The following is a 576,716-nucleotide window of genomic DNA, read 5'->3' on the forward strand; positions in this document are numbered from 1 at the left end:
ATAACATTCACAATAATAAAACAAAATAACAACATGAATTCCAAATAAATCAATTATTATATAGCATTAAAAAGCTAATTCTGGTAAAATAAGACATAAAATCAAAATGACTAACATAAAAACCATCAAACGAAAAGCAAAAGAAGAGACAAAAAAAGAAAATTCTGCAGGGGCTTAATTTAACTTAAGTATAGGCTTCTTAGCTTGTTCTTAAAAGTTTTGGGACCGGACATGGATCTCAGATCAAATAGGAGACTATTCCAGAAATCTGGAGCAGCTACTGAGAATGTATGCTGCTGAATCTCAGATAAGTGAACCTGATGTGCAGAAGGTGCCTCGAGCAGGCTCTTCTATGAAGAGCATAAAGTATGCATAGGATTGTAAATCTTCAACAGTGAATTAATCCAAGGTAATGAATTTTGAGCCAGCAAATTATGAACCAGCAGCACAGTCTTATATCTAATCCTTGACTGAATGTGATCCCAGATTGAATTACCAGAGATTAGCTGGGCTGCTGCATCCTGTAAAAGCTGTAGCGATTTCAGTGTAATTAGGGGTAAGGGCACATACAATGCTCTGCAATAATCTAAGAGTGGCAAAATTAGTAACTGAACTTAGTAGTTAAGAAACATTTTGAACAAATGAGAGAATAATGGCAGTTTATGCCATTTTTAGAGCCAGAGAACTCTGCACTCAGTATCCATGTTCTAATATTTGCCTGATTGGACTATTGTAAAGTGTTGTATGTAGGTCTTCTCAAAAGGACTATTAGAAGGCTTCAAGAGATCCAAATTCAGCAGTTTGTTTGTAGATTTAGATATAATATATGCATTGGCTGCCAATTGTGACATGGGCTAAATCTGAAGTGCCAACAATGAAGTCGATGTAATAAGCAGCACTAAAGCTGCCATTGGTTTTTGCGCATACTTGCATGTGTTACGCTTGCCAACCGTAGGTTGCCGTGGTCGGCTTCATTCACCCGGCACAACATTCTGGCGGTAGTGCCAATCCCGGGCCTCCTGGTAACAGTGGGGAGCTGCTGCTGCCGCCCTTTTTTGCAGCCCTGAGCCGCCAGCTATTGCCTGTTTCTGCAGCCTGTGCCGCCGGCTCCTCACCGCGGCCTCTCTCTCCTTTGCGGCTGAATGCCGCTGCTGCCGCCATGCTGCCTCGTGGCTGGGATGCCGCCGACTCTCCTGCACCCTGGCTTCCTCCTAGGCGCATGCCTCTCCTCCAGATTTGAAGGGCCCGTGGCAGGAAAATGCCGTAGCCCTTCCCTATGACATCACTGCTCAGGGACTATATAAGTCAGGTCCCTGCCTCCAGCTGAAAGCCTAAATTTGGTTTCCAGAACATTCTCCCACACCATCCTATGTTGCTCATGCCCATAACAGCCAGCTCCACCCCAGCACTGTCTAAAATCCTATCTAGGTGACATTTGAGTTCCGCCACCTTTGCACCAGGCAAGCAAGTTACCAAGTGATCCTCACATCCACCAGCTACCCTCCTTCATGAGGCTCCTGTGTGAGACTGTATCAAAAGCTTTGTTGAAATCCAAGTTGATCACATTGAACACTCTTCCTTGATTGGGTGACTAGAGAATTAGATCAAGGAAGAGCGCTCCTTGTGATTTCAGCAAAGCTTTTGATATGGTCCTGCATAGGAGGCTCATGAATAAAATGAAAAATTGGTGGAATGGATTACAAACTAGTTGACAGACAATGTGTAGTGGTAAATGGAACTTACTCCAAAGAGAGTACAGTGTTAAGTGGAGTTCCTCAGGATTCCATTTTGGGACCAAGTCTGTTGAATATCTTTGTGAGAGACATTGAGGAGGGGATAGAAGGAAATGTTTGTCTTTTTCAGGATGACATTAAGATCTGCAACAGAGTGGACATGTCTGAAGCAGTTAAGAGAATGAAAAGTGACATAAGAAAGCTCGAAGAGTGGTCAAACGTCTGGCAGCTGGGATTCAATGCCAAGAAGTGCAGAGTCAAGCATTTAGGAAGCAGTAATCCTAAAGAACTGTATGAGATTGTGGGTGAAAAACTAATGTGCACGGACTGTGAGAGGGACCTTTGGGTGATAATGTCTGGTGATCTGAAGGCAACGAAACAATAGGACAAGGTAGTAGCTAAATCTAGAAAGATGCTGGGTTGCATTGAAAAAGGAATAACTAACAAGAAGAAGGAGATGATAATGTCTTTGTACAGGTCTTTGGTGAGGCCTCACCTGGAGTACTGTGTTCAGTACAGGTGATCTTATCTCAAAAAGGATAAGGACAGGATGGAAGCAGTTTAGAGAAAGGTGACCAAAATGATGTGGGTATGCATCAAATGCTTTATGAGATGTGACTGAAGGACCTGAATATGTATACTCTGGAGGAGAGGAGGTGCAGGGGAGATATGATATAGACCTTCAAATACTTCAAAGGTATGAATGATGCACAAACAAGCCTTTTCTGCTGGAAAGGAAACTGCAGAACTAGGGTTCATGATATCAAACTCCGGGGGGGTCACTCAGAACCAACACCAGGAATTTCTTCACAGAGAGGATGTTCGATGTATGGAATGCCCTCCCAGAAGATTTGGTGAAGTTGAGGATGGTGATAGAATTCAAAAGGGCATGGATAAACACTGTGGATCCCTACAGGCTAGAGGATAGAGATGAAAAAATGGGTGACCTATGTTAACTTCTGCATGGGGGTAACCTGCATGGAAAGGCAGTTACTATCTTCAACAGTACATGTAAGTTGCACGAAGCGGCAGTTAGTTACTACCAAAAGCAACTTGCTGGGCAGACCGTTCTTTATCTGCCATCAGTTACTATGTTACTATGAAAACTCACATGCATTCTTTTGAAAATGCAAAAGTATATGCATAGTTCCACATACCTCCTCAATCCCAACCCTGGAAAAGCCTCTTCTCACTAAGGGTACATGTATGCACACACTTTTACCTACGTATAGGGTGAGCAATTTAAAAAAAGCCAATTTCTGTCGGTAAAGCACTATTCTACCCAAGGAATTAGCTTTGAAAATGATCCTCCCTTTGGAAAGGTAGGCAAAAAAAATCCAAACTTGTTATGTAGCAATACACCTCCTATTGGGAAAGAACAAGCTGGCCTATCCAGAAACTACATGTTAGCAGGATACTTCACGGTAATCACAAATATAGAAAAACCTTCATCAAATACAGAATAAGGGCCTCATTTTCCAAGCACTTTACCGCGTGCGATAAATTCGCAAATCGCGTTAACAGCTGTTAACGCGATTTGCGAATGCAAATTAGTCATTTGGTATTCAGGGGGCAGAGTTGGGGCGGAGCATATGTAAAGCGGGAACCTGTGTATCATGTGCGGCGAAACAGCCGCAGTGGACTGCGCTACGGGCAAGAAAAGGATTAACACCATAGTTCTGGACAGCCTAGAGAGAGAGAGAGAGAGAGAGAGAGAGAGAGAGAGAGAGAGAGAGAGAGAGAGAGAGAGAGAGAGAGAGAGAGAGAGAGAGAGAGAGAGAGAGAGAGAGAACCTTACTATAGAGCCTATGCCCTACATAGGTATTTGAATCCCTATGGGAGGGCTACCTACTAACTCGGGGTGGGGATTAGGTATGAGCGTCGGGGGTTGGGGGCCACTTTCGCATTCCACATGAGACCTACGGACAGAACAGTGGTCTCTAGTGCAGATTTGCTGGCCGTCGGAGTGAGGACGCTCACTCCAAGAAGTGGTTTGGGCAACGTTCTCTCTACCTAGCTTGATGGACACTCTACCTGGGCAACAACATGCTAGGTGGAGAGAATGTTGCCCAAATCTCCTCTTGGAGTGAGCGTCCTCACTCCGACGGCCAGCAAATCTGCACTAGAGACCACTGTTCTGTCCGTAGGTCTCATGTGGAATGCGAAAGTGGCCCCCAACCCCCGACGCTCATACCTAATCCCCACCCCGAGTTAGTAGGTAGCCCTCCCATAGGGATTCAAATACCTATGTAGGGCATAGGCACTATAGTAAGGTTCTCTCTCTCTCTCTCTCTCTCTCTCTCTCTCTCTCTCTCTCTCTCTCTCTCTCTCTCTCTCTCTCTCTCTCCAGAAATATGCAGACAAAAATGTAGCTTTTGTCCATTCCAGCACCCCTCCTCCCTGGGCAGGACAGAGCAGGAGGCAACAAAAGGAGCGACTCTTCCTTGATCTGTTAAGGCTAACCTCAGTCTCAACCCCCTCTCCTCCTGCTCCCTGCAAAGAGGGGGAAAACAACAGGCGGCGAGGGGAAGAATTAGGGAGCAGAGTGGCACTTTCTACTTCAGCTCTGCCCACTCTAGCCCCCCTATCTGGGAAGGGAAGGGCTGGAGCAGGAAGCAGAGATTTGGGGCACTGGACAGTAGAGTCACTGGGGCAGAGGCCTTTGTGCTTATGCACAGCAAAGCCCCTGATGCCACCCCAAAATTGTTGTGCTCTAGGCAATGACATAGTGTGCTTAACTGAAGAACTGCCCTGGGACAAATGCTTTTCAAGGCCTACAAATAAAAAAAGATGCACAGGCACTGATTTCCAAACGAGGTTTGTATTCTCATCACAGACCTTCATGTTTGGTCACCGATGTCTCTGTGGGAACGGGCAAAGGTACGAGCCACAGTTAGTGGGTTAGTGATCTCATCGATGTACGCATATACCTTTCCTTTTGTATCGCCTCATGGGCCTCTCGCACAGAAACAGAGAGTGCCTCTTTCCAGACTGAGGCTGGTTTTGCACAGGTAACTGAAACATGAGCAGCTTTTTATTCATTTTGCCCTGGCAACGACCTCTCTAATCCGCAGCCCTGGGGCTTGCTGTGTGCTTCAGGACTAGGTGGAATCACATACCAGTCTGCTCTCCTGTACTTACATATTGAAAAGCTAGTAACCATGCCAAATAACAGCATGACGAACTTAGACTGCCCAAGGCATTGCAATGTGTACCTGAAAACCCCAATTACAGAGGAACATCATTTAAGGCCATTCATGGGTGTTTGTTTTGTATGTCAGAACTGCAGCCTTTGGCATGTTTTGCCTTACAAAAGCTTTCAGAAATGGGCAGGATATCTGGAGATGCAGCTGGAGATTTGGGTACATGAAATGGACTGTCAGGACAAACTAGTAGAACACAGGGGGCCAAACATGCCAGAAGAGACACCTACAGAAGGCAGAAAATGCAGTAACTATAAATGCTGCAACCACAGCAATTACATTATAGTGAGAGTAAAGAAACAGGTGTTTTCTGAGGACAAAAAGATTTCAATCCTCACATAGGTGACATTATTAATAGCACTCCTTAGAACAGCTTTATAGCTTTGTCCCTTCCAAATTTCACAATATAAAATCACCCCGACTATAGACACCTCCAACCCACATAGAGGACTTTTACATTTAGGATCCCTGATCTGCTCAAGAAAAACTTTCATCATATAAATTTTCTCAAACTCCACACTGTTCTGAATGTGCTAAATGTTTTCAGAGAATTAGCTGGCCTTTCTCCTGTCCATTGCAAAAACTGTTTGAATACTTTCTACATCTCTTTGAGTGGACTGAAGACAAACTCCGAAATGGATCACCTCAGTGCAACTGGCGCTTATCATGTTACGGAAGGGGGGAGCGCTAGGAGAGCGATCCCATCTTGAGGGGATAGTGTGCCCTTGGGCCTCGGCACGACCCCAGAGAACTCCAAGGCAGCACCGAGGGTAGGTGAGGGGTGTCCCCGCATGGGTGGAGACGGACGGTCTGACCCTCTGCCGGACCTGCATGCTTCTGGAGCCAACACAATGGTGTTAGTTAATGAACAGTCCTCCGACCGTTCCCAGCCCTTACGGACCTGCCACAAGGAATGACAAGAAGCAGCAGGCCGGGCTACGGACGAGGGCAGACGAAGGCTCTGGAACATAGAGACTCTAGATGTGGATAAGGAACTTGGAGGTACAGACTAAGACTCACTTGAGTGTGCAGATGAAGACTTGTGCAAGGACTATGGACGAAGGTTCAGAAGCAAGGTACTGCAGGCAAAGATATTCAGAAGCAGGATCAAGTACTGGGTTGAGACTGCGATGCAGTGTACCCTACACAGCCACTACCCATGGGCTGGTCGCGGACCACGCTTGAATGCGAAGCAGGCTCTAGAGGAGGTGTGGAATAGCTGAAGCTGGAACATGGCGAAGATTCGGTAGAAGCCTGTACCAAGGCGCACCCTACACAGCCCATTCTAGGCTGGTTGCGGACCACACTGGAATGGCACAGGTTCAGTCAGAGTCTTAGGCATGGACGGATGCAGTGCAAGGAACTCTGAAGACCGGGACGGAAGCAAGCAAGGATTCAAAGACAACTGTTTTATGTAAGGGCCTCGCTCAAGGGTCTTGCCCAATGGTTTTGTGTTCACTGTAAACCGATGCGATGTGCGAACGGCCATCGGTATAAAAGAAACGTTAAATAAATAAATAAATAAATAAATAAATAAATAAATAAATAAATAAACTCAGGACTGAAGCAGAAGTCTTCCGGAGGCTTGTACTTGCGCAGGTGAAGATGGCCTTGTACCATAAGCGTCCACACAGCCACTACCCATGGGCTGGTCGCGGACCACAAAATGGCATGCCAGGAAAGGAGGCAATGAGGAACCTGGGGTACAGGACATCAGGAACAGGCGAGAAACATCAGGACTGGATCACAAACATCAGGAACAGGCGACGGACATCAAGATGAGACATGGAGCTCCAATGAAGAACAAAGGCCTGACGGAGTGCTGGAAGGCGAGACATCCATGAAACTCCAATGCAAGGAAAAGCAGAACTGAAAGAGAAGTCCTCTTATAGTGCAGGAAGCAGACAACTTCCTGGGAGGAGTTTAGATGGGCCACACCCGGCTGGCCCTATAACTAGAGAGAAGAGCTGCGGGCCGGCCCCTTAGGAAGAAGGGGCGAGGCCCAAACCAGAGAGTCCAGGAGGAAGCAGAGTAGGCCTCAGGCAGGCCCAGATGGCAAGGAAGGCCTCCCAGGCCATGAAGCAAAACCGGGATAGTGTCCAGGCAAGGCCCCGGCTTCGGTGCGGCCTCCAGAGAAAGGTGAGAGGCCTCCTGTGGCACAGCTACAGGAGGAATCGTAACATATCATCACCATAAATATGGTAACCTTATTTCTGTACATCTTCGGCAATGGCCAAAGCCAAAAGAATATTAGCGAGCATACATAAAATAGATCCCAAGCTACTATTCCTTATTGATTAATAGCATTAATGGACTTCACCTCTAGGAACTTATCCAAACCTTATCCAAACCTTTTTTAAACCCAGCAACACTAACACCTTTTTTAAACCCAGCAACACTAACACATTTTTTAAACCCAGCAACACTAACTTCAGGGACATAGTAGCCAAGTCCCAAATCCAGTCTGGCAGCCCCAGTGCTGCCTTGGATCAGAAAGGTCTCCCAGTAGAACATCACCCTGGAGTAGCAGGAAGTGATCCTGTAGCAAGGACCTGCTCTCCAGGTGATATATTGTCCTCTCGCACTGAGGACAAGTCTCCCAGGGCTACTGCCCAGGAGGGAAGGGTTAGGCCGGCCATCATAGTTGGTGATTCGATTATTAGAAATGTAGATAGCAGGGTGGCTGGTGGGCGTGAGGACCGCCTGGTTACTTGCCTGCCTGGTGCGAAGGTGGCAGACCTCACTCGTCACCTAGATAGGATTATAGTCAGTGCCGGGGAGGAGCCGGCTGTCGTGGTACATGTGGGCACCAACGACATAGGAAAATGTGGGAGAGAGGTTCTGGAAGCCAAATTTAGGATTTTAGGTAGGAAGCTGAAATCCAGAACCTCCAGGGTGGCATACTCTGAAATGCTTCCTGTTCCACGTGCAGGTCCCCAGAGGCGGCAGAGCTTCGGAGTCTCAATGTCTGGATGAGACGATGGTACAGGGAAGAGGGATTCAGCTTTGTAAGGAACTGGGGAAACTTTTCGGGAAAGGGGAGACTTTTCCGAAAGGATGGGCTCCACCTTAACCAGAGTGGAACCAAGCTGCTGGCACTAACTTTCAAACAGGAAATAGAGCAGCTTTTAAACTAGAACAAGGGGGAAAGCCGACAGTCACTCAGCAGTGCATGGTTTGGAGAAATGTATCCTTGAAGGATACTAATGAAACAGGAGAGTTAGGGCATCCCAACAGAGAGGTTCCAATAAAAGCAAACATAGTCCATATGCCTATATGTAAAAAATCACCAAAGCTAATGATTTCCGAATTATCCCAAACAACTGAAAAGCAGGTTGTTAAAACAAACAAAATACACACTTTGAAATGTTTGTATGCCAATGCCAGAAGTCTAAGAAGTAAGATGGGAGAGTTAGAGTGTATAGCAGCAAATGATGAGATTGACATAATTGGTGGAAGGAGGATAACCAATGGGACAATATCAGGGTACAAATAATATCGCAATGATAGGGAGGATCAACTTGGTGGGGGTGTGGCACTTTATGTCCGGGAGGGTATAGAGTCCAACAGGATAAAGATCATACAAGAGACTAAATGCTCAGTAGAATCTATATGGGTAGAAATCCCATCTGTGTTGGGTAACAGTATAGTGATAGGAGTATACTACTGTCCACCTGGACAAAATGGTCAGACAGATGATGAAATGCTAAGAGAAATCAGGGAAGCAAACCAATTTGGCAGTGCAATAATAATGGGAGATTTCAATTACTCCAATATTGACTGGGTAAATGTATCATCAGGACTTGCTAAAGACATAAAGTTCCTGGATGTAATAATTGATTGCTTCATGGAGCAATTGGTTCAGGAACCAACAAGAGAGGGAGCTATTTTAGATTTAATTCTTAGTGGAACGCAGGATTTGGTGAGAGAGGTAACGGTGGTGGGGCCACTTGGCAACAGTGATCATAACATGATCAAATTTAAACTAATAACTGGAAGGGGGACAATAAGTAAATCTGCAGCTCTAACACTAAATTTTCAAAAGGGAAACTTTGAAAAAATGAGGAAAATAGTTAGAAAAAACTGAAAGGTGCAGCTGCAAAGGTTAAAAGTGTTCAACAGGCTTGGATATTGTTTAAAAATACAATCCTAGAGGCGCAGTCCATATGTATTCCACGCATTAAGAAAGGTGGAAGGAAGGCAAAACGATTATCGTCATGGTTAAAAGGTGAGGTGAAAGAGGCTATTTTAGCCAAAAAAAATCCTTCAAAAATTGGAAGAAGGATCCATCTGAAGAAAATAGGATAAAACATAAGCATTGTCAAATTAAGTGTAAAACATTGATAAGATAGGCGAATAGAGAATTTGAAATTAAGTTGGCCATAGAGGCAAAAACTCATAATAAAAACTTTTAAAAATATATCCAAAGCAAGAAACCTGTGAGGGAGTCGGTTGGACCATTAGATGACCAAGGGGTTAAAAGGGCTCTTAGGGAAGATAAGGCCATTGCAGAAAGACTAAATGAATTCTTTGCCTCCGTGTTTACTAATAAGGATGTTGGGGAGATACCAGTTCCGGAGATGGTTTTCAGGGGTGATGAGTCAGACGAACTGAACAAAATCACTGTGAACCTGGAAGATGTAGTAGGCCAGATCGACAAACTAAAGAGTAGCAAATCACCTGGACCGGATGGTATGCATCCTAGGGTACTGAAGGAACTCAAAAATGAAATTTCTGATCTATTTGTTAAAATTTGTAACCTACCATTAAAATCATCCATTGTACCTGAAGACTGGAGGGTGGCCAATATAACCCCAATATTTAAAAAAGGCTCCAGAGGCGATCCGGGTAACTATAGACCAGTGAGCCTGACTTCAGTGCCGGGAAAAATAGTGGAAACTATTCTCAAGATCAAAATCATAGAGCATATAGAAAGACATGATTTAATGGAACACAGTCAACATGGATTTAACCAAGGGAAGTCTTGCCTAACAAATCTGCTTCATTTTTTTGAAGGGGTTAATAAACATGTGGATAAAGGTGAACCAGTAGATGCAGTGTATTTGGATTTTCAGAAGGCATTTGACAAAGTCACTCATGAGAGGCTTCTACGAAAACTAAAAAGTCATGGGATAGGAGATGATGTCCTTTCGTGGATTACAAACTGGTTAAAAGACAGGAAACAGAGAGTAGGATTAAATGGTCAGTTTTCTCAGTGGAAAAGGGTAAACAGCGGAGTGCCTCAGGGATCTGTACTTGGACCGGTGCTTTTCAATATATATATATAAACTAGCTGTTAAGCCTGACAACAGGCTACATTTAAAAAAAAATTTTCGGTCCATTTCCTTTCCACTCCCTCCCCCTCATTCTCCCTCCCACCTCTATTCTCCCTCCCTCCCTCTCACCTCCCCCCTCCCCCTCCCTCTCACCTCCCTCCTCTAGTCTCCCTCCCTCACCTTCCCCCCTCCCCTCACTCCCTCTAGTCTCCCCCTCTCCCCCTCACTCTCTCCTCCCTCCCCCCTCCCCTCACTCTCTCCTCCCTCCCCCCTCCCCCCTCCTCAGTCACTCCCCCTCTCTCAATCCCCTCCCCTTTCAGCTCATCCACAACCCGCAGACGGAAGATCTCCGGGGGGGTCCCTCCCTCCCTCCCGTGCGCCGCCGCTACTGCTCCTCGCTGCTACTGCTCCTCGCCGCCGCTGCCACTACTGCTTCTCCCAGCGCCATTTTTTTTTTCAGGCACGCTCCGCTCTGACTGACGTGATCGCCCGCGCATGCACGGTAGAGCTGCTCTCTACTGCGCATTTGCGGCACGTCGGTCAGGGCTCCTTTATCTAGTAGATGATCTGGAAAGGAATATGAAGAGTGAGGTTATCAAATTTGCGGATGATACAAAATTATTCAGAGTAGTTAAATCACAAGCAGACTGTGATACATTACAGGAGGACCTTGCAAGACTAGAAGATTGGGCATCCAAATGGCAGATGAAATTTAATGTGGACAAGTGCAAGGTGTTGCATATAGGGAAAAATAACCCTTGCTGTAGTTACACAATGTTAGGTTCCATATTAGGAGCTACCACCCAGGAAAAAGATATAGGCATCATAGTGAATAATACTTTAAAATCGTCGGCTCAGTGTGCTGCAGCAGTCAGAAAAGCAAACAGAATGTTAGGAATTATTAGGAAGGGAATGGTTAACAGAATGGAAAATGTCATAATGCCTCTATATCGCTCCATGGTGAGACCGCACCTTGAATACTGTGTACAATTCTGGTCGCCACATCTCAAAAAAGATATAGTTGCAATGGAGAAGGTACAGAGAAGGGCAACCAAAATGATAAAGGGGATGGAACAGCTCCCCTATGAGGAAAGGCTGAAGAGGTTAGGGCTGTTCAGCTTGGAGAAGAGGGGGGATATGATAGAGGCTTTAAGATCATGAGAGGTCTTGAACGAGTAGATGTGAATCGGTTATTTACACTTTTTAATAATAGAAGGACTAGAGGGCATTCCTTGAAGTTAGCAAATAACACATTTAAGACTAATTGGAGAAAATTATTTTTCACTCAACGCACAATAAAGCTCTGGAATTTGTTGCCAGAGGATGTGGTTAGTGCAGTTAGTGTAGCTGGGTTCAAAAAAGGTTTGGATAAGTTCTTGGAGGAGAAGTCCATTAATGGCTATTAATCAAGTTTACTTAGGGAATAGCCACTGCTATTAATTGCATCAGTAGCATGGGTTCTTCTTAGTGTTTGGGTAATTGCCAGGCTCTTGTGGCCTGGTTTGGCCTCTGTTGGAAACAGGATGCTGGGCTTGATGGACCCTTGGTCTGACCTAGCATGGCAATTTCTTCTGTTCTTATGCCATAACCACATCCTCTGGCAATGAATTCCAGAGCTTAATTATGCATTGAGTGAACTTTTTTTTTTGTTTTAAATGAGCTTCTTGCTAACTTCATGGACTGCCTCCTAGTCCTTGTATTATCTGAAAGAGTAAATAACCAATTCACATTTACTCGATCAAGTCCTTTCATGATTTTGTAGACCTCTATCATATCCCCCCCTCAGCTGTCTCTTCTCCAAGCTGAACAGCCCTAACCTCTTTAGCCTTTCCTGATAAGGGAGCCATTCCATGCCCTTTATCATTTTGGTTGCCCTTCTCTGTACTTTCTCCAATGCAACTATATCTTTTTTTAGATGCAGCAAACAGAACTGCACACAGCATTCAAGATGCGGTCTCACCATGGAGCGATAGAGGCATTATGACATTTTCCATTTTATTCACCATTCCCTTCCTAATAATTCCTAACATTCTGTTTACTTTTTTGACTGCCGCAGCACACTGATTTCAAATATTTATCCACTATAATGCATAGATCTCTTTCCTGGGTGGTTTCTCCTAATGTGGAACCTAATATCGTGTAGCCACAGCAAGAGTTATTTTCCCTATATGCAACACCTTGCACTTGTTCACATTAAAGTTCATCTGCCATTTGGACGCCCAATCTTCCAGTCTCACAAGGTCCTCCTGCAATTTATCACAATCTGCTTGAGATTTAACTACTCTGCATAATTTTGTGTCATCCACTCTGAGGATAGGAGGTTACCAGTAGTGTGCTACAATGATCAGTCCTCAGTCTGGTTCTCTTCAACATTTTCATTAGCAACATTGTGGAAGAGCTGTGGGGAAAAGTTTGCCTTTTATCGTATGATACCAAAATCTGCAACAGGGTAGATACCCTGGATGGTGTGGAAAACATGAGGAGGAATCTAGTGAACCTTGAGGAATAGTCTAGAGTCTGGCAACTAAGATTTAATGCTAAATATGCAGGTTTATGAATTTGGGTCACAAAACCCGCAGGGAGAGGTGCAGTATCACGGGTGAAGTTCTATGCACAAAACAAGAGCAGGATCTAGGGGGTTAATATCTGATGATCTTAAGGTGGCCAAACAGGTAGACAAGGCAAAGAAGCAAGAAGGATGCCTGCATGCATAGAGAAAGGAATAGGCAGCAGGAAAAAAGGATGTGATATTACCTCTGAATCAGGAAGCAAGAAAACAACTACTGTCTGTAAGCTCCAGGTGAACTAAACACATTTATAAACAATCTGAAGCCTTGGTCTTGATTTCTGAAACACACTAGGACACTGCTCTCCAGGCTTTCTATTTTGCTGCATTTTATGCCTATAACAGCCTTCCTGAGTTGGTGCCTCATCCTCCCTTTCTAGTCATATTGAAGACTTGCCTAAAATCCTATGTTTTGTGTTGCTTTTAAATCTTACTTTGGATCTTTCAAATCTTAAGTCATCTTGATTTTAACCATACAATTCCTGAAATAACTTGTTTGGTCTGTGTCTTGACTAGATTATAAACTCCACAGAGCAAGGACTGTTTCTTATGTGTACTTGTACAGCACTGCATATGCCCTAGTAGCATTATGGTAATGGTATGTAGTAATATTAGTATTAGAATTCAAGAAAGCATGGTATAAATACAAAGGATCCCTACAGGCAAAGGTAAAGTCTGAAAATGAATAGGTTAGAGGTTCCAAAAAGTCCTGGGGAACCCTCAGCCAGTGGGGTTTTCAGGTTATTTGCTATGAATATGCATAAGATAAATTTGCATTCAGTGGAAGAAGAGCATACAGATTTAACTGTAGAACAGCTTTGGGGACCTCTGGAATAGGCTGTGCAGTTCTCATTCAAGAATGGCTACACCAGACGAACCTTACCCTCACCTGATTTCATTTTTGAGGTTACCTACATTATCCTAAGCAGATGTTTATCTAGTACTCTTAAAAATCTCTAGCGAGGCCTAGCCCAATGGCACTGCTGAGCAGGAGACTTGGATTTGATTTCTGAGCCCAAATAGGATGGGGATGCTGCAGAAGTAATGTTTATTGGCCCCACAGAGAAACAGTCCCAGCCATCATACAAGTATAATAATTTGGACTTTTAGCCCACCTCTACATTAGAGGAGGAATGAGTAGGATCCCCTTATGCTGAATGTTTTTTCCATGTGGGAGATTATGAGATATTAGGGGCTGGTTTAGCCTGCAGTGTGGTACATGGCAGGGATATGTGCCGTTTTTCTTGGTGAATTTCTGTTAGAAGCCATTCGATCTAAAAACGCTCATTGTAATTTCAGCCTCTTAATTTCTTACTCTGTACCCAACAGAGATGGAGAAAGAAACAATCCACATCATGATGTCTGCCCTTTTAAATATTTGAATCCACTCCATATACATCCAACTATTTTAACAGTTTAAACGCTTATAGTAAACAAACTTCGAGAGCGCGCCCAAGTATGTGTCCCTGAAAACTAAGAGTGAAGCTTTCGAAACGGAAGTGTCTCTTCTCCCCTACGCCGCGCCTCATAAACGCGTCGTGTTTGTGGTAAAAATTTGTCCTGGAATGGAAAAAATAACGATTCTCCCCCCCCAAACTCCCTTTCCCCAAATTCTTATTTTTCTAGTTATTTTTTATTAAGTGAACATTTTTCTGATCTCTGACCCGGAACCAGAGGTTACCGGAACCGGAAGTTAACGTTAGTGGCGGTTGTAACGTGAGACCGGCGAGAAGAGTTAAGGAAGACGAGTGCGATAACATGTGAGTTGAAGACCCAGTCCCGGTGCAAGGCTGGAATGGCGGCTCCGGTTTCTGCCCCTTACCCCTATAATGTGCAGCATGTGTGTAGCGTTGTCGTTGTACAGGTCCCCCACCCACTCTGGGACCACCGCATGCGCCGAGAATGGAGGGTTGGTCTGTGCAGCCCCTTGTCACCCTGCGTAAACCTTTATAGAGAACAAATTAATCTGATTCTCCTCGTCGGCCCGCGCATATAGGCAGCCTTAGCGACTTGGTGAGAAGCGCTGAGGAGAACTCTACAGTGTACCCCAATGGCTCTATATATTATTGTAATATATTACTGTGGGGCACTCTACGTCTGAGGGTTTGCAGCTCTGGGAAGTTTAAATGACCAGATGAAGGGCACAGAGGTGGAGAATAAAATCAGAGTACATAAGATCTCACTATTGCTCCCCGCTGCCCTGGTCGCGTATACTCTTTCATTGTTTGGGCTTAGAAAGCCATGACCTCTTCAGAACTGGGTGATAATTAGTCTATAAAGCCATGATCTGTGCGGAAGGAGAGGGTGCGATGATCTTCAGTATGTGGCTACTCCCTGGCTGCCAGCTCAACTCTACTTAGTTTCCTGGTAATAGTGCCAGTACCAGCAAAAAATGTAATTTTGCTTAATGGAATATAAAGTAAAAAAATGGATTCCTGCCTAACCCTCTAATATTCCATATTTCCACAATTAATAATCTTAGTGTAGATACTGACCAATTAGGTCAAGTAATGATGTCTGCAGGAACTGAATGTATAGGAAACATATATCTACATTAAACTCAGCAGGTGTTATAGTGTAGTTATATCTGAAAATCTTGTATTTTATATAGTCACTTTTATTACACAGGGCCAACTTGACAGAGAGGTTAGAGGGCAATTGGAGTTATTGACCCTGAGTTGCAGCAAGCTGGCAAGGAGAAAAACTATTTTGAAAGTTTTCAGACAGTTTTAGCAAGTCTTCTGTCTCTACTTGGATGTTTCTGATTTCTTCCTTGGTTGTTGTGTAGGAGTCTCTTAAACAAACCCAAGAGTGAGATGACTCCAGAGGAGTTGCAGAAGCGAGAGGAGGAGGAATTCAACACTGGACCCCTGTCTGTACTGACTCAGTCAGTGAAAAACAACACGCAGGTCCTCATCAACTGCCGCAACAACAAGAAGCTTCTGGGAAGAGTCAAAGCCTTTGATAGGTGAGGTGTTTGGAGGCATAGTTGTGTGACCCTACCATAGGTAAACATTTCTAAACACCTGTAGCCAATTAGAAATTTTTCAAGTCAGAAAGTGCTCTGCATCCAGCTTGGTTACAAATCTGGGGATCTCTAACAGTAATACAGTATGTGCTGGGTTACAAGGCATTAGTGAGACACATGAGAAAAAAAAAAGTGCAAAGCTTGCTGGGCAGACTGGATGGGCCGTTTGGTCTTCTTCTGCCGTCATTTCTATGTTTTAAAGATAATAGTCCTGTGCTGCCAAGTTTAAAAGTGCTTATTATAACTTAGCATGAATGCTTGGCTCCAGTATTGGTGGTTAAGACTTAACTGCTTTTCTATGGAGGTTTTCTAGGAGCCAGTGGCAGGCATTTGATTTTAGGACATTTTTATTTATTTATATTCCACTTTTTCGGGTACTTCAAAGCAGAATGCATTCAGGTACTGAGGGTATTTCCCTATCTCCAGAGGGCTTACAATCTAAGGGGGTCATTTACTAAGTGGATTGCACGCGATAAAGGACTTTTCGCACGTGAAAAGTCCCTTATCGCGTGCGATACCAAGATGGGGTCGGGGCGGGGTCGGGGCGGTGTCAGCCCCGGAAGAGGAGTCGTCGGGCCGGCACTGGAACTGACGCTGTGAAGACTGCGCCGACAGCACCTTTATCGCTGTCAGTTTTGTGCCGAATAACTACACCTTTTATGGTGTAGTTATTTGGCGAGACGCCGGCAGCGATCGCACCGCGGAGATGCGATCGCTGCTGGCTATCGCAGGACTGCCCCCATTACCGCGGGATTCACTATGCCTTGCAGCATTAGTGAATCGAGCCCTAAATTTGTACCTGAGACAATGGAGGGTGACGTGACTTGTCCAAGGTCACAAAGAGCAGCAGTGGGATTTGAGCCCTGGCTTCCCTGATTCACAGTCTGCTGATCGAACCATTAGGCTACTTTTCCATGCCAAGGAAAGTTTTTGTTGTTGTTATTGCTGGATAAGTTGTTACCTTGTAGTCATTTCTGTTTCAGGCACTGTAACATGGTGCTGGAGAATGTGAAGGAAATGTGGACAGAAGTCCCAAAGAGTGGGAAGGGGAAAAAGAAATCCAAACCTGTCAACAAGGACCGCTACATCTCCAAGATGTTTCTCCGAGGAGACTCTGTCATTGTGGTGTTGAGGAATCCCCTCCTTGCTGGCAAATAAAGAACTATCCCTTTGCCTGCCCATCTGAAGGAAAAGTAATAAAGACCCATCGAGTCTACCAAAAGTTACTTTATTTTTCTTTATTTTACATAATGTATCTTTGTTTTAGTGATAGTTTTGATGTTTTCCAGTTTTTGGTGTTCATTATTTGGCTTGGAGAGATGACATGAGAGCAAACGTAAAGCATCACTCCTGGCATTAAACTGAAAAGTTATTCCTGCATTTCTTATTCCTGGTGCTGGGCTACCCATCTGCAATTGTTAGATGGAATTTGTTTTGTAATAAAATTAGGGTGAAAACCTCCACTGTAGTTTGGGCCTTCAACCTTGTTTTTCCATGCTAGCTGATCAGTTTTTTATTGTTATGGTTTAGTTTTCAGGCTTTTTGCAAGTATGCACTGATAGGGCTCCACTCTGGGAAGTTGCTGTCCAAAGAGGGACCTTGGAATTGTGGACCACATTCTGAAATCATCTGCACAGGATGGAGCAGTGGCCAAAAAAGTGAACTGTATATTAGGGATAATTTGGAAAGGCACTGATGACAAATATGTGAATATTATATCTCTGTTCAAAGCTTTTGAGCAATCACATGTGGAGAACTGTGTGCAGTTGTGGTAACCCTATCTCAAAAAAGATTTAGCATTGCTTAAGAAGGTACAGAAAAGGGTGACCAGAATGGTGTGAGGAGTTAGGTCTTCTCCATACAAAGAGAGGCTGAAAAAATTAGAGTTTTTTAGCTTGGAAAAAAGACTGAAAGGGGACTTCTTTTTCATCTATGAAGACCAGCCAACATATGTGGGTTGTACTCACTGACCAGCAGATGGAGACAAAACTTATAGGCATCCATGCTGACCTCACTCTGCCAGTATTCTTTCTCCTCTGAATATTATTGCATCTTAATCTTTTTCAAAAAATCCACCAAAACTGGTCTATAATTTAAAAATAAACTTCAAACTTACTTTTCACACCCCAAAATAATTATTAAAGACATTTTTAAAGAGTGTAGAGTGATGTTTCATAAAATTTCAGGGCACCCTCCCTGTATGCCTTACTTAATTTTTTAATCATGAACATCACCGCCCACCCTATAGTCCTTTTATTATTTTTCTCAAAAAAAGTTTTTTTGTTTTTATATATTCCAAAAGTTTCTATAAAAAAAAGTGTGAAAAGTTCAGAGCAAAGGTAGAACCAGTTCACCAGTTGAACATTCAAAAACTTCAAAAGTGTTAAACAGATATTGTTCTAAATGTCACTTAGCTTGAGCTTAAATCCTGGGAGTTCCAACGGTTGTATGGAACTCCCAGGATTTAAGAATCATTGGATGTGGGTTGTTTAGTGTGATTGAGATTTTGATTACACTCATTTTTTGTGGATTGGTAGTGGTTGAGTATTCTTTCTCCAGCAGATGGTAGGCAAGCATCCTGTGCTGTGGACTGAAGTCTGAATAGAGGAACAGAAATTCTTTAAGACTTCTCCTGAGGTGAAAGTCTAGTACTCCCTCACTCAATTCAGCTTAATCCTTGCTCTGTTTGTGGCAGCTCCTGAAGCAAATAAGCAGTGCCAGAACCAGGGACTTCCAGCTGGCTGGGGTGGGTTTAGGATTAGCCTTGCTTCCCTTCCCCTCTCATATTTTGCCTAACTCCTTTCTTTAAAAACAAAAATAAAAAGCATTGTTTGAGAAGTGTCTGGGGTTTTTTTTTTCACTTGAGCAGTAAAGTTTAAAGAGACAGGGCAGTCGGGAGTTCTGTTTTTTTTTAGTGAGAGAGCCTGTTTCTCTTGCTGGTTAGTTATAGGTGATTCCTTTGGAGGGCAAGTGTTTTCAGGCTTAACTTTATCTGCTGCGTTTATTTTGAAGCATTACAATATCCTTAGCTGAGCATGGGAAGAAGCACGTGCTGTGCTCTAGTTGCAGGACAAAGAAGCTTCCTGGAGGGAGCTCAGAAAAATTATGCGATACATGTCAGGAGCAATGGAGGCTCAATGGTAACACTTCTGTTTCGAGGGGGGGGAGGGGTGTCATTTAAGCAGGTTTCTCCGATAACAGTATTTTCAGTCAGTGAGAGTTGAAGCACATCTGCCATTTTGTCATTAAGGGAGTGACAGGGAAAAAGAACCTCCCTCTCTGACTCCCATTGACAAATTTATGCTGGTGCTTCTCCATCTTTTTTTTTTTGTTGTAAATGCTTCCTCTGCAGCTTGGGATACTCTTTCCAAGGAGTGTTTGAAATGCTTGCATCAGGCATTTTCAGTGGGGCAGAGTTCAGTCCTTAATCCACCCCAGGTTTTTCTTCTACTTTAGATACAGCAGGGGGAGGAAAGACATTTAACAAGAACAGAAGAGGATGTGATTTCTTCTGGATCTGAAGATTCCTTGGTTGATGTTAGATGCCCAAGGGATGGGGTTGGTAATGAGCATATAGCTGAAGAAGACCTACTTCCTGAAGGAGAGAATAGCTCAGCAGTGGTTAGGCTTTCCCATAAGCTTACCCAATCCTTACGTACTTTAAATATCGCAGATACGATGGATGAGACTGTCTTCTACAGAGGACCCTATCATGGTTAGTATTAGGAAGCCTTTATCAGCCCATCCTGATGTTTCCCATTGTTTTGAGAGGAGTAAAACACATTAGACCTCAATTGAGAGACCCAGTTCCTCCTTGGAATTTGAACCTAGTGTTATCTTTTTTAGCAAGTTTTTCCTTTGAACCTCTTAGAAGAAATCCCTTATGGTCGTTAACCTTGAAAGTGGCTTTTCTAATTGCTGATTGTTTTGCTAGACGAGCATCTGCGTTGCAAGCATTGTCATGCAGGAACCTGTTATGGTGATTACTAAGGATTTGGTCAGAATTTGTATGGTAGAGTATCGGTTTTCCATCTAAATCAAACAGTTTCTTTGCCTTCCTTTGATAGTCATCTGGAAGGCTGTAAATTCCCAACCTTGCATTCCTTGGATGTACAATGATCCTTGTTGAAATATTTGAAAGTAACAAATGATTTCGGAAAGTGTGATCATTTGTATGTTTTGTACTCTGGTCCACACAAAGGAGAAGCAGCAATGAAAGCTACCATAGTTATATGGATTAAGTCATTACAGTGGCTTATGTAGATAGCGGGAAAGCTTTGCCCAAGCAGGTCAAGGCAAGTTCCACCAGTGTCCAGACAACTTTGTGGTCAGAATTGTGGTTGATATCTCTTCAGGAGATCTGTAAAGCAGTAACATGATCTTCTCTACTTTCTTTTTTAAAGCATTATTGTCTGGATATTAGAGCTAGGGAGTAGGCTATATTTGCAGAGGTTCTGAGAGTGGTTTTAGCAGTATCCCACCCAGAGCAGGAGTAGCTTAGGTACATCCCACATATGTAAACTGATCCGGAAGGAGAAATGTACCCTTACCTGATAATTTCCTTACCTTAAATCCAAGCAGGCCAGTCCAGAACCCTTCCATTGCTTTTCTGCCAAAGTATATTTTACTTTCGGTTACCAATGTGTTTTTATTCAAAGAAGGCGTAAATGGGTATTTCAAGACTGTACAGGTGCATAACCTTTCTTTGTTCTAAGTTGTAGTTATATATTTTCTAATTCTGTTAGTTCTAATTTTCCATTGTTAATGTTTGTAGTTTGTTGGAAGCCTTTTGGTGTTATGAGTTTTAATGGTTTGTAGAGTCAACGTGTTATAGATAAAACTGGCAGGCTGAGGTCTATAAGGGATGACATCAACAAGCTGGCTTAATCTGTCTCTATCTGCTGGTCAGTGAGCACAACCCACATGTGTGGACTGGTCTGCTTAAACTCAAGGAAAGGAAATTATCAAGTAAGGGTACATTTCTGCATGATAGAGGTCTACAACATCATGTGTGGAAAGAAAAACTACAAGCAAGTGGTTGTTTACCCTATCCAAAATTACCAGGAGCAGGGGCCATCTAATGAAACTGTAGGTTAGTTTCAAGATAAATTTAAGAACATATTTCTTTAGTCAGCTATGAGGTAAATTGTGGAATCTACTGCCAAGGGATGTAAACGCAGCATAGCAGGATTCAAGAAAAGTCCGGATGCGTCCTTAGAGGACAAGGATATAGATTATTAGAAACTGAGTGGGGGCTGGATTGATGCACATATATCTACAGAGAATAGTTCGAGCAGAGGATCCCCAAACTCTGTGCATGAGGGCTGCAACATAGGGTTTTCAGGATTACCTCAATGAATGTCTATTTGCATGAAAATCCGGAAAACTCGACTGGGTTGAGGCCCTTGAATACTGAGTTTGAGAAACACCCTGACTTAGATGACCTCTGGTTTGGATCTCTTGGGTTTTGTTGTTAATTCTGGGGTTACTGTTGGAGACAAACTGCAGGGAAAGATGGACCATTGATCTGGCCTACCTTGGCTGTTCTTATTGCATTGGGATGTAAAAACAGATCAACACGGTAATTAATGAGGAGGCTGAGCAGCGTGAGACAGAGAAGACAAAACAATCTTGTCAGGATACTGAGATGTTCTTTAGGGAAACAAGATTTTTTTTTTCTCAGTGATGAGGGATGTTGAGGGAGAACTCACAGTACCAGGTGACAGTGGTGCATGATTAGAGATCTTTGTTTTCAGTTTTTATTTTATTTTCCCTGTCCATTCCAATTTTAAAATCAAAATCAATGGAAAAGTCTTTTTTTCACTGATTTTTTTGTTGTTGTTGTTAACATTACACTTCACAGGAAAAGTAAAAATAAAAACTGAAAACGAAGGTCTCTGTGCATGATGCAGGCTGATCCAGTTGGGGGCTGTAGTGCTTTTAGAGGGTGGCAGAAAATCATAGAAACATAGAAATGACGGCAGAAGAAGACCAAACGGCCCATCCAGTCTGCCCAGCAAGCTATGCACTCTTTTTTTTTTTTTTTTTTTTTTTTTTTTCCTCTTACTTGTTACGCTTGGCTCTTAGTACCTTTTAGTTCTATTTCCCTTCCACCCCACCATTAATGTAGAGAGCAGTGTTGGAACTGCATCTAATTGAATATGTAGCTTAGGGGTAGTAACCGCCTCAATAAGCAAGCTACACCCATGCTTTTGTTTACTCGACTATGTAATTCAGTCCTTGTTGGTGGTTGTCTATATATAGATCCTCTTTTCTACATTGCCCCTGCTGTTTAAGCAGAGAGCTATGCTGGCTATGTGTTGAAAGTGAAGTAACAGACTTTCTCCCCTGCTGTTGAAGCAGAGAGCTATGCGTTGAAAGTGAAGTAACAGACTTTCTCCCCTGCTGTTGAAGCAGAGAGCTATGCGTTGAAAGTGAAGTAACAGACTTTCTCCCCTGCCGTTGAAGCAGAGAGCTATGCTAGATATGCATCAGGCTTATTTGGTTTGGGGGTAGTAACCGCCGTAACAAGCAAGCTACACCCTGCTTTTTTGTGAATGCAAATCCTTTTTTTTTCCCACATTTCCTCTTACCGTTGAAGCTTAGAGCAATGTTGGAGTCACATTAACCATGTGTGTGTATATTGAATAAGGGTATTATCTCCAGGTAGTAGCCTTCATTCCCGTGAGCCACCCCTCTTCATTCACGTCCTCTAGACTTGATGGATCCACACTGTTTATCCCACGCCCCTTTGAAGTCCTTCACAGTTCTGGTCTTCACCACTTCCTCCGGAAGGGCATTCCAGGCATCCACCACCCTCTCCGTGAAGAAATACTTCCTGACATTGGTTCTGAGTCTTCCTCCCTGGAGCTTCAGCTCGTGACCCCTGGTTCTGCTGATTTTTTTCTGACGGAAAAGGTTTGTCGTTGTCTTTGGATCGTTAAAACCTTTCAAGTATCTGAAAGTTTGAATCATATCACCCCTGCTCCTCCTTTCTTCCAGGGTGTACATATTTAGATTCTTCAATCTCTCCTCATAAGTCATTCGATGAAGACCCTCCACCTTTCTGGTCGCCCTTCTCTGTACCGCCTCCATCTGTCTCTTTGTAGATATGGTCTCCAGAACTGAACACAGTACTCCAGGTGAGGCCTCACCAAGGACCTGTACAAGGGGATAATGACTTCCCTTTTCTTACTCGATATTCCTCTCTCTTATGCAGCCCAGCATTCTTCTGGCTTTTGCTATTGCCTTGTCACATTGTTTCGCCGACAATGAAAAAGAGAGAGAGAAAAAGAGAGCGCCTTCATAACAGTTGGGCCTGAGGTATGAATGGGGTTTTAAGCTGGAAGAGGAAAGTTCAATCATCAAGTAACAAAGAGTCAAAGGAATAAGTGTACTTACAATGGACATAACTTTATTAATAGAATTTGATATACTGTATTCTCTTTTTATGTCATATGCAACCCTGTGCATTAACTTAGCAGTACTTAGCCTGAGAAACATGAATTGGGACTGTCTTAACACCTGTGCAAGGCTGCCAAAAAATGTGTACATGCCTTTACTGCTACCAGTCATACAGAATCGTGTTGTCACTTTTTCCACCATAAAGTTTCATAATATAAGTAGTATATTAAATACTGTGTTCTGAGAGCATTTTTCAATTTGCACCTAAGTCCATGAGGAAGTAATTCCTTAATTTGCACTTAAAAAGTAATTCCTCAAGGGCTTTTTACACACAAATTGAAAACTTTGCCCCCGTCCTCATGTAGGTGGTGCGCACAAGAAATTGAACACAGTCTCTGTTTTCACCGCTTTGTGCTTGAGCTGTTGGATTGCTGCCTGTAAATTGGTTTTGGATTTAAGGCACTTCTCTTAAGCCATAGGCTGATGCGCAGAGTACCTCTTTAATTTATTTATACCGAGGCCTAATTAATTAATTAAGGGCTTTTATATACCGACTTTCTTGATACAAATCAACTCGGTTTACATCGAACTAAGCAGTAACTATAACCAACCATTCAACAAGAGACAATTTAAAAGGAGCATAAAGTTACATTATAACAAGGATGCCTTAACTGGGAGTGGGGAAAAAAGAAGGGAGAACGAAGATGAAGTACTATATACAATAGAGTATGGGAGGGAGGCAAATTGAGTTCATAGATCTAAATCCATGCCGGGCACCACCACTGATACCTTTGGAATATGTTTGACACGTCCATTACAGCTGGTACTTCTGGCATTTCCAATGCCCTTCTCCATTTAGCTTTGGGTGTTCAGCTTCACTCATTCTTAACCCAGGCACTGGCTGCGTGTGTTTGCCTATTCTTCAATCACTCCCCCTCTCACTTGTACCAGTGTCCCTACGTATGTGACACATTCTCTTTCCTCCCAGAAAGGAAAAGGATAACAGGTCTGTATATCGGCCCCAGCCAGCTGCTTCTTGGTGAGTGAAATTAAGCTTCTACACCCCCCCCCCCCCCCAATCCTCCCTGCTCTGAAAGTGACTTTGTGATCCTTTAGTACAGAACAAACCTTTTACTGATACAGCGCTTAACAGCCGCCTCTTAAAAATCATCAGCACTGCAAAGAACAAATTTACTTAAAGTATTAATTACATGTGGAGTGGTGAAAAGTGGTATCAATATACAGCAGCTACCCTGGATCTAGGGAGGAGGGAGGGGGATGTGTGAATTATTTATCAAGAGACAGATGTGTGATTTGTCAAAATAAGTTATCTTATTCTCACTGTTGGAGGTGGGGGGAGAGAACTTGATAGAAACCAGTGTTTCAGTCAAGAGGGTGTTTGCTGTAGCCCAGAAAGCAACAGCCACTGCAGCAGTGGGAGGGAGAGGATATATAAGGGAGAAACATGGATCTGTGCCCCAGTCAGCAGGTGCCACTTCTGAGACTAGGACAGAGAACCATATCTGACCTAGCCAGGAGGAGGTACTGTGGGGAATGGGACAGAGGGAGATCTGTGCCCCAACTAGCATGAAGCACTTCAGTGAATAGGACAGATTAAAGTGTGGCAGGGAGTGAGAGAGAGCAAGAAACATGGTGGAAAAAAAAATCTGTATCCCAACCAGCAGGTGGCACTATGGAAAATGGGAGAGAGATCTGTGTCCCAGTCAGTAGAGGGTATTTTAAAGGATGAGTCTCTATTAGGGGCTAGAGAGATGTCTTGTCAGGAGGTTAAAATCTCTTAATTGCCCAGTTTGTCAGAGCAAGTGTCTTCTGGTGCCATACCTCTCAAGGGGTCCCTAGGGTTCCCCTCTTCATGAAAATGATCTGCGTGCATGGCCACAGTAATTGCTTGCAGTGGAACTGAAAACCAGCCAATTGTAGAACAATTATCAAGGGAGGTCAGAAGTCATGGAGTCCTTATGTTTTGACCTTTTTTGGAGTGAGAATGGGAAATATGAGGGGAGGGCCAATATTTTTGGATGCAATCTAAATAATGTTATTTAATCTGAGATCATCAGTGCAGTGGCTGAGGTTACTAGATAGGGGAACTAGAAGTGATCCTTTTCTGGCCAAAGAGACTTTTTTTTGCTAGAGCTTGCTGCTTTTGCACCTTGGATTACCCCCAAAGCCACGCTGCCCATCTAAAAGGGATGGGAGCACATAGATGCTTTGCCACCCAGCTCCTTCCAAAGTTATGTACTGTATCCTTGCTCCTTTATACTTCCTTCGACATAAGTTGAGCAAAAATTTCTGATTGGTAACTCAGTTTTCTAAAGGGAAACACAATTCCAAAACAAACAAACTAGTGCCTGGTGTGTTACTAAACATTAACAAAGTTGTAAGTGCCAGTAATACTTTTGTAATATCTTTGTCAGTGGCATAGCCAGAAATGATTTTTTTTTTTTGGGGGGGTGGGGGCTCAAGATTAACATGAGTCAGCAGTAGGCATACAGGTCTGAGCCCTACTAGTTGTACTCTTATTGATAAATAATGCTTTCAAACAATGGTTCTCAACCTTTTTTCAGTTGGGACACATCTGACAGATGGTTCTCACATGCCTGCTACACTGAACACAACCATCACAGGGCTAAAAATAAACTTACAATATCTGTATCCACAGGAACCCCTATCAATGGGTGCAGAGCAGAACTAGGACATTACCCGTACAACCTCACCATACAAAAAAAGATATTCTGGTCTGGTGTCATCTCAGTAACAGCAACACAAACTCTCTCTACTACTAGCAATTGTCCTACTTACAAAAAGACAGCAGTTTACCACCAATGCATGTTCTATTGAAAAAAAGACAAGAAAGAAGACTGTTATAAATGCTTACATGCTAATAAAATACCTCACCTTGGTCACACACACTGAATTGACCTTCAAATATAGAAAGACCACAAGTTACAAATATGGAGATAGAAACTGGAATGGAAACCCAAAAAAGCCACTCTGCATGCAGTGCAAACCTGGAGAAATGGAAACAGAAATATAGCACCTAACATAATACCAGGATCTGCAATAATGCACCCAAACTAATTTGCACAGTTACACCTGCATTATGTAACGCATTCAAACAACCCTACCTATGAAAAGGCAACATTACAAATATTAAACCAGGTCCTAAGCAGCAATACACTCCTATTAGGAAAGCAGAACAAGCCAAGCTGCTATAGATCACTACACAGAAACTACCAGCTTGCAGAATACCCTTACCTTGGTCATACATGCAGAACACAGATAGACCCTCACCAAATACAGAATAAAGTGACCATCAAGTTAATGTTTTTGTTTCTTCATTGTTGTACTGCATGCAGAGTATGATTTCTTGCTATTTCCAGTTCAGTTTTTGTCTACATTTCTCAAGAAATATAAAATAATAATTGTAAAACTATACTAATAAACATAAATGCTTCAAAATAACTGATGAAAAGAATAACATCCAATAATTAAAAACTCATAAAAATTATTAAAAATTCTCCAAACGCCAATAAAATATTTCAAAAAAGCAGACACATCACATAATACCCAATAGTTAAAATTAATCAATCAAGGGGAAAAAAACTTTAAAAGCCATCTTTACTTACCCTCTCCAACAACTTTCCTTTCCCTTGCAGGCCAGTAGCACACACCAGATGCAGCAATGGCTGCAGAAATTCTGTCTTCATGGTCCTCATCCTTAGGGCCCACAACCAATCTCTCTGTCTCTCTCCCACACCCACACACATATAAGTCATACCCCCCATGACAGTTTCTGTCTCTCACACACCAGTCATCTCCCCAACCTGTTTCTCTCTCTCTCACACACACACCAGTCACCTCCCTGAACAGTCGCTTTCTCACATACACACCAGACACCTCCCTGAAAAGTCTCTCTCATTAGACATCACCTCCCTGACTAGTCCCTCACACATTTACCTCCCTGACCAGTCCCTGATTTTCTCTCTGTCACACACACACACACACACACACCCCCCAGTCACCTACCTAACCAGTCTCTCTTTCAATACACGTCACCTTCCTAACCAGTCTCTTTCAGGCTGATGCAATACTGTGCGCTGGCCACAGCGCATGGCTCAATTCATGATTGGGTGCGTCTTTTGGACGTACGTCCATAACCCCTAATGCAAAACAAGGTTGAGCGTGTCAAAATTTGCATCCAATGGAGTGCATAGGTAAAGGCACTCACATGTAAATTCATGTTGATGAGACTATTACCTATTTCCCCCTGATTTAAAAAAACAAAAATGTGCACCCGATGTACACATTTTAACCCGTAAAAATTAGTGCCTGCTCCGGGCAGGGATTAATTCTTGAGGAGCCCAAAAAAATTACAGAAAATCAGAAAAAACTGCTTTTCTGTTCCTTTTTCCAGTTCCTGTTAGTGTTCGTGGTAGTTGTGGGTGGATCCTTGGGCCGGTGGCAGATGACCACGCCCCCGGGGGAAGATCCCGAGAGGGACCACCGGTCAGGCTCAGAGTATGGAGACAGACACACACTAGTTCTTTTATTAAACAGTATATGGAACCACCAGAGGTGGCAGTAGTCCCTCAGATACTAGAACAGCGATCCTGGATAACTGAGCTGTAGAGAAACTGAATATAGTGAGTAGGCAGAGTATGCAGCGTTCAGGAACAGAACCTTGATGGTAACACTCACACAATAGTCTCTTAGAAGCAGCCCAGGAGCTGGAATGAAGTAGGTCCTCGAGGAGCGAGTACCTGGTTCCAGGGAACGCTCTGAGAGAGCAATGGTAACTCATTGGTGTTGTAGACAGCGATGACTTCCTGGCAGAAGTGATATTCAGTAGCAAGTCCGGGAACGAGGGCCCTCGAGGAGCGAGTACCGATTCCAGACTGCAATCTGAAAAGCAAAGAGAAAGCGAGGCCCCCGAGGAGCGGGTACCCCTGGTAAGTAAGAGGAGGCAGAGTAGCAAGGTAAGTGGAGAGTGAATCCCATCCGCCGATACCTGGAGGAAAGCCCTTGCTAACTCTAATCGTTAGCGATTTCTGAGACCTTAAATATCCGGAGAGGATGACGTCACCTCAGGGGGATACCCCTGAGGTTCGCGCCACTGCTGGTACTTGAGTCGGGGCCGCGCCATGCACGCGCCCTTAGGCTGCTGGGAAACATGGCAGCGCGCAGCGTCCAGCCAGTCTGGGGACGCCGGAGGAGAACCTCCAACAGGCAAAGAGGGAGTCGCCAAAGAAGTAAGGTGGGCGTAGTGGAGACGTCGGGCAGCGATGGTTGCAACAGTACCCCCCTTCAAAGGGCGATTTCCTCTTCGGGTACCAGGCTTGGGTTCTGAAGGATGCGCGAGGTGGAACTGACGAAGCATCTCTTTGTCCAAAATATTGGTCTGAGGCTCCCAAGAGTTTTCTTCGGGGCCAAAATCTTCCCACTTTAGAAGGTATTCAAAGGTATTGCCTCTTTTACGAACATCCAGGACCTCTTCGACTTTGAATTCTAAGTCATCTTCTGCATTGATGACAGGTGGAACTTGAGGTTTGGAAGAAAATTCGCCGAGTATGAGTGGTTTCAGAAGTGAAACGTGGAAAGCGTTTTGAATGTCAGCAGCAGTGGATTTAGCTGCTGGGACATCACTGAGCTTCAGTGGAAGTGGCGGTGTTGGGGAACGTCCATAGCCCTCTTCAAATGATGATACAGTAGTGGATCTTTCAGCTTGATGAGAGGACTCCTTACGTCTTCCACTAGACATCTGAGAATGAAGTTGCCCTCTGCCCCTGAGTCCACTGGGGCAGGAGTCTGAACCATAACTGGTCCGAAAGTCAAAGAGACTGGAAGAGAAAGCAGGAGGAGAGGGCGCGGTATGGCCTAAGAACAGTCCTCCTGCAGGACTTAGGCCCGTCCGTTTTCCGAACGAATGGAGCATGCAGACACATTATGGCCGGGCTGACCACAGTACATGCAAAGGCCATGCTTTTTCTGAAGTCTTCTTTCTTTGGAAGTTAAATGTCCATGTCCAAGTTGCATCGGTTCTTCTTTATCAGCAGCAAGACTGCAGTCTGAAAAGCAAAGAGAAAGCGAGGCCCCCAAGGAGCGGGTACTCCTGGTATGTCCGTGGAGGCAGAGTAGCAAGGTATGCAGAGAGCGAATCCCATCCGCTGATACCTGAAGGAAAGCCCTTGCTAACTCGATTCGTTAGCGATTTCTGAGACCTTAAATATCCAGAGAGGATGACGTCACCTCAGGGGGACGCCCCTGAGGTTCGCGCCACTGCTGGTACTTGAGTCGGGCTGCGCCACGCACGCGCGTGCCCATGCCCTTAGGCTGCTGGGAAACATGGAGGAGACTGGCAAGATGACACCGCGGCAGCCAAACCTCCAACAGGCAAGGAGGGAGTCGCCAAAGAGGTAAGGTGGGCGTAGTGGAGACGTCGGGCAGCGACGGTTGCAACAGTTCTTCTGACTTAATATCATTGTGATATTAAGTTGGAGGAATCAAAATAGTAGAATTTAAAAAAAAAAAGTGCCGGCAGTCAGGTTAGAAAAAGGGTCACTCAATTAACGAGCATCCATTTTTCTAACCTGTGGTTGTGCACAAGTTAGGAAAATGAATGCTCAATTTATGAGCATCCATTTTCCTAATCTGTCCTCCAACTCTCTTGGGCGTATGCTGCCATGTAGGCACCAGGGGCACACAATTTCCCCTAGCACCTCCTTTTTACCATGCACCCGATTTAAATATTAAATCTGGTGCCCAGGAGATGTGGATCGGCATGCATTAAGGGACCGGGCGCTCAATCATGAGTACCCATTTAACATGTGCCGATATTGCATTGACCTGTCTCTCTGTCATGCATCATTCACCTCCCTGATCAGTCTCTCTCTTTCTCACACATCATTCACCTCCTTGACCAGTCCCTGATTCTCTCTCACACACACCAGCCACCTCCCTAACCAGTCTATCTCTTTGTTACTCAACATTCACTTCCCTGACCAGTCTCTCTCACACATCATTCACTAGTGTCTTTCACATACACCAATCACCTTTCTGACCAGTTTGTCTCTTACACACACAACAGTCACCTCCCTGACCAGTCATGCTCACAGAGCAGTCATCTCCCTGACTAGTCTGTCTCACACTCCAGTCCCATTCCTGACAGGTCTCTGTTTCCCTCACACATCATTCACATCCCTGAATAGTCTTTCTCTCTCACACACATCATTCACCTCCCTGAACAGTCTCTCTCACTCACCAGTCACCTCCCGACCAGTCTCTCTCTCTCACACACCAGTCACCTCCCTGACCTGTCTCTCTCTCTCTCACACACAAACCAGTCACTTCCCTAACCAGTCTCTCTCACAGCGATGGGTAAAATATATGGGGGTGGGCGTTAGAGAGATCCAGAACAAAGAGAAGGCACTAAATTAGGCAGGCAGGATGTGGAAACAGAGTGATAATAATATTATGGTCCAGACTACAGACATCTGCAATAAGATTGAAAAACAGAATAATCTGAGAACAGTTAAGTTCATAGATAGCTGTAGTGTGCAATGAAGCCACTGTCTCTGTTCAGACCTAGGTTTTTTTTTATGAGTTCCAATTCAGCAGTTTTACACTGAATAAAAAAAATGTATTCAAATTCTGGTGTCACCTCAGCAAAACAAAATCCTTCCACTGCTATACATTTTGTGAAGTAACATAAACCCTGCAAAAAAAAAAAGACACCTAGAACCTTACCATACCATACCATACAATCATAGCATTACATCTCAAGAATCAAATAGCACCCTTATTTATGAAAAGGCAGCAAATCAAATATTACACTAGGCTCTAGAACACTAATACACCATCTACTGGTCAAAGAAAACAAGCTGGACTGCTACAAATCTCTACGGAAAAAATACACACTAGCAGAAATACTGAATCTCAGTCACACACTCAATACTCCTTACTTAATACAGACATAAGGGGCTACAAATTAGAAACAGAAACATGTAGATAAAACCAAAATAGAATACCTGAGAAACCAGATTCTGAACAGTGGAACTCTAAAGAAAAAGCAAAATATAAAAACATAGGAAATGCACGTGCCCAAAGATGGCATATTCCAATAACTAAAAACTACATTTTTTTTAACCTTTGTTGTGTGATCTTTTTATGTTTCCAGTTGGTTGGTCCCAGTCTCTTTGCCACTTTCCCCTTGTTGGTCTTTTTTTCAAGGTCTCTTTGCTTTTTTCTCTCTCCTCCTTTCTTTTTCTTTCACAAATACATACACACACACACACACACACACACACACTTTCTCTCTCTCACATGCTTTCTCATAAGCTCCCTTATATACACCCATATGTGACTCTCACATGCTCTCCCCCCACACAAGCTCACTCTTCTTACATGTTCTCCCTTCTCTCACACACAGGCTCACTCTCTCACAGGCTCCCAAACACACTGAGGCTCTCGCTATCACATAATTCTCTCTTCCCTCACACACAGGCTCCCATTCTCACATGTACTCTCTTCTCTCTCACACACAAGCTGTCACATGCTTTCCCTCACAAGCTACCTCACACACACACACGCCCTCACACACGTGTCCCCTATGATCTCATACATACACAAACAGTTGAGTCTCACACTCACCCCTCACTGTCCCCCCAATCCCTAGCAGTTTCATACTTACTGCCCCCCCATCCCCATCAGTTTCAGTCATCCTCTCACTGCCAACGTTGTTCCTGCTCCTTCCATCACGCACCCCCTTCCCTCTCACTCACTCACTCACAGATGGAAGGAAAGAGGGTGCGTGAAGGAAGGAGCAGAAACAACTTTGTCACTCTTCCCTTCCCTCTCACTCTCTCCTCCTACCTTCCCATTCCTCCCCTCCTCTCTCACTCCTCCATTTGCTGATCCTTTCCTTCCCTCTCCTCTTACTCAGCCCCCTATTCTCTTCCACTTACTTATGCCTCCTCACTTCCCTTCCCCCTCACTATTTCCCTTCCCTCTCAGTCACACTCCCCTCCCTTCTCAGTAATTAGGAAGGGAAAGGAAGGGGAGAACTGAGTGAGTAAAGCAGAGGGGAAGGGAAAGGAGGTGAGGGAGTGAGACATTCTCACTCCTCCTCCCTTCCCTTTCATGCCTGTCTCCCTTACCACTTGTGTCCTGTTAGGTATGTTCTTCGGCATTGCCACAGGCAGCTCATCACCATGCCACCGTGGTTTTCTTCAGTCTCTGGGGGTTGGAGCCTTCACAGGAATGTCAACACACCACTGCAGTTCTGTTCTTGTGCTCTATGAGGGTGGACCTCTATGGACATGTCATCAACGCATCACTGTGGTAGCCCTGAGTGGAAGAGCCTGAGCACAAAGTGGTTGGACCATGGTGCATCTGTGGCTATGCCACTGGTCTTTGTGTTACAGTTCTTGTGAGAAGTGTGTGCTTTCTGTATGTTGACTGCATGATAAGTGTCTGGGTACACAAAGGGGCAGATCTTTAAACCTGCACGTGGGCGTAGATTTGTTCGCGCAACCCAGCGTGAAATCTACGCCCGATTTTATAACATGCGTGCACTGCAGCACGCATGTTATAAAATCCAGGATCGGCGCGCGCAAGGGGGTGCACAATTGTGCAACGTGCACACGCCGAGCTGCACAGCCTTCCTCCTTTCCCTCCGATGCCACTCTGAAATCGGAGCAGCCTCGGAGGGAACTTTCCTTCTGCCCTCCCGCACCTTCCCCTCCCTTCTCCTATCTAACCCGCCCCCCCAGCCCTATCTAAAACCCCCTCCTTACCTTGCCATCCCCCGGCACAGCAGCTGTTCCGGAGGCCTCAGTCCCGTCCACCGAACGCCCCCAGGCTGGCGCCCCACCCACGCCCCCGCCCCCGGAACGCCCCATTTTCGAAGCCCCAGGACATACGCGCATCCCGGGGCTTGCTCGCGCCGCCGAGCCTATGCAAGATAGGCTCGGCGCACGCAGGAGCAGCTTGGGGCAGCTTTTCGGGGGTTACACGCATATGTTACGCGGAACCCTTTGAAAATCTGCCCCAAAGTGATTATGTTCTTTTTCTCTTTGTGGTGTGGGTTTTCTGTGCATGCATGGAAATGTTTAGATTTGTGTCTTTGTACATGTACTTCATATCTGTGTGTGCCCATTCACCTTTAGTAATTTGCACATGCATTTATGTCTCTGCTTCTGTAGAATAGTGTGCTTGCTTATCATTTTGGTTTGTCTCTGTGTAAACAATGTGTTTATCTGTGAGCAAATGTGTATGTATACCTCTGTTTGTGTTCGTATATATACATGTGCATTTCTCATGTGTCCCTGCATACTCAGTGTATGTCCATGTATTTGTAACGTGCACATGTGTTTGTGTGTGGGTGTATATGTGTATTGTATGGTTAAACATTTGTAGAGCGTTAACACCATGATTTTATGGAAATGAAACTTTCATCTCTTTATTGACAGATCGTTTTATGAGATTCTTCGATGTCTGGAGGAAATGAATACTGTTCTCTGCAGTGTTAAGTTACTGCTGTCTGCCAGGATATGACTCAGCTCTCACAGTATGTCCAACTCCTCCAGCATTGGTGCTGGAGGGATAAAGAGGGTTGTGGAAGAAACAGACAGAAGGTCCCCACTTTTGCTAGACTTCAGCTGCTATGTATTCTGTAGGCTATGATACATGTTACCTCTAGGACTGAAACGTTCAGCAGATGGGTGCAGGTCTCCAGAGCCTGTCACCTCTAGATTGGCAGAGAATAAAATGGTAGAAAAGGCACGTGAAGTCTGCCCAATTTCTTTTCTGTTGCAATAACATAGACCCTGCTTGATCGCCAGCTCTCACTTCACTTCTTTGAAACTAAAAATCATTTGTGCTTATCATATGCTTCCTTGACTTTTATTATTAGTTTTGCTTCCACTACCAATGGGAGGTTGTTTCATGCATCCACCATCCTTTCTATAAATAAATATTTCCCCATGTTATGCCTGAGCCTATACATTTTGAGCTTCTTATCTTGGCCTCTTATTCCATAGCTTCCTTTCTACTGAAAAATGCTTTTGGTGTATTATCTATACCTTTGAGATATTTAAATATCTCTGTTGTAACCCCTTCTCTCTCCTCTCTTTGAGGGGTATACATGTTTAGATCCTTAAGTCTCACCTTATACAGTTTATGAAGCAGACTCTATACCAGTTTGGTAGCCTGGCATTTCTAGGACTGAGTGGATCAGGGCATTGTCACAGAGATACAGATCCTCTCCGTTGCAGGTTAGCAGTCTGATTTGGCCTGGGTCTGCAGTACAGCAAAAGTCATTGTCATCTGAGAGCCTATCAGTGACCAAAGGGCAAGAGGTTTTTTTTTTCTCAGTTACATTTCTGTTTAATAAACAGATATCTGCACTGAATTGCTATTAACACACTCTGTTTTTGGAAATTACATTTAGCATAACTGAATACACAGCAGTGTTAGAGCTGGGCATGATGGACTACCACACTCTTCCTCTCTCCTTTGTGAACTCATGTCATTTACTCTCTGATGCCTTTCTCCTCCCTGATTTCATTGGAGATGGTTATAATAATGATTTCTTCGCTGGGTATCTTTAAGAACAGCGCTCTGCTTCCCTCCACCCTTCTCCCTTCTCACACTCTGCTTAAGACATATCTGAGTGTATCGCTTGAGGGCAGTTCTGTCCAGACTATACATCTCCGTGTCAGCTGTGCTAAGTGAAAGGTGATCCCACACCTACTGGCAAACTCTCTCATAATGCCTTGCACCTCAGTGTTCAGGCAGGTTTATCATGGTGCTTAATCCTATCCCTCCCTCAGATCCCCTTTCTGTACTTGTTTTCCTAGATCAAAAGAATAACCATGAAACAGACAAAAACAGACATTAGACAACAACAGGAGTCCATTTACTAAACAAGGCTTGAACCCACTCAGCTCTGAACGTTGCATAATCTTCTGTCACGTACAATGGAGGTGAGAGCTGGCATGTTACATGCACCTTGATAATAGGCTAGCAACCAGCAAACACAAAGCATATCACTGCAGAACAGGAATACTAGAGAAAAACGTTGTACAGAAATTACTTGGAGGGGAGGTGGAAGATTTTGGTTTGCTTTAACACAGACTTCCCATAGTCATATTTGTTGTAGAGAAAATTGGATTCTTTGCAAGATGTTGGACCAACATAAAGGTCATCCAAAGATGCTGGTGTACAGGACCTTTTCAGACTCCATAGGGCTCTACTTCAGATGCAGCTGTCAGAAGGGATCTACATGGTCTTGACAGCTCATGAACTATGACATATTTGGATTATCTTTAAGCTGGCTTAATTAAAGGCATCACAGTCTATAAAAAAAACTATTTTGTTATAACCAATGTTTTTAGCATGAGGCTACATTTTACAATGCAGAAACCTAAGGACAATATTGGAGGAGATAGCAATATGTATTTGCTATTGTGCAAATTGCAAGTCTGCATTTGCTTTTTGAAATGAGCCCTGAAACAGATGTTGACTTGGCTGCTCTACATGGACCTGTTTTTCCTACCCTCTCTCCTGCCATCCCCTCCTTTCTCCATTTTCCTTCCTCCAGCCCATCCCTCCATTATACCTTGGTCTTCTCCTCAACCAAGCCCTCTCCACCCCTTTTTCTGGCTTTGTCACTCTAAGAGAAAACTAACAGCAGAGGATGAGCAGCAAAAAGCAGAGGCCAAGCTGACTTCTGCCCTCTTCCCTTTTCTCTACACTACTCCAGGAGATGATCTCAATTCAAAGCTTTCAGTGCAGAAAAAGAAGATTTTGCTTTCAGGGAATTCTATGATTAATGGTTCTTGAAGCATTATCAGGTTTCCATTGTAAAGAAGACATCTGTGCGTGGTGGAAAAATGTTGATAAATGGATAAGAAATATATACAACATATCCATGCATCTATTTGTCTCTCGCTGATTAGAAATTGTATGTGTGTGTAGCAAACATGGACCAACCAAGTCATGGAAAATGTTTTTCCCAAGAGAGGCTCTAGTGACCAATATGTATTTCCCAAAGGCAAAACGCTAGTATTTGTCAGCACTGAACAAATGTGACAGTTCATATTTGCTTTAAGATACTGTTCAGACAAAAAATTCTGGAAAAGGCAGTTTGATGATGTCTTCACATTGATTATTGCCTGTAACGTGTGAACTATTGACCAATTGGTGATTTGATAAATACTTAGAAAGTTCATTTTAGTTTCGTTCTTATGAACTTGAATGAACCAATGGGAAGCTTTTAAAGATTTTATATATTTATAGTACTGCATTTTTTCAAGAAATAATCTATGAATATTGATAATGGCTCTAATACAGAGCCTGAGATAATACTATTGGTCTGATGGGTGGCTTCTCCAAATACTTGTGAATTTTGGGTACTGCATAAATAACTGGCCTGTGTGGGTGTTCTACCCTCAAAAATTATTGTTCTTTTTTGTTAAAAAAAAAAAAAAGTAACTGAATATAACAATTGCATTATCCTATTTTGTAAAACATTTGTGGGGTCACCCAATGGTTATAAAACTTCGGATCTTGAAGATGTGCCAACATGACAGATATATAATCTTCCTTGTTCTGGATCACCGCTGCTCCTGCTTTATCAGCTTAGTCTGATCACCAGCTCAGTTGTTGCTGAAAGGAAACATAATGCTCTTAGTCAAATTATTTTAACTCTTATGATGGGATTGTTCCAAAACTTCCAAATCTTTCATTTTTAAATCTCTAAGGGCCTCATTTTCCAATATCGCATGGTATACCAAAAAGGGGTGTTACCTTATACTAATAAGCATGTGTATCACAAATTGTGATAACAGCTATGCAACACGCTCTTAGCGCAGGTTGCGCTATTAACCCAATTTGTGCTACATTGCCAGTATATATCGCGGTTCACGATGTTTCCAGACAGCCTGTTTCAGTATGCTGCAGGCTAGGGAGGGAGGGAGGGAGAGGGAGAAGGAGAGAGAGAGAGAGAGAGAGAGAGAGAGAGAGAGAGAGACTTGCTATAGTGCCTCCTCCCTAGACAGGTATTTGTATCCCTATGGGAGGCCCACCTAGTAACTCGAGGTGGGGATTAGGTATGAGTGTAGGGGGTTGGGCCATCAAGCTAGGTGGAGAGAACATTGTCCAAATCTCATCTTGGAGTGAGTTTTCTCACTCTGAAGGCCATCAAATCGCTCTGGGGGACTCCATGCTGATCGCTTCTTCACCACTGACATGGTGTTACAGTGGGCTCTCAGGAGTTGAAAATGTCCTTATTTGCTGATGATCTTCTTTTTACTTTAAGCAACCCTATAAGCTCACTCTTTTCTTTGGTAAATTTAATTTTACATTTTGGGAGAGTGTCTGGATTTGAAATGAATATAGATACATCTGAGATTTTGAGCATTAATCTTCCTATATCCCTGGTTGAAAAACTAAACGTTTTTCTTTTCGTTGGGCAGAGGAACACCTTAAATATTTGAGCATTTATCTTTCTTCAGATATGCATAATCTATAGTCTTTAAATTAAGCTTCACTTTTTAACACACTGTTCCAGCTCTTGGTATTGTAGTCAGGGATCACAATTGTTCAATCGGCCCTTACGACTTGTGTAGGTATTCCGCCTTCTCTGATATCCTTCTTGGTGGCTTTTACATGTATTGCGCTTACTCAAAATGAATTTTCTTCAATGGGACTATTTACCAACAAATTAAAAGCACAGCTATGGGGGCCACTATGGCCCCTGATATTGCTTGCCTTTATGTTACTGATTTTGAAACCAAAGATACTATCCTTCTGTCTTTTGGCCATTTATTACATTATGATTGAGATACATCGATGACACTTTTCTCATTCGGAAGGGTACTGAAATTCAATTCTACATGTTCTTAGACTGGCTGAACTCGTGTAATAAACACCTGAATTTCTTGGCCATCATTCATCCATACAATGTATCCTTCCTAGATTTTACAGACTCATTCTATAACAGACATGTTTCTACATCTATTTTCAGGAAACTGACAGAAATACGTTACTTATGTACAGTAACTGTCACCCCTGCCACTTGCGGGTCAATATTTCTATTGGCCAGTTTTTCCACATGCCAGTTATGTTCTACCTGTGTTGAATACATCATCCAAGCACAAACTAAGGGGGTCATTTTCAATAGTTTTCGCGAGCGATAGGGTGATCGGGACGGAGTCGGCCCCGGAAGAGGAGGAGTCAGGGTGGCACCGGGGCCGACACTGCAAAGACATTGCTGGTGGCAAAAGGTAAGGACCCTTATCGCCGCCAGTTTTGCGCCGAACAACTACATCTTTTATGATGTAGTTATCTGGTGCGAAAGCCGGAAGCCAGTGCATTGCAGTGGTGCAGTGGTGTGATGGCTGCCGGCTTTCGAAGGCCCGCCCCTCCGCTTCGCCCCCCTGCCCCCCTGCCCCCCAGTACCACGCGATTCACTATTCTCTGCGAGAATAGTGAATCCAGGCCTAAGTTTCAAAACTTTTTACAATGAGGCTATCCAGCTAAAACCATTAAAAGAGCTTTCAAACGTGCACTTAAAGTCAACAGTGACTTATTGTTTGTGAAACTCCTCCCTTCCGTCAATTATGTTGTTACTTGTTGTGTAATGCCATATTCTTCAGCCAGCCAACACATTTGTGCCATCATTTGTGAAAATTGGTCTTGTTTACAACCACATCCAGTCTTTCAGAAGCATTTACATTTCGCCTTTAAGAGTGGTCAGAACTTACGTGACACGTTGGTCTTTTCTGACCTACATACACTACTCTCCTCGTTTTTTGACGATTTAAAATATCATCCGATATATTTTAAATCGTCAAAAATCGTTAGGGCCACGATACAATACCAATTCCCCCGATTTATCGTCAAAAAATCATAAATCGGGGGAAGGGGGAGGGCAGGAAAACCGGCACACTAAAACCCCCTAAAACCCACCCCCGACCCTTTAAATTAAATCCCCCACCCTCCCGACCCCCCCCAAATGCTTTAAATTACCTGGGGATCCAGCGGCGGTCCGGAACGGCGGCGGTCCGGAACGGCCCCCTCAATTGAATCGTGTTGTCTTCAGCCGGCGCCATTTTCCAAAATGGCGGCGCAAAATGGCGGCGGCTATAGACCAACACGATTTGACTGCAGGAGGTCGTTCCGGACCCCCGCTGGACTTTTGGCAAGTCTTGTGGGGGTCAGGAGGCCCCCCCAAGCTGGCCAAAAGTTCCTGGGGGTCCAGCGGGGGTCCGGGAGCGATTTCCTGCCGCGAATCGTTTTCCGTACGGAAAATGGCGCCGGCAGGAGATCGACTGCAGGAGGTCGTTCAGCGGCGGTCCGGAATCTTGTAAAACATCCTTAAACATGATTCAGACTTTTTTCTATCTGTCTCAAGGATGCCTCCTTTTACACTTCTTTTCTTGTAAGATTGAATTTTTTTTATCAATATAAAGTTAAAACTTTTCCAATCTCCCCTTTCCCTCCCCTTCCTTCCCCTCCCTCTCCCCCTTCCCTCCCTTTTGTGTTGCTGGCCTTTTGCAAGCCCTCAGTGTCTACGTGCCCGTTTCAAGTCTCGGTAGGTTTTAAATGTCTATGCGTTCCAGCCGCTGAACACTTTCTTACATTCTCTTACCCCTCCCCGTCCTTTTTGTCTTTGCTCTTTTTCTTTCAGATTTGCACAGTCCTCCATAAGACTTTGAAAAGTTTTCCCGGTAAGAAATGTTCCTATTTACAGCCCCTCTTTACATTTTTTAACCCGTTTCTGACCTCTACATTTTTTTTAACCTGTTTTGGTCCTATGCCTGTTTCCATCTTATAATATTCGATTTTTACATATACTTTGCCAACCTCTGCTGTTCAGCTGGCGATAATCTGTTTTATATCCCCTTTGGTTTTGCCCTGTACCTTTTTTTACCTTTATAGACTTCATTAATGTCATCTGACCTGCTTTTGAAATTCGGTACACTTTTATAAGTTCCCTTAAAGCCTGCAGTTTATATATCTCAGGTCACTTTTACAAATGCTATTCCAAACCTGCCTTTTACCCTTTTTTTCACATCATTCTCTGCGCCGACCATTGCCCGTGCCATAACATTTTTTCCTAGCCTGATTCTCTTGTTTATCCTATACAAACGCAATCAGCATCATCTGAGGTTTTTTTAATAGCATCATTTGTAGGTCGGCGTGTTATGACACTTTAACTAGTATGCTCTTAAGATTACTTTTTCTAGAATCAAGTAATTACCAAAAAGGTCTGTTAAAAAACCCTTTTGAACCTTTCTTTGTTTGGCGGTAATTTGTTTCAATTTATATTTTATGATCTGTTTCTTTGTTTATTTAACCCTCTAATAGTTCACTATTGTGATTTACACAACTTTGTATAATATTTCAGATTCAGTGCTTAGACTACCATACTTCTCATTATTTATTTATTTATTTAGAACTTTTATATACCGACATTCATTTGCATATCACATCGGTTTACAATTAATTGGGATAATACAAAATGATTTAGGAAGTGAAAAATATAGTTACATGAAACAGGGATGCGAAGGAACAAGATGGGGATGTAGAGGAAGAAAAAAGGATCCAGATGGCAGATAGGTAGCCTAATAAAAGAAATAAAATGAAGCAAGTAACATGACATGAAATGAAATGGATAAACTATATACAAGATTCTGTATTGAAGGTTATTGTTCAAGGGGATCAGCTAAAAGTTGCATAAATAAATGTCTGATGACATTTTTAGATGGTCCCTTATCACTCATAGGTAAGTTTGTTAACAATAAAAGGTACACTTGCATAATTGCATAAACCATCACTTGCATAATTGCATAAATTGCATAATTGCATAAACCATCACTCTGGAATTCCATCCCACCGGATCTCTGACAGGAGCCTTGCCTCCCAACCTTCCGAAAAAGACTTAAGACTTGGCTGTTTAAACAAGCTTTTCCAGACTCCTCCTAAATTCCACCTCATCAACATCTATAATGCAGCCACACCAGTTCTTTGTAAATAACTCTATATGATGTTAAATTACTACTGTATTTCTCTCTTCTCCCAGATCAATCATCCTTGCTCATTGTAACTGCAATTTCCTCTGCACAGGTTCCAGTTTTAATGTATTTTGCACCCCCTTGTTCAACTGTAAACCAGCATGTGATTGTATCATGAATGCCGGTATATAAAAACCTTAAATAAATAAATAAAAATAAATAAAATAATTATATACTATGTACATCACATTATATAGTCCTTCATACTTTTAGGTTTCTTTAGAAATAATTTTTTAGAAAATAATTAAAAAAAAAATTTTTTTTAAATAATGTTACATTACATTCATAAACATATTGGGGTAGATTTTTAAAAAATGTGCGTTCGCGTACTTTTGTTGGCACACCAGTCGCAAACAAAAGTACGCTGGATTTTAGTAGATACGCGCGTAGCCACGCGTATCTTCTAAAATCCAGGATCGGCGCGCGCAAGGCTGCCGATTTTGGGCAGCTGGCGCGCCTTCTTTTAAAATCTTGTCTTGCCATTTTAATTGAGGAAAGTTGTAGAAGTTTTTGTCTATTGAGCGAAGATGGCGCGTTGATTGATATATTCGAAGAGATGAATAAAGCCAAACATCAGATGATTTGTATAGGAGTTTATGAATGATTGCGAGGACTTTGTATTGGATTCATAGCCAGACAGGTAGCCAGTGCAATGTACTGGGAATTGGGATAGTATGGTCTGTGATTCTTATGTTGACAAGAAGATGGGCGGCAGTATTCTGCACTAGCTGAAGCAGGCGAAGAGAAGTGTCGGAAAGTCCTAAATACAGTCCATTACTGTAATCCAGTCCTGTTAGAATAAGAGCTTGTAAAACAGTATGAAATTCTTCCGGGTTCAGCAACAGTTTCAGTTGTTTTAGAAAGAGCTTTTTACAACTGAGGAAATTTGGGAGGACATGCTTAAATCTGAATCTAGGGTGACTCCCAGATTGCGGGCTTGTGTTGTTATGGGAATGGCAAAATTATCAAAAATTAGGTGAGATGGAGGGCAGCACAAAGAGTGTGGAATAGTAGATGGATGTATTATTTCTGTTTTTGAGGCATTACGTTTTAATCAATTGTGAGATAGCCAAGTATTGATGGATTTAATATACAGACTGACAAGGGACAGGGTATTGGGCCAAGATGAGTTGTATGGTACAAAGTATTGAATATCATCAGTATGTACTTCACGCTGCTTGATCTTCGCCTGCCTTTTGACCACTGCCTGCTCATCTACTTGCTTAAACTCTGCCTGCTCAGACTGGACCACAACACTGCATGAACTCCGCTTGCCTCTGACCACAGCCTGCACAAATCTCTGCTGCCTGCCCTGACCACTGCTTGTACTGACTCTGCTTCTTTTCTGCTGGCCTGTAACACCCTATGCGATGGATCTACATCTTCACAGAAGCCCGTGCCTAAGTCCAGCCGGCCCTGGCACCTGAGGGCTCAACCTAAGGGGAATGAGGGCTGGTATTGGGTGAAGCTCCAGCCAGCTCTGCCTGCCGACGGTGGGTTTCGCCAACGTCACCTCAGGCCAAGGATCCACTTCCACAATACTTGTGGTTATGGAAGTGCATATTAAGGGGTAAATTTTATAACATGTGCGCATGGCCTACATGTGCGCGTGCTACCCGGTGTGCACATGTGTACGCCCAATTTTATATCATGCACACGCAGGCGCGCACATGTTATAAAATCAGGGGTTGGCGCGTCCAAGGGGGTGCACACTAGTGCACCTTGCATGTGCTGAACCCTTGGGGAGACCAGCTGGCTTTCCCCGTTCCCCCCTCCATCTTCCCCTACCTGTCCTGCCCCCCAGCCCCAAAAAAAAAAACCCCGTACCTTTATTTCACAAGTTACGCCTGCCAGAGGCAGGTGTAACTTGCGCGCATCAGCCAACTGCCAGTGCGTGATCTCCTGGCTCAGCGGCTGTGGAGAGGCCTCTGGCGACGCCCCTGCCCCGCCCCTGGACTGCCCCGCCCATGTAAATCCTTCTGGATTTATGCACATAGGGCTTTGAAAATCTGCCCCTAAGCGTTTAAGTTATGATTTTATATGTTTGTTTTATTGTTTAAAATAAGATTGTATTTTAAATGTCAATATTTTATGATATTGTAATCCACCTAGCATGCATTGGTCAATATAGACATAAAACAAATATTTTTAAACAAATAAATAAATAAATCTAAAGATCTTGTTAGTGTTGGAGGCAGTAAAAGAACTGGATGGTGAGCCCTTCTCAGTGTCAGGAGGCATAAGAAGCTACAGAGAGAGCCAAAGAGAGAGATGGGACCAGCTCTGTGGCTCAGTCCATAATACTCTGCACTGCAGTTGATCTGGATTTAGATCCCCATGTAACAGGGCTGGTCAGACCTGGTTGCACTCCAGAAGTGATATGCTCAGGGCTGGAGAGAGAAGGAGGATGGCTACTGCTCAGTGGTGGCTTCTATCAATCAGCCAGTGGTGCTGAAGATCTGCCTCAGAGGCATACCTGTGAACTTTGATTTCCAGTCACTCTAAGGTTGTCACGGATTAGCACGCAGCAGAGTGGGAGCATGGCACAAACTTTCTCACATATACACACACTAACACATATGTTCCCTCTTGATCTTCTAATTCTCTCTCTCACACATACACACACATACACACACACAAACCCTCTCTTACACACGTTCACTCACTTATCTCCCTCTTCTACACAGACACATGCACACACACATACCCACACACGTTCACTTCTTTCCTTCTCACACCTATACCCATGCTCACTCATACTCTCACTTCTCTCCCTCTCCTACACTCACACACACATACACACAGAAACACACACTCTCTCTCTCTCTCATTTTCAGGCAGATCAGGAGTTCTGGGAAGATCCTGGCCTTTAAAGCAGCACCAGAGGCCTCTTGCAGTCCCTTCCACTGTGTGCCTTGATACCATTGGCAGGATGTCACCAGAAAGTGAAGCATATTGCTCACATGCTGACATGTGACGATAGCGGCTCCAGTGTGGCCACCCTGCAGGAGAATGTGGCAGAAGAGAGGAGAGATCTGCAGAGGAAAAGAAGTGATTGTGTTACGCTTGGGCTGAGTTCAGGGGTAGTGAACACCACCCAAAGGGGTGGCTCCAGGTGGAGAGAGACAGGGATGGCTGGAAACCGTGGCTGGGTCAGGGCAGACAGCAAGAAGCAGTGTCTGGGTCTAGGCTGGGTCAGGGCAGGCGGCAGAGCAAGGCAGGTCAGAAGGCCCGTAGGCCACACACACACAGACGGCCCGTAGGCCAGACACCGTAAGCGGGGCAAGGCAGGTCAGAAGGCCCGTAGGCCACACACACACACAGAAGGCCCGTAGGCCACACACCGTAAGCGGGGCAAGGCAGGTCAGTAGGCCCGTAGGCCACACACACACACAGAAGGCCCGTAGGCCACACACCGTAAGCGGGTCAAGGCAGGTCAGTAGGCCCGTAGGCCACACACACACACAGAAGGCCCGTAGGCCACACACCGTAAGCGGGTCAAGGCAGGTCAGTAGGCCCGTAGGCCACACACACACACAGAAGGCCCGTAGGCCACACACCGCAAGCGGGGCAGAGAGCCCGTAGGCCAAACACACACAGACAATAGAGCAGAGGGCCCGTAGGACCGCATGCACAGTAAGCAAGGCAGGGCAGGGCAGAAGGTCCGAAGACCATACACAGCACAAGGTAGAAGGCCCGAAGGCCGCGCAGGGCAAGACAAGACAAGGTAGAAGGCCCGAAGGCCGCGCAAGGCAAGGCAAGGCAAGACCGAAGGCCCGAAGGCCACCAAGACTAGGCTAGACAAGACAAGGTAGAAGGCCCGAAGGCCGCGCAAGGCAAGGCAAGACAGAAGGCCCGAAGGCCGCGCAAGGCAAGGCAAGACAGAAGGCCCGAAGGCCACGCAAGGCAAGGCAAGACAGAAGGCCCGAAGGCCGCGCAAGGCAAGGCAAGACAGAAGGCCCGAAGGCCGCGCAAGGCAAGGCAAGACAGAAGGCCCAAAGGCCGCGCAAGGCAAGGCAAGACAGAAGGCCCGAAGGCCGCGCAAGGCAAGGCAAGACAGAAGGCCCGAAGGCAGGGCAAGGCAAGACAAGGTAGAAGGCCCGAAGGCCACGCAAGGCAAGGCAAGGAAAGGCCCGAAGGCCACGCAAGGCAAGGAAAGGAAAGGCCCGAAGGCAGGGCAAGGCAAGACAAGGTAGAAGGCCCGAAGGCCACGCAAGGCAAGGCAAGGAAAGGCCCGAAGGCCACGCAAGGCAAGGAAAGGAAAGGCCCGAAGGCCACGCAAGGCAAGGAAAGGAAAGGCCCGAAGGCAGGGCAAGGCAAGACAAGGTAGAAGGCCCGAAGGCCACGCAAGGCAGGCTAGAGCAGGGAGCCCAGGTGAGCTCGATGCCGAAGCACCGAGGCAACTGTCAGGCAGGGTTATAAGGGCACACCCAGAGCATAGAGTGGACAGAGGAGATGGACTGGGCCTGTCAGGAAAGCCAGCTCTAGAGGGACCCCTGGTGGTGAGGCGGTTGCACAGCAGCCACAGCCGTAACAGATTGCCAAGCAGAGAATACTGGGCCTGCACCCTCCAGCCTCTCTCACGGTACCTGAAGATTTGTAAAGTGTATCCAGAGGCCCGCAATATGTGCTAAAATCCAGAGTCTCCGGGCCATATCCGGAGAGTTCTCAGGTATGCTCAGAGGAGTGCTGTCCCAGAAATGGGGCCAGCATAAGGTGCCTGTGTTGTTTGGGCCAGACCATCCAGGAAGGGATGGAGTCATTGGAGGTCATGGAGAATAAAAGGGGTAAAAAAAAAAAAGTTTTAAAAGAGCGAGACAAGGAAAGAGAAAGAGGTAGTGGAGAGAAACAGAAATGGGTAAAGAGAGAATCAGACAGAGGGAGGAAGAAAGAGATAGTGAAGATAAAAAAGAAAAAGGACATTGCAACAGACAAAGTATTAGAGCAGGAGTTCTCAAACTAATGCCCAGAGGCCAAATACGGCCCGCAGAGCTTAGTTTTACTGCCCACGAACTGAGCTTCACTTTTTTTTTCTTCTTCTCCCTCCAAATGCACAGCTGAGGCAAATGCAGCAAGGCTGATTTTTAGTTTATTAATACTTAATTAATCGCCTTTCTTTAACAGCAATCAAAGTGATGTCCTTGCATAGATTCCCTCACCAATGCTGTGGTCTCAGGCACGCACAAGGAAAGGCAGGACCGCAGACTAGTGTTGCTTGGAGACAGGGCGTTTTCTTCAGGTGATGCTCATATGGGCACGCACAACCACTGCTGCTCCTGCCACCACAGCGTGAGGTCGTTGCAGCCTGTGATCAAATAAAAAAAAATCATGAGGAATAGGTATGCTAGTAAGAGAAGGGGGAGGAGGTTTGCCAGCGGGGGAGAGGGGAATAATTTTTTCAACCATCAATCTTCAAAGGAGTAACACCCCCCCCCCCCCCCCACACACACACACACATACCGTTCAGCCCTCTCAATGATTTGACGTGAACCATGTGGACCTGCGCAAAACGTTTGGGGTCCCCCTGTATTAGAGGGAAAGAAAAAAATGACAGTAGAGGAAAGTGAAAGAAACAGACATGCTCAAAAGGAAAAGGAACATACAGATATGCACACAATGTAGAGTGTCATGTGATATGATCGATCAGGCTGTCATCTAAGAGTTTAGTGTCAGCGAGCTGGGTCTGGCAGTGATAAAGTATTGATGTTCCAGCTTTGTAATCAAAGTTTCTCTTATCTTTGGAGACCTTCATCCTTCTTCCTTTTTAATTAATCATCAGTATTTAGCTTGCTTCCCATTTCCTGAGCGGAAAAAAAACCATCACCAATGGAAAGGGGAAAATATATTTGTCTGACTAGTTAGAATCTGACACCAGGCTTCACACGCTTGAGGCACAATATTACATGGGTTCTTGCTAGGCTGTTTCACAGAGCTAAGTTACCAGGGAAAAGCATTTGAAGACAATGACTTGAGTCCCTGAAACTGATGAGATAGGAACTGAGAGGACCTAAGAACCCAAACATATATACCCTGAAGGCTAGAAGGAAGAAGGGTGATATTGTGGGATACATAATTTACAGGAAGCAATCATTTTATTTTTAATGAGAAGGAAGTTCAAGTATAGGATTGGAAAGGGGTAGATGCAGAAGTAATGTAAGAAAAGTATTTTTTTCACAGAAAGGATGGTGGTTGTATTGAACAATCTCCAGTGGAGGTGGTTGAGGCAACAAAAGTAGTTCTGTGTGGCCAAGAGCTGAAGGCGATATGGGTCTATAGAAGTAGATTACACATTGAGCAACTATTATAGGCCTCCGGGCACACCTAACAGCACCAAAATACCCAAATGCTCAAAACGTGAGTGAATGGCCACAATTGGTCTCCATTCTTATACCTGACAAGGGTTCCGAAGAACAGAAGGAACGAGCAAGCATCCAGCAGCACATAAGAACATAAGAAATTGCCATGCTGGGTCAGACCAAGGGTCCATCAAGCCCAGCATCCTGTTTCCAACAGAGGCCAAAACCAGGCCACAAGAACCTGGCAATTACCCAAACTCTAAGAAGAACCCATGCTACTGATGAAATTAATAGCAGTGGCTATTCCCTAAGGGGTGGATTTTAAAACCCCTGCGCCGGTGCGCCTATTTTGCATAGGCCGCTGGCGCGCGCAGAGCCCCAGGACGCACGTAAGTCCCGGGGCTTCCTGTCGGGGGTGTGTTGGGATGACGCGGCGTTTAGGAGGCGGGGCGCGGCATTTCAGGGGCGGCGACGTGGGCGTGGTTTCGGCCCTGGGGCGTTCCTGGGGCGTGGCCACGGCCTCCGGAACAGCCCCCGGGACCGGTCCACGGAGCGGGGCAGCTGACCAACGTGCGCAAAGTAACGCCTGCTGAAAGCAGGCGTAACTTTGCCAACAAAGGTAAGGGGGGGGTTTAGATAGGGCTGGGGGGGTGGGTTAGGTAGGGGAAGGGAGGGCGAAGGAAAGGTCCCTCCGAGGCCGCTTCGAAATCGGAGCGGCCTCGGAGGGAACAGGCAACGCGCGCTGGGCTCGGCGCGCGCAGGTTGCACAAATGTGCGCTCCGACCCCAGATTTTATAAGATACGCGTGGCTATGCGCGTATCTTATAAAATCCAGCGTACTTTTGTTTGCGCCTGCTGCGCGAACAAAAGTACGCGCTTGCACAAGTATTTAAAATCTGCCCCTAAGTATAATTGATTAATAGCCATTAATGGACTTCTCCTCCAAGAACACATATGTTCTTATCTTCTTAAGAAGGAACAGAATGAGCATAACAAAATAAAAAAAAATATATTTAGAGTCAGTCCAGCAAACAAGGAAAAGCAATTGGCTAAAAGCACAAACAGAGTGAGAAATATAAAGCGTTACTTCAGCAGTCACACCTAGATCAAACTTTGATTCGGGAATGGCTCATCCCATCCTAAACCTCAACCAGAGTCCATGATGATTTTTTTAATTCATTTATATTTTAACAAATTAAATACAAGTTACCTTGTTACAGAAATACAGCTCTCAATGTCAAGCAAACAATCAAATATTTAGAAATAGGAAACAGGAATAAACAGATTCATCAGAACTTGCATTAGTCCTCATATTGGAGGGGAAGAAAAAGAAAAGGAGAATGCTGGAGTACATCTCCTATAAATGAAATAACAAAGAAAAGTGAAGCTGGTCCCCAGGCGGCGTAACTACCTCAAGCTATTGACATAATAGGAGAGATCAGGAGAGCTTAACCTCCTTCCAAAAAATTATTTAACTGAACAGGTTTATAAAAGGTGACATTTTTTTCCTCATCTCTAATGCTCTAATACAATACTTACAAGCAACCTGGAGAAAGAAGTGGTTGCTCTATTTGCTTTATTTAATCACCACCATGCACTGGGCTGAAGATTTCAAAGTATTGTCCACAGTCATTCCAAGATCCTTTCCCTGGGTGATTCCTCTCCAAGTATGAGTGGACTGAATTACACCCAGATCTTTTTTGGGGGAGTATATCCAGTGGCTTCCAGGGATATATCTCTGGGTGTGACTACATCGAATCACACTCAGTGCTCCTTATCCAGGTAAGAGCACTCAACCACATCCAGGCATTTTTATTTATTTATTTATTTTGAACTTTTATATACCGACATTCATGTAGAGAAATTACATATCATATCGGTTTAAGTGAAACAAAGAACATTGCAAAAAGCATTACAATGAACAGGGGTTACAATGAACTGGGAGAGCAGGGTAGAACTAAATTTACTATTAGAGAAACTGTCGAATGAACAAAACCTGACTTGAAGCAATTAAATGCGAATACCTATAAAATAGAGCTTATGACCGATACTACGCTATTAAGAGTGTAGTATCGGTCATATTTGTCTGCAGGTGTGACCGCACCAATTACACCCAGGGTTCCCTATCTGGGTGAACAGACCTAATTGTTTTCAGGGCCCAGGGCTTACATTTTTGCTGCCCTTTGCGAAAAAATTACTGTGTTCTCCCTTCCTGTTTTGTGTTGTTTTTTTTAACACAAATTGTTTGTTGTTTTCTGCAATAACCAACACACAATGCATCTGACAAAGTGGACTATCCTCGAAAGCTCATGCTTTAATAAATTGTTTAGTCTGTAAGTTGCCATTCAACTCCTGTCATTTCATCATGAGTGATGCTTAAAAATATTTTAATTCTATTATTTCAAGCACTTACAGCATTAAAAAAATGCCTTATTAATCTATATTTATTTTATATTTATTGTAGTTTATAAATGCACATCATGTAAAAACAGAAACATCAGATCCAATTACATAATAAAACAAATATCAAACAAAAATGCAGAGAAAATCATAGCTACAATATAACAGCAATAATCATAATAATAATCATAAGAACTTAAGATTTGCAAAAGGTGCAGAACAGAACTAGGACATGCAAAAAAATATATATATATTCAAATGCTGGTGCCACCTCAGTAACAGCAAAACAAACTCCTGCCAATGCCAAACACTTTGTGAAGTAAGACAAATCCCTACAACCCCCCCCCCCAAAAAAAAAAAAAAAACCAAAAAACCAACAGCTAGAACTTTCCCATGCCATATCGTAACAGCAGTAACTTTCAGGACTCAAACAGCAGCAATCTTACCTACAAAAAAGGCAGCAAAGGCAAACATTGTACAAGCCCTAGAACACTAATACGCTACATAATGGGCATACAGAACAAGCCGAACTGCTACAAATCCTTACAGCGAAACCACACGCTAGCCAAAATATTGCACTTATGTCACACATGCGCAACACAGACAGAGCCTTTCGTAATACAGAATAAGGGTTATAAATTAGAAACAAACATGCAGACAAAACTGAAATGAAAAGCCTGAAAAACCAGCCTCTGCTTCTGTGAACACTGGAATACAGATGAAACTGCAAAATACAAATATATAAGAAATGCACATTCCCAGAGGTGGCATATTCCAATTGCTGAAAGTCAAAATAATTTTTTTTTACATTTGTTGACTGATCTTATTTTTCTAATCAGTAGGTCCCAGTCTCTTTGTCCCCCTTGTTTGTCTTTTCCTAATTCCTTTTTCAGGATCTCTTTTATTCTTTCTGTTTCATCTCTCTCCTCTTGTCTTCTTTCCTTCCTCCTTCATACACACACACAGATTCTCTCTCACATTTTATTTTATTTTATTTTTTTATTTAAAATCTTTTTCTATACCATCGTTAAGTTATATACCACCACAACGGTTTACAGAGAGGCACATATATACATATTTGGTAAATACAATCTATAGGAAGTGCCATTAAAGTCCAGTAACATAGTTTCATAATAAATACTATTTGCTAATTGTTATAAATCTTGTCCTTTTCCTACATTTATCAAAATTAATTATATGTATAACTCTATCGGAATGTATATTTTGTTTTAATAAAAACACACATATTGAGCAAGGTGCACTCTGTCAAACACGTGTTTGTTTCACACAGGCTCCCAGTCTCACACACTCTCGCACATGCAGGCTCTCACTTTCACACGCTCTCGCACATGCAGGCTCTCACTCTCACATGCTCTTTCTCATATGCAGGCTCTCGCTCTCACTCTCACTCTCACGTTCCTACTCTCACATGCAGGCTCCCATTCCTCCTCACAGACACACACAAGCTCTCATTCTGGCATTCTCTCCTCTGCCTCTGTCTCTGTATCTCTCCATGGTGAGACCGCACCTTGAATACTGTGTTCAATTCTGGTCACCGCATCTCAAAAAAGATACAGTTGTGATGGAGAAGGTACAGAGAAGGGCAACCAAAATGATAAAGGGGATGGAACAGCTCCCATATGAGGAAAGGCTGAAGAGGTTAGGGCTGTTCAGCTTGGAGAAGAGACGGCTGAGGGTGATATGATAGAGGTTTTTAAGATCATGAGAGATCTTGAATGAGTAGATGTGAATCAGTTATTTACACTTTCGAATAATAGAAGGACTAGGGGCATTCCATGAAGTTTAGCAAGTAGCACGTTTAAGACTAATCGGAGAAAATTATTTTTCACTCAATGCACAATTAAGCTCTGGAATTTGTTGCCAGAGGATGTGGTTAGTGCAGTTAGTGTAGTTGGGTTCAAAAAAGGTTTGGATAAGTTCTTGGAGGAGAAGTCTATTAACGGCTATTAATCAAGTTTACTTAGAGAATAGCCACTGCTATTAATTACATCAGTAGCATGGGATCTTCTTAGTGTTTGGGTAATTGCCAGGTTCTTGTGGCCTGGTTTGGCCTCTGTTGGAAACAGGATGCTGGGCTTGATGGACCCTTGGTCTGACCCAGCATGGCAATTTCTTATGTTCTCTCTCACACACATGTTCATATTCCCACACAAACACACAAGCTCTCACATGCAGGATCTCACACACACACACACACACACACACACACAGGCTCTCACTTTCACAAGCAGCTGCCACTCCCACACACACACACAGGCTCCCACTCCCATACTTTCTCACACATGCAGGCTCCCATTTCCATGCACATACGCTCCCTCACACATACACACAGCTTCTCCATTCCCAATGTTCTCTCACTTGCACACACTCCCTAGCAGGCTCCCATTCACACCCTTACCTCACGGCAGGCTCCCATTCACAAACACACACAGGCAGGCCCCCAGTCACACCAACACTCCCCATCCCAGGCAGGCTCCCATTCACTCCAATACCCCCCGCACTAGGCAGGCTACAATTCACACCAATACCCTCCACCCCAGACAGGCTCCCATCCACACCAATACCCCCTGCCCCAGACAGGCTCCCATTCACACCAATACCCCCCTCAGGCAGGTTCCATTCACACACACACACACACACACACACACTAGGCAGGCTCCCATTTACACAAACACACATCCAGGCAGGCTCCCATTCACTTGAAAACATAAAACCCAGGCAATATCCCCATGAGGAGCAGAAGGGAGAGCCAGATCTGCTGCTGCTGCTCCTTGTGTGCTGGCCTTTGCGCTATTCAAAACTCTTGTGGCTAGCACTTCCTCTATGCTGATCTCATGCATCGTGAGATCAGCATAGAGCACATGATAGCCATAAGTGTTTTGAATTCAGTAGGGCCAGCACATGAAGAAGAGCAGGCAAACGGGCTCTCTACGGTCGGGTTTCTCTTCTTGGCCACCAATGGGATGGGGTCCACCAGTGGCCTTCCGGGCTTCATTCTTTTTGGGCCGCCGGTAGGATAGGAGCCATCGGTAGGATAGGAGCCACCGGTGGCCTTTCAGGCTGCCATCTCTTTGGTCGCCGGTGGGACAGGGTCCACCGGCAGCCTCCTGGACCACCTTCCCTCCGCTGCCTCACTACTTCTCAGGCTGCCGGGCCGGTGGATTGCTAAGTGGGTGGGCCTTAGCTCAAAGTGGATGGGCCAATGCCCACCCAGGCCCACCTGTGGCTATGCCACTGATACACACCCATTCCCCCCCCACACAGGCAGGCTTCATTCACTCACATACACACACAACTTCTATGCAGGCAGGGTCCATGAGTCTCTTTTGCTGCTGTTCCACTCGGTGCCTTGTTCCTTGGGAGAGTGCAGGATTCGTCGCAGAGCTATAAACATCCTTTCTGTAGCTCCTCCTCGTGTGCAGGCCAGCCTGCAGTACTCAACATTTGTACTGCTAGCATGTCCTGTATGCTCATCTCGTGCATCGTGAGATGACCATACAGGAAGTGCTAGCACCGCTGATATTGAGTATCATGGGGCCAGCAGCACACAAGGAGGAATCATAGAACAAGCTCCCGTTTCTTCTGCTGCTGTCGCTGACTGCATGGGCCACTGCATTTTTATGCCACTGGTGATGGGGTCCACCAGTGGCTGCATAGGCCTCTCACTGCTCCCTGTCCTGTGCCCCCTTCCATCTCAGCTGCTGTCCTCCTGGGAGTGCCACCCTGTGCGATTGCATGGTTTGCACACCTGGTAGCGCCAGGCCTGATTGTATCTGATATCTCCAAGTGAACTGTGTGCCAATTTACACCAACAGATCTCTTTCTGGGAGAACCTCTCTCAGTCATATCCAAGGCTCCCTCACTGGATGTAACAACACTAAGTCATAGCCAGGATTCCTTTTTCCAATGAAACTCACTTCAAGGCTCTCTAGAGTGTCTGCACTCAATCACAACTAAGTGCTTCCTCTACAGACACAAACACATCCATTTGCATCTGGTGCTACCTTTTACAGCATGATGTTTACCTACACATAACGAGGAAAGTCAACATTCTGTCATCCAAACCCCAGATGATTTAAGCCAGAGGAGAAATACAACAAATTCTGTTTCTATATTTCAACCAAATCAAAGGTATTCCACTCAAGCACTCATTCCAGATCCACAGTGCTCCATATACAATATGTTGACCTATGAGGAGTTCTGATGGATATTGATACAGTAAATAGAAGTATTAATCATTCGGGTCTCTATTAAAATGTTTCACTGAGACCTTGAGAAATGGTCAGGTTCTTTCAAGACCACCTGATCTATTCTTTCCTTCCTTGTCACAGCTTTCAAGGAAAATGATAGCAGAAAAACACCATGTGGCTTATCTAGCTTGCCTATCCACACTAACTATTCATCTTTACAATCCCTACCACTCTTTCAGAGATCCTGGTCTCCACCACCTCCACAGGGAGGCTATTCCATACATTTACTATTCTCTCTGAAAAGACATATTTTCTTAAATTACTCCTAATTTTACCCCTTTTACCCTCATCCTGTGACCCCTCATTCCAGAGCCTCCTTTCTGTTGAAAAAGGCCCTTTTCCTCTGCATCAAAACCTTGGAGGTATTTAAATGTCTCTATCACATCTCCCCTACCCTACCTTTCCTCTAGGGTATGCACATTTACATCTTTAAGTCTATCCCCACATTCTTTAGAATGAAGAGCACTGACCATTTTTGTAGCCACCTTCTGACTCGATTCCAACTGGTTTATATCCTTGTGAAGGTGCAGTTTCCAGAACTGAACACAGTATTCCAAATGAGGTCTCACCAGAGACCTATATAGGGGCAATAGCACCTTCTTTTTTTTCTGCTGACCATTGATCTCCCTATGCACCCAAGTATCTTTCTGGCTTTTGCCTTATCCACCTGTTTGGCCACCATAAGGTTATCAGATATGATCACCCCCAGATCCTGCTCTTCTTTCGTGCTTAGAAGAATCTTTTGCTGTACCACTCCCTTGGGTTTTTGCCTCCCAAATGCGTAACTGCATTTTTTAGTATTAACATCTTAGCTACCAGACTCTAAGCAGACAGGAGTACCTCAGGGATCCTCGCTATTGGCTGTTTTGTTTAACATTCATTTAAAACCACTATGCAAATTACTTTCAGAGCTGGGTTTACATTTTTCCCTGTATGTAGATGACATTCAATTCTTCTTTCCATGCTCAGATGACAATAAGACTACTCTAGGATTTTATTCAGTTTATCTAACTTCCATTAAGAACTGGCTAACTTGCAATAGACTAGTTCTGAAATTAAATAAAACAGATTTTCTTTCTAAGTAGGAAGCCAAATACTCCTTTTTCTATGTCCTTTAATTTTATGGGGAATCAATTAACTATTGTCAGACAAGCAAAGAATCTAGGAGTAATTATTAACACAGATCTTTCTTTTAAGAAACATAAAAAACCTTGTACAAACTTTTTACTGGAAACGTCACATGTAGAGAAGATTTAAACCTTTTTTGGTACGATTCCAACATCATCTTGTTGGCTCCGGGAGCTTGCAGGCCTGGCAGAGGGTAAGACCTGCCATGCTGGGACACGTCACCAACCCTCGGTTCGGATCTGGATCCGTCTGGGGTCGGGCTGAGGCCCAAGGGCACACTAAAACACTTCGTTGTAACATTTTTTTTTTTTTTTTAAAGAAGAAACAGATTTTAGAACAGTCATCCAGGCCTTATTCATACCTTCCTTTGATTATTGCATCTCCTTGTTTTTAGGGTTAACCACCTACATGATTAAGGCAATCCAAGTTATTCAGAATTTGGAAGCTCAAATTCTAACAGGGATGTCAAAGTTTGAGTACATTACTCCTGTTCTCAATGCACTGCACTGGCTCCCTGTAGAATATTGCATTCGTTACAAGGTATTGGGCATGATACACAATGCTCTGAACCACAAATCTCCTCACTCCATCAACTCACTGTTAAAAATTTACAAGAAGTCTGTCAGAAGGACAATGCCTCCTCGATGTTCCAAACTACAAATCCTTCTGATTAGTTGATTCCAGGGAGAGAATGTTTTTGGTAGCAGGATTCTTATTTTGGAACAATTTACCTATTTGGTAAAAAAATACTGTAGTGCATCAATTAATAGTAATCCCTAGCTCCCAACACATGCATATATTACACAAAAAATTTGAGGTTGGGTTATTTATTTTTTGAGTGCAATATATGCTTGTGTTGAGAGCTGGGGATTACTATTAACTGACGCGCTACAGTATGTTTTTAAATGCAATTGAAAAATGAAGAAAAATAGATCATATTTGGTATCCTTTTTAGTCCATATGGGTGAATCAGCGAGAGGTCCGTGATACTTCTCCTGTGTGTTAGAGAAGTTTTGCATGTACTCCTGGCTTGCTGACACCCATAAAGACATATTGAATTGGTGGAGATAGATTTGCTTGAAAGAAAATTAGTTTCTCTGTCCTTCTATTTTGAGTCAAAAAAACAATTTAAAACAGGCATTTCAGCTAGCATTCTACTAAATTATTTAGCAATAGACAAATAAGTGAGACAAATGGGTTTCAGTATAGTAATAGCAATTGGTGTTTTTAGCAATAGCTCATTTTTTGTTTTGTTTTAGATTTTATATTTTGTTATTTTACTGTGTTAGAGATTTTAGTCATGATTTTATTTTCTATGTTTCAATTGACTTATATACAATATGTTTTATATTTTTCTTATATTTTATTGTGTACTTGCATTTTATAGTAATTATGAATGGTATTGTTGTAAGCAGCCTAGAACATGGGATGGAGCGGCATAAAAATTTTGTTAATAAGTAAATAGACCATTCCTCGAGCTTTGCTAGAGCCCTCCTCATGTTTTCCAAACCTTCCTGGCTGTCTACCCTGTTGCAGATTTTGATATGATCCAGAAAAAGATAAACATTTCCCGACAGTCCTTCCACAATGTCATTTATGAAATTTTTGAAGGTTAAAGCAGGGTCTCATAATGAAACCTTATTGAACAATAAACTTCACCGCACAGCCCTGTGACCTTGATTGACTAATCACTGCAACTCACACTCAGTATGAATGAGTTGGGCATCATACCTAACTCAGTTTAGTGGGACCCTGCCCCCTGATGTTCATTGATGCATATGTTGATTTTGTACTTGAGACCATTCATTTCCTTGTTTTAGCCCTTCCACAAAAACACCTCTTCTTACTTCTCTCTCTCTCCTTGAGGTATTCAGACTGCATGTGCTTTGAGCTTTGATTTCAAGAAGAGACTGGAGTTGATGGGTAAGAGCCTCTGTCACAGCTTAATAATACAGTTCCATCAGTGCCATCTTGTGGGAGATCAGCAGCACTGCCAGGAACTCTGGTATTGAAGAGATGTTAAAATAGTCTGTTGTTTCCTTGGTTTAATGGGGTAGGTACTTTGCACAGCCGGAAACAGTCCAGAGATGGGGAACAAGTATCCAGCCAGAGACATTGTAAAGAAAACCCCAGAGGAGAAGATAAAGGAGAGAAAAATAGTAGTGCCACTTTAAGAAAGAGAGGTAGAGAACAAGAGACAGCTGAGAATTATAGAGTAGTGACCTCAATCCAACCAGGAGAAGAAAATTACAGCAGAAGAGGTAACATTAATTTGTGGAGCTAGATGAACTTAATCAGAGTATTTAGAGAGCAAAATCTCTCTTTAAAGAAGGCTATCAGGGAGGCAAAGATGAATGGGGCCAAGATACCCCAAGGATTATTTCATGCTGATAGCAGATGTCTGTGTAAGGAGGCTGCCTGATCCTTCTGTTGGAGGTTTAGCAGTCTGACAATGTACAAATAGAAAAGGGAGTTTTGGCTGCTGTATGGAGTCTATGCCAGCCTGCATTTAAACACCTTCTATACATGTTTGGCATGTTCTGATGCCTTAGGGAATGGAACTGTGCTTTTATCTGTGAAGTAACAGACCTGAGAAGAGAATAAAAATACTGGGGTGAATTTTAAAAGTATTGCTCACACTAAAAGGTCCATATATGTGAGTATTTGGGTTGTGTACAAGCAACGTGTATTTTAAAAGCTGCATATATATGTGGGCATGAGTCAAAAAAAAAAGGAGGCAAAGCTAGGATGTGTCAGGGGCGTTCCGGCATGGGCCCAAAGTTACACGCACAAATACATATTTTAAATCCAGTAGACGCAGCGCGTGGCAGCTTGTTAGCCACATATATATACTGCTGCTTCTGATGAGGTATAAGTCTGCAGAAATCACCTTTTAGGTCTAGCGTAACAGGGTGAGGAGTCTGGAACAACTGAGGGGCGTGCAGGCTGAAGAGCCAGAGGGTCTGAATCATCTTGAGTTAAACTGGGCAAACTGGTGGACTAAGTGGTAAAACTGGGAATGTCCTTCAAGCGAGCAGGTTTTAAAATCCGCTTATCTGTGCTCGTTAAAGCCAACAAAATCCTAAGGAAGATACGCAAAGTACGTTTGCTTGAGTAACGGCTTCAAATTAGGAACACACATAGGCATGGTAGGTGTATTTTGAAATTATACCCACACAACTGTGCGCATGATTAAAAATCCCAATGTATGTCCACTCACGCACCCATACGCACATGGATGGGCGTTTTCATGCTTGTTTTAAAGTTACTGTCCTTGTTATGCTCTCTCTCTCTCTCCCCCCCCCCCCCCCCCCCCCAGTGGCTCTGATAGAAAACATGGTCCCCCCAGTGGTTGAATGTAGGAAATACCGCACTTATCTCAAAGTGCCATGCGGTATTTAGTGCATTTTGATAAATCCAGGCCATAGTACTGTTGGTACTCCTATTTTCTCTTCTTTGGAAGGCAAACTGTTCACCTGCGATTACCACCTTATTTTATCCTTTTAGAAGGTAGTTTTCAAAGCAGTTGTTTTACCCATGGAAATGAGCTCTTTAAAAATTGCTCACTCTGTATGCAGGAAAAAGTGCACACATTGTTCCACAATATGCACACTTTTACCTGCATTGGGCGGAGATGATTCCTGTGGGAGGTTAGACTGGGGGATAAAACTACATGCATAGCTTTGGATTTTCAAAACTATGGTCATTGTTCTGGTTGGAAAGAGCATCTGCAGAAAAAGCAGGTGCAAATCTCTGCAGGTGCTTTTTCCTTGTGCGATTTTCAAAGTCAAATTAAGCACATACTTTTATTTTGAACCTTGGAGCAAACAACATGGGTAAAAAGTATCTGTAAACTTTGCAGCTGTGCAAGTAGTATGAAAATTGCCCCGTAATACACTTATGAAAGATATACAATAATCAATTGATGTATTGGTAAGGGGATATCTATTATTGTTCACTATCATTGCACTGTAAAGTTAAGTGATGAAACAACAGCTGGAACAAAATGAGAAATTTATAATCTGTGTTACTGTTTGTATATACACGTAATAAAAAGCAAGTTTCAAAAAGCAGGATATGAATAAACATAAAGAATTCAGATGCAAAACAATGGCAAAAATAGCAGAGAAAATAATAGAAAAAAAGTAAGATTTCCTCATATCTGACACTAATTCAAATTCAAGATGGGTAGTATGAGGACAATTTTCAATAGTCATTTACCCATGTAAATGGCTATTTAATTCAGGTAAAATGACTGTTTGAAAATAGCCCATTCCCGTGGAACCTTCATTTTCAGTTTATATTGTTATTTTATTTTTCCCAGGAATTTATCAGGGTTTATTATGACAAGAACAAAAGCAGAAGAAAATCAGTGGAAAAAAATGACTTATTACTTTTCTGGGTAAATATCAGAGTTTACTTTGGTGAACAGAAGCCAAGACGGTAAAATATTAAGCAGATTCTTCTATCCACCCAGCAGCACCTCTTTACCCTCATCCACTACCTAGCATGTCCCTCTTTCCTCCTCACCCACCAAGAATCCCCCCCTTGCACACCCCCCCCCCCCCACCACTGCAATAGCAGGGGTTCCAGCTTCCTCCTCCCTCTTCTTTGGTAGCATGTTTGCTGTGGCTCCTGCGCTCTTCAGCACTGCACTTCTGCTTTTGTACAGGCCAGAGAGTCTGCGGGGAAAGGAGTTCCGGACGGGGGAGGGGCAGCACTTCAAAGCAGGCACTTTGGTTAGGGAGGAGAGGAGAGGCAGAACTTAAAACGTTGCATTAGCAACTGCTTTCATGGGGGCGGGGGTGGGGAAGAGACTTGAAATGCAGTGCATGCTTTGGCCCGCATTGGCTTCCAGCAAGGGTGGGAGGCCTTGAAATGCTGCTGCATCCACTGCTCTGGAGCTGCCTTTTTAATCAGGGTGGAAATCTGTTTTAAATCAATTGTCACCTTTGTAAAAATCTGGGAATTTCTGGGTGCAAATCAGTTTAAACTGAAAATGAAGCACCCTGCCCTAATCTGAATGCAGGTAAAAGCAGGCAGGCTGTTCCACAATGTGGACTTGTATCTGAAATTTCAGGGAGGCATTCTCAAGGCAGAGTTAGGCTGGAGGAGACAACAAGTTCGTTTATTAGTTTATTACATTTGATTAATTATCTTTCTTCCATACATAAACAAACGATTCATGTAGTTTTTCATGTTTTGGCTGAAAAAAATACCTTCAGAAAAAGAAATGTATTTATTTTATTTATTTATTTATTATTTATTTAAAAGCTCTTCTATACCGTCGTTAAGTTAGATAACCATCACAACGGTTTACAGCAAGGCACGATAATAAAGTAAGTGGTATAGATTACAATTAATCATGTGCCATCATAGTGCGGTAACAATTCACTTCAATAAAATATGTGTGTACATTAAGTTTGTCTGTAGGGAGCATAGTAGACGGAAAGAATTTAACTTTAATGTGCATTTGTAGGTTACAAATAACAATTTCTAGTTTGGTGCATCCTAATCAATCAACTGTTTTTTTCCTTCTCTTTATCTTTATAAAAAGCTTGTTTGAAAAGCCAGGTTTTCAGATTGGTTTTGAATATTTTGAAATTACTCTGCAGCCTTAGTTCGAGTGGCATGGTGTTCCATAGCACGGGGCCAGCCAGTGATAGTGCTCTCTCCCTAACTTGCGTGAGGCATGCTGTTTTGACAGAGGGAACAGTTAGTAGAGCCTTATTAGCAGATCTTAGGTTTCTTTGTGGGACATGTACGCGCAGTGCTGTGTTAAGCCAGTCAGCTTTTTCATCATGGATTAGTTTATGTATTATGCATAAGGCCTTATATTGAATTCTTTGTTCAATTGGGAGCCAGTGTAGATCGGCAAGCGTTCCTGTAATGTGATCATTCTTTTTTTTGCCAGTCAAAATTCTAGCAGCTGAATTTTGTAATATTTGTAGTGGCCGAATTGTGGATTGTGGTAGTCCTAAAAGTAGGGAGTTGCAGTAGTCTGTACTTGCGAATATCATTGCCTGCAAAACTGTGCAGAAATTGTTTAGTGTTAGTAGAGGTTTAAGTCGTCTTAGGATCATTAGTTTCGCATATCCTTCCTTTATTTTCAAGGAGATGTGTTGTTTCATGTTTAGCTCAGGGTCAATTATTACTCCTAGATTTCGTACTTTAGTTGCTAGCTCAGCGGTTTGGTTATTTTTAGTAGTGAGTGTTGGTTGGATGTGGTGGACGTTTTTACGTTCAAGGTGTAGAAATTCCGTTTTGTCGATGTTTATTACCAGTTCCATCTGATTTAAGAGCTGTTTAATTATCTCAGGATACATATTATCAAGTTTCATTGTTTCTTCAATGGTGTTTACAATTGGTAGCAGTAGCTGTATATCGTCTGCGTATAAGTAGTGTATGATTCCAAGTCCTGCTAGTAGGTGACATACCGGGAGGAGATAAATGTTAAAGAGTGTTGCCGACAGGGCCGATCCCTGTGGGACACCAGTTAGCAGTGTGACTTTGTCCGAAAGTGTGTTTTTTATTTGTACTTGGAAACATCTGTTTTTAAGGTATGACTCAAACCATTTTATTGTTTTAGTGAGACCTATTTAGTGAGACCTATTTCTTTCAGTCTATTGAGTAGTGTTTTGTGATTTACTGTGTCAAATGCTGCGGAGAGATCTAATAGAACTAGAATGTAGTGTGTTCCAGTATCAAATCCTCTTAAGATATTATCTGATAAAGCTAATAGTAGAGTTTCAGTGCTGTAGTGTTTGCGAAACCCATGTTGCGCTGGGTAAAATATGGTTTGACAATTGATTTCAACATTGCAAATCTCTAATAATTTTTTGCTTTGGTAGTTTTCAAAGGCAAAGTACGTGCCTTGCATTCCCTTTCAGATCTGGTACAAAATCTATGGGGAAAAGTACATAAGAACATAAGATGTGCTATGCTGGGTCAGACCAAAGGTCCATCGAGCCCAGCACACTGTGTCCATGGCATTGGCTAATCTGGGTCACATGCACTCAGCAGATTCATGCCTTGTTACTCATTCCCAGGGATAAGCAGTGGCTTCCCAAGTCTACCTGGCTAAAAATGGTGTATGGATTTTTTTTCCTCCAGAAACTTGTCTAGACCATGTTTACATTTTGCTGTGCTAGATGCCTTGACTAAATCTTCTGGCAACAAATTCCACAGCTTGATTGTGCATTGAGTGAAAAAAAATGTGTTTTTAAGTTCCTACTTGCTAGATTCATGGAGTGATCCCTAGACTTAGTACTATTTGAAAGGATAAATAAATGTTCTCTATTTAGCTGCTCCACCCCACTCATGATTTTATAAACCTCTATCATATTCCCTCTCAGTCATCTCTTTTCCAAGCTGAAGATCCATAACCTGTTTAGCCTTTAATTCCCTTTATCATATTTGTTGCCACTCTCTGCACTTTTGTTAGTTCCTCTATATCTTTTTGAGTTGAGGTGACCAGAACTGCACACAATATTCAAGGTGCGGTCTTATCAGGATCAATACAGAGTCATTATGATATTCTCCATTTTTTCTGAATAATTCCTAATATTCAGGCCGATACAGTAAAAGTCGCGGGAGAGCAGGAGAGCGGGCGAGCCACTCTCCTGTGCACACAATTTAGTATCGGCCCGCATGCAAATGAGGGTCTGCAGAAAAAGAGGCGCTAGGGACACTAGCGCATCCCTAGCGCCTCTTTTTTGACAGGAGCAGCGGCTGTCAGCCATGGGTTCGGAAACCGGACGCTGGCAAAATTGAGTGTCCGGTTTTCAACCTGCGAGCCGCGGGCCGATTTAAACATTTTTTTAAATTTTTAACTTTTGGGACCTCCGACTTAATATCGCCATGATATTAAGTTGGAGGGTGTACAGAAAAGCAGTTTTTACTGCTTTTCTGTGCACTTTCCCGGTGCCGGCAGAAATTAACGCCTACCTTGGGGTAGGCGCTAATTTCTGAAAGTAAAATGTGTGGCTTGGCTGCACATTTTACTTACTGAATCGCATGGGAATAACTAATAGGGCCATCAACATGCATTTGCATGTTGCGGGCGCTATTAGTTTTGGAGGGGTTGGATGCGCGTTTTCGACGCGCTATTACCCCTTACTGGGTAAAGCTAGCGCGTCCAAATGCGGGTTAACAGTGCACTCCGCCAGAGTGCACTGTACTGTATCGGCCTGATTGTATTTGCATTTTTGGTCACCACCACATACTGAGCTGAGGATTTCAACATATTGTCCACAATGACTCCAAAATACTTTTCCTGGTGCGCATGTTATAAAATCGGGCATACATGTGCGTGCGCCGGGTAGTGCACGCACATGCACGCTCGCGTGCAGGTCTTAAAATCTATCCTAAGCTTTTACACAGTGCATATATTACACCTGTTTTGGCACATAAAGCAAGACTTACGCTTTCAAATGTCTGCCCAAAATGTTCACGAGATATAGGAAATTTTACTCATATGTTTTGGTCTTGTCCCATTATTAAACAGTTTTGGGCTAAAATCTTAAAGTATTTGAAAGATAGCTTGGCCTTGAGAGTTCCCATGGACTTAGAGAAGGTACTATTTGGTATAGACCTGTCCTCTACCATACGAAAAGAAAGTGATAGACTTGATTAAGAAAGCCTTGGTTCAGGGGAAACGTTCTTTATTATTGCATTGGCGTGAGGGGACTCCTCCATTGTTTTGGCAGTTGAGGAACGCTCTACATAATATGATGATTACAGAGCCTTTGGCCGCTCATGCCACTTAAAATTCTAAAAAGAAGTTTTTGCTTGTTTGGGATAAGTACATACAGGGCCGGATTTTAAGATGTACGCGCGGGCGTAGATTTGTGCGCACAACCCGGCGTGCACAAATCTACACCCGATTTTATAACAAGCGCGCGCAGCCGCGCACATGTTATAAAATCTGGGGTCGGCGCGCGCAAGGGTGTGTACACTTGTGCACCTTGCATGAGCCGAGCCCTAGGGGAGCCCCGATGGCTTTCCCCATTCCCTCCGAGGTCGCTCTGAAATCGGAGCGGCCTCATAGGAAACGTTCCTTCCGCCCCCTCCACCTTGGTCCTGCCCTGCCCACTCCGCCCCTTTTTTCAAGTCCCAGGACATACGCGCATCCCGGGGCTTGCGTGCATCACCAGGCCTATGCAAAATAGGCTTGGCGCGAGCAGGAATGGGTTTTCGGGGTTACGCGCATAATATACGCGTGCAACCCTTTTAAAACCTGCCCCACAGAGTCTTACCAGTAGAGCGAGAAGTTTGGTAGTAAATAATTTATAGCTAGCTTCTTGGACCTTTTTGTTTGCTAGATACTATTATCCTTAACCCATATGTTTTGGCTGAAACTTCATTTTGGGGTTTGGGGAGATGGGGAGGGGGCTTGGGAGCTGGGGGGAGCGCTTGGAGGCCCATATTGGTTTCAAAGACTATATGATACCCTGTCTGGACCATAACCAGCCAGTCAGGAGGAATTCCTTTGAATTTTGTTCTGTCTTTACCAAAATGGTGGGGATTCTTTTATGCAGAGGGGGAGGGGCAAGGGGCTATAAGTAAAAAACCAGCAATGTTATGGCTTTCTAACTACTATGACAACTCATTATAGGTCACGGTTCTATATCCTGTAATTTGTATTTTTCAGACAAGATGTTTGGTGCCTTTCAGGCCGATACAGTACAGTGCGCTCCGACGGAGCGCACTGTTAACCTGTCATTGGACACGCATTTTCCCTTACCCCTTATTCAGTAAGGGGCGGAAAATGCGCGTCCAACCCGCCGAACCTAATAGCGCCCTCAACATGCAAATGCATGTTGATGGCCCTATTAGGTATTCGCGCGCGATTCAGAAGGTAAAATGTGCAGCCAAGCCGCACATTTTACTTTCAGAAATTAGCGCCTACCCAAAGGTAGGCGCTAATTTCTTCCGGCACCAGGAAAGTGCACAGAAAAGTAGTAAAAACTGCTTTTCTGTGCACCCTCTGACTTAATATCATGGCGATATTAAGTCGGAGGTCCCGAAGAGTAAAAAAAGTTTAAAAAAAAGAAAAAAAAAATTTGAAGTCGGCCGGCGGCTGTCGGGTCAAAAACCAGATGCTCAATTTTGCCGGTGTCCAGTTTCCGAGCCCGTGGCTGTCAGCGGGCTCGAGAACCTATGCCGGCAAAATTAAGCGTCGGCTGTCAAACCCGCTGACAGCCGCCGCTCCTGTCAAAAAGGAGGCGCTAGGGACACGCTAGTGTCCCTAGCGCCTCCTTTTGCCCGTTTCTACCGCCGGGCCTCATTTGAATACTGTATCACGCGCAGAGGCAAGTGGCTTGTGCGTGCGCCGGGAGAGCGGGCTCTCCCGCAAACTTTACTGAATCAGCCTGTTTGTGAGCAACATTTTAATAAAGATTTTCTAAACTAAAAAAAATATATAAACTAAAAAAGGAGTGGGGTGGGGCATGGGTGTTTCAGGGCATGAACCAGAGATGTGTGCATAAATACTGATCCGAGGCCCCTTGTGTAACTTTACTTCTATAGATGCCATGTATGTTAAAACTTTAAGAAAACTAGGCAGATCTGCAGGGTTTTAAGGGTTGGGCAAACTGGGTGGAGTGAAGGCTATCAAACCCGGGGGGGTTGGAGGACCTGTCTCTTAAGAGTGTGAACTGAGGATGAACTGGTAAAACCAGCACAATTAGTGAAAACAAAATAAGTGCAGATAGCTTCTTAGGTCACAGTTCACAAAATATTTATTTTATCCAATATGGCAACTCCACATTAATGAATTGATTTCTGCAAGGAATCCCCCGACACGGACCCCGTGTTTCGCCAGTCCGGCTGTGTCGGAAGGGACGAAATTTAAGAAACAAGAAATCTATAAACACAAAAAGATATATATGAAGGACCAAAACACAGGTACTGGAGTACAAACTTACAATAATATACAATCATGTAGTCAAGAACTTGAATGACATACCTTTATATCCAAGTGTCAATGTTACCGGGAGCGCACAACATACCAGAAGGGATTTAAACGCTGACAGGCATCTTGGCGCGAAAAACGCGCTCCAATCAGGAGAGAAGAACCGGCTACCGCTAGACGTGCAGGTTTTTATGTTCAAATATTAACGCCAGCCCCAGAACTGGCGTTAAGGTTTGAGGCACCCCAAGCTTTTCTGTAGTTCCTCTGACTTAATATTGTCATGATACTAATCAGGAGGAACGACAGAAGCAGAAAAAAAAAAGGTCTTTAAAGCTTTCAGGTTAAGAAAAGAGACGTTCAGTTTACAAGCGTCCATTTTCCTAACCTGCTCACAATTTATCCCTAGCTCGTCCTTTTTAGCGTGGCATATCATTTGCCTAGTGCATCGAGCGCCCAAGAGAGGCGATTGTGTGTGCGTTAAAAAAAAGTGTATCCAGTTTGGATGCATGTTTTTAGCAGATTGGTATGTGTATAAGTTCCAAATCTGCATCAACTCCCACCCCCCCAAACACCTATCGCCAGTGTGCATAAAAGTATGAGGGAAATCGAGTTACATGTGTACGTTTACCTGCACTGTGCCCCAGGTTATTTTATAACAGCCATCTATGCAGAAAAAGCAATGTTTTATGCATATAAATGGCTTTGAATATCAGGTACTGATATTCTATATTCGGGTGTCCTGATGAGAGCTGATTGGGAATGTATCACATACGCTATTAAGCAGGAGTTCTCACAATAATTTTTGGGTGACCTTAAGAATCTAGCAACCAACCCCCTTGCTGGTGGCCACATTGATAATTTTCCTAAAGTACTCAGTTGACTCAGAAGCCAGCTCCTTCATCTGTGGTGGCTGCACAAAAATCTATTGGTTGCTGTATTTGAGAAACTCTGGATTAAAGATGTGTGTGTGTTAGGATCCACTGTCTTCTAGTTACCAACAGTCTGTAGTTGTTAAAGTACAGAATCTTTACAGAAGAATAAAATAAAAGATATCACATGTGACAGATGAAATGTATACTTTAGGGGCATTTGGAGTTATAGCATGCTAGACATTTTCAGGAATTTTAATGGAGATCTGCCACGTTTGCTAAAAGCTTAGACAAATTCTCAGATCTGGAACATGCTGGAGACTATAGCAAAATGCAGAATGCAGGAAATGAAATCCAGCAGACTTGGAGTATTTCAAGAGATCACAAGTATAGAAAAACTCCACTTAGCATGAAGCCATATATTCTGGATGGAGCAAAGCATCAAATATTATGTCTGTGGTATCTGGACTGATATAAAATCACTTCCCTGGCAAAGGTGTATTCCTGATTTCTAACCTTTGATCACTGATTTCCTGGGATGGTGTTATGTTTGGATCAGAAAATCTGACAATGGTTGCAGGTAAAGGAAAGCAGGAGAACATTGACACAAAAGCCTCCCGAAAAAATCTCATCCGAAATACATACAATACTGGATTGAAGGCAGAGTTGGCATGGGAGATGATGACAGCGGCCAGCATAAACTGGTTCGGGACCTGGCACCCAGGCCAAAAGAACAAGATGAAATTTAGGATGTTAAGAGGAAGCCAGCAAAAAGCAAAGCAGAAAAGGACGATGAAGAGAGAGCTGGCTGTCTGTGCTTCTTTACGCATAATCATCCGGCGCTTCTTTTGCCTGCTGATGTCCACTTCCCACTTGGCAATCCTTCGGATTTGACGCTTGACTTGCATGAAAATCCGTCCATAAAGATAAAACATAATGGATAATGGAATGAGCATGCATCCCATGAAGATAAAGTAGACCATGTAAGTGTCTGCAATGAGGTCCTCAAAGAGGCACTCGCCACTTAGAGGGAAAGGCTTATGCCACCCCATCAGGGGCACCAACCCACTTAGAATGGCCAGTACCCAGCATGCTAGGATGATCAACAGGGAATTTTTGGATGTCATCAATGAATCATAGTGGAAAGGTTTCACGATGGAAATATAGCGTTCCACTGCTATAGCTAGCAGCCCAAAGACAGAAGCCAGAGTGCACACCAAGAGAGAGCACAGCATTAGCCCACATAGGTAGTAATTAGATTTGGGCACCCCAATATTTGTTAGGACTGCACAAGGAACACCTACAGCTCCAACCAAGATATCTGCCATAGCTAGTGACACCAAGAAGTAGTTATTCACGGACCGGAGCTTCCTGTCTCGCAGGATGACTGTGCAGATGAAAAGGTTACCAGTGACTGCTGTCAGGGCAATGACCCCTTCCATGACAAAGTAAGGTGTGCTCATGCTGGGCAAGCTGGTATTAAAGGATGAGGGGCAACTCTCACTGAGCTCATGAAAGCAGGAAGAATTTGATGGGGTGTCCATTATATGATGGCAAATTGGAATGGATCCATGCTGTTGGTAAGTCTCTTCCTTTCTCCTATTCAGCAAGTAGCTAAAACTCTAGAGGAGTTTTACTGATGTCCTTTTCGCAGCGTCATTCTTGTCATTCTGAGCTTATCTGCCATTCATTTTTCCAGCGCTGTGAACCTGAAAAGTTAGAAAGAAACAACTCAGATTCTTGCATCAATTAAGCCAATCATTTTAACCCCAGATTTCACTAATTTCTTTCCTTTATTTTTTGTTTCCTCCTTTTCTAAATGTTTCTTTCTTTCCTGGCTGTCCTCTGTCTTTCACTGCTGCTCTGTCCTTTTCCATTAGTTTTTTTTCATTTCTCTTTTCCTTATTTTTCTTTTTCTAAATTTTTCTTTCCTTCATTAATTTTCTTTCCTTTTCTTTTCTATGCTTTATATCTTATTTTAGTTTCTCCTCTTTTCTTTCTTTTTTTCTGTTCTCTAATTTGTTTTGATTGATTTCTCTTTTATCTTTCTTTCTGTGTTTAAAATTTTAAAGATCAAGCAGAAGTCTCTGAGCTGCCTCATGGTATCACGATTAAGAACAAATAAAAATGCCATGCATGGCTCAGAGCAAAGATTCACAAAGCCCAGAATCCTGACTCTGACAGTGGCCAATCTCAAGAAAATAAATCCAATTTCTTGCTTCTCACTCCCTCTGATAAGTGATGGTCTCGGTCTCCCTGAGTCACCTGGTTAATAACTAGTTATGGACTTTTCTTCCAAGAATTTGTCAAAAACCCTTTTTAACCCAGCTATACTAGCTGCCTTGACTACCAGCAACAAAGTCCACATCTTGCTTATATATCAATGAGAAAAATGCTTTCTCCAGTTGTTTTAAATCTGCTACCCATTAACTTCAAGGCGTGTCCCCTAATCCTGGTATTATTTGAAAAGGTAAATAGCCATTCCCTATTTACCTATTCCTCTCCAGTCATGATTTTGTAGACCTTTATCACATCCCCCCTCAATTGTCTCTTCTCCAAGCTGAAGAGCTCTAACCTATTTAGCCTTTCTTCATAAGGGAGCTGTTCCAACCTCTTAACCATTTGTGCTGCCCTTCTCTGTAACTTTTCCAATTTCACTATATTCTTTTTCAGATGGGGTGACCAGAATTGCTCACAGTATTCAAGATGTGACCACACCATTGATCTATAAAGAGGCATTATGATGTTCTCTGTTTTATTATCCATTCTTTTCTGAATAATGTCTAGCATTCTGTTTGCTTTTTTGGCTGCTGCCTCATACTGATTCACAGCAACATTCTGGTTTCTATTACAGAAAATTGATATTGGATGCATTCAAGACTACGCTCAATTTGTACCAGTTAATGTTTTACTGTGCCCTGGCTGGAAGGACGTTTTCTTGCATCCTAGTATGCGTTCTTTTCTTGGAGTTGGGTTTGCTTGTTGTAATTATACAGCTTGTAAGTTCTTAAATCCAGCTTGCTGAAATAAATGGTGGTACTTTATTGTGACTGAAGCACAACACCCAAGAACTCTAAAGCTTTTGGACTAGTAATACTTAATGCATCATGAAAGACATTTGATTTGTAGTGGATTGTGGTACTTGTTAAAGGACCAACAAAAATGATATAATACACGAGCTTTTGAGACCACAATGACGATGGCATGTCTGTTCTGCCATCTCAGGAAGGAACTTGTGTGGTTTTGAAAGTAATATATGAGTTTTTAAAACCATAGAGCCTCCTTCTATGGATGGCAAAATCAGACTTGCATGGTCTCAAAAGCTCATGTACTATATCATTTTTGTTAGTCCTTTAAAAAGTATCACAGCTTACTAGGACTCATTTTCACCAGTTCTAGGAACCAATGTGGTTACTAGAACTGCTTGACAACATCTGGTTGCAAATAGGAATCTTCTTCAGGTTTATTCATATGACAAATACATTTTCCCAATATCTACTGATTTGATATGAAGCATTTATGAATCTCATGTCATAGATATTTTGCAGTCTTTTTTTTTAAACCCTCTTTAAACATGGGAAACAGTTTCCTCTTCTGCATGCATTGCATTAAAATGGTCCACTCACCTTTCTACTCTATGTAGACAACTGGTATTACAAAACAAAAACTTTCATAAACTGTTTCTGTAGATTTCCAGTGATCCATGCCCTAAGGTAGGAATCTGCATGACAGAGAATATAAACCTGGAAAATGTTTAAATTCTGCAAGAGAACCCCCACAACATTTCAGCAAGAAACTGAAAAAGCTACAAAATTGTAAGGAAATTTCCATGTAAATTTCCAGTTTTCCTCAAAGTAAATGAAATATTACTTACCTGCAATTTGTATTGTATCCAAGATGCTGACAGTATATTTGAAAAATGCAAACCTTCAGATTTATAATCTGGTCAAAAGAATTCTCATATCCAAAAAAAGGTTTTCCTAGTTCCACTGGATCTTTCATAATCAATGCCAGTCTCACAATTTCTGACTTTTCTTTAAATAAAAGAGCAAGTATATGCATTCTGAACACCAGCAAGGAGAGAGAGAGATAAGAGGAGGTCTTTGTGTGAAAAAGCTAAAGCAAACAGGGAAATTCAGCTTACAAGTATACATCAATGAACATTTGGAGCAGGGTCACGCTACACAGACACGGCGTCCTATTGGTTCACACTGTACTGAAGGTGAGTTGCAGTGATAAGCAAGGTTAGAGCAAAAGTCACAGTTATGTTGGGTTAAGTGCATTGTTCAATAAAGTGCATTCTTCTGAGGTCCTGCTTACCGACCCTTTGTTAAACTGGAATCAGGAGGGCAAGAAGCGGTCGGATAGTCTTAAAAGATCCACCCTTTCACTCAGAACTTGACTCTTTTTCTCCTAGTCTCAATTAAACATTTATTTGAACACAGAAACTGCATTTACATCTTGCTTATAAAGGGCTCAAATGCTGTAAATGTCTATTCGTTCTGTTGCAACATCCAACATTTAAGCTATATGGGACAGGGAACTCCTTTTGCCCTACATATACCATTTGTGTTCATTTATACTGAAGAATCCCTACTGTGCCACTTACTCCTTTTATGAGACCTTGGGTAAGTCATTAAAAGTCCTAGCAGAAATGAAGGTGCTCATACAGCCAGGTCTGTCTGGCAGACTATGCACTACTTGTGTTCACTGGGTTGGTGTGGAAGTTTGATGATGGTGGGGTGCCATCCAGAAAGACATTGGGGACCTATGAGGCTGAATGTTTAGACAACAGCCACACTATTTCCCCTTGTTTAATGCTAGTTTAAATCAGGGCTATGTTCCCTCAGCCTTGAAGCAAACCCAGATTTGGCCTCTCTTCGCCATGAAAAATGAAATCAAAAGCGATAGCAGTAAAGATGCAATAATTATTTTTCTAGACATGTCTGCTGCCTCTGATTGAATTAGACACCCTCTCCTTTTGCAGCATCTTGAAGATATAGGTTGAAAGGGTACAGTGCTAAAATGATTTGCTTCATTCCTCTTGAACGTACTTACCAAAATGACCTAGGGCTCTTCAATTAGAACATTGTTTTGTGGAGTTCCCCAGGGCTCCATCTTGGCTCTGTCACTTTTTAAGCTGTATTTGGCTTTATTAGCCACTCTTATTTAGTTTCGATTTTAGTCCATATGTTTTTTTTCTGCAGATGATATATATACGGTAGTTAGTGGCTTGTTTTAACAAAGATGACTCAGGAAATCTCTCTGCCCTGAATGATTGTCTTCATTCTGTGTTGGATTGGCTCATCTATCAAAATTAAAAAGTCAGTATTATTGAGCTGCCTGAATAGTTCTTTGGAAAAGCTCCATATGGACCAGATTCATTAAGGCTCTTCTCTCATTTTGTGTCTATAGGAAAAACCTTTAATTAATCAGGTCCTATGTTAGCAGATGTTGAGATTAAGCTAAAAAAGGTAGTCTCTAATCTAAACTGGATGCTACATTTTCAATGGAAAGCCAAATATCAGCAATAGTGAGGTCTTAATTTGTTATCTCTGTTACTTGCAACGTATTGGACCTTTAAGTTCTAAAAGCAATTTAGAGAGAATACTTCACGCAATGATTTTGAACCATAATGATTATTGAGAAATTACTACTTACCTGATAATTTCCTTTTCTTTAGGATGGTCAGATGAATCCAGAACCAATGGGTTACGCACCTCTACCAGCAGATGGAGACGGAGCAAAGTGATGTCACAGTATATGTATAACCCCCTGCAGTGACATCAGCCTGCCAGTATTCGTCTCAAAAGCAACTGTGGACAGACTAGCAAAAACTTGATTAAAAAATAGATAATCATTTCAATACTCAGCCAACATGAAACACTGAGCTCAGACAAGAAATGTATTAACACTAGTCTAGGGACTGGACTAACACTTACAAGTAATCCCTGTAACACATAGCCCCGCAGCAGGACCATAACACTATCCTTCGGCAGCCGAGGGCGGGAAGCTGGATTCATCTGACCAGCCTAAAGAAAAGGAAATTATAAGGTAAATAGTAATTTCTCATTTCTTAGTGTCTGGAAAAATGAATCCAGAACCAGTGAGATATATCCAAGCTACTCCTGAATAGGGCGGGAGGCTGCCCACGATCCTGTCAAAACCGCACTTACAAAGGCTGCATCCTCCCGGGTCTGCACAACCAGATGATAATACCTAGAAAAAGTGTGTAAGAAGGACCATGTTGCAGCTTGGCAAATGTTGACGGGAGACAACAATCTGACTTCTGCCCATGACACTGCCTGAGCCCTAGTGGAATGAGCCCTAACCTGACTAGGCAATGGTTTTCCAGCATCAACGTATGCAGCTGTGACTATGTCCTTAATCCAGCGAGCTATTGTAGCCTGCGAAGCTGGCTCTCCCTGTCAGGTACTGCCGTGAAGGAGAAACAGGTGATCTGTCTTCTATAAAGGCTTAGTAATCTCCAAACACCTGACAATATGTCTCTTGACATCCAAGGGTCGCAAAAGACGATACTCCTCTACATCTCTCTCTCTCTGTCCAGAGACAGAAGGGAGATGGACTGATTCAAGTGAAATTCAGAGTCTACTTTTGGTAAAAAAAGAAGGAACAGTTCGCAGCTGTACCATCCGGCTCCCAGCAAGAACAAATTGCCACAAGAAACACTGTTTTCAAGGTCAGTAACCGCAAGGAAAGGTTATGCATCGGCCTAAACATATGGCCCGCTAAGAAATCCAACACCAAATTAGGGCTTCATAATGGTACTGGAAACCGCAAAGAAAGACGAAGATGTTTCACTCCTTTCAGGAAACAGGCCACATCAGGATGAGCCGACAAGGATCCACCACTCAAATGCCTCCTGAAACAGGCGAGAGCCGCTACTTGTATCTTTAAGGAATTGAGAGCCAAGCCTTTATTCAAGCCATCCTGCAAAAATTCCAAAATGAGCGGGATCTTGACTGAACAAGGAAGAGTACCTCAATCATCACACCAGGCCTCAAACACTCGCCAAACCTGCACATAGGCCAAGGAAGTAGAGAACTTTCTAGCTCTTAGCAAGGTGTAAATCTCTGCTGCAGAATATATCTACACTTCAGCAAGCGAGCCGTGTCAAAGGTCATACTGTAAGACAAAATTGAGACATATCTTTAGGAAGAACAGGTCCCTGCTGCAACAGATTCCTGGGCGCTGGAAATTGAAGGGGCGAGTCCACCAGGAGCCATCGCAGATCCTTATACCATGGTCTCCTGGGCCAATCTGGAGCAACCAAGAATACCATCCCTCTGAGGCACTCGACCTTTTGAATCAATCTGCCTAACATGGGCCAAGGTGGAAAGGCATACAGCAACTTGACTTCTGGCCATTCCTGCACCAGGGCATCAATCCCCAATGAGTTTGGATCTCTCCTGCAACTGAAGAATTGCGGAACTTTCACATTGCAAGAAGTCACCAGCAGGTCTAGAAACGGGAGACCCCAGTGATCCAGAATCATCTGAAATGCCTCGTCTGACAACGCCCATTCTCCTGAGTCCAGACTCTCCCCGCTGAGAAAATCTGTGCTTACATTGTCTTTTCCTGCTATGTGCGAGGTTGAGATCTTTTGCAAATGCACTTCGGCCCGTTCCATAAGTTGGTTTCCCATGATACTTGCTGGCTCTTGGTTCCTCCTTGCCGATTAATGTAACAAACAGTCATTGCATTGTTTGACATTATCCGGACCGCTAGACCCTGTAGCTTGCTGCCGAACTGCAAAATTGCCAACCAGACCACCAAGGCTTCCAGCCGATTGATGTTCCAGAGAGACTCTTCTGCATTCCAGTGCCCTTGCGCTGTCAGCTCCTGACAGTGAGCTCCCCAACCGTGGAGGCTCGCATCTGTCATGAGTACTAGCCAGTCCGGTGATGCTAGGGAAACTCCCTTTCTCAGATGATCTGCATGTAGCCACCACTGCAGTTGGAAGGAGACCTCTATAGGCAGGTGGAGCTGAATCGAATAGTTCTGAAACTGCGAGTTCCATGGAGACAGCAGGGAGCATTGGAGAGGACGTATATGCACACCTGCCCATGGCACCCCTTCCAGGGTTACCGCCATTAAACCAAGTACTTGTAGGTAGGACTATATAGTCAGGCGCAGAGTGTTCCTCAACTTACACAGCTGTGCCAATAACTTCTGAATTCGCGCTTCTGGCAGAAAAACCTTGCTCATGTCGAACCGAACCCCTAAATATTCTAACAAATGAGCAGGCTGAAGACTGCTCTTGGCCAGGTTCATCACCCACCCAAGCTCCTGCAACAGGGAGATCACCTTGCAGGTCATCAGGGGGCTCTCTTCTAGTGACTTGGCTCAAATCAGCCAGTCGTCCAAATATGGGTGTACAAGGATCCCATCCTTCCTCAATTCTGCCGCAACTACTACCATTACCTTGGAGAAGGTCTTGGGAGTGGTGGCCAGACCAAAGGGCAGCGCCCAAAACTGATAATGGTGTCTCAGAACTGCAAATCGCAGAAAATGTTGATGATCTAGTTGGATGAGAATGATACACCTCGGATAGATCCAGAGAAGTCAGAAATTCTGATTGCATGGCCATTATCTCTGAACACAAAGTTTCCATGCGAAAATGCATCACCCGCAGATGACAGTTGACCCCTTTGAGATCCAGGATAGGACGAAAGCAGCCCTCCTTCTTGGGCACAATGAAATAAATGATCACCCCATAGTTTCTTGAGATGCGGGCACTGGAACCACAGCTCTCAGAGTGAGAAGCCTTGCTAATGTAACCTCCACTGCCTGTTTCTTCTGCAGGAAGTGGCAGGGAGACATCATGAACACGTTCCAAGGAACACTGCGAAACTCCAGTGCATATCCTTCTCATATCACCTCCAGGAACCATTGATCTGTTGTGATCTCGACCCACCTCTGATAAAAGAGAGAGAGGAGCTCCCTATCTCCTGTTCTAGGGGTGGGTCGGCAAACTTTAATTGTGAGGCTTGGAGGATTCATTACCCGAGCCAGCACCCCCTTCTGGCTTGTCTGGGATGAAAGGATTGAGACCTACCGAAAGGTCGAGTCCTCCTAAAGGCCGCCCCTCTATAGGGTCGAAAACGCTTGGATCCCCTAGTACAACCTCTCATGCTAAAGGAGTGCAGTGCCTGCTTCTTATTCTCCGGCAATCAAGGAACCGGTGATGCGCCCCACTTACTGGCCAATTTTTCCAACTCGCTCCTGAACAAAAGCGAGCCTTTAAAAATCAATTTCATGAGGTTAGCCTTAGAGGTCACATCGGCCTACCAATTTCTCAGCCATAACTGATGCCTGGTCACTATTACTAAAGCCACCCCTCTGGCGGAGGTGCAGACCAAATCGCAGCCTGCATCTGCCAAGAAGGCGGCTGTTGGCTCCATAACTGCCCTGGCGTTCACCTCAGAGTCATCGACTTCTTGAGAGAGAAGTAAACAAGAGCAAACCACCAGGGAACAACAAGAAGCGATCTGCAAGGTCATTGCCACTGCTTCAAATGCTTGCTTAAGGAAGTCTCAATCCTCCTATCATGTACAACCTTCAAGGCCACTCCTCCCTCCACGAGAATAGTCGTCCGCTTGGAGACTGCATATACAAGTGCATCCACCTTCAGAAAACGTAAGCGTTCTCTCACCACTGGATCCAGAGGGTACAGGCCTTCCAAAACCTGACCCCCTTTGAAATTAGCCCCTGGAGCGCCCCACTCAAGATCAAACAATTCTTGAATGACCTCCATCACTGGGAAATAATAAGAGGCTTTATGTAAGGAAATCAAAATGGGATTTTTCTTTGGCTCAGACATGGAATCTGCCCCAGTTACTCCCAGCATTTTCAAGGTCTGGGAAATCAGGGTCAGCAGTTCATCTCTATGAAAGAGCCATAGCATAGTCCTATATGGTTCTAATCTCCGAGTAATTTCTCCATCCTCTACAGCAGTGGTTCTCAACCTTTTTTTGGCTGGGACACACCTGACAGATGGTTCTCACATGCGTGACACACTGAACATGTGACCATCACGGGGCTAAATGTAAACATGCACTCTGCTTCCACAGGAATCCCCTCAACTCCCAGCAATGAGTGCAGAGCAGAACTAGGGCATTACCCTGTACAACTCGCCATACAAAAAAGATATTCTGGTTCTGATGACATCCCAGTAAAAGCAAAATAAACTCCTTTTACTACCAGGCAAAATAGCCTTCCTTATGAAAAGACAGTAATTTACCACTAATGCATATCCTATTGAGAAAACTCAACAAATAAGATTGATACAAATGCCTACATGCTAGTTAAATACATCACCTCGGTCACACACCCTTCACCAAGTATAGAAAAACCACAAATTATAAATATGGAGACAGAAACTGGAATGGAAAACCAAAAAAGCCACTCTGCATACAGTGCAAACCTGGAGAAATGGAAAAAGAAATATAGCACCTAACAGACTCTCAGGATTTGCAATAATGCACACAAATTAACCCGCACAAAGTTACACCTGTATTATGGAACACACTAAAACAGATGTACCTACGAATGTCGGTAAAAAAAAAAACCTCATAAAAATTATTAAAACATGTCCAAATATCAATAAAATATTTCAAAACAGCAGACATCGCATAATACCCAATAATTAAAATGGCAGTCAATCAAGAAAAAAAAATTTAAAAAGCCACCTTTACTTACCCTCTCCAGCAACTCTCCTACTCCTTTCTCTTCCAGGCCAATAGCACTCGCCAGAAGCAGCAGTGGCTGCTGAAGCTCTGTCCTCACAGTCCTCTTCCTTAGCACCCACAACCAGTCACTCACACACACACCCCCAATTAGACCCCACGATCAGTCTCGGTCTCTCTCACACCAGTCATTTCCTGACCAGTCTCTCTCTCACATAGGCACACTAGGCATCTTCCTGACCAGTCTCTCTCTCAATCACACTCATGGTCTCTTATATACAAGCTCTCAATCACAAACAAATGCTCTCGCACCCATTCACACCAGCTCTTACCCAGGCTTCCATTCACACCCACACACACAAGCTCTCACCCAAGCACCCAAGCACCCATTCACACCAGCTCTCACCCAGGCTTCCATTCACACCCACAGACACAAGCTCTCACCCATGCATCCATTCACACCCACAGACACAAGCTCTCACCCATGCATTTATTCACAACCACAGACATAAGCTCTCACCCAGGCTTCCATTAACACCCACAGACACAAGCTCTCACCCAAGCATCCATTCACACCCACACACACAAGCTCCCACCCAGGCTTCCATTCACACCCACACACATAAGCACTCATCCAAGCACCCATTCACACCAGCTCTCACCCTGGCACCCATTCACACCCACAGACACAAGCTCTCACCCATGCATCCATTCTCACCCACAGACACAAGCTCTCACTTAGGCACCCATTCACACCCAAACACACAATTCGGAGAATTTTCTTATGTTCTTATTCGGAGAAAGTTCTTTTTTACTCAACGCACAATTAAACTCTGGAATTTGTTGCCAGAGGATGTGGTTAGTGCAGTTAGTGTAGCTATGTTTAAAAAAGGATTGGATAAGTTCTTGGAGGAGAAGTCCATTACCTGCTATTAAGTTTACTTAGAGACTAGCCACTGCCATTAGCAATGGTTACATGGAATAGACTTAGTTTTTGGGAACTTGCCAGGTTCTTATGGCCTGGATTGGCCACTGTTGGAAACAGGATGCTGGGCTTGATGGACCCTTGGTCTGACCCAGTATGGCATTTTCTTAAGTTCACCCATTCACACCAGCTCTCACCCAGGCTTCCATTCACACCCAAACACACAAGCTCTCATCCTGGCACCCATTCACACCCACACACACAAGCTCTCACCCAAGCACCCATTCACACCAGCTCTCACCCTGGCACACACACACACACACACACATACATCCATTCACACCCACAGACACAAGCTCTCACCCAGGCTTCCATTCACACCCACAAGCTCTCACCCAAGCACCCATTCACACCAGCTCTCACCCTGGCACCCATTCACACCCACACACACCAGCTCTCACCCAAGCATCCATTCCCACCAGCTCTCACCCTGGCACCCATTCACACCCACACACACAAGTTCTCAACCAAGCACCCATTCACACCAGCTCTCACCCTGGCACACACACATACATCCATTCACACCCATAGACACAAGCTCTCACCCAGGCTTCCATTCACACCCACAAGCTCTCACCCAAGCACCCATTCACACCAGCTCTCACCCATATATCCATTCACACCCACACACTTAAGCACTCACCCAAGTACCCATTAACACCAGCTCTCACCCTGGCACCCATTCACACACACAGACACAAGCTCTCACCCATGCATCCATTCGCACCCACAGACACAAGCTCTCACTTAGGCACCCATTCACACCCACACACACAAGCTCTCCCCCAAGCACCCATTCACACCAGCTCTCACCCAGGCTTCCATTCACACCCAAACACACAAGTTCTCACCCAAGCACCCATTCATACCAGCTCTCTCCCTGGCACCCATTCCAACCCACAAGCTCTCACCCAGGCACCCACACACACCGGCTCTCACCCAGGCTCTCACCCAAGCACCCATTCACACCAGCTCTCAACCAGGCACTCATTCACACACAGACACACCAGCTCTCTCCCAGGCACTCATTCACACACAGACACACCAGCTCTCACCAAAAACATATTCTTTCTTCACTGCAGGGATGGGCTCCAGTTCTGCCATGGCTTTACTCCGGTGGGCCTTCTTTTTGCGCCACCACGGGAATGGGCTCCCGTGGTGGCCTCGGTCGGGGTTGGCTTTCCTCTTCGCCGCCACGGGCTGTGGTGGCCTTGCCTGGTCGGGGTCGGGTTTCCTCTTCGCCACCATGGGGATGGGCTCCCGTGGTGGCCTCGGCTTTCCTCTTCGCCGCCACGGGTTGTGGAGGCCTTGCTTGGTCGGGGTCGGGTTTCCTCTTCGCCGCCACAGGTTGTGGCGGCCTTGCTTCGTCGGAGTTCAACTATTCACCCCACCCCTGGGCATTCTAATACCTGTCTCACCGGCCAATCAAAGGCTTCCTCCTTTCTTTCTACTCCCACTGGTAGGTAGAAGGGAGGAGGTTTCTGATTGGCCTGCGTGGGGGCAGGCAGAATGAAGGAGGCTTCCCATTGGGCAATGGGGGTAGGAAGAAAGGAGGCTTCCAATTGGCCTGCGAGGGCTGGAAAAAAGGAGAATGGAAGTGGAACAGGCAGTGGGACACCGGGAGATGCGACACACCTGCCGGTGTTTGGCGACACACTAGTGTGTCGCGACACACCGGTTGAGAAGCCCTGCTCTAGAGAATCAGGATCGGCCTCATCATCAGTGCCATTCAGATCTCTATCAGGCAGACCCGCTGCCGATCTAGGTGTACTCCAGCGCTTAACAATAGGACCAGAAAGAGAGGTCCCCACCTGTGACTCTGCCCTGGGAGCATTGGACAGGGCTGAGGACTATGCTTGAAGAAAGGATTGCAGTCCCTGGAAAAACTACCCATGAAAATGTAGAAGGATCCATGCCAAAACCAGAAGGCACCTGAGGCATACTTAATGAGCTACTTTCCCCTGCTGACGACCCAGTTAGGGGAGTTCCAATATCAGGTGCCCCTCATGACATGTCTTTACCCAGACCTTCATCCGGCTGGGAAGAACCAGGCTTAGTGAAATCAGAGGAAGATAATTCTCCCTGAGCCTCCAAACAGCACTGATACAAGTTAGCGGGCGCTCCAGGCTGAGATGCTTGAATATGACAGGCAGTGCAGAGGGAAAGGCGCTTAGGTTTCTTAGGTATAGGTACCATGAGGCCAACAGTATGCTAAGCGATGACTGAAGGCATGCGTCCAGCTGTTCTTTTTTTTGGGGGGGGGGGGTCCAAAAAATCTAGGTGTCCATAAAAACTTAGGCATCCAATACTTAGGCGTCCCAAAATCTAGACATACCAAACTTAGGCGTCCCTAAGGATAGGCACCGTAAAACTTCAGTGCACAGCAAACCCCCAACTTGTGTGCACAGGTAAGCATGCGCCCACTAAAGGCGGCGCTTAACTTGGACACCCAGAGACCCGACTAAACGTCCAAAAACTGGACGCACTACCTGGATGCACAAGCTGAACCGACAATCCTGAAGAGGGCAACCTAATACATAGACAAAGCGCACAAATCATCGTTGAGGGATACCATGCAGTGCGAACCTCATAGCAGGGCCTAGCCTATGGAGGCTGCTCAATCCATCCCTCAACCTCCCACGGAGCAGGACGAATGTCGGAACAGCATTTTTTTTTTAAAACTTACCTGAGCTTAGCCCTTCCTGGCTGAGTACAGAGATGTAAACTGGTGTGATTTGTATTCTTACAGGAACATCGGTATAGAAAAATAAATAAAATAAATAAATGATCTCCGGCTGTGGGGGGAGAAGGCATATACTATTACCACCACGCTCGGCTTCCTGCACCCGCTGCCTTCCAGCTGTTGGAACAGCTAAGTCCACGCTGGCTGAACAACCAGCAACTGGACCAAGGCACTCATCTGAGAGATCACAGAAATCAGCTCAGGCATTCTCAACTGGGAGAGGGTCCATCTGGTATCACCGCAGGAGAGCAGGGCAAATTAATTTTCCATTATTTCTCCTTTTCAAAGTAAAGCAATCCCCAGTAGGGAGATGCATGTCCACCAACTGCTGGAGATGGAGAATACTGGCAGGCTGATGTCAATGCAAGGGTATATATACTGTGACGTCAGTTTGCTCCATCTGCTGGTAGAGGTGCATAGCCCACTGGTTCTGGATTCATCTGACCAAATGCTAAGACATGCAATTCTTTATTCCTGGGGTGTACTACAATGGACTTAAACACATTTAGTTGGTTCAAAATACTACAGCTAAACTATTGTTTGGCAAAAAGGAGTTTGATATGTTTCTCCACTACTCAAGATGTTAAATTGGTTACCTGTTTTATTTTGAATTCATTTTAAAATACGGTACTAGCTTTAAATGTTTTTGAGAAGATTTACCAGGATACTTGTTAAAACTATTAATGTCTTTCATTCATGGTTGCTTCGCTCCTCACAGCTTGAGCTATTACAGTACCCTCACCAACTACCATTCGTTTCGAAACTACTCACCCTTCTCTTATATGGCCCCTTTTCTTTAGAACAAGTTGCCTTTGTGATTAAAGCAGGAGCTCAATTATGTAAAGTTTAGGAAGGGTTAAAAGGTGCTGTTTTCTACTCAAGCTGTTAACTGATATTGGTTATGTATTCCTTGTTTTATTGTTTTGCTGCTATAACTTTATTCATTTTTTATTTTTTCATTTTATTGTCTTGTATTTTTAACATTAAGTATTTATTGTCTATGCTATTATGTTACAATGGTTTTAAATTATAAACCACTTTGGTGTAATATTTTATGGAAAACTGATACATTAAGCTTACAAATAAGTAATAAACTGCTGGCGACTGTTTGGATTATTGTGGGACAGTAGCAGTGCATGGTAGAATTTGAATCTGGACAGATAGGTAAAGTAGCACAAGATCCTTATTTATAATCTTATGACCATATTTGGACTTCCTGCAATTTAGGATGAGGGTGTCCCAAATATAGTTCTAGTTGTTTCTACTTAGAGTTTCAATAAAATTCAGTTAAGAGTCCTTTCCAAGAAGGCTCTTTTATTAAAAACTGTAGCTCTGCCCTATGCTTCCCCTTGCAGACTCTAGGGGCTCCTAGTTTAAGATCTGGTTCCAGCACTTTTATTTTGGTGGAGCCTATTTTCACCACAGTGAAAACAGTCATGCCTGCCAAAATAAATTAATCTGCATTGTGGGATTCAAGAATCAAAATGATCTTGCAAGGCATTACCTCGATTACACCACTTGTTCATTGTTTCCCTGTACATATTTTCTCCTCACGTTTCCGTCTTCACCCCCCCTGCCCCCCCCTTTGTCTCGACCACCCCCTCCCCTCCCTCCCCTATTTATTTAGTTATTGATCTGTTACTATGTTCTAGGTTACACAATGTTCCTTGTAAAGGCTTTGCCTATATATATCCTTGTTTTAAGTTATCTGTAAACCGGCACGATGTGCAAACGGTTGCCGGTATATAAAATTAAATAAATAAAATAAAAATAAATAAATAAATATCTTTAGTTATGTTGCCATAGCTTTTCCTACCCAGGGAGCACTTTAAAATTACAATACATAAAAAGAATGTGCAAGAAAAAAGTCGAGGAGTTCTTCAAAATATCTTAAACCATACAGTTTCTGTGACCTTTATTTTAATGGTTCATTTATACCTTTTTGAAATGTTCCTTTTATAGGATGGAAATACGAAAGATAAACTCCAATATATTTTCTTTATAAATATATCCCTATGGAATCATGTCTGCAAGCAACAAACTGGTTGCAGCCATGGATTCTCAGAATCTTCCTGTACAAGGGGATCCAACCCCCCTTATTACTAACATCAGGTTTGCAAATGAAGTATAGAAATCAGTTTTTCTTTTATCACAGGTTGGTACACGATTGATGTTTGGAATATTATCATGTAGCATGGTATAAGAGGAGAACATATGTCCTTGCTTCCTGTTTTTATCGTTTCACTTACGCAACTGTTCCTTGACAGTTTCCAGCCTAGATAGATAACCATCTCCCTGTTTGCATAAAATCACAAAAACACTTTAAGAAGTAGTTTCTATGCAGCATTCACAGCTGTTCAATTTCCCAGGAGCTTTCAGGAGCTCTAAACAAATTTGCTCTTTGGGTTATTTTTTCACTTATTTGCTCCTCTGAAGCCTATGCAATGATTAGTGGTTTCTGATAACTACTGCCTATCCGCCCTCACTGTATTGCGGTCACCGTGCTGCTGCTGTATGTTTGCAATCCTCAGAACCAGCTGTCCCATCAACAGGCGAATGTCAAAGTGCTATTGTGCAATGGGGCAAGTCCATCTCTTCACTTGTAACATCATGTTCCTAATTTTTGTTGAGATACCTAGTGTTAAAAATCACTTTATTGTGATTTCTTCTGGGAGTTAGGAGATTTATTTATTTATTTATTTTATTTATTTATTTATTGTTTTTGTTATACCGAGTTTCATGATAGGCATCACATCAACCCGGTTTACAAATAACAAGGAGTGTAAAGCATAACGTAACGTAAAAAACAATATTTTCAATAAGAACCTTGAACTTTAAATACAGTGAATCAGAAAAAGGGAGAGGGAAAGTTACAAAAAACAAGGAAAATAAACTTGGGATGGAAGGGGAGAAATTGAACAGCACAATTTTTACATTTCAGCCTATTGATACATTAGAATAGCAAGTGAAAACATAAGACTATGAAACGGTACATAGGTAATCAAATGAATAAATATGACACAGTTGTGAATGGTAATAGTATGATAAATATTCAGCAGGAATTAGTGAGAGAGGGTTTGAGGTTGGTTGATTCGTGTTTACATTCCATTATTGCATACGAGTTAGTGCTAGTGAGAGGAGGTTTTATTCAAGGCTTGGAAATGCTTTTTTGAAAAGCCAAGTTTTTAGTCTTTTCCTAAATGTTAAAGAGCATGGCTCTTGTCTCAAATCAGGTGGGATTGAGTTCCAGAGAGCTGGACCTGCTGATGAGAAGGCTCTGAGACTCAAGGATTTATGTTGGTAGGTTTTGGCCTTTGGAATTTGGAGTGACTCTTTGTAGTGTTCCCTGATAGGCCTGGCGGAGGTGAATTTTTTAAGTGGTATTTGTAGGTCGAGTTGTGAGTTTACTATTACTATTAAAGATTACTATTAATTTAATTAATTAATTTAATATTAATTTTTTAAATATTAATTATTTATTTAATTTATTTAAAATTATATTATAATTAATCAATTAATTAATTATATTATAATTTAATTTATTAATTATATTAATTATTTATTTAAATATTGATTTATTTAAATATTAATTAATTTAATATTAATTTAATATTACTATTAAAGATTACTATTAGAGATTACTATTAAAGATATGAATTCAAATATGCTGATTCACAATGATTTTTGTGAGCTTAATGAAAAGTAACTTTATCTCAGTATAAAGCTTAGAGAAGATCTTGTTTGGCATAAGGCATTCTAACTGTACTACATCAGTGTATCTGGCTGTCTCTATACTTTGTTTTTTTTTTGGTTGTGGTGGCGATCCATTCCATTAATTAACTTTCCTTTTGTACTTTATCTTCTTTTTTATTAAATCATTTTATTTATTGTATTGCACATAGGTCTGTAGTATTTTTTTGTAATTATTTTGGTGTACCCACTTTTTTTCTTTCTTATATTCTTTGTTTTGGTTGGAAGGGCAAGAAGAACATACTCCATCTGTTCCCCCACCCTTTCCAGCACAGTCTTTTTCTCTTTTCATTCTTTTACACGTTTTCTTGCAACTTGCATGGCTGATGCTTATCCGTGCCCTATCAAGAATGAGATCCTTTATTTTGCTATTAGTAAAAACAAAATAAAAATTGCCATCACAGATTTTTCACTTCCAAACGCTGATCACCGCTTTAACCAGTAGGTATGTTCTCGTTCCTCACTCTTTTCTTCAATGTGAGCCTTCGCTTTTAGAGAGAAATGGAGTAAGTTATTGTGATTACTTTTTTTAAATTTTACTCATATATTTGCCTCTGCTTTTCTTTGTCATGGCCAAAACGGCGCTGCATGTGGTAGCCGTTGGAGGCCGGGAAGTGGGTGGGGAAGGAGGTGTGAGGGACGGGGCGCGAGGTCCGAGCCCGCCCCCTCATTCTTCTTCCCGCTCTTTTTTTCTTCCCGCCCAGCTCTGAGGAGACCTTGCCATTTTCTTTGCTGTTGCAGTTGAAGGGTGGGAGCCGTCGTGCGGCCTCGTTTTCCCTCGCCAAGGACGCCCTCTTGACGGATGTGGGGCGGCGGCCGCCGACGGGGCCCGGGCGCAGGGCTTTACTCTCCTGAAGCGGTGCAGCGGCCCACAGCGGAGCGCCTCCTCTCCCCTCAGGGCAGGTAGGCCCAAGCTGCCTATCCATATCATTGCATGAAGAAACCTGTTTGTTCGGATTTTACGTCTAAAAAGCCATTCCCCCACAAGAACTTGCAGATATTGTCATCGTGAAGGACAAACACAGCTATAAATTAGAAAGCGGTGAGGGAAAGGGCTAAAGCCTGGGATGGGCACAGAAAATCCTCAGTGGTAGGAGAGAGAGGGGTAAGGCAGGCAGGTCCACATTTTAGCCGTCAGCAATTGCCTCCAGTGCCAAATTCTTACAGGTGCCAGGGCGTGGTTGCCACTGCCATGCCTAAATCGGAGCCTGGTGCCGCTCCTCTCCTCCAGCAGTGCCAGCTCCAGGTTGCGGCAGCAATTGAAGATTAAGAAAATTCAGAACGGGGCGAGGGCTGATGGACGCTTCCATGGTAATAGCTGGGCGGGAGGAGCGGAGCTATTAAAGGCCCCCCGCACGGCGTCGTCTTAAATCTTCCGGTGCTGCTGCGACCTGAAGCCGGCTCTGCCGGAGGAGAGAAACAGTGCCGCAACTTTGAGGTGAGGAGGTGAGGGTGGCCTTTATGAGAGAATGAGTTGGGCAGGAAGGCTCGTCCCCTCCCCTTTCCTTTTTCTGGGAGGAGGGGAAGAGTAACTCCTTTCTCTCCCATGGCCGTATGCCTGGGTCGGGCATAGAGGATTCTCCGTGGTGGGAGGTGAAAGGAGTAAAGCTTGGGTCGGGCACCGGGGATCCTCTTTATTTATTTGATTCCTATTCTGCCTTTTAGGTACTTTAAAAAGAGATGACTTTGAGATAGTGTGGGTATTTCTCTGTCCCAAGTTTGTACCTGAGGGAATGGAGGATGAAGTGACTTGCTCAAGGTCACAAGGAGTGGGAGCGAGGGGTACAGCCTAGGACAGGCACAGAGGATCCTCGGCAGTGGAAGCACAAGGGGGTAACGCTAGAAAAGTAGATGCTGTGGTGTACCAGTAGAAAGGGAGAATGAGCAGAGACTGGGTAGTCTAGGCGATATCCATGCTTCTGTACCCTCCAGTACAGGGGTTTAGTGGAAACTTTGTTGGAGATGTGCTTGCTTTCGCTGGAGGCTCATTGATATGTGGATCGTTGGGTACTGGAAATGCCAGTTCTCGCAACAACCTATAGAAAGCATAGGGAGATGCCAGCCAACTGCTGGAGGGCTAAGTAACAAGAAGATGACAAATTAAGCTATCAGATTAAAATAGGTGAAGTTCTACTTCTTCAGCTCAGTCAGAGTTCTTGATTCGGAGGTAGAGGCTTACCAAGTCAAATGTTAGGATCCTCAGGTAAAACTGTAGAAAAGTTGTTAGGATGGGATGATTATAAGTGGCTTACAAATATTTTTAATAAAAAATATATATTGGTACATTTTCAGAGGGAAAAGATGTTCTATTGCAGGGATGGGGGATGAATTTTGTCAAGGAATGGATTGACATAATATGATCTCCCTAGGCTTACAGGGAAGTAAAAATACACCAAGAAAAAATAGTAAAATAACAGGATTCACCGGAGTGCAGTGTGAGGCAGCTTTGCCAACCGTCAGTAAATTTACTGACAAAAAAAAATTTGTCAGTAAAAACATCTTAGTAACTAGGCCTGTGCCATGAGCTCACCTGTGGAACTGGGGACTATGTTTCAGTACATAGAGGTGAATCTCAGTGCAGTATGAACAGCTGTATATGGGAAGGACACTTTTCAAAGCCATTTACATGGGTAAAAAGTGTTCTAAACCTATAAATCAGCTGCCTGAAAATTGCCTTTCTCACAGATCGATACTCTAAAACTGCGGCAGAAAGAGTGTGGCATTGCCAGGCGCACCCTTCCTCCCCGCACGCACAGTTCTCTTGACCTAGCGCCTGATACTCTCTTCTAATTGCATGCAAATGCATGCTGCGGCTGTGAAGCTTTAGGGAAGGGTTAGGCCCCGCGCAACCCATTTTACTGTATAGGCGCTTAATACAGCGCCTATACAGTAACCTGGGTGTGCTGGTACCTGTCATTTCAAATGTCATTTGAAATGACAGGCACCAGGAAGTGTAAAAAACAAAAAACCAAAAATATGTAAAAACCTGAATGTTATAAAAAAAAATAAAAATTTTTAAATACCTGTCACTTTCCGAATTGTGCGGTCATCCAGGCAGCGGCGGGAGCCGGAGGGCCGTGTGGGTCCAGGCGGCTGGCGGCGGGAGCCGGGTGTTCGATTGAGGCCGCGGGCGGGTGGGCGCGTGTTCGATCGAGGCTGCGGGCGGGTGGGCGCCTGTTCATCCAGGCGGCGGGGGCGGGTGGGCGCGCGTTGGTTTCAGGCGGGCGGCGGCAGCGGCGGCGGGATCCGGGGGCGGGTGGGCGCGTGTTCAATCTAGGCCGCGGGCCGGGTCGCACAGGCGCGCATTCATTCAGGCGGAGGGAGCCGGCGGCGAAAGCGGCCTCCGGAAGCCCCCACCGGCAGTGAATGAATGCGCGCCTGTGCGACCCATGCGATTCGGTGCTCAATGCAGTCACATGCCCTGACGTCACGCCTTGAGCGCCGAATCGCACGGGTCGCACAGGCGCGCATTCATTCACTGCCGGTGGGGGCTGCCGGAGGCCGCTTTCGCCGCCGGCTCCCTCCGCCTGAATGAATGCGCGCCTGTGCGACCCGGCCCGCGGCCTAGATTGAACACGCGCCCACCCCCCCCCCGGATCCCGCCGCCGCTGCCGCCGCCCGCCTGAAACCAACGCGCGCCCACCCGCCCCCGCCGCCTGGATGAACAGGCGCCCACCCGCCCGCGGCCTCGATCGAACACCCGGCTCCCGCCGCCGGCCGCCTGGACCCACGCGGCCCTCCGGCTCCCGCCGCTGCCTGGATGACCGCACGATTCTGAAAGTGACAGGTATTTAAAATTTTTTTTTTTTTCTGACAGGTTTTTATGTGTCCCACAGCATTACATTTTCTCGATCATCTCTGTATCGCTTTTTTTTTATTGTTTTTTATTGTGTTTGAGTATCTTAAGTGGTGTCGATGGATTTGTTACAAGACTCACAGTCCTAACACCTACTAGGGGGAGGCGGTAAACTAACACGTTAAGGCCGCGGCAAAACAGCGGGTTACTAAGGAGATAATATCAGCGCCCGTTACAGTATCGGAGGGGAATAGCTAATTCCTTCATTATACAGCTAATTCGTTCATTTACACATCATATACATGCTGCGTGCGGAAAGGGTTATGTGTCTAATTTAAGAAGCGCTACGGACGCGTGAAACTGGAGACTGTATCGCTGGATCGCCTTACTCGTCTGTATTGTGCGCTCCCAGCACGTTACAGACGGGAAATATTCAACCGCACGTTACTGTATCGACCTGTCAATGTAACTACACATATAGAGGGCATGTCTGAGTACATGTTTAGGTGGGGGGAAAGGAAAATAACATATGTAGATTCCATTTTCAAATTAACTTGTGTTATTTTCAATGAAAAAGTACCTGCAGAAAAGTAGGTGTACTTGTGGCAAATTGTAAAGTATGCATGTACTTTTGCTTTGAATACTGGCACAAAGTCCATAATGGGCAATTTTCAGAGCCCCTGAACTGCTTGAGGTATCCACAGATGGGTAAGCTAATTTTCAAAGAGAATCTTCCCATGGAATTACCCTTTCAAAATGTGCCAGTGGGCATATCGAAGGTATTTTGCAAAATTTTATAGCAAAATGAAATCAACTGTGTGTACTTTCTCTCTCATCCTAACCTTACTTTTTCACAGCATGTATACTTTTACCATACTAATGGGGGAACAATCTTCAAAAGTCCATTTTACACAGGTAAACCTTTGAAAATTGTTCTAAAAATGCCAATGATAAAACATGTCAGTAAAAAAGTTAGGTTTTTAGTTAAAATATGGAAGACTCAGTAAAAGATTACCATGAGTTAGCAATCCTGGTCAGATGTCCACTTCGTCCTATGTTACAGTGAACACATCTATGTCCCTGAGACCATTGCTCTGCATTTTTATTTAAGAAGCTCCATTAAAAATTATTTACAGAGAAAAATACAGACTTAGCTGCTCAGAAGTATTTCTTTGGCTGACACAGACCATTTCTATCTAGTAGTGTGAATAACTGAATTAACTCCTTGATACAATGAATTATAATTTTCCTTTTTGTCATCATATGAAATGCATTTATTTGACTCTCAAACTCTTATTGAAACAGTGGGGTTTTATATATCTTCCTTGAGATAACAAATTCAAAGTGGTTGCTGTGGACAACAGATTTACAGAGGTAGCAAAGGAAGTGAATAAGTGTTGACAGAGCTGATAGCACAACTACAGTTAGTCATTCAGTGCCTTGGATACTATTGGCTTTTTCTCACTGGATTTAATTGATTGTCAGTGTTAGAACAGGCCCACAAAGATCCAAAATACAGATAGATAGGATTTTAGACAGTGCAGGAGAGGAGCCAGCAGTCATGGTACATGTGGGCACCATCGACATAGGAAAATGTGGGAGGGAGGTTCTGAAAGCCAAATTTAGGCTCTTAGGTAGAAAGCTGAAATCCAGAACCTTCAGGGTAGCATTCTCTGAAATGCTTCCTATTCCACATGCAGGTCCCCAGAGGCAGGCAGAGCTCCGGAGTCTCAATGCATGGATGAGACGATGGTGCAAGGAAGAGGGATTCAGTTTTGAAAGGAACTGGGGAATGTTTTAGGGAAGAGGGAGTCGTTTCCGAAGGGATGGACTCCACATTAACAAGGGTGGAATCAGGCTGCTAGTGCTAACTTTAAAAAGGAGATTGAGCAGCTTTTAAACTAGAACAAAGGGGAAAGCAGACTGTTGCTCAGCAGTGCATGGTTCGGAGGGAGATATCTTAGAGTTAGGGGATCCCAACAGAGAGGTTCCACTAATAACAAAAGTAGTCCAATTGCCTGTAATTAAAAACTCACCTGAGTTACCTCTGATGATTGAAAAGCAGAATGTTAATACATACAAAAAACACACTTTGAAATGTTTGTATGCTAATGCCAGAAGTCTAAGAAGTAAGATGGGAGAAGTAGACTGTATAGAAGTGAATGATGACATAGACTTAATTGGCATATCAGAGACAGGGTGGAAAGAGGATAACCATTAACGGCTATTAATCAAGTTGACTTAGGGAATAGCCACTGCTATTAATTGCATCAGTAGCATGGGATCTTCTTAGTGTTTGGATAATTGCCAGGTTCTTGTGGCCTGGTTTGGCCTCTGTTGGAAACAGGATGCTGGGTTTGATGGACCCATGGTCTGACCCAGCATGGCAATTTCTTATGTTCTTATGCTGTACTGGGGTACAAATTATATCACAATGACAGAGAGGAGCATCTTGGTGGCGGAGTGGCGCTTTATGTCCAGGATGGCATAGAGTCCAACGGGATAAAGATCCTGCATGAGACTAAATGTACAATCGAATCTTTATGGATAGAAATCCCTTGTGTGTTGGGGAAGAGAATAGTGATAGGAGTATACTACCGTCCACTTGGTCAAAATGGTGAGATGGACAGTGAAAATGCTAAGAGAAATTAGGGAAGCTAACCAAACTGGTAGTGCAGTAATAATGGGAGACTTCAGTTACCCCAGTATTGACTGGGTAAGTGAAACAGGGCATGCTAAAGAGATAAAGTTCCTGGATGGAATAAAAGACAGTTTTATGGAGTAATTGGTTCAGGAACCAATGAGAGAGGAGCAATTTTAGATCTAATTCTTAGTTAAGCACAGGATTTGGTGAGAGAGGTGGTGTGGCCACTTGGCAATAGTGATCATAATATGATCAAATTTGAATTAATGACTGGAAGGGGGGCAGTATGTAAATCCACGGCTCTAGCGCTAAACTTTCAAAAGGGAAAACTTGATAAAATGAAAAAAATAGTTAGAAAAAACTGAAAGGTGCAGCTACAAAGGTGCAACAGGCGAGGGCATTGTTAAAAATACCATCCTAGAAGCACAGACAGGATGTATTCCATGCATTAAGAAAGATGGAAGGAAGGCAAAATGATTACCGGCATGGTTTAAAGGTGAGGTGAAAGAGGCTGTTTTAGCCAAAAGATCTTCATTCAAAAATTGGAAGAAGGATCTTTCAGAAGAAAATAGGATAAAGCATAAGCATTGGCTTGTTAAATATAAGATATTGATAAGAGAAAATTTGAAAAGAAGTTGGCCATAGAGGCAAAAATGCACAATAAAAACTTTTTAAAATATATCCGAAGCAGAAAGCCTGCAAGGGAGTTGGTTGGACCGTTGGATGATCAAGGGGTTAAAGGGGCACTTAGAGAAGATAAGGCCATCGCGGAAAGATTAAATTATTTCTTTGCTTCGGTGTTTACTGAAGAGGATGTTGGAGAGATATCCATTCTGGAGAAGGTTTTCATGGGTGATGATTCTGATCAACTGAAACAAATCACTGTGAACCTGGAAGATGTGGTAGGCCTGATTAACAAACTGAAGAGTAGTAAATCTCCTGAACCGGATGGTATACACCCCAGGGTTCTTAAAGAATTAAAAAATGAAATTTCAGAACTATTAGTAAAAATTTGTAACCTATCATTAAAATCTTCCGATGTACCTGAAGATTGGAAGATGGCCAATGTAACCCCTATATTTAAAAAGGGATCCAGGGGTGATCCGGGAAACTATAAACCAGTGAGCCTGACTTCAGGGCAGGGAAAAATCATGGAAACTGTTATAAAAAATAAAATCACAAAACATTTAGATAGACATGGTTCAATGGGACATGGCCAACATGGATTTACCCAAGGGAAGTCTTGCCTCACAAATCTACATTTTTTTTGAAGGGGTGGACAAAGGTGAACTGGTAGATGTGGTAATTTTGGATTTCTAGAAGGCATTCGACCAAGACCCGCATGAGAGGCTTCTAAGAGAACTAAAAAGTCATGGGATAGGAGGCGATGTCCTTTTGTGGATTGCAAGTTGTTTAAAAGACAGAAAACAGAGAATAGGATTAAATGGTTAGTTTTCACAGTGGAAAAAGGTAAACAGTGAAGTGCCTTAGGGATCTGTACTTGGACTGGTGCTTTTAAATATATTTATAAACAAGCCCTTAAGCCCGTTAAAACGGGCTACATCCCTCTGTCTCTCACCTCCCCCTCTTTCTCTCTCCCCTCACTCTTCACCACCCCCTACCTCCCTCCCTCACCCACTCCTCCCCACCCTCCCTCCCCTCTCACTCAGTCCCTCCCTCCCACTCAGTCTCACTCACTCCCTCCCTCTCACTCACTCAGTCCCACTCACTCAGTCCCCACTCCCTCCCTCCCTCTCCCTCAGTCCCACTCACTCCCTCTCACTCAGTCCCCCCCAGTCCCTCCCCCTCACTCAATCCCTCCCTCCCTCCCACTCAGTCCCTCCCTCTCACTCAGTCACTCCCTCCCCCCTCTCTCCCTCCCTCTCACTCACTCAGTCCCACTCACTCTCCCTCAGTCCCACTCCCTCCCTCTCTCTCCCAGTCCCACTCCCTCCCTCAGTCCCACTCCCTCTCACTCAGTCCCCCCTCTCCCTCTCACTCAGTCCCTCCCCCTCAGTCCCTCCCTCTCACTCAGTCACTCCCTCCCACTCTCTCTCTCCGTCCCTCCCTCCCACTCAGTACGTCCCTCCCTCGCTACTGGCCGCTACCACCGCCCGCCGTCGCCGCCACTCGCTACCTCCGCCGCCGCCTGCTACCGCCGTCGCCGCCCGCTGCCGGTACCGCCGCCGCCGCCCGCTGCTGCCACTGGACGCCGCTATTTTTTTTCTTTCTGACGCTGGCTCAGACCGACGTGCTCGCCCGCACATGCGCGGTAGAGCTGGTCTCTACTGCGCATTTGCGGGCCGTCGGTCAGAGCCCATTTATAAGGTAGATGATCTGGAAAGGGGTATGTCGAGTGGGGTGATCAAATTTGTAGACGACACAAAATTATGCAGAGTAGTTAAATCTCAAGAGGATTGTGATGAATTTCAGGAGGACCTTGTGAGATTGGAAGATTGGGCTTCCAAATGATAGATGAAATTTAACATGGACAAGTGCAAAGTGATGCCTATAGGGAAAAATAACCCTTGCTGTAGTTACACAATGTTAGGTTCTACCTTAGGAGTTACCATCCAGGAAAGAGATCTAGGCGTCCTAGTGGATAATACATTGAAATCATCATCCCAGTGTGCTGTGGTGGTCAAAAAAGCAAACAGTATGTTAGGAATTATTAGGAAGGGAATGGAAAATAAAACTGAGGATGTCATAATGCCTCTGTATTGCTCTATGTAGGAACCACACCTTGAATTCGGTGTGCATTTCTGGTCACCGCATCTCAAAAATGATATAGCTGCACTGGAGAAAGTGCAGAGAAGGGCTACCAAAATGATATGGGGCATGGAGCTCTTGATTGCTGTTTTCCAAGTGGAAAGATTTAGAATTAAAGGAGAAATACCTACAGTACCTGAATATAATCCACTTTGAAGTGTCTGAAAGATAGACTATAAACCAAATAAATATAAATACATTTTTACATGGATCTTTTTACAATAAAAAACATAGAACATTAAAAAAATGGCTTTATAACCACATCTTGTAAAAAAAAAAAAAAAGCAGATACTCACTGAAAATTCAAGACTGTCAGGTAAGAACATACAAATTTCCATACTGGGTCCATCAAGCCCAGTATCTGTTTCCGGCAGTGGCCAGTCCAGGTCACAAGTACCTGGCAGGATCCCAAACAGTAGATAGATCCTGTGGGCTGAATTTTAAAAGCATTGCTTGCGATGAAAGGCTCATATATGTGAATATGTGGGCTGCACATGAGCATCATGGATTTTAAAAGCTGCTATTCCTGTATGTACCCGGATCAGTCCAGACAGTGGGTTGAGCCTCCTTTCCAGCAGGTGGAGACAGACTAAAACTTGAAGGATGCCCTATATCAGGACAGAGCCTATCCTCTACCCCTTCAGTATTCGTCTGCCTCCAGCAGGTGCAGCATCTCCCCTTCGGTTCTCTGCTGTAGGCTAGTCAGCCTCTTCTTCTTTCTTTTTCGGCTCAAGCAAGTAGTTCTTTTGATTCCCGCTAGTTTTAGAAACAAAGGAAAAAATCTGTGAAGGAAATTTTGCCTTCTTTTAGTGTTTTTACTGTTTTTGTGTGGGAGACGTCCGTCTCCCAGGTCTTGCCCGGCTCAGGGGGGCTTTGTCCCTTTTGCAGGAGGGGGTTCCCTGCATAGTCCTGAGTCCGTGGACGCTTCCAGGTGTGGGGACCGACGCTATCCGGGCCTCGTTCCCCCTCTGGCTGCCGAGAGGGTTTTTTAACCCGCTGCTGCGCTCAGTAAAAAAAAAAAAAAAAAAGTTTAAAAGTTTCATACTTTCAATAAGTTGCAGGTACTCACCTACCTCTAACATATTTGCAGCAGTTGACCAGCTTTTTTACTTTTTTCTGGTCATAGTAGGGCTAGAACCGGCAGCCAGAGAAGCAGAAGGCAGCAGGTTCCCGCCTGCTCTCTCCTGCTGTGCAGGCTGTCAATCAAGCTTTTTTTTTTTTCAGCTTTTTTTTCTTCAGCCGCTGCTTAGCTATGTCCCGGCTGGCAGCCTGCCTTTCTTGTGGGCTGCCCTCTTCACGTTTTTCGCAGCAGGACCTTTACACTGCTTGCCTGCCGGGTGGGGAAGGTCCCTCCTCGGCAGGACAAGCAAATTTAGCCCAGGGTTCCACTCCTCCCGGCATGGCTAGGCCTTTCCCGGGTCGGCAGAGCCCGGGAACGGCCGCCATCTTGGATTTTTCATCGGGGACGATTTCAGTGCTCCCTGGGGCTGGGGGGGGGCCAGATTTTTTTGATTTAACCCCCGATTTGGCCCCCGCGGGTGCCCAGGAGGGGGGTCCTGACCTTCCCTCGCCCCCCCCCCCCCCCCCCCCCCCCGCCAAATCCAGGGTCCCTTTTTCAGCGGATTTCGTCCTCCTCATGCACAAATCTTATCTAGCTAGCCTGCATGAGCTGGACGAAAGCCCCCCCTTGCCCCCCCCGCCAAAAATCCCTCGTTCAGCGCCGTAGACCACTGGACCGGCCGCGGAGCCCCAGGGACCAGTTCGGGTGCGGGTGGTCCTGGGGGTGCCCCCCCCCCCCCCCCCGGTGTCTCCCGTGTCCTCGGACCCCGCTGCTTCCTCGGATTCGGCAGATGCCCGCCCCCAGAGGGGGATGACCCTAGAGCCCTTTTCGTAAGGAGGAATTAGAGCCCCTCCTCCCTTTTGTTTTGCAGGAGCTGGGTCTGGAGAGTCCCTCCGTGGATAATCTCATGGCCTCGCTCCCTAGGGATATGATCCTGGTTCTGGGAGGGCTCCGGGCTCCGGCCTCGGCCTTTCCCTTCCACCCCATGCTTAAGCTCCTTATCCTGCGGGAATGGGAGGCTCCTGAGGGTGCGCTTCGGGTGGGGCGTGCGATGGATAGGCTCTATCCCCTCCCGGAGGAGGACTTGGAGCTGTTGCGATATCCATCGGTGGATTCTTATGTTTCTGCAGTGGCCAAGCACACCACCATTCTGGTGGAAGGTTCCACAGCCTTGAAGGATTCACAAGATCGTAAGCTGGAGGCTCACCTGAAGCGCATCTTCGACATTCTGGCCCTCGGGGTCCAGGCGTCTTGCTATAGCAGTCTCATGATGCGAGCGAGCCTCTAGTGGGTCCAACAGTTACTCTGCGCCTGGGAGCTTCCGCCAGGTGAGGCAGAACAAGCCGAACGTCTGGAGGCAGTAACCGCTTACGTATCGGACGCCCTCTACGATCTGGTCTGTGTCCAGGCGAAGGGGATGGTTTCGGCAGTGGTGGCCCGGAGGCTCCTTTGGCTACGCCACTGGTCGGCTGATCAGTCCTTGAAGACCCGGCTGGGCACGCTGCCCTTCAAAGGTAAGATGCTCTTTGGCGAGGATCTCAAGAAGCTTATGGACTCCTTGGCTGACAACAAGGTCCATAAGCTCCCAGAGGACCGCCCTAAGTCTTCCCGATCCTTCGCGGCCTCTCGCTTCAGGGGCCAGCGTCGCTTCGCTCCTCGGGGGCGGGGTGGTTCTGCGAGGGGGTCTTCTCGTGCGCAGTCCTGGTCGCAGTCCTTTTGTGGCAGACGGCCCTTTCGCGAGGGCCAGCCCGTGCGTGCCACCGCTAAACCTGCCACGCAATGAAGTTCAGCCGACCCATTCCTCGATTCCTTACCTCGGCGGACGCCTCTCCCTATTCTTCGAGGAATGGGTCAAGATCACATCGGATCAGTGGGTCCTCGACATTATCAGAGACGGGTACGCTTTCGACCTCGTCAGGGAACTTCCAGATCTCTTTCTTTTCTCGCCTTGCGGCCGGGCCAAGAGGGACGCAGTGGTCCAGACTCTCTCCAAGCTTCTGGATCTGGGAGCGGTGGTCCCAGTCCCGGAAAGGGAAATTGGCGCCGGCCAGTATTCTATTTACTTCACCGTGCCCAAAAAGGATGGGTCCTTCCGCCCAATATTGGACCTCAAGAGGGTCAATCGGGCTCTCAAGATCCCCCACTTCCGCATGGAAACCCTGCGGGCGGTCATTGTGGCGGTCCGCCCCGGAGAGTTCCTTGCTTCCCTCGAAATCGCAGAAGCTTATTTTCATATTCCCATTCACCGCGACTATCAGAAGTATCTCCGATTCCACATTCTCAACCAGGACTTCCAGTTTCGAGCTCTCCCCTTCGGCCTCGCGACCGCTCCTCGCACCTTCATGAAGGTTATGGTAGTAATAGCGGCGGCCTTGCGCCGGGAGGGGATTCTTGTCCATCCCTATCTGGACGATTGGCTCATCAGGGCCAAGTTGGAGACCTCTTGCCGGCGGGCGGTGGATCGCGTCTTGGAGCTCCTTGCCTCTCTCGGGTGGATAGTGAACTTTTCCAAGAGCAAGCTTCAGCCCTCCCAGGAGTTGGAATTTCTGGGAGCCCACTTCGACACCCGAGTAGGCAAGGTTTTCTTACCTCGGGCGCGAGCCCTCAAGCTGATCGAATAGGTCCAGACTTTGATTGCCCTACCTTCTCCGACAGCCTGGGATTATCTCCAAGTCCTGGGATCCATGGCTTCTACCATCGACCTTGTCCCCTGGGCTTTTGCTCATATGCGTCCGTTACAGAAAGCTTTGCTGTCCCGTTGGCAGCCAGTGTCGGAGCAGTTCCACGTAGTCCTTCCGTTCTTGGATTCTACTGCCGACGAATTACAGTGGTGGCTGTCTCTTCCTCATCTTCTGCAAGGGATGCCTCTTCAAGCTCCACAGTGGACGATAGTGACCACGGATGCCAGCCTGTTGGGCTGGGGTGCGGTCTGCCTTTCTCAGTCCACCCAGGGGACATGGTCGCAGATTCAGTCGCGCTGGCACATCAGTCGACTGGAAACTTTGGCAGTCCGCCTGGCTCTTCAGGAGTTCCTTCCCCTGATCCGCGGCAAGGCAGTACGAGTCCTGTCCGACAACTCCACCACAGTCGCCTACATCAGTCGCCAAGGGGGCACTCGCAGTCCCCTGGTAGCCTTAGAAGCCAGCCGTCTCCTCGCTTGGGCGGAGCGTCACCTACAGTGCCTTGCGGCCTCTCACATCACCGGAAGAGACAATGTTCAAGCCGACTTCCTCAGCCGGCAGTTGCTCGATCCGGGAGAGTGGGAGCGCTCGGACGCGGCCATGGCTCTGATAGTAGACAGGTGGGGTCCTCCTCACCTCGACCTCATGGCGACTCTGCGCAATGCCAAGGCCAATCGGTTCTTCAGCCGCTGGAGGGAGCATGGCGCAGAGGGCGTGGATGCTCTGGCTCTACCTTGGCCAGCGGACGTCCTTCTGTACGTGTTTCCCCCGTGGCCACTGGTGGGGAAGGTTCTCAGGAGAATCGAGCTCCACCGGGGACCGGTGATTCTCGTCGCTCCCGAGTGGCCGCGAAGGCTGTGGTTCGCGGATCTCATCAATCTAGTGGTGGACGGGCCCCTGCGCCTCGGTCATCTTCCTAGTCTCCTCCGGCAGGGGCCTGTATATTTCGACCAGGCCAATCGCTTCTGTCTTGCGGCCTGGCTTTTGAACGGCGTCACCTGAGGCGCATTGGTTATAGGGAGGAGGTCATCTCCACCCTGCTGCGAGCCCAGAAGCAGTCGACTTCTCTGGCCTATGTGCACATCTGGAAAACTTTTGAGTCCGCGTGTACGGAGGCGGGTGTCCCTGCGCGCTCCGCCTTGATTCCTTTGATTCTTTATTTTCTTCAGAAGGGTCTCTCTAAGGGCCTCTCCTTCAGTTCTCTACGTGTTCAAGTCTCTGCGCTCGGCTCTCTCCTGGGTCGGGTGGACGGTCATGCCTTAGCAGCTCACCCTGACGTGATTCGTTTCCTGAGGGGCGTTAGACACCTCCGCCCCCCCTCTCGGGCTACGTGTCTGTCGTGGAGTCTCAACCTAGTCCTTCGTGCTCTCTGTGCGGCTCCCTTTGAGCCTCTTCGCCACGCTACGCTCAAGGATCTTACTCTAAAGACTGTCTTTCTGGTCTCTGTTTCCTCTGCTCGCCGTATTTCCGAGCTTCAGGCGCTGTCCTGTCCGGAGCCCTTCTTGCGTTTCTCGGATTCCGGGGTTTCTCTCAGGACGGTTCCTTTCTTCTTGCCTAAGGTTGTTTCCGCTTTTCATGTCAACCAGTCGGTCGAACTCCCATCGTTCTCTCCGAAGGAGATTGTGGGTACGGCGGGTGGCGACCTTCGTCGGCTAGATGTGAAACGAGTCTTGCTTCGTTATCTCCAGGTCACTAATGACTTCCGGGTATCGGACCATCTCTTCGTCCTTTGGAGTGGTCCCAACCGCGGTAAACAGGCTTCTAAGACCACGATTGCGCGGTGGTTGAAGGAAGCCATTTCCTCGGCGTATCTTTGTCAAGGTCGTCCGCTTCCTGAGGGTCTGAAGGCCCATTCTCTGCGTTCTCAGGCTACTTCTTAGGCGGAGAGTCAATCTGTCTCCTCGCAGGAGATTTGCAGGGCCGCCACTTGGACGTCTCTGCACACTTTTGCTCGGCACTACCGTCTGGATGTACACGCTCCGGTGTTCGGTTCCTTTGGGCGGCAAGTGCTTCGAGCGGGACTGTCTCGGTCCCACCCAGTTTAGGGAAGCTTTGGTACATCCCACTATCTGGACTGATCCGGGTACATACAGGAATGGAAAATTAGTTCTTACCTGTTAATTTTCGTTCCTGTAGTACCACGGATCAGTCCAGACGCCCTTCCCTGTCTGTCTTCTGTCCTCTCGAAGCTTGTTTTCTTGCAGGTCTGCAGATTTTCATATATTTCTTTGTGCAAGATTACTGAGCAATTACACCGGAAGCCTTGGTCGTTTTCTTATACCAAGTTGGTGCAAGAACATATAGGTATACCATGTTTTTCTACATTATTCTATATTTGCTCCGTTGAGCTTTACAGTTACTTGCTTGATCCTATTCTTGGGTTTGTTGTTTTATGCTTTGACATACATTATACTGAAGGGGTAGAGGATAGGCTCTGTCCTGATATAGGGCATCCTTCAAGTTTTAGTCTGTCTCCACCTGCTGGAAAGGAGGCTCAACCCACTGTCTGGACTGATCCGTGGTACTACAGGAACGAAAAATAACAGGTAAGAACTAATTTTCCTATTAAGCGCATACTCTTTTTGAAAATTACCCCTTTAATGTTCACAGTACCAACCTTGATAATGAATGATGTCCTGTCTATATTAGCACCCACCAGCCTCATAATGAAGGACATTGGCACTTTTGATAATGTATGTGCTCAGATTCTACATTTTTTAATACATAATATAGTTCTACTGTTAATTACAAAATTTGTGACTGTGTGTCAATGTGGTATCACCCTATTCCTGAACATACCCAGATCAGTCCAGAAAAGTGGGTTGGATATCCCTACCAGCAGGTGGATTCATAGAGCAAAACTTTGGGCACTGCCATATATACAAGAGTGCCACCTGCAGTCCCCCAGTATTTCTCTGACTCCAGCAGGTGGTAGAGATGCACTCCTGCAGTCTGACTAATTTCATTTTATTTTTTAGTTACTTAGTTTTTTTTTCAAGGATCTTGGTCAATCAATCGTCTCGAGACAAGAGCTGTTTGACTTGCCCTACAAGCATTCCGACCCTGGGTTCAGGGCAAAATGGTTCGAGTGTTCTCAGACAATGCGACGATGGTGGCTTACATCAGCTGTCAAGGTGGGACAAGAAGTTCCGTGGTGGCTCTCGAAGCACGACTCCTGTTTGCCTGGGTGGAGCATCATCTCAAGGGAATTGCCGCTTCTCATGTCGCCGGAGTGGAGAACGTTCAGGTGGACTTCCTCAGCAGACAGCAACTCGATCCAGGAGAGTGGGAACTGTCCTCCGAAGCATGGAACCTAATTTGCGCTAGATGGGGCGTGCCACAACTAGATCTGATGGCAACTCAGGTGAATGCGAAGACAGACTGATTCTTCAGCCACCGGCGGGAGCGGGGCTCGGTGGGTCTCGACGCTCTGGTGTGTCCGTGGCCCACAGGGAATCTGCTTTATGCCTTCCTGCCGTGGCTCCTCATCAAGCGGCTTCTCCGTTGTATAGAACTCCATCCGGGCAGAGTGCTACTGGTAGACGCCCATGGTTCGCGGATCTGGTTCGCATGACTCTAGAAGGTCCATTGCAGCTGGCTCATCTTCCGCATCTTCGGCAGGGACCTATATTTTCGGATCAGGAGGATCACTTCTCTCTCGCGGCTTGGCTTTTGAGAGACGACGTTTACGCTTGAAGGGTTATTCTGAGCAGGTCATTTCCACCCTTTTTCAGGCGCGACGCCCGGCCACTTTTATGGCCTATGTTAGAGTCTGGAATCTTTTTGAGTCATGGTGTCACGAGCGGGCCTGCCATCCATTATCTGTGGATGTCTCTCGGGTGCTGGACTTTCTGCAACAAGGGCTCGCTAAGGGATTAGCGTTCAATTACCTTAGGGGCATATTTTCAAAGGGTTACGCGCATAACCCCGAAAACCTGCTCCTGCGCGCACTGAGCCTATTTTGCATAGGCTTGGCGACGCACGCATGTCCCGGTGCTTTGAAAAAGGGGTGGGGCACAGGTCTGGGGGCGGTCCCGAGTTCTCTGGCACAGTGGCCATGCCGGGGGATGGTGCACCGGCAGGCGTAACTCCTGAAATAAAGGTAGGGGGGGATTTAGGTAGGGCTGGGGGGTGGGTTAGATAAGGGAAGAGAGGGGAAGGTGGGGGGAGCGGAGGGGGAGCGGAGGGAACGGGGAAAGCCATTGGGGCTCCCCTAGGGCTCGGCGTGCACAAGTGTGCACCCCCTTGTGCACGCGCTGACCTCGGATTTTATAACAAGCGCGTGGCTGCGTGCGCATGTTATAAAATTGGGCATACATTTGTGCGCGCCGGGTAGCGCACACAAATGTAGGCCGTGCGTGCGCAGGTTATAAAATCTGCCCCTTAGGATACAGGTAGCGGCTTTGGGTGCCTTGCGAGGCAGAGTTAATGGCCGTTCGCTTGCAGTTCACCCAGATATCTCCCGATTTTTCAAAGGGGTTAAATATTTGCGACCTCCCGTCCGTTCTGTTTGTCCGGATTGGAGTTTGAACCTGGTACTTCATGTGCTATGTGGACCCTCTTTTGAGCCTATCCGCAGAGCTTCTCTGAAGGATTTGACCCTAAAAACAATCTTTTTGGTGGCCATTTGTTTGGCTCATCAGATTTCAGAATTACAGGCGCTATTGTATCAGGATCCCTTTCTTTGAATTTATGATGATAGGGTGTTGCTTCGCATGGTCCCATCCTTTGTCCCGAAGGTCGTTTTCGGCTTTTCACGTCAACCAGACTGTTGAACTTCCAGGCTTTCCGCTGTGGTCTTGGGAGTCCTCTCAGGGTAGAGACCTTCATCTGTTGGACGTGCGCCGCATTCTAGTACGTTACCTGGAGGTTACTAATGCCTTCTGATGTTCCGATCACTTATTCATCCTCTTTGGGGGCCCTAAGCAGGGTGACAAAGCGTCTAAGCCAACCATATCGTGTTGGATTAAGGAAGCCATTGCTTCGACATACATTGCCCGAGGTTGTCAAGTTCCTTTGGGTCTCAGAGCTCATTCCACCAGAGCCGAAGCTATGTCCTGGGCAGAGTGTCAATTACTGTCGCCTTAGGAGATCTGTAGGGCGGCTGTGTGGTCCTCTTTACACACTTTCACTAAGCATTACCGACTGGACGTTAAGGCTTCTGATGAATCGTCCTTTGAGAGTGTTCTGTGTGCGGGTCTTTCGGGTTCCCGCCCAGTGTAGGGTGGCTTGGGTACATTCCACTCTTCTGGACTGATCTGGGTATGTTCAGGAAATGAAAATTGGTTCTTAGCTGCTAATTTTCGTTCCTGTAATACCACAGATCAGTCCAGAGGCCCACCCCTTGCTTCTGATACCGAAAAAGACTGTCTCTTGGCTGAATTTCAAGGAGCTCCTCCTTTTATGCAGATAGGTTTGTTGGAGCAGTTACTTTGGTTAATGTTTTTTTTACTTGCGGCGAAGTGGGGTACAGTGGTTTTTGTTCAACCCTTCGCCGATTACCGTTGTTTTGTGTGGGCTTGGGTACTGGCCAATACTGAGGGACTGCAGGTGGCACTCTTGTATATATGACAGTGCCCAAAGTTTTGCTCTCTGACTCCACTTGCTGGACTGATCTGTGGTATTACAGGAATGAAAATTAGCAGGTAAGAACCAATTTTCATTTATGCACAAGTCCATTAAATATTTGCTTTGCTAACATTTTGTTCTCTGCACCATATTTCTTATTATTTTCTTGTTTATTTTTTAACCTCTTCCTCTACAGAGAGAAGCGCTGTAAGAATACAAGCACACTTAAGGAATTAGCTCTGCTTCTTCCTATTCCATTGCAAACTGGCAGCAAAAAGCTCACCAAGGTACGTTAATCTGACTGGGCTTCCCAAAATAATCTTCCCCTGCTTGCAAGATTATCACTCACAAATACAGAAGAAAATGTTGTCATGGAAGGGGGAAGATGGGATGGTGTTATCTCTATCACAGTCTTTTTTTTCTACTTGAGGTAGCTAGATTTGAAACATATTGGGGCAGATTTTCAAAGCCTATGCGCGCCAGGCCTATTTTCATAAGGCCCGGTGGCGCGCATAAAGCCCCGGGACGCGCATATGTCCCGGGGCTCGAAAAAAGGGGTGGAGAGGGGGCGTGGCAAGAGCCTCCAGGCACAGCGGCCATTTGCTGCTGTGCCCGGATTCGCGGGCTGGCCATTTGCCGGCATGCACAACCCACACCTGCCCGGAGGCAGGACTGGAGGCCTGGAAGGCAGTCATCGTGCCCGGAGTCAAAGCCGGGAATGGCGCGTCTCACAGCGGCAGCGTCGAGGCACGAAAACCATGGTGCACGGCGGAGGAGACTCGCACTAGCCAGTGCTGAAAAGCTCCGCAAGCTCGTTGACAGCGTCGACACCGACGAAGCACAAAGCGAAAGCGCCGAGTCGCAGATCTTCGGCGCCGGGATCGGCGCAAATTACAACGCATGCACCGGCCCAGTGGCACCGGAAGAGCAAACTACGATGCAAGTAGCGCCGCTACCGACGCAAACGGCGTTGAAGGAATCACACGAAGCTCTTCGACCGAAGCCTGCGACGCAAACTTCGGCGCCAGACCTGCATAGGTCGATGCATTCGAAGCACAAACGTAGAATTATTGGGTCAGAGCACCTGAAACGGCATACTGTCTCGGCACCAACGATCGGGCCAAGACCAGCAACAACTGCCCCACTGTCATTTAGACGAAGCTCATCTCCACATACCCCGGGCGTCCGGGGGGGCAAGGGGAAACGCAAGAGGCACCAAAACACAAGGAAAGTCATCGACACCGGGCTCCGTCCTTACCCGGAAGATCTGATGAGCCCTCTCCACGTCAGTTTCACCCTAGTCCTAGGGTGACTGAACGGTCTTGTTCTCCAACGAGTATGGGGTATGGTAGATCAACCACTCACTTGGAAGAGGAGTATGTAAGGATCACATCATCTTCTTCGTCCTCCCTTGTAGGGAAGTCTCCTGTTCCGTCGCCGGGCTCCGACCAGGGCAGGGACGAATCGGATACAGGTAAACCAGTTCCGAAGAAGAGGAAACTAGAGTTGATTATAGCACCCTCAGTGCCACCTCCCAGTACACCATCACAGAGGCCGAGAATGCCCCCGCAGACGCAGGAAGCTTTTTTACATCTCTCCACTGCGCTAGCGGGTTTCTTTGAGGTGCTTGACTCCACCTTTCACCTCTCACCGTCTTCTACGGGCAGCACGCCACCTTCGCTTCAACTGGGGTCAGAATCAGAGCCACCGAGAAAACCCGCCACTGAGACCCCCAAAGATCTCTCCCCACCGGGTCCTTCCCAACCTCCGCCCCTACCCCTGAAAAGGGTTAAGTCACCCACAGTAGTGGATTCAGAATCATCACCATCGTCTCCATCGTCATCCACAGGATACCCCTCAGATCTACCGGAGGACGACCCGGAACCATACTTACCCCCAGAAGATCTCTCTTATCCGAAATTCTTGGATAAGATGGGAGCTCTTCTCAACCTAGACGTGCAAAAGTTGCCTGATCCACGGGCGGAAACATTGGGTATCCTCAAGATATTCGATATACCAGCGGAACCTACCGCGCTTCCGTCGCACAAAGTGCTCTATTCCTTGCTCGAGAAGATGTGGGAGTCTCCCTATACAACCACACCGGTGTCCAGGAAACTGGATCTAAAATTTAGCTTGCAAAAATCCCCGTTTTACTCCACACCTCAGCTTTCATACTCGTCTCTTGTAGTGGAATCAGCGATGCAGCGGGCCAAGAGATCCAAATTACATGGATTGGCACCTCCTGGGAAAGAGCAACGCCTTTTGGATGACTTCGGAAAAAGGGCATACCAGTCCTCTATGCTCTCTTCTCGGATTAGTCAGCACCAATTCTATTTGGTGCAGTACCTTTTATGAGAGTTTGCAGACCCTAATGGCTGCGCTACCCGATCTAGACTAGACAACGTCATCGGTCAATCATCCAATTCAGAATTTGGAAGAGGGAATCCGTCACCACCTCCGTACGGTGTATGAAGGGTTTGAGTCATCGGCGTGCACTTCGGCTTCAGCTATTGCTACCCGCATAATGGCCTGGCTCAGATCCAGTGCCATTAGGGAAGAATTACATGAGAGATTAGCGAACATTCCATGTAAAGGGGATAATCTCTTCGACAAATTCCAAGAGATGGTAGCAAACCTCAAAGACCAGGCGGTGACGGTCCAGTCACTAACTCATAACCCATCTTTCACACCTCGTAGGTATTACACATCTACTCGCAGACAACCATATTCTCGTCGGCCCTTTCGTCAGTACTAACAGTTTCGACCTGCGCCTTACAACCCCCCACAGCGGGCAACAACGCAGACTCCTCTTCCAAGAAGGGGAAGACCAAGACCACAAAGACAACCATCACAACAACCGCAGGTGACTGCAAAATCGACACCTTCTTTTTAGTGCCGCTGCCATCATCGCTGCCGCCATACCGCCCGGGCAGTATTTCATTATGCCTTCCATACTGGGAAGCCATCACTACAGGTTCTGGAAATGGTAAGACAGGGATATCAACTCCATTTCAACGTCAAACCCACTCTACCGCACCTGTTGTCCCCCCAATCTCGGGGCCAACAAAATCAATTACAGCAGGAAATCGCATCCCTCCACCAGAGAGCGATTCGTCAAATTCCATCTCGGGCTCGCGACAAGGGATTCTACTCACCGTATTTCCTAATTCCCAAGAAGACCGGTGGCCTGAGACCAATTTTGGATCTCAGAGAGTTGAACAAACATTTGGTCAAAGAGAAATTCAAAATGGTATCCCTAAAGACAATCTTACCGCTCCTCCAACCCAAAGATTGGATGTGCTCCATAGATTTGAAAGATGCCTATACCCATATTCCAATACACCTGTCGTCATGGCAAAACCTGTCTTTCCAATTTCAGAAGAGACATTATCAGTATCAGGTACTCCCCTTTGGACTCTCGGCAGCCCCCAGAGTCTTCACCAAGTGCATGGCAGTGGTGGTGGCACATCTCCGTCAGCGGGGTATCAAAATTTTCCCCTGTCTGGACGATTGGCTGATTGTGGCCACCGAGCCCCAGATTCTCAACAACTACCTACACCAAACCATTCAATGCCTGAACAGTTTGGGGATGATAGTCAATTACTAGAAATCAATTTTCATTCCGATGCAATCTATTCAGTTCATAGGAGCGCATATCGACACCGTCCGAGCCAGGGCGTTCCTGCCAAAAGAAAGGAGACTAGACATGTACCGCCTCTTTCGAACCGCAAAGGTACTCAAGACACCGTCAGCGAGACGGGTCATATGGTGGCGGCCATTTACATCGTTCCCAACACACAACTACATATGCGTCGTCTATAGTGGGGACTCAAACGACAATGGAAGCAACACACACAGCCGACAATGGAAGCAACACACACAGCCGTTATCAACCAGAGTGAAATTCACTCAGGCAATGCTACAAGATATACAGTGGTGGCTCCGGAGGAAGAATTTGCAGACGGGAGCATTGTTCTCCACTCCCCAGCACAATGCAGTCCTTACCACAGATGCTTCCCGGAAAGGTTGGGGTGCACATCTAGACCACCTACAAATGCAGGGTCTGTGGTCACCGCAGGAACAAGGCCTGCAGATCAACCTCTGAGAGCTCAGAGCGATCAAGAACGCCCTCCATAAGTTCCTTCCGCACTTAAGAGGACAAAGAGTGATGGTTTACACCGACAAACAAGTCGCGATGTTCTACATCAACAAACAAGGAGGGTCCGGTTCCTGGTCCCTATGCAAATTTTGGAACATGCGGCTCGGCACTCCATATGGCTACAAGCCACATACTTGCCGGGAGCAGTCAATACTGAAGCAGACCGTCTAAGCAGAATATTCTTCCCGCACGAATGGACACTCAACCAACAGGTGGTGGAAATGTTGTTCCATACGTGGGGGGAACCGACCATGGACCTTTTCGCCACAGAACTCAACACGAGACTTTCTCGTTTTTGTTCAGTTTGGGCCAGCAAAGACTGGATAGCCCAGGATGCATTCCTCCTTCCATGGACGGAACCTCTCATGTACGCGTTCCCTCAGATTCCTCTCATAACACGTACAATACAAAAGTGCATAAGAGATGCAGCACAATTGATCTTAATTGCACCAGCATGGCCACGCCAACCGTGGTACACTCATTTGCTCTATCTGTCCGTAGTGGACCCGATATTGCTGCCGGACAGAGACGACCTCTTGACGCAAGAACAGGGAACCCTGTTACATCCCATGCACAGCTCCCTACACCTGACGGCGTGGAGATTGAGCGGTTCCTATGGAGAGAACAAGGGATATCGCTATCCGCATAAACTATTCTCCTAGCCTCGAGAAAACCCTCTACCTGTAGAAACTATAGTTTCAAGTGGAAGTGGTATACGACATGGTGCTCTTCGGAAGGGATACCTCCCCTGGATTGCTCTCCGGAAAAATTACTGGATTACCTTCACTCATTGTATCAGACGGGCCTCGCTACCTCGTCGATCCGAGTACATCTCAGTGCCATAGCCGCTTACCACAGACCGTACAACGGACAACCCATCTCTCAGAAATCTTGAAATGAACGGATGACCAAAGGCCTCACTCATCTTCGACCTCCCATCTCAAAGCCTCCGGTTCCGTGGAATCTCAATTTGGTGCTAGAACAATTAATGGTAGAGCCATTTGAACCAATGGATGAGGCCCACAACAAATACCTAACCTGGAAAGTAGTATTTCTCATCGCTCTGACGTCAGCCCGCAGAGTGAGTGAACTCCAGGCGTTGGTACACTACTCTCCATACCTCCAATTCTTTCATAACAAGGTAGTATTGCGAACACACCCATCGTTCCTACCAAAAGTAATCACTCAATTCCATTTGAACCAATCCATCGAGTTGCCAACATTCTTTTCCAAACCGCATCAGAACGAAAGGGAAAGATTATTGCATACATTGGACTGCAAAAGGGCGTTGGCGTATAATAAACGTCGCTCACAGTTGGAGACTAGAGTGTCACAGTTATTTGTTTCTTTCAATCTGAACGCTCCTGGGATCCCAGTAGCCAAACGGACTATATCAAGCTGGATTGCCCAATGCATTCAATTTTGCTACAACAAGAGGAAACTAACCTTAACTTCGCGCCCAAATGCACACCAAGTGAGGGCAATGTCCACCTCACTTGCTTATCTTTCTCAAGTACCACCAATAGACATCTGCAAAGCGGCGACGTGGTCTTCATTACACACGTTTACCACTAGACCAACAGACATCGGACGACGCTAAACTGGGGAAAGTGGTTTTACAGACAATATACACCTGAGCTGCAACTGACTATCCACGCTTTGGATCACGCCAAAAAAAAAAAGGGAAAGAAAAGACTTCAAAATCAGCACTATAACAGCGTGATCGAAGCTTAGGACTCCCATGACAGCATGGCTAATTCAGCCCTGCTATCAATGGGGAAAAAGCAAGTTTGCTTACCGTAAACTGTGTTTCCATAGATAGCATGATGAATTAGCCATGCTCACCCACCCACCCACCTCCCTGGACAGTCAGCAAGTTCTTAACCAACTGCTACATCACAGACTGAGGAGAGACTGTTTTTCTGCGCGGGAAGGCACGCATAGCTGCACAGAGCAAAGCGCTGTTTCTACTAGAAAGCTCCACCTCCTGGGCCCTGATGGACAGTTCACATGACAGCATGGTTGATTCATCCTGCTATCTACGGAAACACCGTTTACGGAAAGCAAACTTGCTTTTCCGAAGCTGAGCATTGAGCAAAGGCACGATGAAGAGCAGGAACATCCTGACTGCAGCCATTAATCCCACGAAGCAGTCCTGCAGTGAGATCTCATCCTCTTATGTAATCCCGGGATTGGTAACTGGATAAAAGACAGGAAACAGGATAGGTCAGTTTTCCAAATGGAGAAAGGTCACTAGTGGAGTGCCCCAGTGGTTTGTATTGGGATCCATGCTATTTAGCATATTCATAAATGATCTGGAGAAAGAAACAATGAGTAAAGTGAACAAATTTACAGATGACACAAAATTGTTTTGAGTTTAAAACAGCAGTGGATTGTGGCAAACTGCAGAAGGACTCTTTGAGACTAGGAGATTGGGCATCTTAATGGCAGATGCAATTTAATGTGACTAAGTGCAAAGTAATGCATGTAGAGAAAAATAATCCCAACTACAGGTACATGATGCTGGGTTCTATGTTAGTAAAAGGACCTCTGAGTTCTTGAAATCTTTGGCTTTCTATGTGGTGGAGATCAAAAAGGAAAATAGAATGTAAGGAGTTGTTTGGAAAGGAATAAAGAACAAAACTGAGACAATCATATTGCACTTGTATAGATCTGTGGTGCAACTGCATAAAAAATGTTAAAGGGGATGGAAAATCTCCCTTATAGAAAAGGCTAAACAGATTAGGGCTTTTCCCTGTACATACCAGGATCAGTCCAGACTGCTGGGTTATGCCTCCCTTCCAGCAGATGGAGTCAGAGAGAAATTGAAAAGCACCTCCCACATAACCCGGGGTGCCACCTGCGATCCCTCAGTATCTTCTCTGACTCCAGCAGATTGAGAGGCATAACCTGCGGTCCTGATCTCAAAATTTCTGGGGCCGGGCGGTGTAAGATAGACCGGAGGAACGCTCTCTCTCTGAGGACAATTTCCCTGTAAAGATGCCTCCAAAAAGAAAGGGTAAAGTGCGTTTATGCCCCACCGAAGCTGCTATGCCCTCCTCCCAGAGACTGATTACGTCCTACCACTCTACTCCAACCTCGGAAAAAGAGGGCAAAATTCCCACTGCGATTAACCTCGAGGGAGCGAGGGAATCATCTGGGGAGGTGACCTTAAGCCCGCTGTACCTTCAACCTCCTCAGGTCCCGAGATTATCTGGCTCCTCTCCCTCGCCCAGGGCGCCGAAGGATGACGTCGGTCGTGCGTCTCCGGATGGTGGGGGCTTGAGAGAGGTCCTGCCTGATCAAAGCACCGAGCTGCCGCAGGCAGAGGACTTGAACAGCATCTGAGCTGGAGCTTGTTTCCTGACTTCAACGCCGGATGGTGAATCTGGAGTGCTGGCTGGAGCGGTGAGAATGCCTGGGATAGCAACGGAGGAAGGGGTCTCAGCCCATTTGGAAGATTTGGGTGAGTCCTTCCATATTCCACCTAGACCTGAGGTTGTAACGCTTGAAGCGTTATGGGACTTAATGGTCGGTTTAGGCCAGTGCCACAAGAACAAGGGTCTGAATTGAAGCATTTGAAGAACAAAATTAAAGTACTGGAGGAAAAAGTGGAGAAGCAGTCCTCTGAATCAAAAGAACAGATTGGAAAAGTGGAATCTTTAATGTCTAAAAACTCTGACTGTGTAACAAAACTTATAAAGGATGTTAATAATACTAGCAGGAGGTTAGAACAACTAGAAAACTATAACAGGATAATAAACTTACGCTTGTTAAATTTCCCTAAAGTTTTAGGTCAAGATTTTCTTATAACTTTGAAAAAGTATATGGTAGAAATTTTAAAGTTTGAGGAACAAAAAACCCCTGTAGTGAATAAGTTGATTTTCATGCCTATAACATCTAATGTGAGAAATAACCAAAACCAGCCAGAGGCTTTAGAGAATTTAACTCAGTTCTTAGAGAGTTCAGTAGAAGAAGTTTTACGAACGAGGAACTCTGTTAGTAACTTTTTTTAATGAGGCTGACTTGAGCCAAATAATGCAGAGATATTTTAAAAATATCTCAGCTAGTTTCTTCTCTCAGCAAGTCAGAATTTATCCTGACTTTACCCATGCTACACAGGAGAGACGTCGTGAATTTCTAGTGTTAAAGCCTCAAGTAATATCTCTTGGCTATAATTTCTTATTGAGATATCCATGCAAATGTTTGGTAAGAGTGCATGATGAATCCTTCATTTTTTTCATACCAGAGCAATTAAAGTCTTTTATAAACGGCAGGAACATAACTACCCAATCCTTAGTTACAATCTAGTCTCTGAAAGTACATAGTTATTATAAGGTTGGATACGTAAGCCTGTTTCTTTATATTAATTTTCATTGTTAACTCCCAAAGTTTCATCCCCCCTCTGTTTCTTTATTACCTTTATTGTGGGGGGCATGGGTATATGATTAATTTAAGTTTGTATGTTTAGTTTTCTGGAGTATTTCCTTAATGGATATTATTGATGACTAACTATTGTTGAATTAATGTGTTAAAGACATATGCCCATGTATCTCTGATTTTTCTGAAAGTAAGAATGATTACTTAAATGTAGATGAAAATGAATAAAAATAAAAAAAATAAATAAATTTCTGGGGCCTTGCCCCACCAGATTTGGTTTAAAAAAAAAAAAGATTAATAATTTTTGATTGCCTTTTAACTTTTTTCAGAGTAGCCAGACAATGGCAGGCAAGGCAGGGCATTGCCCTATAGCCAATACCTGGAGACTTTCACGGCCCTAGCCTGGTGAGAAGAGGGGGAGGATTTACCGGTGGGCCGGTCACTCTCCCCCTCCCTCAGAGAGGTGCTATTCCTCTGAGTTTTTCCCCCAGCGCCATCCTCCTGTGGGCTGAGTTCTTAAAAGAAAAAAAAAAAAAAGAAACAAAAGAAAAGGAAATACAGTGTTTTTTCTGTATAAATTCTTTATATAATTCAACTATTTTCCTACCTCAGCCGCGCCTGCCGACACTCTCCCGGGCCTCCGGAGGGGGTGGACCTTCCACCCGGCTGCCAATCATGCCTAGGGGGACGGCTTGTAGCTCCTGTAGAGAGCCGGGGCTCCGGCTCTCCCATGAAGGCCTCTGCTCCCGGTGTCTCCTCAGGGCGAGGGGCCTTCGCAGCGGCAGGATTTGGCACGGGGGGCAGACAATACACGGCGCAGGAATTCGCGTGGCGCGCACTATGCCAAAGGGCAGAGGCCTGCCCCGCTCCCGATTCATGTGGGAGCGGTGGCCATTTTGTCAGCCTCGGAGGGGGACGCTGACGATTCTGAGGAGGGAGAGGATCTCCCTCCTCCACTGTCCCCGCCGCATAGACTGCGCAAATTACCGGCTGGCACAGCTCCTCCTCAGTTTCCTCCCCTGGGGGGGGGGGCCCTTAAACAGACGGCATCCTTTTTCCTCGAAATTCATATTATTGATGCATAAGGCATATATGGAGGCAGAGACTGAGTGGGATACCCAGTCTCCCAGCCCAATTAAGATCCCTAAGGTCTCTAGGGGGTCAGGAAAGGGTGGATTCCTGCTTCCCTCCTTCTTTCCCGGGGAATAGTTTGCCTGATCCGGATGACCTGGTGGATCCAGGCTTACAGGACACTTCAGCTCACGATATGGGTGACAAAGGGGGACAATGCCACCCAGGTAGAAAGGGATGACCCCCAAGTCCTCCGGCTGTTCAGGCGAGAGGAACTGGATCCCTTGATTTTACACGTGCTCCAGGAGCTTGAACTTCCTCTGTCCCAAGATTCTTCGGATTTGTCTACGGTAGACCTGTTTTCCTGTTTGCCAGAGACCCTTCTGAACTACCTACACACATTGTACCAGTCAGGGTTGGCGACAGCTTCAGTGTGGGTTCATATCAGCACCATAACGGCTTATCACCCGCACAATGGCCTTTCAGTCTTGAACCACCCATTGGTCTCTCGGTTCATGAAGGGGCTGTTGGGTCTCAGACCTCCAGTGACAAGCCACTGGTTCCCTGGGATCTGAACCTGGTATTTGAACAGCTCATGTTTCCAATTTTCGAACCAAAGGACAGTTGTCGCATGAAATATTTGACCTGGAAGGTGGTTTTCCTGGTCACCTTAACTTCCGCTAGGCGAGTCAGTGAATTGCAAGCTTTGGTTCACTACCTTCCATATCTACAGTGCTATCATAACAAGATGACCCTCTGGACTCATCCTTCCTTCCTTCCCAAGGGAGTTTAAGCATTCCACTTGTACCAGACTATTACGTTGCCAATGTTTTTCCCGAAATGGCACAGCAACAATAGAGAAAGATACTGCATAAGCTAGACTGCAAAAGAGCTTGGCTTACTACAACTGTTGTGCTGGTGGTGGCCCTTGGCCAGAGGTGGTGTAGGCGCACCCCATAGGGCAGGGATCAGGAACCTTTTTGGCTGAGAGAGCCATAAACGCCACATATTTTAAAATGTAATTCCATGAGAGCCATACAATATGTTTAAAACTAAATACAAGTAAATGTGTGCATTTTATGTAAGATCACACTTTTAAAGTACAATAAGTCTCTGAAAATATTACACCAGGCCTTAAGACACCAATACATCTCCTATTAGGAAAACGGACCAAGTCAGGCTGCTATAGAGTCCTACACAGAAACTACACGCCAGCAGAAAACCTCACCTGAATCACGTGCTGACCTTCACCTAACATAGAATAAAGAGACCAAAACGCATAACTAGAAGCATGCAGAAAAAACTGAATTGGAAACTGCAACAAGCCAGAGTCTCTGTATGCAGTGTAACAAAGGAAAAAAGAAACATCACCCATCCTTATAAAACAAATCAAGAAATATAAAATCATCAGCAGTAAAACTGTACTAGCAAAAAGAACATATTTCGAAACAGCTGATGAGTGGAATATCCAATTAAAAACTCTCATAAAAAATTTCCAGATACCAACAAAATATTTCAAAATAGCAGACACAAAGACCCAGTAATGAAAAATAAGGATACAAAAAATGTTTTGCTCTGCATACCTGGGAACGTTTGATATCCAGGTGTCCTGAGATTGTTCTGAATTAGCAGGAGGAGGGGTGGTTTGCTTGGAACTTTCTCCTCTCTCAGTCACATACCAGTGCTCTCTCTCACACTGGCTCTCAATTACACACACACACCTATACACACATTTATTTTTATTTATTTATTTTAGTTTTTTCTATACCGGCATTCGTGAGGGTATCACATCATGCCGGTTTACAATAAACAGTGGGGTGATAAACGGAAACAGTGAACGAAATAAATAAATAATAGGTGCTAAAAAATAACATAGTTACAGTTACAATAAAACAGGGAGGCGTAAAACTAGGAGCAAGAAGAAATTGATAGGAACTTTAACATAGAATGTTAACCTGAAGTATGACGGGGTACAATATAAAGCATTTTGTGATTTACAATGACTTGTTCATTTGAGGTAATTGCGGTTTTGAACATAAGGGTGGAGAATAGAAAGGTAAAGATTTTTACATAAGGGTAGAGATCAGAAGTAATGATTTTCTGGGTATTGGTAGTGCTTGAAAGTTGGTTGTAGGTGAGTAATGAGTTTAATCAGAGTCTGGGAAGGCTTGTTTGAAAAGCCACGTTTTGAGTCTTTTCCTGAATGTTGGGAGGCAAGGTTCCTGCCTTAGCTCCGTTGGGATAGAGTTCCAAAGAGGAGGTCCTGCTGTGGAGAATGCTCTGTCTCTGAACGTTATGTGATGGGTGGTTTTGGAATGAGGTACCTGAAGAGAATCTTTATAGTGCTCTCTTATGGGTCTGGAGGATGTGTGTTTTTTGAAAGGGATTTGAAGGTTGAGCGGAGCGATTTGTTGGATGGCTTTGAATATTGTGGTGATGGACTTATATAGTATTCTATAATGAATCGGCAGCCAGTGTAGGTCTTTGAGGATTGGGGAGATGTGATCTCTTCTCCGAGTATTTGTCAGAATTCTGGCTGCCGTATTTTGAACCATCTGAAGAGGTGTAGTATGAGATGAAGGGATACCTAATAATAAGGAGTTACAATAGTCTAACTTGGAGAAGATTATTGCTTGTACGATGGTCCTGTAGTCATGGTTGTGGAACAGTGGTTTTATTCTTTTTAGGACATGCAGTTTATGAAAGCAGTCCTTGGTGGTTTGGTTTATAAAAGCTTTTAGGTTTAGCCTATTGTCGATGATCGCTCCCAGATCTCTCACTTGGGCTGTTTGTAAGTTTACTGAAGGATTTGTGGGGGTGAGGCTGTTCTCAGTGGATAAGAGAAGGAGTTCAGTTTTTGCGGAGTTTAGGATTAAATTCAGACTGGAGAGGAGGGAGTTGATTTCTTGGAGGCATGATTCCCATAGATCTAGGGTTTTTTTTGATGGATTCTTTGATGGGTATCACAATCTGGACATCATCGGCGTATAGGTAGTATTTTAGGTTCAAGTTGGTTAAAAGCTGGCAGAGAGGGAGGAGGTAGATGTTAAAGAGAGTGGGTGAGAGGGATGATCCTTGAGGGACTCCTAGAGATGAAGGGTAGCGTTTGGATTCTTTATTGTGTATTTTGACCTTGAAGCCTCTATTTTTCAAGAATGTGTTGAACCATGCCAGTGCGGTGCCTGTTATGCCGATGTTCAGTAGTTGGTTTAGGAGCATAGTATGGTTAACAGTGTCAAAGGCGGCTGAGAGGTCCAAGAGGACCAATAGATAGGCCTGGCCTTTGTCAAGGCCCGGAATGAGATAATCTGTTAAGGATATAAGAAGAGATTCTGTGCTTAAAGATTTCCTGAAGCCATATTGTGAGGGGAAGAGAATTTTATGATCTTCAAGGTAGTCTGATAGTTGAGTGTTAACCAATTTTTCCATGACCTTGGCAATGAAGGGGAGGTTGGAGATCGGGCGAAAGTTGGAGGGGTCATCTGGATCTAAATTTGGTTTTTTCAGGAGTGGTTTGATGGAAGCCATTTTAAGGTCATCTGGGTAGATTCCTTGGGATAAGGAGCAGTTGATGATGTCTGCCAGGGCTTTGGAGATGGTGTCTGGAATAAGGAGTAGTTTGGAGGGGATATGGTCTGAAGGGTGAGACGAGGGTTTCATTTTTTTCAGTACTTTTAAGATCTCTGAGGTTGTGATAGGTTCGAATGAGTTGAGCGAGATGTTTTTGTTAGGGTGTAGATAGGTACTGTAAGGGGAAGAGGTATTGGGCGTCATCTTTGTTAGAAGGTTGGTGATTTTGTTGTTGAAGAAGATAGCGAGCTCCTCTGCTTTTTTTTGGGCTTTGTTAAACGGTATGTCCAGTACTTGGATATGAGTTAAGTTGGAGACGTAGGCGAACAGGGCTTTAGCGTCAAAATCATGTGTTGGATCTTATGAGCATAAAAGTCTCTTTTGGTTTTTGACAAGGAGCTTTTGTAGTGGTGGAGGGCAAGTTTGTAGGCAGAGAGGGTGGACACTGAAGGAGTTTTGCGCCATTTGCTTTCCTTCCGTCTGAGGGAGAGTTTTAGATTTTGAAGTTCTTCATTGAACCAAGGTTGTCTTTTAGGCTGGTTGTGTTTGAGTTTTTTAGTTATCAAAGGACAGAGTTTATTGGCTGCCGTTTCTGTTATATTATACCAAGAATGAAGGGCTGAATTTGGAGTGGATATGTCTATGAGGGGGAGTTCTAAGACTAGGTGATTGTGGAGGTCATCGGAGGCGCATGTTTTCCTGTAGGAGAATTGTTGTTGTGGGGCGAGGATGCTGTTTCGTTGTACCAGTGTGATGGTGGTCTAGATTAGGGTGTGGTCTGACCAGGGTACTGGTTCGCAGACCGATTGAGTTGAGTTAGAGATGCCTGAGTTAATGAAGATGAGGTCTAAGGTATGACCTGCTCTGTGGGTGGGTTTATTGATAATCTGTTTGAAACCCAAGGCTGACATGGCGGTAAGGAGTGTTTCACCATTGGTAGACAAAGAGGGGTCGTTGACATGTAGATTGAAATCACCAAGTATTATTGCTGGGGAGTCCAGATTTAGGTAGGAGGCTGTTAGTTCCAGAAGGGGTGAGGCGTCTGAGTCGAGGAAGCCTGGGGGTGCATAGACAAGAAGGATTTAAAGATAGTCTGATTTGAAGAGGCCTATTTCCAGTTTAGTAGGTGAGTTGACTGTGTATTGAGTGAAATTCAGATCTTTTTTGGCAGCAAGAAGAATACCCCCTCCTCTTTTTTTCTGTCGGGGAATGGAGAAGAAGTCGTAGGTGTGCGTTGGTAATTGGTTAATTAGTGCAGTGTCTGTAGGTTTGAGCCAAGTTTCAGTTATGGCGCAGAAGTCTGGGTTTGCATCCAGCAGAAGGTCGTTGAGTATAATGGTTTTCTTAGTGAGGGATTGGGCGTTAAAAAGAAAAAGCGAGAATAGGGTAAGGCCTAGTAATTGTGTAAAGGGGGAGGCCATGATGGGAATGAGGGCTTTGTAGGTGTGTGGGCGGGTGGTCATGAGAGGATTATTGGTAAAGATGGGCCTCCTATGATGTAGAGTTGGAATAGGGAGACCACGAAGCATGGTGACTCGTGGTGACCAGAGATCTGTTTGTTGAGGAGCAGTGTTTGATTTCTGCTGTGAGGGTGGGGAGGGTACTTGATACGGTCAAATAGGAGTTAATGCCTGTTCAGTAACGAATTTGAGGCTGTAGGAGGATTAATTCCAAGAAGTTTATGAGACTGAAGAATGGAGAGTGAATGAAAGGTGAAGTTTGGTTGTGGCTTGATTGTAGATTGGGAGATTTAAAGGGCTCTCACATGCTCTCAGTCACTCACATATGCTCTCAGTCACTCACATATACACATGCTTTTTCTCTTTCACTTATACAGGCTCTTAATTACACATTTACACACATGCTGTCTATCTTTTCACGCTTACACACACACTCAGGCTTTCAATCATATAAATTCATGCTGTCTTTTTCTCTCACACACAGACTCTCATTCACATGCTTATAAACATGTCCTCTCTTTCTCTCATTTACACACAGGCTCTCAATCACATACTCACATGCTCCCTCACCTAAATCAGCTCTCAATCACACACAGACACACATGGTCTCTCTCTCTCATTTAAACACAGGCTCTCAATCACATACTCACATGCTCCATCACCTAAACCAGCTCTCAATCACACACAGACACACATGCTCTCTCTTACTTATACACACAGGCTCTTAATCATACATACACATGATTTCTCTCACACACAAAGGATCTCAATCATACACACATACTCTTTCACACAAACAGGTTTTCAATCACAAACTTACACATACAGGTTCCCAATCGTAAACTTACATTCATGCTCTCTCTCTCTCTCACAGGCAGGCTCTCAATCACAGACATACTCTTTCACATATACAGGCTCTCAATCATTCACATGCATGCAATCTCTCACTCACACACACAGGATCTCAAACACACATGCTTGCTCGCTCATTCACTCTCTCTCCCCCCCACCCCGGGAACTCGCGGGAGCAGCAGCCTCCTCCCAACGCTAACATAGAAACATAGAAATGACGGCAGAAGAAGACCAAACGGCCCATCCAGTCTGCCCAGCAAGCCTCACACATTTTTTCTCTCATACTTATCTGTTTCTCTTAGCTCTTGGTTCTATTTCCCTTCCACCCCCACCATTAATGTAGAGAGCAGTGATGGAGCTGCATCCAAGTGAAATGTCTAGCTTGATTAGTTAGGGGTAGTAGGGGTAGTAACCGCCGCAATAAGCAAGCTACACCCATGCTTATTTGTTTTACCCAAACTATGTTATTCAGCCCTTATTGGTTGTTTTTCTTTTCCCCTGCCGTTGAAGCAGAGAGCTATGCTGGAAATGCGTGATGTATCAGTCTTTCTCCCATGCCGTTGAAGCAGAGAGCCATGCTGGATATGCATCGAAAGTGAAGTATCAGGCACATTTGGTTTGGGGTAGTAACCGCCGTAACAAGCCAGCTACTCCCCGCTTTGTGAGTGCGAACCCTTTTTTCTTCTCCCCTGCCATTGAAGTAGAGAGCTCTGCTGGATGTGTGAAGTATCAGTTTTTCTTCAGCCCTGCCGTTGAAGCAGAGAACTATGCTGGATATGCATTGAAAGTGAAGTATCAGGCTTATTTGGTTTGGGGTAGTAACCGCCGTAACAAGCCAGCTACTCCCCTCTTTGTGAGTGCAAATCCTTTTTTCCATATTTCCTCTTGCTGTTGAAGCTTAGAGTGATGTTGGAGTCACAGTAACCATGTATATGTTTATTGAATAAGGGTATTGTTTCCAGGCAGTAGCCATCATTCTGGCGAGTCCCCCACTCTTCATTGGCGGCCTCTTGAATTTATGGATCCACAGTGTTTATCCCACGCCCCTTTGAAGTCCTTCATTTTCAACCCTCGCGAAGGAGGAGTCCCATCGGCCGCGGTTGAAGCTCTTCTTTATTTTCCTCCGAGCCGCACAGTCTTCTTTTCGTTGGACCGACGCTGACCACACTAGCGTGGTCTCTTCTTCCTGTGCACGCACCCGATGCTCACCACTTCCTCTTCCGGGCCGCGGGGGGTGGGAAGAAGAGAGCATGCCTGTGCCGCCGACTCCAGCTATTCTGCCACGTTCCGCCCGGGTTGACAGCATTTTAAGCCCGGGCGGAGGAGGACCGGGGAGCAGCTAGGTCAGTGGGGGACTGGAAAGTGTGGCGACACACTGATTTAGATTTGCCTGCGAGCCAGATGCAGCCATCAAAAGAGCCATATCTGGCTCGCGAGCCATGGGTTCCCGACCCCTGCCATAGGGCAAGCCCTACGGGTCCCCACTGTCGGGATGTGGAGCTGATTAGGAGACGGAGGCCAACTGGAGCTTCACCAATGTCAGCCCTCGTTCCCCGCAGGTTGAGCCCATGAGTGCTGGGGCCTCCTTGTGACGACACAAGGGTTGCCGACACAAGGAGGCCCGTCTTAGGCGGGCCTCCTTGTGACGACACAAGGGTTGCCGAGGACCAGCAGAGGTATCAGGAGACTGGTGTAGGTCCGGACGAGGCAGGGATCCAGAGACCCGGGCGCCGACAGGGCAAAGACCGGGGGCGCCCAGATAGAAGAAGTCCGAAGCCTCAGAGGCCAAGTCCAGGGAGATACCGAAGGCGTGGTCGAAGACAGGCTGGAGTCAGGGCAGGCGGATGAGCAAGGCAAGGTACAGAGTCCAACGGAACAAGGGTCAAAGCCAGAGAGTCAGTCCAGCGAAACAAGGAAGGGACCAAGGTACGAGTCAGGATCAGGAGCCAGGAATGATGGGCAACGAGCACATGAACAAACAGGGAGACCTGTTGCCAAGGCAAGGAACTAGTGGCAAGGTCCTGCCTTATATACCAGGGCCTGATGATGTCATCATCCGGGCCCGCAGGCTAGTTTCCCGCCGCGACCCCTTTAAAGGAACGGGAGGCGCGCCTAAGCCAGGGCCTGCAGAAGTCCGGTCGACGGCGTCGCCACGCGGGGAGATCTGCCAGGAGCTGAGGAGGTCCGAGGAGGTACCAGGTGCTTGGGGGCATAGGCGGCTGCCCACAGCTGCGAGCGAGGATGGTCTGGGTCCGGGAGCAGTGCTGCAAGGGTGAGTATGCCTGGACGCGGGCCTCCCACATATGGGACGCACAACACAAACGTAGAATGCTTGCTGAAAACAGAACTTCGCAGCTCTTTGTTTCTTTCAATCCTAATGCTTCTGGTCTTCCAATAGCAAAAAGAACCCTTTCAAATTGGATATTGCAATGTATTCAGTTCTGCTATTCTAAGCGCTCGTCACAACTCCCTGACATGGTCAAGGTGCATCAGGTCTGAGCAGTGGCTACCTCGATTGCACACCATCTGTTTCGCTCAAAGCAGGATGCAGAGGCCCCGACACTTCCGATGCATCCACTGACACACCTGGTGCCATGCGGTGCATCGGGTGATCCACCGACACATCCTATTGAAAAACATGGCAAGGCAAAGAAAAAGACCCACGATGTCGAACACAGGGCATCAGTTCCCAAAAGCACAGAGCCCCTCAGAGTCCGGAGTGGGTAGCCTCCTCACCACTATCAATACTACTGTCAGACCTTGACTATTCAGGTGATTCAGAAGGGGCACCCAGCATCACTTCCTGCACTCTTCTTCTTCTGTGTTCTCCACACATGGTGACATCGCTCAGGGAAGAAATCTTCCACCTCCAGACACATTTCTCAGTCGCCTTACCAGACCCTCTCCCCCTCTGAAAAGGAGAAGGACAACTAGGCCTTCTAAAGAATTCAAAAGGGTGGCCTCGCAAACATCGTCCCAGATCACTTGGCTTCTCCATACCTTCTTTGATTCGGTGGTCCATGCCCAGCAGCCTAGGTCCCCCTCCAGTATTTCTGTGGTAGAGTCGGATCGCTCGACACCTCCTCCTGCGCACTCGGCACCAAATATCGTTCTTAAAGGCTTGAGTCCTCATGGAAGCCCATATACCGAGAAACTGGAGGCCCCTTCTCCGCCATTCCCCTGCTGCTCCACGGGGATACCTTCTGACCCTCCTGGTAGTTTGCCAGATCCAACATCTCTGTCTGAAGACCTCACTTACTCTAGATTTATAGAGAAACTGAGCTCCGTATTAAACCTTGAAACCAAAAAGGTTCCTGACCATGGTCCGACGAGCACGACCTTCTTAAAATATTCGACATTCCAGCGGAGCCTACAGTACTTCCATCTCACTCAGTGCTCGACACTATCATGGCCACGGCCTGGGAGACTCCTTTCTCCACGCCCACCACGTCTAGGAAAACGGAACTGAAATTTTGAATGTGAAAATCTCAGCACTTTGCCGCACTATAGCTTCCGCATGCCTCCATCATTGTGGAATCTGCTGTGAAAAAGGTCAGAAAGATACGGTTGTACTCAAATACTTCACCAGGCAAAGACAATGGTTACCAAGATGACTTCAGGTGAAAGGTATTCCAGGGATCAATGCTAAATGCTAAGGTGCAGCAGCACAAGTTTTATATTACTCAGTATCTCTGAGTGCCTCAATGACTAAAGTCTGAGGAAGACCAGCCATCATCACCAGCAAGCGTTTGGTGATTGATTTAGAAGAAACCTTACATCGCCTCTTATGCACTGTCTATGAAGCCTTTGATATATCGGCCCGGATATCTGCAGCCACTATTGCAGCATGATGCATAACATGGTTGAGGGCAAGTGCAATCTGTGAAAATGTACATGACAAACTTGTCAATCTCCCCTGCAAGGGAGCTAACTTATTCGGTGATAAGCTTCGCGAGACGGTGTCTCAACTTAAAGAACATAGTGTGGCAGTATCCTCTCTTACCTCCTTCCAAGATCAGCCTACCTCAAGACACTATTATCTCTCTTACAGAAGGCCTTTCTATCCCTGGTGCTCTTACAAAACGTACCTGCCATACCGTCCTCCATCCTACATCACCCAGAGGTCGCAACCGTCCAAGACACAACCTCAACAGGGCAGACCCCGCACGCAGCGCACGCCCAAACCACCCCTAGCTGCTGCTCCCAAGATCCAGCTGTCTTTTTGATCCATCTGCAACCAGAGCAGTAGGTGGCCGACTTACTTCTTTTGTATCAGCATGGGAACAGATTACCTCAGACCGTTTGGGTCCTCAGCATCATCCAGAATGTCTACTGCCTAAATTTCAAAATGCTTCCCCCTTACCGCGTTTGACTTTTTCTTCCCAAGTGATCTCCTCCTTTTGCGGGAGATCGAGATCCTCCTGCACCAAAGGGTGATATGTGAGGGTTCCTGGGATTTTATTCTCAGTACTTCCTCATACCCAAGAAAACCAGAAGGTTGAACAGGTTCCTCATCAAAGAAAAATTTGAGATGACCTCTCTCAAGAACATCTTACCCTATCTACAACCAGTGGACTGCATGTGCTCACTGGAACTCAAAGATGCTTATGCCCACAAACTCATGCACCCCTCTTCATGGCACTATCTATGCTTCCAAGCTCACAAACAGCACTTTCAATATCTTCCCTTTGGCCTCTCATCAGCGCCCAGAGTTTTCACCAAATGTCTCGAGGTAGCTGTGGCCAACCTTTGCAAGGAGAGCATAAAACTCTTCCCATAGCTAGACTATGGCTCCTAGTAGCCCCAAGTCAGGACTTGATTTACACCCAGCAAATACAAGTCCTATCTTGCTTAGAGAACCTAGGCTTCTTGGTCAGCTACAAGAGATCTCACCTTGAACCTTCTCAAACAATATAGTTTATAGGGGCGCTCATCAACACACAACTTTGCAAAGCCTTCCTCTCGGAAGACAGAATCAACATGTTTCAAACCCTAGCCAGGTCAGTGAGGGATCTACAGCAACCCACTGCACATCAAGTATTGATGCTCTTGGGTCACATGGCAGCAGCCACTTATGTGATATCTCATGCTTGTCTACACATGCAATGCCTCCAATGGAGCTTGAAATCCCAGTGGTCCCAATGTTTTCATCAGATGTCCCAAAAAATAATCTTAACCCATTCCATGATCAAAGGTACCGATTGGTGGCTGTGCCCAAAAGTCTACACTCGGGTGCACCTTTTCAGCATCCACCCCCATCAGATCATACTGACTACAGATGCCTCCACAACGGGATGGGGAGCCCATGTTTTGCATCTAAAGACTCAAGGTCTATGGTCGACGGAAGAGCGAAACTGCCAAATCAATCTATTAGAACTCTGTGCCATCCGCTACACCGTCTACACCTTCTCACGGATTCTTTAACACAAATCAGTCATAATTTGACAAACAAGTGGCCATGTACTACCTAAACAAGGATGGAGGGTCAGGTTCCAGGACTCTATGCAAAGAATCCATACTACTACTAGAGTGGGCACTAGCACACTCAATTCATCTTCAAGCAACTTATCTTCCTGGTGTGAGGAACTCCAAAGTGGACAGACTCAGCCGCCTCTTCCACCTCCACATATTGGAACTCATCAACGAGGTGATGGCCTACATCTTCCGATGTTGGATCACACCTCTAGTAGACCTCTTTGCCACAGAATGCAACGCAAAGGTGCAACAGTTCTGCTCCCTATGACAAAGCAATCACAGAATAGCCCAAGATGCCTTCCTTCTACAGTGGCTGAACGGCCTTTTCTACACGTTCCTTCCAATCCCACTGATAGGACGGGTACTACAAAAATGCATCTCGGGCAATTCGGACCTCATCTTCATTCCCTCGGCGTGGCCCTGGCAGACATGGTACGCCTAACTAGTCCATCTCTCTATGCAGCCGCCCATTCTGCTTAAAAAAACAAACCAGGCCTCTTATCACAAGAACAGGGGACGTTACTACATCCCATGCAGGACTCCCTCCACCTGACAGCATGGAGATTGAAAGGAAAGCACTGAGTCACCTCACCATCACTCAGGATATCCAAGATATCCTGATCGCAGTGAGGAAGCCTTCTACGAGGAGACATTTTGCTGACAAGTGGTCATGATACCAACGATGCTGCAAAACAGAATCCTTGGATCCTTTCAGTTCCTCACTGGAACAACTACTTAAATACCTTCGCCTACTTTTTAGTTCTGGTCTTGTGATATCCTCCAGCAGAGTGCAGCTCAGTGCCGTAGCAGCATACCATTCCTCCGGTGAAGATGGCTCCATCTCTACTCATCCTTTGAGGGGTGCCTTACGCCTCAGACCCCCTGTGATGCCATCTGCCATCCTGTGGGACTTCAGTGTTTTCCTAGAGACTCTGATGTTTCCACTCTTCGAACCACAAGGAAAGATGAAATTAAAATTTTTAACTTGGAAAGTGCTATTTCTCATTGCAGTCACATCAACCCGACGATTCTGAGAACTGCAAGTACTAGTGCATTCTCTGAAATGCTCCCTGTTCCACATGCAGGTCACCAGAGGCAGGCAGAGTTCCGGAGTCTCAATGCGTGCAAGGAAGAGGGATTCAGTTTTGTTAGGAACTGGGGAACCTTTTGGGGAAGGGGAAGTCTCTTCCGAAGGGATGGGCTCCACCTTAACCAGGGTGGAACCAGACTGCTGGCGCTAACCTTCAAAAAGGAGATAGAGCAGCTTTTAAACTAGAACATAGGGGAAAGCCGACAGTTGCTCAGCAGCGTATGGTTCGGAGAGAGGTATCTTCAAAGGATACTAATGATGCATTAGAACTAGGGCATCCCGACAGTGAGGTTCCAATAATAAGAAAAGTAGTCCAAGTGCCTGTAACTAAAAACTCACCTGAGCTAAAAAATTCTAACTTATCCCTATCAATTAAAAAGCAGAATGAAAATACAAACAAAAAACAAACTTTGAAATGTTTGTATGCTAATGCCAGAAGTCTAAGAAGTAAGATGGGAGAATTAGAATGTATAGCAGTGAATGATGCCATAGACTTAATTGGCATCTCAGACTCATGGTGGAAGGAGGACAACCAATGGGGTACAAATTATATCACAATGACAGAGGAGCACCCGGGAGGCGGTGTGGCGCTTTATGTCCGGGATGGCATAGAATCCAACAGGATAAACATCCTGCATGAGACTAAATGCACAATTGAATCTTTATGGGTAGAAATCCCTTGTGTGTCGGGGAAGACTATAGTGATAGGAGTATACTACCGTCCACCTGGTCAAGATGGTGAGGACTGACAGTGAATGCTAAGAGAAATTAGGGAAGCTAACCAAATTGGTAGTGCGGTAATAATGGGGAGACTTCAATTACCCTAATGTATCATCGAGAGACACTAGAGCAGCGGTCGGGGAACCTTTTTGGCTGAGAGAGCCATGAACGTCACATATTTTAAAATGTAATTCCGTGAGAGCCATACTAACTACAACCCCCCCACCCTCCTGACCCCCCCCCCCCAGACCTGCCAAAAGTCCCTGGTGGTCCAGCGGGGGTCTGGGAGCAATCTCCTGGACTTGGGCTGTCGGCTGCCAGTAGTCAAAATGGCGCCAATGACCCTTTGCCCTCACTATGTCACTGGGGTCGACCAATGGCGGCGGTAGCCCCTGTGACATAGTAAGGGCAAAGGGCCGTCGATGCCATTTTGATTACTGGCAGCCGACGGCCCTTTGCCCTTACTATGTCACAGGGGCTACCGCCGCCATTGGTCGACCCCAGTGACATAGTGAGGGCAAAGGGCTGTCCGCGCCATTTTGACTACTGGCAGCCGACAGCCCAAGTCCAGGAGATCGCTCCCGGACCGCTCCTGGACCCCTGCTGGACCACCAGGAACTTTTGGCAGGTCTTGGGGGGGGTCAGGAGGGTTGTAGTAAATTTAATTTTGGAGGTCTTGGGGGGGGGCGTCAGGAGGGTGGGGGGGGGGGTTTGTTAGATTTTTACTTTTTTATTAAAGATTTGTCTGCGAGCCAGATGCAGCCATCAAAAGAGCCACATCTGGCTCGCGAGCCATAGGTTCCTGACCCCTGTGCTAGAGAGATACAGTTCCTGGATGGAATAAATGATAACTTTATGGAGCAATTGGTTCAGGAACCGACGAGAGAGGAAGCAATTTTAGATCTAATTCTCAGTGGAGCACAGGATTTGGTGAGAGAGGTAACAGTGGTGGCTTGGCAATAGTGATCTTAATATGATTAACTTTGAATTAATGACTGGAAGGGGGGACAGTAAGCAAATCCACGGCTCTCGTGCTAAACTTTCAAAAGGGAAACTTTGATAAAATGAGAAAAAAACTGAAAGGAGCAGCTACAAAAGTAAAAAGTGTGCAAGAGGCGTGGTTATTGTTAAAAAATATCATCCTAGAAGCACAGTCCAGATGTATTCCACACATTAAGAAAGGTGGAAAGAAGGCAAAACGATTACCGGCATGGTTAAAAGGGGAGGTGAAAGAAGCTATTTTAGCTAAAAGATTTTCATTCAAAAATTAGAAGAAGGATCCAACAGAAGAAAATAGGATAATGCATAAACGTTGGCAAGTTAAATGTAAGACATTGATAAGGACAGGCTAAGAGAGAATTTGAAAAAGAAGTTGGCCTCAGAGGCAAATACTCACAGTAAAACTTTTTTTAAATATATCCAAAGCAGAAGCCTGTGAGGGAGTCAGTTGGACCATTAGATGATCGAGGGGTTTAAAGGGGCACTTAGAGAAGATAAGGCCATCGTGGAAAGATTAAATGATTTCTTTGCTTCGGTGTTTACTGAAGAGGATGTTGGGGAGGTACCCGTACTGGAGAAGGTTTTCATGGGTAATGATTCAGATGGACTGAACCAAATCACGGTGAACCTAGAAGATGTGGTAGGCCTGATTGACAAACTGAAGGAACTAAACAATGAAATTTCAGACTTATTAGTAACAATTTGTAACTTATCATTAAAATCATCCATTGTACCTGAACACTGGAGGATAGCTAATGTAACCCCAATATTTAAAAAGGGCTCCAGGGGAGATCCGGGAAACTACAGACCTGTTAGCCTGACTTCAGTGCCAAGAACAATAGTGGAAAGTGTTCTAAACATCAAAATCACAGAACATATAGAAGGATATGGTTTAATGGAACAAAGTCAGCATGGCTTTACCCAAGGCAAATCTTGCCTCACAAATCTGCTTCACTTTTTTGAAGGAGTTAATAAACATTTGGATAAAGGTGAACCGGTAGATGTAGTGTACTTGGATTTTCAGAAGGCATTTGACAAAGTTCCTCATGAGAGGCTTCTAGGAAAAGTAAAAAGTCATGGGATAGGTGGTGATGTCCTTTCGTGGATTACCAAACTGGGGTAAAAGACAGGAAACAGATTAAGATTAAATGGACAATTTTCTCAGTGGAAGGGAGTGGGCAGTGGAGTGCCTCAGGGATCTGTATTAGGACCCTTACTTTTCAATATATTTAGAAATGATCTGGAAAGAAATACGACAAGTGAGGTAATCAAATTTGCAGATGATACAAAATTGTACAGAGTAGTTAAATCACAAGCAGATTGTGATAAATTGCAGGAAGACCTTGTGAGACTGTAAAATTGGGCATCAAAATGGCAGATGAAATTTAATGTGGATAAGTGCAAGGTGATGCATATAGGGAAAAATAACCCATGCCATAGTTACACAATGTTAGGTTCCATATTAGGTGCTACTACCCAAGAAAGAGATCTAGGCTTCATAGTGGATGACACATTGAAATCGTTGGATCAGTGTGCTGCGGCAGTCAAAAAAGCAAACAGAATGTTGGGAATTATTAGAAAGGGAATGGTGATAAAACGGAAAATGTCATGCCTCTGTATCGCTCCATGGTGAGACCACACCTTGAATACTGTGTACAATTCTGGTCGCCGCATCTAAAAAAAAAAAAAAAAGATATAATTGCGATGGAGAAGGTACAGAGAAGGGCTACCAAAATAAGGGGAATGGAATAGCTCCCCTATGAGGAAAGACTAAAGAGGTTAGGCCTTTTCAGCTTGGAGAAGAGATGGCTGAGGGGGGATATGATAGAGGTGTTTAAAATCATGACTAGAACGGGAGGATGTGAATCTGTTATTTACGCTTTTGGAAAATAGAAAGACTAGGGGGCACTCCATGAAGTTAGCATGTGGCACATTTAAAACTAATCGGAGAAAGTTCTTTTTCACTCAACGCTCAATTAAACTCGGGAATTTGTTGCCAGAGGATGTGGTTAGTGCAGTTAGTATAGCTGTGTTTTAAAAAAGGATTGGATAAGTTCTTGGAGAAGTCCATTACCTGCTATTAATTAAGTTGACTTAGAAATTAGCCACTGCTATTATTAGCAACGGTAACATGGGTACTTGCCAGGTTATTATGGCCTGGATTGGCCACTGTTGGAAACAGGATGCTGGGCTTGATGGACCCTTGGTCTGACCCAGTATGGTATGTTAAGAACATAAGAACATAAGAAATTGCCATGCTGGGTCAGACCAAGGGTCCATCAAGCCCAGCATCCTGTTTCCAACAGAGGCCAAACCAGGCCACAAGAACCTGGCAATTACCCAAACACCTAGAAGATCCCATGCTACTGATGCAATTAATAGCAGTGACTATTCCCTAAGTAAACTTGATTAATAGCAGTTAATGGACTTCTCTTCCAAGAACTTATCCAAACCTTTTTTGAACCCAGCTACACTAACTGCACTAACCACATCCTCTGGCAACAAATTCCAAGAGATTTATTGTGCGTTGAGTTGAAAAGAATTTTCTCCGATTAGTCTTAAATGTGCTACTTGCTAACTTCATGGAATGCCCCCTAGTCCTTCTATTATTCGAAAGTGTAAATAACCGAGTCACATCTACTCGTTCAAGACCTCTCATGATCTTAAAGACCTCTATGATATCCCCCCTCAGCCGTCTCTTCTCCAAGCTGAACAGCCCTAACCTCTTCAGCCTTTCCTCATAGGGGAGCTGTTCCATCCCCCTTTATCATTTTGGTTGCCCTTCTCTGTACCTTCTCCATTGCAACTATATCTTTTTTGAGATACGGCGACCAGAATTGTACACAGTATTCAAGGTGTGGTCTCACCATGGAGCGATATAGAGGCATTATGACATTTTCCGTTTTATTAACCATTCCCTTCCTAATAATTCCTAACATTTTATTTGCTTTTTTGACTGCTGCAGCACACTGAGCTGACGATTTCAATGTATTATCTACTATGACGCCTAGATCTCTTTCTTGGGTGGTAGCTCCTAATATGGAACCTAACATCGTGTAACTACAGCTAGGGTTATTTTTCCCTATATGCAACACCTTGCACTTGTCCACATTAAATTTCATCTGCCATTTGGATGCCCAATCTTCCAGTCTTGCAAGGTCCTCCTGTAATGTATCACAGTCTGCTTGTGATTTAACTACTCTGAATAATTTTGTATCATCTGCAAATTTGATAACGTCACTCATCGTATTCCTTTCCAGATCATTGATATATATATTGAAAAGCACCGGTCCAAGTACAGATCCCTGAGGCACTCCACTGTTTACCCTTTTCCACTGAGAAAATTGACCATTTAGTCCTACTCTCTGTTTCCTGTCTTTTAACCAGTTTGTAATCCACGAAAGGACATCGCCTCCTATCCCATGACTTTTTAGTTTTCGTAGAAGAAGCCTCTCATGAGGGACTTTGTCAAACGCCTTCTGAAAATCCAAATACACTACATCTACCGGTTCACCTTTATCCACATGTTTATTAACCCCTTCAAAAAAATGAAGCAGGTTTGTTAGGCAAGACTTCCCTTGGGTAAATCCATGTTGACTGTGTCCCATTAAATCATGTCTTTCTATATGCTCTACAATTTTGATCTTGAGGATAGTTTCCACTATTTTTCCCGGCACATGTTCTTATGCATTATCCTCCCTTCCTCCAGTTCTTTCATGACAAGGTCACCTTATGGACTTATCCTTCCTTTGTTGCCAAGGTGGTCTTGGCCTTCAACCTTAACCAAGCAATTACTCTACCAATTGTCTTTCTGAAACCTCATGCCTCAGAAAAGGAGTCACTGTTACATACGCTAGATTGCAAGAGGGCCTTGGCTTACTAAAAACAGAGGACCAATTCCCCTCGCAGACCATCACAACTGTTTCTTTCCTACAATCCAAACACCCCAGGACTACCGGTGTCCAAGCGCACTCTGGCCAGCTGGTTAACACAATGCATCAACTTCTGCTATCACAATTGTTTAGTCTCTCATCAAAGGCCAAAGCCCATCAACTAAGGGTGGTAGCCACTTCCATTGCCCATTTATGACAAGTTCCTCTTCAGGATATTTGCAAAGCAGCAACATGGTCATTTATTTATTTATTTTATTTATTTATTTAGCGTTTTTCTATACCGGCATTCATGATTAGAAACCACATCATGCCGGTTTACATGAAACAGGGGGTGAGAACAAGAAACGAAAAACAAGTGTAAGGAGAACAAAAGTTACATTACAACAGGGTCTTAAAACTGGGAAGAGAAAATAGAATAAGAGAGCCGAACGGTAGGGGTTAAAATATTTACATTATTTACATTATGATATGAATTTAACACACTTGCACAGTATGAATTTAACACACTTGCACAGTAGCAGCTTTAAAAATGAAACTTACGTTGTTAGAATGAATGGTCATACTACACACTTTCACCTCCTACTACTGCCTTCAACAGCATGCCAAATCAGACGCCCTAATGGGCCACAAGATCTTAAGTCATGCCACTAATCCATAGAGATGTCCACTGGAATAACAGACTTCTCTGCAAATAAAAGAAAAAAATAAATATGAAAATCAACAGGCAGATGATTACAACCACCTACATTTGATGATTCATTTCTTTCGAACTTTCCACTGCCTGTGCTGCCAAGCCTTGAGCTGGGGACTCCCAGAAAGCATGGCAAACTTGCTTACGGTAAACAGTGTTTTCAATAGATAGCAGGATGAATTAGCCATGCGTCCCTACCCTCCTCCCTGGACAGTAGACTGTTAGCCGCGCGGGAACAGCACCGCGCAGGGGTGTAGCAGCAAACTTTGCTGCTAGAAGAAGTTCCCGCTGAGAACCGCCAGGGGGCGCTCCCAGAAAGCATGGCTAATTCATCCTGCTGTCTACGTACACTGTTTACGGTAAGCAAACTTGCTTTTATCAGTAGTTTCTTCAGAACTTTTCTACTCCTAAGTAGTGGCGATGAAGTCACGCTGAGAAAACAATGTTCTCTGCCTCCATTTGCTGGTAGGGGGAAGCAACTGAACGGTGTTAGCAGGAATAATGGAAAGGAAATTAACAGGTAAGAAAACTTCTCCATAAGCACAGAAGAGGTTATCTCTTGAAAATGTAATGTTGTATGTATCTTTCCAAAATTTGATTTTTTTTTTTAGTGGTCTGTTTAATGCATTAATGTGTTAAAGCTGGATTTAGTGTTTTTCTTTCATGGTCCATTCCAGCAACATATTGATGCGGCTGTTACAGAAACATGGGATGATTTTCCACTAGTTCTGAGATGAGTTGCTCCATAACACACTTCACCTTTATTTTTTATTTAAATCTTTATTTGATGATGTAAGTAGTCTTGGGGTAATTTTCAAAGGGATTTCCACATAAAAAATCATTTTAAAATTGCACAGAGAAAAGTCACACTGTCCACAGTGTGCTTTTACCCTGGAGAAAAGGGACAGCTTAGAGGAGGGGTTGGGTGGAGCCATGGAAATGCACATGTGGTAAAGAATCCTCACTGCTCTAGTCTGCCATGGAATTCTCAAAGGGAAATTTCCCTTTGAAAATTGGCTGGCAGACCCATGAATATAAAGTACCCATAGGCCTGCAAGAACCATGACAAGATTAAAAAATTACAATCTCTGTGTATGTATAACATATCCAGCATACAATGTGTGTACAGAAATTTGTCCACCAGATCTCAAATGTTTTAAAAATTTAAATCTGTCTCTGTTTTTTTGGGTGGGCAGAAGGAGATCCTGCAGCGTGTCCTGCTTTACATCAAACACCTGCAGAGGAGCATTGATGCTGCCAAATCTGTGCTTCGGTTCCAGCATGTGGATCATGAAGGTAACATAGTAAATGAAGATAGAAAAAAATCAGTTGGCCACGCAGACTGCCCAGTCTAGATTCCTCCTTTCTGATCTGTATTAGTTTGATGATATAACTTTTTTTTTATCATCCTGTTACCCCAGTCCAGACTCTCTCACTACCAGCAGATGAAGACAGAGAACACACTTTTTTTTTTTTCCAGTATTCTCTGTCTCCAGCAGATGGCAGAACATACTTGTCTGGTGCAACAGGAATTTGACTCCTAGTTTGGCATTTGCCCAGGCTGGTGGAGAATTTATGGGTAGTTCTACCTTTGGCAGCCTTTTCTGCTTTATTGACAGTGAACTGCAGGTCAGGCTTCTGGTGCTTCCCAGTTAAGTAAGCAAGAGGGGTTTTTGGAAGAGCTTAAGAGGATGGAAACTTGTTTTTGGCTCAGGAGGAGCTTCTGTTTTGAACTTGTCTTCTCCCCCTCCCCCTTTCTCCCTCTGGCTAATTAAAGCTTTTAAAAAAAGAAAATGAAGAAAAGTGAGGAGATCAGCCACTTCTGCTGAAGCAAGCAACTGAAGGAAGTTCCTGTGGACAGGGAGGTGGGGGGGATATATTTGAACTGGTATAGGAATGGGCCCACCAGCCATCAGTCTCCTTGTCTTCAAGCATGCATTATTTTTGTGCAGCTTCTAACTACATTATAATGGAGCCAGATCAGCAGTGGAGATTTTGTGATCTGGCACATCTGCTGAAGAGTCAGCTCCTACTGTCCTGTTTGCATCAGCAGCAGTGATGCTTCAGAGAAGCCAGAAAGGCACCTGTGTCCAACAGCACAAGTTTAGCAGTGTTTGCGGTCAGGAGCGGCAACAATTGAATCTGGTGTTGGAGTTTGTTCTTATTTTCTCCTCAGCGGCAGCTATTTTGTCAGGAATGACCGTCATTTTATAAATATCCTTGGGTCATTCCTGCCTATTTCTTCTTCCGAGCTGAGGCTTTGCATCATTGATTCCAGTTCCATGTGGAGCACAAGGATATGATCAGTGCTCCATTTATTTTGTGGTCCTGCAGATGGATAGTTCCTATAGAACCATCCTTAATTTGAAAAGGGAAAATAACCACCTTCACATTTCCTATTTCAGTATGGAAACCCTCCAATCCATATTAGTGCCCGTGCAGCAGGGCAAGTTTCTCTTATCTTGGAATCTTTCTGAGGCTTACTTCCATATTCCTATCCGGAAGATCATCCTAGGTTCCTCCATATTTTTTTGTCTTTGCAACCTGAAAAATCACTTTCACTTCAAGGCACTTCCATTTTGATTTTGCCACAGCTCTAGGAACCTTTTCAAGGAAATTGTTATGGTAGTAGCTGTCTTATAAAAGGAATGGATTTTGGTTCGTACATAACTTGGCAATTGCTTAAGACGTCCAACATCCACCAGGAAGGCCTTTACAGTGTCCAACAGAGTTGTACAAGTTTAGACATGGTTTTCATGGGCAATGATTCAGATGGACTGAATCAAATCACGGTGAACCTAGAAGATGTGGTAGGCCTGATTGACAAACTGAAGAGTAGTAAATCACCTGGACCGGATGGTATACACCCCAGAGTTCTGAAGGAACTAAAAAATGAAATTTCAGACCTATTAGTAAAAATTTGTAACTTATCATTAAAATCATCCATTGTACCTGAAGACTGGAGGATAGCAAATGTAACCCCAATATTTAAAAAGGGCTCCAGGGGTGATCCGGGAAACTACAGACCGGTTAGCCTGACTTCAGTGCCAGAAAAAATAGTGGAAAGTGTTCTAAACATCAAAATCACAGAACATATAGAAAGACATGGTTTAATGGAACAAAGTCAGCATGGCTTTACCCAGGGCAAGTCTTGCCTCACAAATCTGCTTCACTTTTTTGAAGGAGTTAATAAACATGTGGATAAAGGTGAACCGGTAGATATAGTATGCTTGGATTTTCAGAAGGCGTTTGACAAAGTTCCTCATGAGGAAAAGTAAAAAGTCATGGGATAGGTGGCGATGTCCTTTCGTGGATTGCAAACTGGCTAAAAGACAGGAAACAGAAAATAGGATTAAATGGGCAATTTTCTCAGTGGAAGGGAGTGGACAGTGGAGTGCCTCAGGGATCTGTATTGGGACCCTTACTTTTCAATATATTTATAAATGATCTGGAAAGAAATACGACGAGTGAGATAATCAAATTTGCAGATGACACAAAATTGTTCAGAGTAGTTAAATCACAAGCAGATTGTGATAAATTGCAGGAAGACCTTGTGAGACTGGAAAATTGGGCATCCAAATGGCAGATGAAATTTAATGTGGATAAGTGCAAGGTGATGCATATAGGGAAAAATAACCCATGCTATAATTACACAATGTTGGGTTCCTTACTAGGTGTTACAACCCAAGAAAGAGATCTAGGTGTCATAGTGGATAACACATTGAAATCGTTGGTACAGTGTGCTGCGGCAGTCAAAAAAGCAAACAGAATGTTGGGAATTATTAGAAAGGGAATGGTGAATAAAACAGAAAATGTCATAATGCCTCTGTATCACTCCATGGTGAGACCGCACCTTGAATACTGTGTACAATTCTGGTCGCCGCATCTCAAAAAAGATATAATTGCGATGGAGAAGGTACAGAGAAGGGCTACCAAAATGATAGGGGGAATGGAACAACTCCCCTATGAGGAAAGACTAAAGAGGTTAGGACTTTTCAGCTTGGAGAAGAGACGACTGAGGGGGGGATATGATAGAGGTGTTTAAAATTATGAGAGGTCTAGAACGGGTAGATGTGAATCGGTTATTTACTCTTTCGGATAGTAGAAAGACTAGGGGGCACTCCATGAAGTTAGCATGAGGCACATTTAAAACTAATTGAAGAAAGTTCTTTTTTACTCAATGCACAATTAAACTCTGGAATTTGTTTCCAGAGGATGTGGTTAGTGCAGTTAGTATAGCTGTGTTTAAAAAAGGATTGGATAAGTTCTTGGAGGAGAAGTCCATTACCTGCTATTAAGTTGACTTAGAGAATAGCCACTGCCATTAGCAATGGTAACATGGAATAGACTTAGTTTTTGGGTACTTGCCAGGTTCTTATGGCCTGGATTGGCCACTGTTGGAAACAGGATGCTGGGCTTGATGGACCCTTGGTCTGACCCAGTATGGCATTTCCTTATGTTCTTATGTTCACCCTGGGCTGGGTAAACAGGTTTGCCGAGAGCAAGCTGTTTCTTCACAGTTTCTAGAATACCTGGGATCTCTCTGATGTCAAAGCAAGCCCAAACCTATATGACAAACTGGATAAAGTTCCAGTTGGAGTCAGGTAAAAAATTTCTTGCTTGGAGGGCTTCTAGAGTTTATGATTATTTACAGCTGCTGAGCTTTGTGGCAGCCTCCTTACATTTGGTTCAGTGGACCAGTGCCCATGTGTCCATTGGAGTTTTTTTTATCTGTCTTGCTGGACCCCATAATCTCAAGACTACACTGTTTGTCTCTTTCTTTCTCCCCGGATCAGGGAGGCAAAAGTTCTCTTGGGATTTGACACCACTGAACTTACTTAGGAGAATGAGTCTAGAATTTCTTCAGTGAGTGTTCCATAAAACAGATGCAAGATAGTTGGGATGAGGAGCCCACTACCAGGACTGGGTTACTCAGGGGCTCTGATCACAGGAGAGGAGGGCTCATGGTCCATCAACAAGCTGGAAACCAGGACCTTCAGATTGAGTTTGCTGCGTGTCCTCTGCTTTTTCTGTCATTGGTGAAGATAATGACAGTCCAGGTTCTGTCTAACAGTGCCACAACAGTGGCTTATGTGAACAGTTGAAGGTTCTCCAAGGAAACAAGCTTTCTATTTTCAATGGACAGAGCAGAATCTTCAGCAATTTCCATGACTCATATTGCAGGACTGGGAAACATCCAAGCTGTCTCTCTCTTCAAAAAGGTATTGATTCCCAGAGAGTGGGAGCTTAGCCAGGATACTTTTTAGAAGATAGTGGATTATTGGGAACTTCCACACATAATCCTAACATAAACTTGCAAGAATGCCAAGGTCCTTTGGTTCTTCAGTTATCACTTGAAGCACGGCTCCAAATGGATAGACATGTTGGTCCAGTATTGGTTAGATAGACAACTGTTGTGTGTGTTTCCTCCCTGGATTCTGAGATTGAGGACCTTGAGAAAGATAGTGAAACAGTTTTTGCGGGTCATTCTAATGACTCCAGATTGGCTAAGATGTTCTTGGTATGCAGATCTTGTGAGACTACAGGTTGATTCTCTGATACAGTTCCTAGGGAATCAAAGTCTCCTAAATCAGGGTCCGATTCTCATGGAGGTTCCAGCTTCATTTATCTTACGGGCTGGTCCTTGAAAGACTGGCTTCCCTAGCATGATAGAAGCACTAGTCCCAGATCATGGTAGGCTGCTACTGTGATTTGGGCTGAAGAGGAAGTGTAAAGGAGGGTGGGAGAGTTAGGATTGGAGTGGGGAGGGAGGGGGGCCCCAGGAAGGCAAATTTTAGTTGAATTTAGACAGGATCAGGGAGTGGGAGGGGAGAGGGTGGAGGCTGGCACCAGGTCTTTTATGCTGCTTAGGTCCTTGGTTTAAGCAGCATATAAATAAATCTAAAAAAAAAGTTTGAGGGGTTTTGGAAGGGGGCTGCAGGCTCGGTCCTGGATTTTGAGCTCAGGGAGGGGGCGGTAAGTGATAGGACCATTAGGCCTGCAACCTTCTTTCTTATTTTTTTTTTAACTTGCAACTCCACTTATCCAGCTATATTCTTTTGAATATGGCCAGTTAAGGCTAAAGTTATCTGGCCACACAAGACTGGGTAACTTTAGAACTAATCAGTGATATTCAAAAAATATCCAATTTGGTTTAAAGTTATCCGAATACAGATAATTGGATAACTTTAATTGGGGATATTCAGTGGGATGTTTATCCCACTGAATATTTGGGACAAGTTATCTGCAGAACCAGCTTTTTAGCTAACACATTCTCTCCTTTTCAGCAACATATCTCTGCTCATTCCTCTTCACAAGTTTGGTTTTTTTTTCTTCTCATATTTCACTTTTAGCTTCTCTAACTTATGTTCCCTTGAAGAGACCTTCAGATACCCTTTGGTCTTATTCTACCTTTCTTTCCCCTTTCCCTAGCACTTCATCTCATTTATTCTACCCTAATTAGATCCAAGTTCAATTATATGGATCAATCGCTTATTGTGACCTTTATCACTATGTAATTCTAATTGTTTTATTGGTTAGTTAACTTTATAACTATGTTACTCAGAGTTTTCTTAAATGTTCATGGTTCAATGTATAGCCTACAGGCAAGTTTTCGTTCTTTGTAAACCGGTTTGATTTGTATCTAATGCAAGAAGATCGGTATATAAAAACTAAAAATAAATAAATAAATAAATATTGTAAAGATTTGTGAAAAATTCCAAGTTCAAACAAGCCAAATACAATTTCAGCCTGGCGAGAGATTGACAGAAATTTCAGATTATTCCCTGATTCTCTGCAGAATCTCTTCAAAATTTCTACAACAAATCTGAAGAAAATTCAATCATATTTGCCAGGTCATGTGAATCTGCATCATTTTCTGTTGATAAGCAGGCTGAATTAGCCATTACATGTGAGTGGCATTATCTGTCTTTCCAAGCTGTAGAGCTTTGAGCTCTGTTGAGCATGTGCAGAAGTTCCCATGCAGGCACTGCCCAGGGAGCCGCCTCAGTTACTTTTTATCAAACTGAACATGTCTCTTCTATTTTTTTTTTTTTTTACCTGAAACTTATTTTTTCTACAAAGCCTTTTCTGCCTTGTATCACTGCTTCTGCAGCTACACAAAATAGCACTTTTATGTGCTACCAAAAAAAAAAATGAAAAGGAAGCTTTCCTTTCACAGGATGTCAAGCCACAAGAAAAAGTCAAAGGCGGTGAGTGGATTTAAAAAACTGCCTGTTCCCTGTACGTACCCGGATCAGTCCAGACCGTGGGTTGAGCCTCCTGTCCAGCAGATGGAGACAGACCAAAACTGAAAGGGTATCCTATATCAGGACATAGCCTACCCTGCAGCCCTTCAGTATTTGTCTGTCTCCAGCAGATGCGACAGCTCACCCTGTGATTTCCTGATCTTGGCTAGTTAGTCCTTTCCTGGTGGGGTACTTTTATTCCATCTTTTCAGGATCAAGCAAGTACTTTCAATTTCTGCCTAGTGTAAAAAAAAAAAAAAAAATCCTAACATATTTGGCTCTGATTCTTTTTTCTCTTAGGAGACAGCGCTGTCTCCTTGCTCTTGTGGGGCTTAGGGGGGCTTGCCCCTTGTGTTCCATAGCCTAAGCCCCTTTCCCAGTGATCCTCTTTGGGGTGAAACTAGTGGTCCAGTCACTCCCCCTTTACCTGGCTGCCTTTTGCTCCGGGATGCTTCTCCCCTGGCAGTGCCCTCAGGGATGTGCCATTCCCCTGACTGATGTGTAAAAAACAAAACAAAAAAACAAACAAACCACAAGGAAGGTCACTTTCTGTGGTTGAAGCCAGCAGCCAAGGTTTTATTAGGAGAGGAGTGAGCAGTGTTCGTTCTTCTGCCTCCACTCCTCCCGGCAGCAAATTTAGAGCAATCAGCTGATTTTTTTTCTGCAGCTCGTGGCTACTCTTCAGTGAGTTTGCCTGTGATTGGATGTCCCTGTGCTTAAAGTGCTTCAGGGCTACTTTAAGGAATGGCTGTAGATCTTCCACCTGCAATGCAGCATCATCTGCTGCCTCAGCAAAACCTTTGAGTCGGAGCCATTCCAAAACTCTCCCATACGCTAGGTCCGCAACTGTGAGGTCGAGTTCAGCTCCCCGAACGCCACTGATGCATAAGTGGCATCACTCTCTCGAGCTGCCCTGTCTGTGTCAAAGAAGCATCAAGATGCATCAAGATGTTTCTTGTAATAGTAACCTTAGCCAGAAGATTCATCAAACTTTAGTTCATTATCCTCCTTATATGCAATTCTTCCACAGTTATGTGCTGCTTTGCCCCCACTCGAAGTTTTGCCAATGGTTGTGTCTGCTTTCTATATCGATCAAGTTATTGTGTTGCCAACATTCTTCCCGAGACCACATGCATATGGAGGTGAGAGAGCCCTTCTCACCTTAGACTGTAAAATAGCCTTAGCTTTGCTATAAGAGAAGAACTCAACCACACTGTCAAGCTTCACAGCTGTTCTTCTCTTAAGGATCCTTCAGACTAGGAATAGCAGTTTCTAAACATACATTGTCCAACTAGATAGCAAACTATATTGCTCACTGCTATATTCTAGCAGGCCTACAAATAACAAGACACAATTAAGGCTCACCAAGTTAGTCATGTCTGCGTCAGTAGTTTATCTATGAGCAGTACCATTTCAAGACATCTGCAGAGCTAAAACTTGGTCTTTAATTCACACCTTTACGTCCCATTACTGTCTGAACAACCTGTCAAAGAGTGATAGTTTCTAACAAGCCTATTTTGTGTAGCCTCATGAAATCTCCCCACCCTGGGGGTCTGAGTTGCTTATTCAGTTAACTTTCAACTGCAGCCCTCAGCTTGGGACTCCTCACAAGTAATGGCCAATTTAGCTTTGCTTATCGATGGAAAAACAAGTTTGCTTACTATAAACAGTCTTTTTTTTTCCATAGATAGCAGGATGAATTAGCCATACTAAATACCCACCCACCTCCCCGGAGAGTTGACTACCTAGCTAGAGTTACTCTAATATTGACTGAGGGGACTCACGAGCCAACCATGCACATACTTGGTAGAGCAAAAGCTCTATTAATGAAGAGACAGAGGTCCATTAAGTGCCAATGAATGTCAACCACATGTAATGGCTAATGCATCTTGCTGTCTACAGAAAACATGGTAAGCAAACTTGCTTTACCTGAGTATTTTGAAAGCAAACTTGAGCATGTAAGTTTGATGCGAAAATAATTGGTAAATTCTACATGTACAGTATATTTAATTAATTAATATTTTTATATGCTGCCTATAGTGGAGAAACCATGCGAGGCAGTTTACAATAACATTTAATGAAATGCAAGATGAAAAAAATGTACATGCAGAATTTACTGCTATATGGGTTATTTGAAATTTACCCTCCCCATATGTGATCCTTAACCAAATTCCTCTTTTCCTCTTTTTCCAGTAAGGTTTCTTGACTTTTCTCTCTGCTATTGTGCAGTGCCTGGCTCTGTGGAAACTGACCAGCTTACTGGACTGGAAACATCTAATTGGAAGAGAGGACGAGAACAGTCCCCGCCATGCACTCCTCCCCATACCAAGAGACCAAAACTGCTGGGAACCTGCAAGAAGCCCCGAAAGAGTAGATGCCCCAAGAAAACAGGTTGGTTTATCAGAGTAGATTAAATCTCCTCATTTGAATTGTGCTGCAAAGGTAATCGGCGATGTCCTTTTGTGGATTACAAACTGGTTAAAATACAGGAAACAGAGAGTAGGCTTAAATGGTTAATTTTCTTAGTGGAAAAAGGTAAACAGTGGAGTGCTTCAGGGACCGGTGCTTTTCAGCGGCACTTAAAAAGGCAAACAATGTTAGGAATGATTAGGAAGGGAATGATGAATAAAACAGAAAATGTCTTAATGTCTCTGTATCGCTTCATGGTGAGACTGCACCCTGAACACTGTACAATTCTGATTGCTGCATATAAAAAATATATAGTTTTATTGGAAGAAGGTACAGAGAAGGGCGACCAAAATGATAAAGGGGGTAGAATGCCTCTCCTATGAGGAAAAGCTAGAGGTTAGGGCTGTTTAGCTTGAAGAAGAGACAGCTGAGGGGAGATATGATAGAGGTCTATAAAATCATGAGAGGTCTAGAATTGGGTAAATGTGAATCTGTTTTCCTGAACATACCCAGATTAGTCCAGACCAGTGGGTTGTGTATTCCTACCAGCAGATGGAGTCAGAGAACAAAAATTTTGGGCACTGCTACATACCGAGAGTGCCACCTGCAGTCTCTCACTATTTCTCTGACTCCAGCAGATGGTAGAGATGCAAACCTGCAGTCTATTAGTTTAAAAAAAAAAAAAAAAAAGTATTAGGGAAAGTTTTTTTCCTAACAGGCCGATATAGTACAGTGCGCTCTGGAGCGCACTGTTAACCTGTATCAAACCCCCCGAAACTAATAGCGCCCGCAACATGCAAATGCATGTTGATGGCCCTATTAGTTATTCCTGTGCGATTCAGTAAATAAAATGTGCAGCCAAGCCGCACATTTTACTTTCAGAAATTAGCGTCTACCCAAAGGTAGGCATTAATTTCTGCCGGCACCGGGAAAGTGCACAGAAAATCAGTAAAAACTGCTTTTCTGTACACCCTCCGTATTAAGTCGGAGGTCCCAAAAGTTAAAAATAGTAAAAAAAAAATTAAAATCGACCCGCGGCTCGCGGGTTGAAAACCGGACGCTCAATTTTGCCTCGGGCCAATGCGAAGACGGAACACTTTTTCAGTTGTCATCGAGAAATAGGCTCGGTAGGTTTAGACCTCCTCGTGTGTCCATGGCCCACGGGCATTCTTCTCTATGCCTTCCCCCCCCCCCCCCCCCCCCCCCCTCCCCCCCGGCCTCTCATCGGTCGGCTTCTCCGACGCACAGGGCCAGATTTTAATACCTACGCACGGGCGTAGATTTGTGCGCACATGTTATAAAATCCGGGGTTGGCGCATGCAATGGGGTGCGCACTTGTGCACCTCGTGCGTGCTGAGCTCTAGGGGAGTCCTGATGGCTTTCCCTGATCCCTCCGAGGCCGCTCCGAAATCGGAGCGGCCTCGGAGGGAACTTTCCTTCTGCCCCCCAGCCCTACCTGAAATCCCCCCTAACCTTTAATTCATAAGTTGCGCCCCGGGACATAACACGCGTCCTGGGGCTTCTGTGCGTCGCTTGGCCTATGCAAAATAGGCTCGGCGAGCGTAACCCCCCATGGTGCGTAAATCTTTTAAAATCTGCCCCATAGAGTGACATCCAGGCAGTGTAGTGTTAGTGGCTCTGGAGTGGCCGCGACGTCCATGGTTCACAGACCTGGTGTGATTAGCGCTGGAAGGTCCTCTGCAGCTGGCTCATCTCCCGCATCTACTCCGTCAGGGGCCCATATTTTTGGATCGGGAGGATCACTTCTCTCTTGCAGCTTGGCTTTTGAGAGGCATCAATTGTGTTTGAGGGGATATTCAGAGCAGGTCATTTCCACTCTTCTTCAGGCATGCTGACTGTCTACTTCTATGGCGTATGTTAGGGTCTGGAAGTTGTTTGAGGCATGGTGCCACCAGCGCTCCTTGGATCCTTTGTCAACGGAGATTCCCCAGGTGTTGGATTTCCTTCAACAGGGATTGGCCAAAGGTTTGGCTTTCAACTCACTTCGGTTCAAGGGCAGCTTTAGGTGCCTTAAGGGGCAAGGTTCACGGTTGGTCGCTGGCAGTACACCCAGATATTTCACGGTTCCTCAAGGGAGTAAAGCATTTATATCCTCCCGTACGCCTGTTATGTCCAGATTGGAGTTTGAACCTGGTGGTTCAGGTGCTTTGCGGAACCCCCTTTAAGCCTTTACACAGGGCTCCCATTAAGGATTTGACCTTGAAGACCGTTTGCCTCGTAGCCATTTGTTCTGCACAACGCATTTCAGTTACAGGCTTTGTTGTGTTAGGATCCCTTAGGATTTACAATGATAGAGGTTCGCTGCGAACAGTTCCTCCTTTCATTCCCAAGGTGGTGTCTGCCTTTCATGTCAATCAGGCGGTGGATCTGCCAGTATTTCCGCAGTGGTCCAGGGATTCCCCTCAGGAGAGGGAGCTTCATCTTTTGGATGTGTGTTGCCCTCTTTTGCGCTATTTGGAGGTTACCAATGACTTCCGGTGGTCAGACCATCTGTTGGTCTTGTTTGGGGGTCCTAAGTAGGGTAACAAGGCTTCCAAGGTGATGATTTCGCGCTGGATTAAGGAGGCTATCTCTTCGGCCTATGTTGCCCGAGGGTGTCAGGTGCCCATGGGTCTGAGAGCTCATTCCACTAGGGCCCAGGCTACTTCCTGGGCTGAGTGTCAGCTTCTGTTGCCTCAGGAGATCTGCAGAGCGGCAGTTTGGTCCTCCTTTCACACTTTCACCAAGTATTATCGTTTGGATGTTAGGGAGCACGATGAATCGTCCTTCGGTGTGGGTGTTCTGCGCGCGGGTCTTTCGAGTTCCTGCCCAGTATAGAGTGGCTTGGGTGCATCCCACTGGTCTGGACTGATCTGGGTATGTTCAGGAAAGGAAAAGTGGTTCTTACCTGCTAATATTTGTTCCTGTAATACCACAGATCAGTCCAGAGGCCTGTCCCCTTTTCAGATTCTGAAAGACTACCTTGAGAGATGATATTTTCCTGAAGAAACAAATTTGTTCTTTTGCAAATGCTCTTGAAGGAGCAGGTTCTCAGGTGATCTAGTGTTAAGAACATAAGAATATGCCATACTGGGTCAGACCAAGGGTCCATCAAGCCCAGCATCCTGTTTCCAACAGTGGCCAATCCAGGCCATAAGAACCTGGCAAGTACCCAAAAACTAAGTCTATTCCATGTTACCGTTGCTAATAATAGCGGTGATTATTATATGTCAACTTAATTAATAGCAGGTAATGGACTTCTCGTCCAAGAACTTATCCAATCCTTTTTTAAACACAGCTATACTAACTGCACTAACCACATCCTCTGGCAACAAATTCCAGAGTTTAATTGTGCGTTGAGTGAAAAAGAACTTTCTCCAATTAGTTTTAAATGTGCCACATGCTAACTTCATGGGGTGCCCCCTAGTCTTTCTATTATCTGAAAGAGTGAAAAACCGATTCACATCTACCCGTTCTAGACCTCTCATAATTTTAAACATCTCTATCATATCCCCCCTCAGCTGTCTCTTCTCCAAGCTGAAAAGTCCTAACCTTTTGGTAGCCCTTCTCTGTACCTTCTCCATCACAATTATATCTTTTTTGAGATGCGGCAACCAGAATTGTACACAATATTCAAGGTGCGGTCTCACCATGGAGTGATACAGAGGCATTATGACATTTTCCGTTTTATTCACCATTCCCTTTCTAATAGTTCCCAACATTCTGTTTGCTTTTTTGACTGCTGCAGCACACTGAACAGATGATTTCAATGTGTTATCCACTATGACGCCTAGATCTCTTTCTTGGGTAGTAGCACCTAATATGGAACCTAACATTGTGTAACTATGGCATGGGTTATTTTTCCCTATATGCATCACCTTGCACTTGTCCACAATAAATTTCATCTGCCATTTAGATGCCCAATTTTCCAGCCTCACAAAGTCTTCCTGCAATTTATCACAATCTGCTTGTGATTTAACTACTCTGAACAATTTTGTATCCTCTGCAAATTTGATTACCTCACTCGACGTATTTCTTTCCAGATCATTTATAAATATACAAGCCGTAAAGCCCGTTAAAACGGGCTACATCCCTCTGTCTCTCACCTCCCCCTCATTCTCTCTCCCCTCACTCTTCACCACCCCCCTCCCCCACCCACTCCTCTCCACCCTCCCTCTCCTCTCACTCAGTCCCCCCTCTCCCTCACTCCCTCCCACTCAGTCCCCCTCTCCCTCCCTTCACCCACCTCCATTTCCTCCCGGCGCCGTAAGCGCGACTTCCCGCAACCCTCACCCGGCTCCATTAACTCCTCCCGCTCCTGCCGGCAGATCTCGGGGGGGGGGGGCGCGGGAGTGACACCCCCCCCGAGATCTGCCGGCAGATCTCGGTGGGGGGGCGCGGGAGTGACACCCCCCCCCCCGAGATCTGCCGGCAGATCTGGGGAGGAGAAGCAGCGGCACCGCGCGCGCGCGCGGCGCCGCTGCTTCTCCTCCCGCTCCTGCGGCCCCAGCGCCATTTTTTTTTTCTGATCGACATCCTTGCCCGCACATGCGCAGTAGAGCTGCGCTCTACTGCGCATTTGCGGGCCGTCGGTCACAGGCCATTTATAAGGTAGATTGAAAAGTAAGGGTCCCAGTACAGATCCCTGAGGCACTCCACTGCCCACTCCCTTCCACTGAGAAAATTGTCCATTTAATCCTACTCTCTGTTTCCTGTCTTTTAGCCAGTTTGTAATCCATGAAAGGACATCGCCACCTATCCCATGACTTTTTACTTTTCCTAGAAGCCTCTCATGAGGAACTTTGTCAAATGCCTTCTGAAAATCCAAGTACACTACATCTACTGGTTCACCTTTATCCACATGTTTATTAACTCCTTCAAAAAAGTGAAGCAGATTTGTGAGGCAAGACTTGGCCTTGGGTAAAAGCCATGCTGACTTTGTTCCATTAAACCATGTCTTTCTATATGTTCTGTGATTTTGATGTTTAGAACACTTTCCATGATTTTCCCTGGCACTGAAGTCAGGCTAACCGGTCTGTAATTTCCCGGATCTCCCCTGGAGCCCTTTTTAAATATTGGGGTTATATTAGCTATCCTCCAGTCTTCAGGTACAATGGATGATTTTAATGATAGGTTACAAATGTTTACTAATAGGTCTGAAATTTCATTTTTTAGTTCCTTCAGAACTCTGGGGTGTATACCATCCGGTCTAGGTGATTTACTACTCTTCAGTTTGTCAATCAGGTCTACCACATCTTCTAGGTTCACCGTGATTTGGTTCAGTCCATCTGAATCATTACCCATGAAAACTTTCTCCAGTACAGGTACCTCCCCAACATCCTCTTCAGTAAACACTTAAGAAAAGAAATCATTTAATCTTTCCGCGATGGCCTTATCTTCTCTAAGTGCCCCTTTAACCCCTCGATCATCTAACGGTCCAACTGATTCCCTCACAGGCTTTCTGCTTCGGTTATATTTAAAAATGTTTTTACTGTGAGTTTTTGCCTCTACGGTCAACTTCTTTTCAAATTCTCTCTTAGCCTGTCTTATCAATGTCTTACATTTTAACTTGCCAACGTTTATGCATTATCCTGTTTTCTTCTGTTGGATCCTTCTTCCAATTTTTGAATGAAGATCTTTTTGCTAAAATAGCTTCTTTCACCTCCCCTTTTCTTTTATCTGTTGCAGGCGAGGGGTTGGCTGTTGTGTTTTGGGTTCCAACCCAAAACACAACAGCCAGCCCCTTCGCCCTTAAGTAAGGTTAGTTGTTTGGGCTTGGGTACAGGCCAATGCTGAGGGACTGCAGGTGGCACTCGGTTATGTAGCAGTGCCCAAAGTTTTTGTTCCCTGACTCCATCTGCTGGTAGGAATGCACAACCCACTGATCTGTGATATTACAGGAACGAAAATTAGCAGGTAAGAACCAATTTTCCTATCTATTCTTTTGGATAATGAAAGGACTCCAAGAAGTTAGCACGTAGCACTTTTTAAAACTAATTGGAGAAATGTCTTTCACTCATGTACAATTAAGCACTGGAATTTGTTGTCAGAGGATGTGGTTAGGGCAGTCAGTGTAGCTATGTTTAAAAAAGGTTTGGATAAGTTCTTGGAGGAAAGTCCATTAACTGCTGTTAATCAAGTTGACTTGAGGAATAGCCACCACTATTACTGGCATTAGTAGCATGGGATCTACTTAATGTTTTGGGTACTTGCCAGGTATTTGTAACCTGGTTTGGCCACTGTTTGAAACAGGATGCTAGGCCTGATGGACACTTGGTCTGACCCAGTATGGCAACTTATGTTCTTAAGATTTTTCATGCAAGGCTTGAAATTTTGTATTAAGTGCCCCGGGACGGGGAGCTCCAAAGTTGAGAGAGAGGAGCAGCTGGACTTCCCGTGACCCCCTACTAGCAGAGTGAGTGCTTTTACATCTTTTGGCTGTTCGAATAGCTCTGTCTTGCTGCCAACTGAGACCAAAGGTGTGGCCTGGGACGCTGGAGGAGAGTGGCTGCGGGCCTTTTAAATCAGAGACATGGCGGTGTCCTGCCACCGGCAGTGCGTCCTCTAAGCTGTGCGTGCCGAAGGGGCGCACGGCTTTGTCCGGATTTGTTTGGTTTGTTTGGCCAGCTGTTTGTTGTTGATCATCTGTTCATGCCTGCATGGGGGAAAAAATGGAAAGCTAAGATAATTACTTCCTCTCCCAAACAACCCCGAGGTCCAATGTGATCAGGATGTCCGATCCGCCTATAGAGAACTGTGAGAGTGATGATTTTTCAGTCACCTTGAGTCCTGGTGAAGGTCCTTCTTCTCGACCACAACCATTAAGTACAACTAATGGTGACAAGGTAACATCTTTGGGTGGCAATGAAAAAACCTCTGTACTGGGTTTAAATCAAGCTGTAGCTACAATAGCTAATCAGCTTCCTACTGAGGAAGGTATATTTGTAAATGCAGATAGATTACAACAACTTGCTGAACCCCCATCTAATTTCACACTTATGCACTAGTGGAGTTTAATAACTAAACTAGATATGAATGTTTCTCATATGAATGTTCATTCCCTGTATGTACCCGGATCAGTCCAGACTGTGGGTTGAGCCTCCTTTCCAGCAGGTGGAGACAGACTAAAACTGAAAGGATATCCTATATGATGACAGGATATCCTATATGATGACAGGATATCCTATATGATGTAACCCTTCAGTATTCGTCTGTCTCCAGCAGGTGTAGCAGCTCACGCTTTGGTCTCCTGCTCTAGGCTAGTCAGCCTTTTCTTTTCTTCATGGATCAAGCAAGTACTTATTCCTTAGGGATCTAGTGTGATCTTCTTCCTGTAAAAAAAACAAACCTCTGAGAGGGAGTTGTAGTTTTTCTTTGGTGCAGGAGTCGGTCCCGTCTCCTGGCTCTTGCCGGACTCAGGGTGGCTTTGCCCCTTGTGCACTGCATAGCCTGAGTCCTTAGCCGCTTCCAGGTGTGGGGACAGAGTTTGGTGGTTCAGGTCTCGTCTCCCCCTCCTCTGGCTGCCAAAGGGACTTAGTTCCCCACTGCTGTGCTCAGGCTGTATAAAAAAAATCCAAAAACAGTTAAAAGTATTCAAAGTGGTTTTTAACTTACCTTACAGCAGTAGACCCATTTTGTTTTTCATTTTCGTCTTCAGAGGGCTTCATCCGGCAGCCAGAAAGGCAGGAGTCAGCAGGATTTCCCCCTGCTTCACTCCGGGCCTGCAAGCTGCCAATCAAACTTTTTTTTCTGCAGCTTTTTTCTTCAGAGCAGCTCTCTTTATGCCGAGGCAGGCTGCCTGCCTTTCCTGTGGTCAGCCCTCGTCGCGATTTTCACGAGAGGGCCTCTGTTCTGCTTGCCTGCCGGGTGGGGAAGGTCCTTCCTCGGCAGGGCAGGCAAATTTAGTCCGGGGATCGAGTCCCCACAGCATGGCCAGGCCGATTTTTCAGCGGCTCCGTTTTCGGAGCTGCCTGGGAGTGGGGGGGGGGGGGGGGCGATTTTTTTCTCAGTCTCTCCCGATTTGAGCCCCGCGGGCCCCCAGGATGAATTCCCTGGAGCCCCCTCGCCCCCCCCTCCCCCACCCGGGAAATCTAGGGCCCGTTTTTCAACGGAATTTGTCCTCTTCCTGCATAAATCCTATTTAACCAGCCTGCAGGAGGAGGAGGAAGGTGTGTCCCCCCCCCCCCCCCCCCGGGAAAAAAAAATAAATTCCCCGCTCCACGCCGTTGACTGTTGGCCCGGCTGCGGAGACCCCGGGCCCTATTCGGATGCGGGTGGTCCCGGGGGTGGACCCGGTACTCCCGGATCCTGACGCCTCCCTTGATGCAGAGGGTACCCTTCCTTCCCTGGAGGGGGACGACCCCAGGGTCCTATGGATGTTCCGCAGGGAGGAGCTGGAACCCCTCATCCCTTTTGTCCTCCAGGAATTGGGGTTGGAGGGGCCCCCCGCGGACACCCTTACGGCCTCTTTGCCTAAAGATATGGACCTGGTCCTGGCGGGACTCAGGGCTCCGGCTACCGCCTTCCCTTTTCATCCCATTTACAAGCTGTTGCTCCTGCGGGAATGGGAGGCTCCCAAAGCGGGCCTCCGGGTGGCGCGGGAGTGTTTGGAAATTTTAAAAAATCCCTCCGTGGACTCCTCCATCTCTGCAGTCACCAAACATACCACCATCCCTGTGGAGGGATCGACGGTCCTGAAAGACGCCCAGGACTGCAAGCTCGAGGCACATATGAAGCGCATTTTTGATGTCTTGGCGCTGGGGGTTCGTGCACCATTTTGCAGCAGTCTCATGCTATGGGCAGGTCTCAGGTGGGTTCAACAGTTACTCTGCAACCAGGACCTCCCGTCGGCAGAGGCGGAACAGGCTGAGCATCTCGAAGCCGTAGTCGCTTATGGGGCTGATACGCTCTACGACCTCATTCGCGTTCAGTCTAAGGCGATGGCCTCTGCAGTCTCCGCTAGACGACTCCTCTGGCTGCTCAATTGGTTGGCCGATCCGTCCTCCAAGGCCCGGCTGGGCACGTTGCCTTTCAAAGGTAAGCTCCTTTTTGTTGAGGACCTTGAGAAGCTTATGGATTCCTTGGGGGACAATAAGGTCCATAAGCTCCCGGAGGACCATCCGAGGCCATCCCCGCTCCTTTACACCCTCTCGTCCTTGCTTCCGGGGTCAGAGACTGTATACCCCACGCGGCCGGGGTGGATCCTTGAGGGGTTGTTATTCTCGCTCTCAGTCTTGGTCGCAGCCCTTTCGTGGGCGTCGTCCCTTTTGCGAGGGCCAGCCCACGCGCTCCACCCCCAAGCCGGCCAAAAAAATGAAGTTCCCTTGGCTCATTCCTCAGTCCCCTTCCTCGGCGGCCACTTCTCCCTGTTTTTCGAGGAATGGATCAAGATCACGTCGGACCAGTGTGTCCTCGACATTATCAGAGACGGGTACGCCTTCGAAATTGTTCGCGACCTACCGGATCTTTTTCTTTTTTCCCCATGCGGGTCATCCAAGCATGAAGCGGTGGAGCAAACCCTCGCCAGGCTCCTGAGTTTGGGCGCGGTGGTACCGGTTCAGGAGAAGGAGCTTGGCGCAGGCCAGTATTCTATTCTCTTCGTCGTCCCCAAGAAGGACGGGTCTTTTCGTCTGATCTTAGACCTCAAAAGAGTCAACCGGGCCCTCAAGGTCCCGCATTTCCGCATGGAAACCCTGCGAGCGGTTATCGCGGCGGTTCGCCCCGGAGAGTTCCTCGCCTCGCTCGACCTGACAGAGGTGTATTTCATATTCCGATTCACCGCGATTACCAGAAGTATCTTCGCTTCCATGTCCTCAATTGGGATTACCAGTTTCAGGCGCTCCCCTTCGGCCTCGCGACCGCGCCTCGCACCTTCACCAAAGTCGTGGTGGCGGTGGCTCTTTGCAGGGAAGGAATTCTTGTTCACCCCTACCTGGACGACTGGCTCGTGCGGGCCGAGTCGGAGGCTCTTTGTCGGCAGGCGGTGGATCGCGTGTTGGCTCTCCTCGCGTCTCTCGGGTGGATAGTGAATTTCTCCAAGAGCAACCTTCAGCCCTCCCAGGAGTTAGAGTTCCTGGGAGCCCACTTCGACACCCGGGTGGGCAAGGTCTTCTTGCCGCGTGCTAGGGCTCTCAAGTTGATCGACCAGATTCAGAATCTGATCTCGCTACCTCTTCTGACGGCCTGGGACTACCTACAGGTCCTGGGATCCATGGCGTCCACCATCGACCTAGTCCCCTGGGCTTTTGCTCATATGCGACCAGTACAGAAAGCTTTGCTATCCCGTTGGCAGCCGGTGTCGGAACAGTTTCACATAGTCCTCCCATTCTTGGACTCTACAGTCGCCGACTTGCAGTGGTGGCTTTCCCTTTCTCATCTCCTACAGGGAATGCCTCTCCAAGCCCCACAGTGGACGATAGTAACCATGGACGCCAGTCTCTCGGGCTGGGGTGCGGCCTGTCTTTCCCAGTTCACCCAGGGGATCTGGTCGCTGGCACATCAATCGATTGGAGACTCGAGCGGTGCTCTTGGCCCTTCAGGAGTTTCTCCCCCTCATCCGTGGCAAAGCGGTGAGGGTTCTGTCCGACAACTCCACCACCGTGGCTTACATCAATCATCAAGGGGGCACCCGCAGTCCGCTGGTGGCCCTAGAAACCAGCTGTCTCTTCACCTGGGCCGAGCAACATCTGCAGTGCCTGGCGGCCTCCCACATCGCAGGCAAGGAGAATGTTCAGGCCGATTTTCTCAGTCGTCAGTCGCTCGATCCGGGGGAGCGGGAACTCTCAGCCGCGGCCATGGATCTGATCATCGACAGGTGGGGTCCCCCCCACCTGGACCTCTATGCGACCCTCCGCAATGCCAAGGCAAATCGGTTCTTCAGCCGCTGGAGGGAGCATGGCTCAGAGGGCGTGGATGCTCTAGCTCTCCCCTGGCCGGCAGACATCCTTCTGTACGTGTTCTCTCCCCCCCCCCGTGACCCCTGGTGGGGAAAGTTCTCAGAAGAATAGAACTCCATTGAGGACCCATGGTTTTGGTAGCACCCGAGTGGCCGTGCAGGCTGTGGTTCGCGAATCTTGACAACCTGGCGGTGGACGGACCTCTGCGGCTAGGCCACCTTCCTCGGCTTCTCTGGCAGGGGCCCGTATTTTTCGACCAGGCCAATTGCTTCTGTCTGGCTTTTGAACGGCGATGCCTGAGGCATAAGGGCTACAAGGAAGAGGTCATCTCCACCTTGCTGCGGGCCCGAAGGCAGTAGACTTCTCTGGCTTACGTGCGTATCTGGAAGGGTTTTTTTTTTTAATGTTTAAAGATTTTTATTGGCAATAAACATGAACAACAAAAACATAGGTGTAGCAACATAAATATCCATCACACGACATTAACTCTCACATAGTATCCCACACATAATATGCTAATTAAAGCCAAGTTTCAAATGAAAATTGAAAGCATCTATAAACCCCCCCCCCCTTTTCCCCTTTCACAAGGACCTCCACATTGCCATCACTAGTGCAAGCAACTTAGCCCAAAGCATGATTAACAAACAGGTTGGTGCATAGAAAATAACACCCTTATCCAGCCCAAAAAGATATAACGAATAGAGACAGAACGAGACAGAACTTCAGGGTCCCGTGCGCTACTACAAAGGAACAGTAGCCTTCCAAGCTTCAAAAGGTTGCCATATCTTGATAAATTTGTGTAGTGTCTTATGCCTATGCGCCGTTATTTTCCCCAATGTATGGGTCGAAGTCAATAAGCTTTGTATTTCATTAATGGTGGGAATCTCAGGCCCTCTCCACCTGCGAGCCAATGCACCCCTGGATACCGTGACAGCATATTTAATAAAACTATTTTGGAAAACCGTGAGTTCAGAGTGTTCATTATTAAGTAACGCCTGCAGAGGGGTAAGCACAACCTCTCTAAGGAGAACCGTGGATAGCCAGCTAGAGACCAGATCCCAAAAACTTCGGATTTTAGGGCATTCCCACCACATGTGCAAGAAAGTTCCCACACCACCGCATTGTTTCCAACATTGGCTGGTCTGTGCTGGTTGGATACGATGCAACTTAATCGGGGTCCAGTACCATCGGTACCATAGCTTGTAGCCGTTTTCAATATGAGTAGCAGAAATAAGCCCTTTTCCAATGGCTTGGGAAAGCCTATTCCACTTGTCCAATGACCATGAGATATTGAGATCCCTTTCCCATGCCACAATGTGCTACCCTTTAGTACCAGGGGTTCCTACAAGCATGTTATAAATAATAGAAATGTGTTTGCGTACCTTCGACGCCCGCTGGCACAAGGCTTCAAATGGTGAGCTCCCCAGAGCCAAGTCCCTCACCTCCAAAGAGTGAGAAACAAAATGGGACATCTGCAGGTAGGCATACAAATCTTTAGATACTAGCCCAAATCGCTCCTTTAGAGCAGTAAACGATAGCATCCCCCCGGGCTCCCAAATGTGGGAAACTTTAGAGATGCCCTTAGCTTGCCAGTATCTAGTGCTCTGGGATTGTGCTGCCTGGCGAAAGGATTGATGGTAAAATAAGTGAGTGCTAAGGAAAGTCCGCCTAGACCCAACCAACCCCTTCCTCCACTTAAGCCACACATCCAATGTTACTCTTACTGTCTCCGGAATATCAACAACTGGATGCCTGGTAGACCTATCTTGCCACAGGAGAGCTGAAAGGGGAAACTCACCCAATAGTGCCTGTTCCAACATAACCCATGGTTTCGTAGATAGGGGGTTATTCCATTCTACAGCAGCTTTCAGGTGTGCTGCGCCATGATACCCATGTAAATATGGCATCCCCAAACCTCCCTGCGACTTGGAGAGATACAGAATTTGTTTCTTGATCCTAGGTCTTTTCGCCTTCCACAGGAACTTAAGTAATCTGCGTTGCCACTTGTCAAGTAATATAGTGGGAACCATGATAGGTAAGGTTTGAAACAAATATAAAAGTCTTGGTAAAATGTTCATCTTAATAACTGCGAGCCTTCCCAACCAAGAAATGTGGTAACGGTCCCACTCCTCCAGATCTTTATAGATTTTAGTTAATAATGGAGGGTAGTTAAGCTGAAAGAGATCCAAAGAGCCTCCTATATATATACCTAAATATTTCAGTTTACCTTTAGCCCACCTAAAGGGGTGCGATTTCCCTATGTGAATCACATCAGGTGCCGGGACACTAACATTCAGTAACTCCGATTTTTCCCAGTTAATTTTAAAACCCGATACCCCACTAAAGGCCGATATTTCCTCTGTAAGCGCCCGTAGAGATTCGTCGGGCTGAGTGATAGTGAACAAAACGTCGTCCGCAAAAAGAGACATCTTAGATGAAAAAGCGCCCAGACCCATCCCATGGATAGAAGCATTATCTCGAATAGATTGTGTAAAGGGTTCCAGAAATATCGCAAACAGGGGGGATAGGGGACACCCCTGTCGAGTGCCCCTCCCCACTGGAAATGGCTCGGAATATCCCCCATTAATTTTTAAACAGGCTTGTGGAGAGTCATATAATGCCTGTATCCACCGAAGAAATTTGTCCCCAAAGTGGTATGCCCGCATAGTCTGAAAAAGAATGGCCAATGTACGTAATCAAAGGCTTTTTCAGCATCGATTGCAAGAAGTAATAAAGGAACATGTGTGGCTCGAGCTATCCCCATGAGGTTAACTATCTTACGTACATTGTCGGAGGCCATACGACCTGGTATAAAGCCAGATTGGTCAGTGTGTATCATCTGAGGGAGAAAATTGTTTAACCTATTGGCCAAGATTTTAGCGAGTATCTTCATGTCCAAATTAATGAGGGAGATAGGACGATAAGAACCACACTGCGTGGGATCTCTCCCTGGCTTGGCTAGAATCGTCACTCCTGCAAGCTTAGCGCTAGAGGAAAGGGAAACATCCTCCTGTAGAGCATTGAAAAGTCGCACCAAAATTGGAATAAGCAACTCAGCAAATTTTTTATAAAAAACAGCAGTGAAACCATCCAGACCTGGTGCTTTCCCCATTTTCAAGCTCTTTATAGCCCAATTAACCTCAGCAGGAGATATAGCCCGGTCCAGAAATTCCTGGGTATCATCCGATATGGCAGGAAGTATAATATGGGAAAGATACTCCTCAATTCTTTGGTCAACAATGGTGGTGTCTGTGGCATATAATGCTGAATAAAACCTGATAAATCGCGTTCTGATATCTACATTTGAGGTAAGTAGTCCCCCCTTCTCATCTTTTATCTTGATTATATTATTTTGGAGTTGGTGGGCCTTAAGTTTTCTAGCCAGGTGTTTCCCCGCCTTGTTGCCCCCTTCATAGTATAGTTGTTTAGTAACGGTGAGTCTGTACGCAATCTGGGCAGCCTCCAACTTTTCCAAATGGTCCCTCAACCTGTCCATTTGTTCTAATAAGTTATCTCCCCCCTCCCGTTGGTGTTGTAACCGTTGTAGAGTGTCAGATTTATCTTGCATCCGTAATTTTTTTTGATAGGTACCCCTAGCTATGAATTTGCCACGTAACACGGCTTTGAGACAGTCCCACAATGTCATGGGCGAGGTCCCCTCCAAATCATTCAGGGTCAGATAATCCCGAATATCATTGTGAAGCTGCTGAACGAACTGGTCGTCATCCAGCAAGCTTTCATTTAATTTCCAATATTGTAAACCTCTCTCATAGGCACTAAGCTCAAATTGAATGGTAATTGGACCATGATCTGACCACGTGATCGGGCCTATATGAGGTGAAGTAACCTGATTAATGCTGCTTTTATCTATGTAAAAATTATCAATTCTAGAGTAGGTATGATGCGCCCTAGAAAAGAATGTGTATGCTCTACCCCGGGGATGCCAGCTACGCCAGACATCTATCAAATGCCATTGAGCTAGGAGGGATTTGAGAGCTTTATGGTCTTTACTAGCTGTGGTCACCTGGCCCAAAGAATTGTCCAGCTGAGGATTAAGGGTGAGGTTGAAATCCCCCCCTAAGAACACATGTCCGTCTGCACATTGTTCCAACACCCTATTAAGTCGTACAAAAAAAGACTTTTGGCCAGTGTTAGGTGCATAAACGTTGACCAACGTGAATTTTTCCCCTCCTAAAACGATAACAAGAATAATAAATCTGCCCTCAGGATCCCGATGGCACGCTACCTCTTCAAACATTAGGTCTTTAGTAATCAAAATGCCTACTCCTAAGTATTTGTGGGTGAGCGGTCTCGCCGTCCAATATTGAGCCGGATATGAAGGATGTCTGAGAAGAGACTCATGCCTTCTCTTAAGATGCGTTTCTTGTAAATAGGCAATAGAAACTTGAGAAGAACTCAGTTCTTTAAAGAGGCAGTGCCTTTTATAGGGTGAATTAAGTCCCTTTACATTGAGGGACAATATATTAAGATGAACCATCCCCCCACCGTTGGAGCATTATAAGGACACTCGCCCATCCCCACTGCATGGCCCCCTGTTCTAAATATTTTGGCTGATTCGGAGCATGATCTAGAAAAATGCACAAAATGCCTAACTGTGGGCTAGAAGCGTGAACCACCTCTGTCCCCTTGTGAAATCCCCAGCTTGCTTGCATAACATTTCCCCCCTCCCCGCTTTACCATCATCCCGACAAAGTGAGGTACAAACACCCTCCCATTTGTCATGAGAATAGAGGAAATAGTCAGCCCCAGATGACTGAGACCCAATGCCACTCTGTAAAACACATCATAATAGTGATAAAAATACTTATCCCGTATGAAAGTTCTCATACAAACTCAAACAACGTAACCATCTTAGATAATCAAGATTAAACCGTCAACAAAATGCAAAAATACCAGCATTTAAACCCGCAGAACACTTCAGTCCTGAAACCCTGTTCAACGCTGTGATGAGCCCCTGAATATGCATCCATGCTGGGCTGCAGCTCTTCATGAATCTGTTCCCTTAGTGTCTACATTCCTTCGCAATCTTTTGTCTCCTTTGTTGACTCTCTGCCAGCGCGGGTAATCTTCTCGGCGGCTGTTAGGTTTAGGAGCCGCCTGGAGTTGAGCAAAGCCCTCGAAGCCGGCGTGATGTAGTATCCCAGAAGCCTCCCTCAGCGTCTTGACCCGATGGCTCTCTCCCTTGACAGCGAAACTCAGGCCGAAAGGGAAAAGCCACCTATATCTGATGTTTTCTGCCCTCAGGCAATCCGTTACGGGCTTCATCTCCTGGCGCCGCCGGATGGTCGTGGGCGATAGATCGGGAAAAATCATTATGGCCTCTCCCCTCCATTGCCACGTGGCTTGCTTTCTAGCTATTAACATAAGCTTATCCTTCACGGCAAAGTCATGAAAGCAAGCGAGTATGTCTTTTGGCTTGTTTGCCACTCGAGGGCTCATCACCCGGTGGGCTCTATCAATTTGAATATCCCCTTCGAAGCTCCCACTGACCTGGGTATCCGCGGATGCTTTTAAAATGGCGCAGATCTGTCTAACCACCTCGACACAATTTTCATTATCGATGGACTCAGGAACACCCCGAAACCGGATATTGTGGCGCCGCGAGCGGTTTTCTAAATCTTCTAGCTTGTCGTTTAGCCTTTCGAGTTCAGTTTGGGTGGTCGCTTGCTGCTCCCGAACAGATTTAATGTTGTCACTATTGGCCTCCGCTCTAGTCTCGAATTCAAAAAGTCGACGGCCCTGGTCCGCCATCTCTGTTCTGAGTTCCTCAATAGAGTTCATAAGGTCCTGCGTTTTGCTGGAGATTTCAGTTTTTATCTCCGCGAACCATTTTTTCATGTCCGATTTCGTCGGTAAGTCACCCTCCACCGAATGAATGGCATCCCCTGAATTATCCATCTCGGGGGCCGCCTCCTCTGTCTCCGCCATTTCTGCCGCACCGCCCGATGTCCCTTCCTCCTCCAATTTCTGATAGGAATATTTGCAAAAGTCTACCAGTTTTCGCCTGGTAGACATCAGAAGTTATTGGGGAGGAGAACCCTGTGTCGGCTGTATGGTTTTGAGCGTTCGATGGTTAGATTATGCCGGGATTGTAGAAGTGGTTGGCAGAGCTCTCAAGTCAAGCAGCCATTCTCTGGCGTGACGTCACTTCCTCCCCATCTGGAAGGTTTTTGAATCTGTGTGCGGAGTCGGGTGTCTCAGCGCGCTCTGCCCCGGTCTCATTGGTCCTTTCTTTTCTCCAGACAGGCCTTTCCAAGGGGCTTTCTTTTAGTTCTCTGCGCGTTCAAGTCTCAGCTCTCGGCTCTCTCCTGGGTCGGGTAGAAGGCCATTCCTTAGTGGGACACCCGGACGTGATTCAGTTCTTGAAGGGCATCAAGCACTTACGTGGACGGTCATGCCTTAGCAGCTCATCCTGACGTGATTCGTTTCCTGAGGGGCGTTAGACACCTCCGCTCCCCCTTTCGGGCCACGTGTCCGTCGTGGAGTCTCAACCTGGTCCTTCGTGCTCTCTATGCGGCTCCCTTCGAGCCTCTTCGCCACGCTACGCTCAAGGATCTTACTCTAAAGACTGTCTTTCTGGTCTATTTCCTCTGCTCGCCGTATTTCCGAGCTTCAGGCGCTGACCTGTCGGGAGCCCTTCTTGCGTTTCTCGGATTCCGGGGTTTCTCTCAGGACGGTTCCTTCCTTCTTGCCTAAGGTTGTCTCCACTTTTCATGTCAACCAGTCGGTCGAACTCCCAGCGTTCTCTCCGGAGGAGATTGCGGGTACGGCGGGTGGTGACCTTCGTCGGCTAGATGTAAAACGAGTCTTGCTTCGCTATCTCCAGGTCACCAATGACTTCCGGGTATCGGACCATCTCTTCGTCCTTTGGAGTGGTCCCAACCGCGGTAAGCAGGCTTCTAAGACCACGATTGCGCGGTGGTTGAAGGAAGCCATTTCCTCGGCGTATCTTTGTCAAGGTCGTCCGCTTCCTGAGGGTCTGAAGGCTCATTCTCTGCATTCTCAGGCTACTTCGTGGGCGGAGAGTCAATCTGTCTCCCCGCAGGAGATTTGCAGGGCCGCCACTTGGACGTCTCTGCACACTTTTGCTTGGCACTACCGTCTGGATGTACACGCTCCGGTGTTCGGTTCCTTTGGGCGGCAAGTGCTTCAAGCGGGACTGTCTCTGTCCCACCCAGGTTAGGGAAGCTTTGGTACATCCCACTGTCTGGACTGATCAGAGTATGTACAGGAAAGGAAAATTAGTTCTTACCTGTTAATTTTCGTTCCTGTAGTACCACGGATCAGTCCAGACGCCCTTCCTTGTCTGTCCTCTGTCCTCTCGAAGATTGTTTTCTTGCAGGTCTGCAGATTTTCATATTTTCCTTGGTGCAAGATTACTGAGCATTTACACCGGAAGCCTTGGTGGTTATTTTATACCAAGTTTATGCAAGAGCGTATAGGTATACCATGCTTCTACATTAATCTGTGGTTTCTCCGTTGAGCTTTTTGGTTATTTGCTTGATCCTATTCTTGGGTTTATTGTTTTATGCTTTGACATACGTTATACTGAAGGGTTAGAGGATAGGCTCTGTCCTGATATAGGGCATCCTGCAAGTTTTAGTCTGTCTCCACCTGCTGGAAAGGAGGCTCAACCCACTGTCTGGACTGATCCGTGGTACTACAGGAACGAAAATTAACAGGTAAGAACTAATTTTCCTATTTCAGTCCTGGTCTCTTTTTGTGTTTTTCCCACGCTGAGTAGTAGTTGCGGTTCATATCGGCAGGTAGTAGGGGGAGTGTTGGTATGTCACAGCTATTCTCAGGAGATGAAGTCAAGGCAGCACAAGAGGGCTGCTATCCCGGAGGGAAGTTGATTCAGCAAGACAGGTGGTCCAGGCGGTTCCTACTGACGTGCTTGCTGTAATGGCAGGAACAGCAGCCATTTTGGAGGCTAGAACTGCAGAAACTGAACTGGATCTACTGTGCCTGATTCTCTTTGGGGCTGGAAATGGTTGTGAACGTCCTTGGACGTTCACAACGCTAGGGAGGGTACACCGTTTAAAGGGCCAATGTCCTCCTTTTCTGCAGCTGTTCCTCTTCATCCTGAGCTGCAATTTCAGGCATTTTGTATGGGGCAGAACTCTGCTCCTGTCCCCTTTGCAGTACTGCCATTCCCTTAGGTGTTCCTTCTGGAAACTCTGTGCATAAGAGGGTGAGAAGAGAAGAGGAAGAAGAGGATAGGAAATCCTCTAAATTGGATACATCACTGTTTGACCTTAGGGGCTTGAAAAAGGCAGTGATGGTGAAGTGGGGTCAAGAAGAGGGTAAGTGTCCACCAGGAAGGAAGAAGGTTCTTCTATCGGTCAGTTGTTTTCATACAGATGAGCTGTTGGGCCTCATTTCTCATTTTTTGCAGGTTCTTAATATTGCAGAGAAAAAGGGGCAGGAAGGTCCAGAGAAGTAAGAGGATCTTTTCCATTGCACAAGTCAGTAAAGGATCTTATTGAACTGGAATGGGAATCCTCAGAGGCCAATTTTAAAGAGGGATGCATGCTGATGAAAATGTATGCCTTGTTAGGATTGTGGACCCTTGTGTTGGGATGAAGTTGACCTAAAGGTGAGGACCTACAGGGAAGGCCCTGTAGTTCCTCACCACCAACTGGCGGAGCAGACTGTGCAGAGTCTGGGCTGGAGCTTTGCTTGTACTAACCCCTTTCCTCTCAGGTTGAGCCTATTGGTTCTGGGAGTCGGCAGGTAGTCCCTGTACGTACCCGGATCAGTCCAGACCATGGGTTGAGCCTCCTGCCCAGCAGAGGGAGACAGACCAAAACTGTAAGGGTATCCTATATCAGGACAGAGCCTACCCTACAACCCTTCAGTATTTGTCTGTCTCCCAGCAGAGTAGGCAGCTCACCCTGCAGTTCCCTGGCTTTGCTTTAACCTTTCTCCCTGCGGGGTTTCTTTGTTTCTCAAGATCAAGCAAGTATTTCTCTTAAAAGAAAAAAAAAAGAAGGTTCTTTTGAGTTGACTCTGGTTTTTCTTCTGTCAGGAGACAGTACTGTTTCCTTCGCTCTTGGGGGGTCTAGGGGGGCTTGCCCTTGTGTTTCATAGCCTAGACCCTCTTTCCCGGTGTTCCTTATTGGGGTGATACTGGTGGTCCAGTCACTCCCCCTATCTGGCTGTTTTTTCTTCGGGGATGCTTTCTTTCCCAGGCAGTACCTGCAGGGAAGCTACATTCCCCTGCTCTCTCAGAGTAATTACCAAAAAAAAAAAAGTGTTTAACAAGTACCTTAGGCAAAGCTATTAGGAGCACTTTAACTTTGCCTACTTGACAGCCAGTTATCTTTAGTTGAGAAGCGTGCAGGGTTCATTCCTCTGCCTCCACCTCTCTTGGCAGTCCAGCTCAGCTGATTTTTGTGTCTGCTCGCGGCTCCTTTCATCGTGCCGCGTTTTCAATGCTGCCTTGCCTGTGGGGAGCCCTCGTCCCGTTTTTCTCGAGAGGGGCTTTGTTCGTGGTGTCTGCCGGGTGGAGAAGGTCCCTCCCCAGCAGCAACTAAGTCAGCAGCCTGGGGTCGATCCACCCACCGCATGGCCAGTCCGTTCCCGGGTCGGCAAACCACGGGAACAGTGGCCATTTTGGGTATATCAGCAGCTCCCGATTCAGAGCTGCCTGAAGGAGAGGAGCCTGGATTTTTCGTTCCTCCTCCCGTTTTGACCCCTGTGCTGCCTCAGAATGAGATCCCTGACCTTCCCTGACCACCCCCTCTGATTAAATCCAGACCACGTTTTACTTCAGAATTTGTGCTTCTAATGCACAAATCTTATCTAGCCAGTTTGCAAGATGAAGAGGACCCCCCCCCAGGTCCTCCTCCCGCCAAGATCCCACAATTCCCTCCTCCGTCCGCTCCCGCGGCGCCGGATGCGCATGGGTCTGTCAGAGTGCGGGTGGTACCAGGGGTCTCTCCCTCCCTGGCAACTCTGTCCCAGCCCTTAGCTCCGGTCCAGGATCCGGACGCTGACTTGGCAGGTTCGCCTCCCCCTCTGGTGCTCCACCTCTTTCAAAAGGAGGAACTGGAGCCTCTCATTCCCTTTATTCTTCAGGAACTGGGCATTGAGAGTCCTTCAGTGGACCCCCTGTTGCGACCATCGCTGCTCGACGCCCTCACCCTGCCTCTTTACCTCTGTGGCTACTCCCTCCGTGTCTGATGCACGGTTGGCTGCCTCGGCATCTCCATGCCATGTCTCTCCGGCGTCCCCGGACCGGCTAGACGCTGCAGATCCGCCATGTTGCCTGAAGACCTAGGGCGTGCGTGCGTGCTCTGATTGAAGTACCAGCAAGGGCGCAAACCTCAGGGGCGTCCCCATGAGATGACATCATCCGCTTCCAATATTTAAAGGTCTCTATTTTCACTATCAAACTGAGTTAGCAAGGGGTTGTTATGGGAATGTGTCTCGCTACCTTCGGACTACTCCCCCCAAGCTACTCTGCCTCCTCGGACTTACCAGAGGTACCCGCTCCTCGGGGGCCTCACTCTTTCCTTTACTTTCAGATTACAGATAGGAACTGGTACTCGCTCCTCGAGGGCCCATGTTCCTGGACACTGAAGATTCTCTTCTGCCTGGAAGCTATCGCTTCTACAAACAATTGTGAGTTACCATCGCTCTCTCAGAGCTTACCCTGGAACCAGGTACTCGCTCCTCAAGGACCTAATCCTTTCCAGCTCCTGAGCTTCCTTGAGACCTTATGTGAGTTTTGTCATCTAGTTCTGTTCATGAACTCTGCCTACTCACTTTCTTTAGTTTCTCAACAGCTCAGCCATCCTGGGATCGCTGTTCCAGTATCTGAGGGACTACAGCCCTGCCGGGCATATCAACTCACTACTGCCACCTCTGGTGGTTCCAAAAACCTGTTTAATAAAAGAACTAATGTGTGTCTGTCTCCATCCTCAAGCCTAGCCGGTGCTCCCTCTCAGGATACCCTCCTGGGGGCATGGTCATCTGCCACCGACCCAGGGATCCACCCACAACTATATCAGATTTATTTCAGATTGCTACTCCTTAGCAAGACGATATCTGAGACTCTGCGGATTGCTAGCTCCTCCCTCCTTAGCAGCACCTGCAACACTGATTTTAATAAGACTGCTGACTTCTCCTTCCTTAGGAGTCAACAATAACAGAATTCTAATAGTTTGCTCTCTCTGCAGTCAGATCAACAACAGATTGCTAAACTCCTCCCACGGAGTACAACAGATTGCTAACTACTATCTGATTGCTCCTCCCATCAGATAGCACGTCATTAACAGATTGCTCCTCCCAGCAGACTGTTCACTACGTTCACTACAGATTGCTAACTCCTATAATCATATTTCTAACACCCCCTCACAGCTTCTATGCCGGCTAATATGGACCCGGTCCTGGTGGGACTCAGGGCTCCTTCTCGCTCCTTGCCGTTCCATCCCATGCATAAGTTATTGCTACTCCGGGAATGGGAGGCTCCAGAGGCGGGACTCTGAGTGGGGAGAGCAATGGACAAGCTCTATCCTCTCCCTGAGGATTGCCTGGTATTGCTAAAAATTCCCACGGTGGATTCTTCCATCTCGGCAGTTACTAAGCACACCACTATCCCGGTGGTGGGGGCCGCGGCCTTGAAGGATGTTCAGGACCACAAGCTCGAATTCTATCTCAAGCGGATCTTCGAGGTTCTGGGCTTAGGAGTTCGAGCGACAATCTGCAGCAGTCTCATGCAGCGGGCAAGTCTTAGGTGGGTCCAACAATTGCTCAGCGTCCAGGACCTCCCGTCTGCAGAGGCGGAGCAGGCTGAAAGAATGGAAGGCGCTATAGCATATGGGGTGGATGCTCTTTATGACCTACTCCACTTCCAGGCGAAGGCGATGGTTTCTGCAGTGTCGGCCAGACGCCTCCTCTGGCTGCGCAAATGGTCGGTGGACTAGTCTTCCAAGGCACGGTTGGGCACACTATCTTTTAAGGGTAAGTTGCTTTTCGATGAAGACCTCAAGCAGTTTATTACCTCCTTGGGTGAGATCAAGGTGCATAAGTTGCTGGAGGACCACCCTAGACAATCGAGAGCCTTTTTCCCTACTCATTCCCGCTTCCGGGGCCAGCAGAGGTATGCTCCTCGGGCGCGAGGAACTTTCTCTAGGGGCCTTCCCTTCAAATCTCAGTCCTGGCCTCAGTCCTTTTGGGGCCGATGGTCCTTCCGGGATGGGGCCTCCAGCGTCCCGCAGCCAAACCCGCTACTCAATGAGATCCGGCCGGTCCATTCCTCCGTTCCAGACTTAGGTGGTCGTTTATCCCTGTTCTCCGAGGAATGGGCCAAAATCACATCGGACCAGTGGGTCCTCGAGATTATAAACAAAGGCTATGCGTTAGTTTGCTCGAAACCTACCGAATCTGCACATTGTTTCTCCCTGCGGTCCTCAGAAGCGGCCTGCCGTGTGTCAGACTCTTGCTCGGCTCCAGGGGCTGGGGGCTATAGTCCCAGTCCCGACGGAAGAACAAGGCACCGGCCAGTATTCCATTTACTTCGTGGTTCCAAAAAATGACGGGTCCTTCCGTCCCATCTTGGACCTCAAGAGAGTAAACCGAGCCCTCAGGGTGCCCCGTTTTCGGATGGAAACCCTGAGGGCGGTAATCGCGGCTGTTCACTGCGGAGAATTTCTGGCCTCTCTCGACCTGATGGAGGCTTACTTCCACATCCCAATTCGACACAAGCATCAGAAATTTCTTCGCTTCCACATCTTGGGACAGCACTTACAGTTCCGGGCTCTCCCCTTCGGCCTAGCCACAGCTCCGCGCACTTTTACCAAGGTCATGGTGGTAGTGGCGGCCACCCTGTGTCAGGAAGGAGTCCTAGTCCATCCCTACCTGGACGATTGGCTCGTGCGGGCCAAGTCAGAGGAACTTTACAAGCTGGCAGTGGACAGAGTCCTTGCTCTTCTCACCTCCCTGGGTTGGATAGTCAATTTTCCCAAGAGCAATCTACGACCCTCCCAATGTCCTGGAATTTCTGGGGGCTCGCTTCGATACCCATGTTGGCAAAGTTTTCCTGCCGGACACGTGGGTGTTCAAGTGGATGGATCAAGTCCGAAATCTTCTTTCAATGCCAATTCCTACAGCGTGGGACTACCTTCAAGTTCTGGGGACCATGGCCTCCACTATCGACCTGGTCCTCTGGGCGTTTGCGCATATGCCTCCTTTACAGAAAGCGTTGCTATCCCGCTGGAAGCCCGTGTCGGAGCAGTTTCAGACGCCTCTCCCGCTCTCCGACTCTACCATCGTAGCCATACAATGGTGGCTATCACTAACGCACCTTTTGAAAGGCATCTCCCTGCAGACTCCACAGTGGATCATTGTTACGACAAATGCCAGCCTCTTCGGGTGGGGAGCAGTCTGCCAGTCACAGGCCACACAGGGATGCTGGTCTCCATCCCAATCCCGCAGGCATATCAATCGCCTGGAGGCCCGGGCAGTCCATCTGGCTCTCCAAGTCTTCCTCCCGCTGATCCGTCGCAAGGCAGTACGTGTGCTCTCGGACAACTCCACCATGGTGGCTTACAACAATCGTCAAGGGGGCACCAGGAGTCGTCTAGTAGCCCTGGAAGCCAGCAAACTCTTCGCCTGGGCGGAGCGCCACCTGGAGGGCCTAGCTGCTTCCCACATAGCGGGCAAGGAGAATGTCCAGGCCGATTTCCTGAGTCGCCAGCGTCTCGATCCGGGCGAATGGGAGTTGTCCAACGGAGCGATGGAACTGATCGTCAACCGGTGGGGCTCTCCTCACCTGGACCTGATGGCAACCCTGGACAATGCCAAAGCTCCCAGATTCTTCAGCCGCTGGCGGGAGCACTGCTCGTAAGGGGTAGATGCGCTATTTCTTCCCTGGCCCCACAGTGTCCTCCAGTACGCATTCCCACCATGGCCCCTAGTGGGAAATGTTCTTTGACGAATAGAACTCCACACGGGTCCGGTCATTCTCGTTGCACCCGAGCGGCCCCGAAGACCGTGGTTTGCGGATCTGGTAAACCTGGTGACGGATGATCCTCTTCGCCTCGGCCATCTTCCACGCCTGCTCCGTCAGGGTCCTGTATTTTTCGACCAGGGGGATCACTTCTGTCTAGTGGCCTGGCTTTTGAACGGCGAAGACTAAGGTGGAAGGGATATAAGGAAGAGGTTATCTCCACTCTCCTACGCGCCTGCAAGACCTCTACTTCGCTCGCGTATGTACGGGTATGGAATGTTTTCGAAACGGTCTGTATGGAGTCAGGTGTGTCGGCCCATGCGGCCCTGTTATCCCTAGTCCTGTCCTTTCCTTTCTTCAGAAAGGGCTCTCCAAGGGCTTCTCCTTTGGTTCGCTTTGGGTGCAGGTGTCCGCTCTCGGCTCCCTGTTGGGCACTATTGATGGCTACGCCGTTGCGTCGCATCCAGATGTTGTCCGTTTCCTCAAGGGCGCCAAACATTTGAATCTGCCTGTCCGTCCCATTTGTCCTTCGTGGAGTCTTAATTTGGTTTTTTGGGCCCTCTGTCAGGCTCCCTTCGAACCTCTCCGCCGGTCTACCCTTAAGGATCTTACTCTTAAGACGATTTTTCTAGTCTCTATCTGCTCCGCCAGACGAGTGTCGGAGATCCAGGCGTTGTCCTGTAGGGAGCCCTTCCTGCGTTTTTCTGATTCAGGTGTCTTCCTTAAGACTGTACGTCTTTTCTACCGAAAGTTGTTTCTTCCTTTCATGTCAATCAGACGGTGGAGCTCCCCGCGTTTTCTTCTGAGGATCTCGCGGGTTCGGTCGGGGCTGATCTTCGCCGCCTGGATGTAAAACGCGTCTTGATGCATTATCTTCAGGCTACCAATGACTTCGTGTCTCGGATCATCTTTTTGTTCTCTGGAGTGGCCCAAACAAGGGTAAGCAAACTTCGAAGGCTACAATCGCCCGATGGTTGAGGGAAGCGATCTCGTCTGCCTATATTTCTCAAGGACGAGCTGTCCCAGAGGCCTAAAGGCTCATTCTTTGCGTTCTCAGGCTACCTCCTGGGCGGAGAGTCATTCCGTCTCTCTGCAGGAAATATACAGGGCCGCTACGTGGAAATCTCTGCATACTTTTGCTCGGCATTACAGCCTTGATGTACAGGCTCCAGTTTTTGGTTCCTTTGGCAGGCAGGTGCTTCGAGTGGGACTCTCTCGGTCCCACCCTGTCTAGGGAAGCTTTGGTACATCCCATGGTCTGGACTGATCGGGTACGTTCAGGGAAAGGAAAATTAGTTCTTACCTGATAAATTTTCGTTCCTGTAGTACCACGGATCAGTCCAGACACCCTCCCGTCTGCCTTGACCGCTTGAAGTCTTTTGTTCTTCTTGTCTTTACAGGTACTTTACCTTTTTCCATGGCACTGGTATTTCACTATGAGTATCCTTAAAGGCACTGGAAGCATCTATTATGATGACAAGGGATATACAAGAGCGATCTTCAACAGAGTCCATTCAATGTTTGCTATTGTTTTTTCTGTGAGTTCTCTAGTTACATGTTTGAGTTCTCTTGTTACTTGCTTGATCTTTTACTGGTTATCCTTAATCTGCTTTGACAATGGTTATACTGAAGGGTTGCAGGGTAGGCTCTGTCCTGATATAGGATACCCTTACAGTTTTGGTCTGTCTCCCTCTGCTGGGCAGGAGGCTCAACCCTTGGTCTGGACTGATCCGTGGTACTACAGGAACGAAAATTATCAGGTAAGAACTAATTTTCCTTTAGGTGACAGTCTTTGAGACACAGGCGAAAGAATAGATCCGGTGTGAGGCTGAGGTCAGAGGCAGGCAGTAAGCAGGGGTGACGAGAGTCCAGGCTATGGTAAGTGGCAGGCAGCAGGCAAGAGTAGTTAGGGTACAGGTTAAGGTCAATTCTGACAATCAGTCTGAAGGCAGGCTGGGCTAGAAGAGAGGAGGGTATGGCTGTACGAGGCTGAAAAGATGAAGACAAGGCTGTGCAGGTTGAAGCAAGGGAGACAAGGCTGGAACTTGAGCTGGAATGCTGGAGCAGCAACTTACACTATCTGAGGATAGACAACATGGCAATTCTGAGGCAATTCTGTGTTGCAAGGTTGGGGTTTAAATACCCAGCCGTGTGATGTCATCACAGAGCGCCGGTGAGGTCTGTTCCCATCGAGGGTTCTTGATATGATGGTGCATGCTGCAGGGACTTGCCTAGAGGGAGGGCCTGATGCTGGAGACTGTGGCATTCCTGGCCACATGGAGCAGCGGAGCTGGGCAGTCTTGGTGGTGTCAGGGGAGTGAGCTGGCTCGTGGGGGCAGCCTGCAAGCCAGCAAACATAACATACCTTAGTTTCCCAAGGAAAGGAAAAGCTCAGATTCAAATAGTGAATACTTTGGTGTATGTGCTTACCAAGAGAACCATGGTGCAGCCCTCAGGGACGCTCAGGATAAAGAAATTAGAATTGATGCTTAAGCAAGCCTTTGAGATTCCAGTATGGCTGCATACAGTTGTATAGAGGCAAAAACAGGTTTACGCATATCTCAGTGCTTTTAAGAAAAATATATGGATACTTCTGAGTCTGTTCTTGATGAAGCATCTGTCAGAATTGTTGGTGGCCTTTTTGGTGGATGCCTCCTTTGATTTGGTTCGCATTTCAGCTAGAAGCATGGCATCCATAGTGGCAGTGAGGTGTTTACTTTGGCTGCATAATCGGTCAGCGGAATCAGTTTCTAAGAATAATTTGCCTAAGCTTCCCTTCAAAGGGAAATTGTTTGAGGATCTAAAAAAATTGGCTAAGATTTGAGGCGAGTCTAAAGTGGCTTTTAATTACCTTATTTAATGGGGAGTTTGTGACATCTTTATATACTAAACCCACTGACAGAAACATCTTGTTGCATTATGATAGGTATATAACAACAAAGTCCAAAGCAGAGGTAAAATAATACTATCACAACACACCTGCTCAAAAATATAATATGATTCATTACTGCAACCATACCAATACAATTACATTGAGACTATTTAAAAAATATTTCCTATGAAAAGAACTTTGTATAAAAAGTTTTCTTAAGTATGTTTAGGATCTTCAAAGGGTGGCAAGGTGCTACAAGTATGACACTTGTTTTGCACTACTTTTTTATATACCCCTAATAACTCTCATCATCGGTCCAGAGTCCTTTTTATTAGAAATGTTTCTTTTAAAATCACTGTTTGCTGAATCACAGAACCACAAAATCACTTATCTTAGAAATCTTCACTTTAAGTTCCAAACATTATGGGCCGGATTTTAATAGCTACGTGCGGACGTAGATTTGTGCGCGCAACCCGGCGCGCACAAATCTACACCCGATTTTATAACATGCGCGCGCAGCCGCCCCCCCCCCACCTTCCCCTCCCTTTCCCTATCTAGCCCGCCCCCCAGCCCTACCTAAATCCCCCCCTACCTTTATTTTGCTATTTATGCCTGCCTATGGCAGGCGTAACTTGCACGTGCTGCTGGCGCACGATCCCCTGGCACGGCCGCTGTGCCGGAGGCCTCGGTCCTGCCCCTTCCTGCCTCTTTTTCAAAGCCCCAGGACATACGCACTTCCTGGGGCTTGCGCGTGTCGCTGGGCCTATGCAAAATAGGCTCGGCGCGCGTAACCCCCCCCTGCGCGCGTAAATCCAGCTTTTAAAATCTTCCCCTATCTTTTTTTGTTATATCTTCATTGAACTGAAAACAGCATAGAAGCTTACAAAGTGTAATGCCAAAAAAGAGAACCATTTCAGCAATACATGAAAAGTTACAGTTCAAAACATGTTTTTATCTTCCAAAAATCTTCTTTACATTAAGCCCAGCACAGATTGAATTTCGGAAATCATCCTGCATCAGGGGATACTTTACAATTTCACAGCGTTCATGATGTCTTCATCTTGAAAAAAGCCACCATTGTTCTAATGTTTTCCAGATTTCAACACATTCTTAATGAATATTTGTCAGAATTCAAACTCCAACACTCATAAATTCATCTTGTTCTTAACTCAACTGCTTAGCTAATCGAAATCATATATTCTTAATGGTGATTAATCAAGGCACGATCTTCGACTTTCAAACTAGCTTTTTGTTCTTCGATCAGTAAAAAAAAATGTGCATGCTCTTTAGTCATTGGTCAAAATACAGTCCCTACAAAACTGCAGGTAAAAAGTTCGAGCTACACTTTTATATTAAAGAAAAGAAACAAGTAACCACACATTATGCATAGGTGTAGATAATAGATCAATTTAATGGACTTCACTATTAAGTCCACTTGGTTGAACCAAGGTATAAATAAATACCAAATAAGGTATACCTTATTTGGTATACCTTATTTAATGGACTTCACTATTAAGTCCACTTGGTTGAACCATATTCAAATAATATATATACAAAATTGTTCTTTTTCATTCAGTTTAGCCTCCCCCCCCCCCCCCCCCCCCCCGCCATGATTTTGGAACCTGATCGCCATTTATACATTTCAAAAGGATTTGTAACATTGCTGTGGTGGACCAACGGGGCATTCAGTGTGTTGGTACTCACACAGCTGCGATGTTCATGTAAGCAAACTTTTATCGCCCACTTGGTCCTTCTAATATAAATCAAAGGACAGGGGTAGACCATCACATAGACTATCCAGGTTGAAGACCGGTCGGTGAGGCCTTTTGATCTAACTTCTCTGGAAGTACCTGGAACAATCCATGTGGAGCTTTTTATAGTTTGCTGACAATGAGAACAGGTCCCACATTTATAATGCCCCTTTTCTACCTGTGCATAATCACTAGTGTCTAAGTGCTGCACATATCAAGTACTCTGATATTACGAATCCTAGTAAAAGTGAAACAAGGAAGATCTGAAAATACTTATGTAATGACAATATCTGCCAGTTTTTTAAAATAATATTAACGATTCAACCTGATTGATAATGTCTCATAATATATTTTAACTGAGGTTCTTCCTTTTTAGATTGGTATGTCAGCAGCAATTGCATATTAGCATACCATTATTTGCTCTTCTCAGAGCAGAACCTGGATCTCCACATGCAAGATCCAAGCTTGAATCTTAAATTCTCTATCAGATGAACCTAGGCCAATTTTTAAGATTAAAATGGCTATCGGAAGACTCAACTTTTGTCTACAAGGGTGGAAGCTTTCCAATAACAAGTTGTTTCTTTTCATGGGAGTTCTCTTGATGGCCATGTTTAGACAGTCTGCTTCTTTTCTAACATGCAGTGCTGATGGAAGGGTGTCCAGCTGCCCTGGTGGTGATGTCATCATGTGATGTTTCTCTCGCTCGCTCTCATCGCACACAACAAACGATCCCAGCTCCCTAAACAATTACATACCCAAAATTTGGAAAATACCCTCCAGCTCTGTGCCTCACCCATGTCACATCTCGGCTATTTCATCCTTTCAAAACTGCCACCTTTACCGGCTATTCTACTGCCCTGCCCACTTCTGGCACCGTAGGCCACTGCCTACCCTGCCTTATGCTTCTGCTGGCCCTGTTAATATGAATACCCAAAAGGGAAATCTGCTGACTGTTTATTAATGAAAACTGCAAATGTTTATCCAGAGAGGTAATCCAATGATGAAATATAACTAACTCATCCTTTGTGGCTTGCCATATTTAGAATATATCATCTATATATCTTCGCCAAAAGCAAATAAACGGTTTTAAACCATTGAGATGGATATAATCACCATTAAGAACTTGTGAGATTTTGATTGGCTTAGTATTATAGGTATTGAATTTATGAGTTAAGAACGTGTTGGAGTCTGATTGGTTGGAAAACAGCATAATGGTGGCTTTTTTTCTTTGTAGTAACATTATGAACAGGATGAAGAAATCACGAACACTGTGAAATTATAAAGTCTCCCCTGACGCAGGATGATTTCCAAAACATGGCTCGTGGTGGGATTAATGTATGATATTTGGGACTTCAAATGAAGATTTCTAAGATAAGTGATTTTGTGGTTCCCTGATCCAACAAACAGTGAGTGATTTTAAATGTAAAAAGAATTTTCAAAAAAAAGACTCTGGACCGATGCCATACTTGTAGCACCTTGCTGCCCTTTGAAGGTCCTACATGGAGTTAATAAATCTTTTTAAAAAATGTTCTTTTCATAGAAAGCTTTATTCAAATAGTCCCAATATAATTGTATTGGTGTGGTTGGAGTAGTGAATCATATTATATATTTGAGCAGTAGGTACATTATAATAGTTTTTCATCCGAGGCATCTAAGGGATAACTTCCCTGTCAGACAGTTGTTTAGACTCCCGACGGGTGCGTTCCACTACTAGTGAGTTTAGATCAAGGTCAGTTTGGATGCAAAATCATTTTTTTCAGAGAGGCTACCCTGACCATGTTTGTAGAGCCTGCAAATGGGTTTATTATGTTAATCAAGATCTTTTATTTCTAAAGAATCAAAGATCAATATCTGATTAACAGATTTGTGTTTTACCTTATTTGGTATATACTTTACGGGTTGTATGTATTATTAAAAAACATTGGCATCTTATACAGGTTCATGAGAGATTTGCTGATCAGGTTCCTCTGCATGTGAAAGAGCTCATAATATTTTTGATCTTTTAGTTTTTCCTGAGGACAAGCAGAATGGCAGTCCTCATACATGGATGACAAGATCTGATGGAGCCCAGCACAGAAAATTTATGTCAAAGTTTCTAGAACTTTGACTGAGTTTCACTGAGCTTGCCTGAGCATGTCTATGTATGCATTATACCACGTGGGGTCCTGTCAGTCTTTCTTTTTCCTCAGAGTCCAGTGATTGTGGTTTTTCTGAGTTTCACTTCAGGATTTTTGAATTAGTTTGTTCCCATGGAGTTTTTTTGATTGATCATTGCAGGGTCCCGCAGTCTTGCAATAATGCCCCTAGGTAGGTTTTTTGAACATTTCTTTTAAGTTTCCTTTTGTGATCGGTGCCCATAGGCCTTCGATTATCGCTGACATCAAATTTGATTTAGCTTACATTTTATTTCATGTCGATATGTCTTTGGGGTTTCAGGGATACCCGCCCCCAATGCACAAGGACCATATCTATCACAGATACCCATGATAATTGCTAGCTGTTTGGGGGCATTGCATGACCCTCTCTCAATGGCTCCCATTAATAAGAAAGCGGATGCAGTTTACCACCTCCAGATGGCTCCGATTCGACAAACAGCTTCCCCACCAGTCAGTGGTGGTCAAATCTGCTCTTAAGAAAGCCAACCGTTCTAGGACCCACCGCTTTAGTATCCCCGGGGAGGGACTCTAGATCCATAGATTCTCTTGGAGGAAGGTTTTTTAGGGCACCATGCTCACTGCTGGCATAGAGGCCTACCAGCTCTTCATGAGCCAATATATGCAGGACATTCTGAAGCAGGTGCAGGAGGTGACTTAGCAGCTTTCGCAGAAGCAGCAAGACTCCCTTCAGTTAATGGTAATCAGGGGTCTGGTGTGTGGAAAACATGGGGTCCAGTAGACCTACAATGTTTTCGAGGCGGCATTGAGAGTCTCTGCCATAAGGATAGTGGCCCACAGATTCACCTGTCTGTGTGCCTCTGATATCCATCCAGAAGTGCAAGAGCAGCTTGCTGACATGCTGTGTACGTGAGAGAATGTCTTTGGAGATCTAGTGAAGGATGCGGTGGGACAGATTCATGATCACTGTGCGACACTCCAGCAGTTCTCCACTCCCACTCTGGACCCAACCAGGAGGTATCCAAGGAGACACTATCTTCCAATCTCTCAGTCCCGTGCTCAGCAGGTCCTACACAGCTGTCCTAGCAGCAGAAGTCACTTAAGCCCCAGACACCGGCCTAGCTAACACCTGGGACCAGGTTTTGATTGGACCATAGAGAGCATGGCACAGATCCTGGTTCCCATGTCAAGTGACCTTCTGTTCGGGGGCATGTTGTGGTTTGTTGAAATAAGAATGCATAAAGCCTCTAGCCGTAGAAAAAAAAGATTTTCTATAAATAATATACATTTTAGACATTAAATAATAAGGTACCTTTATGGAGAGGCAGAGTGCCATGCAAGACCCAGCATAAATTCCTTCTCAAATGATTTTGCAGATAAAGCATTATTATAGCATTTACAGTTGTATATTTCTTTTTTTTTTATTTTAACTTTTATTGATACATTTTTTGTTCAGCATTACATATATGTAACTAGTCAAAAAGCAAAGCCTTAATCTTACAGCATGTATTGACATAAGAAACAGTAATAGATCGTCTTTTCCGTCCCATCCCCTCCCTCCCCCCGAGTGAAACCAAGCGGTTGAACTTCTCAATTACAGCTTCCGTCTTCTACATCTAAAAGGCAGAAAAAAGTAGCAAATAGCCAAAAATATATACAGATGAATAAATATAGCACAGATAGCAAATATAATACAGTAGGCATGTCAAATCAATGAAGGTTGCATTTACATTTAGGAATTCAAGATCCGGTACACAATGATATCTGTCATTTTTGAAAGCATTTCTAACAGTGCATAATCCAAGAGAAGAATTGATTAGGACCTTAACTCGTGTATATGTGTCGAGGGCATATCGGATGGAATATCACCCAGTGTGCCTTCATCACCCAGTGAGCCTTCATCACTGTATATATGGGACTGCTGGTGTATTACTACCTCACTCAGTGAACACCCTCCACACTTTATTGAAGGAGGCCAACTGATTGTGTTTAGCGGCCATTAGATAAGCAAGCCTACAATGCCTGGTCACCCTGGCTAGTACTTCTGTAAGGTAGGAGCCTATCCCTGATTTCCAATGTTGAGCAATCGCTAGACGTGAAGCCGTCATCAGATGAGAGCAAAATTTCTGCTGAGTAAGATCCATATCGGCCACTGGGACAGAAAGTAGAGCGTTGATAGGCCCCACTGTAACTTGTGTCTTCAAAGACAATCCTAACCAGTCCAGAATAACTTGCCAGAAGGGCCTAATCTTAGGACAATCCCACCAGATATGCCAGTAAGATCCTGTTTTGCCACACAGTCTCCAGCAAGTGGATGAGAGGGCGGGATACATCTTATTAAGTTTCACTGGAGTAAGATGCCATCTATATAGCATTTTGTAAATTGGCTGAAATAGAGCTCTTGCCAATCCTCTGAAAAATGCCTTCCCATTCTCTCTTGGAAATGGAGCGGTCTAAATCATTCTCCCATTTAATTTGATAACCAGGAGTATATTCCCCAGGAAGATTTAAGAGCCCATAGAGGTTGGAGACTACCTTACTCTTAGTATCCGCTACTAGGCATACATTTTCAAACAGGGACCCGGAGCTTCTAAGCCTCTGGCTCGCTCGTAAATTATTAATAAAATGTTTGATTTGAGCATAGGCTAGGAAGTCCTGCTCCTCTATGCCATACTTTTGATTTAATTGAGATAGATTGAGCATCGACCCCTCATGAAGTAGCTGCCCAATGTATGATATTCCCCCTTGTTGCCATTTTCGAAAGGAATCTGATTGAAAACCAATAGTAAATTCCTCCTTATGGAAAATTTGGGATTGATAACTATATTCCCCTACCAGCTTCTTTTTCCAAGTGTCCCAAATTTTCAGGGTGGTTTGGAAAGACCACGGAAGGGTCAGGAAAGGGCGCCATGTAGTCTTCGGCTGCCATAACATAGCCGCTAAAGGCATGGTCCCAACCATAAGCTGTTCCGCCATAGCCCATTGCTTTATCGCTTGGCTACAATGTAGGTCCAGCACCGCCTTCAGCTGAGATGCCACATAATATAATTGTAAATTAGGTACCCCCATGCCTCCCTGTGATTTAGGTAGAAAAAGAGTTCGCTGTGCTACCTGGGGAGAGTGTCATCGCCAAATAAAGTAAAAAATTTTCTTTTGCAGTTTGCGAAGGAGGGCATTTGACAAATGAATAGGTAAAGTCATGAACAGATATAAATACCGGGGCAGAACATTCATCTTAATTATAGCCATTCGGCCCATCCACGAATAAGATCCCCTATGCCATTTATCTAACTCTTTGTCAATAGCCTTTATTAAAGGGGTATAATTAAGAGCAAACAGATTCTCCAAACTTGGATGGAGATAAACCCCAAGGTATTTCAAAGCCTTCTTAGCCTATCGAAAGGGGAATTGTTGTGCAGTAAGAACATAAGAAAATGCCATATTGGGTCAGACCAAGGGTCCATCAACCCAGCATCCTGTTTCCAACAGTGGCCAATCCAGGCCAAAAGAACCTGGCAAGTACCCAAAAACTAAGTCTATTCCATGTTACCATTGCTAATGGCAGTGGCTATTCTCTAAGTGAACTTAATAGCAGGTAATGGACTTCTCCTCCAAGAACTTATCCAATCCTTTTTTAAACACAGCTATACTAACTGCACTAACCACATCCTCTGGCAATAAATTCCAGAGTTTAATTGTGCGTTGAGTATTTTCCGTTTTATTCACCATTCCCTTTCTAATAATTCCCAACATTCTGTTTGCTTTTTTGACTGCCGCAGCACACTGAACCGACTATTTCAATGTGTTATCCACTATGACGCCTAGATCTTTTTCTTGGGTTGTAGCACCTAATATGGAACCCAACATTGTGTATTTATAGCATGGGTTATTTTTTCCTATATACATCACCTTGCACTTATCCACATTAAATTTCATCTGCCATTTGGATGCCCAATTTTCCAGTCTCACAAGGTCTTCCTGCAATTTATCACATTCTCACAGGACAAGCAGGATGGTAGTCCTCACAAATGGGTGACATCACAGGATGGAGCCCTGTACGGAAAACTTTTCTGTCAAAGTTTCTACAAAGCTTTGACTGACACTGGCACACTGAGTGCACTGAGCATGCTTAGCCTGCAATTATCCCTGCGAGCCACAGGTGTCTCCCTCAGTCTTCTTTTTTCCGCTCTGCAGTAAGCATAGCGGTTGGAGCTCTGTGAGGAATTTTTAACTTTTTTCCTCATGGAAACACTTAACTTTTTACTTCAAAAGACACTTTTCCCTGCACGGGTCTCCCTCCGCGTACGTTTTTACGACGCTCGGTGAGTACTTTGATTTATTTTTTCGGTCGGTTCCTGTCACCTTCTGGCCTGCTAACCGACTGAGGCCTTCCCTCTCCCTATTTTTCAGTTAGCTGCACATAGCCTGTGAGTGTCCCTCTGTGACACTCTGCTTGGTTATTAGCGCTAGTGGGACAGGGACTTCAATGGTTTCCGTTGCTGCCAGGGCCCCTGTAGTTTTGGGTCCTTCGTTCCCCGGTACCCTCGAGCAGTCGATGCCCCATCGCTACCGAAGGTACCCCTCCTCAGACCGCCCTGGATTTTTAGGTGCCATCAGTTCCCCTTCCCCCGCGGTACCCTGATGCCATTCTTCCTGTATCGTTTTCATCAGTGCTGCCAGGTTTTATAATTTATACTTTATTAATTTTTCAAAATAATACAAATAAGGATTACATACCTTACCATAAGGAATAGCATTACATTTTTTTTTAAACCTATATAAGTAATTTCATCATTATATTCCATAAACTTTATCATATTGCTATATCCTCATTTTACTATGAAATTCTGAGAGTCCAATGTAAAGTAAATTGGAGCAAATTATCCATTCTTGCAATCATTATCATAATTAGAGTGCTGCCAGGTTTTTTCCTCCTTCACGCTGTTTTTTCCTTGGGCTCCTTCGGTGCCGCCTTACCCGTGTGAATGCCCTCGACGCACATACTCGGGTCGATGCCACCGTTGCCCGGGACACTTCCATCGATGCCAGGGTCACTTCCTCGATGCCATCCCTTAAATTATGGATGCCATCGATGTCCACAGCCTTTCCATCGAGGTCCAGAGCCTTTCCATCAATGGACATCCATGCCAGATCGATTCCATCGATGGGCATCCATGCCAGATGGTCTCCATCAATGGACATCGAATCCAGGTGGTTCCCATCGAGGGACATCGATGCCCAGGTCTTTTCCATCGAGGGACATCAATGTCAGATCGATGCCAGGTCAATGCCAGATCAATGCCAGGTCGATCCCATCGGTGAAGGTCTATCTCAGGGTTAATTCCATCGATGGCCATCGATGCTAGGTCGATTCCATCGATGGGCATCCATGCCTATACTTTTTCCATGGATGCCATGGATGCCAATGCCAATTCCATGGCTGACATCGATGCCTAAATGGATTCCATCGATGTCAATGTCACTTCCATCCATGGGGTCCTTGCCAACATAGATTCCATCGGTGCCCGGGTCAGTGCCATCGACACCCCTATCCGTGCGCCGATTCCACGCACACATTTGCTACCCGAGTCGATCCAATCGATACCGTCAACGTCCGTGGCCATACTGTCGATGCCCATGGCTCTGCCACCGAGGATGTTGGCGCCCGCCCCATACATCGATGCCCTCGACACCCACGTCGTTCCCATTGGTGTCTTCGATGTTCCTATCGATGCAGTCATAGACTCCGTCGATCCCGGTATCTCTTTTCGATAACGACGATGTTTTTCTCGACTATTCGATGCCACATCGTTCCCATAGATACCTAGGCCGATGCTATCAGTGCTCCGCCACTGGCATAATTACTCTGGCCGAGTCACAGACGTTTTTTCATATCCAGTTTTGACGATACCCTCGAGGCCGCTTCGGCCGCCATCGATACCGTCAATACCGACATAGCACCGCCACATAATGCCCTCGCCTGCACACAATGCTCCACGCTTTGGGTTCTTTTTAAAGCCCCGTATTAGCAGAGCAGGCGTGCTGACAGTCCGTCATTGATCGCCATCCAGGACAGCGAGGGCTTCCATCTCGGCGCTGGGGAAAGACCAGGCCGAGCACCGAGGCGCCCATCGTCACCGACACAGGGATCGTCCGCCGCTGACACCATCCAGCACATCGGTGCTATCCTTCTCGAGGCTGGACAGTGCTCGGGCAGAGCCACATCACCACTGCCATCTGCACTGTTCCATACAGTTTTGGCAGTCCTTTGTGATCCAGAAACACCAGATCGAGGTCCGACGGATTCTGCATTGGCGTCACAACACATCGAGCCGCTGCGACGAGGGTGGGATCACAAGCTCGTTAATAGGCTCCCCTGTTCCCGGCGTACCACACCGTCATAGGTGCGGGATTGTGGCCCTCTGTTTTCAATAGCAGTCGAAATGCCACTCACGCCCAGCCCGTCTCCTCTGTACCTGTGCCACCATACCGGGTATCAGAGTTGAGAAGACGTTTACGTCCACGGGCTACCCCTCGAGGACTCTGGAGATCGGAGACAGCAACCTTCAGCGGCTCGTCCTGTGGCGATCCACGTCGGACGGCAAGTACCCGCTTCTGCGGCATTCCCATTGAGATGTGTTCTCTAATTCGGGCCACATGGTTTGAAAAGTTCTGGGTCATGTGCTTTTCAAGAACTGTATTGGTGTCACATATCGCTATGCTAGCTATGTCAGCCACAATACCAGGAGAACCCCTCTATCATTTCTTTGGGATTGCATCAGGGCTTCTCCCTTTTCAGCAATGAGGCTCTGTACTGATTAATGCTCTGTCCTCTGGTTCCTGCTTCGAAACCAAGGTTCAGGTGCGTTCGCTGATCTGCTAATCACGAGCTTCAGCAAATATTGCCTCAAGTACAAGTCCACCTTGAAGCCTGACATCAGGTCTCAGTGTCGCCTTGTACAGCACACAGAAATGCGGGTACGACTTTACCGCTCACACTCCCGTGGGAGCTTATATGATATCCTGATTACTTCAGCCCCTCCACTGAGACACCCCTTGGTCTCCCATCTGGCCGGATATCAGAGCGGTCACCCCCATCTTGTACCAAAGTTCCCGGTACACTCCCCCAGCCACTACGAAGCGCAGAGGGGGGAAGAGAGGGGGGTTGGGGAGTTTTAATTGCACTATTCTTTCTTTCCACAGAAAGTAGTCACACTCAGCACATCCTGGACCTCAGAAATACCAATTTTCTTCAGAAGTCACAGGTACAATGGTAACTCTTGTTTCCATGATTCCAGATTGCAGTAAGTACATTACTCTAATCTTTCCATGTGTTTTATGGTGAGTCAACAATATTACAAACCCAAGCTTTGCCGCTGGCATCAGCTTCGGCAACAGGAGTATTACATTCAATCACTACTAGTGAATGCTGTTTCTCTGCAGGGGGCAACATCATTCACTCTTTTCCTTGCATGGGCATCTGCACAACCGTAGTCAGTCCATGCAAGGAGTTCTCACTTCTTCCTGACTCACTATACATTTCCTAACTGGGATTATTGTCACTGCCATAAATCCCTTATACAACACTTCTGGACACCACAGTCATAAAGACCTTCCTGTCCCGCATACGCGCAGACATTCTAATAAATTCTTACATGTCCCTGCGTGCATTTTCCATTACCTCAGGCCCTTAATTCCTCATTGTCGGGCTAGGAGGTTTTTTCATTATGCACTTTCCTCATAGAAAACTGCTATGGGTTACATTCAGTGAAATTCCATTATTAGTGGGTCTAAGCTGTGCAACCGCTTTCATCCCTCATCCATATTCCAGATCTAGAACCACAACCTAGTCTGATTCTTCTCATGCTCGCATTTACTCAGGGTTGCAAAGTTTCGTCTAAAAGCTTCTCAACCCAATATGCGTCTATCCACTCCAGGCCCATTTTCTCTTAAACTTCCTGGAGCTTGTAGCCATGAGTTCTACCCTTATGCCTTCCAATACTGCCTCTGCAACAAATTTTTGTGCATAGACAGACAGCATAGGGAGAATGTGCTTTCCAACACACAAGCACGCATTACCTTAGCTGCCCTGCTGGGAAGCTGCGCAGCTCTACCCTTGGCCCTGCTCACTTCATGCATCCTTGGGCCACTTTTCTAAGAGATTTACTGAATGCACTAGCAGACCTTCTCCATATAGGTTTCTATCCTCTCGAATGGTCTCGGACTACATGTGTAGAGCGAAAAACCTTCTAACGCTAAGGTCAACTGAGCTTGCCCTCTGCGTCTGAATCGAACCATACGGTGCACAGATTCTACTCCCTACACATGTTTCCAATGCGTTCCCTTAGATGCCTTTCTTCCATCAAGGGCCTCTTAAATGTATCTCTTCTGCTGCCTCTCATAGCCAGCACTCTTCTAATATTGAATCGGGATGTGGTTCACTATTCCTCCAATCCACGCCCTGACCGAGACCAGTATGCTTCACATACTTCTCATTCTCTCACACCAGTAACCACTTTACCTTCTCACCAGTCAGTCCCAAATCATAGACTAACTGATGTTCTCAGGTTATGGTTGCGTCACAAAACCTTCCACACATAAATCCTACCATTCAAAATGGCATGATTTACCACATGACGCATACAAAAGGGTACTCCCCTTTCTTCTATACCACTCTTTTCTCTTGCTCCCTCGGATTCTGCTCCCCAGACATCCTCCACATAGGTACACGTCTGTTCCAATTGGTGTATCGTTTGGGACTGGGGATATCCGTTTTACGGTAAATCCCTTCTGAGTCAGCTTACCATGGATTATCCACTGATCAAGCCGCCTCTATTTTCACTAGTCACGGAATGGAACCTATATCTCATGCTTAAGTCTCATACGTTCTCCGTTCGAGCCTTTCCATTCCTCTCATTTCATAGTTTGGCATGGGAAATTCTTCCCTCATAAATGTAATTTCTGCCAGCAGTGTCAATGAGTTACACTCTTGTAGTTACATACTCATCTGACCCTGCGTTCCTCCGTCACCGAGTGGTTTTTACGTATTCAACTTTCTATCTTTTTTAAGGTAGACGTTGCATCTCGCCTTACTCAGAATATATTCTGCCCATTTTTTCCAACGCCTCTCTCTCACACCAGAGCGAGAGGGTTCTTTCCATTTCTTGGACAGAAAGGCTACGCTTGCATTCTATCTAGCTTGCACTACATTCCATAGGAATTCCACCTAACTCTTTCCTTCTGTGGCAAGAGTACACCTGCGAGTTCCAGTTGGCAAACAGACCTTTTCCTCCTAATAGACGGTCTGTATCTCTTTTCCTACCAACCAGCAGGCATTTCACTACAACACTGTGTGTAACCACACTCTGTTGCATCCGCCTCAGCCTTAATAGCTTCCCTTCGGCCGCTGCTGCTTGTACACAAATTATCAGGCTGCAACCTGGAGTTCTCTCCATACCGTCGCAGTCCATTATTGCTTACATACGGCTAGCTGGCATGCTCCATGTTTGACCAGTCCGTCTACTCCTATTCCTTTCGGGTTAACTACCCAACATCCTTCCACCAACCCTTTATGGGTTTCAGGATGCCCTCCGTTCCAAACTCCACCCACGTCATTGCGCCCTTTGTGCGTCTTGGGTGCAATTGGTGCACTCTTGGGCATCCTCAGCTCGGTACTCACCCATTTGTGAGGACTACCATCCTGCTTGTCCTGTGAGAAAGCAAATGTTGCTTACCTGTCACAGGTGTTCTCACAGGACAGCAGAATGTTAGTTCTCACGAAACCCACCCGCCACCCCGCGGAGTTGGGTCTCTATACGTTTTCACTTTTATTTTAGTTTCACTTGCGCTTTTAGCTATAAGATGAGACTGAGGGAGACAACTGTGGCTCGCAGGGATAATTGCAGGCTGAGCATGCTCAGTGCACTCAGTGTGCCAGTGTCAGTCAAAGCTTTGTAGAAACTTTGACAGAAATGTTTTCCGTACAGGGCTCCATCCTGTGATGTCACCCATTTGTGAGGACTAACATCCTGCTGTCCTGTGAGAACACCTGCTACAGGTAAGCAACATTTGCTATCTGCTTGTGATTTAACTACTCTGAACAATTTTGTGTCATCTGCAAATTTGATTATCTCATTTGTCGTATTTCTTTCCAGATCATTTATAAATATATTGAAAAGTAAGGGTCCCAATACAGATCCCTGAGGCACTCCACTGTCCACTCCCTTCCATTTAATCCTACTCTCTGTTTCCTGTCTTTTAGCCAGTTTACAATCCACAAAAGGACATCGCCACCTATCCCATGACTTTTTACTTTTCCTAGAAGCCTTTCATGAGGAACGTTTACTTTTCCTAGAAGCCTCTCATGAGGCTTCTAGGACATGGTGATGTCTGGCTGTGATAGCGTAATATTTAATTGCTCTGATTTTTCAGTGTTAACCTTGAACCCTGACACTTTGCTAAATGACTTTAACTCTCTTTCCACACCAACTAATGACATTCTTGGATCTGTTAAGGTAAACATAATATCATCAGCGAATAAGGACAGTTTAAAGCTGTGCTCCTGTAATTGTACCCCTTTGATCTCCTGGAGACCCTAATACATGTTGCGAAGGGCTCCAAAAAAAGAGAAAATAAAAGGGGAGAAAGCGGGCATAAGAAACATAAGAAAATGCCATTCTGGGTCAGACCAAGGGTCCATCAAGCCCAGCATACTGTTTCCAACAGTGGCCAATCCAGGCCAAAAGAACCTGGCAAGTACCCAAAAACTAAGTCTATTCCATGTTACCATTGCTAATGGCAGTGGCTATTCTCTATGTGAACTTAATAGCATGTAATGGACTTCTCCTCCAAGAACTTATCCAATCCTTTTTTAAACACAGCTATACTAACTGCACTAACCACATCCTCTGGCAACAAATTCCAGAGTTTAATTGTGCGTTGAGTAAAAAAGAACTTTCTCTGATTAGTTTTAAATGTGCCCCATGCTAACTTCATGGAGTGCCCCCTAGTCTTTCTACTATCCGAAAGAGTAAATAACCGATTCACATCTACCCGTTCTAGACCTCTCATGATTTTAAACACCTCTATCATATCCCCCCTCAGTCTGTCTCGTTCTCCTGCCGATCAAAAAGGTTTCTCCGAAACCCCCACTCACCTTCATGGCGGCTTGGGGGGAGTTGTATAGTTGTCGGTTCCAATTTAAATAGAATGTACCAAAATTCATTTGCTCTAGAGTGTGGAACAAGAACAGCCAGTGAACCAGGTTGAAAGCTTTTTCAGCATCTATAGATAAAAGGGCTGTCTGTATCTGCTCCTTCTTTACCCACCAAATCAGATCTAGAACCTTGCGCATGTCCGCTGCCATGCGATGGGGTACAAACCCGACTTGGTCAGAGTGCACTAAAGATGGCAAGTATCTATTAAGCCTGAGTGATAAAACTCTTGCTAAAATTTTTAAATCCCGCTAAATAAGCAAGAAGGGCTTATACGAGCTGAATAAGGTAGGATCCCTCCCTGATTTGGGCAGAACCGTAATCCTTGCAACGTTGGACTGCTTCTGAAAAATGCCTTCCTCCCTGATATGGTTAAAAAGCTTGGCTAGATGATCAGCTAAAATGTTCGGGAACGGCCTATAATAATCTCCTGGGAAGCCGTCAAGGCCGGGGGATTTGCCAGTCTTCAAAGTTTTAATAACTAACTAAATTTCCCCAGTAGTTATGGGTTTATCAAGAAATTGCTGTTGCTCCAATGTAAGCTGAATTAGTTCCACCTCGTTTAAAATATGCCATTATGTGCTCTTGCAATATAGTCTGTTCTGAACTATACAGAGTGTCCTAATGGCCGTGGAATCAGTCACTAAATTTCTGTTCTTATCTTTTATTTTGGTAATCACACTTTGCGAAATCCGGGCTTTAAGTTGACGAAGGAGCAGCTTGCCGGCTTTATTATTCCCCTCAAAATAAGATTGTTTAACCAATTCTAAATGATGTAAAATTTGGTCATCATCAACTTGTTTTAGTTGATTTTTTAATTTAGAGATTTGAGCCCAAAGCATTTCTGTAGGATTTTGCATATGTACTCTGGATAGATCTGCAATCTCCTGAAGTAAATTAGTTCTAAGTAAAGCTCGCTCCCTCTTAATAGCAGCGGATCGCACGATACAATGGCCTCTAACAACCGCCTTGGAGCACTCCCAAACCGCACTAAGGGGTATATTTTAAAAGAGAGTGCACGCGCATACTTTTGTTCGCACATCGGGCGCAAACAAAAGTACGCTGGATTTTACAAGATACGCGCATAGCTGCGCGTATCTTATAAAATCCGGGGTCGGCGCGAGCTGCCCGTTCCCTCCGAGGCCGCTCCGAAATCGGAGCGGCCTCGGAGGGAACTTTCTTTCTACCCCCCCCCCCTGCACCTTCCCTTCCCTTCCCCTACCTAACCCATCCCCCCGGCCCTATCTAGACACCCCCCCCCCCCCCCCCACCTTCATCGGAAAAGTTACTACTGCCTCCGGGCAGTAGTAACTTGCGCGCGCCGGCGCTGTGTCAGGGCACTCGACCACGCCCCCTGGCCATGCCCCCGACCTCCCCTTTTTGCAAGCCCCGGGACTTACTCGCGTCCTGGGGCTTGCGCGTGCCGCCGAGCCTATGCAAAATAGGCTCGGCGCGCGCAGGGGGGGTTTGGGGTAGTTTTTCGGGGGTACCCTTTTGAAAATCTACCCCTAAACGAAGTGGTGGATTGATCGTTAATAACAAAGTAGTTAGCTATGTGTTCCCTCAGTTTTTTAATGAAAGCCTCCTCCTTCAGCAATGCAGTGTTTAGCCTCCAATATCTTTGGCCTCCCTGCCCCCTCTGCAGTGCTAACTCTACCCATACTGGGCCATGACTGACAAGAAATGGGCTCGATATCTGAATCCTGAATTCTAGACAGAAAAAATGTATCTACTAGTATGAGGTCAATACGAGAGTATGTGTTACGAGGCTGGGAATAAAATGAATAAACACGTGAGGTGGGTTGTAAGTGTCTCCAAACATCCACTAGTTCCCACTCAGTCATTTTAGACGGGAGCATCTTTTTTGCTTGAGAGTTGTGAGTTTGTTGGGCTGCGGTATTGCCAAGGGATTTATTAATCTCAGGCCTTAATGTCAAATTGTAGTCCCCTCCTAATATCAATATACCTTCCTCATGATTGTCTAATAATTCCTTAATTTGCTTATATTATAGAAACTGATCCCCTATGGGGGCATTTATTTTTTTATTTGCTTTTATATTCCGACATTCATTGGGGTATATCACGCTGGTTTACATGTTAACGCAGAGAATAGAAAGACTAACGTGTCTTAATATTTTTACATTGTAATGGAGGCAACTCAACAATTAATGTGATTACATTTTAACAGAGGGGAAACATTGTAACGGGGGTACCTCAAAAACAACTCAGCATTAGTGTAATTACATTAGGAGGTAGGCATCTCAAGGATTGTTACATTGTATAGATAAGTACAAAGGAATCTTAGTGGCACTTATTGTGTTATGCATCTCAAGAATTATTGCATTGTGTGAATAGGTACATAGGAAGCATGGAGGAAGTTATTGTGATATGCGGGCATGCAATAAGGCATAGTAGTATTGTGACATTTTCATTTTATCATGATATGGGGAGGGGGAAGGAGGTTAGACCTATGGGCTGGTAGGCTTTTTGGAATAACCAGGTTTTTAGATTTTTTTTTAAAGACTGGGTGGATGTTTCCATTCTGAGTTGTGCAGGGAGTGTGTCCCATTATGAAGGGCCAGCTATTGATATGGCGCGTTCTCTGGTTGTGGTGAGGTGTGCTTGTTTTGCGGAGGGTATGTTTAGCAGGCCGGAGTTCTTGGATCTGAGGTTTCTTTGGGAGTCATGGTGGTGGAGGGCATCTTTTAGCCATTTTGTATTTTTATTGTAGGATTTGTGTAGTAGAGTTAGGGCTTTGTATTAGATTCTGTGGGTTATTGGGATCCAATGGAGGTCTTTGAGGATGGGTGTGATGTGGGAGGATCGACTGCTGTTTGTTAGGGATCTGGCTGCTGCATTTTGGAGTAGTTGCAGGGGTTTGAGGGTGTATGAAGGGAGCCCGAGGAGGAGGGAGTTGCATGTATTTCCATACTTGGACGACTGGCTCATCAGAAGTCAAATACAAAGCAGAGCTCTCACTTCTCTCCAGCTCACAATAAAGTTGTTTCACTCCTTGGGTTTTCTCATCAACTGCGAGAAATCCCATCTCTCACCATCTCACCAGTTGCAGTTCATAGGTGCAGATCTCAACACCATAACAGCAAAAGCTTTTCTTCCAAGAGACCGTGCTCAAGCGCTCGTTCTCCTAGCGCACTCTATTCGCAATCAGTCTCGAGTTACAGCTCATCAGTGCCTCACCCTACTCGGACACATGGCCTCAACAGTTCATGTCACTCCCATGGCCAGACTGACCATGCGACTAATGCAATGGACACTCAAATCTCAATGGATTCAAGCCATTCAACCATTGTCCACTCCCATTCAGATAACACAAGATCTGAGATCTTCCCTTCTCTGGTGGACATCAACGATCAACTTGCTAAAAGGCCTACCTTTCCAGCAACCAGTTCCACAAGTGACTTTAACTACAGATGCGTCCACCTTGGGTTGGGGAGCGCACATTGCTCATCTAAAGACGCAAGGCATGTGGACAAAGCAAGAAGCCTCCTTTCAAATAAACTTTCTGGAGCTTCGAGCTATACGCTATGCACTACATGCGTTCAAGGACTGCCTTTCACACAAAACTGTTCTGATCCAAACGGACAACACAGTAGCCATGTGGTACATCAACAAGCAAGGGGGAACAGGTTCCTACCTCCTTTGTCAAGAAGCAGCTCAAATTTGGGACTGGGCCCTAGCACACTCAATTCTACTACGGGCCACCTACCTAGCAGGCATCCACAACACAGTAGCAGATCGCCTCAGCCGTCACTTCCAACCACACGAGTGGTCTCTAGACCCAACACTAGCAACCAAGATATTTCAACGCTGGGGGTCAACCAACAATAGATCTCTTTGCATCCCATCTGAACTACAAAGTGAACAATTACTGCTCTCTCCTCAGCCTACCAAGGGACGCCTTTGCTCGCCATTGGAACTCAGGCCTGTTATATGCGTATCCACCGATACCACTCATAACCAAAACTCTAGTGAAGCTTCAACAGGACAAGGGGACCATGATACTCATAGCCCCATACTGGCCTCAACAAGTATGGTTCCCCACGCTTCTAGATCTTTCAGTCGGGGATCCAATTCGCCTGGGAGTAGCTCCCAATCTCATAACTCAGGAACAGGGTCAGCTGCGCCATCCCAACCTTCAATCTCTATCCCTGACAGTATGGATGTTGAAAGCTTGATCTTACAACCACTCAACCTTCCAACCACTATATCTCAAGTGCTGATAGCTGCACGTAAACCTTCCACTAGAAAGAATTATTCCTACAAATGGAAACGGTTTACATTGTGGTGCACTCAGAAAGATTTAGATCTTTTCAGTTGCCCCACTACCTCACTACTAGATTACCTTTACCATCTCTCAGACTCTGGTCTTAAGACATCATCTGTAAGGGTACATTTAAGTGCAATCTCAGCTTACCATAACAAGCTGGGAGATGCATCTATCTCCACACAGCCTCTCGTCAGTAAATTCATGAGAGGCCTCACTCACATTAAACCTCCAGTTCATTCCCCAAGCATACAATGGGACCTGAACGTAGTATTAACTAGGCTTATGCGTTCTCCATTTGAACCCATAAATACCTGTGACCTAAAATACCTTACTTGGGAAAACGGTATTTCTCATAGCTGTTACATCAGCTAGAAGGGTCAGCGAACTTCAAGCACTAGTCACATACGAACCTTTTACAAAGTTCCTACAGGACAGGGTAGTCCTCCGTACACATCCAAAATTCCTTCCTAAGGTTGTCACGGAATTTCACTTGAACCAATCAATAGTTTTACCAACATTCTTTCCTAGGCCTCATTCCCATCAGGGTGAAAGAGCCTTACACACTTTGGACTGTAAGCGTGCGTTATCCTTCTATTTAAACCGCACAACAGCCCAAAGGAAATCCAGTCAGCTGTTTGTATCCTATGATCCAAACAAACCAGGTAAAGCAGTGGGTAAGCATACTCTGTCAAACTGGCTAGCAGATTGCATACAATTTTGTTATGAAACAGCTGGCCTTACTCTTCAAGGGCGAGTAAAAGCACACTCAGTCAGAGCAATGTCAACCTCAGTAGCACACCTTCGCTCTGTGCCTATTCTGGACATTTGTAAAGCAGCAACATGAAGTTCTCTTCACACCTTTACAGCTCACTACTGTTTAGACAAAGAAGGATGACAAGATTCGGCCTATGGACAATCCGTCTTAAAGAACTTGTTTCCAGTATAATCCCAACTCCTTCTACATCCAACCTGCTGTGATCTTCGGCTGATTCATTTCATCAGCAATACTTTACTGTTGCTTCACTACAAAATGACTCAGCCTCTAGCTTGCTAATCACCCATATGTGAGGACTAGCATCCTGCTTGTCCTGGAATAAAGCAAAATTGCTTACCTTGTAATAGGTGTTATCCCAGGACAGCAGGATGTAGTCCTCACGAAACCCACCCGCCACCCCGCGGAGTTGGGTCCGATACGTTTTATTATTTTATTTTTGGCTAATGCTACTTGCTACAAAACCAGACTGAAGGGAGACCCTTGTGGTAGGGAATATCATGGCATGCTGGGCATGCTCAGTAGGCACTCTGGTGCCAGTCAAAAGTTTCATAGAAACTTTTACAGAAGTTTTCCGTACATAGGGCTCCATTACTGATGTCACCCATATGTGAGGACTACATCCTGCTGTCCTGGGATAACACCTATTACAAGGTAAGCAATTTTGCTTTACTTTTCTACCATATAGATTAGTTGCTTTGGTAAGTGTTCCTTTAAGTTTGGTCCACTGTTGCTCCATTTCTCTCTCGTTCTCCAAACCTACTAGTTCTTCCTCCAGGTATTTCCCCACTTCATCAAAGTCTGTGGTTTTGAACTGCAAAACTTGGGTCCATGTGCTTCTTCTCCGTATCCTTCTTGTGATATTGAACCATACCGTTTGATCACTGGTGCTGAGGTGGGCATCCACCTGGACATCAGAGACATTATGTCCATTAGTGAGCACTAAATCTAGTATAGCTCCCTCTCTCGTGGGTTCCATTACCATTTGTTTGAACAAAGCTCCTTGCAGGGCATCCACTATTTCTCTACTATTGTTAGATTCTGCAGATGGGATCCTCCAGTCTACATCCTGCAAATTAAAGTCTCCAACGATCACCACTTCTCCCTTCTTTCCCATCTTTTGGATGTCTTCAACCAGATATCTGTCAAGCTCTTCCTTTTGGTTTGGAGGCCTGTAAACCACTCCATTAAAAATGGATGCCCCATCTTTTTTTAGGTTGACCCATAGTGCTTCTTCATTGCCCCATCTTCCTTGCAGCTCAGTTGCTTGAATATTGTTTCTAATATAAAGAGCCACTCCTCCCCCTTTCCTGTCCTCTCTGTCCTTTCTTAACAAGTTGAACCACGTCTCCGTGACAACAACAACATCCAAGTCCGCCTCCACCATTAGGGCTTGCAGATCTGGGATTTTATTGCCCAAACTATGAGCATTTGTGCTCATAGCTTTCCAGCTTTCCTTGTTCAGGTTACTGCTGTTCCTGGATTCCTTTTGTGACCTCTTCAGTTGAGTTTTGTTATCCACTTCGCCCTTTCCCTTTGTATTTGTGCAAAGGAAAGGATTAGTGCCTCTGACAGATTCATCCAGCACAATGAGCTTTTTCCTTTGGTTATTGATCTGGAATTTCTGTATGCATTGGGTTTCTTCTTCCTTTTCAGTTAATACTTCAATCTTTTTCTCAAGAACGTCTTCAGTATTTAATACAGAGAAGGCTTTTTGTGCTTGTTGCACTTGATGCAGTGTATGTCTCTCTGCATCACAGGTCTAATTCTACCAGAGCCCAATGTATTCCTGTTTGAGTTCCTTAGTGCCCTGTGTGAGTGGGAGTGGGGGGGCGGGTAGACTTGTGGGCTGCACAGCTGTCAAGAACAGGTGGATCTGGGTCACAGGTCTTATCTTACCTGAGCCCACTGTAAATCTCTTTTTCCTTGTCGGTGCACGCAAGGCCCTGTTTTTTTTTTACGCACACAGGACTTTGAAAATCTAGGCTTAAGCTTTTTTCATACACACCCTAAGTTTCTGCCTAAGGTGGTGTCAGAATTGCATCTTAAACAGTCAATTGTCCTTCCAACATTTTTCCACAGGCCTCAGTCTGATGTAATATCTCATGATATATAGGGGTAATAATAAATTGGTTAATGTAATTGGATTTAGGACTCTTATGGCTGACATTATGATGTTTTGTGGGATGGGGATGCTTGTTTTTTAATTTGTTTTTGTGTGTCTTATGTGGTTTTTGTCTTGAGTTTTGTAGTTTTGTGGTACTGTTATTGTGTCCTAGTGATGTCTTTGTTTGGTATAGAACTTGTTATATATTAAACATGTTTTGGGTGGCACAGCACTGTATTTTCAAATATGTTGATTTTTTCCAATTAAAGATTTTCATTATTGCAAAGTAATATTGCATTCCTATGCTTGTTTAATTAAAGATTTTTTTTTATTATTAAAAGTGATTTTTTTAGGTATATTTTTGCATCTGATCCCTTGGTTAGTGAGTCTGAAATGCTCAGGCTTCCAGAGAATAAGCCAAAATGTTTTTTGTGTTAGTTTCAGTATAGATGTCATTTTTGGGATTACAGAAAGAGTAAGCAAGGTTGGTATTCAGGGGGTCAGAGAGCAAGACCTTTTAGTAGATTCCAGTCCTTTCGTGGAAAGGAAGGTAGCTTGGAAGGTCTGGATACATCCTATAACTCCCAATTGAAGGTGTTGCAAACGCAGGGGTGCGGTCACTTGCTCTGGAGAGGTGTGAGCCCTTGGAACACGGAGTGACTCAGGGAGGAGCCCCATGGCACACATCGTGGGAGGTGAGAGTGTCCAAGCATAGGCTGGAGCTGGAACAAGGCTGGACATGGAACATCACAGGAACTGGTACAAGGCAGGCTCAGACCTCCACTGGACCCACACATACAAGTGAGACCCAGCAACGCAATGCTGGTCTCATGAGTAACCCTCCGGCCACTCAGAAGCCCTTCCGGACCCGCCGCTTGTAAATGACAAGTGCGAGAGGCCAGACAGAGGCTGAGGGCAGGAACATGAGAAGGCATGGAACTGAACGAAGATTCGAGGAACTTGGAAGATTCAGACGAGGACTCAAGGAATTTGGAAGACTCAGGTTCGGATTCAGGCACCAGTGCAGGGTGAGTACTGCACCGGAGCGCACCCTACACAGCCGCCCGTGGCTGGTCGTGGACTGCCGGAAGCAAAGCAGACGCCAGACAAGATGATGAAGACTTGAAGCTGGAAACATGACGAACATTCAGAAGAGGCCTGCACCGAGGCGTGCCCAACACAGCCGCCTGTGGCTAGTCGTGGACCACGCTGAAGCAGAGCAGGCTCTGGCTTGAGTCTAGGGCATGGGCGGAAGCAGGAATAAGGAACTCTGAAGACCACGAACAGGATACAAGGATTCAAGACTCAGGATTCAGAACTCGAATTCAGGACAGACCTCTGCATTAAAAGCAAGGGCCTTCCAGAGACTTGTGCTGCAGACATGAAGACAGGCCTTGTGCCATGAAGCACCCTACACAGCCCCCCCAAGGGCTGGTCACGGACCACGACGGTGGCATGCCAAGAAAGGTGAACAAGAAGGAAACCTGGAAGCAGGACGAAGAGCCAGAGGCTGGAACATCAAGAACACCGGACAGGCGACGAAGGAGCTCCAACAAAGAACAGGAACATCCACGAAGACCAAGAACATCTAACTATGAACATGGAACCATCTGAACAGGAGCAGACCTTGGAGGTCCTACACCGGAGAAGAGACCACAGGCAACTGTGAAGATCCGAAGCAAAGGCTCTGAGGAAGTGGAAGAGAGCCCTTTTATAGGGCTGAAGGTGAAGCAGGAAGATGACATCATCCATTGGGGCAGCGTGGCGCTTCCTGCCGCTGGCTCTGTAAATGTTGAGAAGAGCCACGTGAGCGTGCCTATGCAGAGACCCGGGGACAAACAGGAGCATTAGCGGTGTCCCTGCCGCGGGGAAGAGGCAGACAGCGGCGGCTCCCTGCCGCGAGATCAATGTCCTAGCAGCAGTTCTGTGCTGCAAGGAGGTGAAGACAGCGGCGGCCTTCCCTGCTGCAGACAGCGGCAACTGTGGCAGCACCTCAGCCGCGAAGATGGGCAGACTCGGGAGCGGCTCCAGGCGCTTAAGATGCAGGAGCCTGCAGCTGGATGGACTCGCTGGGAAACAGCGGCGCAGCACTCCAGGCCGTGCAGGAAGCAAAGGTCTGGCGGTGATGGTGGCGGCTCCTCAGCCGCGGAGATGGGAGAGGCCTGTGGCAGCATCAGGCCAGGTGAGAGACTGCTCGCAGGATGGGCTCCTCAAGTGGTATCGTAACAGAAGGTTTCGGGACCCAGCCTCTGGAAGAGAGGTTAACAGATTTCTTCTGGAGATGGTCCATATGACATTGGGCCATTGGTTTCTGGACATCTATGCCTTGAGGTTTTACTGTCTTATAGCAGATGTGTTTATGGTCTCACCTTACTCTTCCGCTTTGAAGAGAGGTCATTCATAGAACCCTATATTGTCGTCTTAACATAGGTTCCGTAGTCCCACTTCTGAGGGTTCAGTGGGGTCAAGGTTGCTATTCAGTTTATTTTGTGGTTCCCAAAAAGAGTGGATCTTTTTGTCCTTTATTTGATTTGAAGGAGGTCAACAAAACCTTATGGGTGCCTCATTTTGGAATGGAGACCGTCGGTGGTTCTGGCAGTATGGCAAGGGGAATTCCTTACTGCATTGAACCTTACAGAAGTGTATCTTCATATCCCCATATGGAAAGGGCATCAGAACTATCTCTATTTAAGGTACTATACTGACATTTTCGTTTCAGTCAATGCCTTTCGGTCTAGCCATTGCTCCATGTACCTCTTCCAAGATGATGTGGTGGTATCAGCATACTAGCAACAAGGGAGTTTTGGTTCATCCTTATCTGGATAATTGGTAGGTTTATTCAAAGTCTGCACAGCCAGAATGGTTCACTTGCTACAGGGACTGGAATGGTTCACAAATTTTGCAAAGAACAGATTACAGCTTTCTCAGTCCCTGGAGTATCTAGGAGCTCAATTCAACACAAACAGTGGTCATGTGCCGTTATCAGTACAGTGGGTTCACAAATAAACTCATGCACAAACCATCTGGAGGTCATCAGTATGGTCCCATCTTCAGTTATTGGGCTCCATGGCAGCAGTGTTGGATTTTGTTCCTTGGGTGAGGGTGCACAAGAGAATCTTGCAGAAAGCTCTGTTGTCCAGATGGGATCCATGTTCTTAGGATTTTTCTGTTCGCCGGGCACTTCTAGAACAAGCCAAGATTAGCCTGTTTTGGTGGCTGACAATCAAGAATTTGGAAGGGGAGTGGAACTGAAGTCCCCCCCTCCTGGAAAACAGTCACCACGGATGCCAGCCTTCTAGGTTGGAGAGCATATTGTCAGGGCCTAGTGGCTCAGGGAACATGGATGTTGCGGGAAGTTCAATGATCCATCAACAGATTGGAAACCAGTGTGCTAAGATTGGCCAAATCTCTTCTTTGTCAGACAATGTGGCATATGTGAACCACCAAGAGGGGATCAAGAATGCTCAGGTTTTGGCAGAAGTAATTCCTTTCTTGGAATGGACAGAGAAGCAGGTAAGAATTCTTTTGGCATTGCACATACTAGGTGTTGTGGTCCGGAAGTGGATCCTTGGGCCTCTGGCTCTTTGCGCCAGAGGCCCTTTAAAAGGGTTCCCTCTGCATGCGCGCGCGCGCCCTAGAGGCGGGGCCTGCATCTCCCCACGGCGTCTCCCTCGTGGGAGCGCCGCGGGCTAGGCCGCAGCAGGAGCGGCGAAATCGCGGGCCAGGACATCCCCCGGGACCGGAGCGAGGTAAGGGGCCTGTCGCGAGGAGCGCGACCGGTACCGCAACAGTACCCCCCCTTTTACGCCCCCTCCGCAGGGGTCCAGGTTTCCCGGGGTTATCATGATGAAACTGGGTCAGCAAGGATTTATCCAGCATATTTCGAGCGGGCTCCCAAGTGTCCTCTTCGGATCCGCACCCTTCCCAAGCCAGGAGATATTCCCAACGGCGGTTGTGGAAACGAACGTCCAGTACTTCCCGTACTTGATAAGTGGGTTCTTCGTTCGTGGAGGACGATGCCGCATCTGGCATTGGGTGATGGAAGCGGGAGAGTACCACTGGCTTCAGCAGGGATACGTGAAATACGTTGTGGATGCGAAAAGAGGAAGGGAGACGGAGTCTATAGGACACCAAGCCTATCCGTTCTGCCACTTGGAAGGGACAGCAGTATCTGGATGCTAACTTTCGAGACGGTGCGGCCAGGTGGAGGTTCTTGGTGCTCAACCAGACTTTGGTGCCGGGCAAGAAAACTGGTGCCGGACGTCGGTGTCGGTTCGTGACCCTTCGAGCTTTGTCAGCGGCTGTTGAGAGCCGTTGCTGGATAACTCTCCAAAGTTGGTGGAGATGGAGAGCCGATGTCTGTGCTGCAGGTGAGGGAACGGCGACAGGAAGTGGCACTGGTGGTCTGAGGTGCCGACCGAAAACCGACTGGAAGGGAGATTGTCCGGTAACCAAGTGTGTATGGTTATTATAAGCAAATTCGGCCCAAGGAAGGAGAGAGACCCAATTGTCCCTCTTCTCGGAGATGAAGCTGCGGAGGAAAATTTTGAGGGAGCGATTCATTCGCTCGGTCTGTCCATTACTTTGTGGATGAAACGCTGTGGACAAGTTTAACTGTACCCCAAACTTCTTGCAGAGAGCCCGCCAATACCGAGCCGTGAATTGCGGGCCCCGATCGGACACTATGCTCTGTGGGAGACCGTGAGCCCGAAAGATGTGTTGCGTGAACAGGAGGGCCAGCTCAGGTGCCGACGGGAGTTTGGGCAAGGGTACCAGATGGACCATTTTAGAGAAACGGTCAACGGTGACCCAGATCACGGTGTTACCCTCCGAGGGGGGTAGGTCCACCACGAAGTCCGTGGCGATGTGGGTCCACGGCTCTGTGGGTATAGGTAGTGGCTGTAAGAGACCCCAAGGCCGACCGCTGATTGGCTTCTGTCTGGCACATACTGGGCATGAGTCAACGTACAACCGTACATCCTGCCACACCTTAGGCCACCAGTAATAGCGGTTCAGGAGGTCAAGAGTCCTCTCTCTGCCGGCGTGGCCTCCTGTGAGGGAGTCATGGACCCACTCTAGAACTCTTCTTCGGTCTCTTCGGGGAACGACTACTCTTCCCTGCGCGGAGACGATGGTGTTGGCTAAGTTGATCTTGGCTGGATCGATGATATATTGTGGAGGATCCTCCTTTTCCTCCAGGATAGCGTTGCGGGACAAGGCATCTGCTCGAACGGTTTTCGATGTTGGGCGGTATTTGACTATGAAGTCGAAACGACTGAAGAATAAGGACCAGCGAGCCTGTCTGGGGTTGAGTCATTGGGCCTGACTAAGGAATTCCAAATTTTTATGGTCGGTATAGACAGTGACCGGATGACTAGCCCCCCTCCAGCCACTGCCTCCACTCTTCAAAAGCTAATTTGATTGCTAATAGTTCCTTATCTCCTATTCCATAGTTGCTTTCGGCTGGGGTGAATTTTTTAGAAAAATAAGAGCATGGTAGGAGGTGCCCAGTACTGGAGCTCAGGGAAAGGACCGCTCCCACGGCTATACTGGAGGCATCCACTTCGACAAAGAAAGGGTGCAGTGGGTCAGGGTGGCGCAAGCAGGTGTCCAGTAGGAAAGCCTCCTTTAAGTCGTTGAAAGCTTTACAGGCCTCTGTGGGCCAGGCTTGGGCGTCCGTGCCCTTCCTGGTTAGGGCGGTTAAAGGCGCAACCAGCTGAGAGTATTGCGGTATGAAGTGCCTGTAGAAATTCGCGAAGCCTAAGAAGCCCTGCAATGCTTTTAGGCCCACCGGCTGGGGCCATTTCTTGATTGCAGATACCTTCTCCGGGTCCATATAAAATCCCGTTGCAGAGATAACATATCCCAAAGACGGCAGTGACTCCTGTTCAAATAGACACTTCTCGAGTTTCACATACAGATGGTGGTCTCGAAGAATTTGGAGTACTTGCCGGACATGACGCTGGTGGGAGGTCAAATCTTGAGAGTAAATGAGGACGTCGTCCAGATATACAATTACGCAGGAGTACAATAGTTCACGGAGTATCTCGTTCATCAGATGTTGGAACACGGCGGGGGCATTACACAAGCCGAAAGGCATGACCAAGTACCCGTAATGCCCGTCCCGGGTGTTGAAAGCGGTCTTCCATTCATCCCCGGGACGGATTCGAACCATGTTGTATGCACCCCGCAAATTCAACTTGGTAAATACTCATGCTCCCTGGAGTTTGTCCAATAGCTCAGGGATCAGTGGTAACGGATAGCGGTTTTTCTTGGTAATGGCGTTAAGTCCACGATAATCAATATATGGCCTCAAGGACCCGTCCTTTTTGGCTACAAAGAAGAAACCCGCACCCGCTGGTGATTTCGATGGGCGGATGAATCCTTTGGCGAGGTTCTCAGTGATGTAGTCTGACATCGCCTGAGTCTCGGGGCGGTGCTGGGGCAAGAGTTCCGCCTTCTCCTTCGAAAAAACAGCGAAATCCGCATACTGGGTCGGGAGTAAGGTCCCGATGTGAGCCAAGGGAATTTGTTGGACCATACATGGTTTGATACAGGACTGGAAACAATGGGGACTCCATTGGGCAATCTGCAAATCGTCCCATCGGATCACGGGGGAGTGTTGCTGGAGCCAGGGTAGCCCAAGGACTACCGGGTGTACGGCCTTCTCCAAGATCAGGAACGAGATCTCCTCAGTATGCAGCAATCCAGTCTGGAGTGTGAGAAGAACTGTGGTAGTTGAGATGCTGCCGGGCAGAGGAGTGCCTTGAATAGATGTAACCCGTAGAGGAGGCTCCCGGGGTTGCATGGAGAGCTGGAGCTGACGCACGAGTTCACGGGTGATAAAGTTCCCTCCGGCCCCAGAATCAATGAGGGCCTGCGTGTCGAAAGAGCCCCCCAGGTATCTTAGGGTTATAAGTACTGTACATTGAGGAGCAGCGTTAAGGCAGCCTAGGAGACGCTCCTCCATTGCTCCTAGGCGTGGGAGTTTTCCGCCCATTCCTTGCACTGCGATAGGAAGTGTCCTTTACCACCACAGTAAAGGCACAATCCTAGATTGCGGCGGCGTTGCTTCTCTTCCGGAGTCAAGGATGTCCTTCCCAGTTGCATGGGCTCTTCTGTGGGCGATTCAGAAGGAGTGCTGGTACTCCGGGAACCCGGTGTTAGAGGTCTAGAGAGGGCCGGGGTCAGGGGAGCCATTCGCCGTGGTGGACGCCCCTCCTTAGCTCTTTGCTGAAGGCGGCGATCAATGCGCCCTGCCACCTCGATGAGTGCGTTGAGGTCTTCAGGAAGGTCCCGAGCGGCCAGCTCGTCTCTTATCCTAGCTGCCAGACCTTCCAAAAATATTCCCCGGAGGGCATCATCACGCCATCCAACCTCCAGCGCGTAGTCCGCCAGGGTCCGAGTTCCCTGCCGAGGTCTGGCGTGCAGGCTCGTCGAAGGCCAGCTTGAAGTCTTCCACGAACATAGTCAGGTTGCTCAAGGCGGTATCATTCTTCTGCCACATAGGGGATGCCCAGTTCAGGGCCCGATCGTCCAGTAGCGAGAAGATGTACGCCAACTTGACGGCGTCCATAGGGAACTGGTTGGGCAACAAGGCGAACCGCATGAAGCACTGGTTCAGGAAACCCCAACATGCCTTCGGATCCCTAGAGAAACGTGATGGTGCCGGAAGCTGTGTGGGGGCGTGGAACGTCACCACCAGTGCAGGTGTTGGTTCTGGCGCGGGTTCTAGGGGCACAGCGTCCATGCGGGTAGCCAGGCGTTCCACAGTGGCTGCCAAGGAGTTCAAGACATGCTGTTGCTGCACTAGCCGTTGAGCAAGCCCTGGAATGGCCTGAAGGCCAGCGAGGTCCGCCGGATCCATGGCCTTGCAAACTGTTGTGGTCCGGAAGTGGATCCTTGGGCCGACTGGCGATGAGAGACGGTCGGGAGGCAGACACACGCAGCTGGAGTCGTATCTTCACCTGGAAACCCGTGACCCCCCCAGAGGAGCTGTCGGGGCCCGGGCCGCTAGGACTTAGGTGGCTTCGCCCTGGAAGCCCGTGGTCCCCCCAGGAGGAGCCTGTAGGGACCCGGACCGCTGGGACTTAGGAGAACGGCTGGAAGCAGGCAAAGACTAGGAGCGGACCAGGATCAGGACAGGCAGCAGAAGTCGGAGACGGTGAGACGGACCAGGATCAGGACAGGCAGCAGAAGTCAGAGACAATGAGTCGGACCAGAGTCAGGAATACCAGGTCAGGCAGACAGGATCAGGAACACTGGAACAGGCAGGCAGGATCAGGAACACTGGAACAGGCAGGCAGGAACAGCAACTTGTTACTCAGGGAGCGACCACGTTGCAAGGCACTGAAAGGGAGTCAGACGCCGAGTTAAATCCCCCTCGGCGTCTGACGTCACTCCGGAGGCGGATCCGGCTCTTCGCGCCAGAGGCCCTTTAAAAGGGTTCCCTCTGCGTGCGTGCGTGAGCCCTAGAGGCAGGGCCTGCATCTCCCCACGGCGTCTCCCTCGTGGGAGCGCCGCGGGCTAGGCTGCAGCAGGAGCGGCGAAATCGCGAGCCAGGACTTCCCCCGGGACCGGAGCGAGGTAAGGGGCCGGTTGCGAGGAGCGCGACCGGTACCGCAACATTAGGAGTGGAGAATGTGCAAGCAGAATTTTTGAGCCACAACACCTTGGATCCAGGAGAATTGTGTCTTTCACAAGAAACATTTGTTCAAATGGTGGTCAGTCAGTGATAGACTTAATAGCATCCAGCAAGAAGGTATTTCAGCAGGAGGAAAGAGAAGGACTTGGTGGGGTTGGGCACATTACTTCAACTTTGGCTTCAGGAAGATCTTCTGTATATGTTCCCATCATGGCCTTGGAGAGCAGGGAGCCCTTCTTGATTTCTACAGACGATATGGTGAAGATTTGTACAGTTCATTCTTTTCTTCCGAAAGTGGTTTAAAGCTTTCATCTCAACTAGGTTGTCTGTCTTCCTTCTTTCCAAAGGGAATTGTGCGGTGAAGAATACTTCCGTCTCCACATTTTGTGTGAGAAAAAGTTTGCTGCATTACTTGAAAGTCAAGAACAGTTTCCGAAAGCAGATCAATTCTTCATTCTGTACAGGGCCATAAGAAAGATTCTTTGGCTTGTAAAATCATGATAGTTCATTGGATTAAGTAAGTCATTGGAGTGGCCTACATAGATAAGGGCCTCATATTGTCCAAGCAGATTAGGTATCACTCAATTAGAACTCAGGCAGCTTCATTTTATTTATTTATTTATTTATTTGTAGCTTTTATATACCGGCATTTGTAAAAACACATCATGTCGGTTTACAGGTAACTGAGAAAGGAAATTACAATGATTGGTGGTAGAAGAATAGCTAGATAAAAGGTAAAGTTAACTTTACTGTGGTGCCAACGAGCGTCACAGATAAATTGGTTAAATAAACACAATGAACTGATAAAAGAGATTACATATAATAAACAATATTAAATATGTACAAAAGGAAGCAATGCAAGGGATAGGGCGGGGGGGGGGGGGAAGCGCACAGGGGATGGGGGGAGAAAGAGGGGATGAGAATGATGTGAAAGATGGCAGGGGTATGTTAGGGAGCAGCATTAGAGAGGGAGGATACAGGGTATAGTGGGGCAGGGTGGGTGGGAAGGTGGGGGGTGCTGTACAAGGTATAGGGCGTTCATTATATATTGCTGTACATATGGAGCTATATAGGGGCAGGGGGAGGGTGGGGTGGTATAGTATAAGGGAGGGGAGAAAGGGGGGAGGGGGTGGTACTGTACATGGGAGCTGTAAGGGGCGGTGGGGACATGGGGTGGTAGTTGTAAATTGGGAGCTGCATAGTGGGTAGTATAGAGGTAAAGGTGAATCAGGGGGAAGTATAATGATGTTGCGGTGATGTCACTGACTAGGATTGTGAGGAGTTGGGCAGAGCTTAAATTGGTGTCACTGGTGGATATTTGTAAGACAACAACCTGGTCTTTCTTACATTCCTTGAAACATTACTGCCTGATGTGCGGGCAAGGGAGAAGGCGTCCTTTGGTTATAAAGTGTTGACAGCTGATTTGGCAGTATCACACTCAAGGGGAAAGTAGCTTTGGTATACTCCATGCATCTGGACTGGTATGGCTGGATGAAGAGAGAAGTGAAATATATTCTTACCTGATTGTTTTCTTTCCTACAGTCCAGCCAGGCCAATCCAGAACCCTCCTTTTCTGCCAAACTACTTATCTGATATTGCATCTTTCAGGAAGAGTTAAAAGAAAAAAAAAAGAGGTGCTACTAGAATGTAAGATACAGATTCAAGTCTATTAGTTATGTATTTCAGAGTTCTGTGTTTGGTTTATTAGCTCTAATCTACAAGCCCTCTGATTTAAGGGTTGGGAGAGTTGGTGAAATTTGTTTTTTTTAGCTTTTGCAGATTATACTGTCAGGTTAAGGTCAGCACAGGAGCCTGTAAGAAATGATGTCAGCAAGCCTTTTAGTCAATGTTTCCCTCTGCTGGTTGGTGGGCATAACCTAGGCCTCTAAACTGGTCTGGCTGGACTCTAGGAAAGGAAATTATCGGGTAAGAATAATTTTTATCTTCTACACTCTTCAATAATCAGTACCAATGGATACTGTCAAGAAGAGAGGCTAATAGGCCAGCTGATTTCTTATTGGGCCCTCTGTTCCTCCTTCACTCTTGGGAATGTTGTTAATTTAATTAACTAACATGACATAACTAGAAGCCCATAGAGTACAACTCAGGGATATCATCAGTAAATCAAACATCTCTTTTCTCATTAACTGGTTTGAAAAACAGAACATAATGAAATTTTAATCACATTGTTGTACTACTGTTGTCTTCTAGAACATACATGATTACAGACCCAATTGGAAGCATTAAATATTATTTACATTAAATAAAATGTATAAATGCTTTAATATTTGTACATTGCCCTGCAGAGCGAAAGGGAGCTCCCAAAAAGTCCAGTCGTTCCTTACTCCTCGAGAAGGCTCCTCAGTCTGAGAAACAGATAGAAGAGGATTTACATGCGGAAGACAGCAGAGGAGAGGGAAGGATGCCTGTTGATCCTTCCCCTAAAAATGAACCTGTCCCAGCTAACACTGCAGATTCTGTGCTTGAAATGCAGAGACCCTTGGGGAGTGTGTTGCCAGACTCCATGCAAGATTTCCACCAGTCTTCGGGTATCACACTTTTGGAGATGGCAGAGCCCAGCGTTGCATTCTACACAACAGGTTCTGGACAGTTCTTCTCTTTGTGTTTTTATGTTTTAAACCTCTCTTGCATGGCCTTTTCCTAATCCTCCAACTCACATTAGATAGCCATCATGCATATCATCTCTTTACTTCTATCTGTCCTGTTCTCATCAGGGAGCCACAGTCATGGTCATTCTCTTTATACCTTCACATCCAGTTTCTTGTCAGAGCCATCATGTTCAATATGTTTTCTTCTTTCATATCATTCAAGGGAGGGCACCAAAATGTGAATGGCCTGAACTATAAGTATATAGGGAGAAAATGAATTAGCTAAAAATATTTCCTTATCCTGCTAGACCAGTCCAGATGTGTGGGTTGATGTTTTATATTTTGTTAATTGTAATCTATAAAGGATAAGCACTTAGGATCAGTGGAATACAAATGTTTATAGGTAAATAAATACCATCTTACCAGTAGATGGAGACAGAAGATCATAAACATTTTCAGTGACATCATCACTGGTATATAGGATGGTGCAGCACAGGCAATTGCCAACATGTAATGAAGTGAGGAATCCAAGCTCCCAGGCTTCAGTCTATGGTCTCACATGATGAAGCTTGTTCACAGTTTTGCTCTTAGCTCAGTCATCTTCCCTGTTCCCTGGCTAAGTAGGTTTTGGCTCCTAGGACAATAGTTTGTGTGATGACTTTCTTAGTTGAGTGAATTTTGGGCCAGGTTTCCAGGTTTTCTGTTTTTTTCCATGTTGAGCAAGCCATGTTAGCCAACTCACAGTATCCCTGTGTGCCCTGGTTGAGTCTGGAGAGCAGTGGGCTAGCCCAGGAAGGCATCCTCTGGTGGTTTTGCCCTGGAACCTCTCCTTCTCCTACCACTCTTTCTTTTTTTCTCCTGTCCCTGGCTGCTTGATAAAGTTTAAAAAAAAAAAAAGATAAGTGAGATAGCAAAAGCAATAGCTGCAGCCAAAGCTGGAGAAGCAGCAGGAGGGGTAACTCAGCTGGTAGCCGTGCAAGTTATTGCATTTGGAGCGTGCCAGCTCAGGTCCTGAAGCTGGTGCTTGAGTGCAGGTATGCCCGTGGGTACTGGATGTCTGAGCGAGGCCACCACTGCATGGGCTGCAGTGTCTGGTGCACACGCAGTGTAGCTGGCTCCTGTTGCCCTGTGTGTTAAGTATGAGATAATTATTCCATTAGGGGAGATAGTTAAGAGACTCTTTGTTCCCTATTGGCAAGGCTGTAGCTCTGGAGGTGTAAGATGGCGGGGGGGGGGGGGGGGGGGGGGGGCGGCGGCGGCTTTGGTTCTCTCCTCTTCTGAGGTCTGTGTGGTGGCAGGAATGACCTCTATCTTAGATACTCACAGCCCTTTTCCACTGTAGTGCCTCTCAGTGTTGCTGATTGTAGTCCTTGGGGGCCAGTGGTGAAATCCCCAGAAGGAGAGACAGCACAAGAGTCCCTCCTACCAGGCCTCCTATTTCCTCTATCAAGAAGTCTTCTCTGGAATTTTTTAATTTTTGTACCAGGCCTTCTGTGCAATATAGAGACCTGGTGGGGAGGGACCCTAGTAGCTGTGGGGCAGGGAGCTATTCCTTGTCTCCCTTCTGTGAGGGGAGGAATTCAGTTCCTAAGCATCCCAGGTTAGCAAGGGAGGCATTGGAATTTAAAGGGGTTCTTCTTTGAGGTCTCCCTTGGATTCTGGGGCAGAGGAGGAGCTGGTGGCAGAAAATCCTCTAGCATCCTTGGAGGAAGAGAAATTTTCCTTTGAGGAAGAGGACTCTTCTGTCATTTGTTTATTCCATACGGATGAGGTGGTATTTCTTATCTTCCAGTTAGTTACATCTCTTCAGATATTGTATTCCAAGGTTGAAGAGGCTCCTGTAGGAGATTCCATCCTCCAGGGAGTCCAAGGTCCATCTTACCAAGCTTCCTTTTAAAGGGAAATTATTGTTTGGAGAGAACTTAGCGAAGTTGATCAAGGATCTAGAGGAGGCTAAGCTTCAGAAGCTCACAGAAGATAGAGGCCATTCAGCCTCCCGGACCAAAATAGGCTGCAGACCTTTCAGTGAGACCAGAAGATACATATTAGGAAGGCAGTCCTCATTCCAAGCAAGCACATTTAGAGGAAGGAATCATTCAGGACAAGCAGGATGCTAGTCCTCACATATGGGTGACGTCACAGACGGAGCCCAGTGCGGGAAATCTTTCTGTCAAAGTTTCTAGAAACTTTTGACTGGCCCTGAGAGGCCACTGAGCATGCCCAGCCTGCCATGATATTCTCTGCCACAGGTGTCTCTCTTCAGTCTTCGCTTTTCCACGCTGCCTCACGCATCGCAGGACTGGAGCCGTTGCGTTCTTCGCGAATTCTTTTGTGACTGAAAAAGTCATTATTCTCAATATCTTTGATATTCTCTCTCATAAGGAGTCTCTCACGGGTTCTCGCTGGCTGGTGAGTACCATTCACCTGATTTCTCTCTTTTTTTTTTTTTTTTAAATTTTTTTTTTATTGCATTTTAAGAATATACAAGTAAACACTTGACAGAAATATCTCAAGTACAATTATATTAGAAAAAAGTAATACTAATATTCCATAAGCAATATTCTTAATTGTACTCAATCTTAATAAAAGAAAAACGGGAGAGCAGAAACAAGGAGCGTAACATTATTTGAAATTAGCAAAACAGGCAAACAGACAAACATCCTGAAATCCTCCACCTTCTTCATTCACTATTCACCCAAGTAGTAAGGATTACTGGGGGTTGGTATGAGAGTCCAGAAAGTCCCTTAATTGTGCAGGTTCCAGAAATATATATCTGTTCCCCACATTTTATTTGAATGTGGGGAACATAGATTTCTCATTTTTTCAAGAAATCCCTTCTCACAAATTCACATCCGTCGACAGCCGTCGATCCCAAAATGGCGATGGGATTCAAAAAGTGCCCTATTTGTAATAGAAATATGTCGATAACCGATCCACATTTAGAGTGTGTACTCTGCCTCGGAGAAAAACACGACGTGAATACATGTCCCAAATGTGCGGAAATGACAGTAAAAGGACAGAAAGCCAGGCAGGAGAAGATGGAACATTTGTTCCAACTCCAGTTAATTCCCTCTCCTTCCAAATCATCGAGATCGTCTCCGGCTGGAGCGACCAAACGAGCAGTAGTTAAAAAGCCGCGTCCGAACGGATCCGGTGATCGCCCGTCCTCACCATCGTCGGTGCTATCGACAAAGTCGGCGGACCATCTAAAATCCAAACATCGACGTCCGTCATCCTCCACATCGATGTCCCAAGACGAATCGATGCCGAAGCGGCCCTGAGAACAGGAAACACCGGCACCTGGGCCCTTGTCTCCGCCGATTCCAAGCACACCTCACACTTCATCGCAGGATGTCTCCTTACCGCCACCACTTACAAGTACGATGACTACACCAGTTGTTCAGCCGGAATTGTCTATCTTAATAAGACAAGCGGTCATCCAGGCTCTTCAAGAGCAAGCTGTCCTGGCGGTTCCGCCGATGCAGATACCTCCAGCATCGATGCCGGCGCCTTCATTGACACCGAGGACATCTATCGATTCCATCACCACTATGCCGAGGCTCTGGACGTCATCAACATCGATTTTCGCCCATATTCCATCGGGCCCTTCAATGACGTTCCCTATTCCATCGACGTCGATGACTTCAGTGACACTTCCACCGATGACAATGTCGAGGACAACCTCAGTACCATCGAGGCAACCTTTATTCGAACCTCCAGAAGTTCAGGATCAGGCTTTCTATCGACGCCTTTTGCAAAGGTATCGGGATATAATCGATACTTTACCATCTACGAAGCCACAAGACACTTCTGCAGTATTTTCCATCGATGATCCACAGCCAGGCCATTCAGGCCTTCACTTCCCACCTAAATCAACACCAAAATCTCCTTACAGAGAAGATTCTGAGGATTCTTGGGATGAGCAACTCTCTCAAATTTCTTCAGAGAAGTTCATGTCTGACCCTTCTTTTCCAGATCAGAGAAAGAAGTCACCCCCAGAGGATCTATCATTCTCCTCATTCATCCAAGGCATGGCTGACTCTATCCCATTCAAACCCACAGCAGAGGAAGATAGGGCACAAACCCTTGAAGTTTTACAGTTTGTTGACCCACCCAAGCAAGTACTGGCAGTGCCAGTCCATGAGGTCCTATTGGATCTTCAAAGACAAATTTGGGAACATCCATCTTCTGTTCCTGCAGTGAACAAGCGTGTGGATACTACTTACATAGTCCAGCCAGCTCCAGGCTACCAGAAACAGCAATTACCACACCAGTCTGTGGTAGTGGAGTCGGCACAGAAAAAATCCAAACGTGTACGCCCACACTCATCGACCCCCCACCTGGTAGGGACCATAGATTCCTAGACTCATTAGGAAAAAAGGTCTATCAGAGTTCCATGTTAAACACCAAAATTTCTGCCTACCAGCTGTACATCACTCAATACCAGAGGAACCTCTGGAAACAGATGGAAGAATTTGTTACCTCCTTACCCACACAATTCCAGGAGCCAGCACAAGCTGTGATCAACAAGGGACTAGAGGCAGGCAAACACGAGGTGAGAGCAGTCTACAACAATTTTGAGACTGCTTCCAGGGCAGCAGCAGCTGGAATCACTGCCCGTAGATGGGCCTGGCTCAAGGCATCTGACCTCAGGACTGAGGTGCAAGAAAAACTTGTGGACCTGCCCTGTCTTGGTGACAATCTGTTCAGGGACAAGATTCAGGAAGCCGTACAACAGCTTAAGGACCACACTGAGACTCTACGTCAGCTGTCTCAAACCCCACAAGAGCCTACTCCTCAGTCTTCTTGTCGTCCTCCACGAAGAGAAACCCGACGTTCTTATTACAGGCCACGCAGATACTACCCCCACACTTCTAGGGGTAGGTCTACCAGACCACAACAACGCTCCCAGGCCAGGCAATCTAGGCCTGCTCGTCCACAACCTCCTGCACAGACAGGCCCTGCGGCAGGCTTTTGAAACACAGACCAGAGAACAAACCCAACCTTTCAATCCCAATTCAAATCTACCAGTGGGCAGGTTCTTCTTTCCTCTCTCCTCCACGCGGCGACTGAAGACCTGCGCGACCGGCGCCGGAGCCCCACCGGGGGAAGGTCAGGTCAGTGTTCGGCCTCCCCACCCGGGGGACCCCGACGCCAGCCGCGATCGCCGAAGCCGTTTCCGGCGAAGGAAAACCTAAAAAAGAAACAAAAAACGCGCCTAGGCCCGCCCTGAAACTGAAGGCAGCCAACCAGAGAGAGCCCGGCAGGGCTTTAAATCCTACCCTACTAGGCGCCGCGCGCCAAAGGAGCGCAACAAAGGGGCCTGCCCCTTTGTCCCGCCCCTTCGTAGAGCCCCGAGGAGGCCCCGAGCCTTACTCGCGGAACAACCTAAATCTTCAACAAAGGCAACAGCCAGCAAAGATACAGATTAACCGTTTCAGCCATAGGGAATTAAAGTCCGCCTCTCCAGCAAGCTCTCCAGCAAGCGTCCAGCCTCTCCAGCAAGCGTCCAGCACTCATCCAACCTCTCCAGCAAGCGTCCAGCACTCATCCAACCTCTCCAGCAAGTGTCCAGCCTCTCCAGCAAGCGTCCAGCACTCATCCAACCTCTCCAGCAAGCGACCAGCACTCATCCAACCTCTCCAGCAAGCGACCAGCACTCATCCAACCTCTCCAGCAAGCGTCCAGCATTCATCCAGCCTCTCCAGCAAGCCACAAACATTCATACAACATAGACCCCACAAATGGCCCCATTTTTCACAATTCCAATTCTCCAACATAATACTCCACCTAAAAGAATTTCTGTCCGACATGCCCAACAACACAACCTCAAATCCCTCTCTTCAATTTTAGTCTCTCCTTCCACACAACTTCTAGGCCTCACCCTTTTCTCTTTAAGCCTCTTCAATGCTCAATCCCTTACGAAAAAGTCTGTAATATTGAACGACTACCTCATCGATGTGAAACCGGAGATATGTGCAATTACTGAAACATGGTTAAAACCATCAGACACAGCAATAATTAATCAACTACCTACTGAGGCGTACGACTTCTTCTCGCTACCTCGTCATAAAAAAAAGGGAGGAGGCATTCTCTTAGCAACTAAAAAGGACCTCAGATTCTCGCTACAGCAATCCAATTCCAACTCAAAACTTGAATTCGGCTTCTTCACCTCAGACAAGCTACAAATCCTTCTCGTATATGCCCCCCCAGGACTCTTGGAATCAGATGCCTCACCACTGGTTGAATTAACCTCTTCCCTCATCAACTTTGACTCACCAGCCATCATTCTAGGGGATTTCAACATGCACGTTGATAACCCTACCCCATCACCTAACTGTGAAACTCTCCTCACTGCTCTCACAGCGCTAGGCTTCACTCAAATAGTTAATAAACCTACCCACAAAGCCGGCCACACGTTAGACCTGATCTTCGTTAACACTGCAATCAAGCCAGTATCTATACCTAATTGCACAAAGGTCCCGTGGTCAGATCACTATCTCATAACTACTTCATTCTCTATAAAAGATACCAACCCGGCTTGCATTCCTTTGCCCTCCTTCAAATATAGGAAAACTTGCTCCCCAGAAGACCTTAATAATCACCTATCTCCACTACTTTACCAACTGGACCTTACAGATCCGAACGCAGCACTTCGATCATGGAACACAATCACCGAAACTATAGCCAACAAGCTATGCCCTCTTATTACAAAAAAACCACACCAGAATTCCTCCAAAAGACAGCCATGGTTCTCAGCAGAATTAAGAAATCTCAAACTCCAACTAAGACAAAATGAGGCTAAATGGCGCAAAAACCCAGGAACCATCACCCTTTCAATCTACAAATCATCTCTGCATCAATACAAATCAAGCACCCTAAGATCCAAGAGGGACTACTACGCCTCGAAGATACACGACCTTGTTTTCGATGCCAAAGCCCTCTTCAGCTATGTAGCCAACCTCACACAAGTAAACCAACCAGAGATTACACATGACCAAGCTCAATCAAAAGCAGAAGAACTAGCTCTTTTCTTCAACAACAAAATCAATACTCTCCTATCGCAGCTCCCCACGAACCCCACTGTTCCACTAACTACTCCTCAACCCTCAATCAACTACACTCGGTTAGAAGAACTTGACACAACTTCATCCGCTGAGATCCAAGGAATTCTAAGGAAAATGAAACCATCCTCTCATCCCTCGGATCACATCCCAACCAAACTACTACTAGCAATTCCAGAATCTATCTCCAAATCCCTGGCAGACATCATAAATTGCTCCCTCACACAAGGACTCTTATCCGGACAACCTCAAACTTGCCTCACTCAAACCCCTTCTCAAAAAACCAAATCTCGACCCAAACGATCCTAACAATTTCAGACCGTTAGCTAACCTCCCATTCATAGCCAAGATAATGGAAAAATTGGTAAACTCACGACTCTCAAACCACATTGAAGACAACAACCTTCTATTTCCATCACAATACGGATTCCGTAAAACCTTAAGCACGGAAGCCCTCCTCATCTCTATGACTGACCACATCATCCTAGGCTTAGACAAAGGACAAGCCTTCCTTCTGATACTACTCGACCTCTCGTCTGCATTTGATACGGTCAATCACTCCCTTCTCATCAACCAATTATCAGCCATAGGTATCTCAGGCACTGCCCTATCATGGTTCAGAACCTTCCTCAGCAACAGAGGTTATAAGGTCAAGATTCATAATAAAGAATCCTCTCTACACCCCGCAGCCGTAGGAGTCCCTCAGGGCTCATCCCTGTCTCCTACCTTGTTTAACATTTATCTGTTACCCTTATGTAAACTTCTCACTGACCTCAATCTCAAACATTTTCTCTACGCTGACGATATTCAGGTCCTGATCCCCATCGAAGAATCGCTCGCAAAAACAATGTTGCACTGGGAATCCTGCCTCCAAAATATCAAACAACTTCTTACAAGTCTCAACCTGATACTAAATTCATCAAAAACGGAACTTCTACTCATCACTCCAGAAAACAGCTCCATCACATACACTCATCCTACAGTACCAAGCACTACACAAGTGAGAGATCTAGGAGTTCAAATTGACAATCACCTAAACCTGAAAGCTAACATCAACAAAACCGCCAGAGACTGCTTTTACAAGCTCCAAGTGCTGAAAAGAATACGACCTCTCTTCCACACACATGACTTCAGAACGATCCTACAATCAATCATTTTCGCAAAGCTGGACTATTGCAACACCATCATGCTTGGTCTCCCTTCATCACACACCAAACCATTACAAATGGTACAAAACGCCTCCGCCCGTATACTCACCAACACCAGGAGAAGAGAACACATAACACCTATCTTGATGGACCTCCATTGGCTGCCCATCCACTTCAGAATAATCTACAAGGCCATTCTCACCATTTTCAAAAACATCCATCAATTAGCCCCAATCGATCTCCATATTCCCCTCCGATTACACCATTCCACAAGACCGACAAGAGATGCTTACAAAGGATCACTTCAAGTACCTCCAGCCAAGACTACCAGACACATCACGCTTAGAGATCGGGCATTCTCCACAGCCGGTCCAACATTATGGAACTCCATTCCCCCGGATCTTAGAATGGAACCCAACATCTCAACATTCAAGAAAAGACTCAAAACGTGGCTGTTCACGCAGGCCTTTCCTAACTCCAACCCCATCTAACTCCCTTCATGCAACAAGCTCCGCTAGTATTAGCGTTAATAGCCACCTCTCACAATGTTATTTATACATATATATAACTTTCTAATCTTCATTTCCCTTCTCATTCCAAGTTATTGTTTTCCTTGTTATATGTAACTGCTTTTCTGCACTATTGTTTAAATGGTAAAGTTTATTATAATTTCACCCCTGTTTCTTGTGAACCAGCATGATGGGACCACCGTCTTGAATGTTGGTATATAAAAAACTTAAATAAATAAATAAAAATAAGAGTATCTCACTTTCACACAAATTGGCAAAACATAACATCAAACCAATGGGTACTCTCCATAGTGTCTCGAGGCTACAAACTAAATTTCATCTCAATTCCTCCAGAATTTCTGCCAACTTCCTGCCCACAACAAAATTCTCAACTACATCAATTACAAATAGAATTATCCACCCTTCTGAGAGCCAGGGCCATACAACCAGTGCCCCGGACACAGCAGGGCAGAAGATTCTACTCCCGATATTTCCTCATTCCATAGAAAACCGGAGGCCTACGTCCCATCCTAGATCTCAGAAATCTCAACAAATTTCTGAAGAAAGAAAAGTTCAGGATGGTTTCTTTAGGCACCATGCTTCCACTTCTTCAAGCAGGAGATTGGCTTTGTTCTCTGGATCTTCAAGACACTTACGCTCACATTCCAATATTCCCTCCTCATCGCAAATACCTGCGCTTCATGGTAGGCCATCAACATTTCCAATACAGAGTTCTACCTTTTGGACTGGCATCTGCTCCCAGAGTCTTCACCAAATGTCTAGCAGTAATAGCAGGACACTTACACAAAGAAGGTGTCCATGTCTTCCCATATCTAGACGACTGGCTCATAAGAAGTCAGTCTCAACAAGGAGCTCTTACCTCTCTAACACGAACAATCACTCTACTTCACTCCATGGGATTTCTCATCAATTATCAAAAATCCCATCTCACTCCAACTCACCTGCTTCAATTCATAGGAGCAGAATTGAACACCAATCTAGCAAAGGCCATTCTACCTGTAGATCGAGCAGACACACTCATTCTACTAGCAAAATCCATCTCCTTACAGAAACAAATGACAGCTCATCAGTTTCTGATCTTACTGGGTCATATGGCCTCCACGGTTCATGTTACACCTATGGCAAGGCTTGCCATGAGGATTACCCAATGGTCTTTACAATCACAATGGATCCAAGCCATTCAACTGCTACATTATCCAATTCAATTGACCCAACAACTAAGATCATCTCTACGTTGGTGGACAAACAAGACAACCTGTGCAAAGGCCTACCTTTTCAGCATCCAGTCCCACAAATAACTTTAACTACAGATGCATCCACCTTGGATTGGGGAGCTCACATAGACAATCTCCAAACTCAAGGGTCTTGGACAAAACTCGAAGCAACATTTCAAATCAATTTCCTAGAGCTTCGAGCTATACGTTATGCACTACATGCGTTCAAGGACTGCCTTTCACACAAAACTGTTCTGATCCAAATGGACAACACAGTAGCCATGTGGTACATCAACAAACAGGGAGGTACGGGCTCGAATCTCCTTTGTCAAGAAGCTGCACAGGTTTGGGATTGGGCCCTGAACCACTCAATGTTCCTCCAGGCCACTTATCTAGCAGGCATACACAATGTACTGGCAGATCGACTCAGTTGTCAGTTCCAACCACATGAGTGGTCCCTGGATCCTGCAGTAGCGACCAGGATATTTCAGCGTTGGGGACAACCAACACTGGATCTCTTTGCATCACATCTGCATCACAAAGTGGACAAATTCTGTTCTCTACACAAACAGAACAACAAGCCAGCCAAGGACGCCTTTGCTCACCCTTGGAACTCAGGCCTACTATATGCGTATCCTCCGATACCACTTACAACCAAAACTCTAGCGAAGCTACAACAGGACAAGGGATCCATGATACTCATAGCCCCATATTGGCCTCGACAAGTATGGTTCCCCACACTGTTAGACCTCTCAGTCAGGGATCCCATTCACCTGGGAGTTGCTCCCATTCTCATAACTCAGGATCAGGGTCGGTTGCGCCATCCCAACCTTCAATCCCTATCTCTGACAGCATGGATGTTGAAAGCTTGATCTTACAACCACTCAATCTTTCATCCAATATATCTCAAGTGCTTATAGCTTCACGTAAACCTTCTACACGGAAGAACTACACTTCCAAATGGAAGAGATTCACTATGTGGTACAGACAAAACAATATGGATCCTTTCACCTGCCCCACAACTTCTCTACTAGACTACTTATACCATCTTTCAGAATCTGGTCTCCAGACTTCATCTGTAAGAGTACACCTAAGTGCAATCTCTGCTTAACCATAACAAGATGGGAGATGCACCTATTTCCACACAACCTCTAGTAAGCAGATTTATGAGAGGTTTAACACACCTTAAACCACCAATTCGACCACCTGTCACAGACTGGGATCTGAATCTGATATTAACAAGCCTCATGCGTTCTCCTTTCGAACCTATAGATTCATGTGATTTTAAATTTCTCACATGGAAGACTACCTTCCTCATAGCCATTACATCAGCTAGAAGGGTTAGTGAGTTACAAGCACTTGTCATGTACGCACCCTATACAAAGTTCCTACATGACAGAGTGGTTCTCCGTACACATCCCAAATTCCTTCCCAAAATAGTCATGGAATTCCACTTGAACCAATCCATAGTTTTACCCACATTCTTTCCAAGGCCTCATTCCCATCCAGGAGAAACAGCCTTACATACCTTGGATTGTAAGCGTGCACTAGCATTTTATATAAACTGCACTGCAGTCCACAGACAATCCACACAACTGTTTGTATCTTACGATCCAAACAAACCAGGGAAAGCAGTGGGTAAACATACTATATCCAATTGGCTAGCAGATTGCATACAGTTTTGCTATGAAAAAGCAGGCCTTCCTCTCCAAGGGCGAGTAAAGGCACATTCAGTAAGAGCAATGTCAACCTCAGTAGCACACTATCGTTCAGTGCCAATCCTTGACATATGTAAAGCAGCAACATGGAGTTCTCTTCACACTTTTGCAGCTCATTACTGCTTGGGCAAGCAGGGACGACAAGATTCTGCCTATGGACAATCTGTCTTAAAGAACTTGTTTCCAGTTTAATCCCAACTCCTTCTACAACCAACCTACTGTGATCTTCGGCTGACTCATTTTCAACAACAATACTTCACTGTTGCTTCACCACGAATGACTCAGCCTCTAGCTTGCTATTCACCCATATGTGAGGACTAGCATCCTGCTTGTCCTGGGATAAAGCAAAATTACTTACCTTGTAATAGGTGTTATCCCAGGACAGCAGGATGTAGTCCTCACAGAACCCACCCTGCACCCCACGGAGTTGGGTTTCCTTTCTTTTATTATTTTATTTTTGCTAACGCTTTTGCTACATACGAGACTGAAGAGAGACACCTGTGGCAGAGAATATCATGGCATGCTGGGCATGCTCAGTGGCCTCTCAGGGCCAGTCAAATGTTTCTAGAAACTTTGACAGAAAGATTTCCCGCACTGGTCTCCGTCGGTGACGTCACCCATATGTGAGGACTACATCCTGCTGTCCTGGGATAACACCTATTACAAGGTAAGCAATTTTGTTTTTCATGAAGCCAGAAAACCAAGGAATGACAACACCGGAATTTCAGAAGCTACTGGGTAGACCCAATGAAGGTCGGCAGATCCTCTCCTTCTTGGTCTTGGTATTATTGGTCATTAATGTGGGTATTATTGAGAATGGTCCTACATCACTTAAGACTAGTGTTCTCCATCAACAAGCAGGGCTGAATTAGCCATGACACATGGATGATATCATCTGACTTCACTGAATGGACCTTTCTCTCTTAGCTCATAGAGCTTTTGGTCTACTGAGCATGGGTGGGAGTTCCCGTGTGGGCGTTACCTCATGAGCCCCTCAGTCTTTTTTTTTTTGTCCGAGCTTCAGCACCTGCACCCTCTTTGTTTCTCTCTAGTGATATCTCTTGATATTTTATTTAGTTTTATAATCTTTTATCGAATACTGTGTTGCCTCGCTGCCTTGGCAGCCTCCCAAATAGACTTTTCAATGCTAATGATAAAAAGAGAAAAAAAGTTCTTCACAGAAAATGTCCGGCTCTAAAAAGCCCACCATCAGGGACTTCAAGAATTGCATGTGTGGTAAGAAGATGTCCACCTTGGATGACCATGACATTTGTTACTGGTGTCTAGGGCTTGATCATGACCAATCTGCTATCACTGTGGCCAGATGTCTCTACGAATTCAGAAATGCAGAGCCTGGAAGATGGAGTTGCTGTATAAGTCTCTAAGAGCTGCAGCTGTTAATTCTCCTGAAGAGGAGCCTCTACTAGCTACCCAAGTGTTGAGTTGAGCAGGAACTCTTCAAATAGACTTCCTCTTTCTTTGAAGCAGACCTGGGACCTCATCATCTCATTGGCGTTGTGCAATTAGTGAAAGCACCATTCTCAGGAATCTGCAAGCCTCTCATGGGCAACGTGGAGCTCAGAGCATGGTAAGAGGAAGAAGCATCATTCCTCTGAGCTAGCTGCGCTGAAGAAGCAACACCAAGCCCTGCATCGGCAGCACAATTGGCACATGAAGCCCCGGCACCATTGATGCACCATTCATTGGCACATCAGTCCCTGACTCCATTGCATCAAGCCCGCAGCCACATTGAGCCCGAGAGCTGCTAAAGCATTGTGCCTCGACACCAACATTGTTTCTTCCTTTGGGACTGTCATCACATTGGACTCAATCCCTTGACAACTTCAAGCCTCAGAGTGCGGATTGGTGCCTTCGGCACACTGGCCCTCAGTGCAACTATTTTTTAAATTGCCAGTCCCTTTGATACATTTAGGAAGAAAGGGAGGTGTGGAGGGAGACATGCTTCACCTGTTTCAAGGGTTATTTCTTCATTGAGGCTGCTTGAGCAAGGTCTTCGTTTAGAGACACAGGATTCCATCTGCTTGGTATTGTTTTTAACTCTTAACTTCCCCCCCCCCCTTTCAGAGTTGCTGAAGACTTTCTTTGCCTTTGTGGCGGCTAAGGACAAGAAAGCTACTCTTCAGTCTCTCCTCTCTAGAGTATCGGATTTGTCACTCAGGGAGGAATCCCTTTTGCCCCTTATCCCGGGGATACAACATAGGAACCTCTGCAAGTGGGTTTGAATCCTCACCATACCTTCATAGCAGAGTCCAGCCAATCATAGGACATTCCCCAGGAGGTGACCAAGGATTCCACCTCAGTTGCCTAATTATTTGGGTCCTGGATCAATGTCCTTATTTCCCCTCAGATCAGAGAAAGGTTCAATGGGAATCCCCTTCAAACTGTCTACCTGAGCCTCCGAAACACTCTTCTGTGCCTGATGGCCTCTCCTATTCCACATTTCTGGAAAACTTGAGAAAAGTGCTGGACTTGAATGTTCATAAGGATAAGTACCTAGCACAGAAGTCTTTGGCCTTCTCCACATCCTAAATACTCCAGTGGAGCTAGCAGCAATTCTACTACATTCCATCCTGCACTAATTAGACAAGAACATGGGAAAATCCAATTTCCTGTCTCCAGGAGCCAGAAAATTAGACATAAATTATAACATTCAAAAAACCCTTGATTTCTTCATGGTATAGCTGCCCCATCAATCAGTCATTGTGGAGTAAGTCTTAAGCAAGCAAAGAAAATGCGGATATTCTCCAGTGCTCTTAACAGAAAAAGATCCCAGGCTGCAGAACAACTTTGGGGAAAAAAGTGTTCCAGAGCTCAATATTTAATTAATTAGTTTTTATTTTAAAACATTTGTTACCCGCCCTTTCTAAATTCAGGACGGGGTACAATAAAAACAAACATAATTATTGAAACATAAAAGAGAACATAAAACAGCTCAGCACATAAAATCATAATAAAATAAAAACATATTACAAAATCACAAAATTTTAAAATAAAATCAACTAAGGCAAAATAAAATCTAAAATATATGTAGACTAAAAAACAAAGGCTTGACAAACAGAGTTTATATCTTATCTGACTCAAGAAAGCTTTCTTAAATAGGAAAGTTTTCAAAGCTTTCTTAAAAAAGGATTTTTCAGTAAGCCTTCTCGAGTCAAACGAAAGGGAGTTCCATAAAAGAGGACCTGCAGATGGAAAAGAGCGCTCTCGAGTTTCTTCTAAACGGATATCTCTGGGGGAGGGAACATCAAGGAGTAATTGAGAAGAGGATCTTAGTATTCTAACAGGAGCATGAATCTTAAGAATAGATGTAATCCAAGGTGAGTGAATATTATGAGTGATAGAATGTACAATTTTTGCCAGCTTATATGGTATTCAAAATGATATGGGGAGCCAATGTAGGGATTCTAAAATGTGTGTAATATGCTCAGGAATTGGTATTCTTGTTAATAGCCTAGCAAACCAATTAAGAGTGAATTGCAGTAATCCATACTTGTAATGAGAAGTGACTGTAAAACAGAGCAGAAATCAGTTGTAATTTAAGAGGTTTTAAATGACGGAGAAGTCTAAGTTTATAAAAAGAGGACTGGGTCAGGGCCTTAACATGATCATGCATTGATAGAGCTGGTCAGTGAAGACTCCAAGATTGTAAATTTTCTGAAATAATCGAATTGTTTGATTATTAAATAGAAAACGGTTAGGAATATTTGGATTTGGAAAATGGGACAGAATGATAATATCAGTTTTAGAAATATTAAGTGCAAGTTTATTACTGTTCAGCCATTGTTGAATAGTTAATAAACAGGAACTGAGAAAAGATTGTTTGTGCCCAGGTTTCTTTGAGAGGAAAGAAGAATTGTATGTCATCAGCATAAAATCTGAAGCGGACACCAAGATTAGAAAGGATACGGCATAGAGGTGTTAGATGTTAAACAGAGTTGCAGAAAGAGCTGATCTTTGCAGAACACCAGAAAGTAAATGATCCCAGGAAGAGGAGTGAGATTGAATAGAGACTTGCTGAGATCTAATGGAAAGATATGAAGTAAACCAGGACAGAACAGCACCAGAGATCCCAAGCGAGCACAGCCTAGATAGAAGAATTTGGTGATCTACTGTGTTGAAAGCAGCAGAGATATCGAGGAGAGACAGAAAAAAAGCTGAACCCTGATAAAATCCCCTTCTCAATGTATCAAAGGTAGAAAGAAGTAGTACTGTACTGTGATGTTTTCTGAAACCGAATTGATATTGGTCAAGAATGTTATTAACTTCTAAAAAGTTGTTGAGTTGATGCAGAACAGCCGTTTCCACTATTTGGCTAAAAATGGTAATAAAGAAATGAGGTGATAGTTTGAAAGTAGAGTGGGATCAGCAGAAATGTTTTTGATTATTGGCTGGATTGTTGCTTGTTTAAGGGAATATGGGGAAAAAAACTGTAATGAAGAGTTAGTGAAATCAGAAATTAAAAAGGCTATATCTAAGTTTAGTGCTTTCAGTAGCATAGTAGAGCATAGGTTAAGTGGGTTAGGAGAGGGATTCATTTTATTGATATGCAGAATCTCCGCATCTGAGACAGTTTCAAATGTATTCCAAGTTGATCCATCATAAATTAAATTAATAACATTATTAGTTTATTTATTTAAAACCTTTATATACCAACATTCAAATGAGTATCACATTGGTTTACAAATAACTGGGGGGGGGGGAATAACTTTAACAGAGAGAATGGAAAATAAAAGTTACATATAACAGGGATATTGAAGGAACGGGGGAGAGGGAGAAAGTGGTCAGGGTGACCTAGAGAGAGATAAATAATATGTAGACGGTGGAAACAGAGATTAGTAATATGTAGAAGGTGGGAACAATAATTATATTACAATTGCTATGAGGTCAGGAGTGTGGGAGGATTAGGTGAGTGCTTGTTTGAAAAGCCAAGTTTTTAACTTTTTTTTGAAGGTTATTGTACAGTGTTCTTGGTGTAGATTGGGTGGCATCGAGTTCCATATTGTTGGTCCAGCTATGGAAAGAGCACGTTCTCTGGTAGAGGTGAGATGGGTAAGTTTGTGAGAAGGAGTAGACAGGGAACCTTTGTAGGCAGATCTGGTTGGTCTGCTGGAGGTATGGTAATGGAGGGAATCTTTGAGCCAATGAATCTCTTTATTGTGCAGGGTTTTGTGGATAATTGTTAGGCTTTTATGTAGGATTCTAGCTGGGATTGGGAGCCAATGGAGGTCTCTGAGGATTGGGGTGATGTGGTCCGATCTGCGTGAGTTGGTAAGGATTCTGGCTGCTGCATTTTGCAGCATTTGAAGAGGTTTGATTGAAATAGAGGGCAGGCCCAAAAGTAGGGCATTGCAGTAGTCAATCTTTGAGAACAGGGTGGCTTGGAGGACTGTCCGGAAATCGTTGTGGTGTAGTAGGGGTCTTAATTTCTTAAGCATATGCAGTTTGTAGAAGCAATCCTTAGCTGTGTTATTGATGTGTTTTTGTAGGTTGAGGTGATTATCCAGGATTACCCCTCGATCTCTGACATGTTGAGTAAGAGTGGGGGTGAGGAGGGGAAGGGGGGTTGTGATGGGTTGGGGAGATAAAAAGTAGTTCCGTTTTTGAGGAGTTTAAGGCGAGGTTGAGGTTGGTGAGAAGACAGTTGATTGAAGTGAAGCATTTGTCCCAGGTTTTGAGAGCATTGGTCACGGAATTGGGGACAGGGATGAGTATCTGAACGTTATCCGCATAGATGTAGTGAGAAAGCCCCAGGTCAGCAAGGAGTTGGTATAGTGGTAGAAGGTAAATATTGAAGAGGGTTGGGGAGAGGGAAGAGCCTTGAGGGACCCCATGTGTTAACTTAATGGGGTTGGATTCATGGTTGCCAATTTTATTTATTTATTTATTTATTTATTTATTTAAATACTTTTCTATACCGAAGATCATGTACAAGTACATATCGGTTCGGTTTACAGTGAACCAACATTTGGAAATTACATCAAACAATATGAACTTATTTTAACAAAAAATTGTACAGCAAACTATATGAACATAATTAACAAAATTGTACGCGAATAGAATTATAGTTGAACAAGCATAACGAGTGGAATATGGGGAAAATCAAAAAAGGAAAAACATGAAAATTTTTTGACTTTGTAATGGCGGTTGTTCAGGAAGGATGTAAACCAACTCAGAGCTGTACCTGAAATACGATGTCAGAGAGGCAGTTGATTAGAATGTTATGGCTGATGGTGTCAAAAGCAGAGGAGATGTCTAGCATGGTCAGGATAAATGATTGGTCCTTGTCAAGCCCTTTGAGAGTGGTATCTGTTAGGGAAATTAAGAGGGTTTCCGTGTTGAAGAACTTCCGGAAACCAAATTGTGAAAGGAATAAAAGGCTGTGTTTTTCAAGGTGTCCGCTTTGCGTTTTGTATGTGGCATTGTAAAGTTAATGTCCGCGCTAGGAGCGGAGAAGAAAGTTCTTGTTAATGAGGCCTGTAGTATTGAGTCGAGGGGCCAGTATGGTCCTGAAATAGCCCTGTAAATGCTGTTTAAAATTCCAAGAAAATAGATATATTTTTCATGAACCGGATCAATTAAGAGGTTTCTTAGATGGAAAGAGATGAAGGGATTAATAAAGTAGGTAATGCATTATAAGGTGGTTATATTCTATGTATGTTTAAAGGTATTGAGCACCCTTAGTTTTTGTATAATCTTGGTCTCAATATTACCTGCGCTTCAGAGATCGATGTTAATATTTAATTTAGAATTGTTAAAGGTTACCTTTGAGTTATTGTAAGTTCTCTTATACTTTGATATATGATGTAATATATCTGAAATTTGCATAAATAATAAAAAAAAAAAAAATTGGACGACAAAGATGGCCGCCGAGTAGGAACTCTGTGAGAAGTCTCCCGCTGCGGTTTTTCCTGATTGTGAAGTTTCTTCAAAATACAATGCCTCACACAAAAAGAAAGGCGAGACTTAGAGGAGTGACATCAAGCTCACCCTCTTTAGATCCCTCTCAACCCCATATCGAGGGATTTTTCGCAGATGATCCTACATCAACGCTGGGAGGAATGGTTGCTGAAGGAATGGTGGAAGTGCGAACACCATCCCCTCTGACCTTTGACACCACGCTGAGCCCCAGCGCGCTGAACAGGCCTGCTACCCCTGGCCATGCGAACACTGTTGACCCGATACCAGCAATGGCAAAGACCTCCTCGATGATGAGCCAGGGAGACTCTGAGTCAGAGCAACGGATGATGACCCCGAAGGAGATCTTGGGGTCTCGAGCAGCTGATGGGATGAGACCTGGGAGAGGAGAGGGAGGAACAGATCGAGCCCTCTCTGATGTGACGGGCCCAACTGAGGTATTGCCATCTGTGCAACGTACAGTGTTGGGTACAGGCATGGGTGTGTGTGGGGCTCACCCATATGCTCTGGAGTCTGGACTTAGATTGCAACGTCCAGAAGTAATGACCTTGGAAGGAATATGGGCAATCTTAAAATCTATTGAATCATCTATAATTTCTTTATCTCAAGTGACTGGATACAAAAAAATCAAGTTTTAGCTAATGCAGACTTGATATCAACATTTAATCTTAAGGTAGAAGATATGGAATAGTGGATTTCTTCTACAGAAAAGATACAACAAAAATTGGTTCAGTCTGAGACATAATTTAAGAGTGAATTTTCCAGTCTCCATTTGATCTCTTTAAAACATAAATATTCTTCAGGTCTTAAAAATTCCTGAATCAGCAATGCCAGTGATAACAAAAGTATATTATCTTCCTCAAGTTACATGGGCTGGCGAAGAGGAATTAAGGCAATCACCATCGTTGGATATATCAGAGATTTTGGAATTGTCTCAAGAAACTGAAGTTACACAGAGCAGACCGATATTGGTCTCATTTGCTTTCTTGATGGACCGTAATAACGTGTTGAAGCTTTTCTTTCGGAACAGGCAGTCCCTATTCTATGGATGGAAGCTCTGAATTTATCTGGATGTGATTAAGTCTTCTCAGACACGAAGAAAAAATTTTCTATCTATGCGTGTGGAGGCACTTCAATTGGGTGCACGATTTATACTTCGTTATCAGTGCAGGTGCTGTATTAGGCATCAAAATGTTAATTATGTCTTCTTTGAGCCTATTCAACTCAGAGCATTTTTGGATGTGCACACCCAATTAGCAACCACTAGTGGTTCGGTATAAGGAAAATATGTCTTGAGCCTTCTTGACGTCCTTAGTTTGTTTTGCTTTAGTTTCCTAATTGATATCACTCATTTCCATTGAGCCTCCTCCCTGTTTCCTATATGTAAGGTGTATGTATATTTCACTAAAGAAGTATTGTAATACTCTGAATAATTTTCTACGTTAATGTACCGTCATTACCTTTACAAGATGTATTCTTGTGAGTAATTCAAAACTTTGAAAATTAAAAAAAAAATTATTTAAATTTATGAATCGCTTAATCGCAAAAAAGTTCTAGGCGATGAACAATAATGACATACACAATAAAAGGACAAAGAACATATTAACTAAAATATACTCATTAAAAACAAATAATATAAAACCAAATACAAAAGCAGTCAAGTAAAATAATTAAAAATAGCTTGATTGAAACAAAAAAGTTTTGAGGAGAGACCTGTTTTAACAGATTTGCACTGCCGAATTTCTAGAGGTAAAGAATTCCAGAAATTGGGTCCTGCTACAGAGAAGAGCATTCGCGAGTTGTGTGCAAATGAGTGACCTTTGAGAAAGGAACATCAAGGAGATAGTGTTGTGACGAGCGAAGATTGTGAACTGGTTGTTAAAATTTGAGAATAGCATTTGTCCAGGGACATGAAATATTGATAAGTTTGTGAATGATAAGACCAATTTTAAATTTGACTCTGTCAGGAATAGATAGCCAATGCAGTTCAATAAGAATTGGAGTAATGTGATCAAAACGTTTTGTACCTGAGATGAGATGTGCAGCTGAGTTTAGCAAAATCTGCAAAGGACAGATTGTGGAAGATGGAAGATCAATATAGAGACTGATGCAGTAATCTGGTAGGGAAAATAAATGCCTGGAGGACAGTCTGAAATTCAGGAGGATGAAGCAATTTTCTTAGACCAAGAAGAGTTCTTAGTCTGTAAAAGCCATGTTGAGTTACTTGTTTAATTTGAGGGTGGAACCAGACTGCTGGCGCTAACCTTTAAAAAGGAGATAGAGCAGCTTTTAAACTAGAACAAAGGGGAAAGCAGACAAACTTTGAAATGATGTATGCTAATGCCAGAAGTCTAAGAAGTAAGATGGGAGAATTAGAATGTATAGCAGTGAATGATGACACAGACTTAATTGGCATCTCAGAGACATGGTGGAAAGAGGATAACCAATGGGACAGTGCTATACCGGGGTACAAATTATATCACAATGACAGAGAGGAGTACCCGGAGGAGGTGTGGCACTTTGTCCGGGATGGCATAGAGTCCAACAGGATAAACATCCTGCATGAGACTAAATACAAAATTGAATCTTTATGGGTAGAAATCCCTTGTGTGTCAGGGAAGGCTATAATGATAGGGGTATACTGCCGTCCACCTGGTCAAGATGATGAGACGGACAGTGAAATGGTAAGAGAAATTAGGGAAGCTAACCAAATTGGTAGTGCAGTAATAATGGGAGACTTCAATTAGCCCAATATTGACTGGGTAAATGTATCATCGGGACATGCTAGAGAGATAACGTTCCTGGATGGAATAAATGAGAGCTTTATGGAGCAATTGGTTCAGGAACAGACAAGAGAGGGAGCAATTTTAGATCTAATTCTCAGTGGAGCACAGGATGTGGTGGGGCCGCTTGGCAATAGTGATCATAATATGATGAAATTTGATTTAATGACTGGAAGAGGAACAGTGTGCAAATCCAAGGCTCTTGTGCTAAACTTTCAAAAGGGAAACTTTGATAAAATGAGAAAAATTGTTAGAAAAAAACTGAAAGGAGCAGCTACAAAAGTAAAAAAAAATGTCCAAGAGGCGTGGTCATTATTAAAAAATACCTTTCTAGAAGCACAGTCTAGATGTATTCCACACATTAAGAAAGGTGGAAAGAAGGCGAAACTATTACCGGAATGGTTAAAAGGGGAGGTGAAAGAAGCTATTTTAGCCAAAAGATGTTCATTCAAAAATTGGAAGAAGGAACCAACAGAAGAAAATAGGATAAAGCATAAATGTTGGCAAGTTAAATGTAAGACATTGATAAGACAGGCTAAGAGAGAATTTGAAAAGCAGTTGGCTGTAGAGGCAAAAACTCACAGTAAAAACTTTTTTAAATATATCTGAAGCAGAAAGCCTGTGAGGGAGTCTGTTGGACCGTTAGATGATCGAGGGGTTAAAGGGGCACTTAGAGAAGATAAGGCCATCGCGGAAAGATTAAATGATTTCTTTGCTTCGGTGTTTACTGAAGAGGATGTTGGGGAGGTACCCGTAATGGAGAAGGTTTTCATGGGTAATGATTCAGATGGACTGAATCAAATCACGGTGAACCTAGATGTGGTAGGCCTGATTGACAAACTGAAGAGTAGTAAATCACCTGGACAGGATGGTATACACCCCAGAGTTCTGAAGGAACTAAAAAATGAAATTTCAGACCTATTAGTAAAAATTTATAACCTGTCATTAAAATCATCCATTGTACCTGAAGACTGGAGGATAGCAAATGTAACCCCAATATTTAAAAAGGGCTCCAGGGGCGATCCGGGAAGCTACAGACCGGTTAGCCTGACTTCAGTGCCAGGAAAAATAGTGGAAAGTGTTCTAAACATCAAAATCACAGAACATATAGAAAGACATGGTTTAATGGAACAAAGCCAGCATGGCTTTACCCAAGGCAAGTCTTGCCTCACAAATCTGCTTCACTTTTTTGAAGGAGTTAATAAACATGTGGATAAAGGTGAACCAGTAGATGTAGTATACTTGGATTTTCAGAAGGCGTTTGACAAAGTTCCTCATGAGAGGCTTCTAGGAAAAGTAAAAAGTCATGGGATAGGTGGCGATGTCCTTTCGTGGATTGCAAACTGGCTAAAAGACAGGAAACAGAGAGTAGGATTAAATGGACAATTTTCTCAGTGGAAGGGAGTGGGCAGTGGAGTGCCTCAGGGATCTGTACTGGGACCCTTACTTTTCAATATATTTATAAATGATCTGGAAAGAAATATGACGAGTGAGATAATAAAATTTGCAGATGACACAAAATTGTTCAGAGTAGTTAAATCACAAGCAGATTGTGATAAATTGCAGGAAGACCTAGTGAGACTAGAAAATTGGGCATCCAAATGGCAGATGAAATTTAATGTGGCTAAGTGCAAGGTGATGCATATAGGGAAAAATAACCCATGCTATAATTACACAATGTTGGGTTCCATATTAGGTGCTACAACCCAAGAAAGAGATCTAGGTGTCATAGTGGATAACACATTGAAATCGTCGGTTCAGTGTGCTGCGGCAGTCAAAAAAGCAAACAGAATGTTTGGAATTATTAGAAAGGGAATGGTGAATACAACGGAAAATGCCATAATGCCTCTGTATCGCTCCATGGTGAGACCGCACCTTGAATACTGTGTACAATTCTGGTCGCTGCATCTCAAAAAAGATATAATTGCGATGGAGAAGGTACAGAGAAGGGCTACCAAAATGATGAGGGGGAATGGAACAGCTCCCCTATGAGGAAAGACTAAAGAGGTTAGGACTTTTCAGGTTGGAGAAGAGACGGCTGAGGGGGGATATGATAGAGATGTTTAAAATTATGAGATGTCTAGAACGGGTAGATGTGAATCGGTTATTTACTCGTTCGGATAATAGAAAGTCTAGGGGGCACCCCATGAAGTTAGCATGGGGCACATTTAAAACTAATCGGAGAAAGTTCTTTTTTTACTCAACGCACAATTAAACTCTGGAATTTGTTGCCAGAGGGTGTGGTTAGTGCAGTTAGTATAGCTGTGTTTAAAAAAGGATTGGAGAAGTTCTTGGAGGAGAAATCCATTACCTGCTATTCAGTTCATTTAGAGAATAGCCACTGCCATTAGCAATGGTAACATGGAATAGACTTAGTTTTTGGGTACTTGCCAGGTTCTTATGGCCTGGATTGGCCACTGTTGGAAACAGGATGCTGGGCTTGATGGACCCTTGGTCTGACCCAGTATGGCACTTTCTTATGTTCTTATGTTCTTATGTTTGAAAGAAAGAGAACTGTCAATTATGTCACCTAAGCTTTTTGCTTGCTCTTGTATTATGAATGAATGACTGTCGAGGCAGATGGAACTTTCTTTAAGAGGCTTGAATGGGCTAGAAAGAGAAAGAAAGATGGTTTTGGACATGTTTAGTGACAGTTTGTTATATTTTAACCAAGACTTGATAGCAGTGAAACAATAATTGATGTGAATGAGAGTTTGATTCCAGGAGGGATGAACACGAATAATGAACTGAATATCATCAGCATAAAGTTTATAAGAGTCAGTAAGAGTAGTGAGAAGCTTGCAAATAGGAGCTAAGTAAACACTGATTAACATAGAAGATAGGGCTGAACATTTGATTGAAGAAATAGAGGAAAGTTCATTTTGAAATTTGATTTGCTGAGAACGATCAGAAAGAATTGATTGAAAACATCGAAGAACAGTACCAGAGATACCACATTCTTGTAGATGGTAGAGGAGAATATGATGATCAATAGTATCAAAAGCGGTTGATGTATCCAAAGAAACTAGTATGAATTGAGAACCAGCATCTATGCCTCTTCTGACAGAATCTGTCAGAGAGAAGAAGTAATTCAGTGCTAAGACAACGAAGGAAACCAAACTGATGTGGATCAAAGATGTCATGTTTTTTAATATAGTTAGTAAGCTGCGAAAGAACTGAAGACTCAAGAATTTTGGTAAAAAAAAAAGGAAGAGCTGAAATGGGTCTGTAATTGGCAGGGTTGTTGTGATCAAGATGTGTTTTTTTAGCAGTGGACGTACAATGGCCTTTTTTAAGCAGGAAGGAACAATACCTTCAGTTAGAGAAGAGTTGACTAATTGGGCGAAGATAAGAGATAAAGTTTCTTTAACTGTTTTAAAAAGAGCAGAGGAGCAAAAGAAGTAAGGGCAGAGAATAGTATTGGATTTAGTAATAAGTTGGTTGACCTGAATGGAGGAGACATATTCAAAAGTATTCCAGGTTGAAATGAGAGAAGTCTGAGAAGAATTGAACCAGTCAGGAACATTAATGAAATTTAAGCAAAGTTTTTCAATTTTTAGATTGAGACAAGAAAAGCTTCAGCTGATAAAGTTTCAGAAGGAACTGACTTAGTAGATTTGACAAAAGTTAAACGTTTGCCTGTATTAAATAATGTTTTGCGATTGTATCCAATTTTATTGATTAAATTGGAATAATCTTTTTTAACATCTAGAATCATGGTTTGATAAGTTTTGAGGCATGTCCTAAAGTCTTGAATGGAAGAAGTGGAAGGTATTTTACGCCAGAGTCTTTCAGACTTTCTAAGAACTTGCCGGGCAGTTTTAATGGAGTTATTGACCCATGGTTGACAACTTTTATAGGAAGAGGAAACTGACTTCAAAGAAGCTTGCTTGTTAAGAGTAGAGTCAAGAAATGAATTCCATTTGCAAATGGCATTGGAGATATCGAGATTAGCAATACTAGTACTGAAAGCAGAAAGATCAGTGTCAGATGCAGAGGTATTGATGATACCACGTTGAAGTAATTTAGCAGGAACAACATCTGCCTCAGAAGAATTCAAGGTAGAGGAAAAAGAACAATTAAGATAATGATCGGACCAGGGAACATGTGTAATGTTAGGAGAGGAGAAGCTGGAGAGCTGAGAGGAAGAATTAACAAAGATCAGATCTGAAGTGCCCTGTCCATTGCAGGCCCTGCCCGCTGGAACACACTACCTACGAACCTTCGCCTTGAGCCCTGCACCATCAAATTCAAGAAAAAAATTAAAGACCTGGCTCTTCAAACAGGCATACCCAGATTAGGACCCTCTTTTCTTCAACTCATCCCATTTGTTGCCTCTAAACTACCAATAATCTTGTTATGATATTACCATGTAATGATGTAATCATGGGTCCAGCCCAAGATGCTCATAATATCTAGGAAAACTCACAGTGAGGAGCTAGAGGGTCAGTAATCCAATACCGCAATGACTAAAACATACATCACAGATTTTGAAAGGTAAAGGTAAAAATGTTTTTAGTTGTCTCACCAAATGCAAGCGCCCATAGGCCGTATGCATTACAGAGTTAATATCATTTTCCATTGACCAAGATGCATCTAGTTTAACTCGTAATAACCTCACTTCATCAGCAGAGATCACAGTGTGTCCATCAGTGGTAATCCAAAATTCTCTCTGGTCTTCATCCAATCTGCAGAATCTCTGTTTTTTTCTGGATTCAATACCCCAAAATTTTTTTTCAGCCACCTGCTAACAGCAGTCATAGAGTTTTCAAAATTGGTAATAGAGGTCGCTGCATCCTGGTCCAAAGGAAGAATAATTTGGACGTCGTCCGCATAAATGAATGGAGAAAACCAAAGGAATGAATAATACTCCCAAGAGGGGGCTGAACATTTATTTAGTTAGACATTTTATATATCATCATTCCAAAAGAAGATCAGAACGGTGTTCAAGGGGAGCCTTACTGTTGGAGATTGACACCATGAAGTGTAAGGGCGAGAAGGACTGCAAACCAGAAGAGCAGGCAAACCAACTCCTGCCCCTCCCCCTTGTCAGCTGGGAGTGAACGCTGTGCTGTTTAATTCAAAGCACAGCTGCGCACAGCCGAAGCCGCGCGCCCCTGGGAAAGATTTTGGAAAAAAGATTCTCTTCATACCTATGGGGAGAAAGAGGAAAATAGAAAGGTGGAAAGAAGGCAAAACAATTACCGGCACGGTTAAAAGGGGAGGTGAAAGAAGCTATTTTAGCCAAAAGATCTTCATTCAAAAATTGGAAGAAGGATCCAACAGAAGAAATTAGGATAAAGCATAAACGTTGGCAAGTTAAATGTAAGACATTGATAAGACAGGCTAAGAGAGAATTTGAAAAGAAGTTGGCTGTAGAGGCAAAAACTCACAGTAAAAACTTTTTTAAATATATCCGAAGCAGAAAGCCTGTGAGGGAGTCAGTTGGACCGTTAGATGATCGAGGGTTAAAGGGGCACTTAGAGAAGATAAGGCCATCGTGGAAAGATTAAATGATTTCTTTGCTTCGGTGTTTACTGAAGAGGATGTTGGGGAGGTACCCGTAATGGAGAAGGTTTTCATGGGCAATGATTCAGATGGACTGAATCAAATCACGGTGAACCTAGAAGATGTGGTAGGCCTGATTGACAAACTGAAGAGTAGTAAATCACCTGGATCGGATGGTATACACCCCAGAGTTCTGAAGGAACTAAAAAATGAAATTTCAGACCTATTAGTAAAAATTTGTAACTTATCATTAAAATCATCCATTGTACCTGAAGACTGGAGGATAGCAAATGTAACCCCAATATTTAAAAAGGGCTCCAGGGGCGATCCGGGAAACTACAGACTGGTTAGCCTGACTTCAGTGCCAGGAAAAATAGTGGAAAGTGTTCTAAACATTAAAATCACAGAACATATAGAAAGACATGGTTTAATGGAACAAAGTCAGCATGGCTTTACCTAGGGCAAGTCTTGCCTAACAAATCTGCTTCACTTTTTTGAAGGAGTTAATAAACATGTGGATAAAGGTGAACCGGTAGATATAGTATACTCGGATTTTCAGAAGGCGTTTGACAAAGTTCCTCATGAGAGGCTTCTAGGAAAAGTAAAAAGTCATGGGATAGGTGGCGATGTCCTTTCGTTTGATTGCAAACTGGCTAAAAGACAGGAAACAGAGAGTAGGATTAAATGGACAATTTTCTCAGTGGAAGGGAGTGGACAATGGAGTGCCTCAGGGATCTGTATTGGGACCCTTACTTTTCAATATATTTATAAATGATCTGGAAAGAAATACGACGAGTGAGATAATCAAATTTGCAGATGACACAAAATTGTTCAGAGTAGTTAAATCACAAGCAGATTGTGATAAATTGCAGGAAGACCTTGTGAGACTGGAAAATTGGGCATCCAAATGGCAGATGAAATTTAATGTGGATAAGTGCAAGGTGATGCATATAGGGAAAAATAACCCATGCTATAATTACACAATGTTGGGTTCCATATTAGGTGCTACAACCCAAGAAAGAGATCTAGGTGTCATAGTGGATAACACATTGAAATCGTCGGTACAGTGTGCTGCGGCAGTCAAAAAAGCAAACAGAATGTTGGGAATTATTAGAAAGGGAATGGTGAATAAAAAGGAAAATGTCATAATGCCTCTGTATCGCTCCATGGTGAGACCGCACCTTGAATACTGTGTACAATTCTGGTCGCCGCATCTCAAAAAAGATATAATTGCGATGGAGAAGGTACAGAGAAGGGCTACCAAAATGATAATGGGAATGGAACAACTCCCCTATGAGGAAAGACTAAAGAGGTTAGGACTTTTCAGCTTGGAGAAGAGACGACTGAGGGGGGATATGATAGAGGTGTTTAAAATCATGAGAGGTCTAGAACGGGTAGATGTGAATCGGTTATTTACTCTTTCGGATAGTAGAAAGACTAGGGGGCACTCCATGAAGTTAGCATGGGGCACATTTAAAACTAATTGGAGAAAGTTCTTTTTTACTCAATGCACAATTAAACTCTGGAATTTGTTGCCAGAGGATGTGGTTAGTGCAGTTAATATAGCTGTGTTTAAAAAAGGATTGGTAAGTTCTTGGAGGAGAAGTCCATTACCTGCTATTAAGTTGACTTAGAGAATAGCCACTGCCATTAGCAATGGTAACATGGAATGGACTTTTTTTGGGTGCTTGCCAGGTTCTTGTGGCCTGGATTGGCCACTGTTGGAAACGGGATGCTGGGCTTGATGGACCCTTGGTCTGACCCAGTATGGCAATTTCTTATGTTCTTAAGGGCGAGAAGGACTGCAAACCAGAAGAGCAGGCAAACCAACTCCTGCCCCTCCCCCTTGTCAGCTGGGAGTGAACGCTGTGCTATTTAATTCAAAGCACAGCTGCGCACAGCCGAAGCCGCGCGCCCCTGGGAAAGATTTTGGAAAAAAGATTCTCTCCATACCTATGGGGAGAAAGAGGAAAATAAAGATCTTGGCTTCTACACCCGTGGTAAAGGAAGTGAGAGGACCGATGGATGATCATCTAGTAAGGAGGGTAAGTCAAACCTCAAGAGAGGTTATCCCAGATATTACATTCTCATTAGGGGCTTCTGTGAGTCTTGCCCAGAGCCATATATCCAATCCACCCTCTGGCAGCAATGGGGTTAGTGAGGTTGAAACTTCCCCAAAGCTGATGACTTTAACATCTATTAATAACAGAGGGGAAAATTTAATGGATCAGGCATCAGAGGCTAAAGCAGCAGATGAAAGTAATACAGCAATGTGTGCATTAGATCTAGAAGTGACTGAGCCTGAAACTATTACCTTGACAGATGTGTGGAGAGCTGTTATGAAAATGGAGAGAAGATTATCTCAATCCATGTCCCAATCCACCAATTTTGCTTTAGAAACTAAGAAAACATTAGAAAACCATGGAAAATGTTTAGAACAATTGGAAACTTCAAATACAGCGGCAGCCGTGCAAATTGCATCATTGCAGTCATCAGGAACTACTTTCATTAAAGATTCACTGATTATAAACAAATAGAAGGATTGGAAAATTCTATGAGAAGCGCAAACATTTGCGTCTCTTGAACTTTCCTACCACTAGATTACTTTCAGCACAAGAATTATTTAAAAAATATGTGAAGGAAATATTGTGTATATCTAATGATTTGCTTATATCAAAAATTTACTATGTTACAAATTTAAAAAGAGTTGTGGCTGTATCAGATGGGGAATGGATGCTCTTGTATCTGATAGCCCCAATTTAACATCTTTTTTGGAGGCTTCAGTTGATAACATTCAAACTAGAGCCACTTTAATAGTGACTTTTAGTTTAGAACAGCAAAAACATTTGGTGTTACAAAAATACTTTAAAAATAAGTTTACTTTTTGGTGGTCAACTAGTGCAAATGTTCCCAGATGTTTCCAGGAGTATGCAACTTAGAAGGAAACAGTTTCTTTCATTGAGGCAGAGAGTATTGAACTTAGGGGCTACTTTCTTCCTCAAATATCCCTGCAAGTGTTTGATCACATTTCAAAAGAATAAATTTGTTTTTTCAGACCCTGGTCATCTGGAAACTTTTCTTCTAGATAAAGGTGGATAGGATTATAGCAGCTTCCAAGTTGGATAGTTAGTTTGGCAAAATATTATATATCTCCTGAATTAACAGTTGGATATTTTCTTGAATATTGCTTAATGAGTGTGCTTCCCATAATGTGGACTGTATTTGGTGATATTACATTTGTTTTTTTCTTTTTACTTATATAATAAGATTGCCTATTCTATGTTGATGTAATTCACAATATTTAATATTTTACTCCTTTAAAATGGTTCTTATCCCAAGTTTCCTATGCTTATCCATTTTTATACCTATCCATTTTTAAGTTGCTCCTCTGAATGTATTGTATTTCTTCGTTACAATTTGTGAACCTGTTGAAGCTGCTCCGCAGAATTTGATGTATCTTGTTGTTTAAAATGTAAACCGGAATGAAGGCCATCACCAATACTTCGGTATATAAAAGCTTATAAAATAAAAAAAAAAAAATTTCATTGGAAAATGTTAAGAAATTTAATAAAGTATAAATTAAAAAAAAACCGGTGTACAAAAGTAACATTCATACTATAGATCAACACAATAGGGATTAATATAAATTTACTGTGACTTTCTAATACATATTAACTAAGGGCTGGATTTTAATATCTACTCGTGGGCATAGATTTGTGCGCCCAACCCGGCGTGCACAAATCTACGCCTGATTTTATAACATGCACGCGCAGCCGTGTGCAAGTTATAAAATCCGGGGTCGGCGCGTGCAAGGCGCACGTGTGCACCCCTTGTGCGCGCCGAGCCCTAGCGGAGCTCCGATGGCTTTCCCTGTTCCCTCCGCCGCCCCCCCCCCCCCCACCTTCCCCTACCTAACCCGCTCCCCAACCCTACCTAAACCACCCCCCAACCTTTATTTAGCAAGTTGCGCCTGCCTCTGGGCAGGCGTAGGTTGCGTGCGCTGGCCAAGTGCCGGCACGCGATACCTTGGCCTAACGACCCTAGGGAGGCCTCTGGCCACGCCCCTGGATCGCCCACACCCTGCCCCTTTTTTCAAGCCCCGGGGCTTGCGCGTGTCTCTGGGCCTATGCAAAATAGGCTCAGCGCACGTAATCCCCCTGCGCGCGTAAATCTTTTAAAATTTGCCCCTAAATGTCTAGGACAGCAAGTTTGTAGTAAAGCAGATGTATTTCAACAGTTTTCACATCATAGTCTTAAGATACTTAGGGGCGGATTTTAAAAGGGATACGTGCGTAATATACACGCGCAACCCGTTTAAACCCCTCCTGCGCGCGCCGAGCCTATTTTGCAAGCCCCGGGACACGCATATGTCCCGGGGCTCAAAAAAAGGGGCGTGGGCGTGGCCAGAGGCCTCCGAAGGCCCGCTAGGCTGGGGGATCGCACTTGGCCGGCGCGCACAACTTAAATAATTTAGGTAGGGCTGGGGGCGGGTTAAATAGGGGAAGGGAGGGGAAGGTGGGGGGGGGGGCGATTTCGGAGCGGCCTCGGAGGGAACGGGGAAAGCCATTGGGGCTCCGCGCGTGCAAGGTGCACAAGTGTGCACCCCCTTGCGCGCGCCAACCCCAGATTTTATAACGTGCGTGCGGCTGCACGCGCACGTTATAAAATCGGGCATAGATTTGTGCGTGCCGGCTTGCGCACACAAATCTACTTTCGCATGTAGGTTCGAAAATTTAGCCCTTAAAATCTATCATTACTTATTCATTCTTAAATTATTATCTTTGTCTTGATATTGTAGTTCTCTGCATTCTGATATCTTTTTAAGTTCGGTTATATGCATTTTTGAATAACCAAATTTTCAGCTCATGTTGAAATCTCTTTCTTTCTGGTATCAAACATAAAGTTTCGGATAGAGAGTTCCACAGCTTTGGGCCTGCTATGGAAAACACACAGGGGTAGATTTTCAAAGGGGTACGCGCGTAACCCCCGAAAACCTACCCCAAACCCCCCTGCGCGCGCCGAATCTATTTTGCATAGGCTCGGCGGCGCGCGCAAGTCCCGGGGCTTGCATGGAGGGGCGTGTCGGGAGTGATGTGGCATTTCGGGGGCGTGGTTCCGGCCCGGGGGCGTGACAGCGGCCCCTGGACCAGCCCCCGGACCGGAACATGGAGCACGGCAGCTGGCCCGGCGCGCGCAAAGTTACGCCTGCTTTGAGCAGGCGTAACTTTCGTGATAGAGGTAGGGGGGAGGTTTAGATAGGGCTGGGAAGGTGGGGGGAGGGCGGAGGGAACGGAGGCAGGCTGCGAGGCTCGGCGCGCGCAGGCTGCCGCCCCCTGATTTTAATGGATACGCGCGGCTACGCGGGTATCTATTGAAATCCCTCGTACTCTTGTTCACGCCTGGTGCGCGAACAAAAGAACGCATGTGTGCAGATTTATAAAATCTGCCCCACAATCTCTTGTTTGTATCAGATGTGTACTCTGTATTGCAGGTATAGTCAATATGTGTATGGTTGGTATGTATGGTTGTAGTGTCATGCCTATTAGATCGGGGTTACTGGAGTGGATGATTTTAAATATTAGTGTTAATACTTTTTAATAGATTCTGGATTGTAATGGCGGCCAGTGCAGTGATATCAGCGAGGGTGTGTTGTGATCAAATTTCCTTGTTCTTAGCAAAAGTCTTGCTGAGGCATTTTGTAATAACTGGTAGTGGTTTTAATAGACTGTAGGAAGGCCGAGTAATAGGGAGTTACAATAGTATGTTTGAGAAAATCAGTGTTAGTAATACAGTACAGAAGTCCTTGAAAGTTAGTAAAGGTTTCAACTGATGTAATATGCGCAACTTGGTGTAGCCTGCATTAATTATTTTATTAATATGCTTTTTCATTGTATGGTTTTCATCTATTTGTATACTTAAGTCCCGTACTTGATCTGTGGAGGTAATGTGAATGTTACCCAGGTCTATAGGCAGAGGTTTAACTATTGAAGAATTTCTGCTTAGCCAAATGATTTCAGTTTTTTTAGTGTTTAATGTTAGTTTAAATAAACATTAAACAAAAGGGGTGAAAGGGTGAACCTTGAGGAACCTCACAGAGCTTCCTGCCGGTCTCTGAGCAAAGCCTATGAAAGGACATCTGAAAGGATACGAGCCAAAATGGAGGAAGAAAGGAGTTTTCAGCTTCAGAGACTTCTCTTTAATGAGCCCTCTATCTCTTATCCCTGAAAGTCATGTTGAGGACTCTGCAGTTATTATGCGGCCACTATGGCTGCTGCAGTGCTAGGGATCTTGGTCCTCCTCCCATAGCCTTGAGGAGCTGTCTCTGTGGTCACCTTTTTGACCCCCATGGCTGCCGCAGTGCTGGTGTGTTGATTCCTTGACCCAAGGGTCATGTTTTAGATCCCACAAACTCTCTTAAGCCATTGTGGCAGGAGCGATAGTAGTACAGGTTTCCTCTATGTAGAATCATTCTTCTGGCTCTACCCTGTATTTCAGAGGTTTATTTTTTGCTAGAGGTCTGCAAGTATTTTATAAGGGTTGGGATACAGTTTTATTTATTTTATTTAAAATTATTTATAAAAGTTTGTGGCTGATTACATAAAAATATACACAATTCAGTAACTACATAAATAAAAATAACAAGGACGTAAAAATGCCTGTTAAAGCTTCAAAGGCTTCATGAGAATTGCTTAATGATGTACTCAGGCAGGGTCAACTGGAAGCAATCTATTGTTCCTGGAGATTTTTAAATGCCTCTTTAAAGAAAAATGTGTTTAGTGCATTCTTAAACTCTTTTGGATCATTTGTACAATGGAGCTGTAATGGTAGATTGTTCCACAGTATCGGATCGGCTATTGAAAAGGCCCTTTCCCTAGTGGAGTCTAAACAAGCAAAAACAAGGGACGGATGCATCTAGGAGAGATTTAGTTGTGGAACAAAAGGAACAACAGGGCATGTGTATTCTAAGGGTAGAGATGATCCATGGGGAGTTAATATTATGTAATAGGTCGTGTATTATGGAGGCCTGTTACGCTTGGTGGTCCATAGTCTATTCCTGCGGACCGTCGCTCTCACCTCCAGCTTAGCCCGAATAAATGTGCCGTGACCTGGCTTGATGAGGGCCCCCGTGCGAGCCGCTGCCTTCGGCCTGAGCACTGTTCCCCAACTTGGTCTTGGGTCGCCAGGATTCATGGCTGAGATGCTGCTGGCAGGGTCAAGGCAGCATGTCCTCTTTAGGTGCTCGCATGTGCCCCTTGTCTAAATTTAAACGGACCGTGGCAGGAAAGCCTAGCAGTCCCCCTGATGAGGTCATTGAGCTGGGCCTTTAAAAGGCCATTTCTGCTGTTGGTCTGGGTCTCAGCAATAGGTTGAATCCACTTGGAGAAGTGCTTTGCCTCTGCGTTCCTGGTTCCTGCTTACTCCTGGGGGAGTTCTGTGCTACTGCGGAATGCAGAATTTGCGCAGAATTCCCCCTTCCCACAGATTTCCTCTCTCATCTTGCAGATTTCCTCCCTCCAAAACCGGAAGCGCATGGACAGCGGCCATCGCGAGAGTGGGGGCATCTCAGCATGGCAGAAAATAGCAGATGAGACCCTGGCATGCTGCGAACGGAGCGCATCCCGCGGCTCATGGGACACGCTCCATTTGCGGCGAAGATGAAGGCCCGGCGTGCCGTTCGCAGTGAAAAGGGAAGGCCCCCGTGTGCCGCGAACGGCCCGCCTGGGCCTTCATCTTTGCTGCGAACGGAGCGCGTCCCGCGGCATGCCGGTGAGAGAGAATGTGTGTGTGAGAGAGGGGAGGCTGACAGAGCATGGTTGGTGAGAGGGGGAGTGGGGAAGGTGAGAGAGCAGGAGGGTATGAGAGAGAGCATGGTTGGTGAGAGGGAGGTGGGGAAGGTGAGAGCAGGAGGGTGTGAGAGAGCATGGGAGGTAAGAGAGGGTGGGTGGGGGGATGCTTGAGTGTGGGTTTCAGAGAGAGAGAGCCTATATGAGGGGAAGGGGATGCCGGTGAGAGAGAATGTGTGTGTGAGAGAGGAGAGGGGGTGTGGGGGAGGGTGAGAGACAGCTTGGTTGGTAAGAGGGGGGAGTGGGGGAATGCTTGTAGGTTTCAGAGAGGGAGCCTATGTGAGGGGAGGGTGACAGCAGGAGGGTGAGAGAGCATGGGAGGTAAAAGAGGTGGCTCGGGAGATGCTTGAGTGTGGGTTTCAGAGAGAGGGAGCCTATATGAGGAGATTGTGAAGGAGTGTGTATGTGTGTGAGAGATTGGGAGCTCGTGTGTATGAAAAAGGGGCTGTGTGTATGTGAGGGTGCTAGCCTGTGTGAAGGGATTGTGTATGTGAGGGAGCCTGTATGAGGGGGTGTGTATGTATATTAGAGAGAGGGAGCATGCGTGTGAGAGAGGGAGGGACAGAGGGAGCCTATGTGAGGGACAGTACTGAGAACAGGGTCAAAGTCTGGGACTGGCAATAGAGTGGAAAGAGTTGAGCCTAGAGGTGAAGGGGAGAGAGATTGGCAGGTGGACGAGTTGGGGCCTGAGAGGGCAAACTGGCCAGGGGAGTAGGGAGAGCGAGTGAAAGGGACACTCTTACAGTTAATTTCTAGGGAAATTCTGCTCAAAATATTTAAAATTCTACAACTTTAACAACTTTTTTCTGTAATAATTTAAAATGTAGTTACTTAAAAACTCATGTAAATTGTATTATTTTGACCAATATAAAGTTTGCAGAACTTTGCAGAATTTTCAGTTTTTGTGCGCAGAATTCCTGCTCCCTCTTTTCCTGGTTTCCGCTGTATGTCGTTCCTTTGTCCCTGTGCCCTGTTCCTTGGCAGTCTGGTCTGTCTTCTGAGTTCTTACCGTATCATTGTGGTTAGCCTTTACTTTGTCTTCATCATCTCGTCTTGCTCCTGTGGTCCCTCCTCCTCTTCGTTCTTTGTCTGTTTGGTTTGGACTTCTGGTTTGACTTTGGATTGGACCTTGATGCTGCTGGACCTCCGCCTGAACCACACTACAAGAATGCTGCCTGCCTCTGACCACAGTCTGTACCTGACTTTTTGATTGTTCATTGTCCTGACTCTGCTTCCTTCTCCGTGCTGGCCTGCAACGACTTCATCTCAATGGATCTTCACCTCCACAGAGGCCCGCACCTAAGACCAGCCATTGTCGGCACCCGAGAGCTCAACCTAAGGGGAACATGGGCTGATATTGGCGAAGTTCCAGTTGGGCCTCTGCTACAGCCAGCTCCGCCTGCCAACGGGGGACGGACGGACCTGCAGAGCTCCTCCCTGTGGGTTGCGCTAACTCCCCCTCGGTCTAAGGGTCCACATCCACAACAAGGCTATCTAATATTGAATGCGCCAATATATTGGTAATCTGTGTAGCGAAAAGAGTACTGGGTTGATGTGAGCATGCATCATTGCTCCAGTTAACATTCTGGCTGCTGAGTTCTGAATGATTTGTAATGCTTGTAATGTACAGTTTTAGGAACTCCCTCAATTTCCCAGTATTATTGCCTTCAAATGGAGCCCAGAGTGGCAAAGGCTAAGCACAATCGCACAGATATTTTCTGGGGATTCCCTTGAGGGCCTTAACAGACTGACACAAGGGATCAGTGAAGAGGGCCCAAGGAGGGAGAGTGCCTTCTTAGAATTAGTGTGATGTCTCTTCCATAGAGAAGAGCTGGCCTTTTTCAGTGTTGCAGAGGAATGCAAGGAAGAATCTCCAGCATCACAGATATCTTTTACAGCTGTTCCAATTGCTGAAAAGGACAACAGCAGACCTTGATACGCCTAGCTGCACAGAATACAACCCCTATGGTGTGCAGTCCCTAGTTCTAGGTCAGCTGCATCCCAGGCAAATTTGTTTTGGCTGGTTTCAGCAGATTCCCAGAAATGGGAAAGGATGTTCCCAGAAAGGGGTGGATATTCCTGCCATGATCTCCTCTGTGGGAAAGGCTTAGCATCTTTAATTTTCAGCCATTGCGTGCTTGTTTAGGTCTGCTAGAGGTGGTGGAACTTCCCTTGTTTCCAGTAGACTTCATTACGTTTGTAAAGGACCTGCTTGGATCCTCAGGAGAATGAGGAATTTTGTTTTCCTAGGATTAAACTGTTGGTGGCATTTAATGTCATGCAAAAATATAAAAAAGACAGACCTTAGGGCGGGCTCTCTTATGGCAGAACTGAAATATGTCTGATGAAGAATACCCAGGAAGTCTTGGGGTAGTATTTCCCAACATTAGAGCCAGGGACTGAGTGTCTAGCTGGAATTGGATGTCTCTGGTTTGCTCTTCGGCCAAAGGGGTATGTCCATGATAACAGTTCAGCGGTTTCTCTGGAGATGCCTCTGATCAACACTTTCTATCTCTATGACTGATTTGGCTAGGCAGCTGTTACAGGGTCAGCTTTTGTTGGGTGAAGAGTTGGAGAAGTTAGTAAAGACATGGAACAACTCTAAAGTCCCATGTCTCCTGGAGGATTGAAGTAATGTTCTGCCATGAAGTCATTTTCCTTTCTATCTATGAAAGGAGATAAGGGTGGTAAGGCAGGCTCTGGCTCCTCTGAAGCAGCACAATGAGTGCTTGAGAGTCCCTATCTTAAGTTACAGAAATAGATGGCTATTTATTTCTGTTCTTTCAGACATGGACCCAAATTACTGCAAACCACTGGGTCCAGGAGTTAATAACAAATGGTTATATTCTACAGTTCACCTGTTCTAATTCTGCCACCTTTATGGTTTCCCTTGTTATTTGACTGTAGGAAGACAGGCAGTAGAGCTATTCTGCAGAGGTTTCTTGAATTGAAGGCTTTGCTTCTCGTTCCAGGAGGTCAAGAAGGGCAAGAACTCTACTCCATTTTCTCTATCTACTTTATTTCCATGCTGGTCCTAAAGTGAATGGGGTCCTTTTGTCCCACCCTGGACCTGATGTGGTCCTCATCTTTTTGAAGGTAGCCCGCTTCAGGATGGAAATCTTAAGATCAATATTCAGGGAAGTTCACAAAGAGGAGTGTCTGTCCACTTTAGATCTAACGGGTGTTTGTTTTGATTTTACAGTCCGGAAGGATCCCTGGCATTTCCTCAGATTTGCAGTGTTAGGTGGCCATTTGCAGTTTCAGGCAAACTGAGAACCTTCTCCAAGGTGAATGGTACTGGCTGCAGTACTGCACAAAGAAGGATTTTCAGCTGTATCCTCCTTTGGACGATTGGCTGTTTAGAGCAAAGTCCTTTCAGGAGAGCTTTCTGCTTTTCAGCAAGTGGTACAGTTGTTGCTGGGATAGAATGCTATTTTCTTTCGAAAACCAATATTCAGTCTTCTCACGTATTGACTTTCCAGGGAGCTGTATGGCAGTTTTCTGGGCTTCCGCCTCACAAGGTGTTCCTGTTCCAGGGTCCAATGTTTCGCTAGTATCCAGATTGATTTGTCTTATGGGTTGGTTCTTTAAAAGGCATGTTTAATGAGGATTGGCTGTTCTCAGGCCGTGGTGGCTACACTCTTGACAACTAGAAAAATCTCTACTTCCTTGCATATTGAGGAGTTTTTTTGAGAATTGATGATCTGGACATTGTGATGCTCCTAGAAATGCATCATTCCCTGTAAGTACCAGGAACAGTCCAGACGGTGGATTATGTCCCCCGTCCAGCAGATGGAGTCAGAACAAAGCTTCGGAGGGCGCTAGCACATAAACCAGTGTACCCTCAGAGAAGCCTCAGTATCTTTCTGACTCCAGCAGATAGGAGTAGGGGAGCCTGAGCTCCCCTTAGGAGTGTGTAGAGTTTTTCTTCTCTCTTGCTCTCCTTCTATTCTCTGATTACTCTTTGTCTCTCTGGGCATGGATCAAGTTTGTTAAAAACAAAAACAAAAAACAAAGTTTCACAGGGCTTAATAGCCTATGGACAGGCACTTCCCTCCCTGAGCTTGCAAGCAGTTCTGTGGTTTGGGGCTAGCCTGTCTCTCTCCCTTCCCTCCTCAGCACGGTCTGCGGGGTAAGTTTTGGTTGTTTTTTGGTTTGCAGATTCTAGCTGCTCCGGACTTCTTCAGGGGTGACTGCTGCAGTGTTCAGTCTCCCCCCCCAGCCGCGTCCCGACCCGCGGCCCCGGGACGAGCATTCCTCGGGGCTGCCCGCTGCTTAGAGCACTTTTGCTCAGCTCAGGGTTGAAGTTGCAGCGGACGCGTTGTTTTCCTGCTGCCACGGCTCAGGTTCCCTCGCGGCGCCACCCCACCCCCTTACACTCTCTCTCCATAGCACGGATGCCGCGCTCGCAGCTCTGTTCGGCATGCGGGGAGCCGGGACCCCGGCTCTCACACGAGGGGGTGTGCAAAAGGTGCCTCCCTGGTGGGGAGGGAACCTCGCAGCCAGCGGGATGGCCTTCTTCGCGCGATCGAGCGCGCCTACACATTTCGGGGTCGGCCCCGTTCCTGTCTATGGCGGGAACGGCAGCCATTTTGGATTCAGAGCTGATGTTGCCAGCACTGAAGGGGGAGGAATTGGACGACGAATTTCACTGCCAGTCACTGGTTCTTACTCCGGTTCAGCCTCTGGACCCCGTGGGTCAGCCCGGGTCTCTTCCTACACTGCCCCCCCCGGACCTACTCCTTTTTCTACAGACTTCGTACTTTTGATGCATAATGCCTATATGGCATGCATGGGCCAGCTCCCTGACCCCGCGATAGGCCCTCCACCCGCCAAGGCCCCCAGGACGGCGGATTTCCCTGGGGGTGGGCCCTCAGGGAATTCACAGGGGCCCTCCCGGGTGTGGCTGGCATTGCCCCCGGTAGAGGGTGTTTCCTCAGCCCCGGACCCTATGCCTGTCGATCCATTGACCGGAATGGATGACCCGCTGCTCGCTGCCCAGCTAGAATGCGATGATCCCAGGGTACTGCGGATTTTCCAGCGGGAGAAGCTGGATAATATTATTCCGCATATTCTGCAGGAACTTGATCTTGACGCTCTCCAGGATCCTCCACCTCGCATAAGAAGGGGGACCCAGTGCTAGCGGGCCTCCGACCTCTGGCGAGAGCCTTTCCTACACATCCCACTTTCATGCAATTGTTAGCTAGGGAATGGGACGCGCCCGAATCCTCCCTTAGGGTCAGCAGGGCAATGGAGAAGCTCTATCCTCTTCCCAAGGACTTCCTGTATCTTCTCAAGGTCCCGAAGGTAGACTCCGCGGTGACAGCGGTCACAAAACGTATGACGATTCCGGTCACTGGAGGAACGGCCCTGCGGGATCTTCAGGACTGCAAGCTGGAGGTGCACCTCAAGAGGGTCTTTGAGGTCTCCGCCCTCGGGGTCCAAGCGGCCATCTGTAGTTCTCTTGCTCAAAGGGCGGGTCTCCGCTGGGTGCAGCAACTTTTGACCTCTCAGACCTTGCCGCCGGAGGAAGCCGCTCAGGCGGATCGCCTGGAGGCGGTCATCGCCTACGGCATAGATGCCTTGTACAACCTCCTGCGAGTGCTGGCAAGGGCAATGGTATCGGTGGTCTCGGTTCGTCACCTCCTGTGGCTACGTAATTGGTCAGCGGACTAGTTTTCCAAGGCACGTCTGGGCTCCCTGCCGTTTAAGGGGAAGTTCCTCTTCGGGGAGGATTTAGATCAGATCATCAAGCTCCTTGGTGAGAATGCGGTACACAGTCTACCTGAGGACCGACCCAGATCTGCTAGATCCTTTAATTCCTCCAGAGGTCTGTTCCGGACACAGCGTCGTCCCGTCCCGCCAGGCAGCCGACACCAAGGGCTCCCTTCTACAGGTCTCAGTTGTGGACGAGCTCCTTTCGCGGCCGCAGACCAACCAGGGACAGGGGGACCCAGGGAACCTCCGCCAAGCCTGCTCAATCATGCCAGGCTGATCCACTCCTCGAACCCCAGGATTTATTTATTTATTTAACAATTTTATATACCGACCTTCATAGTAGATTACCATATCGGATCGGTTTACAGTTTAACAAAGGGAAGAAAACTAGAGTAACAAATTCACGTAAACGAAAGATAACCAAAGCAGGAATAAGTCAAAGTTACAATCAACAGGGGGCGAGAACTTGGAAGCTTGCAACAAGCTGGAAAGAAGAAAAGGCCAGTAAAGTAATTTTACCGTAGAGTGTACAAGTTACAAACTTAAGAACGGTGCTTTAATCTGAAGTCTAAGAGTCCATTTATTTTTTTCTTTGAGAAACGGAGTGACAGACTGGGTAAGAAAGAAGGCCAGCTAGTGATTGTCTGGTGGTTCAGGGAAGGCTTGGAGAAAAGAGCCAGGTTTTAAGATTTTTCCTGAAAGTTAATAGGCATGGCTCCAGTCTGAGGTTTGATGGGATACTATTCCAGATGGAAGGGCCTGCTGTCGAAAAGGCTCTGTCTTTGGTCGTAGCGAGGCGTGTAGCTTTAGTGGGTGGAACATTAAGAGTGCCTTTGTAAATGTCTCTAGTTGGTCTGTTAGAGGAGTAAAGTTTGAAAAGTTTGAAGTAAAGTTTGAAAAGTTTGAAGTAAAGTTTGAAAAGTTTGGAGTAAAGTTTGAAAGGTATTTCTAGGTCAAGTTGAAGTTGATGATGGATGGTTTTATGGATTAAGGTGATTGATTTGTATAGAATTCTGTAATTGGGGGAATTCTGTAATTGGGGGATGCATCTCGCTCTCTTACGAGGAGTGGGTCCACATCACCTCGGATCAGTGGATCTTAGACATCCTAAGGCGCGGCTTAGGATGTGTAAGGCCTCCCAGAAACAGGTTTCTCTTCTCTCCATGCGGAACCCCACACAAGCAACTGGCAGTCCGCCAGACGCTCGAAAGTCTGTTGACCATAGGGACTATTGTTCCAGTACCCCCTGGGGAGGTGGGTCTCGGGCACTATTCCATCTACTTTGTAGTCCCCAAAAAGGACGGTTCATTCCGACCGATACTGGATCTCAAAATGGTCAACATGTCCCTCAAGGTGCTCCACTTTCGGATGGAAACACTACGGCCGGTAATAGCGGCAGTCCACAAAGGAGAATTCCTGGCCTCGCTGGACTTGACGGAGGCTTACCTTCACATCCCCATCCTCAAAGCGCATCAGCGCTATCTCCATTTCAAGATCCTGGGTCAGCACTTCCAATTCCAAGCCCTACCTTTCGGTCTTGCGACTGCACCCCGAACGTTCTCAAAGGTGATGGTGGTGGTGGCGGCAGCCCTCAGACAGGAAGGAATCCTGGTGCACCCATACCTCGACGATTGGCTCATCCGAGCCAAAACATTGGCGCAGGGGAATGCAGTGATCCAGCCGGTGATCCACCTCCTGCAGTCCCTCGGATGGGTCATCCATTTCACCAAAAGCAGTCTCCTGCCGACTCAGTCCTTGGATTTCCTGGGGGCACGCTTCGACATAGCCAGAGGTGAGGTCTCCCTGTGTCCGGATCGGGCGACTTCACTCTGAGAACAGGTACATTGCAAAGGGCACTTCTCTCTCGTTGGAAACAGGTGTCTCAGGATTACCAGCTTGTCCTCCCGATTCCCCAGTTCGCCAGGGACAACTTCGGGTGGTGGCTAGAACCGCTTCACCTGACACGGGGCATGCCCCTCGAGGTGCCAGAGTGGGTGATGGTCACCATGGATGCCAGTCTGACCGGCTAGGGGGCAGTATGTCAGACTAAATCGGTTCAAGGTCAGTGGACGAAGTCCCAAGCCATGTGGCCCATCAATCGCCTAGAGACGAGGGCAGTTCGACTGGCACTGGAACACTTTCTCCCTCTCATACAACATCGGGCGGTCAGGATCCTTTTGGACAATGTCACCACCGTAGCGTATATCAACCGTCAAGGAGGCACAAGAAGTCGACACGTCTCTCTGGAAACGGACCTACTGATGGCTTGGGCGGAGATTCATCTCTCTCATCTTGCAGCCTCCCATATTGCGGGCGTGGACAATATCCAAGCGGATTTTCTGAGTTGCCAACGGTTGGATCCTGGGGAGTGGGAGCTTTCCGAGGATGCGATGCAACTACTCCGCCGCTGGAGCACACCGCGTCTAGACCTCATGGCCACCTCTAACAACGCCAAAGCACCTCGCTTCTTCAGTTGCAGAAGGGATTAGGCGCAGAAGGGGTAGACGCGCTGGTTCCCCCTTGGCCTCAGGGCCTTCTACTCTACGTGTTCCCTCCGTGGCCACTGGTGGGCAAGGTCCTTCGAGTAGAGGTTCACCAGGGACCGGTGATTCTGGTGGCGCCAGAATGGCCACGCCGACCGTGGTTCGCGGTCCTGATCAAGCTGTCGGTAGACGGTCCGCTACACCTGGCGCACTTACCGTGTCTCCTGCATCAAGGTCCAGTATTTTTCGACCAGACAGAACGCTTCTGTCTTGCTTTTGAAAGGAGGAGGCTCCGGCGACGGGGGTACCCGGACGTCATAGTCACGACCCGGACGTCATAGTCACGACCCTGCTAAAGGCCAGGAAGACGTCAACGTCCGTCGCTTATGTGAGTGTCTGGAAGGTCTTCGAGGTCTGGTGCGGCTCTCATTACACACGTCTGAGATCGGCTTCTGTTCCTCAGATTCTGGAGTTCCTCCAGGACGGCGTGGACAAAGGTCTTGCTTACAATTCCCTGCATGTTCAGTTCTCGGCCCTAGGGTCCTTGGTCGGTTTGCAGGACCGTTTGTCCCTGTCTTCTCATTCTGACATAGCTTGTTTCCTTCGAGGAGTGAAGCACCTACGGCTTCCAAGCCAATCGCCTTGTCCTTCCTGGAGCCGCAACCTAGTCCTTTGCTCCCTGATCCGACCTCCCTTCGAACCCGTGCGCTCCTCCACCCTTAAAGATCTCATGCTCAAGACGGTTTTCCTGGTGGCCATTTCCTCTGCACCTAGGGTTTCAGAGCTACAAGCACTGTCATGCAGGGAGCCCTATCTTCGTCTCACGGACTCTGGCGTGACCTTGCGCACGGTTCCTTCATTCCTGCCCAAGGTGGTTTCGGCCTTTCATTTGGACCAGACAGTGGAATTGCCCTCCTTCGCTACGGAGGACTCCAGAGATCTTCGCAGACTGGATGTCAAGCGCACATTGATTCGCTACCTTGAAGTCACCAATGAATTTCTTCTCTCCGACCATGTTTTTGTTCTCTGGTCCGGACCAAAGAAGGGTTCTAAAGCGACAAAGACAACCATCGCTCGCTGGCTCAAGGAAGCGATTGTAGCAGCTTATATAGGGGCGGGCAAACAGCCCCCCTCTGGGACTTAAGGCCCATTCTCTCCGTTCTCAGGCGGCGTCCTGGGCGGAAAGCCAGTCTGTCTCCGCTCAGGAAATTTGTCGTGCAGCGACTTGGAAATCGCTGCATACATTCGCTAGGCACTATCGTCTACACTTATAGTCGCCAGTTTCCGGTCACTTTGGCGATAGCGTCATTCGAGCAGGGCTTTTAGGGGCCCACCCTCTGTAGGGAAGCTTGGGTACATCCCACTGTCTGGACTGATCCAGGTACGTACAGGGAAAAGAAAATTATTCCTTACCTGCTAATTTTCATTCCTGTAGTACCATCGATCAGTCCAGACGCCCTCCCTCAGGTATCTGGTTTTTTGGGGGTTTTACTGCTCGACTGCCCTTATTCTTGGGTTTCTCTGTCTTCATTCTTCCTCTGTTAACCACTAGGTTATGGGGTGGTGTTTCTGAGTTCTCTTTGCAAGTTTCACTGTTGACACCAGCCTTGTGTGTCGTATTTCAGGTTAATCTTTTTATTCATGTTTGTTCATGATGCATAACTTGATCCATCCTTGGCTTCCTAAGGCTTTGATATTCTTGATACTGAGGCTTCTCTGAGGGTACACTGGTTTATGTGCTAGCGCCCTCTGAAGCTTTGTTCTGACTCCATCTGCTGGACAGGGGACATAACCTACCGTCTGGACTGATCCATGGTACTACAGGAAAGAAAATTAGCAGGTAAGGAATAATTTTCTTGTCCCTTAGTTCTGGATGTTTTCAAGAAGGTCTTTCTAAGGGATTGGCTCTAAAGGTACTCCTGTTGCAGCGGGTGGGGGGGGGGGGCGCACTCTGTTGCAATAGAGCGCATATGCAGGACAGGCTACTGTCTTCTCATCTGGATGTCTCTCAAGTATTGAAAGGTGCTAAGCATATTAGACTTTTGCTGTGGATTCTGGTTCCATTTGGACTGGAAATTTGTCTTTCTTGGCGGGATCACAGTTTGCTGCTTTTAAGGCTAATTATGCTACACTGCCTACTCTGAAGATTCTTTTCCTACTAATACACACTTTTTCTTATGGTTTTCAGAGATTGGGTCCAACTTTGTATGGTCCTTCTTTTGTACTAAAAGCAGTTTAAGAATCAGTTTTAACCAATCAAATTCCTGCTCTTTGTTTAGCAGCTTGGCAGCTTTGGAAGAATGCATGCTTCTTTGATCCTTGAAAGTAAGGGGACATCTTTACAAAATCTTCTGTATAGTGGAGTGGAGAAGTGGGGCCCATCTAGCGTTACAGTACATGCTGATTTAGAAAGGTGTTTACAGAGGTTTATGTGGAGTCTGGAACTAGATTCGGGCTTGTTCCACAAGGGGTTAGGTTTCGTCATAGGTGGAGTTGCAATTGGGCTCTTCTTGGAAATCTACAGAGCAGTATCTTGGTCTATATTGCACCCCTTTCTGGACATTGCATTCTGGCTGTCAGGGTTGTAGAAGTAGCATCTGTCGCTTCGGTAGTTTTGTGGCAACCTTGGGCAGTGTCCCCCCCTGTTAGGGAACAGCTTGGGTACATCCCACTCGTCCAGACTGGTCTGACTAGATGAAGAGGAAGTGAAATTACTACTTATGTGATCATTTCCTTTCCTTGAATACAGTCAGACCCATTCCAGGACCCTCCCTATTCTACTGCTATCTTCAGTGTCTTTATTCACTCTGTGCCTTGCAGCAAATGTTTTTTTTGCAGGTAAATAAGCAGGGTTGGAAAGTATTATGGCTTCTATGCTTTGCCGCAGGTGAGTGGCTTCTTATGCTACTACTGGACACTCCTCATTTGTTGCTTCTTCCTTTGTTTTTTGTGGATTTGCTCTAGTTTAAAGATAAGGATTATGATAATGATAAATGTAATTATAATAATTGCTATTATGGTTCTATTAACATTGTCCTCAGTTGGCTTGATATAGGAATACTGGCAGGCTGGTGTCAGGATGGAGGTGTATAAGGACTGACATCAGCAAGCCTGTTCTCTATTTCTGTCTACTGGTTGCATAACCCATTTGCCTGGACTGGTCTGACTGTATTCAAAGAAAGGAAATTATTAGGTAAGTAGTAATTTCACCTTTTCTGTCTCCATCTGCTGTCAAGGAGACAAAAACCATGCATTTTGAACTGGTCTGACAGGACTCAAGGAAAGAAAATTATCAGGTAAGAAACTAAATTTTTTCTTCCTGAAGCCTTCTGTTTGTCTTATCTGTGTATCTTAACTAGATTGTAAGTTCCATTGAGTAGAACCGTCTTTTATATATATCTGTTTATGTCTGTGAGTGCTAGAGAAATAACATTTATTATTATTATGTTTTACAGTTGTGTGTAGATTGACAATGATGTGTGAATAGTGAATATTATTCTTTCATATATGTAGAATGCTGCAAGGGGAGTGAACAGGAGGAAAGCCAGGATGATGATGTTTGTTCTACCTGTGATGCACATATAATGTGTGAAGAGGCTTGTCAGCATGATGTGGCATTGCAAAAACAGGGGTAAGAAGAACATTTTCACCTTACAAGACACACAAATTTTCACAGAGACTGCTGTACTGGAAGAGGCTGGAGCTGCAGAACTGTGAGCTCCCTTTATAGCCAGCACAGTTGAACCATTACCTATAATGTTCCTTCTGGCAAAGGCTGAGGCTGCAGAAACTGTGAGCAACTCTTTCCCATTGATAGTAGGGCTGAATTAGCCATGCTGTCATGGGATCTGTCAATCAGGTCCGGGAGGCGGAGCTTTACCAAGCAGAGATTCGATTTTTGCTCTCTGCGGCTGCGCGTGTTCCCGCGCAGGAAAGTAACAGATTCTCCTCAGTCTGTTCTTTCCGCGCGTGGGATCGCACGCGGAGCTGACTTCTCCTCAGCATTTTTGGTTTTCTACAAAGATGTCGAAGAAATCCGGCTTTAAGCCTTGTAGATGCGGCAAGGTAATGTCGGTCACAGATGGCCATGACCGATGTTACCGAAGCCTCGGGGCAGATCACAATCAAAAAGATTGTGAGTTTTGTGCCTGAATGTCCCCGAGGGCCCAAAAACAACGGGCCTACAAAATGAGAGAACTCATTAGTTTATCGGAGCCATCGAGGCTCGCTCTTCACCTGGGCCCTCGACGACACCGGCTCCCTCACAAAAAAGAGCAGCGGTATGGGATCCTCGCCCCTCCAGACCTGGAGGTAAGGACTTGCCACGACGTTCGAGGCCATCGGATCAGTGATCTGATCTGAGGGATCGGGATTGATCAGCCTTAGTCAGAAAGAGGGCGCCGTACTATCACCCACACAAGGCGCAGGGAACAGCGCCAGTGGCGCAGGTGCCAATGAATACGGAGCCGGAAACGTCAGCGCCAGAAACATCGGCACCAAAGACATCGACGCACGCCACGGCGCCGAAGACGTCGGTGCACTCTGGACAAGAACACACGACGGTGTCGAGGAGCCCGACGCCAAGGGAAGGAGCGAAAATAATAAATCCTCCGAAGCAAAAATTGGGGTCTTTTGCACAAAAGGTATTACATAAGTCCAAACACTCAAGACAACATGGATTAAAATGACGGCATGAATCCCCAGAGTTATCTCGTTCCACCTCTCACGATTCAACACCAAACCGCTCGGGTACTTCACGATCCTCAAGATCCACTTTGACAGGATTCTGGCCAAAACATAGAAGACTATCACCATTGGGACATAAGGTCCACGCAGGATCAGCGTCAGGCCGTCACATAAACATTCCCATCATTCACACCATAAAAAGGTTGCAAAAAGGGGTAGAACATGGGACGTAAGCCCCTCTACTTCCATTTCTTCCCATGCTAAAGGTGCTAAAATCTCCTCACGTAGAGAAGTTATACAAGTTACTTCCTCTAATGCATCTACGTCCTCAACCAACTCTGCCAGGACCACAGAGGACAATATGGGGAAAAAACATGATGTTCCACGCACTCTACCTCAACCACCCCTGGTGGAACCTAGAGTATGTCAGTTACCAAAACAAACCAGTCGTTCGGCAATGCCTCCTCAATTGAAAGAGGCATTTTGGCAATTATCTCAATCTTTAGAAGGGTTTTATGAAACCCTGGAATCATCTTTCAAGATGTCTAACGAACCATCTTCAAGTTCCCTGGAACAGAGTGTTCATATTTCCAGGGAACCATCAGTTGAACCTCAATCATCACCAGTACCAGGTCGACCAACTTCACCAATTCCAAAGCAAGATACGCCCATAGATTCCATGTCTCCACAAACATCCCCATCATCATCTACTGGATTCCCATCTGACCCACAATAACAGCCACAGGAACCATACTCCCCTCCAGAAGACCTTACGTACCCAAAAGTTTTAGAAAAATTGGATACGATCTTACACCTAGAGTTCCAAAAGGAGACATCCTAGAACAGAGACCTTAGGTCTCCTCAAAATATTTGATGGCCCAGGAGAACCCACATCTCTTCCACCGCAAGAGGTACTACATAGTGTTTTACAAAATCCTGGGAAACATCTTACTCTCTCACATCAGTTTCAAGGAAACTGACGTCAAATTTCGTATGCGAAAAACATCGCCTTACTCTATGCCACAATTACCACACTCTTCAATTGTGGTCGAGTCTGCGATGCAACGATTCAAAAAATCAAAAACGCATACCTCATATCCACCAAGCAAAGACAACCGATGTCTAGACGAATTTGGTAGAAAGATGTACCACAACGCAATGTTGAACGCCCGCATTATGCACCATCAATTCTATATGGTACAATACCTATATGAGCGCATACAAGCCACAAAGGGTATGTTTTCCTTGACAGCAGACCAGATACCGCCGCCTCTCCATGACATGGAGGAGTGTTCTTGACACCTTCTGAAGTCAATTTATGAGGGATTTGAAACATCTTCCAGGGTGTCTGCAACAGCCATTGCAGCCAGCAGGATGGCATGGCTACGATCCAGTACTATACGGGAAGACTTGCACGAAAAGCTGGCTAACCTCCCGTGTACAGGAGACAACCTGTTCGGAGACTGATTTCAGGAAACAGTGGGCAAATTTAAAGGACGAAGCTCTAGCAGTTCAATCCTTAAAATCACAACCTCACTACTCGACCACACACCATTATTTTGGATCTAATTGCCGACAATCCTATGCCCGTAGACCCTATAGGTCTTACCAGTCTTTCCGTATACAGACATTTCCGTCTTACCAACATCCGCAACCGCAACAGCATACCCCACTTCAGTGTATGGGTAAGCCACATAACCAGAGGCAGCCAACCCAGCAACCGGCAGCCACAGTAAAGTCGATGCCATCTTTTTAATACCACAGCCACCACCACAGCAACTAACACCACCTGGCAGGATCCACTCTTGCCTAGTAGCCTGGGAGAGGATAACATCCGATCAATGGGTTTTGGGGATCGTACGACACGGTTACCAGCTTCAATTTACCACAAAACCCACATTACCTCACCTTTCCAATCTAAAGATTCAAAGGTCTCAGTTACAACTCGGGGAAGAAATTACTTTGCTTCACAAACAAAAAGCCATTCGACTAATCCCCCCGAAAACCAAAAACTTAGGGTTCTATTCCCCGTACTTCCTCATACCCAAGAAATCAGGGGGGTCTTTGTCCCATACTGGATCTTTGAGAGTTGAACAAATTTCTGACCAAAGAGAAATTCAAGATGGTATCGTTGAAATCGATCCTACCTCTCATTCAACCCGATTGGATGTGTTCTATCGATCTGAAGGATGCTTACACACACATTCCAATCCATCCATCCTCTTGGCGGGTACCTATGCTTTCTCTCCAGCCATTAACACTACCAGTACAAGGTTCTCCCCTTTGGACTCTCGGCTGCACCCAGGGTTTTCACCAAATGCATGGTTGTGGTGATGGCCCATCTCAGACAACAGGGTATGACCATCTTTCCATATCTGGACGATTGGTTGATAATAGCCTCGAAGCCGGACATCTTGATCGACCACCTCCAACGGGTGATAGAGTGCTTGCAGGAATTGGAGCTGGTGATCAATTTTCAGAAATCACATCTACAGCCAACACAAAAGCTACAATTCATAGGAGCATGCCTAAACACCACTTGCAACTGGGCATACCTACCAAACGACAGGATATCACAATTACGTCAACTTCTCCAGTTGTTGAACCACTCAGAGGCCTTTGGCGAGACAAGTTTTAGTAATCCTAGGCCACATGGCAGCAGCTATTTTCACGGTTCCCAGCAGTGGGGCTTAAAATGTCAGTGGAAACACTCACAGCCATTGACACAAAAATTAATGCTTACAGCCGAAATGAAAAAGGACATAACATGGTGGCTCCTGCACTCTACCCTTTCCAAAGGAGCATTATTCAGCCCCCCCCCCATCCCCATCTCGCAAGGGATGGGGAGCACATCTTGAGATTTACGAAACGCAAGGGTTATGGACAATCTCCGAGCAGACCCTGCAGATAAATTTATTGGAACTCAGAGCGATTCGTAATGCACTACAAGTGTTTCAAGACCACCTGAAGGGACGCAGGGTCATGATCTACACGGACAATCAAGTGGCGATGTTTTACATCAACAAACAAGGAGGGTCTGGTTCATGGTCCCTATGCAAGGAGACACTGATAATCTTCGAACACGCTCATCAACATTGCATACATTTGCAAGCGACCTACCTTCCAGGAGTGGCGAACACAAGAGCGGACAGGCTCAGTCAAATCTTTCATCCTCTCGAATGGGCACTCAATTCAACTGTAGCCCAAAACATCTTCATACAATGGGGAACACCTTCAATAGATCTCTTTGCAATGGAAAGCAACGCTCAAGTTCCCAAATTCTACTCGATAGGACCCAGCCCGCTCAGAATAGCTCAGGACGCCTTTCCTCCCATACCACTCATAACAAGGACAATTCAAAAGTGCATAGCAGACAGAGCTCAACTGATACTTGTAGCCCCGACCTGGCCCAGACAACCATGGTACAGTTTCCTTCTCCGATTATCCATCACGGACCCAATTCGACTACCGAATCGTCCAGATATTCTGGTCCAGGATCAAGGGACACTCCTGCACCCGCTACACTCATCTCTCCATTTGACAGCATGGAGATTGAGAGCTCCTTTTAACAGAATAGGGAGTTTCCGCTTTGACACAGTTCATTTTGCTAGAATCCAGGAAACTCTCAACGAGGAAAAATTATAGCTATAAATGGAAGCGCTACTCTACCTGGTGCATTTCCAAGGGCATACCACCATTGGATTGCTCACCTGAGATACTCGTGGATTATCTTCATACACTGTACACAGCTGGACTGGCAACATCCTCCATTAGAGTTCATCTTAGTGCCATAGGGGCATATCATAGACCGGTAAATAATATCTCCATTTCTAATCACCCATTATTCTCTCATTTCATCAAAGGATTAACTCACCTTCGTCCTCCGATTTCTAAACCTCCAGTTCCATGGAACCTCAACATAGTCCTTGAACAGCTCATGCTTTCCCCATTTGGACCCATGGACTCCGCACACATTAAATACCTAACATGGAAGGTGGTATTCTTGGTAGAGGTAACATCAGCTCGACGAGTCAGTGAATTACAAGCCTTAGTCCACTGTACTTCATATTTGCAGTTTTATCATCAAAAAGTGGTTCTCAGGACTCACCCATCCTTCCTGCCAAAAGTGGTTTCTCAATTCCATCTCAATCAAGTGATAGAACTACCCATCCTTTTTCCCTAAACCTCACTCCAATGATAGGGAAAAATTACTACATACGCTGGATTGTAAAAGAGCGTTAGCATACTACAAAGAAAGAACAAAATCGGATTCCCGGGCTTCTCAACTATTTGTCTCTTTTGTCCCGAAAGCACCTGGACTTCCCGTGGCTAAACGCACCATCTCCAGCTGGATAGCACAGTGCATACAGTTCTGCTACGACAAACAACAATTACAACTACACTCTACTCCCAAGGCTCACCAAGTCAGAGCAGTGGCGGCCTCCTTGGCACACCTTAAAAATGTGCAGCCTATAGACATTTGTAAGGCAGCTACATGGTCATCACTCCACACCTTCACATCACACTACTGCCTTGATCAACAAGCAGCCACGGATGCGAAGATAGGGCAGCAATCCTGTACTCTCTATCTTCCTGTCCAGTGTGACTGCCACACTACCAAAGATCACATACAGCCATACATATCACAAATAATGTGATCAGGAGCTTGGGACTCCCATGACAGCATGGCTAATTCAGCCCTGCTATCAACGGGAAAAAGCAAGTTTGCTTACCGTAAACGGTGTTTCCGTAGATAGCAGGATGAATTAGCCATGCTGACCCTCCTCCCTGGCAGTCGCCGTCTCTTCGACTACACTACAGCTTAATCACAGACTGAGGAGAATCTGTTACTTTCCTGCGCGGGAACACACGCGCAGCTGCAGAGAGCAAAAATCAAATCTCTGCTTGATAAAGCTCCGCCTCCCGGACCTGATTGACAGATCCCATGACAGCATGGCTAATTCATCCTGCTATCTACGGAAACACCGTTTACGGTAAGCAAACTTGCTTTTACCTCCAATTTTTCAGTACTCTAAAATTCAGGCTTATAGTGACTGTGTTTATAGCAAACTGAGCTAGGTCAGGGCATCCTGTCTGACAAGATATCTCTCTTTATTATACATTCATGCTGTTAGAGAGGCATCCTATCCTCTTCTCCAGATTTTGATACGTTGCATGCTTTGAGCAGAGACTGATGCATTTTCTTTGTAAGCTATTTTGGGTGAGAAATGTAAGGCTGATGGAAGTGTCTCCCACAGCCCTTACCGAGAAGATGCTCAGGAGCTTGTGAACTATCGTTCTTCATCAGAGGAGGAACCAGACTCTAGCCCCTGGCTCACAGCACAGTCCCCTGTCTTCAGCTCTCACAGTAAGTAATAACTTATACTACAGCTCTGCTCAGCAACATAAAGGTATTGTGTAACTGTTTGGAGAGTGAGATTTTTTTTATCATCCTCAATTATTTGCCTGCCTTTTGCACCTCTTTTTATTATCTTTTGAGCAGTCATAATTTTCAGTAAAATGTAGATCAATTTTGCCAATAATTTTACATATGAGAAAAAATCTTAGGTGCTGAGTGCTTAAAAATTGTCTTCTCTATCATCCTGCTAGACCAGTCCAGACACATGGGTTTATTCCACCCTACCAGCAGATAGAGACAGAGAACTATAAACTTTTAGTGACGTCATTACAATTTGGTGCAACCTAAGCAAATGCCAGTATTTATCTTTCTCCGATAGTTCTGGACTGGTGCAGCAAAATTCCAGCTCCCAGGTATCGACCTATGGTTTTCCTTGGTTAGAGCATGTTATCAGATCTACTTCTAGGATAGTGACAGCTACCTAGTTGAGCAAGGTTTGGCTCCTGTGGCAGCAATTTTCTGGCTATTCCTTTAGTTAAACAAGTTGTAGACCAGATTCCCAGGTCCAGTGCCTAGTTGAGCACCCCTGTTGGTTGGTCCCCAGGGGTAGTGAGCAAGCCACGAGGGGTTCTGGATACCTGTCTTCTTTGGAGGTTTCTCCCCTTGAGACCCCTTTCCTTCTTCCTTCTTCACTTCCTCTCTCCTCTGAAAATTTTGTGTGGATAAAGTTCATTCCCTGTACGTACCAGGATCAGTCCAGACTCCTGGGTTATGCCTCCCTTCCAGCAGATGGAGTCAGAGAAAAGCTGAAAAGCACGCCCTAGATAACCTGGTGTGCCACCTGCGATCCTTCAGTATCTCTCTGACTCCAACAGATGCAAGAGAGCATAACCTGCGGACTTGATCCTTGTCTAAATTCGAGTTTGATTTTTACTTCTAACATGTTTGATTTGTGTGAGAAACCTTTGGCTAGATCAACCTTAAAAAAAAAAAATAATAATAACAATAATACATAACTAAATCTTTTCAGTTCTGTCAGAAGGGCAGCTAGCTAAAGGCAGGCAATTGCCCTAAAGCCGTTTTCCCCGGAGGCTTGTGCCCTGACCCGGTGAGCTGGGGGGAGGATTTACCGGTGGGCCGGTCACTCTCCCCCCTTACATTCTAACCCAGAGAAGTCAAATTCCTCTGGTGGGTGCTCCCTGAGCTGGTTGCTCAGGGAGGTTTTTTTCACCTGTTTGGTGGCTGAAATTAAAAAAAAAAAAAAAAAAGTAGGACTTTTTTATTTTACAAGCACACCTGTTTCTCTTCAGTCCTAGCCTGCCAAGATCTCCCAGTCCTCTGGAGGGGGTGGAGTGTTTCACCCAGCTGCTTTTTTTTTCTTCGCGCGCTTTTAATGCCGCGTGGGTCTGCTTGTGGGGAGCCGGGGACGCGGCTCTCCCGTGAAAGCCTCTGCTCTGGGTGTCTCCCCAGGAGTGAGAGGCCTTCACAGCAGCCGACTTCGGGTCGGGGGTCTTCTTTGCCGCGACCGCGCAGCTCGAGGAACGAGCAGCCAGCTTGGAGACAGAGGTCTGGCCCACCCCCGATTGGCTTGGGAGCGATGGCCATCTTGCCTCTTACGGGTCCCGGTGCTGATCTAGCTGAGGAGGGAGAGGATCTCCCTCCTCTCTCCCTGCCGTCATTGAGTCCGCAGTGAACCCGCGATCTGCAGCCAGACTCTGCTCCTCCCCCGAATTTGCGTCGGGGGGGGGGGGGGGGGCCTTAAAGAGACAGCACCCATTTTCATTGCAGTTTGTTTTACTTCTGCATAAAGCATATGTAGAGGCTGAGGCTGACTGGGAAACTCAGTCTCCTATTCAGGCTAAGCTTTTTAAGGCTACTGCGGACCAGGGAAGAGCTGGACCTCGGCTCCCCCGCTCAGTTCCGGAGCAGGGGCTGCCCGCCCCATCTATGCTTGCGGCACCTCAGGACCCCTCCTCACCAGATATGAGCAATGATGTGGACAGTGTTTCTCCGGTGGAGGGGGATGATCCACAGGTGCTCCGTTTGTTCCGCAAGGAGGAACTGGATCCGTTAATTCCTCATGTGCTTCAGGAACTGGAGATTCCAGTTCTGCAAGCTGTGATGGATTCTTCTCCTGGGGATTCGGTTTTATTGGCGCTTTGAGCTCTGCCTCAAACGTTTCCCTTTCATCCAAAACTTTTCCAGTTTGTGTCCCGGGAATGGGATATGCCTGAAGCCTCCTTGCGGGTTAGCAGAGCCATGGAAAAACTTTATCCACTGCCTAATGAGTCTCTGGATCTTCTTAAAATTCCTAAAGTGGACTCTGCCGTCATGGCCATAGTTAAACACACAACCATTCCTGTGACGGGAGGAGCAACGCTCAAGGATCTTCAGGATAGAAAGCTGGAAGTTTTGCTTAAGCGGATTTTTGAGGTATCCGTGTTAGGAGTACGGGCCGTCGTCTGTAGCAGCCTTATGCAGAGGGCTACCTTCCGCTGGATTCAGCAGTTGCTCACGGCCCAGGACCTTCGTCCGGGGGAGGCTGAGCAGGCGAACTGCATGGAATTAGCGGTTGCCTATATGGCGGATGTGTTGTATGATCTTCTCCGTACCTCTGCGCGTACTATGTCTTCAGTTTCCGCAAGGCGGCTGCTGAGGCTCCGTAACTGGTCGGCTGATGCCTCTAAGTCTCAACTGGGTTCCTTTCCTTTTAAGGGCAAGCTATTATTTGGAGACAAACTCAAGCAGCTTATTAAAGCCTTGGGAGACCACAAGGTTTACAAGCTCATGGAGGACAAGCCCAGACCAGCTCGCTCATCCGGCACGTTTTGGGGCTGTTTTCGAGGTCGGCGCAGTTTCCGCTCCGGAAGGGGTTCTTCTTTTGCGCCCCAGCAAACGTTGGCAAGGCCACAAGCATGGGCACATTCCTTTCGTGGCAGGTGGCCTCAGCGCACCGGAGCTTCTCATGGTTTCACCTCCAACAAAGCTCCCCAATGAGGGGGCGCTGGCCCATTCCTCCATCCCGGAGATCGGGGGGCAGCTCTCCCTGTTTCGCGAGGAATGGGTCAAGATTACCACAGACCAGTGGGTTCTAGATATTATAAATTACGGTTATGCTTTGGATTTTGCTCGGCCTTTTCGCGATCTGTTCCTAGTGTCTCCCTGCAGGTCTCAGGCAAAGCAACCTGTGATTCTTCAGACGCTGTCTCGGTTGAAGGCACTGGGAGCGATTATCTCGGTTCCCGCGGCCGAGCGTCGAACAGGTCGTTACTCCATTTACTTCGTGGTTCCCAAGAAGGAAGGCTCGTTCCGGCCGATCTTGGATTTGAAGAAGGTTAACAGAGCGTTGTGAGTCCCTCGGTTTCAGATGGAAACGTTGAGATTTTTTTTGGCTTTTTTGGATCTGACTGAAGCTTACCTCCACATAGGAATCCAAGAACACCATCAGAAGTTCCTGCGGTTCATGGTTTTGGGAGAGCATTACCATTAGGACTGGCGACGGCTCCACGAGTCTTCACCAAGGTGATGGTGGTGGTGGCAGCATGCCTTTGGTGGGAAGGGATAATAGTTCATCCCTACATGGACGACTGGCTCATTCGAGCGAAATCGGAAGAGCTTTGCAAAGTAGCGGTACAGTCTGTTTTGCACCGTCTGCATTCGCTAGGTTGGGTCATCAGTTACGCCAAGAACCAGCTGGTTCCGTCCCAGGTTTTGGAATTTCTAGGAGCACGTTTCGACGCATTTGTGGGCAAGGTTTCCCTGCCTCTGGTGAGAATGGAGACGTTAATGTCTCAGGTTCGATGCTCCCTTACCCAAGGTGTGGGACTATTTGCAGGTTCTTGGTTCTATGGCGTCTACCCTGGAGTTGGTTCCTTGGGCTTTTGCTCATATGAGACCTTTGCAGAGGGCACTGCTTTCCCGTTGAGACCCCAAGTCTGAGGAGTTCCACCTGCCCTTACCGTTGCTGGAACCGGCCAGGACCAGCCTGGATTGGTGGTTGATCCCGGATCACTTGCTTTGGGGCGTGGACCTGGAAAATCCCCAATGGATAATCATGACGGCGGATGCCAGCCTGACCGGTTGGGGGGCAATCTGTCAGTCACGATCAGCACAGGGCCTCTGGTCACTTCCGCAGACCAAGTGGTCCATAAATCGGTTGGAAACCAGGGAAGTTCTCCTAGCGCTGCGCCAATTTCTTCTGCTTGTCCGGCACTGGGCAGTATGGATCCTATCTGACAAATCGACCACCGTGACTTACCTAAACCGGCAAGGGGGGTACGAAGAGTCGACCGGTAGCCTCCGAAGCGGGTATGTTGATGGCTTGGGCAGAACGCAATCTCGCCGCATAGCGGCATCTCATATAGCCAGAGTAGATAACGTTCAGGCGGACTTTCTCAGCTGACAGAGAATGGGAGCTGTCTGAGGAGGCGATGCGACTCGTGACTAGCCGGTGGGGGATCCCCCGGCTGGACTTAATGGTGACTCAATTGAACGCGAAAGCGGCTCGTTTTTTCAGTCGCAGAAGGGAACACGGATTGGAAGGGGTAGATGCCCTGGTCCTTCCATGGCCTCCCGACATTCTCCTCTACACGTTTCCTCTTTGGCCATTGGTGGGAAAGGTTTTAAGGCGAATAGAATCCCACGGGGGGCCGGTTGTTCTGGTGGCCCCGGAGTGGCCGAGAAGCCCGTGGTTCGCAGATCTGATCAACCTAGCGGTCAAGGGCCCCTTGCATCTGGGTCATCTACCGAATCTGCTGCGCCAGGGTCCCGTATTTTTCAATCGGGCGGCTCGCTTTTGTCTAGCGGCTTGGCTTATGAGAGGCGGCAATTGAGAAAGAAAGGCTATCCAGAGGCGGTGATTACCACTCTTCTACGCACACGAAAGACATCTACCTCTCTCGCCTAAGTTCGGATGTGGAAAGTGTTTGATTCCTGGTGCAGTGGGTTGAAGGTGTCCCCACGGCAGACTACTATAGTACACATTCTTACAAGAAGGCTTGAAGAAAGGATTGGCATATAGCTCGCTCCGGGTCCAGGTAGCGGCGTTAGGCTGCTTACGAGGTAAGATTGAGGGAACCTCAATCGCAGGACATCCGGATGTAGCTCGTTTTCTGAGAGGAGCAAAACACGCCCGCCGGTGTGGGTGGTTTGTCCTTTGTGGAGTTTGAATTGGTTCTCCGTGGACTTTGCGGTTCGCCTTTGAGCCCCTCAAGCGGGCCATGTTGAAGGATTTAACTCTCAAAACGGTGTTTCTCGTGGCTATCTGTTCCGCTAGACGCGTTTCAGAACTTCAGGCGCTGTAATGCAGAGAACCATTCTTACGGATATCAGACTCTGGGGTTTTGCTTCAGACAGTGCCTTCTTTTCGGCCAAAGGTGGTCTCGGCGTTCCATGTCAACCAGTCCGTTGAGTCGCCAGCCTTTCCGGATGTGGATAAGTGTTCTCCTCAGGGCCAGGATATGAGGAGATTGGACGTTTGACTGATTATTCTACGTTACTTGGAGGTGACTAATTCTTTTTGACTGCTGATCATCTTTTTGTTTTATGGAGCGTTCCAAAAAAGGGGTGTAAGGCTTCCAAGACTACCATTGCCCGATGGTTGAAGGACGCTATTGCTTCAATGTACATATGTCACGGGTGACAAGTGCCAGAGGGTCTTAAGGCTCATTCTATCAGATCGCAAGCGGCGTCTTGGGCAGAGAGCCAATTTGTATCACCTCAAGAAATCTGCAGGGCAGCTACCTGGAAATCCTTGCACACGTTTGCTTGACATTACCGTTTGGACGTCCGATCCGGATTGCTTTGGCAGCAGTGTGCTTCGAGCCGGACTCTCCGGGTCCCACCCCATTTAGGGAAGCTCGGGTACATTCCAGCAGTCTGGACTGATCCTGGTATGAATAGGGAAAGGAAAATTGGTTCATACCTGCTAATTTTCGTTCCTGTAGTACCAAGGATCAGTCCAGACGCCCGCCCATAGGCATATATGCAGGAGAGTCCGCTCAGCTACTTGTATTTTTTCTCTTTACAGATTTTTCGAAGATTGCACACCTACACTACGACATAGTTTTGTTTTATCAAGTTATGGTTGTTTAGGGGTTAATGTTTGCTTGATCTAGTCATTGATTGTTAAATTTACTTCATTCTGCTTTGATATTGATTATACTGAAGGATCGCAGGTTGCACACCAGGTTATCTAAGGAGTGCTTTTCAGCTTTTCTCTGATTCCATCTGCTGGAAGGGAGGCATAACCCAGCAGTCTGGACTGATCCTTGGTACTACAGGAACGAAAATTAGCAGGTAAGAACCAATTTTCCTTAAAAAAAAAAAAAAAAAAAAGTTAGTGACGAGAGAAATTTGGCTGCTTTCCTCAGGCAGGCAGCAGGACAGGATGAATGGACTGGCTGATATCCCGGAGTACATACATGTAGTCCTGATCAGGGGTGCCTGAGAGTGGTGTCTTGATGCACTATTCAATCCGACGACAGGCTGGGCTTTAATTTTTTTTTCCTTTTTGGCTGGAGTGAACAGGGGCCCAGTGGACTGCAGTAGCTGGCACATGTGCTGCATAGCTGGCTCATTTTGCCCAGGAAATGATAGGGTTCAGATGCCTTGGTGGGGGAGTCAGCGAAGAAGATCTCCAAGTCTTCTGTGAGTGCAGAACTTTGGTCATGGCATCAGAGAAGCAGACCAAGTTATTGTTTTCAGTCCTTTCCCTTACCTCGACTGAGGCATGCGTATTGACGAGAATGGTCACCATTTTGGATTCTTCTTGTGGTCCGTTCACACCCAATGGTTGCTCATTTTGTTTGTTCTTGGCACAGAGAATAGTCAGAGCCTCTCCAGGCTTCCCCTTCCAGAGGACCTTTTCCCCACAAGTTTTTGTATGTTTACACTAGACCTTCTGTGCTATACAGAGGCCTGGTAGGGGAGGAGCCCAAGGGGCTATTTCTAATCTCCCTTCCTGAATATACCCAGACCAGACAAGTGGGTCTGGTCTGGTTCCTGAATATACCCAGACCAGACAAGTGGGTTATGCATCCCTACCAGCAGATGAAGGCAGAGAACAAAAACTTTGAGGTACTGCTACATAACCGAGAGTGCCACCTGCAGTTCCTTAGTTTTTCTGTCTCCAGCAGATGGTAGAGGTGCAAACTGCAGTTCTGACTGAAAGATGGAGTTTGGACTTTGACGCTGGAGCAGCTTCTCGAGGTGTTAGGTTCCTTTGTGGGTCAACCCTCGAGTGGAGCCAGGTGAATGAGGGATTGGATACCCTTTACTGTGGTAGTCCACGGTGCTGGAGATCTTGATAGCCAGGGGATTGGTTCCCTCTTAGTCTCCATAGTGTCCTCCTGCCAGCCGGTGCCTCGGTAAAGGGAAGTATCCTTTTTGTTATTCTGTTTGTTTAAAAAAAAAAAAAAAAAAAAAGTAAAGTAAAAAGAGAGTCAGGGGCTTCTTGTCAACCAGGAGATTTGGTCAGTGGAGCAGTGAATGGGGGGGTTGGACAGCGGGAGCTATCGAGGACCGCAGGAGAAGGGTGCAAGTGCCGTGGTTTGGTTTTCCCTGGTGGGGAAACTTGGGCTGTGTGGCTTGATTTTTGGCATGCGTTGCTCAGCCTGCTACAGCCCCCGCATGCTCCGCTTGTGAGCTCGCAGTGTTGAAGAGCTCCTCATGGGGCGGCCTGCTTTGTGACAGTGTGTTTTTGGCTGCACGACAGTGCAACCGCATGGCGCCATGGCAGCATGGCTGCATAGGCTTTTCTTCAGGAGCAGAGGGATCCTCTGCGGTGGCTACAAAGACCAGGAAGGTTTCTCACGGTTTGGCAGCTGCACCGGTAGTGCAGGGGGGTAACCTCCCCTTCAGCCAGGCCTGTGGAGGTTCGTGGTCAGGGAGTTGTTCCAGGCCAGGAAGCCGGCGATTCTCCTCCTCCTCTCTCTCCTGCGGTGCAAGATGCTGAGGATGGCCATGAAGAGGGACCAGATTTGGGGGACAGCCTCCTTCTACAGGGGACCAACGATTCGGAGTTCTCCCTGGAATTTGTCCTGCTACTTCACTGAGCCTTCCTGGCTAGGAAGGCTGCAGGAATCAAGATCCAGTATGCATCGTTCCATCTTGCCCAAAAGGCCAAGGATGGAATCGGCGGGTGGTTCTGTGGATTTAATGAAGCGCCCGGGGCTTTGCCGAGGCGGCTGAAGGCTCCAAGGACCTGGATGACTCTGATCAGATGCCGGATCCTGCGTCGCTGCAGTGGGCGGACCCAGGAGCCTGATGGGAGTCAGATTCCTGATTCTGATTTAAATAAGGATGATCTGGATCTCGATGAGACTGTACCTGAGGGGGATGACCCTTGGGTGGACCAGCTGTTTAAGAAAGTGGAGCTGAGGCCTCTATTCCTCAGGTATTGGAGGAATTGGGAGTTAAGCGGACTCAGGAGGAGTCTGATAATGAAGGTGTGAGTCAGTTCCTGGATGGACTGCAGGGTCCTTCTATGGCCTTTCCATTGCCTAAGATACAGAAGCTGATCAGCTGGAGTGGGATTTCCGGGAGGCAGGCTTAAAGGTCGGTAGAGCTATGGCAAAGCTTTATCCTTGGTTGGAAGATCATTTGGATCACCTAAAGACGCTTAAGGTAGATGCGGTGGTCTTGGCAGTGACAAAAAAGACCACGATTCCAGTTGTGGGTTCGGCTGCACTTAAGGATGTTCAGGACTGCAAGTTGGAGATTCATTTGAAGTGCATGTTTGAGGTGTCTGCTTTAAGCCTTTAAACTGCGGTGTGTCAGCATGATGCAGCAGGCCTGCTTATGCTGGATTCAGAAGGCTCAGGAGCAGGTGTCTTAGGACGATCAGTCCCATCCAGTCGGCTCTGCTGGAGCCTAGTGTGGCCTATGTGGCTGATGCACTGAACGATTGTGTGCGTACCTCTGCCAGGAGTATGGTCTCGGCAGTGACAGCATGCTGGTTTCTGTGGTTACACAATTGGTTGGCAAATGTGTCATCCAAGGCCCAGCTGTGCAATCTCCCTTTTAAGGGGAAACTGCTATTCAGGGAGGAGCTGGATCAGCTGATGAAGTTCCTCGGGGCATCCAAAGGAAACAGGCTGCCCAAGGATAGGAAAAGTTCTAAGAAGGTCTTTTCCACCCCGTCCCGGTTTCAGGATTCAAGGAGATTTTGTCCTGGAAGAGGGGCCACAACCTCAGGGTTGAAGCAGTCATCAGGACATCAGCAGCCCTTTTGGGGCACCGGCAGATCCTCCAGAGGCGGTTCAGATCAGGGGACCAGAGGGGGTAAGGCCTTGCAATGAAGCCAGGCCTGTCCACTCCTCGCTGGAAGTAGTAGGGGGCAGGTTGTCCAGTTTTTACGAGAAGTGGACCAAGATCACTGTGGATCGGTGGGTACTGAAGGTCATAAAAGAGGGGTTATACCTTAGAATTTTCGCGTCTGGTCAGGAAGGCCTTTCTGGAGTCCCTTTTGCTGCGAGATGAGCAATGGGGTGCAGGGGAGCAGACTCGGCAAAGGTTGCTAAGCTTAGAGGCCATCACTCCGGTTCTGCTGAGCAAACAGGGATGGGGGAGGTACTCCATTTATTTCATAGTGCCAAAGAAGGAGGGCACTTTCCGTCCCCTTTTTGGATTTGCATCTCTGCTCTTTCATATCCCATACTAATAAAAAAAAAAAAAATCACGTCTTAGCAAAAAAAAACAAACCTTCTTTTTCTCATATCTTCTCCTCTACTGCCCTCTGCTGTCCATCTCCCATAGCGGTTATAGAATCCCAAGAAAAAATATTTTTACAGTGGGCTCAGGTAGAACTAGACGTGATAATCAGGACCCCCACCTTCCTCAAGTTTACAGAAGATTATCAGACATCCAGGATTAAAAAACCCAGAATCAGTCGGATAACAGTAGGTTCTGGTAGAAAAAGACCTGTGACGGTCATGCAAAGAGAAAATAACATCAAATAGCTAAAAAAAACAGAAAAAGTTCTTAGGAAGTGCAACATAGCAAGGGAGAAAAATTGGAAAGCTATGACTACAAATGCTCGTAGTTTGGACAATAAAATCCCAGACCTGCAGGCCTTAATGGTGGAAGCAGACTTGGACGTTGTTGCTGTCATGGAGACATGGTTCACGGATTCTCATGACTGGGATGCGGCCATACCGGGCTATAACTTGTTAAGGAATGACAGAAAGGACAAAATCGGGGGAGGAGTAGCACTTTAAGTCAAAAATAATATCCAAGCAACTGAACTGCAAGGAAAGTGGTGTGGAGAAGAAGCATTATGGGCCATCCTAAAAAAAAAGATGATGGTACATCCATTTTTACTGGAGTGGTTCCCTATAAGAACATAAGAAAATGCCATACTGGGTCAGACCAAGGGTCCATCAAGCCCAGCATCCTGTTTCCAACAGTGGCCAATCCAGGCCATAAGAACCTGGCAAATACCCAAAAAATAAGTCTATTCCATGTTACCGTTGCTAGTAATAGCGGTGGTTATTATCTAAGTCAACTTAATTAATAGCAGGTAATGGACTTCTCCTCCAAGAACTTTCCCAATCCTTTTTTAAACACAACTACACTAACTGCACCAACCACATCCTCTGGCAACAAATTCCAGAGTTTAATTGTGCGTTGAGTGAAAAAGAACTTTCTCCGATTAGTTTTAAATGTGCCACATGCTAACTTCATGGATTGCCCTCTAGTCTTTCTATTATCCGAAAGAGTAAAAAACCGATTCACATCTACCTGTTCTAGACCTCTCATGATTTTAAACACCTCTATCATATCCCCCCTCAGCCGTCTCTTCTCCAAGCTGAAAAGTCCTAACCTCTTTAGTCTTTCCTCATAGGGGAGCTGTTCCATTCCCCTTATCATTTTGGTAGCCCTTCTCTATACCTTCTCCATCACAATTATATCTTTTTTGAGATGCGGCGACCAGAATTGTACACAGTATTCAAGGTGCGGTCTCACCATGGAGCGATACAGAGGCATTATGACATTTTCCTTTTTATTCACCATTCCCTTTCTAATAATTCCCAACATTCTGTTTGCTTTTTTGACTGCCGCAGCACACTGAACCGACTATTTCAATGTGTTATCCACTATGACGCCTAGATCTCTTTCTTGGGTAGTAGCACCTAATATGGAACCTAACATTGTGTAACTATAGCATGGGTTATTTTTCCCCTTATGCATCACCTTGCACTTGTCCACATTAAATTTCATCTGCCATTTTGATGCCCAATTTTCCAGCTTCACAAGGTCTTCCTGCAATTTATCACAATCTGCTTGTGATTTAACTACTCTGAACAATTTTGTATCATCTGCAAATTTGATTACCTCACTCATCGTATTTCTTTCCAGATCATTTATAAATATATTGAAAAGTAAGGCTCCCAATACAGATCCCTGAGGCACTCCACTGCCCACTCCCTTCCACTGAGAAGAATCAGTCTGGAGAAGTGGGTTGTGTATCCCCACCAGCAGGTGGAGTCAGAGAACAATTAGAACTTTGGGCACTGCTACATAATGAGTGCCACCTGCAGTTCCTCAGTATTTCTATGACTCCAGCAGCTGGAAGAGATGCACATGCAGGTTTAGTTAGATTTTTAAAGTTTAGTTAGATTTTTTCTTGATTTTTTTCATCTTGTGTGCTTCCTGAGTTGTTAGGCACCTTCATGGGCCATCCCTCAGTCGAAGCCGGGCGTCCAGGGGGTTGGATACCCTTGTCTGTGTCTTGCCCGCTCTCTCACGTAGGGTGGCAGCCAGGGGCTCCTGGTTTTTCCCCTCCGAGGCTGCTCTGAAGCTGCTCCCTCAACTCCTGCTTCAGTGGATTCCATAAAGTTTAATTAAAAAAAAAAAAAAAAAAAAAGCTTTAACCTTTTGCTTTCAGTTTCCTCCAGCTGAGGTAAGGAGTCTGCTCCAGGGGAGGCCGGCCTTGCGGCTGGTTGGGGAGTCGGGCAGCATTGTTCTTTTTCATTTCCCTCAGCCCCCGGGGCACCGGGTGGCTTTAGGAGGGAGGGGGTAAGTGCTTTTCGGCAATTTCACTGCTGGTGCGGCTCGGCGCGAGTGACATTGCGGCGGTGTTAGATGGCTGGGCTGCTGAATTTATTTCCTCAAGCTGTTGGCAGCGTGCGCTTTTCATTGCGGCCCTTCCCCCCTGCTCAGCTTACAGACCGCGTGGCTGCGCGATAGCGGCACTTATTTTTCCTGCGTTCGGCAGTGTGTTCCCGGCTACACCGTGTGGCTGCGCGGTTTTTGATGGGTCCCCTATCCAAATCTTCTGTCTGCCGCGCCTGTGGGACATGCGAGCAGGTCCTGGATTTTGCCTCCCTCTGTCAGGCGTGCACCTCGGGGATGGAGGGATCGTCGGGTCTGGTGTCCCCTCCCTGGGGGGAGGGGATTTTGGCAGCGGTTCGCTGGAGGAATATCCCCCTCCCGTTTTGGCCCCGGTGTGTGCGGATGCCTTGGTGGGAGCTGCTGACTCGGCGGATCTGGATCCCGCGGAGGGGGAAGGGGACCCGGAGGGGTTTTTCCCCCCGGAGTTTATTTTACTACTACACCAGGCCTTCTTAGCCAGGAAGCAGGCGGTGCCTAAAAGTTCCGGTTAGCAGCTCTTGCCCTCGGTTAAGAGAGTGCGGGCCGAGGGGCAGCTCTCCAGCTTGATAGGAGATGGGTGCCAGAGGCCCCTGGACCCAACCCCAGGGTCAGGAGCAGCGACAGCTCCAGGAATGGTTCCGGCTCCGGATCCGATTCCTGATCTGGGGGATATCGATCTGGCGGATACAGATGGAGAGGATCTTCCATCCACGGAAGGCGATGATCCTAGCGTGGTTCGTCTTTTTGAGCGAGATGAGCTGAGGCCTCTTATTCCCCAGGTGTTGGAGGACCTAGGCCTTAAGGTGAAGGGGTTAACCTGGTCCTCGATGGCATACGTGGGCCAACTCTGTCTTTCCTGCTGCCTAAGAAGGTCCGGAAGCGGGTGACCCGTGAATGGGATTCTCCGGATGCGGGACTAAAGGTGAGCAGAGCTATGGCGAAGCTGTACCTGCTTTCGGCGGATGTTTTAGATCTACTGAAGGTTCAGAAAGTGGACGCAGCGGTTTCGGCAGTATCAAAGACGACCACTATTCCGGTGGCGGGGGCTGCCGACTTGAAGGACATGCAGGACCGCAAGCTGGAGATCCAGTTGAAGTGAGTCTGTGAAGTGTCAGCTTTGAGTCTTTGGCTGCAATTTCCTCTAGCCTGATGCAGAGGGAAAGTCTGAGCTGGATTTAAGAGTCCAGGGCTGGGATCGACAGTGATGGTGCCATACAGGGCGCCCGCTTGGAGGCAGGTATCACATATGTGGCAGATGCGCTGTACGACCTGGTGTGGACCTCTGCTCGCAGCATGGTTTCCGTAGTGGCGGCACACTGACTTCTGGCTACGAAATTGGTCAGCAGATTTATCCTACTGTTTGGGGAGGACCTCTATATCAATTGGTGAAGCTGCTCACTGAGTCCAAAGGCAACAGGTTGCCAGAAGATAGGAGATCTACCAAGAAAGTTTTTCCTGCTAGGATTCGATTTTGGGACTCCCGTCATTTTTGATCCAGCAGATATTCCATCCCGTCCTCGCCTAAGCAGACTCCTGGGCGCCAGCAGTCCTTTCGTGGTGGCCACCAAGCCAGAAGGGACTCTGGACACCTCGGGGCAGGAGGCATTAAGTCCTTCCAATGAAGCCACGAGTACCCATTCTGTCGTCTAAGCTGTCAGAGGCAGATTATCCAGCTTTTACATAGAATGGGCAAAGATTACCTCGGACCGTTGGATTTTGGAGGTGATCAGAGACTGCTTCGCTCTAGAATTCTCTCGTCCCGTTCGGGAGGTGTTTGTGAAGACCCGCGGTGCCTCACTCAGCAAGCAAGAAGCGGTGTGGGACACCCTGCGTCATTTGATCGAGCTGGAAGACATTGTCCCAGTGCAGGTAGCAGAGCAGGGCCGGGGCCGGTACTCAGTGTACTTCGTGGTCCCCAAGAAGTAAGGCACCTTTCGCCCCATCCTCGATCTGCAGAAGGTGACCCGTTGTCTTCAGGTTTCACGCTTCCGGATGGAGACCCTGCGGACAGTCCTGGCAGCGGTTCGCAAAGGGGAGTTTCTGGCGTCTCTGAATGTCACAGAGGCATATCTCCATATTCCAATCTGGCCAATCCACTAGCAGTTTCTGCGCTTCAAGGTGTTGGGACAACACTTCCAGTTTCGAGCTCTTCCCTTCAGTCTAGCGACGGCTCCTCGAACTTTCACCAAAGTTATGGTGGTGGTGGCGGCAGCTTTTCTTCGCAAGCATGGGATTTTAGTCCATCCGTATCTGGACGACTGGTTGATTTGTGCAAAGACCCGGGAGGAAAGCGGAAGAGCCATTCAGAGGGTGCGACTCACATTACAGTCGCTCGGCTGGATAATCAACGTGCAGAAAAGCCACTTGGAGCCCACCCAACAGCTGGTTTATTTGGGAACACTGTTAGATACCTATCGAGGCAGGGTGTTCCTGGCAGCCGACAGGGGGACGAAGTTGCAAGATCAGATCCGCGCCCTTATTCGAAGGAAGACCCCCATGGTCTGGCACAATCTTCAGTTCTTCGGATCCATGGCTTCCACCTTGGATTTAGTTCCCTGGGCATTCGCTCACTTACGACCGTTACAGCGTGCACTTTTGTTGCGTTGGCGGCCGGTGTCGGAATAGTTCCACCTCCCCATGCCGCTCTTGCCAGCGTCCAGAGCCAGTCTGTCATGGTGGCTATCGGCCAGCAATCTGTACCAAGGAGTAGACCTTGATCCCCCCCCAGGTTGGGTGATCGTCTCCACAGATGCAAGTCTGTCCGATTGGGGAGCGGTGTATGCAGACAGATCGTTGGGGACCAGAGTCCCTGGGCGGGAGGACACCTGTCCATCAATTGTCTTGAGACGAGGGCAATTCGGTTGGCTCTGCTAGCTTTTCTTCCCTTGATCAAGGACAGGATGGTACGAGTGTTCTCCGTCAAAGCGACAATGGTGGCTTACATCAATCGGCAAGGCAGAACAAGGAGTCCCGCCGAAGCACTCGAAGCGTGCAACTGTTCGCCTGGGTGGAGTGTCATCTACGAGGAATAGCGACGTTGCAGGAGTGGAGAACGTGCAGGCGGACCTCCTCAACAGACAACAGCTCGATCCTGAGGAGTGGGAGTTGTCCCCCAAAACATGGAACCTCATCTGCGCCAGATGGGGGGGGGGGTTCCTCAGTTGGATCTGATGGCCACTCAGGCAAACGCAAAGACAGCAAGCTTCATCAGCCGTTGTTGGGAGCAGAGGTTGGTGGATCTCGACGCCCTGGTGTGTCCCTGGCCCCCGGGGAATTCTGCTTTATGCCTTTTCCTCCTGGCCGCTCATCGGTCGCCTTCTCAGTCGCATAGAGCACCATCCAGCGAAGTGGTTCTCGTGGCTCCAGAGTGGCCGCATCGCCCGTGGTTCGCGAACTTAGTTTGTCTGGCTCCCGTGGGTCCCTTGCGGCTGCCTCATCTTCTGCGCCTGCTACTCCAGGGACCCATCTTTTTGATCGGGAGGATCGCTTCTCTCTTGCGGCTTTTGAGAGGAGACGTCTCCGCTTGAAGGGCTATTCTGAGCAGGTCATTTCCACCCTTCTGCAGGCGTGACGCCCGGCCACCTCTATGGCTTATGTGCGTGTCTAGAAACTTTTTGAGGCGTGGTGTAGTCTAAAGGCCTGTGACCCACTATCAGTCGAGGTTCCACGAATTCTTGATTTTCTTCAGCAGGGGCTTACTAAGGGACTAGCGTTCAATTCCCTTCAGGTACAGGTGGCGGCCCTGGGTGCCCTGCAGGGATGGTTCAGTGGCTGTTCCTTGGCAGCTCACCCGGACATTACTCGTTTTCTTAAGAGTTAAACTTTGGCAACCTCCCGTTCGCCCAGTATGCCCGGATTGGAGCCTAAATTTGGTTCTCTGGGTATTTTGCGGTGCTCCTTTCGATTCTCTCCGTGGATCTTCTTTGAAGGATCTGACTTTGAAGACGGTGTGTCTGGTGGCTATTTGCTCGGCTCGTCGGATTTCAGAGCTGCAGGCACTCCAGGCATCCACCACCCTCTCAGTGAAGAAATATTTCCTGATATTGGTTCTAAGTCTTCCTCCCTGGAGTTTCAAATCGTGACCCCTAGTTCTACTAAATTGTTTCCAATGGAAAAGGTTTGTTGACATACAATTAAGCTCCGGAATTTGTTTCCAGAGGATATGGTTAGTGCAGTTAGTGTAGCTGGGTTTAAAAAAGGTTTGGATAAGTTCTTGGAAGAGAAGTCCATTACCTGCTATTAATCAAGTTGATTTAGAAAACAGCCACTGCTTTTACTAGCATCAGTAGCGTGGGATATACTTAGTTTTTGGGTACTTGCCAGGTACTTGTAGCCTAGATTGGCCACTGTTGGAAACAGGATGCTGGGCTTGATGGACCCTTGGTCTGACCCAGAATGGCAATTTCTTATGTTCTTAAAAAGAACAGTCAAAGGTACAGTTTGCTGAGGCAAAATTAACACTTGAGCATGCCTTCCTCCTTCATTATACCCCCCCACCCACACTATTTCGCCCCTTACTCTTACATCTTAATTTTGTATCATTGTATAATTGCCTTGTAATTCCATAAGTATTACTTGTACCCAGCCCTCTACTGTACACAGCCTTCCTTGTATATAGCCGTCAATTGTATAAAGCATTCAATTGTTTCTCATAGTTTGAATTATCTATCCTCTATATTGGTATATGATAATCGCAGTTCCTGTACGTACCCGGATCAGTCCAGACAGTGGGTTGAGCCTCCTTTCCAGCAAGTGGAGACAGACTAAAACTTGAAGGATGCCCTATATCAGGACAGAGCCTATCCTCTAACCCTTCAGTATTCGTCTGTCTCCAGCAGGTGCAGCATCTCACCTTCGGTTCTCTGCTGTAGGCTAGTCAGCCTTTTCTTTCTGTCTTTTGCTAGGCTCAAGCAAGTATTTCTTTTGGTTCTTGCTTGTTTAAAAAAAAAAAAAAAGAAACTGAGAAGGGTAGTTGCCCTTTTATTTTTAGTGCTTTTTCCTTTTCTGTGTGGGAGACGGTTCCGTCTCCCAGCTCTTGCCCGGCTCAGGGGTGCTTTGCCCCTTTTGCAGGAGGGGATTCCCTGCATAGCCTGAGTCCGTGGACGCTTCCAGGTGTGGGGACCAAGTCTCTCTGGGTCTCGTTCCCCCCTCTGGCTGCCGAGAGGGTTTTTGAACCTGCTGCTGCGCTCAGTAAAAAAAAAAAAAAAAAAAAAAGTTTTAAACTTTAAATAAGTTGCAGGTACTCACCTACATCTAACTTATTTGCAGCAGTTGACCAGCATTTTTTATTTTTTCTGGTCAGAGCAGGCCTTGAACCTGCAGCCAGACTAGCAGGAGGCAGCAGGTTTCCCTCTTGCTCTCTCTTGCTGTGCAGGCTGTCAAGCAAACCTTTTTTTCAGCTTTTTTTTCTTTAGCCGCGGCTTAGCTATGTCCCGGCTGGCAGCCTGCCTTTCTTGTGGGCTGCCCTCTTCGCGTTTTTCGCGGCAGGGTCTCTGCAATGCTTGCCTGCCGGGTGGGGAAGGTCCCTACTTGGCAGGACAAGCAAATTTAGCCCGGGGCTCCACTTCTCCCGGCATGGCCAGGCCTTTCCCGGGTCGGCAGAGCCCGGGAATGGCGGCCATATTGGATTTTTCATCGGGGCCGATTTCAGTGCTCCCTGGGGTGATTTAACCCCCGATTTAGCCCCCGCGGGTCCCCAGGAGGGGGGTCCTGACCCCTCCTCGCCCCCCCCCCCCCCCCGGCAAATCCAGGGTCCCTTTTTCAGCGGATTTCGTCGTCCTCATGCACAAATCTTATTTAGCTAGCTTGCATGAGCAGGACGAAAGCCCCCCCCCCCCCACCGCTCAGTGCCGTTGACCACCGGACCGGCTGCGGAGCCCCAGGGACCAGTTCGGGTGCGGGTGGTCCCGGGGGTGCCCCCCCCCCCCCCGGTGTCTCTCGGGTCCTCGGACCCCGCCGCTTCCTTGGATTCGGCAGATGCACCCCTTCTAGAGGGGGATGACCCCAGAGCCCTTCGGCTATTTCGTAAGGAGGAATTGGAGCCCCTCCTGCCCTTTGTTCTGCAGGAGCTGGGTCTGGAGAGTCCTTCCGTGGATAATCTCATGGCCTCGCTTCCTAAGGATATGAACCCGGTCCTGGGGGGGGCTCCGGGCTCCGGCCTTGGCCTTTCCCTTCCACCCCATGCTCAAGCTCCTTATCCTGCGGGAATGGGAGGCCCCCGAGGGTGCGCTCCGGGTGGGGCATGCGATGGATAAGCTCTATCCCCTTCCGGAGGAGGGTTTGGAGCTGCTGCGATATCCCTCGGTGGATTCTTATGTCTCTGCGGTGGCCAAACACACCACGATTCCAGTGGAAGGTTCCACGGCTCTGAAGGATCCACAGGATCGTAAGTTGGAGGCTCACTTGAAGCGCATCTTCAACGTTCTGGCCCTCGGGGTCCAGGCGTCTTGCTGTAGCAGCCTCATGATGCGGGCAGGCCTTCAGTGGGTTCAACAGTTACTCTGCGCCCGGGATCTTCCGCCAGCAGAGGCAGAGCAAGCCGAACGTCTGGAGGCCGTAACCACCTACGTATCGGACGCCCTCTACGACCTGGTCCGTGTGCAGGCGAAGGCGATGGTTTCAGCAGTGGTTGCCCGGAGGCTCCTTTGGCTACTCCATTGGGTCGGCTGATCAGTTGTCGAAGACTCGGCTGGGCACGCTGCCTTTCAAAGGTAAGATGCTCTTTGGAGAGGATCTCGAGAAGCTTATGGACTCCTTGGCTGACAACAAGGTCCATAAGCTTCCAGAGGACCGCCCTAAGTCTTCCCGGTCCTTCGCGCCCTCCCGCAGTCGCTTCAGGGGCCGGCGTCGCTTTGCTTCTCGGGGCGGTTCCACGAGGGATTCTTCTCGTGCTCAGTCCTGGTCGCAGTCCTTTTGTGGCAGGCGGCCCTTTCGTGAGGGCCAGCCCGTGCGTGCCACCTCTAAACCTGCCACGCATTGAAGTTCAGCTGACCCATTCCTCGGTTCCTTATCTTGGCGGACGCCTCTCCCTGTTCTTCGAGGAATGGGTCAAGATCACATCGGATCAGTGGGTCCTCGACATTATCAAAGACGAGTACGCTTTCGAGCTCATCAGGGACCTGCCAGATCTTTCTTTTCTCGCCTTGCGGACGGGCCAAGAGGGACGCGGTGGTCCAGACTCTCTCCAAACTCCTGGATCTGGGAGCGGTGGTCCCAGTTCCGGAAAAGGAGATTGGCGCAGGCCAGTATTCTATTTACTTCACCGTGCCCAAAAAGGACGGGTCCTTCCGTCCCATTCTGGACCTCAAGAGGGTCAATCGGGCCCTCAAGATCCCCCACTTCCGCATGGAAACCCTGCGTGCGGTCGTTGCGGCGGTCCGCCCCGGAGAGTTCCTTGCTTCTCTCGATCTCGCAGAAGCGTACTTCCACATTCCCATCCACCGCAACTACCAGAAGTATCTCCTATTCCACATCCTCAACCAGGACTTCCAGTTTCGAGCTCTCCCCTTCGGCTGCTCCTCGCACCTTTACAAAGGTCATGGTAGTGGTAGCGGCGGCCCTGCGCCGGGAGGGGATTCTCGTCCACCCCTATCTGGACGATTGGCTCATCAACGGGCGTTAGATCGCGTCTTGGAGCTCCTTGCCTCCCTCGGGTGGATAGTGAACTTTTCCAAGAGCAAGCTTCAGCCCTCCCAGGAGATGGAATTCCTGGGAGCCCACTTCGACACCCGAGTAGGCAAGGTCTTCTTACCACGGGCGGGCTCCCTCAAGCTGATCGATCAGGTCCGGAATCTGATCGCGCTACCCTCTCCGACAGCCTGGGATTATCTTCAAGTCCTGGGATCCATGGCTTCCACCATCGATCGACCTTGTCCCCTGGGCTTTTGCTCATATGCGTCCGTTGCAGAAAGCTTTGCTATCCCGTTGGCAGCCAGTGTCGGAGCAGTTTCACATAGTCCTTCCGTTCTTGGATTCTACTGCCGACGAATTACAGTGGTGGCTGTCTCTTCCTCATCTTCTGCAAGGGATGCCTCTTCAAGCTCCACAGTGGACGATAGTGACCACGGACGCCAGTCTCTTGGGCTGGGGTGCGGTCTGCCTTTCTCAATCCACCCAGGGAACATGGTCGCAGACTCAGTCGCGCTGGCACATCAATCGACTGGAAACCTTGGCGGTCCACCTGGCTCTTCACAAGTTCTTTCCCCAGATCCGCGGCAAGGCGGTAAGAGTCCTGTCCGACAACTCCACCACAGTGGCCTACATCAATCGCCAAGGGGGCACTCACAGTCCCCTGGTAGCCTTGGAAGCCAGCCGTCTCCTCTCTTGGGCGGAGCGCCACCTACAGTGCCTTGCGGCCTCTCACATAGCAGGCAAAGAAAATGTTCAAGCCGACTTCCTCAGCCGGCAGTCGCTCAATCCGGGAGAGTGGGAGCTCTCGGACGCGGCCATGGCTCTGATAGTGGACAGGTGGGGTCCTCCTCACCTCGACCTCATGGCGACTCTGCGCAATGTCAAGGCAAATCGGTTCTTCAGCCGCTGGAGGGAGCACAGCGCAGAGGGCATGGATGCTCTGGCTCTACCTTGGCCAGCTTACATCCTTCTGTACGTGTTTCCCCCGTGGCCACTGGTGGGGAAAGTTCTCAGGAGAATAGAGCTCCACCGGGGACCAGTGATTCTCGTCACTCCTGAGTGGCCGCGAAGACCGTGGTTCGCGGATCTCATCAATCTAGCGGTGGACGGGCCCCTGCGACTCGGTCATCTTCCTCGTCTCCTCTGGCAGGGGCCTGTATTTTTTGACCAGGCCGATTGCTTCTGTCTAGCGGCCTGGCTTTTGAACGGCATCGCCTGAGGCGCAAGGGTTATAAGGAGGAGATCATCTCCACCCTGCTGCGAGCCCGGAAGCAGTCGACTTCTCTGGCCTATGTGCGCATCTGGAAAGTTTTTGAGTCCGCGTGTGCGGAGTCTGGTGTTCCGGCACACTCTGCCTCGATTCCTCTGGTTCTTTCTTTTCTTCAGAAGGGTCTCTCTAAGGGCCTCTCCTTCAGTTCTCTACGCGTTCAAGTCTCTGCGCTCGGCTCTCTCCTGGGTCGGGTGGACGGTCATTCCTTAGCTGCTCACCCGAACGTGATTCGTTTCCTGATGGGTGTTGGGCACCTTCGTCCCCCCTCTCGTGCCACGTGTCCATCGTGGAGTCTCAACCTAGTCCTTCGTGCTCTCTGTACGGCTCCCTTTGAGCCTCTTCGCCACGCTACGCTCAAGGATCTAACACTCAAAACTGTCTTTCTAGTCTCTATCTCCTCTGCTCGCCGGATTTCCGAGCTCCAGGCGCTGTCCTGTCGGGAGCCCTTCTTGTGTTTTTCTGATTCCGGGGTTTCTCTCAGGACGGTTCCTTCCTTCTTGCCGAAGGTTGTCTCCGCTTTTCATGATCTCCAATTTGATGCAAAAACCCTCTTTGCATATGTCTCTCAAATAACAAAGTCTCTTCCACCATCAATTCCTGACGAACAAGCTCAAACCAAAGCAAATGAGTTAGCCCTATTCTTTCAGCAGAAGATTTCAAATACACTTGCTCTCCTTCCAACCAAGACTGACTACACCACCTCATTCGATAACACCTACATTCTTAAGGGAATCAAATTCGACAAATTCGAATTAACATCGACCAAAGAGATCGAATCCATTCTCAAAAGGCAAAAACCATCTAGCCACCCATCGGACAACATACCTTCCAAGCTACTGCTACTTATCCCAAATATAATCTCTGGTCCCTTAACCAAAATCATAAACTGCTGCTTAACTCAAGGATTCTACCCAGATAGTCTAAAAAACGCTTCCCTGAAACCACTCCTCAAGAAACATAACCTAGACCCTGGTGTTCTGGCTAATTTCCGCCCTATCTCGAATCTACCATTTTTAGCCAAACTCACTGAGAAATTGGTCAACACCCAGCTTTCTGATTATCTAGAAGATCACAACTTACTTTTCCCTTCCCAATATGGGTTCCGCAAATCTCGCAGCACTGAAACCCTACTCATATCTCTAACAGACCATATTATTATGGGGCTAGACAAAGGACACTCCTTTCTCCTAATCCTTCTAGACATCTCGGCGGCTTTCGACACCGTCAACCACCTCATCCTCTTGAATCGCCTTTCAGACATAGGCATCTCGGGAACAGTCCACAATTGGTTCAAGTCGTTCCTCAGTAACAGGAGTTTTAAAGTCAAAATCAACAATAAGGAATCACCATCTACAAATTCCGCTCTTGGCGTACCACAAGGTTCATCCCTATCACCTACCCTTTTCAATATTTACCTCCTTCCCCTTTGCCAACTGTTAACTAGTCTTAACCTCATTCACTACATCTACGCAGACGATGTTCAGATTTTGATTCCCATAACAGAATCTATTAACAAATCCCTCGCACTCTGGAACAACAGCTTACAAGCCATCACTAATCTCCTCAACAGTCTAAATCTGGTCATCAATGCATCTAAGACTGAACTCCTATTCATTTCCTCCAACCAAGAAAACCTCTCATCTCAGATTCATCACAAACACCTTCTCACCCACTCTCATGTGAGAGACCTTGGAGTAATTATAGACAACCGTCTTAACCTAAAGAATATGATCAAAACCACAACTAAAGAGTGCTTCTACAGACTTCAGGTGTTAAAAAGACTCAAACCTCTCCTATATTTTCATGACTTTAGGACTGTTCTCCAATCTCTAATATTTGCCAAAATTGACTACTGCAGCGCTCTCCTCACCGGCCTACCAAGCTCTACAACCAAGCCCTTACAGATGATACAGAACGCTGCAGCAAGAATTTTGACAAGCACCAACCAGAGAGACCATATTACGCCCATCCTCCGTAATCTACACTGGTTACCAGTCAGTTACAGGGCTCTACACAAATCGCTAACTCTAATCCACAAATCAATTCATAACCTCCTCCATCTCGACCTCGAATTCCCACTCAAACTCCACACTTCCAACAGACCAATGAGGGAAACCTACAAAGGAACTCTACAAGCCCCGCCATCTAAAGCCACACGACTCATCTCTACCAGGGACCGAGCTTTTTCTACAGCAGGTCCATCCATCTGGAACAACCTCCCCTCAGAACTCAGAATGGAACCGTGCCTAACTACATTTAAAAAAAAACTCAAAACTTGGCTCTTCTTACAAGCCTTCCCTGATCCATCAAACTTTCACTAGATAACTACTCAGCTTTTGAATATGGAACTTCGCCCCGCCAATATTCACCTCATTTACTAGTTTGGACATATCACAATGTACTTAATTTAATACCTTCTTAAGGCTTCTCTTTTTCCAGCTGAACCAGCTTCCAAGTTCAAGGTCCTTGTTATTATGTAACTTTTTGCTTCTCTGCTCTTGTCTCTTACCACAAAATTTGCTCCTTATGTTATGTTACGTTATACTGATCTACCCCTGTTCGATGTAAACCGACCTGATATGGTATTCAACCTTGAAGGTCGGTATAGAAAAAAATGTTAAATAAATAAATAAATAAATGTCAACCAGTCGGTAGAACTGCCCGCGTTCTCTCCGGAGGAGATTGCGGGTACGGCTGGTGGCGACCTTCGTCGGCTAGATGTCAAATGAGTCTTGCTTCGCTATCTCCAGGTCACCAATGACTTTCGCGTATCGGACCATCTCTTTGTCCTTTGGAGTGGTCCCAACCGGGGTAAACAGGCTTCTAAGACCACGATTGCGCAGTGGTTGAAAGAAGCCATTTCCTCGGCATATCTTTGTCAAGGTCGTCGGCTTCCTGAGGGTCTCAAGGCCCATTCTCTGCGTTCTCAGGCTACTTCGTGGGCGGAGAGTCAATCTGTCTCCCCGCAGGAGATTTGCAGGGCCGCCACTTGGACGTCTCTGCACACTTTTGCTCAGCACTACCGTCTGGATGTGCATGCTCCGGTCTTCGGTTCCTTTGGGCGGCAAGTGCTTCGAGCGGGACTGTCTCGGTCCCACCCAGTTTAGGGAAGCTTTGGTACATCCCACTGTCTGGACTGATCCGGGTACGTACAGGAAAGGCAAATTAGTTCTTAACTGTTAATTTTCGTTCCTGTAGTACCACGGATCAGTCCAGACGCCCTTCCCTGTCTGTCTTTCTGTCCTCTCGAAGCTTGTTTTCTTGCAGGTTTGCAGATTTTCATATTTCACTTTGTGCAAGATTACTGAGCAATTACACCGGAAGCCTTGGTCGTCTTTATACCAAGTTTATGCAAGAGCGTATGATTATACCATGTTTCTACTTTTTTCTATAGTTGCTCCTTTGAGCTTTATGGTTACTTGCTTGACCCTATTCTTGGGTTTGTTGTTTTTTCTGCTTTGACATACATTATACTGAAGGGTTAGAGGATAGGCTCTGTTCTGATATAGGGCATCCTTCAAGTTTTAGTCTGTCTCCACCTGCTGGAAAGGAGGCTCAACCCACTGTCTGGACTGATCCATGGTACTACAGGAACGGAAATTAACAGGTAAGAACTAATTTTCCTTTTTATAACCACTTAATCTGGTTTCAATTGTTTTTCCTTTCTGCGTCCCTTATTTTTCCCTCTTAGCCTCTCTCGTTCCCTTCCCCGCCTCCTTTTTCTAGCCTGCCCCCTCTTCTCCTTCCGCGTTCATTGTAATTTTCCGATCTTTTCAGTTCATTATAAACCGGCGTGATGTGTTTTACGAACATCGGTAAATAAAAGTTCATAAAATAAAATAAATAAATAAATACTATATTTACGTGCACTCCTGTGGTGCCAACCAGAAAACTCTGCAAAAAAACACTTGGAACTCCTATGTCCAAGTCAGTCTCCACCATTAGGGCATGTGGAACCATTACATCTCTCACCAGATCGTGCTTTCCACTAAGGACTAGGTCTAAAATAGCTCCCCTCCCCTTGTTGGTTCTTGTACCAGCTGTCTCATGAAACAGTCATTTATTTCATCTAGGAACTTCACCTCCTTAGCATGTCCTGATGTGACATTTACCCAGTTAATACTGGGGTAATCGAAATCGCCCATTATCACTGTGCTGCTAATTTTGTTAGCTTCCCTAATTTCTTTTAGCATTTCTGTTAATGCTCAGGCTTGTGAACCCTTGGGCCGACGGGAGGATGGAATACCTTGGGATGGTGGTCCATAGTTCTCCTGTCTGGTGGCGAGGCAGGAACAGAAGACGTGACCAGCTGACCCTCGGCACAGGAGACAGAGGCGACTGTGAAGGCAGAAGAAGAGTCGTGAGGTGAAGAAAGGAAGTGTGTCTTCGCCACTGGAAGTCCGCGGTCCCCCCAGGAGGAGCCCGTAGGGACCCGGAACACTGGGACTTAGGTGGACCTTTGAGAGGTCAAGAAGTTTGGTGCAAGGGCTGACTGGAGCTTCACCTCTGGAAGCCCGCGGTCCCCCCGGGAGGAGCCCGTAGGGACCTGGGCTGCTGGGACTTAGGCGGGCCCTTGGAGACTATGGCCAAGAAGGAGTCCGAGGTCAAGTGCCAGAGGGTCGTCGCTCACCAGTCCGAGGTCACACACCGAGGGATCACCACTTGCCAGTCCAAAGTCAATACCAGGAATCACCGCTAGCCAATCCGAAGTCAATACCAGGAATCACTCCTAGCCGATCCGAAGTCAAGAACCAGGAACTCCAAGACAAGACAGGAACGAGGATCCAAAGCACAGGAAGACTCACCGAAGCAAGCAGACCTGACGAACGAAGGACGTTGCCAAGTCGAGGAATGAGCAGAGGAAGTCTCCTTTTATACTTCCTCTGCTCTAGCTCATAGGGATCAGCTGAACTTGGTTAAAGGGATCATGTCCCTTTAAGGCTAATGAGGAGGCGTGGCCTCGTGCCTAAAGATGGTGGCGGCCATCTTGGATTTCCTCCGTGGAGGAAATGCAGCTGGACGCCGCGAGGGGGGAGCAGGGACGGCTCCCCACCCGGCGGCCAGAGCGGGAGCCCACGCCGAAGCGGCAGGCATCAGGTCAGGGGTTTCCCCCGGAGTTCCCACGGTGGGTCGCCGTCGCGGGTGAAGTAGGGGGCCACGCTCGTGGCCTTCCACGAGCGCGGAACACAACAATTTCATTGTTCATTCTAGCCAGGCAGGTGTTAGTATACCCCCAATGCATTTTGATCACCTTTTTCACATGAAATTTATATCCATAAGGAAAAGGGGAAAAGTAAGAACAAAGTCGAAAAATATCTTCCCTTATAAAAATCCCCCAAATTGTTGCTATACCACTTATGGGAGTCTCATGATTGAGATACAACCATCCTGGGCTATAACTTGTTAAGGAAAGACAGATGATAGAAAGGGGGAGGAATGGTACTTTTATGTCAAAAACAATATCAAAGCAACAGAAATTTAAGGAACGTGGGGTAGGGAAGAAACATTATGGACTATGGAGATCTGTCTCGATGCCACCAAATCCAGCTGAGGCTGCCCCCACCTGAAATGCATGAGAGCCATGGCTTCTACTGACAGCTCCCATTCCCTGGCGTCCAATACCTGCTGGCTGAGAAAATCTGACTGAACATTATCTACCCAGCCAAATGAACAACTTCTGGGCCTCATGAGACACAAGACCGATACTTCACGCATATCCAGCATAGCTCTCTGCTTCAACGGCAGGGGGAATGAAGAAAAGTGGATCTATATACAGACAACAACCAACAAGGACTGAATTACATAGTCTGGGTAAACAAATAAGCATGGGTGTAGCTTGCTTATTGCGGCGGTTACTACCCCTAATTAAGCTAGATATTTCACTTAGATGTAGTTTCAACACTGCTCTCTACATTAATGGTGGGGGTGGAAGGGAAATAGAACCAAAAGGTTACTAACAGCCAAGAGAAACAGATAAGTATGAGGAAAAAAAAAAAAAGTGCGAAGCTTGCTGGGCAGACTGGATGGGCCGTTTTGTCTTCTTCTGCCGTCATTTCTATGTTTCTATATGACTCTTGGCTCCCCTTTGGCAATTGATGTAGGCTACTGTTGTCACTTGTTACTCCATGTCGCCGACTGCATCGGAAGCCGCCTCTGCTTCTCAGCAACTGGAGTCGCTGCCAATGCCATCTGTTCCTTGCAGCGGTGAGATGCCGCTGTCGCCACCTTTGATGTTGTGCAGCCGGTTGCCGCCTCTGAGTCGTGAGGCCCTAAAACGCTGCTGGCAATCCCTGACACGGCACGCTGTCTTCCTAGGTGCATGCACCTCTGTCTGTTATTTTAGGGAACAGCGGCGGGAAAAGCCTTGCAGCCCCCCTGATGATGTCATTGCCTCAGTCCTTTAAAAGGCCACTTCTCCCATTGCTCCAGGCCTTTGCAAAGTTACCGGTCCTTCAAGTTCTCCTGTTCGTTGTGGTTCTCCGTGTTCCTTCTTCCTGTGTCCAAGTCTTCATTCCTTTATCGGAGTCTTCAGTCCAAGTCTTCAGTCTTGTCCAATCTTTGCCTCTGGTTCAAGCCTTCGGAGTCTCTTCCTTAGTTCCTGAGTTTGAGTTCCTGAGTCTCAGTCCGAGTTCTTGAGTCTCCAGAGTTCTTGTTCTAACCACCTGCTTGTTCTGTTCTGAGCCTTCGTTTTATTCCAATTCTTCAGAGCCTTCATCTTGTTTCAAGTTCCAAGTCCCGAGCCTTCGTCTTGTCATGAGTGTCCAGAGTCTTCAGCCTTCGGTGCTTCACTCAAGCCATTCCTAAGCAGTTAATCTAAAAGGGCTTACGGAGTGGCCGGAGGGCTACCCCAGAGACCAGCATGGGTTGCTGGTTCTTAGTTCCTGGTACGTGTTGGACGTCCAAATGTTCCTGTTTCAAGTCAAGAGTGTTCCTGTTTCAGCCAGCCTGTGCCCGGTTGCGCTTGCCTACTAGTGGCATGGACCATGGCCAGCCCCAGGGTTGTCTGTCATGGCACAGGGGCTGATGCTCTCAAGTGCTCACGTCCATCCATATTCACAACAAAATATGAAGAAAATTGGTTTACAAAAGTAAAAAGCAAAAGAATATTATAAAGAAAACATATTTCATGGACTTATAAAATGTTTTGATTCCTAAGTTACCTAAATATTTTTTCAGCTCTGATTTTATGGATTCAAATTTTCGGGCTTTAAAAATGAACCAAATATGTGATTTTCAGGAGTGAAGATATTATTTTCTAAGAAACAAATAGTAGACTAACTTCAAGGAATATATTCTTGTTTTGTATAAATAGACTGTTGTGTCTGATATTCACTGCTCTCTTTTCTGTGATTAAATTGTTTCCTGTATTGCCTTTGTGATCTTAGGACAGCCATTACGCTGGTCTCCAGATGCTCAAAGCTGGTGTGGGGCCTCTTGGTCCAGTAAGGATCTAGGTTTAAGCCCTTCACTGTTCACGTCTCCTGGCCGCCTGCTTCTGGGGCAAGTCCTGCAGGAAGGACCAGAAGACCTCTCTCAAGGTAAAGTAGTCTTCTTGTCTCCCCAGCCGAAAGCCCTGCAATGTTATCTGGAGGCTTGGTAATGTTCTGGCCGGCTAAACCTTTGCACCTCCAGAAATCCACATCCCTGGCTGACTAAGCATGTTATTAGAGGAGCAGTATCAGCTGAACACTTGTCGGCTAGTTCATTAACTGTAGTTAGACCTGTGGTAATCTAAGGTGCATTAACAACAGAAGAAGATCACATCAAATAGCTGGAAAGGAAACCAAAGTAAAGAAAATTGGTGCTGTAGCTAGCACCCATTGAAAAAATACAGACACAACAAATTGCAAATTGTATAGTTTTGATTTTTAGGTTTTCCACATTTTCTTCCTCGGCCTCCTTGTGTGCTCTTTATTTTGTGATAGTTTTCTATTTGTAGTGACTTTAGTTTTCAGTTTTTATTTTATTTTCCCAGGAATTAAAACTGGAGAAAGATCACTGGAAAAAATGATTCATTTTTCCACTGATTTTCTCCAGTTTCTGTTGGTTATAATAAAGGCTGATAAATTCCTAGGAAAAGATAAAATAAAAACTGAAAACAAAAATCTCTATATCAGTTTTACAGTAGGTACTTTAGATCAGGTGTCAGGCTATTTCCTCCAGAAGAGAAAGTACAAAAATTATTTGTATTTTTTCTTTTTTTCTTTTGTTGCCTTCGCAGTTTTGTTTGAAGATGTGTGCTTAAGTCCCCAATTTGCCTGCTCTACCCTCTCAAAGAGTCTTCCTGGGAATCTACAGGCAAAGGTAGGTGCAGTAGTTACATTACTGAGACCAGAAACAGTTGTAGAAAAGTATTACAACATTTTTCTGTTTTAATTCTTTAGATTTTATTCTGCCTTTTTCTCCCAAAGGAAACATGAATTACTTCTGTAGGAATTGACACTTTAAGGACAGTAAAAGATATTGTTATAAGGGAGTATTCTTATAACACATATTCTCCTTGGCAAGCAGGACGAGTATCAGCCACACAAATGGATATTATCATCCAATGGCACCAAGACAGATAGCTCTCTCAGAGCTCAGGGAGCCTCAGAAAATCTTTTTCAGCATGTGTGGGTGTTCATATGCAGCCACTGCCATGCCTTGTGTACTTTTCGCTAAGGCAAAAGGATGAATTGCTTTCTGTCTGCTAAGGCTCTTGTTCTTTTACCTAAATTTGAGGTTTTTCATTTTGGTTTTGTAATTATTCTTTTTTTATTTGTGAATCTCCAAAATAAAATATAACAGGAGAAAATATTACTTATTTGATAATTTCCTTTCCTGTAAGGGAGGTAGGCCAATCCACACTTGTGGGTTATGCACCTCTACCAGCAGATTATGACTGAGTAAAGCTGACTCACTGACATTACGGAGATACAGCCCTGCTCTGACATCAGCCCACAAGTATTCTCTGGATAAAGCCAAACTGTGGATAAGTTGATTATACTTGAACATGACTATTAACTATCAACCACTCATGATTCCAACCAATTGGAAACAATGAGCTCAGTTAAAAGAATTAACATGCACTAATCTTAGGGGCTGGTCCTGGCACTTACCAGTCCATCAAATGAATTATCAGAAATAACATTCTTCGTTGTCCGTCGTAAGGGACGAACTAAAAACAAGGGCGGGTTTGTGGATTGGCCTGCCTTCCTTAGAGGAAAGGAAATTATCTGATAAATAGTAATTTCTCCTTCCTCTGCACTGAGGCAGGCCAATCCACACCAGTGGAATGTACCAAAGCTACTCTTGAAAAGTGGTAGACTGCCTGCGGTCTCATCAACACCACACATACGAAGGCTGTGTCCTCCTGAGTCCGAACATCTAAGCAGTAATGCTTGGCAAAAGTATGTAAGGAGGACCATGTTGCTGCTCGGCAAATCTTGACAGGAGACAGCAATCAAAGCCCAATATACTGCCTGAGCCCTAGCCCTAACCTTTCAGGGCAATGGGACACCGGCAGCCACATAGCCGTGATTACTTCTTTCACCCAACAAGCTATAGTCGCTCGCATTGCCAGTTCTTGTTTACCTCCATCATGAAGCACAAAGAGTTGATCAGACTTTCAGAAAGAGCAACTAATCTACAAATGCCCTATCAGATGCCACTTGACATCCAAAGGATACAACAGATGATAATCACGCTCATCTCTATCCCTGTCCAACATGGGCAGGGAAATAGACTGATTCAAATGAAACTCTGAAGCCACTTTCAGCCAAAAGGAAGATACAATCCTAAGCTGTACCGCCCCCAGAGTCATTCGTAGAAACAGCTCTACAGCAAGAAAGCGCTTGCATCTCAGCCATCCCTCGTGCTGAACAGATTGCTACAAGAAACACTGTTTTCAAGATGAGCAGCTGCAATGAGAGATCACACAGTGGCTGAAAAGTAAGACCTGCCAAAAAACTCAAAACCAAATCCAAGTCCCAAAGAGGCACTGGTAGCCGCAAGAGAAGACATAAATGTTTAACTCCCTTAAAAAACCTGGACACACATGGTTGGGAAGACAGTTCCACGATTGACACACCCCCTATAAGAAGCGAGAGCTGCTACCTGTACCTTCAGGGTTAAAGGCCAAGTCTTTAAGCAAGCCTTATCAGTGGAATTTCAGCTTTGAGAGGATAAGTACCAGGCTGCTCACACCAGCTCTCAAACACTCTCCAAACTCTAACATAAGCTAGAGATGTGGAAAATTTCCTGGCTTGGAACAAAGTGGAAATCATCGCTGAAGAATAATTATGCTTCAGCAACTGAATACTCTCAAGTGCCAAACTGTAAGACAAAATTGACCCAGCTTGTCATGTCATGCCACTTCTGCATGTCTCCCTGTCCTGGTGGGAGAATCTCTCCAACCTGGAGCAGGGAACCCCTTTTCAGGCTGCCCTGCCTCAGGTACTACCACTGATGCCTTCCTCGACGGTTGGGAGCTGCATGTGGACAACCTCCACACGGCTCAGGAATCTCTATACCAGATAAAATCCTGGAGCTTCGGGTGATTCGTTATGCTCTTTGGGCATTTTGAGACTGCTTGTCCCACAAGGCAGTCCTGATTCAGACAGAGAATCAGATGGCAATGTGGTACATTAACAAACTGGAAGGCATGGGATCGTTCCGCCTCTGTCAAGAAATGGTACATATTTTGTCCTGGACTCTCTCGCAGGTCAAATCCCTGAGAGCAATGTATCTAGCCGGAGCAATGGAACATGGCGGATCGCTTGAGCCATACGTTTCAGCCACACGAATGGTCACTGAATCCAGCAGTGGCAGCCCGGATTTTCAGCCAGTGGGGAACTCCGGATGTGGATCTCTTTGTCTCCCCCTGAAACTGCAAGGTGAGAAAATTCTGCTCCCTATTCATAATGGATGGACTTCCAGTTTTGGACGCCTTTGCCCAGCATTGGGGCACAGGTATCCTGTACATGTATCCTCCTCTTCCATTAGTCATGAAGACTCTCTTGAAGCTCCAGCAAGACCGGGGGACCATGATTCTCGTGGCCCCATACTGGCCCAGACAGGTCTGGTTCCCGCTCCTTCGGGACCTGACTGTCAGAGAGCACCAGATTTGATAACACAGATCAGGGCAGACTGCGCCATCCAAACCTCCGAGCATTAGCCTTAATGGCCTGGAGGTTAAGCGCTTAGTCTTGCAGCCCCTAGACCTACCTGACGATGTATCTCAGGTGCTGGTAGCTTCCAGGAAGTCTTATCGACTGAAATGGAGGAGGTTCTCTGTCTGGTGTGAGGGTCATGGCTTAGATCCATTCACCTGCCCCACTCTGAAGTTGTTGGACTAACTATAACACCTCTCCAAGACTAGGCTGAAAACCACCTCGGTCAGGGGCCACTTGAAAGCTATCAGTGCTTACCATCAGGGTGTGGCTAGCAAGCCCTTCTCTGTGCAGCCCATAGTAGGATGCTTTATGCAGGACCTACTTCAACTGAAGCCCCCCCTCTGGCCACCTGTTGTGTCCTGGGACCTCAATGTTGTGTTTGCGCGACTCTTGCAAGATCTTTTCGAGCCTTTTCGCTCCTGTGACCTGAAGTTCCTCACTTGGAAGATCCTCTTCCTGGTGGCGGTCACTTCAGCTTGCAGGGTTAGTGAGCTTCAGGCCCTGGTTACATATCCACCCTACACAAAATGTTTTCGGAACAGGGTTGCGTTTTGTTAATTTAGTTTTTTGCTTGTGAATTCTATCTTACAAGACTGAAGGGGGACCCCCGCGTGGACTTGCAGATAGTGGTATGCTGGGCATGCTCAGTGTGCCAGTCAAAGTTCTAGAAACTTTGACAAAAGTTTTCCGTGCCAGTCTCCAGATGATGTCACCCATCTGTGAGGACTAACATCCTGCTGACCTAGGAGAACACCTGTTTCAGGTAAGCAACTCTGCTTTACATGCATATATACTAAGTTTTGCACGTGTAACACTTTAAAAATCTGCCTTTTCAATTCCAGATCCTTATAACATTAAAACTCTTTACATTGTACTTTTCTTTCAATTCTCAGCGATCCAATGACACCCAATCGTCACAGGTGTCTGCTGTGCTGTTTGTACATATGATGGTATATCTTAAGCTGCCCCCAAGCCTTCCCCACTCCTGACACCTCACCCTGAATTTAAAGGTCCCACCATAACAATGATATAAATAGTAAACTGACCCAGTTGTCTAACACTGAGGCTCTCCCTTCCTCTATATACTCTGCCCTAACTCCTCCCACATGAATAACTAATGCCTAATTTTCATATTAATGCATGCATTTGGGCCCTAACATAGGCATTAAGCCATTATAGCAAAATTATGAATGCACCTGTAATGATGATATACCCAAGAAAAGCTATCTCTTTTGAAACTGAAAGCATTGGAAAAATTCATCCAAGATTTAGGGGAGCAAATTAAAGTGTTAATTTTATAAGGATCTGGAATCTAAAAAGCAAATTTTAAGTGTTACACATGCAGAAATGAGTATATATACTTATAAGCAACCACTACATGGATAATGCATATTTTATTTTTGTGTGCAAATACATATATGTAAAAAGGCGATCTAGGGACATTCTGGGGGAGGGGCCAACATGTATGCGCACATGTTGCTTTTTAAAAGACATGTACTCACATATCTTTTCCAACTTATTTGCATATTTTTACACCTGCTAATTATCTAATGTATGTGATAATAAATGGTAATTATGTAGTACTGACTGGTGTGCAGATCTGGGTAACAGATCTTGCTGTTCAGGCAAGCCTTCCCGAACCTCATCTAATACGCCTCACCAGCATACATGCGACACAGTAGCTGTATATACTGTACACGGTACATATTGTATATTTGTATATAATTAACCTCTTCTATCTCTCTTCAATTCCTCCACCCAGTTCAACAGCCCTTGTTAATTGTAACTGCATCTCTTCATCACGTTTATTTATGTTTGTTGTTGTATTCATCGCACCCCTGTTTTATGTAAATCGACATGATGTGAATTTTTTCATGAATGCCGGTATAAAAAAAACCTTAAAATAAATAAATAAATAAACGGGGGAGTTCAGGCTGAAGAACCAGGTAGGTCTCAGTGGCCTGGAGAAGGACTGGGAAAACTGGTGGATTGATTGATAAGACTGGTAATTTCCTTGACATGTGCATGTTATAAAATTGGCCGAGTTATGTATGCAAATCGGGACTTATGTGTGTCCTTATTTACTTTCGCATGTAAATTATATGCCTGTATATGTTTAAAAAGGTGGATAAAGTATGCGCATGCAATGCATTGAAATACGTGGTTTCAATGCATCATATTTATTCAGGCATAGGCCTACATACACACGCATGTTGTGTAACCAACTTACATGTATTTTATAATATGCGCATATGTGAAATTTACATGTTATAAAATACTATTGTAAAATTGTTTGCGCCCATATACACGCGTATTTTCTCTGTTGGGAAGGTTACAGGGGGAGGAAGAACGTAATTTATAGGTGGCACAAGAAGCAAAGCCAGGAATTTCTGGATAGGTGACGAAGTTGTTACTAACAGTGAAGTGAGGGTGAGATGGATATCGGAGAGTAATTTTATTTTTTTATACGTCATATTTTCATTACCAGGTGGGAAAGGTGGGTGGAAGGGAAAGAGAGCTCACTGCCCAAACTTTATTAGCACCGTAAATGCTTCCAGAGCCTTGGATTTTGATTATCATATACATCTAGGAGAGACATGAGGACTACTGAAGAAATATAGAGGAGGTTGACGCATGTAGATATGTGGTGACATAACGCAAGATGAAATGAGACGTGGCTGAAGTGGCATTGAAAGAACTGGGATCATCAAAGCAGCAGCAAAACGAGGAATATGAACATTGTCATTGTTACTTCTCCTGCCTTCGATGCCGCAGGTTAAGTGGATGCTGAATAATGCCCAGTGTTTGCTCATATACTTAAAACATTGCAATCAGTGTGTAGTGGGTTGGGGATTCCATGCAAGCTCCCTTCTCCAATCTCACTTTTAAAAAACAATCCAGCTATTTCTGTACATACATTCAAAGTTGAAATGGAAGATTGGTGGAGATGAGACTTAAGATTTCTGGGACAGCTCTGGAACAAGGGAAGATGGATCCCCTTTGAGATCTTGAAGGGGGGAGTTTGGATAGAGAGAGACTTTAAGTGATATGTTTCTTAAAATCAGAGAGGCAATGGGAGGTCATGGGACCATATGCATTGTCCTCTTGTGGATTGGTAACTGGATAAAAGACAGGAAACAGAGGGTAGGACTAAATGGTCAGTTTTCCGAATGGGGAAAGGTTGTTAATTGAGTGTCCCAGCGGTCTGTATTGGGACCTGTGCTATTTAGCATATTCATAAATGATCTGGAGAAGGGAACAACGAGTGAATTGATTAAATTTGCAGATGACAAAAATCTTGAGTTGTTAAAACAGCAGCGGATTGTGAAGAGCTGCAGAAGGACCTAGTGAGACCAGGAAACTGGGCTTCTAAATGGCAGATGCAATTTAATGTGGACAATTGCAAAGTAATGCATGTAGGGAAAAATGGTCCCAACTACAAGTACACGATGCTAGGTTCCGTGTTAGGAATTACCACCCAGGAAAAGGACCTCAGTCCTTGTGGACAATACCTTGAAATTTTCGGCTCAGTGTACGACAGCAATCAAAAAGGCAACTAGAATGTTAGCAATTATTTGGAAAGGATTAGAGAACAAAACATAATGCCTTTGTATAGATCACTGGTGCAACTGCACCTTGAGTATTGTGCGCACATCTGGTCACACTATCATAAAAGACATACAATAGACATAGAAGAGATACAGAGAAGAGCAACAAATTATAAAGGAGGTGTAAAAGCTCCCTTATGGAGAAAGGCTAAACAGATTAGAGCTCTTTAGCTTGGAAAAGAGACATCTGAGAGGAGATGTGATTGAAATTTATAAAATCATGTGGGGTTGAATGGGTAAATAGGGAACAGTTATTTATCCTTTCAGACAACACTAGGACTAGGGGACACTCCATGAAACTAGCAACCAGCAGATTTAAAATAAATTGCAGGAACTATTTTTTCTCTCGATGCACAGTCAAGCTATAGAATCTGTGCCAGAGGATGTGTTCAAGGCAACTAACATAGTGAAGGCTAACGCTTATCCTGGGAGTGTGATACAAAAAGTAGATCAACTATTGGAGAGCTGATAGTACTTATGAACCAACCTGGTCAGTCTCAGACAGAATGCTGGGCTTGATGGACCTTGGTTTGACCCAGCATCACATTTCTTATGTTCTTACTGCTGAAATTGGAGGGGAAGGGGTGAACTATGAGATCTCCATCAGGAATAAAGTTGACAATTATGCAGGTTATGAAGAAGATAAAGTGATTTCTTTATTCTACAAAATATTTGTGAGGATATATGAGGAAAACAATTCTCTTCTCTCTTTGATCTCTTCATGGAACACAGATCTTGACCTGGAGTTGGATGAATAAACTGGAGAGACATCTGGAGAGCAGCATATAAAATCTCCAGTTGTAGTAATAGAGTTGAACTGATGTACAAATTGCTGCATAGAATCTACAGGTTCCTCTGATTTTTACAAAGTTCTCCCCCTCCGCTTCCAGGCTTTGTTGGAGAGGGTGTGGAGAAGATGGTTCTTGTATCCATATATGGTGGACCTGTGCCAGAATCAAAGAGTTCTAGAGAGAGATAAAAGAGGAGATTGGGAAAATGCTTGGAAAAGAGGTGAGTCTCTTGCCAACAGTATGCCTCCTGAGAATGTCTAAAGATCTCAACCTGACTATCCTGCTGCGGAAGTTGTGTGATCAAGCAATACTTGCTAGGAGATTTATTATTGCTTTTTTCTGGAAATCTACACTGCAGCTTGGACATTGACACAGACAACTACATGAGATAGCTATAAATGAGAAATTAACATATAAGTTAAAGAATAAATCAAAAACGTGAAAAAATATGGGGAAAATATTGGGACTATGTGGATTCTAGGCTATAACACTTATGGATGTGGATATGGCTTGAACTTTGACAACCTAATTGTATTTACAGTAGACATTTGTTTTATAGTCGGAATGAATGTTTGCTTTGCTGTCTTGTTTTGTTAAATATAAAGTAAAAACAATACAGAATATTGTCCCAGATCTGCATGTAGTAGTTAATATTAGCCAAGTTATCAAGATTTATACTTTCCTGCTTCTTTGCTTCTGCATGCACATTTGTTTATACTGGACTGTAAGAGCAGTAAGAGAAGGCCATTGAAATAAGAATCAAAATACATAACCTCCTTTCTACAGGATATCAGTTTCTCTTTCCCTTCATCATTCTCTTTAGGGGTGGACTCAACCTCCAAATCTACTACTGAGCCATTCCAACCATTCTCAGGTTCAAGAAGTCTTGACTACAGATGCTTCCAATCAATCTTGGGGAACACATTTGGGAAATCTGTGTTTCTTAGCGTTCAGGTAGGTCAGTCCCAACAAGTGGGTTATGTTCCTCTGCCAGCAGATGGAGACAAAGCAAAAGCCGACATCACTACTATATAGTCCTGCCCCAACATCAGCCCACCAGTATTCTCCATCTCTAGTAGAGGTAGATATGCATTTCTCTTCAGGGGATTGCCTGTGAGTAAAAAAAAAAAAAAGAAAAGAAAGAAGTTGGAAAAGAGATATTGGAAAGACAAGCTATCTACGTAGCACCACTTTCCTCCTGAGATGATACTGTGCGGTCCCTCCCTCAGTAGAGTGCCTTCAGTCTGATAGCGTTGACTGGCATGGACCTAAATTCCAATTAGCGGTTGCAGGCCAAGAGAGGCTTGGTGGTGAAAGCTTTGCCCTCTCCCCCTGTAGCCGGGACTCAAGCCTGTTTCAGTCTGCATGCTTACTGCATGGCGCCCACGGCGAAGAAACCTAAGAATCTATCTGTGCTGCATTCCATATCAGGGCCATTCAGCCAGAACTTTCTTTAAGCCTATAACAGTACTGCCTGGATGCTCGGGAGATTTGCTTCCTTCTAAATTTGCCGTAGATGGTCCATCTCCTTGGTCTGAGGGGAGTGGGACTGAAGGAGACATGGCAGGGGTGTCCTCTCCCTCGATTGATCCATGGGACAAGCCCTCAGTGGAAACTGGCTCACAGGATGTCAGGTTTGGGCTTATGAGGCTTGGAATGTATCCATCCTCCTTTTGCTGGGTAGAATTCTTCCAGGGATTGCAGACACTTCTACAGAGCTGGTCTTCAGAAGTGGCAGTGCCTACTAAGGTGGCTCCAAGTGCTTCTCTGCCTGTCTCCATGGTGAGCGCCATGACACAGTGCAGTATGACAGCTCAATTGCAGGTGGATCAGGGTGATTCTGATGATGATAAGGGTGCCTCTCCTAGTCAGAAAGGGGATATTCCCCCAGATTTGGAGCCATATAGAACTCTTCTCCATGTCTTTCAGAGAGCTTAGTTGCTGGGGTTTAATATCTGAGACCCCAAAGACCCTTGGAGTAGCTGGGCCTAACTTCTTGGGGATACAGAAGAAGGATCCTATTTTGGTCACCCTAGACAAGGCTTATTGTTTCTTTTCCTTCTTGGATGCTATCCAGGAGTTGATTGATCTGGATGACGCCAGAGGCGTCCTTTAAAGGGGGGATACGACTTGATGGGTTTATACCCTTTGAATCCGCAGGCCAGAGAGCAATTGCGTTTCCCTAGAGTGGATGCTTTAGTATGTTCTGTCACAAAATGTACCATCATCCTGATAGAGGGAGGTGTGGCACTGAAGGATGCTCAATGTAGGAGGATTGAGGCTATCCTGAAACAAGCCTTTGAGGCAGTGACAATGAACTTGCAAATTGCTTCTTGTTGCGCCTTGGTAGCTCGGGCTTCCTTGTGTCTTTGTGAAGAATCTGGAGAAGGGTCCAATCTTGGACATATGGTGGAACCGGGGGATGCCTTCTTGGTTGATGTAGTCTGATTTGATACACACAGCCGTCAGAGGAGCTGCTTCAGTTATTACGGCCAAGCAGCAGCTGTGGCTGTGCAACTGGTCTGCAGATACTTTTTTTTTTTTTAAACTTTTCTATACCGTTGCTAAGTTAAATACCATCGCAACGGTTTACATGTAGGCACATATTTAATGTAGGTAAAAGTGTACTATAGTACATTCTAACAGGTGCCGTCAAAGGTTCGGTTACAATATATCATTAGACATAGTCATTTAGCAAAGTAATTCATGACCAATTGTACCAAGGTACTTACACGGGTAGTTTTATCACACATTGTAGTTAAGTCCAAACTTACTAAGTTGTCCTTCAAAGGCTCGCTTTTATTTGGCAATGAATTGGGGAAAAAATGGCAAGTAAATGGGGAGAGACCCAGATCCCTTGTTTGCCAGAGGACAAGAAACCTGTTACCAGGTCTTATATGGCAACTGGCTGCTCCCGAGACTACCGGTGTTTTCAGCACCATTGCACCTTCCGAGCCTGATTCAAGAGGTTCTCCTGTCCTTAAGGAAACCGTCCACTTGCCGTAATTACTCCTTCAAATGGTCCCGTTATGTCCGTTGGTCCCGTTATGTCCGTTGGTGTTATTTGCAATCAATGGACCCATTCGCATGCTCTTCGAAACTCCTACTCAACTACCTTTTCCATCTGTCCCAGGCAGATCAACAAACTTCCTCGGTGAGAGTGCAGTTGCTGTTTACCACCATCAAGTAAATGGACAATCCATTTCCACGCATCCGTTAGTGTCTCGTTTCATGAAAGGCCTCCTGCACATACATCCACCGGTACAGAAACCCCCAATTCCGTGGGACATTAATGTGCTGACGGCCCTCATGAAAATCCCCTTTGAGCCTCTGGCAAAAATGGGGCTGAAGTTCCTTACATGGAAGATCCTATTCCTGGTAGCAATCACATCAGCAAGGTAAATTAGTGAGCTACAGGTCCTGGTCCATTTCTCGCCATATCTACAATTCTTCAATGACAAGGTATTACTATGTCCACACCCAGAATTTATGCCAAAGGTGGTATTGGACTTTCATCTGAATGACTCAATCTCCCTACCAAGTACTCCCAAACCTTGTAAAAATGAAAGGTAAAAGACTCTACATACATTAGATTGCAAGCGGGACCTTGCATATTACAAGGAAAGAACACAGGGCCACAGGAAATCCCAGCAGTTATTAATTTCCTATAACTCCAACGAGGTGGGAATTGCAGTATCCAAAAGGAGTTTAGCAAATTGGTTGACAAATTGTATCCGTCACTGCCATGCCATGACTTCCACGCCTCTGGCTGGGATTGTAAAAGCACACCAAATAAGGGTGACTGTAGCTTCTCTGGCACATCTAAAGAAACATGCCTATAGTGATCATCTGTAGGGCTGTAACATGGTCCTCAATTCACACCTTCTTGTCTCATTATTGTCTAGGCAAGCTTCCTGAGTCAGATGTGCAGTAGGAAGAGCAGTATTAACTACAGTAGGAGAAAACTAGAACCTGAAACTTAGGTGACCGGGTTGCACATCACAAGTAAAACGAATACTGGATTAATAGACTGTAGTCTTACAGAAGAGACTTTTGAACCTTCCTCCTGGAAGGAAGCAACTCTCAGCTTGGGACTCCCCAAACAGCATGGCTAATTCACTTGTTTATCAACGGAAAAAAGCAAGTTTGCTTACCGTAAATGGTGTTTTCCCATAGATAGCAGAGTCAATTAGCCATGCAAACCTGCCCACCTCCCTGGCAGTCTCTAGATACTTCGACTGGACATAGTCCAGGATCTTTGATAACAAATGATGACAGGTAAACACGCGGGAACATTTGTGCATGGGCAGAGCGTAAACGCTGCTATGAGAAGGTTCAGAGCCGAGCACCAGCAGAGGATGTGGCACCCAAACAGCATGGCTAATTCACTCTATCTACATAAAACACTGTTTATGGTAAGCAACCTTACTTTTTCAACCATGGTTCTTCAGTTACAAAGAGAACTCTTTTAACTTGGCTATCTGATTGTATCTCCTTCTGCTATAATGAATCAGGACTCCATCTCCAAGGGAAAATCAAAGCCCATCAAGTCAAGGCTACAGCAGCTTCCATAGCACTTCTTCACTCTGCCTCCATAGAATATATATGTAAGGCTGCAACATAGTCTTCCATGCATACATTTACTGCTCATTTAACATTTTCTACCTAAAAAATGCTTTATGTCAATTCCAAGAGCTTATTTAATTTATTTTTCAACTCTTTCTTTAGCCTTCATCATTATATAGGTTGCATGGTTTTTTTTGTAAATTATAAGCATAATAACTATTTTCATGAAACCCTTAGCTTGGGAGTTACACTTGTATTGCTAATAATTATCCTGCTTATCCACGGAGAATGTAAAGTTGCTCACTTCTAACAGGTGTAATCCATAGTCAGCAGGACAAATCAGCTACATGATCCTACCCGCCTCTCCTTAGAATTGAAGGTCATCTTGCTACAGACTGAAGAAACACACATGGCAGTTGCTGCATGGGAAAACCCACACATGCTCAGAAAGGCTTTTCTAGTCTTTCTGAAGTGTGAGAGAGCAATCTGCCTCAGTACTGTCGGATAACATCACCCACTTGCATGACTGATTTGTCTGTGGAGAACACCGATTACAGGTGAGCAACTTGGCTTTCTTTCCATACAAAGGGACATGTTCTTATAATCAAAATATTTTTATAGTGAGAATTACTTCCATATGAAAGAATACTTCCACATTTCATTCTTCTTTGACATTTTCCTGTCTGATTTGTGCTTCTATAGCAGGACTCTGATCAGATGGTTCCCAACACTCCACGAGCTTCCCTCAACTTGTTCCAGTCTGCGTTTTCTCTGGATCATTGCTACCTCTCGGTCAGCGAAACCAGTAGAACTGATTCAAGCCCCAGTTCTGGGGTGTCCGAGTTGGTGTCGGCCTGGAATAGACAGCTGCTGCAGGAGGTGAGAAGACAGTGAGAGCAAGGCAGGAGAATGGAACAGAGTGTGACAGGGACATCAAACAAGGGCAGAAGGACAGCAAAGCATGGCACAATGAATCGATGGAGAAAGCAGTTACAGGAGATCATAAAAATTGTTTAAGAATGTAAGAAATGCCATGCTGGGTCAGACCAAGGTCAATTGAGCCTGACATCTGAGAATGGCCAGTCCAGGTTGCAAGTACCTGACAAAAAGTAGATCTGTTTCTGGTTACTCAATCACAGGAATAGCAGAAGCTCTCTTTAGTCTACCTGGCCAGTAATATTTTACAAGTGGGTTATACTCCCCTTCCAGCAGATGAAGACAGGAAGTAACTGATTTTCTGATGTCACCTCTTATAGGATCCCATGCTTACCTAAGTTTGCCAGTATTCTTTGTCTCCAGCAGATGGAAGGGTAGCATACTTGGGTAGAATTGGAATTGGAAGTCCTAGGGCAATAGATACTCTGTTCCTCTCCTAATAAGAGTAGAAAAGTTTGTACCAGGGGATTTTCTGTGCTTCTGGACTAAGGAGCTTGGCATACTTTTAATTTTCTGGTCCTCCCTCTCTCTTTATTCTTCTGCTTTCTTCCCTCCTGTGGCTGCTGGGGTGACCAATAAAATTGAAAAAAAAAGTTGCAACTGGAGGTTTGAGTGGCTGGCAGAAGCCGTTTGTGGCCAGTGGAGAGCCTGCTCCAGGTTGGATGGGAGCCTCCATAGTGAGAACAGACCTGAGGGGTGATAATATTGACTCCAGGGGAGCACAGGAAGCCTGCCAGATCCTGCACAATTGCAGACACCAACAGCCATTACTACTTCTATGCAGGGAAGGAGGGGGGACCAGAGGACCAGACGTCAATCAGAGCCGGCTTGAAGGGAGTTCCTGCCAGTGCAAATTTATCCGTGGTAGAGAATGCAGCCATTTTGGAGCCTCATGGCACCACAGACAAGTTAGATATTCAGCCTCCAGTCTTACCTGCTACATCCTCAGGAGAAGGGCAAGCTGCTGCTGGCTCTGATTTGGGGATATTTTCAGGTTCTTCAGTCTTACTGCCTGGGCCTGTAGTGCTCTTTGTCTTCCTCCTTTTCCCCAGAATTTTTATTTTTGTTATACCAGGCTGCCGCCTTAGCAGAGTGCTTGGGGGCTGCTTAAGCAGTGGCATAGGAATCTGGTAGGACTGGTGAGGAAGTTTGCCTGTTGGGAGTTTGATTGGGATTTGGGAGCGGTCCTCTGTTAGGATGTCTTTTTGTGTTCCTGAAGGAAAGTCAAAAGGAGACCAAGAAGAGAGCACAGAATAGTGAGATTTCTTCAATTTAAGAGGAGAATTCTTTGGCGATCTATGTTTTTAGAAGAGAAAAATTACCCTTCTTGGTTCGTACTACTCTGCATTGGGCTCCACTGATGAGCAGGTTGATAAGAAATAAGAGTCGAGAGACCTTTGTCATAATGGGAATAAAGAAGCCCGCTATCAGGGCGTTGATAGCAGCAGAGTGGGACTCACCTGAAGCATTTTATGAAAGTTGGTGAAATGATGGCAAAACATCTTCTGCAGGGAGATGAAAAGGAGACATTGAGCATGCCTTGGGTGGATGTGCTGGTGTGTGCAGTTTCTAGAAGACTACCATCCTCATGGAAGTGGGTATGGCTCTCAATGACCCCCAGAATCAGAAAATCAAAACTTTTCTCAAGCAGTCTTTTGAGGTCTCAGGCCTCGCACTGCAGGCTGGTGGCAGTGTGGCTAGAGTGTGTTTGGGCTGGATTCAGCGAGGCCAATATTCTGTAGGCCATTTAGTGGATAAGTTATCTAGTATATTCAGCGGGATAAACATCCCACTGAATATACTTGTTTAAAGTTATCCGGCTGCATGTAACCGGATAACTTTAACCCTAACCAGCCATTAGTTGAATATGGCTGGTTAGACATAAAGTTATCCGGCCTCATTTGGCCAGACAGCTAGCTACTTGCCTGGATATCTTCAGAGATATCTGGATAAGTAGCACCAAGTCACGGGCCTCCCGGCCCGATGTCCACCCCCACCACATATCTCTACCCCTTCTCCCCCACTGACCCAAAAATGTGCCACTATCTACAAAAGACAATCTAAAGTTAGAAAAGATGAGCGCTGCCGGCCCAGGTCTCCAGCTCCGCTCCCGTCCTCCCTCCCTGCTAAAAAATCTGTACTTTCCCTGTACGTACCAGGATCAGTCCAGGACACCTGGGTTGTGACTCCGCACCAGTAGATGGAGACAGACTAAAACTTGTGGGCGGAGCATATATGCCCCTGTGCCAGTCACAGCCCCTCAGTCTTACTCTGTCTCCAGTAGGTGGTGCAGGTCCGGTCACAGCCCTGTCGGGCCTGATTCTGGTTCTTAGTCAGGTTCGCTTTTTGGGGTTTTGTTTTTTCTATTAGACCTTGGTTTTTTACTGTAAATTGGGGTTTTTGTTTAATTTGGTTACTTTAGTCCCGGTTGCCCTACCTCCCTGGGGAGTTGTGAGGTCCTGAGGGGACTACCCTCCCCAGGTTGAGGCCGCTGCTAGGGTTGAGGACCCGGCTGGGCTAGTAGCAGCGTCAGGGGTGACACCGGGGAGCCCGGTTCACTCACCCCTGCAGGACATAGGGCTTTTCAGCACCTGGGACAGCGTTTGTTCTTATTAAAAAAAAAAAAAAAAGTGTTTTTACTTTTGTTTTCAGTCGGCTCTCCGTTCCTTGGCGTTGCGCTCCGTTCCGCTCGAGGGGGGGCGTCTTCGGCAGGGGGGAGGTCGCCGATTTTCGCCGCGTTGAATTTTTGTTTTTATTCGGCGTCCCTCAGTGCTTTTCGGCACGTCTTTGGTTTCCCGCGGTTTTTTTGCAATGCCGCGCGGCTCGCAGTGCAGGGCCTGCGACTCGGCGCGCGCGGCGTCTCTCCCGGGACGGCCTTTGCTCGGCCTGCGTCCCGGGAGACGAGGGATCGTCGGCGGCTCCTCGGGGGGCCCGTTCCCGGGTCGCGCGATCGCCGTCGCAAGGGGGGGGGGTCCCCCTGATAGGCCTCCTGACCCGTTCCCGGTCAGCGCGGGGAATGGCGGCCATTTTGTCTACCGGCCGGGTAGTTTCGCGGGAAACGGTGGGGGCCCTCGGTTTTACCTCCTACGCTTTCTCCGCAGCGGGGTGCGGCGGTGGAGGTCCCTTCAGAGGGGCCCCAGTCGCGGGGGCATTTGGAAAGCGACGCAACGGATTCGGGCGAGTTTTCTGAAGATTTGGCGCTTTTGCTGCGCAAAGTTCTCCGTTATAAGCGCAGCAAGCGCAGACGGGGGGACGCCTCGCGTTCAAGGGTCCACCGGTCCCCGCCGCAGAAGAAGATGGCAAGGAGGGTGGCGAAGACCACCCAGAGCGCGGCCCGGGGCAAACGGCTTCCCCGAGGGGTGCCGCAGGACTCGGATTCCGAAGATACCTCCGGGGCGGACACAGAGGCCTCCGAGGAGCCCCTGCCGGGGGCCGGGACGGCAGTAGCAGATGGCTCGGCGCAGCCCAGTACAGGTAAAGGAGCGCAGGCCGTCGACGGGGATGACCCCAAGGTGGTGCGTCTGTTCCGCAGAGAGGAACTGTCGCCACTCTTTCCGGCCATTCTCCAGGAGCTGGGGATTGAGGCTCCTCCGGTGGTGGTCCGCCAGGAGGCTAATATGGATCCTGTTCTGCTTGGGTTCACAGGGCCGGCGGTCGTTTTTCATTTTTTTTCGTCCACGGATATCCTCTTCAAGGAATGGGATACTCCGGAGTTAGGTCTGAAGGTCAGCAAGGCCATGGACAAAACTTTACCCTTTGCCGGAGGACGCGCTAGAGCTTCTCCAACTCCCAAAGGTGGATTCGGCAGTGTCAGCTGTCACGAAGAGGTCTACCATCCCGGTCACGGGAGCGACAGCCCTCCGGGATATTCAAGACCGTAAGTTGGAGGTTCAACTCAAAAGAATTTTGAGGTTTCTGCCCTAGGGATGCGTGCCGCCAGTTGCACAAATTTTGCTATGCGTGCTAGTCTGCGCTGGGCTCAAGTCCTGCAGGCGAATGCGGGTCTCTCTTCAGAGGAGGCTTCCCAAGCTGACAGATTGGTGGCGGCCATTGCCTATGGCGCTGATGCACTCCATGATCTTTTGCGCACCTCAGCTAGGTCCATGGTGGCAGCGGTGTCTGCACGTCGTCTCCTTTGGCTGCGCAATTGGGCAGCGGATGGCTCTTCCAAGGCTCACCTCGGGGCTTTGCCTTTTAAGGGGACATTGCTGTTCGGCAAGGAGTTGGACGATTTGATGGTTTCCCTGGGGGAGAACCGAGCGTTTAAGCTGCCGGAGGATAGGACCCGGTCGAGATCTTCCTTTTCAGGCAGAGCCCGGTTCAGGGGACACAGGAAGTCTAGGCCGCAAAGATCCTCTGGACCCTCGTATAGGCCGTCTTCCTCTCGGAACACCCAGTGGCAGCAGTCCTTTCGGGGCAAACGTTTTGGCCGGCAAGGAGGGGCCCCGTCGGGTGCGGGGTCCAAGCCTTCGCAATGAAGTTCGGCCGGCCCATCCCTCGTCGCGTCCTCGGCACGCTGTTCCAAACGTGGGGCGCGTCTATCCTTATTCCTCGAGGAATGGGCCAGCGTGACATCGGATCAATGGGTCCTCGACGTGATAAAACATGGCTACGAGTTAGATTTTGCTCGCATCCCAACGGACAAATTCCTGGTCTCACCCTGCAAGGATCCCAAGAAGAAGGCGGCGGTGCTAGATACCATCCAAAGACTAGAAAGACTGGGAGCCATCTCGCCGGTTCCGGCCGCTCAGTATGGCAAGGGCCGGTACTTCCATTTACTTCATAGTCCCCAAGAAAAACGGCACTTTCCGCCCAATTCTGGATCTGAAAGGAGTCAACAGATGCCTTCGAGTCCCTCACTTCAAAATGGAGACCATTCGGTCAGTGATCACGTCAGTGCGTCCCGGCGAATTCCTGGCGTCCCTAGATCTCACAGAAGCATACCTTCATGTGGGAATTCAACCAGCGTTTCAGTGGTTTCTGAGGTTTGGCATTCTGGGCAGGCACTTCCAGTTCCGGGCGCTTCCGTTCGGCCTGGCGACAGCGCCTCGGACATTCACGAAAGTGATGGTGGTCGTGGCGGCGCAGTTGCAGCGGGAAGGCCTGCTGGTTCACCCTTACCTCGACGATTGGCTGAGCCGGACGAAGTCTCAGAGTCTGTGTCGGCAGGCGGTGGCCAGGGTGTTACAGCTCTTGCAGTCCCTGGGCTGGGTGGTCAACTTCAACAAGAGTCATCTCGAACCCTCTCAGTCCTTGGCATATCTTGGAGCCCTGTTCAACACGAAGCGAGGCAGTGTGATTCTCTCGCAGGACCGGATATGCAAACTGCAGTCTCAGGTGCTACGTCTTTTGTCGCTACACCGGCCACGAGTCTGCGATTACCTGACGGTTCTGGGGTCTATGGCATCCACGCTGGCGTTAGTCCCTTGGGCGTTCGCTCATCTATGGCCGCTGCAGTCCTCATTGCTTTCCCGCTGGAAACCAGTTTCCGAGGATTTCTATCTACCTCTACCTCTCGAGGGGCAGGCGCAATCCAGCCTGAGCTGGAAGTCGGTTCAGGGTCTGTGGTCAGAGTCGCAGACCCGGTGGTCTATCAACCGGCTGGAGACCAGAGCGGTCCTTCTGGCGCTGCAAGCTTTTCTACCCCTCGTGCGCAGACAGGCGGTCCGGGTATTGTCGGACAACGCTACCACCGTGGCTTACATCAATCGCCAGGGAGGGACAAGAAGTCCTCTAGTCGCGGAGGAGGCCCGGCTCTTGATGCTCTGGGCAGAACGGCATCTCAGCCATCTCGTGGCTTCCCACATAGTGGGAGTCGACAACGTCCAGGCGGATTTTCTCAGTCGTCACCGCTTGGATCCCGGAGAGTGGGAGTTGGCGGACGAGGCTTTTCTCTTCATTCGCCGGACTTGGGGAACACCCCACATGGATCTGATGGCCACCTGGCACGACGCGAAGGCTCCGCGATTTTACAGTCGACGTCACGAAAGGGGAGCAGAAGGAGTCGACGCGTTGGTGCTTCCCTGGCCGGTGGATGTGCTTCTGTATGTGTTCCCACCGTGGCCCATGATCGGAAAGATCCTACGGCGCATAGAATTGCATCCATCCAATGTGATCATGGTGGCGCCGGAGTGGCCACGCCGTCCGTGGTTTGCGGACCTGGTCCAGCTGTCGGTGGCCGCACCCCTTCGTCTACAGGGATTCCCGGGGCTCCTTCGTCAGGGCCCCGTCTGTTTGGAGGATGCGGCTCACTTTTGTCTCGCAGCATGGCTTTTGAGAGGTATCGGTTGAAGAGAAAAGGCTACTCGGATGCGGTCGTTGCTACGTTGCTGAGATCCAGAAAACAGTCTACGTCCCTAGCTTATGTTCGGGTCTGGGTAGTTTTTGAGGAATGGTGCATGGAGCGGGGCCTAGACCCCACTTCCGCTTCTATTCCCGATATTCTGGCTTTCTCCAGGCGGGGCTCGCCGAAGGTTTAGCGTGTAATTCCCTTCGGGTTCAAGTGGCGGCGCTTGGCTGTTTGCGTGGTAAGGTCCGGGGGGTCTCTCTGGCTCTCCACCCGGATATCTCCCGCTTTCTTAGGGGGGCTAAGCACCAACTGGGTACTCTCAGCCTTATGCTCAGTGCCGTTTGAGCCCCTGAAACGTTCTACGCTCAAGGATCTCACCTTGAAGACCGTATTCCTAGTGGCGATTGCATCGGCCTGTCGTGTTTCAGAATTACAGGCGTTGTCCTGTAGGGAGACCTTCTTGCGCATCTCCGATTCGGGGGTCTCCTTGCGGACGGTTCCCTCCTTCCTTCCTAAGGTCGTGTCGTCGTTCCATTTGAATCAGTCAATTGAACTTCCCGCTTTCTCGGTTGTGGAGTCTTCGGACCCGAAAACAAAAGACTTGAGAAAACTAGATGTGCGGAGGTCCCTGCTTCGCTATCTGGAAGTTACTAATCCGTTTCGGGGGACGGATCATCTGTTTGTGTTAACTTCGGGTCCAATGAAAGGTGCTGCGGCGTCCCGCACGACAATTGCCCGTTGGCTCAAGGAAGCCATTGGTTCTGCGTACATTCTGCGCGGAAAATCGCCGCCGGTGGGTCTTCGGGCTCATTCGACATGGTCTCACGCTGCGTCTTGGGCGGAATCTTCTCAGGTGTCGCCTCAAGAGATTTGCAGGGCGGCTACCTGGAAGTCGTTGCATACCTTCTTTAAACATTACCGGTTGGATGTTCAGGCTACTGAAGCTGGGGGTTTTGGAGAGAGGGTACTCCGAGCGGGACTCTCTGCTTCCCACCCTCGGTAAGTTAGCTCTGGTACATCCCAGGTGTCCTGGACTGATCCTGGTACGTACAGGGAAAGGAAAATTAGTTTCTTACCTGATACCTGATAATTTTCGTTCCTGTAGTACCAAGGATCAGTCCAGGATCCCGCCCGCAGTGTTGCGCTATAGTAACGAAGAGTCCGCTCATTATTGTGTTTTTTTCAGTACGCTGATCCTTGTTTATTCGCTCTCCCGGTTGGGGAGTCTGGTTCCTGTAGGGGTGTTGGTTTTCTTTTCCCTACCAAGTTGTATGGTTAGCTATGGTTGCCTTTTGGCTTTTGTCTACTTTGACATTACGTATGACTGAGGGGCTGTGACTGGCACAGGGGCATATATGCTCCGCCCACAAGTTTTAGTCTGTCTCCATCTACTGGTGCGGAGTCACAACCCAGGTGTCCTGGACTGATCCTTGGTACTACAGGAACGAAAATTATCAGGTAAGAAACTAATTTTCCTTTACCCCTTCTGCCCCTCCAAACAGCCACATACCCCTTTTCCCAGGTAGACACCCTTCCACCCACCCGTTACCTTAACATCTGCGCCCTCATCCTGCAGAGATTGCTCTACTATGCGATTTTGGCCATATCCAGCGTTACTTGGGTAATAATGCTAAAGCATACTTCTACAGTACACAGTTCACTTCCAGCATTATTACCTAAGTAATGCTGGAAGTGGCTGGGATTGCGTAGTAGAGCAATCCTGGCAGGAGGAGGGGGCAAACTAGTGCTTAGGAAGGTGTCCCTGGGGGGGCAGAAGGGGTAAAGTAGATGGGGGGCTGGAGACCCGGGCCAGTAGCACTCATCTTTTTTAATTTTAGATTGCCTTTTGTACATTGCGGTACATTTTTTGGTCATTTGGGGAGAGGGGGTAGAGATGTGATGGATGGGTGTGCATGGAGCTGGAAGGCCCACTACTTGGTGCTTTTTTTTTTTTTTTTCAGGTGTGCTACTTACCCAGATACCTCTGAAGATATCCAGGCAAGTAGCTAGTTATCTGGCCACACAAGGTCAGATAACTTAAGACCTGCTTCCAAGCAGGTCTAATGTTACCTGGCTAACTTAGCCAAATATACCCGATATTCTGCTAAGTTAGCCAGATAATGGAACCCCTCTCCAGAATGCCCCGGAGTGCCTCTTTTATATCCAGCTAAATTATAGTTGGATAACAACTTATCCAGCTATAATTTAGCTGGATAACCAGTTGAAATTGCAATATTTATTTGTTCATTTTTATATACCGACGTTCAAAAATATATCACATTGGTTTACATGACAATATAAAATAAAGTAAAAAACAAACATTGAATAAAAGCAATGCAGGGATCAAGAACATAAATATAGAACAATATGAAATAATAAAACATTGTAACTTTTCAGTTATCCATCTAAATGGCTTTTGAATATCCAGCGAGTTCAGGAATTTGGTACAGGCCTGGAGGAGGTAATGCAACTGGAAATGGGCACAGTGATTTTAGCGGATGCTTCTTATGACCTGATCGGAGCTTTGGCAAGAAATATGGCTTTGTTTGTGGTTGAGAAATACACTGGAGCACCACTTGCACTCAACATATATAGAACATCTACAACAAGTGCAAGAATAAGGTCTTTTTCTGGTCAGGATTTCAAAAAAGAAAAATGATACTTTTATTTTGGCAACTCCTCTTAATTCAAACACAGGACAGTGCAGCGAAGTCCCCCAACACGGACCCGTGTTTTGCCAGTCCGGCTGCTTCGGGGGGGATAATTTTAACAACAATGATCTGAAATACAAAAACGTGTAACAGCCAGAAAAACCAAAATATGGGAGATCAAGGCAAACAATCCACAGCTTACATACACATTATCAAACCCAATATAAATACTTATTGAAAACATACCTGTGTCCGTGTCAGCGAAAATTTAGATAGGAGCGCGCTGAAGCTGTCCACTTACCGGGACTTTAAACGCTGTACTTTTGGCGTGAAATGCCCGCATCAATGGCTGAACAGACAGACACACAGCCAATCAGAATAGAACTTATATGCTGACGTAAATACCACGAAGCTGTATGCAATTCAGCTTGAGTTAATCTCCTGTAGATTGATGGCATCTGACCATGATACAGAAGATGCTACTGCCATGGAATCTTCAAAAAACGGGGTGTCTGTGATGACAGCTTTAAACGCTTCCTGGTAGAGCAGGGGACCACAAACTACTGCCCATGGACCACTTTTGGCCTGCAGGGCAACTTTCTCACCTGCCAAATTTTCCTTGCCCATGAGGCAAGATTTTCCTTTTTTGTTTATGCGCAGCTGCAGAAAAGGTTGAATGCTGGTGGGGTTCCCAGTCCCAGCCAGTATAACAAATCCATGCAGTGGTGCAATGAAGGCCACAGTGCTAGCAGGATCCCCAGTTCCCGCCAGCAGAAGAAAGAAGGCTGCCAATGACATGGTGAAGGCCTCAGTGCTGGTGGTGTCCTCCTCTGTCAGCAGAAGAAAGAGAACTGCTGGCAGCATGGTGAAGGCTGCGGTGCAAAATCTGTGGTTCTGAACCTGTGGGGGTTCTTTCAAAAATAAAAAAGAGAAGTAACAGTAGAAGGAACATAAAGGAAGGCAAATCCCAGTTTTTTTTTCTCTATCCTTCCTTTAGGCTGTCAAGGTAAGAGCATAAGAAAATGCCATGCTGGGTCAGACCAAGGGTCCATCAAGATCAGCATCCTGTTTAACAGAGGCCAAAACCAGGCCACAAGAACCTGGCAATTACCCAAATACTAAGAAGATCCCACGCTACTGTTGTAATTAATAGCAGTGGCTATTCCCTAAGTAAACTTGATTAATAGCCATTAATGGACTTCTCCTCCAAGAACTTATCCAAACTTTTTTTGAACCCAGCTACACTAACTGCACTGACCACATCCTCTGGCAACAAATTCCAGAGCTTTATTGCGCATTGAGTGAAAAAGAATTTTCTCCGATTAGTCTTAAATGTACTACTTGGTAACTTCATGGAATACCCCCTAGTCCTTCTATTATTCGAAAGCGTAAATAACCGAGTCACATCTGCTCGTTCAAGACCTCTCATGATCTTAAAGACCTCTATCATATCCCCCCTCAGCCCTCTCTTCTCCAAGCTGAATGGCCCTAACCTCTTCAGCCTTTCCTCATAGGGGAACTGTTCCATATCTTTATCATTTTGGTTGCCCTTTTCTGTACCTTCTCCATCGCAACTATATCTTTTTTTGAGATGCAGCGACCAGAATTGTATACAGTATTCAAGGTGCGGTCTCGCCATGGAGAAATATAGAGGATTTATGACATTTTCTGTTCTATTAACCATTCCCTTCCTAACAATTCCTAACATTTTGTTTGCTTTTTTTGACTGCAGCAGCACACTGAGCTGACATTTTTAAAGTATTATCCACTATGATGCCTAGATCTTTTTCCTGGGTGGTAGTTCCTAATATGGAACCTAACATCGTGTAACTACAGCAAGTGTTATTTTTCCCTAAATGCAACACCTTGCACTTGTCCACATTAAATTTCATCTGCCATTTGGATGCCCAGTTTTCCAGTCTTGCAAGATCCTCCTTTAATGTATCAGTCTACTTGTGATTTAACCACTCTGAATAATTTTGTATCATCCGCAAATTTGATAACTCACTTGTTGTATTCCTTTCCAGATCATTTATATATATATATTGAAAAGCACCGGTCCATGTAAGGATCCCTGAGGCACTCCACTGTTTAACCTTTTCCACTGAGAAAATTGACCATTTAATCCTACTCTCTGGTTCCTGTCTTTTAGCCAGTTTGTAATCCATGAAAGGACATCGCCTCCTATCCCATGACTTTTTAGTTTTCATAGAAGCCTCTCATGAGGGACTTTGTCAAACGCCTTCTGAAAATCCAAATACACTACATCTACCGGTTCACCTTTATCCACATGTTTATTAACCCCTTCAAAAAAATGAAGCAGATTTGTTAGGCAAGACTTTCTTGGGTAAATCCATGTTGACTGTGTTCCATTAAACCATGTCTTTCTATATGCTCTACGATTTTGATCTTGAGAATAGTTTGCACTATTTTTCCCGGCACTGAAGTCAGGCTCACTGGTCTATAGTTACCCAGATTGCCCCTGGAGCCTTTTTTAAATATTGGGCTTACATTGGCCTCCAGTCTTCAGGTACAATGGATGATTTTAAAGATAGGTTACAAATTTTAACTAATAGATCAGAAATTTCATTTTGGAGTTCCTTCAATACCCTAGGATGCATACCATCCGGTCCAGGTGATTTGCTACTCTTTAGTTTGTCAATCTGGCCTGCTACATCTTCCAGGTTCACAGTGATTTCGTTCAGTTCGTCTGACTCATCACCCCTGAAAACCATCTCCGGAACTGGTATCTCCCCAACATCCTCATTAGTAAACACCGAGGCAAAGAATTCATTTAGTTTTTCTGCAATGGCCTTATCTTCCCTAAGAGCCCCTTTAACCCCTAATGGTTCAACCAACTCCCTCACAGTTTTCTTGCTTTGGATATATTTTTAAAAGTTTTTATTATGAGTTTTTGCCTCTATGGCCAACTTCATTTCAAATTCTCTCTTCGCCTGTCTTATCAATGTTTTACACTTAACTTGACAATGCTTATGTTTTATGCTATTTTCTTCAGATGGATCCTTCTTCCAATTTTTGAAGGATGTTTTTTTGGCTAAAATAGCCTCTTTCACCTCACCTTTTAACCATAATGGTAATCGTTTTGCCATCCTTCCACCTTTCTTAATGCATGGAATACATATGGACTGCGCCTCTAGGATTGTATTTTTAAACAATGTCCAAGCCTGTTGAACTCTTTTAACCTTTGCAGCTGCACCTTTCAGTTTTGTTTTGGTTTTTTTTTAACTATTTTCCTCATTTTATCAGAGTTTCCCTTCCAGTTATTAGTTTAAATTTGATCATGTTATGATCACTGTTGCCAAGTGGCCCCACCACCATTACCTCTCTCACCAAATCCTGCATTCCACTAAGAATTAAATCTAAAATAGCTCCCTCTCTTGTTGGTTCCTGAACCAGTTGCCCCATGAAGCAATCATTTATTACATCCAGGAACTTTGTCTCTAGCAAGTCCTGATGTTACATTTATCCAGTCAATATTTGGGTAATTGAAATCTCCCATTATTATTGCACTGCCAAATTGGTTTGCTTCCCTGATTTCTCTTAGCATTTCATCATCTGTCTGACCATTTTGTCCAGGTGGACGGTAGCATACTGCTATCCACTATACCCTTACCCAACACACATGGGATTTCTATCCATATAGATTCTACTGAGCATTTAGTCTCTTGTATGATCTTTATCCTGTTGGACTCTATACCCTCCCAGACATAAAGTGCCACACCCCCACTGAGTTGATCCTCCCTATCATTGCGATATAATTTGTACCCTGATATAGCTCTGTCCCATTGGTTATCCTCCTTCCACCAAGTCTCTGTGATGCCAATTATGTCAGTCTCATCATTTGCTGCTATACACTCTAACTCTCCCATCTTACTTCTTAGACCAGAAGTGTAGAGGTCCTCCCAGGGAGTTGGCAGATCCTAGGGGGACCATCCTCCCTGGTAGCAGCATAAGGTAGCTCGGGTTGTTGACCCAGTGGGCTCCTTTATTTGACCACCGGGGTAATAGCTGGTGGTCCGGTACCCTCCCCCACCCCCACCCCTGTGGGGACCCGGAGCCCCTAAGCCCTCCTTGCCGACAAAAAAAAAAAAATTGTTTGTGAAGCTTTAATCAGCAGGGCTTGGAGTGGCAGATCTTGCCAGTGCGACTGGCCTTCGAAGGTCAGGTCGCTCTGAAAGACGGTCTTTTTTTTTTTTTTTTTGTCGGGTCCTGCTCCATGTTGTGCTGGGGGATTGGTGGTGCTGTGCGCGTGGGCTCTAATTGCACTTGATATGCCGCGCGGTGCTGCTTGTGAGGCCTGCGGGGTGCTGACTCAATGGCTCTCCCAGTCAGGTCTCTGTGCACGCTGCCTCCCTGGTGGGGAGGGCTTCTCCGGTGTGGTGGCAGGTCTGAAGGCCAGGCCCCATGGTACGGGTAGAAGGGCAATCGGGAGGAAGAGTGAGGCCATCCTGTTCCCGCTGAGCGTGGGAACGGAGGCCATTTTGGATTCTATGTGGCTGGTTTTGAGACATCAGGCGGGGGAAGGGAGTTTCCCCCTGTACCATCGCTGGCAGTTTTGAGCCCGGGAGATCCCCAGGACTCCCCTTTCGATCTCCCACTGCCTCCCCCTGTTCCCCCGGTGGGGGATTTCAGGGGCCCGCCTGGCTTCTCAGTGAACATTATTCTCCTGATGCATTGGGCCTATTTGGCCAGCCGGGCCTCAGCTTCTGGAGGGGCCACCCAGCAAGCAGCCCAGGCGGCTGGAGCCACAAGGGGCAGTTCGGATTCGGAGAATTCATGGCTGCCAGGGAACAGTTGAGACAGTCATTGGACCGTCTTCAGCTGGGACCCCTCTGGGGATTGCAGTGAAGACCTCCCTTATCTGAGGTTGGTGGCCTGTGGTGGGTTAGTCGCCTCGGCAATCTGTGATTGTGCAACTACTCTCCTTCAGGGAGTCACTTAGTCTATCAGGATCATGAGGCCTGATCCCGTGGCTTTCCTCTCCCCTTTGAAAGGGGAGATTCCTCTAGGTTCCGGGGCAACTCTTTCGGGCTCTCCTCTGGATGTCCAACTGTGTACCCCTTTGGGTGTCCTTTATTTCCGTTCCCAAATGAAGGATGTCACTGCTCTGACGGGCGCCAGCCCCAAGAATAGTCGAGTGTAGTACTCTTCCTTGTCTGCTTGAGACAGGTCTACCCTCGAGGGAGTCTGTGCCATGTTGCCCCCGGTGACCCTCCAGGTTTCCCCTGGTTCAGAAGTTAACTTGATCTTTACTGGACTCTGTGGCCGTCTTCCTCAAGGATTGCTATCATCGGTCATCCTTGCCTAGGGGACCCTCCTCTATGAGGAGTGTTTCAGCCATCAGCTAGGTGATCATGCATTTCCCCTTTTGTCATGTCCATGGCTGAGGGAATTGAGGGCCCAGTCCAAACATGAGGGGCATTGCCTTCTGCTAGTGGTAGCGTTCAAGCTGTTCTTTCCCCTTATTTTAGGATCACCTGCAGACGGTCATGCAGCATTGTCCATTATTGGGCCATGTGCTCCCTTAGGAGTAGAAGTGTATACCCTCATGGCTGGGGTAGTAGAGTACTGCAGCCAGGTGGCTTGGTAATCTATTCTGAGATTGCCCTGGACCTGCCCTGATGCCCTTTGGACTTCCAGGATGGTAACATCAGGTTCTGCCGGAATGTGCGCAAGCGACTCCCTGGCTTCCTGTCTCCTGGTGGAGCCTTCGGGGCTTTTTCCCGGGGACAATTGCTCTCAGTTTCTGCTGTTTCAAGAAGACTGAGGCCTCCATCTCAGTGGGATACTCCCTGCTGTCTTCAGCAGTGAGTTATTTGCTTGGGTTTGATACCTAACAGAGCGAATTGTGCTTGCCTCGGTGGTTCTCCGGTATGCTTCCTTGTGTTCTTTGCTCCTCCCGACTTCCAATTGGTTTGTTGGGGTGAGTGGAGAGGAAGCGAAGTCACCCATGGTATCTCTCCGTATACCTGCAGGGTCAGCTATTGTCTTAGTTCCCTGTACGTACCCGGATCAGCCCAGACCGTGGGTTGAGCCTCCTGTCCAGCAGGTGGAGACAGGCCAAAACTGTGAGGGTATCCTATATCAGGACAGAGCCTACCCTACACCCCTTCAGTATTCGTCTGTCTCCAGCAGGTGCAGGCAGCTGCACCTGCTGGAGACAGTTCCCCTTCTTCTTCCCTTAGTTTCCCTAAGGGGATTTTTCTTTAACCTTTAACCTCCAGTTGTAGAAGTGGCGGCAGCCATTTTGCAGCAAAGGAAACTGCATACTGTCTTTCAGCCCTCACCAGCAGTTCGACCATGCAAATGTTATTGCAGTGACTACGATTTTCCAAATCCTCTTGCAATTCATCCATGATGTTACATTTCCTTTTTAATGCATCAATCTTCCTTCCATATACTGTCAAAGAATTCTCAAGGTCACTTACTCGGCCCTCCGCACCTGCTACTCATGTTATTTGGATTGGCACGATCAGACCATACAACTTCAGTCATGTGCAGCCTTCATTGGCTGCCTTTTGATCTTAGAAGCAAGTTTAAAATAATTGTTTTGATTCACAAATTACTATATAGTAATACACCTTGTTCATTGGCAAATACCTTGAAGCAATCTTCCTTACAGCATCAATTACACTTCTCTAATTCTGCAATAATGTTGATTCCCTCGGTTCAGGACTATAAACTGCAAGTAACTCGTTCTCATGCTTTTTCGTATTATGGCTCAGTATGCTGGAATGCTTTGCCACCCTATTTGCGCATGGAAAGAGATGTGAAAAAATTTCGGAAGCAGCTGAAAGCAGTTCTGTTTACTGAAGCTTATGGAGTTAATATGTGAATTTTGAATTGGTTTTTCCCTGTACGTACCTGGATCATTCCAGACCCTGGGTTATGTCACCAATCCAGCAGAGGGAGGCAGAGAAAACATTCTAATGACTCTGACGTATACCCTGGAGCACCACCTGCAGTCACAGTATTGAGCAGTATTTCTCTGTCTCCCAGCAGAGGTGGATGTCCCTAACCCCTGCAGTCTGTGGTAGTTTGTTATTTTTTAGTCAGGTAGTTTAGGAGTTAATTTTTTTGCAGGCTTTCTTTTTCTTTTGAAGAGAGCCTGTTCTTTTCATTTAAGTTATTTAAAAAAAAAAAAGTTTTATTTTTTCTTGACGGCCATTTCACTGCCTCCCGGGAGGTTGCCAAGTCCTGGGAGGACTATCCCTCCTGGTTTTTGAGGCTGCTGGAGTTGGGGAGGTTTTGAACCCAGCAACCACTCCTGGCAGGGGTGATACCGGGGGGCCCGGCTCACTCACCCTACTTGGAGCAGCTCCTGGAGGCCGCGGCATTTCGGTCAGGTAAAAAAATAAAAATAATTCTTCACAGCTGAATCGTTGTTTACTTATCTTTTGGTGTTCAGTGGGGCCCGTGCCTTTGTTTTTCGCCGGGGTTTCTTTTAGTTTTTTATTTTATTTCATACTTTTTATTTCGTGCCGTTTTTTCTTTATAATGCCGCGAGGTGCGGCCTGCCGCTCTTGTGGAGATGCGCGCGCGTGTCTCTCTAGGGAGAGTCTCTGTTCATCCTGTCTCCCCGGGGGGGAAGGCTCATCAAATTTGCCGATTTTAAAAAAAAAAAAAAAAAAAAAAAAAAAAAGGGACTCGGCCACTTTGCGCGGCCCCAAAACCTTGGCCCAGCTGCTCTCCTGCCCCAGACTCTTTTCGCTGCAGTGTGGGAACTGAGGCACTCCTGTCTACTCTGAGGGTGGCGACACAACAAGCTATTCAGGGTGCTTCTGACCCGCCTCCGCTGTCGCCGCAGCCGGCGGTCCCTGGGGGGGACAAGCTGCACGAAACAAGGCCATATTTATCGTCTGAAAGCCTGGAGGAGATTTCAGATTCTTCTTCCTCTTCTTCTGCCTTTTCAGGTGATTTTCTTCGCAAAGCTTATAAATCTAAGAAATTTCATAAGAGACATAAGAGTCTCTCATCTGAACAGAGGTTAAGGCCATGTTCCTCAAAAAGGGCTAGTCCCACAGATTTGGGAGTGGGGTCAGCTCCGAAGCGTCCCCTTCGTCAGGGTCCAGATCAGACAAATTTTTTTTTCAGATGATTCTGAGCATGGCTCTTTACCTATCTTGGACAAGTCCTTGCCGGAGGGGGATTTAAATGAAGACCCTGCTTTGAGTATTAGTTCAGACCCTCATGTTGCGGTTGGGGATGACCCCAAAGTCGTCTGCCTGTTTAGAAGAGAGGAACTTAGTCCCTTAATTCCAGCTATTTTACTGGAATTGGTTCTCGAGGTTCCAGTAAAGGATTCTCAGATGGGTGACGTTGACCCAGTGTTGCTTGGCCTTAGAGGTCCCAACATCATTTCCATTTCATCTTTCTCTCACTGACCTTATGTACCGGGAGTGGGATATACTCCTGAGTTGGGGCTTAAGGTAGCACGAGCCATGGAAAAATTGTATCCATTACCTGAGGAAGCTTTGGAAATTTTAAAATTTCCTAAAGTGGATGCCGCTGTTTCGGCCGTCACTAAGAAAACAACTATTCCAGTAACTGGGGCTACAGCTCTTAAAGATCTCCAAGATCGTAAGCTGGAGATTCAGCTTAAGCAAATTTTTGAGGTTTCTGCTCTTGGTGTGCGGGTGGCCATGTGTAGTAGCTTGGCTTTGCGAGCTGGGCTAAGATGGGTCCAGGCTTTACAAATGATTCTTCCCTCTCTGAAGAAGAAGTTGCTCAGGCTGGTAGACTGGAAGCTACAGTTGCTTATAATGCAGATGCTTTATATGATCTCATTAGGACCTCGGCTCGCTCTATCTGTATCTTCTGTATTGGCTCGCAGACTTCTCTGGTTGAGGAATTGGTCTGCAGACGCATCCTCCAAAGCTCAATTAGGGGCTTTACCCTTTAAGGGAAAATTATTATTTGGTAAGGAATTGGAAGATTTAATTTTGTCCCTGGGGGAAAATAAGATTCACAAATTGCCAGAGGACCGTCCTAGGCCTAGAAGCTCTTTTTCATCTCGCTCTCGTTTTCGGTCTAACAGAAGATTTCGTTGTTCTCGTCCGTCGGCTCCTCCAGCTAAACAGTCTTCAGGTAGACAACAGAATTGGTCTCAGTCCTTTCGTGGCCGCCGCTTTGGTAAACCTGGAACTTCCCAAGTCTCAGGAGGCACAAAGTCTGTCCAATGAGATAAGGCCGGTCCTTTCTCCAATTCCCACCATAGGGGGCAGGCTGTCTCTGTTTTACGGAGAATGGGCCAGATGTACGTCGGATCAATGGGCTCTATCAGTGATAAATCAAGGTTACGCTTTAGATTTTGTTCGGCGACTTCACCACCTGTTCCTAATTTCACCGTGTTCTTCCCTACAAAAGCGTCTCATAATCCAAGACTCGCTACAGCGTGCGACCTAGGAGCTATAGTTCCAGTTACAACATCAGAACATCGGAAAGGTCGTTATTCAATTTTCTTCGTCGTTCCCAAAAAGGAAGGAACCTTTCATCCCATTCTCGATCTCAAGAAGGTCAACCGTTGTCTATGGATTCCAAAGTTCCGGATGGAGACTCTTCAGTCTGTCATAGCTTCGGTTCACAGAGGAGAATTTCTAGCATCTCTCGACCTCACCGAAGCTTATCTTCATATCGGCATTCGATCCGATCATCAGAAGTTTCTCAGGTTTTGCATTATAGGGCAACATTATCAATTCAGGGCTCTCCCGTTCGGATTAGCCACAGCTCCCAGAACATTTACCAAAATAATGGTTGTGGTGGCTGCTCAACTCAGGAAGGAGGGCCTGTTGGTACATCCGTACCTGGACGACTGGTTGATTCGAGCGAAGTCGTAATCTCTTTGTTATACAATCAACAGGGTAATCAGCCTTTTGCAGTCTCTAGGTTGGGTGATCAACGAAGACAGAGTCACCTATTACCTTCCCAATCTCTGGAGTTTTTGGGTGCACGGTTCGACACTGGTCAAGGGATAGTGTTCCTTCCGGAGCATCGCCTTCTCAAGATTCAATCACAAATTCGAGACTTACAGTCTATTCCTATTCCTTGTGTGTGGGATTACTTGATAGTTTTAGGTTCAATGACCTCTACTCTGGAGTTGATTCCCTGGGCCTTTGCGCACATGAGACCACTTCAGTCTGCATTGCTTTCACGCTGGAATCCGGTTTCGGAACTATACCACCTTCCCCTTCCTCTTACAGAGACGGCTCGGTCCAGCTTAGATTGGTGGTTACAGACAGCGAATCTGCAACAAGGTGTACCACTAGAGATTCCGGAATGGACTGTGGTCACTACCGACGCCAGTCTTTCAGGCTGGGGAGCGGTATGTCAGAATACATCTGTTCAGGGTCAGTGGTCCGAAGAGGAAGCGCAGTGGTCGATCAATCTTTTAGAGACCAGAGCGGTTCGTTTAGCCTTAATCGCTCTTCAATCTCTCCTTTGCGGGAAGTTGGTTCAGGTTCTTTCCAACAATGCGACCACGGTAGCGTACATCAACCGTCAGGGAGGAACCCGAAGCTTCCTGGTAGCACAACAGCTGATCGCCTGGGCGGAGCAACATCTGCTCAGCATCGCAGTCTCACACATTGCCGGGGTAGACAACATTCAAGCCGACTTTCTCGTCGACATCATCTCGACCCAGGCGAGTGAGAACTGTGCGAGGAAGCCTATCAAATGATATGCAACAGGTGGTCCACTCCGGCAATGGATCTCATGGCCACATTTCAGAATTGCCAAAGCCCCTCTGTTCTTCAGCCGCAGGAGGGAAAGAGGAGCGGAAGGAGTAGATGCTCTGGTACTTCCTTGGCCAAGGGATGTTCTTCTCTACGTATTCCCTCCCTGGCCTCTAATCGGCAAGGTTCTGCGTCGGATAGAAGTTCAACTAGTCGACGTTGTCTTAGTGGCTCCGGAGTGGCCACGCCGTCCGTGGTTCGCGGACCTGGTCAGACTAGCACTGGACGGTCCCCTTCGATTTCGAGATCTTCCCTGCCTTCTGTCTCAGGGTCCAGTTTGTTTGGAAGAGGTCGAATGCTTCTCTCTAGCGGCATGGTTTTTGAGAGGCGTCGGTTAAGAATAAAGGTTATTCAGATGCTGTAGTGACTACTTTATTGCATTCTAGAAAACCTTCTACATCTTTGGCTTATGCAAGGGTGTGGAAGGTTTTTGAATCTTGGTGTAATGAGCATCAAGTAGATCCAGTTCACTCTTCAGTATCCGATATTTTATCTTTTTTACAAGACGGTTTAGCCAAGGGTTTGTCCTGTAGTTCCTTACGGGTACAAGTAGCAGCGCGTGGATTTTTCGTGGTAAGGTTCAGGGATTATCCTTGGCTGAGCATCCGGATGTAGCTCGTTTTCTCAAAGGTGTGCAACATCTACGTCCTCCATTTCGGAATCCTTGTCCTGCTTGGAGTTTGAATTTGGTTCTTAGGGCTCTGTGTTCGGCTCCCTTTGAACCCCTCAATCATGCAACTTTGAAGGATCTCACATTGAAGGTGGTGTTTCTTGTGGCCATTTCTTCAGCTCGTAGAATTTGAGTTGCAGGCCTTGTTTTGCAGAGAGCCTTTTCTTAGAATTTCTGATACAGGAATTTCATTACGGACTGTACCATCTTTTTTACCTAAGGTAGTATCTTCTTTCCATTTAAATCAGTCCATAGAGCGTCCGGCTTTTCTGACTTTAGATCGTTTGGATCCTTCCTCTAGGGATCTTAAAAAAAAATTGGATGTACGACGAGCTCTGTTGCGTTATCTTGAAGTTACAAACAATTTTCGATTGTCTGATCATTTGTTTGTTTTGTGGAGTGACCCTCGCAAAGGTCATAAGGTTTCGAAGGCTACGATTGCTCGTTGGTAAAAGAGACAATTTGTTCAGCTTATCTTCTAGCTCGTCGTGACCTTCCTGAAGGGTTGAGAGCTCATTCTACTAGGTCACAGGCTACTTCTTGGGCAGAATGTCAGTTAGTTTCTCCTCAGGAGATTTGTAAAGCAGCGACTTGGAAGTCGTTGCATACTTTTGCTCGTCATTACCGCTTTGATGTTCACGCTCCAAGTTCGGCAGCCTTCGGAGAGAGTGTTCTCCGAGCGGGACTCTCTGGGTCCCACCCTAATTGAATCAGCTCTGGTACATCCCAGAGTCTGGACTGATCCAGGTACGTACAGGGAAAGGAAAATTGGTTCTTACCTGCTAATTTTCGTTCCTGTAGTACCATGGATCAGTCCAGACACCCACCCTTTAATGTCTGTGTATTATATTTGTCTTTTCGGAGAGTCTGCTCGTTCACTGTTTGGGTGATTAAACCTCCTTTCATGCTGTCTATTTTTCTTAATATTTTCTTGTTTAGTCCCAAGATTTTTTGGGGGATTTTTTTGGGATTCCATTTAGGACTTGTGAGTTGGAAATTCGTTCTCCTATTTAGATAGCTAGTTAATATGTTAGTAGTTAAATTTCTGCTTTGATACTGCTCAATACTGATTGACTGCAGGTGGTGCTCCAGGGTATACGTCAGAGTCATTAGAATGTTTTCTCTGCCTCCCTCTGCTGGATTGGTGACATAACCCAGGGTCTGGACTGATCCATGGTACTACAGGAACGAAAATTAGCAGGTAAGAACCAATTTTCCTTTAATCCTGTTATTGCATTGTGTTTTGGGGTTTTTTTTACTAATTGTTCTGTTTTAATCCGCACTAAACATCGCGGAAACTGTGGACTATATGAAATTTTAATAAATAAAATAAATCTGCTCTTACGGCTCTCAGACCACTACTTGGGTGACTTTATCCACTACTATTTCTAACTTATGGGCTGGCGCAATTAAAATGCGTTGAAAGCGGGTGCTGAGTGTTCATCTCCCGCTTTCCTAACATGCCCCCAGGCACACCCCTCCTGGGGGCACGCCTCCTTGACAACGGGACCCTGTGAGCAGTTGGCTGTCCACTGTTTTAGAAAACGGACGCTGAATTTATCGGTGTTCATTTTCCTAATCTGCACACAGCCAGGAGTTCAGGAAACAGAGCTTGTTAACTGAATATATGTTTCCTAAACCCGACCACCGGCACTTTTTTTAAACTTCTTTTTAAACTTGTTTTAAGATTTTGTTCCTCCTACTTAATATTGCAATGATATTAAGTAGGAGGATGTACAGAAAAGCAGTATTTTCTGCTTTTCTGTACAATTTTTTAGCATAAAAATGCTTTAGATTTTGTTCAGCGGCTTCACCGCCGGTTTCTAATTTCACCATGTTCTTACCTAGAAAAATGTCACATAATCAGACTTTCTGCAGCGTTTAAGCGACTTCGGAGCTATAGTTCCAGTTCCAACATCAGAACATCGGAGGGGTCGTTACTCAATTTTCTTTGTCATTCCAAAAAAGGAAGGAACCTTTCGTCCCATTCTCGATCTCAAAAGAGTCAACCGTTGCCTACGGATTCCCAGGTTTCAAATGGAAACTCTCCAGTCTGTCATAGCTTTGGTACACAGAGGAGAATTTCTAGCTTATCTTCATATCGGCATATCGCTCCGATCATCAGAAGTTTCTCAGGTTTTGCATTCTAGGGCAGCACTATCAATTTAGAGCTCTCCCGTTGGATTAGCCACAGCTCCCAGATCATTTACCAAGGTAATGATTGTGGTGGCCGCACAGGTCAGGAAGGAGGGCCTCTTGGTACCATCCATACCTGAATGACTGGTTAATTCGAGCAAAGTCAAAATCTCTTTGTCGCTCTACAATCGACAGGGTCATAGACCTTTTGCAGTCTCTAGGCTGGGTGATCAACAAGGACAAGAGTCACCTAGTCCCTTCCCAGTCTCTGGAGTTTTTTGGTGCACTGTTCGACACTCATCAAGGGAAAGTGTTCCTTCCGGAACATTGCCTTCTCAAGCTTCAAACGCAAATCCGAGACTTGCTGTCTATTCCTATACCATGTATAGGGGATTCCTTGACAGTCTTAGGCTCAATGACCTCTACTCTGGAGTTGGTTCCCTGGGCCTTTGCGCATATGAGACCACTTCAGTCTGCATTGCTTTCACGCTGGAATCCGTGCAACAGATAGTCCATACCGGCAATGGATCTCATGGTCACATTTCAGAATTCCAAAGCCCCTCTGTTCTTCAGCTACAGGAGGGAAAGAGGAGCGGAAGGAGTAGACGCTATGGTACTTCCTTGGCCAAAGGATGTTCTTCTCTGTGTTTCCACCCTGGCCTCTGATCGGCAAGGTCCTGCATCGGATAGAGGTTCAGCAAGTCGACATTGTTTTAGTGGCTCCAGAGTGGCCATGCCATCCGTGGTTCGCGGACTTGGTCAGTCTAGCGCTGGACAGTCCCCTGCGGTTTCAGGATCTGCCGTGCCTTTTGTCTCAGGGTCCGGTTTGTTTGAAAGAGGTCGAACGCTTCTCTCTAGCGGCATGGCTTATGAGAGGCGTCAGTTAAAGAACAAAGGTTACTCAGATGCTGTGGTAACTACTTTATTACATTCTCGTAAACCTTCTACATCTTTGGCTTATGCGAGGGTGTGAAAAGTTTTTGAGTCATGGTGTACTGAGCATCAATTAGATCCGGTTCACTCTTCTGTATTGGATATTTTATCCTTTTTACAAGATGGTTTAGCGAAAGGATTGTCCTACAGTTCCTTACGTGTCCAAGTTGCAGTGCTTGGATGTTTTTGGGGTAAGGTTAGGGGATTATCCTTGGCTGCGCATCCGGATGTAGCGCGTTTTCTCAAAGGCACACAACATCTACGTCCTCCGTTCCGGAACCCTTGTCCTGCTTGGAGTTTGAATTTGGTTCTTAGGGCACTGTGTGCAGCTCCCTTGGAATCCCTTAAACACGCGACTTTGAAAGATCTTACGTTGAAGGCGGTTTTTCTTGTGGCCATCTCTTCAGCTCGTAGAATTTCGGAGTTGCAGGCCTTGTCTTGCAGAGAGCCCTTTCTTAGAATTTCCGATACGGGAATTTCATTATGGACTGTGTACCATCTTTTTTACCCAAGGTAGTAGCTTCTTTTCATTTAAATCTGTTGACAGAGCTTCCTGCTTTTCCGTGTTTAGATCGTTTGGATCCTTCCTCTAAGGATCTTAAGAAATTGGATGTGCAACGGGTAAGAACATAAGAACATGCCATACTGGGTCAGACCAAGAGTCCATCAAACCCAGCATCCTGTTTCCAACAGTGGCCAATCCAGGCCATAAGAACCTATTCCATGTTACCGTTGCTAGTAATAGAGGTGGTTATTATCTAAGTCAACTTAATTAATAGCAGGTAATGGACTTCTCCTCCAAGAACTTATCCAATCGTTTTTTAAACACAGCTACGCTAACTGCACTAACCACATCTTCTGGCAACAAATTCCAGAGTTTAATTGTGCGTTGAGTGAAAAAGAACTTTCTCCAATTAGTTTTAAATGTGCCTCAGGAGATCTGCAGAGCGGCAGTTTGGTCCTCCCTTCACACTTTCACCAAGCATTATCGTTTGGATGTTAGGGCGCATGATGAATCTTCCTTCGGTGATGGTGTTCTGCGCGTGGGTCTTTCGGTTCCTGCCCAGTATAGAGTGGTTTGGGTACATCCCACTTGTCTGGACTGATCTGGGTATGTTTAGGAAAGGAAAATTGGTTCTTACCTGCTAATATTTGTTACTGTAATACCACAGATCAGTCCAGAGGCCTGTCCCCTTTTCAGATTCTGAAAGACTACCTTGAGAGATGATATTTTCCTGAAGAAACAAATTTGTTATTTTGCAAATGCTCTTGAAGGAGCAGGTTCTCAGGTGATCTAGTGTTAAGAACATAAGAATATGCCATACTGGGTCAGACCAAGGGTCCATCAAGCCCAGCATCCTGTTTCCAACAGTGGCCAATCCAGGCCATAAGAACCTGGCAAGTACCCAAAAACTAAGTCTATTCCATGTTACCATTGCTAATAATAGCGGTGATTATTATATAAGTCAACTTAATTAATAGCAGGTAATGGACTTCTCATCCAAGAACTTATCCAATCCTTTTTTAAACACAGCTATACTAACTGCACTAACCACATCCCCTGGCAACAAATTCCAGAGTTTAATTGTGCATTGAGTGAAAAAGAACTTTCTCCGATTAGTTTTAAATGTGCCACATGCTAACTTCATGGAGTGCCCCCTAGTCTTTCTATTATCTGAAAGAGTAAAAAACTGATTCACATCTACCCGTTCTAGACCTCTCATAATTTTAAACATCTCTATCATATCCCCCCTCAGCAGTCTCTTCTCCAAGCTGAAAAGTCCTAACCTCTTTAGCCTTTCCTCATAGGGGAGCTGTTCCATTCCCTTTATCATTTTAGTAGCCCTTCTCTGTACCTTCTCCATCACAAGTATATCTTTTTTGAGATGCGGCGACCAGAATTGTACACAGCTTTCAAGGTGCGGTCTCACCATGGAGCGATACGGAGGCATTATGACATTTTCCGTTTTATTCACGATTCCCTTTCTAATAATTCCCAACATTCTGTTTGCTTTTTTGACTGCCGCAGCACACTGAACCGACGATTTCAATGTGTTATCCACTATGATGCCTAGATCTCTTTCTTGGGTAGTAGCACCTAATATGTAACCTAACATTGTGTAACTATAGCATGGGTTATTTTTCCCTATATGCATCACCTTGCACTTATCCACATTAAATTTCATCTGCCATTTTGATGCCCAAGTTTCCAGCCTCACAATGTCCTCCTGCAATTTATCACAATCTGCTTGTGATTTAACTACTCTGAACAGTTTTGTATCATCCGCAAATTTGATAACCTCACTTGTCGTATTTTTTTCCAGATCATTTATAAATATATTGAAAAGTAAGGATCCCAATACAGATCCCTGAGGCACTCCACTGCCCACTCCCTTCCACTGAGAAAATTGTCCATTTAATCCTACTCTCTGTTTCCTGTCTTTTAGCCAGTTTGTATTCCACGAAAGGACATCGCCACCTATCCCATGACTTTTTATTTTTCCTAGAAGCCTCTCATGAGGAACTTTGTCAAATGCCTTCTGAAAATCCAGGTACACTACATTTACCGGTTCACCTTTATCCACATGTTTATTAACTCCTTCAAAAAAGTGAACCAGATTTGTGAGGCAAGACTTGCCTTGGGTAAAAGCCATGCTGACTTTGTTCCATTAAACCATGTCTTTCTATATGTTCTGTGATTTTGATGTTTAGATCACTTTCCACTATTTTTCCTGGCACTTAAGTCAGGCTAACCGGTCTGTAGTTTCCCGGATCGCCCCTGGAGCCCTTTTTAAATATGGGGTTTACATTAGCTATCCTCCAGTCTTCAGGTACAATGGATGGTTTTAATGATAGGTTACAAATTTTTACTAATGGGTCTGAAATTTCATTTTTTTAGTTCCTTCAGAACTCTGGGGTGTATACCATCCGGTCCAGGTGATTTACTACTCTTCAGTTTGTCAATCAGGTCTTCCACATCTTCTAGGTTCCCCGTGATTTGGTTCAGTCCATCTGAATCATTACCCATGAAAACCTTCTCCAGTACGGGTACCTCCCCAACATCCTCTTCAGTAAACACCGAAGAAAAGAAATCATTTAATCTTTCCGCAATGGCCTTATCTTCTCTAAGTGCCCCTTTAACCCCTCGATCATCTAACGGTCCAACTGACTCCCTCACAGGCTTTCTGCTTTGGATATATTTTAAAAGGTTTTTACTGTGAGTTTTTGCCTCTCTGGCCAACTTCTTTTCAAATTCTCTCTTAGCCTTTCTTATCAATGTCTTACATTTAACTTGCCAACGTTTTTGCATTATCCTATTTTCTTATGTTGGATCCTTCTTCCAATTTTTGAATGAAGATCTTTTGGCTAAAATAGCTTCTTTCACCTCCCCTTTTAACCATGCCGGTAATTGTTTTGCCTTCTTTCCACCTTTCTTAATGTGTGGATTACATCTGGATTGTGCTTCTAGGATGGTAGTTTTTAACAATGACCACACCTCTTGCACACTTTTTACTTTTGTAGCTGCTCCTTTCAGTTTTTTTTCTAACTATTTTTCTCATTTTATCAAAGTTTCCCTTTTGAAAGTTTAGCACGAGAGCCATGGATTTGCTTACTGTCCACCTTCCAGTCATTAAATCAAATTTGATCATATTATGATCACTATTGCCAAGTGGCCCCACCACCGTTACCTCTCTCACCAAATCCTGTTCTCCACTGAGAATTAGATCTAAAATTGCTCCCTCTCTCGTAGGTTCCTGAACCAATTGCTCCATAAAGTTCTTTGTAAAAAAAGGTTAAATCTGTTAAATGCTATTGTTACATTCTATGTTACTTGTAATAATGTTCAATGGTTTATTGTTATTGTTCCATGTTCTATGTAAAAAAAACCCAGGTCTAACTTCCCAGACCAGGGCAATCTCTTTCGTTACTTGTAAACCGGACTGATTTGTATTGCATACAGGAATTCCGGTATATAAAAATTTAAGATAAATAAATAAATAAATAAAGCTATCATTTATTCCATCCAGGAACTTTATCTCTCTAGCGTGTCCTGATGATACATTTACCCAGTCAATATTGGGGTAATTGAAGTCTCCCATTATTACCACACTACCAATTTGGTTAGCTTCCCTAATTTCTCTTAGCATTTCACTGTCAGTCTCACCATCTTGACCAGGTGGACGGTAGTATACTCCTATCACTACAGTCTTCCCCGACACACAAGGGATTTCTACCCATAAAGATTCAATTGTGCATTTAGTCTCGTGCAGGATGTTAATCCTGTTGGACTCTATGCCATCCTGGACATAAAGCACCACACCGCCTCCCGGGTGTTCCTCTGTCATTGCGATATAATTTGTACCCCGGTATAGCACTGTCCCATCGGTTGTCCTCCTTCCACCATGTCTCTGAGATGCCAATTAAGTCTGTCATCATTCACTGCTATACATTCTAATTCTCCCGTCTTCTTAGACTTCTGGCATTAGCATACAAACATTTCAAAGTTTATTTTTTGTTTGTAGTTTCATTCTGCTTGCATTATCTTGAAGTTACCAACAGTTTTCGATTGTCTGATCATTTTGTTTGTTTTGTGGAGTGGCCCTCGTAAGGGTCATAATGTTTCCAAGGCTACGATTGCTCGTTGGTTAAAAGAGACAATTCGATCAGCTTATCTTCTGGCTTGTCGAGATCTTCCTGAAGGTTTGAGAGCTTATTCCACTAGGTTGCAAGCTACGTCCTGGGCGGAATGTCAACTAGTTTCTCCTCAGGAGATTTGTAAGGCAGCGACTTGGAAGTCGTTGCACACTTTTGCTTGTCATTACCGCTTAGATGTCCAGGCTCCAAGTTCGGCAGCCTTCGGAGAGAGTGTTCTCTGAGCAGGACTCTCTGGGTCCCACCCCAAGTAAATCAGCTCTGGTACATCCCAGGGTCTGGACTGATCCAGGTACGTACAGGGAAAGGAAAATTGGTTCTTACCTGCTAATTTTCGTTCCTGTAGTACCATGGATCAGTCCAGACGCCCGCCCTTTATGTCTGTGTAGGACAAATATCTTTTCAAAGAGTTCACTGTTATGGTTTCTAAACCGCTCTTCATGCTGTCTACTTTTCTTAATGTTTCTTGTTTATTCCCAAGATTTTTTGGGGGGATTCTGCTTCCATTTAGGATTTGTGAGTTGGAAGTACGCTATAGCGTTTAGATAGCTAGTTAGTTTTTTAGTAGTTACATTTCTGCTTTGATATCGTTCAATACTGATGGACTGCAGGTGGCACCCCAGGGTATACGTCAGAGTCAGTAAACTGTTTCTCTGCCTCCCTCTGCTGGATTGGTGACATAACCCAGGGTCTGGACTGATCCATGGTACTACAGGAACGAAAATTAGCAGGTAAGAACCAATTTTCATTTTAAGAACGCATCCCAAGTTCCTTCCAAAAGTGGTTTCTCAGTTCCACTTAAATCAGTCATTTGCCCTTCCAGTTTTTACCAAAGCCTCACTACTCTCCAGCTGTGTATACTGTAGATTGCAGAAGAGCTCTTATTCTATTTAGGTAGAACTAAACCGTTTAGAAAATCTTCACAGTTATTTGTATATCCAGATCAGTCCAGACCAGTGGGTTGTGGATCCCTACCAGCAGATGGAGTCAGAGAGCAAAACTTTGGGCATTGCTACATATACGAGAGTGCCACCTGCAGTCCCTCAGTATTTCTCTGACTCCAGCAGATGGTAGAGGTGCACTCCTGCAGTCTGTTAGCTAGTTTAAAAAAAAAAAAAGAATTTTAGATAGTTTGGTTGGCTAGCTCCCTGAGGTGTTAGGCACCGTCGTGGGCCATCCCTCAGCAGAAGCCTGGCGACCGGAGGGTTGGACACCCCTGACTGAAGCTTCGTCCGCAACAGGCTGGTGTGCTTGATAGCCAGGGGCTCCTGGCTCCCTCACACACCGAAGCTGCTCCTTCGGATCCCTGCTTCTCTAAGGCTGACTCCGTAAGGTTAAAAAAAAAAAAATCTAATGTTTTTTTTCGAACTGAGGTAAGGAGTCTGTGCTGGGGATGGGCCTTATCCGCTTGCCGTGGGATTTAAGCAGCTGGTCTTCCCATGCAGTTTCGTCGGCACCCAGGGCTCCGGGCGCTTTGGCAGGGGAAGGAGAAGGAATTTCTGGCACAGGTCGGCAGCTGCATCACGCAGTTTGTTTTTTCCTCTTTTTTTTCTGCGCCTCTCTGCTTCTGAGAGCTGCGCTTTAGGCCCGACGCGCCTGATTTTTCTCGCTCGAACCGCATGGCTGTGTGGCACCACTAATGGCGCCCTGCTCCAAAATGCCGGCCTGCTGCACTGGGGCAGGCATTGGATGCGGCTTCCCTTTGCCCGGGCTGCACTTCGGGCCAGGAGGTTCCTCTTTGGGCCTTAGGTCCCGAAGGTAGACACAGCTTTCTCTGCTGTGACTAAGAAAACCACAATTCCCATGGCCGGGGCTGCCGCCTTGAAGGACATGCAGAACCACGAGCTGGAGATCCAGTTGAAATGGATCTTTGAGGTCCGCTGCTCTGAGTGGCTGGCAGCAATTTGCGCCAGCCTTATGCAGAGGGCTTGCCTCTGTTGGGTTCAGGAGGCCATTCCCAGTACAGGTCCCAGCAGTACTGGCCCGGTGCAGACCGCACATCTAGAAGTGGGCATCACATATGTCGCGGACGCCTTGTATGATTTGGTGCGTACCTCCACACATAGAATGGCATCCGTGGTGGCAGCACGGCACCTCCTCTGGTTGCGGAATTGGTAGGCGGATTTGTCTTCCAAGTCCCAGCTTTGTAACCTTCCCTTTAAAGGCAAGCTCCTTTTCGGGGAAGATTAGGACCAATTAGTCAAGCTACTGGGAGAGTCCAAAGGCAACAGGTTTTCAGAGAATAACAGATCTTCGAGGAAAGTGTTTCCCCCTCGGGCTCACTTTCGGGATTCACACAGATTCTGGGCGAGCAGATACTTTGCTCCTTCTGTGCCCAAACAGGCTCCGGGACATCAGAAGTCCTTTCATGGCGGATGCCATCCAGGCAGAGAGCCCACGAGCCTCGGAGCAGGGAGTGGAAAGCCCTCCCAATGAGGCCTTGGGTACCCATTCCACCATCAAAGTTGTAGGAGGCAGGTTGTCGAGCTTTTACACGGAGTGGGTAAGGATTACCTCGGACCACTGGATCTTGGAAGTGGTCAGGGATGGTTACGCTCTTGAGTTTTCGCACCTGGTTCGAGAGGCATTTGTGGAGTCCTGCGTGATGTCGCACGGCAAGCGCGAGGCAGTGCAGGGGACCCTGCAACGGCTTCTCGATCTAAGGGCCATTGTCCCAGTTCCCTTGGCAGAACAGGGCCAGGGCAGGTACTCTGTGTACTTTGTAGTTCCCAAGGAGGAGGGCACATTTCGTCCCATTCTAGATCTGCAGAAGATGAACAGGTGTCTTCGGATCCCCCATTTTCGCATGGAAATCTTGAGGATGGTGGTGGCCTCTGTGCACAAAGGGGAGTTCCTCGCGACACTAGATCTCACCGAGGTGTATCTGCACATCCCGATCTGGCAGGATCACCAACGTTATCTGCGGTTCAAGGTCCTGCGTCAACGTTTTCAGTTTTGCGTCCTTCCTTTTAGCCTGGTGACGGCTCCACGCACTTTCATCAAGGTCATGGTGGTCATGACGGCATTCCTTCGCAAGGAGGGGATCCTAGTTCACCCGTACCGGGTTGACTGGTAGATTCGAGCGAAGTCAAGGGAGGACTGCGAGAGATCGGTCCAGAAGGTGATGTTCACCTTACAGTCGCTCGGCTGGATCATAAATGTGCAGAAAAGCCACTTGGAGCCCACTCAGTCGCTGGTTTACTTGGGAGCACTTTATGATAACTCTCGAGGCAAGGTTTTCCTGCCATCAGACCGTGAGACGAAGTTGCAGGATCAGGTCAGGACCCTCCTTCAGAGGGAGGCTCCTACAGTCTGGCATCACTTACAAGTCCTGGGATCCATGGCCTCCACCTTGGATTTGGTCCTTTGGGCGTTTGCTCACTTGCGGCCATTGCAGCGTGCGCTGTTGTCGAGGTGGAGCCCGGTGTCAGAACAGTTCCACCTATTGTTGCCACTGCTCCCAGAGTCAGGCTGTCGTGGTGGCTCTCACACAGCAACCTGGAGCAGGGGGTGGATCTGGACCCGCCGAACTGGGTGGTAATCTCCACAGGCGCCAGCCTGTCAGGCTGGGGAGCAGTTTGCTTAAACAAGTCCGCTCAAGGCCTCTGGTCTCCAACAGAGAGATCCTGGTCCATCAACCACCTCGAGACGAGGGTGATCCGACTTGACCTGTGAGCATTCCTGCCCCTAGTCGAAAACAGAATGGTTCGAGTGTTCTCAGACAACGCGACAACAGTGGCTTACATCAACCGACAAGGCAGGACAAGGAGTTTCGCAGTAGCGCTGGAAGCAAGGCTTTTGTTCTCCTGGGTTGAGCGCCACCTCAAAGGAATCGCCGCGTCGCATGTCATGGGGGTGGAGAATGTTCAAGCAGATTTCCTCAACAGGCAACAACTCGATCCGGGGGAGTGGGAGCTGTCTCCCGAATCTTGGAACCTCATTTGTGTAAGGTGGGGCGTACCTCAGTTGGATCTGATGGCTACTCGGGCCAATGCAAAGTCAGAGTTCTTCTTCAGCTGCCAACAAGAGGTGGGCTTAGTAGGATAAGACACCCTAGGGTGCCCTTGGCCCACGGGAATTCTTCTTTATGCCTTTCCCTCCTGGCCTCTGATCGGTCGGCTTCTCCGTCGCATAGAGCAACATCCAGGCAGCGTGGTGCTGGTGGCTCTAGAATGGCTGCGTTGCCCATGGTTCACGGACCTGGTTCGAATCACTCTGGAAGGTCCCCTACAGCTGGCTCACATCCTGCTTCTGCTCCGGCAGGGGCCGATATTTTCGGATCGGGAGGATCACTTCTCTCGCGCGGCTTGGCTTTTGAGAGGCGACAATTACGATTGAGGGGATATTCAGAACATGTCATTTCCACTCTTCTTCAGGCGCGATGACCGGGTACTTGTATGGCCTATGTTAGAGTCTGGAAGCTTTTTGAGGCATGGTGCCTGCAGTGTTCCTTGGATCCTTTATCAACGGATGTTCCCCAGGTGTTGGATTTCCTTCAACAGGTGTTGGCTAAGGGTTTGGCATTCAATTCCCTTCGGGTTCAGGTAGTGGCCTTAGGTGCCTTGCGTGGCAGGTTTCACGGTCATTCGCTGGTGGCTCATCCGGATACTACCCGTTTTCTCAAGGGAGTTAAACATTTATGTCCTCCCATTCGTCAGTTGTGTCCGGATTGGAGTTTAAACATGGTCTTTGTATGCTTTGTGGAGCTCCTTTTGAATCTTTATGTAGAGTGATAGTAAAAGATTTGACCTTGAAGACCGTCTTCCTGGTCGCCATTGTTCTGCTTGCCGGATTTCGGAGTTGCAGGCTTTGTTGTGTCAGGATCCTTTCCTTAGAATCGACGAGGATAGTCTCACTCACACGATTCCTTCCTTCATCCCCAAGGTAGTATCTGCCTTCCATGTCAATCAGTGGATCTGCCAGGGTTTCTGCACTGGTCCCAGGTTTTCCCCAGAAGAGAGATCTTCATCTTTTGGACGTGTGTTGTGCCCTCTTGCACTGTTTGGAGGTTACCAATGACTTCTGGCTTTCAGATCATCTGTTTGTTTTATTCAGCGGACCTAAGAAGGGTGACAAGGCCTCTAAGGCTATAATTTCACGCTGGATTAAGGAAGCTATTTGCTTGGCCTATGTTGCCCGAGGACGACAGGCTCCCTGGGTCTGAGAGCTCACTCTTCTAGGGCCCAGGCTACCTCCTGGTCTGAGTGTCAGCTTCTGTCGCTGCAGGACATCTGCAGGGCGGAGACTTCCCAAACTTTTACCAAGCATTATCGTTTGGACATTAAGGCGCATGATGAATCGTCCTTTGGTGAGAGTGTTCTGTGCACGGGTCTTTCGGGTTCCCGCCCAGTGTAGGGTGGCTTGGGTACATCCCACTGGTCTGGACTGATCTGGGTATGTTCAGGAAAGGAAAATTGGTTCTTACCTGCTAATTTTCATTTCTGTAATACCACAGATCAGTCCAGAGGCCCATCCCCTTTTCAGATTCTGAAAGACTGCCTCAAATTCGAATTATTGGCTGAAATGAGTTTTCCTATTGCAGATGCACTTGAAGGAGCAGGGTCTGAGGTGGTATTCTTGTTTTATTGTTCAGTTATGGGCTAGTTGGTTGGCTGTTGTGTTTGGGTTCCAACCCCTTCGCCCATTAGTTTAGTTACTTAGTTGTCGTGGGTTTGGCTACAGGCCAATACTGAGGAACTGCAGGTGGCACTCTCGTATATGTAGCAGTGCCCAAAGTTTTGCTCTCTGACTCCATCTGTTCGTAAGGATGCACAACCCATTGGTCTGGACTGATCTGTGGTATTACAGGAACGAAAATTAGCAGGTAACCAATTTTCTTGTCCATATTCAGAAGCATTTAGTCAGCTACCTCAGAAGCTAGCCATCTGAATGAATATTTGGGCACTTATCTGGCTAAATTCTAGCCGGCTATTAAGTTAGCCGGCTAAAATTTAGTCAATTAGAGCATTCCCCGGGAGCATAACTGGGAGGAATTGAGTTAGCCAGCTATGTTGATCAGCTAACTCCAATATTCAGAGTAAGCCAGTTAAAATAGCCAGATAAGTCCGGTCAGGCCAAACAGCTGTTCTAAAGTTAGCCAGCTAACTTTATGATACCTGGTTATATTCAGTAGTGCAGCTGAACTATTGAATGTGCCTTTAAAGTTGGCTAGATAAGTTTATCCAGCTAATTTTGCTATCCTGACTGTGGCTGAATATAGACCTCAAACTTTATCAAATTGGCTATCCCAGTGTATTGCTCTGTTTTACAAATGCAGGGATTCCTCTTCTGTATAGAATAAAAGCTCATCAATTGCAACCTCTATGGCACATGTACGATCAACTTCCATCCAAGACATCGACAAAGCAGCTACATGGTCATCCAGACATACTTTTATGAAATATTATTTATTTATTTGTTTACTTTTCTACACCGATGTTCATATCACACCGGTTTACAGAGTAGTGGAGGGGTCTATCGATGTAGACTTCCTGATTTGCATTGGAGGTTTGCGAGCTTTTTGGGCTTTGTGACATTATGTATCATTATACATTGCACAATGAACTTAGTAGCTTCTTACAATGAGGTTAGTAACTTTGTACAATAAAATTAGTAGCTTTTTACAATGAGTTTTGTTGAGTTTTGTAACAATATGTATCATTATACATTGTATAGTGGGTTTAGTGGCTTTTTACAATTAAATAGTAACTTTTTACAGTGACTTTTGTTGAGTTTTGTAACATTGTGTATCATTATACATTGTCTAATGAACTTAGTAGGTTTTTACAATGAGATTAGTAACTTATTATTTATATTACTCTTTAGAACAAGACTTTCGTAGTGGCAGCAGATTTGGCCAAACTTATTTAAATAGTCCCTTCTAGAACTAGAAGACTGGGAGAAAATGAGAGAGGTGGAACAACAGTGGGCCAAACTAAAAGGAGCAATTATAAAAGAAGCAAATCTATATGTTACAAAAGTAAGAGGAATAAGAAACCAATCTGGTTCTCAAAGGAGGTGAATGAAAAAATAAAGTAAAAAAAGAACAGCGTTCAAGAAGTATAAAGGATCCCATAAAGAGGAGCACAGGAAAGAATATCTAGTGAAACTAAGGAAATGAAGAATTAAATCAAGAAAGCAAAACGTCAGGTGGAAGAAAGAATTGACAAAGAGGTAATGCAAGGTGACAAAACATTTTTCAGATATATCAGAGAAAGTGTTATGAACCCTCCTGTAGCGGTGCTACGGGAGGCTCCTTACCTCTTCCTGGAGGCCGCTCCAAAGCCAGGGTCTCGCCTACGAACTATCCAGGATTTGCTCTAGGGCCTGGGAGGCCTCAATGTTCTTGGGGCCTGCCTGAGGCTGCTTGTGTTTGCATGGACTTCCTGGTTTGAGCCACGCCCTTCTCCCTAGGGGCCGGCCTGCAGCACTCCTCCATAGTTATAGGGTCAGCTAGGTGTGGGCCTCCCAAACTCCTCCCAGGGAGTTGCCGGTCTGCAGCCCTATAAAAGGACTTCAACTTCCAGTCAGCTTTGCCATGCATCGGAGTTATTTTACTCTGGAGGCTCCTGCCTGCCAAACCAAATAAGCCTGATACTTCACTTTCAATGCATATCCAGCATAGCTCTCTGCTTCAACGGCAGGGGAGAAGAAAAACTGATACTTCACGCATATCCAGCATAGCTCTCTGCTTCAACGGCGGGGGAGAAGAAAAACTGATACTTCACGCATATCCAGCATAGCTCTCTGCTTCAACGGCAGGGGAGAAGAAAAACTGATACTTCACGCATATCCAGCATAGCTCTCTGCTTCAACGGCAGGAGAGAAGAAAAACAACCAATAAGGGCTGAATAACATAGTCTGGGTAAAACAAATAAGCATGGGTGTAGCTTGCTTATTGCGGCGGTTACTACCCCTAACTAATCAAGCTTGATATTTCACTCGGATGCAGCTCCATCACTGCTCTCTACATTAATGGCAGGGGTGGAAGGGAAATAGAACCAAAGAGCTAAGAGAAACAGATAAGTATGAGAAAAAATGTGTGAAGCTTGCTGGGCAGACTGGATGGGCCGTTTGGTCTTCTTCTGCCGTCATTTCTATGTTTCTATAGGTCTTCTTCGTGGAACTCCTCTTTGTTTCGTCTCTTCATGTCAAGTCATGTTCGTGCCTGAGGTCCCTGTCCTGGTGTCTCATCTTGATCTTCTGTTTCCTGATGTTCCTAATTCCTTGGTGTCCTGCTCCTGATGTCTTGCCTCCTGATGTCCTAGCCCTCCTTGGTGTTTGTGCTTGCTCCGGAGCCTTCTGTTCTGCCGGCCGTGGATCTCCGGGTGACACAGCTTCGTCATGGGAGATGCCGGCAGTGGACTGATGTCCTGTGCTCCTGAGCCGTCTTGACTGCCAGCCCATGTGGAGCTCCGGATGACTTCTGGCTCCTTTGTCGAAGTTCTGCCTCGGCTGGATTCTTCCCTGCGCTCGTCCCGCTCTCCGCGTGGTCTGTGACCAGTCTCCTTAGGCTGTGTAGGGCATGCAGTGGGACAGGGTGGTCCGCGACCAGCCCGTGAAGGTGGGCTGTGTAGGGCGCCCTGAGAGACAGTGCCAATGTCTTCCTTCCCAGTTTCTCGTCTGGACTTCAAGTTCCTCATCTCTGATGCCGTTGCATCCGCCCTGGTGTCATGTCTTTGCTTCAACCCTTGTCTGTGATGCCGTCGCATCAACCTTGGTGTCATGTCTTCGTGTCAAGGCCTCCGTCTGCCCTCGACCTCAAGCCAGGCCTGCTGCTCCATGCCGATCCAAGCGGCAGGTCCAAAAGGGCTTGGAATGGTCAGAGGACCATTCACATTCCAACATCATCCTGTTGTTGGCCTTGGGAGCTTGCAGGCCTGGCAGAGGATAAGACCGTCAGCCATGCTGGAACACGCCGTCAACCCTCGGTTCGGCCCTGGATCCTTCTGGGGTTGGACTGAGGCCCAAGGGCACACTAAACCGTTGCAATGGTACATGACTTTAGCGACGGTATAGAAAAGTTTTAAAATAAATAAATAAATAAACAAAGAAGAAAGGTCCGAAGTGGTATAGTGAAATTGAAAGGGGACAAAGATCAGTGTGTGGAGAGTGATGAAGAAATGGCAGAAATATTAAATAAATACTTCGGTGTTCACTAAAGAAGACCCTGGAGAATGATTGTTGCTGATTGACAAGACCATAGATGGAGGTGGATAGATGAAACCCCATTTACAGAAGGCGAATGTATTGGAAGAACTAGGAAAACTGAAAGTGGACAAGGCCATGAGTTCAGATGAGGTACATCCAGGGATACTGAGGTAGCTCAGATGTGCTGGCGGTCCACTGAAAGACCTGTTCAATATATTCCTGGAAACGGGAGAGGTGCCATGAGATTGGAGAAGAGCAGTGGTGGTCCCGTTTCACAAGAGTGGTAGAAGAGAGGAAGCTGGAAACTACAAGCCAATTCGCCTCACCTCGGTGGTGGGAAAATTAATGGAGAAGCTGATGAAGGAAAGGATAGTTAATTATCTGCAATTTGGTGGGTTGCTTGACCTGAGGCAGCATGGATTCTCACCAGGGGAATGTCCTGTCAGACAAATCTGATTGATTTTTTTGATTGGGTGACTAGAGAATTGGATCAGGGAAGAGCGCTCAATGTGATTTACTTGGATTTTAGTAAAACTTTTTATATGGTCCTGCATAGGAGACCCTTGAACAGAATGAGAAGCTTGGGAGTAGGTGCCAAGGTAGTGCATGGATTGCAAACTAGTTGACTGACAGGAGACAGTGGGTAAGGCTAAATGGAACCTACTTTGAAGAAAGAATGGTGTTAAGTGGAATGCCACAGTGATCGGTTTTGGGATCAGTTCTGTTTAGTATCTTTGTGAGCAACATAGCAGAAGGGATAGAAGGTAAAGTTTGTCTATTTGCAGATGATACTAAGATCTGCATCAGAGTGGACAAGCCTGAAGGATTAGAGAAAATAAAAAGTGATTTACGGAAGCTTGAGGACTGATTGAGGATTTGGCAGCTGCGATTCAATGACAAGAATTGCAGAGTCATGTATCTGGGGTGCAGTAATCCAAAATAGCTGTATGTGTTGGGCAGTGAAAGACTAATGTGAATGGACTGTGAAGGGGATCTTGGGGTGATAGTGTCTGGTGATCTGAAGGTGGTGAAGCTATGTGACAAGGCAATAGCTAAAGCTAGAAAAATGCTGGGCAGCTTAAAGAGAGGAATAACCAATAAGAAAAAGGATGTAGTGATGCCTCCTTGGTGAGGCCTTACCTCGAGTACTGCACTCAGTACTGGGGCCTGTATCTCAAAAAGGATAGAGACAGGATGGAGGCGGTCCAAAGAAGAGTGACCAGAATGATGTGGGATCAACATCGGAAGACTTATGAGGAGAGGCTGAAGGATCTGAATATGTATACCATGTAAGAGAGGAGGTGTAGGGGAGATATGATACAGACCTTCAGAAACCTGAAAGGTTTTAATGATGCACAATCATTAAACCTTTTTTCCATTGGAAAGAAATCAGTAAAACTAGGGGTCATGAAATGAAACTCCAGGGAGGAGGACTGAGAACCAACGTCAGGAAATATTTCTTCACGGAGATGGTGATGGATGCTTGGAATGTCCTTCCGGAGGGGGCGGTGAAGACGAAAACATGGGATAAACACTGTGGATCCCTAATGGCTAGAGGATGGAAATGAGTGAATTGGGGGTAACTTGCTGGTGCAGCGGTTACTACCCTTAACCAATAAGCCTTCATTCTATTGATGCAACTCCATCATTACTCTATGCTTCACCGGCAGGGGGAAAAGGGGAATTGGATTCAGACAGCAACCAATGAGGGTCCTGACTTTTATGGTCTGGGGAACAAATAAACATGGGGTAACTTGCTGATATGATATTACTATCCTTAACCAATAAGCTGGATACTTTTTTTTTTTTTTTAAATTTTATTTTTATTGCATATTTAAACAAATTTACAAGAAGTTTCTTGATTAGGAAATATAGGGTTACAGAAATGTTTTCAAATAGTAAAATTCAACCTTGCATTTCCAGATTCTGCATTTAACTAATCACTTATTTCTCTTGGAATGCTTTAGGACATTTATTACTATGCATTGTAATTATTTTTCTCTCTGTTCAGTTAAATTTTAAAGTTTAACTATGTTTGCCATGTTTACCATTTGTTCTTAGTTCTATGTATCGCCGTTCAGGCAGTTTCTTGTTCCTTGTAAACCGGTTTGATTTGTATTTAATGCAGGAAGATCGGTATATAAAAACCAAAAATAAATAAATAAATAAATAAAGCTTTAGGAAATCGAGGGGAGAGACAACAGGAAAATGGAGCAGTTCAATTACAAATAAACATAAGGAAAATTACTGGACCTCCTGCATTGAATTACCGGACATTTGTAATGTTCCCAAAAGCGTTTTTAGCTGTTCCGGGTCTGTAAAGACATATTTACCATTCATATAATCTACTATGCATCTACATGGATATTTCAGCATGAATTTTCCCCCCTTCGATAACAAGTCCTGTCTAAGGGCAATACATTTTCTTCTCCGCATTTGCGTGTTCTTTGCAAGGTCCGGATATACCCAGACTTTTTGTCCATAAAATGTGGATAATCTGGATCGGAAGAAAAATCGCATTAAGTGTCTCTCTCAGATGTAAATGCAAACGATATCAAAAGTGTTTCTCTTTTTTTCACTTCTAACTCTGTCGAGCTTTGTAATATTTCTGAAATATTCAATGGGGCTAAATCTGTAGGATTTTGTTCTTCTGTCTTTTCTTGGTTGTTCTTCAAATCTTTTTTTCCCCGCAAATAATATGCCTTAACTATAACAGGAAGACATGTTGATGGTATTTTGAGAGTTTGAATCATATATTCCTTAAATAATTCTACTGGTGATAATATGTCCAGAACAGGAAAATTGAGTACTCTTAAGTTGTTAGCACGTGCCATATTTTCTAGGCTCTCAATTTTTTTCAATGTCTCTCCTTCTGCTTGAATCTGATACTGTTCAATTTTCTCAGCTTTAGTCAGTCTCTCTTCCATACTTGTTATTTTCCTTTCTTGTTCTAACACTTTTTCAGTATTGCCTTTCAAGGATTTATTTGTCTCTACCACAGCTTCCGTTAGTGAGGTTATAGAAGCGTCCAACTTCACTATCACGTTCCATATAGTGTCCAATGTAATTGTTGCAGGTTTAATAATTATGTTTTTACTGACCTTAGGCTTTGCTCCACGGTCATGCTGACTTTTCAAGCTCTTTTCCTCGATAATTGGTGTACTAGTCTCGAAAGGAATTTTTCCAGCGTCTACGGCTGATCTTTGCTTAAGATCCGCCATTTCAACCCGCTGTTCAACTCCCTTCTCTGCAAGGGGATCCGAATCATCTGTCGTCTCCCGCTGATCTTCTGGCTTGAAAACAGCTACCGAGACTTGCTCCGGTATATCCCCTGGTCTCTCTAGACCAGTTCCAGGTGGCGTCGGCGTCTCCGGTGCCCCTGGGCTTAGCGATATTTCTTCGACCTGGACGGGAGAGATCTGCTCCTGTCTCACCCCGTCAGCGGTCCTCTCGGTGGGCGTTGCAGGAGAAAAGCCAAAACACTCGGCAATACTTCGCTGGGAAGTTTCTGATATTAAATCAGCAGGCAAGCTTTTCAGCTTTGCCTTACGTTTCGTGTGAGGCATTTTCTTCAACAAAAAGGCAAGTTTCAAAGAGGAAAAACGAAACGGATTAAGAGCCGAGCGTTTCCGTGCTCTCAGTAAGCAGCCATTTTGTCTCTCCCCAAGCTGGATACTTTTGATGCAACTGCAACATTGCTCTCTGCTTCAACGGCAAGGGGTAAAGGAGAACTAGATTCAGATGGCAACCAATAAGGGCCCTAACTTTTACAGTCTATGAAACTGATAAGCATGGGGGTAACCTGCGCAGCACAGCAGATTCTAACCAAGACAAACAAAAGAGACCATATAACACCTATCCTGAAGAACCTACATTGGCTTCCTATCAAATTCAGAATTCTTTTCAAAGCCCTCTCAACAATCCACAAGGCAATACATAACATCGCCCCACTCTATCTCAAGATCCCTCTGCAACCTCGCACCTCCGCCAGACCAGTGAGACAAGCATATAGAGCCAACCTAAAGGCCCCACCGATTAAGACAGCATTAAGTAAAAGAGCTTTCTCCACTGCCGGTCCCAAACTTTGGAACTCTCTTCCATCAGACCTCAGACTAGTGCAATGCCCTATAGTATTTAAAAAAAGACTCAAGACCTGGTTGTTCAACCAAGCATTCTCCTGACTTCAGCATTTTATTAGAACTCCAACCAATGATCCCTTTTCATTGGTAAACCCCCCCCCCCCAAGAGAACGCTCTAGTTATTTATCTCTATGCAGCCTAATCAGAAACCTTGCCTTAATCTTAACATCTGTTCTTAACTCCAGCCTACACTATGCTCCATAACTTTTTCCTTTATGTTGTTATTCCCAGTTATTTGTATCCAAGTTCTACCTTCCTGTTTATTGTAAGACAACAATTTGTCATGGCTATTGTTTAAAATGTAAACCGACTTGATTAGTAATTCTGTTACTGGAAAATCAGTATATAAAAGTGCTAAATAAATAAATAAATAAAATTATCATAAGTTTGCCGGGCAGACTGGATGGACCATTTGGTCCTTTTCTGCTGTCATTTCCATGTTAAGTTTGCTGCCAACCCTTTCCTCCAAGTTGCTCAACTACACATTAACTACACATTAGGGATGTGAATCGGGCTTCGGACGATTGAAAATATCGTCGATATTTTCAAAATCGTCAGAAATCGGGGGCTCCCCCGAAACGATAGGAAAACCCCACGATACTGATCGAGGGGGTTCTCTTATCGTTTTGGGGGAGGGCGGGAAAAACGGCGCACAAAAATAACCCCTAATCCCTTTGCTTCCCCCCCCCTCCCAACCCCCCCCCCCCCCCAAAAAAAACATTTTACAGGTACCTGGTGTTCCAGTGGGGGTCCCGGGAGCGATCTCCCGCTCCCGGGCCGTCGGCTGCCACTAATCAAAATGGTGCCGATGGCCCTTTGCCCTTACCATGTGACAGGATATCCGTGCCATTGGCCGGCCCCTGTAACATGGTAGGAGCACTGGATGACCCACACCATTTTAAAAGATGGCGCCGGCTATCCAGTGCTCCCTCCATGTGACAGGGGCCGGCCAATGGCACGGATACCCTGTCACATGGTAAGGGCAAAGGCCATCGGCGCCATTTTTATTAGTGGCAGCCGATGGCCCGAGAGCGGGAAATCGCTCCCGGGACCCCCCACTGGACCACCAGGTACCTGTAAAATGTTTTTTGGGGGTTCGGGAGGGTGGGGGAAGCAAAGGGATTTGTTTTAAAGGGTCGGGGTGGGTTTTTTGTTTATCGGCTCCGGCGCAGCCGATAAACAAAACCGCGATCAGGCCCGATGGAAAAAAACCCACATGTGAATCGGAACCGGAATCTGAACAGATTCCGGTTCAGATTCACATCTCTAGTACACATTACATAAAGAATTTTTAGATTTTGCAATCCTCAGCTTTTAATCCCACCTGTGTGGCTGTTATTGTTCCTGCTTGTCTATGGAGAAAGAAAAGTTGCTTACCTGTAAGAGATGTTCTCCATGGTTAGCAGAACAAAACAGCCACATAATTCTCCCACCTCCTTTAGTTAAAGCTAGCTTGTGAAGTGACTGAGGGAAGAGCATGGCAGTGATCTTTAGTCTTTCTGAGCTATAAAGACGGTTTCCATTGTGTTGCTCTTGGATGATGATACTCACTTGAGTGGCTGTTTTGTTCTGCTATCCACAGCGAACACCTGTTACAGGTAAGCCGCTTCACATTCCTTATGGTGCTTGCATGACATGTTAATCATTTGTTGTATGAAACCTACTCAGAAATAACATATAAGTGATAAAGTCATGAGACATTCATTTGTGTCAGTAAATCCTAGCGATTCTGATTGGACAAATCAGTTTATTCATTAGAATGTCCTCCTAGACTGGACTTGTGATAAACCAAATTATAAGTTTTATGGGGGGGGGGGGTTTTCTCTCGCTTCCCTCAGGATTCCTGCCCAGGGCTGGACTGCACTGCTTCCTCCAGCGAGGAAAATGATGACTACACATGGACCCCATATCAGAGGAGCCGATGCTCACATCATGGCAACCGGAAAAGAAAGAGGGGCCATGGCTTCCGGCAGCTCAAGACACTAAAGAAACTCCACTATCCCTTCCCACTGAAGAAGAAATGTGTCAATGGCTTTATTATGTTCTGCCGATTAAACCGGAAGCAGTATATTCGGTAATCATAATGGTGTTGGTAAATGAAAGAAATAGAGCACATTTGTATAAGGGAGATGGAAGAGAGCATATTTGTAATGGGAAGCACATCTATAATGGGAAAAAGTAAAAGAGCATCTCTGGAATGAGGGGAAATAGTGCACAGAAATATGGTTCTGAGTTTTTCCCTGAAAGGAGCTTTACCTATTGTCTGGTTGTGGAAGACAGAAATCTATTTCAGGCTTTATTTCCTTTTCATTCACCAAAACAGTCCAGACTTATGGGTTTATATCCCCCTACTAGCAGATGGAGTCAAAAAAACAACTATTCCTCTGCACTCAGGGAGACCAGTCACATTTCTACCAGCAGATGGAGACAGAGTAAAGCTGACTTGCTGACATCACTGACATATAGCCCCACCCCAACATCAGCCCACCAGTATATTCCATCTCCAGCAGAGGTAGACTTGTATCTCCCTTGTGAAGATTGCTTGTGGTAAAAAAAAAAAAAAAGAAATTAGAAGTTCCCTGTACATATCCGGATCAGCCCAGACTGCTGGGTTATGCCTCCCTTCCAGCAGATGGAGACAGAGAAAAACTTGAAGGGCACCCCTGTAAGCACTGTGTGCCACCTGCAGTCCCCTTCAGTATTTCTCTGTCTCCAGCAGGTGAAGGTGGCAGAACCTGCAGTCCTGGTTGAGTGATTGAAAAAAAGAAAAACTTAAAAAAAAAATGACAAGGAAGATAACAGCTGGGCCTCCCGAGGAGAGGTTTCATTTTCTCCTCGGTGGCAGGCCGGCCGGGGAGCTACTCTCCCGTGATTCAGGAGAAGGAACAGCCTGGGAGTGACCGGTGGGCTGGTCTCCCCCCCCCCCCCCCCCCCCCCCGGCCCAGAGACAACTGTGGGTCACGGGTTGTGCTCTGGTGAGGCCTGCGCATCGCATGTGAGATTTTTTTTTTTTTTTTTTTATCAGTTTCAAATACATTTAAGTAAACAGTCTTACTTCCAGAAAAACTGAGATTCACATAGTATGTATCTTTTATCTATTACAAAAACAAAAGGAAAAATATAATATCATAATTTGAACATACAATTTTCCATTATTAACTTGTGGTAATTTTTTTAATCTGTGTCCCCACTATAAAGGTAATAAGAATTGAGGTGAGACTAAGGAAAAAAATGGGAGAACATATAGAATAATTATATAATATTAGCTGCGTGTCCAAGTTTACTTAACTAAGTGTCTTCGGGTTTAGATGTTAATTACAGAGGGTATAGTTATATTCCTAGCATTTATAAAGGATTTTAATTGCTCTGGAATGAAAAAGATAAAGGATTCATCCTTCGATCTAACCATGCACTTGCATGGATATCTTAATTGGAAAATATAACCCAAAGATGTTACTTGTGGTTTTAACTTTAAAAATTCTCTACGTCTCTCCTGGGTAACTCGGGTAAAGTCAGGATATATCCTGACTTGCTGAGAAAGAAAACTTACTGAGATATTTTTAAAATATCTCTGCATAATCAGGCTTAAATCAGCCTCATTAAAGAAAGTTACCAACAGGGTTCCACGTTCGAGAACTTCCTCAGTTGAATTTTCAAGAAACTGCGTTAAGTTTTCTAAGGCCTCTGGCTGAATTTGATTATTCCTAGTATTTATCAATACAGGCAAGAAATTAAATTTATTAACTACAGGAATATTTCTTTCTTCAAATTTCAATACTTCCAACATATATTTTTTTAAAGTCACAAGAAAATCTTGTCCTAAAACTTTGGGTAAATTAAGCATTCGTAAATTCAATCTCCTATTATAATTCTCAAGTTGTTCTATTCTCCTATTCATATAATTATAGTCCTTTATAACTTTCAAAACACAGTCAGAGTTCTTAGCCACCGAAACTTCCACTTTCCCAAACTGTTGTTTCATTTCAACGGGTTGCTTCTCCACCTTTTCTTCCAGTAAATCCACTTTTTCTTTTAGGAGTTTTAACTCTGCCCCTTGCTTCTTATGGCATTGGCCTAGGCCTGCCATTAAGTCCCACAACGCTTCAAGCGTTACCACTTCAGGTTTAGCAGGAATATGAAGAGACTCACCTAACTCCATTTGGGCAGAATCTTCTCTCTCCGTTGCTGTCCCAGAAATTCTGGCAGTCCCAGCCAGTGCTCCATGCTCGGCGTCCAGTGTCGAAGTCAGGAACCCCGTCCCTGCTCTTTCTCCGTTCAGCTCCTCCAAGCCCGGCTGCACACCGCCAGATCCGGGCAAGTCCTCCCTCTGGCCCCCACCATCCGGAACTGCTCGACCGATGTCATCTTTCGGCGTCCCGGGCGAGGGAGAGGAGCCAGTCAATCCCGGGGCCTGATGTGGTTGAAGACACGGAGGGCTCAAGGTTACTTCCCCAGGTAATTCCCTCGCTCCCTCGAGGGAAATCACAGCGGGGTTTTCACTCTCCTCTTGACTTGGAAGCGATCGATAGGCTGTTATCAATTTCTGGTTAGAGGGCATGGCTGCTTCGGAGGGGTATAAGCGCACCCTGCCCTTTCTTTTAGCAGGCATCTTCAAGAAAAATTTCCCCAGAATGAGAGCGTTCCTTCGATCTGCCTCACGCAGCGGCCATCTTGCTCACCACAACGCATGTGAGATTTAAAAAAAAAAAAAAAATCAGCTGTTTTCTTGGCGGCGCTGCTACCTTGGCCTCCTGGGCTCTGATTTTTTATTTCAGCACCTTCCTCTCCCTCGGAGTGCAGCAATGCCACACGCTTCAGTGTGCTCTGCCTGTGGGGAGCCGGCGACCCTGCTCTCCAAGGACAACCTCTGCTCTCGGTGACTTCTCAGAGGCGAGGGTCCGTCTGCTTCCATGGCAGGAGGAAGGGGGAAGCTGGATGATCTGTCCTGTGGTGCCGGCAACCAGATCATGCCTCGTGGTGCTCGGCCTGCCATGCTCCCGCGGATCGCGGGAACAGCAGCCATTTTGGGGGCTGTGGTTGCCAATGCAAATAGCTCGGCAGGGGGAGGGGATTTACTTCCCCAGCTTTTTCCACATGATTTGTGTCCCAGGTCTCCCCAGGACTCCTTTCCCATCCCCCCAGTCCTTTGGACTCCCCCTCGCTGGAAAATTTAAAGGGCCAGCCTTCATTTTCACCTGATTTCATGCATAAGGCATATTTGGCTAGCCTTATGCCTATGGGGGATCCGGAGCCTCCTCCGGGTCGGCCTGGGGCTGAGTCCTCTCCTCCCGCGAAGGCTCCTAGGCTGGATCCTCTGGAGGTTTCTCGAATTCGGGTGGTCCAGGAAAGATCCGGTTCTGGGACCCAGGGGACAGTTGCGCTGGGGGATCCGCTTCAGGCAGACGTGGATGAATTGTCCGAGCGTGTAGCATAGGTGGAAGGGGATGATCCTTGAGTCTTTAGGCTCTTTAGAAGAGATGAATAGGAACCCATGATCCCGCATGTCCTTGCGGAATTGGGTATATCAGCCGGGGAAACACTTCAGGATCAGAGCATGGTGGATCCGGTACTGACTGGTCTTCGTTCCCCGGCTAGGACTTTACCATTTCATCCTATGCTGCTTCAGCTTATGTTTCGGGAGTGGGATACTCCGGAAGCTAGCCTTCATGTGGGCCGCACTATGGACAAATTATACCCGCTGCCGGAGGACTCTCTCGATCTCCTTAAGGTTCCGAAGATTGATGCGGCAGTATCCGCAGTCACAAAGCATACAACTATTCCGGTAGTTGGGTTGGCTGCCCTTAAGGACCCCCAGGATCGTAAGCTTGAGGTTCTCCTTAAACGAATCTTAGAAGTGTTGGCTCTCGGGGTTCGGGCGGCCGTTTGCAGCGGTTTGATGCAGCAGGCGAGTCTCAGGTGGGTACAACAGTTCCTGAGTGCCCGAGAGCTTTCCCCGGAGGAGAAGGAGCAGGCAGATCATCTGGAAGCGGCAGTGGCGTATGGGGCGGATGCCCTGTATAATCTTTTGTGTACGTCTTCATGCACGATGGTTTCGGTGGTGTCGGCTCGCAGGCTTTTATGGCTCCGAAATTGGTAGGCCGATGTTTCCTCCAAATCGCAGCTGGGGGCATTTCTGTTTAGGGGGGAATTCCTTTTTGGTGACAGTTTGGAGCAGCTTATAAAGTCTTTGGGGAACAATAAGGTGTACAAGCTCCCAGAGGATAGGCCGAAAGCGTCCAGGGGTTTCGGTTCCTCTCGTTTGCGTTTTCGAGGTCAGCGCCGTTTTTGTCAGTCTAAGCTGGCGCTTTTAGCCAAAGGCAGACATCCGGGAGATCTTGGTCCCATTCCTTTCGTGGCCGTAGGCCTGTCCGCAACAGCGCTACCCCGGGTGCGACAGGAGCCAAATCATCCCAATGAGAAAGTGCCGACCCACTCCCCTGTTCCAATCGTTGGAGGACGGCTGTCCCTTTTTTACGAGGAGTGGGTCAAAATCACGTCGGAACACTGGGTTCTCTAAGCATTATAGAACACGGTTACGCCTTAGAGTTTGCTCGACCCTTGCGCAATCTATTCCTCGTGTCCCCCTGTGGGTCCCGGGAAAAAAAGCATCAAGTGTCTCTGACTCTTCATCGGTTGCTAGACCTAGGAGCGGTGATCCCGGTTCTTTCGGACGAAGTATGGACCGGCAGATATTCGATTTACTTCCTAGTGCCGAAGAATGAGGGCTCCTTCCGTCCGATTTTGGATCTAAAGAAGGTCAATAGAGCCCTACGTGTGTCCCGTTTTCATATGGGGACGCTACGTTCTGTAATTGCCTCCATCAGAAGCGGGGAATTTCTGGCGTCGCTTGATTTGATGGGAAGCGTACCTGCACATTGCGATTCGGGAGGATCATCAGCGGTATCTTCGGTTCATGATCCTTGGCAAGCATTATCAATTTCAGGCTCTTCGGACATTGTGTGCACCTCTGTTTGAACTGCTTCAGTGCGTTACTCTGAAGGATCTTACGCTCAAAACGATGTGTTTGGTGGCTATCGGCTCGGCAAGTTTCTGAGATTCAGGCACTTGTCGCGAACCTTTTCTTCGGTTCTCCGATTCTGGCGTTTCTCTGAGAACAGTACCATCCTTTCTTCCTAAGGTTGTATCGGTTTTTCACATGAACCAGTCCGTTGAATTGCCTGCTTTTCCGGATTTGGATCAAAGTTCTCCACATGCACAGGAACTGAAGCGTTTGGATGTCAGGTGGACACTACTGCGTTACTTGGAGGTCACTAACAACTTTCGCCTGTCTGATCATCTTTGTCTTGAGGAGCGGTCCCAAGAAAGGACATAAAGCTTCCAAAACTACTATTGAAGGAGGCTATTGCCTCAGCGTACCTATGTCACGGGCGAGCAGTTCCAGATGGTCTAAAAGCTCAATTGCTTTGTTCTCGGGCTGCGTCATAGGCAGAAAGTCAGTTGATGTCACCCCAGGAAATCTGTAGGGCGGTGTCTTGGAAATCTTTGCATACTTTTGCTCGGCATTGCTGCTTGGATGTTGGGGCTCCAAATTCCGAGAGGTTTGGAAGCGGTGTGCTTCGAGTGGGGCTTTCCAGGTCCCACCCCATTTAAGGTGGCTTGGGTACTAGGGATGTGAATCGTTTTTTGACGATATTTTTTAAATCGTCATTAATCGTTAAAGAGTGCGATACAATAGAAATTCTACCGATTTATCGTGAAAAAATCGTTAATCGGGTTAGTGCACACTAACGGGAGTTAGGACACAACCTAAAAACCCACCCCGACCCTTTAAAACCGCTCCCTTAGCCTCCACCACCCTCCCGACCCCCCCCCAAAAAACATTTTAAAATTACCTGGTGGTCCAGCGGGGGTCCCGGGAGCATTCTCTCGCGCTCGGGTTGTCGGCCGAAAAACAAAAAACCCACCCCGACCCTTTAAAACCGCTCCCTTAGCATCCACCACCCTCCCCACACCCCCCCCCCCCCCCCCAAAAAAGTTTTAAAATTACTTGGTGGTCCAGTGGGTCCCGGGAGCGATCTCCCGCTCTCAGGCCGTCGGCTGCCACTAATAAAAATGGCGCCAATGGCCCTTTGCCCTTACCATGTGACAGGGTAACCGTGCCATTGGCCGGCCCCTGTCACATGGTAGGAGCACTGGTTAAAAAAAAAAAAAGAGAGAGTAGGGAAGTTTTAGGCCCCCTCGTTTTTCTTTGCCAGGTCCTCCTTCCTTTGTCATTTTCCTCTGCACCCCTTACCTCCTTTTCCCTTTCACTTCTCTAGGGAATTAGTGGAGATGGCTTAGGCTCGATGGGATGAGCAGCTTTTGGCTAGGCCCCCCTTCTCAGGCTTGGTTCAGTCAGCCGTGTGATAGGCCACAGCAGCAGTTTCTTTTTTCCTGTGTGCTTAGGCATGTGTGCGCATTCTCGCCATGTGACAGAGCATGCACTGCAAGTGTACTTGTGCACATAAGGCTTTGTCCTAGATTTGAGCACGTTTGCCTGGGTATACCCAGGCGCAATTGGGGTACATGCAGGAGGTCACCTAGAGCCAAGTGCAGGAAAAATATGGCACCAGGGACAAAAAAGTCTTAAGAGCCTTGCTATCTGTGAGGTTTACCATATAAGGGTAATCCAGCCATTGCTTTCTCTACACCTGCATCAGCGCTGTTTAGATGCTGAAGATGATTTGTCTACTACAGATTTTGCTGACGGTGGGACATCCCCTTGGCCTATGGTGGCTCTGGAGGGGAGTGGAGCGGGAGGTGACTAGCAAATGGTTCCCCTCTTGTTCCTAATGGCAGAGGCATCCATGAGAGAGGGGTCAGAGAGTGCCAGGTTTGAGCCTATGGGCACTGGTATTTCCCTGTACGTACCAGGATCAGTCCAGACGGTGGGTTATGTCCCCCGTCCAGCAGATGGAGTCAGAACAAAGCTTCGGAGAGCGCTAGCACATAAACCAGTGTTCCCTCAGAGAAGCCTCAGTATCTTTCTGACTCCAGCAGATAGGAGTAGGGGAGCCTGAGCTCCCCTTAGGAGGGTGTAGAGTTTTGTTTTCTTCTCTCTTGCTCTCCTTCTATTCTTTGATTACTCTTTGTGTCTCTGGGCATGGATCAAGTTTGTTTAAAAAAACAAAAATAAAGTTTCACAGGGCTTAACAGCCTATGGACAGGCACTTCCTCCCTGAGCTTGCAAACAGTTCTGTGGTTTGGGGCCAGCCTGTCTCTCCCTTCTCTCCTACATGGCCTGCGGGGTAAGTTTTGGTTGTTTCTTTTGGGTTGCAGATTTTAGCTGCTCCAGACTTCTCCAGGGGTGACTGCTGCGGTGTTCAGGCCCCTCCCCCTCCCCCGCCGCGTCCTGACCCATGGCCCCGGGATGCGCATTCCTCAGGGCTGCCCGCTGCTTAGAGCATTTTTGCTCAGCTCAGGGTTGAAGTTTCAGCGAACATGTCGTTTTCTCGCTGCCGCAGCACAGGTTCCCTCACAGCACCACCCCCCCTAGCGCAGATGCCACACTCACAGCGATGTTAGGCATGCGGGGAGCCAGGTTCCCGGCTCTCCCACGAGGGGGTGTGCACGAGGTGCCTCCTTGGTGGGGAGGGCACCTCGCAGCCAGCGGGACGGCCTTCTTCGCGCGATTGAGCACGCCTTCACATTTCAGGGTCGGCCCCGTTCTTGTCTATAGTGGGAACGGTGGCCATTTTGGATTCAGAGCTGATGTTGCCTGCACTGGAGGGGGAGGAATTGGACAACGAATTTCCCTGCCAGCCACCGGTTCTTACTCTGGTTCAGCCTCTAGACCCCATGGGTCAGCCCGGGTCTCTTCCTACACTGCCCCCCCCCCCCCACCGAGACCTTCTCCTTTCTCTACAGACTTCGTGCTCTTGATGCATAATGCCTATATGGCACGCATGTGCCGGCCCCCAGGACGACGGATTTCCCTGGGGGCGGGCCCTCAGGGACTTCACAGGGGCCCTCCCGGGTGCGCCTGGCATTACCCCCGGTACAGGGTGTTTCCCCAGCCTCGGATCCTATGCCTGTCGATCCATTAACCTGTGCGGATGACCCGTTGCTCGCTGCCCAGCTTGAATGCGACGATCCCAGGGTACTGAGGATTTTCCAGCGGGAGGAGCTGGACAATCTTATTCCGCATATTCTACAGGAACTTGATCTTGATGCTCCCCAGGATCCGAGACCCTCCACCTCGCATAAGAAAGGAGACCCAGTACTAGCGGGCCTCCGACCTCTGGCGAGGGCCTTTCCTACACATCCCACTTTCATGTAATTGTTAGCTAGGGAATGGGACGTGCCCGAATCCTCCCTTAGGGTCAGCAGGGCAATGGAGAAGCTCTATCCTCTTCCCGAGGACTTCCTGGATCTTCTCAAGGTTCCAAGGTAGACTCCGCAGTGACGGCAGTCACAAAACATACGACGATTCCAGTCACCGGAGGAGCGGCACTGCGGGATCTTCAGGACCGCAAGCTGGAGATACACTTCAAGAGGGTCTTCGAGGTCTCCGCCCTTGGAGTCCAAGCGGCCATCTGTAGTTCTCTTGCTCAAAGGGCGGGTCTCCGCTGGGTGCAGCAATTCTTGACCTCTCAGACATTGCCGCCGGAGGAAGCTGCTCAGGCGGATCGCCTGGAGGCGGTCATCACCTCTGGCGCAGATGCCTTGTACGACCTCCTGCGAGTGTTGGCAAGGGCAATGGTGTCGGTAGTCTCGGCTCGCCGCCTCCTTTGGCTGCGTAATTGGTCAGCGGATTTGTCCTCCAAGGCACATCTGGGCTCCCTGCCGTTTAAGGTGAAGTTCCTCTTCGGGGAGGATTTAGATCAGATCATCAAGCTCCTTGGTGAGAATGCGGTACACAGTCTTCCTGAGGACCAACCCAGGTCTGCCAGATCCTTTAATTCCCTGTACGTACCAGGATCAGTCCAGACCGTGGGTTATGTCCCCAGTACAGCAGATGGAGTCAGCACAAGCTTCGAGGGGGCGTTCCCATATATACCACTACCCCCTCTGCTGGAGTTCAGTATCTTCTGACTCCAGCAGATGCGAGTAGGGGAATCGGAGCTTCCCCAATTTGGCAGGGGTTCTCTTCTTCTGCTTTCTTTTCCTCTGATTTCTGTCTAATTTCTGTTTGTTATGTTCACAATTTGGATCAAGTTTTAAAAAAAAAAATAAGAAAAGCTGTCAATTTTTGGGGAGGCGTGGCTTTCACCTCTCTCCTTCTGTGCTGTCTCCCGCGTGCTTGTTTCTTGGACCGGGGGTAAGTTTTGTACTTTGTTAAAGTTCCTTTTCAGCTTATCGTTGGAGTGCCTCGCGGAAGCCGGTGCGGCCGGCCTCTCCGCGGTTTTTCCTCTTCCCCGGCCAGTTTCTTGCGCCGCGTGGTCGGCTGGATCTGGCAGAGAGGAGCATTTCGCTCGGGCAGCGCGGCCGTGCAGGCCCCCCCCGCGGCACTTACTCGCGCTCTGGGACGGCGGGCAGCGCAGGCCGACGGGGCCCCCCCCCCCCCCCACCCCGAGGCTCTTAATTTTTATTTTCGCCGGGAGACCCGAGGCCGCGGCCGTCACACTGTTCGGCCTGCGGCGAGCTGGGGTCCCGGATTTCCCGCGAGGGCATCTGCGCCAGGTGTCTTCCCGGGGGGGGGGGGGGGGGGGGGAAGGCACCTCGCAGTCCCTCGGCGAATTTTCATTTTTTACAGCGTTGCCCGGGCGGCGCGGGCCGGCCACTCTGCCAGTTATGGCGGGAACGGCGGCCATTTTAAGTCCTCACCGCGAGGAGGAAACGCAGGCAGCGCAGGGAGATGGGGCTTTTGTCGACATTTCTCCCCCGATTCTGATGCCACAGCACGACTCTCAAGCCCAGGGAACGACAGCACCTCCCGACGGGCCTCCCCCAGCGAAGATGCCCAGGCTTAAGCCTCCAACATCGAATCCCCCTGACCCGGGGGTGCTGGCGGCCCAGCCGGCACCCCCCCAGGTCAGTCTGACACCCGCTGCAGGGGGGGCGGCTGCGGTCCCGGCGGGGCACGGCCCCGTGAGTCCGGATTTGGGACAAGGAGATGGATCGTCTGAGGGGGATGACCCGCGTACCCTGCGCCTCTTCCAGAGAGAAGAGCTGGACGATCTCATCCCACAGATCATACAGGAATTGGACCTCGAGCCGCCTCCGGACCCGCCTGCTCCGGTGGCTCCCGCTGTCGTAACATCTTCAAAGAAGGGCGATCCGGTCTTGGCGGCCCTTCGACCGAGGGCCAGGGCTTTTCCCATTCATGAGTCATTCATGCAACTACTCACCAGGGAATGGGATACACCGGAGGCGTCCCTGAAGGTCGGTCGTGCCATGGAGAAGCTGTATCCACTGCCTGAGGATTTCTTGGACCTCATCAAGGTTCCCAAGGTGGACTCCGCCGTGTCGGCAGTCACGAAGAGGACGACCATTCCTGTGACGGGAGGAGCGGCCTTGCGGGATACGCAAGATCGCAAGTTGGAAGTCTTTCTCAAGAGGGTCTTCGAGGTCTCTGCCCTGGGTATGCGGGCGGTGATGTGCAGTTCGCTCGCTCAGCGGGCTAGCCTTCTCTGGGTGCAACAACTCCTCACGTCGCAGGTTTTGCCCGCCGATGAGGCCGCCCAGGCGGATAGGCTAGAAGCGGCGGTGGCCTACGGGGCGGATGCCTCGTACGACCTGTTTCGGGTCCTGGCAAGATCCATGGTGTCCGTAGTGGCGGCTCAGCGCCTGCTGTGGCTTCGCAACTGGGCGGCGGATACATCCTCCAAGTCTAGTCTGGGCTCCCTTCCATTCAGGGGTAAGTTCCTATTCGGGGAGGATCTGGACCAGATCATCAAGTCTTTGGGGGAAAACGCGGTGCATCGTCTGCCGGAGGATAGATATCGGCCTTCGAGACCGTATGTCTCTTCCCGGACCAGATCCAGGGCGCAACGACGCTACAGGAGCTACAGGCCATCGGGCTCTAGACCCACCGCCTCCAGGCCCCAGACCTGGTCGCGTTCCTTTCGCAGACGGAGGCCCGCACGCACCGCCCCCGGAGCAGGCAGCCCCTCTCCGAAGGCTTCACAATGATGTCAGGCTCGCCCACTCCGCCATTCCCAGAATCGGGGGTCGGCTGGCTCTTTTCTACCAGGAGTGGGCGCAGATCACCTCGGACCAGTGGGTCCTGGACACCATACACCACGGCTACGCCTTGGAATTTGTCTGCCCTCCGCGGACAAGGTTCATTTTCTCCCCCTGTGGCTCGGCGCTCAAGAGAAGGGCGGTGCAGGCAACGCTGGACAGACTTCAGGAGATAGGCGCTATTGCGCCCGTGCCCTTCGGAGAGGTGGGCTCGGGCCACTATTCCATCTACTTTGTAGTGCCAAAGAAGGACGGTTCCTTCCGACCCATCCTGGATCTAAAGGAGGACAACAAGTCCCTCCGGGTAGTCCGGTTTCGCATGGAAACGCTGCGGTCGGTGATTGCGGCGGTACATCGGGGGGAGTTCCTCGCCTCCCTGGATCTCACGGAGGCTTACCTGCACATTCCCATTCGACCGGATCAACACAGTCTTCTCCGGTTCAAGATCCTGGACCAGCACTTCCAATTCATAGTTCTCCCGTTCGGTCTGGCAACGGCACCGTGGACCTTTACCAAGATCATGGTAGTTGTGGCGGCAGCCCTTCGAAGGGAGGGCGTGCTGGTCCATCCTTATCTGGATGATTGGCTCATCCGAGCGAAGTCTTTCAGCCAGGGCCAAGCGGCGGTGTCCAGGGTGGTACAGTTCCTACAGTCCCTGGGATGGGTAGTGAACTTCTCCAAGAGCTCCCTCGTACCCTCGCAGCGTTTGGATTTTTTGGGGGCGACTTTCGACACCCGGCTGGGCAAAGTTTTTCTGCGTCATGACAAGGCGCAGGCTTTGCGGGATCATATACAGCGGTTCTCTGCGTTACAAGATCCCACATCCTGGGACTACCTCCAGCTCCTGGGGGTGATGGGATCTACCATCGACATGGTACCTTGGGCATTTGCGCATCTCCGGCCCTTGCAGTGGGCGCTCCTCTCACGTTGGAAACCAATTTCGCAAGACTACCAGATGATCCTCCCGCTCCCGCAGAACGCCAGGGACAGCCTGGGCTGGTGGCTGGAGCCGTCGAACCTGGCTCGTGGCGTGTCCCTAGATGTTCCAAACTGGGTGGTGGTGACCACCGATGCCAGTCTACTGGGCTGGGGAGCAGTTTGCGATCGAAGCACCACGCAGGGGACGTGGTCCACGCTGGAGGCGAAGTGGTCCATCAATCGTCTGGAAACCAGAGCGGTCAGGCTGGCTCTGCGACATTTCCTGCCGCTTCTTCGGAACCGGGAGGTCAGAGTTCTTTCGGACAACGCTACCACCGTGGCCTACATCAACCGCCAAGGAGGCACGCGCAGCCGGCAGGTCGCACTAGAGGCGGCGCTGCTGATGCAATGGGCGGAGCGTCATCTCGTCCGGATAGCGGCCTCGCACATCGCCGGTGTGGACAATGTTCAGGCGGACTTCCTCAGCCGTCAACTGCTGGACCCCGGAGAGTGGTCTCTGTCCCAGGACGCGATGCAACTTCTCGTCCGTCGGTGGGGAGCCCCCCACCTAGATCTGATGGCCTCCGCTCTCAACACCAAGGCTCCACGCTTCTTCAGTCGCCGGAGGGAGCACGGCACGGAGGGAGTGGATGCCCTGGCTCTCCCGTGGCCGCCACATCTGCTACTCTACGCTTTTTCACCGTGGCCACTGGTGGGCAGGATGCTTCGCAGAATAGAAAGCCATCAGGGAACCGTGATTTTCGTCGCCCCGGAATGGCCCAGGCGACCCTGGTTCGCGGACCTGCTGCAGCTGGTGATCGACGGTCCAGTCAGACTGGGACACCTCCCCCGTCTCTTACGTCAGGGTCCGGTATTTTTCGATCAGGCAGAACTCTTCTGTCTTGCGGCCTGGCTTTTGAGAGGCGCCGCCTCCGGTGCCGGGGATACCCGGAGGCGGTAGTATCCACGCTGCTGATGGCGCGTAAGACGTCAACGTCGGTGGCCTATGTGCGGGTCTGGAAGGTATTAGAGCTGTGGTGTGCCAGCCAGGACACGAGACCCACTAAGGCTTCCGTCCCTCAGATCCTCCAGTTCTTGCAAGCGGGGGTGGAAAAAGGGCTCGCCTATAATTCCATACGGGTCCAGATGGCCACCCTGGGCTCGCTGTTGCGCAATGGCGGCTCTCTGCTACAGCACCCGGACATTGCTCGTTTCCTCAAGGAGGTCAAACACGGCCACCCTTACGGGACCCTTGTCCCTCTTGGAGTCTCACCCTTGTGCTTCGTTCCCTGTCTGGACCACCGTTCGAGCCCCTGCGCAGTGCAACGATCAAGGATCTCACCCTCAAGGCTGTCTTCCTGGTGGCCATCTGTTCCGCTCGCCGCATTTCGGAGCTGCAGGCTCTATCGTGTAGAGAGCCTTATCTACGTTTCTCCGACTCTGGAGTGTCGCTCCGCACCGTCCCCTCCTTTCTTCCGAAGGTGGTGTCTGCATTCCATGTGAACCAGACGGTGGAATTGCCGTCCTTCTCTTCCTCCGAACCGAAGGCTCTCCGACTCCTGGATGTCAGGCACACTCTGCGTCTCTATCTGGAGGCTACCAACGAGTTCCGGATTTCTGACCATCTCTTCGTGCTTTGGTCCGGTCCCAAGAAGGGGTCTCAGGCCTCGAAGACGACCATTGCAAGATGGCTGAAGGCGGGCATTGCCGCTTCCTACATTGGTGCGGGGCGGACTCCCCCACCTGGCATTGTTGCTCATTCTACACGTTCTCAGGCGGCCTCCTGGGCAGAGGCTCGCTCGGTCTCTACTCAGGAAATCTGTAGAGCAGCAACTTGGAAATCGTTACACACGTTCTCGAAGCACTATCGTCTGCACCTCGCCTCTTCGGTCTCGGGTCATTTTGGCGAGCAGGTTCTCCGAGCAGGCCTCGCAGGACCCCACCCGATTTAGGGACGCTTGGGTACATCCCACGGTCTGTACTGATCCTGGTACGTACAGGGAAAAGAAAATTATTCCTTACCTGCTAATTTTCGTTCCTGTAGTACCATGGATCAGTCCAGACGCCCACCGTGTTTGGGTACTCTTTTCTGCTCGGCTCTACTCGCCGCTCTTTAGCACTCTGTTCTGTGTTATGCACTTTTTCGATGTTTTCACAGCTCCCTACAAGTTGGTAGGCTGTTTACCGTTATTTGTTGCGTGTTGCAATCATTATGCATTGACTGTTCATACAAACTTGATCCAGAAGGGGTTTTCTACTCGGGCTTTGATATACTCATACTGAACTCCAGCAGAGGATGTAGTGGTATATATGGGAACGCCCCCTCGAAGCTTGTGCTGACTCCATCTGCTGGACTGGGGACATAACCCACGGTCTGGACTGATCCGTGGTACTACAGGAACGAAAATAAGCAGGTAAGGAATAATTTTCTTTTCCTCCAGAAGTCGGTTCCGGGTACAGCGTCGCTCCCGTACCGCCAGGCAACCGACACCGAGGGCTCCCTCCTACAGGTCTCAGTCGTGGACACGCTCCTTTCGCGGGCGCAGACCAACCAGGGACGGGGGGACCCAAGGAACCTCCGCCAAGCCCGCTCAATGATGCCAGGCTGATCCACTCCTCGAGCCCCAGGAGTGGGGGACGCATCTCTCACTTTTACGAGGAGTGGGTCCACATCACCTCGGATCAGTGGATCTTAGACATCCTAAGGCGCTGCTACGCATTGGAATTTGTAAGGCCTCCCAGAAGCAGGTTTCTCTTCTCTCCATGCGGAACCCCACACAAGCAATTGGCAGTCCACCAGACGCTCAACAGGCTGTTGACCATAGGGGTTATTGTCCCAGTACCCCCTGGGGAGGTGGGTCTCGGGCACTATTCCATATACTTTGTAGTCCCCAAAATGGACGGTTCATTCCAGCTGATACTGGATCTCAAGATGGTCAACAAGTCCCTCAAGGTGCTCCACTTTCGGATGGAAACACTACGGTCGGTAATAGCGGCAGTCCACAAAGGAGAATTCCTGGCCTCGCTGGACTTGACGGAGGCTTACCTTCACATCTCCATCCTCAAAGCGCATCAGTGCTATCTCCGTTTCAAGATTCTGGGTCAGCACTTCTAATTCCAAGCCCTGCCTTTCGGTCTCGCAACCACGCCCCGAACGTTCTCAAAAGTGATGTTGGTAGTGGCGGCAGCCCTCAGACGGGAAGGAATCCTGGTGCACCCATACCTCGACTATTGGCTCATCCGGGCCAAAACATTGGAGCAGGGGAACGCGGCGGTCCAGCCACCTCCTGCAGTCCCTCGGATGGGTCATCAACTTCGCCAAAAGCAGTCTCCTGCCGACTCAGTCCTTGGATTTCCTGGGGGCACGCTTCAACACAGCCAGAGGCGAGGTCTCCCTGCGTCCGGATCGGGCGACTTCACTCCGAGAACAGGTGCATTGCTTCTCTGCTCTCCCCGAACCCACGGCCTGGGACTACCTACAGCTACTGGGTTCAATGGCATCTACCATCGACCCTCGTTCCTTGGGCCTTTGCACACCTGCGCCCCCTGCAAAGGGCACTTCTTCTCTCGTTGGAAACCGGTGTCTCATGATTACCAGCTTGTCCTTCCAATTCCCCAGTTCGCCAGGGACAGCTTCGGGAGGTGGCTAGAACCGCTTCACCTGGCACGGGGCATGCCCCTCGAGGTGCCAGAGTGGGTGGTGGTCACCTTGGATGCCAGTCTGACTGGCTAGGGGGCAGTCTGTCAGACGAAATCGGTTCAAGGTCAGTGGACGAAGGCCCAAGCCACGTGGCCCATCAATCGACTAGAGACGAGGGCAGTTCTACTGGCACTGGAACACTTTCTACCTCTCGTGCGACATCGGGCGGTCAGGATCCTTTCGGACAATGCCACCACCGTAGCATATATCAACCGTCAAGGGGGCACGAGAAGTCGACACGTCTCTCTGGAAACGGACCTACTGATGGCTTGGGCAGAGATTCATCTCTCCCATCTTGCAGCCTCCCATAATGCGGGCGTGGACAATATCCAAGCGGATTTTCTGAGTCGCCAACGGTTGGATCCCGGGGAGTGGGAGCTTTCCGAGGACGTGATGCGACTACTCGTCCGCCGCTGGGGCACACCTTGTCTGAACCTCATGGCCACCTCCAGCAACGCCAAAGCACCTCGCTTCTTCAGTCGCAGAAGGGATTATGGCGCAGAGGGGGGGCTCAGGGCTCCAGCTACCGTCTTTCCCTTCCACCCCATGCTCAAGCTCCTGATCCTACGGGAATGGGAGGCCCCTGAGGGGGGCTCTCCGGGTGGGGCGTGCCATGGACAAGCTCTATCCCCTCCGGAGGAATGTTTGGAAATGCTAAAGAATCCCTCTGTGGACTCCTGTTTCAGCGGTCACCAAGCATACGACAATCCCAGTGGAGGGATCGACGGCTCTCAAGGACGGGCAGGATCGTAAGTTGGAGGCTCACATGAAACGCATCTTCGAAGTCTTGGCTCTCGGAGTCCGGGCGACTTGCTGCAGCAGCCTCATACTGCGGGCAGGCCTCAGGTGGGTTCAACAATTACTCTGCACCCAAGAACTCCCGCCGGAAGAGGCAGAGCAGGCTGAGCGTCTAGAAGCCGTAATCACTTACGGGGCAGACGCAATCTATGATCTGGTTCATATTCAGGTGAAGGCGATGGCTTAGGCGGTGTCTGCCCGGAGGCTCCTCTGGCTATGCAATTGGTCGGCCAATCAGTCTTCCAAAGCCCGCTTAAGCACGTTGCCTTTCAAAGGTAAGATGCTCTTTGGTGAGGACCTTGAGAAGCTTATGGACTCCTAGGCGGACAGCAAGGTCCTTAAGCTCCCAGAGGACCATCCTAAATCTGCCCGGTCTTACACGCCCTCCCGTTCTCGCTTCCGGGGTCAGCGTCGTTATACTCCGTGCAGGCGGGGTGGTTCCTCAAGGGGTTTTTCTTCTTGAGCTCAGTCTTGGTCTCAGTCCTTTCGTGGGCGGCGGCCCTTTCGCGAGAGCCAGCCCGCATGCTCCACCCCCAAGCCTGCCACACAATGAAGTTCAGCTGACTCATTCCTCGGTCCCCTACCTCAGTGGCCGCCTCTCCCTGTTTTACGAGGAATGGGTCAAAATCACGTCGGATCAGTGGGTCCTCGACATTATCAGAGACGGGTACGCCTTGGAGATTGTTCCCACCCTTCCCAAATGGTTGTGCTATGCTCCTCCTGCGTGGCTGTCTGTTCCAGGGAGTACTGTTAAGTGTCAATCCAGTCCCTAGATTAGTGTTATTACACTCTTTGTCTGAGCTCAGTTTTTTCTTGTTGTCTGAGTGATGGAATGGTTATCTGTTAATAATCAAGTTTTGCTAGTTTGTCCACAGTTGGCTTTTGCAGAGAATACTGGCGGGCTGATGTCACTACAGGGGTATATATACTGTGATGTCAGCTTTGCTCCGTCTCCATCTTCTGGTAGAGGTGAATAACTCACTGGTTTTGGATTCACCTTTCTGTACTAAGGAAAAGGAAATTATCAGGTAAGTAGTAATTTCTCCTTGTAGGCCCTCTTGAAAGGTGATTTTAATCCATGCGGTCATGTTGTTTCTGCCCAAGGTAGTAACTCAGTTCCACCTGAATCAACTGGTGCCCCTTCCAGTCTTCAGGGAGAATAGTGAGCTGTTTTTTTTTTTTTACATACACATGATTATTGCTAAGGTATCTGAAGGTGATCAATCCATTTCAGAAATGAAATCATCTGTTCATCCTTTTTTGGCAGTCAGAAGAAAGGCGAGGCCACACATAAAGTATCAGTAGCCTGTTGGACTAAAAAGATGATCAGTTCTTGTGTTTCTAGAGGAAAACCTCTCCATAGAGGACTCTTGAGTGCACTCGGTAGGAGCTATAGCATTATGGGCAGAACTTAGATTGGTGCCTTCTGTGGAAATCTGCAGGGCAGCCACTTGGTCTTCCTTGCACTCCTTCACTAAGCATTATCACCTAGATGTGCAGGCCAGAGAGGATGCCGCATTTGGAGCCAGCATTTTGAGAATAGGCATAACAGTATCATATCCAGTCTGAGGGGTTGCTTGGTACATCCCATGTGTCTAGATTGGTTTGGTGAATGAAAAGAGAGAAACAATTGTCTTACCTGCTAATTTTCTTTCCTTGAGTCCTGCCAGACTAGTTCAGAACCCATCCAGAGTGGTCTGTCTGTCTGCTTTCCAATCTGCTTCCTGCACTATTGTACTGATTCAGTTCATAGTTGAAATTGGTGTTCCCTGTATGTACCTGGAACAGTCCAGACTCCTGGGTTCTGTCCACTCACCAGCAGATGGAGGCAGAAAAAGTTCCAATTGACTTCGCCCCTTCCGTGAGGTGCACCAACAGTAGGTCAATATTTTTCTGCCTCCAGCAGATGGTGGAGGTGCAAAACATACAATCAGGATTTTAGTCAGTTAGTTTTGAAAAATACAGACAAAATAGATATTTTTGTTCATAAAATTTATCTTTTTCTTTTAAGTATTTCTTATTTTACTTTACTGTAAAAAAAAAAAAAAAAAAAAGGAAATTTTGTTTTCTGGAAGCAGGGCAAACGGAGACTAGCCTTCCAGGAAGTTGGCAGGTCCTGAGGGGACCATCCTCCCTTGTATTTGAGGCTTTTGGCTTTAGGGGTTGAGAACCCTTGGCTTCACTTTGCTGCAGCTTTTGGGGTGATACCGGGGAGCCCGGTTCACTCACCCCACGGAGCAGAGGACCCAGCTTCTTTCAGGTCGTATAAAAAAAAAAAAGTTATTTATAGCCTTTTTACTTTGCCGGTCGAACTCCCTGTTACCTCTTTAGCTGCTTTGGGCGGTCAGCAGGCTTTTTTCTTTCGCTTTCATTTTCTCCTCAGCCGGCTCATTTTTTTTCACAAATGCCACGCGGTCCGGCCAGCCGCACGTGTGGAGACGCACGGGCTAGAGTCTCTCACGACGGCCTATGCTCCTCCTGCCTCCCCGGGAGGGGGTGGGGAGGAATCTTCAGGGACAGCTGGGGGTGTTATTTCTTCCTTGCTCCATTGCTCTTTCAGACCAGGACGCCCGCGTCTTTCTGCTGCAGCCTCCTTCCCATTTCCTGCTTCATCTGAAGCTATTTCTGGTTCTGTTCAAGCTGCTCTGCTCGCAGTGGAGGGGGGAGGGGTTTCTCCTCCTGCTCTTTCTCTACAGCAATTAGCCTTGGAGGGAGGTGATTGTTTTGCTAATTCAGCTGCTGCTGATGCTGAGGAAAATCCTGAGGGGACTTCAGACTCCTCTTCTTCATTTTCTTTCGACTTTATTATGTTTTTTCATAAAGCTTATAAGGCCAGAAATCCTCAAAAAATAATTCTGAGGGGATTTCTTTTTCAGTACCATTGTCTCTTAGGACTCCGGTGTCTCGGCACTTACTTGACACTTCTTCTGATACCTCAGAGTCAGACCAGGGGGACCCAAGTGACATTCCTCCTCAGGACCCTGATCCTGCTGCTGGTCAAGATCCCTTGCTCTCTCAGGGTCCTCATGTGGTCGAAGGCGATGATCCTAAGGTGGTCCGCCTCTTTAGGAAGGATGAGCTTCTTCCTCTTATTCCTGCGATTCTTGAGGAGTTGGGAATTGATTCCCAGCCAGAGGATTCTCATATGGGTTCAATTGACCCTGTGTAAGGTTGGTCTTCATGGTCCCACTCTGTCTTATCCTTTTCATCTTTCAGTCACAGACTTATTATTTTGCGAATGGGACACCCCTGACTTGGGATTAAAGGCCATGGATAAACTATATCCTCTGCCTGAGGATGCTTTGGACCTTTTGCATTTTCCCAAGGTTGATGCAGCGATCTCTGCTGTTACCAAAAAGACTACTATCCCGGTTACCAGTACTACAGCTCTCAAAGATCTTCAGGATCGAAAGCTAGAGGTTCAACTTAAAAAGATTTTTTAAGTTTCGGATCTTGGAGTCCAAGTTGCTATGTGCAGTAGTTTTGCTTTAAGAGCAGGACTCTGCTGGGTTCAGCTCCTGCAGAATAATTCTTCTCTTTCTGTGTCCGAGGCTATTCAAGCTGGGCGTTTGGAAGCCACTGTTGTTTACAGTGCTGACGCTCTTTATGCTTTGTTACGTACCTCAGCCAGGTCAATGATTTCAGCTGTCTCTGCCCGCAGACTTCTCTGGTTAAGACACTGGTCTGCAGATGTCTCTTTAAAAGCTCAATTGGGATCTTTACCCTTTAAGGGTAAACTTCTCTTTGGGAAGGATCTTGAGGACTTGATTCATTCCTTAAGAGAAAATAAGGTACATCGTTTGCCTGAGGATAGACCCAGGACAAGGGGATCGTTATCTTCCAGATCCCGTTTACGAGGAAACTGCAGGTTTCGCTCCTCTCGCTTCTCAGGTTCTTCTTTTCAGCAACAGCCTGCTAGACAGCAATCTTGGCCTCAGTCCTTTCAAGGACATCGTTATGGTCCTTCCCAGTCCTCTGGTGGAGCGAAAACTTCTCAATGAGATGAGACCGGTCCATTCCTCGGTTCCGGTAGTGGGAAACAGATTGTGTCTCTATTTCGAGGAGTGGGCCAAAATAACATTGGATCAGTGGGTCCTTACTGTGATAAAACAAGGCTACGCCTTAGATTTTGTATGGCGCCCTCACGATTGTTTTCTCGTCTCTCCATGTTCTTACACTCAAAAGTGTCAGGCGGTGTGAGACACCTTACATCGTCTAAGAGAGCTCGGGGCCATTGTGCTGGTACCTCCATTGGAGCGACGAAAGGGCCGTTATTCCATCTACTTCGTCGTACCCAAAAAAGATGGCACATTTCGTCCCATTCTGGACCTAAAAAGAGTCAATCGATGTCTGAGAATCCCAAGGTTTTGCATGGAAATCTTAAGAGCGGTCCTGGCATCTGTTCACAAAGGTGAGTTCCTAGCTTCTTTGGACCTGACCAAGGCATATCTTCACATAGGAATTCGGTCTAACCATCAGAAGTTCCTGCGGTTCTCGATTCTGGGGGACCACTTTCAATTTTGCGCTCTTCCTTTTGGTCTCGCCACAGCACCCAGGACCTTTACCAAAATAATGATTGTAGTAGCCGCACAGCTCCGAAAAGAGGGATTCTTTGTTCATCCCTACCTAGACGATTGGCTCATTCGAGCGAAGTCGGAACATCTCTGTCTCTTGACTGTTGTAGAGTTCGCAATCTGTTAGCGAATCTGTTGGCAAGTTAGCATCTGGTATGCTGGAGTTGGCAATCTGTTAGGGAGTAGTGGGTGGATCCCTGGGCCAGTAGCAGATGACCATACCCCCGGGGGAAGATCCCGAGAGGGACCACCAGTCAGGCTCAGAGTTTGGAGACAGACACACACTAGATCTTTTATTAAACCATATAAGGAACCACCAGAGGTGGCAGTAGTGAGCTGAAGTGCCTGGCAAGGCTGTAGTCCCTCAGGTACTGGAACAACGATCCCTGGATGGGCTGAGCTGTTGAGAAACTGAAGATAGTGAGTAGGCAGGGAATGCAGAGTACAGGTAAGGAACCTTGATAGAACACTCACATAATGGTCTCATAGAAGCCCAGGAGTTTGAATGAATAGGCCCGCGAGGCGCGAGTACCTGGTTCCAGGGAAAGCTCTGAGAGAGCGGTGGTAACTCACTAATGTAGTTGGCAGTGATGACTTCCAGGCAGAAGAGAATATAGAGCAAGTCTGGGAACGAGGGCCCTCGAGGAGCGAGTACCGATTACAGACTGTAACCTGAAAAACAAAGGAGAGAGCGAGGCCCCCAAGGAGCGGGTACCCCTGGTAAGTCCGAGGAGGCAGAGGAGCTTAGGTAGAGTAACCCTTACCCTTGCTAACTCGATCTGTTAGCAAATTCTAAGACCTTATATATCCGTAGCGGATGACGTCATCTCAGGGGGACGCCCCTGAGAATTGCGCCAACGCCGGTATTTCAGTCGGGGCCGCACTGGGCGCGCGCCCCTAGGCCTCCAGGAAACATGGCGGGTTGCAGCGTCTAGCCGGTCCGGGGATGCCGGAGGACTTTGGCAGAAGGACGCCGCGGCAGCCAAACTTCCCGCCGTCGAAGAGGGAGTCGCCAAAGAGGTAAGGAGGGCGGAGAGAGGGCGTCGGGAAGCGACGGACACAACAACTGTGTCTCGAGTTCTTCAGCTTCTGCAGTCATTGGGCTGGGTTGTCAACACGGCAAAGAGCCACTTAGTACCATCCCAATCCTTGGAGTTTCTGGGAGCCCTGTTCGACACCCGGCAGGGGAAAGTTTTTCTCACGGAACAACAGATCATCAAACTACAGTGTCAGATTTGGGTCTTTCCAAATCTCCTTCCAAAGTCTGGCATTGTCTACAGGTTCTAGGCTCCATGGCCTCCACTTTGAACTTAGTTCCGTGGGCATTTGCTCATTTGAGACCACTTCAGTCAGCATTGCTCTCCCGCTGGAATCCAGTGTCGGAACAGTTTCATCTTCCCCTTCCTCTTACAGACTCTGCTCATTCCAGTCTCGATTGGTGGCTCCTATCGCAGAATTTGCATCGTGGAGTGGACCTAGAGGCTCCAGTTTGGAAAGTAGTCACGACGGATGCCAGTCTGTCTGGCTGGGAGGCAGTTTGTCTCGACAGGTCTGTTCAGGGGTAATGGTCGCCAAAGGAATCTCGTTGCTCGATCAATCGTTTGGAGACCAGAGCAGTGAGACTAGCCTTACAGGCCTTTCTACCGCTTCTTCAGGGGAAGTCAGTCAGAATCCTTTCCGACAATGCGACGATAGTGGCTTATATTAACCGCCAAGGGGGAGCCAAGAGCCAATCGGTCGCGTTCGAGGCTCAGCTGTTGATAGCATGAGTGGAAAACATCTCCTTCGCATTGCAGCGTCTCACATCGCCTGGCTCGACAACATTCAAGCAGACTTTCTCAGTCACCATCGTCTAGATCCTGGGGAGTGGAAACTTTCCGAGCAGGCGTTTCATCTCATATGCGAAAAGTGGTCCACGCCAAGCATGGACCTGATGGCAACGTTCTGGAACTCCAAGGCTCCACGCTTTTTCAGTCAACGTCGAGAGCCAGGGGCAGAAGGAGTCGATGCCTTGGTTCTTCCCTGGCCAATGAACATTCTGCTTTGTGTTTCTCCTTGGCCTCTCATCGGCAAAATTCTTCGACGCATAGAATCTCATCCCTCGGAAGTGATTCTGGTAGCTCCGGAATGGCCGAGATGTCCTTGGTTTGCAGACCTTGTCAACCTCATAGTGGATGGTCCGCTTCGCTTTCAGAAACCTTCTGAATTTTCTCTGCCAAGGCCCTGTTTGTTTGGAAGAGGTAGATCGCTTCTCTCTAGCGGCATGGCTTTTGAAAGGCTGTGCTTGAAAGATAAGGGTTATTCTGATGTGGTGGTCGCTACTCTTCTCAGTCAAGAAAAACCTCTACTCTCTGGCTTATGTCAGGGTTTGGGGAGTTTTCGAATCCTGGTGTAAGGAGAATCAGGTGGTTCCTACTCGGGCTTTGATTCCTGACATTTTGTCTTTTTTGCAGGCTGGCCTGGCTAAGGGCTTATCTTGCAGCTCTCTCAGGGTACAGGTGGCAGCTCTAGTTTGCTTCCATGGGAAGATAAAAGGAGTTACCCTGGCATCCCATCCTGATGTGGCTTGTTTTCTTCGGGGGGCAAAATACTTGCGTCGTCCTTTCAAAAATCCTTGCCCTTCATGGAGTTTAAATTTGGTTCTTAAAGCTCTTTGTGCTGCGCACTTTGAGCCTCTAAAGAGGGCTACTCTTAAAGACCTTACCTTAAAGGTGATTTTTTTGGTGGCTATTCTTTTCTTCGGCCCGTAGGATTTCTGAGCTTCAGGCTTTATCTTGTAGAGAAACCATTTTTAAGAATTATAGATTCTGGAGTTTCTTTGAGGACTGTTCCATCCTTTCTTCCAAAGGTGGTTTCTTCTTTTCACTTGAATCAGTCGATTGATCTGCCATCTTTTCCTGATTCACAGCCTTCGGATCCTCAGTCTAGAGATTTGAGAGAGCTGGATGTGCGCGCTCTCTATTGCATTATCTCGAGATCACTAATAGTTTCCGCATGTCGGACCATCTTTTGTGCTCTGGAGCGGGCCCAAGAGAGGGCACAAAGCATCTAAGACTACTATAGCCCAATGGCTAAAGAATCTATGGTTCGGCATACTTACTTCATGGTCGGTCGCTTCTGTCTGGTCTTCATGCTCACTCTACTCAGTCTCAAGCAACTTCCTGGGCGAGTGTCAGCAAGTATCTCCGCATGAGATTGTAGGGGCGGCGACTTGGAAGTCTTTACGTACTTTTGCTAGACATTATCACCTGGATGTTCAGGCTCCAGGATCTGGGGGTTTCGGTGATGCGGTGATCCAAGCGGGACTCTCAGGGTCCCCACCCTAGGTAAAGGGAGCTCTGGTACATCCCAGGAGTCTGGACTGATCCGGGTACATACAGGGAAAGGAAAATTGGTTCTTACCTGCTAATTTTCGTTCCTGTAGTACCACGGATCAGTCCAGAGTCCCGCCCAATTCAGTTTGGAGATAAAGGAGAGTCCGCTCGTTCTTGTTATTTACTTTACGTGGTACTACAGGAGCGAAAATTTAGCAGGTAAGAACCAATTTTCCTTTAATGTTATAATTCGTTGTTTAGAGGGTTTGGTTGACTGATTGACCTTCAGGTTAGGGGAACCTGCGGTTGGTATCTCCCTTGAAAGCATTTTATGTTGAGGGAAACCAGGCAAATTCATCTGTTTGGCTTTATTATAAAGATACTGAAGAGCTGAGGGCTGCACGGGGCCCTGTATGGAGTGACGTCAGCAAAGGTAGTTGATCTCTGTCTCTATCTGCTGGTAGAGGGACATAAACCCATGCATCTAGAGTGGTCTGGCAGGACTCAAGGGGAAAAAATTAGTAGGTAAGACTACATTTTGTACTTATTATTTATGAAAATGAATGCCGATTCCAGAGAACTCTTTTTGGCAGTTTGTGAATCTCAAAGTGTAATAAACTGATATTAAAATCAATATTATTATAAACTGATATGGAATATTACCAAACATTCAAGATGTGTATCAGTAAAATGGAAAAGCAAATAAATGTGTAGTAGAAGAGAAAAGACATGCATAAGTGGAAATGAAACACTGAAAGAAAAATCCAGAGATATACACACACCCACAGCAAAATAAGACACATAGAAAAACACATGCAAACTGAATAAAGTGAGAAACGGAAAGAATGAAACACTAAAAGAAACTCAGGTGACAAAAGAGACATGCGTACACATAAAGTTTTAAAATTGAGAACCAAGCAGAGTGAGACAGGAAAAGTGAAACTGAGAGAATGAGATATACAGAAAAGACATACACAAATAGATGAAGAAAGATGGAAGCCCCCCTATACTGATCTAATTTATGTGTACTTGGGGTTTCCCTCTTCCCTTTGTTGGGCACATGTAAATTTTATTTATTTATTTATTTATTTATTTAAAAGTATTTATATACCGTTTTTACAAATGAAAATTTTATGAAAACTGTTATCAAAATGTTGCACACATGCTGCTTGTTTCCATGGGAAGCTCATCTCAATAGATGACTGCAGCTTCCTTCAGAGATCTGGGGAAATCCCCTAAGCATCCTGCTTTGTTTCTGCAGTGCCCGCCCTGGAACAGCTTCCACCACAGCCACCAAAGAGTTGGCATATTTATGGCGTGTGATGTCCAAGCAGGAGCGGAGACCATACTGGTGAGTCTCGTGCTTGCATTGACAGGGAATCTCTCTTCTTAAGCTGTAGTTCAGTAAGGTACAATTTTATAAATTGAGAAACTAGTTAATTCTATTTTAAATTCTTCTCCATTAGACAACTTGAGTTCTTGAATTTTAGTTCCATAGTGTCCTGCCAGATCAGTCCAGACAAGTGGGTTATGCTTCCCTACCAGCAGATGAAGGCAGAAAGCAGCAGGTTTGCTAATGTAACCCTATATAGAGTCCCATGCTTATCTCGGCCAGCTAGTATTCTCCGTCTCCAGCAGATGGTAGGATACCATGCTCATGCTGTTCTGGGGTGAAGCTTGGGTCTGATGAAGAGTTCTTAGAGAAGGTCCCTGGCTCCTGGGGCAATGGGCCTTTGGTCTGATTCTTCCCTGGTCAAGCATAGGCAGAGCAGGGGGCTTCCAGGGAACCATTGATAGGCTTCTGGACTGAGAATACCCTCTTATTGCTCCTTCCCTCCCACTCCAGACTCTCTTACTCTTTACCCTCCCCTCTCTGTCCCCCTTGCTGTACTGTAGGCATTACCTATGAATAAAGAATACTTTTTGAAAAAGCAAGAATAATGAAAATAATGACGAACAGTCAAAGGGGGAAAGAGAGACAGCCTGAATCAAGAGGAGTTTTGGGGCCACACTGGGTTGTATTGGGTCCATAATCTGTACTAGTCCTATGGCGGGGTGAGGAACCTGAGGGGGAGGCATCATGTCTGGGTCTGCAGACAACTTGGAGTACAGCAGTCCTGTGGGATCTGTGATGTGCACAACTCTGGAGTAGGAGGAAATGGCTATTTCCACTCTGGTCTGGAGGGGGATCTGCGCTTCAGTTTCCCACAGCACTGAAACTGGTTTCTCCCGATGACACACCTTAGAGCCAGTCAGGTTTTTAGAATATCCACAATGAATATGCATGAGATAAAATGTTCATGCTATGGAGGTAGTGCATGCAAATTTATCTCATACATATTCATTGTGGTATCCTGAAAACCTGACTGGTTTGGAAACTTCTGCCTTAAAGAATGGCAGCCATTTTAGAGCTGCATGGCTTAGCAGAACCTTGGAGATAGAACCTCCAGTATTAATTGCTGCCTTCTCCAGTGAGAGGCAACTGCTGTGGTCTATTCCTGCTCTGAGGCTTTTGGAGGGATGTCTGGTTTTCTTTCTAAGAACTCCCTTGAAGGCTTCTGCCTCTCCACTTTCACTGTATTATCACACAAGGCCCTTCCTTAAAATAGGGTACCAGTCTGGGTATCCTTAATTCCCTGGTCACCTCCCCAAAGGTGAGCTAACCAGCTAGGAAGTGCTCCCGATGGAATTAGGTTGGGATCTGGAGTAATGGCTAAAAGAGAGCCTGTTTTCATCAGGAGGATGAATACTTGGTTCCCTGTACGTACCCGGATCAGTCCAGACACCTGGGTTGTGACTCCGCACCAGCAGATGGAGACAGAGCAAAACTTGACGGGCTCCCTACATATAGTAAGGTGCCACCCACAGCCCCTCAGTCTTTCTCTGTCTCCAGCAGATGGGGCAGGTCCACCCACAGTCTCGGTGATCCTTGATAGTTTTGTGGCTTGGTGTAGTCAGTCAGGGATTAATTAATTAAATTCTAATTTGCTTAGGGCAGAGTTTAAAAAAAAAAAAAAAATTCCTAAGAGGAGAAACTTTTCCAAGACGACTAAAGAAGAGGATATAGAAGTCTCCCGTCGGGGGAGCCTCCCAGGAGGGTTGGAAGGCCCCGAGAGGACCATCCCCTCCAGGTCGAGGCCGCTGCTGAGGGTCGAGGACCCGGCCTGTGCTGGCAGCAGCGTCGGGGGTGACACCGGGGAGCCCGGTTCACTCACCCCCGCTGGAGCTGAAGACTGCAGGACCTCGGCTAGCGGCTAAGTAGAAAAAAAAAAAAAAAAAAGCATAGCGGTTTTGTACTTGGCCTTGCGGCGCCGGCTCTCTCTCCCTCTTCGCCGTCGTTTCGCCGTTCGGTTCGATCGCTTCGCGGAGGGGGGGCGCTGGTTGGGGAGCCCGTTCGTCGCTGCGGATGCCGAGAGGGTCAGCCCTGCCGCGCGCCGTCTCTCCCGGGACGGGGTCTGTTCCAGCTGCGTCTCTGGTGGCGAGGGCTCGTCGGAGGTCACCCGGGGGGGGTCGATCGCGGGGTGCCCGTTCGCCGTCGCGTGCCGGGGGCTCGGAGGCCGTGTCTTTTGATCCGTTCCCGCTTAGCACGGGAACGGAAGCCATTTTGTCCAGCGTGAGGGACGCCACGAGGAGGGCACTCCAAGATGGCGCCCAGCCTCCCTCGCTGTCGCCACAGCCCAGGATTTCGGGGGGAGAGCCCCCGGGACCCCGTGGGTCGGGGAGCCCTAGTGCTGTGGAGGGTTCCTCCGGATCGGAGGGCTCGTTTCAGAGGATTTTTCGTTGTTGCTGCAGAAAAACTCGCAAGGTACAAAGAAGGCTCGGCTAAAGGCTGGAAAGGCTTCAGGGGGGAAGAAGCTCTCTCCCAGCCCGGAAGAGAGCCGCTCGGACCCGGGACGCCCGGGGTGTGCCACGAGACAAGAGACAGCCGCGTGGCGACACACAGGAATCGGAGACGGCCGTCCACCGCCTCCTCGGACGAGGAAGCATTTTTCCCGGGAAGCCCCTGAAGGCCAGGAGGGCCACGAGGACGAGGGGCAGGCCCAGCCGGGAGCCGGCAAGGGGCCGCAGGCGGCTGAGGGTGATGACCCCAAGGTCCGTCCGCCTTTTCGTAGGGAAAACTTTCTCCCCTTATCCCGACTATCCTGGACGAGATCGGCGTGGATCCTCCACCAGTGGAGTCCCGGCAAGGGGTCCAAGATGGATCCGGTGCTGCTTGGCCTGGCGGGCCCTGCGCTTGCTTTGCTTCCCTTTTCACTTCTCGGTCTCAGATATCTTGTTCCGGGAAGGGATACCCCGGAACTGGGGCTGAAGGTGAGTAAGGCTATGGACAAGCTGTATCCCCTTCCAGAGGACGCTCTGGAACTGCTGCGCCTTCCACGGGTGGATGCGGCGGTGTCAGCAGTGACTAAGAGGTCCACCATCCCTGTTACGGGTGCTACGGCCCTCCGGGATATCCAAGATAGGAAGCTGGAGGTGCAGTTGAAGAAGATCTTCGAAGTGTCCGCACTGGGAGTGCGGGCAGCCATGTGTAGTACCTTTGCACTGCGAGCGGGGCTCCGGTGGGCCCAAGTCCTGCAAGCGAACGCCGACCTCTCCTCGGGGGAGGCTACTCAGGCGGATAACTTGGAGGCGGTGATTGCATACAGCGCTGATGCGATGCACGATTTGCTCAGAACATCGGCCAGAGCTATGGTGTCGGCGGTCTCGGCGCGTCGTCTCCTCTGGCTTCACAACTGGGCTGCGGATGGGGCGTCCAAGGCCCATCTGGGTTCCTTACCCTTTAAGGGGAAGCTCCTGTTTGGTAAGCAGCTGGACGATCTGAATGCAGTTCCTGAGCGAGAATAAGGCTTTTAAGTTACCGGAAGATAGGCCCAGGCCTCGGTCGTCCTTCTCTGCAAGAAACAGGTTCCGGTCTAACCGCCGGCAGCGGCCACAGAGGGCGACGGGGTCGGGCCAGTCCTACCGGTCCGGCTCGGCTAGATCAGTCCTCCTGGTCGCAGTCCTTTCGAGGGAAGAAATTCAACAGGACCGGTGGACCCTCGTCCGGCTCGGGGTCCAAGTCGGCCCAATGAAACGAGACGGGTCCATTCCTCGTTGCCTCCAACCCTCGTACCCTACGTGGGCGCGAAGGCTCTCATTGTTTACGAGGCATGGACCAGAATAACTTCCGATCAGTGGGTCCTCGCGGTGATAAGAGGCGGTTACGCGTTAGATTTTGTTCGGCCTTCCGGTGGACAAGTTCCTCGTCTCGCCCTGCAAAGCCCTCGTCAAGCGCGCCGCTGTCCGGACCCACCCTTCGGCGCCTGGAAGATCCTGGGCGCCATTACTCCTGTTCCGCGGGGGCAGCGGGGCCAGGGAAGGTACTCCATTTACTTCGTGGTCCCAAAGAAGGATGGAGCGTTTCGGCCCATTCTCGACCTAAAAGGGGTCAACCGGTGCCTGCGGGTACCGCGGTTCAAGATGGAGACGATCCGCTCGGTAATTGCCGCGGTTCGTCCGGGCGAGTTCCTTGCTTCTCTGGACCTTACGGAGGCGTATCTTCACATCGGGATTCAGCCGGCTTATCACCGGTACCTGAGGTTCTGCATCCTCGGCGGACATTATCAGTTCAGGGCTCTTCCCTTCGGGCTCGCCACGGCTCCACGCACTTTCACCAAGGTTATGGTGGTGGTGGCTGCTCAGCTCCGGAGGGAAGGGCTATTGGTGCACCCTTACTTGGACGATTGCTCATCCGAGCCAAATCGGAGGCGAGTGTCGGCAGGCGAATTGCCAGGGTTCTACAGCTCTTGCGATCTCTCGGTTGGGTAGTCAACTTGGCCAAGAGTCATCTGCAACCTACGCAGCGGTTGGAGTATCTGGGAGCCCTGTTCGACACCGAGAGGGCCAGGGTGTCGCTGACTCAGGAGAGAGTGGTCAAGCTCCAGCGACAGGTACGACACATTTTGTCCATGCGGTGCCCGCTGGTTTGCGACTACCTGAAGGTCTTGGGGTCCATGGCGTCGACCCTAGCTCTGGTCCCTTGGGCATTCGCTCACCTGCGACCGTTACAATCAGCGTTACTTTCCCGCTGGAAGCCGGTTTCGGAGGAGTTTCTTCGTCCGTTGCCTCTCACCTCCTATGCCAGGGCCAGCCTGCACTGGTGGCTCTCACGAGATCATCTGATGTGCGGGGTGTCTCTGGTCATGCCCACCTGGACGGTAATGACGACGGATGCCAGTCTGTTCGGATGGGGGGCGGTCTGCGGAGGCCGCTCGGTCCAAGGTCAGTGGTCGAGCCAGCAATCCCGGTGGTCCATCAACCGCTTAGAGACGAGAGCGGTGTCGTTAGCCTTGCAAGCCTTTTTGCCGTGGATACGGGATCAGGCGGTTCGAGTGCTCTCGGACAACGCGAACACAGTGGCTTATATCAATCGTCAGGGAGGAACGAGGAGCCAGCAAGTGGCGGAGGAGGCACGGTTGCTCATGGTCTGGGCGGAGCAACACCTCAGCGGCTTGGCGGCGTCTCACATCGCCGGTGTGGACAACGTACAGGCGGATTTCCTCAGCCGTCATCGGCTGGATCCAGCGAATGGGAGTTACCAGACACAGCGTATCGCCTCATCTGTGCCAGGTGGGGAACTCCACACCTGGACCTGATGGCCACCGCTCGCAACTCAAAGACCCCACGGTTCTTCAGCCGTCGGAGGGAAAGGGGCGCAGAAGGAGTCGATGTTCTGGTGCTTCCCTGGCCCACGGACGTGTTGATATATGTGTTCCCTCCGTGGCCTCTGATAGGCAAAGTTCTTCGCCGGATCGAGTTACATCCGTCGGCCGTGATCTGGTGGCGCCGGAGTGGCCAAGGCGCCCGTGGTTCGCGGACCTCATTCAGCTGGCGGCGGAGCCTCCGCTTCGGTTTCACGGGGCGCGCTCTTCTTCGACAAGGACCCGTCTGTTTGGAGGATGCGGATCACTTTTGTCTCGCGGCCTGGCTTTTGAAAGGGCGCGTTTGAGGACTAAGGGGTACTTCCGAGGCAGTGATCGCTACCTTGTTGAGGGCTCGAAAACATCCACGTCCTTAACCTATATGAGGGTGTGGACGGTTTTTGAGGACTGGTGTGTTACTCATGAGGTGGATCCTGTATGTCCACCGGTGCCGGGGTCCTCGCCTTTTTCAAGAGGGTCTCGAAGGGGCTGGCCTGGAGTACCCTGAAGGTCCAGATAGCTGCGCTTGGTTGCTGCGCGGGAAGGTGCGCGGAGTGTCCTTGGCGTGCCCGGATGTGGTGCGTTTTCTTCGCGGGGCTAAATTTACGCCCTCCGGTACGGAATCCTTGTCCGGCTGGAATTTAATTGCGTGCTCTCGGCTCTCGGGAAGGCGCCTTTTGAACCACTCAAACGGGCGACGCTGAAAGATCTTACTTTGAAGACCGTGTTTCTGGTAGCCATTTCGTCGGCTCGGCGGGTCCTCGGAGTTGCAGGCTTTGTCTTGTCGGGAACCGTTCTTCTTGCGTTTTTCGCAGACCGGAGTTTCTTCTCTGCGAACTGTTCCGTCCTTTTTGCCCAAGGTAGTGTCCTCTTTTCATTTAAATCAGTCTGTGGACCTTCCAGGTTTTGAGGTCGGGGATCAGATGGACAAAGGGATGAAAGAGTTACGGAAGCTCGACGTGCGCAGGATTCTGCTTCGTTACCTGGAGGTTACTAATCCCTTCCGGGTTCTGACCATCTGTTTGTTCTCTGTTCCGGGCCTCACCGGGGGGCCTGCGGCGTCGCGAACCACTATCGCGCGTTGGCTCAAAGAGGCTATTGGTTCGGCTTATCTTCTGCAGGGTAAGTTAGCACCTCGGGAACTTCGCGCTCATTCCACTCGGGCGCAAGCCACGTCCTGGGCCGAGGTTTCTCAGGTGTCCACACAGGAGATCTGTAGAGCTGCGACGTGGAAGTCGTTGCATACTTTCACTAGGCATTACAGACTGGATGTCCAGGCATCTGAGTCTCCGGGGTTTGGGGCGAGTGTTCTCCGAGCGGGACTCTCTGCTTCCCACCCTCGGTAATTGCTCTGGTACATCCCAGGTGTCTGGACTGATCCGGGGTACGTACAGGGAAAGGAAAATTAGTTCTTACCTGATAATTTTCGTTCCTGTAGTATCACGGATCAGTCCAGGCTCCCGCCCGTCTGTTTTCGGTACGATGAAGAGTGAGAGAGTCCGCTCGTTTGGTTATTTGGGCTGCGTTGTGGCCACTGTTGGCATGCGGGCCCGCTTGCCTCTGGTCTGATGTTTTCTGTTTTCAGCCGGGGGTGTTCTGAATTGGTTTAAATTTTCTTACTAGTTAGTCGGGCACTGGTTTTGCTTTGACAGTACGTTCGACTGAGGGGCTGTGGGTGCACCTTACTATATGTAGGGAGCCCGTCAAGTTTTGCTCTGTCTCCATCTGCTGGTGCGGAGTCCACAAACCCAGGTGTCTGGACTGATCCGTGGTACTACAGGAACGAAAATTATCAGGTAAGAACTAATTTTCCTTTATTCCCTCTTTTAATAGGAAGAATTGCCCTCTTATTGTTGGTGCCCTGGGATCCTTCGGTATATCATATGGTCAAGGGGAAGAGGAAAGCAGAACTGAAGGAATTCCAATGTTAGCAATCCTAAAAGGTCACTCTGTCTCTTCATGCAAGGCATCAGCCTCCAATTGGCCAGACCTTGTTCAAGGCCTGCTAAAGCACTTTTTGGAGGTCTGCAAGAACAATCCCTTAAGACACAAGTCAGAAGATTGGAAACCTGAGAGCTCTGTACATGGATGCGCTGATAGGTGTGTCCAATAGGAAGACTTTTATTCCTGTGAAAGAAGGTATGGCACAGAAAATTGCGCAAGATTGACTGAGTTTTTTATAGAGCATCTTTGCTGGATTCAGTGACTTCAAGAGGCTGTTACAGACTTGTAGGAGGCTGCACATCTTGAAATGAGTGGACACTTCTTATGGCATGCTCTGGGCATTGGTGAGTATCAATGACACAAAGATGGTTCCCTGTACATACCAGGATCAGTCCAGACTGCTGGGTTATGCCTCCCTTCTAGCAGATGGAGTCAGAGAAAAGCTGAAAAGCACCCATCATATAACCTGGTGTGCCACCTGCGATCCCTCTGTATTTCTCTGACTCCAGCAGATTGAGAGGCATAACCTGCGGTCCTGGTTCTATCTAAATTTCCTGGGATTCGTTCCCGACAGGTTTGATTTCTCACCAACAAACAACCTTTGACTAAATCAATTAAAAAAAAAAAAGACAGAGTGTTGGTTAATTTAGTTCCTACAAAAAAAAAAAAAAAAAAAGATCTTTAGCAGTGAAGAGAGCAGCTAACTACAGGCAGGCGAGGCAGGGCATTGCCCTACAGCCATTTTCCCGGAGACTTATTCACTAGCCCGGTGAGCTGAAGGGGAAAACTTACCGGTGGGCCGGTCACTCTCCCCCTCCTCGGACAGTTCAGAGATGCCAAAATTCCTCTGCTTTACTTAGCCTGGCTGTCCACTGAAGCTGAGTTAAAAAAAAAAAAAAGACAAAATAGTTTATTTTTATACGCATACGATTCCTTCCTCAGCCATAGCCTGCCCAGATTCTCCCGGGCCTCCGGAGGGGGTGGAGACTTCACCCGGCTGCTTCGCATGCTCCCCGATGCCACGTGGGACAGTGTGTGCTGCTTGTGGGGAGCCGGGGACCCGGCTCTCCCGCGAAGGCCTCTGCTCCCGATGTATTCCCGGGGGCGAGGGGCCTTCGCAGCGCTCAATTTTGGCATGGGGGACGGCCATACAACGTCCACGCGGTTCGCGCGGTGGTCAGTCAGCTGGGAGGCAGAGGCCTGGCTCGCTCCCGATCAGTGTGGGAGCGGCGGCCATCTTGCCTCCAGCAGACAGAGACGCTGATTTTTCTTAGGAGGGAGAGGATCTCCCTCCTCTATCCCCGCCGGCCCTCAGCCCACAACAACCGCATGGTTTACCTGCTGACTCGACGACTCCTCCAACCCTGCCCCCGGGGGGGGGGGGGTGGCCTTAAAGCGGCAGCACCCGTTTTCTTCACAATTCGTATTGCTTTTACATAAGGTATACATGGAAGCTGAGACTGATTGGGAATCCCAGTTTCCTACCCAGGCTAAACTTTTTAGGGTTTCCACAGACCAGGGGAGGTCTGAACCTCGCTCTGCTCAACCTGCTCCGGGGGATGGGCTGTCTGGCCCTCTTGCTACGGCAGATCCCTCCACCCAGGATGTGGGTGATGAGGTAGAAAATGCCACTCTAGTGGAGGGGGATGATCCGCAGGTGCTCCGTTTGTTTCACAGAGAGGAACTGGATCCTTTAATCTCCCATGTACTACCTTGAAGGTAGTTTTTTTTCTAATGGCCATCTCTTCGACTAGTACGATGTCGGAATTCCTGGCGCTTTGCTGTTCAAAACCCTTTTTTGCGGATTTCAGATTCGGGGGTTTCAGTAGTTCTTCTTTTCTACCAAAGGTGTCTTTTTCTTCATTTCAGGTTGACCAACCGTGGAACTACCGGCCTTCATGAAATTTATTTATTTATTTATGACCTTTTCTTAACTGACATTCGTGAACACATCATGCCGGTGTACAATAAACAGAAAGGAGGAAAATTACAATCAACAGGGGAGGGGGAGGTGGGGCAGGCAAGAAATTGCAGAGGGAAGAGATGGGGTTTGGAGAAAGTACAGAGATGGAATGCAGTAAAGATTGAAAATATAGGAACTGCATACAACTATATACAATGGAATTATATACATCTACATACAAATTAGCTCACTCGGATGCTTTGTCTAGGGACTTGCGGAGGCTGGACGGTCGCAGAGCACTGCTGCGTTGTCTGGCGATTGTAAATGCCTTTCATGTGTTGGACCATCGGGTTGGACTATGGAGTGGTCTCAAACTGTTTGTCCGGTGCCCGACGTCCTCTCTCCGCCCTCCTTTCCTCTTTGGCGCCTCCCTCTTCGCCCGTGGGAAGATTGGCTGCCACGGCGTCCTTCTGCCAAGGTCCTCCGGCATCCCCGGATCAGCTCCACGCTGCAATCCGCCATGTTCCTGAGTGGCCTAGGGACGAGCGCACGGTGCGGCCCAGACTGATGTACCGGCAATGGCGCGAACCTCGGGAGCGTCCCCTGAAGATGAGGGTCACCCGTGACGGCTATTAAGGTCTCAGTATTTGCTAACAATGGAGTTAGCAAGATAAGGATTCGTTCTATCTGAGCTACTCTGCCTCCTCGGACTTACCAGGGGTACCCGCTCCTCGGGGGCCTCGCTCTCTTCTTGTTTTTCAGGTTACAGTCTGGATCCGGTACTCGCTCCTCGAGGCCTATGTTACCCCGGACTTGTTGCTGAATTCCCTTCTGCCTGGAAGGTCTTTACTGCCAAACTACTTCAGTGAGTTCCCAGCGCTCTCTCAGAGCTTTCCCTGAACATAGGTACTCGCTCCTCGAGGGCTTATACCTTCCAGCTCCTGGGCTTCTGTGAGACAGTATGTGAGTGTTACCATCTGGATCGGTACATGAACTTTGCATACTCTGCCTACTCACTATATTTCAGTTTCCTCTCCAGCCTCAGTCTCCAGGATCGTTGTTCCAGTATCTGAGGGACTGCAGCCCAGCCGGGCATTCCAGCTCACTATTGCCACCTCTGGTGGTTCAGCATACTGTTTAATAAAATAAACTTGTGTGTGTCTGCCTCCATACTCTAAGCCTGACTGGTGGTTCCTCTCAGGATCTTCCCTCGAGGGCATGGTCATCATGCCACTGGTTCAAGGATCCACTCACAAATACTTACAATGCTTCAAAATGGTCAGCGGAGGCCATTTCCGCGTTAGAGAAATTGAAGGGCTGCCTTTCTCCACAGAACCCGGCTTACGGCATCCAGACCCAAGCAAACCCTTATATCGTCAAAGTTGATACTTCAGATGTAGGGGTAGGGGCTGTGTTGAGCCAAACAGGAGACTCAAAAGCCTTACGTCCCTGTTCCTTCTTCTCCCGAAGATTTTCCCCAGCCAAGAAGAACTATGGGATTGGCAATAAAGAGCTCTTGGCAATAAAGCTTGCATTCAAAGAGTGGTGGCCTTGACTCGAAGGCGCTCAACATCAAATAACCGTATTCACGGATCATCAAAATCTCGAGTATCTCCGCCACACACAACGTCTGAATTACAGACAAGCCAAATGGTCCTTATTCTTCAACCAGTTCAATTTCGTGCTCAAATTCCATCCTGGAGATCGAAACACCAGAGCAGACGCTCTGTCACGTTCCTTTCACTCGGAGGATATACCCGATGAGCCACAGCACATAATTGACCCAAAGAAAATCCTCTTGACATCCACTCAGTCTGTGCCCATTGGAAAGACCATCGTTCCAAAGCACCTCAGGAAGAAAGTGCTCTTTTGGGCGCACGTTTCCAAGCTGGCTGGCTATCCTGGTCAATATTGTACCCTGCTCAAGATACAGGAGCTGTATTGGTGGCCTACTATCAAACAGGATACCTATTCCTACGTGGCCTCCTGCACCAATTGTGCTAAGAACAAACCTGCTTCTGGAAAACCGTGGGGTCAGATGCAACCTTTGCCAGTTCTGGATCGGCCCTGGTCGTACATTGCGACTGACTTTGTAGTCGATTTACCTACTTCCAGAGGAATGAACACCATCTGGGTAACTGTGGATTGCTTTAGCAAGATGGCACACTTCATGGCGCTCTCTGGCATACCCTCAGACCTGGAGCTTGCAAAGCTTTTCATTACGTGCATATTCTGCCTTCACGGTCTACCGTCGCACATCGTATCTGACCGAGGGTCCCAATTCATGGCACGTTTCTGGAAGGCTTTGTGTAAGTTATTTGACATCACTCTGGACTACACTTCAGCCTAGTTGAATGGCCAGATGGAACGGATGAATCGTACTATGAAGCAGTTTATACGAGCCTATGTCACGTCCCGACAGAACAACTAGGCCGAAATGCTTCCATGGGCTGAATTCGCCATCAACTCTCATCCAGCAACATCTACTGGAAAGTCACCATTTGAAGTGGTTTTTGGACGTCCTCTAACACCGCCACTTCCACTGAAGCTCTCAGTGACGTCCCCAGCAGCACAATCTACTGCTGATGATATCCATAAATTGTGGGCTCAGACTAAGGACATAATAATCAAAGCGAGTGATCATGCCAAGAAGTACTACGACGCGCACCATGCGCAAGCTCCAGTCTTCAAGCCAGGGAAATAAGGTCTGGTTGTCTACCAGCACCTCAGGCTCAAAATAACCTTCCTCTCGGTTTGCTCCTCGCTACGTGGGACCATTCCCAGTCCTTCAACGTATTGGTCAACTTACCTACTGTCTGAAGCTACCACCTGGGCTCCACATCCATAATGCCTTCCACATTTCTCTCTTGAAACCACTTATACTTAGTGAATTTTCTTCCAAGACTCAAGATCCACCTGTTATCCATGCAGAAGATGACTTAGAATACAAGGTCGAAGAAGTCCTGGATGTTCGCAAGAGAGGCAAGAATTTTGAATACCTTCTAAAGTGGGACAGTTTCGGCCCCGAAGAAAACTCTTGGGAGCCTCAGACCAATATCCTGGACAAAGAGATGCTTCATCAGTTCCACCTCGCGCATCCTTCAAAACCTAAGTCTGGTACCTGAAGAGGAAGTCACCCTTTGAAGGGGGGTACTGTTGGGTCCGTCTGTGCCTGACGCCCTCTCCGTCCTCCTTACCTCTTTGGCGCCTGCCTCTTCGCCCGCAGGAAGATTGGCTGCCGTGGCGTCCTTCTGCCGAGGTCCTCCAGCGTCCCCGGATCAGCTCCACGCTGCAATCCACCATGTTACTGAGTGGCCTAGGGGCAGGGGCGCGGCGCAGCCCCAACTGATGTACCGGCAATGGCGTGAACCTCGGGAGCGTCCCCCGAAGATGTCACCCGCAACAGATATTTAAGGTCTCAATATTTGCTAACACATGGAGTTAGCAAGGATAAGTATTCGTTCTATCTGAGCTACTCTACCTCCTCGGACTTACCAGGGGTACCCGCTCCTCGGGGGGGCCTCGCTCTCTTCTTGTTCAGGTTACAGTCTGGATCCGGTACTCACTCCTCGAGGGCCTATGTTCCCGGACTTGTTGCTGAATTCCCTTCTGCCTGGAAGTCTTTACTGCCAAACTACTTCAGTGAGTTACCATCGCTCTCTCAGAGCTTTCTCTGAAACAGGTACTCGCTCCTCGAGGGCCTATACCTTCCAGCTCCTGGGCTTCTGTGAGACAGTATGTGAGTGTTACCATCTGGACTGGGACATGAACTTTGCATACCCTGCCTACTCACTATATTTCAGTTCCTCTACAGCTCAGCCACCAGGGATTGCTGTTCCAGTATTTGAGGGACTGCAGCCCAGCCGGGCATTCCAGCTCACTACTGCCACCTCTGGTGGTTCAGTATACTGTTTAATAAAAGAACTAGTGTGTGTCTGTCTCTATACTCTAAGCCTGACCAGTGGTTCCTCTCGGGATCTTCCCTCAAGGGCATGGTCATCTGCCACTGGTCCAAGGATCCACCCACAAATACTTTCAGACTGCTGTCTGCCATGCAGTCTGTCCACACCGAAGATAACAGATTGCTAACTCCCGCAGTCACAACCTAACACAAACGAGGACAGTAGGCTTCAAAGCCTACCATCACTCACTGGCTGAAGGTCGCTTTTGCTCGGCCTATGTGCTTTGCAGTAGATTTCTTCCAGTGGGGCTACGGCAGCATTCTGGGCAGAGTGTCAGATGGTTTTCTCCACAGGAGCTTTGTTGGGCGGCTATTTGGAAATCCTGGCATAATTTTGTGAGACATTACAGATTTGCAACTAATGCTTGGGCATCCGGAGACTTTGGTGAATGTGTGCTGCGAGCGGGCCTCTCCGGATCCCGTCCCAAGTAAGGAAGCTCTGGTACATCCCAGGAGTCTGGACTAATCCGTGGTACGTACAGGGAAAGGAAAATTAGTTTCTTACCTGATAATTTTGTTCCTGTAGTACCACGGATCAGTCCAGAGTCCCGCCCACATGGAGGTGAGGGAGACTCCGCTCAATTTGTTTTCTTCTGTGCGCTTTCAGATCTGCAGAGATTTCCGTTAATAGTCCTCAAGTGAAGCTTCAGGTTGAGTTCCTGCCGAATTACATGCTCCGTTTGTTTTTCTCTTCCGTGTTGAGGAGTTGTAGTGCGTAGTTAGGCTGGTTTGTTGGGATCCATTCTGCTTTGACATTGATTAATACTGCCGGACTGTAGGTGGCACCATCCTATATAAGGCGGAGTTTGTTTTGTAAACTTTTCTGTATCTACTAGAGGGGGCGCAAAACCCAGGAGTCTGGACTGATCCGTGGTACTACAGGAACGAAAATGATCAGGTAAGAAACTAATTTTCCTTTAACCAAGTAGACTTAGGGAGTAGCCACTACTTAATATTAGCATTAGTAGCAAGAGATTTATTTACTGTTTGGGTATTTGCCAGGTTCTTGTACCCTGGATTGGTCTCTGTTGGAAACAGGATGCTGGGCTTGATGAACCCTTGGTCTGATCCAGTATAGCAATTTCTTATGTTCTTATGAGGTTTGATGGGTGATGAGAAGGTGACAGGCATTATAATTTTATGGTTCATAATGTCTTAGGAAACCTAGTTTTTAACGGAGTCCTTTTTTTGTTAGTTCCAAAATGTCTGTGCATTCAAATGGACTAACACGACAACCAAACTACTTTATCCAAAGTGATAATGGTGGCAGCTTTGCACCAAGATGGTGTTCTAGTTCCTCCTTATCTGGATGATTGGCTTATCAGGGTAAAGACATGGGAGAAGTGTTGAGCTTCCACCGCCAGAGTGATATAGCTCTTGCACGCGCTAGTTGGGTTGTGAACTTCATTAAGAGCAAACTGGAACCCACCCAATTTTTGGAATATCTGGAAGTTCACTTTGACACAAAAAGTAGTCAAGTATGTATGATTGTGAAAGAATTCTCAAGATTCAAGGTCCAATCTTTTGTTGGACCAAAGCCTCATATTATGGAACTTATCTGCAAGTCTTGAGCTTGATGGTGGCTGCCCTGGACTTGGTGACCTGAGCAAGGGCACATATGCAGTCCTTGCAGGAATCTCTTCTGAATCAGTGGTCACCTCAGTCCCAGGTATACTCCATGAGTGCAGACAAAAGGGGCAGTTTGGTCTCATGGCTGAATTTGAAGAACCTGGCAGTCAAAGTGAATCTGAAAACCCCATCTTAGGTGACCTTAACAACTGGTGCCAGTCTTTTCCTTCAGGGAGCTCAAAGTGCAGGGGACATGGAGTCCTCTGAATGCTATTTTATCCATCAGTTGGCTGGAAAAATGAGCCATACAAAGACCTTACAGGAGTTTATTCAGCTAATGCAAGGAAAAGTCATGTGAATCCTTTCAGGCATTGTAGTAGTAGAGTTGCATGTGACTCACCAGGATGGAACCAGAGATCTCAGGTGGCCAAAGCAGATCAAAAAGCACTTACAGGTGTTGTCAGCAGCCCTCCGAGCAGGGGTAGAGAATGTCCAAGTGGATTTCTTGTCACATACTCTAGATCCAGGAGAGTAGGAAATTTCAAAGAGGGCCTTAGCCCTAATTCTGACCAGGCTGGGAAGGCCTATTATGGGCTTAATGGCAACAAGGAGGAATGCCAGAGTGACCAAGTTCTTCAGCCACAGAAGTGAGGAAGGTTCTGAGAGTCTGAATCCTTTACTTTAATTCAGCTATGGCCTCATTGCAGACCGCTGTATCTTTCCTCCATAGCCTCTTGTAGGACAAGCCTTGCAGAAAGTAGCCAGAGCTCAAAATTTAGTGATTCTGTTGATACTGGATTAGATCAGATGCCCTTGGTTTGCAGATTTCATGAGTGTCAAAGAAGGAAAGCCCCTCAGGTTTCCACAGATCAGGTGTGTTCTGGTACAATGCCCAGAAGTATGTGAGGATCTAGCTTGGTTTTGTTTTACAGCCTGGCCATGGTGAGGACATATCTAGTGAGGAAATTTTATTTCGATAAGGTGGTTGCTGAGTTTTTACAGGCCTGTAAGAGATCCACCTCACTAGCTTATGTGAGGCTGAAGAGGATTTTTTGAGTCTTGGTGTTCAGCTAGGCTTAATTTGTTGTGAAAGGCATCAGTGGCTATGGTTTTAACCTTCTTGCAAGAAGGTCTGGAAAAAGTGCTCGCACTTAATTCTCTCATGGTACAGGTGGCAGCTATTACTTGCTATTCCATTAATTTGCAAGGTTCATCGGTGGTGGTGCATCCAGATATTTTGTTTTTCCTGAAAGAGGTAAAATATATTAGGTCATCCATTAAGAAGTTGGTTCCCTTATGAAATCTAAATTTGGTTCTAAGAGCTTGGATAGTGCTCCCTTTGACCCCCTCAAAAGAGTGTCTCTGAAAGATCTACCCTTGAAGGCAGTGTTTCTGGTAGCCATATGCTCAGTGATGCAAATTTCAGAGCTTCAAGCTCTTTTCTGTATGGAGCTCTTTCTCAGATGATTCAATGAAGCAGTTGTAATCCGCACATTTCCATTTTGCCTAAGGTGGTTTTGCAATTTCAATTCAAGCAGATGGTTTTCCTTCTTTCCTTTAGGAAGGATTCCTTGGTGGAGGGTAGGGAAGATCTTCACCAGTTGGATGTTAGCAGAGTGCTTTGGTAATATTTGAAGGTAACTAATTTGACCATATGTTCATACATTTTAATGGACGAATGAAAGGAGAAATTGCTTCTAAAGCTTATTGTACATAATGGATCAAGAAGGCCATCAGTTCTGTATACATTTCAAAATGTTTGACATATCCTAGAAGCCTTAGGTTCATTTGATCAGGACCTAGAGCTTCTTTGTGTGCGGAGCTGTGGCTAGTTTCTCTTTTAGAGATATGTAGAGCAGCAACTTCTGAATCCTTGCATTCATTCACAAAGCATTATCATCTGAACATTTGAGCCAGAGAAGATACTGCCTTTGGCTCAGGCATTTTGAGAGAAGGCCTAGCAATATCCCAGGTACTTGTGGCCTGGATTGGCCACTGTTGGAAACAGGAAGCTGGGCTTGATGGACCCTTGGTCTGACCCCAGTATGGCAATTTCTTATGTTCAGTCTGAGTTGGCTTTGGAACATCCCACTGGTCTGGCAGGATGCTAAGGAAGATTACATTTAATCTTACCTGCTAATCTCCTTTCCTTGAGTCCTCTTAGACTGCTGGTTGCTTGAACTGCTCTCGTTCTTTGTTCTTTTGTTGATGGGTTTCCCACCAGCCTTACTGAAGATATAAGTGTATAGAGTGTTATACTTTACAGTTAGGAGTCCTGATAGGCTTCTTGTTAGTTGGTCTGCCAAGGTTGGGTGAGTCACTGCTGTTTCTCTCCTTGAAAAGGCCACTGGTGAATGGAGAATACATAGGAGTAATATTATAAGCATGTTACAGAAAATAGCAGGCTGAGGTAAGCACCCTACAAAGGATGACATAGGCAAACCTGTTGCTCTCTGCTTCAGTCTGCTGTAAAGAAACATAACCCACTTGTCCGGACTGGTCTGGCAGGACTCAAGGAAAGGAAATTAGCAAGCAGGACAAAATTTCACCTTTTATATAAAATGTCCTCACCAATTAATAAGGAGATGGAAGACTAGACCAGATATTGTGACTGTGGTGAATTTTATTCAACTCAGGCACTGCACAGTGGACCTGCTACTTAGTAACTACCCTACACTGCGGATAAGCATCTGAGAGGTTTTTGTGCTCAAGTTTGTATAGCTATGGAATTCTTATTTCTCCTCAAGAAGAATGGCATAGAAATACAAAGCCTAGCCACTGAGCCACCCTGACCTTGAGGTAGCTCTATATCTTTTTGTCTATCCTCAAACCATCCAATTCTCAAGATAAGCTCTGTATCTCCATGCTGATGTATACTATTTATTTATTTATTTATTTATTTATAGATTTTTCTATACCGGGGTACGTAAATAATACTAAACTTAATCTCCCAAGCCCTTCGGTCCAATAAGGGACAGGTTCAGTATCCCAGTGTCAGTTCCCCCAAGTCATCCAATCCTAGCAATGAAAGTCTACAGAGCACTCTGCCAACCTAGCATACCATCCAATTATTCCCTGTACGTACCTGGATCAGTCCAGATAGTGGGTTGAGCCTCCTTTCCAGCAGGTGGAGACAGACTGAAAGGATATCCTATATGAGGATAAAACTGAAAGGATATCCTATATGAGGACAGAGCCTATCCTGTAACCCTTCAGTATTCGTCTGTCTCCAGCAGGTGTAGCAGCTCCCCTTCGGTTCTCTGCTGTTAGGCTAATTAGCCTTTCCTCCTTCTTTTCTCTTAGGATCAAGCAAGTACTTCTTGTGTCTTCTGTAAATTTTAGTTTCCTAGATCTTAGGTTAATTTTCCAGCTTTTAGCTTCTTTTTTCGTTTTTTTGTGTGGGAGACTGTTCCGTCTCGGGGGCTTTGTCCCTTTTGCGCTGCATAGCCTGAGTCCGTACAGCTTCCAGGTGTGGGGACTGAGTCTCTCGGAGTCTCGTCTCCCCCCCATCTGGCTGCCGAGAGGGTTTAGAACCCGCTGCTGCGCTCAGTAAAAAAAAAAAAAAAAAATTAAGCCAAATTTAAAACTTTAAATAAGTTGCAGATACTCACATACCTCTAACTTATTTGCAGCAGTAGACCAGTTTTTTTTATTTTTCTGGTCTCAGCAGGCCTTGAACCGGCAGCCAGACAGGCAGGAGTCAGCATGTCCCCCCTGCTCATTCCGGCCCTTCAGGCTGTCAATCAAAGCTTTTTTTTTCTGCTTTTTTTTCTTCAGCCGCGGCTCTGCTATGCCCCGGCAGGCAGCCTGCCTTTCTTGTGGGCTGCCTTCGCCACGTTTTTCACGGCAGGGCCTCTGCTCTGCTTGCCTGCCGGGTGGGGAAGGTCCTTCCTCGGCAGGACAAGCAAATTCAGCCCGGGGATCGTCTCCCTCAAGCATGGCCAGGCCATTCCCGAGCCGGCAGAGCCCGGGAACGGCGGCCATCTTGGGTTTTTCAGCGGCCCTGATTTCGGAGCTGCCTGAGGCTGGAGGGCTGAATTTTTTTGATATACCCCCCGATTTGAGCCCCGCAGGTCCCCAGGAAGGGGGTGCCTCGCCCCCCCCCCCCTCTGGGAAATCCAGGGTCCCTTTTTCGGCTGAATTTGTCCTCCTCATGCACAAATCTTATTTAGCCAGCTTGCAGGAGGAGGACGAAAGCCACCCCCCCCCTCCAAAAATCCCCCGTTCTGCGCCGTTGATTCCTAGCCCGGCTGCGGAGCCCTAGGGGCCGGCTCGGGGGCGGGTGGGCACCGGGGCGCCCCCCCCCCCCTCCCTCCTCCCCTTTGGATCCAAGGCTCCCGGACCCCACCACCCCCCCAGATTCGCTGGATGGCCCCCCTCTGGAGGGGGGTGACCCCAGAGCCCTCCGTATGTTCCGTAAGGAGGAACTAGAGCCCTTTATCCCGTTCGTCCTGCAGGAACTGGGCTTGGAGGATCCCACGGTGGATACCCTGTTAGGTTCTCTGCCCAAGGATATGAATCCGGTCCTGGGGGGACTCAGGGCTCCGGCTACCGCCTTTCCCTTCCACCCCATGCTTAAGCTCCTGATCCTACGGGAATGGGAGGCCCCTAAGGGAGCCCTCCAGGTGGGGCGGGCTATGGATAAACTCTATCCCCTCCCGGAGTAATGCCTAGAATTACTTAGGTTTCCCACGGTGGATTCTTATGTTTCCGCGGTCACCAAGCACACCACGATCCCGGTGGAGGGATCGACAGCTCTCAAAGACGCAGAGGATCGGAAACTGGAGGCTCATCTGAAGCATATCTTCGAGGACTTGGCTCTCGGAGTCCCGGGCGTCTTGCTGCAGCAGCCTCATGCTTCGGGCTGGCCTTAGCTGGGTCCAACAGTTGCTCTGCGCCCAAGAGCTTCCGCCGGCAGAGGCGGAGCAGGCGGAGCGTCTGGAAGCCGTGATTGCCTACGGGGCTGACGCCCTTTACGATCTGGTCTGTGTTCAGGCAAAGGCGATGGCTTCGGCGGTGGCTGCCCGGAGGCTCCTCTGGCTACGCACTTGGTCGGCCGATCAATCTTCCAAGGCCCGGCTAAGCACGTTGCTCTTCAAAGGTAAGATGCTCTTCGGAGAGGACCTGGAGAAGCTTATGGATTCCTTGGCTGACAACAAGGTCCATAAACTTCCGGAGGACCACCCTAAACCTACCCGGTCCTTCGCGCCCTTCCGTTCGTGCTTCCGTGGTCAGCATCGCTAGCTCCGCGGGGGCGGGGTGGTGCTTCGAGGGGTTCTTCTCGTGCTCAGTCCTGGTCGCAGTCCTTTCATGGGCAGCGGCCCTTTTGTGAGGCCCAGCCCGCGCGTGTCACCCCTAAGCCCGCCACGCAATGAAGTTCAGCTGACCTCTCCTCGGTCCCTTACCTTGGCGGCCACCTTCCCCTGTTTTTCGAGGAGTGGGTCAAGATCACGTTGGACCAGTGGGTCCTCGACATTATCAGAGACGTGTACGCCTTCGAGCTTGTTCGCGACCTGCCAGATCTTTTTCTCTTCTCTCCCTGCGGACGCTCCAAGAGGGTCGCGGTGGAACAAACCCTCTCCAAACTCCTGGATCTGGGCGCGGTGGTCCCCGTCCCCGAGAGGGAGTGCGGCGCCGGCCAGTATTCTATTTACTTCACCGTACCCAAAAAGGACGGGTCCTTTTGTCCGATACTGGACCTCAAGAGGGTCAATCAGGCTCTCAAAATTCCTCACTTCCGCATGGAAACTCTGCGAGCGGTCATAGCAGCGATTCGTCCCAGGGAATTTCTCGCTTCACTCGATCTCGCAGAAGCGTACTTCCATATTCCCATTCACCGCGACTACCAGACGTATCTCCGCTTCCACATCCTCAATCAGGATTTCCAGTTTCGGGCACTCCCCTTCGGCCTCACGACAGCGCCTCGCACATTCACAAAGGTCATGGTGGTGGTCGCGGCGGCGCTGCGCCGGGAGGGCATCCTGGTCCATCCCTACCTGGACGACTGGCTCATCCAGGCCAAGTCGGCCGCTTCTTGTCAACAGGCGGTGGATCGCGTGTTATCTCTCCTCACGTCTCTCGGGTGGATAGTGAATTTTTCCAAGAGCAATCTTTAGCCCTCCCAGGAGTTGGAGTTCCTGGGAGCCCACTTCGACACCCTTGTAGGCAAGGTCTTCCTACCGCGTGCACGCGCTCTCAAGCTAATCGAGCAAATTCGGAACCTGATTGCCTTGTCTTCCCTGACGGCCTGGGATTACCTCCAAGTCCTGGGTTCCATGGCTTCCACCATAGACCTCGTCCCTTGGGCCTTTGCGCATATGCGTCCGTTACAGAAAGCTTTGCTGTCCCGCTGGCAGCCAGTGTCGGAAAAGTACCACATAGTTCTCCCGCTCTCCGACTCTACAGTCGACGACTTGCAGTGGTGGCTATTGCTTCCTCATCTTCTTCAGGGGATGCCACTCGACGCGCCGCAGTGGACGATAGTGACCACAGATGCCAGTCTCTCAGGCTGGTGTGCGGTTTGTCTCTCCCGGTCCACCCAGGGAACTTGGTCCCCGACACAGTCTCGCTGGCACATCAATCGGTTGGAGACCCTGGTGGTACACCTGGCCCTGCAGGAGTTCCTTCCCATTCTTCGCGGCAAGGTGGTAAGAGTCCTGTCCGACAACTCTACCACGGTGGCCTACATCAACCGCCAAGGGGGCACTCGCAGTCCCATGGTGGCCCTGGAAGCCAACCACCTCTTCATCTGGGCGGAACGACATCTGCAGTGCCTGGCGGCCTCCCACATTGCGGGCAAGGAGAATCAACAGGCCGACTTCCTCAGCCGACAGTTGCTCTGGCCCTGCCTTGGCCGGCGGACGTCCTTCTGTACGTGTTCCCCCCCGTGGCCTCTGGTGGGGAAAGTTCTCCGTCAAATCAAACGCCACCGGGGGCCAGTGATTCTGGTGGCTCCCGAGTGGCCGCGAAGGCCATGGTTCGCAGATCTCGTCAATCTGGCGACGGATGGACCCCTGCATCTCGCTCGGCTCCTTCGGCAGAGTCCTGTATTTTTCAACCAGGCCGATCGCTTCTGTCTAGCGGCCTGGCTTTTGAACGGCGACGTTTGAGGCGTAAGGGCTATAAGGAGGAGATTATCTCCACCTTGCTGCAGGCCCGGAAACAGTCGACTTCCCTGACCTACGTGCGCATTTGGAAAGTCTTTGAGGCTGTTTATGCGGAGTCCGGTATCCCTACGCGTTCCGCCTCGGTCTCTGTAGTTCTTTCTTTTCTTCAGAAGGGTCTCTCCAAGGGCCTCTTCTTCAATTCTCTGCGCGTACAGATCTCTGCGCTCTGCTCTCTCTTGGGTCGGGTGGAAGGTCATTCCCTAGCGGCTCATCCGGACGTGATTCGGTTTTTGAGGGGCGTTAAGCATCTTCGCCCTCCTTCTCGTGCCACATGCCCGTCGTGGAGTCTCAACCTGGTCCTTCGTGCTCTCTGTGCAGCTCCGTTTGAACCCCTTCGTCACTCTACACTCAAGGACCTCACGCTCAAAACTGTCTTTCTGGTCTCTATCTCTTCCACTCGGCGGATCTCCGAGATTCAGGCGTTGTCCTGTCGGAAGCCCTTCTTGCGTTTTTCTGACTCAGGGGTCTCTCTCAAGACGGTTCCTTCTTTCTTGCCTAAAGTTGTTTCCACCTTCCACGTCAGCCAGTCAGTAGAACTCCCTGCCTTTTCTCCAGAGGAGATTGCGGGTTCGGCTGGGGGCAATCGCCGTCGTCTAGATGTCAAACAAGCCCTGCTTCGCTACCTCCAGGTCACCAATGACTTTCGCATTTCGGACCATCTCTTCGTCCTTTGGAGTGGTCCCAACCGTGGTAAACCGGCTTCCCAGACCATGATTGCGCGGTGGTTGAAAGAAGCCATATCTTTGGCGTACCTTTGCCAAGGTCGGCCAGTTCCTGAGGGCCTGAAGGCTCATTCTCTGCACTTTCAGGCTACTTCTTGGGCGGAGTCAATCTGTCTCTCCGCAGGAGATTTGCAGGGACGCCACTTGGACGTCCTTGCACACCTTTGCTCGGCACTACCGTCTTGATGTGCACGCCCCAGTTTTCGGCTCCTTTGGGCGGCAAGTGCTTCGAGCGGGACTGTCTCGGTCCCACCCGGTTTAGGGAAGCTTTGGTACATCCCACTGTCTGGACTGATCCGGGTACGTACAGGGAAAGGAAAATTAGTTCTTACCTGTTAATTTTCGTTCCTGTAGTACCTCGGATCAGTCCAGACGCCCTTCCCTGTCTGTCTTTCTGCGTCCTCTCGAAGCTTATGTCTTGCAGATTCTAGGACTCCTTATATGATACATAAATACTGAGCATTTACACCGGAAGCCTTAGTCGGTTTTTATACCAAGTTATGCAAGAGTGTATAGGTGTCCTCTGGTGGTCTTCTTATTCTATTGTTGCTCTGTTGAGCTTTATGGTTGCTTGCTTGATCCTGTTCGGGTTTTTTGTTGTTTTCTGCTTTGACAATAGTTATACTGAAGGGTTACAGGATAGGCTCTGTCCTCATATAGGATATCCTTTCAGTTTTAGTCTGTCTCCATCTGCTGGAAAGGAGGCTCAACCCACTGTCTGGACTGATCCGTGGTACTACAGGAACGAAAATTAACAGGTAAGAACTAATTTTCCTTTCTTTTGCTGCTGCAACATTTCTTTCATAATCAGCTTCCTGGTACATTTCTTCTAGCATCAAGGCTCGGAAATTTAGCCGACTGCACAATCGGGTGATGAGGCAAGACCATGTTTCCAGCGAGGAGGAAGAGGAGGTAACTCCAAAGCCCCTGCACCTCCTGCTTGCAGAGAAGACTCTGTATTCAGTGGACTTTCACCGGTTTGTACCATCCCCCCTCTACCACCAGTATTGCACCTCTCTGCACCCAGCCCCTTACACGGTGTAAGGTTCCTAAAACAAGATAGACTACAGGAGAAGGGAGTCCTCGGACGCGTACCAACCACACACCCCATTTAAAGAATAGGTTCCAGCAGTGCTTCCTTGACACCCCATAATTCCAGCAGTGCTTCTTTGATACCCCACCTTCTGCTATTTAGTATGACTTAACTCCCTGAACTTCTTGCTTCTATGATGTCCTAATGAAGGTGGGTGGGTATCTAAAAGTGTAGGGTGGGCGCAACAGCTAAAGAAAGCATCTGCTAGTACTCAGTGATGCTTCTAGTTTCTGCTGTCTTTGTGTTTCAGGAAATCTCCAGAGCAAATTCGGTAGGATTCTTGTTGTGAATCATCTTTATACTATGGTGTTTTTTCTGAATGACTAATTCCTCCCAGTTTGTTTCAAAGGAACATAACTCCTTTCATAGCAAGTTATCGTGGGACTTTGCTGGTGAGATATAAGCAGGTATCCTTATGGACATATCATTTTTGGTCCCTTTTCAATTGTTTCTTCTTCCTTTTACATTTTTTTTTTTGTTTTTACATTTTTGGCCTAGCAGTTTCCTACTGCTCCTTAGGGCTTGCAGCTTAATCAGAAATAGCTTCCATTGAAGCTGCCACACCATGAGCCTTCATTTACAACTATCTGAAGAGAAGCTTAATTTTAATCCCTTCTCCTATCTAGCCCAGAAACTGCAATGACAGATCAGGGTGCAGAGATAGCACCTGCTATGGGAATCTGGTGTGAGTACACCAGTCTTAACCACTGTTATATAATGCTAGAGCTTCTTCCTCTCCTGGGGCTGTACATTCTGCCTCTGCAGTTTCCTCAACCCCAGCTAGCCTTAGAAGCAAAAACTAGGCTCAGGAACTGAACACAAGTATCCCAAAATGGCAGTGCACAGCACTGCTGCTGAGCTGCCAGACAAACCCTGGTTCTTATTCTGATTACATAATGTTTTAATTTTATCAAAGTATAAATGCCTGCATATAGTTCTTTGTGCAGAAATCTAGTGCAATTGACATGGAATTAAAAAAAAGCATACAGTATAAATATAAGGTATACCAAAGGTGCATCTGGCAATTTACAAAAAAAAAATCACAGAGCTGCCAAGGTCTGTAAAATGGAAGAAGCTAAGCCAGGCACTTTACAAAGAATATAATTTATTAAACTTAACAAAATCTACTGCTACACTGATGCATTGATTCTCTTATAAATGTTGCAGATGGCGAAACAAAACTTTAGACTTTTTCAGTAGTCAGTTATTTTTTTGTGAATTGCTTGGCTTGACTCCCTTTACTTTATTTAGGGAAGTACTTGTTAGATATCTTTTCATATTTCTGATGAGGGTTGATGGGCCCCATGATCCTCTTTCAATATGACTGATTTTCTAATACAGTAAAACAATATATATTTTTTTAAAATAAAAATTAGACTGTCAAGGTAATACAGCTGCACTTCAAGAATGATAGTGATAGAGAGAGTTCAGCTTCTGTATCATATCATGTCCTGTATTTGTTTTATGAGATCTCCCTCCTCCTGTACGTATCTCCTCTATCGCCCACAGACCATGATGCTCTGAGTCGAGGTTTGGGACTTTAGGTGATGAACTGGCAAGAGCAGACGGACTCCATTTAGGGCAAGGTTCCCATGTACAGGCAAAAACATGCTTAATCATAAGTGGTGAGGGAAGATGAAATAAAGAAAGTGTATATGAATATTTTGATTTTCATAAGAAAAGCAGGAACTACACGTCCTGGGTAAACCCAAGAATGGGTCAGCGTGACCAGCAGAAATAGAGGCAGTTGTCAACCCTAATTATCCTGTATTATACGGTAGCAATCAGCACTAAAAGTGCAACAAAGTATAGGGAAAAGGAAGAATTGCAAAAAGCCTTAAGTCTCCTACAAGGACCTGGGTCACATCACATTCCCTGCAGTTCACTTATCAAAGAATGCATGCAAGTTTGAGTTTTTTGGTGTGGCTTAGTCCCTGTGTTTTGAAGTTTCAGCTTTCCATAACTTAGATTAGACTGGGTTTATAGCCAGTATTTACATGGAGGTCAGTTTCCAGGGCCCCAATAGCAGACAGTGAGCCTCTTACTTTGCTCTCCCTTCCTGCCATCTCGCCATCACATTACATGCTTTTCTTGTTTGTCCATTTCCTTTCGGCCATGTATTAAATTTAGGAACTTTCCACAGATTAGGTTGAAAAATAGTTGAAAATGCTGTTCATGCTTATTAATTCATCTAACTGTTTTGGAATTCTTCTGATATGGTACTTTAAATATGTTCTTTCAAAATAAAAGAGCTTTTAATATTTCCTATTCATGTCTGGTTTTGTGATAGTACCCTGGTAAAAAAAAGAAAAAAAAAAGTGTGTTTGAATCATGTGGACATAGAACAGTAGAAAGTTGGGTGCTGAATTCCCCCAAACTAGGGTGCTTGAAAGAGTCAGTGGCACTGGCTGGCTATTGTTTAAATGGTCATAGATAGTAGTTTGTCTCGTTTGCTCACATTAAACAATCTCTATGGTGCAGCAGTGATGAAGCTCAAGGTATTTTCTCTAACCAATGCTGAAAATGTATGAAAATGATCACAAGAGGTAACAAAAGCCTTGTATGCCTGATCCTGCTCTGTCTCTCTGATTTTGAACTGATTTCAGTAGTCAATCAACTTTTATTATTTCCAGAAGCCAAATGGCCAATTAATACCACCTACCCAAGAACACAATTAACCATCCCCCAGCTGCAGGAGTTGGGATCTTTCATGCACTGATAAACTGAAGGATATACTCGGCCTGTAGAATATGGGAGGAGAGGGGCTGGAACAAGGATTCTTATGGGCCCTATTACCCCGACTTCTTTGTGTGGGACCTGGGTTGTACACAGCTGCCTGAATCTTTGTTTACCCAGCTGAGTAGTAATAAATAATAAATGTATGATTCTTAAGTGCTGTGTTGGCAATATCAACTAATGTGCAGGAGTAGCAATACAAGTAGACTACTAAAAATAACTTCAGAGAAAGAAAAAATTGTTTTCCCCAGCAAAGTCACTAGAGGTCTTGTTATGGTGCATTGCCCTCTGTGATGCTGATAAGAAAGAGGAGATAGAGGCAAGTGGATAGGGATACCTAAGAGCAACTTTCTTGGTTGCTTTAACAAGCAATAATGACTGAGGAGATAATGGAGAAGGGAGGGGTAAGTAAATGGTAGGTTAAAGGAGAGGAAACCAAGTAGCAGAGAGGAGACATCTGAAGGGAGGAGATCAGCGGCAGACTCACGATGTCGGACCGGCCTGGGTATTCGCTGCCCAGGCTGGCCCAGGACACATCACGTGGACTGCCGAGCGCGGCTCTGTCAAGGCCGCACACGGCAGACCACGTGACTGGAGCGATTGGCCCACTGGGGGATGCCCGATCCCCCGATAGGCCAATCCGCCCCTGGAGGAGATTAGGAAAATGAGAGGGAGGTTCTGGAAGCCAAATTTAGGCTCTTAGGTAGAAAACTTAAATCCAGAACCTCCAGGGTAGCATTCTCCGAAATGCTCCCTGTTCCACGTGCAGGTCACCAGAGGCAGGCAGAGCTCTGGAGTCTCAATGCGTGGATGAGACGATGGTGCAAGGAAGAGGGATTCAATTTTGTTAGGAACTGGGGAACCTTTTGGGGAAGGGGGAGTCTCTTCCGAAGGGATGGGCTCCACCTTAACCAGGGTGGAACCAGACTGCTGGCGCTAACCTTTAAAAAGGAGAGAGAGCAGCTTTTAAACTAGAACAAAGGGGAAAGCCGACAGTTGCTCAGCAGCGCATGGTTCGGAGAGAGGTGTCTTCAAAGGATACTAATGATGCATTACAATTAGGGCATCCCAACAGTGAGGTTCCAATAATAAGAAAAGTAGTCCAAGTGCCTGTAACTAAAAACCCACCTGAGCTAAAACAAATTCTAACTTATCACTATCAATTAAAAAGCAGAATGAAAATACAAACAAAAAACAAACTTTCCCTGTACGTACCAGGATCAGTCCAGGACACCTGGGTTGTGACTCCGCACCAGTAGATGGAGACAGAGCAAAACTTGTCGGAGTGAGTCATATATGACCCTGTGCCAGTCACAGCCCCCTCAGTCTTACTCTGTCTCCAGTAGATGGTGCAGGTGCAGTTACAGCCCTTGCCTGCACTGATTCTGGTAGTTAATCAGGTTTTCGGGTTTTTTCCTTTTAAATTTGGTTTAAATTGGATTTTCTTTTAAATTGGTATTTTTAGTGAGTGAAGTCCTGTCCGCCCTGCCTCCCAGGGGGGTTGCGAGGTTCTGAGGGGACCACCCCACCCTGGTAGAGGCCGCTGCTAGGGTCGAGGACCCGGCTTTCCAGTAGCAGCGCCAGGGGTGACACCAGGGAGCCCGGTTCACTCACCCCTCCTGCAACAGGGCTCCAGGACCGTGGACAGCGACAAGCGGTAGTAAAAAAAAAAAAAAAAAAAGGTTTGGTTTTTTTGTCTGTCGCGCCGGCTCTCTGTTACCTCGCGCTGCCGCTCCGGTTTCGTCGGGGGGGCGCCGCTCGTAGGGGGAAGGCGCGGATCTATTTTTTTCTTTTTTTCAGTCGCGTTTCTCCCGCTTTCGCCGCATCTCGCCGCCATGCCTCGTGGCTCAACTTGTCGGGCCTGCGGCTCGGTGCACGCGCGCGCCTCTCGCGGGACGGCCTATGCGTGTCTTGTGTCCCGGGAGGAGAAGGGTCGTCGGGGGCACCTCGGGGGGCCCGATCTCGAGCCGCGCGATCGCTGCCGCAGCTGAGAGGCCTCAGGACCTTTTCCCGCTCAGCGCGGGAGTGGCGGCTATCTTGGCCACAGGCCACGAAATCGCGCGGGAGCCGGCAGGAAACTCGGCCTTGCCTCCCGCGCTTTCCCCGCAGCCGGGGCTTGCAGGGGGGGGGTCGCTCCAGAGGGGGCTCGGTCCCGTGAGGGTTCCGGGGTCGATTCCTCGGACTAGGGTTCTTTTTCGGAGGACTTTGCGCTTCTGTTGCGCAAAGTTCTTAAATGTAAACGCAGCAGGCGCAGGCGCAAAGGAGCCCCTGGGGGGGCCCTGGCAAGCACGCCCCGAAGAAGCGGAAGGCTAAGGAAGTCGAGGGGTCCTCCCGACAGCCTCCGCGTGAGAAGCGGCCTCCGCGTGGTGTCCCACAGGAGTCTGATTCGGAGTTTTCTTCAGCGACGGACACGGATTCCTCCGAGGAGCCCCTGAAGGGGGCCCAGGAGACGGCGGCAGACGGCTCCTCCCAGCCAGGAGCGGGCAAAGGAGCACAGACCGTGGATGGGGATGATCCCAAAGTGGTCCGCCTCTTTCGAAGAGAAGAGCTGTCCCCGTTAATTCCGGCCATTCTTCAGGAGCTAGGAATCGAGGCTCCGCCGGTGGTGGTCCGTCAGGAGGCCAACATGGATCCGGTTCTCCTAGGTCTTACGGGACCAGCAGTGGCTTTTCCCTTTCATTTTTCGTCGACGGATATTTTGTTTAGAGAATGGGATACGCCGGAGCTGGGACTGAAGGTCAGTAAGGCTATGGATAAGCTTTATCCGCTCCCTGAGGATGCGCTGGAGCTGCTCAGACTTCCGAAAGTGGATTCAGCGGTCTCGGCGGTGACAAAGAGGTCTACCATCCCGGTTACGGGAGCGACGGCTCTCAAGGACATACAGGACAGGAAGCTGGAAGTGCAGCTTAAGAAGATTTTTGAGGTGTCCGCCCTGGGAGTGCGGGCCGCCATCTGCACTAACTTTGCAATGCGAGCTAGCCTGCGCTGGGCCCAGGTCCTCCAGGCGAATGCTGGTCTGTCACCGGAAGAGGCAACTCAGGCTGACAGGTTAGAGGCGGCGATAGCGTATGGAGCGGATGCCCTCCATGATCTGTTGCGGACCTCAGCCAGATCCATGGTGGCGGCTGTTTCGGCGCGTCGCCTCCTGTGGCTGCGGAACTGGGCAGCGGATGGTTCGTCCAAAGCTCACCTCGGGGTGCTGCCGTTCAAAGGGAAACTGTTGTTTGGCAAGGAGTTGGATGATTTGATGGTTTCTCTGGGGGAGAACAGGGCCTTTAAGCTACCCGAGGACAGGTCCAGAGCGAGGTCCTCGTTTTCCGCCAGGTCCCGTTTCCGCGGTTCCAGGAAGTCGCGCCCACCACGTTCTTCGGGACCCTCGTACAGGTCTTCTTCCTCCAGGACCCCTCAGTGGCAGCAGTCCTTTCAGGGGAAACGGTTCGGTAGACAAGGAGGAACCCCGGCGGGCGCGTGTTCCAAAGCTTCGCAATGAAATGCGGTCGGCCCATTCCTCTCCGCAGCCTCTGCACGGGATTCCAAATGTCGGGGCACGGTTAACCTTGATTTTCGAGGAATGGGCCAGTGTTACGTCGGACCAGTGGGTCCTCGACGTGATAAGACACGGCTACGCGTTAGATTTTGCTCAAATCCCAGCGGACAAGTTCCTCGTCTCTCCTTGCAAAGCTCCCGGGAAGAAGGCGGCAGTGCTAGGCACCATCCGGCGCTTAGAAAGCTTAGGAGCTATTGTTCCGGTCCCGATCAATCAGCGCGGCGAAGGCCGTTACTCCATTTACTTCATAGTTCCAAAGAAAGACAGCACGTCAAGACCGATCTTAGATCTCAAAGGCGAGAACAGATGCCTGCGTGTTCCTCACTTCAAGATGGAGACGATTCGTTCGGTGATTGCTTCGGTGCGTCCGGGCGAATTCTTGGCTTCCCTAGATCTCACGGAAGCATACCTTCACGTGGGAATTCGGCCGTCGTTTCAAAAATTTCTGAGGTTCTGCATTCTGGGGCGTCATTATCAATTCCGGGCGCTGCCGTTTGTTCTCGCGACAGCTCCCCGTACATTCACGAAAGTAATGGTGGTGGTGGCGGCCCAATTGCGTCGGGAAGGCTTGTTGGTTCATCCTTACCTGGACGATTGGTTGATTCGCGCAAAGTCCGAGGCTCAGTGTCGACTGGCGGTAGCCAGGGTCCTACAGATCTTACAGTCTCTAGGCTGGGTAATCAACTTCAACAAGAGTCAGTTGGTACCGACCCAGACCTTGGAATACCTCGGAGCTGTGTTCGACACGAAACAGGGCAAAATGTTTCTATCCCAGGAAAGAAGACGCAAGCTACAGTCTCAGGTGAGGCGGATGCTGTCTCTTCGCAGTCCTCGGGTCCGCGATTATCTGACTGTCCTGGGTTCGATGGCTTCAACACTCACACTGGTTCCCTGGGCGTTCGCTCATCTGCGGCCGTTGCAGTCGTCCTTACTATCCCGATGGAAGCCGGTCTCGGAGGAGTTTTACCTACCGCTTCCACTCGAGGGCCTGGCGAGATCCAGCCTGCACTGGTGGCTCGATTCCAAGCATCTGTCCTGTGGAGTGTCCCTCCTGGTACCCAATTTGGATGGTGGTGACCACGGATGCCAGTCTCTTCGGCTGGGGAGCAGTTTGCCTAGGAAAGTCGGTCCAGGGGCTATGGTCAGCGTCTCAAGCCCAGTGGTCTATCAACCGACTAGAGACCAGAGCGGTCCGTCTGGCTCTACAAGCCTTCTTACCGTTAGTACGGGGAAAGGCGGTCCAAGTATTATCGGACAACGCGATCACCGTGGCCTACATCAATCGTCAAGGAGGGACGAGGGGTCCACAGGTGGCAGTGGAGGCGCAGCTCTTGATGTCCTGGTTAGAACAAAATCTCAGCAACATCGCAGCCTCTCACATAGCTGGGGTCGACAACATCCAGGCGGATTTTCTCAGTCACCACCTGGATCCCGGAGAGTGGGAGCTGGCGGACGAAGCGTTTCTACTTTTCTCACAGGACAAGCAGGATGGTTGTCCTCACAAATGGGTGACATCGAGGATGGAGCCCAACCACGGAAAACTTCTGTCAAAGTTTCAGGAACTTTGACTGGCCCCTACTGGGCATGCCCAGCACGGCACTAACCCTGCAGCCAGCAGGGGTCTCCCTTCAGTCTTCTTTTTTCCGCACAGCAGTAGCCACGCGGTCAAAGAGCTCTAAACCACGTTCCTGACAGGAATTCTTCAATTAAAAATTTCTGAAGAACATTTGCCCCTCAGGGGTCTCCCTTCTTTGAATTTTTTCATCCGTGGAACTTCGGTAAGTTTTTGCCGTCGTTTGGTCGACTACCGTCGAGTTTGGCCCTTGAGGCCCGTTGGCAGTCGACAGTCCCGCGGCTAAATTTTTGGCCTATGGCCATGGCGTCGGGGTTCCGTCGATGTCCAGACTGTACCCGAACTATGTCAATCACAGACCCACATAGAGTCTGTGTTTTGTGCTTAGGAAGCGAGCATGATGTCCTGACTTGCACCAAATGTGCCCTAATGACACCAAAAGGTCGCAAAGCCAGAATGGAAAAGATGGGACTCCTCTTCCATGCTCGGACCCCAACGCCATCGATTGCTTCGACGTCATCGGAACCGGCACCGTCGAAGTCTCATCGCCATCGACAGCCCTCCGGTGACCGTCCGCCATCGACGACTTCACGGCCATCGACTCCTGTCCCTTCCCCTGATCATCGAGGGGATCGGAAGGAGAAACATCGCCAGCGACGTCATAAGTCTCGGCCCGTCGAGGAATCGATGTCATCGACCTCCGTACCGTCCGAGCCTCCGCCAAAGAAGTCTCGACCAGAAGTGGCACCGTCCACTACTGTCTCGCAGACACCGAGGCAACCCTCACCCCTCCGGGGTTTGGGAGCCGCGATTCCACCGGTGACGGTGGTCCCTCCGGCTCAGCCTCAGCCTCCCTCTCCCGTCGAGCCGGGTCTTGTTACCCCAGGTCTCCGGGCAGAACTGGACCGGCTGGTCCAGGAGGCCATCGACAAGGCGATACTACGGTTCCAGACTTCTCCGGCACCGAGAGTGGAACCGGTCACCGATCCGATTCCAGCAGCACTGGCACCGCTGCTTGCCCGGATGGAAGCGCTCATGAATGCCCTTCCACCGGCAATACCCGGATCACAGACAGTATTCTCATCAGGTGGAGAAACACCGTATCGAATTCCCCCTTCGGAGATAGTTCCATCGGTGCCTTGTCGTCCCTCGCCACCGATACATTCCTCGGGGGCGATACGCACATCAGCTCCACCGAGGATTCCGATGCCAACATCGATTCCATCGATGCCAACACCGGTTCCTTCGATACCGGCATCGATACCGATACCGGCATCGATTCCACCGAGGACATTCTCGATGCCCCCGGTGATTCCTTCGAGTTTCTCGGAGCCTCAACCGGGGCCTTCAGGTATTCAGCCCGCTCATGGTCCTAAGGGTCAGCAACCTGATCCTTATGACACTTGGGGTGATGATACCTCGACTGACACCGATGATTTGCCTTCACCACCCTCTCCTCCGGAGAGTAGAAAGCGTTCTCCCCCTGAGGACCTCTCTTTCATAAACTTTGTGAAGGACATGTCTGAGTTGGTCCCTTTCCAGCTTCAATTTGAACAAGATGACAGGCACCAGATGATGGAATTGCTCCAATTCCTGGATGCCCCTAAGGTCATCACCTCTATTCCAATTCATCAGGTTTTTCTAGACCTTCTCAAAAAGAATTGGGAATCTCCTGGATCTGTTGCTCCGGTAAATAAAAAAGCTGACTCTACCTACCTGGTGCAGTCAGCGCCTGGCTTTCAGAAACCACAATTGGACCATCATTCTGTTGTGGTAGAATCAGCTCAAAAGAAAGCAAAACGAGTAAAGCCACATTCTTCCATACCTCCTACTAAGGAAAACAAATTCCTAGATAGTATAGGTAGGAAGGTATACCAGGGAGCCATGCTGATTTCTAGAATAGCTTCTTATCAGCTGTATATGACTCAATATAATAGAGTCATCCTTAAACAAATGCAGGAGTTCTCAGATGCCTTACCAGAACAGTTCCAGCCACAGCTTCAGTCCCTGCTAAATAAAAGATTTGAAGCTGGGAAGCATGAAATAAGAACAGCTTATGACATATTTGATGCTTCCACTAGACTTTCTGCTACGGCTATCTCTGCTAGACGCTGGGCTTGGCTCAAGTCATCTGACCTTCGTCCGGAGGTTCAGGACAGGATCTCTGACTTGCCTTGTCTAGGGGATAACTTGTTTGGTGAGCAAATTGTTGCTGAACTAAAGGATCATCATGAGACACTTAAACAGCTCTCATCCATTCCTCCTGACTTGCCTTCTAAACAGCCGTTTAGAAAAGACTCCAAAAAGTCTTTCTTCCGGCCACAGAAGTACTATCCCCCACTAACCAAGGCTAGGCCTGCGAGGTCTTACCATAAAACTCAACCTCGCCAGTCTCGTAAACAAAAGCCCGCACCAGCTCCACAACCTGGCCCTGCGGCGGGTTTTTGACTCTCATTTAGAGAGCACTTGCCAAACCCCTCTTCCAGCCATACCAGTAGGAGGTCGGCTGTGCCACTTTCTAGAAAAGTGGCGTCATATCACCACAGATCAGTGGGTAATAGCGATAATTGCACAGGGTTACCATCTCAACTTCATGACTCTACCTCCCGACTCCCCACCCCTGCAGGCGTGGAGACTCACCGATCACTCTGTTCTTTTAGAGCAGGAAGTTTCTCTTCTCCTACAGTCAAACGCTATAGAACCCGTTCCTCCCTTACAAAAAAGACTAGGGTTCTACTCCAGGTACTTCCTGATCCCAAAAAGGTCAGGGGGACTTCGTCCCATCTTGGACCTACGGGCTCTCAACAAGTACCTTTACAAGGAGAAGTTCAAGATGGTAACCCTGGGCTCGCTTCTCCCTCTGCTGCAAAGAGGGGATTGGCTCTGCTCTCTAGACCTCAAAGACGCATATACCCACATTGCGATCACGCAATCTCATCGCAAATATCTGCGTTTTCTAGTAGGCCGCAATCACTACCAATATCGAGTGCTACCTTTCGGCCTGGCATCCGCACCACGAGTTTTTACCAAATGCCTCGTGGTAGTGGCAGCCTTTCTGAGGAAGGCAGGTGTCCACGTCTACCCCTACCTGGACGATTGGTTAATCAGGGCCCCAACCCAGCAGATAGCTCGGTCCTCCCTGACCCTAACAATTCAAACTCTGCTTTCTCTAGGATTTCTTGTCAATTACGACAAATCCTACTTAGTCCCATCACAGACCTTATCCTTCATTGGGGCGGACTTGGACACCTTACAAGTAAAAGCCTTCCTTCCTCATCCACGGGTTCAAACCCTTGTGTCCCTAGCTCGCCAGCTGCAGTCTCAACCCACAGCTACAGCTCGCCAATTCCTCATTCTACTGGGACACATGGCCTCCTCAGTTTATGTGAATCCCATGGCCCGTCTGGCCATGAGAATCACGCAATGGACTCTGAGACTGCAATGGACACAAGCTGTTCAGCCTCTGTCCTCCATTGTTCGCATCACCGATGCACTCCGTCTGTCTCTTGCCTGGTGGACAAATCAATCCAACCTCCTACAGGGCTTGCCTTTTCTTCCACCAGATCCCCAAGTAATCCTCACCACCGACACTTCCAACATCGGTTGGGGAGCCCATGTAAACAATTTACAAACTCAAGGGTTCTGGTCACCAGAGGAAGCCAAACACCAGATAAATTTCCTGGAACTGAGAGCAATCCGATATGCTCTCAGGACCTTTCAAGATTGCCTATCAAACCACACAATCTTAATTCAGACGGACAACCAGGTGGCCATGTGGTACATAAACAAGCAGGGAGGCACAGGCTCCTTCCTTCTGTGTCAGGAAGCTGCGCAGATTTGGGCAGAAGCCCTCTCCCACTCTATGTACCTCAGGGCCACCTACCTGCCGGGAGTAGACAATGTATTGGCAGACCAGCTGAGCTGTGTCTTCCAACCACACGAGTGGTCACTCGACCCCTTGGTAGCGACCTCTCTGTTTCACAAATGGGGTTATCCCCACATAGACCTCTTTGCGTCCCCTCAGAACCACAAAGTAGACAATTACTGCTCTCTCATTCGGAGCCAGCACTCTCGGCCGAGGGATGCATTCTCCCTCACGTGGACAACCGGTCTGCTCTATGCATTCCCTCCACTTCCTCTTCTGTCGAAGTCTCTCGTGAAGCTGCGTCAGGACAGGGGAACTATGATCCTGATAGCACCGCTCTGGCCACGCCAAGTGTGGTTTCCCATACTCCAGGATCTCTCCATCCGCAGGCACATTCCTCTGGGAAAGGACCCGCATCTGATCACTCAAAACGACGGATGCCTCCTCCATCCCAACCTCCAAGCCTTGTCCCTGACGGCATGGATGTTGAAAGGTTAGTCCTTCAACCATTTAACCTTTCGGATTCAGTTTCTCGTGTCCTGATCGCTTCACGAAAGCCTTCCACAAGGAAATCTTATTCTTACAAATGGAAAAGGTATACATCATGGTGCACTTCTCAGTCCCTTGATCCCCTTTCCTGTCCAATTTCTAAATTCTTGGACTATCTCTGGCATCTATCAGAATCAGGTCTAAAGACCTCTTCCATTAGAATGCATGTCAGTGCGGTAGCCGCCTTCCATAAAGGTATCGGGGGTGTCCCTATTTCAGTACAACCCCTTGTTACACGTTTTCTTAAAGGATTGCTCCATTTGAAGCCACCTTTACATCCTCCGGCCCCATCTTGGGACCTTAACCTGGTTCTTGGTCGCCTTATGAAACCACCTTTCGAACCTCTTTACTCCTGTGACTTAAAATATCTCACATGGAAAGTGTTATTCCTTTTGGCTATCACTTCAGCTCGCAGGGTTAGTGAATTACAGGCCCTTTTTACCTATCCGCCTTTCACTAAACTCCTGCAGGACCGGGCGGTACTCCGCACTCACCCTAAATTTTTACCTAAGGTAGTTTCGGAGTTTCATATTAATCAATCCATCATACTACCTATCTTCTTTCCCAGGCTCCACTCCAACTCCGGGGAACAGACTCTGCATACCCTAGACTGTAAACGGGTTCTAGCTTTCTATCTAGACCGTACAGTTGCCCACAGGAAGAGCACTCAATTATTCGTCTCTTTCCATCCTAACAAGTTAGGGCAACCTGTGGGTAAGCAGGCTCTTTCCTCCTGGTTGGCGGATTGCATCTCCTTCTGCTATCAGCAAGCTGGCATTCCTTTTCAAGACCGTGTTAAAGCACACTCTGTGAGGGCCATGGCGACTTCAGTAGCACACCTTCGATCGGTGCCGCTTCCTGACATCTGCAAGGCTGCAACCTGGAGTTCCCTCCATACATTTGCAGCCCACTATTGTTTGGACAAAGCTGGAAGACAGGATTCCATCTTCGGCCAATCTGTCTTGCGTAACCTTTTTCCAACATGAGGTACCAACACCCTTCCACCTTCCCAATAGGGTGCGGATGCCCTCTCCCAAATTCCACCCCAGTTGTTGTGCCTCTTGCACGCCGTTGGGTACATTTGGTGCATGTTAGGACATCCTCAGCTCGGTACTCACCCATTTGTGAGGACAACCATCCTGCTTGTCCTGTGAGAAAGCAAATGTTGCTTACCTGATGTAACAGGTGTTCTCACAGGACAGCAGGATGTTAGTCCTCACGAAACCCGCCCGCCACCCCGCGGTGTTGGATTCGTTTTTATTTTATTTTTCGGCACTGCCTGTAGCTTTGAAACAAGACTGAAGGGAGACCCCTGCTGGCTGCAGGGTTAGTGCCGTGCTGGGCATGCCCAGTAGGGGCCAGTCAAAGTTCCTGAAACTTTGACAGAAGTTTTCCGTGGTTGGGCTCCATCCTCGATGTCACCCATTTGTGAGGACTAACATCCTGCTGTCCTGTGAGAACACCTGTTACATCAGCTAAGCAACATTTGCTATCTGCAGGAAGTGGGGAGTGCCCCACATGGATCTGATGGCCACGTGGCACAACGCGAAGGCTCCACGATTTTACAGTCGGCATCGAGAACGGGGAGCAGAAGGCGTCGACGCGCTGGTGCTTCCTTGGCCGACGGATGTGCTGCTGTACGTGTTTCCCCCGTGGCCAATGATTGGCAAGATTCTGCGGCGCATAGAATTGCACCCGTCCAATGTGATCATGGTGGCACCGGAGTGGCCACGTCGTCCGTGGTTCGCAGATCTCATCCAGTTGTCGGTGGCGACTCCCCTTCGTCTCCAGGGGTTCACGGGGCTCCTACATCAGGGCCCCGTCTGTTTGGAGGATGCGGATCACTTCTGTCTCGCGGCATGGCTTTTGAGAGGAATCGCCTGAAGAGAAAAGGTTACTCAGATGTGGTGATTGCCACGTTGCTGAGGGCCAGGAAGCAGTCTACGTCCCTGGCGTATGTCCGTGTCTGGGCGGTCTTTGAAGATTGGTGCGTTAAGCGGGGGGTGGATCCCACTTCCGCTTCGGTATCAGATTTTCTAACGTTTCTTCAAGCCGGGCTGGCCAAAGGCTTGGCGTGCAGTTCTCTACGGGTCCAGGTGGCGGCGCTTGGTTGTTTGCGGGGTAAGGTCCGGGGAACCTCCCTGGCTCTTCATCCGGATATCTCCCGTTTCCTTCGGGGAGCAAATCATCTCCGTCCTCCATTGCGTCCCCCCTGTCCGTCTTGGAACCTTAACTGGGTTCTATCCGCCTTAGGCTCGGCCCCGTTTGAGCCCTTGAAGCGCGCAACTACTAAGGATCTCACGTTGAAGACGGTATTTCTGGTGGCAATTGCCTCGGCACGGCGTGTTTCGGAGTTGCAGGCCCTGTCCTGTAGGGAACCGTTCTTGCGTATTGCCGATACAGGAGTGTCCTTGCGGACGGTCCCTTCCTTTCTGCCTAAAGTGGTGTAGTCTTTTCACGTAAATCAGTCAGTGGAGTTGCCTGCGTTTGCGGCCGGGGAGTCCTCTGATCCACATTCAAGGGAATTGAGGAAGCTGGATGTGCGGAGATCTCTCCTTCGTTATCTGGAGGTTACTAATCCGTTCCGGGTAACAGATCATCTGTTCGTTTTGTTCTCTGGTCCAAAGAAAGGGGCCGCAGCGTCCCGCACGACGATTGCCCGTTGGCTCCAAGAGGCCATTGGCTCGGCGTACTTGGTGCGGGGAAAACCGCTTCCTGTGGGTCTTCGGGCCCACTCGACTCGTTCTCAGGCTGCGTCCTGGGCGGAAGCTTCTCAGGTGTTGCCTCAAGAGATTTGCAGGGCAGCTACCTGGAAATCGTTGCATACTCTCATCAGGCATTACTGGTTAGATGTCCGGGCTACAGATGCTGGGGGTTTTGGAGAGAGGGTGCTCCAAGTGGGACTCTCTGCTTCCCACCCTCGGTAACTTAGCTCTGGTACATCCCAGGTGTCCTGGACTGATCCTGGTACATACAGGGAAAGGAAAATTAGTTTCTTACCTGATAATTTTCGTTCCTGTAGTACCAAGGATCAGTCCAGGATCCCGCCTGCAGGGCTTTGCTGAAGTAACGGAGAGTCCACTCATCGTTTTTCTTAGTTAATCTGATTGCTTGTTTAGCTCTCCCGGTTGGGGAGTCCGGTTACACCAGGAGTTTTTGGTGGTATGTTCCGTAAAGGAAGTGAATTTTCTAGCAAGTTTTGGTTTCTTGGTTGAGTTGCTACTTTGACATTACGTAAGACTGAGGGGGCTGTGACTGGCACAGGGTCATATATGACTCACTCCGACAAGTTTTGCTCTGTCTCCATCTACTGGTGCGGAGTCACAACCCAGGTGTCCTGGACTGATCCTTGGTACTACAGGAACGAAAATTATCAGGTAAGAAACTAATTTTCCTTTGAAATGTTTGTATGCTAATGCCAGAAGTCTAAGAAGTAAGATGGGAGAATTAGAATATATAGCTGTGAATGATGACATAGACTTAATTGGCATCTCAGAGACATGGTGGAAGGAGGACAACCAATGGGACAGTGCTATACCGGGGTACAAACTATATCGCAATGACAGAGAGGAGCACCCGGGAGGTGGTGTGGTGCTTTATGTCCGGGATGGCATAGAGTCCAACAGGATAAACATCCTGCACGAGACTAAATGCACAATTGAATCTTTATGGGTAGAAATCCCTTGTGTGTCGGGGAAGACTATAGTGATAGGAGTATACTACCGTCCACCTGGTCAAGATAGTGAGACTGACAGTGAAATGCTAAGAGAAATTAGGGAGGCGAACCAAATTGGTAGTGCGGTAATAATGGGAGACATCAATTACCACAAATTTATAACAAAAGGAGTCAATATGGTAACCCAATAGGTAAAACTGTCAGTAACAAGGGCAACCGAATAAGATTTAAATTATAGCCTAAGTGACTGTGTCATCAAGCCAGACGTTGTGATTTTAACCCAAAACCCAACCGGTCCTCTAATCATTCACCATCACTATAAAACTTGATTTTATTAATTGAAAAATAATTTTTGAAAAATTTTGATTTTATCATAAAGTTAAAAAGTCAGTCAAAAAGACTTTCAGAAACAGTCTTTGATAGACACTCAACTCCGTTGACAATGTGAAGAAGAATTGATAAGCAATCTCTCAATGCAAGGTATAAACACAGCCCTACACGGCCGGTGTTTCGCAGAACAAACTTCCTCAGGGGCATCTGAACAATATCAACATAGGAGTATTTGCCAGTTCAAGATGGACACAAGGGGTCATGAGATGAGGGTAAAAGGAGGTAGATTCAGGAGTAATCTTAGGAAATATTTCTGTACAGAGAGGGTGGGGGATGCATGAAACAACCTCCCAATGGAGGTGGTGGAGTCAAAAACAGTATCTGAATTCAAGAAACATGGGATAAATATAGGGGTTCTCTATATAAAGCTAAATTAGTTGGGCAGATGGGCAGACTAGATGGGCCATAATGGTCTTTCTCTGCTGTCATGTTTCTTTGTTCCTCACACTAACAAAGTATAACACTTTAGAGAGGGAAATAGTCTTATAGCTATTTACCACCAAAATGTATCAAAAACTAGACTAGAGACAATATCATAGGCATTTGCTCACGGTAAAGCTTTTAATCCGCTGTCTCTCACCCGCAATGGGCCGCAGGCAGTAGTCACCCCCTCTCTAAAGTGTTACACTTTGTTAGTGTGAGTGACTATTTGAGAGGTGGTTGCTTCTGTTTAGTGATTAAGTATCAATGTTTCTTTGTTCTGCATGTGTGACTGTGATGAGGTATTATCCCAGGACAAGCAGGATGCTAGTCCTCACATATGGGTGACGTCACTAACGGAGCCCTAATGCAGGAAAAACTTCTGTCAAAGTTTCTAGAAGCTTTTGATTGGCAGCCTGGGGCTACTGAGCATGCCCGGCATGCCATGATATTCCCTGCCACAGGGGTCTCACTTCAGTCTTCGTTTTTCCGCGCTGCCATCAACATCGCGGTCATAGGAGCCCTGTGAGGTTTCCTCACAACTTTGACTAAAAAAGTCAATTTTTTCTTATACATTTTTGCCCCATTTGGGGTCTCACAGTGATTGTCACCGGACGGTGACAAGGAAATTCGTTTCCGATTTACAAATTCCAAATTTCCATCGACGGCCGTCGATTCAGTTATGGCCTCAGACTTCAAAAAATGCCCAGCCTGTAACCGAACGATGTCCATAACGGATCCCCATCTAGAATGCGTTCGGTGCCTTGGAGGACAGCATGAGATCGCTTCCTGTCCAGAATGCCAGGAGATGACTCCAAAAGGCAGAAAACTCCGCCAAGAAAAAATGGCACAGATTTTTCAAATTCAATCGGGGCCTTCACCGGCAACTTCTACAAAATCGTCTCTGGTGGGACTTACAAAGAAAATTCTTCTTAAAAAACAACTTCCAGAGGGTTCGGGTGATACCTCTTCACCAACACCCTCTACTTCATCGACAAGGTCAGTAACTGAACCGAAGACAAAACATAAGCACCGACGGCATCGTTCTATCCCGCCGCTTCCACCACCAGAAGAACTGCTCGCTAAGAAACAAAAAACGGTTTCGACTACGGTGACTTCCGTTCCCTCGGTTCCGGCATCGATACCGTCGACGTCAACACTGTCATCGACTTCGATTCCCGATTTGACTGCGTTGATCAGACAAATTGTCACAGACGCCTTGACACAACAAATTCCGGCGCCATCGCCGATGCCGACACCCATGTCGATGCCAGCGGTATCGCCGAGGATAGAGGTTTCATCGATACCAGCTTCACAGCCGATGCCGACGGTTCCGTCGATGCCGGCGTATACGCCGATGCCAGCGGTATCTTCGATGCCTTCAATTCCGCTAATGTCTACCTCGATACCGATAACTACATCGATGACGGAGCCTGTTCAGGCATTAATTCCATCGATACCATCGGTGCCTATACCTTTCTCGATACCTTCGATGCCACCTCGGCCTATATCATCGATGATTTCCTGACATCGACGATGCCATCTACTACACAGTTGATGTCTCTTTATACAATGGCACCATCCATACCTCCTTTACAAAGGAAAACCACTTCCATGCACAAGTCATCGGGAAAATTCAAACATTCTTTACCAAAACCTTCCACTGCAGCTACAGAAACTACTAGCTCAGAAGCAGCATTGCATAACCTTCTCACAAAAAGATATCAAGACCTTCTGGCTTCTTTGCCTATTATGCCAGGGCAAGAAGAGGAGGAACAGGAAACTGCACCTGACCCACATGACCCATTACAGGGACCTTCTGGGATACCTCCACCCCAAAAGCCTACACCTGCTCCATATCAAACTCCAACTTTGGATACCTGGTCTGACACCGCATCTGAGCCCTCATCAGAAGACTTTATGTCTGACCCCTCTCCACCTCAATCCAAGAAACAGTCACCTCCAGAGGACCTTTCATTTTCATCCTTCATCCAGGAGATGTCAGAGTCTATACCTTTTCAACTACAAGCTGAAAAAGATGAGAGGCAACAGACCCTGGAAATTCTACAGTTTGTAGATCCCCCTAAGCACAATCTGGCCATCCCTATCCATGAAGTGCTACTACAACTCCAACAGAGAATTTGGGAACACCCCTGCACAACTCCTGCAGTTAATAAAAGGGTAGATTCTACCTATCTCGTACAATCTGCACCAGGGTATGAGAAAAATCAACTTCCTCACAATTCCCTTGTGATTGAATCTGCACAAAAGAAATCTCGCAGGACCAGAACCCATGCCTCAATTCCTCCAGGAAAGGACAATAGGTTTTTAGATCAGATGGGTAGAAAAATCTATCAAGGAGCCATGCTAAACTCAAAGATTTCAGCATACCAACTTTATATGACTCAACACCAGAGAAATCTCTGGAAGCAAATTGAAGAATTTGTACCTTCTCTGCCTCAATAACACCAAGAGGCAGCACAAAACATTATTCAAAAAGGCTTAGACGCAGGAAAGCACGAGGTCAGAACCGCCTATGATGCCTTTCAAACATCTTCAAGAACAGCAGCATCAGGCATCAGTGCCAGAAGGTGGGCCTGGCTCAAGGCCTCTGATTTAAGGCCAGAAGTCCAGGACAAACTGGTTGACCTTCCCTGCCAGGGAGATAATCTATTTGGCACCAAGGTTCAGGACGCTATGGCTCAGCTTCAAGAGTACTCGGAGACTCTAAAGCAACTCTCAATGCAACCTCATGACCCTGCAATACACACAAGTCGCAGATCACCACATAGGGAGGCAAAACGTCCTTTCTACAGACCAAAAAGGTACTATCCTCCCACTTCTAGACCAAGACCTCCAAGGTCTCAACAAAGACCTCAACAGAGACAACAGCGTTCTGCGAGGCCCTAACCAGCTCCTCAGACAGGACCTGCCTCGGGTTTTTGAAACGCAATTCAGAGAACAAGGCCTATATTCCAATCCCCAAACCACCTTACCAGTTGGAGGAAGAATATCCCATTTCTACAAGGAGTGGACATCAATAACATCCGATCATTGGGTCCTTTCAATAGTACATCAAGGCTATCGCCTCGACTTCACATCACTCCCTCAGGAGTTTCCACCACATTATTCCCATCTCAATCACAATCACATACTTCACTTACAAACATAATTATCCGCTCTTCTGAAAGCAAGAGCTGTGGAACAAGTACCACACAGTCAGAAGGGCAGAGGGGCAGTCAAAAAAGCAAACAGAATGTTGGGAATTATTAGAAAGGGAATGGTGAATAAAACGGAAAATGTCATAAAGCCTCTGTATCGCTCCAAGGTGAGACCGCACCTTGAATACTGTGTACAATTCTGGTCGCCGCATCTCAAAAAAGATATAATTGCGATGGAGAAGGTACAGAGAAGGGCTACCAAAATAAGGGGAATGGAACAACTCCCCTATGAGGAAAGACTAAAGAGGTTAGGACTTTTCAGCTTGGAGAAGAGACGACTGAGGGGGGATATGATAGAGGTGTTTAAAATCATGAGAGGTCTAGAACGGATAGATGTGAATCGGTTATTTACTCTTTCGGATAGTAGAAAGACTAGGGGGCACTCCATGAAGTTAGCATGGGGCACATTTAAAACTAATCGGAGAAAGTTCTTTTTTACTCAATGCACAATTAAACTCTGGAATTTGTTGCCAGAGGATGTGGTTAGTGCAGTTAGTATAGCTGTGTTTAAAAAAGGATTGAATAAGTTCTTGGAGGAGAAGTCCATTACCTGCTATTAAGTTGAATTAGAGAATAGCCACTGCCATTAGCAATGGTAACATGGAATATACTTAGTTTTTGGGTACTTGCCAGGTTCTTATGGCCTGGATTGGCCACTGTTGGAAACAGGATGCTGGGCTTGATGGACCCTTGGTCTGACCCAGTATGGCATTTTCTTATGTTCTTAGGATTCTACTCCCGGTATTTCCTCATTCCAAAGAAAACCGGAGGCCTACGTCCCATCCTAGATCTCAGAAATCTCAACAAATTCTTAAAAAAAGAAAAGTTCAGGATGGTTTCTCTAGGCACCATGCTTCCACTTCTGCAAAAGGGAGATTGGCTTTGTTCTCTGGATCTTCAAGATGCTTATACACACATTCCTATATTCCCTCCTCATCGCAAGTATCTGCGATTCACAGTAGGATATCAACATTTCCAATACAGAGTATTGCCATTCGGCCTTGCTTCAGCTCCCAGAGTATTCACCAAATGCCTGGCATTGATAGCAGCATACTTACACAAACAAGGTGTTCATGTCTTTCCTTATCTCGACGATTGGCTCATCAAAAGTCAATCACAGCAAGGAGCAGTAACTTCTCTAAATCACACAATAGCTGTACTTCACAGAATGGCATTCCTCATCAATTATCAGAAATCCCACACGACTCCTTCTCATCTACTCCAATTCATAGGAGCAGAATTAAACACAGACACTGCACAGGCTTTTCTACCCAAAGATCGTGCAGACACACTGTCCCTGTTGGCACACTCAATTTCCTTACAGCAACAAGCAACAGCCCATCAGTTTCTCACTTTACTAGGCCACATGGCCTCCACAGTTCATGTCACTCCTATGGCACGACTCGCCATCAGAGTAACCCAATGGACTCTACGATCACAATGGATCCAAGCCATTCAACCATTACATTATCCAATTCAAGTAACCCACCAACTACGCTCATCACTACGATGGTGGACAGCCAAGGACAATTTACGCAAGGGCCTACCCTTCCAGAAACCAGTCCCTCAGATAACATTAACTACAGATGCATCCACCTTGGGTTGGGGAGCTCACATAAACACTCTCCAAACTCAAGGGACTTGGACAAAACTCGAAGCCACATATCAAATCAATTTTCTAGAACTTCGAGCTATACGTTATGCGCTACATGCGTTCAAGGACTGCCTTTCACACAAGACTGTTCTGATCCAAACAGACAGTACAGTAGCCATTGGTACATCAACAAACAGGGAGGTACGGGCTCGTATCTCCTTTGTCAAGAAGCTGCACAGATTTGGGGCTGGGCCCTGAACCACTCAATGTTCCTACAGGCCACTTATCTAGCAGGGATTCACAATGTACTAGCAGATCGACTCAGTCGTCAGTTCCAACCACACGAATGGGCCTTGGATCGTTCAGTAGCGACCAAGCTGTTCCAAAGTTGGGGACAACCAATAATAGACCTGTTTGCGTCACATCTGAATCACAAAGTGGACAACTTCTGTTCTCTACACAAACAGAAGAACCAGCTGGCCAAGGACGCTTTTGCTCGCCCTTGGAACTCAGGCCTACTATACGCGTATCCTCCAATACCGCTTATAACGAAAACTCTAGTGAAGCTACAACAAGACAAAGGGACCATGATACTCATAGCCCCATACTGGCCTCGACAAGTATGGTTTCCCACACTGCTAGACCTTTCAGTCAGGGATCCAATTCGCCTGGGAGTAGCTCCCAATCTCATAACTCAGGATCAGGGTCGGTTGCGCCATCCCAACCTTCAATCCCTATCCCTGACGGCATGGATGTTGAAAGCTTGATCTTACAACCACTCAATCTTTCAGCCAATGTTTCTCAAGTGCTTATAGCTTCACGCAAACCTTCCACAAGAAAGAATTATTCTTTCAAATGGAAAAGGTTCACTTTGTGGTGCAGACAGAACCATATTGATCCTTTCAATTGCCCCACTACTTCTCTTCTAGACTATTTATACCATCTTTCAGACTCTGGTCTTCAGACTTCATCAATAAGAGTACATTTGAGTGCAATCTCAGCTTATCATAACAAGATGGGAGATGCACCTATATCCACACAACCTCTTGTCAGTAGGTTTATGAGAGGTCTAACTCACCTTAAACCACCAATTCGGCCTCCAGTCACAGAATGGGATCTGAATTTGGTTTTAACAGCATTAATGCATTCTTTCAAACCCATACATTCTTGTGATCTCAAATTTCTCACATGGAAGACTATCTTCCTCATAGCCATTACATCAGCTAGAAGAGTTAGTGAGTTACAAGCACTTGTCACATATGAACCTTATACAAAGTTTCTACATGACAGAGTGGTTCTCCGTACACACCCAAAATTCCTTCCTAAGGTAGTTACGGAATTCCACTTAAATCAAACCATAGTTCTACCCATTCTTTCCAAGGCCTCACTCTCACCAAGGGGAAAGAGCTTTACACACTTTGGACTGTAAACGTGCATTGTCCTTTTATTTAAATCGTACTACATCCTTCAGACAATCCAATCAGCTTTTTGTTTCCTATGATCCAAATTAACCAGGTAAAGCAGTGGGCAAACATACTCTATCCAACTGGTTAGCAGATTGCATACAATTTTCCTATAAAGAAGCAGGCCTTCCTCTTCAAGGGCGAGTAAAAGCACATTCAGTAAGAGCAATGTCAACTTCAGTAGCACATTTTCGTTCAGTGCCAATCCTTGACATATGTAAAGCAGCAACATGGAGTTCCCTTCACACCTTTGCAGCTCATTACTGTTTGGACAAGCAAGGACGACAAGATTCAGCCTACGGACAATCTGTCTTAAAAAAACTTGTTTCCAGTATAATCCCAACTCCTTCTACAACCAACCTGCTGTGATCTTCGGCTGACTCATTTCCTACATACCACATCATTGCTACATCATGGACAATGACTCAGCCTCTAGCTTGCTAATCACCCATATGTGAGGACTAGCATCCTGCTTGTCCTGGGATAAAGCAAAATTGCTTACCTTGTAATAGGTGTTATCCCAGGACAGCAGGATGTAGTCCTCACAGAACCCACCCGCCACCCTGCGGAGTTGGGCATTCACGCCTTTATTATTTTATTTTGCTAACGCTTATTGCTACATATGAGACTGAAATGAGACCCCTGTGGCAGGGAATATCATGGCATGCCGGGCATGCTCAGTAGCCCCAGGCTGCCAGTCAAAAGCTTCTAGAAACTTTGACAGAAGTTTTTTCCGCATTAGGGCTCCGTTAGTGACGTCACCCATATGTGAGGACTACATCCTGCTGTCCTGGGATAACACCTATTACAAGGTAAGCAATTTTGCTTTCTATTAGCATGTAGTTTCTTTATAAGGATTTATAGCTTGGTTTGTTCTGTTTTCCTAAAAGGAGGTGTATTGCTGTTTTAAGGCATGGAGTAATATTTGCATTGTTGCTTTTTCAAGGTAGGGTTGTTACTATTTTAGCATGGCAGGTTTAATGTATTGTAATTGAAATTCAGTTTACTCATGGCTTTCTGAAAACCAAGCCTACACCCAACACACATTACAAAAGGCCTAATACCATATTTATTTATTTATAAACATTCAATATTCCAGAAACAGGACCAGCAGCCAAAGAAACAAAGGCGTTAGAGAGGCAGACCCCATCCAGCTAATGGTGGAAGAAAGGAAAGCTGGCGAGAGTGCTCGGCATGAGTGAGTGGGTGTGAAAGAGAGCATGTGTATGAAAAAGAGAGGGAGGGAGTGTGTGGGAGAGAATGTGCATATGTAAGAGAGAGGAGGAGGGAGTATGTATGGGAGAGAACATGCATGTATGTGTATGGAGAGTGTATGAATATAAGAGGGAGGAGAAAGTTTGTGTGTCCTTCCACCTTCCCCTATAAGTCTTTGACAATCTCAAGCTGAATAGAAACCAATGGTTCCCAGGTATGGAGAACAGGGAATATTTTCTATCTTAATTAGTTTAAATTACTGGGTGGTGTTTGATGTGTCTGCTGCTTTTAAAATTTTATTGGTGTCTGGGATATTTAAAAATCTTTTGATGAGTTTTTAATTATTGAATGTTTTACTCATCACCTGTTTTAAAATATTTATTTTTATTAGTATGGTTTTACTATTATGATTGCTATTTTATATTTCTTGATTTTATTTGATGTTTTAAGAGATTGGTTTCAGTTTTTCCATATTTGCATTGCATACAAAGTCTGGCTTATGATTTTCAGTTCAGTTGTTGTCTGCATTTTTCTGTTTATACTTTATGGTCTCTTTATTCTGCATATGGTAAGTCTGTCTGGCTTCTGCATGGGGGACCAAGGTGAGGTATTCAGCTAGTATTTAGTTTCTATATAGAGATCTATAGCAGCTTGCCGCCTTCTCTTTTTCTAATAAAAGGTGTATTAGTGTTTTAGGGCCTGGTGTAATATTTGCAGTGTTGCTTTTTCATAGGTAGGGTGGTTACTGTTTTAATGCTGACAGTTAGTGCTTTATATTGTAATTGTAGTTCAGTTTACTTGTGTTCTGAGGGCCAAGCCCACACCTAAAACTTGTTAAAATGGGCTTAGTACCATATGGGTTCCAATTATCTTTTTTGCAGGGTTTTGTGGTTGGCACTACAGCAGTGCATGCAAATATAAACATATTGTAAGTGACATGTTTATATTTACATGCACTGCTGTACATGTACTTTGAATGCCTTTTTTCTTGTAAACTCTTATTTTTCATGCATAATTTTTAATTAAGTGTGGGAAGGAGTGGGGGAACAAAGCTGTAAAGTTTGCCTAGGGCACCTTATATACTTACATCAGCACCACACATAGATGCTCACCATTCACCCATCTCCTACTTCCCCAGGGTGCAGATGCTAGGAAAGGGTAAGAGGCAAGTGGTAGGGTTCCTGGAAGTGTGTCAGGGTTGTCAGATTCCTAGAAATATTATCTCTGCCACTCTCTCTGCCACTCCTTTGAGAACTCTAACCCTGCCTCCCCCCTATTGCAGCCTTTCAAATCACCAGAAAGGCCAAACTCCAAAGTGGACCTCCCTTCCCCTTGGCCTCTCACTGATTTGACTCCCTCTCTCTCCCACATACACACACACACACACACTCACATGCTCGTGCTCTCTCTCTCACATATGCTTTCACTCAGGCCCATCCTCTCCCTCTCTTCTTTGGCCATGGGCAGGATGAGTTCCAGAGACAGCCCGAGGCCTCTTCTGCTGTGGGAAACTATTTTAAGGAGGAAGTTAGGTTGCGTGAAGAATATCTTACCATAATAGAAAGGAATGAAGCAGAAAAATCACTGATGATATTAGTGTAATTATTTGATATAAGGCCTATAAGTTCTGAGAATAAATATGCCATTTTTCTTAGCTTGCTTGTAACAAAAAACATACTGAAAGAGCAGTTATTCAGAAGGCTAACTGTGCAAATTTCTGAGGAAAATAGGAATTAGCCTCTTGGCTACACTTAGCTGCTTGCTGGTGAGATAACAGACAGTTGGGGCCTCAAAGAAAACATGGGGAGTAGCCCAGAAAAGAAACTAGGACAAAAGTCAGCAGAAGCAACATAAAAAGACCTACTTCAAACTAATTGTTTGAAATCAGAGAAAGAACAGCTCAGAAGGAAAGCTTTTAGAACATTACCAATGGTTAATGAAGTGACTGATGAGCTGTTGCTGATTTCCCAACACATTGTGTTCCCAGATCTCCAAAAATATATCACATTGGTAACTGTGAGGAGAATATTTTGTGTATATATTCTGTAATGCAAACTCTAATCTTGTAATGATTTTAATGCTTATTCTCAGACTTATAAGTAAACTTCTATACTTATAAATAAAGGGTAGATTTTATAATGGACGCGCCGATTTTATAACATGCGCACACATGTTATAAAATGCAAGGGCCGCACACACATGTGCGCTGGATTTTATAATCCATGCATGTACATGTGGGCAGCGCACACAAGGGGGGAGAATTAATGCAAACTCCCCGGCCCGACGCATTCCCTTCCCCCCTACCTAAACCCTACCTATCTTTTTTTTTTGTTTTATAACTAACTTCAGGCCCCCAGGCTGAAGTAAGTTGCGCGTGCCGGCCAGCTGCCAGCGCACAAGTCTTCAGGACAGCAATCAATGGCGTTGCCCTGGCCTGCCCCTTTGAAGAGGCCCGGCAGTTGTGCACGTACCGGCGTTTACACGCATGACTGGGCCTCTTTGAAAATTCGCCCGGTGCGCATAAACCGCCGTGTGTTGTGTATTCTGTGACATATAATCTACTAGTCAGCCACTCTTTTACATCTGCTCTTTGACTGTTAGTGGGATGAACTTTGTTGACAGCGCCAAAGCCTTTTCTTCTCTTCGGCTGCTGGCAGGATGTGCTCTGCCAGTGGCCCCAGAGCTTCTTCCTATTCATCAGCTGCCACATACCTGCCACACCCTCAGAATCATTGCCCTATGCAGGTGCATGGCTTACACAGTGGGTCACGCTGGCCCTGCATTTTCTGTTGCTATTTTAAATTTGATCATAAACTTCATGGCAAAATAAAGGCCCCACAAGTATGATCAACTTTGACTTCCATTCAAGAAATCTACAAGGCATCTACATGGTCCTCTCTCCATACCTTAATTAAACAGGATTGTCTTGAGGCAGACTCTTGTAAGGATAGTGCCTTTGGCCAAGCAATACTTAAAAGCCTATATAATTAGATACTTCAACTCTCCCTCCTTCCTCTCAACACCGGATTGCCATGCTTTAACCACTTTTTCAGGAAGTACAATTATTCCTTGCAACTCTTAACTCAGGAATCCTCACTTATGTGTCTGAATGAAGTCCTGCTTATCCATAAGGAACGCAAAGCTGCTTACCTGTAACAGGTGTTCTCCATAGACAGCAGGACAATTAAGCCACACAATCCCATTCTCTTTCCCATAGAATTTAAGCTTAACTTGTGAATTAACTGTGGAAACATCCTAGCATGCTCAAAAAAACATTAGGGTTTTCTGAGAGAACACATCTTCATTGACTCCATCAGATGACATCACACACTTGTGTGGCTCAATTGACCTGCTTTCTATGTAGAACATCTGCAACTTTACTGGGTGGAAAAGATGAGGAGGGATCTAGCGAAAGTTGAAGAATTGCCTAGAATTTGGCACTTTAAATGTAATGCTTAAAATTGCAGGTTTATTACTTTAGGTTGCAAAAAAACAAGGGAGTAATATAGTATATGTGTGAAGTTTGCCTGTGCACAAAAACAAGAGCAGGGTCTAGGGATGATTTGAAGAAAGACAAGGTAGACAAACAGGTAGACAACAGCAAAAGCCAGGAGGATGCTTGGGTGAATAGGGAAAGGGATAGCCAGCCGGAGAAAGTGGATGATAATTCTTCTTTATAAATCTCTGATGAGACCTTATTTAGATAACTGCCTACAACTGTGGAAACTACACCGTTAAATGGATTTAAACTGAATAGAGTCAGTCCAGAGAGCAGCTACTAAAATGGTCAATAGTCTTCATCATAAAGCATATGGGAACAGACTTAAAGATCCAAATATGTACACCTTGCAAGAAAGGAGGGAAAGGGGAGTTATGATGGAGACATTTAAATACCTGAAAGGAATAAATACACAGAAGGCAGGCCTCTTTCAATGGAAAGGAGGCTCTGCCACAAGGTGTCATGGAATAAGGGTGGAAGGGGATAGACTGAAGAATAATCTAAGGAAATATTTCTTTACAAAATGGGTAGTGGACGTATAGCACAGTCTTCCTATGGAAGTGATGGAGATAAAGACCATATCAAAATTCAAGAAAGCAAGGGACAAACACAGAGGACCTCTGAGGAATAGGGACGGACTATAAAGCTGAGCAGGAGATGTGGATGGGCAAGCTTGATGCACCACATGATCTTTATTTACTGTCATGTTCTATGTTTCTACGACTGAGTCTGCACCTTATCTTCTCTCCTTTCTACTCTGATCTCTCTTCCTTTTCCCTTGTTCTCTCTCCCTATCTCTTGACCTTTCTTCTCCAATCCTAGGCCTTCTCCTCTGCCCCACCTTGACTCCCGGTTCTTCATACCTGTTACCCATGAGTCCATGTCAGTTATTCTCAGTCTCCAGTACTGCCATCAACTTCAAGCCTTTCTTTTCTCATCTCTTCATCACATGGTGCCATAGTGAAGCTCAGCTGCAGGTCCCATAAGACTGAGGCACCCTACACAGTTCATAATATGAATCTGGTCCTGTGCTGTGCAGGAGGACTGGAGAGACTGACTATGTGGCAGGTGGATGAAGCAGTGTTGGCTGTGGCAGGGCAATGGTGCTCCTGTGAGGCAGCACCGCAAGCTACAAACTGGTAATAAAGGGAGAAAGGAGAAGATTGTGCTCCCTTTTGACTGTGGGCTAGTGGTTATATTTGCTGTGGGGTCCCTTGCGGCAGTTGCACTGCTTGCCCCACTCTGAAGTGCTGGCCCTCGTCTGCGGTAGTCTCTAAGGACCAAGGAGAAAGTGATGAGTGACTGTGACATAGACAATATTGCATATGTTTACAGTTATTAGAGAAATAAAACACTAAAGATGACTCTGGGTTAAGGAATACACTTGTGGGTGTGCCAGAGTTAAGGAGGAAGATAAGATCATACAGAACAATGCTTTGTGCAGGACTTCTAGCCCAGGAAAAGTTTGGCCATGGAAATATTCAGTTTGTTTATTTATTTATTTATTTATTAACATTTTTTTTATATTCCGCCTATCCCAGTAATAACCATTCTAAGTGGATTACAATGTAAACAAAACAGATTTCATAACATACAAATAAAAATTGCACAAAGCTGAGATAAAGTTCTGAGTTGACATTCTCAAGACAAGTGTGTAGGTTATGAAATGCAAGGATCACCTAAGAGACTAGAAAGATGTACAGCTGACTATTATAAGCATAAAATGCTAGATGAGACTGAAGGATACACTATAGCAATGGTTGTTCAAGGAGCAGGAGGTGAGAACCTTGAGTACATCAGAGCAAAGCAGTCTGTGGGCAAAAAAGAGTTTGCCACAGGAAGCAAAGGACAGGACAAGCAAGGAAGAGCAGAACAAAGAGAGGAAAGATATAAGGACACAGCAATAATGCTTTAAGCTGTCCATGAGACTTAGATAGAAAACTTGAGAAGGAAGTGCAAAAGTGGCATTGTGAGACTCAGAGGTAAAAGGGAGGAATATGTAGAGGCTGATGAGGAAAAAGTGAAATTGCTTAAATAGTTCTGTTCATTGTGGAAGGGCCTGAATTAAAACCACATAAAACAAACACAAATAATATTGGAAATGAGGTAAACTTCAATTAATTTTAAGAAAAGTGTGTTCATGAGGAGCTAACTAAACAAAGTAAATAAGGCAGTGGGGCTGGATGGGATGCATGTGAGGGTACTAAGGGAACTCTAAAGAAGTATTGAAAAGGCCAGCCAATGGAGCTAACAGGACTTCTCTGACTGACTTTTTCAATGCTTCTATAGAGTAGGGAGTAGATACAGGGGACTGGAGATGGTAGGATGTGGTTCTTATTCATAGAAGTGGAAGTAAGGAGGAGGCTGGGAACTATAGTTAATATGATCTCTGTGGCAAATTAATGGAATTGCTGCTAAAACCGAAGATAGTGCAGTTTGTGGAATCCAACAGAGTGCAAGATCTGAGGCAGCATGGTTTTACCAGTGGTATATTTTGTAAGAGTAAACGGATCCATTTCTTTGATTGGGTGACTGGCGAATTGAATCAAGGGAGAGCGCTAAATGTAGTGATCCTGGATTTCATTAAGACCTTTCACAAGTTTCCACATAGGTGACATAAATAAATTGAATGCCTTTGGGATGAGTCTAGAGTGACTGGATTAGAGACTGTCTGAGGAGGAGACAACAAAGGGTAGTGGTTACTGGAGTTCACTCTGAGGAGGGAAGAGTTACTAGTGGTGTGCCTCAGAGATTGGTCCTTGGACCGATTCTTTTTAACATTTTTATAACCAACATAGCGGAAAGATTGTTGGGAAAGGTTTGTCTTTTTGCCAATCATACCAAAATCTGCAACAGGATAGACAGCCAGGAAGGTGTGGAAAAAATGAGGAGGGATCTAGCGAAGCTCAAGGAATGGTCTAGGGACTGGCAGCTAAGAGGTAGATTTTCAAAGGCTTGCGCGCAGCAAAACCAGGAGATACGCGCATGACTCGGATGCATGCAGGCCACACAGATTTTAAAAGGCCTGCAGCTATGTGCATCTCCCAGTATGCGGATAAAAAATGTTTTGCAAAAAAAGAGGCGGGGCAGGGGTGTTCATGATTTTCTCAATGACACTAGTGTGTAACTCTGACACGCACAAGCATGCACCAGGGTCCCTATTTGCATATCTTTACTTCAGCTGTTGATGGTGTGTAAGTATAAAAATTAAAAAATCTAGCCTAGTCAGCAGAGTTTTAAGAGTCGGGGCAGATAGAGGAAAAGAGAGGCAGGCTAGCTAGGGGAGTATGGAAGTCGTATACTTTAACTGGGTAAACTGGGAATAGCCTGGGAAAATGGATACTGGCGTTGCTGCGCTTATCTAGTAAAATCTCTCCCCTTAGGCACTCAAGATGGGGTGTGTGCATGTATGCACGGGTAGATGATTTTATAACGTGTGCATCCGAGTTACTTTGAAAGTTACCACTTAATATTTTATACTAAAAAATGCAGAATTATGCATTCTTCTAAGCACGAAAGAAGAATTGGACCTGGAGGTGATTGTATCTGATGAACTTAAGGTGGCCAAAGTGATGGCAAAAGCCGGTAGATACGTGGCTGCATAGGGAGAAGAACAGTCAGCAGAAAAAGGGAGGTGATATTGACCCTGTATAGGTTCCTGGTGAGACCTTATTTGGAATATATTGTAACATCCTGGAGACTGCAACTTCAAAAGGATATAAACAGGTTGGAGACAGTCCAGAGGATGGCTACTAAAATGATTAATACTCTTCGTTCTAAAGCATATGGGAATAGACTTAAAGATCTAAACATGTATACCCTAGAGGAAAGGCGAGTTAGGGGAGATATGATCGAGACATTTACGGTAAATATCTCAAAGGTTTCTTTGCACAGGAGGAGGGCCTCTTTCAATGGAAGGAGGCTCTTAAATGAGGGATCATGGGAATAGGATGAAAGGGGTTAGACTTAGGAGTAATCTTAGGAAATGTTTCTTTACAGAGAGGATAGTGGATGCATGGAAGGGCCTTGCAACAGAGGTGGAGACAAAAATGGAAACAATTCAAGAAAGCATGGGATAAACACAGGGGATCTCTGAGGTAGTGATGAGAATTGTAAAGCTAAATTAGTTGGGAGAATGGGCAGTCTAGATAGACCATACAGTCCTTTCTTGCATTATGTTTCTCTGAGAAAAGCTAACAGAATGTAAAATCCAGAGTCATTATAAAGCAGGAGATCATTAACTACTTGCAAAATTGATGCTTGGGTGCCACGTCTTTTGAGGAACACAAGTTTACATGTAGTCAAGAACATTGCTAGTGGAGAAGAGGTCGAAGAGATGGACAAGGTCTCTCACACACTTTGGTATTTTCTAAAGAATGGAGAGGATAGAGACTACAATGAGATGAGTTTGGAGGAAGAGGTTTCATTAGGGGAGAAAACAACTACAGTTTGGAAGGAGCTGAAAAGAACCAGTTGTGAAAGAAATTATGTAGGGGGAAGGAAGAAGGAGGCAAGTGGAGGGGCAAAATCTGAGAGAAGAATGTTTTCTCAAGATGGACATTTACTTTGTGGACATCTCCACCAGAGTTACATTACCTTGCTGTAAATCTTCTCCACTAAATGCAATTTGTATGGGACCTAGACTTTTCTACCTAGAACTGGTTCCTATATACAGAGGCCACCACTCACTGAGAAGTACAGCCAGTTATGGATTCTGTTTGGAGATTTACAAAGAAAACTATATTTAATCATAAAGAATATGCAGTGCCTACAACCACTGATAAATATTAGCCCTCTTAAAATATAACATATGAATGTCTAGAACCTACATATTCCTTAAGAATCAGCAGTTCCAGCCATTTGTTGAGGTAGCAGCATCTGTCCACAGATGTTTTATAAGATGAGGGCTTTCAAAAAGTCTTTGAGACCTGTCCCTGCCACGTTTTGAGTATCCTGGGCCTTTATTGTGTATTAAAACAACAACATTTTTTTTCATTCTTCAAAATATTTGCATCCTGCATTCTTGGCTTTATTTCATTCCCCTGTTGGTCTTATTCATAGGTCTCCTTTTTTTATTTGTCCAAAAGTGTTTTTCTAGTATTTGTTCCATTTTCTTAGAATAAAAGGTACTCAAACTATTATGATCACACCCTCTGTTTTTAAAGGTCTTCCCCCAAATTGTGCTTCCATTGTATATGCTGTATTCATACTTTGAGTGTCTCAGGGTGTTGCTGTTTCCACCCTTAAAGTCACTCTTCAACCTTCCTTTTTTCAAAGGTGAGCCTTGCACCATCTGTATTGAACTTTAATATTGAAAATGTCTTTTATTTTAGTAACTGGGGAAGGGACTATAGAGATTCACTGTAAAATCCAATTTTCAAGTTTTGAGATATTTAAGTAGGAAAGACAGTGTAGAAAGTTGCACTCTTTGTAAATTAAGAGTTGTCTCAAGAAGAACTGGATTTTAGTATCTAGTTTAGTATCTAGATTTGATTACAGACTCAAATTCATCTTTAAAGTAGGTGGTATGGGGGAACTCTGTGTTCTTGTGTTATCTCGACCCTAGGAAGAAACAGATTTATAAAATCTGCAGTTAGAAGGAAGAAACATAAGCTAGGCAGGTGTCTATGTTTTCAGTGTATTCATTTATTTCATTAGCATAGTAGAATAGAAAGGAGATATTTTAAAGTCTGTTGTGGGGGTGTGAGACTTACATTATGTGCCCCCCACCCTCAGGTTGCTTCTGCCTGGAGAGGGAGTTGTGCCAAGGAGCTGCAGTGTCTTTCGGATTCAGGATCCTAAATCCACCAGACTGGAGGTGAGCGAACCAAGAATGGTGTCCTGGAATGCCCGATGGTGCAGGAAGTCCTGTCTTTGCTGGATGTTGGTTCCTAGAAGATGGCCATGACTGACATTAGCAGGCTGCCCCGAATAGGGCACCCCCGAGTACATGAGCGAGGGGCTGTTAGAGCAGGGCAAGGGACTGTTGGCAGGCGAGATCTCATCATCTGAGCTGTGGATAATGCTTCTGTCGCTTGTGAGATTTCCTCCCGCGGTGGGAAGCTCCACTTGGAGGTCCTTTGGTGTGCCTCCCTCACCGTTCTCCCTAGAGGGAGGAAAAAATGTAACAAGAAGTAAAGCCCATCTCATTTTTTTATTTTTCATTCTGTGATGTTAAGAAGGGTCCTCTGTGGCAGAGACTAACCTATTACAGGAAAAGAAAGATGGAGCAGATTTCACTAAGTAGGTAGGCCATATATCATTGGGGACAGCTGAAGCAGTCCTGGGTTTACCCCCATTCAGAGACAGAAGAAAAACATATAGCAGTGGCAGAATTCAAACATGCATGGGACAGACACAAAAGAACCTTAGTGACAGGGGGAGAGATAAAAAGAACACATCTCGAGTAAGACTTGTGACAATAGGCAGGCACAAATAGATTGGGTGGACAAAATGGTGCTATCTGCAGTCATTTTCTATGTGTAAGAGGTTCAGGGAATGAAGAGATTGCATGAGAGGGAAACAGATATGAGAACAAGGAAAGAAGATGTTTTGTAGACGTGGGAAAGGTTTGGGTTCAGCTGCCAAGTCTACAGAGAATGGGCTCCTGGAATGTACACTAATAGGAAAAGATTGGCGGGGGGGGGGGGGGGGGTGTCAGACAGCACAGTGTTGTGACAATGTTGAGAAACATAGAGGATGGAAACAATGAAAAATGATCTAAAAAAAACTTTAAGAAGTGGGCAAGAATTTGGCATATAACGCTTAATGCAGAGAAATGCAAAGCCATGCACTTGGGATGTAGGGAGTGTGGTGGGAACAGCAAATAGCAGAGGGGTTTAGAAATAATCATATCTGATGAACTCTAGGCTACCAGACTGTGACAAGGGGAAGAGCCTTTGGAATACTAGGATGCATATAAAGATGCATAACTTGCAGAAAAAAGAGGTGATAATGCCCTTTATAAAAGACATTGGGGAAACCAATTCTGGATGCCACATCTCCTGAAGAATAAAGATAGATTAGGAGCTGTCCAGAAAAGAGCTTCCTATAGACGGATTATTCCTTCTGCCAGAGCCATAGCGTGCCTATGGCCATAGGTGCCTCTAATGAAGGGCACCATAACGCTGCCATGTGCCAGCAAGAGCAGTGCGGCCAGCAGGGCCTCAGTAAGAGAAAAGGCAATGCAGCCCCACTAAAATCAACAGCGAGGTCGATGGGGCCTTAGTAAGTGGAAAAGTAGCACAGCCCTGCAGGCTATGCTGCTGATTCTGGAGGGGCCGCGCTGCTTTTCCACTTACTAAGGCTCCATTGACCACACTGTCGATTTCAGTGAGGCTACACTGCTTCTGAGGAGGAGGAGCATGCTCTGCTTTGTCCTGCTGAAAGGAATTCAAGGCCAGACCTGGGTTGGCCCCTGGCCAGAAGTCGTTCCTTTGGTTGTGGGGTTTAAAGAAAGACACTGCTGCTACCTTCAGTTTCAAGGGGTGAGTGAGAGAGCGCATGTGTGTGGAGAGAGAAGGAGAATGTATGCACAACAACCCCACTTCCTCTCTACCTGTTAATTCATGACAATTTTAGGACATCCGTAAATCAAAAGTTCAGTAACGGGATTTTTAAAAATCCTTATTTTAATTGTTGGGTTTTATTTGAAATGTCTGTTTTGAAATATTTTATCGGTGTTTGGAAATTTTTTATATGAGTTTTTAATTATTGAATGTTATATTCATTAGTTTTGAATTATTATTTTTATTAGTATAGTTTTACTAATTTTATTGTTTTATGAGGAATGATAATGCTTCTGTTTTTCTATTGTTGCAGTGCATTCAGAATTTGGCTTGTTGCAGTTTTCAGTTCAGTTTTTGTCTGTACATGTCTATTTATACTTATGGTCTCTTTATTCTTTATTTGTTGGTCTATCTGTGTTTTGCAATGGTGATTGAAGTGGGGTATTCCAATTGTGTATAGTTTATATGTAGGGATCTAAAGTAGCTTGACTTGTTTTTTTTCCTAATAGGGAGTGTATTACTGTTTTAGGCCTGGTGTAATATTTGCAGTATTAACTTTCATAAGTAGCGTTGTTGCTGTTTGAGTGCTGGCAGTTAATGTTGTTTTGATATAGAAAGTTTATTTCATTGTAATTCTGTTTTCTTGTGCTCTCTGAGGGTCTTGCCCATGCCCAAGACGCAGTACAGTCGGCCTAATACCATATAGGTTCCAAGTGTCTCTTGCTTTTTTGCACGGTTTTCTGGTTGGCACCACAGTAGTGCATATAAATATAATATACATACTGTAAGTGATATTTTTTACCTCAGAAGACTGTGCTTTGAATGTCCTTTGTCATGTAAAATGTGTTCATTATAAATGCATAATTTTTAATTGTGTGTGAGGAGGGTGTGATGGGCCTGGCAAGGCCTAATACCCTTGTACTGGCTGTGGACATTGTTGTACAAACACTGAACAGAGTCTCCCAACTCGTGGTGTCATGTGTTATGTAATGGGTGAGGGTGCAGTTTTTCACTTGGCCATAGGTATCACATTGCCTGGCTATGGCTCTGCCTTCTGCCACCCAGAGGCACTATCAGTGCTGGGGGGGGGGGGGGGAATGTAGCGCCCCCATCTCCAGTTTCCTCCCCTTCCCTTTGCAGACCTCTGACGTTATGGCCTGCAATTTCCTTCCCTGCCACTTTCTTCCAGCTAGTCCTCTGGTTCAAACTGCCCCCACAACCAATCTCAAAACTCCAACTCTAATGCCAATGCTCCAGTTATCACAAGGAAGCAAGCAGGAAATGAGTAGTGCTACATCCCCTGTGCTCATAGTCACTGAAGTTTCGCTGCCCCTTCCAAGCTTCTGTACAAGATTACTCAGCTCCTGCTTACTTATAACAGCAGTGCTGGCACCGGAAGCGCTGTGAGGATGGGGGGAGGGGGGGGATGGAGATGGACTGTCACTCACACCTTCATGGAGCAGAGGTAGTAAATGACCAGATGGAATTAGAGACCTGCAGAAAGATGTTAGGGGTGGAAAATTGTCCTAAAAAGTCCCAGAATTTTGCTGCCCTAGTGTACATCTTCATTAATCCAGGCCTGGAGCTGGTAAATCTTTACTATAAACCTTTAAGGTTTGACTTAAGGAACTAAATATTTCTACCCCAGAGGGGGGGGGGGGGGGGGTTATACTAGAGAAATTCAAATACCTTAAAGATATAAATAATGCACAAGAGGCATTTTCAATGGAAAAGAAAGTTCTGGAACAAGGGGACTTGGGATAGCAGTATTCCAGGAACAACATAAGAAATACAGTATTTCTTCACAGAAAGGGTGGTGGATAAGCGAAACAGCCTCTTAATGGAGATGGTGGTGGCAAAATGGTATCAGAATTTAACAAAGCCCAACAGACACAGAGGATCCTCAGCAGCGGAGCTGAGGGATAAAGCACGACAGAACCGAGGATCCTCAGCAGCGGGGGTGAAGGATAAAGCCTGACAGAAACTGAGGATCCTCAGCAGTGGGAGAGCAAGGGCTAGAGTCAGATATAGAATGTGCAGTTTTGCAGCAGGAAGGGAGGATGGCCAGAAGCAGTTCAGACTTGTGTATATGTGGATGTCAGAAAGGAACACCAATACAAGATTTAAATCAAACTAAAACAGTTTTCTATTTTCAAGATTTTATGTGATACTTTAATAGAACATCCATCTGACAAGGCCAGAACCATTTTGTTAAATTACTGAAGATGTCGTGTATGACATCACTAGAAGATAACATGGCTCTTTCCAAGCTACCTGGATTGTCCTGTAAAATTTTGCATACATACAGGCCGATTCAGTAAGAAGCATGGGAGAAAAGGCACTCCGTGTTAAATGCCTGCTCTCCCAACACACACGATCCTGTATTTAAATGAGGGGTCACGCTAAAAAGGAGGTGCTACAGCTGATAGCACATCCCTAGCACCTCCTTATTAGGGGCAACCCAGGAAAGGTGGCTGTCAGCAGGTTCAGGAAACCGACGCTCAATTTTACAAGCGTCAGTTTTCTGAACCTACTCACAGCCAATAGGCTAGGAAAACGGACGCCGGTAAAACTGACTGTCCGTTCTCCTAACCTGACCGGCAGCACAGTTTTTTTATTATAATTTTTTTAACATTTTTGGTTCCTCTAACTTAATATCACTATTTTCAGTATCCCAGGTAAATAACTAATAGCCTCATCAACACATATGATGACGCTATTAATTTGCGGGGGGGGGGGGGGGTTGGCTGTGTGTTTTTGGCACACTAAACCCCTTACAGTATAAGGGGTAGTGGACGTTCATCGAAAGCGCGTGTTAAACAGTGTGCTCGGCCGATCACACCTTAAAGTATCGACCAGATAATGTTACTGTAGTTACATAGAAATAGGACATGACAGCAGATGAGGACCATAAGTAACATCCAGTCTGCCTAATTTACAGTACTTTCTGGTACAGTAACTTTAGACCCCAGTTGATTTCTGGCTTTCCATTCACATATTCACAACTAGGGCACCTTTGTGCATAACCCATGCTTTCTTTGAGGTCCACTAGATGGCAAGCAGACAAGTTATCCGGCTAAAGTTATTCTGCTGAATGTTCTTAACTTTCTCACAGGACAAGCAGGATGGTTGTCCTCACAAATGGGTGACATCGAGGATGGAGCCCACCACGGAAAACTTCTGTCAAAGTTTAAACAGAACTTTGACTGGCCCCTACTGGGCATGCCCAGCAAGGCACTGACCCTGCAGCCAGCAGGGGTCTCCCTTCAGTCTTCTTTTTTCCGCGCAGCAGTTGCCACGCGGTGAAAGGAGCTCTCTTACCACGTTCCTGACAGGAATTCGGTATTTTTCTATCCGAAGAAAATTTGCCCCTCAGGGGTCTCCCTTCGACAAATTTTTGTCACTTTCGCGGAAACCGGTAAGTTTTTTCCCTTTTTTAATCGGCGGCCGTCGATTTTGGCCCTTGAGGCCTGTGGGAACTTACTGAGCCCGCGCCTAAATTTGGCCTTAAGCCATGGCGACGGGGTTCCGTCGATGTCCGGATTGTACCCGGACTATGTCCATCACTGACCCCCATAGGGTTTGTGTTTTATGTTTGGGTAGTGAGCATGATGTCCTGACTTGCACCAAATGTGCCTTAATGACACCTAAGGGTCGCAAGGCCAGGATGGAGAAGATGGGGCTCCTCTTCCATGCACCCACCCCAACGCCATCGATAGCATCGACGTCATCGGAACCGGCACCGTCGAAGTTGCACCACCATCGCCAACCCGCCGGTGACCGTCCACCATCGATGACTTCTCGGCCGTCGACTCCTGTCCCCTCCCCGGATGACCGAGGAGATCGGAAGGATAAGCATCGCCATCGACGGCACAAGTCTCGGCCCGTCGAGGATCCGCAACCATCGACCTCTGAACAGGCCGAGCCACCGAAGAAAAAGCCTCGGTCGGACCTGGCACCGTCCACGTCTCGTTCGCAGGCACCGAGGAAACCCTCACCCTCCCGGGGTGCGGGGGCCGTGATCCCACCGGTTACGGTGGTCCCTCCGGCCCTGCCTCAGCCTCCCTCTCCCGTCGAGCCGGGTATGCTTACCCCTGGTCTCCGGGCAGAACTGGACCGGCTGGTCCAGGAGGCCATCGAGAATGCGATGCGAAGATTCCAGCCTCCACCGGCACCGCCTCCGGCACCGATTCCGGCACCGCCTCAGGCACCGACCTCAGCACCGACTCTGCCACCGAGGATGGAACCGACCACCGAGCCTATAGTGGAAGCGTTGGCACCGATACTAAATCGTATGGAGGCACTTATGCGCGCCCTTCCATCGGTGATTTCATTACCATCATCTCCGGAAGGACATTCATCGACAGGAGAAACACCGTTCCGGATTCCTCCGTCCGGTGTCGTTCCATCGGTGCCTTCACATACCTTTCCACCGATTTATCCTTCGGCTCCATCGATTCCAAGATCGGCACCGATTCCATCGGTGGCCCCGAAGCCCTCGATGCCGTTCACTGTTCCGCTTGCAGCACCGGTTCCATCGATGCCTTTGGATCCTCTACCAGGTCCTTCAGGACAGCAAACCTTACATGATCCTTATGATACCTGGGGTGATGATTCATCTTCAGATACAGATTTACCATCCCCACCATCTCCTACAGAGAGTAGAAAACGATCTCCTCCTGAAGATCTCTCCTTTATAAATTTTGTAAAGGAGATGTCAGAAGTTGTGCCTTTTCAGCTGCAATCTGAGACCGATGACAGGCACCAAATGATGGAGCTGCTCCAATTTCTGGATGCCCCCAAGATCATCGCTTCCATCCCCATTCACCAAGTATTTCTGGATCTTTTAAAGAAAAACTGGGAATCACCTTCATCTGTGTCACCAGTCAATAAAAAAGCTGACTCAACCTACCTCGTTCAGTCAGCACCAGGATTTCAGAAGTCTCAACTGGATCATCGCTCTGTTGTAGTTGAGTCTGCGCAAAAGAAAGCCAAGCGTTTAAAGCCACACTCTTCCACTCCCCCTATCAAGGACAACCAATTTCTTGATAGTGTGGGAAGGAAAGTGTATCATGGGGCTATGTTGATATCTCGTATAGCTTCATACCAACTTTATATGACTCAGTACAACAGAGCTATCCTTAAACAAATGCAGGACTACGCTGACACCTTACCGGACCAATACCAGCCACAGCTTCAAGCCCTCCTTCACAAAGGATTTGAAGCTGGGAAGCACGAGATCCGAACGGCCTACGATATCTTCGATGCTTCCACGAAAGTCTCAGCTACTGCCATCTCAGCCAGACGTTGGGCTTGGTTAAAATCATCCAACCTTCGCCCAGAGGTTCAGGATCGTCTAGCCGATTTACCCTGCTTAGGGGATAATCTGTTCGGAGAACAGATTCAACAAATTGTGGCGGAATTGAAGGATCACCACGAGACGTTGAAACAACTTTCGTCTGTTCCATCTGAGGTATCCTCCAAACCACCACCTAAGAAGGACTCCAAAAAGTCATTCTTTCGGCCACGTCGTTATTACCCTCCGTCGACTAGGCCTCGTCCGGCTCGATCCTCCACCAGACCTCAGCCACGCCAACCTCGGAAACAAAGACCTGCTGTAGCCCCACCCCCCGGGCCTGCGGCAGGCCTTTGACTTCCCGACTCGGAGCTCATGCCATATCCCACTCCCCCACATCCCTGTAGGGGGTCGTCTGTGCCACTTTCTACAGCATTGGATACGGATTACCTCAGACCAGTGGGTGCTGGCGATTATCGCACAGGGTTACCACCTCAATTTCATAACTCTTCCGGCAGACTCCCCGCCGCTTCAAGCGTGGAGTCTATCCAGCCATTTGGCTCAATTACAACAGGAAGTATCTCTTCTTCTGCAATCAAATGCTATAGAACTCGTTCCTCCCTCTCAACGAGGCAAGGGATTCTATTCCAGATACTTCCTAATTCCAAAGAAATCAGGAGGGCTACGTCCAATTTTAGACCTTCGAGCCCTCAACAAGTATCTGCAAAAAGAAAAGTTCAAGATGGTAACCCTGGGCACGTTACTCCCTCTGCTGCAGAAAGGGGATTGGCTATGCTCCCTCGACCTCAAGGAAGCTTATACCCATATTGCGATAACACAATCCCATCGCAAATATCTGCGGTTTCTCGTAGGCCGCGACCATTATCAATACCGAGTACTGCCTTTCGGTCTGGCATCTGCTCCACGGGTCTTCACCAAATGCCTCGTAGTTGTAGCAGCATTCCTCAGGAAGGAAGGTGTCCACGTATACCCCTATCTGGACGACTGGCTGATCAGGGCCTCCACCCCTCAGATTGCCCGGTCCTCCCTACAATTGACAATCAACACACTCCTTTCCTTAGGGTTTCTTGTCAATTACGAGAAATCTTGCTTCGTCCCATCTCAAACCTTATCTTTCATTGGGGCAGACTTGGACACCTTACAGGCAAAGGCCTACCTTCCGCTACAACGGGTCCAAACTCTCATGTCCCTAGCTCACCAGCTCCAGTCTCAAGACACTGCCACAGCTCGCCAATTCCTAGTTCTCCTAGGACACATGGCATCCTCGGTTCAAGTCACTCCCATGACCAGACTAGCCATGAGGGTAACACAATGGACTCTACGACAACAATGGATTCAAGCTTTTCAGCCTCTGTCCTCCATAATCACAGTCACACAAGCGCTGCGCCTATCCTTAACTTGGTGGACGACTCAGGTCAACCTCCTTCAGGGCTTACCCTTTCTTCCACCGGATCCGCAAGTTATCCTAACCACCGACGCTTCCCACATCGGTTGGGGGGCCCATGTGGACAATTTTCAAACCCAAGGGTTATGGTCCAACGAGGAAGCCGAACACCAGATCAATTTCCTGGAACTTCGAGCAATCCGCTATGCGCTCCGCACTTTCAAAGATCATCTCTTTCATCAGATAATCTTAATCCAGACGGACAACCAAGTGGCCATGTGGTACATAAACAAGCAGGGAGGCACAGGCTCCTTCCTTCTGTGTCAGGAAGCTGCGCAGATCTGGGCGGAAGCCCTCTCCCACTCTATGTACCTCAGGGCCACTTACCTGCCGGGAGTAGACAATGTATTGGCAGACCGGCTGAGCCGTGTCTTCCGACCGCACGAGTGGTCACTCGATCCTCTGGTAGCGACCTCTCTGTTTCACAAGTGGGGTTCTCCCCGCATAGACCTCTTTGCGTCCCCTCAGAACCACAAAGTGGACGATTACTGCTCTCTCATTCGGAGCCAGAACTCTCGGCCGAGGGATGCATTCTCCCTCAAGTGGACAACCGGTCTGCTCTACGCATTCCCCCCACTTCCTCTTGTGTCAAAGACTCTCGTGAAGCTACGCCAGGACGGAGGAACCATGATCCTGATAGCACCTTACTGGCCACGCCAAGTATGGTTTCCAATACTCCAGGATCTCTCCATCCGCAGGCACATTCCTCTGGGAAAGGACCCGCATCTGCTCACTCAAAACGACGGATGCCTCCTCCATCCCAACCTCCAAGCCTTGTCCCTGACGGCATGGATGTTGAAAGGTTAGTCCTTCAGCCTTTCAACCTTTCAGATTCCGTTTCTCGAGTCCTGATAGCTTCACGAAAGCCTTCCACAAGAAAGTCTTACTCATACAAATGGAAAAGGTACACATCATGGTGCACTTCTCAGTCCCTTGATCCCCTTTCCTGTCCAATTTCCAAATTCTTGGACTATTTATGGCATCTCTCTGAATCAGGTCTTAAAACCTCTTCCATTAGGATGCATGTCAGTGCGGTAGCCGCCTTCCATAAAGGTGTACAGGGTGTCCCTATTTCAGTACAACCCCTAGTAACACGTTTTCTTAAAGGCTTGCTCCATCTGAAGCCACCCTTACGGCCTCCGGCCCCATCCTGGGACCTTAATCTGGTTCTTGGTCGTCTAATGAAACCTCCTTTCGAACCTCTGCACTCCTGTGAGTTAAAGTATCTCACATGGAAAGTGTTATTCCTTTTGGCTATCACTTCAGCTCGCAGGGTTAGTGAATTACAGGCCCTAGTTACCTATCCGCCTTACACTAAACTCCTGCAGGACCGGGCGGTACTCCGCACTCACCCTAAATTTTTACCTAAGGTAGTTTCTGAGTTTCATATCAATCAATCCATCATACTACCTATCTTTTTTCCCAGGCCCCACTCCAACTCTGGAGAACAGACCCTGCATACCCTAGACTGTAAACGAGCTCTAGCCTTTTACCTAGACCGTACAGTTTCTCACAGGAAGAGCACTCAATTATTCGTCTCTTTCCATCCTAACAAGTTAGGACAACCTGTGGGTAAGCAGGCTCTTTCCTCCTGGTTGGCGGACTGCATTTCTTTCTGCTATGAGCAGGCTGGCATTCCTTTCCAAGACCGTGTCAAAGCACACTCTGTGAGGGCCATGGCGACGTCAGTGGCACACCTTCGATCGGTGCCGCTTCCTGACATCTGCAGGGCTGCAACCTGGAGTTCTCTCCATACCTTTGCAGCCCACTATTGTTTGGACAAAGCTGGAAGACAGGACTCCATCTTCGGCCAATCTGTCTTGCGTAACCTTTTTCCAACCTGATGTACCAACACCCTTCCACCTTCCCGGTAGGGTGCGGATGCCCTTTCCCAAATTCCACCCCACTTGTACTGCCTGTTGCACGTCGTTGGGTGCATTTGGTGAAAGTCAGGACATCCTCAGCTCGGTACTCACCCATTTGTGAGGACAACCATCCTGCTTGTCCTGTGAGAAAGCAAATGTTGCTTACCTGATGTAACAGGTGTTCTCACAGGACAGCAGGATGTTAGTCCTCACGAAACCCGCCCGCCACCCCGCGGTGTTGGGTTCGTTTTGTTTTTACTTTCTAGGCACTGCCTGTAGCTTTGAAAATCAGACTGAAGGGAGACCCCTGCTGGCTGCAGGGTCAGTGCCTTGCTGGGCATGCCCAGTAGGGGCCAGTCAAAGTTCTGTTTAAACTTTGACAGAAGTTTTCCGTGGTGGGCTCCATCCTCGATGTCACCCATTTGTGAGGACTAACATCCTGCTGTCCTGTGAGAACACCTGTTACATCAGGTAAGCAACATTTGCTATACCCGGGTAACTTTAGATCTGCTCAGAGCACAACCAGATTTAGCAGTGCAGATATTGAGTGCTATGTGTGACTAAATTTAAGCCCTACCTCTGGAACACCTTTTTTTTTTTTTTCTCTATCCAGATAAGTTTTAGCGAAGTAATGACTTACCCAACTTAAATGTCTCTGGTCAGTGGGGAGATTTATTTAAAACCCCAGATTTACCCAGCTAAGTCCTCATCTTAGCCACACAAACTGTTTTGAATGTTGACCTTTTTTGTGGCCTGGCAGTTTCCTCCTGCTCTAGTTCAGATAAAAACAGTTTATATTTAGGAAACTGTTTTCAGTTTTTATTTTATTTCCCCCCCAGAATTTATTAGCATTTATTATAACAGCAAACATGATATGTACCTGGGAAAATGACAGCTCATGTTTTCCACTAATTTATCCCATTTTTTTTTTTCTTATAATAAACGCTGCAAAATTCCTAGGTAAAATAAAATCCAAAAGCAGAGGACCCAACTTATATTGGGCTACAGCACTAAAAGTCTTTATTCACAGCTACCCAAGTTTTTCCCCTTGTTTTATAACTGTAGCCTAGTCCAACCCTTACAGTGAGAGTCTATGACTTAGAGCTACAGATCATGGGTTCTCGAGAACCTGCGCACCCTGAGTCTGGCCAGTAAGTGTCATCAGTGAGCAGCGGATGAGCCTATTTCCCCTAGGGGCTGTGAACGCTGTTTCTGCAGCATCCCCATCTCTGGGGAGCAGGAGTCAAGCACAAGGATTAAACCTGGGTCTTCTGCACAGCAGTGCAGAGCACTATAGCTGAGGAAATGCTTTAAACCTTTCCACTGATAAAGAATGTTTCTACTTTGCTGCAAAAAAAAAAAAAAAAATGCAGTTTTCTGGCAAACTGATTTTAATAGTGGTTGACCGATTGCATTTAACTTGGTATTGCTGCAGTTTTGTCTCTTACCAGTGTATCAGACTATCATTACATATGGGTTTTAAAAACCATGGTGGGGAGTGGGGCCCATAGTGGCATGGGCCTTTCTCCTGCATTTGCTGGCATTGTAACCAGAGATAAAATCAGGGGTTGTGCCACCCAATCCAGCAGACTCATTGACAGCCTCAGTTTTATCTTTAGGGAGAATGTGGCTGTTCCTTCTTACCGTTCCTTGGTCTCAGCTGCACGGTCCCGCTGGCGGCGATTCTTGAACCAATTGCTGACTTGCGTGGTGGTCAGTCCGGTGGCTTCAGCTAGTTCCCTCTTCTCCCGGGGAGATGGGTACGGGTTGTGTATGTACCACTCCCTCAAGACGCCCCGTGACTTTTCCTGGGAAGAGGAGACCAAGGATGAGTGGATCCTGCTCTGTGAAGTCATGCACAAACACCTTGCACACAAGATTATAGATGCACTGGAGAAGGGACAGAGAAGGGCGACCAAAATGATAAAGGGGATGGAATGACTGTCCTTTGATGAAAAACTAAACAGGTTAGGGCTGTTCAGCTTGGAGAAGAGACAGTTGAGGGGGCTATGATGAAGGTCTACAAAATCATGAGAGGTCTGGAATGGGTAAATGTGAATTTATTATTTACTCTTTCAGATAATACAAGAACTAGGGGGCACTCCATGAAATTAGAAAGCGGAACATTTAAAACAAATCAGAGAAAATTATTTTTCATTCAATGCACAATTAAGCTCTGGAACTTGTTGCCAGAGCATGTGGTTAAGACAGTTAGCCTAGCTGGGTTTAGAAAATTATTTGGGCAAGTTCCTGGGGGAGAAGTCCATAAACTTCTGTTAGTTAAGTTGACTTAGGCACAGCCACTGCTATTACTGGCATTGGTAGCATGGAATATATTTAGTGTTTGGATACTTGCCAGATACTTGCTTCCTGGATTGGCCACTGTTGGAAGCAGGATGCTGGGCTTGATGGACTCTTGGTCTGACCCAGTATGGCAACTTCTTATGTTTGCATGTTAAAACCAAACATATACATACAGCTGCAAGCACACATGCTCACAGTCACACTGAAATAAGAGGTCAGGAGCTGAGCACTAGGAACTCATTATAGCATTTCAGGTTGAAGCTGAATACTGAAATTGTCTGAGGTCCCAGAAACTGAGTCCTAAGACTTTTGTTATAGCAGGTGCAGAGTCCTAGCATTTTCATTATGGTATACAGTTACAGTATTTTGCTGCCAGGAGCTGAGTCATTGTGCTTATTATACAGCAGGAACTCCCGGAGGCTGAGTCCCTGCACTTATTATGCAGCAGAAGCTGCCAGGAGCCCAGTCCCTGGGCTTATTCTATAACAGGAGCACCTGGGGTTCAGTCCCTTCACTTATTTGTAATAGGAGTTCCCAGCAACGAATAGGACTGTTTAGGCACATTTTGAAACTATGTTGTGGGGGGGTTTTTGCAGGGTCCGTTTCTTGTCAGCAATGCACAAGAGGACTTTACTATCTGCATTTCCCCAGCTTATGGCTTCTTTCCCTTCTCCGCTTTCTTTCTACAGCTGGATAAATCTGACAGTTCCTTCGTTCTCCATCCTTGCCAGCTTTGCTTTCTGCCTGGGGCTGTTATTACATTTTAGGAAGAGGTCGGCACCCTTGTTTTCAGTAGCACTCTCTTGGCTCCTGCTGGCCCAGGTTATAAATCTTTCCCTCCTGTTGCTGCTTTGCCATCAATTCTTGTTCTTGCCCCAGAGCTGCCTGCATTCTAAGGCCAGCAAGCATGAGTGTTGTTACCTCCTCTAAAGAAGCTTATTGCACACAGACCAACATTTGAAAAGTACACAAGGCAAAGTAGTCATAAGAATATGGGAACTTGATAGCTTCAGGTCATCAAGGTCAGGGATGAGCCAGTCCTCAGTTCTCCCCATTGCATCTATGGACTTGTAGTTCCAATTTCTCAAATTACAATGGGAAAACTACAAGTCCATAGATGCAATAGCAGGCAAACACAGGACTTGCTCAGCCCTGTCCAGTGATATGAAAGCATATGGAAAATATAATAGTGTTAAAGGAGAAAATCTGGATTTTTTGCAGGATGTAATACCTTATATAGGATCAACACAAGAGATACCAAAGCAATTTTGAAAAGGAATAAATGGATAACATTATTACTGCAGAAAAACAAATTGATATTATCAGCTTCTATGCTAGTCTAACTATCATGAGATGCTGCTCAGCCAGCATACAGAACTTTTACTGTTTTGCATAAATGATTCATTTGAGTCTGAACAGTTTCAATTTATTATCACACATTCCTGCCCTTATCAGTTTTCTAAAACTCATGCCATGCCACCAGATCCTTGCTGATCCACAAAATGTATTGCAATGAGATTTTACAAATAACAAAAACAGGACTTCGGCTGGCACTAGGGATCCTAGAAAGATGTTCTTATCAAGGAATGGTCTTATAACAGAGATTACTTCCATAGGGAGGGAAAAGATGTTCCAGGAGAATGTTTCTATAGCAGGTGCTATACCATAGGAATGCATCATTTCCTCCTATTCTCATTGGTCCCCAGGGAGGGTTTAAATTGTCTCCCTAGGACAGTTGAATTCAGAAGGTCTCTGCTGCATGAATGGCCTTGGCAGATGATTTTTGGTCAGACTTATCCTTTTCTGTGCATTTCTCTGTTTTCATATCTCCATCCTATGTGATGGACCCCCCTTTCTCAAAACGCTGGCCAGCCTTTGGTCGTTCTTGCCATTCATCATTCCAGTTTCCCAATCTGACCAGTGCACCTCATATATGGCCTGCAGCACCCTTGATGTTCTGGTACTGAGACCCCCTACCCACAGCTCTGCCAATCCGGGCCAGCATTAGACACACTGGGGCCCTGAGGTTCTGCCTTAGTGACAATATGCAACTTGATCAAGGAGCCCCTTGTGATACTGGGGCCCTAAGCAATGTCCCTGCTTGCTTGCCCCACCCCACTTAAAACCAGCGCTGCTGCCAAGGCTTCAATTCTGCCTTCAAGCACCCTCTGTTATTATAACAGCTCCCTGGAAAGAGAAGGGTCACGTGCTCCCTGCTGGGGAGAAAACCCTGTATGTTTAAGGGAGAATGTCTGATTGCTGCTATCAGATTGTAGGGGTGGTTGTGGTGTAATTTGGAGGAGAGGGGAGGATTTGATGGCTATTGTGCTAAAGTTTACCATCTTGGCTGGAGGCTTTCATGTCAGCCTTTGGTGGGGGGGAGGGGAGTGGAATCTTTGTTCGCCCAGCATGACTCTCAGCGAAGGTTGGGTTTCAGTAAATAGAAAAATCTCTGAGAGAGGACAATTCAGAAGAAAAACCTACTAACACCTAAAATGGATCTTCCCAACTTTACTATAGATCATATGTAAACTTTATACAAAAATAAGCCTTAACGAACAGGGATTACAATTCAGCAAGCCCCAAGCTAGAGTAACGGTGGAGAGCAGCCTTTCCCACGTCATCAACCTCACCAGGAGAATTTAGACTCCCTTGATGTTAAGAGAACATTTCACCTCTCTCTCATTCCATTCCCCGATGGAAATAAAAAAAACCTGCTTCAATCATCTTAATGTTTGGGAGATCATCTTACTGTGTGTGTGTGCAAAGTAGCAAGAAATCCCCTGCACTTTGCCAGCCATGAGCTACGTCACAAAGAAATTGCTGCAGATCTCTCTATATAGGCCATAGGGGATTGTTCATAAATACCATTAGGGTCTTTATTCTTGGGTTGAGGAAAAATGTAAGTTTAACATGCAAATCCATTACATTTGTTTTTTGTAACAGTATAGCTCATTGATAGGAAATCATTGGTTTGATGGGATTTGTTGTTCTCCATAACATGAAATAGAATGAGACTAGCATGCTAGTCTCATAATTTTGGTTTATTTATTTTTTATTTTATTTATTTATTTGTTTCTATATACTGACATTCAACATATGTCATCACATCGTTGTTTATGTCATGGTTATGTCACTTTCAGATATTATATGCCATACTTGGCTGTTTTGTTGCACATTTCTTTATTTAGGTGTTGTGCAGAGGGACTGGGGGGAAAGGGGAGAGAGAGAGAACCATGGACTATAAGGACCAGCAGAAGAACCTGCAAATTGTCTTTGTGCTTTTTATACATGGTAGTTGTATTTTACTGTTAGCATGATTATGTATTGTGTCTCCTTTGTTTTGCTTTTTTTTTTTACATAGTAAATGATGGCAGATAAAGACCAAAATGGCCAATCTAATCTGCCCAGTAAAAGTGTTTAAAGTTGTAAGTGCTATTCAGTGCAGGTTACCACTGTGCCTCTTCACTATGACCAGCAGTACAGCAAGCAAGACAGAGGTGAGATGAATAGAGAGCACCTAAAACACTGGCAAATACTGGAGGTTGTTTAGAGAGATGGAAGCTGGAAATAATGATGAACTTGTTCTCAGTGTGAGAAATCCTGGGTTTTAGAGCCTGGGGCTAGTTGGAGGTAAGTAAATATGAAAATGCAGAGGGATCATCAGATTAGGAAGAGGGAGGCAACCAGGAGTGGACGCTGGGGCCTAGGTTTTCAGAAGCCATTAGATAAGAGTCCTAGCTTTTAACCATTTACAACATTGTGCTTCAGAGAGTGTGTAATTCAACAATCAGGGTGTGTTGCTGTAGCCCTGACCTCTTTTGTTATTTTAAATTTCTCTGGGTCTTGGTGTGTGAGTGTTTGTTTGCATCTGAGTCTGTGTTTTAAACCTCTTTGTGTAAGAGGGTGTTGCATAGTAACAAAGTAAGTGATCGCAAAAAAAAGACCATAAGTAGTCCACTTAGTCTGCCCAGCAAGTTGCCTAGGGTAATAATTGCCGCTCCATGCAGGTTACCCCATGCCTTCGGTATATATGTTTGTGTGCATGCCAGCATTTGAAAACTCCTAAGGGAGATATTTTAAAGAAGGAAGAGAAGGATGTTTTTATTTGCAGTTCAAAGGCACTGGAGCTGAATGACTTTCAGGAAGGAAAAGTTACTTCATTTTCCTCCTTAGGTAGAAAGTTCCTTTTTATCCTAACACACAATTCTATTTTATTCACAGTGATGGGGGTCCAGGAAACACTCTCAAACTGTCATCCCAGGCATTTACATGAATTATTCAGAAAGGAATAAGAGAATAAAATGGAAAAAATGTCTCCGTACAGATCTGTGGTGTGACCACACCTTGAGAATTGTGTGCAATTCTGCTTGCCCCATCTCAAGAAATATGTAGTGAGCACAGAAAAAGTACAGAGAAGGACAACAAACATGGGAAAGGGGATGAAACAGCTCCCTTATGAAGAAAGGCTAAACAGGTTAGGGCCATAAAGCTTGGAGAAGCAACGACTGAGGGGGATATCATAGAGGTTTACAAAATCATGAGGGGTGTGGAATAAGTTTATTTTTTTATTTACAAAATCTTTCAGAATGGTTCATTAACAGCTATTAGCTGGTAGACTTGCAGTGAATGATGGAACGCATTGCCCCATTAGGATCTGCTGGGTACTTCCAAATGACCCAGGCAGCACACTGTCAGAAACGGGGTACTGGTTTCTCTGATCTAGTATAACTCTTCATATGTTCTTTTAAGAGATGGTGCAAGGCTGGGGAATTGGCCCTATCCCTGAACTCCAGCCCTTTAACTACTGAGCCACTAAAAATGTTACACAATTATCTTAACATATACAAGAAATGATATCTCCAGAGTAGTTTGCGTAAAATATTAATGTTCTCTACCACTGGAAAAATCCCAGATGCAGAAGGGACCTTGTGTGCACCAACATCATGTTTAGACATTTCTTATGTTGGTCCAATAAAAGCTGTTTCATGTTCTGAACAGAGTTTAGTTTTCTCCAGGACTCTAGGATTTTGCAATATGCAATGCCATTGGAAAGCTGATAAATATAAACTAACTCTACATGCCTGGTTTGTAGAAATTTTGTGGCATCTAAATTCTTATAAACAGTAAAACTGTCTCTGAGATAGCAGGGGGAGGAGCAGTAATTTAGTAATTTTAAGGCTTTGGTTTCTCCTGTCGGTAAACCCCTATACAAAACATCCTCCCCAGCTCCCCTTTAAAATAACTAACAGAAGTCTTCTATCTCTCAAGGTACATTTTTTCAAAGCAGATCCTGCTAAAATGAAATTCACATTAGTCTTAGTAAAGGACTGTGGCAAAAGATGTGGGAGATATGGCTTGCCTTTGCAAAACCTGTAACATCTTGGGGGCTCATGGGTTCAAATCCTTGCATGATCAGTTTAGCCATTCCATCTTCCAAGATGGATTAAGTGAGCATTTAGCTTTGTGATGACAAAGGTGTTAAACAAGCCCATTTGTTTTATTAAATAATAGCTTTTTGTCTCTGCTGGCCCCAAGGAATGACCCATATACCCAGAAGAGGCAGAGCTGACTTTTCCCATATCCACATTTCTCTTACCTTGAAGCAGTAGCTGGTCTCCTCTCCATCCCAGATGGTCCTAGGCAGGGGGAACTTACGCCTGACCCTGTACTTCCCCACAGCCCCCAGGGGTCTGCCCCTCAGCTTCTCCGCCTCCACATAATGCGCCTTCAGCCAGAGTTGCTGCAGTTTGGAGTGGTTGTGGGGAGAGAACTGGTAGCTCTCCAAGATCTTGTAGAGCTCTCTGAAATTGCCCCGATGGAAGGCCACCACTGCCTTGGCTTTCAGGACGCTCTCGTTCTTGTGCAGATGATCACAGGCTGGCAGTGACCAGAGGAAGCGTCCCAGGCGTTCAATGTTTCCCCCTTGCTGCAGGACCTCACACACACAGGCAACCTGCTCCTGGGTGAATCCAAAACTCATGGTGAACCCTCCAAATGAACCATGCAATGGAGACAAGGAACCTGAATCTCCCTAAGGGCATACAAAATGTGAAGAGGGAGAGAACCCCTGTTGTCTCTGGTTGATTGTCCAACAGCTCTCAGGGTTGTGAAGTACAGGCTGAAACAGAGATCTGACTGCACTAAGTATCTGGGATCACAGAAGGTAGAACTTGCTTGGTACTGAACAGAGATTTAAACTGTGTATTTCCCCCTCACTAAAACCATATGCTCCCACTCTTTAAAAATCTGCAGGATTCTTACAAACGGTTGTGTTATTTTTCCCCTGAAGTCTTTTATGAAGGACCGGAACCTGGCATGGAAGATGAAACTGGATCTCTCTCCTGGAATGATAGTCACATTGACGTGCGGTTCGGCATCCCCAGGGAAGGCCTTTCTGTGCCTCTCTCTTGCGCCCTGTCTGTCTATCTTGCTGTCTCTCTCAGCAGTAACTCCTTTTCTTATGGCTCCAAATTTTGTTGCCCAGGGTAGGCTTGGGGGATATCAGTTACAGGCTCAGCCCACACATTTCTCAGTCTTCCCAGTCATTGGCTGACCACCCAACCCATTAGGAAAATGATGAGATCTCCCATTCTCTTCTCTTTCTCAATCCTTTCTCCTAAGAGCTAATGTCATTTTATGGAAACTTGAGCTCTACAGAGGAGGGCTACAAACTGCTTTGGAAAGTTTGTCTTTCTTTTTTTTTTTTTTTTACTATTTCTTTCTATCTCTCTCTTTTCCCCCTCCTTGGTCTGTCTCTCCTTTCTATCCCAAGATCCCTCTCTGTCTTAATATCTTTTCTCACTTGTTCTCTCTCCCTCTCTTTCAATTATGTTGCTCTTGTTTGTCCAGTTCTCCTTCCCTTTCTTTTGTTTCTAACTTTCTTTCATCCCTCAGGTCATCTCCATTTATCCTGTTTGCCTATTCCTGCTTCTCTCCTTCTGTTCTTTTTTTTCTCCCTCCTTCCACGGCTCTCTTTCTCTGCCCTGACTTTTAATCCTCTCTTTCCCTACACTCTCCGTGTCCATTCCCTCTACCAATCTGCCTCCACACGTCTCCTCTTTCCCAGCATGTTGCATTATGCAAAAGTAAATGTGAATAAAAAGAGTTCCTGCCAGATTAGTCCATTTCAGAAACAAATTATAAACGTAGAAGCATTTAGCTCTCATGCAGCCATTTGCACTGGCATGTTTCCCTTCCGTGTTCCTGTCTGACTTGGTACCTAATTGTACCTTATCCTGATCTCAAGGCTCTTTTTACTTATCCAGGATGCTCGATCAAAGATCAGTAAAAACAAAAAAAAAAAAAAAAAGGGGGGGGGGGGGGGAATACATGTTGGAAGTAGCACTGGAATGAGCTGAGTCTCCGCTATAATTCTCCTGCTATTCTCTTGCTGCACTCAACCAATATCCACCTGCTGCCCCCTGCCAATACTCTGCTGCTCTTTTAATTCCTCTAGCCAATATCTTACTGCTCTTTATTTGCCAAATCAAAGTCTTTCTTTTGCCCCCTGCCAATATTCTCCCGCCTGCTCTTTTATTTCCCTCACAATTTCTGCCACCTGTAATCTCTGTACAGCACAAGACCAGGAGCACCCTCACTACCAGCTCTGCATTATCTGTGTGCACTTAGATGCCTTTGGAATGTGCATAAAATTGGTTTCCAAAATGTACTTAATTGCATTACTTTCTCTCTCTCTGTAGCTTGTTTCTCTGCATTGTGTTCATACTGTCAAACACATTATGATGCCATCAGCTGCAATGCATGTCTGTTCTGTTTATTCAGGTTTCAGGCTTGGAGACAAAAAATGTATCATGTTCTATAATGAAATAAGTGGACATACAACTATTCAGGAAAGAGTCCAAGTAGTTACCATTTGAAAGCTATAATGGTGGGAATCTTAGGCTCAGGTGACCAGATTGCTATCAGGTGGCTGCAAGTCATAAGGGACAAGCGGAGCCAGTCCTGGTTTTACCCTCATTGCATCTATAGACTTGTAGTTACTGGGTTTCTAAGAAAAGCAGGAACTGTAGGTCCATAGATGCAGTAGGGGAAGTCCTAAAATCAGGAGTGAATCAAGCTGTCTCTGATGACATGGAGACATCTGCTAATCTTATTTTAAGCAGAACTAAAAAACATAAAAAACTAAGTTATATTTTTATCATGACTTTGAGTTATGGATACTTGGGGGTACATTTTTTTAAAAAGTGCGAGCGCATACTTTTGTTCGTGCACCAGGCTCAAACAAAAGTACACCGGATTTCAATAGATAAGCGCGTAGCCGCGCATATCTTATAAAATCTGGGGTCGGCGTGCGCAAGGGGGTGCACATTTGTGCAAGCCGAGCCCTGTGCACGCTGCCCGTTCCTCCAAGGCCGCTCCGAAATCGAGCGGCCTCAGAGGGAACTTTCCTTCCGCCTCCCCCCACCTTCCCCTCCCTTCCCCTATCTAACCCACCCCCCAGCCCTACCTAAATCCCCCTCCTAACCTTTATCCAGGAAGTTACACCTGCCTCCGGGCAGTCGTAACTTGCGCACGCCGAATGTCTGCTGGCGCGGCAGGCCCCGACACAGGCCGCTGTGTCGGGGCACTTGGCCACGCCCCTGGACCGCCGACACGCCCCCCCCTGAACACGCCCCCGAGCTGACACCACGCCTCCTGGCCATGCCCCCGAACTGCCCCTTTTTGCAAGCCCCGCAACATACGCGCATCCCGGGGCTTGCGCGCGCCACCGAGCCTATGCAAAATAGGCTCGGCGCACGCAGGGGCAGATTTCCTCAGGTTACGCACGTAGCCTTTGAAAATCTGCCCATTAGTCTTTATTTATATAAATATTTTAATTTATTTTATCTGAAACTTGTATGTTCTTTGCTTTTTTTGGCTATTTTCATTTTAGGGATGGTTGATATTTTTAGGTTTTTTTTCATATTATTTTAATGCTTTTATTTCTTGTGTTATCATGAATAAAGCTCCACCGGCGCATAAGACTCTTTCAATATCATCAACGCAAAAGTCATCTCCACATCATTGCTCGATGCCTTTGCAGACAAAAGCAACGATGCATTGGGCTGCAACTCTCCCTATGCAATTGTACACAAGTCATTTTTCAGGATCAGAAGGAGATATGGTACTTCTCCCTCCACCAGTCACCAGAATGGCTTTGCCAAGGAAATTACTAGGCCAAGGACTGAGACTGGAAACACCAGAAACCATCTACTCTCTAACGCCTTTAATTAATAACCAACTCTATCTTAAATTTTACAGAGTCCAGAAGACATTCAAATCCTAGTATCAGAAGAGGCTGTTCCACCACCCATGCCAAGTCAGAGGGCACATCAACCACTTAACCAAATAATGGATTTAATGAAGGATTTTTAACCTCTTTGGTGGCTAAGGAAAAAGAAATTACCATCCAACCCCCTCCTTTCCAGGTTTTCAACTTTTCTCTCACAAGAGGAAGTTCTTCTGTCTCCAGTTCACACTGTTATGCCATTAGAGCCACCACAAGGAAGTTCTAGCCCACACCCTTTTCTTGCAGTGGACTCTAGCTATTCAGTGGAGGTACACCAGGCCTCTCTGAGGCAACCAAAGTTCTCATCTCAGACACGGGAATCTTGGATTAGTGTTTCCTCACCTCTGGAATCTGAAGAGGGTTTGACAGTGGTACCATCTGACACCCCTCCCCCCCACACTCCAAAACTTCTAGAGCACTTATCTCCTTCAGAAGATCTTACCTACTCAAAATGTTTGCACAAATTACAAAAAGCGCTTGCATTAAATATGCATAAGGATAAATACCCTCGCACAAACACGATACAGGTCTCCTCCAAATTCTTGAAATGCCAGCGGAGCCAGCAGCTCTTCCAATCCATCAAATTCTGCAAGAATTACAAATGAGAATGTGGGAAAATCCTGTTACCTGCATCCCAGTCTCAAAGAAACTAGATTTTAAATACAGGATACAAAAATCTCCATAGTTTGGAATTATGCAACTACCCCATCAATCTGTTGTGGTAGAATCGTTTCTAAAAAAAAAGCAAAAAAACTAGGATATACTCAATACTCCACTAGGAAAGGATCCCCAGCTCCTAGACAATTTTGGAAAAATTATATTTCAAAGTTCCATGCTAACTTCAAGGATTTCAAACCACCAATTCTACACGGTCCAATACTTTCATGATTGTATTAAAAAACTGAAGCCTTCATACTTTTAGAGGCTAAAGAATGTATTCACCACCTGATTTGTTCCAACTATGAGGCATTCAACCCTATTGCACATTCTTCCTCAGCCTCCGGAGTGCGACACATATCCTGGTTCAGAGCCAGTAGCCTATGAGACAATGTCCAGGAAAAGTTGACAGATGTGCCCTGCCTTGGTGACCTCTTTGGAGAAAAATTCAGGGAAACAGTGGCAGAAAGTAAGGAAGAAAATGTAGTGGTCCAGTCCCTCTCTGCAGAACCAGCATAACAATTTTCTGTAAAGCATCCTTACTTCACTTATAAAAGACAATATTTTCAGAGTTGCCCCTTCCGGCAGTTCCAGCATTACAGGATGCTGCTTCTATTTCCGCAGCATCAGCAACTTCCATTTCATTCTAGACAACATGAAAGCTATCAGCCAAAAGCTATACAACAAGTCCAGCCCGAACCTGAACAAATTTTTTATCATCTTCCAAACCCAACAACCAGACACTCCTGTAGGAGAAATAATCCAGCACTACCTGGAGGATGGCACAAGATCACAAAGGATCGCTGGATTCTCAAAGTCATGAAATCTAGATGCCACTTACATTTCTTCCTGCTTCCAATATTCAGACTTCAATCCAGTTCTGACTCATTCAACGCAATTCTGCCTGGAGGTACAGTCACTCCTCGATCAGTGGGCAATGGAACCAATTCCTTGTCATCTGTTTGGCCAAGGGTTTTACTCCCACTACTTTCTCATCCCCAAGAAATATGGGGACTGAGACCCATCCTGGATTTAAGAAGCCTGAATAAGCACATACGCCAGGAGAAATTCAAAATTAATCCCTCCACACAATCCTCCCCTTCAACCAGAAGGGAAAGTGGATTTACTTTCTGATTTAAAGGATGCATATGCTCATTTTCCTCCCTCCCACTAGCATTACCTGCATTTTATAGGGATTCTTCCCACTATTGGTACAAAGTGCTCCCCTTCGGCCTGACATCAGTGCTGAGGGTCTTCATGAAGTGCCTAGCTGTAGTAGCAGCACATCTGCGATCACAAAGCATTCAAGTCTTCCCATACCTGGACAACTGGCTGGTGACAGCGAATTCCCAAGAAGCTGTGCTAGCTTTGTTACAAACATCATTACAACTTCTACAGTTCCTGGGATTCCTAATACATTTTGAGAAATCAACTCTTACTTCCACTTCCAACAACCAGACACTCTTACAGGAGTGTCTGGTTGTTGCTATTACTAGCAATGGTAACATGGAATAGACTTAGTTTTTGGGTACTTGCCAGGTTCTTTTGGCCTGGATTGGCCACTGTTGGCAACAGGATGCTGGGCTTGATGGACCCTTGGTCTGACCCAGTATGGCATGTTCTTATGTTCTAATCCATTTCATTGGAGCATGGATAGATTCTCTATAGGACAAAGCATTCCTTCCCTTAGGTTGAGCAGCTAGTTTACTTGTTGAATGTTAGAGGGCCTAGCTCGGCCCATGTTGTGTTTTTTAACGGTCTAGCTAACTAACTTCTGCACTAGTTTTATAGAATTATCTAGAATATATTATACTGCTTTGTTTTTGCTCTAACCAGTAGTGACCATTAGACAAGAAGAAACTGGAGTTAAGTTTTAGGTAGTCACAGCCAGTTCAGACTGTATATTGTTTCTCTTTCAGAAAAATTGTATTTGCTACAAATAGTTAAGTAGGTAAAATTATTATTCATAAAGGACAGAAACTGCTAGAAACAGAGATGACTAATGGAGCTGTTATTAGTCAGAAACTGATATCATATTGTGAGTAAGACCACCCAAAAGTGCAGAGATCCAATTAATAACTGTATACTAAGTAATGAGCTGTTAATATTAAACAATTGAAACTATATATTGATTTGTATTTCCTGATTTCTTCAAATTTCTTCAAATTAGCATATAGTTATGCTGTCTCCATTCGTACATTGGAATAAAAAAGAAATTCTTACCAAAGCTATCTTGGGTATGGTTGTAGTTTTTTTTTACCCCAAACAAGGGAGCTGGAATAAAGGGGCCTAGGAATTCAAATTAAGGATTGAAATTCCACATACAGACTGCTGCACACATATCAGTCAACAGCCAGAAATGTAATGGTTGTCCTGGGCCACATGGCAGCCACGATCCATGTAGTTCCTCTACCTCACCTTCATATAATAGCATCTACAGTAGTGAGGTCTTCATTCCCAGTGGGACAGCTCATTCAGACTTTGTCTACAAAAGTACAGATTTCGATAGAAATTAAACAAAATCTGCATTGGTGGCTGATTTTTTTTTGATTGGGTGACTAGAAAATTGGATCAGGAAAGAGCACTCTATGTGATTTACTTAGATTTTAGTAAAGCTTTTGATACGGTGCCACATAGGAGAAGCTTGGGAGTGGATGCCAAGGTAGTGGCATGGATTCAAATTGGTTGAATGACAGAAAAAATGATGTAATGGTAAATGGAATCTACTCTGAAGAAAGAATGGTGTTAAGTGGAGTGCCACAGGGATTGGTTTTGGGACCGATTCTGTTCAATATCTTTGTGAGTGACATTGTGGAAGGGATAGAAGGCAACGTTTGTCTATCTGCACATGATACTAAGATTTACCTGAAGGAATAGAGAAAATGAAAAATGATTTAAGAAAGCTTGAGGACTGGTCATGGATTTGGCAGCAGGGATTCAATGCAAGAAGTGCAGAGTCATGCATCTGGGGTGCAGTAATCCATAACAGCGGTATGTGTTGGGTGGTGAAAGACTAATGTATATGGACTGGGAGAGGGGCCTTGGGATGACAGTGTCTTGTGATCTGAAGGTGGCGAAGCAATGTGACAAGGCGATAACTAAAGCTAGAAGAATGCTGGGCTGCATAGAGAGAGGAGTAACCAGTAAGAAAAAGAAGGTGTTGATGCCCTTGAACAGGTCCTTGGTGAAGCTTCACCTTGAATACTGCATTCAGTACTGGAGCCCATATCTCAAAAAGAATAGAGACAAGATGGAGGCGGTCCAAAGAAGAGCAAACAAAATGGTGTGAGGTCAGCATCCGAAGATTTATGAGGAGAGGCTGAAGAATATGAATAATCTGGAAGAGAGGAGATGCAGGAGAGATATGATACCTGAAAGGTTTTAATGATGCACAATCATTTGACCTTTTCCATTGGAAAGAAATCAGTAGAACTAGGGGTCACGAAATGAAACTCCAGGGAGGACTGAGAACCAACATCAGGAAATATTTCTTCATAGACAGGGTGGTGGATGCCTGGAATACCCTTCCGGAGGAGGTGGTGAAGACAAAAACAGTAAAAGAATTCAAAGGGGCATGGGATAAACACTGTGAATCCCTAAAGGCTAGAGGATAGAAATAAAGAAAGAGGTCATGGGGTAACTTGCTTGTGCGACGGTTACTACCCTTAACCAATAAGCCTTAATACTGTTGATGCAACTCCAACATTGCTCTCTGCTTCAACAGCAGGGGGAAAAGGGGAATTGAATTCAGACAGCAACCAATGAGGGCCCAGAGCTTTTGCGGTCTGGGGAATAAATAAGCATGGATATAACTTGCTGATGTGACCGTTACTACCCTTAACCAATAAGCTGGATACTTTTGATGCAACTCCAACATTGCTGTTTGCTTTAACGGCAAGTGGTAAAGGAGAATTAGATTCAGACAACAACCAACGAGGGCCCTGACTTTTACAGTTTGGGAAACTGATAGCATGAGGGTAACCTACATAGCATGGCAGATACTACCATAAGCTTGGTCGGCAAGCTTGATGGACCATTTCTATGTGTCTATGTTGACCCTCTCACCCTTCAAAAGGGAGCTCCACTACGATTCTCTCCTCACCAACTAACATTAGCGATAGATGCCTCAACAAAAGGATGGGGAGCCCACACTGGCCCTTTTCAAATTCAAGGGACTTGGTCATTCCAAGAAAGACAGTTTAAAATCAATCTCTTAGAATTGAGTATGATCAGATACAATCTAACAACCTTTATTCAAATGCTCAAGGGAAAGACCATCCTCATTCAGACCAACAACAGGTTGCAATGTTATATGTAAACAAACAAGAAGGTACAGGGTCATGGATTCTTTGCCTAGAAGCAATAATTGGGAATGGGCAACCAAGTATCATGCCATGCTGCAAGCAACCTACCTTCCAGGAATCTCCATGTTAGCAGATCATCTCAGCAGAGTTTGTCTACCACACAAATGGTTTCTTTGGCATCAACAGCCAAAAAGCTATTCAATCTAAGCGTTCTCCCAGCAGTAGACCTATTTGCATCAGAACAAAACTGAAAATGAGAAAAGTTTTGCCCCATTCTTCTCAGCAAACTCAGGACACTGTTCTGCTTGATTGCAGACCTCATATATGCTTTTTCACCAATCCCACTAATATCCAGAATGGTGCAAAAAGTGCTCAAAGATAGGCCCCGCCTGATCCTCATATCTCTAGTGTGGCCCAGACAAGTTTGGTTTGCATATCTAGTGCAATTATCCAGAAGTTCTCTAATCCATCTCAAGTTAGTTCTGTCCTTATTAACCCAAGCAGAAATACACCTACTTCATCCAAATTTACCATCCCCTTAATCTGATGGCTTGGATGAGGAGCGCACAGTAACCACCAAATTTTCCTTACCAAAGGAAGTTAAGGACATCATAGTATCTGCAAGAGAAACATCAACTAGAAGAACCTATGGTTTTAAATGGAAAATATTCTCCATAATGTGTCAACAAAATTCTTTGGATCCATTCTCATGCAAATCGAAAGACTTGCTGAACCTACTTGCTTTCTCTGTCTGGTTTAGGACATAGCACTTCACCAGTGAGTGTATATCTCAGCACTTTAGCCACTTGCTATACTCAAATCAAGAGTAAACCTACCTGCACTCATGCGTTAGCATCCATCTTCATGAAAGATTTATTACATATTAAACCTCCAGTCACAAAACCTGTTCCATGGGATCTAAACATGGTTCTATCTCAGCTCATGAAACTGCTGTTAAACCATTAGAGTCAGCTTCTTTCAAGATCCTGACATGTAAAGTACTATACTTCATAGCAGTAACATCAGCCAGAAGAGTCAGTGAACTTTTAAGTTCTAATTCATTACTCACCCTACATGCAATTCTTATACAATAAAGTTCTGCTCTGCACCCACCCAAACTTCGAGGCCGATGCAATACGGTGCGCTCAGCCGAGCACACTGTTGACCTGCAGTCGGACGCGGGTAGAATAGGCGCTAATCAATCCCCTAATGCAATAAGGGGATTGGCACATATTCAACGGGCGTCCAACGCGGAGTGAATCTAATAGCTGTGCGCATCAAAAAAAAAGTACAGAAAAGCAGAAAAAACTGCTTTTCTGTACTGCTTCCTACTTAATATCGTTGTGATAAGGGTTTATCGGCGTCTGTTTTTGTGGCTGTCCGCTGGTAAGGAAAACTGAAGCCGATAAACTCGGTGTCGGTTTTCGTGATGGGTCAGAATGTCAATTTTTTTTTTCTTTTGTTTCTTTTATTTTTCATCGAGTTAGCTACATCTTTTGGTAGGAAGGGGCCGATGCAATAAAGTCACGTAGAAAGTGGGCACTGAACAGTCAGCGCCCGCTCTCTTAACGCGTGCATGGCGCCATGCAATATTTAAATTAGGGGTCGTGTTAGCAAGGAGGTGACAAACTCGGCGTCGGTTTTCGTGATGGGTCAGAATGTCAATTTTTTTTTTTACTTTTGTTTCTTTTATTTTTCATTAAATAAATTGACATTCTGATCCATCATGAAAACAGACGCCGAGTTTATCGGCGTCGGTTTTCCTTACTGGTGGACAGTCACGAAAACAGACGCCAATAAACCCAGCTGGTTTATTGGCGTCTGTTTTCAGACGTGCATACAGCACGTCTGAAAACAGACCTGCATACAGCAGTAAGGAAAACCGAAGCCGAGTTTATCGCCTCCTTGCTAACGCGACCCCCTAATTTAAATATTGCATGGCACGCATTAAGAGAGTAGGTGCTGACTGTTCAGTGCCCACTTTCTACGCGACTTTATTGCATCGGCCTCTTCCTACCAAAAGATGTAGCAACTTTCATGTTACTCAAGCCAACACACTCCCTACATTCTTCCGAGACCACGTACACATGAAGGTGAAAAAGCCCTCCATACCTTAGAATGTAAGAGGACCTTGGCTTATTACAAAAGAAGAACTCATCCACCTTGTCAAGCTTCACAGCTCTTTTGTCTCTTATGATTCTAACCAATTAGGTAAAAATGACAGGAGTCAAGTAGCACCTTATAGACTATCCAATTCATTGAAGGATGAGCTTTTGATGATACAGTCCCCTTTGTCAGATGCATGAAGCGATATACAAGAGATGAGTAAAATATATACAGAACAGAGAGAAGGCATTGGATTTGGGGGGGCCCCGAGCAAGTGTAGACACTGCTCGGCACCGGTGGCGGGTACCCGGGCCAATAGGACTTAGGGTAAAGGGATCAGCCGCGGGCTGACAAGCAGATTGCCGGAAGAAAAGGGGGACCACGCCCGGAGGCAGGGCCCCCCTGCTTACTACGCGGCGGGGGGCCGGTGAACGGAAGTCGCCTTGCTTGGAGCGCGGCGTGGGGTGGGCGTGGTCCCGGCAGAACGTGTGGCAATAAATATATATATATATATAGGTATTGGCCTGGGGTGGTGGGTTATTATGATTACATTGTGTGCTGTTATCCCAGGACAAGCAGGATGCTAGTCCTCACATATGGGTGACATCGGTAATGGAGCCCTATGTACGGAAAAACTTCTTTAAAAGTTTCCATGAAACTTTTGACTGGCACCAGAGTGCCTACTGAGCATGCCCAGCATGCCATGATATTCCCTGCCACAGGGGTCTCCCTTCAGTCTTCTTTTTTCCGCGAAGCAAGCAGCATCGCGGCTTAATTGGAGTCCTGTGGTGAATTCACCACTTTAGAAAAGTTAACTTTTCAGAAAAAAAAACAAAACATATCCACCGCAAGGGTTTCCCTTCAATTACACCGGGGTAACTTTTTTTCCATTCGGTTTCCAGCCAGTACCGATAATTTTTGGTCATCGCCGTTGACAACTGTCCGGCAAAATGGCCTCCGGGTTCAAAAAATGCCCGAACTGTGCGCGGAATATGTCGATAACCGACCCGCACTTGGAATGTGTTCTTTGCCTAGGCAAAGATCACAACATAAAATCGTGTACTTTATGGGGCGGATTTTAAAACGAGCGCGAATAGCCTACTTTTGTTTGCGCTCCAGGCGCAAACAAAAGTACGCTGGATTTTAGTAGATACGCGCGGAGCCGCGCGTATCCGCTAAAATCCTGGATCGGCGCGCGCAAGGCTATCGATTTCGTATAGCCGGCGCGCGCCGAGCCGCGCAGCCTACCCCCGTTCCCTCCAAGGCCGCTCCGAAATCGGAGCGGCCTCGGAGGGAACTTTCCTTTGCCCTCCCCTCACCTTCCCCTACCTAACCCACCCGCCCGGCCCTGTCTAAACCCCCCCCTTACCTTTGTCCGGGAGGCGTAAATCCCTGCGCGTCAGCGGGCCTCCTGCGCGCCGGGACGCGACCTGGGGGCGGGTCCGGAGGGCGCGGCCATGCCCCCGGGCCGTAGCCACGCCCCCGGGCCCGCCCCCGGAACGCTCCCAACACGCCCCGAAAACGCCGCGCGGTTCGGGCCCGACACGCCCCCTCCAAAAACCCTGGGACTTACGCGAGTTCCGGGGCTCTGCGCGCGCCGATAGGCCTATGTAAAATAGGCTTACCGGCGCGCAGGGCCCTGCTCGTGTAAATCCGCCCGGTTTTGGGCAGATTTACGCGAGCAGTAATATGAACCAGTATCAAAGGAACCTCTGGAAGCAGGTTCAAGACCTAGCTCTCTCTCTTCCTGAGCAGTATCAAGAGCCATTCCAGAATGTTGTCCATAAAGGCCTCGAATCAGGAAAACACGAGGTCAGAGCTACTTATGACTGCTTCGAGACTGCAGCAAGACTTTCTGCTTCAGGCATAGCTGCACGCAGATGGGCATGGCTAAAGGCCTCTGATCTCCGTCCAGAGGTCCAAGAACGCTTGGCTGATCTTCCTTGCTTGGGGGACAACCTATTTGGGGAGAAGGTAAAAGAAGCTGTGGCGACTATGAAAGACCACACAGAAACCCTAAAGCAATTATCCTTGATACGTCAGGATACTCAACCTTCCACAAGGAGAGTTCCAAAGCGTGATACCAGACGTCCCTACTACTGTCCACGCAGGTATTATCCCCCAGCAAGTAGACCCAGAGCAGCCCGCCCACCTCAACGCCAACAACCTAGGCAGAGGCCTGCAAGGGCACAACCACCACCACAACCTGCCACTACATCTGGTTTTTGAAACAATCCAGAGAGCAGTGGCCTTCTCAACCCGTTCCCACATATACCAGTAGGGGGTCGAACAACATACTTCCAAAGCATTTGGGCCTCCATCACCACCGACCAGTGGGTGTTATCCATCACAGCTCACGGTTACAGACTAGATTTTCTTACTGTTCCAAAAGAAAACCCACCACTTCCATCTTGGACAGTAAATCAGCATTCCATAATTCTTCAAACAGAATTATCCACCCTTCTGAGAGCCAGGGCCATAGAACCAGTTCCTGGACCTCAAAAGGGCAGAGGATTCTACTCCCGCTATTTCCTAATTCCAAAGAAAACAGGAGGCCTTCGACCCATTCTAGACCTCAGAAATCTCAACAAATTTCTCAAAAAAGAAAAATTCAGGATGGTGTCCTTAGGCACCATTCTACCTCTTCTTCAAAGGGGAGATTGGTTCTGCTCTCTGGATCTTCAAGATGCTTACGCTCACATTCCCATCTTTCCCCCTCATCGACAGTACCTAAGATTTCTGGTAAAGGATCAACACTTTCAATACAGAGTGCTGTCATTCGGCCTTGCATCAGCCCCGCGAGTATTCACAAAGGGGCGGATTTTAAGAGCCCTGCTCGCCTAAATCCGCCCAAATCCGGGCGGATTTAGGCGAGCAGGGCCCTGCGCGCCGGTGAGCCTATTTTACATAGGCCTACCGGCGCGCGCAGAGCCCCGGGACTCGCGTAAGTCCCTGGGTTTTCTGAGGGGGGCGTGTCGGGGGCATGTCAGGGGGCGGGCCCGAACCGCGCTGCGTTTTCAGGGCGTGTCGGGAGCATTCCGGGGGCGTGGCTACGGCCCGGGGCGTTCCGGGGGCATGGCCGCGCCCTCCGGACCCGCCCCCAGGTCACGTCCCGGCGCGCTAGCAGCCCGCTGGCGTGCGGGAATTTACGTCTCCCTCCTGGAGGCATAAATCCCCCGACAAAGGTAAGGGGGGCGTTTAGACAGGGCCGGGCGGGTGCGTTAGGTAGGGGGAGGGGAGGGCAAAAGAAAGTTCCCTCCGAGGCCGCTCCGATTTCGGAGCGGCCTTGGAGGGAACGGGGTAGGCTGCGCGGCTCGGCGCGCGCCGGCTATACGGAATTGATAGCCTTGCGCGCGCCGATCCAGGATTTTAGCGGATACGCGCGTATCTACTACAATCCCGTGTACTTTTGCTTGCGCCTGATGCGCCAGCAAAAGTACGCCAAATCGCGCGGTTTGAAAATCTACCCCAAAGTGCATGGCTGTAGCAGTGGCACACCTCCACAAACAGAGAGTCACGTGTTCCCTTATCTGGACGATTGGCTCATCAAGAGTCAAACAGAAGAAGGAGCTCTCACTTCTCTCAAGCTCACTATCCATGTGCTTCACTCCTTGGGATTTCTCATCAACTACCAGAAATCCCATCTGTCACCAACTCATCTTATACAGTTCATAGGTGCAGAGCTAAATACTGCAATAGCAAAAGCTTTTCTTCCAAGAGACCGTGCTCAAACACTTGTCCTCTTGACTCACACTCTTCGAAATCAATTCCAGGTAACAGCTCACCAGTGCCTCATTCTGCTAGGGCACATGGCTTCCACAGTTCACGTAACTCCCATGGCCAGATTGACCATGCGACTACTGCAATGGACACTCAAGACACAGTGGATACAAGCCACTCAACCAATGTCCACTCCCATTCATATCACACCAGAGCTCAAATCTGCACTCATCTGGTGGACATCAATGAACAACCTGCTCAAAGGCCTACCTTTCCAGCAACCAGTTCCACAAGTAACTTTGACTACAGATGCATCCATCTTAGGGTGGGGAGGACACATTGGTCATCTAAAGACACAGGGAAAGTGGACAAAGCTCGAAGCCTCTTTTCAAATAAACTTCCTGGAGCTTCGAGCTATGCGCTGCATGCGTTCAAGGACTGCCTATCACACAAGACTGTTCTGATCCAAACGGACAACACAGTAGCCATGTGGTACATCAACAAACAAGGGGGGACAGGTTCTTATCTCCTTTGTCAAGAAGCAGCACAAATTTGGGACTGGGCCCTGACACACTCAATTCTTCTGCGGGCCACTTACCTAGCAGGCATCCACAACATAGTAGCAGATCGCCCCAGTCGTCAGTTCCAACCGCACGAATGGTCTTTCGATCCAGCAATAGCATCCAAGATCTTCCAACGCTGGGGTCAACCGACGATAGATCTCTTTGCATCCCATCTCAACTACAAAGTGAACAATTACTGCTCTCTGTTGCAACAGGAAAGCAACCTACCAACGGACGCCTTTGCTCGCCATTGGAATTCAGGCCTGTTATACGCATATCCACCGATACAACTCATAACCAAAACACTAGTGAAGCTACAACAGGACAAGGGGACTTTGATACTCATAGCCCCATATTGGCCTCGACAAGTATGGTTCCCCACACTGCTGGATCTCTCAGTCAGCGATCCAATTCTCCTGGGAGTAGCTCCCAATCTCATAACTCAGGAACAGGGTCAGTTGCGCCATCCCAACCTTCAATCCCTGTCCCTGACAGCATGGATGTTGAAAGCCTGATCTTACAACCACTCAACCTTCCATCTTCTATATCTCAAGTACTTATAGCTGCACGTAAACCTTCCACTAGAAAGAATTATTCCTACAAATGGAAACGGTTTACATTGTGGTGCACTCAGAAAGATTTAGATCCTTTCACTTGCCCCACTACCTCGCTACTAGATTACCTTTACCATCTCTCAGACTCTGGTCTTAAGACGTCATCTGTAAGGGTACACTTAAGTGCAATCTCAGCTTACCATAACAAGCTGGGAGACGCACCTATCTCCACACAGCCTCTCGTCAGTAAATTCATGAGAGGCCTAACTCATATTAAACCTCCAGTTCATTCCCCAAGCATACAATGGGACCTGATCGTAGTATTAACTAGGCTTATGCGTTCTCCATTTGAACCCATAAATACCTGTGACCTTAAATACCTTACTTGGAAAACAGTATTTCTCATAGCCATTACATCAGCTAGAAGGGTCAGTGAACTACAAGCGCTAGTCACATACGAACCTTTTACAAAGTTCCTACATGACAGGGTAGTCCTCCGTACACATCCAAAATTCCTTCCTAAGGTTGTCAAGGAATTTCACTTGAACCAATCAATAGTTTTACCAACATTCTTTCCTAGGCCTCATTCCCATCAGGGTGAAAGAGCCTTGCACACTTTGGACTGTAAGCGGGCGTTATCCTTCTATTTAAACCGCACAACAGCCCAGAGAAAATCCAGTCAACTGTTTGTATCCTGTGATCCAAACAAACCAGGTAAAGCAGTGGGTAAGCATACTCTGTCAAACTGGCAAGCAGATTGCATACAATTTTGTTATGAAAAAGCAGGCCTTACTCTTCAAGGGCAAGTAAAAGCACACTCAGTCAGAGCAATGTCAACTTCAGTAGCACACCTTCGCTCTGTGCCTATTCTGGACATTTGTAAAGCAGCAACATGGAGTTCTCTTCACACTTTTGCAGCTCACTACTGTTTAGACAAAGAAGGAAGACAAGATTCAGCCTATGGACAATCCGTCTTAAAGAACTTGTTTCCAGTATAATCCCAACTCCTTCTACATCCAACCTGCTGTGATCTTCGGCTGATTCATTTCATCAACAATACTTCACTGTTGCTTCACTACAAAATGACTCAGCCTCTAGCTTGCTAATCACCCATATGTGAGGACTAGCATCCTGCTTGTCCTGGGATAAAGCAAAATTGCTTACCTTGTAATAGGTGTTATCCCAGGACAGCAGGATATAGTCCTCACGAAACCCACCTGCCACCCCGCTGAGTTGGGTCCGATACGTTTTATTATTTTATTTTTGGCTAACGCTAATTGCTACAAAACAAGACTGAAGGGAGACCCCTGTGGCAGGGAATATCATGGCATGCTGGGCATGCTCAGTAGGCACTCTGGTGCCAGTCAAAAGTTTCATGGAAGTTTTTCCGTACATAGGGCTCCATTACCGATGTCACCCATATGTGAGGACTACATCCTGCTGTCCTGGGATAACACCTATTACAAGGTAAGCAATTTTGCTTTATATAAACATATGGTTAAATAAAAGCTGCGGCCAGTTTTACCCAAGATACGTTTTGAGTGGTCATTAAGCACTGCAGGTGGGCGAGCGCCCGGGAACAAAGGAAGTCACGAGTCCCAGAGTCAATAGGTGGGCCCGATATTTAATCGGAGCCCACGGGTTACCTGGGGGAGTGCAGGACAGCCGGGTGGGTCGCGTCCCGATGACGTCAGGGCATGGTCCAGCCCCAGTGGGGGCGTTCCGGGGCTAGCGGTAGCAAGGAGGGGTGGCGTCGATGTATTAAGTTAGTCCAGTAAAAAAGATACCACCCCTAACTCAGAAATACCAAGGTCAGCACATAAGACCACTTGGGTCCACTGAGTCTGCCCATTTGTACCTGTCCACTATGATGTCACAGGTCTTACTTGAGTTGTGATGTTCTCCCTCCTTTCATCACTAAGGTCCCTTTGCCTCAATCCCATGCATGCTTGAATTCTGTTATTGTTTTGGCTTCTTTATCCTTCACTTTGTTGAGCTTTCTGTGTATCCAAGCGGACTAACAAGGAAGCAGCAATATTCTACACCCTGGCCTGAAAAGACCAAGAGATGCAGCCCATGAAGTGAATGAGAGTAGACACGAAGGAGTTAAAACTTTTCCTCAGGCTGTTCCATTTTTTCTGGAAACCTAACCTAGCTTTCCTCTTCCACCCCAACAAAAAAAGAGACTAAATCAGGCATGACAGCAACAGGCCCTTCCTTCTGCCTGGTTCCCAGGCCTGCAGGAGGAGATCGCTTACATGCCTGTCTGAGCAGCCGTAACCTTATCCAGCCAGGATCACTTTACCTGCAGCCAGCCCTGCTGCATGGAGCTGACAGAGTCAGCAGTACTGTTCCAGCACCCTGTATAAAGGGGAAGATTGGGAGACCAGCCAGGTAACGGATACCCAGAATAATGAAGGGAAGAGAAAAATGCCTGCCGTGGACCAAAAGAGAACGTGCTCATATTCTAAGCCATCCTTGTCCTATAGGTGACAGGCTTTGTATCCCTATGACCATATATTCCTAGAGATAAGAGGCTCTGTCAGTGACAATGAAAGAGCTCCCTCTGTTGATGAGTTCCAGGGCATGGGGAAAAGAGGAGGGGACCCTCTTGTTGAGTTCTGGGAAGGCCGTCCACTGTGACGGTCAGTTCTGAAGACGAGAAGCATGGAGAATTTTGAGGCTGCATGGTTCCCATACTATATGGGAGCTGTGCAGGCTTGGGTTGGCTGGACTGCACAAGCACATCCTGATCCTGACAAGGCCCCCTTCATCACTTGAGCCCCAGTGATGTTGCACTAGTTGTCATCCCCTTCCGCTGGTAGCTCTGCCATTGGACTTTGTATTCCCATGTCAAAATCCTGAGCCAATCAGTCCTAGAAGTGCGAGGCTGACTACCCCTGCACCCTTCCCCTGAGCCATACAATCCTGTGCCGTTCAGTTCTAGAAGCATCGGGCTTTGTATCTGTGTCCCTTCCCTGATTCATCCAGTCCTAGAGGTGACAGGCTCTGATTCCCTGCACCCATCCATCATCCGCCATATTCTCATTTAGTGAACATTTGTTTTTGACTCTGGTTTATCATAGCCACAACAACCAAAAAATACTTGCAAAATGGAATTTGAAACAGTCTCTCCCCCTCAGTATGATAGAAAAATGTACTCTATACAATAACCAATCATGCACTCAGCAAAATAACTGTAAAATTAGACATTTATTTATATATCAATATATAGATTCCATATGAAGTGATACAGTACCAAAAGAACAAGCAACACAAACACACAAATTGCTGTTATAAAAAAATATATATACATATGTAACAAAGCATTAAAAAATGTAGAAATGATTGTTCCTCACAATTTGTAATGAATGCTAAGTACCTTTTGGAAGACATACTGGTGAAAAATCAGTTTTGCCAAAGCTAAAATGGCTGGTATCAAAATTGGCACATGTGAAAGTATCTGGCATGAGGAGTGTAATAGGCAGCTGAAAGTGGATAAAGGGGACCATAAGCATAAGTTACCAATGATTCCAGGCAGACCTTGTCCTGCTTTTACCCCCATCGCAGGGAAGATGGGTGCAGTGCACATTTTCCTCCGAGGGAATCAGAATTTCTGGCTTCTTGTATGCAGTGGGGAGTAAAAACCAGGACTGCATCAGCTTAGCCCAGGAATCTGGTAAACCAGGCCAAGGCAGATAGATGCTCCCTCAGTGCAGGAGCAGTTTGTCCAGCCTGTAGCCCAAGCACACCTCCCTGGTTCAGAAAATGATTTGAAAACTGGCATTGATATTTAAAAATCAGGAAAGAAAAAATAAATGGCATAAAGCTGTACCCAAGACGAAGGGCACTAAACCAGTCCAGAGTCTCTGGAAACAGTAATGTAAGAAATTGATATAAAACTTCCAGCAAGTTATCTGATTGGTATGAATATGACACTCCTTTAACATTCATTGATTAAATTATCTCTGTATGTTTGTGCCAAAAATAACACCTGTAATGATTACGTGAACATCTGTTTGAATGAATAGTGAATTCTACTACATTTAAGCCATTGCCATCTGAGGTACACTTAACGTGAACACCACAGGCTTTCTACTACTTATTTCTATAGTGCTGCTAACATGTGCAGCACTACATCTGATAGGCTAGTCCAGATTTCTGAGCTAGAAAGAGATTTAATGCTTGGAAGAGAAGTGTGTGTGTGCGTGAGAGAGAGAGAGAGTGTGAACACTTATTTCCCTTTGCCCAGTGATTCTAGCCTCCCTGAAACACTGCCCTTTCAGAGCACTGCATCTGCTCCACGTTTTTTAAAAATAAATATTCTGAGATACATAAAGAAATGGTAAAGTCCTATAACTGACAGATTCCGATACAAATAATCCCAATGCCCTTCCCCCCCCCCCCCTTTTTTTTTTTTGTAAGGATATTAGTTAGTAAAAAGAGAACTCTAAGCAGGTTCCCATAAGCCCAGGCTGGATGCAGCAGGTCGGGGGGACAGGCCGTTGTTTGGTCTCTTTGCATGCGGCACTCTGTCCCCTCCTACTACTCCTGCTATAGAAGGCCCATTTTCCCTTATAAAACAGAGGTCTCATCTTTCTGGATGTACAATTAGCCCCCCCCCCCCCCCCCTTCCCCCCTTTACTTAGGTTACAAAATGGCTTCATGTCAGCTAAAATGGACGGAGCCAGTTCTAGTTTTACCGTACTGGATGCATGGAGATGCAGTATAGATCTGCGTGACCCTGCAACAGAATAAAAGCAGGACTGGCTCAGGCTGAGAGTCCTCTTGTAACCTTGCCTTCACTGCAAGGATAACCTGTCCAAAGGCATAACAATCACTCTGGATAAAGAGATTTTGAGCTGTTTTGTAATATCTTTATGTCCCATCTCGGAAATAAACACTTATCTTTGAAAAAAAAAATAAAAGGAGCTGTGTTTGAAGGCCCTTTATAAATTACTATAATGCAGTTGGATATTACCCAACAGTAAAGTACAACATTGGCTACAAATGCATGGCAGCTAGAAGTTCCATGTGGCCTAGCAGCCACCTTGTCATTCATGGCCAGCAGCTCCGTCTTCAAGTATAGATTTACTTTTACTGCTTCCCTGATAGGACAGGACAAGTGGGAAGGAAGTGGTGGAGGCAGAATATGAAAATCTGGAGGGATCAGCTGCAATCGTGAACTGATAGCCACTTGCATCCCAGTGCTCTCCTTAAAAATATATATATCAATTTGTAGTTAATACTGTAAGTTATTACTAGACAGCACCCAGCTACATATCAATTACTACTTATAAAGGGCCTTTCAGCTTCTTGTGTTTGCCAAAAAAGGGACATTAGCAAGACTTGACTTATTTAAGCATAGTTCATCCCCACAATTTAATTTAATTTAAATTTCATATTTATATTCCACCTGTACAGAATACACTGATCAAAGTGGATTACAATATAAAATGAAACCATCAAACATCCTACCCTCCTTACCATACCTAGCTACAAATAATCTGACTTATGTAGGAGTTTTGTGGTCCAAAAATAATCTTTAATCAATCCTATTGTCTGGTGACTTTATAATGTTTTTGTTTTGCTTCAGTTAAAGGAAAACACAAAGTTAGAGACAAGTGTTGGTCCATATTCTGTGGAACCAATTGAACCATTTTGTATATGAAACCTACTGCAAAAGTCATGTTCAGGTGCCTGTTCTTATCAAATGCCTCCCTGATCTCAGACATCAGTACCTAAAGCAGCATATACTCCATAAAGACCTAACTTCCATTTGGTAGTGTTATTCTTAGGTTTCCTTTCCTTTTTATTCAAAGATTTTCTTTTTAAATAATCACATCCATTTTTTAAAATCTCCTTCACTATGGTCACTGTGCATCCATTAGTCCCACATGCAAACTACAAATGCATGAGAGCAGTGCCAGCACAAGTTCTGGCATAAAACAGTGCACCTGCATGCTCCTCCTAAATTTTGATTTATAATAGGAGGAGTGAATAGGAGGTACTTAAAAAAAATAAAATGATTATTATTCATCAAACTATACAAATTATAAAAAAAAACAAACAAAAAAACCTTTAAACTGCATCATCTGAAACTGTGCAGAACTCCAAAATTGCATACGAGTAGTAGTGATAGCCCTGTGACAATTCAAAGTTGTCTTTTAAATAAAAATATATTCTTTAAACAGTTAACTCTGCATTCAGTACTGGCTATGACGTCGTAGAGAACATTATACACAGTAGATCAGTCATAAACAGCCCCTTCTAATGTTTCCCTGGGGAGGGCAAGGTCTGGGGAGCAGCTTTATAAGAATCTGAAGAATAGGGGCTCAGCCATAACATGGTTAAATTGACAAACCCCAAGAATTCTTACTTCTGCTCCATGCATGGTTTTTTGTTTGTTTTGTTTTTTTACTTATTGCACAGTGCTCAGAGCGAGTCAGCTATAGCTGAAAGCTTTCACTTAATCCATTTGTGAACCTCTGACACATGGTGCTGTGTTAAGGAAGAGTGGGACCTGCACATATAGAGAGCTTAGTTTTGGCTGCTCCCAAGTTAAAGATGCTACCTTTCCCTCCCCCACTCAGAGAAGCTGGAATGCAAAACCTGGGCTCATCTAAGGGATTTCAAACCCTGAAATTTAGACCTTCTTTATCCTGCATAAATCCACCAAGGGATGCTTTTGCTTTTGGCAACAGTGCAAGTTGAAATGTAAGATTGTAAGGCCACAGAGAACAGGCTATGTGCGGCTGTCCTGTCATGTTTTGTAGCTACATTTTATTACAAAAAAGTCATTCATAAAGGGCAAAAAAGAGAAGGCAACTTAGTGTTTAATAGCACGGTTCTGTTGTGCTTGTATAAAAAAGTGTAAACCAATTCTCTGTAGAAGAATTATGTAAATGAACTGTCCATATTCTTTTTCTGGCATGTGCTCAGCATTGGCTTTGCTTTTCCTGTAGTTGCAAAGTAGGAACTGTCTCCTTCATTCTTCCCTACCTGTTTACTGCAGCACTTCCCCTCACCTCTATACAGAAAGCACAGTCTTGCACATGGACTTCAGGGGTAATGACATCTGAAATGGGTACAGGAGGCAAAGATGGAAGATTCATAGTCTCCTCTCTTTCATGCTCCTGCCTTGCTGAACGTCCATATTTGGAGAACCAATCAGTTTTCCTTTTTCTTGAACGGAAATGTTTCTTTGGGGGGGAAGGGAAAGGAAATTGTTGCCAGACAAACCGAGAAGGGCATAGATAGGCTGTAAATGGCAATTTCCATGATTCCAGAGGGTGACCCACTTCCATACAAGATCTACCAGGGGATGGTTTCCTCCCCCTTCTAGGAGTAAAATCCTGTTTAGCACCAGCAGATGAGAGTCAGGATGATGCCCAAGCAGGCTCTAAGAATAATAAAGTGGACAAATCAAACCCCAGAGGCCAGCTCTAGAAAGAAAAGCAAGGGGAATAGGGTTGTAGGAAGTCTTTTCTCCTGGATGTGTTCTTAGCAGAGCAGCTTTTGGGGATTGCTTTGTTAAGGCACAGTACAGAAGCCTCCGATCTCCTAATGAGCAGAGTGCTCACAAGATTTGAGAAGATTCACCATTGGTTTTTACACGCATTGTGTAACGGATATATCTTTGATGGACAATCCTGCTCTTTCCCAGGTCAGAAAGCCGGAAGTGGAAAATGGAGTCAAGCAGAAAATGATTCTCGCTTGATAAACACATGATTTGCTTACAGGGGTGGAAGGTATAGCAGACGATTTGATACCCTCAAGTTTGACTCATTTCATTTCTCCACTGTCTCCAGCAAGGCCTGATTAGGTTTGTCATGAACTGGCCATGTTGCAGACCCAGTAATCCAAGCTGGTTTACAAGACACCATATCTGCTATATTGGAGAAATTACTTACCTGATAATTTTATTTTCCTTAGTGTAGACAGATGGACTCAGGACCAATGGGTGTAGTGTGCTTCTGATAGCAGTTGGAGACGGAGTCAGATTTCAATCTGACGTCAGCCCTAGTACATATAACCCCTGCAGGAAGCTCTGCTCTTCAGTATTCTCTTCGAAAAGCAATTGTGGATATATGTGTGTCTGGATTATTTGATTAACTTGGTTAAATTTGATTAACTTGAATAACTTGATTAACGTGATTAACTTGAACTGGTTGATGTGGGCTATAGCTGGAGACCGCCAGTGCACTCAACCGAGAAACGCCAACACCCGGTAACTATGGGTGTCTTAACTAGAGTAAAGCGTGGCTTACCCGTACTTGTCTCGCTCTCGGGGACTGTCACCCGAGGTTCCGTGTTTGGCGGCAGCCGTGGGCGGGATGCTGAGTTCATCTGTCTACCCTAAGAAAAACGAAATTATCAAGTAAGTAATTTCTCCATTTCCTAGCATGTAGCAGATGGACTCAAGACCAATGGGATGTACAAAAGCTACTCCTGAACCGGGTGGGAGGCTGCCTGTGGCCCACTTAGTACTGCCCTTGCGAACGCTGTGTCCTCCCAAGCCTGAACATCTAGGCGGTAGAACCTAGAGGTGTGAATGGAGGACCATGTCGCCGCCCGACAGATCTCGGCTTCCGCCCAGGACACTGCCTGGGATCTAGTGGAATGGGCCTTGACTTGTAGAGGTGGAGGCTTGCCTGCCTCTACATAGGCCGCCTTGATTACTTCTTTGATCCAGCGGGCTATGGTTGCCCACGAGGCCGCTTCCCCTTGTTTCTTCCCGCTGTGAAGGATGAATAGGTGGTTCATCTTTCATACGGATTCCGACCTTTCTAGGTATCGGACTAGGAGTCTGCCGACATTAAGATGGCGAAGGCGGCGAGATTCTTCTGAGTCCTTATGCTCATCTGGAGATGGCAGCGAGAAGATTTAGTTTAGATGGAAGTGAGAAACCACTTTTGGGAGGAAGGAGGGGACCGTGCATAGCTGTATGGATCCCGGTGTGAACCTGAGGAACGGTTCTCAGCAGGATAGTGCTTGAAGTTCGGAGATGCGACAGGCTGAACATATTGCCACTAGGAATGCCGACTTCAAGGTTAGGAGTCGTAGAGGCAGACCTCGGATAGGTCTGAAGGAGGCTCCCGCTAGGAAGTCTAGTACTAGATTGAGGTTCCATAGGGGTACCGGCCACTTTAGGGGTGGTCAAATCTGCTTGACCCCTCTCAGGAAGCGGGAGACGTCTGAATGAGATGCTAGGCTGGTGCCTTCCACTTTGGCTCCGAAACAGGCCAGCGCGGCCACCTGAACCTTGATGAAATTGAGAGACAACCCTTTCTGTAATCCATCCTGAAGGAATTCCAGGATTGTGGGAATTTTGACTGTCCGCGGAAGGATGTCGGATCTTCACACCAAGCTTCGAATATTCTCCATATTCGTATGTAGGTCAGTGATGTGGAGAACTTGCATGCTCGGAGCAAGGTGTCAATCACAACCCTCGAGTATCTGCTCTTCTTCAGGCGTGTCCTCTCAATGGCCAGACTGTAAGAGAGAATCAAGTTGGGTCTTCGTGGAGAATCGGGCCTTGCTGGAGCAGATCCCTGTGTGGAGGTAGAGGGCTCCCCGTCACGAGTCTTCGCATGTCTGCGTACCACAGCCTTCTTGGCCAGTCCGGGGCCACTACAAGTACTAGCCCCCTGTGGTGTTCTATCTTGCGGATGATCCCGCCCAGTAGTGGCCACGGGGGGAAGGTGTATAGCAGGTCTTCCTGTGGCCAGGTCTGGACAAGGGCATCGATCCCTTGGGATTGTGGTTCTCGTCTGCGACTGAAGAAGTTGGGAACTTGGGCATTGGACCGGGTTGCCAGGAGATCCATGGCTGGGGTTCCCCAGGGGTTTACTATCAACTGGAAGGCTGTGGTCGACAGTTTCCATTCCCCTGGGTCTAGATTTTCTCTGCTGAGGTAGTCCGCAGTGACGTTGTCTTTTCCCGCAATGTGGGCGGCTGAGATCCCTTGTAGGTTTGCTTCCACCCACGCCATTAGGGGATCTATTTCCAGTGACACCTGTTGGCTTCTGGTTCCTCCCAGGTGATTGATGTAGGCAACTGTCGTGGCGTTGTCTGACATGACTGACAGATTTGCCCCGGAGTCTGTGACTGAACCGTATGCAGGGTAATCTGACCACCCAGGCTTCCAGTCGGTTGATGTTCCATCCCGACTCTTCCTTGTCCCATTGCCCCTGGGCAGTCAGTTCCTGGCAGTGGGCTCCCCACCCTCATTGGCTCGCGTCTGTGGTGAGCAAGATCTAGGTCGGTGGGGATAGCCTTACTCCCTTGCTCAGATGGTCTTCTTGTAGCCACCATTGGAGCTGGTTCCACATCTCCTCTGGGAGCTGCAAACGGAGTAGTCCTGGGACATCGGGTTCCACCGTGACAGTAGGGATCGCTGTAGCGGTCGCATGTGCACTCTTGCCCATGGGACCACTTCCAGGGTTGATGTCATGAGGCAGAGGACTTGGCGGTAGTCCCATACTTTGGGGCAAAGACTTGTTAGCAGGCTTCGCAATTGGTTCGTCAGTTTTCTTCTCCTCATAGGGGGAAGAATGACCTTGTCTTGTCTGGTGTCGAACCAGACTCCCAGGTATTCTAGAGATTGGGATGGCTGTAGGCAGCTCTTGTTTGTGTTGACAACCTACCCGAGGTTCTCCAGTAGAGCCTTGACTGGTGGTCGCCTGATGACTTTCCTCTGGAGACTTTGCCATGATCAGCCAATCATCCAGATATGGGTGTACGAGGATTCCCTCTTTCCTCAGTGTCACCGCTACTACCACCATAATTTTGGTGAACATCTGAGGGGCTGTGGCGAGCCCGAAGGGTAGCGCTCGGAACTGGTAGTGGTGGTCCAGGATCGCGAAGCGCAGGAAGCGCTGATGCTCGTGATGGACTGGGATGTGCAGGTATGCTTCTGACAGGTCCAAGGATGTAAGGAATTCTCCAGTCTGTATCGCCCTTATGACCGAGTGCAGGGTTTCCATGTGGAAGTGTGGTACCCTCAGGTAGCGGTTGACCGACTTGAACGTTCCCTCTTTCTTGGGAATGATAAAATAGATGGAATAGTGCCCAGTATTTTGTTGTTGCGTGGGCACCGGCGTTATGGCCTTTAGGGCAAGCAATTTGGCCAGTGTGGTTTCCTCTTGGAGGGTGCGTGGCAAGGAGATTTCACAAACTTGTCTGGAGGGATGTGGAAGTCCAGATAGTATCCCTCTCAAATGATGGTTAGGACCCACTTGTCCGCTGTTATCTCGACCCATCTTTGGTAGAATAGGGCAAGCCTGCCCCTATGGCTTCTTCCTGTGGATGGGTCGGCTGATTCTCATTGTGGGGTGCGGCTGGGGCCTGTGCCAGAGCCGGATCCCCTCTTGTTGTGTTTGTTCTGAAAGGACTGGCCCCTGCCTGCGGGGCGAGGGGCTTGACATGTACTCTTGTAAGTTCTGAAGCGCTGTGATCCTCTGCCCCTAGGTAATTGGGGGGAGGGGCATTGGCTCCTTTTGTTCTTGTCCTCCGGTAGCCGAGGTACTGGGGATTTGCTCCATTTGTCGGCTAACTTCTCCAGTTTGCTTCCGAACAGGAGGGCTCCTTTAAAGGGCATTCTTGTGAGTTTTGACTTGGAAGTCACGTCGGCTGACCAACTTTGGAGCCGGAGTTGCCTTCTGGCTGCCACTAGATGAAACGCCCCTGGCTGAGGTGCGTACCAGGTCAGAGGTCGCATACCGCTGGTTCTAGTGCTTCGACAGGCGTGGCGGCGTTCCTGGTCATGGATAAGCAGGCGCATGTTACCACGGCACAGCAGGCAGCAATCTGTAGTGACATAGCTGATATGTCAAATGACTGTTTAAGGATGGATTCCAGACGTCTGTCCTGGGCATCCTTGAGTGCAGCTCCTCCCTTAACTGGGATGGTAGTACGCTTTGTGACCACGCACACCATGGCGTCCACTTTGGGAATGCAGGAGATCTTTGGCTGAAGGTTCCAGTGAGTAGAGGGCTTCTAGAGCCCGTCCGCCTTTGAAACTGGCCTCCGGGGCATCCCATTCCAGGTCGATCAGCTGTTGTATGGCTTGCAGCAGAGGGAAATGGCGTGAGGCCTGACTGAGTTTCTCTAGGAGAGGGTTCGTCTTCGGTTCCCCTGTGGCACCAGTGCCCGGAATGGCAAGCTCCTTCAAGCTGTGAGCCACAAGGTCTGATAGCTCGTCTTTGGAGAAAAAGCGCCTCATGGTTCGGTAAGGTTCCATTCCTGGAGGGATTTCCCCTTCTTCCAGGGATTCTTGATCCTCATCCAAGGTGTCCGTGTCCCCTATGGAGAGGCTTTTGGCTGGAGAGGCACATCTCTGGGGGGCCTAGAGGGCCCTGGGAGGTTAGGGTCCTCTGGGGGAGGCAGTGGTTGTGTCATGGGTGGCGCCGGGTTGCATATGGACAAAGGTGTGGAGACCTTTAAAGAATTCTACCCAGGAAAGAATCCTGGGTCTAAATTAAAAAGCCGCTGCATCCCCGGGGAGCCCCGTTTGAGGAGGACTCGTGCTGGGGGTGGAGAGATCCGGAAATCACCTCAGGAATTCTCGACTGGGGGAGGGACCCATAGGTATCACCGCAGAAGAGCAGGGTTCGTCTGTAGAGGTAAGATTTCTTCTTGTTTAGAATTTTCTTTGGTTTGAATACTCTAACGCTGTGCAAGCGTGTATAGAGTCCCAAACTGCTATGGAGACGGAGAAATACTGAAGAGCAGAGCTTCCTGCAGGGGTATATGTACTAGGGCTGACGTCAGATTGAAATTTGACTCCGTCTCCAACTGCTATCAGGAGCACACTATACCCATTGGTCCTGAGTCCATCTGCTACACGCTAGGAAATCTATCTTACAGTATCCTTCAGAATCTGTCTCTCTCAGGTGTAATGTCTCTAGGCTCTGAACGGCCCTCCCAGGGAGGGAGCAACACTACAGCTCTTCCATTTAAAACAACTATTCTCCCTAAGTCTTGTGATCATTTAAGCTGGTTGTTCTGCCACTCTCCCATCACCCTATTACCTTGTCCTCCATTTCTTCCAAGTGATAGAATCTCTCAGTAATGTTTCTACCTTGGCTTCTTACCATAACACAACTAATACTGGTCACCCATAGACCTGGGAGCATTAGTACTGATCCATCCACCTACCCTTCTGCAATATTTTCTTCAGGGCTCACTCTACAACACTTATTCCCCTTCCTAGTGATAGCTTTGGCTTAGGAACAGCTATTTCAGTAAAGCACTTCTGCCCCGTGCTTGCCATGCAGTCCTGGGGTAGAAAGCCCTATTATTGAAGGATTCTTCCTCCCAACCAAACTGCAAAGATGCATCTCTGGAAAGCCTCAGTGCAGATGGGGTTAGGGAAAGGAAGAAGAATCCCTATTTTGGTTAGGTCCAGATGACTGGAGGACAGCAGACAAACATTCCTGAATTCACCAAGTCCAACAGTTCCTGAAAGTGAAACAAACTAAACCAGCTTTCCTTCATCTTCTATAAGTCCAGGGAGTCTTCCACTGGGACAGACTGAAGCTGGGTGAGCACCTTCCCTTCCCTGGTCATTTCATGCGAGTCCAAGCTTGCCCCCTGCAAATGCTCCTCATCCTCTGAGCTGCCCAACAGCAGCCCCTCACCATCAGGGAGCCGAAGAAGTCCATGATGCCCTCCTGTCCCATCCAGTACCTGCATGTCCCCTTTTTCCATTTCAAAGAGCACTTCAGAATCCATCCCTTGCGCCCCTATGCCTGTAGAAGAACTGTGTCCGAGGGAACCTGGCCAGACTACCTGCTGCTGTGATGCTGGCATGGAGGAGAGCACCAGACCCTCCACAGGGAAGTTTGAGAAGAGACCAGCCTGTGCCAGTGTCCCGGTGCTGGCGTTCATACTACTGCCAGCCCCATCTGCTTCAAAGGCTATGGCTGGCTGGCTCACAATGCTGCTCAGGGTTCCAGCAGGACTAATGTGGGCTGGGGCCACCACTGCTCCATCGGGCACTGCTGGCAGGGAGGCTGTGACTATGGTCCCAGGCCCTAGCAGAACTTTGCCAGCACCACTTGCAGAATTCACTGTAGCCACTGGTAGCACATTGCTGCCATCGGGAGAGGTCACCTCTTCCTGTTTGATGGGGGCAGCCGTGGATGGCACTGTGGACATGAGCATGCTGGCAGGGAAGGTAGCTGTCAAGATTAGCTTCCCCTGCTGAAGTGTCACACCTGTCAGGATTGTGTTTCCCATCACTGGGTTTGTCAGAAGTAGATTTCCTGGAAGAAGAGGCAAGAAGTGAGCATTAGAAATACACCAAATACCTGGATGTATCCAGCAATGTCCTTCCACTTACCCCCATGAACATGCAGCAAACTGCACAAAAATAATAGCAATAATATACATTTATACAGCCACCTCTGGGATGGAAGGTCTGGCTACTGTTTTTTGTTTTAGCACAGCAGTTTTCTTCTGCTCCTTTGGGCTTCTGTCTTAACTGGAACAGGCCTTTGTTGGGCTAGGGTGCCATTAATTTTTATATACAACCAGCAGGGGATTATTCCTGTCCCAACTCAGCCCATCTGTTGCAGTCACTGTCCTCAGTTAGGGGGCCACAAACTGCAGCTCCTTCCAGAACTCAGCTGATGTGGATCCTAAGTCCAGCTGCTAGGCGTGGCCATTGCGTGAGCAGGGAGTTTCTCCTTCCATTAGGGGCTGTGAATGCCGCCTCCGCAACATCCCCAGCCCTGGCAGATTTCGGGAGCAGAAGCCTGGCATAAGAATCAAACCCAGGCCCGTCCACATTGCCTTGTGAGGCACTCATCATGGAGCCAACCTGGCTGGTAACTTATGACAGTACTATTCCTTCTGGAAAATGACATGCATGAATTACAACAGAATAAACTAAAGTATCCTAAGATTTATAATCATGGAAAAAATAATTTGCCATGTGAAAAGAAGTTGGGGGTCAGGGATTAGGAAATGCGCTCAGAAGTCTCAGGCAATGTCCTGAATTACAGTTCTGGGGTCCCAATTGCTAGTCCCCACCTCATTACATAATATGAAGAATCCCATAATGCTTTACAATAATTCCTCTACCTCCTGCAGAACAAACATCAAGCAGACATTTCTGGCACCTGAACTGGACTGAATGAAGTGTAATTATTATTTATTTATGGTTCAATAAAATGAGACAAGGAAAATGAAGCATTTTGACCAACTTCATGCAGAGTCAGTGCAGAGAGGAAGTGAGGTGAAAGGACCTTCATCAAAAACTCCCAAGGAAGGAAAGAGAAGGCTTTGTGGAATGAAAAATGAAGAATGGACCTACCTGGAGCTTGAGTTGGAAGCTGCAAGGCCGCCATCCCCATGTTGGTGTTGATAAAATGGACATTAGCCTGGCCGATGCCTCCACTGGTCAGCTGCGAAGTCCCAGCTTGGTTAACCTTCATGGGAGTAGTGTTGGTTACAATCTGAATAGGCCCTACTCCTTGCTGCAGAGTCACCACCTGGGATGTGGGTACTACTTGAGGTAGTGACACTATCTGAGACCCTTGAGGCACTTGAGGTATTGAGAGTAGCTGGTGTGATGTGGTTGCCCCTTGGGGAACAGAGTAGACCGGAGACAGTGGGACCATCTGAGCTGGGGAAATCACCTGGGTCCCTTGCACTGGTTGGGAGAGAGGGACCACTTGGGATGATGGGGAAACTTGGGAGATGGGAATAAGTGGTGGAGCTGTTGCAAGTCCAGTAGGCGCTTGGACCACTGCTGTTACAGAAGTGGTTGGGGGATTCTGCAAGGGGGGTGGTGCAAGATGGCTCACTGTGGGAAGAGACACAGCTGGAGGACTTTGAAGGGCATGAGGAGTGACAACTCTCTGGATGGGTGGGGATATATGAGGGACTATAGGGACCTGAGAAGTTGGAATGGCATGGGTCACCTGGCTAGGCTGGGAACAAGGCACAATGTGTGACATAGGGACAATCTGAGACCCAGAGACTGCTGGCTGTGCTTGGAGGATTTGAGACAGAGTGGGTACCTCACCCGAGGGGACTACTTGAGGAATGGAAACAATCTGAGTAACCTGTGTAGGCTTTGAGTCAGACACCATTTGCTGTGCTTGGGGCAGATGAGACAGGGACAGGATATGGGGGCTCTGTAATACCCCAGGAAGAGAAATCACCTGGGATGCAACAGCCTGTTTCCCTTCAGCCTTCACCTCCTGACTACTTGCTCCACTAATTTGGGAGTTCTGAACTGCCACTGAAGCATTCTGGCTGAACACCATGGATGGCAGTGCTGAGATGGGCGAGGTCTCTCTACCATTTTCCACTTTAATATCAATGCCACTCTGTAAGTTCGGAAGGCTGGCTGACCCGTGGGGGCTCAATATGACCGTTGACAGGGCATCCTGTGGCAGCTTGGACTCCAGCTCAACTGGATTCAGGGGAAGCTTATTACCTACCAGGGTGGAACCATTGAGTAGGATAGGTGGAGTGGCACTGACAGGACTAAGTGTGATAGCCTGACCATCCCCCAAGGTCAGCCCATTAATAATCACTCCACTGGATGTCTGGATGACTGATCCCCCATTTAGCATAACGGGCTGAGGGCTAGTTGTGATGAAGCTACCATTCAAAAGGACAGAGGAAGCACTTGAGCAGGTTGTGTTGGCAGACAGGAAAATGCTGTTGGATGCCGATGCCCCATCCTGCCTGCTGGAAGCGCCCATCTCCATGTCCTCTGGGCCCCGGCTGGACTCATCCTCTGTGCTGTGATTTCCATCTGACTCACTGCAGGTAGAAGGAAAACCAGAGAACTATCAGCATCAGAAAACAGACATATATTAGGAATAAAAAAAAAAAAAAAAAGACTGCAGGCATCCATCAATGCAACAATCAGAGGAACAGACAGACCCCTGCTGCCCCAAATGGCAAATTTGTCACCAACTATTTCTGCATGGTCCCTGTGGGTCAAACTCGTCACATTCTTTCCAAACCCAGTCCAGTTTCCACCAAAAATGAACTCCAATTGCAAACATGGATACATGGTTAATTTATATATTTTAATTATCCTGAAAACCAGACCTGTGATGGGGCTTCTTTACAATTTCTAGCCACACCAGTTTCTTACATTAAAAATGTAAGATCACTTTCTTGTGCTGGAGATTCTCAATCCTGGGGGGGGGAAAAATGATTCTTCAGGAGCTCTGCTAGGAGCTTTCAAGGATACTATTTCTCAAATTCTATTGAGTAACCTTTAAAAGTTAATGTTACCAAAAATATCCGAAGGAAAATTACCAGAAAATAGAAATTGGTTTCCCTGACTGACCCTGATTACATGCTGTTACACACATGCACTAACACAAACCTAGCGCACTAAGCAAAAGCAGACACACTGTTACTCCTGCTAACCTTACTGTAAAATGGAAATATGCCACATTGCCAAGAACGCACTGAGCAGCTGCTGGACAATATACTGTATTTTAGTTACTTATTTATAGACATTTGATATTCTACTTTTTACCAAATGATCCCAAAGCTGATTACAAAGTTATTTTACTGTTCTGTTTTACTTAGGATACTGTTATAATTAAGCAAATTATAAATTTAACTAAATAAATAGATTAGAGTCCTCTTTAGTTCAATGCAGTGAGATGGTAGCAGGCGAAACAGGTTTCAGCAACTATTTATCCCTTGTATCAGCTCCCTCATCTATGCACTAGCTGCTGGGATGGGAGTCCTCCGCCACCCTTCTCCCAGCAGAGAAAATGTGTGTGACTGCAGCTGGCTCAGCCTGTCTCTCCCCTTTTCATCCCCCTTTTTTGGTCCCTAAGGCAGACTGCCTCCCTAGCTACAAAGAACCAATGCCAAATCAGCTCCAAGGCTTTAATCTTGAATTAGGAAGAAACCTGAGAACAATCAGGAACAGCTGGCTCACATTTCACAACAAAGACACCTCAGAGAGGCCTGGCCCATAACTCAACAACCTGCTGCAGGCCTCACAACACAAACCTCACAGCAAGGTCCTAAAGATGCCTGCGCATGACCTGCTAGAGGACACACAGAACAACCTGCCACCTACAACACAAACTTCGCAGTACAGCCACATCGAGAGATGCAAAGAGTCCCAATTATCTTGAGCACTACTGGCCTGATTAAAAAAACTTCCAAGTGCACTTCAATAAGTTGCCTATATATATTTTTTTTTAATTATTATTTATTTATTTATTTATTTTGCAGCTTACAAGCTCCAAAAAAAGCTCTGTAGCACAAGGACGTTTTATGACTACTGGCAGTAAATTTGAGAGACTGAGATCATACCCAACGTATAAGGGCCACAGAAGCTGGAAAGCTTAAATTGTAACTCTACAGTTTCATCTTTACAGAGAAACACAGCACACAGAAATGCACTGCACACAGTCAGATTCAATCCAATCCACCTTTATTTACAGACTGCTAATTTAACAAAAAGTCCAAACACTTGTGAGACACACAGATACATAATATGGGTAGCCAGGACAGATGCTTCTGCCCGCGCCCGTCCCTTTACAACCAATAATTAACATAACACAAGTTGAGATCAACAGGCCGCAGCTTTTATTCACAAACATCCCGGAGCCTGAGCCAGCTCACTGTAACAATCAATTCCCCCCACCCATCAGCCAAGGACCAGCAAGACGGGCAATCAGAGGCTATCCCAGCCTGTATGCAGTCACATCACGAACATGCCCCCCCACGACTCCCGCTGCCGCCGAGCAAGGGACCGACCACGTCGACCCCCGCCACCCGCCCAAACAAGGAGTCGCACCAACAACAACTGCACCCAGTTGTTCATTTAGGAACCACTGACCTGACACCTGTCAAGTCAGACACTTTTAACAATTGCATACTCCCCCAATCGGCTCGGGCTACCCACCACCCCCCCCAGCTGCAACAAAGCCAAACCCCCAAACCATAACAGAAACCAAAACATAGGGCCGGGCGGGCAGGTATCGACGTCCAGACGCACGGCAGGTAAGCAGCAAATGCCTGCCTAGTAACAGAATCCGCCCACAACTCCTCCCACTCCCAACTGCCCAGGCTACAGAGGAACCAATAGGTTTCCCTGGGATCCCAAGGTTTGAAACTAAACCTCCTCACACCCCCCCTCCCTTGCCTACTCCTGCAACACGTGCCCAGATACAGGCAGCCGCAGCTTTCCCCCAACCATAACCCCGGCTTGTCAGGGAAAGGCCTGGCACCATATTACGTTGGCCAGCCGGGTACAAGACCCACCTGACCTTGCATTCTCTGAGAACAAACAGGGCCCCATGGTCTTTTTCTGTTTCCCTTTAGTCACCTAGGAAGGTTTTCGGTCAATTTCTAAATTTTCTTTAATTTTTCAATACCAGTGCATCAAAGCTGCATTAGTTACAGTTTTGTCATTGAGCGATTTGATTTTGATGCACTTTTTTTTTTTAATGCTTGATTCCTTAATGGATTACATGACCATCATTTTCAAGAGATGCCCCTTGTGCAAGATGTTTATGTCTATCACAAATCCCCATGATACATGAATCCTCTGCCTGGAGGCCAGTCACATCATCTAGGGGTGTCCCCTTTGTGTGACCATAACCCCTAAGGAGGGCATCGTTCCTGGCTCATCCTCATGGAGAAGCACTTTGGGATGTACAAGTCCAGCCCATCAGTATCGGCATTGGAAATATCAATACTGATGGACCCAAGAACGGCACCAACAGGTTGAGGTACATCAGCATCGAAAGGATTTCAAATCCCCCTAACATGCAGTGCCAGAAAGGGTCAGGGGACAGACTGTCATCTGTCTTCTCCAAACCAAAGAAGACTTAAGGCTCTTCAGTTCTGGCATTGAGGAATGTCGTTGACATGCATCAGGTGAAGGCCAAGACGCATTGACATCAGTCTCTGCCAATGCCCAATGCCGGGAGCAGCAGCTGCCGTATATCCCCCCCAAACATTCCCATGTGGAGGAGAGCTTATCTTTGATTCAATCCCAGTAATTGCAACAGTCTCCAAGGATCCAGATATCAGCCACCGATACACCTCTGGTATCTCAGGAAGATGGAGGCCACCCATCCTGTCTTCCAAGCTGTGTTGCATTGGAAATCTTTGAAGGGTGGGATAGGAAGATAAAGCAGGGCCTTGGACAGAGTGATGCAGAACATCGGCGCACTGGCACTATCCAGATCGATGTCCAGTTGATACTGGAGTCTCTTGAGCTGCCCAGAGGATCAGCACTGATACCGGCTCAGGAGGGGAATTGACATCAATACCACCTATACTGATGGTGATTATAAGCCCAACGGGCTGGGGAAAGGGGACTTCTGAGGTATAGACATTCATTAGGGTATAGGCCTCAACAGACAAGTAAGCCCTCTTCAAGACCTGGTCTGCTAGCCAGGTGAGATCCAGGTCCATGCCCCTAGTCTATCAGTCAGGCTCAGACTCTGAATATTCCTAGGGAAACTGCTAATAATCTGGAGATTTCTCTAATCTGGAGAAATTAAATTGTCTCCCCTCTGATCCCTCTCCTCCACAGGAAAGGAGAAAGTCTCTGCTGGTGGACCTCTCCTTTGCTGGGATCATCCAAAGGTCATTTCATTTGCTTTGCAAAAGGAAGAGTCCAGAAACAAGATGGTGGACATTCTGCAGTTCATGGAGCCTCCAATGGAGATTGATTCAGTCCTAGTGCATGATATCCTTCAGGGGGTACAGATTAGGATATGGTAGAACTCCCCTTCTGTGGTTCCCATGTACAGATTCAAGAAAGAGCAATCACTGCAACAGTCTGTGGTGGTTGAATCCGCTCTCAAGAAAGTTGAGAGGTCCAAGACCCATTCCTCGATGCCCCTGGGGAAAGATTCTCAGACTCAAAACATTCTTAAGGGAAAGATTTTTTAGAAGTTATGCTCAAAGCCCACATAGCATCCTATCTGCTCTTCATAGGCTACTATATGTGGAACATGCCAAAGCAGCTAAGAGAAGCAGCAGAGCAGTTTCCTCAAAAGCAGCATGAAGACTTCCAGGTACTGGTTGACAAGGGTGTGAAATGTGGAAAACATATAGGTCAACCTTTAATATTTTTGAGACAGCAAAAAGAGTCTCTGCAGTGGGAATTGGCCCCCCACAGACTTGTTTGGTATGGGTCTCAGACCTCCGACCGAATGTCCAAGAAAGGCTCACAGATGTGCCAGCGATAAGGTGTAGGAAGCAGTGGCCCAGATAAAGGAACACTGTGACACTTCAGCAACTCTCCATGGCCATTCCAGAGCCACCCAAACAGGGTATTAAGGCAACATTTCTATCAGCCAAGGAGACATTTTCCTTCACCCCCTCAGTCCTATCAGCAGCAGGGTCCTCATGCTCATCCTAGGCAGCAGAGGGCCCTCAAGCCACAACCAGCACCCCAACCAAAACCTGGGATGAGGTTTTCACTGGATTACAGCCAGCAAAACTCAGAACCTGGTGCCCATGCCAGAGGACCTTCCTATCAGAGGCAGCCTGAGGTTTTATGTAAACCATTGGCCCAATGTCACTTTGGACACTTGGGTCGGCAGCATAACACAAAAATAGTACAGATTAAATCTATTGAACAGTCCTCCAAATCGTCTACCAGAACCCGCTTGGGGAGGGTGGGTATCTCAGCAGTTGGAACTGCTACAAAAAGAGCTCTCCTCCCTCTTAGAGACCAACTGAGGTCGAGCTTGAATTCTACCCCAAGATTTCCCAATTCTAAAGAAAACAGAAAGACTCTAGACCTAAGGGCCTTGAACAAGTTCCCGACAAGAGAAAAGTTCAAGATGGTTTCCTGGGCATCTTAAAAAAAAAAAAAAAAAAAGGACTGGCTTTGCTTTATGAATCTAAAAGGATTTTAATATCCACATGGAGGTATTTCCAACTCACAGAAATTATCTCATATACATGGTAGGAGGATAGTCAGCTCCAGTATTGGGTGCTGTCCTATGGCCTAGCATCAGCCCTGTGCATCTTTCACAACATGTCTTTCAATTGTGACACTGTATCTGCACAAGCTAAGGGTACATATATTCAATTACCTGGATTGGTTAGTCCAGAGCACACCTTAGGAAACTGCCACAGAACCATCCAAATGTTTGGTATTACTAGGGTTCGTCCCACTTGAGCCCACCATCTCAACTGGATTTCATAGGAGCACTGCTAGACATGATTCATGTAAGAGTCTTCCTCCCAAAGCAGAGGACTATTGTACTGATATCTGTAATAGAGAGAATGCAAGTGAGTCAGCAGACATCAACATGGGACATGTTGAGAGTGCTGAGCCTTGTTACATCAACAGTGCATGTTACTCCCTTGGTATGTCTCCATATGAGAAGAGCCCAATGGAACTTCAGAACACAGGCCACTCAGGATCTAAGATACAGTCTTTGAATCATTCAGCCACTCAAGGACCCCCTGTCCTAGTTGCAGATCCTTTCCAAATTACCCAAGTCCATGGATGCATCCAACCTGGTGTGTGTAAGCAATGTAGAGGGGCTCTGCACCCATGGGCCCTTAGTCAGTTCAGAAGAAGCTTCATTGGATAAACTTTCTAAAGCTAAGGGCAGTTCAGTATGTTCTGAAGGCTTTCAAACATCAGTTGGCCAACAAAATAATCCCTGTCCAAGTGGACAATCAAGTGGCGAGGCTTTACAATAATGAGAAGAGAGGAATGAGATCATATGTCCTATATAAGAAGACTGTCCAGATGTGGGACCAAATCATTTCTCAAGGAATGGTCCGCTGGGCCATGTATCCGGCAGACAAAAAGGATGCCCTAATAGCCAGTAGGATCCTGAAACCCCAGAAATGGTCCCTGGACTGGAGGATAGCAAAACAGATATTCCACAAGTGGGGCACACCCTTGGTGGATCTGTTTGCATTCCCTCAGATCAAATCTGTTCCAGGAAAGGGACTCAAGGCAGACTAGCCTCAAATGCTTTGTCCTGAATTGGGACTAGGGTTAGCTGTCTGTATATCCTCCAGTTCCTCTCATTATGAAGACTTTATTGAAACTCAGAAGAGACTGGGGGACTTTTGATTGAAATAGATTTGGTTTCCACTCTAGAAGGAGATGTCTATCAGGGATCAGGCTGGGGGATTCTCCAACCCTCATCAGTCAAGATCAGGTGCTATTGCACCATCCCAACATCAGATCCCTGGCTCTGGCTCTCATAGCCTGGATGTTGAGAAAGTAGCCTTGCAAGCTCTGAATCTTTATAAGGATGTCTTAGGGTCTTCTGACTTCCAAGAAGGAATCCATGAAAAAGGATTGAAGTGGAGGACGTTTGAGAAAAATCCTCTCCACTGCTCGATGCAAAAATTGCTTGATTATTTTCTACATCTTTCAGAGTCAAGAAATTCAGTAAGAGTTCATCTCAGTGCAATTGGTGCATATCACCACTATGTAGAAGGCAGACCCATCTCTGTACAGCCTTAGTTGTCCAATTCATGCAGGGCTTGCTTCATCTGAAGCCTCCCATCAAGCATCACATCCCACTATATTTTGGGACATCAATGTGGTGTTGACCCAGCTAATGAAATCTCCCTTTCAGCCACTGCACTCCTATGAGCTGGAAAGTTATATTTTTTGTGTCAGTAACTTCAGCCCACAGAGTCAGTGAGTGCAGGCTGTAGTGACTTATCCATCTTATACCAAATCTTTTCATAATTGGGTACTCATGCACACACATCCTAAGTTCCTGTCAGAGACAGTGTTGGACTTTCACTTTAACCAAGCAACCTTTCTTCCAACATTCCTTCCCAGGCCACATGTCCACAAAGGTGAATAGATGCTGCACAGTTTGGACTACAAAAGTCTGGAGCAGATTGAAGCCCTTAGAATGTCCACCCAGCTTTTTGTTTCTTTCACACCAACAAACCTGGGATTTGTCATTGCCAAACACACTCTATCCAAATGGCTAACAGATTGCATCCTTTCTGTTATGCCCAGGCAGGCCTGAATCTAGTAGACCATGTCATAATGTCAGAGCCATGGCTATTTAGGCAGCACACTTTATATCAGTCTCCATAGAGAAGTTCTGCAAGGCTTCTACCTGAAGTTCTCACCACACAATCGCATTGCATTATTTGATTGGACATGGATTCCTGAAGTGACAATAGGTTTGGCCAGTCTGCCCTGAGGAATATATTTGAAGTGTAGAACCCAACTCCATACCACCTAGGACCTGTTATTTTTGTTCCAGGATGGCCTTATAAAAAAAATATATACCCAAAATGAACTCACATAAATTTTAAATTTGAAAAAATGTTGTACTATATATTTCAAACTGTTTCCAGACAACCAAATGTCTCAAAAAAATTTTTTTTTAGAGAAAGTGGTAGTTTCATATCATTGTATACAGGGACCATCCCAGTTACCTACTAATGTTTTAATCATCAACTAACCACCATCCCCCGTTTTTTTATATGTAGGTGAAACTCAAAAAATGTATAAACAAAAAATTGAAACCGTGAAAAATATAAAACATCAATTCAAATAAGTTCTTAAATCGCACGGAGTAGAAAAATTGTTACTTAGCTGCACATCAAAACTGTGTCCTGAAGGTTCATCAAATGCTTCTAAAATGATTCGGTAGCGATTCCTTTACCCCCAACATGGCCAGGTTTCGGATTAAATCCTTCATCAGGGGTCCAAGCTCACCAAATAATGGAATTATCCCACTATTCACGTTACATTCCGTGCACCAACATTCACAAAATAGTCATCAACTGTTACATATCACGGTGGCCATTTTTAAAAGACCAAAAGAATGACGTAAATGTACAGAATATACACCATATGATCAAGACCCAAAAAAAGGGTTAATTCATAGTAAAGATGACCAGTCTAATTGCTCATTTAAACCTCTAGGGAACTCAGTTCTCAATTTGTAAATCCACCACTGTTCCCTGTAATTCAAAAAAGATATTGGATCCCCAGAAAAATTGTTACTATTATCAATGATCGTCCATTGCAGATGTTCAAAAGTATGTCCAAATTCAATACAATGGGCAACCAGTGGGGCGGATATAGTTCTAGTATTAATCCTAGAACGATGTTCAATAATTCTTGATTTTGCCGCTCTCTTAGTTCGACCAAAGTAAAATGTATCAAAATATATATAACCTGATGAGTGGAACAATCTGTCAAAGCCTTCCTCTTCACATTATATCCTGTAACAGGATCCCGCCAATGTTCTCCTCCAATGGTATTAAAACAGATGCTACAATTGCCACACTTAGTTTTATATTTTTCATAGTTTCAATTTTTTGTTTATACATTTTTTGAGTTTCACCTACATATAAAAAAAAACAGGGGATGGTGGTTAGTTGATGATTACAACATTAGTAGGTAACTGGGATGGTCCCTGTATACAATGATATGAAACTACCACTTTCTCTAAAAAACTTTTTTTGAGACATTTGGTTGTCTGGAAACAGTTTGAAAAATATAGTACAACATTTTTTCAAATTTAAAATTTATGTGAGTTCATTTTGGGTATTTTGTTGAGTTTTCTCACATTTTGGCATTTTTTTGCTTTTGTGCTTATAAAAAAAAAAAGTCAGAAAGTACAAAAAATGGCTTTTTGCCACCAAAAACAGTTTTACCCTTTGGTACATTTTTCTCCTTTCTGCTCAGGGCAGTCTGTACAATCCTGCTTGTCCACAAAGAAAGCAGAGTTGCTTACCTTTAACAGATGTTCCTCGAGGACACCAGAATGTCAGCCCTCACAAAAACCACTTGCCTCCCCATGGACTTGGTTTCTCCAATTTAAGCTAAATTAGAGACTGAAGGGGCCCCCGTGTAGATGCATGGCAGTAGGGCATGCTCAAATTTTCTAGAAGCTTTGAAGTAAAAGTTCTGCACCGGACTCTATGTATGAGGATCGACATCCTGCTGTCCTTAGAGAACATATCATAAGAACATAAATTGCCATGCTGGGTCAGACCAAGGGTCCATCAAGCCCAGCATCCTGTTTCCAACAGAGGCCAAACCAGGCCACAAGAACCTGGCAATTACCCAAACACTAAGAAGATCCCATGCTATTGATGCAATTAATAGCAGTGGCTATTCCCTAAGTAAATTTGATTAATAGCCGTTAATGGACTTCTCCTCCAAGAACTTATCCAAACCTTTTTTTAAACCCAACTGCACTAACCACATCCTCCGGCAACAAATTCCAGAGCTTTATTGTGCGTTGAGTGAAAAATAATTTTCTCCGATTAGTCTTAAATGTGCTACTTGCTAACTTCATGGAATGCCCCCTAGTCCTCCTATTATTCGAAAGTGTAAATAACTGAGTCACATCTACTCGTTCAAGACCTCTCATGATCTTAAAGACCTCTATCATATCCCCCCTCTGCCGTCTCTTCTCCAAGCTGAACAGCTCCAACCTCTTCAGCCTTTCCTCATAGGGGAGCTGTTTCATCCCCTTTATCATTTTGGTTGCCCTTCTCTGTACCTTCTCCATCGCAACTATATATTTTTTGAGATACGGCGACCAGAATTGTACACAGTATTTACAAGGTGCGGTCTCACCATGGAGCGATACAGAGGCATTATGACATTTTCCGTTTTATTAACCATTCCCTTCCTAATAATTCCTAACATTCTGTTTGCTTTATTGACTGCTGCAGCACACTGAGCCGACGATTTTAAAGTATTATCCACCATGATGCCTAGATCTTTTTCCTGGGTGGTAGCTCCTAATATGGAACCTAACATTGTGTAACTATAGCAAGGGTTATTTTTCCCTATATGCAACACCTTGCACTTGACCACATTAAATTTCATCTGCCATTTGGATGCCCAATCTTCCAGTCTTGCAAGGTCCTCCTGTAATGTATCACAGTCCACTTGTGATTTAACTACTCTAAATAATTTTGTATCATCCGCAAATTTGATAACCTCATTCGTCGTATTCCTTTCCAGATCATTTATATATATATTGAAAAGCACCGGTCCAATTACAGATCCCTGAGGCACTCCACTGTTTACCCTTTTCCACTGAGAAAATTGACCATTTATCCTACTCTCTGTTTCCTGTCTTTTAACCAGTTTGTAATCCACAAAAGGACATCGCCTCCTATCCCATGACTTTTTAGTTTTCTTCGAAGCCTCTCATGAGGGACTTTGTCAAACGCCTTCTGAAAAACCAAATACACTACATCTACCGGTTCACCTTTATCCACGTTTATTAACCCCTTCAAAAAAAAATGAAGCAGATTTGTTAGGCAAGTCTTCCCTTGGGTAAATCCATGTTGACTGTGTTCCATTAAACCATGTCTTTCTATAAGCTCTATGATTACATCTAATTAACATCGGTGTGGCGATTTGTATTGATAAAAAGATTGACCAGTAAACCGGTTTTGATATTTTGTACTTGTACTTAAGGTTTCTGGAGTACACTGTGTGTTTTTGGGCTAATTTGTTGTAAAAGTTTGTATGAGACATGGATAATGTCCGTATGGTAAGCCCCAAATTGGAAATAGAGTTTCTAAGCAGAGGGCTTTATACCAATAGGAACTTCCATAAACTAAAATAAAATAAACAGGGGAGACTCTTTTATAAGCAAAAGCGGCCGGTAGTCACGTAGAAAATCAAAATGGGGAAAAATTGAGAGTAACCGGGTGGACATAATTCGAAAATGAGACTGTCTCAATGAACTAAAGGAATTAATAATAAAGCAGCCGAAAAATGACAATTATTTGCAATGCGAAAACGAGCATCATTTGGGGCTTACCATTCGGACCTGGTTGAAGATTACAAGTGTTATAAGAGCTTTCTTTCATATATCATTTAATGGGGGTAGAGAAGGCCTCATTAAGAACTCACCAAGATACAGGACTTTAGACGACCTTATTGGAAACTTATCAAGTTATGGGAGATGAGATGACCTAATTGGACACTTAGTTTGATGTCATATCTGGGAGAGGTACAAAAGCCCTGTTAGTTCACCATGTTTTCTAGATTTGCGAGTCTGAAATCAGACGCTGAAGAAGGACCACAAGCAGCCACCGTCGATGGCACTAAGGGAAGACTGTACCTTGCGCGCGCCGACCCCGGATTTTAAAGGATATGCACGGCTACGCGCATATCTATTAAAAGTACCATCCTGGAAGCTCAGACAAAATGTATTCCGTGCATTAAAAAAGGCTGAGGGAAGACCAACCAACTGCCAGCATGATTTAATGGTGAGGTGAGAGAGGCAATTAAAGCCCAAAGGGTATCTTTCAGAAATGGAAAGCAAACTCAAATGAGGAAAACAGGCAATAGCATACGTACTTTTATTATTGTTTTAGATAGTACAAGAAAATTTGAAAAGAAGCTTGTCATAGAGATAAAAACTAATAATAAATATGGTTTCAAGTATATTTGACAAAGAGCATGAGAGGAAGCCAGTTGGACTTCTAGACGACCAAGGGGTAAAAGGGGTGCTCAGAGAAGACAGGGAGTTAGCAGAAAAACTAAATGAATTCTTTGCCTCCGTCTTTTCTGAGGAGAATGCTGAGGACATAGGCACACCAGAAATGTTCTTTGATGGTGATTATTCTGAGCAATGTAGACAGGTGTAATATGATGTACATAATCCCAAATACATGGTTGGGTTCCATATTGGTAAGGACCTTCATTTTCAGTTATTTTATTTTGCCTGGAAATTTCAATATTAGAACAAAAAAGAAACCAGTGGAAAAACTACTTTTCCACTGATTTTTCTCCTGTGTGTTTTACCAAAATCATTTTTCCCCCACTGACTTTTATTATAACACTGAAATTCCCAGATTAAATAAAATACAAACTGAAAATGAAAGTCCCTACATATTAGAAATCACCACCCAGGAAAAGGACCTCAGAGTGCTTGTAGACAATAGTTTGAAATCTTCAGCTCTGTGTACGCGGCAGTTGAAAAAGCAAATAGAAATTATTTAGTTTAGTTTATTTGCTTAACCGCCTTTCTAAAATAACATCAAAGTGATGAAAAATAAACTAATATACATAAAAAGAACTAAAACAATACTTTAGAGAGGAATGGCGAATAAAACAAAGAATATCATAATGCCTCTGTATCAATCCATGGTGCAACTGCAGCATAAGTACGGTATGCAGTTCTGCTTACCCCATCTCATTAAAGGAACTAACAAAAGTAAAATTGATAAAGGGGACGGAATGGCTCTCTTATGGATAAAGACTAAACAGGTTAAGGCTTTTCAGCTTGGAGAAGAGACGGCTGAGAGGGGATATGATAAAGGTTTATAAAATTATGAGTGAGATGGAAAAGGTTAATAGGGGATTTGTTTACCCTTTCAAATACTACTAAAATAAGGGGACAGAAATGAAACTAACAACCAGCAGATTTAAAACAAATCATAGAAAGTATTTTTTCATTCAATGCAGAATCAAGCAGTAGAATCTTTTGTCAGAGGACATGGTTAAGGCAACTTATTTGGAGTACGCTGTACAGTTCTGGAGACTGCACCCTCTAGGATATAAACCAAGTACAGTCGATACAAAAGGCAGCTACTAAAATGGTCAACGGTCTTCATCATAAAACATGGGGAAAAACTTAAAGATTGAAACAGATATATCCTGGAGGAAAGAAGGAAAAGGGGAGATATGATAGGGACATTTAAATACCTCCAAGGAATAAATGCATATCAGATGGGTCTCTTTCAATAGCAAGGAGACTCTGAGTCACGGGATGAGGGTGGAGGGGTAATCTAAAGAAATATTTTATTTTACAGAAAGGGTGGCAGATGCATGGAACGGCCTCCCAGTGGAGGTGATGAAGATAAGGGCCCTATCAGAATTCAAGAAAACATGGACAAGCACAGAAGATCTCTGAGGGATAGAAAGGGACTATAAAGTTGAGCAGGAGGTGTGGATGGGCAGACTGGATGGGCCATATGGTCTTTATCTGCCACAATGCTCTTGTTTATATATAACTAGCATAATGGAGTTTAAAATAGGTTTGGACAAGTTCCTGGAGGAAAAGTTCATAAACAAGTATTAGCAAGGTAGACTTGAGAAAGCCACTGCTTATTCCTAGGAGTGAGCAGCAAGAAACAGATCTACCTTTTGGCATCTGCAAGGCACTTGTGGTTCAGACTGCTGGTCTGACCCCAGTATCACATATCTTATGTTCCTATGGTGATAATGTGCTAGGTGCTCACCTCTTGCTGGGGGATACATAAATTATGTGCATGGTGGAGATGCATGCTCATCTCTTGGCAAGAGATCAGAGTGTAGAGTACAATGTGTGTGGGGTGAAATGTGTATTGGGTGCCACGGGTTTGTGGTTAGCCATAGATGCACTGGATTCTGGGTGAGATATGTATTGATGTAGTGAATGCTTTCAGCTCTAGGCAAGGGATGTGTGTATTGGTTAGTAGGTGCTATACAAGATATACATTGGTTCATAGTGTGTGCTCATTGAAGCTGATGGATTAAGAATTGATCAGCAATGTGTGTACCAAATACTTTTACCTCTTCACTTAGAATGTGTGAGTTGATTAGCATTGGATACAATGGTTACAATACATACTCAGTTCCTGGCTGGGGTATATGTAATGTACTGGGTACATCAGCTCCACTGGGTACCCTCACCTCATGACTAGGACATGTGTGCATTCATTAGTACAGGGTGAACAACTCGAGACCTCAAGAGCCACAAACAGGCCCGATTTTCAGATATCAGGCTTCTTTGTGACTTTTGAGGACCAGAGCTGGCCACACATGCATTACTGGATCTAACAATTGCACCAAATGCTCTCACTACTCATCAAGGATGTACATATATTAGGTAGCATTTGGTGCAGGTTAAAATGTGCATGAGCACCCTCATCACTTAGCCAGGGGATGCATGTATTGGGTAGCATGGGAAGCCCTCAACTCTTCATCTGGCAACAAGTGTTTGTTAGCAGTGGGTGAACAGGAGCAATGGGTAAGATGAGCACCAGATACCCTCACCTCTTGGATAGAGAAGGTGCTTATTAATCAGTGGACTTATCAGGCTCCCTCATGTTACGGCTGAAAGGAAACGTGAGTTGATTAGAATGGAATGTACCAGGCTTCCTCACCTCTTGGCTGGGAGATGAATTGTTAGCGAGTACATCAGGTGCCCTCAACTTCTTACCAGACAGTGTATTAGTCCATGGGTGCACCAGATGCCATCAACTCTTGGCCAAGGCATGTGTGTGTTTAAGACCATAAGAAATTCCATGCTGGGGCAGACCAAAGCCCATCAAGCCCAGCATATCAGTCTGGGTCACAAGTACCCTGCAGATCCCAAAAAGTAGATCCGGTTGTTACTTGTTCCCAGGTATAGCAATTTTTACCTGGCTAATAATATCTTATGAACTTTTTCTCCACTAACTTGTTCAATTTCTTTTAAACTCCGTTTTGCTATTATAAACCTCTACCATGTCCCTTTCTCAGCTATCTCTTCCCCAAATGCTCAAGGGCCCTAACTTGTGTCGCTTCTCATTACAGGAGAACTGTTCAATCACCTTTATCGTTTTTGTTTCCCTTCTCTTTATTTTTGCTGATTCTGCTATGTCTTTTTTGGGATTGAGTATTGTGTGCAGTTCTGGTCACTGAGTATGGCTGCACCATAGCTGAATCATTCCTAACATTCTATTTGCTTCTTTTGAAAGCCACCACGCACTGAGCTGAGGATTTCAGAGTATTGTCCACAAGGACTTCAAGGTCCTTTTCCTGAGCTGTGACTCCTAATACAGAATCCAGCATTGGGTATCTTTTAGTTGGGATTATTTTTTCCTATGTGCATCTCTTTTATTTTTATTTATTTAGATTTATATTACGCTTTTCGCACTTTTTTCAGTGCTTCAAAGTGGATTACATTCAGGTACTGTAGGTATTTCCCTATCCCCAGAGGGCTTACAAACTAAGTTTGTACTTTGCACTTTTCCACATTAAATTTCCTCTGCCATTCAGATGCCCAGTCTCCTAGTCTTGCAAGGTTCTTCTGCAGCTCTTCTCAATCCACTGTTGTTTAAACAAGTTTAAATAATTTGGTGTCATCTGCAAATCTGATCACCTCATTCATTTCCTTTTCCATAACATTTATGAATATGGAAAAAAGCATAGTACTGGGATGCCCCATTACTGATCATTCTCTGTTTGGAAAGCTGACCTACCTTCTGTTCCCTGTCTTTTAACCTTTTACCAATGCTTAACAGAACACTGCCTCCTATCCCATGACTTTATTACAGATGGGGGTCTTTGTCAAATATGTTCTGAAAATCCAAATGCACCATTCAACAGGCTCACCTTTACCTACATGTTTATTTACACCTTTAAAAAAAATCTCATAGATTTGTAAGGCAAGATTTCCTTTGCTAATGTCATGTTGACTCTTCCCCATTAAGCCTTGTCTATCTGTATGGCCAATAATTTTGATTTTAAAATGGTTTCTCCAAGTTTGCCCAGCATTGACATCTGGCTCAGCTGTCTATAGTTTCCCGAATTATCCCTGGAATCCTTTTTAAAAAATCAGTGTGACAGTGTCCATCCTCCAGTCTTCAGATATTAAATGATAGATTTTACTGCTTTTAAATGATAGATTACTAGTAACAGGTTTGCTATTTCATTGAGTTCTTTCAGGACTCTGTGGTGATACCATCTGGTCTTGGTGATTTGGTATCCTATGTGTCAATTTAATCTATTACACCTTCCAATATAATAGAAATTTGCTTTAGTTTTTCAGAATGTTTCCTATGTGGGTATGTGAAGACAGAGGCAAAGCATTCATTTGATTTTTCTGCTATGTCTTCATCCTTCCCAAGCAAACCGTTTTATGCCTCACTCATACAGTGGCCCAAAAAAATTCCTCACAAGTTTTTTTGCTTCAAATGTACTTAAAAAAAAAAAAAAAAAAAAGAAGAATAGATTTTTGCCTTCTGGTATGTGTTGATCAGTGGGTACAGCAGGCTCTCTCCCTTCCCAGCTTAGAATGTGTGTGTAGATTGTACATTGGGTGTCTGCTGCACTCAATGAACAATCTACACACCAGCCGGGGGAGGGGGTGCATTAGTAGGGGGTGCTCTGAGCACAGTAAGGCAAGTTGAGCACTGGGCACACTCTTGGCCAGGTGACATGTCTATTGATCAATAGGTTAGCTGGCTCCTTCACTTCCTGATTGAGGTGGGAGGAGGGGCTGGTCAGTAGCTATAACAAGTTCCCTCAATTCCAGGCAGGTAGTGGGTTCTCAGATAGCTGGGAGATAATCAGGTGCCCTCACCTCTGTGCCAGGGGGGTTGTCCGTGTGTGTATATTGGGCAGTGGGTGCAGCAGGCTCCCTCACCTCCTGGCTGAGGGGTGGGGCCCATAGGTGCAGCAGGATCCCTGCCCTGGCTGAGGCTGTATGTGTTTGTTGATTAGTGGGTACAGCAGGCTCTCTCTCCCTTTCTGGCTATGGGTGTGTGTGGGGAGGGTCAATGGATGCAGCAGGTTCCCTCATCACGTGGTTGAGTGTAGCAGGCTCCCTGACCTGGCTTAGGGTGTGTGTATGTGTGTGTGTGGAGGGAGTCAGTGGGTGCAGCAAGCTGTCTCCCTTTCTGGCTATAGGGGGGGTCGGAGGTCAGTGGATGCAGCAAGCTCCCTCACCTCCTGGCTGAGGGTAGGTATGTGGGTCAGTGGCTATAGCAGACTCTCTCCCCTCCTAGCTGAGGGATGGGGGGCCTATAGGTGCAGCAGGCTCCCTGCCCTGGCTGAGGCTGTAGTGTGTGTTGATTAGTGGGGTACATCAGGCTCTCTCTCCCTTTCTGGCTATGGGTGTGTGTGGGGAGGGTCAGTGGATGCAGCAGGCTCCCTCACCTCCTGGCTGAGTGTAGCAGGCTCCCTGTCCTGGTTTAGAGGGGGGGAGGGGTGTGGAGGGGTCAGTGGGTGCAGCCGGCTCTCTCCCTTCCTGGTTGAAGGGGTGTGTGTCTGGGTGTCAGTGGGGGGAGGGACGGTGAGTGAGTGAGATGTGCACCGAACGCCCTCACCTCTTGGTCGGCACCCCTACTCCTCCTCGGTCCCGCTGGCGGCGGTTCTTGAACCAGTTGCTGACCTGGGTGAGGGAGAGGCCGGTGGCCTGGGCCAGGCGGCGCTTCTCGTCGGGCGCCGGGTAGCGGTTGCGGCGGTAGCAGTCTCGCAGGGCGCTGCGGGAGCGCTCCTTGAAGCAGTACACCGTCTCCTCGCCGTCCCAGATGGTGGACGGCAGCGGGAACTTCTTGCGCAGCCGGTACTTGTCCACGGCGCCCAGCTGGCGGCCCCGGGCGCGCTCCGCCTCGCGGTAGCGGGCGCGCAGGAAGAGGTCCTGCAGGAAGCGGTGGTGGCGCGGCGGGAAGGGCCGGCTCTCCAGCAGGCGGTACAGCTCGGCGAAGTCCTCGCGCTGGAAGGCGACGAGCGCCCGGGCGCGCAGCAGCGGCTCCGCCTCGCCCGGCTGCGGCGGGGGCAGCGCGGCCAGGAAGGCGGCCAGGCGACTGGCGGCGCCGGCCTGCAGCAACGCCTCGCACACGCACGCCACTTGCTCCGGGGTGAAGGAGGCCGGCGGTTCCGGCGGCGCTGCCGCTCCGGAGTCCGGGCCCGCCGAGGACGAGGCCATTTTCCCCCGGATCCGGATCCTGAGCCTCCTCCTCCTCCTGCGGGAGGAATGCTGCACGTCACCGGCCCGCCGTGCTTGCACCCCCCGCCCCGTCCTGTGCATGGACTCTCCCCCCACCCCTCCCGGGGAGGCGCTGTCCCCAGGCGCCCGAGCACCCAAACTTTCCCCCAACTCTTCTGCAACTTTTCCCGACGGCGGCTCCGGCCGTCGCTGTCCCCCTTGCCGCTACGCAGGCCACGTCGGCTCCAACCCAGTGCCTGCACCGTCCAGCGACCGCGCAGTGCTACCGACTGAGGCCTGTCTCTCTATATCTCTGCCTTTCCTTCACTATACCGCTACCAATGACTTGTGCCTCACTGTGCTTACTAATTCTTTTATACACCCTATCTGTCCTTCATACCATTTTTGTTGTGCCATCCCTGCATCACCCACCCTGTTTCTTCTATACTGCTCATTTCTGCCTCATCCTGTCTATACCACTCTCTCTCTCTCTCCTATTCTTTTTAATTTTTCGGTTTCATCTTTCTGTTCAGATTCAAATAGCTCTATTGGCATCACAATTCTACATGTTTTGCTGACTACATGTCACTTTTTCTGTTCTTGGCTATATTAGGACTGTTCGCTCTCTCCCTAGTAACTTTACAGTTTTATTTAGTTCTTCTCCTTATCCGAATGCTATGTTATAACTTTTTTTCCTTCCGTTTTCTTCCCATTCTAGTTAGTTAAAACTGCTTCTTTCCTACTCCTGCCCCAATTCTTTTCCTGCTTCTCTGTCTCTCCCTATACCCAGGGTGCACGAGAGATCAGTGGCTTAGATATAACCCTTCTCTTCAAGGTAACTTTGTTGCCAAACATCAAAAGGAAAGAAAGTGCCTGGAAATACAATATTGAAACAGAGAGAGAAACGTGCCGGCAGAAAAAGACCTCTCTAATCCGTCCATTGAAATACAAAATAGCAGAGAATCACATTATGGGGGCTTAAAGCTATCTAGATGTTTTTTGCTGCAGATCCACCATCTAAGCTCTCCTTTCTCATTGAATTTGTCAAAAGTTTTACTTTTTCTTCAGAATTGTCTTAGATCCCTTTCTTTCTGTTCTCTTTCCACTTCTTATCCTCCTCCCTTCTCTTTCAGAAGTCTGTACCCTTAAAACTTTCCCTCTGAAGTCCTTTCTGCATCATTTCTCTATGCACAAGGGAATGCATTTGCTGGCTTTCTGCCTTTTGTTTCTCTCCTAGGAAATGATAAGAAGAGGAGAGGCCCAGGGCACCTGTTGGTGAGAAGCGATGAAGGGGCCAGAACATGAGCTGGGGAGAAGAGATGAGGGGTTCCATGCCCCTATTGGTAAGGTATATAAAAAAACCCTTAAATAAATAAATAAATAAGAAATCAAAGACCCTGAGCACTTGTTTGCAAGAAACAATCAGGGCCACTGGTGAAAAGAGAACACAATGATGAGAGGAAATTAGGGCAAGATCAAAGCCCAAGGCACCCACTGGTAAGAAGAGAACAGAGCTATCCTATGATCAATATGGCCTCAGTTATTGGAATAATCCAGGAGGAGGTGCCAGCACTGCCAGTGTGGCTGAGAAGAGCTGCTTCCCCTATTTTCAATATTGCTTTCAGGGCTCCTCCTCACAAGACTGCTGCCATGCTTCTTCACATAGGTCTGAAAAACAGTTATCTCCTCCTGCCATCCCCCTCCTCGGATATTTCCCAAAGGAAATCAGCTGTCGTACCCCCTTCCCTTGCAGCCCGACTGGCAATAGAGTGGAACTTCCTCCTTCTGCTGCCTGCCCTGCAATCTCACCTTTCAAAAGCTGATCTGCACGGGAGGGAGAGGAGTATGTGGCAGGAAGTCACTCAGGCATCAGAATTGGGTGAGCCACCCAGGTGCTGGATTGTCCAGATTTTGAGCCATCATCCTGGAAGTGCTGCTGCTGCAGTGAATGTCTCATGAGACACGCAGAAAGCCACATGGTGCTGCCAGCAGCAGAACTTCCTGAATGGAGCAAAAAAGATTGCAGGCACATAAGGGACTGACTTTCGGGGAGGGGGCTCTGAGGTCTGAGGCTGGATGATTGTTTGTTGGGAGGAAGTTTGAGGCTAGGGGGTGCTTTCCTGGGGGGAAGTCTGATGCTGGGGGCTGGCTTGCTGGGGAAAATCTGAGGCTGGGCGCTAGCTTGCTGGGGATGTCTGAAGCTGAAGGCTGGCTGGCTTAGAGGTCTGAGTGGAGGTTTGCTGAGGTGGATTGAGGCTGAAGGCTGGTTGGCTCGGGGTCTGAGTCTGGAAGCTTGTTAGGTGGGGGGGCGGGTTTGAGGCTGAAGGCTGGTTGGCTCAGGGTCTGAGCCTGGAGGCTTTCTGAGGGAGGGTTGAGGCTGGTTGGCTCAGGCTCTGAGTCTGAAGGCTTGCTGGGGGGGGGGGGTTGAGGCTGAAGGCTGATTGGCTCGGGGTCTGAGTCTGGAGGCTTGCTGGGGGGGGGGGTTTGAGGCTGGTTGGCTCAGGCTCTGGTGCTGATTTGGGGGAAGCAAAGTACCACAAAGGGGAGGAACAGGAGGTGTTATTTTGGGGCCACCCAGCCCCTTTTCTGCTTGTGGGTGGTAGGGGCTCAGTTTTATGTAACAAAATATCCTCCATTCTCCAACAGCTCAATGATAGGAACTGAGCAGCTCCAACATATTTGTCTTTTAGTGGATACAAAAATCTGCAAGAAAGTGGACACCGAGGAATGTGTGGAAACCATGAGGAGTGATCTAGCAAAGCCAGAGGAATGGTCTAGAGCCTGGCAGTTAATAGTTAATGCTATAAAACGCAGAGTCATGCATTTGGGCTGCAAAATCCCAAGGGAGCAGTAAAATAGGGGGCAAAAGTCTTCTGTATATGAAAGAAGAGAGGAATCTGGGAGTGACTATCAGATGATCTTAAGGTGGCCAGACAAGAGGATAAAGCAGTGGCAAACGCCGAAAAGATGCTTGGGTGCCTAGGGAGAGGAATGGCCAGCAGAAAAAAAGCAGATGGTGTTGTCCCTGTGTAAGTCCCCGTGAGACTTCATTTGGAACACTGTATACAATTGTGGAGACCACAACTTCAAAAGGATATATACCAGTTGGAGTCGCTATTAAAATGGTCAGTAATCCTCATTGTAAAGCCTATGGGAATAGACTTAAATAGCTATACCCTAAAGGAAAGGTGGGATTGGGCAGGTATTAATGCACAGGAGGCAAGTCTCTTCAATGTAAAGGAACCAGGGGTCATAGGATGAGGCTGAAAGGGGTAATCTAAAGAAAAAATTATTTACAGAGAGGGTGGTGGATACATGGAATAGTCTTCCAGTAGACGTGCTGGAGACAAGGACAGTATCTGAATTCAAGAATGCATGGGATAAAACACAGAGGATCTCTGAGGACTGGTAGGGATTGTAAAGCTGAATAGTTGGTGATGATGGGCAGACTAGATAGGCTGTATGGTATTTTCTGCCATCACATTTCTATGTTTCTATAATATTCCCAACAGGAATAACAATGGGGGCTTGGCTTTGGAGTGGGAGGAAATGTATTTTTGTCTAGTTTTCCAGTTTTGTTCTGCATACAGAGTCTGGCTTCTTGAGGTTTCCATTTCAGATTTTGTCTGCACTTTTGTCATTTGTGGTCAGCAGTTCTGTATTTAGTGAAATCTTTCTGTGTTCTGCCAATATGACTGAGCTGATGTATTCTGCTAGCATGTAGTTGTGATCTGTAGCAATCTTACTCATTGTGTTTTCTCAACAGGAGGTGTGTTGGTATTTAATTTACACTTCAACGAGCCATCTAAACCACTTGAATCAAAATTCATATCAGCAATGTCTGACCTTTTTTTTAACTCAACATCTACCCATAAAGATGGACACACATTGGACTTGGTTTTTACCGCTGAATCTTTACATATATTACAGCACTCAGTTAAGACAATACCTTTTGTTTGGACAGATCACTCTATGATAACTTTTTCTTTATCTTGCAATGTAAACTTTTCCCCACCCACAAAGGTAAAGATCTCAATCTGAAAATCCAGGGACCTCGACATGGCTGAATTAGCTCAGATCAGTAACTTGCCATTGATTTTGACAACTTATCCCTGGATTCTCGGGTAACTGTTTGGAACAAGCAACTTAGGGGCTTTTCATAAGATTGCCCCCATTCTTTCAGACTCAAAACCTTTTTTAGACTGCCTGGTACTATTCTGGACTTTGCACATTAAGGCGTCAGATAAGGTACCAGGAAAGAATTTGGTGCAAAAATAAATCTTCTGACAATAAATCTTGCACTAAACCTCCCCCCCCCCCCTCCCAGTCTCAAACACCATATGCAAAAAATTAAAGCAGCTGAGAAATCCTTTTCTAGTAATTAAAAAAAAAAAAAAAAGGCTGAGAAAAGACCCAAGTGCCTTTTAAATTTAGCTTTGCATTTCTTGTTTAGCCAGTCTTCCCCTAACCCATCAAGCAGAGGATTTTGCCATCACTTTTGGTTACAAAATTTAAAAGATTCAGGATGAGTTACCAGCAAATGTGTCTTCCTTACCTGAATGATGAGAGATATGTTTCACCTCCTACTAATGTCTCAGCAAATTTTCAGCCTTTGAATTCGCAGGAAGATGATAAGCTTTTGAAACAGGAGAAAGGAAACTTTCCTTAATAGATAGACTTTCCAAAAAATATCTACCAAACATTTCCACAGGGATAATAAACTTTTTCTTGGGAAAGTTAATTATCCTAATGTTCCGATGGCGAATAACATTTTCTAAATTTTCAAGCTTATTCTGAATGTTCATATGTCCAAGCGAAACAGCTTCAACAGATTTCTGCAAAGCTGCTTCTTTGGTCTCCCAAGAATCAACTCTTGATGAAATCTCTGTGAATTGGGTGTGAAAGGTTTGAGAAGAATTAAGTAACTCACGCTGTTGAAGAACAAACTGAGAGATTTGCCATAGATTCCCAGATAATATCCAGAGTAATATTGGGGGGTTTAGTCCTAGGGATAAGCCTTGTTCCTTTGATAGCAGCCCCTTCTAAAGAAACAACAGGGGAAATAGATGCAGACAAAGATCCAGCACCAGGCACGAGCCAGCCACCAACTCCACAATTCAATTCTGCCGCTGAAACACCACCCGACGCCGATTCAGCCGGCGTTGTGTTGTCATCTGGGTGCAACAAAAGCACAGCGGTCTAATCTGGGCCATCTACAGGGGGGCCCGGGTTGTGGACGAATTCGGCACAGCTCTAGGGTAAATGATGACTCGAGGTCAGGGGCAGCCGTCGACAAAACGTTGCTCAGCAGACCGCCCAGCGACGCCCCACCAGAGTTAATAGGAAGATCCTGGCTCCGAAGGACATGGCTATCCATAGGGCCAGTTAAATTCGAGCTTTCGGAGGATTCCAAAAAAGCCCTTGCCTTGCCTTTCCTCTTGCCCATTAGCAGAGGCAAATAAATTCAAGCGGAAAATAGAAATTTTAAGAGCGAGAGGAGAACCAACGGAGCAGCATTCCTTAGCGTGCAGCCATCTTAGATTGCCCTGGGTCCATGTGGAGAATTTTTAAAATTTTGTACGAGCTCTTAATTATTGCATGTTGTTCTATTCATCAGCTCTTTGGAGTCTTTTTATTATATGGTTTTACTAATATAATTGATTTATATTCCTTGATTTTATTGTTTGATGAATGATTTATGAGGACTGGTGATGTTGGTTTTTCCATTGCTGCATTGCATACAGTGTGGCTTGTTGTGGTTTCCATTTTGGTTTCTGTTTACACATTTCTATTTATATTTTATGGTCTCTTTATTCTGTATTTGGTGAGGGTCTATTTGTGTTCTGCAAGTGTAACTGAGGTGGAGTATTCTGCTAGCTTGTAGTTTCCGTGTAGGGATTTATAGCAGCTTGGAGATGCATTGCTGGTGTAATATTTATATTGTTGCTGTTTCATAGATAGGTTTTGAGTGCTGGCAATTAGTACTGTTTTAGTATGGTAAGTTTATTATATCATTATTGACATTCAGTTTACTCAAGACTTTCTGAGGGCCAAACCCACACCCAATACATATTACAATATACCTCATACCGTATGGGTTTACTGGACGGCACCATGGTAGTGCATGCATTTCTATACAACAAAATGGTGCCTGCTACAGGGCCAGCCGACACCATTTTTACATACTGGTTGGTGTAGCAACTTTAAAGATAAACCAGGCTCAGCTGGCAGCCGTAACTAGCACCAGCCCTACAGGTTTTTGCTAATCGTTGACGTATTGCAAATAAAAGGAACCAAAGGTTCTCATGAAAATCTCCATATGAGATAAGTACAAAATAATTTTATTTTTCCAACAGGTGAATATGTTGCTATAAACAAGATTGTAAGGATTGTAACTCTGAGTCTGGTTTATCTTCAAAGTTGTTGTTAATACAAATATAAGGAAACAGAAAATCAGCAAAGATTTGTTAATAAAATTAAAAAAAAAGTTTTTGGATAAATAAAAATGGAATAAAACAGTGAGAGGTTTTTTAGACCCATGAGTGCACTTACTGGTATAAAGTCTGATGAAACATTCAGTAGACACCAGTGCTGAAGTCTTTTCCTCTCTTTAGAAGGGTATATTAACACACTTCACAAGACATATTGTGTTGATCACAGCAACAACTAACAATCACACCAGCTATATAATTTTGGTTGGTTTCTGGGAAAAACATCAAAATTCTTTGTTAAAAAAAAAACGGAACAAGATGGTGGGCAGCACAGTAATTGTTCGCACAGGGCAGCAACAATTCTAGCACTGCCCCTGGCTATGGAGCTCATCCCAAGGTGGCTCGAGAAGAAGAGGCTCTGCCACAGGGCCACCATGGAGCTCATTCCGTGGCAACCCAATAAGAGGCGGCTTTGTGGCAAGGGGACCCAGAAGGAGAGGCCCTGATAGTGTTTTTGTGTATGAGTGAGAGAGAGCATGGGAGTCAGAATACTATGTGAGTATGTGAGAGAGAAAGTTTGTGGGAGTGGATAGCCTGTGTATGTGAGAGAGAGCATATAGAGAGCCTGTGTATGTGTGTGTGTGTGAGAGATAGCATGTGGGAGTGAGAGTCTGTGAGTGTGAAAGAGAGAAAGCATGTGAGAGCGGGAGTGGGAGCATGCATGTGAGAGCATATGAGAGCCTGTGTGTTTGTGTAGGAATGATAACCTGTGTGTGAAAGAAACATGTAAGATTGAAAGCCTGTGTGTGTCTGAGCTTGCATGTGAGAGCAGCATGTAGAAGTGGGAATCTGAATGTGTGTGAATGGGAGCCTGCATGTGAGAGTGAGATTGAGAGCCTGTGTGTGTTTGTGGAAATGGGAGCCTGCGTGTAAAAGCATGTGAGAGTAAGAGCCCGTGTGTGTGTGTGTGAATATGAACCTGAGTATGAAAGCTTGTAAGAGCGAGAGCCTGTATGTGTGTGTTTGTGGGAATTTGAAGCCTGCATGTGAGAGTAGGCAGGGGGCAACTGGACAGACTGGGTGAGCCAAGAGGTGATCTGCTGAGAATAACTGTATTAGAAATGATTTCAGTCAGGGATGAACCACTTTTCTCTCTTCCTCCCTCCAAAAACTTTCTTCTTTGACAAAAATTGTACCATCCATGGACTGTGTATTATTTCAGAACTTCAATTAAAATATAGTACAACACTTATAAGGTATCACTTAAAAAATATATTTGCTCTAACTTTTTTTTTTTTAATTCTTGCTTCCCCTGTGATTCTCCTGAATCCCTGGGACCAACCATAATCAGAACAGTGTCATGCACACCGCCATCTCTGCCTCCTCCTGGACGACATTGCTTTCATTACTGCTGTCCGAGCCACTATAATCTCTCATTCCTCTTTGTCCTGCCAGACCTGTAAACTGTGGGATTCCCCCTCCCTCCAGCAGATGGGGGCAGAGTATGAAAGCTTCCGTTCTGACATCACTACCATAAAGGCTGGCCTAGCAGAGGGGAAGTCAGTAGTCTTTTGCCAAAGCATGGCTTGTTGCTTGTATTCTTATATCCACTCTTTCTTTTTTTTTTTTTTTATTTAAGGAGACTTCTCAGCTCATTACCTGGTCTGCTCCCTTGTCTGTCTTTTGTCCTCCCCAGAGTGGCATTTTCCCTGGTGGTACAGGCTGCTGGTTCCCTACTTTCTGCAGTAAGGGATCCAGGACACCACAAAACAAAAGAAAATGGTAAATGGAGAACAGCCTGCCTTTGCATTCAGCTGTGCTCCCTTGTTCATTATGTTTTAACTTATCAAACTCTGTTCCTTTATTCACATGCCTGTTTATTCTTTTCTTCCAGGCAGGATCTAGACTGGACTGTCAAGACTGCTTCCAAGTCCCCAATACCAGTTGCCACTTATCTGGATAGATTTTATCCAGATAAGCGGGAGGCTCTCTGGGGCAGAGTTGAGGTAGCCAAATAAGTTATTCAGCTAATATTATATGTGACCAAGAGTATTTGAGAACGTGTTCCCAGATAAACTTTAACCTTAACGGGTTACATTGAAAGTATATAGTCAGTTAAATGGCAATCAGGAAAAAAAACCCTACATCCAAGCAGGCCTACTGGTCGGATCTCCCACCTTCTACCTCAGTGAGGCAAATATTGGGTCTGGTGGTCCAATACCCCCCAAAGATTGTGCCAGTGTAAGGCTTAAAGGATGAATTGCCACCCCTCCTCCCACCTTCCTTTCCTCCATGGTTTATACAAAAAAATCCCATTAACTCTGACCCCCATCACCCCAACGCTAACCCTCCCGCTACACCCTGCACCTTCCAAAACCCTCTGTGCCACTGGGATCACAATATACTCATACTGCTCCCGGCAGCTTCCAGTAATACTCTCGACAGCAATGCTGTAGTTTGAGCTGCAGAGAGCAGTATGGGAGTACCGTGATCCCAGCTGCAGAGAATTTTGGAGCATGCTGGTGGAGCAGGAGGGTTAGGATTGGAGGGGGCCATAGGTAATTTTTTTCACAAACTATGGGGGAATGGGGGCAGAACTTAACAATCAGCCCCTTAGGCCTTGCACTGGCACAATATTTGGGCGGTGAAATTGGGCTGGCAGACCTCACATTTGTCTCACTGGTTGCGGGCTGGGGGATCAGGTCAGCAGGCCTGCTTTGTTTTTGTTTTCTGTTTGCCACTTAACCAATTATATAATTTAAATATAACTGGTTAAAATTAAAATTATTCATGTATCCAGTTAGCTTTGAAGCCTAACTAGCGATATTCAAACTTAACCAGTTAGGTTTCAAATGTATTTGGCTACATATAGCTGGGTAAATTTATTCAAGGATATTCAGCATGGCATTTAGCCAGATAAGTTATCATGTATATTTATTTATTTATTTATTTCACATTTTTCTATACCGAGCTTCATGGTTGAATACCATATCAGATCGGTTTACATCGAACGAGGGATAGAGAAACTTGTAACAAAAAACGGAACAGTAAATTATAATCAGAAAGAGAGCAAAAAAGTTACATTGAACAAGGACTATAAACTTGGAGGCTTTACAGCTTGGAAGTAAATAGAGTAAAGGCCCGAGCAGGGCAGTAACTTAAAACTCAAAAGTCATAATGAGCTCGGTTCGAGCAAGATAGTTAAATTGCGGAGGTATTGGATAAGAGGCATCTCACGGAGAGGCATGGTTCCATGGCTCGTGAGTAGCTGGATAGATTATTGTGTGTCTGATGGATCTGAGAAGGCTAATCGGAACAGCCAAGTCTTAAGTTTTTTTTTGAAAGTTAGTAGGCATGGTTCCAACCTGAGTTCTGCGGGAAGGCTATTCCAGATGTTTGGACCTGCTAAAGAAAAAGCTCGGACCCTGGTCGAGACTAGGCGAATGGCTTTGGTTGGAGGGGATTGTAACTCTCCTTTGTGGATTTCTCTAATCGGTCTGTTGGATGTATGGAGTTTGAGGGGAAATTCAAGGTCAAGATGAAAAAAGTTATGAATGGACTTGTGTATCAGGGTGAGAGATTTGTGAAGGACTCTGTGGTAGACTGGTAACCAATGTAGGTTTCGGAGAGTGGGTGTAATATGATCTCTTCGGTTGGTACTGGTTAAGATTCTGGCTGTGGGATAAACAGGCCGATACAGTACAGTGCGCTCCGGTGGAGCGCACTGTACTGTATCGGCCGCACTGTGGAGCGGTTAACAGTGCGCTCCGGTGGAGCGCACTGTTAACCGCATTTGGACGCGCGTTTTCGACGCGCTAGCTTTACCCCTTATTCAGTAAGGGGTAATAGCGCGTCGAAAACGCACGTCCAACCACCCTGAGACTAATAGCGTCCGCAACATGCAAATGCATGTTGATGGCCCTATTAGTCATTCCCGCGCGACACAGTAAGTAAAATGTGCAGCCAAGCCGCACATTTTACTTTAAGAAATTAGTGCCTACCCAAAGGTAGGCATTAATTTCTGCCAGCGCCAAGGAAGTGCACAGAAAAGCAATAAAAACTGCTTTTCTGTGCACCCTCCGACTTAATATCATGGCGATATTAAGTCGGAGGTCCCAAAAGTTAAAAAAAAAGTAAAAAATAATTTAAAAAAAATTTTAAATGGGCCTGCGGCTCACGGGTTGAAAACCGGACGCTCAATTTTGCCGGTGCCCGGTTTCCGAACCCGTGGCTGTCAGCGGGCTCGAGAACCGACGCCGGCAAAATTGAGCGTCAGCTGTCAAACCCACTGACAGCTGCCGCTCCTGTCCAAAAAGAGGCGCTAGGGATGCGCTAGTGTCCCTAGCGCCTCTTTTTACCGCCGGCCCTAATTTAAATATTTTAGTTTACTGAATCGTGCACACAGAACACTGGCCTGTGCGCACGCCGGGAGAGCGGGCACTCGCCCGCTCTCCCACGAACTTTACTGTATCAGCTTGTAAGTTAGCCAGATAAGTTAATCTGTTTAATGTCTTTTAAATATCACCCTTACAATGGAGGTTACTGCACCTTACCATACACAGGGTGGGATAATGATTCCCTTATGACATGAAATGTAAGGAACGATTCCTTCACAGAAAGAGTGCATGGAATAGCCCTCTGGGGAAAGTGGTGGGAATAAAATATATCAAAATTCAAGAAGACTTGAGAGGATCTTTATCAAATATTGGCATGCATTGATTGTGTCTTGCTAATTGAACAGGGCAAAACTCTACTGGCAGTGGCTGAAGGGGGGGGGGGGGGGGGGGGGCAGGGTGAGAGAGGATGCCATCTCATTCCTTGCCTCAGGTGCCAGATTGCTTTGAGCTGCCTCTGGCCGCAGTGGTCTTTGCTACTGTGTAAACCTAGGTGGTAGAGGGAATGGAATACACCTTGGTGCCCATGGTGGTGCTCCAAGGGTCTGTCTATCTTGGAAGGTCTCCTCCTGCAGGTGCCTTCTGTTCTCTGCATCTGTCATCACTTCCCTTTCCCTCTTTACTGAGCTGTCTCTAGTCTCCTGGCCTCCAAAAATAATTTTCCATTTACAAATTCATGATGTGCTTAATAATAATCAGATCAATAGCCAAAAGGGTTTGGCTGGGTAATTGAGGTTGACCCAAGATTTGAATATTTCTTTCTGTGCCCAGCTAGGGTTTCTCCTGGTGCCTCATTACTGTATAAAATGCAGGTGATAAAAAAGAGGTAGTGATGGAGGCAGGCTAAATTTTTGCTGGTGATTGCTGATATTCAACACTGATCAGAAAATACCCGTGCTAAAGGTACCCGGACAACTTTACGTTCAGCAAAACATTCGTCCGGATATGTTCCTCTGAATATCTGGCAAAAGTTATCAGATAACTTTCCCGCTCACCGGCTGAATATCGCCGTCGATAGCAACAAGAAGCCTACAAAGGGGTTACTTATAGAGCCAGTCTGCCTCTGGCAAGATAGGGTTTCTTTTTGCAGCATTAGGCGTGCTGGCGATTCCCATCTCCCTGCCCCTGGGGTTGCCAGGGAAACGGTGTCGGTTTACGCCTGTGGCCCGGAGCTGATGTGGTCGCCAGCGCCTCGCTGGCATCTGGCGGCCTCTCTGTTGCCTCGCAACTGATCCCGCCGTAATCCTCGGCCTGTAACCCAACGCCGCTCACGGTGACACGGAGAACGGGGACAGGTGCTGGGCAAGGGGGAGTGCAGGCGCCCAGCTCGGATCTGGTTACACGCGGTTGTGTTCTTAATAAAAAGGGAAAAGGCCAGGCGGGACGAGACCACTGTAAATCCTGGCCTTTTTTTTTTTTTCTTTTATTTCCCAGCTTTTCAGTTTCTGGATTTTCTTTTTGAATGCTTGCTGTAGCTTTTCTTTTGGTACCTGGTGACTTTTCAAATAGCGTTAAGCCCTAATAAATAAATTAAGCGATTAGTAAGCAGAGTTGACAAGGGAGCAGCGTGTCCCAGCACGGGCTGCAGTATGCTGAGCTGCCTTCCATGTAATGTTGAGAGGGAATCTGCTGTATATTTTGGGGGGAAGCTCCACCTGTCCTGTTGACTGCCAAGCACTTGACATTCCCCACCGTGCACCTTTCCTCCAGGCTGGCTGCTCGGGTCACGGTTCCGATGGATAGGAACAGCTGCTTGACGCCTGGAGAGAGAGGAAGTGCAGGAGCCATAAACTGAGTAGAGGAGGAGGCAGGATTAGAGGATAGGAGGTCACAGCCAGGTCAGGCTCAGAATAAGCCTCCATCACCGAATGAACTGTATTCGATGGGGGGGGAAAGGCTGATGTGCACGGAGCAGGAGAGAGACCTTGGGGTGATAGTGTCTAATGATATGAAGTCGGCGAAACAATGCGACAAGGCGATTGCAAAAGCCAGAAGAATGCTGGGATGCATAGAGAGAGGAATATCGAGTAAGAAAAGGGAAGTGATAATCCCCTTGTACAGGTCCTTGGTGAGGCCTCACCTGGAGTACTGTGTTCAGTTCTGGAGACCGTATCTACAAAGAGACAAGGACAAGTTGGAGGCGGTACAGAGAAGGGCGACCAGGAAGGTGGAGGGTCTTCATCGGTTGACATACGAGGAGAGATTGAAGAATCTAAATATGTACACCCTGGAGGAAAGGAGGAGCAGGGGTGATATGATTCAAACTTTCAGATACTTGAAAAACTTTAACGATCCAAAGACAATGACAAACCTTTTCCAACAGAAAAAAATCAGCAGAACCAGAGGTCACGAGCTGAGGCTCCAAGGAGGAAGACTAAGAACCAATGTCAGGAAGAATTTCTTCACGGAGAGAGTGGTGGATGCCTGGAATGCCCTTCCGGAGGAAGTGGTGAAGTCCAAAACTGTGAAGCACTTCAAAGGGGCATGGGATAAATATTGTGGATCCATCAGGTCCAGAGGACGCATATAAAGAGCAGGTAGTAAAATACTGCACGGAGCGGCAGTAGCCACAGAGGCATTCACGGAGCGGGATGCCAGTGGTAGGTGTCCACCTTCATGGAGCGGAAGGATGTAGGGCTGTCATCTCCCAATTAAATAAAAAACAAAAACAAAAAACAAAACAGGGATGGGATCCATCAGGTCTAGAGGACACATATAAAGAGCAGGTAGTAAAATACTGCACGGAGCGGCAGTAGCCACAGAGGCATTCACGGAGCGGGATGCCAGTGGCCAGTGGTAGGTGTCCATATAAAGAGCAGGTAGTAAAATACTGCACAGAGCGGCAGTAGCCACAGAGGCATTCACGGAGCGGGATGCCAGTGGCCAGTGGTAGGTGTCCACCTTCACGGAGCGGAAGGATGGAGGGCTGTCATCTCCCAATTAAATAAATAATAAAAAAACCCAGGGATGGGATCCATCAGTTCTAGAGGACGCATATAAAGAGCAGGTAGTAAAACACTGCATGGAGCGGCAGTAGCCACAGAGGCATTAACGGAGCGGGATGCCAGTGGCCGGTGGTAGGTGTCCACCTTCACAGAGTAGAAGGATGAAGGGCATCCATCTCCCAATTAAAAAAAGAAAAGAAAAAAAGAAAAAAAAACAGGGATGGGTTCATGGGCTTATAGGTATTACCAATTATTAGGCTTTTCAATATTTGATGATAGTTAATGTGACTTTCAAGGCATTCTTCACTTTCGGTGCATGTCCGGCATGACTCCTTGCTTCAATGACAGGGGAAAAGAAAAACTGATACTTCACACATTTCCAGCATTGCCCTCTGCTTCATGGCAGAGAGCTATGCTGCCGCTTACCCAACTAATCAAACTTAATATTTCACTTGGAAGCAGCTCCAGCACTGCTCTCTACATTAATGGTGGGGGTGAAAAGGGAATTAGAACATAAGGTTACTAAGAGCCAAGAGAAACAGTTAAGTATGAGAACAAATGTGTGAAGCTTGCTGGGCAGACTGGATGGACCGGTTGGTCTTCTTCTGCCGTCATTTCTATGTTTCTATGTTTCTATACAAAGTCAACCCCAGATCCAATCATTTTAGTGAGAGCACCAAACTGATGCTGGTTCTAAAACATTGATGCACCATTCCTTACAGCACTTCTTGCTTGGAGAACCTGGCACTGCAGGAGCTGTGAGCTTCATTACAAGCAGTGCCCCTACACCAGGACTTCCCAAACCTGTCCCACTGCCAGTCAGATTGTCAGGATGCCCACAGTGAATATTCAGGAGATAAATTTACATATCATAGACAGTATATGCAAATTTATCCCTGCACATTTATTGGGGATATCCTGAAAAGCCGACTGGCTGTGGGGTCTTCAGGACAGGTTTGGGCAGCCCTGCTCTACACCATTCCTACAGCACCTCCTGCTGAGAGAGGATGGGACTGCAGGAGCTGTGAGCTCCCCCTATCCTTTAACCAAGGCTCCTGCACCATACGGTATAGTGCTTTCTGCTAGGAGAGGTTGGAAGTGCAGAAGCTCGTTCTCCCTGGAATGATGCCTTTGCTTCCTTTAATCATTAATTTACAGATTTCCTCCCAAGCAGCTGGGATTGCGTTTAGAAGCCAGACCTTCTTCTCTGGTACTAGTTGATTGATAGGCATCCTCTCTCCGCAGCTGCCACCCAGGCTCACGTTTCACTCCCCCCCAACAAGCAGGCAGTCTGTTCTCTGAAAGGAATCAGCAAAGCGTGGTGGCCTGGGGGGCACTTCTATGAAGGTAATAAATACTTGGTAGTAAAGTGAGTCATCGCGAAAGTGTGCAACTCGTAAGCTGCTAAGGCTGGAGTGTGTGTATATGTCCGTGTGTCCGTAGAATGCAGAGAGCTGAGGAGAAGGTGGGGGAGGAAGAAGGGCAAAGCACACAATAAAGGTAAATGGAAAGGCGACTGGCAATGATGTGATCTCCATATCCCATGGTTCTCAGGGTCACTTCCAGCCAATGAGTAGGTCGAATGTCAGGAAATAAACCTGCTGGGAGAAGTCACTCCTTTTGGCAGAAAGCATGCATGTGAATGTCGTCTGATTTTGGAGGTTGTGCTGCCTTCCACTTAAGAGGGCATAGCTGGAGAGACAAGTGTGATGAGTTTGATATTCTCAACTCTTGCATGTGGCATAACTGGTCTGGACAACCCGTCACCCACCTCCAAAGCTGCCTCTAAGCAGAACAGGGACTGGTTCTTAACGTTTGGAAGTTATTCTTCAAATGCAGCAGGATTCAAATTCACAAACTAAACACAGAGGAATCCATACACTTCTAGCATATTAACAGTAGGATTCACATTTTCCTCATCTGAGCACAGCAAGATTCATAACCCCATCTCATTACTCCAGCACACTAGTGTACAGATTCACTCTCCCAGCCTCTCAACACAGTAGGATCCACAGCTCCAGCATACTAATGGCAGGTTTTGCATGCTTATTCTCTGAATACAGCTTCCCAGAGCACTAATGCAAGGTTTCACACAGTCTCACAGGTTGATGCAATATCACGTGAGTAAAAACGTGCATCCAAACTGGACGCCCATTTTTCAAATCGTGCACATCCACCTGGGCGCACGATGCTATATTTTAATGAGCTGCCACATTAAAAAGCATTGGGGTCCAGGGGAATTGTGGTATGTGTACATTAGGAAAATGGGCGCTCAATACGAACATCCATTTTCGCAACTCGCAGGAATACGAGAGAAAGCGATCTGGTCTTTTGCTCTTTGACAAATTTCTTTGTTTTATACATGCATTCATTTCATTTGCGCTACTTAATACATGCATGTTTCTGTATATTCGGGTTATATGTATGTTTTTTCAGAGACAGCAGGAGCTGTGTTCTCAGGCTATTCTCTCCCGTAGTCGCCAATCTGCTCCTGGCAGCCCCCAAGAGCGCCTCAGTAGGAGGAACCTCAGAAAATCGATATTTTTGGTTTTTTAGATGAACCCTTGACGCGCAGCAAGACAACACCAGCTCCATGGCTGGCATTAAATTTGCCATGTTAAAAAGTGTGTGGCGAGTGCATGGCGATTTGTTTGCATCGTGGTAATAGCTAATAGCCTCATCTACATAGCATTTACATGTGATGAGTGCATTAGCTACATGTTTGGACACACGTTTTGATGTGCTAAGCCTCTTATTGCTTTGGGTGTTAATCTAACACATCCAAAATGCGCATCCAACCACCAGTTAACCTGTGCAGTAGGCTGAATGCAATTTATTACATCAGCCTCTCAGAGCATAGTAGGATCTACACACCCCAAGCACATTAGTGCTTCACCAGGATTAACACTTTCAGGTTCTGAACTCAATGGAACCAACCTCCCTAGTGCCAGCATTCACACTTTCTGTATCTATGCACAACAGTATCCAAATCCCTCAGCACACTAGAACCTGGATTCACACTCCCAGTCTCTGAAAACAGTAGACTTCATGCCCTCAGTGCAATAATGCCAGGTTTCACACTCCCAGCTTCTGAGTACTGCAGAATACATGCCCTAGTGTTGTAATGCACTAGCATAGTCAATGCACAATCCTAATATGCATAATTCATGGGCTGAAAAGGCTCCATTGAATTGTAGAATGCAGGGGCTGAAATTGTCTGGAGGTCCATAGGATGTGTTCATAGAGGAAACTCCTGTAACTGGTCCCTGTTGCAAGTCTTTTTGATTTTCACTGTGTTGTTTGGGATCATCTGGATCAGATCAGGCCATCGCTCAATCATGTGCTTGTGTACTTGCCCTTCTGTTCTTCTAGACAAGCAAAGCAGAGACAATAAAAAGGAGCTACTTTCACAGTGGCATGAAAGCCAAGCAGAGGAAGGCTGAGGGTCCCAGGGGAGTGAGATCTGCCAATCACTTCTTGAGTCGCTGTCATCAGATAGCATTTGGCAGTGGACAACAATGCCAAGGCATGCTGAGACTGGAACCAGAGAGCAGTGCAACCAGGCAGCTGCATGTGTGTTCTTTAGAAATGCTATATAATGTGACAGCGGAGGAAGACGGATTATTGTGGAAATTATGCTCCTCTACACTGCTGTATAATGTGAAGGAGATTATGGTGGAAAGTATGAGGATCGTCAATGCTCAGGATTGCTGTATTATATGAGAAAAGGAAGAGAAGGAGGGATTATTGCAGAAAGGATCAGGATCATCAGGGATGTATGTCATTATGGGTTGTATAATAATACAATTGTGACATGTTTTTATGTTGTTCAGAAATGGTCCCTGGAAGATTTAGTAGCTGTCTGAAGTGAGTGCAGCCGATGTGCCCTCTGGTGCCCCCTGGTGGAATCTCTTAGCGCAAGCATCAGACTGGCTTATGATAAACCTATGCTAGGCATCTTTGCAGTAAGATTGTGAGGTGAGAAACCATTAGTAGATGTTATTCCTCTCAAGATGCATCTGTGGACGGAACAACAGCATCCTGTGGCCTCTATATAGTGCTTAGTGTGACAAGGAATTCATAGGAACTGAGTCCCAAAACATTTAATGCACAATGAGAATGCACTGGAGCTCAGTTCCTAAAACTTAACCAATCCCCATTGTCAAGTCATTATACGTGGTCCAGCAGCAGATTCACGACATCGGACCGGCCCGGGTATTCGCCGCTCAGGCCGGCCCAGGACACATCACGTGGTCTGCCAAGCGCGGCTCTGTCACGGCCGCACATGGCAGACCACGTGACTGGAGCGATCGGCCCAGTAGCGGATGCCCGATCCCCCGATAGGCCAATCCACCCCTGACATGGTCTCATCCCTGACCTATGAAGTCAGCATAGGTCTAAAGTTATTGCACGGTGAAATCTCACTATAATATCCATACCTCAAGAACTTATTAACCACTCAGAGATTATTTTTTTCTGACCACCAGACTCCTTCAATTTATGGCCTTCTAGGCTAATTGGACCTCTGCCCTCCTCCCAGTCCTTGTGAATTTGTGGTGGGTGAGGGCCCAAGACAGACATGACACAAGAACATAAGAAATGCCATGCTGGGTCAGACCAAGGTCCATCGAGCTCAGCATTCTGACTCCGATAGTGGCCAGTCCGGGACACAAGGGCACAATAGATCCCATAAAGTAGATCTAATTCCTGTTACTCAGGCCAATACAGAAAAACACGTGGGAGAGCCGGCGAGCGCCTGCTCTCCCGGCGCGCGCACATGCCACTTTCCTGGGCACGTGATTCAGGAGGGTGGCCTATGCAAATTAGGGCCCGCAGTAAAAGGAGGCTCCAGGGACACTAGCACATCCCTAGAGCTCCTTTTTGACAGGAGTGGTGGCTGTCAGCGGGTTTGACAGCCGACGCTCAATTTTTCCAGCATTGGTTCTTGAACCCGCTGATAGCTACGGGTTTGGAAAACGGACGCCGGCATAATTGAGTGTCCCATCTTCCGACCCGTGGGCCGCGGGCAGATTTTTAATTTTTTTTTTTAATTTTTACTTTTTTTTTACTTTTGGGGCCTCTGACTTAATATCACTATGATATTAAGTCGGAGGGTGTACAGAAAAGCGTACTGTACTGTATCGGCCCGTGGGATAGCAATAGCTTTCTTTAATCTACTTGGCTAATAATGTACTATGGACTTTTAGTCCAAACCTCTTTTGAACCCTGCTGTGCTAGCCACCTTAACCATGTCCTCTGGCACCAAATTACACAGAATGATAATGTGCTGAGTGAAAAAATACTTTCAACGATCTGGTTTGAATCTGCTGGTAGTTAGTTTCATGGAGTATACCCTTGTTTTAGTATTCTTTGAAAGGATAAAAAAAATCCTTTATTTACCCGTTCCAGCTCATTTATGATTTTATGAACTTCTCTCATGTCCCCTCTCAGTCATGTCTTTTCCAAGCTGAAGTGCCCTAACCTGTTCAGCCTCTCATCGGAGGCGAGCCCTTCTACCCCCTTTATCATTTTTTCTCGCCCCTCTCTGCACTTTCTAGTTCTGCTGTGACCAGAACTGCACACAGTACTCAAGGTGTAGTTGCACTGCACCTCCCTTATAACACCACTTTTATCACCTCCTTAAAGAACTTGTGAACCCATGCCATCTGGTATCCTTGAGCCTAAAAGGGAAAAGCAGAATATAAACTCAAATTAATTAAACTATAAGCTGCATTCTCTGTGTTTCAAGGTACTACTTATTTTCAGTAGCATTTCCATAGTTACCAAATTAGATTAACAGGTCTGTAGTTACCCACCTCTTCACTGTCTCCACTTTCCTGCAGTAGGACTACATTTTCTCTCTTTCAGTCCCGAGCAGCCTCTCCCATCTTCAAGGACAAGTTGAGCAGAGTTTCAAGGTGCACAGCCAGGCCCATCCTGAGTCAGATGCATTGCTAAGCACCTAAAAGATCTGGGGCATGGGCCCAAAAACCCACCTTCCCCTCCCCCTCCCCCTACAAACAAAAACACATCTTTGGACATCACACAAATGATCTCTGTTCTGTGCTCCCATACAGCTGTCATCAGGAAGTCATCCTTTATGACTTGTGACAGGGAAGCTACGGTTAGTTCAGTCGTGGCGGGGGTCCAATGGCTCTCTCCACACCTGCCTCTTACCAAATTCTGTCCATGCAGATACGGGGCCCTCCTGCTCGTAAAGCAGCACTACAAATGTTTTGCCCCATTCTCGCAAGGTGCTGGCCATGCGTGTCAGTGGCATCCCTAGACAGTAACAAAGAGAACCCCTGGCCAGTTTCAAATTATTCAAAAACATCAATCACTAAAGGATAGGACAGAATCCCAATATAAAACCTACAATAACCTGCCAACACAGAAACTCCCTCAACAAAGGATACCAAGCTGGCAGAGGCAAAAAGCTCTTATTTAATAAAACGAATGGGCTTGTTTGACACCTTTGTCATCACAATGATAAATGCTCACTTAATCCATCTTGGAAGGTGGAATGGCTAAACTTAGCTCCCGCTGCGATCCTTTAATTTTGCCTGTTTTTCTGCTGCATCCGACCTTCTGAATTGAAGATGCCCCCTGTAAAAGGAAAGGGAAAGCGATCCCTTCCATGATTATGGGCCAATAAGGATGCAAAAATGAATAATTTTAGGATGTGTTTTTATACTGGTCTGTATTGATTTTTTATTTTATTTTATATTGTAAAACGGTATAGAAATGTTTAATAAATAAATAAATAAAATGAGGAACAAGAGGTCTGTTCTGCTGACAGGATGCAGGCTGACGACTTGGCCTCGGATGAGGAGATGTTGCTGATTTAGAGATGGCAACTGCCTCAAACACGGTCAGAGTTGACAAACTGGACAGAAGTGATACAGCCATCCTAGAAAAACTTGATGACCTCGAGAATCGCTCAAGGCTTTGTAATATTCGGGTTCTGGGTGTCCCTGAGAGGGCAGAAGGAAACGATGCTGTCACTTTTTTTCCCAAATGGCATCCGAGTTTATCTGGTTAGCACAAACCAATTATATAATTTATGTATATACATTTTTACATATTATATCTAGAGATACTGTAAGAAATACCCATTCTGTAAATGTCATTTTGTATTCTTTCTTAATTTGATTTTTTTTTTGTGGTGGGGCCTAGGTTGTTCTTGCGGCTGTCTTGGCTCAGAAGGCAGGTAAGGGGCCCTTGGGCAGCTTCTCCTGAGAAGGAGGATGGAGGTGGGGCCAGGGCCGGTGCAAGGGGATTAGGAGCCCTAGGCACCTTCTGCCTTGCGCCGCCTCCCCCTTGGTCACGCCGACACCCCCCTCGCCCCGCCCCCAGATGCAGCCCCGACTCCTACCTCCAGGGGCAGAAATCACATGCCGATGCTCCCCCCACTCCCTGCACCGCCCCCCCCAATTTAAATAAAATAACCTTTCCACCCTCTCTAACCCCCCAAGACTCACAAAAACCCCTGGTGGTCTAGTGGGGGGCCTAGGAGCAATCTGCCGCTCCCGGGCTGTTGGCTGCCACTAACCAAAATGGCACCAGTGGCCTTTAGCCCTTACCATGTGACAGGGGCTACCAGTGCCATTGGCTGGCCTGTGTCACATGATGGATGACTGGCGCTGGACCACCAGGGGTTTTCGTGAGTCTTGGAGGGGTCGGGATGGTGGCGTGACGGGGGGTGGGGGGGAGTGGGGGAGAAGGCAGGGTGAGGCAGGGGTTGGGCAGAATTTTGAAGGGGCACTTTTTGCTGCTTGAAAATTCTGCCGCCTTGCTAGATAGAATTGAGTATCTGGAAAATCAGTCAAGGAATCAGAATCTGAGATTGCTTAATTTTCCAAAGACGAATTTGATGTCCCCTATGGACCTTTTTAGGAGTTACTTAAAAAATATTTTGAAATATTCAGAGGCCTCTGTACCAACAATTTCTCAAATGTATTATCTTCCCCTGTTCCATAAAGGTGAAACAGGGCAAACAGTGAGAGAGGAATCTGAAAATGTAGATTTAGATTTGACTGATTTTCTGGAGAAATCGTTTGAAACTAATATAATATCTAGAGCTACGTTGTTAGTTCAATTAGTTTATATGACAGATAGAGACTCTGTCTTGAAATCATTCTTTAGGAATCAAAATCTGCTGTTTTATGGTCAAAGTATAAGAGTGTTTCCAGATATCGCCCGTTCGACACAAATTCGTCGGAAGAAATTTATCAATATGAGATCTGAAGTTTTGCAATGAGGGGCAAAGTTTATGTTAAGATACCCATGTCGGTGTTTAATCATATACCAAGATTCTAGGTATGTTTTTACTCAACCTGAACAACTGAGGGGTTATCTGGATTCACATTCCTAATGTATCTTGTAGAAGGGGAAAAAAAAAATGAATAAAAGATGGAGAAATAAGATAGGTTAAGTACTGAAAGTATGTAATTTCTTAGATCTGCTCTAATATGAATATATATGTCTTTTTTTCCTTGCACTATGAATGTTATGATAATCCAAGGTGGGATTGAAATTTTTCTTTTTATTGTCAAGATATATTGTAATTCATGCACCTTGATTTGGTTTATATTTTGAAAAAATTCAATAAACAATAAATTAAAAAAAAAAAGAAAATTCTGCCGCCTGAAGCGGCCACCTCACCCTGCCTCATTGGCTCACGAGTGGCAGCGGCTCGTCTAGTACTTCTGCCGGCCCTGGGTGGGGCAATCGATTTCCCTTCCGTGTCTGGGCAGTCCACAAGCATTAGCCTTTTTTTAAACAAAATAAACAGCATTGATAAAAAAAATATAATTTGTACAAAGTGATCATGTAATACATTGTGAATAAGGCAGAGGGCAGTTCATAATACATTAAGGTAGCACCAAGTCAATTAAATACCTGTTCTAACTGGCAATTTAGATAAGATATTTATATGCTGAACTGAAAATGTAAGCAATTTTGTATTCAATATAACACTATGAGGTATACTGCAGTTTCAAAAGAAACCAGTTACATTTGTTCTTGTGCGGAAAGTAGTAGATTAGTATATTAACATAGAAATGTAGATGGTGCATGGCCGCCACCAACCTACCGAACCAACCCCCTTGGTTCCTGGGTGTTGCTGCCTAATAGTACCAACTGGAGTGGAGGAATAGCCTCGTGGACAGAGCAGCAGGCAGCACACAAACAAAGCCAGGATTCAAATCCCACTGCTGCCACTAATCAAAATGGCACCAGTGGCCTTTAGCCCTTCCCATATGACTGCTGCTCCTTGTGACCTTGGGCAAGTCATTTCCTCCTCCATTGCTTCAGGTGCAAACTTAGGGCCTCATTTATTAAGTATTTTTCCCAGAGACTGTAAACCTTCTGTGCATACAGCACCTGAATGTAATCTGCTTTGAAGCGTCACAAAAGGCGGAATATAATTTCGACCCCAACTCTCCCAAGGCCTGCAGTGTCTCTGAACTGGAAAAGTCTTCATTCCTCATCTTACTGTGCTGATAATGTAGTCCTGGAGCTCTGGATCAGCCTGTGGCAGGCCTGAGTGGGGACTGTCTTCGCAGTGTTCACAAGGCGCTTCCTGGCAAAGAGAAGGATGTGCCGCAGAGGAGCCTCCAGGCCTCTTGGATGGTTCCCCAGAGGTGTGCCTGTGAGGCAATTCATCAGCACAGGTGAGGTGTTGTGTAACTCCTTGGCATTCATTGTCCATGCACACAAAAAAGTCCAATGTTTAACTAGTTCTGGGTATCTTTTTCATTGTAAAGTCTGGTCTCATGTTCTGAATGCATTTTTATATCCTGGTGAGCTCGACTACCCCCCTCCATCCCTCCCTTTAGTTATTTAGTTATTTATTAGTTATTTAGTTAGTTATTCTGTTACTGCGTTTATGTTATACACCGTTCTCTGTAAAGGCTACGCCTATATATCTTTTGTTGCAAGTTACTTGTAAACCGGCACGATGTGCAAACGGTTGCCGGTATATAAAATTAAATAAATAAATAAAATAAATAAATAAATTTTTTTCCTGCTCCCCCCCCCCAAGTTATAAGAGTCCCTCCAGTAGCCTCCCCATGTGCGGGTGGGGGTGAGGCAACTGAACTTAATTATTCAGATTGTCTTTCTAAAGCACACCACGATGTAAAAGTATAGTCACTGCATACCTTTACCTCTCAGTATTACAGTCTTAATAGCCAGCCATAAATGATTTTATACTACTTAACATAATAATAATAATAAGATGATACACCGTATGTTTGAGTATGTTTTGTGAGTATTACTCCTGGGGGAAGTCTGTGCACTCACATACGGCAGAATTTCCTGCCGTGCAGGAGTTGGGTGATCTACGTGCGAGAAGGGAAGAGAAAGCAGCACACAGAGATCTGCTCGAGTCCTCAACACATACACACATGCCACTCTTTCTCCCATCCTCGCCCCCTCCAAGCCAGTCCCTCCCAGTTTGTCAACACCCCACCCCTTTCTCCTGAGGCACGCGGTTGGTGCTTCCCCAGCCCCAGCCCCCCCCCCCCCAGAATAGTTGTTGCCTTCCAGCACCGTGCAGTTTCTAGTGCGTTTGAACTGTGCGTTGCCCAAACTCCTGCGCTGCTCTCACGGTCTTGTGATCTCATGAGAACCGCACAAGATTGTGAGAGAGAGAGAAGCTGGAAAACTATGAGCACAGATGTTGGAAGTCTGGGCAATAAAATGGCAGACCTGCAAGCTCTAATGGTGGAAGTGGATTTGGATATTATTGCTGTTACAGAGAGTCTCACGGAGTCTCATGATTGGGAATCAGCCATCCTGGGCTATAACTTATTATGGAAGGACAGAGAAGACAAAAAAAGGAGGAGTAACACTTTATGTCAAAAACAATATCCAACTAACTGAAATGCAAGGGACATGGGGTCGGGAAGAAGCATTATGGGCTGTCCTTAAAATAGAACATGGTGCTTCCATTTACATAGGGGTGGTCTATAGGCCCCCCATTCAGATAGAAGAGCTGGGTAGAGATCTGGTTGAAGACATCCAAAGGGTGGGAAAGAAGGGAGAAGTGTTGCTTTTTGGAGATTTTAATCTGCAGGATGCATACTGGAGAATCCCTTCTGCAGAATCTACCAGAAGTAGAGAGATAGTGGATGCCCTTGCAAGGGGCTCTGTTCTAACAAATGGCAACAGAACCCATGATAGAGGGTGGGATACTCGACCCGGTGCTCACAAATGGGGATAATGTCTCTAATGTCTGAGCAGGTGCCCCTCTGAGCACCAGTGCACATCAGACGGTTTGGTTTGATATCGCAAATAAGATACGAGAAAGTCACACGAAGACCCCAGTTTTGAATTTCAGAATTACGGACTTTGTTGAAATGGGGGTGTTCCTGGAGGAAGAACTAGAAGACTGGGAGTCAGTGGGTGAGGTGGACCAAACTAAAAGGAGCAATTAGAAAGGCAAAAAAATCTAAAAGTAAACAAAAGTAAGAAGAGAAACAAACTGATCTGGTTGTTAAAGGAGGTGGCTGAAAAAATAAAGACAAAAAGAATACTGTTTAGGAAGGCCCCCAAAAAAGAGAAGCATGGGGAAAAATACCTGGTGAAGCTGAGGAAGATGAAGAAAGAAATCAGGAAAGCAAAAGGATAAGTGGAAGAAAGAATTGCCAAAGAGGTAAAGAGTGGAGACAAAACATTTTTTCAGATATATCAGAAGAAAAAGGGAGGCCCATAGTGATATAGTGAAACTGAAAGGTGATAAGAAGCAATGTGTGGAGAATGACAAAGAAATGGAGGAAATATTAAACAAATACTTGGCTCATACTAGGCCCAAAGCTCACTTTCTATGTACAGTTACTGAAAGTCCAGTTTATTAGTCACAACACTTATTTGGATGGCTCCGAGACAACTCGCTGCCCTTTCTGTAGATGGAGGGCGGTCTCCTAGCCCTGCTCAGAGATCCATACAGGCACAGGTGTCTTTCTGGCTGAAGAGGGAGATACTAAGGGGTAGATATTCAAAAGCCATTTAGACGGATAACTGAAAAATTATCCGTCTAAATGGCTAAGCTGCTATTTTAAAAAGCTTAACCGGCTATATTCTAGTCCAAAAGCCTCTCTCAAAAGCCTCTATCAAGCCTCTCTCAAAAGCCTCTGTCAAGCCTCTTCTTCTGCCGTCATTTCTATGTTTCTATGTTTTTATAAAAAGGCAGGACCAGATGCTGTTTGACAAGACCGTGGATGGGAGTGGAGTAGATGCAACCCCGTTTCCAGGAGAGAATGCTCGGAAAGAGCCAGGAAACCTGAAAGTGGACAAGGCCAAGGTACCGGATGAGGTACATCCTAGGATACAGAGGTAGCTCAGAGATGTGCTGGTGGGACAGCTGATAGACCGGTTCAGTAGATCCCTGAAAAAGGGAGTGGTGCCACAGGATTGGAGAAGAGCAGTGATGATCCCGATTCACAAGAGTGGTAGCAGAGAGGAGGCTGGAAACTATAGGCCGGTTAGCCTCACTTCTGTGGTGGGAAAATTAAGGGAGAGTCTGCTGAAGGAAAGGATAGTGAACTATTTACAAACTGTTGAGTTGATGGACCCGCGGCAGCATGGATTCACCAGGGGAAGGTCCTGCCAGACAAATCTGATTGACATTTTTGATTGGGTGACAAGAGAATTGGATCAAGGAAGAGTGCTCAATGTGATTTACTTGCATTTCAGCAAGGTCCCACATATGAGACTCATGAATGAAATGAGAAGCTTGGGTGCCAAAGTGTGGAGCGGATTACTAACTGGTTGACCGACGGGAAACAATGTGTAATGGTAAATGGAACCCGCTCTGATGAGAGAATGGTGTTAAGTGGCCTGCCCCAAGGATCGGTAGTGGGACCGGTTCTGTTCAGTATCTTCATGAGCAACACTGCAGAGGGGTTAGAAGGAAAAAAGCTTGGGGAGGAAACTGGTGGAGGCTGACTATTGGGAGAGACTAGTGAGGAGTAAAGACTGCTAGCAATGGGGTGCAGGGGATGGGGAGAGAGAGTGTGTGGAGAGAAGGATGGAAGAGGGTGTATAGGGGAGAGGAGTTGGAGAGAATGGTTTTGGGAAGAGCATCTGCTGTTTGATGGTTATGGTTCTTCGTTTTCAGTTTCCAATTTTGCCCATAAATTCCCGGATATTTCCAAAAGTGACAGTTGGTTTAAACCGATTTTCACCCTAATTTTAGGTTGATTAAAGAGCAGCTCCAGAGCTGCAGATGCAATGTCTTAAGGCCTCCAGAAACTGCTGGTAAACACCTGCAGCGTTTCAAGTCCTGCCCCCACCAGCGAAAACACTTGCCCTCCAGTGCTGCTGATGTTCTGTTTCAAGTCCCATCTGCTCCTCCCCCTCTCACCAATCAGCCAAAGTGCTCTCAATGCAGCATTTGAAGAGGGCCACACCCACCAGAAGCACTTCCTGGCAGACTCCCTGGCCCTGCACAAAAGCAGAAGTGCAGTGCCAGAGAGCACAGGAACCTCAGCACGCTGAGGCCAAAGGAGAGGGGAAGAAATCTGGAGCTACCACTCGTAAGATCGAAGGTTGTTGCAAAGAGGGGAAGAAGGAGATTTTCACGTGGGAAGAGACAGGGGCATGCTAGCAGGGACGGCTGAATGCAATCTGCTACCTAAGGTGAGAGGATGAAATGGTGCCTCCCCCTCCCCCACCCCCATGGCCCAGTGCAGGTGAAATCAACGAGGGCCAGGGCAGGGGGAAGGCAATGGAGGTGTTGTGCTTGTGGCATTGTGGTCCCTTGGTCACTGTGAAGATGTCTCCGCCCTCGGGGAGGAGCCCAGTGGGGAACACAGTGATAGGCTAAACTCAGATGGCAGACACAGATAGAATGGAAGGCTTTATTGTACTGCTGTAGGTTGTTGGTATGAAGCAGGAAGATGAGGCACTAAGGTCCGCGAGGTGCCAATACGTTCAACAGTTTCAGAAGTAGATTCTCACCCAGATGTTTCAGAGAGGCGGGGACCCATAATGCGGGCAGCGCCGAGCCTGGTGGGTGGAGTTGGAGCACTGGATCGTAAAGGTACTCACAGGAGTGTAGGCGTCTTCCTGGTAGAGATGGTGGAACCGAAGGTCCGTGGTTCAGGATACTAGAACCGTAGGCCCTCGAGGAGTGAGTACCTGGTAGTCCAGAGGTCCTGTAGAATAAAAGAGAGAGAGAGACCCCTGAGGAGCGGTTGTCTCAATTAATTAAGGCCCTGAAGGGAGATGGAAGTGAGAGACCCCCGAGGAGTGGGTGTCTAGAGCTTCTGAAGGAGCGAGGCCCTTGGAGTGTAGAGCGGCGTCTAAGCGTGCAGCTTAGAGCGGTCAGAGTAGTTTAACCGAAGTCCTTGATAACTCAATGGTGGTAGTGAAGCGGAGGCTTGAAATACCCGGAGGTATTGACGTCATGCGGTGGGGATGCCCCCGAGATTCCCGCCATGACGTGTAGGAGAGGTGCGCGCGCGTGCCCTAGGAGGCCATGGGAGTAAGCATGGCGGACTGGAATGCTCATGCTAGACTGGAGTTGCCGAGGTCCTCACACTTGGCACCGGAGGCAGCCATCTTGCCCAAAGAGGAGGAAAAGGGAAGAAAAGAAGTAAGGCAGAGCGGTCGCAGCTGTCTGCGACCGACGGATGCAACAGGAGGGTGAAGTGACTTGCCCAAGGTCACAAGGAATGGCAATAGGATTTGAACCCTGGCTTCCCTTGTTTGCAGCTCACTGCTCTGACCACTCAGTTTTTGAGCCTGTTATTTTTTTGTTCTCAGTCTTCGGCGTCCACACTAGGGGGCGCTGGAGAAATGTTTAGTGGGGTGGGGCGGCTTTTGGCTGCCCCACCTCCTGGGTCTAGAAATAGAACTCCTCCATTCCCTATTGCCTGCCCCCCACCCTTCTCCAGGATCTGCCCCCTGGGGGTGTGAGAGGTTGGTGAATGGTGAGAGTCTGTGTGTCTGACACACTCTCTCTTAGGGCTGATACAAGGGTATTAGATTTATTTATTTATTTTTAGATTTTTATATACCGGTGTTCCTATATGAAATAAAGATCACATCGGTTTACATTGAAACAGAACATGAAAATTGCCAAAAGGCATTACATAGAACAAGGTTATGAAACTTGGAACAGTGTACATAAGTTCAAAATTTAACAATAACGTTGTAACATTGATGACCAAAAGATAAAGGAGAAAAAAAAAAATCCCCTGGATTTTTTTTTTCTCCTTTATTTTTTTTTTTTTTTATTTTATTTTTTTTTTAGATCCCCTGGACAAACCTTTCAGCCTTTCATTCTCCCTTCCCTCCCTTCCCCACATAATTAAACTTATGCATTCTTTTCCATTTTAAAATTTATTAACTTCCCCCAACCTAAAAAGGCAGATTGCATATGGAAAATAGACATTCAAAGTACAATCTTCTGAAGTAAAAATATCACTTACAACAACATATATATTATATAGGCATAAACTGCAAAAAACCCCACACACTTTCAATAATAATAGTTTATTAGACTTAATAAAATACCTTTCTCATAGTAATCAAGGCGGTTTACTGGATCCCATATGGTATTAGGCCTATGGTAAAGTGCACTGGGTGTGGACTTGGCCCACAGAAAGCCAGGAATAAACTGAACTACAATTCCAATATAGTAAGCCTTCCATATCATAACTGCCAGCACTCAACCTATGAAAAAGCCATACTGCAAATATTACATCAGGCCCTAAACACCAATACACCTCCCATTAGGAAAATAGATCAAAGCCAGGTTATTGTAAATCCCTACACAGAAACTACATGCTAGCAGAATACCTAAAGCCTCAGTCACACAAGCAGAACACAAATAGACTCTCACTAAATACAGAATAAAGAGATCATAAAACATAAATTGAAACGTGCAGACAAAAATTGAACTGGAAATCACAAGAAGCCAAACTCTGTAAGCAATGCAAAGACATTCAAGAAATATAAAGCATTAAACATACCAATAAAAAGAAAGTCAAATCTGCTGATAAATTCAGCCAAGTAAAAATATGTATAAAAATGTTTAAAATATTACTAAACACAAATAAAATATTTCAAAACAGCAGATATATCACATCCAATAATTAAAACTAACAAGGATAAAAAAAAATTCTCCCACTCTCCATACCTGGGAACTTTAGATTTCCAGTCCTCCTGAGATTGTCGTGGATTGGAGGGGGGGGGAGCAGAAACTTTAACCTCTCTCACACACATATATACAGGTACTCTCACACACGCTCACACATGTGCATAGGCACTCTCCCTCAAAAACACACAAATATAGTCACAAAAAACCCTCTCTTATACACATACACACACACCCACCAACCTCTCATACACACACACATCCCCACCACCCTCTCATATATATAAGAACATAAGAACATGCCATACTGGGTCAGACCAAGGGTCCATCAAGCCCAGCATCCTGTTTTCAACAGTGGCCAATCCAGGCCATAAGAACCTGGCAAGTACCCAAAAACGAAGTCTATCCCATGTTACTGTTGCTAGTAATAGCAGTGGCTATTTTCTCAGTCAACTTAATTAATAGCAGGTAATGGACTTCTCCTCCAAGAACTTATCCAAACCTTTTTTAAACCCAGCTACACTAACTGCACTAACCACATCCTCTGGCAACAAATTCCAGAGCTTAATTATGCGTTGAGTGAAAAATAATTTTCTCCAATTAGTTTTAAATGTGCCACATGCTAACTTCATGGAGTGCCCCCTAGTCTTTCTATTATCCGAAATACAGGCCGATTCAGTAAAAGTCGCGGGAGAGCGGGTGAGCACAGTAGCGCGTCCCTATCACTTCTTTTTTGACAAGAGCGGCAGCTGCCAGCGAGTTTGACAGCCGACGCTCAGTTTTGCCGGCGTCAGTTCTCAAACCCGCTGACAGCCATGGGTTCAGAAACCGGACGCCGGCAAAAGTGAGCGTCCGGTTTTCAACTTGCGAGCTGCGGGCCGATTTTACATTTTTTATTTTTTAATTATTTTTTACTTTTGGGACCTCTGACTTAATATCGCCATGATATTAAGTTGGAGGGTGTACAGAAAAACAGTTTTTACTGCTTTTCTGTGCACTTCCCCGGCGCTGGCAGAAATTAACGCCAGCCTTTGGGTAGGCGCTAATTTCTGAAAGTAAAATGTGCGGCTTGGCTGCACATTTTACTTACGGGAATACTTACGGGAATACTTGCGGGAATACCTAATAGGGCCATCAACATACATTTGCATGTTGCGGGCGCTATTAGTTTCGGGGAGTTGGACGCGTGTTTTCGACCCCTTACTGAATAAGGGGTAAAGCTAGCGCGTCCAAAACGCGCGTCCAAATGCAGGCTAACAGTATCGACCTGATAGTAAATAACCGATTCACATTTACCTGTTCTAGACCTCTCATGATTTTAAACACCTCTATCTAATCCCCGCTCAGCCGTCTCTTCTCCAAGCTGAACAGCTCTAACCTCTTTAGCCTTCACCCCCCCACCACCCTCTCATACAGACATCCACCCACACCCACCCTTTCCTGTACACACTCACAAAGTCTCTCTTACTCACTCTCATAGGGCAAGTCTCTTTCACACACACATTTTGGACTTTTTCTCTGGCTGCATAGCAAAGCCTTTTTGGCCGCTGGCTGCGAAGAAAACACTGGCAGCACCGCAGTGACCCTTCTTTGGCCGCTGGACAGTGGCATACCTAAAGTATTTGGCACCCGGGGTGGATACTTTCTTTGACATCCCCCTCCCCCCCTCAAATTCACTTCTCCATTCCCCTTTCCCCCTAAATTCACTTCTCTGTCTTCCTTCACCCCCCAGATTCATTTCTCCACTCCTCCTCCCCCGCAGTGATCTCTGGTCCCCTCTCCTTCACACAGGCTCCCTCTCCCTTTTGCACACACTTTCACACAGGCTCCCTGTCTCACACACAAGCATGCACTCTCCCTCACTCCCAAACACACACACACACGCACAGACATGCACTGACGGACCCAGACAGACAGACAGACAGACACACAGACATGCTCACACACACACACACACATAGACGCAAACACACTCTCTCTCTCACTTCCTACCCTGCTCCCCATCAGAAGTACAGCAGCAGCTGCTTCCTCCTTCAGCCCCTGCAACAGACAAGGCCTCTTCATTTTTCATGAGGCCGCATGGGGCTGGTGCAGCTCTGCTTCCTGCACTTGCGGTGGGGAGGGGGCAACGCTGTTTCTACTCCACGTGCAAACGCTTAATGCTGCTCCTTCGTGTGACCCAGGACACGCACTGATCTTCCTCCTGCTCCGGTCCGCACTGGCATGACCTTTCCTTTTTCCCGCCTGCACCGACCCACCACTTCCTCTTCTGGGCCGTGTGGGTGGGAAGAAGAAAAGGACTATGCACTTGCTGGCTCCAGACCAGGCCCTGCTTCCTCTTCTTCCTCCACAAGCGGGATGGGCTCCGCTCGTGGCTGCCGACTTCCTGGCTGGCACTCCCCACTCCTGGTTGTCACCTGGGGCGGACCGCACCACCCCTTAGTTCACCACTGCTGCTGGATCGCCCTTTTCCTGGCGGGGAGTGGGAATCCCGCCAGCATGTCACAATTCTGCGCCGCCGCAGGACCTTTCTTTTGCTGGTGGGGAGTGGAAACCCCGCCAGCCTGTCGCTGCTTCACGCTGCCAGCACTGCAGATTTTCCTGCCCCCAGAATTAGCCTGAATGAAGGGTGAGGCGGCTGTGGCAGGAAGGTTTCAGGGGGTAATCTTGCCACCTGAAGTGGCCGCCTCACCCTGCATGCTAGGCAGGAGATGGGGGTAGAGCCAGGGATGCTGCTGAGTGGGAGAATCTGCTTAATTTTGTTTTATTTTCCTGGCTTCTATTTACCAAAATAAACTCTGATTTTTACTCAGAAAAATGAGTCACATTTTTTTTTTCACTGATTTTCTTCCTGTTTTTGTTCTTGTCATAATGAACCCTGATAAATTCCTGGGAAAATGTTTAAAAATAAAAGCAAAAAATGAAGTTCCCTACTTATGGTTAGAGCTTTTAGTTTCAGAGATTTTAATTTGGTAGTCTGAGGAGCTGCTGGTAGCACCAACTTCTTGCGTTTGCTGGTATCCATAGCAGCAATCATGGATGTATTTATTTTGGCAGCAGCCTTATGTTAAATTATAGTGCAGGTTCAGGAGAGGTTAAATAAATAACCAAGAAGTAGTGTGCAGTGCCCATTGTTGTGATTTTCAGTCTGTCCTATTGTTTTATGTTTTAGTTCATTCATGGTTTTTATATGTTTTAATTGGTGGGTTTATGTTTTATTACTGATTATATGGATGTATGCTGGAAACTACTTAGAAATTATGATTTGCGGTATATAAATATTTTAAATAAATACATAAACAGACATCTTGTATCCTAATATTGGCAACTACAAGGTTTGCACTGCTTGCAGTTCGGAGTTCTTCTTGTGCTCCGCAGATTTCTCAAATAAAATTCCTGAAACCCAGGGCTAGCTCAACTGACTGTGCAAGCTGTGCAGTTGCATAGGGTAATGGTTTGGAGAGAGCAGTGGCCTGTGGACCACTGGCATTCAAAGTTCAGAAGCGGTCATGGGGCTGTCTGGGGGATCCCAACCTGCTGGCAGCTAGGATGGCCGCAGGATGCCCAGTGGACCCCATCCCTCCAACAGCCAGGGTGAAGAATAGGCCACAGGCTGCCCGGCAGACCCCATCCCTCCGACAGCTAGGATGTCAAGGAAGCTGCAGGTTGGTTGATGGGTCCCAACCCACTGCACTGCTGAAATGAGGATGAGGCCACAGGGCCACCTTGTGGTTCCTAACCTGTCACACAGCCGAAGTGAAGAGGAGAGCCAGGTGCTACTGACGGATCCTAATCCACCAGCAACCGAAGTGAAGAGGAGGGTCTGGGGCTGTTAGATCCCAAACAAACAAAAGCTGGAGTCTGGAGACACCCAGGTTTGTGTATGAGAGAGAACTGATGTCTATGTGTGTGAGAGAGGGAGCATGTGTGTGTGAGCTTGTGTGTGTGTGTGAACATTTGTGTAAGAAGGAGCGTGTGTGCATAAGCTTGTGTGTGTGAGAGGGAGCATGTGTTTGTATGATTTTGGGTGTGAGCATATGTGTGAGAGGGAGTGTATCTGTGAGCATATGTGTGAGAAAAGGAGTACATATGTATGAGTATATGTGTGACCATGTGTGTATGAGAAGGAGCAAGTCTGTATGTATGAGCACAGGGCTGGCACTACCAACTGTGCAAGCCATGTACTTGCACAAGACGGCGGCTTGGAGAGAGCAGCAGCCTAAGGGCCACTGGCGGCCAAGGGTCAGAGGAGGCCGCAAGGCTGTCTGGGGGATCCCAACACGCAGATGGCCAGAATAATGAAGAGGCCGTGGGCTGCCCAGCAGACCCCATCCTGCCAGTGGTTCAAATGTTGAGAAGGCTGCAGGGCTGCCTAATAGTTCCCAACCCGCCAAATGGCTGAAATAAGGATAAGGCCACTGGGCTGCTTGGTGGTTCCAAGTTGCTACACAGCTAAGTGAAGAGGAGGGCCCTGGACTGCTGACAGATCCCAACCCATCAGCAACCAAAGTGAAGAAGAGGGCCCAGGGCCAATGGCAGATCACAACCAAAGAAGAGCTGGAGTCTGGAGATGCCTGGTGTGTGTGAGAGAAGTAGCATGTGTGTGTGTGAGGGAGTATGTGTGTGAGAGGGAGTGTGTGTGTGTGTGTGTAAAAGAGCATGTGTGTGAGAGAGGGGAGCGTGTGTGTGAGAAGCAGCGTGTGTGTGTATAAACATGTGTGACAAAGGGAATGTGTGTATGTGTGTGAGAGAGGGAGCATGTGTGTATGTGTAACATAGTAACATAGTAATGACGGCAGAAAAAGACCAAAATGGTCCATCTACTCTGCCCAGCAAGCTTCCAAAGGCTACCCCCAAGCTTTTTTATTTATTCACATCCTCTAGACTTTAGGGATTCACAGTGTTTATCCCACGCCCCTTTGAAATCCTTGACAGTTTAAGTTTTCACCACTTCCTCCGGAAGGGCATTTCAGGCATCCACTACCCTCTCAGAGTGTATGCATTCGTTACATATATTTCGGCAGGTACACGTGTACTTTGCCAACTTTCTAGTACACGTGAAAAAACAAATAGTATATGTGGATTTTTAATAATGAGATACACGTATATTATCCATTTTCACATGTGTACCAGAAAGTCGGCGAGGTATGTGCATACCCACCGAAACAGATATAACGAATGCACATCCGTAATATATATAAGAGAGAGGAGAAAGTTTATGCACCCCACTCCCACTAATGCTTGACAATCTCAGTGTAACTGAAAATCAAACGTTTACATATATGGAGAGCATGAATTTATTTTTATCCTTAGTTTTAATTTTTGAGTGTTATTTGATGTGTCTGCTGGTTTGAAATATTTTATTGGTGTTTGGAAAATTTAAAAAACAATTGTTCATGAGTTTTAATTATTGGATTTTCAATTTACAGTTGGTTTTGAAATATTCTTATTAGCATGTTTTTACTGTTATGAATATGTATTTATTATATTTCTTCATTTTATAGTTTGATGTTGAGGAATGTTGATGATTCTGTTTTTTCATTGTTATTCTGCATTGAGAGTCTAGTTTGTTGCATTTTCCAGTTCAGTTTTTGCCTGCACTTTTCTATTTATACTTTATGGCTGCTCTTTTTTGTATTTGGTGAGAGTCTGAATTCTGCATGAATGACTGAGGTGAGGTATTCTCCAAATAGGAGATGTATTGGTGTTTTAGGGCCTGGTATAATATTTGCTGCGCTCTCTTTTCATAGGTAAGGTTGCTATTGTTTGAGTGCTGGCAGTTAGTGCTGTTTTGGTATAGGAGGTTTATTATATTGTAATTGTAATTCAATTTACTCAAGGTTTTCTGAGGGTCAAGCACACACCCAATGTGCATTACAATAGGCTTAATACCGTATGGGTTACAAGTGATTTTTTGTTTTGCAGGGCTTTCTGGTTCCATCACAGCAATACATGTAAATATAAATAATGTAAGTGATATTACCTCAGAAGACTATACTTTGATTATTCTTTTCATGTAAAATCTATTATAAATACCTAATTCTTAACTGTATGTGTATGTGTGTCAGGTTTGCCTAAGGCACCTAATACCCTTGCACCAGCCATTGGTTCCAGGGGGCAGGGGAGGGGTGAAGAGCTGAGGGGGGGGGGGGTCCAGTTTTTAAAGTTTACATTGCTAGAGGGAGCTGGGCATTTCTTTTGGGTGGACAGGACAGAGATTGAATGAATAGGAGATTGGGGTGGGGATGGGAGCAGCACAGTAATTGTTTGCACAGGGAAACTCAGAAGACCTAATGATGAACTTAAATTCTGAATTTTGAGTAGAACTTTTTTTCTGTATTGTAGTTTATTTCTCAAAGACCATTAGGATATTGTATTATTTTAACAAATAACGCATGCAGAATTTTTACATATTGTGTGTACAGCGTTTTTCGTTATTGGTGCAGAATGTTCCCCGGAGTCTGAATGCCTCGCCGTTCACCACCACCAGAGGGCACGCCTACTCCATACCTTTTCCCCCACTAGGCTCCATGTGGATGATTGATACCTCTGCTGGCGCTTGCCCAATGACACCCCACCCCCCATCCCGACCCGAGCAGTGGGGGCTGTGGGGGTGTGGCCAGTGGAGCAGGCCGTGTAGTTTGGGTGGTAAAGGAGCAGAGGTTACGGGAGTTTAGAGGCTGCAGCTGAGCAGGGGTAGCAATGGAGGAAGAGCAGCAGAGACAGAGGTAAGCGGGGAGGGGGCTGCTTTCAGCTGCCGTGCCCTGTGCAGGTAGGATCCCTGTCCTGGCGGAGCGAGTGCAGAGCTCTGGTTCTGGGGGGCTTCCTCTCCACCTTTGCGCTGCCTGGTTTCTGCCATGCAATGTGGTGCTTGCATGGGGCAGGGGGGCCGAGAACACATATGGCTTCTTCCCCTTTTTCCAGTTACAAAAAGATGTTGTGGGGTTTCTGATCTACATTTTCAGACCTAAGCAGCTCGCGGGGTGGGGCGAATTTCTGCGGAGATGCAAACGGGGGCAGGGTTCCAGGCAGCAATCTGTTCGCGAACTCGTGTAAGGTGTGTGGTAAAGGACTGGGTCTCGGGGGTCCTGGGAAGGGGCGCTGGGAAGTCAGTGTTTGTTTACATGGCAAGCAATCTGGGGGGGGGGGAGTGTGTACATGGCAAAGACACCCGGGGAAGTTGGTGGGCCCGGGTGTGTTGTGCGTAGCGGGAGATCTGGGGAAGGGACGATGCATGTGCGCACCTGTCTGAGGATCTGGGTATGGGGGTGCTAATATTGATAAGTTTGTCGAGGAGGTTGGTGTTTGTTGCCGGGGCTGGGGGTCTTGGGAAGAGTTGACTGTGTGTGTTTTATTTATTGTGGATTTCGCTCAGGCCTTTTCATGGGTAACTCAAGGCCAGTGACATTCAGGTACGGTAGGTATTTCCCTGTACTCTTGACAGTTTACAGTCTAATGTTGTTGTACCTGAGGCAATGGAAATTGAATTGGCTTGCCCAGGGTCACAGACTATCTCTGGGGAAGTGGGATTTGAACCCTGGCTTCTCTGGCTACCCTCCCCCCCCCCCCCATGGCTGGTGGTCTTGGATGAGGTGTTTTTCATGATTCGGGGTCTGGGTCTGGTAAACAATGAACTCCTATGACGCCAGATGCCTTTGAAAGTAGAGGAGGCGGGGGCGGGGGGGGGGAGTGTAGTGTACCCTGGAGGGGGGTGGGGAGGATGCAGTCCCATTCTAGCCCTGTTCATCCTGCTTGCAGGATATTTGCGGGACGGTGATCTTCCACTTTGATCCCTCATTATAATGAAGGGCACAGTGCTTAGCCAATTGGAGAACGTCATTCCATGTGTGGCAGGGATGGAAAAATATTTAGAAAGGTTAGGTGCCTGCCAAAAATGTTTAGGAGCCAGGGAAAACTTTCACTTTTTTCCCCCCCCTTCTTTTCTATTTTTATTTACTGTCCCTTTCCATCTCCTCCCACCTTCTTCCTTCGGGGATCCTTCTCCCTACACCTGCTTCCAGGCACTCTTACCCCCAACCCCACCTTCCTCCCAGTTTCTCCCCCCCCCTTTCTCCAGGCACTTTTTTTTCTTTTGCAATCTGGCAGCAAAACCTTGCCAGTGGCTGCCCACCCCCACCACAGCTGCTTTTCTCTGGTCTGGGATCCCTATTCTTACCAGCCAGCATCTCTTCCATTGGATGCCATGCCCACATTTCATGTGCCCAGGATTTTTCCAGCTCTGACTTGAGGCCTCTGCACAGAGCAACTGCCTGTTCCAGATCCTGGGGATCGAGTTTTACATTTTTTTTTTTTTCTTAACTGAACTACCTCTCTGGAGCTCTACGATGTGGTTCTGGGATTCCCTGGAACTGTACTGTAGAGCTGTCCTTCATTTGCTCGACATTTCTCCATCCAGCAGCAGTCCAGGTACACGTGCATGCTATGTACCTTCCTCCCACCGTGCCCCCACTCCCCTGTGGCTTCTGAGCTTGGCTTTCAGTCTGTTCTGGAGAGAGGGCTTTGCAAACTGTTTATTCCCCACCATACACAGCAGGGCTGGGCGCCCTCTGGTAAATAAACATAGCAGGACAAGAGGTTGTGCCTTACTAGGACTAGTGGCCAAGGCGTGCCCTGCTTGATGAGGCACTCGCTGTTCCCGCTCACGGGAGAACAGATATGTGGCAGATACAGTTGCTGTCTTGAATTAGCCCTCCCTGTGCCAGTGAGATTTAACAAGAAGGTCATGTTGTGGATCAGTGTGAGAACTGTGGCCTCATTACCCCAAGCTTCAGTCTCCTGTGCACACCACCTCTGAGCCGGTCCCTGCAGTGCCTCCTGCTGACTGGGACAGAGATCTTTCTCCTCTGTGTAACTCCCTCTGTCCCATTCAATGATGGATTTAGCTTTCAGCTGCCCCCAAGCCCTCTTGGTTCCACCTACTCCCCTTGGTCCCACACAAAAAAAGCCCCTTGGACCTCATGTGACCTGGCAGCAGCTCCTGGAGACTCTTGATGGCTCTAGCAGTGGCGCTGCTTCCAAAATGTCACCACCTTAGGCATAGACTAGTAGGCCTGTAGAAGAATCCAGGCTTTGCCTCATTCCCTGCAGCGCCTCCTGCTGGCTGGGGCACAGATGCTTCTCTTCCCCGTCCCATTCCCTGCCTTGCTTCCCTAGATTGCTGCGTTGTGGTTTCTCCTTTTCTGGTTCAGATGCAGGCTTTGCTCTGTCCTCATTCCACAGTTTCTTGGCACGATGCCGGCCTGATGGATGATAGGCTCAGATTAATCAGCTGCTCTGGCAGCCTCTGTCCAGGTATTTCACACAGAGTCCGTGACGTCAGAGAACATGGAGTCTGCTGCCAGAGATTTTTTCTTGGCAGCTGTCAGGCGCTGCCCTGCGTACTCATTGAGAAGGTGCCAATGTTGTGAGTAGGCGCGTCTTTGCAGCAAGCTTGCTGTATGTCTGTGACTGGCACAGGGAATGCCAGTGTGAGCGGGAGGTCCGAGGGAACCTGGGCACATTAGCAGTCAACAAAATGGCCAGTGTAACTCAGCTCTCAGACACAGACGCACCTTCCCACCTAGAAGAGAGCTTTGAAATGGATCTTGCCTGTCTCTTCCTGGCTGCCTCTGGGTGTATGGCTCTCTCTCTTCGGTTTGCCTTGCATAATGAGTCGAAAGCCATATTAAGTCACTCTGTTTCCAAATGAGTTGTACTTTTAAGGCATGTCTGCGTGTTTTTAAAAAGAAAGAAGGTGAAGGTGCAGTGTCGCAGAACTGTGTTTCTGTGGAGGGAGAGAGAGGGAGTCTCAGGAGTGGAATAGCAGGGGCTGCTGTAGGGCAGGAATGAGGTGCATTGGCAGAGCTGCGTGTGGAGCATCAGTAATGGCACAGCAGGGAGAGCTGCAGGCCAGGAGTGAGGTGCACTGGCAGAGCTACGTGGGGGAGGGTCTCAGTATTGGAATAGCAGATTAATTCTAATTTATTTAAAAAACAACATAGTTACATATATACATGTGTGTATTTACAAAAACATAATAAAGCCCCCTAAATCATAATTACATAGCTGTTAGGGTTTTTTGTTTTTTTTTAAACCTCTAGGTACTGCTACCAGATGGTCCCAAAATGCTGAACGTGATGTTCTTGGATTGTAGTTACAGTGCAGGTACAGTATGTATGTTCTGGCCCTAACTAGCTTCTAGTTGTTCTTGGAGTGAGGTGCACTGGCAGTCCCTGATTCTATTTTGTGTGTGTGTGTTTTTTTTTCTTTTTATTGCTGCATTCTTCCAGCTGTGCAGCGTAAACAGAGATTAAGCTCTGGTGACCTCACAGCAAGCACTCTCTCCAATAAGGAGTGGGATGTTTCTGGCCAGCCAATCCGCACCTGGTGTTCCTTTCTGTATTTAGCTCAGTGGTGAAGGAGACAAACAGAGAACTTAACCAATGAGAGCGTGCCCTCTCCTCCCCCACCACGCACAGCTGTACAGTACATGCAGGCTTAGTTCCTGAACCCCCCTCCCCCACCCAGCCTTGCTCACATGTTCCCATGCAACTCAGCCCCTGGGCTGCTGCATTCTTCTGATGGGGGAGGAGAGCTGATGGCTGAATATAGGATCTGAAAGGTACAGGCTCAGTATGCACACGCCGAGATAAAACGGCAGGAGCGAGGAGGGGGAAAAGTGGTGAAGCGGTCATCGGTGGGGATAGGGGCAGTCCTTATCATTGCAGGGAATAAAGTCTATCCCCCAGGGCATTTCTAGCCCTTCTTTTGCACTGTGACAGGCGGGAGGACAGAGTGGAAAGACCATGCCTAGGCGTTTCCGATATGTTGGAAGATTTTGGCTCTGTGTGTTATCTTACTCTGGTTTTGATTTTTGAATCTCAGCGGGTTCTTTTTGGTATTTTCCTGAAGATTTTGGTGTGACATAGTTCGACCACCCCCTTTCCTGTGCACCAGTAATACCTCAGAACATGCTGGGAGGACAGGATCTTCATTGCATGGCTGAAGAACTGGTGAATAGAGCGAGCTTTCAATGTATTGAGCACTGGGGTCACACACCAGAGGATAAAGCCTGATGTCTCCATCTCCCTGTGAAGGGAACTAGGATCCGAAGAGAACATTGATGGATCTATAGTATTGAGTAGGGGGTTGTGGCTGATTAAATTAGACTATTACCACCCACTCCCCTTGCAAACAAATGAGGATAGTGAAGGAACATTCACAGATAAGAATCTCACAGAGCTACCAGGGAGGAAAAGGGAGACAGATATGAAGTTCCAAGGCAAGAAAACAAGAAATAGGTTATATCAATAAAATTTCAGACCTGCTAACTCTAGCAAAGCAGATCTGGATATCGCTTCTATTATAGAGATTTATGTCTTTTTTTTTTTCTGTTGTGCATCCAAGGATCAGAGGTGCTATGGCACGTGACTAAGGGAATCGAAGGGGGTAAGAAGTATGAGTAAGAGAAGAGATTGCTGTTGGGATCAATCCTCCCGCTCTCTCTCCTGATCCCAGATCCCACCTCTTTCTCTTCCCATCCCCTTCCCCTCTCCTCCTGCTTACCGATTCCTGCTATCTCCCACTCTCTGCGTCTCCGTTTCCTGTTGATCTACCCCTCCTGTCTGAGATCTATTCTTCATTTTCCTTTTCTGAAATACCCTTTCTCCCCATCTTCCAGATATCTTCCCTGTCCCCTATTTTCTATTCTCTATCCTTCTGCTCCCTCCCTAGCACCAATTACTAAACCCCCTTTTTGTCTAAAAAAAGAACCTGTCACAAAGTGAGGGTAGTGAGCCCTTGGGCCGCTGTTAAGTTAAGTCGGCCTATCTTGTGCGCCGTGCAGAAGCTGATATGCCACAAGACAAGATCTTCTGCCTGACAAGCCACTTCCCCCTTGGGTTGAGCACACAGGTTCGGCCGGCCAGCAAGGCTTTCCAGGATGGATACGAGGAAGGTAGAAGGAAGCAAGGTCGGTGGCCAGACTGAGGTTGGTGTAGGCGGAGAGCAAAGTAGAGTTGAGGGCCAGGCTGAGGTCAAGGCAATGATAAATCAGGCCAATGTTATTGTTTGTAAGGTTTTGGGTGGCCCCTTGGACACTGTGGCAGCTGACCATGCCCACAGGGGGGGAAGTCCCGTGAGGGGCCACAGGTCAGGCTCAGCTTTGGGACACACAACACAGAGTTATCTTTTATTAGACAGAGTTGAGAAGCCACCAGAGGTGGCAGTAGTGAGTAGAGATGAAGCCCGGCTGGGCTAGGGTTCCTCGGGATACTGGAACAGTGATTCCCTCTATGGCTGTGCTGTAGTGGAGAAAACTGAGGTAGTGAGTACAGTGGAGCATACACAGAGTTCTGGTATAGAGCCTCGTGGGTAAAGTTACTCACACAGCGGTTTCTCCCGGAAGGGAACACAGAAGCTGGAATAGAGGTAGGCCCTTAAGGAGCGAGTACCTGGTTCCAGGGAACAGCTCTGAGGAAATAAAGTTGGTAACTCACTGATGATGTAGGCAGTGGTTTCTTCCAAGCAGAAGAGAGAGGTTCAGGCAGTAAGTCAGGGAACAAAGGCCCTCGAGGAGCGAGTACCCCGTTAGGATAAAGTCCAAAAGTTGGAGAGGCAGAGTAGCTAGGTACAGAGAGCGAATCCCATCCGTAAGGATTCCCTTGTTAACTTGATTAGCTAGCAAAAAGTGTAGGCTTTTGTATCCGGGATGCGTGACGTCATCACAGGGCCCTGAGGTTCGCGCCAAAGAGAGAATAAGAAGCAGGGCTGCGCGCCCTATGGTACCTGGACAACATGGCAAGATGCAGCGCCCAAGCCGGACCGGGGACGCCAGAGAGGATGGCAGGCAGACGCCGCGGCAGCCAGATGTCCATCAACCGCGGGAGGAGTCGCAAAAAAGGTAAGGTAGGCAGAGTGGAAACGTCGGGCAGCGACAATCGTAATAGCCAGGGGGAGAAACACAACAGGACAGACGAGCAGTAAAGGCAGGAGCAAGGACACCAAGAACAAAACCAGGATAAAGGCAGGAATACACTGTGGCAACTAGCACTGCTGAACGAACACGAGACCTGTTGCGAAGGCATCGAGTGGTAGGTAGTTCTGAGCTTCCTTTATGCAAGAAAGAATGTGATGTCATCAGAACATGTTACAGGAAGTCCAAACAACAGGATCTACAAGAAGGGCTCAGGAACTGCAGGAAGTTCAGCCATGTTCCTGGGATGCCACTTGGTGCTAAAGACGTTCCAGACTAGAGGTGAGGGGCGTTATAATAAACCGCCTTTTAAGCTCCCTTCCCAGGTTGTTAGGCTTGGGCTTACAGGGAAAGAACTGGTGAAACCTCTTGGTTAAGAGTGGAGCTTGGACATTACTTGCTGATTCCCATGAGTTTTCCTCAGGACCATATCCCGTTCAAGCGATTTAAATCGTGACCTTTGCCTTGCCATCGCTTGGAGTCTAGAATTTCCTGAACATCAAATTCTGGGTCGGGATCCAAAGAAACTGCCATGGGCATTGGTGGTGGACTGTCTCTCCACTTAAAAACCACGGGCTTTAGTAAAGAAATGTGGAAAGCATTGTGGATTCACAGAAAAAGAGGCAACTTTAGTTGGTATATGACAGGTCCAACCTGTCTCAGGTTGGGATAGGGACCAATGAAATGGGGGGAGCGAATTTAGTGAAGGTTAGCTTCAAACAAAGATTCTGCATACTTAACCAAACCAGGGTTCCTGATAAAAGCAGAGGTGGCTCTTTTCTTATATGTTTTCCCAAAGCTCCAGTAGGTTGGCCTCTGTTTGGTTAGCTGCTGGTATTGTAGTGGTTACAGGTAATGGAAGGGCACCTTGGGGTGTCTACCATGGACCATAAAGAAAGGAGAGGATCCTGAAGATTCTCATGCTTGAATATTATAACAAAACATCACTCAATGCAATAATTAGGCCCAGTCGTTCTGCTGCTCAGAAACATAGGCTCGAAGGAAAGCTTTCAGGTTCTGATTGATTTTCTCAGTTAGCCCATTAGCTTTTGGATGATAAGCCGAGGAGAAATCAAGGAATGGAGGAGTAGCCTAGCGGGCTACAAATCAGGAGACCAGGGTTCAAGTCCCGCTGTTGCTCCTTGTGACCTTGGGCAAGTCACTTTACCCTCCATTGCCTCAGATACAGATTTAGATGCAATCTGCTTTGAAGTGCTGAAAAAAAGTGCAAAATAAATCGAGACACATTGAGTTTATTACTGAGGCTCCTCCAGAACTTTGAGTTGAACTGTACCTCTTGGTCGCTCACTATGTGTTTGGGTAGCACACAAAGTTGGCTACTGAGGGAGTGAAGGTAAGGGAATGAAGTGTGCTATCTTTGAGAAGTGGTCCACAATGACTCACATAACTGTACAGTTCTCCGATGTGGGAAGGTCCTTAATGAAGTCAGTGGAAAAATGAGTCCATGACTTGTCCAGGTCTGGCAGGGATTGCGAGCACAGTTAGTACACGAATCCACATATGCCCAGATGTCCTCGGCCATTTATGACCACCAGTATTGGTGCAAGATCAACTCTATAGTCTTCTGGACTCCTTGGTGTCCGCCCAGCCTAGAGTTGTGGCCCCACTTGAAGATTTTCTCTGTAAGGTATGTGGATACTATCGTCTTGCCAACAGGAATGGAGGAGATGGCTGTAGTGAGAATTTTGGCTGGGTCTAAGATGAGCTGTGTTTCGGTGGAGATATCAGAAGGGTCAAATGAGCGAAACAGGCCATCCACTCTGGCATTCTTCTCAGCAAGATGAAAAACTATCTGTTGAAGAATAAAGACCAAAATGCTTGGTGGGGGTTGAGCCTCTTGGCTTCCTGGAGGTAGAGAAGATTTTTGTGATCAGTTGTAACAATGAAAGAGTGTTGGGCTCCCTCCAAGAGTTTTTTTTCCACTCTTTGAGAGCGAGCTTGATAGCCAGAAGTTCCCAGTCCCCAATGGGATAATTTTTCTCGATGAGTTAGAATCTTCTGGAGAAAAAGGATGAAGTTTGCTATCAGGTGCTACCTATGAAAGAACTACTTTGGCTCCAGTGTAGGAAGCATCCACCTCAAGGAAGAAGGGCTGATCTGGGTTTGAGTGCTGAAGGAAGGACGTGGATTTGAAGGCCCCTTTGAGTTGCTCAAAGGCTTGGACTGCGTCTTCGAGCAAGCCCTTTTGTGGATGAGGACCATGAGAGGGGTCATTAGAGAAGAGTAGTTGGGAATACATTGGCAATAGTAATTTGTAAACCCCAGGAAGCATTGTAGAGTTTTAAATTCCCCGGAACAGGGCCAGTTTCTGATAGCAGAGATCTTGGCAGTGTCCATCTTCAGACCTTGTGCTAAAATGATATAGCATAAAAAAGGTAATTCGGAGTGTTCAACATTTTTCCAATTTTGCATATAGCCTGTTTTAGCAAAGCTGCTGGAGGAGTGTTACTACTTGCAAACGGTGCTCTGCGAGAGTCTGAGAAAAGATTAGGATAATTGTCTAGGTTTACCAGGACACATGTCTGCAGGAGATCTCTGAACATGTCATTTATGAAGTTCTGAAACACTGCAGGGGCAATGGAAAGTCCAAATGGCATGAATAGATATCCATAATGTCCAGCTCTCATGTTAAATCAGTCTTCCATTCGTCTCCCTTTTTAATCCTTATCAGATTATAAGCTCACAAAGGTCCAACTTGGTGAAGATCTTGGCATCTTGAAGTCAGTCAAACAGCTCAGAGATGAGTGGCAGAGGATATTTATTCTTGATTATTGGAATTCAGACTGCAGTAGTCAATATAGGGTCTAAGGGACCCGTCCTTTTTGCCAACAAACAAAAATACTGCTCCTGCAGGTGACGAGGATGGGTTGGATGAAACCCCGTTCCAGATTTTCCCTGATATACTCTGATATCACCTGGGTTTCTGGCACTGACAGCAGATAAACCCTTCTGCAAGGTGGCATTTTCCCAGGTTAGAGGTCAGTGGGGCAGTCATAGGGTCAGTGAGGGGGGAATGGTTCCTGCTTGCTTTTTACCGAATAAGTCCAGGAAGGCCAAAGGGTACTGCAAGATTCAAGAGTGCAGTGGAGGTAGGTGGAACAATCGAGCAGAGGCAATGCTGGAAGCAATAGGGACTCCATGAATGGATGTCTCACATGCACCAGTCTACTGTGGGACCATGTATCTGAAGCCATGGTAGATCCAAGACCAGAGGGTTGACAGAATATAAAATGAGATCTGTTTGTGATGGAGACCCACCCTCAGGGTTATAGGTCGGGTAACAGCTGTGATATTCCCGGGCAGCAGTTCCCCATAAACCAAAGAAATGATGAGCAGTCGGGGCAGCTGATCCATAGGGCTAGCATGACGATATACCATGCTTTTCTCAATGAAATTCCGTGCTGCACACGGGTCAAGGAAGACTTCAGTAAGGATAACTTTGGTGCCTGTTTGGAGATAGACAGGCAGGACAATCCGAGCAAGGGGAGTGTTTCCAGAGAGACTTGGACTGCCTCCACAGCCAGCCCTAGGCAAAGAAGTTTCCCAGCTTCAATGGACAGGTTCTGCCATGGTGCTCGGAGGCAGCACAATAGAGGCACAGAATTTGGAGCTGGCATAGACCACTCCCTTCTGTCAAATGAGTGACCCATTTGCATAGGTTCCTCCTGTGTAGAGGTATTACTGGAGCCAATACAGAGCACTAGAATCTGGGAGCCAGACACAGTGCTTTGTGGGAATAACCCTGCTCCTGAGACCTTTCTTGGAAATGGACATCAATCTGGGTGCAGAGGGAAATCAGCATGCTCAGCAAGTTTGTCCTTGATCTGGGCAGCCAATCAGCATGCTCAGCAAGTTTGTCCTTGATCTGGGCAGCCAGGCCCTGCCAGAATATGGCGGTTAGGCTCTCTTCATTCCACCGCAGCTCAGCAGCCAGGGTCCAGAACTGAATCACATAATGACCCACCATTTGAGACTCCTGGTAGAGATGCAGGAGGTTGGCCACAGCGGAAGAGGCTTGGCCTAGGTCCTCAAAGACCCTGCGGAAGTGCACTAGGAAATCAGCTAGGATGCTCAACATCAAGTCAACCAGGCCAGGGGGAGAAACACAACAGGACAGACAGGAGCAGGCAGGACAAGGACACACAGAAACATAAAACAAGACAAGAACATGCTGTAGGAGACCTATTGCAAAGGCATTGATTGGTAGTTCTGAGCTTCCTTCATATTAGGCAGGATGTGATATCATCAGGGCATGTACAGGAAACATCAGGGCCTAACAGAAGGGCTCAGGAAGTTCAGGACAGCCATGTTCCTGGGATGCTGCATGATGCCGGAGGTGCTTCAGACTAGAGGTGAGGGGCATTACAAAACTAATTAACTGGCCATGGAAATATCAGGAAATGTATTTTATAAAATAAAAATGTATATTATTCAATATGCATATTTATGCATGTCACATTATTACCCAGAATTTCAGAAACTTTGCTGCAGAAGCTGCCCTTGAACTGCCAAATGTAATTGTGGTGATAGCAACAGAAAAGCGGGGTGATGGTAAGAGTTGTGGGTTATTTTGGAAAGGTGAAATGGCACGTCCATCTACACTGGAGTGATCTGCAGACCTGCAGTACAGGCAAAAGAGCTGGTTACAGATTTAGTCAAAGACTGCAGTGAAAGGGAAGGTTGCTGGAGGCAGATCTAAATATGGGGCATCTGACTGTGGCATTGGTTAAAAACAGACTGATCCTGGACTCCATTCTAGGGGCGCTTCTCAAATAAAAGGGATCTGGACCCATGAGGAAGGGGGCAGTACTGGACCCAGTATTTACAAACAGGGAGAGAGTTTATAATGAGAGGAGGCGTTCTGCGCCAATCTAGACAGGCTTTATTGTCAAGACTTAGGCATATGGGCCGGCAGAATAACATCCAGCATCTTTTTCATCGATACCACAGGCATAATGGATGGAATTGGTGCTGGTGGTGCGGTGGACTGAGTGCTCCTTGCTGAAGCTACTGACTGTGCCCGCTATGCACGGGGATTAGGAAAGAAAAGGTAGTTTGGTGCCATGAAAGATGGAAGGGGCTTATGGTGCAGTGCCGACCGAGATTGGCACCAGTGATGGGCCCCCAGCCATGGTACCATACTGTTTCTTCCCTTTTGTCTCTGAAGAGCTCTGCCTTGGGGATAAGCCCTCTTCCGGCACTGAGTACTTCTGCACCTTCCTCTATCCTGTGCCTGCAGTGAATAAGGAACCCAACAGTAAATACTGAACCCAAAAATTCAGTGGTGAACAATCACAGAGTGCATCGAAAAAAACCACCAATTGTCTCTTGAAACCATCATAGAAAAAATGAGCTTGCCAAAACTCACTTGATAGCGGTTACACAGGGTTAAGGTTTTACACCTGCCACTTAAATATCTTGCAGCTCAAACATTTAATCATAGGTCACTTAAACTTTGGAATTGTCTTCACCTGACTAATTGAAGGTCTAATGAGACAATCAATGTTTTGGGCATTATTAACAACTTAATAAACGGAGAGTGAATTGCCAGGAGGACCTGACTTGGAACTATCCAGATAATTGGCGGAATGTTAATGAAGGTTCTTCATGTAAATCATCTCTTTCTAATGTGTTGAGAGATGGGTACATGGTAGAGGTTAAGGTTTTACCCCAAAATTGTACCATTCAAGAAAAAGGTTAGGAATTATATTGTAGATAATTGAGATTCCTTGTGATCCTGGGATTTTTGTCCTAGAACTGCTGGTAGATGTGGGGAATTTGTGTGGGACACGGCTGATCCTCCATCTGCTGAGTGCAGCAGGATGTTTCGTGGCTGCTTCTTGCTGGTTCTGCAGAGTCTGCGTTATTTTTACAGCATGGAAATGGGCCGGTGGCTTCACAGTCTTACCAAGCAGTTTTCTTTTCCATCTGCTGGGAGAAGTATTGCATTGTTGGATCCTCCCCAGGGGATGGCTTTTGGGATTGGTCGGTGCTCCCCTTTTATGTTCTGGGGTTGAGCACACTCAGCTGAGTTCTTGAGGTCTGAAGTTGGTTGGAGTTGCCATTGTTGAGAGTTGGTTGCCTGCCTTTTGGAATTTGGAGATCCCAGATGGGCCCTCAGCCTACTACAGAGGGATAGCAGGATGAGAGCCTGTTTCAGTGCCCTCCAGTCCAGAAAGGGTTTCCCTGTGCACAGAGGAGAAGGTTCGTGGACTTTCAGAGAGAGGGCCTGGATTGGGTGAGTTTGCCACCCTTGAAGGGAAGTCCCTCCTTCTTAGCAGAGCTATTTTGGAGTCTTCCTGCCTACCTAAAAGTCAAGTGGGCTTGCAGGGCTGAGGAAAAGGTTTTGGGCGGAAGAGAAGTTGTTGAGTTTTTTTCCCATTTGGAGTTGCTGTTTTCCTTTTTTCACCACTGGGAGAAGGACAGTGGTTCAGGCGGAGGATGGACGAGGAGACTGATGTTGGGAATGATTATTTTTTTATGTTCTTATAATCACGTTGACTTAGGGAATGGCCTCTGCTATTACTGGCATTGGTAGCTTGGGATCTTCTTAGTGTTTGGGTAATTGCCAGGTTCTTGTGGCCTGGTTTTGGCCTCTGTTGGAAACAGGATGCTGGGCTTGATGGACCCTTGGTCTGACCCAGCATGGCAATTTCTTATGTTCTTCTTTTTGTGGTGATAATTTGTGCAGTCCTCGCATGAATACTTTGCTTTAAGTGTCAATAAACCCTTTTTATTTTGAACCCCACTCCCTTGTCTGGGCCTGATTTATTTAATTTCATTTCAACCATGGAGAGACTGGAGAAGTTGCTACACCAGGGAGTTGAAAGTGAGGGAGAATACCCTAGCACCGGGGGCCCCCAGAGGCCTTGCCCTCCTCCCTGCTGGCTTGGACCCCGGCCTCCCAGTAGCTTTACTACTGTGGTGAGATTGGGAAGAGGGAGTCCGGGACAGTGAGTGAGGCCCTGGGAATTGCTGTGACCCCCTGCGTTAGGATACTGTGAAACCATGAGGGGGTTACAGAGAGGTTAACAGCTGAATGGAGAAATAGAAAAGATCTTTAAGTCTTTAAAAACTGGCTGCCATTTCTGGATTCAGTGGACAGCTTAATTTTACACACTTTTATGTTCTTCTTTTTAACATTCTTTCACTACTTATCCCATATCAAGTCGGTATAGAATTGGGACCTGCCTGCGTGACAGTAGAAAAGTGTTTGTTTGTCCTAGGTTGATCCTTTTTTTTCAGTCCGGATTGTCTGACGTGTATATAAAGCAAGTTAAATGTTTACCGTAGTCAAAGTGATTATAATGCGTGTGTTTATTCTATGCCGCTGTTTGCGGACTTGCTTATTCTAGTGGAGTTATTGTTTTATATAGCAATAAAATCTAAATTACAAAACAGAGAAAGGGGGACGCATGGAAGAGCCTTGCATGGCAGATGGTGGAGACAAAAATAGTAATGGAATTCAGGATGCCTGGGATTAGCACGGGGGAATCAAAGGGGAGCCAGAGATATTAGCTGCGGAATAAAGACCATCGCCGGACACTTGCTTTTGGCCCAGCAGTTTCCTTCTGTTCCATTGGTAGCTGCATGATGGTTACGTCCCCCTGTTGATCTCCCCGCTGCCAAATTAGTTTAGCCCAGTCATCGGAGGGATGGTCCAGGAGCAGGGTCCTGCAATCATGGACCCTGAATCTAATTGCTAGGCTACGTGATGGCTGGGACCCTCTCCGTCTGGGGGGGGGGGCCTGTGATCATGAGTTGGGACTGGGGATGCTCTCTGGGGAGGAGAAAGACCTGAGCAGGGAGTCCACGTGCAGTGCATAGCGCCACCACTGGGCTTGGCCGTGCCTAGGCCCTTCTCTCTTCTGGCTCACTGATGCACAGAATAAAGACCAGCCCCAGGTCTCTCGTCATTTCTGCATTAGAGTGTCATACGGGGCTCAGATCCATAGTCCACCGAGCCTAGCCTACTGTCTCCAGCAGTGGCCATGCCTAGTTGCTTGGAAGAAGTACTCAACGGATACCAACGGGGGACATCCGTTTCCCTGGCAGTGCTAGGTTCGGTTCCCCAGGCCTACCATTCTAAAGGATGGTAATGGACCTGTGCACGACAGACTTGTTCAGTCCTTTTTGTTTTATTTATTGTTTGGACCTGCAGTTTCCTCCTGCTCCCTTGTGTGTTCCAGGGCTGGAATCTGGTGCCATGAGTCTTCATTTGCAGCTACCTGCAATCTTTTTTTATCCAGTATTGATCCCGAGGGATCCCTGCAACCTTGCTCCCTGAATCCAGAGTGCTGCTGTTGCACACAGTGACTGGCACTCCTCCCCACCCGGAGCCTCTGAACCTCCTCCGCGTGGCAGTGCCTAGAACTTCTGCTGTGCCCCCCAGATCTCTTTGACACTCGGTTACGCTAAATGCCGTGACCATGTCATCCCAACAACTAATTCAACAGCCTCATTGTACATTAACTGAAAAAATACTTTTAACGCTTTCAAATGTGCTACCTGTTAGTTTTCATGGCATGTCCCTAGTCCTAGTACTGCTTGATAGTGTAGAACAATAGTTCCCTATATTTACTTAATCCACCTCACTTGTGATTTTATATCCTCTCTGTCGTCTCTCCTCCAAGCTGAAGAGCCCTAATCCTCGTAGGGGTACCATTAGATCACTCACATGGTGCAAGGAATACAAAATTCCTGTTGCTGTTAACTGATCACATTTGTTCTCTAATGACATTAGATCAAAGATTTGCGTTGTCCTTTTCCGCAGACCAGCAGCATCCTTATCCTTTTCGCTTGGGTAGATGCTGGCCGTGCCCTGAGAGAGGTATTGGGATGAACTGGCTCAAGGATTTGCAGGACTCCTGGATCAGCATTGGATGAGTCTGGGGTTATAGCTGATGGTTATTTGCGAAGGAGGTAGAGGGGTTGCTATTGGTGGTCAGTAGCAGGAGATGACGTCTTGGGCCTGTGGTGCAGGGCCTGGGCCATCGCATTCCTGCAGGTTTCTGGGAATCTGGTCTGTGTTGGCTGGGAGCTGTTCTCCCTCAGCCTGCACACAGATAAACAAGCAGCTTAGTACAGGATGTTCTGGAGCACAGAGACAGCCTGTGTGTGAGAGAGAGAGCATGTGTGCACATCCCAGAGTTGGATGGGAGCAGGGGGCTTAATTTGTAGACAAAAGGGAAGTGGAACTGTGCAGTGGGGAAGGGAGTATGGGAGGAATGGGTGTGACTTGTGTGAGGGGGCAAGGCCATGGCCAGATGGGATCTCTTTCCTTCCCTCCTAAAGACTTACATAGTAAGGATGGTAGAAAAGGACCAGTTGGCCCATCCAGTCTGCCCAGCAAGCTTCTTTTGGTAGTGTCTGCCGCTCCGTGCAGGATACCCCCATGTATCTCTCAAAGGTAGTAACTGCTGCCCTGTGCAATAACCCCCAAATCTTATAAGGGAAGTAATATTTACAATCGATCAAAACCAAGCAACAGATTACTGCTAGCAGCATTTTGCTGGGTGAGGATCCTTCTTGATAATTCAGACAATGCTGCTTGACGTTCTTTGCTTTGGACATGACCGTGGAAGCTGTCCTGTGCTTTCCCCCTTATGTCTGCGTGTCAGTACCCCAGACCATAAAAGTCAGGGCCCATGTTGGTTATTGTCTGCATCCAGTTCCCCTTCCCCCACCGTCAAAGCAGGGAACGATGTTGCAGTTTCTTCAAAAGCATCAAGGCTATTGATTGAGGATAGTAATCCCCATGCTTTCTGTTAAGGGCGGTAACTGCCGCTCCATGCAGGTGGAATGCCCTCTTCCGGAAGGACAGTCCAAGCATCCACCACCCTCTCTGTGAAGAAATATTTCCTTTTGTTGGTTCTGAGTCGTCCCCCCTGGAGTTTCATTAAGGGTTTGAAGTTACACATCCCTGAAAACAATCTTCCTTCTCCCAGTGATGCTCCTTAGTGCTCACTGTCCTGCGCACAACGTCCTTTGTTCACCAGTGCCCATTAGTAAATTCTGGGTGAGGCTTACCAGAGATTGGAGGGTGAGATTTGGGGACTCTAGGATGACTATCGCGGGAATCATGGGGGGACATTTTTTGGGGATGGAGGACCAAGGGCACCAGGGCAGAGAGGATGAGGAGAAGGGTAGAGAGAGAGGGCTCCATTCTGGACTACACCCCAGGTCTCACCTCCTCCCCCAATCTCTTGTGATCCTTAAGCTCCAGTCTCCCACTCAGTGTTCACTTATTCACCCTCCCCAGAAAATGAGCTTCTCCAGCAACTCTCTTCCTTTCCCTCCTTAGCCAGTAAGGTGTAGGTCTCCTCTTTGAGCCAGAATCAGCTGGCTCTCCTCTGCCTTGGTGGATGGAGCAGACTGCCTAGTCTCCTCAGATGGAAGCGGGAGGGCATGGAATTCATAGACATGGCCTTGGCTTCTTCGGGGGAGGAAGGAAGGAAGCAGCACCATATACTCTCTTCTCATCCCTTCCCTTATTCACTCTGCCCTCGACTGATCGCCTTACTCATAGACTCCCCCCCCCCCCAGCAGTGATCACCTCACAGTCTCTCCAGTCCCCTCACTCACATCCCGCAACACCGTCAATCCCCTCGCTCACTCTTTTGCCCCCTCCTCCCCCAGGGTGGTCACCAGTGGCAGAGATGGCAGGGCCCAGGAAGCCTGCGGGGACACGAAGCCAACACACCCAGTAGCAGGAAAAGCAGTGGGGCTGATAAGCATTCACCTCCTGTTTCTTTGACCTTGGCCATTGCCCTCATGGTTCCTCAATTGTGCTACAAAATTATGCCAAAATCAAGGCCATGTGACTTCCCCCATGTCGGGGAACGCAGCTCTGCTTCCTGTAGGGGGGCAGAAATGATCTGTACCACTGCCAGCTCTGCCCCGTTTCCATGGGGAGTCCAGAACTGATTTACAGCACCTGCTGGGTTCCACTTCCTCAGATCCCATAAGAAAGGTGGTCAAATGCCGTTCTGAGGGGCCGATGCAGGTTAACGAGTGGTTGGACCCAGTATAATAAGGGGATTAGCGCATTCAAAACGCGCGCCCAAACAACTGCGTAGTTGAGAGCACTCATTACATGTAAATCCCATGTGGATGAGGCTATTGGCTATTTCCTCTTGATGCAGTAAATCCCCATGCACCGAGCACACATGTTTTAACCTGGCAAATTTAACACCAGCCCCGGAGCTGGTGTTGTCATTCGCGAGTCACGGGCTTATGAAAAAAATAAAAAAATACTGTTCTCTTGTGGTTCCTCCACAGAGGGGGCTGATTTCGCCCCTTGCTATTGTGCATCCAGAAAAGTTTAGAATCAATACATTTCATTAATTCTTCAGCTGATGCTTAGGGGATCTCTATGCTTTGTATTGAGCGCCTGTAGCAATAAACGCACAGCCATGTCTGCTGGGTGCTAGAGACGCACAATTTCTCCCTGGCATGTCCCTTCTAACGCACCAGCTCATTTTAATAAAGCATCGGGCGTCCAGGAGAGGTAGCTGTGCGCGCATTAAAAAAATGGGCACCCAGTTTGGGTGCATGGTTTTTACGAGCCTTTTACCGCATCGGCCTGCGGGTTGTCCCATTAGAAATTAAGCCCTCGATAACAGACAGAAAAGGGGGTTGAAGCAGCACAAGTTTGACCCTTGCGAGAAGCAGTGGCAGTCATCAGGATCTATTTTTGAAGCTTTGATGATTGGCCCTTCTCCTCACAAAATTCAGACCTGCAATAATTCAGTCCCTTTTTATGTCTGCTCTTTGCTCTGCAGTGTCCCTTCAAGATCACAAAGCAGGAGGGGAGAGGGGAGGGGTGGATGAAATTTTGTAAAGAAGTGGGGAGGGCATTCCCTCACAAATTAAACCCGGGGCCGCCTGCACACATCCAAGGGAGGATGGGCACGTGAGCACCTGTGCATGCCCCAGGGGAAAGACGGGTGCATGAACATGCAGGGAGGATGGCGGCATGCGTGTTCATGCGTGTTCATGCGTGTGCATGCATCCGGGGGATCGTGGAGCCGATGCAATAAAGTGCAGCCAGCCTAGTGCACAGGTTTACGCGCGGTTGGACGCGCGTTTTGGACGCGCTAGGCTAGCACCCGATAGCGCTCATCCCATGCAAATTCCATGTAGATGAGGCTATTTCTGTTACCCCCCTCCCCCCCATCCCCAATGCAGAAAATCACTGGGCACCCAATGCACGCTTTTTCACGCGGCAAATATAACTCCGGCCCCGGAGGTGGCGTTAAGTCAATCCGTGGGTAAAGGACTCAGGAGAAATTTTAAAAATACTGTCCTCTGTGGTTGCGATACTTAAATCTACTACTTGCGAGGTATAATCTAATAGGTTGTTGTAAAAAAAAAAAAAAATTCTGGCCGCACAATAGACACACTCCAGGCCAGTTTCGCCTCTTGCTATTGTGCCTGAATATTGGGTGAAAACGACAAGAAGCGGGATAAAGCGGACACTTTGTAGTGATCGCCCGATGCAGTTGAGCGCCAGGGATGCACAGTTCTTCCCTAGTGCATCCTTTTTTAACGCAGCAGCTCAGTTTAGATATTGCACTTCTGATCTTTCCCCTCCTCATTCGTACCCCCTTGTCTTCTCCTCTTTCTTCAGCCCCTCTGCCTGATCCTTGTCTCTCTGTTCAACCTTTGGCTGACTTATTCTTCTCCCCATCCACCTTCCATTTTTCTCTCTGTCCTAGGTGGCTCCAGTCCCGCCTTCGACGCGGAGCTCTGCTTGATCCTTAGACCGTGGCGGATGCCGCTGCCGGGCTCCTGTTCCCGGTGTGTTCTAAGAATCGCCTGGGGGGGCAGGGATAGTCCACGCCTGATGAACAGGAGAGCTGTGGTACACCAGGCACTCACCGCATACCTGGGGCAGGACGTCTTTTTATTTCAGCTTTTGTTATTTCAGAAAAGCTGTTCTCCCCCATCAAAAGCGCTGCTCGGTAATCCTTCCTTCTGAGTCAGCCCGGGAGCTGAGCAGCTTTTGTTCTGTACACTGTGTTCTGCTGCTAATTACTGGCTAGGAAAATAACAGCTAATGAGGCTGCAGACAGGAAGCGGGCCTGGTCCCTGCCCTCTGCTTGCCGCACACCGCGCTCTGCCTGCCCCACTGCAGGCTCCTCTTTTCTGCCCGGGAGGGGGGTTGGGAGAGCAGAGCAGGGCAGGGGTTTCTCCTTGCTCCAGTACTGAAGCGGAGCGGCCCTGGACCCTCTCCACTCAGCCCAGCACCTCATTTCATGCGTTTAACTCCTTTCCGTTTGATAACCCGCGTTTTGCCATAAGCCGCAGCAGACTAGAAAATCTCCCTAAGCATGGCAGCTAAGACAAGATACAAAACTGGCACTTAATAACGAAAGGCAAATGACAGACCAGCCCAAAACAGCACAACCAAAATCCCCACAGGCAGCAGTGCAATGAGAAAATGCAAATGGCAGCCCAAGCGCACCCGCCCCCTCCCCCGGCTAGACGGTCCACTGCCGAACAGACCTCCTAGAAACTCGGGAAATAGTTCCCGATATCAGTGGCAGGAGCAGTGACACCTGCTCAAATAGCCAGGAGATCCTGGGGAAGCGAGCTCCGCAAAACGGGGGCGTAACAGGTCGAGGCTCAATGCCCACAGGGCAGGAGACGAAAGTTACAATTGCTGTGAGGATCTGAACACTCTCTCTTTAACAGGTCTGTCTGCAAGATCCTCTGGCCCAGCCTGATTAAATCCTTTGAGGACCAGGTTCAGAATCTTAAACCAAATTCTGTTCACAACTGGGGAGCCAACGAAGCTGCTGCAGAATCAGGGAGCCGTGACTTAGCAGTGCAGTCGCTGGTCAGAATGGTGCCCTGGGCGAGGGCTGCTCTTAGCATCCCCTCCCGCTTCACTTTTGGGCTCGTGTGCTCACAGACTAAACTCAGGGCAGTGTGGCATCTTCCCCCCCACCCCCCCCCCCCCCCTCTAACTTGGCGCCCAGGATGGTTACCCTTCTTGCTCATCCACAGCCATGGCCCTGGGACTTGTTCTCTGGCCTAGTGATTGAGTGGAAGGTGTTGATGCTTGGCCTGTTTATATGAAGGTGCAGCAGGGGAGGGGAGGGTCTGACGTCCCATGGCTGGTGACGTCCTCTTATCTGTGCTTTATCCCAGGCAACCTACGTTGGGGAAAGCCTGTGGTCAGTGTGGTTTGAGAGCACTAATCCCCATCATACAGGCCGATACAGTATAGTGCGCTCCGGTTAACCCGTGATTGGACGCGCGTTTTCGACGCGCTAGATTTACCCCTTATTCAGTAAGGGGTAATAGCGCGTCGAAAACGTGCGTCCAACCCTCCCCCCCCCCGAACCTAATAGCGCCCGCAACATGCAAATGCATGTTGATGGCCCTATTAGGTATTCCCGTGCGATTCAGAAAGCAAAATGTGCAGGCAAGCCGCACATTTTACTTTCAGAAATTAGCGCCTACCCAAAAGTAGGCGTTAATTTCTCGGGCCACCGGGAAAGTGCACAGAAAAGCAGTAAAAACTGCTTTTCTGTGCACACTCCGACTTAATATCATGACGATATTAAGTTGGAGGCCCCAAAAGTTAAAGTTAAAGTTAAAAAAAAAAAATTGAAATGGGCCCATGGCTCACGGGTTGAAAACCGGATGCTCAATTTTGCCGGCATCCAGTTTCCGAACCTGTGGCTGTCAGCGGGCTCGAGAACCGACGCCGGCAAAATTGAGCGTCGGCTGTCGAACCCACTGACAGCCGCCGCTCCTGTCCAAAAAGAGGCACTAGGGACGCGCTAGTGTCCCTAGCGCCTCTTTTTACCGCGGGGCCCTAATTTAAATATTTTTATTTACTGTATTGCGCGACTTTTACCGTATCGGCCCGATAGTGAGTGGAGGCAGAGCTGCAGATGCTCGCATCCCCCTGTCTTTCAGGAGTCTGAGAGGGGGAGAATGCGTATTAATTAGGACCGAGGTCCGGAATACGTGATGGATTACAGATGCTGTCTACAACTTGCTTTCTTGGGCGATGTTCTCCGTACTGACTTAGGAGAACCTCTTATCCCCTTCTCTGGGACTGTGATAAGTTTGGCAGGGACAGCTACAGCAAGGAAATCAGTGTAAAGATGGTTTTCATTCTCCTCTGTTTTGTCCCTGAAAGAAGGCAGCCCATTAGGGCAGAATACATTTTTATTTTTTTTTTAATGTCTAAAGAGGGCTTGGACATTCGGAAAGAGAGCCTGGGGGGTGGGGGAAGCGATCTTGTTTCTTTCTGCCCTCTTCTCTCTTATGGCGATCTGCCCAGGCAGGGATTTCAGTTTTGGCTGCTTCTTTCCTTCCTGTCCTGAAATGTTCTGCCAGCAGTTACTTGGATGTAAATATGTGCTTAAAAAAAAAAAAATCCGTCCGGGACAGAAAGCCCCGAATTAGTAGGGCAGGAGTAATGAGCAAGGCCCTTTTGAGGAAGTGGTCAGTGGGATTTTTTTTTTTTTAAAGCAGCGTTTGCAGCAGTGGCCTTGGTTAATGCAGGAACAGTTGGGCTGCGGATATGGATTTATATATTTATATATATATATATATTTTTTTTTTTTTTTCCTCTGGCTGTCTGGGTCTCCTGGTGTCTCTTTTCTGACCCTTACCGTCTCAGATTCAAGACACTTTCTGGGCCCGACGGTTTGCCTCTGTCCTGTGAAAGCAACACACAAAGCGCTGAGAGGAAAGAATTGCAAAGTCCAAGACAGAGGGCACCAAGCCAGTTCCCCGGCAGCTGCTGGTCAGGGTTTGCTGCTGGTTCTCCCAGGTTTATTTGGTGTTTTTCCGGCTCCTACTTTTGAGAGAAATCTGTAAATATATATATTTTTTTTTTTTTCCTGTCCGGTTGGGAATCTTTGTAAATCTTCCTCCCCTCTCTTGCTTGCGAACTCGCGCTTCTTACTCTCCTCTCCCTGCGTTGCACGGCCTCCCATCCCAGAGCGGGGAGAGCGTCGCCCCCTACAGTCGGGGCTTTGACCCCATTTAGTTTCTCTCGCCCTCCTGGGGTTGCCAGCTTTCCAGACGTTTAATGCCTTGGCTGATGGCTGCTTAAGCATGGGCGAGCGACTTCTTTGTAATTAACGTTTCTCTCTGTACTTGTCCCTTGTTTTCTTGAACTGTTTTTTTTTCTTTTTTGCCTCTGTCACCTCCGGAGGTTGTTCCATGCATCCGCCAGCCTTTCTGCAAAGAAATATATTCTGATGTTACAGCCTGAGGCTACCCCTTCAGAGCCTCATATTATGATCTTTACTCCCAAAAAAAAAAAAAAGATTTGCTTTCAGCAGCCCAGGAGCCAAGGTACTGTTAGGTCTCTAAGTAAATCGTGGCCTGGAATCTATGCGAGTGCCCCAGATCGAATGTATCCAGCCCATATTGAATGCAGAGTAACTACCAAAACCCACCCTGTGTTGCATAATTGCGGGGGAGAATCGGACACTATCCTGCATCTGGAGGGCTGAAGTCAGAACATTTCGGAACGTTTTAGGCCTCCCTCCAGTGCCCTAAAAATCCAGGGGAAAAAAAATCAGGCCAGTTGTCACTCCTACCCCCATGTTCTCCCCCCACCTGCTCAGTTTACTCCCTCCCCTACCAGCCAGCCCCTGCTCTATAACCCCTCTTCTCCCACAGGCCGGGACACACACACACACACACACACACACACACACACACCACCTGCTTCTCGTTCTCCCAAATAAACAAGCAGGACCTGAGCAGCCATTGTCCCAGTAACAAAACAGAGCGTTCCTGCGGGCAAGGGCCTACAAGCACAGATCCCATCCAGGCAGGAGGCCAAGGGACAGGAACAGTACAGACTGTTCCCAGCCAGGCTCAAGAAGAACCAGGGAAAGGGGAGGGGTGAGGGCGGAGCGGAGAGGGGAGGGATCCAAAAGAGGAGCAGATAGGAAACCGCTGGCTGGCTTCATTCAGAGTTAGTCAGAGTCTGGAGTGGCCACCCTGCGCTCTGCCTGCCCGGGGATGTGGGACAGACTGTACTGGAGGCGCAGGCGACTGAGGAGGTAAAGTAAGGGGGGTGGCGGTGGTGATGCGTAGGGGGACCCTGCCTGCTATGTGGATGTGGCAGCTGGACTAGAGTCCGGGAGGGGGGCTCACATCCCAGCCTCTCCTCCCTCCCGAGCGCCGGTAGGAACTGGGTCCTCGTAACTCGGCAGGCATTTTGGATGGGAGTTCGGGGGAGAGACGGGATGCTTACCAGCGCTGCTGGCTGTTGGAGGCTTGGATTGAAACGTTGTCGCTGGTTCTTTGGGTTCAGTTTGGATTCTGCTTTTCATTGTAGGCACACAGGAGGGCAAGCTGTCTGATTTGTCCTTTCCGCTGGGAAGAGGAAATCCCCTAGCTATGGTGGAATAATGTTGATCCGACTGAGTCTATGGAAGAAAGCTGGGGGGGTTGTCAAAAAGGCTTCTGTTTCTCCACCTTCATTTGTTCCTGTATTTCGGGTCCCCCATCCCACCCCAAAATGTTGTTGCTTTTCTGTTTTCTCTGGCTTCTGTATCCATTCACCACTAGGTTTGCACGCGTCCAAGGGTTGGAGCAGCACTACGATGTACGTCGTGTGTGAGGGTGCATCAGTATGTTCTCATTTTAGTGTGTGTGTGTGTGTGCAATACACCGTATTGACGCATGTCCTATCCCGGCTCTGCATTCCTCACCCGTTTGGCATGCTGACCCGTCGTAGATTGACCTCCTTGGCTCCAGGCTCAGGGAGGTCAGATCCTTCTTCATTAGGACTTGATAGATTGGTTGAGAGAGCACGGGAGGCAGACAGAATCTTATTAGGAAGTTCACCTTCGTTTTCAATTGACGACAAAAGATGCTCTGAGCGAGTTACAATGAAATCTAAAATAATAATCCCATCCAAATATACGCTAGCTAGCAATATCAACAGGCAAAGAATTCTAAATAAATTCCCATATCCGACTGGCGAACATGAGAGGCTGTAACACAGTCCCAAGTAAGGTTTGCTGTAAAGAGGTACCTGGGGGTACCCTTTCCCCTTTGGGGGAGATCTGGTCTGTCAGAAACCAGAGGAGATCTTAAGCCCTGTAAACCAAGCTGGAACAAGTGCAGACACTTCTGCCAAGTCTGGCAGCTTGTAAACTCCTGTTCATACAAAGAAACATTTCTTCTGCATTGTAAAAGGCATGTTACGTTTTACAAGCAACTATTTGTGGTTAGAAAAATTACTCCTGCTCCCCCTTTCCTTCCCCTTCTGAAAGAATCTTGCAGCTGGTTGCAGAGTTACTCCCTGGATGTGCAGCAGCGACTGCATACACTTCAAGTTAGTGTTTTGTATTCATGTGATAAGAAGTTTAATGGGACAAAACCAACATGGATTCAGCCAAGGGAAGTCTTGCCTCACCAATCTGCTACAGTTTTTTGAGGCGTAAATAAACATGGATAAAGGTGAGCCAGTTGATAGAGTGCATCTGGATTTCCAGAAAGCATTTGACAAAGTCCCTCATGAGAGACTTCCTAGGAAATTAAAAAGTCATGGGATAGGGGGCATTATCCTATTGTGGACTGCCAAATGGTTAAAACAGAGAATAGAGGCTAAATGGTAAATTTTCCCACTGGAGAAAGGTGAATAGTACAGTGCCCCAAGGATCTGTTCTGGAACCACCGATTTTTAACATTTATAAATGACCTGGAAATGGGAACAAGTGAGGTGATCAAATTTGCCAGTGATACAAAATTATTCAAAGTTATTAAATCACAAAAGGGTTGTGAGAAGTTGCAAGAGGATGTTGTAAAACTGGGAGACTGGGCATGCAAATGTAATTTAATGTGGACAAGTGCAAAGTGATGCACTTAGGGAAGAGTAACCCAAATTATAGCTCAAAATGCAAGGTTCCACATTAGGAGTCACCACCTCTCAGGAAAAGGATCTAGGTGTCCTTGTTGAAAAGACATTAAAATCTTCTGCTCAGTGTGTAGCAGCAGCCAAGAAAGCAAATATAATGTTAGGGATTATTAGGAAAGGAATGGAGAATAAAACAGAGGATGTCATAATGCCTCGGTATCGCTCCATTGTGAGACCGCACCTTGAATACCGTGTGCAGTTCTGGTCACCACATCTCAAGAAAGATATAGCAGAATTAGAAAAGGTACGGAGAAGGGCGACCAAGATGATAAAGGGGCTGGAACAATTCCCCTATGAAGAAAGGCTAAAGAGGTTAGGACTCTTCAGCTTGGAGAAGAGACAGCTAAGGGGAGATATGATAGAGATCTATAAAATGAGTGGAATTGGATGCGTAAATGTTAATTGTTTACTCTTTTGAAAAGTACAAAGATGAGGGGGGGACACAATGAAGTTACTAGGTAATTCTTTTAAAACTAATAAGAGAAAATAGTTTTTTTTACTCAACACATAATTAAGCTCTGGAATTTCTTGCCAGAGGATTTGGTGAAATGTATTTGTGTAGCTGCGTTTAAAAAAAACAAACAGTTTGGACAAGTTCCTGGAGGAAAAGTCCCTAAGCCATTATTAAGGTGGGGTTGCAGATATCCACTGGGATAAGAGGCTTGGAATCTCTCTATCGCTTGGGATCCTGCCAGGGACTTGTGACCTGGATTGGCCTCTGTTGGAAACAGGATACTGGGCTTGATGGACCTTTGGTCTGACCCAGTATGGCAAGTCTTATGTTCTTCTGTTCTAAATTAGTGATGGGTTTTCTTTACTGGCTATTGTTTGTTATGGTTTGGTGGGGGTGGAAAAGTAAAATGCCACCTTGTTTAAAGCATGTTGAATTGGGGGAAAGCACCTAAATACCGTTGCAGTGTGTCTGAACGCATATATCGGGGGTTGGGGGGTCCTCTGTCCATGGATTTGGCTGACGTTTGGTAGGGGACACTTTCAGAGCTTCCAGCTTTCCTACCAAATTTTTGTTCCAAGCCATTCAGGAAGAGTGCCCCTTCCCCTTCCCCTCTCCTCCCCCCCCCACCCCACCCACGTGTCAGCGTGCCACGGCCCACACCCCATCCCCTGCCACCAGATGTGCGGGGGAAAGCCTTCCCCGTCCCTGACGGATGTGCCAGTAGAGCGCCACCTCTCCGCCCAGTAGATGTGCCACGAGAGCCTCCTGCCACCCTTCCCTTCCTTGTTCTACTGGGAGGGTAGGACCTTACCCAAATCTGCCGGAGCAGAAATGCACCTTGCTTCCTTGCATCAAGCCTGCACCTCTTCGATTTGTTTTAATTGTAACGTCTTTTAACCATTGATCTCAACTTGTCCTTACCGAAAATAAATGCCATATCCACACTGGGCAAGGGCAGACAGAGATGCTATTACAGTTCTCCCACGTAATTGCCAGTGGCGAGTGGCCTGGTTCCCTTGGGCCGTGTGTCTGTGGCCTCTTGAGTGCGGCGGAGGGAAGCTGCTCAGCCGTTCGTCACCAGTTTACTTTGAAACTAAAGCTGCCTGGGATGAAAAATAATGAGGAAATGGCCCAGTTGCAGATCCCCCAGAGAGCTAACTAGATGCCGCTTTTTCTTACCGGTGTGGCATTCCCGTGCCATGCTCACCTCAGCTTTGTTATATAGGCTAATTTATACCGTTAATACTTGAGTTTGGTGGTCGCTGGTTGGCAAGAGGGAGAGGGGTGGGCTAGTTACTGCCCCAACTGAGAGTGGACACCCCGGGATGCTTAAGGGCGATAGGAGAAGGGCAGGCGGGTCCGCTGTAGAACCGGTTCAATAGATCCTTGGAGAGGAACGTCGTGCGCCGCCGCGTGACTGGAGACGTGCTGCGGAGGTCCCGCTTCGCTACAACACCTTAAAGAGGCCGATCCTGTCCTGCGCTTGCCCCACTGCGTGCTTGTACTTCTGATTCCCCCCCCCCAGAAAAGTGAGAGCCTAAAATCTGAGCATGAAACGGGACAGGACCAAGTCTGGGCCGCCACCTCTGGATTGATCTCCGTGAGGTGGAAACCCTACGTAAATCACTGGCCACATGCACACGTGGCACAGCCAATGGACTGGGCCACTGCAGGCTGGGGGGAGGAGGAGGGTGGGAGCAGATTTTAAAACTGAGAAGCATGGGTGCATCTGTAATATTTCTATAGTAAAACACTTGCTGTCAGTAGCATCTCTTATTCTATAAGAGGGCCACTCGTATTTGGCTTGCCTGAAGCAAACGGATGTGCGACGTCTTAATATTTCTGCTTTTTCCTCTTCTCGCTCCACACATTGCTCCTTGTCGCTTTTCAGTATTATTTTCCACCTCTGGCCTTCCCCACTCTTCCTCTGAAGAAAATAATTTTTTCTCCTCTTTTTACCTCCTTAGCAATCCATTCAAGTGTTTGGCATCCAGATTTCTTTCCTTGTCTCTCTAAACTTCATGAGATGCTCTGCCCTGTGCTCCTCTTTTTGAGATCCGTTGTACTCTTCAAACGTTTGAACTTTTTGCCTGTCTTTTTTTTTTTATTCCATCAGCCACCCCCCATCTGCTAGCTTAAATGCCTGACGACATGGGTGAAGTAGCCCCCCCTAGATTTCTCTGAGGGAGTTAGACAGCCCTGGATGCATTTTATTCTGGGACTCTGGATTCAGGGCGGTGGCACGTGGGGAGGAATCCAGCCCGAGGCGGGCGGTGGTTCTTGCAGCTCCCGGAGGTAATTTAATTGCAGACACGTCTTATTCCTTCCAAGAAGCCATTGTGTGGAGGCCTGTGAGCGTTCCCGGAAGCAGGGGGACGTTCTGAGGGCTGGTATTTCCTGCTCACCTGCAGCCCCAGGCTGGCTTCTCACAGCTGTGCATTAGAAGGTAGGGCTGTAATGGCTCAGTATTACTCTGTCCCCTGATTACAGCACTGGGAGAGACACACATGCTCTGTGTTGGCTTTGTGCTTGGTGTGCACAGCTGCTGTAGGAGCTATTACCGCCTCACAGGGCTAGAGAGATTGTCTTCCTTCGTTCGTATTGCTCGCAGGATGGTTTATAACCAAACATCCTCAGACCCTGGTAGCCTGGAACTCTCTTAATGAGCCTCTTGCATTTTTCCCACCTAGCTACAGGAGATGGTACAGTAACTCATCAGCTGCTGTTGTAAAACCTTTTTTTTTCCCATTTTGCTTGATCTGAGAAATTGTGTTCCTTTACAGGTCCACAACAGAGATCCGGAAGGAAAAGTCGCGAGACGCAGCAAGGAGCCGACGCAGCAAGGAGACGGAGGTATTCTACCAGCTGGCGCACACCCTGCCCTTTGGCCGGGGGATCAGTTCACACCTGGACAAGGCTTCCATCATGAGGCTGACCATCAGCTATCTACGGATGCAGAAATTGCTCTCATCAGGTGAGTGGGGCGGTGGAGCGCAGTAGGAGAAAGGTGGGAGGCAGACAGTGGATAATTACAGGGAGGGGTGTGCAAGTGCGGCCTCTCTGCATTCTGTGTTTGGGGAAGGTGGGTTGTGAGTGACAGTTATGATGACCCTTCAGAAACAGGGTTGCAACGTGTGTGTCACAGGCTTTAGGATAAGGAGCTCCATGCTGGGTCAGAGCAAAGGTCCATCAACTGTCTCTGACAGTGGCCAGTCTGGCACAATAGGAAGTAGTCCCAAAGTTAAGAAGTGGAGACACACCCCAGTCTGTGTGCCTAATAATTATTAATGGAGCTGTTCTGCAGCACCAAACCTCTTTTAAATTCTGCTTATAGTACTAGCGTTGGGGAGTGGGGATTATGAGGGAGGAGATGGTTTAGGCCTGCTTATTTTAGAGAGGAGTGGTTAAGTTTTTTTTTGTTGGGGATTCTATGGGGAGGCAAGCTTTTACTTAAAAGCTCGGTAGAGTGATAATGGGATAGCTGGTAATGCAAGCATTCTTATGCTTTTAGTTTTATTGGCCTCAATATCCAAAGATAGCCTTTTATGTAAGTTAGCCAGATAAGACTTATCCGGCTATTTCAACAAGCCTACAAAGATGGCATCAGTTAAACTACACAGACACATGAGACTCAGCAACACAATCATACGCACAACACCAAGCACTTCTATCACTTTAAGACTTGAATTCCAGTGTTCTGTCCACTTTTGTTCATATCAAGATCTCAATGTACTACATACAAACTAACACATATTGCACCCACTGTTACTAATGTTATTTTGATGGTCAACTTCAACTTAATATCTTCTGTTTACATTGCTATGTCTGTTGTTTTAGTGCCAATGTTATTAACGTTATACTGGTTATTTGCTTACACTATTATGTCTGTTATTATGGTATCTCAGCTATTAATGTTATACTGTAAAAGTTGTTACAAATGTAAACCGGAGTGAAGGCTTGTACCAAACCTCGGTATAGAAAAACTCACAAATAAAACGTACATGGGATAGTCAGTAGCATAGCTATGCCGCTTAATATCCCCGTATTCAGCACTTTTTAGCCAGATAAGTTATATCCAGCTAAGTTAAACCTGCTCTATGGCGGGTTCCCAGTTTACCTGCTCCAGCTCACTCTTGATTTTCTGAACTTCTCTCATGTCCTCTCTCCAAGCTGAAGAGCCCTAACCAGTGCAGCCTCTCATTACAAGGGAAGCTATTACTCTCCCTTTATTATTTTGGTTACCCTATCTGCGCCTCTTCTAGTTCCATTATGTCTTTTTTTTGAGATGCGGTGATCAGCACTGCACACAATACTCAAAGCCGTGAATGCACTGTGGAGCAATATAGAAGCAACTTGATATTTTCTGTTTTGTTCTCCATTCCTTTTTGGATCATTTTGACCACAGCCACCCACGGAGCCGAGGATTTCAATGTGTTATCCACAGGGGCTCCAAGATCCTTTTTTCATGGGTGGTAATTCCAAATGTGGGACCCAAAGTTGTGTACATACAGTTAGGATTATTTTGGGCATCACTTTATACATTGTCCATATTACATTTCATCTGCCATTCGGATACCCGGTTCCTCAGTTTCCCCAAGGTCCTCCTGCCATTCCTCACAATCAGGTTGAGGATGATATTCGAAAACCATTTAAGACGGATAGGTTGATAAGTAGCAGCCACTAAATATCTAGCCATGAGTAGTGGCTGCCGCTTAGATGGATAAGTCACTTATCCAGCTGAGTTTTTAGCTGGATAACTTGTGGGCGGGCAATGGGGCTAAAGGGACGGCACTACTTAGCTGGATAAGTTATCTGGCTAAGTAGTGATATTCAGATTTAGCCAGATAAGTTATCCATATAAGCTAGACCTGAGCAGGTCTAAACTTAGACAAGATTTTGGCCAAGTAGCAATTTATCCAGAGAGATTCATCTGCATAGCTGTATAGCTGAATATCCCATCGAAGTTAGCTGGATAAGTCTATCTGGCAAACTTAGGTAGCCGGCTGTGTTTTGAATATCTACCCCTGACTGGCCAAATGGAAAAATCAGTGACTTATGTGGCTAAATTCTAGAAAAGGTGGGGAGGCATTCCGGGGAGGAATGGCATTAGCTGGATAAACCGTAGACCTGCCCTAAATATAGCCGGAAAAACGTATAGCTGGGTATATTCAGCGGCGCAACCGCACTGCTGAATATTCCCTATTAGTTAGCCTAACTAGCCGAGCCATACAGCGGCTGAAAATGGACCCCTTTGTGTTTAATCAGTTTGACAGCATAAACTCTGCATGGAACAGGCTGCTCTGCGTGGTGCCCTGTGCGAAGCATGGGATATACATCAGTAGGCCTCTCTCTTGTCTCGTCATCTGCCTCTTGCTTACCCCTTCCTCCGATTTAGGGGAGAATATGTGCTGTCTTTCTTCAGGAGACGCTCTTCTCACCAGTTCCGTCTTCTTCTCCCACAGGGGACTGGAGAAGGAAGTCATCGGAGGCAGACCGGCAGATGGACAGCTTCTACCTGCGGGCACTGGACGGCTTCTTGATGGTGCTGACTGATGAAGGGGACATGATCTACCTCTCGGAGAACGTCAGCAAGCACTTGGGGCTGACCCAGGTGAGAGGAGATGGTGGGGAGAGGGAACCCTACACTCCATAGAATTGGGGGGGGGGGGGTGGAATCTAAACCCGAGTTCTCCTTCCACTCTGCCACTGATCCTCCCGTGATCCTGGCAGGTCACTTTCTGTCTGTTCTCTTCTTCAGTTCTAATTCCACAGGGAATGGGGGCTTATCTGCCTTTGCTCTCTCCTGCAGTTGGAGCTCGTCGGACAGAACATTTATGATTTTATTCACCCCTGTGACCAGGAGGAGCTCCAGGATGTGCTGAGCACCCTGCACGGTAAGTGCCACCACCGTCCCGCCACAACAGCTCTATCCCCCATCTTGGGTACCCCCTGATCCCTCCTCCCCTGGTGATGCGGGTTGTTAATTTCTCTGGGTGCTGTGACTTAATCCGCCTCTTTCCTCGACTTGCGCAGGCCTTTCTAAAAAGGAGGAGGTGATCCAGACCAAGCGCAGCCTCTCACTGAGAATGAAAAGCACCTTGACCAGCAGGGGGCGCACGGTCAATCTGAAGTCTGCCACTTGGAAGGTGAATATGGTCGAGGGTGGGGGAGAGCTATTTGGTAGAGATGCGTTTCGGGTAAAAATTTCTTGTCTGGCTTCGTTTTAGGGGCCGCCGCCCCCCCCCCCCCCCCCGGGAATTTTGTTTTTTTTTCGGGGGGGTCCCGTTTTTCGGGTTAGCGCGCACTACCTCCCACTGACTCAAAAATGAATTTTTTCCGAATTCGTTGAAATTGCCTAATTCAGGGAAAAACGATCGCACATCCTTACTATTTGGATTGGGCCATTTCTTGGACTCCAGTCAGCAGCTGCTCCCATGCTTGCTGCCCCCTCCCCTCTGACACCATCTGTCCTTCCTCATGTAGGTATTGAATTGTTCAGGGCATGTAAAATCCTATGAAGGCCTGAGGCACTCAGAGACTGACTCTGATTCAGAGTATGAGGAGACGCCGCTCCGCTGCCTGATCCTGCTGTGTGAGGGGATTCTTCACCCCTCTAGCATCGAGTTACCCCTGGACAGCCATACCTTCCTGAGCCGGCACAGCATGGACATGAGATTCACCTACTGTGACAACAGGTGAGAAGCCGGCAGGGGTGTGTACCATCTGTGCGCACCTGGGGGGGGGGGGGTGTCTGGAAGGAGATTCTGGTGGACAGGCTGGGGCTAGGAGGGCCAGTGTACTGATAGGGTGGCACTCCCCCTGGACATCAGTAAGCCGGGGGAGTGGGGGTTGGGGGAAGAGAAGGAATAGCACACACAATTTAAGTCGCAGGGATTTTCCTGAAAATGGGGGAAGAGACGGGGCTCTGTCTGCCATGGGGAGGTGGGGGGTCCATTGGATGTGTTGTCTCTGGGACTTTTGCCTTTCTAACTGAAGGCTTCTCTCTTTCATTCCCCCCCCCCCCCCCCCCCCCCCCCCCCCCCCCCCCCCCCCGGACATGCACAGGATAGCAGAGCTGGCAGGATATGCACCGGAGGAGCTGATTGGCTGCACGGTTTATGAGTACATCCACGCTTTGGACACAGATTCTGTGGTCAAGAATATGCAGACTCGTAAGTGAGAGCTACGGGAACTTTTTCTAAATGCCACTTCTCTCTTGGGAGGCTCCATGTTGCTGTTGAGTGCTTTCTCTGGATCTGTTCTGAATTTGGGCCTCTGGGTCCTCGTAGTGATCTCTCTGTCCGTACTGAATCCGAGCCTCCAGCATCTTATATCGGTGTCTCTTTATTGCAGTTCTACGCAAAGGGCAGGCCCTCACAGCGCACTACCGCTTCCTGGCCAAGAATGGCGGCTACTTCTGGATGCAGACTCAGGCAACAGCCATCCCTGACGAGAAGAGCGTGATGTGTGTGCACGAGGTGCTCAGGTCCGTGCACTTCCATCCATGGGGGGGAGGAGGGAGGGGATCCTGGCCGGAGGGTGTGCTGTGCTGCTCAGTTTTGAAGATCCCGGTGGGGAGGATATGGGACATGTACGCACACTGCTCCACCTCCATGGGCCAGGGGGGAGACAGATCCTAGTGTTAGAGGTACATGCACCGCCTGCTCAGCTCTGTGCTCCACCTCCTCCATGGGGGAGGGAAATCCTGGCAAATGTTCACTTTGTCTCTTTTTCTCCTTCCTGAGACATTTCTGGAGAGAAATAAATGTAAACCCTGTCCCCTGCCTAACCACACTTTCCAGTGGAGCCCCGCCCCCTTCCGGACTTCTAGTAGAATCCCGCCCCCTATTGGACCATTCTTATAGCATAGCTCCTCCCCTTGCATCCCTTTCTTAGCAAATAGTCTCTGGGCTCTGCCTTTCATTTTTTGACCTCGTGTTTCTGTCTTCTCCCCCACAGTCGGATTGAGGAGGCTGGTGTGGTTCTGTCCCTGGAACAGACGGACCAGAGACCCCGGCACCCCCTTCACGAGGTGACCGCTGCCTGCGACACAGCAGAGGAGAAACCCATGGAGCTGGCATCGGAGCTGGCACCAGCAACCAGCGAGATCATTCTGTCTCTCAATATAAGTGAGTCAGGTATGGAGAAAGTAGGGGGAAGGGAAGAAGCAGGACCCTGCCACAGGTTGGGTGGAGTTCAGGGTGGACCTGGGAGGTTTACAGGGTATCTGCTCTCTCTGGCTGAGGTTCACGGAGTGTTTTGTGGAAAATCCAAAGAGATGAGCTGCTTCAGCCCATGGCAAGAGTGGCTTCTGACTAGTGATAGGCATTGCAGCCTGGCTTGGGTAGACGTTTAACCTGTGGCATGCTGTTGAGATTGGCCACCACAAATATTCTGCATTAAATGGATAACAGTTCTCCCACATGTCGTATATGTGCATGTTGGGATGGTATCTGCAGTTCTGTGTATACACACAAAAATAGGTAGCATCCTGATTATGTATATTGGTCCCTACATGCACGCTACAGGTCCCAATCACTGCCTGTGCGTGTGCTGTGCTCCGGATCATGGATAGTGGCCTCTGTGTATACGTGCGCCCCTCAGCCTGTGCGGCGGTGCAGAGCACACTTCCTGGCCACTGCAGCGGTGCTTACCGTGCCATGGTTTCTGTGTATTGGCTGGTGTACATGCTGCCATGGAGAGCAGTTTTCTCAGATGTATCCTCGCTGCAGGGCTCCAGGACTCCAAGCTGTTGGCCTTCCTGCGCCCAGCGGACATGAGTGACGAGGAGATGCAGTCAGATCCCCGGCGCTTCTGCAGCCCGGATCTCCAGAAGCTGCTGGGTCCCATCTTTGATGGCCCCAGGGAAAAGGCCGAGCTTCAAGTACCTGAGCCCGGGAGTCCCCAGCCCTGCCCTTCTCCAGAGCCGCTAGAGCAAGTGGATCCCATTGCCATGGACACGACAGACACCACAACCCCGGTACCTCCCTCTCCCTCTTTCCTTCTCTAAGTGTATGTGCAAGAGTGGGTAGTTTTCTATAGGACTAAGCTCTAGAGGAGCCTGGGGGGGCCCTGCTGGGACATGAGGGGAAAAGGGTAGGTGTGTTTGTGCTGAGAGTGCATCCAGGGCTTGACCGTAGGAGGGAGCAGGGTCTATGGCTTATAAGCCTCTCTATGGCCCCCTGGAGCCTGCTGCAATTACCTAGCCTCCAAAACACAGTTCTCATCCCTTTTTCCCCTCCCCATGCAATCATCTCTCTTCCAGTCCCTACCCCACTCTTCCACCACCCAGTCATCGCCGCTCTCATCCTGCCTTCCCTCATGCAATCATCTCTCTTCCCTCCCACCAGCAGGAGGAGGGCAGCGCTTCTTACCTGGCTCTGCCAGTTTCAGTGGGAAATGTGAATGTGCTTTGGGCCCTGCGTGGTTCAGATTTCAGACTGCACCTGGCAGAGGAGGAGGCAGATGCAAGCAAGAAAGGCAGCTCTTTGACTCCTGCTGGCAGGAAGGGATTGTGCCTGGGCTGGGGGGCAGACAGAGGAGGCTGCAGGTACTACTGTGACCTGCTGCACACCAGGTTATCTTTTTCTTCAAAGTAGCCTGGAGTTCATCATGGTGTCATTCTCAGGGTCATCATCCCAAATGACTCCCTCCTCCAAAAAGGTCTTGGGTGCACCCTGAGCTACATGGGGGATGGGGGCAGGTGAGAGTATGTTGAGGGAGAGGGTAACGCTAGAATAAAGGGGATGGGTTGGGCACATTTTGTGTTGGGGGGGGCCTATCCCTGGGATACTGGGGGTGAGTGCATTTATATTGGGAGTGGTACCCTTGGATTAAAGAGGGCCAGCTGGGTGAGCTGCTGGGATGGGAAAGCCCTTTGGGTTATGGAGAGGTGATTGTTTTGGGGGGGGGGGGGGGATATACACCTTTTGGGATATTCAGGGGGTCACCACTTGGATTCAGGGGGTGTTTGTGAGCAGGTGTATGACTTCTGATCTCTTGGCTAGTTCATACGAGCAGACCTTGGTGCTCACCTGCTGCCTCTATCGCTGCCTCCTCTCTCCACGTAGGCGACTCTTCCAAGCCAGCCGCCCTCGGTCATGGACAATGTGCAGAGGTTCTTTGCTCCCAGTAAGGACACACTGACTGAGGAGACGCTGCAGGTAAGGACAGAGGCCTAAACCCAGAGTGCCGCCACACCTGGGCAATGACGATGCCCATTATCTCACAAGCACTAGTGCATCAATATGATCAGCCACCCTTGGGATTTGTCTTCGTTTTCTGATGGTCACATTTTCCTGATACTTTTGGATAAATACAGAGAGTATTTTTGCATTTAGCAAGTTTTTTAAATTCAAAGAATAGTTTGGGTTTTTTTCAAATAAAACCAGAAAAGTGAATCCAAGGGTAGATGCACTAGCTTTTGTGAGATAATAGTGCAAGGTTTCTCTTTGGTTTTATAAAAGGCATTTCAGTTTGAGTGGTTTGTTTTTGTATACATGTATTCACCACCTTTCTCATTGTGTTTATTGATTGGGATGTTGCTGCTTTTATTATATTTGGTGGTGCCCAGATGAGGAGAAAGGAAGAGAGAGCTTCTGTGTGGAGTCTCCCTTCATGACAGCAGACACTCTCTAATAAGGAGACAGGGATGGGGAGATGTAGCGAGGTGTGACAGTTCTTTGATAAGAACCAGGTAAAATGAGGGAAGGGAGTCTGTGAGAGTTGGCTAGGGAGGAAGGGAAGGGCTTGCTATGTGTGAGAGCTTTTGTATGGCTGTGAGGAGTGGTGTAGATCACAGGTCACCTTGTCATTCCTGCAGGACCTGGAATCCCTGGACTTGGAGATGCTGGCCCCTTACATCTCTATGGAGGATGACTTTCAGCTCGCCTCATCTGAGCACCCTCCGTGCTGTGCAGAGCACAGCAAACCCCAGCTCCGTTTGTCTGCCCTTCCACTGCCAACCTCCACCCAGCGCCGCCGCTCCAGCAGCTTCAATGGTGTCTCTGGAAGGGCACCTGCGAGCCTTCCCCGCTGGGGCAGTGAGACATGCCTCTCTCCACCAGGCCCAGAAGAAGAGGAGCAGCCAGGAGATCAAGACCTAAGAGGAGCAGTGGTGTTGCACGCAAGGCGAGAGACAGAGGCACAATTACCAATCTGCCTACGCCGCAGGAAGAGGTGAGGATGAATTTTTGTATGAGGGAAGGGAGTCTGACATAAGGACTCTGCAGGTAGCAATGTGTATGTATGTGAGGGAGATGTGTCAGGGATGGGCAGGGTTCTGCAGATAGGTGTGTGTGAGGGAGAAATGTCTGGGTGTCAGGGATAAGGACACTGCAGAGAAATCGTTAGGCTTGACTGATTCTCTGTTGTAACCTCAGAGTCTTGGAGAGAGCAGAGGACGAGGAGGTTGCTGACATGGAACCTCCCAAACGATCCCGTCCAGCTGACCAGGAACCCTTCCTGATGTCCTCCCTAAGCTTGGTATGTACCATGGAGCAGTTCTGGCTATATCTGAGTATAGTAGGCATATATGGAGACTGGTACTGTATTTAAAAAGATCCAGAATTCCATGATTCCTTTTGTATAAATTCTATGTGCATTCTCGTACTTTTGAAAATCAAAATCATAAAGTGACGCCTTTAAAAATAAAAACAAAAGAAAACACTTTTTACCTGCCCTGGAGTTCAGATAGAGCTTAGGTGAAGCCCTGGGCAGTCTCTGGTTCTAAAGCACCTTTGTTTAGGGAGAAGCATTTGGCAGGATTGTTCTGTTTTTTTTTTTTTTATAAAGATTTTCGTATGTCTTCCTTAAACGAGCACAGGATGCACAACTCTCCTGTTCTTCAGTCTGGTTTTATACATAGAAAAATAAATTCAACTGAATGTCATGCAGGATATAGGGGCAGATCTGGGAGCTTAAAACGTGGGGAGCAGAGGGTGGGGTCCATCACTCGCTGTCTTCTTTCCTTACGCTTCTTCCACACCCCCAGGTTCTTCTCCATTCCCCCTACCCTTTCCATCTCCTCCTTCAACCCCCTTCCCACCCTCATATCCCCAGGGTCCTCTTCATTTCTCCCCATAATGTTCTGTATTCTGGGGATGCATCGCCAGCCTTAGTCTTTTACTTGGATTTCTGCACAGTGTCTTGTTCTAAGGCACAGTCTCTCTCTTGCAGGGGTTCCTGGCCAGTATAGGAACATTGGCAGTGAGAAATGATGGAGACACCATAGTGCAGGACAGGTTGTCTGTGCCAGAGGAAACCCCCAGGGGTAAGTCATGACTAGGTTTCATGTGATAAAGGAACAGCAGATTTCCGCCTGGCCGGGGGCAGAGGTTATATAGGGTGAATGGATGCAGCCTGATTGTGGTCAAGAGTCATGGGGGTGAGTAATCAAGGCCACTCTTGCTTTTCCCAGGTCCCATGAGTGAGATTCTCCCGTTTGTGGTAGAAGATCCCACGCTATGTGAGCTGGCTCTGTACGAGGGAGAGGACGAGCAGTCCCCACAAAGTGCTGTGCACTTCCTGCCAGCAGAAGAGGTCCTGCAGGAGCTGAAACAGGCCACTTGATGAGCGCAGGTAGCCAGTGACACAGTACAATACAATACCTCATTCACTCCACTGCAAGGACACCTCAGAACTCAACTGTGAGGCATCAGAAGGGGGTCTGCCTGGAGTGGGCCTCAGGGGAGGGCCTCAGCTGTTCACTTCTGAGTCCAGGAAGGCAGATCCTCCGCCTCACCCGCTACCTCTGATTCAAGAGGGACCTCAGCCTCACCAGCATCTGTATCTGCCTCCATCTCCAGGGACCGCTTCTTGACTTCGTTCCACCTCCCTATTGATCCTCAGCCTCACCTCCGCCTTGTCTCCATAGCCAAGGATGACGTCAGCTACCTCCTTGACCGAGGGAGCCTCCCCACCCCGGCTGCCTCCATTTCTAGGGATCTTAGCCATAACAGCCTCTGTACTCAGGAACTCCGCCTCTCCCTCGCTCAAATCCACCTCCCTGCCACTGCTTCTCTTCCTTCCTGGGGAGCACGGGGGAGAGAGAGTCTCTTTGCCAAACCATCTCGCAGTTCCTCCTCTTGGGCCTCCTCTTATCTTCTTTGGGGAGGGATATTGATATGATACCTTATTGAATTAGAGTCAGACTACATCAAGTAGCTTGGGGGTCAGGGGAGGTTATGGATAGTGGGAGATGAAACTGGAGCCAGAAAACGCAAGTTTGCTTGAAACCTTTGAGATCGTTGAAGAATATGGCAAAAAAGCCAGAGGAGAAGCTGAAAGTATAACCGCAAAGGGACAGGTCTCTCTCTCCCTCCCTCCCTCCTTTCCTCAGGTGTGAAAAGGGGCTGGAACATTATATTAGAGGGGGGTCCATATTATCCAACACTTTCCCTCTGACTCTGTCCCTGTGCCTGTTTGCCTCTCTGTCTGATTCCTGACACCAGGACGGTGCTACAAGCTTCACACGACAAACTCTGGATTTAGGAGTCTATTTTTGATGCCCTAGAAGGGGAGAGTGGGCTTTGGAGATGGGGGTGTGTGACTGTGCAGTTAGCACAGTACCGTCCATATTTAAAAGGGACCTTTAACTTGTAATTGTTTTTCCGAGTTGTGAAGCAGATTATCCTGACTGCGATGTTCATTTCCCTGGTTTGGGGTTTTTTCTTTCTTTAAGTGTTTTATAAGAGCCTGCAGTGTCCAGATTGCAGCATTCATTCCTAGGCCTTTACAAATTGCTCTTCTCTGGGTCTTTAAGAGGTCAGCGCATTCAATCAGGAAGCCCTGTGGTCTAATGTAAAACATTGAGAATAAAAGTAGACTAGATGCAGCCGGACTGAATCAGAGATGAGCTTCTTCCCGATGTGGGAGGGAGACCTTCCTTGCTCTTGGTGATGCCTTTTTGAAGCTGCTTTCAAGCAGGTTTAGAATATGTTCCCTTTTGCCTGTGCTGTTTAAAAAAACAAAAGTAAAACAAAACTGGTTTCCTAGAATGATTTGGTGTGGAGCTGTCCTACCCTTATCCAGCAAAACCATTCACGGATGTTTATTACTCTAATAGAAGGGCTTTAAGGAGGAAAATATCTACCTTAATAGCCACAGAAAGTTTCCCCAGTGGTGAAGGGAAGCTGGGGCTGAACCAGGAGTGGGGGTGAAGACAAAGATTAGGATCTTGCAGGTGGGCTGATGATGACAGGATCTCTTGATAGCAAGAAGGTGATTTTAAAAGCTGCTCACAACTACTTGAAACTGGTATGTCCTGCTCTTGCCTCCCCCCCCCCCCCCCGACTTCCTAGGATTGCAGAGGTGGGGGGGGGGGGGGAAGGAGAAACAGACTCCCTAGAGCAGGGGTGGGCAATTCCGGTCCTCGAGGGCTGCAAACCGGTTGGGTTTTCAGGATATCCCCAATGAATATGCATGAAAAAGATTTACATATGACTGAGGCAGAGTGCATGCAAATCTCTCTCGTGCATATTCATTAGGGATATCCTGAAAACCCGACCGGTTTGCAGCCCTCGAGGACTGGAATTGCCCATCCCTGCCCTAGAGGTTCCTCGTTGGATCAGGGAGGAGGAGAAATTATTCTCCCACCCCCTTGCACACTCTGTTTAAAACATTCACTTTTCCATGTTCATTTTTGTTTTTATAATAATTATTGTTACTGATGTTTCGTTCTGGTGCTTTGGTTTGACGTTGGTATCATACTTTTGGACCCTCGTTCAGATTTATTTGTGGGCGTGGAGGGGGAGAGTTAGTGGGGAGGGACATACCTGGAACCGGGCATTTATAAAGAGCAGCTGCGACCGCCTGGAGATTCTGGTTTGGGTTTTGGGGGGAGTGGGGAGGTTGGGGATATTTCCAAACATACAATCTTTAAAGTTTTTAAAAATGCATACTGGTGTGAAACGAACCCCCTCAGGCCAGCTCCTCTTTTCTCTTAAGGCCTATGTGACAGGATTGCTGGCAACTTGCACTTCTGGAGAGATGAGGATACTGATTGTCCTGACTTAAATCAGAAAAACCTGTTTTTCCCCTTCAGCCCTGCTGTTTGGCACGTCCAGTGCCATTGGTGGAGCTATGGTCCTCCCTCAGTAACTGGGCATCAGCGTGCCCTTGAGTCAGCCGGCCGCTGTGGGTGACCCGCTGAGTTCCAAATCTGTCCATGCCGTTCGGCCTACCCCCCCCCCCCCCTACACACACACACCCCGGGAGCTGTTTAATAGTGCAAGATATGGGGACCAGTCGTCTTTTTCTCGACCACTGAATTAAGAAAGGCACTGCTTTTATTTATTTATTTTTTTTAAATCCCATCTTCTGTGTCATAAACCTTTATGAACGGATGGGGATTGTTTCCAGACAGTATTGCTTGGGATGCACAAGGAGATTAATCACAGAAGGAGACCAAATCCCAGAACTTCATAGTAATTAGGGGGGGAGGTGGGGGGAGCTGGTGCTCAGATTTCAAGGTGACTTCATTGCCAGTCAGGTGAAAGTGCTCGCAGGGAGAGAGGTAATTGGCAGGAGAGCATAGGAGGTGGTGATGCTTTTGGTGAGACGTCACACGGAGCATTGTATACAGGTCTGAAGGCTGCACCTTCGGAGCAGCAGAGATACAGAAGGGCTACCAAAATGGTGCAGGGTCTGCACCAGAAAGCCCTAGGAGATGAGACTTAAGTATGTCCTAGAGGGAATTTGAGGAGACATTCATATACCTTAAAATTATAAATAATTGACAAGACGTATAACATTTTCTAAGGAAAAGATGCCTTAGAACAATAGTTTGAATTGGATGAGACTGGAGGGGGGCAGACTAAGGAGTAATATAAAGAGCAGCCTCCCAGGAAAGGTGGTGGCAAAAAACAGCAACAGTTCAGGAGAGCCTGGGATAAACACAGGGAACCTTAGTTCATGAGGAAGATCAAGTGAGGTCTGCAGTATTGTCAGAAAGGGAACATGAGCAAATCAGATGTGCCTGTTGGACCTTACCTAGCATCCTATTTTCTCTGTCTGTGTAATGGTGAGTTTAGAGCATGCGGTGTCATGGGAGAGTCTCCTTTACAAGCTGAAGGGCCCCCAGACTTGCTGCAGGCTTAGATCACTGCCTGGGCTGTGAGTGTTTCACCCTGGCTGCTGGATTCTGAGCACTACAGCCCTCCTTTAAAGCAGGTGCTCAAAGGGAACTAATCTTTAAACTTGAAGGTTCAACTTAACATGGCCCTTCGGCGCTTTGAGCATGAGACAGGGCTGAGAATCGCTGACCTATATGGAAGTCCGTGCTGCATGCATATGCCCTGAACCTGAAGCACTTAGCAGGGGGCCGGGATTTCTCTGTTTTCTTTTTACAAGTTTGTTCTCCAAATGTATCTCAACCGTCTTTTGATGCTTTTTTTTTTTTTTTTTAATTAAAAAGGCAGCTGGTCCAGCCGCAAAATGCAACACGCACACAAAAGAGGACCTGAAATGGGAATCCATTTGTAGCAAAAAGCAAAATATCCAGAATGTGGATTACCAGCCCTGGTCTAAAATGGGACCACAGGTACTGGTGATGATGCTGTAGAATTTATCATCATGGTAATGTGGTTCTCATGGACCTGGTACAGTGTGTCGTTCTTGGTCTGAGTGCTGGATCCTACAGTCCACCTCCCTCCTAACAATAGGTGGAAACATTGGGGAAGCTTTGAGTGCCCAAGAACCATGGGTACTTTTGAACTTGCAGTATATTGTTTAGTGATGATAATTCACACCTATATGGGCTCCAAGAAGGGTTGGGGAGAGTGTATTGTGGTTTAAGAAGAGAAATCTCAAGAGAATGCTGCAAAGCTCAGGTTCCTAACAGCAGCCCAGGGCTGAGGATCCAAGCAGCAGACTGGTATATTCAGGGCCCTACTCTAGGGCCTCATATCCCAGCAGGAGGCTACTCGGGGCGCCCCACCTAGGGTTCATATCTTAGCAGCAGACTGGTTATACTCTGGGAAGGGTTGGGGGGACATGGAGCTAGCCCAACCCAGGTTCAAGTTCCCAGCAGACCCGTGTGCCACAGAAAAGCATAGCAAAAGAATGAAATAGGAGGATACACTGTACCAGGGAGTTCATGTCTAACTGTTCATTTTTCATACCTGTCAACTTTTTTTTTTATTAGCTGATTTTAATGTAATTTAGTGTGTGAGAAACAGTGACCCCCAGGTGGTCAGAATTCATCAAATAAATGCTACATTTAAAAAAGATTTACCTTGTGTATCTTCATTTCTTTGCACAGAAATAAAACCCCATGGAGGTGTGTTTGGTTTAGAAAGGGCTCCCTGTCACAAGGCTGATTGTGATGATAATACCTTCAAGTAGCACGTGTTTGTGCGTGGTCTCGCGCTTCCTGTTCAGCACCAGAAAAGTGGGGCTAAGCCATCCCACCCCAGAGATGACTGCTTATACAATTCTGAAACTGTGAAATGAACAAGGGTTCTGTTTGGATGATAAAGATCCTATAAACCCAGCCTTTGATCATAATTAGCATTTGCTCTGTTTACTGAACAGGTCACTTTGGCCAGTACTTTTGTTTTTTTCCAGCAAGTGATAACTTTGTACATAGCTCTGTTATTGTGAGGAGAGGAAGTATTTCTTCAAGAAAAAATTTGCTGAAAATGGTATCATTTTAAAACGAGAACAACGAGAGAGCAGCTACAACCCAGGTCCTGGTAAATAACACCCTCCATTTCCACCTTTAGGACAGGATGGCTCAGGGGATGGGCACAGGGACACAGATCCTGTCGCCTCTAGGACTGGAGGGCTCGGGATGCAGAGCCTGTTGCCTCTAGGATGAGAGCTCAGGGGATGGGCACAGGGAATAGAGAGCCTGTCACCTCTAGGATAAATCCACGCCAGGAAACCCAGCTATCTGCCCAAGGCACACATCTGAGGGACCACGGAAATCACCTCAGGAATTGTCAACTGGGGGAGAGACCTTTAGGTATCACCGCAGGAGAGTGGGGCTTTCTTTTCCTGAATTTAGAATTTCAAATTTCTCCTTCCAAAAAGCTTGAAGCAATCCCCATAGGGAGATGCGCGTCCACCATCTGCTGGAGACAGAAAATACTGGCAGGTTGGGGGTCACTGCAGGGTTATATATTCTGTGATGTCAGCTTGCTCCATCTCCATCTGCTGGCAGGGGAGCATAAACCCACTGGTCCTGAGTCCATCTGTCTACACACTAGGAAAACTGCTATTAATCTTGCAGACTTAGAGAATAGCCACCTCTTCTTATTACCAGCATCAGTAGCATATGATCTATTGAATGTTTGGGTACTTGCCAGGTACTAGTAGCCTGCCATACAGAGGGGACATCAAGCAGCCCTCTCTGCAAAGACTGCAGAGCTCATGTTGTAAATCCTCAGCATAGCGTTAGCCCAAGGTGTCAAATCCAGAACCAGTAGCAATTTTGTACTCCATCCTCCACGGCACCAGAAGTCAGTGAAGATCGAATAGCACCGGCAGGATGTGCTCCCTTATGCTGCTGCATTTTGCAGGAATTGTAAGGCTTTCAATGATGAGGCAGGTAAGCCCAAGTAGACCATGCTACAATAATCAAACATAGTGAGAATCAAAGCCTGGACAAAGGAATTAAAATCACATGATTGTAATTAATGCTTCAGCCATGTAGAAATGTGATTTAGGAAAGGCCAGACTTTTATTATAGATTTAATCTGTTGTGAGAGAGAACTTGGAGTTGATTAACACTCCTAACAGAGGATGCAACCCGCAAGTTTGAATGAAGGGAATCCAGTATTACTGTTCCAATTAATCACTAAAATTTCAGTGCAAGCTTATTCGGACTGAAACAGTAAACTGCACAGGAGAGCCGGCGAGCGCCCAGGCCACTCTCCTGGGCGTGCGATTCACTAAGCAAGGTTATGCAAATTAGGGCCCGCGGTAATAAGGAGGTGCTAGGGACACGTTAGTGTCCCTAGCACCTCCTTATTGACAGAAGCGGTGGCTGTCCGTTTGACAGCCGACGCTTAATTTTACCGGCGTCAGTTGTCGAACCCGCTGACAGCCACAGGTTCGGAAAACGGACGTCGGCAAAAATGAGCTTCCGTTTTCCAACCCGTGGGCCGCGGGCAGATTTTTTTTTTTTTTTAGATTTTTTATTTTTAGGGCCTCCGACTTAATATCGCTATGATATTAAGTCGTAGGGTGTACAGAAAAGCAGTTTTTTCTGCTTTTCTGTACACTTTCCTGGTGCCGGCTGAGAGTAAAATGTGCTACTTGGCTACACATTTTACTTTCTGGATCGCGCAGGACTAATAGGCTCATCAACATGCATTGGCATGTTGCGGTGCTATTAGTTTCGGGGGGAGTTGGCTGTGCGTTTTTCACGCGCTATTACTCCTTACTGTATAAGGGGTAAAATTAGCGCATCGAAAAACGTGCAGCGAAACGGGGGTCAAACGGTGCACCCTACTGCATCGGCCCGATTTGGAGTTAGCCAACATCATATTGATGGAAGGCAAAGTGATAAAATCTCTGCTTTCGGACCAAGTAGAGTACGTTGGGATATAGAACTGTACATCATCCATGTACAATTTGTACCCTTCACAGATACCTGCCAGCAACTTACACAATGGGAAAATCTATTAGTTAAAATTTGTAACCTATCATTAAAATCATCTATTGTACCTGAAGACTGGAGGGTGGCCAATGTAACCCCAATATTTAAAAAAGGCTCCAGGGGCGATCTGGGTAACTATAGACCAGTGAGCCTGACTTCAGTGCCGTGAAAAATAGTGGAAACTATTCTCAAGATCAAAATCGTAGAGCATATAGAAAGACATGATTTAATGGGACACAGTCAACATGGATTTACCCAAGGGAAGTCTTGCCTAACAAATCTGCTTCATTTTTTTGAAGGGGTTAATAAACATATGGATAAAGGTGAACTGGTAGATGTAGTGTATTTGGATTTTCAGAAGGCGTTTGACAAAGTCCCTCATGAGAGGCTTCTACGAAAACTGAAAAGTCATGGGATAGGAGGCGATGTCCTTTCGTGGATTACAAACTGGTTAAAAGACAGGAAACAGAGAGTAGAATTAAATGGTCAATTTTCTCAGTGGAAAACGGTAAACAGTGGAGTGCCTCAGGGATCTGTACTTGGACTGGTGCTTTTCAATATATATATATATATATATATATATATATATAAATGATCTGGAAAGGAATACGACGCATGAGGCTATCAAATTTGCGGATGATACAAAATTATTCAGAGTAGTTAAATCACAAGCAGACTGTGATACATTACAGGAAGACCTTGCAAGACTGGAAGATTGGGTATCCAAATGGCAGATGAAATTTAATGTGGACAAGTGCAAGGTGTTGCATATAGGGAAAAATAATCCTTGCTGTAGTTACATGATGTTAGGTTCCATATTAAGAGCTACCACCCAGGAAAAAGATCTAGGCATCATAGTGGATAATACTTTAAAATTGTCGGCTCAGTGTGCTGCAGCAGTCAAAAAAGCAAACAGAATGTTAGGAATTATTAGGAAGGGAATGGTTAATAGAACAGAAAATATCATAATGCCTCTATATCGATCCATGGTGAGACCTCAACTTGAATACTGTGTACAATTCTGGTCGCCGCATCTCAAAAAAGATATAGTTGCGATGGAGGAGGTACAGAGAAGGGCAACCAAAATGATAAAGGGGATTGAACAGCTCCCCTAAGAGGAAAGGCTGAAGAGGTTGGGGCTATTCAGCTTGGAGAAGAGACGGCTGAGGGGGGATATGATAGTGGTCTTTAAGATCATGAGAGGTCTTGAGCGAGTAGATGTGACTCGGTTATTTACACTTTCGAATAATAGAAGGACTAGGGGGCATTCCATGAAGTTAGCAAGTAACACATTTAAGACTAATCGGAGAAAATTCTTTTTCACTCAACGCACAATAAAGCTCTGGAATTTGTTGCCAGAGGATATGGTTAGTGCAGTTAGTGTAGCCGGGTTCAAAAAAGGTTTGGATAAGTTCTTGGAGGACAAGTCCATTAACGGCTATTAATCAAGTTTACTTAGGGAATAGCCACTGCTATTAATTGCAGCAGTAGCATGGGATCTTCTTAGTGTTTGGGTAATTGCCAAGTTCTTGTGGCCTGGTTTGGCCTCTGTTGGAAACAGGATGTTGGGCTTGATGGACCCTTGGTCTGACCCAGCATGGCAATATCTTATGTTCTTAAAATATAAATATTAAATAAAGAACTGACAGGACTGAGCACTGTAGGACTCCTGTTAGCATAGAATACCATTTAGAGCTATTCCTACCAATCCTTGCCTGTTGCAGTCTGCCAGTGAGGTAGATTTGAACCAATTAAGAACAGTTCCTCTAATTCCCAATTCTCTCAATCAGTATAGGTGGTCGATTGTGTTAAATACCACAAATATGTT

General features: G+C 46.6%; 5 protein-coding genes, 1 long non-coding RNA gene and 1 pseudogene across 17 annotated transcripts; 4 read left to right on the forward strand and 3 right to left on the reverse strand.

The window, feature by feature from the left end:
* Positions 1-14,389: 14,389 nt before the first annotated feature.
* Positions 14,390-17,274, forward strand: SNRPD2 (small nuclear ribonucleoprotein D2 polypeptide). The gene is made up of 3 exons (XM_029571435.1): positions 14,390-14,538; positions 15,567-15,746; positions 16,790-17,274. Coding segments are annotated over exons 1-3 (357 nt in total). The 5' UTR covers positions 14,390-14,536; the 3' UTR covers positions 16,965-17,274.
* A 49,895-nt stretch (positions 17,275-67,169) lies between these two features.
* On the reverse strand, positions 67,170-71,143 carry LOC115073362 (annotated as a pseudogene).
* A 14,818-nt stretch (positions 71,144-85,961) lies between these two features.
* On the forward strand, positions 85,962-393,288 carry BHMG1 (basic helix-loop-helix and HMG-box containing 1). 8 transcript variants are annotated; one of them, XR_003851906.1, is made up of 16 exons: positions 85,962-86,277; positions 104,089-104,179; positions 133,449-133,548; positions 141,693-141,890; positions 202,849-203,142; positions 249,611-249,728; positions 256,042-256,151; positions 284,520-284,672; positions 285,356-285,438; positions 292,786-292,906; positions 293,510-293,640; positions 297,955-298,131; positions 341,399-341,634; positions 367,251-367,340; positions 374,503-374,957; positions 390,768-390,899. XR_003851906.1 is itself a non-coding variant. In XM_029571046.1 (15 exons), exons 1-15 carry the CDS (start codon positions 86,177-86,179, stop codon positions 390,976-390,978), a joined length of 2,214 nt encoding a protein of 737 aa, XP_029426906.1. In that variant the 5' UTR covers positions 85,967-86,176; the 3' UTR covers positions 390,979-393,288. The 8 variants fall into 8 exon arrangements, 1 of the variants encoding a protein (XP_029426906.1); XR_003851907.1 differs by having other exon boundaries at positions 297,958-298,131; XR_003851908.1 differs by having other exon boundaries at positions 85,963-86,277; positions 141,729-141,890.
* Positions 393,289-424,399: 31,111 nt separating this feature from the next.
* Positions 424,400-443,723, reverse strand: LOC115073400 (homeobox protein six1b-like). Its single transcript, XM_029571800.1, has 3 exons — positions 442,813-443,723; positions 436,554-436,717; positions 424,400-424,881 (listed from the first exon to the last, which is right to left on the reverse strand). The coding sequence occupies exons 1-3, from the start codon at positions 443,194-443,196 to the stop codon at positions 424,566-424,568; spliced, it is 864 nt and encodes a 287-aa protein (XP_029427660.1). The 5' UTR covers positions 443,197-443,723; the 3' UTR covers positions 424,400-424,565.
* Positions 443,724-471,177: 27,454 nt separating this feature from the next.
* On the reverse strand, positions 471,178-493,134 carry SIX5 (SIX homeobox 5). Its single transcript, XM_029571584.1, has 3 exons — positions 492,445-493,134; positions 473,732-475,194; positions 471,178-472,679 (listed from the first exon to the last, which is right to left on the reverse strand). Exons 1-3 carry the CDS (start codon positions 493,044-493,046, stop codon positions 471,913-471,915), a joined length of 2,832 nt encoding a protein of 943 aa, XP_029427444.1. The 5' UTR covers positions 493,047-493,134; the 3' UTR covers positions 471,178-471,912.
* LOC115073282 lies at positions 492,561-497,367 on the forward strand. Its single transcript, XR_003851964.1, has 3 exons — positions 492,561-492,683; positions 494,284-494,394; positions 496,813-497,367. It is a non-coding gene; the product is annotated as an uncharacterized LOC115073282 (long non-coding RNA).
* Positions 497,368-529,546: 32,179 nt separating this feature from the next.
* On the forward strand, positions 529,547-569,621 carry HIF3A (hypoxia inducible factor 3 subunit alpha). 5 transcript variants are annotated; one of them, XM_029619804.1, is made up of 16 exons: positions 529,586-529,652; positions 533,025-533,088; positions 558,069-558,259; positions 560,748-560,896; positions 561,095-561,179; positions 561,319-561,431; positions 561,769-561,980; positions 562,351-562,457; positions 562,639-562,771; positions 563,245-563,423; positions 564,018-564,265; positions 565,356-565,448; positions 566,108-566,463; positions 566,667-566,769; positions 567,463-567,556; positions 567,704-569,621. In XM_029619804.1, the coding sequence occupies exons 3-16, from the start codon at positions 558,211-558,213 to the stop codon at positions 567,853-567,855; spliced, it is 2,073 nt and encodes a 690-aa protein (XP_029475664.1). In that variant the 5' UTR covers positions 529,586-529,652; positions 533,025-533,088; positions 558,069-558,210; the 3' UTR covers positions 567,856-569,621. The 5 variants fall into 5 exon arrangements, with proteins under 5 accessions (XP_029475663.1, XP_029475664.1, XP_029475665.1 ...); XM_029619803.1 differs by lacking the exon at positions 533,025-533,088 and having other exon boundaries at positions 529,547-529,652; XM_029619805.1 differs by lacking the exons at positions 529,586-529,652; positions 533,025-533,088 and adding an exon at positions 533,526-533,545.
* Positions 569,622-576,716: the final 7,095 nt, after the last annotated feature.

This window comes from Rhinatrema bivittatum, chromosome 11, assembly GCF_901001135.1.
Source record: "Rhinatrema bivittatum chromosome 11, aRhiBiv1.1, whole genome shotgun sequence".
In the NCBI taxonomy this organism is placed as follows: Eukaryota; Metazoa; Chordata; class Amphibia; order Gymnophiona; family Rhinatrematidae; genus Rhinatrema; species Rhinatrema bivittatum.

Coding starts and splice junctions, on each gene's coding strand:
- SNRPD2 (XM_029571435.1), top strand. Junction 15,747..16,789: donor AGAGTCAAAGCCTTTGATAG/GTGAGGTGTTTG, acceptor TTTCTGTTTCAG/GCACTGTAACATGGTGCTGG.
- BHMG1 (XM_029571046.1), top strand. CDS start 86,177: ATGTGGGGCGGCGGCCGCCGACGGGGCCCGGGCGCAGGGCTTTACTCT. Junction 86,278..104,088: donor CTCCTCTCCCCTCAGGGCAG/GTAGGCCCAAGC, acceptor CTTCCTCTACAG/AGAGAAGCGCTGTAAGAATA. Junction 341,635..367,250: donor AACCGGAAGCAGTATATTCG/GTAATCATAATG, acceptor TTGTTTCTGCAG/TGCCCGCCCTGGAACAGCTT.
- LOC115073400 (XM_029571800.1), bottom strand. CDS start 443,196: ATGAGTTTTGGATTCACCCAGGAGCAGGTTGCCTGTGTGTGTGAGGTC. Junction 436,718..442,812: donor AGACCAGCTACTGCTTCAAG/GTAAGAGAAATG, acceptor TCCTCTTCCCAG/GAAAAGTCACGGGGCGTCTT. Junction 424,882..436,553: donor GCAGCTGAGACCAAGGAACG/GTAAGAAGGAAC, acceptor TCCTCCCTCTAG/GGAGAACGGTGAGGGAGGCA.
- SIX5 (XM_029571584.1), bottom strand. CDS start 493,046: ATGGCCTCGTCCTCGGCGGGCCCGGACTCCGGAGCGGCAGCGCCGCCG. Junction 475,195..492,444: donor GTAGGGGTGCCGACCAAGAG/GTGAGGGCGTTC, acceptor TTCTACCTGCAG/TGAGTCAGATGGAAATCACA. Junction 472,680..473,731: donor GCTTCCAACTCAAGCTCCAG/GTAGGTCCATTC, acceptor CTCTTCTTCCAG/GAAATCTACTTCTGACAAAC.
- HIF3A (XM_029619801.1), top strand. CDS start 552,926: ATGTGGGACAGACTGTACTGGAGGCGCAGGCGACTGAGGAG. Junction 562,458..562,638: donor GGTCAAGAATATGCAGACTC/GTAAGTGAGAGC, acceptor TCTTTATTGCAG/TTCTACGCAAAGGGCAGGCC. Junction 564,266..565,355: donor CGACAGACACCACAACCCCG/GTACCTCCCTCT, acceptor CTCTCCACGTAG/GCGACTCTTCCAAGCCAGCC.